The following is a 574905-nucleotide window of genomic DNA, read 5'->3' as shown; positions in this document are numbered from 1 at the left end:
AGGCATGAGTGGTCAGAGGACCACCAACAAATGAAGGGACCCTCAGACAGAATGCTGGTTTAGCTCACCTGAGTAAGGGCTGAAGCAGGTACCAGATGAGACATGAGACATGTGGCATGAGGCACAGAAGCCCAACCCGCTGCAAGCTGGGGCAGTAGCCAGCTAGACGTGTATTTATTTTTAAGTTGATTAACCCCTGAGACTGTTATTGAATTGATAGAATTGAATGAACCCTGAATGAATGAATGGATTTCAGTTGATTTACTTTTTGAGACTGTTAATGAATTGATGGATGGGGGTAAACCCTAAATGAATGGACTGGAGTTAAACTGAGCAACTGACAGACTCCTAATGAATTAATCAGAAGTGCCTTACTAGGATAACAGTGGTATAAGAAAGACTGCCTCACTTACAAGGTAGGCTATGGGCTGGCTGTGAGTTGCCACTGAGATTCCCCTATAAACATCTCATAAGGACAGGTCTATAGAAGCTTTTTGGATAGACTATGAAACTGAAAACAATCCTATGTGAAAAAAAAAAAAAGGGGGATTTAAGTTCACAACTCCTCTCAGGGTTATGACTCAGAGAATAAACTGGGTAATGTCCAAGATGTGGTACAGGTAGGGTGCAAGAGGAGGCAGAGCCCCATGAACAAAGTCCTACGAGGGATAGGCCCAGACCTATCAGCCAGCATAACCAGCTCCCAACCTTAAAGACCACCAAAGATATGTCAGGTGGGAAACATAACACCGGAAAGTGGCTGTGGTAGCACTTATCTTTACCTTGATGATGACCTCCAGTAAGGTGTTGAGCAGAAGGCCAAGGCCATATAGCACCTATGCCCCACACAAGTATCTACCCATAGTAAAGTCCACAGGAGATTGCACCTTATCTAACAATGCAATTTGGGATGGAACACAAACAAAACAGAGGAAATAAAATATTAAGGAAAGAATGAGAAAGGGAAGAGGAGTATAATGGAAATGGTCACAAGATGTTAGACATGAATTTCATAATGGGTTGGTTCCAACAGAAGTATGCTTTTAGATTTTCAAATAACATTTCTATGAATTAAATGCTGAACCAAACCATGGCTGATAACAGATTTCTCAGCAGACATGAGAGAAGAGGTCAGCTTAAAAAATGGGTTGGAATATGAGAGAGTAGTGGGCATTACTGGTCAAAACAGGAAGACTGTTTTGCACAGTACAGGAGGCAAGGACCACAACAATAGCCCACAAGAGAGGACAAATAGGGAAGGGTCCTAAGTGAAGAAAGAATAAATGACTGGAATAACAGTATGCTGCTACATCACAGTGATGGGTGAAAAGGAGAAAGAAAAATGTCTGCTTGCACAGAATTGCCATGTTACTTCCTTTATGGTACATAGGCTTAAGCTTCAGAAACACCAGACTAGCAGCCATTTCTTCACTAGACTGTATTGTAAGCCAACAGTCTTCTGGAACAGTAGGTCCCATATCCTTGAGACATGAGTAAAAGGAACATAAAAACTATGTGCGACTACGGCATGGGGTAAGACTCCTACTTACTGAGGTCTGGACCAAGATTTGCCTCCTCTACAGCTTCAGGATAGGACTTTGTTTTATTACACATGATATATTTTTAAATAATAATAATTACAGCTAAAGCAGTTTCTCTTAACACATGAATTCAAAGTAGGTCCAAAATATTTTATGTTCCATAAACGTAAGAATATTTAGTCCCCAAACTTTAGACAAATATTAACAATGCAAGGTTGCCAGACTAATATGGTACAATATTTCTGATGGAAAACTAGGATGTTTTAATATTGTCCTTTTACATAATGTAGATAAATTCAATTTTAAAATGCCCTTAAATTAAGGTTCTATCTGTGCTAGACAAGGGCCATCTTGCTCATTTAGTTATGTGGACAGCTACAAAATGGACATGCTGCTTCATTAAATGAGAACCTGAATGGAAACTATGAGAAGCTTATAAATATTCAGCTTTGATCTTGTTGGTAATCAATAGGAAATCTTATATACCATGTTGCTGATTATGGCATTCAATTCAATTCGTATGAATATGAAATATGACTCAGTGCAGAAGGACACCTAGCAAAAATAAAAAGGGAAAATATCAGTAGTATTAGGCTAGATAAATTCCACAAAATACAATGCATACATGTACACATCAAGACACTGCAGTTCTTGGAAATATTTATAAATAACCCCCAAAATGGCCATTTCTAATCAGAATATAAAACTAACGACAGATCAATAAGATCTATATGGTAGCTATATGGACTTCAGTTTTACTCGGGCCTCTGAAAGACGTTAATTTAATTGTGGAATGGGATCTGAGAAATTTTATCCCAGATTGTAAATCATGTGTTTGGTCAGCATTCAAGGTCTGGCGAGCAGGATACTGTAATTTTGAGGATCCATGTTAAAATACCTCAGATCCCATTGTGTGTTCACTGGGGCCTGGGGAACCAAACACTGGGGAATAGATACATGATGCTGGGCTGGAGGATCCCCCTTTCCACTTGACTGTACATGAGTTACTCGGGATTAGGGAGCTGAGCCCAGCCTCCCTACATACCTCAGACCTTTAAGAGGTGTGAGAGAAACCCAGTTGCATGCCTTTTAAAAATGTGGGTGGGCAGCAGTCTAGAAAAAGTCCCTCTATAGCCAATTTAGGGATTGCAGTTATGAGTTTCATAGACATTAGGGCTGGTAGGGACCTTGGAAGATCATCGAGTCCAGCCCCCCGCCCGAAGGGCAGGAAGTCAGCTGGAGTCATAGAATCCCAGCAAGATAAGCATCGAATTTACTCTTGAAGGTGTTCAATGTAGGTGCTTGAACCACCTCCACTGGCAGACTGTTCCAGACCTTGGGGGCTCGAACAGCAAAGAAAATTCTTCCTTATGTCCAGCCTGAAACGGTCTTGCAGGAGTTTGTGACCGTTCAACCTCGTCATCCCTTGGGGCGCTCTTGTGAACAAACGTTCCCCCAGATACGATGGTCACCCCGATAAACTTATAGGTGGCCATCAGATCACCCCCGAGTCTGCATTTTTCCAGGCTAAAGAGCCCTATGGCTCTCAGCCTGTCATCGTAAAGTCAGTTTTCCTGACCTCTGATTGTGTGCATGTCTCTTCTCTGGACTCTCTCAAGCTTCTCCACATCCTTTTTGAATTGTGGAGCCCAAAACTGGATGCAGTACTCCAGCTGCGGCCTCACCAAGGCCGAGTACAAGGCGAGAATGATGTCCTGGGATTTGCTTGAGAAGCATCTATGGATGAAAGCCAGCATTTTAATTGCTTTACTAGCTGCAGCATCGCATTGAGGCTCATGTTCATCTTGTGGTCAATGATGACCCCCAAGTCTCTTTCTTCCATAGTGCTAGCCAAGCCTATAAGGATGCTGCAGGTTTTTCTTCCCAAGGTGGAGAACCTTGCATTTTTCAGTGTTAAACACCATCAGGTTCTCATCTGCCTATTTGCTGAGCCTGTCCAGGTCAGCCTGGATCACCCACCTGTCTTCTGGCGTGGATACTTTGCCCCAAAGTTTGGTGTCATTGGCGAACTTGGCTGGTCTGCTCCTGACTCCAAAATCCACATCATTAAATGAAGATGTTGAACAGTATGGGTCCAAGGACGGAGCCTTGGGGGACCCCACTGGTCACAGGACACCATGATGATTGACTTCCATCAATTACTACCCTCTGGGTCCAACCACAGAACCAATTTTCCAGCCAGAGGATTGTGGTGGACCCAAGGCCACAACTGGCCAGTTTCACCAAGAGGGGATCATGGGATACCAGATCAAAGGCTTTTTTGAAGTCAAGATATATGACATCAATCTCTTCTCCCTTGTCCAGGTGACAGGTCACCTGGTCATAGAAGGAAATGAGATTGGTCAAGCAAGCCCTACCCACAACAAACCCATGCTGGCTATCCCTCAGGATGTTGGCATTGGCCAGTCCATTAAGGATGGCCTCTTTCATAAACTTTTCTAAGATCTTCCCCGGGACAGAAGTCAGGCTGATGGGCCTATAGTTAGCTGTATCCACTTTCCTCCCTTTCTTGAAGATAGGCAGCACATTGGCCTTCTTCCAGTCTTCAGGCAGTACACCAGAGCGCCAGGAGTTCTCAAAGATCCGTGTCAGGGGCTGGGCTATGATGCTCACCAGCTCCTTGAGTACTCTGGGGTGTAGATTATCAGGGCCAGCTGACTTGAAGGTATCCAGCTTCTCAAGGTGTTCCTTCATGAGGCAGCATTAATGGAGGGCAGGGGATCTCTCTCACCTGGACCGCCCTGTCCCGTAGCGGGCATGAGTGTCCCATGGGACTGGTGAAAGACTGACGCAAAGTACCCATTTAATAGGCTGGCTTTTTTCTGGGCGTCAGTTGTCCCATCTGGTTTAGCAGAGGTCCAATGTTGCCCTTGCTTTTCCTCCGGCTCCCCACATATCTGAAAAAGGACTTTTTATTGTCCTTGATGCTCGAAGCTAGTTGGAGTTCAGTTGCAGCCTTGGCTTTCTTGGTTTGCTCCCTGCAGAGCCAGATCAGTGCAGAATAATCTTCCTTGGAGGTGAATCCCATCCTCCATCCTTTGTAGGCCTTTCTGTTTAGTGTCAGGAGGTCTGCTAGATCCCTGGAGAGCCAGGGGGGCTGCTGTGCCCTCTTGCCGCCTTTCCTTTGAGATGGAATAGACTTAGCCTGTGCATTGAGGATCGCTCCCTTGAGGAGCAACCACTCTTCTTGAACTCCCCTCTGCCTGGGGTCGTGGTTCCTTAGGGTCTCACTGACAAGCCTCCTAAGCTGGTCAAAGTCCGCATTCCTGAAGTCAAGGACTTCCATGTTACTGACTGACTTGCCAGCTTTACAGTGGATGGTGAAGGTGATCAGCTCATGGTGGCTGTCATCCAGCTTCCCATCGATCACTAGGTCACTGATTAGGTCATCCCCAGTAGCCAGTACCAGGTTGAGCAGCGCTATACTTTTCATTGGCCCATAGGCTTCTTGAGTCAGTTAGAGGTCATCCATGCACGAGAGGAAGCTTTGCGATTGCTCGGATTTTGCTGAGTGATCCTCCCACAAGATCCGGGTAGTTGAAGTCACCCATGACAACCATGGTCCTGGAGCATGCGGCCTCAGCCAGTTCCTGGGCAAACTCCTGGTCAAGCTCTTGACTTTGGGTAGGAGATCTGTAGTAGACTCCCACTGTTGTGTCCCCTGTGCCATGTTCCCCATGGATTTTAACCCAGAGGGTCTCTAGTCATCCACCCTGGTCACCAACATCACCTTGCAGAGAGGCGTAGCTTTCCTTAACATAGAGAGTTACACCCCTACCCCTTTTATCTACATGATCCCTCCTGTACAGGGTATAGCCATCTATACCCATGCTCCAATCATGGGTGGAGTCCAACCAGGTCTCCATTATCCCTATGATGTCATAATTATTTGCATTAAGCAGGAGGACAGGTTCCTCCCGCCTATTCCCCAAGCTCCTGGCATTTGTGTACAGGCAGGCTAGTGTCCACTTGGGGGCTCTTGCCTTGCCCACAGATTGTACCAGGGCTGGGGCAGGAGTGGGATCCCTTGAGTGCCTTGGCCTGCTGTCTTTGCAAGGGCTGCTCAGTGGGCCAGCAGTGGCGCTAGTTCCCCTGTACCCCAGCGGGCTTAGTTTAGTTTAATAGATTCATAGACACTAGGGCTGGAAGGGACCTCAGAAGATCATCAAGTCCAGGCCCCTGCCCCAGGATCCCAGCAAGATAAAACACGCAGATGTCTTTTGAAGGCATTCAGAGTAGGTGCTTGAACCACCTCCGGTGGCAGTCTATTCCAAACCTTGGGGGCTTGGACAGTAAAGAAGTTCTTCCTTATGTCCAGCCTGAAATGGTCATGGAGGAGATTGTGACTGCTTGACCTTGTCATCCCTTGGGGCGCTCTGGTGAACAGAAGTTCCCCCAGATCCTGATGAGCATCCCTGATAAACTTATAGGTGGCCATCAGATCAACCCTGAGCCTGCATTTTTCCAGGCTGAAGAGTCCCATGGCTCTCACCCTCTTATCATAAGGTCTGTTTTCCTGACCTCTGATCATGCATGTGGCTCTCCTCTGCAGTCTCTCAAGCTTCTCCACATCCTTTTGGAATTGTGGAGCCCAAAACTGGACGCAGTACTCCAGCTGCAGCCTCTCCAAGGCCGAGTACAACGGAAGAATGATGTCCCAGGATTTGCTTCAGAAGTATCTGTGGCAGCATCACATTGAAGGCTCATGTTCATCTTGTGGTCAATCATGACCCCTAAGTCCCTTTCATCTGTAGTGCTAACCAGCATAGCACTGCTGAGCCTATAAGCATGCTGCATGTTTTTCTTCCCAAGGTGGAGAACCTTGCGTTTTTCAGTGTTGAACACCACCATGTTCTCATCCACCCATTTTATGAGCCTGTCAAGGTCTGCTTGGATCACCCACTGGAGTAGGGCATGGTCCTGGACCATGCTCTGAGGCAACTCTATGGAGATGCTCTGGCTGCCAGAGCATTTCTATAGTTGGCCCCTTGCCCTGGTGCTGAAACATGTGGCCAGCCAGGCCATGTGTTTCAGCATCAGGGCACAGGTGCGGGTGAGTAAGGGGTTGGGGGGCTGAAGGAGGGGAGAAGGGACCATGGGGGAACACCCAAAGGCCCTTCTCACTCCCCCAGTCCCCCCAGCCTTGCTGTGACTGGCCCCTCCCCTGCCAGCCCCCTCCCCCCGAGACCCCCAACCCTTGCCATGGTCAGTCCCTCCCCCCACCAGCCCCCACAAGACCCCCAACCCCTGCCCTAGCAGGTTCCATCCCCCCAACCCCACAGTTTTAAAAAACAAAACAACCCCCCGGCACTTAACCTGCCATCTGGCTGACTGGGGCCCCACCCACAATGAAGGGCAGGGTGACAGTGGCCACAGGCTGGGCCCTGATGCCCCCCTGCTGTCCTGTGCTGCCCAGAGGGTTCTGCCAGGAGGCCCTAAAGCAGCCCGCACCCCCCCATCCTTGCTCATAAGGTAAGCAGAGGCTTTTTTTCCCCCATTTTCTTCTTCTTTTTTTGGTTTTTTTCTGGTTTTTTTTTTTTTTTTTTTTAAGTGACAGTTCCTGGGGTTGTGGGGGTAGCCATGGGGGTATGGGGAGTGGGCTGAAACCCCTGTTGGGGCTGAACCACCTGTTGGGGGGACGATCCCCTGTTGGGGAGTTGAACACCTTGTGCGGGGGCTGAATCCCTTGTTGGAAGGCCAAACCCCTTGTGTGGGGGCTGAGTTCCCTGTTGGGGGACAGTAAAATATGTATTCATGAAACATGTATTTAGAGTTCACTTTATTATTATTATTATAAGAGACATGCTTTAACACTGTAGCTATATCAATAAAAACATTGTCCAAATGGTCACTGTCTCTCTGTCTCACTCACTCTCTCTCTTTATAGTGGTCTTTTGTTTTATTTGTGGAGGAACATGGATTTGGGGGTATTTTACAGAGTGACTTTGGGTTTGTTTTTTTTAAAATCAGGGATTTTTCAGTTTTCCAATAGGTAACACCAGAATTCCTGCTAGGGAGGCCAGTGACAGGACCCTGGACCCAGCTGGCTGTGGCTGACCTCCTGGCCAGATGGTGCCAGGAGGACATGTTTTGACAGTTCAAAGCAGGCCACCACACCTGAAACATCTTCCAGGCGATAACAGATGGCCAGGCCAGGGGCACATGTGGCGGCAGTGCTGCACAGCTCCAACCCTGCAACCACAGTCCACTGGCAGCTGGCCCAGAGGGGCAGATGCCTCTACTGGCTATGCAGTCCCTATCCAGGTCTGGCAGGTGCATAGCAGGTCACAGCCAGGCAGTAGCCCCCACTGCCAGAACATGCAGTGGGTAGAGGGTGCAGGGAACAGTCAGGGCTGCTACAGCAGTCCAGCTGGCACAAGGGGTAGTGTCCCCAGGTACCAATTGGCTGGGCCCCAGAAGCTCTTGAGAGCTAGTAGCCCTGAACTACTTGTCAGGGCAGCTTTTTAGACTGCTGGGGACAGCACAGGTGCTGTCTCGGGCTCTAGCTCCCCCTGGCTGCAGATCCAGAAGGAGCCAGGCAGGGTCATTTTGCCCCAAGTGGCACAATTTGCTCCACACCAAACTGCATGGCCAAGCATGTACAATGAAGCAAAAAGCCCTGGCTCAAATTTGCACTGCTTCTATTTGAGCTGCAACAAGAACACGTGCTTCCATGTGTGGACATGCCCTAAGAGTCCAATTTAAGAAGGGAACATCAGTGACCCAAAACAGATGCAACTAAAGGTGCAAGGAGACATCCCACACTCAGAAATATTTCTTTCAGAAAAAAAAAGGGTAATAAGATTTAAATTTAAGATATCCTGTCAAATCTAATCAATTACAAATCTCTTTACAACATACGCTAAAGACACATGCTTATCAAATCTATTCATCTACCTTACCTTCAAATTGCTCACATACTTCCAGTTACCTGTCACTGATATCACAGTTATCATCTGATACTAGATTAACTGTGAGTAGCTTTTTCTGATTTTATATATACTGAGAGACTTTGACTACCTTGCTACAGCTACAAAAAATTCTGTCACACAATGGCTACTGAGTATTTTAGCTATATAGATAGTATTTTATCATATTAATTCACACCATATTACTGCCTTCTAGCCTACACCTCAAACTGACATTGAGGCAATGCTAGTGAGAATGGGATCAGTTTTGATGGAAAAATCTAATTTAAGTGAAAAGAAAACTATTATGATATACACAACCAAAACAGGTCTCACCGACTTAAAGCAAATAGTATGGCACCTTTGATATCTATGCTACTTCAGACTAGTGAAAAAAAAAAAAAAAAAAAAGATTTATCTTAGGATAAGCATCAAATTGTTGTTATGATTGAAAAAAGGATTGTAAAATGGCACTTGCATTTGTTGCTGCTATATTTACGCTCTACCAATGGGGCTGAATCCGGTCCCATTGATAATCTGTGCATAAACTGTACAAAGCTAGCATTTTGTTAAACAGTTCAGTGGAAACAAATAAAACAAAGAATCAAAGACAAATTTCAGCAGCCACTTTGCTATATAATTAAATTGAAACAGACCTTGAAAAATATCCAATAGCAATTCTCTCTCAAAGAAATACCAGAATATTACATAAAAAAAAAATGCTACAGTGTTTTTTGCAAATTTGTTTAATGTAAAAAGCAACTAGTTCTCTCCAAGCATAAAAGGAACGTAGGGAAATTAAAAACGCATTCTAGCAAGATAAATGGATTGTAAGTGACCGTTACCAAATCGTAGATCTGGATAGGTTCTCTGAGAAGTTTAATACATGAATCATTGTTTGCCAGACCACCATTTTCATTTAACAATTTTCACTTGTGTTTGGAATTACACAGCAATTGCTCATAACTATGTCAGAGAAAACATTTTGACCACCTTTTTATGTAACAGTACAGTTTTGAGGATTTAAACAGATAAACCTTGAAACTTGTGGTTCAGTTGTAAATGAAAATTACATGTCATTCTAAGAATAACCTCACATAAACACAAGCCCCTAAAAAATTCTATAAAGGTTCAGCCAGCTAAGTGATGCACGGGTGCTTATACATGTGATGAAAATTGGCCATTTTTGCAGTTTAATTGCATCATGCGGTACATGTGTGGGAATTTTCTATGATTTAAATGAGTTTGCCATGTTGTAAAGTAAACTACATGCGGATGTGGTTTAGTTTTTAATGTAGCTATCTGTAACATTGCAGCCTTTGACACCTTCCTCCCACCGCCATAGGAGAGGTGGCCTAAAGGCAGAAACAGAGAAGGGCTTGATCTTTTTTTTCCTTTTTTCTTTAAAAAACAGAGCCTACCTGTGTCTCCTGTGGCTGGGAGGCAAGCTGCCATGGCCTCCAAGATGTGGAGGGCCTTAGTCCTTCCTTCCATGGCAGCAGCACCCCCTTGGGCCACCTGGGCAGGCAGCTAGCAGGCAGGTGGTGCTCCAGCTCTGGCTCAGGCAACACTGGGTTCAGGCTGGGTGCTGCCTATGAGCTGGGCGGCACCCATCTGCTAGCCACCAACCCAGGTGGCCCTGGTGGCTGCCACCACCATGGGGAGAAAATCCAGGGCCACCTGCAGCTCAGGGCCTGCTGGTCTGCTCACCTCCCAGCCATGGAAGGTGTGAGCAGGATCCATGGGATTAAAAAAAAAGGATCAGGCCTCTCACTGCTTCCCGCCCCCAGCAGAGCAGCCCACACAAGCTGCCACCAGGCTGCACAGCTCCTAAGCCTGGTCCTTTCCTCTGCAGTGGTGGCATCCCCTAGGACCACCCAGGTGGAGTGCTAGTTTCTCAGGTGCTGTCCCAGCTCGCAGGCAGCACCTGCCAGATCTCCAAGTCCCTGATCTCTTCCCCAAGTCTGTACATTGGAAGCCTGTCATGTGCTGTTCCCCATGTGGGCTCTGGGAAGAGTGCAATCAGGCGAGTGCTGCCTGCAAGCTAGGGCAGCACCCACAGAGTTAGCACCACACCTGGGCCCAAAGAGGTGCTGCCATCATGGAGGGAAGGACCGGCCCCCCCTGCAGCTCAGGAGCTGCATGGCCTGGTAGCAGCTCATGTGGCCAGGCTCTGCAGAGGGAAAATAAAAGCAGCAAGGGGCCTGATAATTTTTTCTTCTTTTTTCTGTGGAACCTGTCCACTTCTCCTGTGGCCAGGGGGTGAGTTGCCAACAGGTCCTAGACCTTTTCTCCATGGCAGCAGTACCCCCCAGGTAGCACCCACCTACTAGCAGCCCAGTGGCCCCAGGGTTGAGATCTCAAACTGTAGTTTTAAGAAGAGCTCATTATGACCTGAGTATATTGTGAACACTAAAATCACAACAAAATGCCAAAGCTAGGGAAAAAAAAACAACAACTCCAAACTTTTGTCTCATGAATTTTAGTCCAACCTAATAAGGTGAAACCTCAGTTAAGATATTTTGAACACTTCCAGTTTGGTCATATTGAAAAAGTGTCATTCAAAATTTACACAATACTATACATTGTAAAAATAAATGCATGTTTGTTCTGTGTTTTAGTAGTGTCCATTGTCACAGCATGGGGTCCTCAGGGATGGCTGAGATGCCCCAGGGCTCTATGACTTTGCCATTCTTGCCAAACAGGCATCCTTTTCCTCACCTGTCAGATCTTGCTGGTAATTATAATAAAAAGTAAGGCTGCCCTCCAGTTTATGTTTGGACACGGTCCTGATGGACCCCACTGAACCCTGTGGGTTCTTGGATCCCTTTTGGGTCCCATTCAAAATGGCTGCCTCACAGGACACCCTCAGCCTTATGGGCTAGATTCGTGGCTCCAAAACCATCCCTTTACCATACCCCATACCTCACAGGTGGCATTCAAGCATCGTCCCTCTGAGGCCTTAGTCTAGATCAACCTCCTGTCATCACCAGGCTTTCCACAGCCCTATCTGTGCAACTTCCATGGCGCTGGGCTCTCCACAGGCCCTTTGTCACTGTGCACCCTGGCATTGCACCCACTGGTGCTGGGGTCTCCACACTGTAGTGCATGCCAACAAGGTCTCCTCCTCCCTAATAGCCTCACCTCGGTCCACTAGCTTATAAACAACAACCAAAATATGAGCCCCTGGGCTATAACATAATACAACCAGTTCAGGGTACACTCTGTCCCTTTAAAAAGAGCCAACCCCCACCCCCCAGAATTAAGTGTCTTGTAGCCCAGGGTACCTGGTGAGCTCCTGAAGCCCTAGTAGTGCTATAGGCAGCATATAAGGAAGCCACAGCATCTCTGGACAATTCTTCTCTGCAGACTCCTTCCCCTGGCTGCTGCCAGAGAACTAATCCCTGCTGGTCTCAGCCCTGGGGTTTATATGTGCCCAGGGCCCTGCCTTCTTCCGGTCAGCTGACCGGGTGCAGGTGCAGGCTAATTCCCTCATTAGCCTGCTGCCATAGTAACCTGCACCTGTGGGGCTTCTGTCTAGCTCCTAGGGCCCTCTCCTTCCACAGTTTCTGCTCTTAAAGGAGCAGGCACCTTAGTGCCCTGCAACATCTATTTTGACAGTGCAAGCCATCACTCATTTGATAAGAATAACTGAGACTGCTCACCAGGGAGATCGTCAGTAAGGCTTTGCATGTATTCTAATCAACTGTGCAACATGTCTTATAATTCATATTAAAATTTTATATCATCGTAGACACACATATATTTCTGTTGTTTCATGACTCATAAGATGATACTTGCTAATAAACCATTTTACTAGAACAGTTTAAAATACTGTATTTACCCTAATCCAAGATGACCCTGCATTTAAGACAATTAGTTATATCACTTTAAGCAGCTATACTCGGGTAATAGAATGATACCATTTGTGCAAATAATTGTGAAAATGTTCTTAATTACCCAACATCTAACTGTGTTTAATCAATGGCATTATCAATATCTTTTTATAAGGTATTTTCTGGATAAAATATTGCTTGCAACAATTTGTGTTAAACAACATTAAAATGAAATACATTGAACCATTTGCAATCTATTATTTATCCTGATAGCACTTTTTAAAGAGAATTTCATTTTCTAAATCAATATGAATTACAGCCAAAATGTCCTAGCTACATTCACTATTTATGTGTCAAAGAAAAAACTTTAGAACCCTTTGGTCATCTCCAAAAATAAATTAGCTATTAGATTCCCTAGGGGGAAAAACACAACTTTTTAAGAAACAATGAGAAATATTCCTATAAATCAAAGTCATCTGAAGAAATGTCCTTGACAGGCAAATCCTCAGCTGGGGTATAGAATTAAAAGGATTCACACCAGCTGAGGATCTGCTGTTCAGGTTTTTCATAAGAACCCCCCTCCACCACCACCCCTAGACACACACACTTATTTATCTTTAGCCTCTCTTTAGCTTACAGCAATACATTATAGAATTAATACTTTTAATTAAACACATCCTACCTTTTGAATAGCTCTGGCCCATCTCACTTATGCAAAATTACTTATGTAAACTTGATCCTTATTTCTAGTGTGGAAAAAAAAATTAAAGTTACATTTATAAAAATATCAGAATACAATCAAGGAATATTAGCTTTGGGTTTAGGCAGATTCAAAGCAAGTTCTGACACAGGATATACAGGGATAAATTATATAGCTTGTCTAATCAAAGGGAGTAAAATTGACATCTCTTTTAGTTTTACTGTAGAGCACAGAATATGCTATTTTAAAATTAGGAATAATTACTGTAATTTCTAAAGTTAATTTTATACAAAAATATGATTTAGCAATCGATGTTACAGAGGTATGTGCTGTGCACAGGAAATAGCTGAAACAGATACAGAGGCATCACCTTCAGCTACCATGTGGTAAGGAATGCAATTCTTTTAGTTAGGCATCCTGATGAGTTGAGACACAACTGGCATATCTTTATAATATCAAAAAACAGACAATCCAGAAGAAACCAAGGAAAGTGTCTATCTTGAGAGAGAGAGAGGGAGGGAGAGAGTATTCCAAAATGAAAAACTGCCGTTAAAAAGCATGAAAACTGGGAATGAAAAAAATTACCATCTTTTTACAATCCTGCCTCTAAAAGACAACATTTTTTTGTAATTTTTTTCTAATTTCTCCCTTCTCCTTTTATTATAAGATTCTCCATATGCTTTATTATTTACTTTCCTCTCTCTCCCAACAGCTTCTTTCATTATCAACAATGTGCTTCTATTAAAAGACAAATGGTATTAACACTTTAAATGGCTACTGTGCATTTCTTTTGCCATACACTACCTTCTCTAGTCTCTCTTTTTCTTCAAATTGCTGAGGAATCAAGAAACTTTATTTCCTTATTCTCCCACACTTCCTGAAGCTCTTTCTATCCACCAAACCTCTCCTCCCTCCTGGAAGAATCTTGCTTCTTTTACTGTTGCTATATAGTCCCCCAAAGTTACCACATGACCTGTTGTGAGACTCTGGGCAAGCATTACCGTCACCACTCAGAAAATTTCCTCCTATTGCAAATGCAGTTATATTTGTTAACAAAAGTAAACACTACCTTATGTGCTGCAGATAACACAGCTAAGAATAAGTGACTTGGATGAGTCCCTCTTACGAATCAACAGCATTGACAGTGAAATTACCAATTACCTCTGTGCAATCCCATTAAAGGGAACTGGTGGCCACAGGGGTCACAGAAAGCCTCATTTGCGTAGGAGGACAGGGTGTAATTTGGCTGGTAGAAGCTTTCGTTAAGCAACGATGAAAGAACTTAATACAACCCCAGAAAACAAAATATAATGATATAACCTACAGGATCAGGAGTAGCAGAATTAAGCACTATATCTGCTTTTGTATGTGCCCACATACAAACATGCGCACAAAATAGTTGCAACTATAATCTTAGGTAAGTTTTGCAAAGCTCTCCATTGAATTTAGGCACTCACTTCCCACTCACCTTCTATGGACTTTAGGTTTATTTTTTAAAACACAGGCATTGCAATGTTAAAGAAGCATAAAGAAACACCTAAATAGCAAATCTAAAGGCTGTGGTTTATTCTTTAGACTTCATGCTTGTGCATTTTTGAAGCAATGCTTCACATGATTGCCCTTTTTCCTCTCTAAGCTTATCTGTCTTTCTCAAACATCACAAGTATCATAACAAGGTGTGGACAACTGGGTCACAAGACCCAGGCACTCAGCAGGGGGCACAAAAAAACTGACTGCTGTTGCAGCCAGCCCATCTGCCACTATTGACACTCATGGAACAGATTTTGATTGTTATGCCTCTGGCTACAACTGTCCACTTTCAGTGTCCACTTTGGGTAGCATGCCCTGGGACCCATTTCTTCTCTCCCTTAAATAATTACCCCTGGATGGGTCTAAAGAAGGACGAGCATAACCAACTATTTTGATCTTTCACCAGAATCATCTTATCTGAATGATTTAAAATGTTAGCACCAGACCTGAATTTTGTTATAGCACTTTGTCTATAACAGTGCTTTGTATGAAGAAAACCAAACTGAGAGCAGTAGGAATGAAGGCAGACAAACAAATCTAATACACACAACATAACTTTATAGATATACCACCTGTAACAAATCCAGCATTCAAAGAGAATCTGGATCTCAAGCCTGAAAGAATAAGACTCTCTATTAACAGTGAGTTCTGTTCCTAGGATGGCTGTATTCTTTAATCCCCATAAACAGAAAACCCTGGAATTTAATTGTGGCAGTAAACCCAATTTTGGCTCAAAATGATAGCCCTGCCTGGTTTAACATGTGTGAACAGAGAAAAATTCTGCTATAGCCAGGCTTAAAAATATAAACCCACACAGATGCATATCAGATATGATTAAACAGTCAAGCCTACAGAAACATAGCTTTTTCCTCCCCTTTTAACCTCTGGTATTAATCACAATTGTTAATCAACTGCCTTCAATCAAAAAGGAGTTTAATTGCATCTTTTTCTGATCCCATAAAAAGGGCAGCTACCACACTCACCAGCTTCAGTGAGATTTCTGTTAACTTCTATCCTAATAAATCTAATCTTTAGGGAAGACTCATTTTAAAAAATAAAGCTCTTGTGTTTAGAAATACTCATGAAGAAAATGTGTTTCACACACACCTTTTATATCAGAAATCACAATACACTACAGTATTGCAAAGTTTTTTTATGGGAATTTAGGAGCTGCGTAAGTAGCCTTGCTATTCTATTGTTTTGTTTAGCCTATACCTGGGGCAAACTACACCATTAATTCTCAAAGAAAGAGCTAAAAAAGAAAACCACACTGAATAAGCAGATGCATTTTAGTATGGCTTTCAGGACCATACCAGCCTGATTTCCATTTAACAGCTGAAACTGAAATTATCTGATTATTTTAGTATTTTTTTCCATTGCAGTTAATATTGCAAATGTAGGATTGAAATTATGAGAAACGTCTGGTTTTTTGGACTTTGCCCAGTTGTACTGAATCTGATAGGGTAGAAATGGCAATCCTTTGTGGTAATAAATTATGTTATGCAGTTCTGAAATGTTATTTCCCCTATGTTTAGAAATTATATAGATAAATGTGCCAAGTTATTTCATTATAATTAATCAATTTATCATAAGTGTGAAAAATATGTTGATTCCAGCCATTAAATGCAAATTTATTACAGTGGTGTTTCTGCTTGTACACAGGTTGAAAATAGAAAATGTCACACAGTCTTCACTACTTCTGAGAGATCTATGGATGATTTTAAAAATACATGCATCTTAAGCCTAGTGCCCAAGACAGTCAATTTCTGGGAGTGATATTGGCCTCAGTATATTGAATTTGCTTACTCCAGTAAAGGTTTTATTTTTTAATATTTTGGGTACAATCCTGTACTCCTGCATTCTAAGCTCGACTGTGTTGGACAGGGCCTGCACATGGACATGAAGTCTATTAAGACCTGATTATATGAATCCAGGAATAAGTGCCCACTACTACTACTTCCTTCCAATTAGATGCAAGTGGATGGAAGGGGTATAGCTTTGCCTCTGTGCACATCCCCCTTTTCATAATGTACTGGTCAGCTCATTTTAGCCTAGTCAGGCAGATTACTTTATTTTATTTGTGGTTAAGAATAGCTCCCACTGCAATGCAATGAACAGAAGATTGAATGTAATCCTTGAATGAATGAACAGGAAAATTTCCATTGTAAGAGTATAAAGGTTGTATTACCACTAAAATATATAACCAGCTACCTGAAGGGTGGTTAGAGAGAGGATGGAACTAGAAGGTTCTCAGTGGTGGCAAATAACAGAACAAGGAGCATCCGTTCCAAGTTGTAGCAAGGGAAGTTTATGTTAGGAAAAACTCTCTCACCAGGAGAATAGTAAAGCACTGGAACAGGTTACCCAGAGAGGTTGTAGAATCTCCATCTGTAGAGGCTTTTAAGGCTCAGCTAGACAAAGCTTTGCCTGGGATGATTTAGCTGGGAATGGCCCTGTTTTGAGCAGAGGGTTGGAGTAGATGACTTCCTGAGGTCCCTTTCAACCCTAATATTCTATGATTCTATATTTAACATTGGTGCAATCAGTTCTTGAATACTATGTCCAGATCCAATATCCAAAATTCAAGAAGGGCATTGGTAAAGTTAATGCCTGTCTTGTCCCGTGTCCTGTCTTTCATGATGGCCAGTAGGTAGTACACCTCAGAAGAATCTGCAAAGAATCGGGCAGTAGCTGTGCCACAATCTGCCACCTGCTAAGGTCCCTTCTTGGCATTACTGTAGGCACTGAAATAAAGTGTGAAGCCCTTTCCAAAATTCTGGTTGTTAATTATGATTACTCTGCATGAAAAACCCTAACATATGCTGAATAAAAATAATATGAAGTAATAAAAAGAGAAAATCGTGTTTTGAGAGGAAAATGGATTTAGAATACCTGCGCTCTATTTGCATGATTTACTTATGCTCCTATTCACAGCTGATTAAATGAATTATTCATGTTTAATGCCAGGAACCAATGTAAATATTTAGGACTGTGTTTGAGAAATAAACAGTATGTAATTTATTTATTTGTACACAGACACGTATTTGTTGCTTTATAATTAACAATTTTGTACCAAAAAGAGTCCATGGTGCTATTTACTTTTGCAAAAGTGCATTTGGAAATGTAAATCACTGTTCAAATAGTGAACCAATTTTAATATATATTTAACTAAATTCAGAAAAAAAATAAATTTTAAAATATAATCAAGTGCTAGGTTTTTGTCATCCTATTATTTACAAATGTTTAGCCTTCAATAAACTAGAATGAGAATGGCATAAGTGTGCTATGACCATTTGTGACCTCCGGACTAGGATCCTCACCAGTAGGTGGTTCACCTTCGGTAGGGGGGGATGCCGCTGCTCACACAGGATCGCTACGGGATCGGAGTAGATGTCTTACTGCCCAGTCCCCGCCTTAGTTCTTGCCCGCCACGACTCGATATTAAGTTCAGTTAAGGTCAGTTCATGGGTGCTGCATGGCCCGGGATCCCTCAGCGGTCACATCACAGGGCTCCGCCACCCCTGTACCCCGGCCTCACGCCACCTCTAGTGCTCTCCCTTCTTTCGTGGGTCAGACCTCTTGTTGGTGGGCTAGTAGCTCCCCTTGGCCTGCCCTGCTCTCGTCAGGTTACTTGCGGGCCAGTCTGCCCTGTCCTCTCCTTCCTATGTCCTGTTTGACCTGGCACTGGGTCGCAGCACAGATTGTGCCCCTCTAAAGTATCCTCGACCCTATCTTCATGAATGTGACACCTCAGCTGTTCCTGCTGGGGTATGCTTTTAACTGAGAAACAAACCTATAAACAACTTAAAGACCAGCTCCTCAGCCCCTTACTGGCTGGGGCTCCTATTCGGACCTCCCTGGGTCCCCTTGGGAGATATCTGGCCCTCAATCTCCTTGGTGTGCCCTATAGGTTTCTAAACACAGCCGGTTGGCGGCGACCTCCGCCTGACTACACCCTCTCGGGGCTCTCCCGGGTCTTCGCCCCCTCTTGCAGGGTTGCGTCCCCGCACCATCACCCCGGCACTCAAGCTGTGGGTCTCACAGGCTTCAGGTCCGTATCCCGAAGGTCCCTCGTTGGTCATTCTTCCGGCTTCTCTTTCCTCGTGGTCCTTCTCCAGCCTCACTGCCTGCCTCCGCTCGTCCGATGCCCTGCAGCCAGCTGTTGTTGCTGTTCTCTCCTCCGGCTGAGCGGGTCGCTGCCCCTCCCTGGGGCTCTCCGCCCCTCTTCCTGGGGAAGCTGCCGCCTGCTCCACTCCGGGGCTCTCCGCCCCTCTTGCTGCTGGACCCAGTCCCGGTTCCTCTGCTGCCCCCTTCCTCTCTTCCATGGCCGTTTTTATCCCCGCCGGCCGCCTGCTCCCGATGATATCTTCTAGCCGCTTGTGTATAAACAATCGGCTGACGCATCACGCGTGTTTCTCTGACGGTGCCAGTAAGTCCCATTCTAGCTCCCCGGGACACCGTTCTTATGTTGATTTTTTAATAATTTTCCCCAACCCTTTAAAAGAAAAATAACCAAAAACTTCTATTCAGTTATTGGTCAAGTTTTCTATAAAAAACTATATGCCAAGTTTGATCAGTTAATCACCTAAAGAAAGAAAATGCTACTGGTTTTTTTTTTTTTGCAGAAGTAAAAAAAATCATTACAAATATTGTTTAACAAAGTATGATTGGTAATTATGGGTTCTGAAACTGTCAATGTTTTAGTTCTTGTTAGGGGTAAATGAACTGATGCATAAGTAGCTGACACTTGATTTTGAAAGTACTTGGGGTTCTGAATAAATTCAGATAACTTTCATTTGAAACTGTTTATTTTTTATTCATACTATTTCCAAATTGAGCTTTTTCTGTGTGGTACTGGGGTAACTGGCTGTGTATGTAATGGGAGTGCATGCAAAATCTAACTGCTGGAATTTTTACAACTGTTTTGCAAAGCAGTTTAAGGTGAGAGAGTGGTAAGAATTCCTATTCAAATTTTCCAGCTGGATCACTAATTCAATCATGGGAGATGTTAAAATAATGTTTAGTTCAATTAGAAAGAAAATAGTAAGTAAAACTGATGATAGAAGCTGGCATTTAAACTGAAAAGTTTACTTTTTGTTATCCTTTATCTTTGAAATGGCTTAGTTGGTTTTAGTGGATTGAAAACAGTGCGACTCAGATATGCCATATTCCAAGGCACAGTTTCTCAGACCCTGTGCAAGTTAGTACACCTCCACAGAAGTCAACAGCAATGTTTATTTATACCACTACAGAGGACAGAGCAACCTCTGAAGGAAATCCTGGCCCCAGTGAGGTCAATGGAATTTTGTTCAATTAGTTCAAATGAGCTACAATTTCCCCCTGGTCAGCTTTTATCAGTGAAGCACTGAAACTCCAGGATGTGTGAGTGTACTAGTAGGTGGGATGCAAGGCAGCTAGAGGTTCTACAGAGCAATGACGGGTAGAAAGAAGAGAAAAACAAGCCCAACCTGTTTCCACTGACCAATGTCTCCTTAGGTGTCAGCTGGAACTGCGCTGGAAAAAATAGAATATTAAAAGCAGGGTATTGGATAGGCAGGGAAGCTGCATAGAGATCCTTGTAAGCTTATTTTGTATGCTTGAGTAAAGTTATATTTTATTGCAAAAAAATAAGCAGAGGAATAGCACAAGATGTTATTCAAGTAGAGAAGGTGAGTAGCCCTTGGTGGTAAAAGAACAGGTTAGGGACTATTTAAAAAAGCTGGACATATAAAAGTCTGTGGGGCTGAATGCAATGCATCTAAGGGTGCTGAGGGTGTTGCCTGATGTGATTGCTGGCCACTATCTTTGAGAACTTGTGGTAGCCAGGGGAAGTCCAAGATGATTGGAAAAGGGCAAATATGGTGCCCATCTTTAAGAATAGGAAGAAGGAGGATCCAGAGAATTACAGATCAGTCAACCTCACCTCAGTCCCCAGAAAAATCACAGAGCAGGTCCTCAGGGAATCTATTTCTAAGCACTTGGAGGAGAAAAAGGTGATTAGAAATGGTCAGCATGGATTCACCAAGGGCAAGTCATAACTGACCAACCTGATTGCATTGTATGATGAGACAACTGGTTCTGTGGATGCTGATATATTAGTAGACATGGTATATCTGGACTTTAGCAAAGATTTTTATACTGTCTGCCACAGCATTCTTGCAAGCAGGTTAACCAAGTATGGGTTGGATGAGTGGACTGTAAGGCAGACAGAAAGCTGGCTGGATTGGGCTCAACACATAGTGATCACCAATTCAAGTTGGCAGTCAGTATCAAGTGGTGTGCCCCAGGTGTCAGTCCTGCAGCGGGTTTTGTTCAATATTTTCATTAACAATCTGGAAAATAGGATGGAGTGCACCCTCAGCAAGCTCATGAATTACAGTAAGCTGGGGCAAGCAGTAGATACATTAAAGGGTAGGACTAGGATTCAGAGTGACCTAAACAAATTGGAGGAGAGAGCCAAGAGAAATTTTATGTGGTTCAAGAAAACCAGTGCGAAGTCCTGCACTTAGGATGGAATAAACTTATGTACCAGTACAGGCTGGGGGCTGACTGGCTGGGCAGCAGCTCTGCAGAAAAGGACCTGGGGGTTACAGTGGACAAGAAGCTGAATATGAGCCAGCAGCATGGTCTTGTTGCCAAAAAGGTTAATGGCATACTGGGCTGCACTGGTAGCTGTGTTGGTAGTAGGTCAAGGGAAGTAATTATTCCCCTCTATTCAGCACTGGTGAGACCATATCTGAGATAGTGTGTCCAGTTCTGGGTCCCCCACTACAGAAAGGATGCACAGATTGGAGAGAGTCCAGTGGAGGTTAGAGGGCTGGGGCACATATCTCATGAGGAGAAGCCGAGGGAACTGGGATTATTTAGTCTGGAGAATTGAAGACTGAGAGGGGATTTAATAGCAGCCTTCGACTACCTGATGGGTAGCTCTAAAGAGGAAGGAGCTAGATTGTTCTCAGTGGTGGCAAATGACAGAACAAAGAGCAATGGTCTCAAGTTGCAGCAAGGCAAGTTTAGGTTAGATATCATTAAGAAGAACTTTTTCACTAGGAGTGTACTAAAACACTGGAACAGGTACCCAGAGAGGTGGTGGACTCTCTATCCTTGGAGGTTTTTAAGACCCAGCCAAACCCTTGGCTGGGATGATCTAGTTGGGGATGGTCCTACTTTAAGCAGGGGTTTGGACTAGGTGACCTCCTGAGGTCCCCTCCAACCCTAATTTTCTATGAGTCTAAGTACTCATCAACTCTTCTGTGAACCAGTTGCATTATTAACTTTACATGTTGTAGCAAACTACAAAATCTCTAGGCACAAAATCTGCAGTATGATGGAACTTTTGTATACTACTACCAAGGCAAAGTGTTGAAAGAATTTCCTTCTATGAATTTCTTGTGGCTATTACCTTGCAGAATGGAAGTGAACCTGCAAAGCATACAATCTTTTAAAAAGCCTAAAATTACCTCTAATATACAAATTCAGTTTATACTGAGAACACCTACCCTGATACACAGTTACAGACAAGTATATTATTGTAATGTTGAGCCTATTGCACATTTCTCAGGAATAACATACCAAGGTTCTAGATTCCTCCTCTTGGCTGCGGGGGCTGCCTGTCCCTTTTTCAGGCTCTGGGGCCCAGGAGCATGGCCACCTCCCCTTGCGGGGTCTGCTCCCTACTGGGGTCTCTGGCACGCCAGCTGGAGGAGCTCCAGGCCACAGTCCAGACGCTGCGTGCCATCAGGGACTGCGAGCAGGAGATAGGCTCCTACTGCCAGGCCCTTCTCCCCCGGGAGCCACAGGGGAGAGCTCCGTCTCTTTCCATGACTAAGGAGGACTCTGGGACCTCCCACTCTGCCCAGTCAGGGGCATGGCCAAGGTGGTCAAGGGCCCGAAGGCCCGCCGCACCAGGCTCCTCCCTTGCCAGAGCTTAGCAACAGGTTCGCACCTCTTGCAGCAGCAGCAGAGCCTGCTCAGTTGCCAGCTCCCGCAGGCAACCCAGGCTCAACCGCAGCTACTGACCCCGCTCTCCCCAAGACAAAGCGTAAGGTGTTTGTTGTGGGAGACTCCATCCTGCGGGGCACTGAGGGGGCAATCTGCTGCCCCGACCCCTTAGCCCAGGAAGTCTGCTGCTTCCGGGGGCCCGCATACGAGACATTGCAGAGAGGATCTCACAGCTCCTCCGGCCCACAGACCACTACCCCATGCTCCTTATTCACGTGGGCACCAATGACACGGCTTGGAGCACCCCCAGCCAGGTCATGAGGTGCTACAGGAAGTTGGGAGCAGGGCTTAGGGGTCTGGGAGCTCAGGTGGTGTTTCGTCGATCCTCCCAGTCTCAGGCTATGGGCTGAGGAGGGAGAGGAGGATCCACGCAGTGAACCAAAGACTGCGGAGCTGGTGTCATTGGGAAGGCTTTGGCTTCCATGACCACAGCCCGCTCTTTGGAGAGAGAGGCAGTGAGCTGCTGGGAAGAGATGGCCTCCACCTCTCTCCCCTGGGGAGGAGGCTCTTCTCAGCCAGGCTGGCTGACCTGCTCCACCGAGCTTTAAACTAAGCCCGCTGGGGGATGGGGGGACTACTGCCACTGCTGGCCCACTGAGCAACCCTTGCAAAGCCAGCAGACCAAGGCACTTAAGGGAGCCCACCCCTGCCCCAGCCCTGGCACAATCTGTGGGCAAGGCAAGAGCCCCTAAGGGCACACTTGCCTGCCTGTACACTAATGCCAGGAGCCTGGGCAACAAGCAGGAGGAGCTTGTCCTCCTGCTCAGTGCAAAGAATTATGGCGTCATTGGGATAACGGAGACCTGGTGGGACTCCACCCATAACTGGACCATGGGTATAGAGGGCTATACCCTGTACAGGAGGGAGTGTGTTGACAAAAGAGGCGGGGGTGTAACTCTCTATGTGAAGGAAAGCTACATGTCCCTGCAAGCTGATGTTGGCGACTGGCATGGACAGCTAGAGACCCTCTGGGTAAAAATTCATGGGAAAAACGGCACAGGGGACACAATGGTGGGAGTCTACTACAGACCTCCCACTCAAAGTCCTGAGCTTGACCAGGAGTTCACCTGGCCACACACCCTACCCACATGGCTCCTGGCCAGTCTCCATAGATTCCCCAGGATAACAAGGTGGTGACGGTGCAGGACTGGGGCAAAACCACGATCCACTCGCCACATGTCCCATCATGGGGACTGCAGGGAGTGGATCACAGGTCTTTCCTGGCCTCGGCCCCAGTCCCAGCCCCAGTTCTGGGCTCACGCTGTCACCACCCCATGATCCCAGGGTCTCCATGGAGCCTGTCAAGGGAGTAAGCCCACGGAAGCTATTAATGGCGACTTAGATTGCTTAATAAAGTATCAACTAATGGCTTTCTTGGAGGATTAAACCCACAGAAGCCATTAATTGATGTGTTGCAATCTAAGTGGTTTGGGGATATCTGGCAGTCTGTGTGGAGGGGCAGGACTATTGTGGCCCCTTGGCCAATCAGAAGCATCAGGGGGCCTGCTGTGCTTGTCCCATGAAAATGGCTGCCAAGCCTGTGATCTGCCGGTGAAATCAGCTGGCAGCCACCTCAAGTTCAGTAGACTTCTCCTCATATGATATTTATAAAACTGAATCTTGATCTCAGATATATAGAGGGGTCAGGTTTAAGAACGCAGAACCAAATCTGTCCCCAGGTTTTCGGTGGAGGTCAGATCTGAAACAACAAGGGATTTATTTTCCAATTCCAGTTGAAATAAGGGGTGTTCCATAACATCCAAACAAATCTTCCATCATGCAGGGAAATGATGATTTTTGAGATTTTTACCACTTGAGAGAAAATTCTCATGAGAATGCTCCTAAGAATGCTATTGTGTGAAAATCCAAATGCCAAGCAGGCAAAATAGTGGCAGATCAATTTCAGTTTTGACAAGTGCAAAGTAATTCTCATAAGGAAAAATAACCACAACTATGGATTCACCTGCTGGGCTCTGAAGTAGCTGTTTGACTCAGCTAAGAGACTTTGGAGTCATTGTAGATAGTCTCTAACAACATCAACTCAATGTGCAGCAGCAATCAAAAAAGTCAAAACAGTGTTGGGTGTCTCTGAAAAGGAAACTGAAAACAAACATCATTTTGTCACTATACAAATCCATGGTGTACCCACATCTTGAAAACTGCATTCCTTCCTGGGCTTCACACCTCAAAAATACATAGTAGAAATAGAAACAGTACCAAAAAAAAATTAAAAAGAAAAGAAAAAGAAAAGAAAAGAATGCAGGTACAAAGCAGCTGCTGTATCAGGAGAGAGTAAAAAAGCTAGGACTATACAGTTTGGAAAGGAGAAGACTGAGGGAGTTAGGATTGAAAGTCTATAAAATCATAAAGGGTGTGGATAAAGGATAAAACAAATAGCGAATTATCATTTACCAAGTCCCAGAATACAAGAACTAGGGGACATGCACTGAAATTAACAGGAACAGGTATAAAACAAACAAAGGGTTGTTTCTTGTTTGTTTTGTTTTTAAACCACACAGTGTACAGTGTGGAACTCGTTACCCATGGAGACTGCAGAGTCAGAGAGTATAACCAGCTTCAAACAGTAATTAGACAAATTCATGGAGGACAGATCTACTGAAAGATATCAAATAGAACAGTCAGGGGTGTATCATCTGATGTTCTTAAATAAGTGTTGGTTGATCCCAGCATGGGTGTGACAGGGGATGGATTACACTGGACATGCCCTGTACAAATACACTTCCTCTAAAGCAAAAGGTGGCTAACCTGTGGCTTTGGAGCCACATGCAGCTCTTCAGAAGTTAATGTGTGTCTTCTTGAATCTTTGCACAAGCACACAGTGACCAGCTTCCAGTCCCAGTCATTTTGTATTTAGCTTTATCTTTCAGAGAGAAAAACCCTCTCCAGGGTGTGCCTAGTTTTTAAACCATTATTTAGGAAATAACAGAAATCTTGCAGCCAGCCTTAACTGGGATTTTCACTTGCATATTAGATGAGAATAATTGATATCAGCTCCAGGATCCACCTTTCCTCTGCCCTCTATTAGGTCCTGTACTATACACTCCTTTTCCAGATTCAGAAAGCCAAATTGTGCAATCTTTAAGAGGCTTTATTTGGGGCTCTTATGTGGCCAGGGCTGCATGACTGTGCAGTGGCCAAAGGCATGCAGCCTCTCTTTTTCCCTCTCCCCTTCTGTAACCTACCTGGACCTTGTATCTTGTTACATATCGAGAAAAACATGCTGCATACACCCTACAAGCAGATGAATACAGAAAGGTGAGGAATGCATGTCCCTTCAACAGGGAAAGAACAACTGTGTTAATTAGCTATTCATACCTTAAGGCAAATATCCCAAACATGCAGGCTCCTTTTGTCTCTTTAACACACTCACTAACTCAAAACAGTAGCTTCCTTCCTCCAAGCTCTTGAGTCACTATAGTGATGAATCACTTTGGACTCTTCTAATCTGCTGTGACACTCCCTTTGACTAAATGTCAATTCCATGACACAATGCATGTAGACTTTGTTTCTGTTTGATATATGGATGAGTTCAAGTCTAAACACAAGGCACTGGGGCACTGTGTGCCAGTAATGCATATCAGTGCTAGAACTTCTGACAACTGACTGGAAAAATAAATAAGATCAATAATACAGATTTACAGATTGAACAGTTTATTGCAGTCTGAACAGTCTGCAAATTACTAAACAACTTAGGGCTATAGGTTTGGACCCCTATATAACTAACACACTCAGCCTGTCTTTATTCAAAGGTGTTAAACTAATGATCACAGTGTGCATCTATCCATCCATCCAGAGGACACTTTAACACCTGAGAATGTGGCACAGTGCTAAGAATCTAATGACCAGGGATCCTGGTTTTCTCTGATAAAAAAAACAAACCATAAATTCTCTTACAATAAAATTGCAAATTCTCTGATAACCCCCCCAAAATCCATTATTAAAAGACCCCTGAAGCCCCCCCTACACCTGCTGGTATCCCCTCACTTGCCCCGCAATGACCCCCCAGCCCTGCTGGTGCCTCTCACTCACCCTCAAAGCCCTCCCAACCAGCTGGTGCTCCTCACTGCCCCCATAACAATCCCCTGTCCTCTTGACCCCACCCACAGCCCCAGCCAGAGGGAACCCCCAGCTGCTAGGCCTCTGGAGCCATGGACCCAAGTTTGTGGCTCCCTGCCCCCAACAGCAGGCAGCTGCAGCAGAAGCATCATGGAGCCAGCTCCCACACTGCTCTGTCTGCTCAGGTGGAGGTGGAGCAGCTCCTGGCTCCCTCCAGCCATGACCCACAACCCCCCAGCCCTGCCATAGGGGCCCCCAGCCATCTGCAAGCCCCACTTCCCTCAGGCTCCAGGAGCGAAGAGTGAAGCTTAGCTGAGTGGAGCTGTGGCTGACTGAGAGCCTCAGGGCCCACCCTTCATCCTCTCCCTCTGGGCAGGGCTTGGGGTTTCCCACCCTGTTTGCAAACAGCTCTTGCAGGCTGGAGCTCAACCAGCCAACAGAGCCCTTTGCAAAAGCGGGAAATCTGCAGGTTTCTCTGATAAAAGGAGAAATCAATGTTTTCTCTGATAAAAAGCAGAAATCCATGCTTTTCCCTGTTTTTACATGGAAAATGGAAAAACAGGATCCCTGCTAATGATAATTCTCATAAAAGTAAAATGTTTCCATTAGAATCCTGCCCACAGCTACTTCTCTACTATTATGTATCACTCTTAGTTCTGAAATTTGCTCTTGAAATAGCTGCACAATTCCTTTCTACAATAAAACTGCAAAGACAAAAGGAGGTTTGTCTGAATATGAAGTTAGCCCCTTCCCTACACTCCTTCCTGTTAGTCCTTGCTCTCTCTGAGCACATAGAAGTGAGGAATTAATTTGAAAAATCTGACCTTCTTAAAATCAACATAGCTGTAGTAATTTGCTTAGAGTACCCATACACTTAGTTCATTCTGAAGTGAGGCATTTTACCTTTTTGAAACTGCTGCCACTTTTAGCACAGATACTCCATAAATACACTTTTAAGTAGCACTTTGGCACCTACTCATATATAACACAAACTATGCATAGTATTAGTCTAAAGTCAAAAGGTTCATGATTTACCATATATATAGTGCATTGGGTTGGGCCCCAGCAGACTCAACAGCGTTTCAAGCCATGGTGAGCCCACAGATCAGCACCGCTTAGTATGTGTGTGTATTCCAGATACCTCCCACAAAGTATCTCTGTGAATTAGCCCCCCACTCATGACTGGAACCAGGTGTTCCTGTCACAAGTCCTGGGATCCTCCAAAATGTATACAATTGGAGAAGACTGATCGGAGAGATGTCAGGTGGTTACTGAGGTAAGTTTTTTATGGGGTTCTGTAGGGAGGGCATTGTGAGAAGTTGAGGTATGTTGTTTAAGGGTTTAATACATATACTTGTATGCTTTGGATATGTAATTTATTGCTGCAATATGAAGTTTTGCTAAAAAAAGGATGCTCGATATGTGAAGCTTTGTAAGCATAGAGTGACAAGCGTTTTTAATAACATTTGTAGAAGGTTCCCATCAGCATGTTTGCCCATGGGCCATGTATTTTATAGTCATGCTCAGTGCTGGCTGCAATTAATCAACTTCATAGTTGGTTTCCATTACTGAGCACACACTGCTTTTGGCATCAGTTTAATGATAGCCAGTATATTTAATGTGACGTCCTTGTATGCAAATATAAGATAGTTTCATACTTTGTAGGGTCGGAAGGGACCTGAGCAGATCATCTAGTCCAACCCCCTGCCATGGCAGGAAAGAATACTGGGGTCAAATGACCCCAGCAAGATGTTCATCTAACCTCCTCTTAAACACCCCCAGGGTAGGAGCCTGCACCACTTCTCTTGGAAGCTGGTTCCAGACCCTAGCCGCCCTGACTGTGAAGTAGCGCCTCCTGATATCTAACCTAAATCTACCCTCTGCCAGCTTGTGACCATTATTCCTGGTCACTCCTGGCAGTGCTCGGGGAAACGGTGACTTCCCCAATGCCTGCTGATCCCCCCTGACTAGTTTATAACAGGCCACAAGATCCCCCCTCAGCCTTCTCTTTTGGAGGCTGAACAGGTTCAGGTCCCACAGCCTGTCCTCATAGGGCCTGCCCTGTTGTCCCCTGATCATACAAGTGGCCCTCCTCTGGACCTTCTCCATGCTGTTGACATCCCTCTTGAAGTGCAGCACCCAGAATTGGATGCAATACTCCAGCTGTGGCCTGACCAGTGCCGCATAGAGGGGGAGGATCACCTCCTTGGACCTGCTTGAGATGCATCTGTGGATGCATGCCAAGGTGCGGTTGGCCTTCCTGACTGCCTCTCCACACTGCCGGCCCATGTTCATCTTGGAGTCAATGATGACCCCCAGATCCCTTTCCGCCTCCGTGCTGATAAGAGGGGAGTTCCCCAATCTGTAGGTATGGTGCCGGTTGTTCCTCCCGAGTTGCATCACCTTGCACTTGTCTGTGTTGAAACCCATCCTATTCTCGTCCGCCCACCCTTGTAACCTGTCGAGGTCTGATTGTAGCCTGTTGCACCCTTCCAATGTACGCACGTCCCCCCACATCTTAGTGTCATCAGCAAATTTGAACAGGGTGCTTTTTACCCCCTCATCCAAATCGCTGATGAAGATGTTGAACAGTGCGCGCCTGAGGACCGAGCCCTGCGGAACCCCACTGCCCACGTCCTTCTAGGTTGAGAAGGACCCATCTACTACCACCTTCTGGGTGCGGCCCTCCAGCCAGTTGGCAACCCATTTGACTATGTGGGTGTCTACACCACAGCCCCCCAGTTTCTTAATGAGAACAGGGTGAGAGACAGTGTCAAAAGCCTTCCGGAAGTCCAGGAAGATTATATCCGCTGCTACCCCTGTGTCTAACGATCTGGTGATCTGATCGTAAAAGGCCACCAGGTTGGTCTGACAGGACCTTCCACTGATGAACCCATGTTGGTTGCCCCTAAGCATGCAGTCTCCTGCTGGCTCCTCCTGGATGTGTGCCAGCATAATGTTCTCGAACAGCTTGCCTAGGATCGAGGTGAGACTAACCAGCCTATAGTTTCCCGGGTCCTCCTTCCTGCCTTTTTTGAAGATGGGGACCATGTTGGCCCTCTTCCAGTCCTCTGGTACCTCACCAGAGCACCACGAGTGCTCATAAAGTTGTGTCAGGGGACTTGCAATGACCTGGGCCAGTTCCTTTAGAACTCTAGGGTGGAGATCATCCAGGCCAGCTGACTTGAATACGTCCAACCCTCCCTAACTAAATCCAAGATGAGGAGTTTTTCCTCCCCATATTGTTTGGAGGAAAAACCTTCATCTTGTATACAAATAAATACGGTACACTGAATATCAGGATAAGTCATAACAATGTTTTCTCTTACCATGAAAGGTTAAATGATGAGACTTAATAACAAAGTCAACTGAAGGCTCAATTCCATGCCACAAATGACTGCCAAACACAAACATCAGAATTCTTCTGAAGGTCAAAGCCAAAACAGATGATGGAAAAAGGATCAGAAGAGTTTAATGGGATTACATTCTTAAGAGAAACAAATTGATATGGAAAGAGAATATAAGCTTGTGACAGACATGGGAAGACTCTGCTGTTTGATACTGACCCCTGCCACTGCTGCACAAAATTCCAGCCTCATGGGCTAGAGTGACATGGCTTCACACTCCACATCCAACCCATGGACTGGCATCGTGCTCCACTTCTAATCCACAGGGTTGGATGAGGTGGTTATCACTGATGTGAATAGATCTAGTCAATCTGCTATTTATTTCTCTTAGCAGGGTCCCCTCCCCTTCAAGTAGGTTGTGCTGTACGAAAGTTTATGCCTCTCTGAATCAGTTAGAGAGGCGTAAGCTTTCGTAGACTACAACCTTCAATCTTTAAAAGGACAATGTGCAGATAAATAACCCTGCCATTCCCTTATGAATAATATAAATACATTACTTCTTCATCATGTTCATACAGATTTTATTGGGAATCTGTGGTTGGTTAGTAAATGCAGTGATTCAGAACAGGTTCTTCAAATCAAAATATCATCTCTATATTAATTGAAGCAGTAATTAGAGAATACAACAGAATTCCTAAATGCATGTATTACCCAAAGCGTAGCATTATCCTAAGTACACTTCTATAAAAACGGGTTTCAGGGTAACTTGGTGCCAACCCTGTCTCTGTCTCACTCACCTTTTTTGAGCTTCAGGAAGTCAGTTATTTTAAAAATCAGAAAAACTCCTTTGTTCTCCATGTCCAAAAGTTATCTGCATTCCTTTGCAAAACTTATCTGCTGGCATATCATGAAATGGAGAGAAACCTTCAAACGCAACTGCTTAACCACTGTCATGTATAGTAAATTCTAGTAAAGATATTGATATATGAAATCACTGTTCCTTTCATAGCAATATGCAATACCTGCAGTAATCAAGCTCTGTTGCCATCTGGCAAACCACATCATAGCAGACAAAGGTACACATCATATTCCTAAAAATAATACATGTAAAAGTCAGACTTGTTTTTCATATCATGTTTGCAGGTAAATATCATGGAGATAATTTACGTAAGTGTATCAATACGTTAGTGGACAATAGACTCCCCAAAATGAAAAAAATCTAGAAGACTGATAGCAAAGGCTTAAAAACCACTTGCAACCTGATTTGTGGCAAACTTTTATTTAATTTGTGGTGCTCTTTGCCAAGTTGCATACAGGTATTAGAATTTGTCCTGGTTCCCTCACTTCAACTACCCAATCAAAGGCTTAATTCTACCACCTGTATGTGGACCACAATTACAAGGAAGTCCAAGGAGAATTTTGCCTTGCTAAGTACTACAGGATCATAGGCATATTTTTATACTATCTGGTTGGAATATTTAAAATGGATCCCAGGCACAACATGAATGTAAGTACTGCTTAAGAGAAAAAAAAATCCAAACCCCAAGTCTAAACTGGAAACATGCAGCAACATGTCACATTAGATCATTGCCATTTGTCCTAAGTTTGCCTTGCCAAATGCAATGTACTCCTTTCCTTGAAATACTTGTTAGCAATTTTTAGGCTCACTCCTTTTGTTTGCACTGATATAGTTAGTCTACTTTCTTCCATGATCCTTCTTTTCAGTCTTTGTATAATATAGCTTTTTCATCCATCTTTAGTGTCTACAGTAGTTAATTTAATCCTAGCTAGCAACTACTAAATTCCCAGTATGTTCAATAATAGCACCAGTATTTGTTTTCTTGCCACTTCACCTACAATCAGCACTGAAGGTCGTATTAACCCTGCCAAGAGGATGCTCTAGATCTTTTTTCTAACTAGGGGCCTTATGCTGTAGCCTTTACTAGTCTGTAAACACATGGCAGAATGCAACTCTAGGTCTCTCTTCTTTCATTATTCTTTAAATTTAAAAAGTCCTGCCCTACCTCAATCAATTCCCATTTTAGTGTTTAATTTTTCTTATTGCCATTACAGGATACAATAGCCATGGCTTGGTCAGGGATGATTCTGTTTTGAGCAGGGGGCTGGACTAGATGACCTTATAAGGTCATCCATCCCTACTTTCTCTGATCCTACATATAATAATGCTCCATTTTAATCCTGTTTCCTTCACTCCCATGTTTAGACTTTAAGGAGCAGGCAATTATTTTATTTTTCCTTTTAAAAAGGCTGCAATGAAGCTCTTATGACTATACTATACTACACATTTCAAATGAAAAAAAAAATCAATTCAAAAATATTGTTGCAGCCATATAAATATGTTGGGACACAGAATTTAACTTGAGTTATTCGGAAGACAAGTTTAGAGCCAAAAAAACAAAACTATACTGAAGAACCAATACAACTGCCACTAGTTAAGCTCCAAGTTCACTGTCTTGATGCCTGCTGTTCTCCAGCCTTTTTTTAACCATTTGCCAACTTCCTTCTACTATGCAGAGCCATTTCAACAGTCTTCACACATTCTTTAGGATTATTTCCCCACAGAAACAGGCTCTAAAAATGCTTTCATTTAAGCCAGGAACAGCAATTCTGAGCGACACAAGGTCTGAAGGTGAAAAGTAGAGGATACAGAATAGAACTAGGAAGAGGCAGCACAGCAGAAAAGCCCACTGTTAAGTAGCTAGTTTGAATGATAGAGGAGACCTAAGCCTGTGGAGGAGGGGAAGGAGTCTCTACACAGAGCTATAAAGAAGGGCTTAATTTTATATGAGGCACTATTACTACAATTTTACATGTTACAGAAAATGGTGGTGAGGAATGTGGCATATTTGCTTTTGTCATTGAATGTTATATAAGACTAAGCCGTATTCTACATAAAGCAAGGTAGTTTTCCTACACACACTTTTTCACATAATTCAGTCAGAGAATACATCTGCTCCAAACAACAAAACTAAAAGGCTCTGCATTTAATATTTTAAAACAGTTCACATCACCACAGATGTCACTGATTTTTGGTGCTTGACATAAAAAGCAATTTCAGGTTGCCTCTAGATGGAACCGAGCAGTATTGCACCGTGCAGAATGTCATCTGGAGGAAAAACAGCTCCACTAAAAAATAAAAAAACCAATAAACAACAAATCAAAGCACAAGAAGCTGCAGCAGCCTCTTATCTAGAGAGCAGTTTTCTCTATTTGAAATTTTCTGGCTACCATTTTTAATATGCTCCTACTCAGAGGTTACTTTCCAACAAATGCTATTTTCTGAAGAGTGTCATCTAGTGCTACCAGCTGTGTTTATACATGATCTTAGGGCAAAGGCCGGCAATTATTTTGGGTGGAGGGCCACCTACCCAGTTTTGGCAGGCTGTTGAGCGCTGCATGGGTAGCCCCGCCCCTTGACAGGTACCCCGCCCCCTGGTTACCATCTTGGGACCAAAGTCTCAATGTCTTTGGTCCCAAGACATGGTGCCCCCATGAAGCCCTCCACTAAACATTTATATTACCCAAATAGTGTAAGATTAAAAAGCAAACGTTTTTTAAGATAATGTCTTTAGCAAATTAAGTACTCTTGAAAAATTTACCCTTTTTCAAGAGAGACTTAGGCACTCTGGAAATGACTTCGCTATTTAAAATGGGAAGTGGTTCTGAAAGCTCTGTCACTTTTCTTTTTTATTAGCAGCATCAGAGTTTTCAAAACCACTAAGCCCCCACCCCCCTCCACCCAACTGAAAAATAAAAGCCACATGGTTTGAGATTGAAACAAATATGATGGTGTTACTTTAACTGAGACACATGCAAGTGTTTATAGCCACTGTTTTATCTTTGAACACTACTTTGTGTACAAACATACAGGTGTATGAGAATGTGCGTGTCTGGGGATGGTGGGGTGTAAGATGTACGGTTGGGTATGGGCGTGTGCGGGGTGGGTTGGTTGTGCATGTCTGGCAGGCTGCCTGAGGGCTAGATCCTGGGAGCTGGCTGAGGATGGGTGGAGGGTGCACACAGCAGAAGTTGGGCAGGGCAGGTACAGGTGCAATCTGTCCCCCATCCCCTCCAGCCCATGGCTGGTGCTGTGCAAGAGGTTAGCCCCACCAACTGTCACCCAGGGAAACCCACACCATGCTCCTGCGTGCAACTGCCCTGGCCCTAGGCCCGGCCAGTGCACCCAGCTTCCTGGTGGGGCTACCTTCCACCCACAGGTGGCTGTTGATTGGTCTGGGTGGGGAGAATGGGTGAAAGGCATCTAGGAGCTGGGATCCTGCACAATGGGGCAAGAGCCCTGGCTGCAGCTTCCCCCTCCACCTACCACTGCCTGGAGTGCTACAACAGGAACTGGAGGAAGAGCTGCTGGAAACGAGGGAAGCTGAAAAGTTCCCCACTGGGAAGCTGTGCATGCTGGCTGGGAGACCAGGTGAGGTCCTGGATGATTGGAAGAAGGCAAACAATGCCCATATTTAAGCAAGGGGAAAAGGTGGATCCAGGAAACTACAGACCTGTCAGCCTCACCTCAGTCTGTGGATGCAGGGAGATTGGTGGATGTGATGTACCTTGATTTTAGCAAGGCATTTGATATGGTATCTGACAACATTTCCACAGGGAAGCTAAGAAAGTACAGGGTGGATGAATGGATTGTAAGGTGGATAGAAAACTGGCTGAAGCATCAGGTTCAAAGGGTAATAATCAATGGCTCGATATCTAGTTTGCAGCCAGTATCAAGTGGAGTCTCCCAGGGGTTGTTTTGTTCAATATTGTCCTGGGGTTGGTTTTGTTCAATATCTTCATCAATGACCTGGAAGATGGCATAGAGTGCATCCTCAGTGAGCTTGCAAATGACACCAAGCTGGGGGGAACAGTTGATGCACTAGAGGGTAGGATTCGGAGTGACCTAGATGAACTGGAGGATTGGCCCAAAAGAAATCTCTTGCAATTCAACAAGGTCAAGTGCAAAGTCCTACACTTAGGACAGAATAATCCAATGTACCAGTACAGGCTGGGGGGCTGACTGGCTGGGCAGCAGCTCTGCAGAAACCTGGGGGTTACAGCATACAGTAAACTGAGTATGAGCCAGCAGTGTGCCCTTGTTGCCAAGAAGGCTAACAGCATACTGAGCTGCATTGGTAGGTGTATTGCAAGTAGGTCCAGGGAAGTGATTATTCCTCTCTATTCAGCACTGGTGAGGACATATCTGGAGTATTGTGTTCTGTTTTGGGTCCCCCACTACAGAAAGGATGTGGAGAAATTGGAGAGAGTCCAGCGGAGGGCAAGAAAAATGGTGAGGGAGCTGGGGCACATGACTTATGACAACAGGTTGAGGTAACAGGGCTTATCGAGTCTGAAGGGCTAGGAACAGACATTCAAAAAGCCTGAGCCTGAATTGATTCAATGTTTGCAGGTTAGTTTAACTTGGTGAGACTGAACTGGTTTGAAACCAGACAGACATTCTCTCTGGACTAACTAAATTCAGGCACATATCTGCAGTGGTTCAGGCTAGAAGCTTGGGGGTGCTAGAGCAGCCCTCCCTTCCCTTCTGCAGGGAGCTGAGCTGAAGGGGACATAGCCAGGCCCCAGCAGGACTGTCTCATTAGGGAGGTCTGCCTGCATGGTCCCAGGTCCCAGCAGCTCCCCTGGCTACTCAAGGGGCAGGATTGTTGCTAGCCCCCAGCCCTGGATTAATAGTCTGAGGCAAAGGGGGTGGGGGATGTGCAGTGCATGCATCTGTTGATGATACACAGCTTTTCAATCTCCCTCCCTGCAGCAAACTGACAGGCAAGCAAGCCAGCTGGGGGCTGATAGTGATAAACAGTCTTTATCACCCAGTTAGCAAAATAATTACCTCTCTCCATTACTTCACACTTCTTAAACAGCTTATCTGATGACCTGTTGATTAGCTCCAAACAGCCCTAAGCAGTTACTGTTCTGTCTTTCTGCTCCAGTGAAATTGGAGAGACACCCACACACAGACATTAGGTATCATACTACATGCCTAGGGTCCATGGGGCTGGGGTCCATGCTGTGGGAGATGGGGGGCAGGGTGTATTTCCTACTTGACAAGTGAAATGGGGGGTAGGGCAGAGGGAAGCCAGACAGAACCTGCTGTGTTTGCAGTCTCTACTAGAGCTTTTAACAGCATTAGCTGGCTATGGTCTGTGCTATGGCAGAGAGGAAGAAGGGATCCCTGCTTAAGCAGTGAGTGGTAAGGGGGAGAGGGGGCACAGGAAAGCCAGCATACCTTGCTGTGCCTAGAAGTCTGTGCTGTGCTCCAGCCAGGGTACAGAGGTGTGGGACTAGCCCTGCTGTGGAGCAGAGAGCATGCTGGAAGACTGGTTTAACTTAAACTAGCAAAGGGTCTTGGACAGACATTGTATAAACTGATTTGACCCAAATCAGTTAAGTCTGATACTCCATTCAACCAGGTTTACCTTAAACCAGTTTCAGCCATTTTCAAACTGGTTTATGTGCACTGAACATGTGTTCTGTTACAGGTTTAAACCAGTTTCTGATCACTTAAACCAGTTTGTGTGTAATGTCTGTCCCTAGCCCAGAAGAGAAAACTCAGTGGGGATTTAATAGCAGCCTTCAACTACCTGAAGGGAGGTTCAAAAGAGGATGGAGCTAAAAACTTATCAGTGATGGCAGATGACAAAACAAGGAGCAAGAGTCTCAAGTTGCAGCAAGGAAACTTTAGGTTAGATTTTAGGAAGTATTTTCTCACTACTATGGTAGTAAAACACTTCAACAGTTATCCAGAGAGGTTGTGGAATCTCTGTCCTTGGCAGTTTTTAAGACCCAGCTAAACAAACCTTGGCTGGGATGATCTAGTTGGGGTTAGTCATGCTTTAAGCAGGGGGTTGAATTAGATGACCTCCTGAGGTCCCTTCCAACCCTAATTTTCTATGATTCTATAATGGCAACTTGCTGTGCATACATTTTTCAGAGTTAAATTTTGCCACTCTGCTACTTAATTAGAAATGAGAGCAAAGGCACCAAGCTGCACTCAGAACAAAATATCTGCATATTTTGTTTTTAAAATTTATCACGTCTTTAGAAAATGAAGTTAACAAATTGGCAGTAACTACAGCAGAGTTAATAACCATACACTATTTGTCATAGTTTTTAAAATATATATATTAAAATTTGTTAAATTATTTATTAAGTACTAACTAAACAGCACTCCTAGCAAGGATCAGCATTGCAGTGAATAGCTGCATTTGAAAGAAAGCTAGTAAGCTATGAGCTTTGGAACAAATTTGAAGTTTGCAGTTAGAGATGAGTAGCATTTTTTTATTATGCAGTTCTGGGGAGGAGGGTGTAAATTACTGTATAGAGACGAGGAACCAGGGAAGGTTACGTTGACAGAGGTCAGGGATTGGGGTGGAAGGGAATGAAGCACAAGACTCCTGTGGACATTGATTTGGGTTGTGGTAGTGGTGTTGGTGTAAGTGTAGTTCCCATCATTGGGTGCCTGTACATGAGCCTAGAGGCTGCTCTGATTAATCAAGTCTGCTGGAGCATGGTAATTACCATGCTCCAACCAGCCTCCACAACTTGTGTCAGTGTCCCCTCACTTTAAAATGTCAGCAGGGGTGCTATATCTAAAGCCTGTCAAACAAGCTTTAGTTAAGGCACCCCATCTCCATTTTGAAGTTCAGGGACACTGACACACAAGATGCTCCAGGCACGTTTGAGCGGCTCTCAGAGCTACTCTAACTGAAGACCCTGTCCCCTGCCCCCCCCCCGCCCCTTCTCACACCCCACTCCTGGAGCACATGTAAAAATTCCCTTTGTATATATTTTTGGGGAATCAGTTATGTTAGGCAGTGAAATAGACTGCCTATCATTGAAGGTGTTCAAGAAGAGGGTGGGTAAGCATCGGTCAGGGATGATCTAGAAGTAACTATATCTACACTTTGGTGATCACCACATGGGTCCAGGAAGGAATTTTTCCTCCTCTTGTTGCTATTTACATCAGGGGGTTTTTGTTTTGTATTTTTTACCCACCTTACTTAGAAGGGCATTGGCTGCATCCGTGTTTAGGGATTTTGACTGGGGTGTGTCAATGCTCCCACAGGGACTAAAACCTGGAAGCTCTTGGCTAGAGTGTCCTACTGTATTCAAAGTCAGACCACATTTGGGGTCAGACGAATCTTACACCAAGGTCAAATTGGTATGGACTGTGGAGGTTCTTGCCTTCCTCTGTAGCAGGTGGGCATGGTCTGCTTTCTGGAATCTATCAAATATATTTTCACACCTTTTGCAGTAGCAGGACATTGACTGCTTTGTCCCCCCATTTTACCTGTAGCAGGTTAGGGTACACAAGCCAGTCTGTGCGCTATGCTTGTGGTTGTGTGACAGGGTTAGTAATAGGTTAGAAAAGAATTTGTATGGGATGGTTTGGACAGGAATGCTCCTGCTTCAGGCAGGGGGTTGAACTATATGACCTTCAGATGTCCCTCCCAGCCTTATTTTTCTATGATTCTATATAGTGTCTAACCATCCATGTACTAAAATAGCAGCAAACTTAACACAGTCAGATTTGGAAGCTGGACTACAGCCATTTTTGGGTCAGCTCAATGAGACATAAATGGGAAAGGAACCCACTTCATATACATCCACGCCCCCTCCCAAATCAATTCTCCATTGATGTGGCAGCAGCTGTAGGGATCAGGGAGCCTTGATCCCTCCCCACATGTCCAAGCCAAAGTGGAAAAAATCTATCTTTTGGTATCAGACCCTGATATAGATTAACTGCCACAAAAACATAGCTAATGAGACAGCAAGATATTTAACAAACACTGCAATAAGTTACAGATGTGGTCAAAGAGCAGGGGGGAAAAAAACTAGGTTAAAAAAAGTGCAAATCTTCATTTATTTTAATACGGTTCTGTAATATGCTGCAAGTGTCATCATAATAGAAATCTTCAAGATCAATTGCTGTTCACAGAAATGAGTTTGAACTAAATGTGTGTATTTACAGTTCCAAAAGTCAAGGATCCTACTTGATGTAGGAATATAAATCCATAACTGTTCCATTAGTGGTTTTCAATTTTATGCTGCTCTGGGCCTTGCAATTTAGTATCGTTAATGCTCTTATTATAAACTGTTGTCATATGCAGTACAGAAGTTTATATAACAAACAGTTTCACAGCCTGCTGCTCCTGTCAAGGATTTTGTTTTGATGGCTTAGTTTGAATTTTGTAGCAGGCTCTGGAATTTATATCCTTGCGGGGGGGGTTTCACTTATATGTTTCCTTCTTTCTTTTTTCTATATAGGTTTCTCCTTTTATCTCCCCTCCTGTAAATCAGGATGGCAAGTCATGTAGGGTGTGGAGGGAGTAAAGAGCCTTCCTCCCAGACTTACTTGGCTCTTGGACAGGATGACTGCAGGGAAATGCAGGGACTGCTACTAAGTTTTCTTCCCCTTAGTAGGATATTGTTATTTACACTGAGATTCATCTGCTCATTTAAACACTGTAGCACCATTACTTCTACAGATATGGTTATTGAAAACAACAATCCACAACTCTAAGGCCACAGTCTTAATGAAAGAACTGTACAAAGAAGAGTGAGAAACAAAACAGCTAAAACTGCATCGTGATTTGACCCGATCCAGATCTTGCTTCATTTATCAGGTGAATTTTAAAATGCCTATTGTATTAAGATAATACCAAGATATAATGCAGAAGAGTTCAAGAAGTGCTGTAAGGTTAGGTAATCTTTTAATCTCAAAAACTGTTTCAAAACATAACTATTCAGCATGAATTTTTCATGCTAGGATACACGCCCATAATTACGTAATACCTGTCCTTGAATGACTTTATGAATAAAAGACCTTGTGGGATTTCTGTCAGTATGCCAGGATATCAGGAGAGATCTTGTATTGTTGTTTAGGTTTGGGCAAAGGTGGAGTCAGGGGAATAGGATAGGGGTGGGGGTGGAATATAGCTCATTGGTAGCTCTAATGGAGCCAGGGAGAGGTTTGATCTCCAGTAACTAAAGTTACCAGTTACAAGTGATTTCAGTTACTAAAGGATTGGAGGAATTGGCTCTTGACGAATAATAATCCTTCTTTTCTTGGTTTGTAACTCAATTTACCACTTGTGCAATCCAGAGGCGACACTATTATGCCTGCATATAATTTTAAAATTCATTTTATATTCAACTTGGATTGCTAAGATGGATACGTTTGTGGTGTTTTAATGTACAGGAGAATAGGAACTGCTGAAATGCACAAACGTGTAAGAAAGTAACTGTCTTCAGTACCTCTCATATATTAAAATACATTGAAAAGCTAATCAGATGTTATGGGGAAAAATGTTAAAAACCCTCTAATTCTATAATGTAAACACACTCACACATTTAAAATACAAAATGTAAAATCAAACAAACAAACATGAAGAAACCAAAAATAAAAGTAATCTGCCTTTGGTGTAGACTACTTGTACATTATTCCTATTTCTAAAATATCACACACTAATGTACTATGCAGTACCAGGTGTGGAATATTATTGATTCTGGGAGCAGTAATAGAGAGAGACAATATTTTTATGCAATATAAAGCTACAAAAAGGCTGATCTATAAAACTGTTCCTACATTTTCATAGAACAAGTCTGCTTTTTTGACCAAGCTTTCACTGCAGCTGGTGTACACACTAATAAATTGAGATGGTGGCAGAATATGGCAGCACTTTAATAGGAAAAAAACTAGAGAACTCAATCACAGAACTAGTTAAGTAATTATAGGTATCTGCTTCTCTCCATGGCTAGGGACAAAGGTTACACATAAACTGGTATAAGTGATTTGAAAGTGGTTCAATTCTGTAACAAAGCAGAAGTTCAGTGAGCATAAACCACTTTCAAAATTGCCAAAGAGTTTAAGATAAACCTAAATGGATGTAGTATCAGACTTAACTGATTTAGGTTAAATCAGTTTATTGAACTTCCATCCTAGATCCCTTCCAGATTCAAGTTAACTCACAACCTCCAAGCATCCCAGGACGCTTTGTTCATCCCATGTAACACCCCTCTATCCCCACACCGGGTGGGCAGGCTAACCTTGGCCCAAGTTGTCTGCTCCAGCCAAGCAGGGAGGTATGCTGTAGCACTCCCCAGCTTCTGGCCTGGGTCACTGCAGGCCTGTGGATGCATTTCCAAAATCAAAAGTGAATGTCTATTCACTTGCTTATCAGCTCAATCTCATCTTAGACTAACTTGTGAAGACTTAAAAAGCCCAAGGCAGAATTGATTCACTGTCTATACTTAGCCCATATGACCCAGGCAATGGGAACGTATGGCTGAGTCTTTGAAGATGTTTCAGTCTTATTCTTACTAATATACATACTGAATGCCAGCCAGAGAAAAAACACACTACACCAGCACATTTGATTTTACAAAATGCAATAACTTTGTTCTTTTTGCTGTGTGTTGAGACCACTTTTAACAGATGATAGGTTGCAGCATATGTCCTGATGTAAATGACCTGCACATTGGAGAGAAGCACTTGTTTGATTGGTTTTACCATCTGAATCTTGACAGCTGGGTAGACAGAAGGGGGGGAGGGGCAGAAAGAAGGAGAGAAAAAATTAGACATATCCTAAAGGCACAACATCTGTTTCATAGAAAGAACTGTTCCTTATAGTAACTGCAAATGTCAGAGTTGAAAATTGATTAAAAGTTTACCTTGCGGTAGATACCAGACCGGAAATCCTCTAAGTGTGGAAAATGTGAACAATAGCTTGAACGCAACTAAACAAGTTGAAAACAAGCTATATTTATATAAATTAAGTCACATGATTTTTGAGATGTTCAGGAGCATAGCCAAGATTGCATTCTGATTGGCATATCCTTTAAGAGACCTTAAGAAGTTTTGAGGCTTTACAAACTGAAGAATAATGTATATTGCCTAATAAAGGAACAAACTGCTATCAACCCTTGTAGTTTTTTAATCCAGATTTAAAAGGTTATTAATATCTCTATTAAGCTTATGATTGGAGTTATGTTGACTTTGGGGTCAGGACTGCTGGACAAGGTTTGTTATAACTCCATCCACTTGCTCATGAAAGCTTTGCCTCAGGCCATAAGGTGCATTTCTACCTCATCTTTCACTTACTGTAGGAATCCAAGGCAACTTTTCTGGGAGGAAAATTACACAGTCTCATGCATACAATTTTCAATACCCTGCAAGTGCATCTTACCACACAAGTTTTCCACTGACTTTATGTGAATAAAGGAAGGCATCACTACCTTGCTCCAAGTCAGGGGAACTTTTCTTTCACCATGAAAAATTGCTTTCAACTAAAGGATTTTCTTTGTGCACATTATTTTGATTGTGTACTGGGGTTGTTTAGTCGTCCCCCCCCCGAGCATTCACCTTGCAGACAGCCAGATTTTCAAGTTAGCTGCAAAAAAATATGTTAGGTCTTTTTATTTAAAAAGCAACAGCACTATAGAACAGAGATAAGATAGAGATAACATTTAGAGACCATGGGATCTTGCTCATTTCCCATTCCATGAGCAACACTAACTACTAAGCTGTTCAAACTTGCATGAACCAAACCAAGATGTATGGTCACCCTATATATTAGGGCAACTCCAGGTCTGTTCCAGAGATAAAATGTGCAATTTGCAGTCCAGCATCCCAAGATGCACTGCTCCCAGCTCCCCTGCTCCAGAGCAGGGAGAGCCTAGCTGTTCTGGCTCCTAGCCATGCCCCGATTGCCAACCCCCTAGCGGCAAGTCAGAGCTGTGCAAACAAGAAACAGTATTAACCCTTAAGAAGCCCTCAGAACATTATAACTTTAACACTGTTTAACATCCCACAGATTTAGTATGGTCTAAGTGTTATGTGTAACTTCATCCTGACCAAAAAAACCAAAAGAGAGGCCTAAAATCTGGAATATAGACAGTTCCTAAACTCTGTTCAGCCTCAAAAAGCCAATAGCACCCTCACACAGCGAGGAAAAGGCCAAGCAGAGGGAGACTGACCCAGTCTTTGAACGTAATGACCTGAAATCATTACTCACGTGAATTAAAACACGTAACAGTAATCCACAGGTTACAAAAATATTATATTTCATTCTTACTCCCCCCAGTCTCATGAATTCTACCCTTTCCGAAAGAACTAATTTTACATCCATTTAGATTCTGGTTCATTGATCTATATCTACTCATTTGGAGATTTCCTTCTTTCCTATGACTGGGCCTGTGAGCCTTCATAGAAGAGTCTTCATATAAGAGTCCCTGAGGCAAAGTATTTTGTTCACAAATACTGGTGCACCAAGGTCACATTCAGAACAGACTCTCAGTCTAGATCCCTGGAGATCAGCATAGTACATGACATGCTAAAAGCAATCTATCATGCTCCAATACAATCAACCATACCATTTTAACATGCAGTATTTTTCTTGGTAGCTACAGAACCTCTAAACCCAATAAAATAAACTCTACAAACTGTCATCTTCCAGATTTTTAAGTCAGGAGTGAGTATATTCATACACACTAAAACACATTTCTGTGAATCTGCCTGGTGGTCTACTACTAGTACAAGCTGTGGGTTACTAAAAGAAAGAGCCTGATTTTAGGTTACAGGAATAATGCAACATTGCTAGTGCCTTAACATCTCTGTATGGGAGCCCAAGATATGAAATCCTGAAAGGGTGCAGGTTTGGGGGACAGAGGTTAGGATTGCTGTAATGTGGCAGCAGCCAAGAAGGCTGGTAACATCTGTGCTGTGTCCAGTGCTCTCTACACGTGACCCTCAGGAAAAGCAAGGGCCTTTGGAGGGAAATAGGTGTAGTCTGTCATGGCTGCTGGAATGAGCTACATGCAGTCATGTACTGTTTTCCATCTAGCCCGCTGCCTACTAGCTTTGTTTTCCTCAAGGAGATAAGGAAGCAGAGGGCTATTTGCCCAGAAGCCCCCTTTTCCGAGCTCAACCCCCTTTTCTCTGTTAGAGAGGAGAAGAGGGGAGGGAGAAGGAGGATGGCCGCAGGTGGCTTAAGTCACATCTTGTTCTGCAGGCTGGTATTTCCAGTCATGCCTGGTTCTTTTTTTTTTTGCCCAGGGTCAGAGGGCTACATAACCTGCAGGCTCTGCTCAGTAAGGAGAGAAAAAAAAAAAAAAAAAAAAAAGACATGCAGAGCCGCCTTCTTTCTTGTGGCTTTTCTTGGCCTAGATCTGCCCTGAAGCCTTCGAGGGTGTCATTTGTTCCAAAACACCTCAGAAGCAGGGAGGGACGCTTTTGGGGAAATTACCCCAAAAAGCAAAACAGCCTTGGGACACGTAGCTAGAAATAAGTCAGACAAGCGATTGAACTGAAGTATTACTCTAAAAAAAAAAAAAAAAATTAAAATTGACTTTGGAATTTTCCTTCAGGAAAGCTCTGCAGTAAGGATTATTGCTTAGCTGCCAGCTGCTGAGGAGAAAGGAAACCTGGAGGGAACATCAGGCATAAGGCATATTTCTACTACCATTGACAGACATTGCCGGCTTTCCCCCAAGCTGCAAATCAAGCTGAAAAAAAACTCCCCACCATAGTGAAATGTTTTTGCAGACAAGGAACAAGAAAGAGAATAGCAGCTTCATGACAGATTAAGGGTGTTTGTGTGAGATGCGAGGTATCTGGTGGGGTGGGGCTGGCATTTTAAGTTCCAGGGAGAAACATATTTAAAATTAGCAGAAATGTTGCTTCATCCTTAAGGAAAAAATAGGAACAACACAAGTACTTTCCCAAAAGTGAAATGTCCTGGACTCTACTCCATTTCTTTTTACACAAAAGTCCACCTTGCTTGACTGCCATTACACTTTACATGGCAGCATAGAACAACCTTAAAAGGTGCAAGTGTAATTCATCCCCAATTTAAGGCCTCTTTAAGTTGCTAATAGGCTGTTAAAGGAACTTTATGCAAATCCTCTGCCTCCACTTCTTCCTAGTGTAGCCCTTCGAAAACACAAACATAATTATTTGATGAGAGTGAAAGAACATTATGCCACATTTTAAAAAAAGGGTCATAAGCCATATACTATCTATTTTCTTGTGAGAGAAGAAATATGTAGAGTTTTAGAAATGCAACTATTTCTAACGTATTATAGTCTGAAGACAAATAATAGACTTCAGTTGCTGAGGCTACTTGGCACAATTCAGCCTATGGTAAAACCACACACTAGGTTTTTTCCTTCTCTTGTACTTGGGCATTGTTGCTTTGATTTTAAAGTTATGCTGACCACAAGAATCAAGGAGATAATCCAAAAGGGCATTCAAGATCTGATGAAGCAGCCAACTTCTTTCAAAAACTTATGCTTTGCATCTCTGATTTGGTTACTCATTTAGGTGCAAATCTACCCTGCCTGCTGCCATTCAAGTATCTGACTGTTTTCTAACTCTTCCCTTTCACACACAGAAAATGTGGTATTAGTCTGACCTCTACAGGATTTTCTGAGCATCTGACTTTCTTTCTTTGGTTAAAAAATAATTAATAAAAAGATTTTTCATTTCATTCATAGGTCTTCGTTTCTGTCCATTTCAAGCAAAAATAGGAGGGGATTAAAGAATCAAAAATTGCCTGACACAAGGGATGGGAAGTGTACCTATCAATACACAGTTGGGACAATTTCTCTTTACACACTTGTATTCAGTCCCAGTTCAGAGAACTTATGCACATGGAGTTCCACTTCTGGAACAAAAAACTTCTCTTCTAGTGGATATCAGAGCACATAATACAGAGTTCCTTCAGTCCAGGGGTGCCAAACTTATCCAGCCCCACAACCTGGATGAAGGTTACTGGGCCAGTCTGTGAGCTGGATCAGGTCACACTGGAGCCAGTGCACAGGGCCTGTCTGATAGGGCAGCACACGTATTGCATACCCTGTGCTGCATGCAGTATGTGTGCTTGGTCCACCCTACGTACCTGGCGCCGCATGAGCTAGCCCCACACTCTGCAGCTCACCCTGCATGTGGTGCACAGGGTGGCATGAGGCACATGCTGCATGAAGTGTAGCATGCAGTCATGTGCATGACTTGCAGAATGAGCCCTAGAGTGAGCTCTTAAACCAGCAAAGGGTCTGGGACAGATGCTGCATAAACCAGATTGAGCCAAATCAGTTAAGTCTGATACTACATTCAACCAAGTTTCTCTCAAACCGGTTTCAGCCATTTTCAAATTGGTTTATGCAGACTGAACATCTGTTCTGTTAGAAGTTTAAACCAGTTTCTGATTGCTTAAACCAGTTTGTGTGTGATGTCAGTCCCTGGCCAAGAAGGGAAGCTGACTACTGTTAATTCCTTGGCTAGAAGATACTTTTAGAAAAATGTGTCATTTTCCTGGAATGTCTTATTGCACCAACTAGTCTGCCCCTATCCTGTTCTTCTGAAAGAGAATTCATCCTGTGTTGATTTTCTGTATCTTAGCCAAAATTTCCATATTATCCCCAGACTTCCAGATCTACATGATAGAAAGGAAAAAAAAATCCTAACTCTATATTATGCCTTTGGTAACTATTGTCTCTCAAAATAGAAGACCTCTTCTGTTGACTTCCCCATTAGCTTTCTTAATACAATTCATTTTGATATTTTAAGAGTAAAATATCAGCAATTTTATGTTTGCAAGCTTGCTTTAGAATGGGAAATACAAAGCTGTTAGTCTGATTATTTAGAATGAAAAAAAAAATCTATTTCTTTGTGCTTTGCTTTCCTAAGCCCTACAATTCTCACAGGTTGTTGGGAGAGCAGGGGAGAAAAGCAGGATACCTTATCCAGGGAGTATATGCAGCTTATTCTTTACAAAATGAGACTCAGCTAGTACTATGGCGGTAACAGTTGACACCTAGGGGACTTGAGTTTGCCAAAGGCAGCAAGTTGACAAGCATGAAAGAAAGCATTTGTACCAAGCATTTGAAATATAAAAATCAGATAACCCCAATTGCAACAGTTTAATTCCACCTAAAAAATTATTAAGGATGTCTTTCTACTATCAGTATCAACCTACTTTAGTGATGACAACCATAAGCAGCTGCATAGCTGGTTATTCATCAAACATGTGGAGCACTACTGATAAATACTTCAAAATGAAGATAGGAAGTAGAAGTAGCTCCTCAACACTGAACATAGCTTCAAGATCTCTAGCCTCTGCAGAAGTATGTCTGGTCGTTGGAACGGCTGAGCTACTAATCAGTCAGAGATTTAGATCCCAAGAGATCAGATTCTTGGAGGAGGCCCATCTCCTCAGTTTCTCTTCTCTTTTTCCCTCCTATTGCTTTTTTCCTCCTCATCTTAAAAATCCTCTCTTCATTATCAAGCAATAGATACATACACAAACCCTGCATTTCCTCCTTTGAGAAAGGGGCTTCTACCTAACATTAAGCAAAATTACTGAACCACCCGATACCAATGTCAAAATCTGTTTATGGATTGGAAAATACTGGAATTCCAGCTCTAATGACAGCTAGTAGAGCAAAACACTTTTTGGTGGAAGACTCCCAAATCAAAAAATCTTGGATTAATCACAGAACTTGAGTGTCTCCTGTATTAAGAAGACACATTAGCTAGCTGTTTTATTTGGTCCATTTTTTAACTCTTACTAAGAACACCACTTTTCACCCATGAAACCCCTTTTGCTCAAACTGGTATGGTCATAATAAATAAGATCTTTACAGTTCCCCTGAATGATGAGCGAACAGTACTGTACCCATTTCATTAGAAAGTCTTATCAAAGGTCACACAACAAGTCAGTGGGTAAGGAAGGCTGAAAAATCCTATCCCCAACTTCCCTGCTGTAATTGCATAAGTAACACTGCTTCTGCCTTTCTCCTAATTAGTTAACACCATTCAATCCTTTTGCCCGCTTACTAAGTTATACTTAATACAGGACAAGAGTCACTTCTCCAGGGAATAATGGTTAAATGGAGATCAGCCATTGATATCAGTCACCTCTGTAGTGTGCTTCCATATTACAGCCTGAAGCAACTGAAAATAGGCCTTTGGATTAACCATGAGCACCATTAGAGAAGGGGAGGAACTGAAAATAACACATTTTACTAGATTTCACACAAATCTTTTTCCTTCTACAATGAATTCACTTACATTTGTTGCATAGTCTATGCTTGTCAGAGGAATCCACAGTACACCTAGAATGCCATCCCACAGCAAGCCTTTTTCCCCACAGCTCTAAAACAAAGTCCTTTTCAGTAGCACTAATTTCACTGAAAATAAATTAAAGACAGCTAATCCTTGTGGAGTGGGACAGTGGACTTACAGCCAAATAAATTACTGAGGGAATTTTAACTGCTTTCTCACTACTCCCCCATTTTGTATCAATGCTTGGCAGGGGACAGTTAATATCCATAAAATATGAAACAACAGGCTAAGGGAAACAAACAAATAATAACCCTATCTGATTATTTTAGGGTACAGAGTGATTTATTCTGCCATCCTTTATCTTGGGTATTTTACAGAGGTCTGCTGAAAGATCTAGCTTCTAAAAACACTGTTATTTCTTGCCCAAATAGAAGGTAATTAGGACTCACAGCAATTCAAGCTTTTCTGAGCTGTTTTTACTTTCAGAGCTACTATAGTTTTTCAAGTAAAAGCAAGACTGCTTTCCTCAAGAGAAATGCTGAGGTCCATACCCTACAGTAATTTATGCTTCCTGCCTCTATAGCGACAACAGGAGTTACCTAACACCTCTTGTCCTCCACTAATTACTTAACTATTTAAAAAACAGTTAAAGCATACTTTAATAAACTGAACCCCCCACAAAATATTAGCTCAGTGACAGCATGTTGTGTGTCTGTGTCTCACACTCACACACCTTTTATCTCATGTTCCATTTACCCACCACTGCTGCCTTGGGGGGATAGAAATATCTTTGCAGTTTGTCAGAAAATTAACTCCTTCATCCTTGCAAATCCCTTACTACACACTTAGCTGTTGTTAAACTTATTATGTAGTTAGGAAAACAGGGGCACAGGCCCAAGATGAAAATTCTAGTTAGTGGTGGAATTGTAATTAGAACCTAGCAATTGTGTTATGCAGGAGGTGGAAGCAGGTGGTGGATTAGTCTCACCTGCAACTAATTAGTTGGCGGGCACAGGCTAGGTTTAGTTTCACTGGTACTTGCACAACCATTTCATTGTAAGCCACAATGAACATACATAAAATTGCTTACACCAGACCCTGTCTCAGCAAAAAAACCAAAACCAAATCAAACACTCTACTTACCCATATATTTACAAAGTAACCACAAATGAAATAACCATTTAGCAGGAAACAGAGTCCACACAGCTCCTGCAAGGGGTACAATAAGAAAGATTGCCCCATTAAAGAGGCAAATTGAGTCTCCACTTGTGACTAACTAGCTGTGTCTCATGCAGATATTAGTGATTCTCACAAAATCATTACACTAGGGAGGCACTGACAAAATACATGGAGCTCCCTACAGTTGGTATGGGGAGAAAGGAATACTAGCTTAGATGCTTACACACTAGCTGCAAAACAAAATGATAATACGACATACTTCAAGGCAGAGATGACTCCTAGATAAGAAATTTCATGTAGGTTCACATGTACACTGTGTCACAGTGCCACAGAGTAGGCTGCCCCTTTCTGGGTGATGGCATCAGTCCTACTGGGACCCTGTTATCCGTTGCTCAGTACTGGATTTGAAGCCAGGAACACAGTGATCGCTTATAGGTCACCTCATGCTTGGATAAAAAGGCCAACACATGGTAGTAGTCTGTCTTAGAGTGAAAGGCTAGTTAGAGATAACATTTGTGAAATACACAAGGCTTAAGAGTTTGGTAAAATGTTAAGTAAGCATGTAGGTCCTAGGAAGGAGCTCTTATTAAGAGCTGAAGAAGTACAGTAGGAAGGAAAAACTGTTCTGACACTTGAACTGTGATCTAATACAGTAGTACCTGTTCCCTCTGCCCCTGTCCTCCCCTCAAAAGGGTATTAGTGACTTAGGATCTGAGTGCAATTTGAGAATCCCAAGAAGAAACTGAGAAGGCAGCAGCATGTGATCTGAATTGAAAATGAGTCTGCTTACACTTGTACCCTAGGTTTTTTTAACGGAAATAAAAAGAAAACTAAGCAGCACGTCTAATTCTAAAAGCTCAAGAATGGTGAGTCTTCTTACTGAGAGCAGACAAGCTTTTGATCTTTCTCACTTCTTAAATGGTGCCTGTCCTTCCTCAAGGTACGTAGTAGTTAGGATGTTGCTAGCTTTTACAAATACATGCAGGAAAATGATGTTAATGGTGGAAGGTTTTCTTAGCAATTGTCTCTACTAACAGTACAGACTATACTGTAAGAGAGTGAAAAATTCCCTGGACTTAAATGTTTGGGTTTTTTTGTTTTGTTTTTTATTTTATCTGTGCCTTATCTGCATTTCATTATCTGATGTTTCTGATAAATAAAAAGAATTTCCCAAGATCCTTGGCCTATGCTTCAGTAGTTAATGTAAGTTACCTCTGATACAGGACTGAAACCAATCACTTCATATTTTTATTTCAGACTTTATTACATACTGAAACATTTTGTTCTCCTTCATATTTTATACTACAAATTATGAACTATTTTCACAATTGCATATGGTAACATGCTGGCTATTGCTACTGTGATTTTTGATACTTGATTCCCAGTTGTATAACTTCATCTTAAGCCATTCCTTGATTAGTTACTTATTTTTAGTTAACTTCGGTGAAATCCTGTCTATTCATACGTGTCAGTTAAACTTAACTAAAGCAGGAAAGGGTGCTTTCCTTAGATTGTGTGTTAAATATAAAAAAGTTAATGCATATGTGCTGCATTAAACAAGCAATTTACAAATTCACACAAGTAAATGCTGTGTACATTGGCTTGCTTGAAGAGTAGGGGCCTGACTCGGTGTTTGTGTACACCCACACACGCCCACAATGTGTATAAAATATTCTTATTCTTTTGACTCTCACTTTGAGTGTAAAGGCTACCCAAGCTTTAAATTCTACTGTTTAACTTAGAGCTGCAATGATATTAATGCTGTACTGGTAATTAAAAAGAAGAAGCGTTTGTTGTCCATTTCTTAAAGTGATGTGTACCTTAAATGAAACAGTAAAGTCAATATAGAACAGGGGTTTTTTGCCCCTTGAATACATGGAAGAAAGAATGCAATCAATTAAGGAAATGGGCTAGAACTTGACTCCACAGTATAAGTGTATTTGCAAATATCTATAACATATTGTAAAAGACTGTCTTGTTGTATGCTTCAGTGAGCAGCAGATGGAGCCACAGCAGGCTCATAAAATATTTCCTTTAACTTGTAGCTTATAAACTTTAATTATTGCAGATTATGTTGTTTTTCTTACTGCTAAAGAGGTGGTTTGGTGTCTTTCTGTCAGATTTAAGTTTGCAGTCTAATATATTCTTACTACATGGTTGGCTTGTTCCCTTAATTGGAGCTTTTTGCCAAGTGTTTGACAGAAATACAGATACATATACAACTCTGAAGAACACTGATGCTGATAAGTAGGGTTTATTCCAGTAAAAAATTATATTTCCTCAAATTGGGGACTTATTTATTGAGCAAAATATTTTTTTTTAGTTTGTATCAGAATGAGGGGAAAAAAATCAGCTGGAATTCAAGCCCTCTTTCTGTTCTACCTCTTTCTCCCCCGCCCCATCCAAAAAAAACAGGGAAAGTGAAGTAATACCTTGGGATTTTTAGCTGGAAAACAAAATCAAAAGCTTTGAGGAATGCAAAATATTTTTTTAAAATTTTCTTTACATCAAAAAATCAACTTTCTGATGCATTTAAACTGAAATTTTTTCTAGCCTATCCTTGCCTTTTGGGAATAAAACCTCCGGTGCTATGAGGAGGAGCCAAAATGTGATGGTAGATGTGAAGTTAAATATTGGACAGATGTTATCAAAGCCAAGGATGCAGACAAAAAGTTTAAGAAAATTACTAAAGTTCTCCTTTATAAATAAAAATAAAGCCATTAGATCATCAAACCCTATCAGAGTTCAGTGGAAATACACCTTTAATTTCCATAGTCTCATCTGAGGTTGAGGAGAAGATATACAAGGACTCGGAGATGGAGGGTATAGTCTTTCCTTCATCTAGCTGGCGGGACATCTACAGGCCTCCAGAGTAATGGAAAAAAAGAGGCAGAATGAAAAAAAGATAGTAGTGTAAATGACCCAGAGCTGGGTCTACCACCTTACAGTTCTACATTCAAGGGTAATAGCCTTCACTGGGTGTAAAAGGCTTTTTTCCTCATGGTTGTGACTGGACTTGCTCTGCCTTGTGGCAGAGCAGTTGCTATCATGGACTTGTGGTTTTATTTATCTGGGGTTCTGATACCCTAGGGACATGCTTATTGCTGGGCTCCCTCTCCTTACTTGACTGGTGCCCACTGTGTTTGGTCATAGATACTATAATCACTTTTAAATTGTGTAACTTCCTCCAAGCTGCATCAAAATCTGTTACTTGCAACATGAAGTCTTGTTCCCAGGAAGGCTCATTTTCTCTTCTCTTGATTGTAGTGCTCTTTAGATTTTGGACTTTTAAAATAACATAAGTGTTAAATGTGTCTGAAATAGAAACAGTATTTAACAAATGTTTCATTTCTTTCACATTGACTGCATTAAAATTACCACAGTCACAGGCTAGGGGCAGACATTACACACAAACCGGCTTAAGTGATCAGAAATAGGGTTAAACCTGGAACAGAACAGATGTTCAATGCACACAAGCCACTTTCAAAGTGGCTGAAAGTAGTTTAAAATAAACCTGGTTGAATGTAGTATGAGACTTAACTGATTTGGCTCAAACCAGTTTAGAACTTCTGTCCCAGACCCCTTCCTAGTTGGAGTTCCCCAGCAGCCCAGGAGGCATTGCAGCCCTGGGCTGGGCTAGGCTGCCTGCTCCAGGGAGCAGAGTTGGCCTCTACCCCTGTACTCCCTAGGCAGAGCACAATCACTGCTCCAGCTGGCTAAGAAGGGGGTGGGGTTGGGAAAGACCTGGACCGCAGCCAGGTCAGTGGGGTGGGGGGCAGAGCAGCCCTTCAAAGGCTTTTCTCCCACTTGCTGCTGGAGCAGTGTGCGGGAGGCCAGACCCCAGGGTCAGGCTGGCAGAATGAGGCAGAGGCAGGGAGAGGGCTGCTGGGGTATCTTTGCTGGGGTGCAGCAGCCCTTGCCAGGCTTTCCCCCGCTTGAGCAGAGGGGTGATGGGCAGCACATAGATGCAGAGTGTGGGAGGAGAGTTTAAACACTTCTCCCACCAGCACAGGACCCCAGACAGCATTTGCTTGGCAGGGGTGCAGCAGCCCCTGCCAGGCTTTTCCCTGCTTGCTGCTTGAGTGTAAGGGGTGGGGGGCATGGCCAGCATGCTAAGGCAGGGGGCATCTGGCTATGCCCAGCCCTTTTGTTTGAACAATGAGTGGGGAAAAGCCTGGCAGGGGTGGCTGTGCCCCATGCAAAGCAGACCCTGGCTGGGGTCCCCCTGGTTGGAGGGGGCTTAAAGCCTGATTCCTGCTTCTGCCTCATTCTGCCAGCCTGGACCTCCCCCTCCAGCAGTGAGTGGTCTGAGCTGGGTTTCCCACCCCCACCCAGCATGCTGGCCTGGGCCAGGGCCTGGCAATATCCCCACTCTAGCTCAAGCAGGGAGGGGGGGAAAGCCTATAGGTCTTCTCTGCAAGCCACTGTCAAAGAGAAGGGAAGGCTTGCTCTTCAGCGGCCCCCAGCTTCTAGCCTGAGCCACTGCAGGCATGTGGCTGCCTTTCCAGAATAAAAAAAGAATATCTGTTCATTTGCTTCTTGGTTCAATCTATGCAGTTTACAGAAACCTTCAAAGATTGAATCAATTCAGCCTCGGGTTGTTGCTTTTTGACTGCCTGTTATTTAACTATAGTGTTAGTTCAACCATACACAACACAGGTACTGTTGGTTGTTTGTTTGTTTTTAATTGTGTAGGCATGAATGGGACTACAACATGAAAACTGTATGTATCACAAATTAGGGGGGGGAATATAACCCCAAATACTTTTAGGAATTAATTTTCAGCCCTGTTTTCTCAGGTTATATATTCATCCCCATGATATACAGTGATGGTTCTTACCTCTTGCATGACAGCAAGATTCCCTCAACAAGTACAAACCATGGATGTGCACTGATACTACATTACTAGTAGCTGGATATTGCTCTGAAAAAATAAATGGCCTTCCTAGTTCCTTGGTTGAACCAGGAAGGCTTTTAATTGCCACAAATAACTTGGATTTATTAATTGCCACAAATAACTAGCATTTCCCAAAAATGGGATGTACAGTGGTGGGGGAAAAGTCTTTCTTCCTTTTGGCAGATATTCAAAACCTATTGAGTTACATTTTATAATCAGCTTAGAAGATTGTATTAAAATCAAAGTAGAAAATAGGGGGTAATTAATGTTTTAAATATTGCAACAATATTGCCCTTTCAGTAAATTTCAAGATGCATTGGGGTCGACTCTACCAGGGCATAAACTGATTTTGCTCTATCTTGGAGGAAAATAAATAGGTCTCTAAGCCATTCTGTATCTTCCAACTTGGACTTTTCTGAGACTAAACTGATCTTTGTCACAAATTAGAGCTGCTAATACATCTTTTACTTTGACTTTAGTTTCATTTAACTAAGGTCAAATGAATTTAATTCATTATTTATTAACATTCATTGTTCCAGGTTTTTGATAGGTCTGTAATCTAGGACACAACACAGAAAAAAGTGACTATTCAAGACTTAGTCAGCATATATCCTACTCTAGGAACTGTTATGTTAATATTATGCATCCAGGAAGTCAAAGTGTTATCATGACCTATTGCTATAAAACAGTTAAAATATTCTTTAGGATTTTCAACCCAGACATCTCAGTCTTCTTAGTCCCATAGCAGACAATTATGATACAAAAAAATTGTAAACCTTTCATTAAAATTTGTTTAAACATGAAAGCTTTATTTCATACTTTACATTCAAATGCTTTTATTTTTTGCATGTTTCTGTAATGTTAAAGAATTGCTTTTGAAAGTATTCAGTTGTGGTTGCAAGCACTGCCATCCTAAACCTGAGGCAATATATAAATTCATTCTCCTCAGGTTTAAGATGGAATAAAGACCTCCCTTTCTAACTTTGGAATAAGGAACCAATAGGATACAAGCCCTTCAGCCCTGTGCTCCTGCAGAACCCACTTAGTTACTTCTAAACAAAGCAACAGTCACTTTTTTGCATAGGCTGCTGTGAGAAGTGTCGCTGAAGCAGGATGTAGAAAGACAGATGGGTAAAGAGCAAAGCATGGAAATGGGTGGGGTAGCTGTGGACAATTTCAGACCCAGTTAGTTAACTTTGCAGGCTGCAGTGTACTGTAGAGATGTGACCTTGCTTGAAGCACACAGTTTAGGACAGACTAACTTTCCCCCTTTTCTAGGTCAGATAAGAAGTGGTGAGCTAAACATTTTACATATGGAATATCATCTTCTCCCTCTTACCTCACCCTCCTGTATCAGCGGTTTATTACAGGCAGTTGACAAACTGGACATTTTTTTGTGTGTCCAATTGAAAAGTTTGAATGAAGGTATTTCTTCAAGTAGGTACAATAAAGAAGTTGAGGCTGAGAAACAAGTACATATTGGATACTGTCAGGGTTCTGTCTCACTGATGAGAACTGATGGAGTGTATTGCACAGGGAGTATTGTGTAGCCCCAGCAGATGCTGCTCCTTAAAGAAATTCAGAGCTCACATGGATGAGGTACATGTGCCCCTACAGGGCAATCCATACTGACATGTCTTCAAAAAAGAATACTACATTAAAACATGCATAGTGACAATTTTAACCTTTATCCATTTCTGGGGTGAGGGCAAGAGACAAGGATATGGCCCTTGGAAGCAATGTGATATCAGCTAACAAATGGCCCACGTTCTGAGGCAGCTCTTAAGTGCTTTGCATACTTTGGCCACCGTTACCAGATTTGCCCGCTACTTTGGGGTGTGCTCATTTATTAGGGCTAGGGTCTTGGTAATTCTATCAATGTGCTGCTTGTGTTACTTGTGTTTCTGTATGGAGCTGTATCTCTCCCTTCTGCAAGCCCTCACCCCCAGTGGAGCTATCTTGCAGGATGCAGTTCAGTGGGGCTGGGTTCCTCCAGTCCCCAAATCAGTCACACACACACACACACACACAGATTAACGTGACATGCCTGACCTGGCCAGGTTGATCAGCATGGACAGGCTGACACCCTCATATGCCAAGAATCAGTTCATCAGAGCAACAATAACCACAGTCAGACACAATCACACAGTTAAACAGAATACCTCTGAATCTGGCTGGGTGTCCAGATGACACCCTCATGGGCCAGCATTCAGTTCATTAGGGCACATCTGAGCCAAACTGGGTCAATCAGCCTGTATAAGCTGATCCCCTTATGTGTTTCAAACTCAGCACGTCCCAATCTTTTAGTCTCTTGATGAGCAGACCCCACAGTATTTCTAGGCTTCACAGGGATCTTTAGCTTAGGTAAGAGGGGCGTTGCTACAGAGCAAGTGGGGAAAGAGAAGTAAAGAAGGCAAAATATACCCAGTTACCACCAGTTTGACTATAAAAGTTATTTATTGCTAAGTAGATGAAATATATATATTGACACTAGTAGTGATAGACATGCAAAGGAAAACAAACACAAACAGTCACAGTATACCCTGGTTTCACTAAGTATTTGGGGAAACTTAGCTCAAGCTTAACTAATACAGTTCAAGTTCAGAAATGTATGCCTAGAGAGAGAGAAGAGAAAAGAGAGAGAGCTGGGATCTCACCAGTCCAAGGCACTAGGGCGGCAAAGCTGACAGGTCAAAGTTCTCAGCACGATCCTTGAAGGGAGATGATCTTCCTCCTGCAGCCTCTCCAGAAGAAAGCGAGTGGTGTCAGCACACACTGCTGCTTCTTTTACAGATTTTTATACCCTCAGTTCAATTTCTTTCAAGCATTCTCAATATTGTAAATCAAATTGTTTTTTCTATTGACAAGGGGTTATCTGGGTGGAACATCTCAGGAACTTGACTGATACTCAGGAAACATCTACTTGGAGCCAGCTTGATAGCAGATATACTTGATGGGATCTCTCTTGGTGTCTTCAGAAACAATAGCATCAGGGTTTTTGGAATTTTACTTGCTGTGAACAAGCCTCAGCTTAGCATGACTTTTCCAGATCTTACTTTTCCAGTCTTTTAACAGACTTAAGGCAATTATTAGAGTGTTCATAACCTGTTGTGGAGAGGACTTCCACCAGTCGTCTTGGGAAAAGTATGACAACACTTGTGGTCAGGGCTCCAATGGGCTGGATGCTGTGATGAACCCTGTACCATTGTTCAAATGTTGCCCATACCCCTTCTGACTTGGTCTATTGCCTCAGCATTTCCTAACCCAGCAACCGAGTTGTAGCCAATTAAGTTTACATAGGCCTCCCATAGTGGGACCGGGGAATGTACGGCCCGAGATGCCCAATAAACTTACTTTTGCTTAGGGGTGTGGGGGGGGGGGAAGGAAAAGTCCTTTGTAAATCCAGATTAGAACTGGTCTGATAAATGCTGAGCTGGGTGTGGGGGTTGATGAGCATTTGGAACACAGCTTCCCAGCATGCAGTGCTTCCCTGCTTTGCTGATCCCAGAATTCACTGCAGTCTCTGCTTCAGGTTTTCTGTTCTCCATCTCTCATGTAAATGAATGGTCATCTGTTCCCATCTCAGATGCAAATGAGACCTAGGGCACTTGTTGCACTTTTGTCACCCTTATCTGGAGGGTTTTAGGTGCGTCTCTCACTGCATCTTACTCAGTTCTGTTTAGGTGGGGGGGGGGCGTGATTCTTTGTGAGTCAGACAGTCTGTGTCCTGTGTCAGAACATGGAGTGGACAGGTAACACCACAGCCACTAAAAAAAGAGTTAGATGGATCAATTCTGTACATCTTTGTGTATAGATCAACTTGATGAAAGTTAATAACGTGCTAACCCAAATTTTGGCAAGAGGATTAAAAAACCTGTTTAACAAATTAATGGGAACTAATGAGTTTCAAGAACCAAAAGCATCATTCATCACTCTTATCTATGTATTTTCTATAGTCCAGTCTCTCTCAAAAAACATGTCATCATTCTTACATTGAACACGCTACTGAAAAGTCAATATAGACTTGGAAATTTTAAAGAGTTTGTTTGTGGATGAATGCTTTAACAGTGTGACTTCTTATGCAGGGTCAGTTTGATTAAACCTGACAAAGAATGAAGTTTGGATATTTTCATAGATTTCATAGACATTAGGGCTGGAAGGGACCTCAGAAGATCATCGAGTCCAGTCCCCCGCCCAAATGGCAGGAAGTCAGCTGGGATCATAGGATCCCAGCAAGATAAGCATCCAATTTGCTCTTGAAGGTGTTCAGTGTAGGTGCTTGAGGCCCATGGATCAGCCTGAGATCTGATATGGGTGCCACATGCAGTGTGCATTCCAGACCAGCCATATACCCTGTGTGCTGGGCTGGAGATGGTGTATGCTGCACTGGCCTGGGGCTAGTGCTGCATACAGCACTGGTGCCAGACCAGCCCTGTATGCTGGGGCTGGGGCCGGTCTGGATTGGGCCCAGAGACTGACCCTGCATGCCAGATCCAGTGTGCAGGGTCAGTCTGGAGTAGGCACCATGTGCAGTGCACTCCAGGATGGCCCTGTATGCCAAGTGTAGCAGGAGCCCTGGATCAGCCCCATGTGCCTTGTGCAGGGCTGGGGCAAAGGCAGGCTGCATGCAGTGTGCTGAGCTGGTGCACATGCTGCAAGAATCATGTGGGCCCACCTGGGGCACATGCACGTGTGGCTGGTCCCACGTGGGGCTCCACTCAGGCCACAAACGTCTCTCACTACCCCTGCTCTAATGCATCTGACCTTAGTGGCTTTTCTCAGCATTACATTGCCCGCTTGGTGTTTCTCCACTGTCTCATTTTTCCCTCTCAGATCTCACCAGTTACACAAAGGAGAGACCTCGTATATTGCAACTTTCACTGGCATCCCTCCTCAAACCTTTCTAAAATATAACAGAGTAGATAGTAAAACACATCCATTCTCCTTTAACAATACAAAGGAGAAAACCTAGCACTCTTCAATAGCACAGGACTGCCATAGCTTCTCCTTTTCCAGTTCCTTTTAATCTTGTTGCAGGTCCCAGAATTGTGGGAGGTTGGAGGGAGAACCAGTGTTGTAGACTGACAACAGGAGAAATATAATACCATCTTAAACTCCCAACTTTAACTGTTACCTCTGCTTTTCAACTGGTTTAGAAAATATGGACTCATACAGATGAATATACTGGTAAAAAAGTGATTTGACATTCACAAATTCCAATTTAAATGATGAATTTCACTTGCATCGAGAAAAGAAGTAAATGTGAACAGCTCCTCTAAATTAGAGCACGCATGAAACAAAATGTTTTCAAAATGTTTATATAGTCACATAAGCTTTGCTAGAAATCTAGGAAAGTTTATGTGACTATATTAAATATTATATGAAGAATACAGGTGGAAAAGAGAAGAAATATTACAACATTCTACACAGCACAAATAGCCATGTTTAGCAAGATACTTGTGTTTCATAATGAGTAAAAAGAGAATTAAAATCTGGTATCCATCTTAGTCTGTATTAATTCGGATAACCTCAACATTCACTTTTCTTTACTCCAAGTAATTTCAAATGCATTGCAGTGATTATTACAGGCGTTAGGCTTTCAAACCTCTGCCATAGTGTACTACATTGATCAGATTATAGATGGCCTTCTCTAGAGAACTGATCATGACACAAATTACTTTAAGAATCTCTATTTGAGTTGCATGATTGTGGGATCTAGCATCAGATCCTATCGCAGCTTAGTGCCAGAACAGGAGGATGGCAAGTAAAAAGCTCCTGCAGCTGCAAGTCCTGTAGCCGATGGGACTTTCAGCAGTGGCAGCATCCCATGGCTGCCAGGAGGGAGTGTCTTGTACTGCAGGTGCCACAGCTGATGAGCTTTCAGCCACAGGGTTGCACCATGCCCAGCCGTGGCTGGGAGACCTGCAGCTGAGGGGACTTGCAGTCCCTGCAGCACCCAGCAGCACAGCTGTGGGACTCTCCCTCCTGGTGGCAGCCCCATGGCTGACAGGACAGGGAAACCCACAGCTATGAACTCTCCCTCCCAGCAATACCTGGGGTCCCAGCCACAAATGCCCTAGCAGATCTGCAGCCTAGGCTGGGGGTGCCACAGCTGCAGAATTTTGTCTCAGTGGTGGCTGGGGCTGGGAATCCCGCAGCAGGACCAAGAGTCCTGCAGTAGTCCCATGGCTGCTGGAAGGGAGTATCCTGCAGCTGCAGAACCCTGTCCCTTTGACCATAAAGCACTGCTGAGAGGGACAGTCCCATGGCTGTTGGACTCCCAGCCCCAGTGGCCATGGGGTGTTGCTGGGACCAAGAGTCCTCTTGTCTGTGGGACTCCCAGCCCTGGCTGCGCACAGTGTACCCCTGCAGCTGGTAGCCCACCAGCAGATGGAACTTCCAGCCACAGGGAAACCCTACTACATGTGCAATTTAAAGCTGTAAATTAGTACACATGTTCTAAGTCTAACTTTATAGCTGGTTGGACCTTTTTATGGTGTGCTAGGTACTTTGCACATGTAGCTGGTCTCAGTTTGTTGTGCAATTAACCACTTAATTGTTCAGTACCTGTAATGTGAAGGGGCCTATGAATCATAAAAATTGATACATCTTGGAAAGTGTGTATCTCTTTTTGTACATTACTCACAGTTAATAAACAATGTTAAAGGTTTATGGAGAATTGCTGATCCGGATATTGGGTTTCTAGCCTATTGTTAGAGCAATTCAAACGTGTGCAGTTTTTTCTCCTAAGAGAGACTTTAATCTCCCCAGCTTTACAGTGCTATAGCTATGTGTATCAATACAACTGTTATTACTGTTGTTTGTTGTTATGCCCAAACCCTGAAATCCTTAGATTTTAATCTGCATTCATTTATATAGATCTTTGACCCAACAGTCAGATTCTGCTCAAGTTTGTGGCTTGCTATTCACACCTGACCCACCTAACTGTGAACCAACTGGCTTTGTGCTTCTGCCTGTATTTCTTCATTGTCTTCAACAAGAACATTCAGGCCCAGTCTCTACCCATTTTTGGTGAGGCTGAAACCCTGAACTCCATCTTTACCACACTCCCCATTTCATTAGTCTCACTCAATCTCTTTATGTTGGGAACAAATCATGCTTAGGAAACGGAAAATACTTTGAGAGAGTGCAAATCTGCACTTCACTGAACACTAGCATATAGATACCTTGTATGTAATTACAGCATAATGATAATTGATTTTAGTGATATGATAAACCATACTGAACAAATAACTTTACTAATAATTAATCTTGAACACTAGCAGCCTATTTAAAAGGCCCATACATCTGACAGACTAGAGAGCTAAAATTTTAACATGTAATTGTAAAATATCCTGTTAAATTCTTCATAAAGATTATTCCAAGCCCAGGCAAACTTTGCCAGGGAAACTCAGCAGAACCATGTGGTAGTGCCATTGCTGGCAGACCAATAATGTTACTGGCTGACAGGCAAAGAAAGGTGAAAAAACCTCCAAATAAGATGACCATGTGCCATTTTATAAAGCATAGGGCAGTGCTCAGTCCTCTGTGCTTTATATAAAAATGGAGTTCTGTTTCCTTTTAGAAAAATGTAGCAATATCAAGAAATTGTAGATTCTTGTGTTTTGTTTTGTTTTTTTGTAGAAGAAATTTGTACGTGACAATGAGCATGTTATTTGAAAAAAGTATTTCTTATTTAACAGAATAGCTTTACGCTGGAACAAGAGAAGCCAAAACTGTCTGGCTTCTGTTGTACATGCTGTGTTTTTATTGTTTGATAAATACAATCTGTGTTCATGCTCTTTTCTAGTCAAAGAGAGGTAATTCCTGGAAGTGCATGACCTTAAAAGATCTGTATTCAAATGCATATTTGCCTCAAATCCTGCTTAGATGTTGCTAGAAACACAAAAGTCTGACTTTCCCATTCCAAGGCATTTATATGAACCCATTACCAGCTTTCACAATCCTTAATCTATTTATTGTCACCTGATACTACCATGCAGTTGAGAAGTCCTCCATGAACTCTAAGGCAAAGAAATAAGGACTTTGTCACACAGGACACTTAGCATGTGTTTTATTTATATTATAGTAAGCATTACCAAAAGCTAGAATGTTACTGTGCTGTTGCTCAGAACATGGTGACTAAGATCTCCCCAGCTGGGTCTCTGCCGTTGGCAGCAGGAGAAGAGAAGCATGGTGAGATGAGCCCAGGAGAGGGTCCTGCCCCTGCTGCTGGATCCTGCCAGTGCAAGCACTGGAACCAGTTGGAGATTAGTGCAGTCCCAAAGCTGGGACCAGCGATCAGTGGAGCCAGTTCCACTCTTTCATTCTGCCCTGGAGCCAGGATTCTGTCTGAACAGTGGATTGTGGGTCCTAGCTCCAGGACCACACTTGATTGTATTCTCTCTATGAAGCAATATCTCAACACATGTTATTTAACAGGATCTGGAAATACTCTTCATGGGAAAAGGCATAACTTTGCTATGATATTATAATAATTATAATGCAATGAAGGGCTTGGTCTGACTTTTTGTCTGTCCATCTGTAACGCTGTTGGAGTACTCTGATTGGTTACTGAAACAACCAGAGTGCTCCAAGAGTGTTTCGGACAGGTGGTGGCATGGCAGAGCACCGCCATGACAAGGTCTCCCCTTTCCCATTTCCCTGCTCCTGGGAGGCAGCGGCAGCACTCTGTCCCTGCCTGCCTGCCCCTCTTCCCCCCATCAGTCCTGACAGGCAATTGGCTAATATCATTAATAAAAACTCACTTAATGTGTGTTACTCTGCTTGAACACATGGATGCTCAGGTTATAAGCACTAAGTATTTCATATGACATGATACTAGAAGGTGAAGCCAAAACAAGTGTTAGATGCCTGATTCCTGGAGTAAAATCCAAAATCCTACAATAGAAACCTAGGTTCCCAATGCGGTGTTGGGAGATTTAGCCATCTCAGAATTGGATCACAAACAGGCAGCATGCTGAATCTGTGGCTGTCTACAACTAGTCAATAGGGACACTGAAGTCAGGAATGACTTAAAAAAGTGCCCTTCTAGAAGACCTACTTGGGGACTGTACCCATGCACTTCTATTTGACATCCACAACCCTCAATTCTTGGCAGAGGAACATTTAGTTTCTAGACCATCCTAGTTGGTCTTTGCGAGCTAGGTGCCAAGGTGCCTTGTCCTAACTGCTGTGTTCTGGAAATATGCAAATGCACCAAAATAGACACTGGGGGAACTTTATAGTAAAAAAGACAAACATGTGGAGTTTGGGTGCTCCCAGGGTTAGACAGCAGCTAAGCAAGGAACTAAATCCAGGTTTTCAAGTCCCATTGTAGTGCTCTAACCATTACACTGTTCTAGTAATGAACATCACAGAGCTCATTCCTCATTAAAAATAACTGTGCTTCCAGTATACAAGATGGTGGTTCCTATCAGTTGAGGTTCTGATGTTATCAGAACTGAGAGAGAACTTTAATAGCTTATAAAAGAAGCACTGTCCCCAAGGAACATTCTCTCTCCTAGCTGCATGATTTCCAAGTAACTCACTCCTATCCCACAGAACTTTTGAACCAGGGTCCATTATAAAAAAGTGACCCTGTAAAAACAGATAAATGGTATCTGGCTCCCACTGTCTCACCGTGGGATAATTGTTGGTGATGCACAAAGTGGTCTCTTTCTCTCATTCTACTCCTAGCCATGTTGCATTTGTAGTGGTAATAGGAACAAAAAGAAATACAGATTTATTTTGTCAATGGGGAAAGTAGTTATGATGAAACACATGTAGGACTGAAGTCTAAAGGAGAAAAAGGTGCCATGTTTATATACGAAGGGCGACATGGGCTTGAAATAGTCAAGATTCTGTCTGTGCTTGTGCATCAATTACTTTCTTTGGCAAAATGCCATGTTCATAATATGCACAAAGAAACATGAGTCTGTGACATACTCCTTAAGTCTGTGGATCAATATTTAGTTTTTTGCAGGAAGAAAAATGAGTGTAGTCTGCAAATAGAGATAAAAGGTCATGATCCTCTGAAGTTTCATGATAGACTGAAGAGAAAGGAATGCCATGAAACTTGAATGTCTCTTGGTTAGCAAAGGTGAGAAGCTGAAACGAGCTATAAGACTTTCCTCTCATGTGTGCTGGACTCTTCCCATCCATCCTCTGAGCTCTGGGAATGAATGGAGAAAGAGTGAGACCATGTCCTCATGCCATCTTCCAGTCACTGGATTTAGCAGCTGTAGAAACAATGGTCAGCAGTACCACCCAAGGAAGGGATGGAGGGGTGCATGTGCTCATATTGTCTTCCTGATGCTTTGGAGGATTTCTGCCTTCTGAGGCACAGACCTTGTATAATGTCATTTGTGGCTGGATGATGCTACACACCTGCAACTCCAGGCAGTGTGTACACAACCTGTCCACAATCTGTATACAGTCAGGCCCTCAACAACAAAAGCCCTCATAAGAAAATCAGCCCCTGTAAAAAGCTATTACAAAACGTATGTCAACTTTTTATGTAAGCATTACTTTATAAACACTACATTGTGAAAGAAGTAGATATATAGGACATGTCCCTTGAGGCCAGAAGTCAACATCACCAGAAAAAATTTGTTTCTGTTACATAATGCTATTGAATAGTCACTTAATAGTGATTTTTTTTTTTTGTCCTACTGAAACTGCCATGCTATCTTTTAAATTAATGTTACAGAAGTTTAGCAGATAGACACACTGTGTGTAGAAGTAAAGCTAGAAAAACCAGGAAGGATTGTGTGTTTTTCATTAACTGCAGGTACCAAGTATTCTTCCCAGACCACTGGAGGTTCTTAGGTACCGCATAATCTAAAGTGGCTCTTATTGCCATGTAAAGGATTAATCATTAAATTCTGATAGATTATTTGTGGAAAAAGATGCTGTTGTGAAGTCTTCAGCAATTTGAAAGTGAATGTTTCAAGGTCTGGCTCGTAACAAATACACATCTGCTCTCTTGAGACACTTCCACTTATGAAGAAAACCCAAAGATTATCAGCATTATTGCTCATATATGTGTCACTTGTTAAAGTCCAATCTTGCCACTATTTCTAATGAAATTTATGTCTGTTAAAGCTGTGTGTGATTTGGGTTTTTTTTGTAATTAAGAAAGAACTTCAATCTTTGCATACCAACCAAATCTACAAGACAGCAATATTTAATTCATGTACTGAATTAAATCTGGTGCTGAATTAAAAGCTGAGCCCACCAACAAGTTTATATAAGTAAAATGTGCCACATAAATTAATGCAATACAATATTTCACTGTATTATACGTGGAACCAGGCAATTGTCAATAAAAAGGAATCTAATATCAAATCTCTCAGGTTCTACTGTGTAACCCTCTGAAGGCTCCTCTTGCCTCCCATTGTTCTTGTTTTCCTTCTCAGCATCTTTTTATCTTCCTCTTTCCCATTCTTGCTTTTGTCATTCTCTGCAGTCCCACAGCCTCCTCCCAAATTATGCATCATTAGCAATAATCGATTCAACAGTCTGACCAATTCTATCAGCTCTCAGTCTCAGTGAAAACTTTACTCTGAAGGCCAATGGAGTGATTCCATCAAACTGTCTTGCTGTGAGTCGCAAGCAAATCTCAGCAGAGTACAATAACTGCAGCAGTTCAAACAGACTGTAAGTGCAAAACACTTTGTAAAATTTACAGACCACATGTGGACACTTTCTACTAGGAAGCTAACCAATATCCCCATCCTCTTTAATAACCATTGCACATCTTTACTGTACTGAGATGTTTTTGGTAGCCTTCTAAAGAAGTGAAAGAGCTGGCTTGTTATCAAAATCCTACCTTTTATGTAAAGAAGTTCCATTCCAACACATTATTGGAAAGAATAACACAAAAATAAAACAAGCATCTACTACATTTCTGCCTTGATGGTAGTTAAATTGCATTTTCTCCATTCTGCTCCCTGCTTTGTGTTTCCCTCCTCCTTCAGCCTCCTCCCTTATTTTACCTAGATGAAGGCCAACCAGTTGATAGATGAGCTTAAAGAACAATTCCAAATCCTCCCACCCTGTGTATACACACTAAGAGATGGGTATGGAGCAGACAGATTAAAGCTGTCTTTTCACTTTTTTTATTCTTAAAACCCCACTCCCATAAATATCTGTGTTAGCTTTTCTAGCAGTAATACAAATTCATTGTGAGATGAAACAGAAGTATTAGACTAGGTGCTTTGCCGAGGTATCTAAACTTTGATTTTAAGATGTAAAAAACCTGAGACTGAAGATGGAATAGTTAAGAATTTTCTAAATAGTTCAACAAGTCTGTACATAGAAAAATCATTTTATTAACATTTAGAGACAATGTATGAAATCTTACTGCTTGGTTAACTTTTTTTCCTAGAATATTACACATACAGATAAATAAATGGGTTAATCTCTTTAGACTCTTTTAATCCACTGACTCCTTTGCTATTCTAAAAGGATGTAGCCTATTGTTTCTTAAAACTACTATCACAGAAAGTTTGCAGATAACTACGGACACACTGTAAACATCTAGACATTATCTGCCCATTCTTTCAGCATAGTGCTATTTTTGTTTTTTAATCTGGGGAGATGCATACTGAAAAACGCATTTGGCAGTTCTATAATGTTTTGTCTTCTGACTTTTTTGCAATCCTTCTATCCTATTCAATTATGTTCAGAATGTCTGGTTCTCTTCCAGACTTGTATGGCCCTATTTTTCTTACCAGATAACTCTTCATTACACACGTTTGTTTTGGATCATACTATTATGTGGTACTATAGAGTTGTAGCTCATGCACTTGCATGTTGATAGGGTGTACTAGTTTTGTATTTCTCATTTGTGATAAATGTATTTAAACTGGACTACTTTTCCACAGTAGCTTAAACTCAGAGCTAGAATCAAGGCAAAGTAGGGCAGGAAGGGACTTGTGTAGGTAATGTAGTCCAACCCTCTACTTAAAGCAGGATCATCTTTATCTAAGTCATCCCATGGGACTCTTCTTACAAGTACATGAGGACTGGACATAAGGAAAAAATTTCTTGCTGGGATCCCAGTAATATAAGATTTCATAGATTTCATAGACATTAGGGCTGGAAGGGACCTCAGGAGATCATTGAGTCCAGCCCCCTGCCCAAAGGGCAGGAAGTCAGCTGGGGTCATAGGATCCCAGCAAGATAAGCATCCAATTTACTCTTGAAGGTGTTCAATGTAGGTGCTTGAACCACCTCCGCTGGCAGACTGTTCCAGACCTTGGGGGCTCAGACAGTAAAGAAATTCTTCCTTATGTCCAGCCTGAAACGGTCTTGCAGGAGTTTGTGACCGTTCGACCTCGTCATCCCTTGGGGCGCTCTGGTGAACAGACGTTCCCCCAGATCCTGGTGGTCACCCCTGATAAACTTATAGGTGGCCATCAGATCACCCCTGAGCCTCCGCTTTTCCAGGCTAAAGAGTCCCATGGCTCTCAGCCTGTCATCGTAAGATCTGTTTTCCTGACCTCTGATCAAGCGCGTGGCTCTCCTCTGGACTCTCTCAAGCTTCTCCACATCCTTTTTGAATTGTGGAGCCCAAAACTGGATGCAGTACTCCAGCTGCGGCCTCACCAAGGCCGAGTACAAGGGGAGAATGACGTCCTGGGACTTGCTCGAGAAGCATCTATGGATGCACGCCAGCATTTTGGTCGCTTTACTAGCCGCAGCATCGCATTGCAGGCTCATGTTCATCTTGTGGTCAATGATGACCCCCAAGTCTTTTTCTTCTGTAGTGCTAACCAACATAGCACTGCCGAGCCTATAAGGGTGCTGCAGGTTTTTCCTCCCAAGGTGGAGAACCTTGCATTTTTCGGTGTTAAACACCATCAGGTTCTTGTCTGCCCATTTGCTGAGCTTGTCTAGGTCAGCCTGGATCACCCGCCTATCTTCTGGCATGGATGCTTTGCCCCAAAGTTTGGTGTCATCGGCGAACTTGGCCAGTCCACTCCTAACTCCAATGTCCACATCATTAATGAAGATGTTGAACAGGATGGGTCCCAGGACAGAGCCTTGAGGGACCCCACTGGTCACAGGGCACCATGATGAGTGACTGCCATCAATCACAACCCTCTGGGTCCGACCACGAAGCCAATTTCCCAGCCAGCGGATCGTGGTGGAGCCAAGGCCACAACTGGGCAGTTTGGCAAGAGGTGATCATGGGATACCAGATCAAAAGCTTTTTTGAAGTCAAGATATATGACATCAACCTCTTCTCCCTTGTCCAGGTGATAGGTCACCTGGTCATAGAAGGAAATGAGATTGGTCAAACAAGACCTACCCACAACAAACCCGTGCTGGCTGTCCCTTAGAATGTTAGCCTGGGCCAGTCCCTCAAGGATGGCCTCCTTAATAAACTTTTCTAAGATCTTCCCCAGGATAGAAGTCAGGCTAATGGGCCTGTAGTTAGCCGGATCCACTCTCCTCCCTTTCTTGAAGATTGGCACCACATTGGCCTTCTTCCAGTCTTCGGGCACTACACCAGAGCGCCAGGAGTTTTCAAAGATCCGTGCCAGGGGCTGGGCTATGACGCTCGCCAGCTCCTTGAGTACCCTGGGGTGCAGATTGTCAGGGCCAGCTGACTTGAAGGTATCCAGCTTCTCAAGGTGTTCCTTCACGAGGTCAGCATTGATGGAGGGTAGGGGATCCCCCTCACCCAGATCTCCCTGTCCCATAGCAGGCATGGGCATCCCGTGTGACTGATGAAAGACTGACGCAAAGTACCTATTTAATAGGTTGGCTTTTTCCTGGGCGTCAGTTGTCAGTTGCCCCATCTGGTTTCGCAGGGGTCCAACATTGCCCTTGCTTTTCCTCTGGCTCCCCACATCCCTGAAAAAGGACTTTTTGTTGTCCTTGATGCCTGAAGCTAGTTGGAGTTCAGTTGCAACCTTGGCTTTCCTGGTTTGGTCCCTGCAGGACCAGACCAGCGCAGAGTAATCCTCCTTGGAGGTGAATTCCATCCTCCATCCTTTGTAGGCTTTCCTTTTTAGCCACAGTAGGTCCGCTAGGTCTCTGGAGAGCCAGGGGGGCTGCTGTGCCTTCTTGCTGCCTTTCCTCCGTGTTGGAATAGATTTAGCTTGTGCACTGAGGATCGCTTCCTTGAGAAGCAACCACTCTTGAACTCCCATCTCCCTGGGGTCACGGTCCCTGAGGGCCTGACCGACTAGCCTCTTGAGCTTGTCAAAGTCGGCTTTTCTGAAGTCAAGGACTTCTGTGTTGCTGACTGACTTGCCAGCTTTACAGCGGATAGTGAAGGTGATCAGCTCGTGGTCGCTGTCACCCAGCTTCCCATCGATCACTAGGTCGCCGATTAGGTCATCCCCCGTAGCCAGTACCAGGTCAAGCAGCGCTTTGCCTCTCGTTGGCCCATAGACTTCTTGGGTCAGGTAGAGGTCATCCATGCATGAGAGAAAGCTTTGCGCCTGCTCAGATTTAGCTGAGTGATCTTCCCACGAGATGTCCGGGTAATTGAAGTCACCCATGACAACCAAGGTCCTGGAGCAAGCGGCCTCAGTCAGTTCCCGGGCGAATTCCTGGTCAAGCTCGGGACTTTGACTAAGCATCCAAGTGTTTCTTGAATGAGTCCAGACTAGGTGCCTGCACCACTTCTGAAGGGAGTCTCTTCCAGGTTTTGGGGGCTCAAATCGGAAAGAAACTTTTTCCTTATGTCCAGCCTGAAACAGTCTTGTAGGAGTTTATGACCGTTGGTCCTTGTTTTTTCTTGGGGCACTCTGGTGAACAGACGTTCTCCCAGATCCTGATGTACACCCTCATATGCTTGTAAGAAGAGTCCCATGGGTCTCAGCCTCTCTTCATAAGGCCTGTTCTCTTGCCCTCTGATTATGCACATGGCTCTCCTCTGGATTCTCTCAAGCTTCTCGACATCCTTCTTGAATTGCAGAGCCCAGAACTGGATGCAGTACTCCAGCTGTGGCCTCACCAAGGCCGAGTACAGTGGGAGGATGATATCCTGAGATTTACTTGAGAAGCATCTATAGATACAAGCCAGGGTTTTGTTTGCTTTACCAGCTATGACTTTGTATTGGTGGCTCGTGTTCATCTTCTGGTCAGTCGTGACCCCCAAGTGTCTTTCAGCAGAGGTGCTAGCAAGTGTAGCAGCACCAAACCTGTAAGTACACTGCGGGTTTTTTACCCTGAGGTGGAGTACCCTACATTTATTGGTATTGAATGTCATCAGGTTTGTGTCTGCCCACTTATTAAGTTTATTCAAATCAGCCTGGATCACTAACCTGTCCTCAGGTGTGGACACTATGCCCCAAAGTTTAGTGTCATCAGCGAACTTAGCCAATGCGCTTCTGACACCAATGTCCACATTGTTGATAAAGATGTTAGCGAACTGGTCCAAAGACAGAGCCTTTGGGGATGCCACTGGTAACGGAGAACCAGAATGATTCACTGCCATCAACCACTACTCTCTGGGTCTGACCTTGGAGCCAATTTCCCAGCCATCAGACTGTGGTGTAGTCAAGGCTGCAATTGGCCAATTTTCTCATGAGGAGGTCATGGGACACCAGGTTGAAGGCTTTTTTAAAGCCTTGTCTAGGTGATATGTCACCTGGTCATAGAAGGAGATGAGATTGGTCAGGCAAGCCCTATCTGTGAGAAACCCGTGCTGGCTATCCCTTAGGATGTTGCCCTCAGCCAGCTTATCCAGAAGGATATCCTTGATAATTTTCTCAAGAATCTTACCAGGGATTGAGGTCAAACTAATTGGCCTGTAATTCCTGGGATCTACTTTCCGCCCCTACTTGAAGATGGGTACCACACTTGCCTTCTTCCAGTCTTCAGGTACTTCACCTGAGCACCACGATTTTTTGACTATTTTTGCCAATGGTTGGGCTATGATCTGCCATCTCCTTGGGTATCCTAGGGTGTAATCTGTCAGGGCCAGCTGACTTGAAGGTGTCCAGCCTCTCAAGGTGATCCTTTACTAGATCAACACTGATGTTGGGTATAAGTACGCCCTCACCCTGGCTGTCCCACATCTTGCTAGGCAGGTCGGTCCCATTGGACTGATGAAAGCAGAGGAGAGTTCTCCCTATGTGGCACTGTAGTCAGCTGCCTGGGCCTCTGGTGGAGAGCAAACTCTTCCTGTGCCACACACCCATCTAGTGGCATGGTAGGTGAGCAGGGAGGGGCTTCACCATGCCACTCTGCAGCTGAGAGCTGGGGAGAGAAAGTGGCGATGGCTCAGTCCTAATGCCTACCCTTTACCTGAGCTGGGTCATTCCTTCTGTCAGAAAATGCTGCTGACCTCTGCCTTAAGGCATCATCATAAAAGGCAGTGCCTTGACAATTTTCTTCTGAAGGATGTGGACCCTGGTATCTGACACAGACTAATGACCTGCCTCCAAAAGATGACTATATTTTTTCTTCATGGGCCATGACCTGAGATGGTGCAAATCACCTCACTCCTTTCACTCAAAGTGCACAAATTTATACCACTTGGGGACCTGCCTCATATATTTATAAAATCTGTTTATAGTCCCATTATATAGCATAAATATCATCTGTAGCACAACAAAAATTGCATGTCTGATTAGTGTAACACCAAAACTATGACTTTTTCAAGAACAAGGAGGGTTTGAATCTGATGTACTTGGCTTTAAAACTGTATATTGTTCTTATTAGAACCTTACATTTCCCAAGTGTTCTCCATTTGGATACTGATAATGTAAGTTACTGCATGGCAAATAAGGAACAAGACTATATGAACAAGGAAATGAAAATGAAGTTACTGCTGACTTTTTAAGAGTAAATGTTTTGTCCTTGGACCCCCTACATTTACCTTTACTTTAAGTAGCAAATAGTTCAATAAGCAAGTCACCTCTGAAGATATGTAAAGGAGATGGTCTCTGATGTTTTTAAATTTTTTGACCTTGTCCCTGTGCCTGTCATTAGTTTAATATAGGAGTTTGGACAATGACCAGGATTTTGTCTGTTCTAAATCTATTTTGACTCGATCTTCAAGCAACAAATATGACAGCTAACCAGCATACTAATAATATAATATGTATTATTTTATATTATTATTTAATATATTAATGTAATGGTGTTAACTATTAATAATACTACAGCAGCTAATGAGAAAGAAATAAACCAAGAAAGCAGGCAAAGTCAGTACTGCCAGCAAGTCCATTGCTGCCTCCTAAAAATATGGATCCTGCATCCCCAGATGTGTACTATAATTTTCAAGAGACTCTACAAGTGATAAAAGATGGAAATAATGAACTCAGTAACAAAATGTGCTATCAGGAGATACATCTTCAAAACGACAGGACATACAGAAAATCAATCAGCTGATTTCTGACCCTGAGAAACTGGTGAGCAATATTGAGGATAGGAACTACAAATTAGATCAGCTCAGTCCTTGCCTCCAAAAGATGAGTACAACTTTGGCCAGGGATAATTGGCAACGTGTTCTGGGTTCCACAAGTATCACCTTGATAAATGTGAGGTAACAGCTTATCCGTTTTAAGTTTTTACTTAGAATTTATGTCCTACCTACTATATTAGAAAGGGGAAGATGCACCCAACATCCTTCTCATTGTTCTTTTATTATAAAACAAAGGAGATTTGTTTTTGTTTTATTTTACAAATGATGTCTTATTTGCTATTGCGTATACAAAAATGAATAATTATGAAAGATCTGTTTGCTAGAGTTTTATTCATAAAGCTCTGTAGGCCAATAATTCATTATTAGACCAGAGATAAATTTGGCCAATAACCTTTATCTTTTCAGGCTGTATTCAAGGAATTATTATTCTGGGCACAGGCAAAAAATCTTACGTAATTGTATTGACACTAATATTAAAATTTGAAATGATTACTCTGCAGCATCTGAGTAAAAGATTTAAATTGGCCTTGAGCAAGCTTTGTAGAAGTAAAGCTTGGCACTGGTAGTTTTATGTTCTGTTTCTAGCCTAGTAGAATTCATGCCTGAATATGTTGCTTTCCACCTTTCAGTCTTTTTGTTCCCCTTTCATTAAATGGATATAATAATGCCTCACAAACCCCAAACAAACAAAAAAACCCAACAGCAAAAACAAAAACAAAAAAACCAACAACCTAGGAAACATCTAAGTTTTACTATTTGTCTATGACTTTGAGATTTTCAGATGGAGAAATGAAAGTATTACTTGAGAAATGCAAAGTAGTATTAATATTATTACTGTTTTAAATATACAGAAATCAAGTATGCACTATACTAGCCATTTGTAACATGCTCTAATAGAGCAACATATTATATCACTGAACCTAGATGGAGAAAGGATAGAAGGTCTCTAACTACAGTTCTCAAATTCAGGTGGTTGGCTGGTCCCAGTGCAAGTCTTCTCTCAACTGCAGTTCCATTCATTTGGGCCACAGCTTCTGGTGTCCCAGTAATGACTCTGTTAGGGTTTATGCTGCTACTAGCATATTAATCCTTCTAGATGAGACACGAATTACACAGTACTTTAAACTAGGGGTGCAGTGAGTTTGATGCCCCCCTGGGGTACAGCCAGGCCACAGGGCTCATCAAGGGCCAAGTGGCTGCAGGGTGGGCAACTGGCAATAGCAGTATTGGCCCCAGTGGTTAACATTGCCATCACTTATCCTGTGCCACAGACACACATTGTGATCAGGGCTCCACGCCCTGAATTTCAGCAGAAGGTCTCACCCCTGCTGATTTGCCCCTGAATTCACAGCCCTTCAACTAGCCTCGTGGGCCACATAACACAGTTCTGTGGTCCAAATCAGGTCTGCAGTCAGTAAGTTTGACACCTGAGCTCTAAACTATAGAGAGATGGATCTGGAAGCAATAAAATATACAGGAGTTTTAGAATCTATTTAAAAAATAGTCTGGGTTTTTTGGTAGCTTTAATTTTCTCCATTTATTACATAAAATTGCTTAATGTCACTCAAAGAGTTGGTCTGCTTTTTTTAAAATTGAATTTGACGTAATTGGAGTAACTAGTATATATTGTCTGGATAAAGTTGCCTCTGAGCACGGCGTTAAAGTTTGAATAATCCTCCTAGTAAGAAATTTGGCTCAGTGGAGGTCCAAACACGCACTTCTTTACTCAGGCATTGATTGTGTAAAGAACACAGATGTCCTCCCTAGGAGCTATCTTGCATTCTCATATCTCTGCTTATAAAAGATACCAAATAATCTTAGCTGTTGTTTTGACTACGTATATTTTACATTTATGGACACCTAGTGGTTGGATTTTGATCTGCTCTGGAAACTACCATTGCATTTTCCTTCTGTTGCAAACTTCAAATGTTTTACAAATTTTTCCTGTTATATTCCACAGTATAATAATGTTTGACATTACAAACAAAATGATTTGCAGAGGACGTTAGTTTCAAAGCATATATCATCAATGCGCCTGCTGAAAAAATAATTGCTCAAATATCTTATTTTAAATTTTCAAACTATATAGTCAAAATTCAATGCTACTTCTTTTAAAGGTGGTCATAGACAATATGCCTTCCTATGACATTTCCTTGTTTATTGTTCTCCCAATTTTATTATATTCTATTCCCCTCCTGCCTGCCTTTTAAGTATATACTATATCAACCAAAAATTCAAATACAAAGTTAATAAAAGGATACAGAACAACAATATTTCTATGCAGAATAAGGAAGTCCTAAAACCCTTGTTTTTTCTTTACCTATGAAATGTTTGCAACAAATGAAGCAGCGAAGTGCCAGCAGTTTATGTATTGTTTTTATCTTCCATAAAGGTTTTACCTTAACGTTTGCATGCAATCTCTACATCAGCTATCTTTGCTACAAACCTTTTATCAGAAAAATCATTTCACTTAGTAAGAACAGTAACATGCACTAAAATTGTGTACCCTGTATTTTCTCTTTGCCACCTTATACTGTAATCTTTAAATCACACCTTGTAAGACTGCAGTGCTAGCTACATGTCCATTTTACACAGTAACATTGTACCATAGTTCTCATGAGTGAGCCAGCATGTCAAATCATTATGAATGAGAAATTTCAAGTCTTCCTATAAGTGTTTGGTCATTATTCTTGAATTAGACTGTGGTTTATTTTCATGAGAGCTAAGAAAATATTTCAGACCAGTGACAAATATGGGTAGACTTATTTTGGAAAGCTGTAGGGGAAAGAAGGAAGGGAAAGAGATTTATAACCAACTATAGACTCTTGGGGGACCTGATTTTAAAATTGTTCCTCACAGTGAGAGTTCTTACTTCTCTTCCAGGAAGCTACTCCCATGAGTTAGAACAAATCAATGTAGTATGGTTGCAGAATATGGATCTAATTTGGGGTATTATTATAAACCACTTGGGACTCCAGTATATCTAAGGGCTCAGAAAGGCCTGTAGGAAGGCACTAATTTGGCGGATGATCCAGAATTAACAAAGAAATGGAACAAAGCCATCCACTATAATAAACATTGTTGTTCTGTTTTAACCTAATCTCATTTCTTCCTGTTTTTTCCAGATGTTTTAATCTTCTGCAGAAATGAAGGAAGGTACTAAAATGTCTGTTGATGTTAGGAGTTCCATGAAATAAGTAGTTGAAATGTAGGTACCTCTTGATTGGTCTTTTTAAAACTCTAAAAGCCCAAGGCAATCTATTCCTAATGTTTATTATCCCTGAAGTTGGGGGAAATTTGAGTAAAAATGCCCCAAACTGTCTATTTGATTATTACAGCTTCTCCTTCTTCCTTGTCTTCACTTCTTATTCCAGTGTTTCCCCTGTGTCATGGAGCCACAGGCAGAGACAGTAGAACGGACTCTCTGGGTCCCTTGTGGGAGTGGGGAGGAGGCAGTGTGGAATGGCTTGACGGGAGTGTGTTGGGACAGGGTTTGCTGTGCAGAGAGGTAGACTGGAGGTCCCCAGACTGAAGGGAGGTTGCCCCCAGGGCATTTTCACTGACATTTTATGAGGGCCTAGTGGTACTCCGAAAGCAGCATAAAGCTTTTGTTAGGATTTTTTCCCATTTTTGTTTTACCCTGTTCTCTTGTTCTCTTGAATTTGATCACATTTTTCTTTCCGCGTAATATAGCCTTTTGGGTTTTTTCCCATTATTTGACTGAAGTCTCTGTGGTAATTTACCCAGAAGTCACTATGCAATAACCTGGGCATACCTACTCAATGAAGTGGGGAGACCAGTAAGCTTACACAAACCTAGGGTGTATCCCCTGGGCTTTTGTCATACTCTGTTGTACCTTCCCTGCCTTTTTGTTCCCTTTTCCCTGTTTCAATTCTTAATAAAAGTATATATCAATTAGGTAAATGCCCCAAGTATAGATAGCAGGAAGTTTTTAATGAATGAACATGACAAATGAAATTTGGCGGTGTTAGAGTGATATGGTAGTTATGATAGTCCAGAAATTATGTCCAAGGCAAGGATGTCTTCGAGTGACACCTTTTATTGGACCAACTGCATAGTTGGAATAGTTAGACAAGTTTTTGAATGCAAGACATTCTTCATCAGGTCTTGAATAAATAAATTCAATATATATAGAATTGGCAGTCTTAGAAATGTAATGATCTTTAAAAACTTAAAAAACAGAATCAGATTTTCGATCATATGCAGTCTGGATAATCAGCATTTATTGTGGTTTTTATTTCAGTCAGATTTTACTGGCCTTACTCATACGGAGTACTTTACTCCCCAGGTAGACTTACTGATATATGTGAGACTCAATACAGGTTATTTTACAGGCCATTCATTTTACCAATGTTATATTTCAACCTGACTCTCCAGCCCTGTTTCTTATCCTAAATATAAATTTGAAGCAAATGCTACTTTCCATTGTTTTGATGATTTATTGTTATGCATGCAGTCATAATTTCTCAATCTATGACTGTCTGAATGGATTTCTTGAACATAACTTTCATCAGTATTACTGATTCTTCTAGGATTGTGCTCTGTGATTCAGGGTGGAAGAACTAAGCCTAAAGTAAGAATATAGGTAAACCTCAATTCTCTTCTTTCTTTACCCACAAAAAAATAACATTTCTGGGTTAGAGGACTACAACACATATGGTTATAGATTGCTTATTGTGTGATTAAACTCTCCATAACCCCACATTCTTTTTTTCTCACTTATCAAAACCTAACAACCTCGTGAAGCCACAGATTATATAAACTGGGCTCATACGTCCAAGTGTCTTCCCTTAACAGCCCTAACTCGAATAGGGAAAGCACTGTTCCAACTTGAACATGACATTTTGGTTCTGTGCTTGCTTTTTATATTAACCACTGAGTGACTGACACAATCCTTTTTCCAGAGCCTTTTAAATATAGTTTTATTGTTACACGTGACTGGCTTTATAACCAACTTCAGCAACATAACATGGATGATACTGGGAGTAGGGAACTACACATGAGAATCAAGAAGAACATAGTGGCTAAGTACAGGCAGTCAAAAAGTCCATGGCTAAATTAATTCAGTCTTTGTAGGTTAGTCTAACCTGCATAGATTGAACTGACAAGAAAGTGAATAGACATTCACTTTCAATTCTGAAAATGCAGCCATACGCCTGCAGTGGCTCAAGCTGGAAGCTGGGGGGTGCTAGAGCATGCCTTTCATCCACTGCCAAGGAAAAGGGAAGAGAGCAGTTCTCCAAGGCTTTCCACCCCATCCCTGCTAGAGCAGAGGGGGCATGGTGGGCCCCAGTCCAGAGCTACCTGGAGGGTCTGCCTTGGCAGAGGGGGACAGGGGTGCCTGTCAGGCTGAAAAGGGGATGGGTGGTGAAACAGGTAGTGAACTTGTAAAAGCTTGAACAAAAATAGTTCTTTCTCTGAACTGAGCATTAAACACCTCTCGGCTATGTGTTCACTTTCTCTTCCTGCTACCCCCAAGGTCTCTTGGATTTACAGTGCACAATCACAGCAGCAGGACTTTGCAGGATTACTCATCACTTCTTCTTCCTCCTTCCATGTGCCTTTGGGATTTGTAGTCCACAGTCAAAGCCAACAGTACATTTAGCAGGGCAGAGCAGCTCCATACTCAGGGGAAAGGGAGTTTAAACCCCCAGCCCTGGCTCCAGACCCCACCCAGGATGCTGGGGGACTCTGATTTAACTTGAATCACCAAAGGGGTCTTGTCGGAAGCTTCATAAACCTTTTGACCTAAATTAGTTAAGTACGATACTACATTCAACCAGGTTCATCTTAAACCACTTTCAAACATTTTGAAATTGGTTTATGTGCACTGAACTTCTGTTCTGTTACAGGCTTAAACCAATTTCTGATCACTTAAACCGGTGTATGTGTAACTTCTGTCCCTACCCAGTATGTCTATGCCAGGTAGCTTTGTTTACCACATACATGATAATGCTAGAATTTCTAGTGCTCTTTTTGAAATTTTAATTGATGTAAAATATTTGTAACAACTCGTTATTTTCTATTTTCATCTGATTTTATATTCAAAAGTAACTTTAGACTCAAATTCCATGCCACTAATTGGGAAGAGGGAATAAGTTGTTTTTTCCTCCCAGTCCCTTACTCCACAAAGAAGCAAAGTGGCAGGATGCTCCTGAGGGGAAAATGGCTATCATACAGTGAATAACTACAAGGGGAAGTAGACCACTAGTACAGGTGTCGCTATTCTCACTGCAGTGCTATAAGTAGGAAAAATCCAGTATTTAAAAAGCTGCACTTCTAACTGAAAATTTGCATGACCAGTTATATCCCAACTTGAATTGTTAGGTCAGGTTTGGAACCCTGAAAAAAAGGACATGGTGTTTCTCTGTAGTCACATGATTTTGAATCATATTTCAACTTAGTTCATCCAAAATATGGAAATGGAATTAATTAAGACAAAAGCAAATAAAATTAAATCTGTTCCTCATTCAGTTAAACTAAAAAATGAAATAGCCAAAGCAGTCTTTTTTCAATTTTTCCCTGTTGCTCCCTCTACTGTCTCCTAGGATTCACTGTATTTATTTGTGCTTTGCACAAGTAGAGTGCACACAGCAAAATCATTATCATATTTATTGTCATATTTAATAATGTTGCATAACAACTTTGTGCTTAAACTCAGAAGATGCAGTATCATTATCTTCTGCAAAAGTCACAATAGCTCCACTTGGAAGTGGTGATCCACTTGGGGAAAAAATGGAAAAGAGATGAAATCCTATATGAGTAAGCACGTAACTTTAATTCTGGAGTGTAACTACAGGAAGAGACATTTCTTACCCATATATCCTACAACAATTTGGAAAACTGAATTTATTCTCATAAAAGCAGTGATTTAATCAACAACATTCTTAAATATCCAAAAGTTTATTTAGTAGTATATACTGCTGCAGTTTTACATTTGCAAAACTATAGCTTTATTGACATGAAATGTTACATTTTTCATCAATATTTATTCACATTATACAGAAAATTATGCAATAAGTTCTCAGCCCTTGACAACTCTGCTGTGATGCAATCTAAGCTAATGCTATTTCGTGTTTCAGTATTTTGACATCTGTTAACAATGTTGTTAACCACTAATTGCAGTTCTTCATTCCAAGAACATGCCCTGATTACTAATTGCAGTCAGATAAATACTTTATTTTTTTAGAGATACTTTGTTGTCCATTTTAGAAAAAGGAGAATTCTTTAAACTGTGGGGGAAGCATAGCAAGGAAATGAATTAACTGATTTCAGTTATGATAATAATGAAAGTTCCACAGACTGAAACTAAGTTCAGTGAAGGAAAAGAGAATTTTCCATTGACTTTTGGACTTTAGATTTGGAATTCTTTTTACTTATGTGAGGATAAACACTTTGTTCTTATACTGTTTTTCCTCAGTAAATCTCAAGCATTTAACAGTTATTCTCATGTTAAAAGTGAGAAATTAAGGAATAAGCAAGTGAAGTGATTTGTCTAACGACACTGATCAGACTAATAGCTAAGCCAGAATTGAATCCTGAGCCCCTCAGAATAAGGGCATAACTCTGTCACCTCTTTAATAGGATTTATTACATCCATTGTATAATTAACTGTAGAAAGGGAGAGACTAGGGTGGGCTGGATGTTACCCATGAAGGACTCCATTTCCCAGCAGCCCCTGCCCATGTCACTATGGCTGCTTTCCATAGAGACCCTGGGAGGCGCGGGGCCATATTAGAGTGAGGCCAAGGTTTCCATGGAGACTGGCCCCAGGAACAAGGCATATGCAGGCAGCAGATTATGGCCCTGCCTTGACTCCAGAGCATGCTGTTGCCACCGCAAAATCCTGGCTCCAGCCCTGAAGCAGCTCCCCACCCAGCTACACACCCTGCCAGCGCTGCTGGGGTTGGTCTCCATGGAAACCCCAGTCCAATGCTTTCATGGCCCCACCACTCCTAGCATCTCCATGGAAACTGGCCACCGTGATGTGGTCAGGGGCTGCTGGGAAACGGAGTCTGGCCTCTGGCTAGATTCACTTTTTTGCCCACCCCTAGCCTAGATCACTTCTGACCAGTGGCCATCCAACCTCTTCTTGAACACCTCCAGTGGTGGAGAGTCTACAACTTCCCTAGCAGTCTATTCTACTGATTCACTATTCTAACAATGAAAAAGTTCTTCTAGAGATCTAATCTAAATTTACTTTGCTGCAACTTCAAGCCATTGGTCCACATCCTCCTCTTTGTAAAAAAAAGAGAAAAGGTGCTTTCCCTCTTCTGCAGGGCAGCCCTTCATAGAATCACAGAAGTAGGGTCGGAAGGGACCTTGTAGATCTTCAAGCCTGACCCCCACCTGGGCGGGAGAAAAAGACTGGACTCAAATGAGTCCAGCCATATGGTCATCAAGCCTCTTCTTAAAGAGCCCCAGGGTAGGAGCCAGCACCACTTCCCTAGGAAGTTGGTTCCAGCTCCTAGCCACCCTAACTGTGAAGTAGTTCTTGAGGATGTCTAATCTAAATCTACTTTCTAATAACTTGTGTCCATTGTTCCTTGTCATGCCAGGGGGCGCTAGGGGAAACAGCGTCTCCCCTAAATCCTTCTGGTCCCCCCTAGTGAGTTTATAGACAGTCACCAGGTCCCCCCTCAGCCTTCTCTTGTGAAGGCTGAACAGGTTTAGGTCCCACAGTCTTTCAATGTAGAGTCTGCCCTGTAGTCCCCGGATCAAGCGGGTGGCCCTCTCCTGGACCCTTTCAATGTTGTCCACATCCCTCCTGAAATGGGGCGCACAGAACTGGACACAGTACTCCAGCTGTGGCCTGACCAGCATCGCATAGAGGGGGAGGATCACCTCCTTGGCTCTACTTAAAGATGCACTTGTGGATGCACGACAAGGTGCAGTTAGCTCTGCCAACCGAGACCTCGCATTGTCGGCCCATGTTCATCTTGGAGACAATAATGACTCTAAGATCCCTTTCTGCCTCTGTGCTCTCAAGAAGAGAGTTTCCCATTCTATAAGTGTGCTGCTGGTTTCTGCTGCCTAAGTGCAGCACCCTGCACTTGCCAGTATTGAAACGCATCTTGTTTATCTCAGCCCACTCCTGTAACCTATCCAGGTCTTGTTGCAGTCTTTCCCTCCCTACTAGCGTGCTCACCTCACCCCAAATTTTGGTATCATCAGCGAATTTAAATAGGTTGCATTTCACCCTGTCGTCCAAATCGCTGATGAAGAAATTGAACAGTGCAGGCCCCACGACTGAGCCCTGGGGGACTCCACTGCCCACTTCCCCCCAGGTCGCATATGACCCATCCACCACCACCCTCTGAGTACGACCCTTGAGCCAATCTGCAATCCATCTGACTGTGTAGACATCAATGCCACAGTCACCTAGTTTTTTAATGAGGATGGGGTGGGAGACAGTGTCAAAGGCCTTTCTGAAATCTAGAAAGACTACGTCCACGGCAGCACCTGCATCCATTGCCTTTGTGACCTGATCATAAAAGGCAATCGGGTTGGTCTGACAAGACCTGCCCCTAATGAAACCGTGCTGGTTGCCCTTGAGCATCATCCCTGAAGCCGGCCCATCACAGACGTGCTCCTTGAGAAACTTCTCAAAGAGTTTCCCAAGGATAGAGGTAAGACTGACGGGCCTATAGTTGTCCGGGTCCTCCCTCTTCCCTTTTTTGAAGATGAGGACCACATTAGCTATCTTCCAGTCATCTGGCACCTGGCCCAAGCACCACGAGTGCTCATAGAGCCATGCCAAGGGCCCTGCAATAACCCCAGCTAGCTCCCTCAAAACCCGGGGGTGGAGAGCATCTGGACCCGCTGACTTGAACATGTCCAGCCCCTCCAGAAACTCTCTAACCCGGTCCTCCCCAACCTGAGGTCTGGAGGTGTTCCCCTCGAGTCTATCTAGCATCCCAGCGGGGAAGTCCCGGTCCCTGCACAAGAAAACGGACATGAAGAATTGGTTAAAGAGTTCCGCTTTCTCCTCTGGCGCAACCCCAGATTGCCCAGCATACCTTGCAGGGGCCCCACGTTACCCGGTGCCTTCTACATCCTCCCTATGTATCTGAAAAAGGACTTTTTATTATCCTTGATCTTGGACACTAGTCCTAGCTCTATGTCTGCCTTAGCTTTCCTGAAAGCCCCCCTACAGGCCCGAGCAGAGGAGGTATACTCCTCTTTGGAGATAGCACTCCGCTTCCACTGGGTGTACGCAGCCTTTTTGGCAAGCAGGCATTCCCGGACACCCTTCGTGAGCCAGGGGGGCTTCTGGGCACTCTTGCCCACCTTGCTTCTTGTTGGGATGGACTCCCCCTGGGCCCTGAGTATCGTTTCCTTAAGGAACGACCACTTGCCCTGGACACTGAGTTCCCCTGCCCTCAAGGACCCCAGCGCCTCCCCCACTAGTCTCCTCAACTTGTTGAAGTTGGCCCTCATAAAGTCTAGGGCTACCATCTTGCTGCAGGCCCTTGACACCCTGCGCTGGATGATGAATTCCAGCAAACGATGATCGCTATCGCCCAGGTGATCAAGAACCTGGAGGCCCCTTACCAGGTCCAGGTCCAACAGGGCGTTTCCTCTGGTGGGACTGTGCACCTCCTGGATTAAGTGGAGGTCCCGTATCTCAGCTAGGAACCTCCTGGAACGGTCCATCCTGGCTGACTGTTCCTCCCAGCAGATGTCCGGGTAATTAAAATCACCCATGACAACTACATCCCTTGCCCTAAGTGCCTCTGCAAGTTGGCCCGAAAATTCCCAGTCCAACTCCTCCCCTTGGTTGGGGGGGTCTGTAGTAGACCCCCACCGTCAAATCACTCTCCCCACAGTCCCCTTGAATCTTAACCCAGAACACTTCAGCCTGCCCTTCCTCTGATCCCATTCTGCTGGCAGAGGATGTGCAGTGTTCCTTGACATAGAGTGCCACACCCCCATCTTTCCTTCCTTCTCTATCCCGCCTGTAAAGCCTATAGCCCCTAACGCTAACTGCCCAGTCATGGGACGAATCCCACCATGTTTCTGTTAGCCCTGTGATATCTGGGTTTGAACTAGCTATTCTGAGGGTGAGTTCCTCCTATTTATTCCCCATACTGCGAGCATTGGTATATAGGCATTTAAGGCCTTGCAAGACTGTGTGTGCCACCCCACATTTAGGGAGACTGTCTGGACCCCCGTTTCTTACTTTAGCACTCCTTGCCTTTGTCACCTGTCCTGCTCGGATGGCGTCTCCTCGTCTTCCTGCGGCCCCCTCCCCTGGCAAGGCTAGTTTAAAGCTTGCCATACAAGATCAGCCAACCTGGAAGAGAAGACAGGCTTGCCTTTAGGAGAGAGGTGAAGCCCATCCCACCCCAGCAAGTCCCCCGCCCGAAAGCATGGGTCATTATCAAGGAACCCAAAGCCTGCCTGGCGGCACCAGCTGCATAAGCACCGGCTGACCACGCCAATGCAGGCCTCGTGTCGCCGTCCCTACCTACTCACCGGAAGAAGAGAGGAAAATGCCACCTGTGCCCCCGTCTCCTTCAGCTCGTCTCCCAGAGCCTTGAAATACTTCATAATGCGGTCAGGGTTGCCCCTGGCCGCGTCATTCATACCCACATGGACGACAACCTTCAAGTGTTTGAAGACTGCTATCATGTCCCCTCTTAAGTACCTTTTCTACAAGCTGAACCTGCCCATCTCCTTCAGTCTCTCCTTGCATGACTTGCCTTCCAAGCCCTTGATCATCATTGTTTAAAATGTGGAGTGCACATTTTAAAATGGTGATAAAGATACTGTAGCATATTGCCCCATTAGTTTTATGTATATTCCAACTGAAATACTTGGGAGACATTCACTTTTTCATTTTCAGACAGGGGTCTCTGCAAACAATTTTTGGGAGAAGAGCAGGTTGGTTTTAGAGAGGGTGATTCCTGCATGGACCTTTGACTGGCATTGCACTATTTAGCATCTAAATATGTTAAAAGAGAAAATCATTTATGAGTGGCCTTTGCAGATCTCAGGAGATCTTTTGACTCCACAGACAGATTAAAATTATTGAAGAAACTGACAATAACATCAATTGTCAAAGCTTTCTTGCAATTACTTGTCACTTACTAGACAAACACAGCATCTAGGGTGTGTTACAGGATTACACCAAATAAGCCAGGGGCATGACAAGAATGTCTGCTTGCTCCAGTATTTTCAACTGATTCTTGAAAGATCTAAAACAGGTGCTAACAGGGAATCACTTCCACACAGCGATTATTTTTAATGACTTTATCCTTTTCTTGCTTTAGGCAGATGGCACATTAATATTGTCAGAATCCCAAACAGGCCTCCAAAGATTATTAGATGCTTTTTGACAGCGTTGTACATCAAATAGTTTAGGAATCAACACAGCTGAAACCAAGGTATTGGTCTTTGTAAATGAAAGGAGGAACCAAGACTTTTTTAGAGGCTAAGAAACTAGAAGTGGTCTCTTTTAAATACCTTGGAATTAACTTTAGGAAAAATCTGAACTGGAATAAGCACATTGAAAATGTAAATACTAAAGGAAAACAAGCTTTGGGTGGAGTTTTATCTTTTTACAATAAGGGGAAAAAACAGTTCTGAAAGCACTAAGAATCTACAGATCCAAGGTAGAGTCCATTTTACTTTATGGAGAACTGTGGGGTTTTGACTTTATGGTCCACCTAAAAACTAAAAAGATTTCCAATTACTTTCTAAGGTGGCATTTATCTCTACCTAATTCTATATTAGGGGTGCTGCTGCACTCTAAAAACCAAACTGACAAATGTGAACACCTGACTTCAATTATGAAGTCTAAACTCCGAACCACCCCCCCACCAAAAACAAATACCTCCTAACCACCCCCCGCCCCCCAGAAAAAAACAAAAAACCCAAGCACTTTGATTCCACCCAGGGGCATACACAAGCACCAGCAGGTTCTTCCTATGCCTAAAGAAGGGTGTTTGTGCCCAAAAGCTTGTAAAGAACATTTTTTTCCAAATATTTGGTTGATCTAATAAACATTACACACATTTATATCTAATATCACATTTATTCCAAGAACCTTGTCTGTCATACTCCTAAAAAGAGATATTTTATACCTTCCAGATACTTTAAGTGCATTCCAGAAACCTTTCCTTTACCAAGTAAACTATTGTTTGGATGGTTTAATAATATCTATATTCTCCTCCAGGCCTGGGAAATGTACTGAGGTCACTTAACCAATATTTCCCTTGTATTTAAAACAAAAGTAAATTTAAGAACAAAAGATGCCAGCATGAAGATGGATATGCTGGCAGTGAGACTTTTGAACTTCCCCTTTTTTAAGATTAATAAAACACTCCTTTGATCTAGAAATCTACCTGCCTGCTGCAAAACTGCGAACAATGAGAAGCTATTCCTAGATTGAGATTCACTTTAATGAGCTCTGCAGTTGTGGTAGGCAGGTGGTGTTAGACCCCATATTTGGACAGAAAATGCTCTTGTGAGAAGAGTGAGAGAGATCATTATTTGTAGTCTTGTCTATATTAAATATTTTGTGGTATTTAAGGCCCTAGCCCTCGGAGGCCTCTGAATACAGCACCATGCCACCTTTCAACTGAAAAAAAATTGAGTTTCAAGTATTCATTGTTTCAGGGATGAGCCTGAAAACGTAAACCCTAAGGGTATAAAAACCAGAAGGCAGCCCTTCTCCACATTTCCAAATAAGTTAGTTTAGAAATCCTGTGAATTTTCAGTTAATAGCACAATTTTGGAGGCCTGACCCATCGTTTTTGAATGCTTGGGCCAGTATTTCTTTTAACTCCTTGGAAATGCATGTTATATTCAATGACAATTGTTACGTCTTAAATGAGTGCTTAACATCACACACAAATTGTACCAGTTTAACTTGACTGTGCCATTATATTAATTTAGCTAAACTGATGTAACAATTTTAGCTAAGCTGGTTTTGGACAAGTCAAGCAGATGTAATCCAGGCTCAAATGGCTGGTAATGCAAGATCACACCTCCAGTTAAGCTGATGCAACTCTATGTGGAGACCACTCCGTGCTGAGCCAGTCACGATGCTCTCAGCCACAATTCTGTATCGTTCTAAATCTCCATGATGAAAACATCAAAAATAAAACTTCTCAACAGTATGATGATAGATATTGGAATTTTAGTTTTGCTTAGTATTATTATGAAAAAATCATCATGCTGCTGTAATTTCCAAGAATATATGGCAAAAATATATTATTTATAAATAAAACGTGTGTTGTAGTTTGTGACTGGGACAAAAACATTTTATTTTCAATATAGATCTTTGTCCTTTGTAGAAAGGACTACGATTTTACTCTTTGTGTATTTTTGTCTGTGTGTACATATGCTATTAAAAGGTTAAGGTGGTAATACACATACTAGTTATTTTTATGAAATGACTTTTCCCCAGATAACAAATATGGTGCTGAAAGACAAAATAAAGTCCACAGTGTCTCTTGACTCTCTCTGAGAGTGAGATGCAATTAAGTTCTGAGCAGTGACCTTCCCTTTGTGTCAAATTGTGCTAAAATGTATGTGACAGTTTTTTCCTTATGGAAACTTCCATCCGTCGATGATTAAGGAGAGGCTGTCAAACTCATTAATTTAGGATCACCAGCAGAATTCACAAGAAGATCCTAAAAGCAAAAGCTGTATCGGCGTTATCCATTATGTTTCATGGCCATATACAATTATTTCGCTTTCATGATAAGTATATTTTTGCCTGTCCGAGCTAGAATTGAAGTTTCTGTTCGCAGTCTGGACATGCTGGTACTACAGTGTTTACTTTTTCTGAGAGAAAATTCTGTTTTAAAATAAGTTGACTTGTATTATCTCATTTTGCTTTCAGTATGGGTATCACCATCATCTAAAGGAGGAGGAGATTTGACCTTGAGAGTTTGTGCAGAAAAAAAAAATCGGTGTCTTAGTGTAAGTTTTCACCTAAAACACTGTATTACGGGGCTGTTCACTTGCACTCCTATCAGCAAGTATATGTCCTTGTTTCCATTCAAATGTTATTTTCAGGGGTTTGTAACTTGCTCGGGGTAAAACCCCGACCAAGCAGAAACCGGGCGCATAAGGTCTCCTCCCACAGCGGGGGCCCCAGGGCGCGGGCCCGGCGAGCTCCCACCGCCGGGCACCCGCGCGCCGCCGGCCGCAGGCGGCCCGGGCAGGCGGGGCGGGGCCGGGCCGCGTGCTGCTGCTCCCGAGCCGGGCCGCGGCTTGGCACCACTTCCTCCTCCCCCTGGTGCCGCCGCCGCCGCCGCCGCCGCCGGCCGGGAAGCCGCTGGAGGTAAGGCGTGCGCAGCGTCCCCAGCCCTGCAGCCACGGCTTTCCTTGCAGGCGAGGTTTCCGCCCCCGCCCCTCCCCATCCCCGCGGGCCGAGGCTGCGTCCCCCCTCACATCCAGCTGCCAGTCCTCGGTCCAGGGCCCGTGCGCTGAGCGCTTGGGCACGTGCAGCGCGGTGCCCGGTAGGGTCCCTCCGCCGCCGGCTCCGGCGCTGGCTGCACACTTGTGTCGCGGCCGTGGAGAGCAGCGCAGCCCCGGGCGGAGGGGGTCTCTCTTGCCAGCGCTTGTCCAGACACGAGCCGAAGCCAGACTGAGCTTCTGGTGGCCAAGGGATGTTTTCAAAGCTGTGTGGGGCTAAGAGGTTGGTGTGTCCTCAGTGCCTCTGGTCAGCAGGGCCTGCGTACTCCTGGTTCCTAAAGCAGATTTTCTATGAGCGAAATCTCATTGCAGTTAAAGAGCAGGATTGCCTAATCAGTGACTGGGTAAAAAGCTGAACAAAACCTCTGGATCTGGCCCCATGTGCATTTAGGATGGACTGCATAATTTCTATAATTTAATAATATTCAAATGTCTGAAGTGAGAAGCCTAGATTGCCATTACCAAAGAAATCTAAGGGCCATAGTTAGGTATCGTTGATGTTTGCCATGGATGTATCCACAACTTCCTTTAAAGCAGACTAGATAGATCAGCTGTGCTCCTTTTGAAAATCACAACTCCAGATGAGGACATTTATATTGAAAATAAAATAAATCCCTGGATATTAGGTGAATACATTCCATGTATCCAAGAGGACTCTTATTATTTTGAGAGCTAGACAGTTGCTGCTGTTTAATTTGAAATGGTGGATTGTTGTTTTCCATTTTCCCTTTAAATTGGTCTTTTCTGCGTTATTGTGACTTGTTCCATTAGGAAAGTTAGTCTGATCAGAGTAAAACACACAGTCCCGTGATCCCAGCAGATTCACCAGTGCTATTGGGATTACTATTTTAGCCAGTGCAAGATATACTAACTGCATTTATGAATATTTTGTGATGTTTTAACATTTCAGCAATGCCAGATACATAACTGTGATATTTTTGGGATCAATAGTTGCAAAATTCCCATTGTTGTATATTACTTCTGCCCCCTAGAAGTTTGTTAGTAGACGGGATCCTATTACATGACAAAAGTAGGTTTTTCCCATGATGATTTCTCTTTTTTATAAGCAAAAGTTTGCTGTAATTAGAATTGTAACTATCATGTTGTAGTGTGTAGAATCCCTTTGGGTCTTTCATTCTATTTCATTTTGAATAGTTTTTTTTCTCTCTGAGCTTCTTGTAAGCAGATTCCAGTGTATATAATAAATCATGAGTGTTTACACTAAATAGAAGCATGCCATATAACAACAATATATGGAACTCACCTATCTGATGATAGATAATATATACAAAACTGTATGAAAAATAAAGGGAAATTTTAAGTGTTGAAAGATTGTCAGTTTTCAGTGCAATGCAGTTGGAAACTCTTCTAAGAGATGATTACATGCTAATTAGAGGCCAGAGAATAGGTGTGGTAAATATTTTAGTGTTTCCCCCTTGTAACTGATTCCAGTTTTGTTTATTATTTCAACATTACTGGGTATTATGTAGCAGAACCCAAAACATCACCTATTTGATCAGCTGGTTTTTATGTTAAATAAGTTCAAGGTCACCTAAGGGAGACATCAGCTGCCATAAAGCAGAGTGCCTGTTTACTTACTGCCTGTCAATCTATTCTTGAGACTTTCAGTTTCTTGTGTTCTTTGCTTCTTGACTTCCTTTACCCTTCCTTTTATAAGGTTATTGTGGACATGTTTTACAGGTTTGATTATGGTTAATTCATTTAGACTCTTCAGTGCATATTAAAAATGAAATTCCAGCAAAGTTAATATATGTTAAACATGACTTCTTTGGTATATGTCATTCCATAAATAAATGAAGATAATACTTAGCACTGCAGTAGCCCTTGTCACTTCCATAGCACTGGTCAGGTCCACCTTAGCCACCCTTGTATCTATGTTGGGACTGCATTGAAGTCTTTAGAAGCTACGTAGCTGCCATTGGTACACAAGTCAGTGGAACATGTGAGGCTCATTTTGCAGGAAGTGATAGCCACTATTCATTAGATAAGATTTCATGGTGAAAATGCTGAGTGAGGTTTTTTCAAGGCCCCAATTTAGTAAGGTGCTTGAATATGCGACTCACTTTTTCCCATGGGACGTGTTTGGACTTCCATGACACGACTCCTATGAGTAAGATCTCAGGAACTGCAAACTATTATTAGCCATGTTTTGAACTTGTAGTAGCTAACACTAACACCTACAAGAATAGCAGAAAATGAAGTTGGGTTTAAGCCCTTCAAATATTTAAGTGATGTAAGTAGCAAGCATTTGAGTAATACAAAATATACTCTTTTCTGGTTCTGTAACCACTTGACCAATTTATATGTTGTTCAAACAAAATTACATAACTGCATATTCATTCAGAGTATGTTTAAAAACAAGGACCTGTTTTACTAGCTCAGAGACATTAGTATTTTTTCAGTCATACATTTACATATCCATCCTGATTTTCCTTTTGTGTGCAGTCTTTGTTGTTTGGGGAAGAGGTGTTCAATGTTTATACTGTTACAGATGTATGTGCACCCTTTTATTCTGTAGTTAGCAAAAAAAAGAAATCCCATGAAGTTGCCCCCCCACCTTGTAAGCTTAAAATGATAAAATAAGTGACAGGGGATGTAGACCCAAATGTGGTGAAGAGTATTCTACTGTATTCCATGCTAGTGTGTAAAGTACATATGTTCTGAGTTGCTGCTGTTTTCACTGCCCCATTTTCCAGCTTAGGTGCAGCATAAACTATTTTAATTAATATTGTGTCACCAAAAGGGTTTGAAATGGCCAATTGAATTCTGCCAAGATAGAGTCTTTTGATGAAAACATATCTTTATTGATTGTAGAAGAAGAAAATCATTCTTAAAATGAAATCCAGAGAAAAATCATATCCCTCAGAGAAAATTTCTGAGTGGCAGGCTGAGATTAACATCATAAAATTGAATTTGTGCTGCAAACCTTTGATGTAATCAGCAGCTGGGAGATGGTGTTGCCCTTACTGTGCTCCTTCTGATTGTGGTGAATTATTGTGTGGAATGAAATAAGTGTTTCTTGTGTCACTCGTTCAAGAAATACAAACAAGGTATTACTAGGTGGTTCTTGCTAGTTAAAATGGGTTGTATTGATTCCTGGTCCCGTTCTCTTGCTCCCCTGGATGGCAGAAGCACTATATTCATGCCCCAGGAGAGAGCTGTATGTCACTCAACAGTGACTCCTCCGGCCGATTAAGGAGTAGCATTGACAGGTCCCAAGGGAAGTCCTGTTAAATTTCAGGCTGGAAGTATAGTGGCAGACAGGCAGAGCCTTAAGGATCGCAACAAGGAAACAGAACAAGGGAATATGTAGGATCACAAGGGTCCTGTCAGGCCCATGAGGAGTTGGAGGGTGGGGTTGAAATGTATGGATTTGAATAACTTGCTCTAAGTCTGGTGCTCTGATAACTAAATTTATTAACAAAGGCAGAAGTACTTGTGCTACCATACCACAATAAATTAATAGAAATCAAAAGGCCACACCTCCAGCAATTAAAAAAAGCCAGTCATTTGCATGTTCTTGTTATATAATAACAACATCTTGTCAACTGCCTGTGCTGTATATATTTTAAAATGTATCACGTTGCTCTTGCTATTGTTTTAGCAGACATTTTTCCCTCTTTTATGTTTTTTACCTGGTTTATCATTTCCCTTGTTGTTGTCAGTGTCATTGCATTTTGTGCTTCTTTCTTTCCCCAGCATAACATTCTTTTTTTCTTTCTACATAGTGTTCCTTACCTTTGCCCTATAACTTTTGTATCTCTGTGCTATTTCCATTTCTCTATCAGCTCTCTCTCTATCTCTTTCTTATTACTGTTTCTTTTCTCTAATATACCCTGTCCATTTCTCCAGGTAAACAGGGGGCCCATAAAACCTCCTACTTCACAGGCAGCAGCAGACATGTTCTCAGTTTTGTGGCTGCAACAGATTTCTAACTAATATCTTATATAAATACTAAAGCCACGGGCATTGGAGTTGTATGATGGCAGATTTACAAATGTATAATGCTATCATATGTTCGCATTTGGAAAATTATTTCATTTTATAGAAATTGATCTGCTTGCTACAGATAGTGGATGCATGGAATTTTCAACCCTTCAGAATGAGATCTTTATGTGAAATCTGTTGATTTCCAGCTGCAGCTACTTGCATGAGGGTGGTGTGTGTCATAGCTGTAACTTAGAGTGAGCTTTTGGCATCTGAGAGAGTGCTGAACACTGGGGCTAAACACAGAAATTACACACAAGCTGGTATAAGTGATCGGAAACCGTTTCAAATCTGGAACACGGCATAAATTCAGTGAACACAAGCTGCTTTCAAAATGGCTGAAACAGGTTTAATATAAACCTGGATGGATGTAGTATCAGACTTAACTGAGTTAGGTTAAATCAGTTTATTGAACTTTTGCTCCTGATTCCTCTCCAGATTCAAGCTAACTCAGTCTTCTAGCATCCTAGTATGCTTTGAACCTCCCCCGCAACCCCCTTCCTCCCCACCTTGCAGGGTGAGTGGGCAGCTCAGCTATCTGCCCCAACTGAGCAGGGGGGTAAGCTCTAGTGAATGCGCTCCCCGGCCTTCTGGCCTGGGCAACTGCAGACATGTGGCTGCGTTTCTGGAATCAAAAGTAATTGCCTGTTTACTTACTTATCAGTTCAGTCTACACAGCTTAGACCAGGGGCGGGCAATTAGTTCAGCTGGAGGGCTGCTTATCAAGTTTTAGCAAGAGCCAAGGGATACATGGGTAGCCCTGCCGCTTGACAGGTACCCTGCCCCCAGTTGCTATCTTCGGACTGGAACTCCCACCCCTTAACCCCTTGATTTTTACCACCAGAAGTACTTCCCCTTGTTCCTGGAAGTACTCCTTTTGACAAGGGGGTTTGCCATCTTGTTACCAGAAAAAGACCAAATTATATTCTAACAATCAAATATCTACTACAACATTCATTAATTTGATTTTAAAAAATATTCTCATCCTGATTTACTTGTGTTTGCATAGTGTACATAGAGGTAATTGTATAATAGCTTAAAATGAAGTCTTACTCTTGTATATTGTTGGGGGAATGTGAGGTATATGGGTGGGTGGGTGGGTATAGGTTTGTGGGAGGCTCTGGGTATATGGGTATGTGTGCTTGTGGGGTCTGGGGTAGGGAGTGGATGTGTGTGTGGGGGTGTGTTTCAGGTTGGGGGTGTGGGTGCGTGTGGATGGGTGGGTGAGCATGTGGGTGAATGTGTGGATATGTGGGGAGTGGGGTGTGGGGGGAAGTGAGAATGTGGGGGGGAGGGTTGTGGCATGTGGGGAGGGGTGGGTGGCCAGGGTGTGTGGGGGGTGTGCATGGGGCGGTGTGGGTACCCACAGCCACTGCCGCTAGTGGCAGCAGCAGGCCATGAGGCCTTGGGGCACTCGGGGCCCCCAGCAGGCAGAGTCCTTACCAGCACTCCTGCCAACCTGGGCTCCATGCCCCTGCAGACCCTAGCCTTGGGTCACCGGCACATGCCCCGTATTCCCACCTGCCTGGTCACTGCCACTTCCCCTCCCCCACCCCATCTGCCACTGCTTCCCTTCTCTTGCTACTTCCCTACCTTCCCGTTCTTGCTGCTGCTGCCACTTCCCCACCCCCCACCCTGCTCACCACTCTGGTACCACATGGTTCCTGGCTGCATGGCTACAACCACAGAACACAGCAGGAGCCAGCCTGGCCTGGCCAGCACCTCATGGAGCCATCTGGGAATTGTGGGGCTAGGCTGGGCTGGGTCCTGCTGCATCCTGTGGTCCCGGCCATGCAGCTGAGAACCACATGGTGCCGGAGCTGCTGGCAGATAGGTGGGAAAGTGGGGAAATGGTTGTGGCAGCAGCTGGGCAGGAACACATTGACAGTTGGGCAGGAGTGTGGGGCCAGTGCTCCGGGGTCAGGGCCAGTGGGGCAGCGGGAGTGTGGGGCCCAGGCTGGCAGTAGCTCTGTGGAGCCAGGCCAGCTCCCCCCTCTCCCTGTTGTTGCAGCCCAGCCTGGCTCCATATAGCCCATGCCAGCCCAGGATTAACGCTTCTGCTGTCTTGCCTTTAGCCACCACTGGCCCGGCGCTCCCACCCAGCTGTCGCTGTGCTCCCACCTGCCTGCTGCCACTTCTTTCCCCCACTCTCCCTCCCCCTAGCTGCCCTGCTTCCCCCAAGGACTGGGGCAATCCACAGTGGTCCCTCCCCCCCCTCCCCCCGGCCTACATTCTTAGCTGAGTTGTACTCCCAGACAGAGCGAAGCAGGGAACAGAAGCCTTTGCTAGACAGGGGCTTCCAGCTGGGGTGGGGGGCAGGGCCAGGCAAACCTTGCTGCTGTGGCTGCTTGGTCCTGCTGCTGCTGGCACTTTGTCATCTTTGATGGGCAGCCAGGGGCAGATAATTATTAATTTTCTAAACTGTTTAGGGGCCCCACAGGCTGGATAGAATGGCCTGGCAGGCCGTATTTGGCCCACAGGTTGTATTTTGCCCTGGCTTAAACTTACCTGCAAAGACTGAATCAATTAAGCCTCAGGCTTTTTGACTGTCAATTCAGTCTGGAGCAACAGGTGAGGATTCTTTTTTTACTGGAAGTAACTAATTTAGTTTTATTAACAATATAATGTTTGTGGCAATTTAGTTGTTTATTTTTACCTAAAGATAAAGAGAAGGTGTCAGATAATTAAAGCCAAACAGAATATCAGAAACGTGGAAAGAAAATAGGATCTGAGCTACAGCAGCTTTACAAAACTGTCATGAAAATTTTCAGCTTGTGCCTAAAATGTATGTCCCTGCACTTTATCATGATCTTGAAACTAATGGAAAGGCAAATGATAGTTTACTTCTCCAACAAAAATATAAATTTCACTAGACAAAAAAAAATTCTAGAGAGGAAGCACCCTCACTTTTTTTTTTATAAAAGCTATTTCAAAAACTTTTAATCAATTCAACCAGCATATCTTTCCTGAAATAGTATGTAGTTGTTAATTAAGTACAGGAAGTAATTCTTCCACATCTCTTAACTCATTCATAGTTATCAACCGCATTTGTATTTGCACCCAATGTAATAAAATGTAGACTATATTCTGATGCAGTCTCTCATTAATAGTAAATGTGCAATCTGAGAATGCAGAGTTCTAGCAAAGAAAAAAATAAAAAATGCAAGCCCTTAGGAAGCTTTGTGACAGACTGATTGCCTTACCTGCACGATGGTCTCTTTTGTGTGTATGTGACCTTTTTTACAAACTATAAATTTCTGCTTGGGGTACTTTTATTCACATGTTGTAGGATGATCTGTATCTACTGGATGGAGGTTTTTGTCAGAATCAATTTTTCATTATACAAACTTGTTGAGGCAGCAGTTCTCAGAAAGGGAATTCCTAGTATAAGGGACCTTGATGTACATGAAGTCAGGTGAGCTCTGAAATTTATATTAGCAACTAAGAAGATATTTTTTTCTTTATAGCAAAAATACATCCCTCCCAACTATAAGTGATAAAGCTCTACAAGAGACACCAAATAAAAGAGTTTCTCATGTGTTCTAGAGCAGTCTTGATATATAATAAGAAGGTTAATGACGGGTTGTTACCTTGGACTTTCATGGGATCAGGCACAAATTTTTACATTTCATATCCCTCTGTATTTTTTGACTTTTTCCTTAGTTTTTGCGTGTCTCATACTCAAAACTTGAAAAAATTATCCACAGATCACTCCTTTGAGTCAGGAGAGTACCGCTGTTCTAATTTTAGAAATGGGAAACGGAAGTTTAGAAGGATGTGAATTGCCCATGCTTACATAACAAGTATACAGCAGAGAATAGAAACTTTGAGATGAGCAAATCATGTTTCCCTGAGGGCAAGAGAGAGGTGGCAGGCCAAGATCACCTTATGGGTGCTGTGATTCTGCAGAGGAAGGCTGTAGTAATTCCACATAGCTCTAATTGCTATGGTGCAACTCAGCAGTAGCATAACTAGAAGTAGGTGGGGAGGGGTACGTGCCCTGGATGCCAAGTTAGAAGGGGTGCCAGAATCACCCCCCATTTCTGCAGAGTCCATACCCCAGCAGCATATCCATGCTAGGAACTCCAAAATTGTCTCCAGCTGCTGCTTTAAGAGCACCAGCTCTGGTATTTGGGAGTTCCTGGCATGGATATGATGGCTGACCACACTCCCTACCCTGCTCTCAGAACTGTGTGCTCCTTCCCTGCCACCCCTCTCCCCCGCAAACTCGTGCACCCTCCTGTCATGCCAGGTCATGGGGCTGCTCAGGGATTGAGGTGCTGACAGAGGCAGGAGAAATGAGTAGAGTTCAGGGACAAGCAGGGTCAGGAAGCCTCAAGATCAGTCCGAAAGCAGGCTGAGTTGGGAAGATGAGGGTGAGGCAATGAGTGGTGTTGGAGACCAAGCAGGGTTGGGAAGCCAGAAAAGAGCAGGTCAGAGAGAACAGCAAAGCAGTCAACGGTGTAATTGGGTCCTGCCGCCCAGACATTTCCTAAGGAGCCATTGTACCCAGCCTTCATTTGTAATGAAAGTTAGATTCTGCCTGAAGAATCCAAAACTGCAAACTAAAATTGCTGTAGTCCTCCTTATGTGAGATGCAGTTTCCTCATAAAACTATTTTCCAGACAAATAACGTTCTGCATCAGGCTTAGAAGAAACATGCTGTTTTAAGCCTGGTTTGAAACAAGGAACCAACAAAGGACAGTTTGTGCATGCTGGGTAAGCATGCCAGAGTTGGGGAAAGTCTGGCTTGTGCAAGGTGGTGAGGTTATTTGAGAGGAGGCTACTAGGGAGCATGGGTATCACGATTCACTGACATGCCAAAGGAAGGAGTTTATTAGGCCATGAGCAGGGAGAGGCAGAGAGTGAGGAACTTAATTTAGAGTTGTGTTATGGGCTAATACCAAGAATAAGCATGCTTGAGTGGGCAGCACTAGAGGAATTTAACATGTGCCGATAAGCTACATATAGCACAGATATGCCTTGGGCAGTATTTGACTTTGTGGAAACAGATTTTACCTTTTAAAAGGATAATTTGATAGATATCAGTTGATAAAATACATGAAATTTTGCTCCAGGTGCATCAGCATAACAAAATAGCTTTGATAAAGCTAAATACTATCAGACTCTGTGTGTGTGTGTGTGTGTGTGTGTGTGTGTGTGTGTGTGTGTGTGTGTGTGTGTGTGTGTGTAGTTATGCAAAGTGTTTCCAGGTAACTCTCAAAAGCCACATATCCTAATAGGAGAAACTTCTGTACAAAATTATATATCTGTAATTCTGAACCCTGTGGATCCAATTAATTTGATCAGGAAGATATCTTGTGAGCTGAGGCGGGAAAATGTCTTGTAAAAAATGTTGACTTATTGATACTGCATTAAATCTGTGCCTTGTATTTATGTTACTTTCAGAAAGGCCAAATACAAAGCAACATGTACAAAATGTCTCTGTAAAATTTCAGGCATTAACATAACAATTGACAGTAAGATTTTGCCTTTGGTAATGTTTTGGTAAATGATCTTTTATCTACAATAGCCTATCCAAAACAAAGCAGTGTGAAAGTAGATCATCAGTTTTCTCATAGTTTTTTTTCAGAGATTTGAGTTAAAATTTTTTTTTGTTTTTACATGCCTTGGGACCCTGGCAATAGTACTGAGGAATTTTATCCTGGACCCCAGTAATTGTGCACACTGCCTTGCCAGATGTACATGGCATGGCATGTGATTTTAGGGATCTGGGACAATATTCCTCAGATCCTATCACATGTCTGCTGGCATCTGGACTTCCAAAGGATCACCAGACCTCCAAGTATTGTGAGACAGGTTTCCCAATGTGAGGCTACTCATTTGCTTTCCAAGGGCCAAGATGTGTCTGTGGCCAGGACCCAGGGGTTGCCTGCTGCCCTAGCCCATTGATCAACCATTTGGCTTTAAATGTTCTATGTGTGAACTGCATGACACAGTTTCAGATGTCCCAGTGAGTACGGTATCTGAGATCAGAGGGGATTTGGCTCACACTCAGACCCTGCACGTACCAGCGTTTTCAAAGGACACATATGTGGGCCAGTTGCATTCATGCTTTTTGAACATGCTGGGTGGAGGGGAACCCCAAATGAGGAAGCTGTTTACCCATCTCAGGCTCCACACATAAGGTGGCAAATTCAAAGGACATGCATGCATCTGGGCTGCGTGTGGGTACAGAGATCCTCATATTGTGGAGTGGCTCCTTGAACTCAGGCTCTTGTCCTGGGATATTCATGCTATATGTTCAAATTAAAGCACAATTCAAACCAGTCACAAAAGATATCCTGCATTAAATCTGATCTACTTTTTGTGGCTGGTTTGCTATATTATCACACCATAAATTGCTTGCATGTGTGCCATGTTAGAATTTATGGTATGACGTATATTGTGATGCTTCCTGTAGGCTATTGACAGACATTACACATAAACGGGTTTAAGTGATCACAAATTGGTTTAAACCTGTAACAGAATGTAAGTTCAGTGCACATAAACCAGTTTCAAAATGGCTGGAATTGGTTTAAGATAAACCTGGTTGAATGTAGTATCAGACTTAACGGATTTGGCTCTGACCAGTTTATGCAATGTCTGTCCCAGACCACTTCCTGGTTTAAGTTAAACCAGAGTCCCCCAGCACCCAGAAGCTTTGGAGCACTGGGCAGGGCTCTCTACTCCAGAGAACAAGGCTGGCCCCATCCCTCTGGTCCCTAGCCAGAGCTCTGGCTAGGTCTTCCTTGCTTCCCCCTGCCCCACCGCTCATTGTTCAAGCAGGGATTCCCCCCTCTCCTCCTTCTCTCCCGTCTCCCACAGCCCGGAACCCATCCTTGTGGACCCTAGGCATGTGATATGCTAGCTAATGCTCAGAGGTGTGTGTATGTGTGCGTGCATGTGTGTGCATGTGTCTCCAATTTCACTGTGACAGATGGACAGAACAGTGTCCACTTAGGTCTTTTTTGAAGCTAATCAACAGGTCAGCTGTTCCTCTGTTCCTTCCTTGGAAAAAGCTGTTTTAAGAAGAGCTTGAACTAATGAGGGACTTTTGTTTTGTTGATGGGCTGATAAATGTTGTGTTATCACCCCCTGCGGCACCCTCACCTGTCAGGTTTGCAGACAGTATGAAGAAGCAGGGAGAGGGAGAATGAAAAGCTCAGCATCACCAACAGATACATGCATTGCACACCTGCTCTTTGTCTTAGAGTGCTAGCCACGGCTGGGGTCTGACAACACTCCTGCCCCTTAAGCAGCAAGCAGGGAAAAGCCTGGGATGGTGCAGGCAGGGTGGAGGTTTACACCCCTCCCTAATCGGAACATCCTGCTGAGGCCTGGCCATGCTCCCCCTCAGCTCAGAACTGTAGAAGGGGAGGCTGGGCTGCTCTAGCGCCTCCCGGTTTCTAGCCTGAGCCACTGCAGGCATGTGCCAGCACTTCTTCAGTGTAGAGGAGATGTCTTTATCATTACAAACTGGCTTAGCCTAGCTAGGTTAGACTAACCTGCAAAGATTTAATCAATTGAGGCTCAGGCATTTTGAATGTTGGTCCCTAGCCTTAATGTCTCTGGGGTGTCACCGTCAAACTCACCTTGCTGAAGAGTCAACAAAGGTATTAAATTCTGTATTGATCCTGGAGGTCCATCTTGTCTGATCACCCACCACCTGGTGGAGACTCTAGCTTGTACAGAGGAAAAGAAGGGTTAATAGGGAATTTTATTAAAACACGAACACTTTTAAAACAAACATTTTAAAATAAATCCCCTGGTCCATCACAGATGTTCAGGAATAAATATTTTGATAAAAAATAGGAGGCTTTATTCTTTCTTGATCTGTAATCATTTAGAATTGTGCAAAGTCAATTCAAACCTAATTTAAAGGAGAGTCAGAAGGGAACAATTCATTTATTATGTACTCCATTGTGTGTAAATGACAGAGAAGATTCGGGTTTGCTGTTTGGAAGAGAGAAGATGCTGATATTTATATTCTCAGACTCCAAGTCTAGCTCAATATAAAAAACACTGAATTCTTCCTGCTTACTTTATAGTTATCTAAGAATATTCCCCCAAAAGGGTTCCCTGAGTTATCCTGATATGACTTTCATTTTCAGGCACAAACTAAAGAAAAAATAAAGCTTTTAGGCAGTAAGTTGAAGTTATCTTTCCAATATTCACATTTGAGGCCACTGATGGTCTCACTACCTCCAGTATAACTTGGAGCAGCCTTTAGGTTTCATGGGGACCACATACTTGCCACAGGTTATGCCACAGGTTATACCTCCCTAGCTCTGTGGCCTTCTGATACTTGTATGCCTCTCTTTATTCTTTTTTGCACCTGAAACATTGGGCTGAGGAAATCTTCAACTGCCTGCAAAAGGTGGATTTCAGTTCACTTACTGTCATCCTGAACTAGGAACAGACTTTTACATTTGTCACTGGACAGGTTGTGCCTATGTTTGTCCCAGAACAGGATACCCAGGATTGGCAAGTAAATACATTCACAGAATCACACTTCTGAACGGGGATTAGTGAGCAGCTGAATGTACTGCTGTTTTTCTACCATTGATTCAATGTTGCAGTGGTGGGACAACCATTCAGACGTACTTTGGGATGTCCTAGTATAAACTATTAGTAGTTCTTAACTTGTGAACCTTTTTAGGATTTATCCTGGGACAGCTGACATGGATGTCTGATACATGCACTGCACACCCAATAAAATGGTTTATTCCAGGAAAAATGCAACATCCATTTACAGCTATACTGATGCAGAGGCATTAAGGCAAAGCCAAACATCCAGACAATATCATCTTCATTATTACTGTAGCACCAAAAGTCTGGTGAAATACTGAAGAAGCCTGAGTCTCATGCTAAAGCCTTGAGATTAGGCAAGAGGGCCCAGTATGCAGGTAAAGCCCTCTATTTTCCTGGTCCATTTTGACAAAAATTGGGAAACAAAGATATCCTGCTGTCAAAAGCAGCTAAACCTTCCTTCCACAGGGCCAGATACTTGAGGATAGAAGGAATAGCTGAGGACCTCCACCCCTTTGTGAGCATTTCATACACAGAGCAATAATAAGGAGTCTCCATTTGAACTGTAGCAACTGGATCTTTATTTAATGCACCTTTCTCCGTGCTACTGCTTGCCCCCTGAGCACATGGAGTTTCCAGCGAGAAAGTCTGCTCCAGGAGGCCTGAGGGGGTCATGTGAGAGAGAAAGAGGAGTGCATAGGAATCTCCTGAATGGCCTGAATAGATTCTCTTTGAAACCTGTTCTGCACTGGCAAAAGCCTTTTGTGAGCTGCGTTGAAGTTCACTGCAAGGAGAAGGTGGGATTGCTAACTGTGGGGAAGCTTTGAGTTTTGGTGGAGAACTGGCTGTTAGGAAGGGGAAAGAGAGACTTGATTTTATTTAAGCATTGTGTGTGTGTGTGTGTGTGTGTGTGCGCAATTGTGCATGCACACACGCACACACACCTTACATGTATGATGACATAACCATATCATCACTCCTCCAAACTTTCATCCATTGAAGTAAGATATGGAAACAGCAAAGACAGTTAATTGAACAGCAAATTAAAATAGACTGAACAAAATTAAAGGAAATTAAACCCACGGTTTGAAATTATAATCCTTCCTCTGAGAAAATATATAGCACCTGACTACTGCTTGAACAACCATTGCTTGATCAGCTGTTTTATACAAGGAAATGTAATCCATAATGACCTAAATGGATATGGATTGTTTTTGTTGCTGCCTGGTGGGATTGCGCCCTGGTTGTTCCCATATTATCAGTATATTTAATCTTTGATAACGAATAGCAATAAGCAGGTAACAGTGGGACAGAGCAGCAACTAAAAATTTCTCAAGAACCAGGATTTCAAATTTCAGGTGCTCTTGCTCCTTGCACTCTCATGTTGCCATCCCTTTCAGATGTCATCATGACATACTCATCAGATTTCCTGTGGCTTGGAACTAATTTACTTTCCTTTTATTTTCAGGCTTTGCTCACTATGAAGATCTCGATGCAGGCAGTAGCATTGTGGGGGAAAAGAGCACCCTCTCACAGCATCACTGCCATAATGGTTACAGAGGACCAGCAAACTATTGTTACAGGAAGTCAGGAAGGACAAATATGTCTTTGGAATCTATCCTCAGAATTAAAGGTTTGTGTTGGTACTTTTGCTTCTCAAAGCAGTCGGTTTTGAAGTCTTGTATTCCATATAATTTATAATAATCTTATTGGGATCCTATATACACCATGGGTTTTAATCCTCATTAAATTAAATAGGTTTATAAATTTTAAACTTGTTTATTTTGGAGCGTCGCATCTGTGCTTCCACACACTAGGTTTTAAAACTAATTAAGCCGGGTCCACGGCCAGCACTGCAGGAGAGCGGGATGGTCCAGCACTGCTCCCCCAGCGTGGGGCCCCCACTTAACCTCTGCCCATGTCCTGCCACACAGCTGTGGAAGCAGGGATCTGGCAAACCACACAAGAAAAAAAGGCAGAAGCAATTCGAAAGCTATTCAAAGAGGTGAACCACAAAAAAGTCACAGCACCATCTGGTGGACAAAGGGCTCATTACATTTCTTTGAGTGCCTTTGTGCTTACATGCAATGAATCCAGGGACATGATGCTTTAATCCCTGGTGAACCAGACTAAACTACATCCAAGGAATTTTAGTTTAATGCACAAGAAAGACTTTTAAAACATCAGGAAATCCCGCTCATGGAAACAGACATGCAGTTGCAGTCACAGTGTGTAGTGTGTACATGAGCCCATTTAGACCATGGCACTTATTTAGAATACATGTAAAAGTTTGTGTTTGCTTTTGTTGAAGGAAAGTAATGAAGCAACATAATATAAAAATTCAGAATTCTATAGAATGAAATGCAGAATTCATATGATCAGCCAGTTCTTTGCAGACTTAAGTAATCTACAAATAACTTAGAGTCATGGCTCCCTTATTTGTGATAAAGTACTATGGAAGACAGCAGCCAGAATACTTGAATAAATTTGAGTCCTGTCCTTAAGAGCTTTGCTTTAAAGTCAGTAGCCCAGTGTTCTTTTAGAGTTTGAGAATAAATGCTCATTATACAAATGTGGCTAACAGGAGTGAAAGAATTGAGAAATGGAAAGATTTATTTTTGCTCTCAAGCTCATCTCTGAAATTTTGGAGGAAAGATGAACCAGGTGGGATGAAACATTTAAAATTAAATTGTTATAACTTTAGAACAAAAGTATATGATTTAGCAAATCACCAGCTGCTTTTAACCTGGTGTGTTTTCAAGTGTACAAAATTAGATGCAGTCTTGTGGTGCTCTTTTGGGCTCAGTTGACCTGTTTTTGCTTAGCCAAAGCTACATCTCTCCAGTGAAATCATCCTGGAGCATCCAGGTGGACAGAGATATCAGAGGGAACATGTTTGTTGCTAAGCCCCTTAAGAGAATGTCATGTGCTCACCCTGGACCTTTTTTTAAGTAAAGCACTTAAATTATTTTTGTTAACCACAAATTAGCTCCTTAACATTGTTTTGGCAGGAAAAAATGGCATTTCATGATTTAGAATACTATTAGGATACAGATTACTGGTTCTGGTTATGAACAGGTGAACACACATGAAGTTTAAGGAGGGAAGTTCTGGGTCAGTTAATCTGTGGTAATTGTTTTCTGTCTGCACTACCCCACAATAAGTGGAAGCTAAACCAAGGCAGTTTAGACTTGAATAAAGCAACTGCTGAATTACTGTAGGTTAGCTTCCTCTTATTGCAGAATAGAGTGGACACACAAGAATTGAGGATTAGTTGATAGTTAGGAAGTGTCCGTATATACATACACACCAGTCACTCAATATGATTTGTTTGTATCCATGCCCTCCATCAAGTTAAGCTTTCAGATCAAGAAATGGTCTTTGCTTTTAATGTAGCTCATCAATGTCAATGGAATTATTTAAACACTTAAACCTGTGCTTAAGTTCTTTGCTGATACTTTTTCTTTTGGTATCCAGCCACTTTCACTGTCTGAGTACACAAGTGGTTAACGACATTGCCCTGAATCCAGACAGAAGGTAGGGCAGAGTGGAACCTTAGGGCACTTTTACATGTGCTCTGGACATTGTGGGGGGAGGTGCTTTAATCACAGAGGCTCTGAGAGCTGCTCTGATTAAGCGCTGCAGTGTTTTGTGTATCAGTGTCCTGTGATTTCAGATGGTGGCAGGATGCCCCGCTACTGTTTTGAAGTGCAGGGATGCTGATGCACAAGACACGGGAGGGTGCTGGAGCACGGTAGTTGCTCTGCTCCTGCAGACTCAAGTCTGCTCTGTTGCTCTGTACTCAGAGTGCTTCAGAGCAGCCTCTGCCCTTGTATATAGGCACCCATAGAGACTAAGTAATTCAGAGACATGAAATTTTGCAGGCAGTAGCCTACCTCACTAGATACTAGGGATGGACTTGTTCCTAGCATTTGATGAAGGAAGTAAATAAGTAATAAGCTATAGAGTCAGTGTGTCTTATTCCCTGTGCCCTGTATGGTATCTTGTACCTTAGAAGCCACTCAGAAGGAGCAGTCACAATAATACTCACAGGGACTGCATTTTTTCCTGTGTGCAAACATGCAAAAAGGAGGTGCTCCTTTTACACCTATGATTGTACATCCCCAGACCAGCTGGTTACTGTCTGAATTTTATAAATGATGATGATATATGGTGAACTATTCTGTGATAAAGATGTGTTTCCCAATTCTGGGTCACTTATATTTCACATAACAAGTACTGGTTTGTTTGTTTTTAAGTAAAATAATTCCATTACTCTTCTAGATTTCATCAAGAGAAATTCTCTTTGGCCACACTGCTTCAGTAACATGTTTGGCCAAAGCAAGAGACTTTGAGAAACAGCCATATGTGGTCAGTGCTACTGAAAATGGGTAGGTAATTATTCGGACTCAGTTACCTACTACTTGAATCACAAACTATGTGGCCAGGTTCAAGGTTGCAGTCTGCATTTAGCAGCAAATTTTTAATCCACTCCCTCATCATGTGGGACGGGTGGAGGTTTTTTACTATGTATAGTGAAGTTATTCTCTAGGATTCCTTTGTGAAGAGGGCCTGTGCTTCTTTCATGTACAGACGGCATGTACAGACTGTTTGATATATAATATGCAGGTCATGATGAGCTCCTTGGAATTCAGAGTGGGCTGATAGGTCCAGAGACTTCATGTGGTTGCCAGAGGCCTGTTCAAAAGAATGAGTAATCCAAGGGTCCAGCCAGGCACCCTGTAAACCAGGAGCACAAATCGGACGTAGGGACAAGGTACCCTTTAGTAATCCAGAGCTCCTGAGAGACTGAGGCTGTGGAGGAAATTGAAGTGTCCAAACTCACAGTGTACTTAACAGATCTAGAAACTGTAGTGTGAAAGAGAAGGCTGCTTCTGAAGGAAGCACGCTCATGTCCTCCATCCTGTTTTTTTATTTGTTTGTTTGTTTGTTTTGGCCAATTTAGCATTAGGAGCATCTTTTTTTGGAGAGAGAGTGCAGTGCTTTCTGTCTCAGTTTCTTCACATAGCTCATGTCCTCTGGGTTAAAACTTGGCAAAGTGAGTTGCATACCTTCTTCTTTTCCCTGCCTGTATAGTACCTGTGTAGTAGTCAATCTCTGGATCTTTGGTGACCCCCATCTTCGAGGGAGTCCATTAGAGAATGGTGTCCGTAACCCACTTCTCTATTTTCCAATCTGGAACCCACGCAAAGTAGTTAAATCTATGTCTTTAGCATGAGACTCAGGCTTCCCTGGGATGTTCCCTACCACCCTTCTCCTTAAAGGCTCTTTTTCTTACCTAACTTGGGCTTGTCTTCTCCAGCTACCTGGGTGACTCCCTTGAAGCCAGTTGCTATGGGAAGCTCTTATTTGGAGAAATAATGAAAGGTGTTCATATTCTAATATTCTACTACTGGATAGATTTGTAGTGAGTAGCTGGAATGCATTTACATCAGAACAAATGGTTTTCAGACTTCTTAAAATGTTTATGCCACCAAAGCACTGGTGAATTCTTATGTGTACCATATAAGGGGAAAACGTCCATTCCAAAGCTCTGGAAGTAGCAACATGAAGATCAAATGAGTATAAATAGGATGCCTACTCTTCAGGAGATGCAAGCTTTGTCAGATTGTGTTTTCTAGGCTGTGGATCATTCACTTTTTTAGTACCTTCAAGCTGCTGTCTCCTTGAGGTTAAGAATATTGCATGGAAGAAGAGCTAGTTTCCTCTAATGCCACATCAAAACAGCAGACTTTCCCTCTTTTCATTTGCTTATTTATCTTAGGAGAATGCATAATGGGCAATTTTTGTTTCCTTTTTTCTATAAAATGTTGAATTTGTTTTGTTAAGATCTTAATATATCTCCACCTGCATGTATCCACTGATGTATTGTAGTAGTTTATTTACAGCTTTTGCTAAAAATATAGTAAAATTGACAATCAAGTTATATATAATTAAATATATCTAATATATGCTTTTACCAACAAGTATACAATACAATTACACATTCTATCAATTTAAAAATATAAAACAGAACATAATATATGATGATACAAAAATAGACCAAATGAAACAACAGATAATAGAATAAAAAAAGGGGAAAATGATAATTTGGCCCTTATTCTTTGTACAAGTAATTCATATACACCCAGTGAGTATAGGACAAGCTTGGAGTTATTTGAGATGAACCAAATTGTGGACAGTATCTGACAGAGAAGGAAGATACCGAGATGCAATATTTATCAAATTTTGTTCTCCTTTTGGTATAAAGGGAGTGCCAATTTAAAATGTATAGAAACTGTGGCTCAAATTCTGCTGTCAATAAAACCATGTAAAAATATAGTAACTACTGAAGTCAGTCATTTTGCACCTTATTTACCAGTGGAAAAGATAATTTGACCACCTGGTAATGATTAATACACAACAGTTTGTTTATGTTCTAAGTTTTTGGATTATATCTTGTGTGGATTTTGTTACTGAAGTGCACCTGGAAATTTATAAATGAGATGATCCTTTTGGGTTATCTTATTATATGAAAATATTATTAGTCAAATTTAAATCGCTACATAGGTTGACATTTTTGTTTCTTTTCTATAAAGAATGGTGATGGCCATTTAACTCTATTAATGACTTCAGATTTTAACACAGTTGCTGAGCTATCATAATTCAGCATATTTTTAAGCTTTCATTTGAAAGAGAAATACGTTATACAACATTTAGATGTTGGTTCCACAGTTTATTGAATATTGTTTAAATAGAGGTAGAATGGATAATTATACAAAAAAGGTTAAAAGCTGATATTCCTAAAATAATCTACAACTTTATAAATACAGTGAAGTGTAGACGAAATGCTGTATTGTTTACATGAAGTGCTTGTGTTAAGCACAGGGTTCAGAAATAGCCTCATGGTGGCACTGTTTCTTCTTACCAGAATACGATGGCTTATTTCAAGAAGTAAGTTTGGTGTGGCAAAAGATGCATTGTTTTTCAAAATGTGTAGTTTAAGTTCAGTGAAATGAATCATTTTCAGTAGGATGTAGTTCCAATGAATGATAGTTATACTGACACACTGATGAGCCATAATGGCAGTATACCTACAATTTGTTGTAGACCAGAGTTGGCCTTAAAGTAAGGTTTGCTGTGAAGCAGCAGGGTGTAATTACCAAAACAAAAAGAAACAGATACTGCATGTCATCCTGTGCTAATGACCACAACATTTTCTTACCCAGTAATCTGTAACAAAAAGCCACATAAACGATCAGACTGCACTTAAGTACAGCACTAAAGAAAAACTTGGGGGCACAAAATTATTCCAGCCAATTGAGTTGAAATGACAGAGAATAATATGAAGTTATCTTTGGCAGGGAGATGTGTGTTTGGAATGTCACTAGTGGCCAGTGCATTGAGAAGGCAAAGCTTCCTTATAGGCATACAGCAATCTATGTAAGTACGGCAACTTTTCATGGACTGTATAAATACTTTTACAATGCAAGCAGCACACACTATTACCACAGTATTCTCTTTTTCTTTTAGTAATATGTGGATTTAAGATTGTAACATACTTCACAAGGAAAGAACTTAGCACAATGCATATGTAGTCTCTTGCTGTTTATTACTTTTTCTTTTCTCATTTTACAGCTAGGAAACAAACTAAAACTTTTTTTGTGCTTCATCTCTGTTTCTTATTCAAATGAAGTTGTTCTTTTCCAGTCACTAATGTTTCTAGAAAGTAATACCACTATAGCTATTGCCTGTGATATTTGATCTTCAGGTACTGATGTGCAGTAAGGCCCATAGTCTTTGTATTATCCTTTATTAGGCATACATACAAAATATAAGTTCAATGTCAGCAGTCTTAATGGTATATTGTATAAATGCAAATCATATGGCCAAACATTCTGTAAGATAATTTGCTCAAGTTCTTTTTAAAACTTAATTTGAGGGTTTTGATTGCCTAACTGCTAACCTACAAGAAAGTGAGACTCTCCCTTTCCTAAAGTGCACTTTCATTCATGGCAGAGCTCAGCAGCAGACCACTTATTTTTAGATGCCAAATTGCTTTAAATCTTTCTTCAGCAAATTCCCTTTCAAGTGTCTGCTTTGAACTATATCCAGGTATGTTCTGAGTACCTTGATGTTAGAGTGTGTGTGTGTGGGTGTGTGTTTGAGAATATACATGTATATGATTTAGGAGACCAGCATAAATAGATTTGATTTGAAGAGCTAGTTTATTTCTAGACATATTTGTGAAAGAAGAGCTTAGGGCCCCTAGGTTAATTAAAAGGCTGTTTTTCTTGTGTAGGAAGGTCTAGGTTGAATTAAACTTGCAAGTGATGAAAGTCTGGGACCTTACTGAGCTTGCATTCAACTCAAGTTGTAAGTGAATTCAGAAGCTAGATGTTTTAAAGCTTGAAGAGGTAATGCTAGCAGATATAAGTGTGTTTTTCCATGATAGCTTTTAATTGCCTTAATTTTTTGGTGTTTCATTATGCAGCATATTTAGAATTAAATGTACTGTTATAGTTTTATCAACAGATTCTGAGACCTTAATAAAATAATAAATATAAATTACATCGTATTATCATATGTATTCAGTACTAGTAGCATTTTAACAGCCTGTCTAATGATTATTCTTTTGGCTCAGTTAGATATAGGTTTAAGGATTACAGAGAGGTTACAATATGGGTTTGCTTATTTGTCTGATACTAGTACATATGTAGATCAGACATGGAGTCTCAGACCTTTTTCTTGAGGCCAAGTAGCTTAGGGGAGGGCAAGAGAAGTAATATACTCAGCTCCAGAGAAAAATAGCCATGTCATCTATTAGGAGATATGGAGTGGCATTGAAAGGAAGTTGAGTGTCTCACCTGTAGAGATTTAAAAAAGATAGTAAAAATATACTGTCATATTTGTGGGAATATTATTTCCTACAGAAGGTTATTCTCTTTGACAGTTTAAAGACACATGAGGATTTTGATGGTATCAGCACAAAAACTGTTGTTTGGTTGCTAATTAACATTTCACAAATCAGGTTTTGTAGGTTGCCTCCGCAGTTCATGTAAGCTTGAGCTGTAATTGGCAAATGTCAAGACAGTGCAAATTCAGCACCTGCCGTTTAAAATGTTATTTTAATGCAAAGAGCAAATAGGGATGTTTAATTTGTGGTTAAGCAAATGTGAGACCTTTCTTCCAAATTTGCCAATTAAGAGCTAATTTATTTAAAAATAGGAACAAGCATTTGAAAGCCTGTTGGTTTGTCTTTGTGGAACCCAAGAAATATTCCCAGGTTATGATCATTCTCTTCATTCTTCCTCATCTATTGAATTCTTTGTAATTTTCAGTCATTAGTCAGTTAAGTGTAATAGATAAAACAGCTTATGTGTCCAAAATTTAAAGTACATCCTTCCTTCCTTTTTCATGTCCTTCTGAAAAGATATCTAGCAGATTTTGCAGATTCGTTGGAATTTGACATACCTGCACCATGAGTGCTTCTGCTATGGTCTTGAACCTGCTATCTCTGGGCTGTCAACCATGTGCCTTTGCACTTGTGTCATCCCAGCCCCTATTTAAAGTACGTAGAGATAATGAATAAAAAACCCTGCAAGGATTTTTTCAAAATATCATGTTCATGTAAGTTTTTGTACTTGTTTGAAGTTTTTGTGCTTGTTTGAAGTGGCTGAGCAGTTTTATAACAATTATGCACACAAATATACAAAAAATGTTCAAATATTTACTGAAAACCAAGAAAACTTTGAATTTTTAACCCCCTTGTGCCTGCCCCCCTGCTGCCTGCCCTGGACTGGACTACAACTTTAATAATCCTTGCCAAAAATAATACCCACCTTAGCTAATGAGCACCAGAGCCCAACAGCTAGCTTACCCCTCTGACATATTGCCCTTACCCTCTTTCCCCCATCCTCATCCCCAAAAGAGAGGAACTCTGTTGAATACTAACAAATTAAAGCTTTTTAACTAGTATGTCCAGGATTCCTCCTGGAAAATAAATTATTATAAACCCTTTGCCTTTTTAACCTGGAGGCTTTAAGATTTGAGTACCTGCTCATAACTGTAGTAGAATTGCAAACATGTGGAAAAAGAAAAGTTTCTCAAATCAGTAAGCCCAAAATTACTTGGGGATTAATGCAGTCAAATGAACTCCTCAAAGTCAACCAAGAAGCTAATTATTAGTGTGGAAGAAATCAAACTTCACGTTATGGTTAAATTAGGGCTATACTGTGATCACAGAGAGGATTTCATACAACAAGGGGAATCACTCACTTGTCTGTTTCAAAGGAATCCTCCTACTCCTAAGTTTACAAGCATATTTATACTTAAGACAGAGAAAGAGAAAAAATACAACCTTGGAGAAACCAAAACAAGTTCACTTAATTGGGCATCTGTGCACAGGGTAATAAGACATGCAGGATTCCTTATCTCAGAACATGTAACTGAAATAAGCAGTATCAGCTCTTCTGGACTTTTTGTTTTCCTAGTCAAGTAGGTCAGAAGCCCGACTAAATTTACTACTACATTAGCTAGCATGGACCAGTTTTGATATACTGTCTATGTGAACATCTCTCTATGAGCAGGCACTTATATTTTGCATGCACTTCATCTTAAGAGCTAAGTATCCTGCTCCAGAATGTTTGTGACACTAACCCAAGCAGTGAGATGCTGCTTCTACCGTCTCTGATTTTTTAAAATGTTTTTGGGGCACCCATAGAGTTTTAATGAAGTTAAAAAAATTAACATACTGTTTAATACTGTTGCCTTGGTAACTAAGGTTTTAAAAAAAAGTACGATGTGAAGAAGCTAAAAATAATATGCAAAAGAACTTGTGTAGCTCTGTATGTTAACCTTTACTTATTTAATTCCATTTGGACAGTATTACCATTGTTCATTCCGAATGACAGGAGATGGCTGGCTTCTTTGTTGTGGAGAATATCAGGATGTCCTTATCATTGATGCTAAGACTTTGGCTGTTCTTCACACTTTAATATCTACTCAGTCTTCTGATTGGATCAATTGCATGTGCATTGTTCACTCCACCAGGATTCAAGGTATACACTGTAGATGCATATTCAGTGTAGCATATGGACATACCATTTCTTTCCATAAATTAATTTTCAGATAGCACTGTGCATACCCACAGGTTTTTTCTACACCTCATTTTAATTAACATGAGAATATATTTTCATATTTCACAAAAATATTAAGGATGCAAAATACATCAGCATTTGCCAATACATTTTAAATTTAATTTTCTCTCAACCTTAATGTAGTGTTTGCTGCTTTTTGAACTAGATATCTGACTAGCAGAGGAGAACTGTTTTGTTGCACTTTAATTATACGTAGCTCTCATGATATGCCACCAGAGTAAGTGACTTTTGGTTGCAATATTAGGAAGATAATGTATGTGAAACCCCAGTGGGTCTGCTTTTTTTTTTTTTCCAAATCCATTTGAGTGCAGTTAATATGTGCAAGGTATCCAGGTGAAATACGAATGTATTTCTGCCTAGGAGAACTTTTATAACAGTTGCAATCTCTTGTGCCTGATGAAGGGTACCTGTGCCAGAAAGCTTGCAAATAATTTTTTTTTTTGTGTAAATATCTAGTTGGTCTAATAAAAGATTTTACCTTTGCCATAAGTTTTGATTCCTTTTATTACATGTGCAAAGTGCTATAACAATTATTCACCCAGTTTCCTCACATTAGTGAACAAGATCAAATATTTGTATAGGAGATTTGCAGTTAAGTTCATAATTGGACATTTCTGTATGCAAATAGCCTATTTTCCTGCATGCTAAAGTTGTTGTGAAAACAGTGCTTTACAGAGTACATCTCCTCTATAAGATAGCAGTGGTAGTCCTGGGGTTTTTATTTGGCTCTAGTCACCATGGTTTAATTTAGTTTCATATTAACTAGTTTTTTATTATATTTTTACAGAAGATTCACTGGTAGCAGTATCTATAACTGGAGATCTTAAAGTGTGGGACCTGTCCTCATCAGTGAGTAGTATACAGGTCAGTTTGTATGAAACAAGAAGCCTTAATTTAAAAGAAGGATGTAAAATATAGAATATGTATATATTCTCAAGATGTAAAACCAGGAGCAGAAAGTAAGGTCTCTGGAAAGTGTTTTAAACAGAGAGTTTGTTGTTGTTGCTCACCGCTTCTGTACCACTGAGAAAGGTGCCAGGCTTCCACAGCTTCACCACCTGCTATAGGCACCATTTTCAGCACTTCTTGTTTTTGAGCCTGTTCACCTTGTGTGGCAGTTGCTTTTCTCACTGGTGGCAGAACTGCAACAAGCCATCCCTTATTCTAGGTACTTCACCCCTGTGAAATGCAGATTGCAGAGGGAAAAAGAAAGGGTGGCTTAGACTGCATTTCTGTGGCACCATAAACAATGATCTTAATGATCTGAGAATTCAGGGAACTGAGACTACAGCTCTTGAAGAAGATTGTAGTACCTGGAGATCCCTGATCATTGCTTCCTGTTCCACATGGAATAAGAGCCCTGGCTCACCAACTGATTTGTTATTTTTGTAACTGCCTTTGTTTCATAGTTTCATAGTTTGTAGGGTCGGAAGGGACCTGAGCAGATCATCTAGTCTGACTCCCTGCCATGGCAGGAAAGAATACTGGGGTCATATGACCCCAGCAAGATGTTCATCTAACCTCCTCTTAAACACCCCCAGGGTAGGAGCCTGCACCACCTCTCTTGGAAGCTGGTTCCAGACCCTAGCTGCCCTGACCGTGAAGTAGCGCCTCCTGATATCTAACCTAAATCTACCCTCTGCCAGCTTGTGACCGTTATTCCTGGTCACTCCTGGTGGTGCTCGGGGGAACAGGGACGCCCCCAATGCCCGCTGGCCCCCCCGACTAGTTTGTAACAGGCCACTAGATCCCCCCCTCAGCCTTCTCTTGTGGAGGCTGAACAGGTTCAGGTCCCGCAGCCTGTCCTCATAGGGCCTGATCATACGAGTGGCCCTCCTCTGGACCCTCTCCATGCTGTCGACATCCCTCTTGAAGTGCGGCGCCCAGAACTGGACGCAGTACTCCAGCTGCGGCCTGACCAGTGCCGCATAGAGGGGGAGGATCACCTTCTTGGACCTGCTTGAGATGCATCTGTGGATGCATGCCAAGGTGCAGCTGGCCTTCCTGACTGCCTCTCCACACTGCCGGCCCATGTTCATCTTGGAGTCAATGATGACCCCCAGATCCCTTTCCGCCTCCATGCTGATAAGAGGGGAGTTCCCCAACCTGTAGGTATGGTGCCGGTTGTTCCTCCCGAGGTGCATCACCTTGCACTTGTCTGTGTTGAAACCCATCCTATTCTCGTCCGCCCACCCTTGTAACCTGTCGAGGTCTGATTGTAGCCTGTTGCATCCTTCCAATGTACCCACGTCCCCCCACATCTTAGTGTCATCAGCAAATTTGAACAGGGTGCTTTTTACCCCCTCATCCAAATCGCTGATGAAGATGTTGAACAGTGCAGGCCCGAGGACCGAGCCCTGCGGAACCCCACTGCCCACATCCTTCCAGGTTGAGAAGGACCCATCTACTACCACCCTCTGGGTGCGGCCCTCCAGCCAGTTGGCGACCCATTTGACTGTGTGGGTGTCTACACCACAGCCCCCCAGTTTCTTAATGAGAACGGGGTGAGAGCCAGTGTCAAAAGCCTTCCGGAAGTCCAGGAAGATTATATCCACTGCTACCCCTGCATCTAACGATTTGGTGATCTGATCGTAAAAGGCCACCAGGTTGGTCTGACAGGACCTTCCACTGATGAACCCATGTTGGTTGCCCCTAAGCATGCAGTCCCCTGCTGGCCCCTCCTGGATGTGTGCCAGCATAATTTTCTCGAACAGCTTGCCTAGGATCGAGGTGAGACTAACCGGCCTATAGTTTCCCGGGTCCTCCTTCCTGCCTTTTTTGAAGATGGGGACCACGTTGGCCCTCTTCCAGTCCTCTGGTACCTCACCAGAGCACCACGAGTACTCATAAAGTTGTGCCAGGGGACTTGCAATGACCTCGGCCAGTTCCTTTAGAACTCTAGGGTGGAGATCATCCTGGCCGGCTGACTTGAATACGTCCAACCCCTCCAGAAGCTCCCTAACTAAATCCTCGCTAACCCGTGGCCCATGTGTGCCTCCCCTGGGGCCCGATGGGGGCCCAGCAGGGAGGTGGCTGTTCTGGTCCCTACTTAGGAAGACGGAGGCAAAGAAATCATTAAACATGTTAGCTTTGCCATCTGGTGTGACGACCAAGTTACCCATGTTGTCCTGCAAGGGCCCCACATTACCCAGGACCTTCTTTTTACCCCCTATGTATTTAAAAAAAGACTTCTTATTGTCCTTAATCTGTGAAGCTAGTCCCAGTTCCATCTCTGCCTTGGTCTTCCTAACTGCCCCTCTACATCCCCGAGCAACTACAGAATAGTCCTCCCTGGTGATGACCCCTTCTTTCCACTGGGTATAAGCCTCCTTTTTAGCAAGGAGACATTCCCGGATGCTTTTGGTGAGCCACAGAGGCTTGTGTGCTCTCCTCCTCCCTTTGATCCTTCCTTTGGGCTTGGAGGATCGTCTCCTTGAGGAGCGACCACTCTCCTTGGACACCTGGCTCCCTTCCCCCCCGGGACATCAGCGCTTCTCCAACTATCCTCCTTAGCTCGTTGAAGACTGCCCTCCTAAAATCTAGGGCTGCTGCCTTACTCCGTGCCTTTGCCACCTTGCGCTGGATGGTGAATTCCAGCAGGCGATGATCGCTGTCGCCCAGGTGGTTGAGCACTCGCAGCCCCCTCACCAGGTCATCACCCGTGGCCAGCACTAGGTCCAACAAGGCGTCCCCCCTGGTGGGGCTGTGCACCTCCTGGGTTAGATGGAGGTCCTGCACTCTGGCCAAGAACCTGCGGGAGCGTTCAGACCTGGCTGACTGCTCTTCCCAGCAGATGTCCGGGAAATTCAGGTCCCCCATGACAACCACATCCTTAGCCTTCACTACCTCTGTGAGCTGACCCAAGAATTCCTGGTCAAGCTGTTTTCCCTGGTTGGGAGGTCTGTAGTAGACTCCCACCGTTAAGTCCCTTTCCCCTCGACTGCCTTGTACTCTAACCCAAAGCACTTCAGAGTGCCCCTCCCCAGGCTCCTTGCTAATTAACAAGGATGTGTATTCCTCCTTAATATAGAGCGCCACGCCCCCACCCCTCTTTCCTATCCTGTCCCTCCTGTACAGCCTATAGCCCTTGACATTGACCGCCCAATCATGTGTTTTATCCCACCATGTTTCCGTAATCCCCACTATGTCCGGGCTGGCGTCAGCCAGCAGGAGGGTGAGTTCCTCCTGCTTGTGCCCATACTACGAGCATTTGTGTAGAGGCATTTGAGGCCTCCTGTGGGTGTGTGTACTGACCCCCTAGTCCCAACGTTACCCTGGCCCCTCTCTCTTACCTGTTTGATTGCTTCGCTCGTCGGTCTGGGCTGGGCTGTAGTTGTGGGTGCTGTTTGGTCTGGCAGTCTGATATTTCCTCCGCCCTCATCTTCCCCTTCCCCCGATGAGCCTAGTTTAACGCCCACCGGAGGAGGTCCGCCAACTTAGAAGAGAACACACGCTTACCTTTAGGGGAAAGGTGGAGCCTGTCCCACCCCAGCATGTCTCTCGTCATGATGTGCCAGTCGTGGCTGAGGAAGCCAAAGCCCTCCTCGAAGCACCATTCCTGTAGCCGCCAGTTGGCTTCCGCGATGCACGTTTCATGCCGTCTGCCTTGTCCACTCACTGGCAGGATAGAAGAGAAAACCACCTGTGCGCCCATCTCCTTCAGCACGCACCCCAGAGCGTGGTAGTCCTCCATCAGGCAATCAGGGCTCCTCCTGGCCGCATCGTTAGTACCCACATGGACTAGGACCATAGGGTAATAATCGGTGGGCGGGATTACAGTCTGGAGCATCCCTTTCATGTCCTGAATCCTCGCTCCAGGTAGGCCGTATACCTCGCGTGCCAAGGGGTCCCAGCGACAGATAGGGCCCTCTGTACCTCTCAGGATGCAGTCACCAATGACGATCACGCGACGCTTCTTCCTCCTGGCCTTCTTGTCTCCTTCGGCTTGCACGGGATGCGGTGTGCGTGGAGTTGCCTCCTCCCCGGTTTCGTCCTCTCCGTCCTCCTCCTCCAGGGCTGCCAGAGCTTCGTACCTGTTCTCCAGCCGGACTGTAGGAGCTGGTGCTGCCATGTCTCGAGCAGCCCTGGCACGGGAGGTGACCGTCTGCCACTTAGCAGTGGAGGGTTCATCTTGAGGTGCATCCTTCTTGGTCGTACAACCCTGCAGGGAAAGAAAATAGCTGTCAATTTCTTCCTCTGCCTCCCTGATTCCCCTCAGCCTGCTAACCTCCTCCTGGAGCTCCCTCACCTGCGCCTCCAGGGCCCTTAGGCAGGACAGGTGTGGGGGTCCCCAGTCCCTGCCCCCCCAGGCCTTGCTGGGCAGCTCCCGCAAGCCAGGGGGTTGGGGGACGCCAGCCCCCCCGCGGGCTCCGTCTGGGTGGAGGCCTCAGACAAGCCCCGGGAAGGCCGCGCCCCCCAGGCAGGGGCCCTGGCAGCACTCCGTGTCGACACCATCATAGGAGTTCCTAGCTGAGTTCGGGTCCTCTGGCCCGCGCTAACAAGAGTCGGTCTCTCGGCCCCTCCTCCTCCCCCTCCGGCGCAAACACCGGCGCACTCTTAAGACTCTTGCTAAACCTTTTCTCTTCATTTGTAAAATGTTTTAAAACTATCCTTTCTGTCCCTGCTAAACTCTAGCCAAGGGGTGGGTAATTATTTCAACTGGAGGGCTGCTTAACAAGGTTTGATGAGCTGTGAAGGGCTGCATTAGTAGCCCTGGCCTTTGACAATGGCACTGCCCCCTGGTCTCCATCTTGGGACTGGAAGTCCCGCCCTTAACCCCTGACCGGTGCCACTGGAAGTTACTTCCCTTAGCCTCCAGAACTTCTCCTTTTGGGAGGGGGGTTGCCATCTTAGAACCAGGAAAAAAACAAACCACACACTAAAAGTCAAACACCTACTATAACATTTTAATTTTATTACAAAAAATATTTTGTCATGATTTGTGTTCACATAGTGTATATAGAGGTGACTGCATAATAACTGAAAAATAAAGTCTTAGTTTTGTATACAGTATGTGTGTGCATATGTGGAGGGGTGTGTGTGGATGGTGGGATATGGGGGCGGTATTTGTGGATGGGGTGTGGGGGGGGTGTTGTGGGTGGATGTGTGTGTGGATGGTGGGGGGGAGAACCACGTGCTGCCGGGCACAAACACCCTGAGAGTCCCTGCCTGCTGCTGCTGCCATGTGTGGAGGCTGTGTGTCATGGGGTGGGGAAGTGTTGGAGGGGTCCCCACACCCTGGTCACCTGAGCTCCGCGCTGCTGCTGCTCCCCTGGGTGTGGGCTCCACACTGCTGCCAACCCCAGCCCCATACTCCATGCTCCTGCCCAGCTGCAGCTCCCCCACTACCTCTGCTCCTGCCCCTTCCTAAGCTGCTGCCGTGAGCAAGCGGGATGCTGGGGAAGCTGAGCAAGTCCCCTGGCAGCTGCAGCAGTGGCAGCAGAAGCCCCGACTGGAAAGTGCATGCTGCCCAGGCCTGGCCCTTCCATCCACAGGGGTGGGAGTGAAGCACAATAGGGTATGTTGCTGGGGGGGTGTATGGTAGCTTGCTCCCACCCTTATAGGTAGAAGGGCTGGGCAGAATACAAACAGTTGGTGGGTGCTGCGGGCCAGATGAAAGTGCCTGGCAGGCCAGATCCAGGCTGTGGACCCTATTTTGCCTGCTCCTTCTCTAGTCCCTAACCTGCATCTCCTGCCTTGACCCCTGAAGTATCTCCTGTCACCCCTGCACTTTACTTTTCCATCTCCCACACTGAAATTTAGATCATAACACTTTCTTATGGCCCTGATCTTGTTGCTTCCTCCTTTGAACCTCTTCTGCTCACTGCCTCCCCTGAATTCAAAGTTCTTTCTATGTTCCCTCTTGCTTTTTCTCTCCCCCAAATGGTGTTTTAGTTGTCTCCTCCTGCTCTCAGCATTTTCATAATCTTTCATGCAATCCCCTTCATTCTGTAGTCTTTCACTCCCTATGAATAAAGAGTTATTCTGTGTAGCTTTCTGTGTTAATAGTCTCACAGATGATCTTTTGACATACATTTGTGCTACATCTGGTGTCCTGTGGTTTGTTTTTGTCTGAATTAGAATATTAGAGGCTAGATCCATAAATGAGCTGAGGTGCTTGACTATACTGGTGAAATCTGCTGCTCAGTTACATACCAAAGCTACCTGTCCAGTGTGTGGGAAGAGTTAGATGTTTTAGGATGGGATCAAGAACAGCAAACATACAGTTGAGAGTATACCTAGGGCACTTACCGAAGTGATCAGAGATCACTTCCAATTGAACTGCAACTTTTGTGCTTTATACAAAGAGCATAAAGTCAGAGTATGACCAAAATGAACAGAAATTTGGCATTTGATGGTGGGGGCTCAGAGCCTCCATGCAGTGACTGAGGCCAGGATGCAGGGGCCACTATTACCTCCATGCACTGGCCAAAGCCAGGAGCCAAGGGGCACTGTCACCTGCCCTGAAAGCTGACCAGAGCACCTCCAACCCCCATCACCTTTTTGCACACTGATTGCTGGCTCTGCCTGGTCAGTTCTCCACTCCCCTTCAGGAGAAAGCAGCCCCAACCCAGGGATTTCTTCCGAGCCTCGCCCCACCCCCAGAGCCCCCATGCTGTGCAGACCCCTGAATCTGAGCCCTCACGCCTTGCAGACCCAGCTTGGCTACCTCTTTTGGGGTTTTGAGGGTGTGCCAGCCCATGCCTGTAAGGTGCTGGGGCTTGGATTACTCCCTCTGCTCCACCTCCCAGTGCAGCAGCCACCAGTGCTGTAAAGCACTGATAGCTGGGGCAGGGGATGAATTAGAGCCCCCTTGCCACAAAGGCCTGTCCTGGCTACCCCTGTTGAGGTCTTGGGGGGAGGGGGTGCTGGCCCCAGCCCACTTGAAGATGCTAGTTGTGGCTGCCATGCTGGGAGCTGAGACAGGGGGAGTAATACAAGCTCCCCTGCCTTGTGGGCCTAGGCTACCACTCCCCGAAGACCCCAGCAGAGGTAGCCAGGCTGGGTCTGTGGAGTATGGGGGGTTGGATCCCCCCTGCCCCAGCTTCCTGTGTAAGTGGGTTGAGGGGGCTACCTTTCCCCACCTGCCTCCTGTCCCTCCCACCCTTGCTGCACTGGGAAGAAACTCTGTCACCTCCCTATGACAGATCTGGGGTTGGGCTTGGGCTGGTGCTTGCCTGTGTGCACATGTAGGTTCCTAGCCAAGATGCAGGACCTCCACCTAACCCAGGAGGTGCACAGGAATGCCTTCCTGGACTTGGTCCTGGCCACAGGCGATGACCTGGTGAGGGGACTGCGGGTTCTCACCTACCTGGGCAGTAGCGATTATCATCTACTGGAATTCACCATCCAGCACAGGGTGTCAAAGGCCTGCAGCAAGGCAGCAGCCTTTGACTTCAGAAGGGCCAATTTCAATGAGCTAAGGAGATTAGTCGGGGAGGCACTGAGGTCCTGGAGGGTAGGGGAGTTGGGAGTCCAAGATAAGTGGTTGTTCCTTAAGGAGATGATCCTCTGAGCCCAAAGAGTGACAGTCCCAATGTGAGTCCAAGGGGGTAAGAGTGCTGGAAAGCCCCCATGGCTCGCCAAAGGCATTCAGGAACATCTGAAAGCTAAAAAGGAGGCATACACCCGATGGAAGGGAGGGGCCATCAAGGCCCAAGACTGTAGGGGGCCATCACCTCCATTACTCGAGACTGTAGGGGGGCTATTAGGAAGGCTAAGTTAGAGACAGAACTAGGACTAGTGACCAGAATCAAGGATAACAAGAAGTCCTTTTTTAAATACATAGGGAGTAAAAAGAAAGCACCAGGTAACATGGGGCCCCTGCAGGACACTTGGCAATCTGGTGGTTGCACCAGATGACAAAGCTGACCTCTTTAACAAATTCTTTGCCTCCATTTTTCTGAGAAGAGACCAAGATATCCCCCACCAAGATTCTAGACAGACTCAGGAGAGGCACCACCAGGCCTAGGGTCAGTGAGGACCTAGCTAAGGAACTTCTGGTGGGGCTGGACATGTTCAAATCAGCAGGTCCAGATGATCTCCACCCTTGGGCCCGCACTGTTTAACATCTTCATCAGTGACTTGGACAAAGGGGTGAAAAGCACCTTGTTTCAAATTTACAGATGACACTGAGATGTGGGGAGAGGTGGGCACACTAGAAGGGAGGGACAGGCTACAACTAGATCTGGACAGGTTACAGGGGTGGGTGGAAGAGAATAGGATGGGATTCAATACTGACAAGTGCAAGGTACTGAACCTAGGTAGGAAGAACCAGCAGCATCCCTATAGGCTGGGGAACTCCCTTGTCAGCACAGAGGCAGAAAAGGATCTTGGAGTGATTACTGCTTCCAAGATGAACATGGGCTGCCAATGCGAGGACACAGTCAGTAGGGCTAACCGCACCTTGTCATGCATCCACAGTTGCATCATGAGCAGATCCAAGGAGGTGATCCTCCCCCTCTGTGCAACACTGGTCAGGTCACAGTTGCAGTACTGCATCCAGTTCTGGGCACTGCACTTCAGGAGGGTTGTAGATAGGATTGAGGGGGTCCAAAGGAGGGCCACTCACATGGTCAAGGGGCAGCAGGGTAGACCGTACAAGGAGAGGCTACAGGACCTGAACCTGTTCAACCTTCACAAGAGAAGGCTGAGAGGGGATCTGGTAGCTGTCTATAAACTTATTGAGGGGACCAGCGGGGAGTGGGAGAGTCCCTGTTCCCCCAAGCACTACCAGGAGTAGCTAGGAATAACGCCACAAGTTGACTGAGAGTAGGTTCAGGTTAGACATCAGGAAGCACTACTTCCCAGTCAGGGCAGCTAGGATCTGGAACCAACTTTCAAGGCAAGTGGTGCTTGCACCTACCCTGGGGGTCTTCAAAAGGAGGCTAGATAATCACCTAGCTGGGGTCATTTGACCCCAACATTTTTTCCTGCCTATGACTGGGGGTTGAACTTGATGATCTACCAGGTCCCTTCTGACCCTACCAACTATGAAACTATGAAAGCTGCATGGGATGCAAAGGTGCATGGGATGTGGGCAGAATCTCCCACAATTAACCCTTGTAGAGAATCTGTACAGAAGCTCCCTAAAGCACTGTGCTCTAGAGTGCCTTCAACTAATTTGCGTTTAATGAGGGTTAATTTTTTGCATGATCAGCCATTTTGAAAGCACCCTGAAGATATGAACATTTGTTTTGTTATGGTTGTAGAGCATTTTCAGGGGTCTTATCACATGAAAACTGTAACTTCTGTAAGTGCCCCTAACTAGCTCTTGGAAACCCTGAAGAAGGGGTATGTTTGAATTCCCCCTTTTAGGGGCTTAATTCGAGGCTTTAAGTGTGTGTATCAAATGCTAATTCAAGGGTTGGGACCCTTTCCTGGAGTCAGGTCCTAAGTTGTCTCCAGTCCATTCTTTTAAAACAGAGCTTCAAGAGGAGTTGGTGGTGCTGTCCTCTTACGTAATAGTGTTTAGGGCACTTGCCTATTAATTGAGACACCTCTATTATAGTACAGGTTTCCCTTGCTTTATGCAGGTTCTGTGCATGTGAATTTGCTCTTATGCGATGACCCATTTTATGCCAAAAATTCATTATGTGAGGTAAATTCATTCTTATGTGATCCGTGTGGTGGAAGCCCACAGTTGGCTGCTTTGTGCAGTGCATTGTGGGAGTGACAAACACCAAAATACAGTCTCCTGTGTGGATCTGCACTCCTCGCTCCTTGTCTGTGACACGTGTTTCTATAGTTGCCATCCCCATTATGATAGTGCCCTGTGCTTGTGTGTACTGCCTGCTGTTGGTGAGTATCAAAATTGTCTTGTAAAAGGATAGAAATGGGTCTGGGGGTCAGTACAGTTGAGGTTTTGGAACATATCCCTATTTGTTACATTGTAAAGTGGGTTTCCTTTAAACAAATTCTAGTGATGTGCCATTTTTCAGGAATGCATGAACAATATAAAGGGAGGGAAACCTGTACTTTCTCAACCTGAGCGGTGGACACTCCCCACCTTGGTAAAGTGCACTGACCATCAGAGTCCAGACTGGGGTGGGAGCACTGTCTTCTCTTGTAGAATCTCTGCCACCACACAGCCAGGATTCATAGGACAGGAGAAAAAGAGTGAGCATAATGGTCTAGCCCAGCAATTAGAGCATTAACTTGCAAAGGAGGGTGAATCCACTATTAAATGCCCTACTCTCATGGCTGTTTTTATATTTTATCTGATGAAAATTTAACAGAAAAATGAAAATCATTTACCTCTTAATGCCTCAGTCTCACCAGCTGTAAAATAAAGGTAAATGTGTACCCATCTCTACAAAACGCTTTAAGAAGACAGAGAGTTGTTGTATGGTTAGCCAAATGGTCACACTAGCACTATCCTTCCCTAGAGCACCCTTAGATACATTAGTATCCTATTCAGCAAATAATAAAGCATCTTCAGATAGATGCTCATTAATTAATAGGAACAGTTCATTTAGGAGCTTCTGCTGAGTGTGATGTCACTTCAGAAAATGCTGCATTGATTCTATTGTAAAGCATCTCTCTTTGTTACAAAGTCTCACAAAAGACCAATCTTAAAAAACGAGAGCTGCCCCACTGTTAAAATTCTAGGTCAGTCTGCAAGAACTGGTCACAAATAGATGTAATGTAAGCATATGTGGGCATTGTGCTGTCCCTTTACTTTTCTGCCTGGGCTGTTCTTTAGAGGTGGGAGGGTTTGGAGTTAGTGAGAATCCAGCTGCTTCATGTGTTTAGAGAGCAGAATTCTCATTAATTTTAATTCCCTCCTGAAGCTTCAAGGCTGAGTGAGAGGATGGCATGACATCCCTGCCTGTGATGGTGATATTTTTTAGCTTTTAATTTAACCGCTAGGATTGTGTGACCATTGTAGCCCTTGTTGTAGAGGGTTGTAGTGGTATCTTACATGACAGAAAATGTTAGTTTTCATTTGTGTGATCAATAATTATTAAAAATGATTCCAAAACAATTCTAACATTTGGGTAAAGCAGATTTCACAGTAAGCCTTGGCTAGTCACACCAAAAACATCAACAAGATTTAATATATATATTTGCAAACAATCCATGGATTCAAAAATTGATTGATAAGAATATAAATTACCCCTAAAAGTGATGGGAAAGTATTAGTTTAGGTTAAAATCGCTTATCCAGCATACAGCTCAAATGCCTGTGCCATGGTTTGTCATAAGTATGTGTGTGGGGGAAAGAAATACTCCCTTGACTATTGTGCATCTGGTACTGTAAGCTTGTTAGCTGCTATAGTTCTTTTGGCTCTAAATGGATCAATGGTCAGTGTATCCTCACAGTGGCAGATGCTGCCCATAGACCTCTCTTGGTCCAGCCCCGTTGACACTCTTTTAACTGAGAATGTGATGATAGCCACCTCCATGTCAGCCTCTCTCTTTCCCGCACAAATGTCCACCGACTGTATAGTGTCCTTGAATCTTACCTACAACACAGTGTTTAGTGTAATACTTTGCATTGCAATTTGAAAGTGTTGACTTATAAAATATTTTTGATAGCTGGTGTCACTCCTAAAGAAAACAAAGCTTGAATATCCAGAAAACTCATACTTGACTGATCTTGGTATTTTTATCTTTCATGTATAGGAGAAGCAAAGTGTGTATGAAAAAGAATCCAAATCCTTGGACTGCACAAACTGCCAAACCATACGATTTTGCACATACACAGAAAGACTCCTGTTAGTTGTGTTCTCATACTGTTGGAAGGTACAGCATTACACAAATACTATATACTTCCCGTGGAAAATTGTTAACAGTCTGGTACATTTTGGAAAAGTGAACATGATTGATTTTTTCCTTATGTGTAAATAGCTTTTTTCCTCCTTAAATGAAATAGTGCTTACTAATTATTTAGTGTATCAGAGAAAACAGCTTGCTTTGTATCTTCACCAGTATTCTTAATTCTCTAGTTGAGATGATTAAGTATTTATCTGTTCCTTAATAGTTTTAACTAACTTGATACAGAGTCGGTTGCTTGGCAGGAGAATACTTCCAGCATAACACAGTGCTAGAGGGTTGAGAGCCTCATAGTCCTCTCTATGCTACAGTCTACAAGGAAGCAAATATATACAAATGCTGCCTAAATATGAGCAAAGAGATCAGTCTGTGAGCTCCCTTCATTCAGATAATTTTGTTCCAATAAGGCTAGTAGCCCAGATTTTGCTAATATAAGCTAGCAAAACCTAGGCAGTGAATCAATCCCATTTGTTCATAGCTGTAAGAGAAAATAAATGTATCACAGATAGAGGCATCATTATATCATTTCTAAACAGAGATTTTGTTTTTGTTGTTCTTGCACTTCCAACGAAGTGATCTTTTACCATGACTGTCTGTTTTCTCCTAAGTTTTCTTATTTCTTATAGAAAAGCCCTATGTATTTAGTAAGGCTCTGATCCAAAGCCCGTTGAAGTAAATGGAAATCTATGTTGACCTCAGTAGGCTTTGGTTAGGGTACTATAGAAATGTATTTGAGAACCCGTAGAAGCTTAATAGAAAATAGGATCTTTGCTAAAGCTTGGTTTTATACTCTTAAAACGCGTATAGCAAGGGCTTAATTTTCTACTAAATTCTACAGAATGGTCCAGAAAATAGAAAAGTTCTCATTTTCTGTTACATTTTATTAAACTTTCTATAAGAGGTCAGATATGTACACTGCCCTGGAGGTGCATATTTATGCATTTGATACCTCATTCTCTGTTAGAGGACAGTTGTATTGATTAAGGTAATTACTTTGTCTTTTTTCACTATGTTTTTAATGAATGTATGAGTCTTAAAAAGTAGAAAGGACATTGGCACTTCCTCCTAGGGGAAAAGCATGCTTGAAATATGGGGCATATCCATAAGTTATTCGGAAGTCCAAGTAATCCTTACTCTTGGATATGTACCACTTTACACCAAACACAGTATGCCCTGTAGTCTGAATGAACAGCTGAAAGAAGTTCCCTTTCTGAAATCCATTCCATCCCAAAGTCGGAATAAATGATGTAGGGTAGCTCTGAATATCAACCAACAGTCAGGCAACATGGTCACTCTGTCTGCATATGCAAACAATATCCTAAGCCACTTTGGGTACCCTATCATATTCTTTTGCAATTCCGTGTGCAGAGAGACCTGTGGAATAAGCAGGCCATGTGATTTTTTTTTTCCCCCCACAAAAACTGGAAATGAGGTTGCCATCTCCTGCTGCGTATTTCTGCAGAAGGGTAGCTTTATGTGTGTTCTTTCATTTGTATCTATGTGCTAGAATTTTGTCTGCGGAAAACAGCAAATTCGTATGTGCTGCAAATGGTAGAATTTTAGGAGAACATAACAATATGAAATAAAGGTGCTGTGTGATGTTATGTAATGTGCCAGCAGAACTACTTTTTCAGAAGTAGAAACTTCTGAACAAAGAAGCTTTGAATTACTGAACCTGGTATAGTTACAGGTGGGATTAATTTTGTCCAATATTAACTACAAGAGAAAAACAAAACAACACATTCCTTGCCTCCTCTCAAAACGCTTAAGGGAACATAAACCTTTTAATGTTTTTTTTTTAATTTGCTGTCTCTCCTTCCTAGAAACAGGAAGCCTTCCCCTGACCTTACAGTGATTTAACACTAGTGTATCACCATTGACTTTATGGAGGTAGTCTGAATAAACACTAAAATCTGACTCACTGAGTGGTTTTGAGCAAGGGCTTAGGAAGTAAAACAATCTCTGCGTTAAAATGGAAGGGTCATTAGGAAACACACTATAGTGTTAATTTAGTATTAATTTATTTTTATCATATTTTTGACTTTAGGTATATGATTATTGTGACTTTTCCCTACTCTGTACTGAATTTAGCCAGCGTGGTCAGTGCTTTGCTGGTGGTGAAGTACTAGCTGCTTATCGACTTATCATCTGGACAGAAGATGGTCACAGTTACATCTACCAGCTGCTAAACAGGTGGGCTCAGATGGGAAATTCACACAAGAAGTACAGGTATAAGATGAACTTTAGGAGGTTTATTATAGAAAATCTCTGCATGTCGCAAATGATCAAAAACCAGAACAAAACCACTTTGGCACTAGAAGATTTACCCTGGGTTTGACAGCCCCCACTCTTTGTTTGACACAGCAGGGGATACAGGAATAAGATTAGCCATGTAGAACTTGGGCAGCTGGTGCTGTGATTTCAAAAAGAAGTCACTTGTAATTACTACTCAACAACTTTTAACTAAACTTGAGAATTTTGGATGGTACTGTTTTGCTTTAAAAAAAGACGAATTTACGCTAGCTATATTTATATAAATATAAAATTTGTTTTGTTTTATTTATGCAGTGGACTTTCAAAAAGCATATATCCTACTGATGGAAAAGTGCTCAAAGAAACTGTTTATCCTCATTTACTCTGCTCCACTGATGTGAAAGAATATAAGGTAATGCACAATTTTTTTTTTCAATGAGCTTGAAAACCTACTCTGTTTTGTTGCCATTTACCAGAATAATGTCTACCAAATTGAATATTTAAGCCATTGAGTCAAACTCAGTTGCATTCATATAATTAAGGTGCCTTTATTTTAGTTTTTATTTTCAATTTGAAAGAAATTCAGAAAATACATTATGCAATGGATAGGTTCATCATTCAAATAACCTTTTTTCTTTCATTTTCAAAATGTTTATAAAAATGGTAAGGCTAGGCTGTTTAGGAGATCATCTGTCCAAGGGACTCAACCCTGAAAAGCATCAGAGTAAAGTTACTCATTTAAGTATTGAATAATCCTATTTGAAATCAGTGGAGTTACACAAATGTTTAAATGTTATGCACAAGCATTCGGGCACCCAAACTCTGTTATTTCATTACAGAATGCATTCATCAGCAACTGAGTAATTCTGTCTTTGAACATATTGCATTATACCAGAAGTCTTATTCTGGTCTTGCAAAGACCCATGCATGTGATTAATTTCTTCCTCTGTCAGTAGTCACAGTATATAGAGACATATGTAATTCCTTGCAGGGATAGGACTAAGGTCTAAACAGTAATTTCTAAAGTTGAGGAGAGACTGTACAGATGAAGCTGAAGAAGCAGATGGATGAAGTATCCTTATACTGCTAGTTGTAAACTTGTGTCTGGATGACCTGTCACACCAATTGCAAGTTTAGTGGATACTAGCTGGACAAAGGGAGGCTCAAATGAACTCAGCTATTGGAAAGCCTGCATCTGAATGAATGCTTTTTTTCTCTTGAACATCTCTTTGTGCGACTGAAGAGATGTGTATAAGAAGAAGATGACTAGCTGAAAGAACAGAAAATAAGTGATTTTAAGGTACAAATAAAGGATCAGTTACTATGGTCCTTATTCTTACTCTGCCAAAAAAAATCAACGGGGATTTTGCCTGAGTAAGGATAGCAATACTGAGACCAAGGCTAAGATATATTAGTGATGTGGTTTACTTAGTAATTGTATGGTGATTTAAAAACTTATGTAGCATTTGCTGCTGCCATGGAAATTAACTTTTGATTTTTTTTTAACATTTATTTAAGTAGCAGCAGAATCAGGTCGTCACACTATTACTCAGGCCTATGTGAGAAAAGCATATTTCATCAGTATTTCCCAGAAGAAGCACTGTCAAATATACAGGCTTGTGTGAGTTTTTATTACTCACCTCCTTTTTTTGTTCCTTGGTAAAGGTTTTTTGAAAGCACTTTTGCATTGTCTTCCTAAGCCTGACAGATTTAATTTTCATTTGAAGAGCAGTAGCAAAAGCCATTCAGTTTAGTTTTCCCCCAAAATACTTCTGGTTTAAAATCAGATGGGATAACTGTTGAAAGATGTCAAAAGGTCAGACTTTGTCAATGAAGAGAAATAGCCAAAACACATGGCTTAGCAAATCATTGTATCCCAGTGATGATACAGCAGCTGATATACATTTTCCAACAAAGGAATGCATTATTTTTAAAAAGTGTCTGCCACTGGTCCCATACTCAACTGTTTTGTCATTTATTCTTCATCTTGATTTATTTATTTTTAACGATATAATTTGGTGTGACAACATTGTTTATGGGGCTATATCCTGATGTTACAAATCCTAGAGCAGAGCATAGAGTAGGACTTAAATATGCTAGGTTTCTGTGGAGTTCTCCTCATAACAACTTTGTTGCAAATACTACAGTTCCTAACATGGAGAAGTACTGTTAGATTTTTTTTTAAAGAAAGTCTCAAAGGTACAAATACGAGCTGGGTGCCCGATTTCTGATGATTTCCAGAAGTTAGATATCTAACTATATTTTGTGCCATCGAAAATCTTTTGCTTATTGTATTGTCAACTGGGGTATTTTTATGCAGCTTAGTAGCTGAAAATATGTATACTGTAACCATGCATCACCCAAGTGCTTTATAGCCCATAGTAGCACATGGAAGAGTTTGAGCACTACTAGCATAGAGTATAGCATCCCCTGTGTTACAGTACTTACCTTGAAACTCTGCCTAAAGGTGTATCGATTCCCAGCCATCAGTTAACAGAGCATATGTGTTTGAGTTATGTTTCTATCAGCATTTTAAAATAAATATTGCTAATAAAACTGAAAAAGTAGAGGTATTCTGTTAGATAGCAGTAAGGAGTCTGCTTTCTATAAATATTATAACCTGTAACTCCTTGCAGGTGACGAGAATAAAGGCACATTAAATATCCATGTCAACCTATGGTGCCCAACTTTCATTATCTTATGTCATGTGACATACGGTGAATGTGCATTTATTTGGTTACTTTTGGTACAAAGACAATTGAGGTTATTACTTCAGTGGATTTTATTTACCTAGTTCCTAGTGAAACTGCCTCCTTTCTGCCAAGCTATCTACATGAGATGTGCAGGAAGCTGTTTTAGGATTCTCCCTGTACAGGTGAATTTATAGATCTCATTGGGTGCTAGATCTTATTGGCCACCTGAAAGTGCTGTACAGCTGTGCCCTGGCAGAAGTGCATGGCAGCAGAGTACTCTAAAAGTGCCCAGTTGCATGACAAATTAACCCTCATTCCCTGAGGGTTCAGATGAAGATGCTCCAAAATGGAGCACTTTCATTAACTTCTATCAGTCCCTGCCTGGGAGCAGGGCTGGGCTGATGCAATCCAGCTGCACCTCTGGTGCTCTCTTTAGAGTGGGAGGAAAGGGAGCATTCCAATCTCTCTCCCCCACCCAGCAAAATCTGGACAAACCCCAGACTGAGCTCTCTCACCCCACTCCCCCTCCTCCCATCCTGAAGAGAGCATCAGAGCTGGAAGGCGTGGGGACAGGGCTAGAGGAGACAGGCTGAAGAGATCCAGCTGGCTCCAAATTGGAGCTCGATTACCCAACCCCCAGACTCAACAGAGAACACCCTTTGCAGCAGCATAGACCTCCCCCCATTTGCCAACTTATCTGGTACATGGGGTAAGACAAGGTTAGGACCAGAGAGAAGAGCTGTGCTGCAATGAACCCAGGTATCATGTTGTCTTTTTGTGGTACCATTGGCATTGAGTGGTCCAGGGGATGCTCTATTTCTACATAAGAATATTTTCAGATACCTAAATATTGTAGTTTTATTTTACAGTTAGAAAACATTTTGTCTTAACCTATTATTTTCTTACAAAAATGTTGGCTAATTTCTTATATTTTTGGAACAGAGTTTTCCTTTTATTATGGGCTTTATGAATGAAAGAAAAGAACCTTTTTTTAAGATTCTTTTTGCTGGTGAAGCATCTGGAAGAATCACTATATGGCACATCCCTGATGTTCCAGTGTCAACACTTGATGGATCTCCAAAAGGTTAAGCAATTTCACATACCTTGTGCCATTTTTACAGTTTTTATAGTTTCATAGATGTTAGGGTCTGGAAGGGACCTTGCAGATCATCGGGTCCAGCCCTGCTACACTTATGCAGAAAAGACATCTGGTTTTGCTACCTTAGTTATCATGAAAAAGATGTTAGCCTGGAAAGTAAAGCTTATCTAACTGTTGAAGACTGAATTTGCCTGGACTGTGTAGAACTAGCACAGTGCTCTCCACACTATGATGGGTAGAACACGAAGACCATTCTTACACAGAACTGCCTATATAAACAACCCCACTTCAGTGTCATGGAAAAGGTTGTCAGCTGGAGGTGACCCTGGAGAAGTCCTTTGTGATCTAACTGGTGTGGAGGATCTGTAGCTGCTGTTCTAAATAGTAAGATAGATTAAGGACTTGTGGTGGAAGGGAGGAAGAAGAGGGAATATGGATATCAGGTATAACTTGTTTGTTTTATTTTTATAAATTTTGTGGGAAATTTAAGTAAAAAACAATAACTGCTCTGACCTATTCTTAATTTTGAATCCCAGAAATTTAATATGACTTCCTTGATTTTTTTGGTAGAGATCCCAGTAGCGGCAGCATGGACTCTCCAGGACAGTTTTGACAAACACCAATCTATGTCAGAAGGCATTATTGATCATCTTTGTGCATCTAAAGATGGAACTGCGAGTGCTGCAGTCATCTCATCTGTATACATACCCAACCTTGATAAGTTGGTGTGTGGGTGTGAAGATGGGAAAATTTTCATAACACTTGCTTTACATGCCGCCAAAGCAAGACTTTTGGAAAATATTTCTTTGTTGAAACGTAAGTATGTTAAGTACGCATCATAAAAATCTAAAGACTATTTATTTTTAAAGGGGGGGGGAAATAATTTATTTAACATTTCTCATTTCAGATACTTTGCCTCACAAAATTCTTAAAGGCCACAGCTGCAGTGTCACTTGTTTACTTTATCCATACAGTAAATCAGTCAGATTTGATCCAAGCTGGCTGGTGTCAGGAGGCCAGGACTCTTGTGTAATTTGGTGGGACATATTTACTGAAGAAATTTTGCACCAATTTACTCTGCAAGCTGGTCCAGTAATGAACCTGTTGTTATCGCCAGAATGTTATCAGGTAAGTAATGATAAGGTAAATGATGTTTAGAAAGAAATGACGTTTTATTGATAACTGTCACATTTTTTATAGTTTACTATTTTATCTTGATTTCCACTTACTAACTGTATAATAGCTTTTTATGTGAACTCTATCTTGGCACCCAGATTCTATGTAAGTTACGTCAGTTTTGCATGATTAGAGTTCCTGTAAAGTCATAAAACTAGTCATCTGGAGTGGAGAATCAAGACCTATTTTTTCAGTCATGGCATTTTTAAGACAACCAAGTTTTAATAACAGGATTGCCTATTGCACATTGGTCCTTAATTGTATACAGTAATATAATTCCAAGCTGGCTCCATTGTAGTCAATGGGGTTTTAGTGGTCTAAAGCAGCTTGAGGGGAAAATTGGACCAGCAGCTGTTATTTATCAATAAATGTGTGTTGAAAGGCAGCAAATTTCTATTGGGCTTTCTAATGACCTAACTCAGTTGTGCTCAGGCTTTTTGCATGGGGGGCTGGATCTGGTTGGTGTTTTCCATCCAGCACCTGGGATGGACGTGACCAGGCCCCAGCTGGCCATGTGGACAGGGGGCAGCCCAGCCCTATCAGGGAGGGAAGGTGGCATGGCTACGTATGGGGGACACAGAGGGTATGGCCCAGCCCTGATCCAGGTGTGTGGGGCAGGGGGGGAGTGACTAGGCCTGAATCCAGCTGCATAGGGGGAGGGGGCCCAGCCTAGGCCCATGGGGAGAAGGGGGTGTGGCCCGCCACCAGTCTCATTGCGGTTGGGGAGGGGGTGTGGCTTTGCCCCAATCTGCCATATGGGGCTTGGGAATTTGGCAGTGGGGAGGGGTAGCAGTATTAATTGCCACTGTTCCCCTGCCACCAAATTTTCCAACCTTTGGGGAGCCCCACAGGCTGGATGCCATAGCTTCTTGGGCTGGATTTGACCCGTGGGCCAGAGACTGTGCAACCCTAACTAGATGTTTTACAAATGGTTGCATTCTTTTGAATCAGTGATCAGCTATAGTAACATTGTAACTTTTTTCTCCTTGTGCAAGTTTAGAATATAAGTTTGCTGTATGGAGCTGTACTTACATGGAAAGTCTTTAAGAATACCCTCATCTTATTGCAGTTGGAGGGGGTCAGGATTTTGTTTCCCTTTCATCTGAAAAACAGTTATGCTTTAACATTAAGTAGTCTGTAAGACCCCATAAAGGCCCATTGCACCATTTGTAAATCAGAGTTGCAACACTATTTCTTAATGCTCTTAAAGATCTCTTATACTTGGTTTCCAGGGGCTGAATAGAGTTTAAATATAAACTGGTCCTCTGAACAGAAGTGAGTTTTTTATTAGAGGGTGAATTTCTCCCTTTGTCACTAAGGATTACATGTGGCAATAAAGTTTGTAGGATCAGACCCATATAATATAAATTTAAGTTACAACATACAGTTAACACGTTGTTACTGGAGGTATGTTGCCTTTGGCTTTTGAGTATTTGATTCATATAAAATGAATAGTTATTTGAGTTAAGGTAATTCTTCATTTCTTTTATATTCAGGGGGAAACATCTTTTATTTATTATATAGGTGCTTTAATAGATCATGTATGATGAGTGAATGCAATTCTTAGAGGCTGCAGTATACATACATTGGACTGCAACTTTTGGTGATTAGACTTGTAGCTGATGTGTTCAGTTTTTTTGTGGGATGGGGGGATGTAAGCTATAATACCGCTTTCTAAACTGAGTCTGTTATTGGACATATTTTTTATTTGCGTGTCTAGCATTTGGAACAGTGGGTTTCTGGTCCATCTGTGTGACAACCTACAAATAGTTGTTTTTGTTGTTAATAAAAGTTTTTGATATTTTTGCAGTTGAAAGATCACAGGATTGTGTGCTCTGTGTGCAGTGATCATTCAGTAGCACTTCTGCACCTTCAGGAGAGAATATGTCTTTTACATGCTAGGAAGCATCTGTTTCCTGTGAAGATGATAAAATTTCACCCTGTTGAAAATCTGCTAGTTGTTGGATGTGAAGATGATTCAGTGTATATATGGGAAATTGAAACAGGTAATATAATTTTGTTTGTTTGTTCGGTCCTCACTAATTAGTTTGTTTTGCTCTATAATATCTGGTTTCACATATGAAGATTTATAAGGAATCATGGCAGTAAAACAAAAATAAATGTATTAGTTAGAAACTTTATTTTTGGCATAAATGAGCAAGAATTAAAGTCTCCATATGATACAAGGATTGTCAATAATAAAATACAATAGCTTAAGTCAGATCCTGACAAGCAGATGATTAGCTGACATTGCAGTGCAGAGAAATGAGCCGGATATTTCTGGAAGCTATAAATAAAAACATAAGTTATCTACTTTAATTATTAACAAGAGAGAAATTTACTGTGCTACCAATCTCAAATTATATCATTAAATTCTGCCTTCTTCAGCACACTCACAATCTCAGCAACCTTTTGAGTTAATTGATGATCAGTAATAATGGAAGATAATTAATTGCAAAGCTCACAAATGTGTAGTCAGGAAAACTAAAGCTGAGTATTTCAGCTTAAATTGTAAATTCCCAGGTGATTCTCTAGTGCTGATTCACAAGGATAGACAATGTAGTTGTTTTGAACTTTAACAGGCCTAAAACTATGAAAAGTTTCAGTGTTTGAACATTATAATATAAAATGTATGTATGTAATTGAGAGCAACATATTTTCGAAAAATGTGCGCAGTGAGTTTAGGAACCATGAAATCCATGGATTATTAATATTATGCAGTGTTAAAATGTACTGTGCAAAACTTAAATCACAGTCTGTATAAAAATAGCTTGGTCTAAAACTACTGCAGGTAGGTCAATGGCTATGCTGAATAAGGGTCTATTTTAGACAATGTCCCCTGTTCTAATATGCAAAATACCAATATTCAATGAAGTACTTGGCAAAAAAGGAGACTGCATAAATTACACTACACAGGTTTTAGTAAGCTATTTAATACAGTTGTGTAATTAGTATAGGAACTGTCAAGTCATATGGCGCTTATTTTTTGCCTTCTAGTAAATTTTTTTATAAACATATATTTATTTTTATAGCTTATAAAGTCTGTTGAAAACCATAACTTTACTGTGACTTTCCTGAACACTGATATCCTATTTTTGCACAGTATTTTATCTTGATATGTTCTTGTTTTAGTTTGGTTTGGGTTTTTTTATGGAAAAAATCATCTAAACACCTTTGTTTAAAAAGAGAAAGATAGGGAATTACTCTTGAAGACCAGCATTGGCCTCAGGAGTGAAACTGTGTGCACTCTACTTAGTTTTTTCTGTTCCACTATGTTGCTCTATGTGCATATAAAATGTAAAACTTTTTTGCTTACAATTTCAGTTTAGTACTACCACAGTTAAAAAAGATGTGGGGTAAAAATTATAAAACCTAAGTAAGAGTCTAAGGAAGCCCATATATGTGCTGGAGGTGGGGGAGGGGGCATTTTAATTACAGTGGTTCTTGAGAGCCACTCTAATTAAAATACCACAGCATCTTGTGTATTCAGCATCTCATGTTTCAAAATGGCCACAGGAGTGTTTTAACTAAGGCTCATTTGATTAATCAAGGCTGTTCCAGTGCGTTCTAATCAGAATGCATGTACATAGGCACTAGGGCTGTATGAAGCAGGCCCTATTCATTTCAGATTCGTCCTGAATTGGGGACAATGATTCAGTTTGTTGATTGGGATCACTGTCCCTGATTTGATTCAGCCAAATCTGAAGATGTGACGCCTTGATGTACCAGCGTGGCTTGTGAACGCTGAGGTGCATGGAGTGTTCCACAGGAGTGCAGGGGAGACCCTCCACATGCTTGGCGGTGGTGGAAGTGGACCGGAAGTGCTTCTGGTCCACTTCCAGGTCTGCTGCCAAGTGTGCTGGGGAGCCCCCCGTGCTTCTGTGGGACACCCCATATGCCCCAGCATCTCCGTGTTCATGGAGGTATGTAGAAAAAACATTTAAAGCTGTGTCTATGTCTGAATCTTTCTGAATCAATTTGGAGGGTTGTAATTCGATTTGGAGAGATTAAAGGGTCCTCTGATTCAATTCAGATTCAGAGATTCTGAATCGGGCCAAATCTCTATTGAATCAAATCAGGGACCAAAGCTTCACACAGCCTTAATAGGCACCCTAAGTGACTTATGGCAAATATTTGCAAGAGTGCCTTTTATACTTCTGTTTGGCTTTGCTTACATCTTCCTCACTTCTTTCCCTGATAAATAACTATGATCTGTAAGATTCACTCTTTTTCTTGTACACTTCGTGCGCTCTATAAGCAGTCTTCGTGGCAGGACAAATTTCTCTGGGTTTTCTCAAGATAGGCAGGCACACTTACTGCACTAGTTCTCTGCACTAGGTTTTTTAAGACCTACATATCCAAAGCCTGGTCTGTGATGCTGTAGTTGCTGATAGTCCCGCTTTGAGCAGGGGGCTGGATTAGATGACCTCTTGAGGTCCCTTCCAAGCCTAATTTTCTATGATTCACCCCTACTCCTCAATCATTTCTCCTTAGCGTAGTGGGAAGAGTGTTGTAGTGTGTACCTAAATGGTTGTTATCCTTCTTCTGTGGCTCCTTATTGGCACTTTGTTCTTTCTGCATTTTTCCTAATGACCTCATACTTGATTCTGTGCTTATTGTACCCTCGTGCCCTTCCTTGATTGGCTTCCTCAATACTTGCTTCTTTTGGTTAGCTGTTGGAAGTTTTCCACTACTGCAGTGCTTTTACCTTCCTAAATGATTTTGCCATCTTATGAGATGAAAAAGATAGCAACATATTAAGCTAATATTTTTTTTTTAAAGCATATGTAGACTATGCAAACGGTTCCTTTCTGGTTCTAGAGATTTTCAATGTAGATGTGTTCCATATTTTAAATGTAAGCACTCTGGAATTAGTTATCTTTAAAAACTGAATGAACTTTTAAGTACATTAGCTGCATGCATATAAGCATATACACCCTGTTCTCTTCACTTTTTAATCCTCCTCTTTCCTTTGCCTTTTTAATCCTCCTATTTCCCTTTCCTTGCTATGGTATTTCTAGCTTACATAGCACTGTTACTCGTATTCATTATTTAGCACAACAGTCCAATTATATTTTCTCAGTGTTAAATTCTAGGCAAAACTGTTCACAACTCAGAGCTTCTGGCTCTTGGGATCTCTGTGAACCCCAAGCATTTGTAATTCTTTCACTTAAAAAATGGTAAACTCTGTAACACTAAATCAAAGACTGAAATGATGTTGCATGAAAGTATTCGGTTTTCATAAAAATAAGTTACATAATCGTTGCTGTGAAAAGAGGTTAAATATAATGATGAAACCAGGGCTGAGTTTTTGTTTCACACGTGGCTGCTTGTACATATTTAAAAAACAAGAAAAAAAATCCATGCTGTACTAGAAGAAGCAGCACATTACTTTGACCCAGCACTGCAGTCAGTAGAATTGCTTTGGTATTTTTCTATAGTCAAAAAAGAGTGAAAGCTCAGAGAAGGCATTTTCCCAGTGCTCCCTTGAATCTAAAAATGTTGAGAACCACTGTATAGATTGGGCACATCAGTGGGGCTGAAGCTATTAGATAAAAGCACCAAAACAGTCCCACTAAAGGGCCTCATCTATACAGATGTCAGGTGAGCTGGGTCCAACTAAGGTGCTGTCTCTTCTGGGCATGTGCTGAGCATGGCGCAGGAATGTGTTGAGTTTAAAGCTCTGTTTTTTTAATATCTGCAAGGAGCTGTACATCTACTTGTACAGTGCCTGTCATTACAAAATTTACCAAAAGTGGCAGGCAAAATACTGTACTAACTTAATTTAATAACTACAGGAAAATAAGAATAGATATCTAACATTGTGCAGTATTCAGTGGCAATGCTCACATTTTAAAAGATTACATGTTGGAAAAAATGTAACAACCTTTTTTGTTGTTCATGTTCTTAAAACTCCTTGAAATCAGTGGGAATGTGGAGAAAGCAAGAAACGTACGAGAAAAATTTGCCACCGTTTGCATCTTTGAAAGCATATTGTTAGAAGTAAACTACATTTCTTAAGCATAAAGTGATATAAAACTTATGGCTGTATTATTCTAGAAAATGCTGACTAATCCTAAAGTATAATGTCACCTGTGAAGGACTTTATAGTTAAAGGTTTGTCAGCGTTTCCTAAAGAATCTTGCTTTTGAGGATTTTAGTTCTAGACCACAGACATTTATTTTTTGAGATGAAACTTGGCATATAAGATTTTTAACCAAAGAGTATGAAACAGGCCAAGCCCTATGAGGAGAGATTAGAGAAACTGGACCTTTTCAGCCTCCGCAAGAGAAGGTTGAGAGGCGACCTGGTGGCTGCCTATAAGTTCGTCAGGGGGGCACAGAAGGGAATTGGTGAGTATTTATTCACCAAGGCGCCCCCAGGGGTTACAAGAAATAATGGCCACAAGCTGGAGGAGAGCAGATTTAGATTAGATATTAGGAGGAACTTCTTCACAGTTCGAGTGGCCAAGGTCTGGAACGGGCTCCCAAGGGAGGTGGTGCTCTCCCCTACCCTGGGGGTATTCAAGAGAAGGTTGGATGTGTATCTAGCTGGGGTAATGTAGGCCCAGCACTCTTTCCTGCTTATGCAGGGGGTCGGACTCGATGATCTATTGAGGTCCCTTCCGACCCTAGCATCTATGAATCTGTGAATCTATGAAACCTATTCTAAAATAAAAATGACTGAATAAATCATGTAGTTGATAAAACAAAATTGTTTCCTGTGTGGTTTGATGTAATTCTCTGAGAGTCGTACGTTACACATGAGTTTTCACAAAATTGCTTATTTAAAAAATAAAACAGCTGAATGGCTAAGATTCTGAAAAGCTGATATTGTGCATGCACAGCAGTTACTTTCCATATGCATTTTATTATGCATTTTCTTCTTTGATTCCATAATATGCAATTTATGCTATTGTTAAAACATGTTTATAGGATACGCTGTACCAGTTCCTTGGGAGCTCTTACATTGTATACTGTAAATGTGAATTAAGACTGAAACTCTTTCAACTTGGCTAGATCTTAATGGGCCTATTGATAAGATATTGGACTCTGAGGAAACTCAGATCCCACTTAAAATACAAAATTAAGAGGAAAATTAAAGAGGAAATTAATCTGGAAGAACTATGTGAAGGACATAGGCAGAGCATAATTAAAACCATAAATGTGAGAAAAGTTGAAGTTAAAAGAGCTAATATTGGCTATTGGTGCCAAGGGAAAGTGGGACACCAAATTCTCTTTGAACCCAGATCTATTTTTTGTCATGACTCATATGCCATGTAATTCAAATGAGTACAAAATAGGCGCAGTGACTATACTGGAGCACAGTTGTTCTATGTGATTTATTGTACCCTCACACAGTTAAGGGGACCACGGGGAAGCCTTTTTCTTTCATCTTAATTTCCTTTTATGTCTTTAACATTTTAGTGCTTGCTTTTATTTTGGATTTCTGTGAACAAAGAGACTATTTTGATGAAAACTGAAGATTTAATTTATCATTGCTGTGCCCCACATTTAATGAAATTTGTTACAAGAAGTTAGTTCGCAGATTTATGAAGTTACATCACTTTTGCAGCTCTCAGTAATGTTATTGCTTTTTGATTGAACATTTAAACTTAAGTAGAAATAGTGCTGACGGTTCATAGGTGTTTCAAACTTTAGGGGCGAAGTAATTAAGTAGTGAATAATTCACTGTCATTTAAAGAAATGAGACATTTGAGCTTTCTGTCACAAATGCTCAGTGCATGAAGCCCCCAGCAAATTAAATGGAAGTTCCATGCACTTAGGGTGAAATATATACCAGTGCATATCCAAGTGCCCAATGTCTGTGCATCTCTTAAGAGGTATACTGAGGAGTTAAGCAAAGTGTAAGCCGTATAAGGCTTGGATTTATGGAAATTAGGGTACAAAACGTACTCAGCTGCTATATGTATATGGCATTCATTCTCTACCAGGTTGCCATGGCACCCAGGTATGCTGTTAGATTCTTTTAAGGCTGTTGTGCAATATTAGCACTATTAGGTGTGCAGACATATAAGCATGATTTGCAAAAAAACCCCCAGAGTTTTCAAATAGGTATCCATAATGTCAAAAACCTTCTCACCCATTGTGGTCTTTTAGAGTTCTTTGCAGCAGAAGAATTGCTCTAGTATTTTTCTATAGTCAAAAAGAGTGAAAGCTCAGAAAAGGCATTTTCTAAGTGCTCCCTTGAATCTAAAAATGTTGAGAACCACTGGTATATGGAGAGATGTACTCTCTCCTCTTTACAGTTCTGAGCAGAAGCCAGACACACAAGTTTGCTCAATTAGTAATACAAAAACTGAGCCCTCCTGTTACCTGGGTAAAGGGAGTTTGAGAGGCCTTTATCCCTATAAGGAGTAGATTGAATTATAATAAAGACTTTCTCCTGGCCCAAAAACAGTGTACAACTGTTCAAGGCAGATGGTTCTTTGGGTAAATCTGATCTCTTTTATTAGACCAACTTAAATAGTTGGAAAAATTCTTCTTTGCAAGTTTTTGGGTACAATTTACACTTTGTCAGGCAGAGTAAGGGTCTGCAGATGGTCTGTGCTCTTCCTGGATGGAGTAGTAAAGCAGCCAGAGGCCAGTATGTATGTAAGAAAGCCAGTCAGTTAAAATGTAAATTGAGGTGGTCTGTAGGTAAGAGACACGTGGCGGGGGTAGGGGGAAGGGGAATGAATGTAGCTGTAGTCAGTGAATGAGAGACAGGAGGAGGGAATGAATATAGCTGGTAAAAAGTGGAGGGCTCACCTGGGGAGCCAGATGTTAGGCAGGTTATAAAGTATCATAAATCCAATGCCTATATTTAGCCCATGATTTTTTGTACCCAGTACACTGATGAAGTGAAGTTTGTAGGCTCGTCTGTGAAAGATGTTTTGTAAATTCCCTTTGAGGATTAGATCTGAGAGATTGGAGAGAGAGTGATTTTTCTTGTGAGAAGTGTGCTCCCACAGGCAATTGGTATTTTTGTCTTTGATAGATATTGGTTGTGCATTTATTCTGGTGTGCAGTCGTTGTTTTGTTTCTTCTGCATATTTTCCATCAGGGCATTTGGTGTACTGGATGGCATATAGTACATTTCTGGAGGCAGAGATGTAAGATCCAGGAATTCTGATGGTTCTGTTGTGGGGTGTAGTTATTATGAGGGTGGTGGAGACGTGTTGGCAGGTTTTACATTTCTTGTCATGGCATGGTCTGGATCCATTTGGTGTGTTTTGGGCCATAGAAAGTTTGCTTCTGGTGATGAGGTCGACAAGGTTCGGTGCTTGTTTGAAGGCTAGGATGGTTGGTTCTGGGAAGAGCTCTTTAAGGATCGGGTCTTCTAGTATGAGTTGCAGTTGTTTGAGGATTTTTTGTGTAAGTTCTAGGGAGGCGTGATATAACCAGTGGTGTGCGATTCATGGAGGGGTTTCTTCTGTACTGCAGGAACTCTTCACGTGGTATCTGGGTGGCTCTTTAAAAAGTGTGGTCTGTCTCTCTGGAGGAGTGCCCTTGTTGAGTGAAGGCCCTTTTGAGATTTGTGAGGTGACAATCACAGGTGTTCTCCTGAGTCCAAATTTGGTGGTATCAGAGGGTTTGGCTGTATAGTACAGCTTTCTTGGTGTGTGTAAGGTGATTGCTGATTTTGTTCAGATCTGTATGTTGGTCTATGGGTTTCTTGTATATGGTGGTCTGTATTTTACTGTTCTGGATAGTGACCATCATGCCTAAAAAGGAAATGTTGGTGTTACAGTATTCCATGGATAGTCTGATGATGCTTGCTGAATTTCTGATGGAAATCAATCAAAGATTGCAAGTTTTCAGTCCAAATGATGAAGATGTTATCAATATATCTTAAATATAGCAAGGGTTTGATGGTGCAGTCTTTTAGGATTTTTTCTTCCAGCTGGTTCATGAAAAGGTTGGCATATTGTGGGGCCATTTTGGTGCCCATGGTCTGGAGGAAGTGTTGGTTATTGAAAGTAAAGTTATTGTTTGTGAGGATAAAGTGTATAAGTTCAGTAATATCTTTGGGTCTGTCCTCTGAGTTATAATCTTGCTCTTGTAGATATGTAAGGCAGGCTTGGATGCCATCCTGGAGTGGGATGTTGGCTGGGCCAAACTCAGTCTTTGATCCTACTCCCCTTTTCGCCTTGAAACTCAAAACTACCATCAAATTATTGCCATCAGAAATGCAAGAAAAACAGTAGAAGTTGATTCCCCTCGCTACCCCACCCAGGGACTTTTTACATGCTTCCTAAAATTGGCAAACAAGGGAACCCAGGGAAATGTGTCATATCCAATCATGGAATGCTCACTGAGGAAATATCAGGTTTCAATAAGTCAATCCTAAAACCTCTTGTCACCCAAAGAGTGAGTTTTGTCCAACACACAACAGACTTTCTATGAAAACTTAAAAACATAGACCACCTTCCCAGCAACACCCTCCTAGCCACCATGGACATACCAGCCAATATACATATTTCAATCAGAAATTCAACAAGCATCACTATGTGTCCTTAGATCAACACAGCTACAATCTACACCCCTATATTTGTTCAAGGGCTTTCATATGGAAGAAAAATGGCTCTTCCTACATCTTCCAACCAGGAAGATCTCTCTCCTTCCACATTAACTTAAGTGTATATATACTCTCAGGTGTTGAGGACACCCAGTTTCCCACAGACCTTTGTTTTCCCTCCCCCCGCAACTCCAAAGGGAGGGAGGGAGATCAGGTTCCAGGGGCAAATGGCTAGGGAAGTGCTGATTGGTGGGACAGGAAGGGGTGGGAGAGAATTTGCCTACAGTAGGAACCCTCCTGAAGCCAGGGGAAAATTACCCCCGCTTGGTGTACGCGTGGGGTTGGAGCCTTCTGGGATCCTTGGAAGGGTTCCAGCCCAGGGAGAATACACTCACTGTCCTGTCAGTCATCTGATTGGCAAATGGATGGGGGGAAGGTGTTCTCTTGTGGTGGAAAACTTCCAGCCCCAAGCTTTAATTGTTTTCCCCACTGCCCAGCTAAGTGGCATGGGCAGGGATCTTAAAACATATGCAGTGATTTAAGTGCCAGAGTCAGGGAGGCTGTCCTCAGCCTTGTTTCCTCACATCTCTGCCTTTAAATCACCCTGTATGCAGCCCAGATGGGCTGCACACAAGGAGATTTAAAACCCAGGGGGCTGCCTATTGATAGCCTTTCCCCTTTCCAAACAGGAGGAGAGGACAGGCTGTCCATTAATGGCTCCCCTAAGGGCAGAGGTGGTCCAGGGAGCAGCCCTTTAGTGACCCTGGCTGGAGAGGTCACCTATGTAGCTCTCAAGCCATGTGGCTGGAACACATGTATGCTCCAGTTTATGGGCTATTTTTCTACAAGTAAATCAGAAATTTTTTGAAATTCTTATCAGGACAAAAGAATGTTTGTCTTTGGCCAGAGAGTCTTGGAAACTTTACAACAGAGTTTTACCCCCTTAGTCGTGGTGCTCTGGAAAAACATATTGTCTGAGCTGTTTCTGAACTATATAGGAGGTAAATAGGATATAATTATAGACACGTATTATGGATTCAGATAGAATTCGAGAGGCAGGATTTTTAAAAAAATATTGATGATTTTAAATCAACTGTTTCTGTCTTTTTGTTGATATTTTAAAGAAGTAGAATTACTGCTAAAACTTCCAGCCTTGAAGAATAACTACAACTTAACTGGAGAGGCAATTTTTTGGTCCACTAATGGGTAGGTCTGAGAGGTTTTGTTTTTTTTCCCCCCTGGTTTATGTTCTATATCTCTAATTGAAATAGTTGCCAGATAGAAGAGAGTACCTAGGAAACATCTACTAAGATATACTTTAGTTGGTTAATGTAAATTATACCTCTGCTACAGCAGAACATGGGAGGTCGTGGCACTGATCCTTGAAATTGGCCTGACCTAGATTGAGAACTACACAGATATGTCAGTGCCAGTCAGGCAGATAGAGGCATTGTCTGTGTCCTCTTATAGATTTATGTGAAAGATGAATACAGTAATGCTGACAAAAATTAAGAGGTCTCTGTGGAAACAAAGACCCTAATTATGAGTTGTAAATAATGTATTTGTTAATAGGTAAGCAGACTCAATCATATAGTACCTGTAGTGTGTGTGCTTAGGCCATTTCACCCCATTGGATTAAACAGGAGTGCAGGTTAAATGCTGGGCCTCTAGCTCACTGAAGGAGACTGACAACAGCTGAAGTAGTAGGCTATTTTATAGAAAAAAGAAATAACTTACTTCTTTTGTATTTCTTTTTACTGCTCAGTCAGCTACATGACTAATATGTTATCTTTTAGATTAAGTGAAATTCATGCAGTGGATCTAGTTTTTATGTCAAACTCATATAGCACTGTTTGCAGTATAAAAAAAAAAAAGCAACTGTACATTATTTTTATATTAGAGTTAATTGGAAACTGGGAAAGTTGCCAGTTGTTATAATTTCAGGATGTGGGCCAAGGCATTTCCATGAATACTGCTATAAGCTAAGAACTGTGTAGTGATTTACTGATGTAAATCCATTTTACTACAGTAGTTCCATTGACTTTCATGGAGAAGCTGAATTTAATCCACTTCATGTGAGATTGGGATCCAGTCCGCTGAACAGATTCTTCTCTCAGTGGGCATGTCTACACATGCGATTTAACATGAACAAATACATTCTAGAGCTTTTGATCCAGTTTTTTTGTGCACAGCAACATGTGTAGATGCTGCCATGACTGGCTGGGGCACAGGGGCTGCCTGCCAGCTAGTCCCACACTGCAGCAGTTTGTGCCTCAGCCAGCTGGGGCAGTGTCTACATGTGCACTACTGTGAACAAAAAAAACTCTACTGCACAGTTTATTAGTTTCTTGTGCCCTGAGAGGTGCACACGTGTAGATGCTGAGACATTTTACTGTGCAGTTAATTAGATATTGCACAACGGATTTCTTGTACAGACATGCCATGTTTTACTGATTCAACTCCAAAAATATCAAAATAACCAAGGGGAGGGCCCACTATATGGACACAGAATCTTTCATTGTTCATGACTATGGCCCACCCAGCCATTTTCTAGGGCAGAGGTTAGTGCAAACATATTTTGCAAAAGCATTTCTAAAGGATTTTTTTATTCCACTTTTGAATTCTTTAACTTTTCATTAAAGTTTTCATGCATATTTTAAAAATCCATTACTAATTAAATATCTTTAATTCCGTCATTTAAAGGTGCAGCTTGATCAGGTAGATACATGTGAGGTGAAATAAACATATGTGAGAGAGTGTATGTGTGTGTTTTCCCCTTGACCTTCTGTTTGAGAATACAGGTAACCAAATGCAATCTGATAGAAGAGATAGAACAGTGGAGCCATCTTTTGATAATGAATTTCAAATTGTTAGAGGTAGTGCCTTGGACATAAATCAGTGGTTCTCAACCTTTCTGGACTCCATGCACACCTGCATCACTTTTGTGAATTGAGTGGCACCCAATTTCAAAAACTGATATGTAGTGATGGTGGAGTTTGGAAAACCTAGGTATCAGAATGAGACCCCTAAAATATTAGTTTTTGAAGTGGCAAATGGCATATGCTCACTTATGTTAACCAAGAGTTCACAGTAAAGAATCCCCTTCTTTCTTACAAACTTAGTGGGGCAAAATCATTCCTGGTTTAATTCAAGTGAGGTCAATTGTGGTTCATTTTTATAATTGTTCTTTTCCATTTGTGAGAAGAAATTGGAAAGGTAGCTTCTTTCAATTATAGCAGCATATCTAATCATTAGGGGTGTGTGAAATGGGCTGTATTTGATTCGAATTCGGCTCAAATCAGGAACAGTGATTTGATTCACTGATTCAGATCAGTGTTCCAGTTCGAATCTGAAGATTCAGTGCTGATTCAGAGAATCTACGATTCGGCCATTAACACAGCTTTATATGTCTTTTCTGTGTACCTTGAGGTACCGGGCATGGCTCATGAATGCTGCGATGGTGGGGTGGATGGAGCATCCCACAAGAGCGTGGGGAGGCCCCCCATGTGCTCAGTGGTGAACCCGGAAGTAGACCAGAATTACTTTCAGTCCACTTTCAGGTTTGCTGTCAAGTGTGCGGGGGGGGCCCCCTGCATTCCCCCGGCTCAGTGATCAACCATGGGGGGACCCTGGGTGCCCCCCAGACCCAGGAGGCACCAGTTTTCAAACGAGGAAGCTGTGGGGATCCCCCCACTGCACACTCCCTGATGAACCCAGAAGTGCTGCTGAGTGTGCTAGGGATCCCCCTGCGCTCCTGTGGGATGCTTTATCTACCCCACCATGTCAGCATTCATGAGCTGCCTGGTACCTTGAGATATGTAGAAGAAGCATTTAAAGCTGTATCTATGTCCGAATCTCCAAATCTTTTTGAATCTCTCTGAATCGATTTGGAGGGTTCTGATTCAATTCAGAGAGATTAAAGGGTGTCTCGATTTTATTCGGGTTCAGAGATTCAGCCACTGAATTGGGCCGAATCTTTGCTGAATCAAATCAGTGACTGAAGCTTTGCACAGCCTTACTGATCATTTAGATCTGCCCCTTTTTTGTCTGATGTGTATTTTGTAGTAGTGCTGTTCTTAATGGTGGCAAAAAATAGTGCACAGTGTTAAAAAGGTTTTGGCTAACTGGTAGAGGGAATGATACTGGAATTCCTAATTCTGGATTTTAGCAGGTGGTTCTTCAGTCAGCATTCAAAGTACATACTTCCTTTGTAATTTTTTTTGGTTAAGTTTTGAGTTCTTTTTATGATCAGTAGCTCTGTTCCCTGTTTTGAAATAGCTATCATTTTTCCCACTTTGATGATTTTTGGATGATTTTGATTCATTCCATCAAAGTATTTCTTTGTTTTACACAAAATAGTTCTATGAATATTTATTCTGTACTATGGCTGGTAGATCACTTTCACTTATTGTGGCACCAGACTATCTTTTTCCCTTAGCAAAGCTCCCTCAGCATAGTATAAATCTCCATATCACCACTTCTTCCTCTTTATTTTAGAGCAAAACCATCCTGTCTTAAGGGGATAAAGGGTGACTATGCATATTTAAACTACAAGGTTGGTGAGAATAGAGAGAGAAAAATGTGGAAATGTCATCATCCACTGTTCGTATTCATACCAGAAGACTAAATTAGTGGCTTAGAGGCTTTATCATTTTGGAAGAATATTCCATGGACAGGAATGTGCAGTCATTCTTCATCATTTCTCTGTCTAATTCATACATTAAATTGTTGATGGAAGAGTTAGTCAAACTGATGAATATCTTGTTTCTACATTTAACACAGTATTCAAGTTGATTGACTAGTGTTCCCCTGTAACTGTGGATTGCAACCTCTGCTTCCTAGGTTCCAGTGACTGTTTTATGAGCTAGATGGAAATGTGCCTGGGTTGCCTTTATTAAAAACACTTCAGTATTTTTATATGCTTTAGCTGCCTGTTGAGCTATAAATAGTAGGAACATAAGAGATTTTAGTCTTTTGTTTAGAGAATATGTTAAGTATTTTTATTAAAAAACTACATAAATGAATTGCCTGCTTGTGCATTTTGAAAAAAACCTGCACAAAATAACATGGGGAATTATGTACTGGTGAGTTGCTACTGATCTATTAAGTTTGAAGGTTATAATTTCACATATTGTGGACAAATTGATCATAAATTTTTATGATCATTTAAAATTTATACATCCAAATTATTCTGTCTCGTAAAACTGCAGATGCTTTATCAAATAGGATACGTTTTTTGAATTTGTTCTTTTTATACATTTGTATTTTTTCAACCTGTTCCTATCTTTGTTTTAATGTGGATTGAAAGAATTTCAAAGAATACTTTGGATATTCTTTTCTGTGTGTGGTATGCACACAGGATACGTTCCAAATCTCCCTGTGCTCTAAAACAAATATGAAAATCGATAGCAAATTTCATTCTAATAGTACAAAACAAACATATTCTGAATTTAATATATTTTTGCCACTTAAAATCCACTTTAACAAGGAAATTGGATTGGTTATCTATATTGTTTTTATTATTTCCTGAGCAGTTGGTATCTTTGCTTTTTTTTAAAAAAAATTGGTAAATATCAGTATGATAAGAACTGCAGTAATAAAAGAAATTTACAATTATTTCTAGCTATGAAAAGCATATGGTAACATGTTTACAGAGGCAAACTTCTATCTGTGTATGGTGTGGACTTTAGTGATATTTCTTGGTATTTTTGTCATACATAAATTGAGTGTTCTGTTCTGGTTAATACAGGTTAGCATGATTTTAACATTAAAGAAGTTCATCATGCCTAAAGAATGAATAATCTATTATTCAATGTTGCTAGCACCGATATACTCATTATGACAATTAAAAAATAGACTATCATTATTTTAAAAAAGACTGACTAGGATTTTGAAAACAATTAATCAAATTCTAGTTATTTCACTCCTTGCTATTAATAATGTGCAAGGCTTTATATCCAGTAGACATATTGTAATGCAACAAATACTCCATCTGCTGAAAGTCCAGTAAGATTCTGGCTCCACACCATTAAAACTTTTCAAGCCAATTCCCAGCTTTAAAGGTGTGTAGTACCATTTTTCACTTGTCTTCGTTAAACCTAGTGTATGCTTGCTACACTAGACTAGTATGTGCTTCCTAATGTATGTTTGTGTAGGAACTGCCATGATCATGGGGATCATGCTACATAATTGATGCATCATTTGATGGGAGTGTTCATTTTATGTTGACTCCACAAAAAGTACATCATCGGAAAATGTTTGCAGTACATAAAATGATATTATTATTAAATATTTTAATATGCTTAATATAGAGACAAATACTTTATATTGGTTGCTATACAAATTGATTGTCCTTATCTTCGTTTATGGCTCTTTATCTTTGATTCATTTGGTAAAGTAATGTAGCTCTAATTACACATAGAATAATTAAAGGAATGAAAAAATCAATAATTATTAAGGGGAATCATATTTTTTCCATATAGCACTAACTAGTTTTGAAAGAGATCCCAGAAAAGAGCAAAACACAGAAAACTGTTTTCATATTGGGATATTATTGCACAGAAAAAATTATTAAGTGAACATTATTTTTATAAAGCCAATTTCTGAAAAGGTACATTTGGAAATCGAGTTGGCCTTTCTGTACAAACTGAATTCACCTTTTGGATTATGACACTTCTTGTGACGGGTCTTTTCATTGATTTAGGGCATAGAATGGACAATACCTTCTGAATAAACAGCTATGTAGTATTTTGTTTAGTTTTATCCAAAATCTTCAGCATGTAGTTCCGTTCCTTATATTAATGTCTTGTTCTAAACCAGTGATTCTCAATCAAAGTGCCACGACACCCTAGGGTGCCACCAGATCCTTTGAAGGGAGCTGGCAAGGTGTGAAGAGCTAAGTAGATAAAGTCAGGCTCTGTTTGTCACTGCCTGGCTAATCCCTCACCCCCACTGTCTGACCCAAACTGAATAAAATGTCTATTGTGGAATTGTACTAACTCTCTTATGTGTCATCATTTGGATTAACATCTTTTATATAGATAGCATAAATCTCTTGTGCGCGAGCTAACAGAGTAATTGACGGGAGCAGTGGACTGCCATTCTACATGTAGACTAGCCAGCCAAAGTGGATGAGATGCTGCCATTACAAGTGGGTTTTACAGATGTTTGCTGACAGTAGAGAAATGCTAAGACTTGGCTTCAATGTTGTTTAAATTCCCTTCTCCAAAGCATGGAGGCAGACTTTGTATTATTGAAATAGTTATCTTAATTTGTTTGTTGTTGTTTAAAAATATATATATTTTCCCGTTAATCTTATTTCTTTCTACACATAGCTTAGCCATTTTTGCAGAAATATTCCAAAAAATTCTTAGCTGGAGGTAAACATGTACCATGGAAAACTTCATTTCAAGCAGTTAAAATACAAAAATAAGTTGAAAGCAGAGGTTTTTCATGAGAAGTAGTGGGAAACCTTAGGAAGAAATATAAGTACTGGTTCCTTTCCTATGATAAATATATATGATCATTCATCATAAAATATGAAGCATATTATTTATATAGAAACCAAAAGAAAAATGAGCACTGAATTTTTTAATGAATTTCCTGCAAATGTTAGTGCTGCTTTTGATAATATAAACCATAATACAAAAGCTTTTCTATTTCAGAAACATCTTCGCTATGGAGCAAATGAAATTACTCTCCATGCACTTTGCCAATGTAGATGAAACTTTTGATCATATTGGCAGTCAGATAGGTTGGAACATTTTCAAACATAATATTAAAGATAATTTTGGGGCAGTTGGGTTACACTATTTTAAGATGGTGCCAATAAAAGTTTTTGTTCTCGGCTCATGTACTAGAAGCATATGTGGTTGCAGATGTATATACATCTGTGGGACTAGGGAACCTTCCTATTTGTCTTGCCACTTAAAATCCTCATAACTAAGGCTTGAGGAAATGTTAAGTTGGATTTTGATTAAAATAAAGTTTACAGCTCGTTACTGAAATATACATTATATTTCCTTACTGGGACAGCCTAGTGCATGGTGACCAAGATCCCCTGGGCTGGATCCAGGCAGCAGTTATGTTGTCAGGCATGGCTCCAAAGCAATTAAAACAACCTTCATTTGTCCTGCCACCAAATTTCTAGATCGCTTAGGGAGCCCCACAGACTGGGTTTGGAATACAGAGCTGTATCAGCTGGCCTGCAGGACTGGAAATTCAGTGATGGAAGGAGCTGTGTAAATGCTGTAGCTCCAGGAGCCACAGCAGTTAATGCTGATGCCACCAAATTCCAGCTCCAGCAGCCAGATGACATTTCACATGCTCCAGATCTGGCATGTGAACTGACTGATCTGGACATGAATGACCTAGTGTATAATCAGAGTCATGGCTTCTGATTATAAGCAGAAGTGCCTTGCATAATCAGAAACATGGAGCTTGCAGTGAAACCTTTCTAGTGGAATAAGAGAATGCCCTTTCCTGGATTGTATTGATTTCCTGGAAATGCACTTCCTATGGTACTGTTTCATCCAGCATAATTATTTTACAAAATAATCAGAACAATGGGCGGCACCTTAAATTCCATTCCTGGGTAGCATAGTTCTAGGAATTTAAAAACTCTTTGTCACAATGTGATCCGAGCTTTCTGATGAAAATGCAGTTTGGATACTGGTACAGTTCAGAGGCTTAGCCCAGACATGAACATACGGCTAGAACAGTGGTACCCAACTTTCTTGCCCCGCAGGCCGAATGAGTGTCACAGGGTCAGTCTGCAGACTGGATCCTGCACAGGGTCTGTCTGTGGGTGCAATCCAGCACACAACCCAGACCACACACCAGATCCAGAACCAGGCCTCACGCAATCCCACGTGCTGAATCTGGCCACATGCTAGCCTGATCTAGCACACAGGGACACATTATCTACCCCACAAGGCTCCCCACAGGTCTGGAAATTTGGCAGCAAGGGAGTGGCAATAGATTTTGCAACTATTACCCCACTGCCAAATTTCTGGACCCATGGGGAACCCCACAGGTGGGATTGACATAGCTCCATGGGTGGGTTCTGGGCTGTGGACTTGAGACTGAGCACCGATGGGTTAAAGTCATTAGGCAAATTGTAGCAGGTCACAACACAGCTTTTATGATCAAGCAGAGATTGGAAGGGCTCTTTATAAGGGCTCAATTCTTTATAGATCTTTCAGACTAAATCCTATGATCCTAGTCTGTCTAGAGTCAGTTATATACTGTGTTTAATAAGGTTATTATATCAGGCTAGTCTTGTTTTTTTAAGTAATAAGTATGATAATACTTGACTGACGTATCTTTTCCATTTTTTATTTTTGTATTATGTTAATAAACTGGATTTGGGAATGTCAGCATATTTTATTTTAAATGGAAACTAAAACAAAGCATTTTGACATTTCTGAGTTGAAATGTTTTATACATTTCCATTCTGTGAAAAATGTTGATATTTTAACTTTTCATGAAAATGAAATAATAAAATCTGCAGTATTAGAATTCCTTTTGGATGGATGGAAACTCAGATCTGTGTGATTCAAATCTCAAAATCAAAGGAGGAATAAAGGAAGTAAAATCAACAAAATCTGGCCCTCTCACCTCCTATATACTGTTTGCCCGACACTTCAGTCACTATCTGTGTTGTTTACCATAGACCTGACTACTGCAACATATTGTTGAGCTACCAGATGCTTCAAGATCTTTAACACAGACGTTTTACTGTAAGTTAAAATTTGGTATTGGGTGGATGAGTGGCAGACAGTAGGATCTGTGCTGCCAAGTTGTGGAAATGCACTTCTTGTCTTTGGTAGCAACATATCCTACACAATGTGGAGTATGAGCCAATTACAAATCCAGGAGTCCATTTCTGGATAAATCAGCAGAGAGGAGGAAGGACTGAATTTTCCTGGTGCTTTCTTGAGGCCAAACAAATCACAGTGAGGGATTGTATGCTTTTAGTATAAACATATGTACATAATTTCTTTGAATTGAGTTTATTCCTTAGGAAGATAGCTGGAAGTAAATGAAGGACATTTTGGGAAAATTTGAAAATCAATTTTTTTCAGCCAAAGCATTTATAGTGGTTTTCTGAAACATTTTGAAAAACTAATACTGTAATGAATATAACAGTCTTCTGATAAATAAAAGCAGTTATGATACTTTCATAAGGCAGCTCCCGTTTAATATGACTGACAACATAGCTAGTTTTAGAGAGAAATTAGCCATTAAAATCCTTCAAACCAAGCATAAGATCTCATCCAGTGCCAGTGAGGAAATAATTTGGGATGTGTTAATGAGACTCTAAGAAGTGTATCAAGGTAAATTCATTTACTAATTTATTGTCTGTCTGTGCCTAGGTAATAGTAGAAGGCAGTCATAATTCAATCACTGTGACCCTTTGTCCTTGCAAATTCTAGTGATTTACAGTCTCTCTTGTTGCCTGTTTTTTCTCCCCGTTTTCCTTCTCTCTCTCCCTGTCTCTCCATCTTCCTCTTTTTCTGTTTCTCTTCAGGTCATCGGTCAGAATTAGATTTGAGTGGGTGAGTATGGCCTAGCTGATAAATCCTGCAGTTGCTTTTTATATGCTGGAGGCTATGGTGTAGCTAGGGTCAAGGTCAGAGTGGTCACTGCCTTTTTTAAATGCATTCTGTGTAACGTAAAGAGCTGGGCTGATGCAAAGCTTAGTTGTTGCTTCCTTAATGCATTGGGTAGCTTTTTTATGAAGCATATGTATAAAAATGTTATTTTTACAGGCTGCAATAGAACAAATTCAAAAACAAAAATCACCTATATGTGTTTCTTGTCGTATGTGCAAAGTTCATTTTTAAAGATTTTTTTTTTCTAGTTAGCTAAGTTTGATACCTCCAGGGTCCCATGCCCCTGGCCAGAAACCCAAGTCATTTATATATTTGCTGGAGTAAGATGCAGTAACTGTGAAATGGTTTTGTTAGGAAGGGGGCACCAGGTCGATCTCTATGCAGTTCATGTGAGCAAGGCAATGAACTTCATCTGTAACTGATGATAAATGATAAATCTTCAAAAGTGCCAAGTGGCTGAGTTCCATGGTAGACGTTACTTGATTGAAATGGCTATCCAGTGAACGTAATGAACTCTGGTTATTATACAAAAATCTTTAATAAAAGATGTAAGCTTCAAATTTGGATATTCTGTATTTTTAGGGGAAATTATGGTTAAGTTTTGTATAAGGTTTTCTAATAGATTCTTCTAACAGAAGGTTTTTCTGTATCTTGTCAGATAGAAGAATGTATGGCAAATATGCTAAATAAAATGATATAGTTTGACAGGTAGAATCTCTCCATCCCTTTCATTTAGTTCAGGTACCCCTGTTATTCAACAATAAAAGCAGTCAGTCTTTTATTTGCTCACATTGTCTTCCATACACAAACACACTAATGCATATATGTCTTTCTATAGAGCCTTTCATTTAAGGATTGTGCAGCATACTAACAAAATTATTTACCTATTTTATTGATTTTTATATATATATATATATATATATATATATATAAAGGGTCACGCTTTGCTATAACACTGACTGCCACACTTAAAGTTTGTCTGTGTATCTGCTTGTTTGTATAAGGATGATATCTGCATTCTCACACTCAGATTCACACACTTTATTTGCCTCTATTCAACCACAAGTCTCATTCTCAGTATCTTAAAGATATTGCTGCTGTAGTCACATCACAGGAAATTTATCGTGTTTTGCAGGATACCAACCAAAGAATTAACATCTTAAAAGGCTGTGAGTCAAATATTAAATATCCTGTTGAATCACTAGGTGGAGTTAATTGAGGGCTGAAAGACTCATCTCCCCTTCTGGGAGTTTTTCATATTTGAAAAAAGGCTCTAGTGATTTAGCTGTTCTGTTCTTAGGTTGTGGTTTGACTTTCAACATTAATAGTCAGGTCAGAAACCATATGGGTTGAGGTCTTGATTTTTGTCATGCTTGGTAATAGTGTCTGCCTTAAGAGCAGTGCCTCTTTGTAGGGAAGGGAAAATCTGCAGGATGGGAGTTAACACAGCTTTGCATTATTGAACAAATACAAGGTAACTTTTTGGGTCTAGAATGCCACAGTTCTGGGAAGGGAAAATGTGATTAAAAACAATTTTATTCTTCTGTGATGGACCATCAATCTCTTAAGAAAGCAGTTCTGCACAGAAAATCAAACGCAAAAGTGATATATAATGCAAAAGAACAAATACAGACAAATTGAAAGCTGGCAACTTACTGAAGCTCTTCTGCATATTTTTACTGTTTCTTGAAAACATTTCTAGAATAAAAAAATGAAGTTGTATTAGAGTGACTAGCATACTTTGAAAATATGAGCAGCTCAAGATGGCTCATAAATGAGACTATACCTGTTCTAACTCGTAGCAACCACTTTGTTAAAATTGACCAATTTAATGCTGCTTTCAAAGTATATTATATTTTATGGTTGCAAACTTTGGGTCAGTCCTTCACTTGCAGTGAATAGTTTATATGGTTATCTGGCTATATAAATTTGGTAGTGACCAAATAGTTCAATAACTGTTTAGTGAGGTACAGTACTAAAAGTATAGTAGTAAAAGGTACTGGAGCTTGAGCAAATCTCTAGGTGTTGAAAGAAAACTCTCACATTTTATCTAATTCAAGGAAGTTTTGGCTTGCAAGAAGAATAGTTTTCTGCACTGTATATTATATATTATTATTTATACTATAAAACAGTACAATATGAAAATAATATTACAGTATATCTAAATGTAGCATCAGCCCTTCAAAGTGAATTTCATATGTAATTGTGGACCATAACTGGAATTTACCTGCATATTGGAAGGAAGATAGATAAGGAACCTCCTTAGAGAGAGACTCTAGTCAGTCAGTATATTATAATAACGTTTAAAGGTTGCAGTTGAGACTGAGATCTGCTAATATCCCTCAGTCATAAACCAGAGACAATCCCTATCTTGGCCAATAGACTATTTAGAAGGAAGATTTTTCCTTGTTCCACTCCTTTTGTGTCCTCTGTGTGATGCAATGGGAGCAGAAACTGACCTGATCTGCTTTGCTAAGGTTTAAGGCTGCCAAAACTACCACTTGAACTAGTTCTCCCACTTATGCTTTGGGAGACAGGAGAAGGCATGAAAAGAGTTTACTTCATTATAGCTATCTTTGCTGATAGAAAGTCTATTGGGTCTGTAGCTAACTGGTATCCACCAGAGCTGAGGTTGGGGTAAATGCAGGTAGAGAATCAAGGTGTTGTAAGTGGTGCTTTGCTGGCCTGTCTCTCTCCACTGTTTTGAAGGACTCTCACCCACAATAGAAAATCTGAACTGAAGTATAGTCTGGGACAGAGTAATTCTTTCTACCATGTATAGTTTAGTGCCACCATACATGATAACATTGTATATTACCCGTGGTGTAATTCTTCCTGCCAGCAAGTCTCTATTTAGGAACATGGCCACCCACTTAGAGAAAATACCTATATGCATATGATGGATATCTTTAAAATATTCTGTACAATTAAGAAATTCTTGCTCCATTAAATGGAAGCGTCAGGAAAGGAGCAAGAATTTCTTAACGGCATTATTTGGAGAAAGGTAGAAACTATGCGCTCAGGTGCTTTAATTAAAATTACATCTGAGAACAATATTCTTCCACCTGCATCACAGTTATTACATTTAAGGTTCAACTAAGTTGCCAAATCACCACAAGATAAAATTTAAAAAAAATTAAAGAAATTTTTCATGTTCCAAATCAAGTCCAAATCCATGAGTTAGTCCAGAACCATAAGTGGCTCTACAACCGGCAAAAATCCTCTATCCCCACCAGGGGCTTCACATATTTTCAAAATCTTTTGGCAGGCATCCTACATGCAGGCCCAAGCCCAGGGACTTGGGGTTTGGATGCCCCCAAGTTTTGCCTGCCCTCAGCCATATGGCCACAGGAGCAAGCTGGGAGGAGCCTCCCATTTCCATAAAATGGGCATTGAGCCCCAACACCTCGATGGGTACTAAGCCACGCCAGAAGAACAGTTATTCCCAGGAGACTTAAGGAAAACTGCCTTTTTGGACCCAGATACATGGTGTTTCCCTTGCCAGGTAAGTATCAAAATCAAAATACTGAGAATGGCCTTTTAGTACTTGAGGTGTAATAGCAAACAAATACCAGTGTAGCCTGATGAAAGGACAGGTCATATGATACACACAAATAATTCATCCTGAGGTATGATAATGCTTATGGCCACTCCCCGTAAAAATGCACCATTCAGAAAGAACAGAACCCTCAGATATGCACCAGGAGACCCAATTTGTAGTGCTTGATCCAGAAGAAAAATAAGATATAGTAACAGTCCCCAGCCAGTCACTTCTGATTGTCCAAGGCTGCCCAAGAGAGTGGAATACTCCACTGTTGTCTGTTACCAAGACTTGGTTGCTATGGTCACAGCTTCAAATAGATAAGGACTTCCTTTCCTGCTCTGTGTATGTGATAGGGTTTCTTTTTTTTTCATGTCTGCAGAAAAAATCTTATTTATTTCCCTGGCACATCATCCTGTATGTCCCTCCTGTATGTTCCTTGACGATCACCTGCTTTTAAAAATTATTTATATTGGACTTAAGATATATTTATTTTTCTTCTCTCCTTTACATGCACACAGTCTCTTTGTTTTGTTTCCTAAAAATATTTATAAAAGATGAATACTGGAAAGAGAAAGCATGTTCCTTGTTCCTGTAAGGGGAACTCCAAATGTTGGCCAAAATGTCTTTGTGGTCAGGTTACCCAATGTTTTTTTTTTGTTTGTGTATTTTATTTTATTTTTAATGTGTTAATTCAGTGCAGGGGTGTCGAACTCCGCAAGAGGAGACTGAGGGGGGATCTTGTGGCTGTCTACAACCTTATCAGGGGCCAGCAGCAGGGACTCGGGGAAAGTCTGTTCACCAGGGCCCCCCTTGGAGTCACTGGGAACAATGGTCACAAGCTGAAGGAGGATAGGTTTAGGTTAGATATTAGTAAGAACTACTTCACTGTAAGGGTGGCCAGAGTCTGGAATAGGCTTCCCAGAGAGGTGGTGCTCTCACCTTCCCTGGAAATCTTCAAGAGGAGACTGGACAGGCACCTGGCTGGGGTCTTATGACCCCTGCCACCCCCAGTGCTCCTTCCTGCCCATGGCAGGGGGTCGGACTAGATGGTCTGTCTACGTCCCTTCCAACTCATTGATTCTATGATTCTATGATTCATCTGGCCCTATAGACCAGATGGGTGCTGCGGGGCTCATCCATGGGCAGTGGTGACATGTAGGGGGTGCATGGGGGTGCATGTGCATGCCCTGAGAACACTGGTGCCCACCTGAAAGCAGCATTCCCAGGCAGGGGGGGTAGGAAAGAGTGCTGGTGCCCCCTTGAGAGTGCCAGCCAGGGAGTGCACCAGGAGAAGTGCCCCCCCCCCCCGTGACCGACCCCAGTGACCTGAAAGTGCCAACGGCATGCTACTGCCAGTTGTGGCTCAACAGGATTGGCTATGGGGAGACACCCACACCAGTCATTGACTGTCCACTGGCGGGGGAAGTGCCCCCCCTTGACTCAGGAGGCACCAGTTGCCCATGTCCATGGGCCAAATTAGCCCCTCCCCCACCATCACCTACATGCCTGATCCAGTGCATATGGCACATATCTAGGCCAGTCTGGGATGCTGGCCTGAGCCAGCACTGTGAGCAGCATAGCCTGACATCCAGCCCCACAGTGCATGCCATGAGAAGTGTATGCTGGGACCCGGCATGGGGTATGAAGTTAGCTGGCGTAGCATGTCGGCCAACAGGACAGCACCTGGGCCAGATTATGGAGCTCTGTACAGGCTGTATGTTTGACTTAATGGACAGTAGAACAGTTACGATGTTTGTCTTTCTTCCTTTCTCTGCCACTGGCCTGCTTTGTTACTGGAGGCAAGTCATGTAACTTTTACATGTTTTGATTTCTTCACTTATAAAATAGGGATAAAATCATCAACCTTTGCAAAATACACTATTATCCTTGAATAAGAGATTCTGGGCATGGCTACACATGCAATTAATGTAAAGCAATAACTTCAGAGCTTATTGCTCCTGGGCACACCCTTTGTACGTGTGCCTGGGTCTGCAGCATGTTGAATTGGGTTGGAGCTGCCCGGGCTGGCAGGGAGCTCTGGGAGTCAACCTGTCAGTCTGGGGCCGCTCTTCCTGGGCTCAGCGTGTTTCAAGGGGCTGGCTGAGGCATGAAGGTGCTCCAGTGTAGGGCTAGCTTGCGGGTAGCCCCCTGACTGAAGCACTTTCATGCCCCAACCAGCTGGGGCAGTATCTACACATGTGCCCCTATTCGAGTCAGCAGTCGAAGCATGATCTAGTATTTGGTAATCCTTAACTGCTGACTCGAAATCGCTGGGTAATAGTACTTCTATTCACTTGTATTGGAGTTAATTAGTTTATGCCAGCCTAATAGGAGTGCATGTGTAGATGAGCAATGTTTACTGTGGAGCTAATTAATTTACTCTGCAGTAAACATCTCATGTAGACATACCAGCTGTTTTTCACCTTTTATACCCTGTCTTCTCCTGCTCACTACCAATGCTTTCGTATATCCTCTGATCTTCTTTATCCCTCAGTTCTGTGTATGTGTATCAAAAAGTCAGCAAAAGCTATACTTGCTATTAAAAATCATCATTTAAAAAAATAAATAAAACTAGCAGCAACTGCAGTGGGGTCATGCTTGGGCAGCATTGTGGGTCTGGGACCAGATGGCAGAAGTGTGGTGCTCTGACCAGGTATCTTTGTGGAGTTGGGAGTGTAGCAGTGTGGAACTCTTGTTGTACACCCAGGGTGTAAAGTGTGAATTAAAAACGAGCAGGAATCTTATCGGGGATACAGCACAATGCTGCATATAGTGGGACATAAAACATGCAACATGAAAAGAATAAAGAACAGTAAGGTTGTCTGCTTCACTTATTAATATACATATGTATTTTCATTCATTCTTTGATTCATATAGGTCATTCATTCATTCATACAAAAGAAACAAGCACACACACAGGTAGTTAGATAGTCCTACAAACGTTAAGGTGTTACCAAGTTCTAAAGTTGCTCAGGTCAGTCTGGTGGCCGGCCAGCCTGACCACGAGAGATGGAGTCGAGTCTTGTTGGACGTGCCCAAAACTCCTTGCATGTGGAAAAGACCCAAAGCTTTGTCTTTGTGTTCATTCTTTATAGTGATAGCTGTTCATACAAGACTATGGATTCCACTGAGTCAGACGCAAAGGTCATTCTCCTTGTCCTGTTGGCAGGCTGGGATTGGTAGGACATGATCTTCTGGCTTTGTGGTCTGCAACCTTCAGGGGGGTTGTTGCTTGCAGTCTTTAGCCATCAAGGTGAAGCATGATCTAGTATTTGGTAATCCTTAACTGCTGACTCGACATCGCTGCAGCCTTTAACCGTCAAGACTATTTTCACCTGCTGCAAGAGGACTGTCTTCCTTTACATTGTCACATACATACATCATTCACTCTTTTGTTACCTCTTTCCACATACACCAGACATACCACAAACCTTGCATAAGTATTTTTCCTATACTAAATTTACATTCTAAAATCATGAGACCAATAGGTCAAATGTATTTATACTAAAGCAATAGGAAATTTAAAATAGGTTAATTCCAGAACACTAATAATGACTAAGTAAAATATTATAAAAAGTAAATCATATCAAAATTAACTTTATCTTAATGGTTAAGTATTTCATTATATAAAAAGAAAAATAATAAGCAATCAAAGCAATTATAGTTACTGCAATACTACGCTCTGTGTGGACAGCAGGTGGAACCAGGGGTTGGTTGTGGCATGGGACCAGGAGCATGCAGCAACACGGGGCTTTGGCTGGGCTGCAGGGCAGAGCAGGATGAGTTTGGTGGTGCAGGCTGCGTCCAGGCAACAGCACAGGTCTGGAGGCATGCAGTGGTGGTGGACTGCATTCAGGCAGCAGTGCAGAGTAGGGGCGTTGTGGCTGATGGCTATGTTCATCAAGATGAAGGGACCCCAAGTTCTGTGGGAGGCCATGCCCCGCAACTTCTAGTAGTTCATCAGACTACCAGTAGGCCAGATGAAATGATTCTTTATCTGGCCCGCAGATCATATGTTTAACACCCCTGACTTAAACCTAGTATCCTCTGTAGTGATCATTGGGTTCAGTAATACAGGCACACAACGGATGAAAAGAACTAAACAACAAGCTATAATTACAGAGCTTTAGGCAACCTCTGCACACCCCTTGTCCCTCTTTAACAGCTATTACCTATCTGAGGGACCATTCCTAATTACCAACTTTTCTAAATTAGGGAGTGTCTCTAAATTATAAAATTTATCACAACACTTTCCCTGTTAGCAATAACAGCAAAAATCAATTAATCCTAAATCCATTAATGCACATTTACGGAAGAGAGGTTACTAGCACATCACTCTGAAGTGAGTCTTTACCACTCGCTTTCCTATTCCCCCTTTTCTTCAGTGCTTTTAACAAGTCTTTGAATAGTTTTTACTTTCCTCCTGGACCAGTGAAGTATTAGACCCAGTTCCAATTTGTTTTTGGTAGGAAGCCTTCCTCCAAGTCTTTTCATTTCATAGACATTTCATAGATTTCATAGACATTAGGGCTGGAAGGGACCTCAGGAGATCATCGAGTCCAGCCCCCCGCCCAAAGGGCAGGAAGTCAGCTGGGGTCATAGGATCCCAGCAAGATAAGCATCCAATTTACTCTTGAAGGTGTTCAGTGTAGGTGCTCGAACCACCTCCGCTGGCAGACTGTTCCAGACCTTGGGGGCTCGGACAGTAAAGAAATTCTTCCTTATGTCCAGCCTGAAACAGTCTTGCAGGAGTTTGTGACTGTTCGACCTTGTCATCCCTTGGGGCGCTCTGGTGAACAAACGTTCCCCCAGATCCTGGTGGTCACCCTTGATAAACTTATAGGTGGCCATCAGATCCCCCGTGAGCCTACGCTTTTCCAGGCTAAAGAGTCCCATGGCTCTCAGCCTGTCATCGTAAGATCTGTTTTCCTGACCTCTGATCATGCGCGTGGCTCTCCTCTGGACTCTCTCAAGGTTCTCCACATCCTTTTTGAATTGTGGAGCCCAAAACTGGATGCAGTACTCCAGCTGTGGCCTCACCAAGGCGGAGTACAAGGGGAGAATGACGTCCCGGGATTTCCTCGAGAAGCATCTATGGATGCAAGCCAGCGTTTTGGTTGCTTTACTAGCTGCAGCATCGCATTGAAGGCTCATGTTCATCTTGTGGTCAATGATGACCCCCAAGTCTCTTTCTTCTGTAATGCTATCCAATGTAGCACTGCCGAGCCTATAAGGATGCTGCAGGTTTTTCCTCCCAAGGTGGAGAACCTTGCATTTTTCGGTGTTAAACACCATCAGGTTCTCGTCTGCCCATTTGCTGAGCTTATGCAGGTCAGCCTGGATCACTCGCCTGTCTTTTGGCGTGGATGCTTTGCCCCAAAGTTTGGTGTCATCGGCAAACTTGGCCAGTCCACTCCTGACTCCAATGTCCACATCATTAATGAAGATGTTGAACAGTATGGGTCCCAGGACAGAGCCTTGAGGGACCCCACCGGTCACAGGGCACCACGATGAGTGACTGCCATCAATTACAACCCCCTGGGTCCGACCACAGAGCCCGTTTCCTAGCCAGCGGATCGTGGTGGAGCCAAGGCCACAATTGGGCAGTTTGGCCAAGTGGTGATCATGGGATACCAGATCAAAAGCTTTTTTGAAGTCAAGATATATGACTTAATGGACTTGAGTCTGTGTACTGGGATCCGGCCAACTTGCACTTTTGGTCATGGTGCTTTGTTGTGCTATCACTGAGAAAACCCAATCCCTCTCATTGATTTTGCTTGATTTTATTATATTGCTAGAAAATTCTTCTGGTATGTTCTTACTTGTATGTACTTGAGGTTTTTGTGTTCCTCTTGTTACAGTTAAAACAGAACTTTCCAAATGCAGTGGATTTGGGGTCATATTGTCTCCCACACTTGCTACACATCTGCTTGTTTGCGCTCTCTCTCAGCATTCTCCATGCTAATAGGAAATTCTACCTGGTAAGGTGGATTCTTACTAGTAGAAAATTCCATCCTGTGAGATGGCCTTTTCTGACCACATTCTTTCATGCCTACTGCATGGATGGCTCCATTTGGTGCATTCAGTTCTGCACTCTGGGCCCAATAGCTGCTGCTGTTCTCTTCACTCCCTCCCTGCTGACAGTCCTGGATCTGGGAAGTGGAGGCAGGGCAGGGCTGGGGAAGACAGGTAGTCCTGACCAGTGCTCCCTCCATCCCTTTCTGGCCAGGAGGGCTGATTGAGGCAGGCTTGATTTTGCTTTATTTTTTTCCCACCCTCCACCAACCTAACAGGCAAATGTCTGTTGGGTCGAGGGGGCACTCTAACTGATAATGCTTTATGTAAAGCATCATGAGTTAGTTGGGCCCTGAACATCTGTCAACATCTATACTGATCTATACTTTGTTCTGTTATTTGTTTGCACATAAAAAAAAAAAAATCCGTCTTTCAAGGGTCTCACTTTTTTTTGGCATGTGGTACTCTTCATACTTTCATGTGGTACTCTTTATGTGGATCTTATTACACATAACTTTATATTTGGGCGTTGTTCAAAGGCAAATACGTTATAAACAGCCAGGGAGTCCTTCCCCACAGTATTCCAGAAAATATATTATTTGATTTTGTCATTTTTTCCTTCTGACTCTGTGACAGTTACATACCTCTCAAGCTTCTGTCCGGATGCCCTTCAGTTCTCTTTAATATTGACTGACATCACAAGGGTAGGTGAAGATTAGAAAAATTCTACGACTAACTGTCCATTTACTTAGACTATAACTATGTAGGAAGATTACTTACTGTGTGTTGTTCCGCTTGGTCTCAATTTCCAATTTTTTGTTCAGTTTGAAACTTCATGTTTTAAAGTTTAGCTTCAGTGTGTTCATAGGTTGCCTGAATCTTGGGTTTCTTTAATCCTAGTCCTGCATGCTTTCAGGCTGAGAAACAGAGGAGAATATTATGCTTGGTGAAAGGGGAGGAATGAGTTTCAGATTAAATGAAAGTTTAACAGAAGACCACCTTATGAGATCCCTCAATCCCTGTTCAATATTTTTTAGCAGCTGTTACTGGTAGGACTTCAATGTTACAAACTTTTTTTTTCCTTTCTGGTGGGAAAATTCAGGTATCACTGCAATGTACAAGAAATTCAGACCTGGAAACAAAAAACAATTCACGTTAAGTAGTTAGTACTTTTAAAATGCATATATATGTCCTTCGTCCCTGATGTTTAGGACATAATTAAGAAGCAAGTGGTTATCAACAATTGATACACTTCCGGTTTTTCTTGGATAGTGCTCTAGTCATGAGAGTTAAAGAGAGCTAAACTGAGAAGCAACATGAGAAAATGAGATGGAGGAAAAACAGTAAAAGTAAACGAAAAGAAAAAGACAAAACATACCAGATGAGGGAAGTAGCAATCAGTGGTCTTTGCTTCCAGATAAAACATGCCAGGCAGGTAGCCAGATACCTCAAAGCCATGCAGATAATAGTATAGAAGCCTTGGGGTTTTTTAAATTTCTGTTAATCCTGACTATGATATCATTTATATGTTTAATTGTGATGAAAACATTCATATAGAGAAAAGATGTTATTTGGGAGTCCGGAAAATGAGTACAATTTTGTAGCTTCTTTTGTGATTTGTAATCTGGAACACTAGAGGACAGCACTAAAATATTCCATAAATGTTTATTGATTACAACATACATAATGTATATACTGTATATACATTTTGTTTTTAAAGAATAACACATCAGTGATGTCACAGTAAAATTAATAGAAGAATGAAATAGTTTGAACATAGTTAAGGCAAGTAACATTTTTTCTTTCCAGTTTTATGTAGCACATGGTACATTAGAGTATTTTCATATATTGTACAACATATTGTAAGTTCTAGGAAAAAAAATGTTTGTGAGTGATATTTGTTATTGGACCAACTTCATGGCTGGGATAGCCATGCAGTTTTTGGATATCACAGTACTTTTCCTCAGGTCTCTTGGAAAAAAACAGTGCTTAGTTAGCACTGTTGTGTCTGCTTAAGTACCAGATAGAACAAAAGCTTGTGTAAATTTCCGTATGTAAATAAAAACTGCTACTATCAAAAATTATTTCCCTTATCATATTTCCTGGACCATCAATAACACTTCAACACTATGAAAACTTGTAAGCTTTATACATTCTGTACCTGAGAAATTAACGCACAGATTTTTTTTAAAATTTATGTAGAAAAAATACCTATATTGTATTAATATACTAAAATGCTGTATAGGATCTATTGCTTAAATAACCCTATAGAGAGTGTATATTTCTAGTGTAGATTATAATAACTACTACAAACATATCTACTTGTAAGATGATAAACATTTTTTTAAAGTAATGTTGTTTCATATAAGATTTCCTGTAGACTCTTGCATTCTATTTCCTAGGTACTCTAGAACGGCATGAAACAGGTGAAATGGCAAAAGCAATTCTTACTTCCTTTGAAGATTCACACTGTTTAGTGATGGACTCTATACTTCCAGTATCTCAAGACTCACAAAGGCATAAAAATGCTGCGTACAAATCTTCTAGCTCTTATAAGCTTGGTGCACTGTCATGCAATCTTCCTCATGCAGAGAAGTCTTCAGATAAGGTAAGAATGAATAAGCAAGATATTATTTAGGAGAAATATATAGTTGTTCAGATTGTATGCTGATCATCCTTTGAGAACCTACTCCATGGTAAGTCCCTAGAAATTTAAAAGATTATAAATTTGTGGTGTTTCCTTCAGATTGTGCTAATGGGAATATGGGAATTGTCCGAACTTGCAGAGCTCTGAGGTGTGATACATTACTCCTGGATGTCACTCATAGAAACCCAATAGAGAGGAATTTGCTAGGAGCCCTGATGTTTCTAGCCAGAGCCTTCTTTCCTGCACAGGAGGGCGTGGGACCATTTTTTTCATTTGCACCAGTATAACCAATTGTAAGCCATTATTCATATAAAAAGAGGGTCTGGGCTATTAAGTTATTGACTCACAAATAAATAGAAGGAAGATTTTAAGTCGGACAGAATTGTGGCTTTTATTGGATAGATTTTCACAGAAGCTTTGAAACCATATAGTTCCAGCTGCAGGAAAAGACCAAGGGTTTTCTTAAGAAAAAGGAACTCCATACTTAAGTGAGTATTAATGTACCATTAAGTTTGAGAAAGGAGTCAGACATCAGCAAATACAGAGTTAAGGTTGAAAGTTCAGCATGTAACATACCTACTAGTTTGTGCCTTATTTATACCTGTTTACACCTCTGTATACATTTATTAACTATTTATACATTTAATTCCAGTTATATACAAACTACAGATAATGGATATATTAAATTTTTTAGATGACCACACATATCTCTTTCAAACACAAGAGTTTACTCATTACAATGAACGTGCATTCGTGGCATTTTTGACAGTCACATGTCTAAATAGAAGGCCTCTGTTTTTTCATGTTTAATTGGGCTTTGGGCATTTTTAACAAGAGAAAGTCATAACATTAATTCCTCACCTGTAAACATAGAGCAAAAATATGTTGTTCAGCAGTGGATAAAATAAGGAGCCCATAATATTGGGAAACAAAGACAGCAGAATGTTTTCTGTACTTATGCTGAACACCCTGGCTTTATTTATTCTAATGTCTGAAAAACTGTTTTGTCCAGAATTGGGGAATTTTGTCTGGGAAATGACAAGAAGATCCAAGGTCCTATTCTTCTGTTTTTTTCTAAACCTTTTATTTAATATACCTATACATTTAAGTATGCATTTGAGTTTAAGCTGCTGCCTGGCAAACTCATCGTATTTATCTTTAGCCTTTGACTGACCTCAGTCTAATGTCTGAAGTTCCTTTTGGTGCCATTTGCTGAAAAGTCTTATTAGACCATAATCCTGCTGAGCATCTTGCAGGGCAGATGGTGCACTTGTAGGCTGTTGACACAGAATCTGATCACACTATTAAATTATCAAAAAGAGTTTTCTTTTTGCACCTTTAAATAAGAAAAATGGGAGGGGGGAGAGGGACGGAGAAAAGGAAACTTGAGAGAGAAACATAACATTCCTAACACTTTTTATCTTTAAAACTGTGAATTTAACTAAGTGATCAAAGGAAAAACTGACATAAGAAAAGGGGAAGTGATTTTTATTTGATTATAAAATGAGAATTTTAACTAGTCAATTATGCATGGCTGCAAGTATAATTCAGTAACTTTATTATTCATTGCTGGTGGAGTGGAAATAAAACAGTGCTGATGTAATATGTTTTATAATCAAACTTTTTTCTGAGTATTTCAGTTTTTGTAATAAATTGTTCCATTTATTGCACTTAATTTCTGATGGTCAATAATTTCTTCTGTTGTACCAATGTAAAGATGTTATTGAAAAGGAAATTATTGGGGTGGGGAGGGAGCAGTTTCTGTGTCTTGTCCAAGGCTGCCAAAATATTTTTTCTTTCTTTTTGTGATTCTATTTGTATTGTGTTCACCAAATGTACTGAGGTACATTAACTGATACCTTGTTTGTACATATCCACTGAGATTTGCACATAAAGGGGATCTGTTACCCATGAAAATCATTCCTTCAGCACAAACAGACCATTTTTCCATTCTTTCTCCAAACCCTCCAGAGGATGTTCAATAGATCTGGCATTGGAGAGGCTGGAAACCTGTATAGTTCTGGACATCGTATAGTTATATCTAGGGCAGCAGAAATGACCAAGGAGATCTTCTGATAGTGCAAATCCAGGAGGTCAGATAGAGTGAATAGGAACAGGACCTCTTGTTGTGTCCCTAACTTTGTGGATCCCCTGAAATCTAATAGAAATGGAGCAGGTCTATTATCATTCTCTGTGGTGAGGCAGACTGCTGAGCCCTAGGGAAATTTGTGAGGTCTTTATGAGGATGCTTTCTTATGAGAGCTCCCTCTTTTAGGTTATAGTAGAGGAGGGGATGACCTAGCCATTTATCTATAAGGTAATCATTAATACATTTTTCCTTTTTCAATTCAGATTTTTAAATGTTATTCTTTGCTTTTGTTGGGAAAAGCACCATGATGATTCTGTAAGGTAATTTTATTTAAAAATGTTTTGAAATACTCTTAGATTGCAACATAAAATAAGCTTTATTGATGAAAAACTGATCAATGGGAGCTTTGCCACTTACTTCAGTGGATCTAGTGTTTTCCTTCCACATTTCTCTCTGACAACTGACCTCAGATCTAAGTTTAATATGAAAATCTCCAAATACCAAATAGAAGTAGAATGTTAGCAAGCGTGAATGCAATCATTGTTAAATTGCTCGTTTGACAAATTGTCTAAAAACAACCTAATGGCTATGACTGATTTTAATAACACATCCCTTTCTACTGGTAAATAGTGAATTAGAAGTACTCTGTTTTCATTTTTGTCTGCCAATATGTGTCTTACACATTTTACTGTCACCTTTTAGAATAAAATATTTGAGAAGCTCTCAGTTTCAGGAGATGGGAACGTTGAATCGGAAAAAGCGAAAACCAGCAATCCAAACCTGTTCATTTTATTATTTTAAATAGTCCCAATTTTATACACCCAAACTATTCATTCAAACATGGCATAAGGAATTCATCACAGATTTTTTTTATTTTAAATACTATAGTTTATTATATTATAATACTATTTTTACAATAAAAAAACCTGAAGGAAGAAGGGAGGAAACAACATCAAAGGTTCTTCTTTCAAAACATTTGTCGTCATGTAAATCGGAGATACAAAAGATGAATGCTTTGATTTCATGGTGCTTTGGCCATTTTAATTCTTTTATTGTACTGCACGTGCCAGTGGGAGTACCAATAACAGAAGGGTATGACAAATGTAGTTAACACAAGATCCATATTAATGTTGTCAAATTCCCTTGATGTATTTAAACAGATTTTAATTATTTTCAACGTCAAAAGGCCTGAAATATATAGCTTAATAGTTCTTCAAAGAAAGCTTTACTTAATGTGTGAATGTAAAACCTCTCATAAAAATGAAACTTTTATATTGGCCTTAGTCATTGACATAGGGTATTCATCAAGTCAGCAATTTGTGTGGCAAAGTGCCATTTGAATAGTGTATTGTTAGAATACTTATGGTCCACTTGACAAGGGCTCTTGCTGTAAATAGTGCAATTTGACTCCAGCTGTTAAAGAGTGGCTTTGACAGCAGCCAAATAGAATGGAGATGCTTTACTGCACCGCAGAAAAATCAATATTGGGTTCTTGTTCATAGTAACCTGCTTTTTTCTTTTCTTCACATTTATACATGACTATCTAGCATCTATACGTGGAAGTTTAAATATTATTTTTAAAATGCCTTAGTTTTTACCTTCATGTTAAAACTGATGATAAATGGTAGAAGTGCAGTTTTAGTAAGCGGTAGTGTAGTGTTTGGTATGCATTTAATTGATGTTTTAATATAGTATAACTTGGTGCATATAGATGAGTGTTAGAATGGTGATGCAGAAGTTATATTTGTGACAAAATGATCCTTCATTCATACCTACTTGAATTTTCTATTTTACATTCTATATTCTTCCTGTCAGTTCCCCTATTGTACCTATTTTATATATAGATTTCTTTGTTATACTGCCCATAGCAACACCCACAGATGTTGACAATCCGTAGTGCCACTGCAGATTTTCCTAAAGCAAAGTCTTGCTGGTGCCGAACAGTTTTCCAGCAGTATTCAGTGACACAAGGTTGCTATGATACCTGGCTGGTAGCAATAGGTATTGAATCTCTGGTCTTAATTACAATAGACTCAACACACAGGACCTCCTTATTTATTGTGCTTTTGATTTAGCTTTTGTGTCATACTTATTTGAAATGTGTGACATTCTGAAGCTAAAAAATAGGAATGGATTTAAAAATGCTTAATATGTTCATATAAAGATTTCATGGTTTCATATAACAATCTTGAGTTTCTAAGAGTTTTCTCTTCATGTTTCAGAAACCGTTACTGTTAGCAACTGAGCTGCAGTTCTGTATTTTAGGTTCAATAATGTAGCTGCTTACTGGGGTTTTTTTGCAATGCAGTAATCTTCTCTGTCATTAAGAGTTGTGATTACAACTTCTCATAGCCAGTATGGTGAACAAAAGGTAGTTAACTTGCAGATTTTGGAATGAAAATGAGCTGAAACAAATTGGTCTCTGGTCTTATCAAAATCATTGGTCCATTCAATTACAGTGAGGGGGTGAACCGGTTCATTTTAAGTTAAAAATAAATGGTGCTTTCTAGATGTATATTAGCAAGCCAGAGGTACAAAGAAAAACGCACGTAAATATGTATGTTCAAATTTAGAGTGTATTTATTCGTTTACAGATTTCACATAGCAATATTTTTGCAGAAAAATTTGGGTCTTTGAACACTGAGATATGTAATGTTTAATATATAGTAATTAGTGTCCCCTGAAAACACTGAAGTGTCTTTTGGTAATGTTGTATGACATGCTACTGTAAGAGTTCATTCGGGGTCCAGACTATTGTAACAATCTCAACTAGTTTTTAAGTGTCTAATACTGAGTCTTTTGTGAAGGATTTTTAAAATACTTTAAATTGAATTACTTAATATTGGTTGTTCCTAAACAAATATTTAATTCGTTTCTTTATTAAAAAGCATATTTTATGCTTGAAAATACAGCATTATGTATTGTATGTCTGTAGCTAGAAATCTCCATGTATTGTATGTCAGTAGCTAGAAATCTCCTGCATTGGAGTCATATTTTCACTAGGGGAGCCAAAGTTTGCATTTTTTTTATAGTTGCTGAAAGCATGAAAGGGTCACACATTCCACACACTGTGTGTGGAATTAAGGTATAATTATAGCAACAAAATTATTACCATCTGCATTAAGTCACTCTGTCAAAAGACTAAATTAAATAATACAGGTACAGAATGCAGAAGAAACATTAGATGTTTATTTTGTTATAGTAGAGGATGAAAGTCATGTCATAAAAAAATTCTCAAGTGGAACCTTAGAAATATCATTTCTTGTTAAAAACTAACTGACAATGCCTAGATAAACTACTATTTTCCATTAATACAGTACATACTTAACAATGTCTCCAAAAGGTGGGAAACACAGATGATAAAAAAACCTTTTGGATTAGCTAGGAACTCTTTTTTAAAATTCCTTTCTATGGTATTTAGAGAATGACAGGAGTTTCAAATCTTAAGCATTTATAAAGAAGAGATAGTTAACATCTGGGAGACAAGTCAGTAAAATCTTTCCTCTTGGAGGTGGGAAGGTCACCCGATCAATTAAGAGAAGTAGCAGGGCCATTTTGCAATGGTATTGCCACTACACTTATACATTTTACTGGAATTCCCTATGAAACTAATGTGCTAATAAATGTAACAGGAAAATGAGAAACAGACCCAAATGTGTAAATAATACAACCTGTGATTCAGAAATATAAAATATTTCAGCATAAGCTTTATTTTCAGTTAAAGTAATGACTAAGCATGTAATTAAGAGACTGACTCGATAAAATAATTACAATGAAACAGCTTCCTAAAGAATATTTAAATTCATTAATGCTTTTAATGGCCAGATCCTGAGAAGTGTTGATCACTGTACCTCTTATCAGCTTTGGAAATTACAGCTGTTCAGCACCTTTCTTAATCAGGGAACAGATAAAAGGCTTGATTCTCCATTGACTTCAATACATTTGCCACTGATTTCACTGGTACAAAGTGAGTGCTACTATTGTGATCTGATAGCATTTTTAACCATACTGATATAAACAACAACACAAGATTCAAGACACTTGAGAATAAGACTCCATATTAAATGGGACAAGTTAGACTGCCTTTATATGTTCCTGCAGTATTTCTCTAATATATTTTTTATTAAAATAGTTATTTAAAATGCTAACAATTCCTTCTGTGTTTTTTGTGTGCAAACATTTAGAGTGATACTGAAATATGATAGGGGAGAGTGGCAGTGGCATTCTTATTTTGTTTATTTTAATAGTATCATTTGCATACTTTCTCTGGGATAGTTTAGACTGAAAAATAGTTCTTGCAATGTCATTGCACTCAAAGTAGTTTTATTCTTCTGTTGTACATACTGTGTGGGGATGCTTTTAGTTGCCAACAGGAGCTGTCTTCAATATTTGTTATAAGGACAAACCTCTAATTAAGCAGTCTTGAAACTAAAATACAGATATCATAGGAATTATGTCATGTTATCCTATTTATAAACCAAGCAGGTTCATCTTAAAACTAGTAAATCTTTTATCCCTGCTACTGAAGTACCTCACTGCTCTGATAATCAGAAATGTTCCTCTAATTTCCAGGCTAAATTTACTCATGGCCAATTTAAACCCATTTGTTCTTGGTGCCAACATTATTCTATAGCTTAAATAGCTCTTCTGTCACTGAAGTGTTTATCACCCCAAGTATATATACAGAGGTATTATGTCTACCTCAGCCTTCATTTTGCTAAAACAAGTCAAGCTTTTTTACATCCATCCATAAGGCTCTCCAGTCTCCTGATTGAACTCAGGCCTTCAACACCTGTTGCAGCTTTGTAAGCTTTGAATGTAAGATTGGAATTGTACTCAGTAGTCCAGATGACATTGTCCATGCGTCTTGTATAATGTTGTTATACTGCTCTACTGGAAATACTTTAAAACTTTTTCATAGCAACATCATACAGGTGCCTTATAAGCATCCTGTGCTTTTTTAAGTCATTGGGGTCTTCTCCTTTTCTGTTGTTTCCAATTGATGAACACCATAGGTTGGCAACCCCTACTCTACAGCACTGGTAGTGGAAACTGAGGCAAAGCATTGAATCTGTTTTGGGGTAGCACTTAGATTCTTTTTACTCTCTACCCTAGCCTCATTGAATAGCAGCCCCATTTTTTATTTTGTTCTTTTGTACTGAGCTAGCAGGTATTTTGATATTTGTTTTAATTTCCTTTGGAAAGCCAAACTCGCATTAACTTTTGGCAATCCTTGCTTTCTCCCTATACTATCTTATTCTTTCTTTGCTGGTCACTCCCTTTTCCAATTCCTTGCAGGCTCCCTGCTTATACCTGATGTCCTACCTGAGATGATCTCTGCCCCTCTTTTTCTTGTGAACTTTATATTTCAATGTTCAGAGTACAGTTTTCTCACAGTCTCTTATCACTGACTGCCAGAGTATATGGCAGTTTTTAGGCCATCATTTCACTGAGTAGTAGAAATAGGGTTACCATATTTCCTGGGTCAAAAAAGAGGACACCTGTGGGGTGGAAGGAGGTAGGGGGCAGGCGGGGGGGAGGGAGAAGGAAGGGGCAGGGAGCCAGCAGGAGGAGAGGGGAGGGAGCAGGGAGCCAGTGTGGGGGAGCTGGCAGGACAGAGGAAGAGGGGAAGGGGATTGGGGGGACAGTGATATGCCTGTGCCCTGCCTCTGCCCCTCCTACGCCCATGTCCCCTCAACGCTGCCGGTACCCCTCATTCCTGACCCATAACCCCCTGGCCTCCTAGCCCTGTTGGTGCCCCTCACTCCCAACCTACAGCTTCCTGTCCCCCAGCTCTGCTGCCCATGCAGCTACCACACACACTGACGTGTACACACACACACACACACGCACGCACGCACGCATGCTGGGGCCCACACGCAGAACACGTGACCTCCAGCAGCCAGTCGCTTTACCTGCTGTCCCATCCCAAAGCCTCCAAACTGTTTGTGCCCAGGAAAAGTGAAGGCAAAGCAAAACCCCGACATTTGCTCATGTTTTAAAAACGTGCGTGGACACGTGGACAGTGGGTAAAAAAAGAGGACGTATCCAGGAAAACCCAGACGTATTGTAACCCTAGGAGAAATTAAAGCTATGAAAATGCTGGGTTCCTTCCCTTCAAAATATCTTTCTGGTTCTGTGTTCCCCTGCAGAGGGGAACTTAGCCAAGTAAAACATACATATAGATTAAGATATTTGAGATATTCTTGAGACGTTTTACGTACTTAAAAACAAATTATTTCAGCTTTTGTAGATAATAATTACATGAAGTGGTCAGCTTTTAAGTCTTGGTTTTCAGGTTTCCCCTGAAAACCAGTTCAGACCTCTTCATCCGTATGCTCACAGTTACTCTAGTAAGAACTATTCACTTACTACCAGGTGCCTTTGTTAAACTACTTAGCTAAAGCTCTAACCCTGACTGGAAAACAAAACTAGGTCTGAACAGGTCTGCATATCCAAACTAGAATGCCTTAAAAAGTGAGCAAACAAAAGTAACATTGTATTGTCTCTACAGATGTCTGTTCAAACTGCTGGGCCTGCACCTTGTTTTTTGACAGTCAAACTTGGTGCTTTTTCAAAATATTTCCCAAATTAACCTCCTAGTTATACCTGAGTAGCCACCTTATCCTCAAAGTATGCCTTAATTGACACCTGTGCATCTCCATTAGTCTTCAGCAAGGTTACAGAGATGTCAGTGAAAGTATAATTTCAAGGTATTGGGTTACACAGATATATCTGCAAACAGTTTGTCCTGTAAAACCTCTGCTACTGATAATGAATGAAATTAGAAGGACTCAGTTTGTCTCTCAGAGCCTAGGAAGTGTTTTAAAGATGGCATTTGGAGAAAAAAGATTACTTAAAGACTGGATTAATTGATACAGCAGTTAGTGAGACCAAAGTAAGGAACACTAGAATGCCATTTTCAGTCATTTTTGAGGGAAGAGCCATGCATTAATCCAAACACTGAATATCTGATTTTGTATTCCTCATGTAAGCAGCACATCCGAGACTAAGCCCTTAAAGTCTTAATCCAGTCTGTGAAATGTGAACTTGGAACAGTCCAGAACAAGGGCAGGCAATTATTTTGGGTGGAGGACCACATGGGTAGCTCTGCCCCCTGACAGGTGCCCTGCCCCCTGAAAGTGCTCCCCCCTAACCACTGACCTTTGCCACCAGAAGTCCCTCTCCTTGCCCCCCCAGAAGTACTCCTTTCAGGAAGGGGCTTTGCCATCTCAGAACCAGAAAAATACCAAATTATATTCTAAAAATTGAACATCTACAACATTATTAATTTGATTTCAAAAATTATTTTTGTCCTGGTTTACATGGTTTACACATGTTTGTGTAGTGTACACAGAACTGATTTTACAATAGCTTAAAATGAAATCTTACTCTTGTATATTCTGGGTGGGTGGGTATAGGTTTGTGGGGTGTATATGGGTGTGTGGGGGTGGGTGTGAGTGTCTGTGGGAGTGGATAGGTGTGGGGGTGTGGGTGGAGAGTGAGGGATCATGTGGGGGATGTGGATATATGGAGTGTGGGTGGGTATGGGGTTGTGGGGGATGTGTGTGGAAGTGTGACTGGGGTATGTGAGGGGGTGTGGGTGTGGGGGTCTGTGTGTATGGCAGTGTGAGGGGGTGTGGGTGCATGTGGGACTCACCGTATGAACACACACACGCACACACTGTCCCTCCCTACACACACATACACACAATCCCTCCCTACACATGCACGCAGACACGCACACATTCCCTCCTTATAAAAGCATGCACACAGACACACACACACACACTCCCTCCCTGCACACACACACATACTGGTGTGGGCCCCGTGCTCCCAGGGTCTGGCAATGCAGACGGAAGCCACATGGTGCTTGAGCATTGAAGGGGCAGGAAAGCAGGGAAATGGCTGGGTGTGGGGTAAGGTTGGGCTGCTGCATCTTGCTGACAGTTCCCCCTGGGTCCTACTGTCCCTGTCTCCAGTCATCTTTGACAGACAGCCAGGAGCAGATAAATATTTTCTAAATTTTTTAGGGACCCCATGGGCTGGATAGAATGGCCTCGCTGGCCACCCTTGGTCCAGAACATCATACATTATCTCACTGGGGCTCAGGAGCCAGCCGAATGAAAGTGAACTTTATTTTCATTCCTATGAATCCTTTTTCTAATAATTATAAATTGGTCCCATACTCTCATCCTCCTTCTAAACCCACCTTGGCAGCATCTGTCACTAGTTTAGAATTATCCACATAAATGCCTTAGTGTTTGTCTGTCTAATACTGCTTTGCTTCCCAATCAAACTAACAGTGTTCTGGTTCATCAGATTGTTTGCTCCTGGATAGATCACTATGGCATGAGTTTGTCCAGTTGATGCATCAAGGCACACACGAGAGACATTTCATCTCATTCCTGTCATTTCTTCGTAAGTGAAGTTTAAGGTGATTGGTTGGAAATCCAGGAAGCATTTATTTTTACTGAGTCACTCACCTCTATGTACTGTGCACAAGCTGCAGATATTATATTCTAGAGCTATGATATCAGTAATGAAGATAAGGTATACTAGGAAATATAAATAGCATGTTAAATATTAAGTACAAGGAATTTAACTATCAGCAATCTGGGTTTTCCGTTTCCCATGGAAAAACAGAGAAAAACACAGATTCCCCATTTTTATCAGAGAAAAAATAGTTTTACCTTTTAGCAGCGAAACCCATGGATTTCCTGGTTTTGCGGAGAACTGTGCAGGTGGACAGAGTTCTAGCTTGCAAAAGCTAATTGCAAAACTGGCAGAGAAACCCCCAACCCTGTCCAGAGGGGGAGGGACAGGGGGAAGGGTGGGGCCTGAGGCTCTCACTCATCCCAAGCTTGGAGTAGGCTCATTGTTTGTTCCTGGAGCCTAAGGGGATTGGGGGTTGCAGGGCAGGGCTAGGGGGGAAGCTGGCTGGGGGCTGAGCCAGATCAAAAATGAGGGAGGAGAGAAGGGAAGTGTGTCTCTGTGCCCACTCCCAAAGCAGGGCTGCGGGGACAAGGGCAGCAGTGCCTCTCAGTGGGCCACACACACGCTGCCTGGCCAGACAGCATGGAGGAGGGGTTCACACATGGTGACCACCATTGCCTCACGCTGCCGCCACTGCTGTGCCCCACACTGCTTTGCCATGGTCGGTTATACATGCAGCTCTGCAGGGAAACAGCACAAAAACAGCAGCATGCGGTGGTGGTGGCTGCTAGATGCGAAACTTCCCCTTTCCTCCAGTCAGGTGGCACGTATGCAGCATGCAGAGGGGCACCACTGCCCTCGCCTCCCCCCGGCCCTACTCCTGGGAGCAGGCACAGAGGCACACTCCCCTTCCCCTCACACACTTACGTGCTGGCATGTCTGCACCTGTGCCTGCATGTCTATCTGTGTGTGTGGGGCTAGGAGGCTGTTGTGGGGGGAGTGAGGAGCACAAGCAGGGCTTCACAGGTGTGTTAGGGGGTTGCGGGGGGCCATTAATTTTAATCATGGATTTTGGGGGGTTTATCAGAGAATTTGCAATTTCTTTTATTGGGGAGAACCAAGATCTCTGTTGTTCAGGCATACCAGCCTGGAGCCATTACTGTCAGGTGCTCTGAGCAGGTAGGCCACATCTTGCTGCAGGCAGCCACATCTGCAGCAAGCCCCAGCTAATGAACTTCACTCCAGTTTAGGAGCAGCAAGCACCTTGCAGGGAGCACTGCCTACTAATTTAGCACCACCTGGAGCCCGTGGTGTGTAAGCCAGTCAACAGTTCTGCTGTGGCAACACTTCTGGTTCCTAACTCCGTTTTTCAGCTTATTTCTGAACTTCAGTTTTGGATTTCCCAGTGGTTCTGTTTTTCTGGCTCATGGCCCTGGTTTGGCTCTGTTTTGGACTTCAGCCTGTGGATTGCCCACTGGATCCTGACCCTGGATTATATTGTGGACTCTGTTTCTGTATCTCACTTTGGCTTTGGTCGGCCTGTGAGAAGCAGCTAGTATTTGCTTCAGATTTGGATTCAGCTGATTTGGGGGACAGTGATTCAATTCAGTGATTCGCATCACCATACTGAATCAATTTGGCTGAATCTCATTCAGAGTTTCAGCTGCTGTTGAATCGCCAAATCAGCCAGGCCCACCCCCCCCAGCCCAGCAATGGCTGCCCCGCCCACCCCAGCTCCTGGGACTTGGGAAAAAAAAGCCCCAACTCACTGGGTGCTGCTGGGTGGGGGGGTGATCCCTGCTGCCCTGCACTGCCCCTGCTGCTTCATGGGGGTGCTCTTCACAAGCCACCCAACCCCCCCACTCCTCCTGCCTCCCTTCATGGTTGTCCCACCCGCCCCAGCTCCAGCCCTTTAAGAAAAAAACCCCAGAAAAAACCTCTGGTCTCACTGCTCCTGCCACCGGGGGGCGATCCCTTCTGCCCTCCCCACTGTCCCATGCTGCATGAGGGGCTCTGCATGAGCCCACCAAAGTGCCAAGGCTGCTGCAGGAGCCAGTGAGTCCCGGGGCTTTTCTTCATTATTATTTTTTTTTTCTTAAAGGGCTGGAGCTACAGCAAGCGGGGCAGCCGGGGGTGGGACTGGGGAAGTGGGGGGATTGTGGGGCTTGTGCAGAGCCCCTCATGCAGTGTGGGGTAGTGGAGCCATGGCAGGGGTTATTCCCTGCCCGGCAGCACGCGGTGAGCACTGGTGCTTTTCTTTAAAGGTCTTGGACCTGGGGCAGGTGGGGCAGTCACAGGGGGCTGGGGGAGTAGGCAGGGGCTGGGGGCTGGTAGGGGTCTCCTAATGGCTCCCTCTCCCAGCCCCCCCTCCCCCACTCACCTGCTTACCAGCTTGAAGTCTGGCTGCAGCTCCCTGCTGCAGCCACCAGAGACTGTCCGAATCATCAATGCTCTCCGAATCTTTTCAAAGCTCTCCAAATCTTTGGAATTGATTTGGACCTTTTAATTGTTCCCCTGATTCAATTCAGATTTGGGGAGTCAGCCACTGAATTGGACCGAATCTCCTCTGAATCAAATCACTAGCTGAAGCTTTGCACACCCCTAGTGCATGGCTGCCTACTCCTTGACCCAGCCCCAGGTCCTGCTTTTCCTTGCCATTAGACCAGACTGCCTATTCCCTCATCCCTAACATTAAACCCTGCATGTACTCTTTGTTTCTAACAATGTGATGGGAAGCAAATACTTTAAACCTGTTATCTTCTGTGGGGTCAAAAGCTTTCCAACAAAATGCAGCAAAAAGACAAATAATGCAGGGCTTCATTAACAAAGAATTGCACACAAGACAGAAACTAATTGCATTGAATAGAATGATACTGGTTAGTCTCATCTGAAACATTGCAACTAGTGTTGGATAGGTGTAAAGAAAATGGAGAGGGCCCAGAAGCAAGTATGAAGGAAGTAAAAGAAGCCACAGTATAAGCCAGATAAGCAGAAGGAGGTTGATTCTCATTAATTCTCCATTTGGAACAGATAAAATGGTGTGTCTAGGATAGCTATCTGGAATAACAGTATGACTATGAAGTGATTAGTTCAAAATTTTTTCCAGTGTCCTAAACAATACTTTTAACATGGGTATGGCTTCCATTTACTACTAAGATTGCTTACCACTAGTGCCTCAGCCATGAATCATACCTTTAGCAATGCTCTTTTGATTTCAGTGCAACCAAGATTTCACCGCAGAACACCTGTGGACATTTATATAAATGTCCGGGGGTGGGGGGGGACCGGGGTGCTTTAATTAGAGTGCCTCCTAGGGCCACTCTAAAGCTCCCAGAGCATTACATGTATCAGCGTCCCCGCCCTGAAAGATGGCAACAGAGATGCTATAACTAAAGTTCATTGAACGAGCCTTAGTTAAAGTGTCCCCGCCACCATTTTTAAGCGTGGGGATGCTGATACACACAAAGCTGGAGTCTGCTGGAGCGTGGTAATTACCACGCTCCAGCAGACATGATGTAATTACAGCGCATCTAAGCAGCCTTCCTGCACATGTATAGGCACCCTGTGAGCCCACCCAGCCTTGTACACCATTAACATTCTGATGTGACTGCTCCCCCCCTTCTCACCCATTCCTAGTTTCCAGAGCAGTGGACAGGCATGTGGCTCCCAGTCATGACTCCTGGCTGCAGCTGGCAGACAGTTGGATATGGGGTGTGGGGAACAAAGTCCCTGCCATGCCCCCCCACCTATGTTGGCTGGATTTGAAAGGGCTGGATCTGGTGACGGACTCCGCTTTCCCTTCATCCTCCCCCCACCCCACTGCTGGCAGCTGGCTGCTGGTGGGGGGAGTGGGCCAGGGGAGAGATTCTGTGCTGGCTCCCCACTCCTTGTGGCTGACAACAGGGATTGGGAGGGTGTGCTGCCAGCCAATCAGGGATGGTTCCTGCTTGGCTGTGCTTGGCTGCCCTTCGTAATATCCGGCACATTGTGAGGCATGCAGGAGTGCCCCCCCCACATTTCTGGACTCAGCCAGTGCAGGCATCTGCCTGTCCCCTTCAAAAAAAAAACAAAGAGAAAACATATGTTCTTTGGGATCCCAGCCCAACCTATGCAGCTTAGAGAAACCTGTATAAATTGGATCAATTCTGTCTTGGGTTTTTGAATGTCTGTATTTACCCCCAGGGTAGTTGCTTCAGCAAGTGCTATTATAGTGCTTAGGCACAAGGTGACAGTGAATTGAATCAGTGTAAAAACATTGTGTCGAGTCATAAGATTAAGTAGTTGTGTAAGTTTTTACAGCACTAGAACCTAGATACGAGGTTTTACCCAAGTTTTGTAAATGACAGCCATAATAATATTTGCAAGGTAATCATTATCACAAGGAAATGTGTTTAATTTGTAAGTACAGGAAGTTTCCTTTAAAAAGGGTGCAGAAAGAAGTAACAATTTGCATGTGATTTGGCCACAAAAAGCAGTCTATAGCTGTGACCAAATCCAAGTGCATGGCTGCAGACCACTTTAAAAATGTCCATTGGGTGAAAATCTAAACCTTCATTGCATGAGGGGTCATATGAAAAAATTTCAAAGCATAACATCATAGAATCAATGAGTTGGAAGGGACCTAGACAGATCATCTAATCCGACCCCCTGCCATGGGCAGGAAGGAGCACTGGGGGTGGCAGGGGTCATAAGACCCCAGCCAGGTGCCTATCAAGTCTCCTCTTGAAGATCTCCAGGGAAGGCGAGAGCACCACCTCTCTGGGAAGCCTATTCCAGGCTCTGGCCACCCTTACCGTGAAGTAGTTCTTCCTAATATCTAACCTAAACCTATCCTCCTTCAGCTTGCGGCCATTGTTCCCAGTGACTCCAAGGGGGGCCCTGGTGAACAGACTTTCCCCGAGTCCCTGCTGGTGGCCCCGATCAAGTTGTAGGCAGCCACAAGATCCCCCCCCTCAGTCTCCTCTTGCGGAGACTGAAGAGATTCAGGTCCCTCAGCCTCTCCTCATAAGGCTGGCCACGGAGGCCCTCAACCATATGAGTGGCCCTCCTCTGGACCCTCTCCAGGTTCTCCACGTCCTTCTTGAAGTGCGGTGTCCAGAACTGGACACAGTACTCCAGCTGCGGCCTGACCAGCACCGCATAGAGGGGGAGCAAGACCTCTCTGGACCTGTTAGTGATGCCCCTGTTGATGCAGGACAGGGTGCGGTTGGCTCTGCCTATTGCTTGATGGCATTGGTGACTCATAGTCATCCTGGAGTCAATCCTGACTCCAAGATCCCTCTCTGCCTCTGTGCTGCTGAAAGGGTCAGCCCCTAACCTATAACCATCATGCTGGTTCCCTCTCCCCAGGTGCAGCACCCTGCACTTGTCCTTGTTGAACTGCATCCTGTTCAGATCCACCCACTTCTCTAACCTATCCAGGTCTGCCTGGATGTGGTCCCTGCCTGCTGGTGTATTCACTTTACTCCACAGCTTGGTGTCATCAGCGAACTTGAACAGGGTGCTCTCCACACCCTCATCCAAGTTGCTAATGAAGATGTTGAACAGCACCGGCCCAAGGACCGAGCCCTGGGGGACTTCGCTGCCTACATCCTCCCAGGTTGACATGGACCCGTCCACCACTACCGTCTGGGTTCGCCCCTGGAGCCAGTTTGCCACCCATGTAACCATGCATTCATCAATGGTGCAGTCCCTCAGGTTGCCCATCAGAATTGGGTGGGACACTGTGTTGAGGGCCTTCTGGAAGTCCAAGAAGTTGACATCGACTTCCTCCTTCCCATCTAAGCTCTTTGTTACCTGGTCATAGAAAGAGACCAGGTTAGTCAGGCAGGATCAGCCTGGCACAAACTCGTGTTGGTTACCCCTCAACATCACTTCCCCTGCAGGGCTCTCACAAATGTGGCCTTTGATAATTTTTTCAAAGACCTTCCCCAGGATAGAAGTGAGGCTGACTGGCCTGTAGTTGCCAGGCTCTTCCTTCCTTCCCTTCTTGAAAATAGGGACCACATTGGCCCTTTTCCAGTCCTCAGGGACTTGGCCTGAGCACCAGGAATCCTCAAACAGCCGTGCTAATGGCTCTGCAATGACACCAGCCAATTCCCTCAGCACCCGTGGATGAAGGTCATCCAGGCCCGCTGACTTGGACACATCTAAGCCCTCCAGGTAGTCCTTAACTAGGTCTGAACTAACAGTTGAGGGACTCGCATTATTCCTGGGCCTCTCTACACTATCACCCAAGAGCACCCAATTGTCAGCAGACAGGAACATGGAGGCAAAGAACTTGTTGAAGAGTTCTGCCTTCTCTCGTGCGTCTGTCACCAACTGCCCTGCCCTGCCCTGCCTCGTAGGGGTCCAATGTTACCCTGAGACTTCTTCCTGCTACCTATATACTTGAAAAAGGACTTTTTGTTATCCTTAATCCCAGAAGCTAATCTAAGCTCCAGTGCTGCTTTAGCCTTCCTCACCAAATCCCTACAAGCTCGGGTCAGGGAGGTGTACTCCTTTGTCCCTGCCCCCTGCTTCCACCGCCAGTATGCTTTTTTCTTTGCCTTTCTTTTCATCTCTAACTTCTGCTGCAGTATCACCCAGTCTTTCAATGTTGTTAGAACAGGAGTGGGGAAAAGGAACAGAAGGAGTTTGTCCGGGGTATTTTTAGCCCCACTGGAGGGTGAGATGAGTGTATTGGAGCCCCCTTGAGGTGGGGAGTCTCCGAGTCACCCACTCCACCCTCCAGTGTTGGCTAGGGAACCTTAGAAAAAGCTTGCTCTCCTCCCTTCCCCCTCTCTTCTCATTTTGAAAACAGTGCCAGCTGACTGGCAGGAGGGGCCAATGCTAGGGGAAACTGGCTTCAGATAGGCAGCCAAGAGTTACATTCCCCTCCCCCCGGAACCAGCAGTGAACTTCTGTTTGGTCGGGGGGGTTGTTCTAACTTAGAACACTTCTTGCAAATCATTCTCAGTTACAATGGGGAGTTACACTTTTGTCTGTGCCCAAAATGTTATGTTTGCCTTCTTGGTGAAATTTGGAAATCTGTAACTTTATTTATAATAGAAGCACACTCTGCCTTTAATGCAGGAATCTGGCATTATGAAAACTTGAATTTTTAATAGCACCTGTTGTAATTTGGGGGTGGGGGAAGAAATCCTACTCTTACTGAATCTAGGGAAAAGTGTTAGAATGAAACACATAGAAAATGTGATAACCTTTTTCTTTAAAAGTTGTTACTATTCATAGAATAGATGAAACACCTGTAAGGGGTATTTCCCCCCCTACATGCTAGTAGACAAGTTTGGGAGAATAAGGCAGGTAAGATTATTTGGGTAGATGTGATATCCTGTATTAGGCTAGCTAAATAGTTGGAAAAAAGTTTTTTGCAAGCTTTTGGGCACAAACACACTTCGTCAGGCATTGGGAGACTCTGCTGGTGTTATAATATCTCCAAGGTAGAAAAGAAGATAATTTACAACATGCAGATATGTAAAAATGCAAATGAGTGGAAGTATGGAAGACAATGGGTAGATGGAGGGGGAGGAGAAGGAAGGGAAATCTGTGAAGGAATTCAAGTGGCCAGCTGGAGACAGGTTACCTAGGGTCTTAAATGTCAGGCAGTTTGTAATGTCATAAATCCACTATCTATAGTAAGTCCATGATTTTTTGTATCCAGTATATTTATGAAGTGAAGTCTGTAGGCTCATCTACTAAAGGTGTTTTGTAAATTCCCTTTGAGGATTAAAACTGAAGGATTGGAGAATAAGCGATTGTCTTGTGAGAAGTGTGTTCCCATATGGAGTTGGATATGTTTGGTGTGCATTCATTCTGATACACAGTTCTTGTTTGGTTTCTCCTACATATTTTCTATCAGGGCTTTTTGTACATTGGATGAGATACAGCTGCACCTCAATAAGTGCAATACAAGATTGAGAAATGTTGATGGTTCTGTTGTGGGGTGTAGTTATTGTGGGAGTGATGGAGTTGTGTTAGCAGGCTATTGGTGTGGTTTGGGTCATAAGAAATTGGCTTCTGGTGATGAGGTTAGCAAGTTTTGGTGCTTGTTTGAAGGCTAGGATGGGTAGTTCTGGGAAGATCTCTTTAAGAATTGGGTCTTCTTCTAGTATGGGTTGCACTTGCTTGAGGATATTCTGTATAGGTTCCAGAGGAGGGTATATGCCATAACTAATGGAGTGTGGCAGGCTATATGCAAGGTAAGCTTGGATGCCATCCTGGTGTGGGATGTTGGAATACAAGCTAGTGACATTCATGCTGGCTAGGAGAATGTCACCAGCTTGTATACCAACATCCCACACTAAGATGGCATCCAAGCATGACTCGCATCTACAAGAGTAAGATTACAACTCCGAGTACAAACCTCAAGATATTACTGAACTTACACTTCATCTTCACACACAGCAACTTCAGTTTCAACAACCAGCATTTCCTCCAGACCATGGGCACAAAAATGGCCCCATAATATGCCAGCCTTTTTATGGCCCACCTGGAAGAATTTCTCAAGAACTGCACCATCAAACCCATGTGTAACAGGGGGCTGCCTTGAAGTGGACCTCTGCAGCAGCCTACCCACCTGTTTTAGGCAGTCCACCTATCTTTCCTGCCACACCTTGTTAGTAAATAATTAAGTTGTTCATTAGGCAGGAGGCTGCCCTTTGTGCACCCAGCTAGACCAGGCAGTGCATACACACTCTGGCCTTCTCTACATGAGTCCCATGCCACACAGGTGTTACTACCATTCTCAACTCTATATGCGCCTGGCATTGTGTCCTCTGGCTTCTGTCTCCCTGCAACACGCAGTCATCAAGTTCTCTAGTGACTGGCTTTCTGTGTCCTTCTCTCAGATGTCTGGCTCTGTGCCTCTCTCCCAGGCACCTGATTCTGCACCCCCTTAGCTGTGCCCCTCTGGCATTGGGGGTGCTGTGCCCCCCTAGCTCCACCTCTGTGGAGCTATGGGCTCGCCCTGACCCTGTACCTGTGCCCCTCTGGTGCTATGGGCTCACTAGGCCCTTCTGGCTGTGCCCTCCTGGTGCTCTGGGCTCACTGCACCCCTCTGGTGCTCAGGTCGCTGTGCCTGACACTGGGCTCTGTAAAATCATATACCCTCTCTCTCTAGGCACTAATGAAGCCTCCAAACCTCTCCTTCTAGCCTCATTCCAATCCTCTTGGTTAAACATGAACACAGACACAAGCCCCTAGGCTATAAACTTAAATACCAACAATAACAACCGTGTTGTGCCCCTTTCATAGATTTCATAGACATTAGGGCTGGAAGGGACCTCGGGAGATCATCGAGTCCAGCCCCCTGCCCAAAGGGCAGGAAGTCAGCTGGGGTCATAGGATCCCAGCAAGATAAGCATCCAATTTACTCTTGAAGGTGTTCAGTGTAGGTGCTTGAACCACCTCCACTGGCAGACTGTTCCAGACTTTGGGGGCTCAGACAGTAAAGAAATTCTTCCTTATGTCCAGCCTGAAACGGTCCTGCAGGAGTTTGTGACCGTTCGACCTCGTCATCCCATGGGGCACTCTGGTGAACAGATGTTCCCCCAGATCTTGGTGGTCACCCCTGATAAACTTGTAGGTGGCCATCAGATCACCCCTGAGCCTGCACTTTTCCAGTCTAAAGAGTCCCATGGCTCTCAGCCTGTCATCGTAAGATCTGTTTTCCTGACCTCTGATCACGCGCATGGCTCTCCTCTGGACTCTCTCAAGCTTCTCCACATCCTTTTTGAATTGTGGAGCCCAAAACTGGATGCAGTACTCCAGCTGCGGGGTGTCTGGGGGGCTTCGGGGGAGTGGGGGCGCAGCAGGCTTCACCCGCGCATCTCTCACCACTCCAGAGCCTACCTGAGTGTGGGGGTTTTTTTTTTTTGTTTTTTGTTTTTCTCCCTTTAAGGGAACAAACTTCCACTCATAGTAACATGCCCCTATCTAGGTACCCGGGTTACTCTGTGTAGGCAAGTACCACCTAGATAGCAGAGCAGGCAGTAGCAAGGAGAAATAGGCAGGCATCACTAGGTCTCAAGTAGCTTCAGCAGACAGGAGCTCCTTCCCCATCAGTTGCTAGGGAGAGAGTGTGTGTCTGCTAGCTGCAGCCTGGACTTATATATCCCAGAACCCTGCCTCCTGCCAGTCAGGTGATGACAGCAGGTGTAGCCAGTTACTCCCTTAGGCTGTTACCCCAGCAACCTGCAGCTGGGGAGCTCTGTTTGGTCTGCAAAGCTCCCTGGTCAAGCTTCTTTAGCCTTAAAAAGCAGGCATGCCTTAGTGTCCTGCTACAGCATGCTATACCTAAGATATATAGATGACATCTTCATCATTTTGACTGAAAACCTGCAGTTCTCTGATTGATTTCCATCACTAATTTAACAATTATCATCCCTCCATCAGACTGTCTTGAATACTCCAGCACCAGCATTTCCTTTTTAGACACCATGATCAATATCCAGAATAGTAAAATACAAACCACAAAAATGCAAGAAACCCACAGATCAGCATACATATCTACACAAAACCAGCAATCACCCTAAACACACCAAAAAAGTTGTAATTTATAGCCAAGCTATCTGATACAATTGAATTTACCCTGAGAAGAATGCCCATGATCATCACCTCACGAATCTCAAAAGGGCTTTCACCCAACAAGGACACTCCTCCAGAGAGAGACATTTTTGAAAGAGCTACCTGGATACCATGTGAACAATTGCTGCAGTACAAAAAGAAAATCTCCACGAAACACGCACTATTAGTTATGACAGAATGAACACACACTGAAAATCCATCAAAGACAAAAATATCCAATTACTTGTGGGTGCAAACTTCTCACAAGAGAGGCACTCCCTCTCCAGTCTCTCAGTTCTAATCCTCAAAGGGAATTTACAAAACATCTTTCATAGACGAGCCTACAAACTTCACTTCATAAATCTACTAGATACAAAAAATCATTGACTTACAGACATTGGATTTATGACACATCACAACCTGCCTGACATTTGATACCCCAGGTAACCTGCCTCCAGCTGACCACTTGCATTTCTTCACACATTTCCCTTCCTTGCTCCCAACCCCCATCTCTACCCATTGTCTTCCAAACTTCCACTTACGTACATTTTCACAGACCTGCATATTGTAAATTATTTTCTTTTCTACCTTGGAAAACACGTAACACCAGCAGAGTCTTCCTATGCCAGACGAAGGATGTTTGTGCCTGAAAGCTTGCAAAAAACGTTTTTCCAACTATTTAGTTGGTCTAATAAAAGATACTGCATCTAACCAAAGAACATTGCTTGCCTATATCCTTAGACCAACATGGCTCCAATGAACAATCCTGCAAGTTTGGGGGAATAAGTGCTTTTTGTTAATGTGTGTTTGGGGTGTATAGCAACATGAGGTGATTTTTACTGGAGAGAAGTCCCAGACATCAATGAAGTAAGCATCGGCCCCCATTTCTTTCTTCATGGGAAATTAGTTAGAAGGCATGATGATTAATTTAAAGGTAGAGTCTGCAGGGTATGATGAAGGAAATACCTTAAGACAGCAGTATTCAATATTTTAGCCCCATGGGCTGGATTAGGGGTATGGGGCCAGTGTGCAGGGCACACATCAGCCAAGCCCTGCATGCCCTGATCTAGTCACACATTGGCCTGGCCCCACATACCTGAATCTGTCTGTATTTGCCATGCTGGTGTAAATAAGCACAGAGCCATGTTATCCAGCCCATGGAGCTCTCCACAGGTCTGGAAATTTGGCAGTAATTAACATTGCCACCACTCCTCTGCAAACCAAATTTTGAGACCCATGGGGAGCCTCATGGGCTAAATGGCACAGCTCTGTGGGCCAAGGGTTGAGCACCTGTCTTAGGAGATTAGGACATTGAAACCCTTAGTATCTGAGGGTAAAAAAAAAAATCCGGTTTATCCTAGGTCTGATTACCCATGCGCGTTGACTTGCATCCAAATAGGCACATGTGCAGGGGAACAGGGATAAGGGGGCAGAGGAAGGAGGGGAAGAATAGTCTTTTACCAATTGAATGCAGATTAACTCCAATTAGACTCAGTTATCCTGGGGAAAAGTATTCTTTCAGATACTTCACAGGTACTTGAAGTGGGAGGTTCTGGGTATGACTGTAAACTGCATCCAACTGGAGGGCCTGGTGGCAGCGTGGTGGGGCTATGCATGGCAGGGTATTTCCTATAAAATACCACAATGTTGCAACCTCTAGAGTAAGGCAAGTATAGGGTGCCTCAAAACCCTAGCCTCTACTGCCTTGTGGGTACTCCTTGGTTGGAGAAAAGCTAAGGGATATCACCCTGACAGAAACGCACCCTTGCTGAGGCATTAGGCAGTCAGTTGCAGTTATTATCTGTTGTTCTCTGGCAGAAGCTGTAACTGTCAAGGCATTGCATGTCTGGGACTCAGTCTAGCCTTTTGATTCTATATCAGTGGTCCAAAGGGTGGTGGGGCGGGGACGGTATGTCTTGGGCAGCCTCCATTCCTCCATACTCCTGGCTAGGCATATGCATCAAAGGTCTTTGTGTGATGGTACAAGTAGATTCATCAGGCACCTGACTATACCTCTTTCATGTACAACATGATCCAGAGGATCTACAGTTGCCTACCTAGTTGAAGTGGAACAATGAGCTTATATATCTGAGGGGTCCCGGAATAAAAGGCTTTGTCCCTGGAGAAATTTGACATTTGTTTTTAGGCTGAATGAGCTACCTTGTCTTCTACCTTTCCCCACCACCCCCCACTTCTCTGGGTGTCACATCCCTTACTTCCTCTACTTTTTGTGAGCAAGAGAAGGTCTTTGTGTAGAATGATATATCTTTTCAATAAAAAAAAAATTATTAAAAAAAAAATGAGCTGGTGTCAAATGAAGCTTCTTAATATGATTGCTGAGCTGCCATTAAAGATTTAGATCGGGGCGGGCAATTATTTCACTTGGAGGGATACTTACTGAATTTTGGCAAGCTGTTAAGGGCTGCATGGGCACCCTTGACAAGTGCCCCACACATGGTAACCATCTTGTGACCGGAAGTCCTGCCACCTAACCCCAACCTTTGCCAACAGAAGTCCCTCCCCTTGTCCCTGGAAGTAAGAGATGTCCCTTGCCCTTTCAGCAAGGGATTTTCCCATCTCTGGACCAGAAAAATACAAAATTATATTCTAAAAATCAAACATCTAGAATGTTCATTAATGAGATTTCAAAAAATATTTTGTCCTGATTTGCATGTGTTTGTGTAATGTATATAGAGGTGATTGTACAATAGCTTAAAATGAAGTCTTACTCTTGTATATTGTGGGGGAGGGGAAGGGAGCATGGGGGATAAAGGTTTGTGAGGGACTGTGATATATGGGTTGTGGGGGAGTTGTGGGGGGCTGGATAAGTATAGGGATGGGGGGTGTGGGTGGGTATGGGCTTTGTGGGGAGACTGTGTATGGAAGGGAGGGTGGCTGGAATGTGTGAGGGGGTGTGGATGGGACTTGCCCTATGAACACCCACCCACTGACCCACTCACACACACATTCTCTCCCTCCCTCATTGCACATGTGCATGCACACATACACTGTTGCTCCCTTCCTCACTTCACAAACACACACACACACTCTCTGTCCCTCCCCCATTTCTCTCTCTGTCTCTCCCCTTCCCTCCCTCATTGCACAGACATGTGCATGCACACACGCTCCCCCCTCCTGCTTCTGCCCTGGGGTACTGGCAGGGGACCTGGGCTCCCACGGTTCAGCGATACAGCCGGGAACTATGTGGTGCAGGAGTGGCTGGTAGGCAGGTGGCAGCAGGCAGGAAAGTGGGGAAATGCCAACTACAGGTGTGGGGTGAGTGGAAGTAAACAAGTGCAAGGGAGCACAGTGACAGCTGGGCAGGAACACAGGGCCTGTGCTGGTGTCCCAGAGCTAGCACTGGCAGGGCCCAGAGCGGGGCAGCAGGTGTGTGGGACCAAGGCCAGCAGGAACTTTGGAGTGGGGCTGGCTCCCCCCTTTCACTGCTGGCACAGCCCAGCCTGGCTCCACAGAGCCCCTGACAGTCCGCACCCTGTTCTCTTGCTGCCCCACCCTAGGCCCTCACCGGCCCTGTCCCTGGGGCTCCCACACACCCACTTGGTCCCACTTGCCCCCTGCCTGCTGCCGCTTGTCCAGCTTTCCCGTCTGCCACTGTAGCAGCACTCTGGCACCACATGGATCCCAGTTGCATGGCTGTGACCACAGGACTCAGCAGGACCTGGCCCAGCATGGACCCGAGGACTGGGGCAATCACCCACAGTCATCCCATGCCTCCCTTCTCCCCCCACATCTGAATTTACCTCTCTGGCAGAGGGAGGCAGGAACAGCCCCAAAGTCCCGGGCCAGAAGCCTCTACTAGGCAGAGGCTTCTGGTTGGGGGCTGGAAGGAGGGAGGGTGGTGGGGCCAGGCAGGCCGTGCTGCTGTGGCTGCTTGGTCCTACTGCTGGCTTCCCCTGGGTCCTAGTGCCCCTGGCTCCTGTCATCCTTGACAGGCAGCCAGGGTCAGGTAAATATTACCTTTCTAAATTTTTTTAGGGGCCCCATGGGTTAGATAGGGGCCCCTAGTGGGCCAGATGTGGCCCCCAAGCCACATTTTCCCCACCCCTGATTTAGATCATTCAGGGTTGTGTCTAGCACAGTGTATCTGCAGCCTTCTAAACTATACAGGTAATGGAAACTGCCAGGCATAGGACTTCTGATAAGAAAAGGGAGAAAGATAGAGGAAGCAAGTTTCATAAGACTCCATAAGATAACATACCTTCTTGAGAAATTGTGAAGCTTCTTATGGGAATGGGGTGTGTTAAATTAAATTAGTTTTTGCCAGCATTTTTAAAGGATACTCTCTTCTCTAGCTGCTTACAGACTTACCCAAATACAGCAATTTAAGATCAGTGGGCACATCTACATGAGACGTTTACTACTTTTGCCTAATTAGCTCCACATAAACATCTCAGCAACTATACATGCAGTGCTATTAGGACAGAGTAAACTATTTAACTCTTCTGTGGGTTAGTACTTGTGAACACAAGTTCTATCCTATAGTGGAGTGTTTTACTTCACAATAACACATGTGTAGACGCTGGCAGAGCTAGCTGGGGTACAAGGGTGCTACTACGTGGGGGCTGCCAGTCAGCTAGCCCCATACTGAAGCACCCTTGTGGCCCAGCCAGCCAGCCCCTCCGCAGCACATCAGGCTGGGTCAGAGCAGCCCTAGGCTGGCAGTCTGACTCCATGGACCCTCTGCCAGCTAGGGCTGCTCGGACCCAACTCAACATGTTGCAGTCCCAGGCACACATGCAAACAGAGTGCCTGAGAGCAATAAACTCCCTATTAAGCTTTCCTAAAACCATCCCCTTCAAAACAAGACCAAGGGAAAATAAAGAAAATGCAGGAAGTATATTGCACAGTTGAAGGGTCCAACTGAGACAATCTATGCACCCTCATAATTAAGTCAGGATAATCATGGAATCATGGGATTGGAAAAGACGTCAAGGATCCTGTCGTCCAACCCCTGCATAAATGTATGAATGCCATTCCTACAATATCAAATGTTTATCCAGTCTCCTGTTGAACACCTCCAGTGAAGGAAAGTCTATTCCGCAGCTTTGCTTTTCTAACAGCAAGGAAGTTTTTCCTTAGATCTAATCTAAATTTGTTTTACTGCAACTTATAGCTGTTGCTTTGTGTTTTGCCCTCTGTAGCAAGGGAGTTCTCCCTTTTCATTATGGCAGCCTTTCAAATATTTGGAAACTGCCTTCATGTCCTGCCTTAATCTCTTTTTCTCCAAGGAGGATTTTTTTTGTGTGTGTTTCATATAGTCTCTTTATATGTCTAACTTGATACATTTTATGTACTGCATTTATCACAGAGAGAAACCAGAATCCAACCCATTTAAAAATGAATTCTAGTTTAAGACCACACACTCAGAAACAAAGAGGATTGCAGGGTGCAAATAAAAGAAATATTCACCCCAGCAAACGAGTAGACTTATCATTCTGCATCTCATGTCCTCCTCAACCTGTTATTCCCTCACTGACCATAACTGTTTCCTTAGTCCTTTATCCCAGCTTTCAGCCTTCAGCAGTATGCAGCCTGCTGTACATACTCAATAGCCATGGGTGCTCTCAGACCGTGTCCCAAACAGCATTCACACAACTGGGTACTTACCATTTGGGCATGGTAAGTGAAACCAGGATTATGCTCTTAATTTTCACAAGTGCATCCCAATGTTTAAAATAAGCTAAATATTTGAGCAGGCAAAATGATTGTAGCAAATTCTCTCTGAAGAAAGAAAACCCTAATAAAATCCAGACAGGACATTGTCAATGTTTTCATATAGAAAAGAAAGCGAGATCAGTTGCTTATGGTAGAAAGGCAGTAGGGACAATTCTACCCTAGCTGAAGCTCCAGAAGGTAGGTTATAGATGGACAAAATGTCAGTAGGATTTCCAAAGAAGGCTGATCACTGCCACAGCTTTATGCTGCCTGTTCCTATGAGAAACTATTTCCCCTGTTAGTGTAGATGGAAGTAGTCCTTATAGTCTCTAAGCACAAAGGCTGAAATTGTTTCTAGTCTTTGGGAGGACTATATTACAAATATAGTGACAGGCAGCAGCACTGTCATTCTGATAATTAATACTGCTTGTTATTCACAAGAATTGCACAAACATGACTACAGTGCTTCCAGTTCTGGAGATAGGAAACACCGTATTACACCTGAGCATTCTACTTCTCAGCGCAATGAATCTGTGGTGTAAACATGCCCAAAGTGTGGGAGACTGCATCTTTTCTCTCTGCAAAGGTTCCTTTATGAAAGAGAATGTACACCTGAAAAGCTACCAGGTATGCTGTTACCATAATAACTACTCATGGACAGAACTAGGAGCAAGGGAGGGTGGGTTCATGGCCTCACCAGTAAGGGTCCTGCCAAAGCTCTGCAGGCAGTGAGCTCTTTGAACTCACTGGGCAGTCAGTGCAGGTCCTGCTAGCTAAGTGAGCATGGGAAACTCTGGCAGGAGCTGTGCTGATCAGCTGGTGAACTCAAATACCTCATTAGACATGTGCAGCAGAGCTGAAGTGGGGTGAGACTGTGTCCCCCTGGATCCACCCCTGTAACTACTTGCTTTTGGATCAAATGCATCATTGGGCTGTGTGTGCATTCTATGTGGTATATCATTTCAACTAATAATAAAAATAAGACAGATGACACAAATTGTAAATTAATTGTTAGCATCTTATTTATTGAATGATATAGAGTTAAGGTGGAAGACAGAAACATGTGAGCCGTCCTGTTGGAGCATGCATATCTTGGCTGATTTATTCAGCTGAAAACCTGGAAAAAATGACCAGCTAGTTCCATGTGTGATGTCCATGGAAAGTTGCTTTGAAAATTAAATACTTCTGGTGAGGAGCATTCCCACCCCTACTCCTTCTACCTAAATGGTTTCTGATGCAGCAGGACCAAAACCAGTAGTGTAGGCCAAAGTGCAAACTTTTCTTTATCTGTCTACCTGTCTCTAGTCCTGAATCATTGATATTTTCATCTTGACTGCTAAGGTTGCAGAACAACCTCTTCTCATGGTTATTTCAGTTCAGTCTGTGTTATGAGTTGTTACTACCCAGATTTAGAAAATATACTTTCACAACATATCCTGTAGAATATATCTACTGGAGTATTAGGAAAAATATTTATATATCATAAAAGTTCATCTATTTTGTTTGGTATTTGTTTAGTACATTTTATTAAAGATCTTGCATATACCTGACTATTTATAGATTATATTTAATCTTTATGGGTTATATGTATCAATAATATGAGTTGTATTACAAATGTTTTAAGTAAATCTTACAATATTCAGTGCTTAGTGTTTTTGAAATGGTACTAATAATACTTCCAGTACAAGTAAGTATATAGCAGTATCTCTGATGTGATTAAGATTACGGTGTAAGAATAGCATTTCTTTCCAGATTTTTCAAATCACTTATTTCCCAAAGCACAGGAATTTAGCATGTGATTCCTACTAAAGGTAATATGGCTAAATCTTTCTGCAGTATGCAGTGTTTTAAAGTATAAGGTCTTTTCACTAATTTGTAAAAATCCAGAAATTAAGAGATCAGGATAGAAACTCTCTCTAAACAGCCCTGTTGTGTGTCATTAATGGAGAAGTTTTCTACATTAAATGATCACTTTGACCACGTGCTATGAGCTACATTATCTACTACAGTGTGAGTGTTATGGAGTAAAGCTGAAGTTATATATTTTTCTTTATTCTTCTGTATGATTAACCCAATTAAATCAGATCTTGTAAAATTCTACGGTCACTTTGCAATAGCTCACTATTTAAATTATTATTTGTGTTATATTATTAAAATAGCAAAAAATAATGCCATTTACTAGCAGATAAAGAGGTGTTACGTTATTGTATAGGTTCAGGAAGCACACTATGAAATCAGATATTTTGGTTGAACTCACTAACAATATTTTATGCTCATAAACCAGTTTGAAGCCTGAAACACAATTTCATTTATCTTTATATTCGAAGCTTTATAGAGTCTGCAAAAGTGTCCATCTGTTCAGCTGAGATTGCTTCAAATAGTGAGTGGTCAGAGAGACTTAGCTGATAAAGGTCAAAGGAGCCTCTTGACCCTGTGATACTTGCCAAAGCAATTGGAGCACAGGGACTGATATAGAGTTAGATACAGCTTGCTAAAGCGGTCTCCACTTTAATTGGTAATGATAGCAGGAATACGCAGTAAAGTCATTGCTGAAAGAAAACAAAAAGTATCCAATATAGTAATTTATTACCAGTCAGTGGGTTTCACGCACTAGGTTGTTTTACCCCTGCAGTGGTCAGAGAAAGCAAAAAGGTACTCTAACACTTAACTGAAAATGGATGCCCTGCTGCTATCAGAGATGCATGGTGGTCAAATGATTGCCTGTGCCATTAGCTTGGTAATGTTTTCTCTATTGTAAACTCCGCTCCCCATGTTCTTCCTGTGCATCAGCTGCAGATTGAAGGCTTTCTCGTTTGTCTTCTATTTGTACTGCCAATCATCAAGCTGCTGTCCACCAGGCGCATTTGAAGGAGGCAATTTTTTTTACTATTGACAACCATCTACAGCAACCCAGGACTCAGAGGATTTGGAAATGAATGGCCAATGCTTTAATTTACACCATGTCAGACATTTCTGTGCATTGTGTATATATTTGTGTGGGACGATAATTCTGTGAGAGCATCACAAATTTCATATTTTGCAAAACACTGTTTTATAATATATATCACCTTTAAACACTCTCCCAAACAATTTTTCCATAGCATTCTCTTTTCCTATAATTATCAAAGGTTGTTAGTAGTGCTGAGGAAGTGAAATACTAGAAATACCTTTCTCTAGCTTTTCCATGGATTTAATACAGGTCAAATCTTTATAAATTAATAGTTGTCGTTCTTACCCAGACAGGGAAAATTATCATGACAGCAATGATCTCTTTTTCAGAAATATATTTTCATGGTTAAGACCTCTGAATGGCATAGCAAGGGTGCGATGGGTTCATTTGTGGCTTTTCTCCTAGTCCTGACAATGGTAGGATGCAAAAGGAGAGCTAGAGATAACTGGCACATTTTTGTTCAGTCACGCTTGACATAGTATAGTGGTTTTATGTTTTCACAGGCATATATTTGAACCAATGACAGGGCTTGATTCTGAGAAATGCTGAGACCCCCAAACTCCCATTAACTTCTCAGTGACTGGCAGGCTTTGGACCTATGTAATTCCTAGGTTTTCAATAAACGTTGGCATGCAAATTCTGCCCCATCCCCCACCCTCCTGCATTTCTGGTAACTGAGTTTCTTCAGCTTTTAGCTGAAAAAAATCTCCTATTTATCATGATTGTTATTGATTATCTCAGAAGTACTGAATGGTGAATGATTCAGACATGTAAATGCTTTTTAAATTTTCTATCATATTCGTAGTACAATTAAAGGTCAGATTGCAGAGCTGACATGTCAGATGACAAAGCAAATAAATATTTGTTTGATTGAAATATGCATCGTGATGTTTTACTTTAAAAGGTCACTATAAAGGGGTAGTGTAGTATTTAAGAAATTATAACTTAGAGAAAGTGAGGGTGAAAGCAGACTACAAGGTAGTGAATTTGAAGTCATTTTCTACTGATACGATTAAATACGTCTTGTATAAAATGCAACATTAAAAATCTATTAGTACTGTGTTGGTAAACTCACAATTGTTGATAAACCATTTTATCCTTTTATGAGGCACGTCCATTTAATAACGTATGAATTGCTATTTTGGTTATTCAGTATGCACAAAAGCCTACTTCTGTTAAATAAAGTACTAAAGTACACACAGTCATCATGTGTGAAACTTGTATTTTAGTGATATCTTACAGACACTTAAATTATAATAGGAATAAACCCTATAACAATGCAGAAAAGAAAAGACAGTCTAGAGCAGAGATTGTCGACCAGATTGTACAAAAAACTATGTGCAATTCACAAGACAAACCCAGACATTTCAAATAGGAATCTATCATGTCAAAAAATATTCTGACCCACTGTGGGCTTTCTGGTCACATCCACGTAACTATGGATGTTTGGTTCCCCAGGGACAACTAACAGTGGGACACCTTGTGCTGCTGCTAGTTGTCCCCAGGGCAAGCCTGTGCCACATACACCTCTGGTGTGTCACAGTACTTGATTCTGTGAGGTACTGATCTTCATCTTTATCTGATTCCATCTCCCTCACAGAATCAGGGCCCAAGTAATAATGCTTGTGTACACCAGTTTCACACTGTTGGGTCTTATTCTCCTCTTCTACCGGAGTAAATTTAGATAAACTCACCTAAAGCCAATGGACCTTAGATTTCTACTTTTATAATAGAGGGAATTCAGATCCCTAATGTCAGTGGAGTAAATGGCTGAAGAACCTGTCACCCATTAGGGTGACAGAAGTATCAAGCCCAAGGTGTTGATGACTTTCTGCATTGCCGTGTATTGTCAAGTAAACATTTGCACATTAAATATCTGACACTAAACCCCTGAAGATAAAGCATTCAAATGCACTCACTTTGCATAGGTGTTAATAAATATATACTGGTTAAGTAAGGGATTGAGACCTTTATTTTTAGGCTGTAGTGGAAGTGACCTCTCAGTACATTTGGAGGCAGGTTTGCTTTGTAAATCTACCGCATGATTTTACCACTTTACTTCCTTTATGTAAAATGAATGTCAAGACGATTCTTGTCAAATTCCTTTTTAGCACTAAACCCACAATAAAATGCATCTGGTAAGAAAAGTCGGTGCATGGGGCAAAGCGGGTGTATGAGGAGTTGAAACAACATGAGAATCCCTACCAGCTAATGGAGCTAGATATTTTAAGTGGACTAGAGTTCCTAGAATAAGTTGAATCCCAGCGGAAAAGGGCCTTTAGAGACAAGAAGGTAGCTAGGTAAAATAGCATTTGAATTGTACTGTCTATGAAATTTTTATGTGGTGCATCTCTTTTAAACCTGCTAAAGTTAATCGTATATATTGATGCATTTGGGAGCCAGAAAAAAGGACAGTCTCTCTCTTCCTGCAAGGGATAAGGCAGGGGTGGGCAAAAAATTCTATCCAGCCTGTGGAGCCCCTAAAAAATTTAGTAAGTTAATATTTATTTGTTAAAGCTGGCTGGAACCAGAGACAGTAGGACCCAGACAGAGCCCTCAGCAGGCTTGCAGGCTTGAGCAGCTGAGCCCAGCCCTGCCCACCCCCCAGCCACTTCCCTGCTTTCCTGCCCCTGCCCTTCTCCAGCACCACGTGGCTGGGGCTCTCGGCTGCATCCTCAGACCGCGGAGCATGGGACTGTGGTGGTAGGGGTGTGTGTGCACGTGAGCGTCTGCAGGCACAGGGTCAGGGTATGTGTGTGTGCAGGCACAGAGGCATTGTGCGTGTGTGAGTGTGTGAATGTGTGTGTGTAGGTACAGGGGCAGTGTTTGTGTGTGTTCATAGGGTGAGTCCCACACGCACACGCCCCCATACACATGCACCTACACTTACACCTTCCCTCACACTGCCATACACAAACCCCAGCCACCCTCCCCCCATACCCTCCCACACCCCACATACAAACACCCACAGCCCCCACAAATCTATATCCAGCCCCAACAATATACAAGAATAAGACTTCATTTTAAGGGTTTTTTTATTGTGCAGTCACCTCTGCGTACACTACACAGTCGCCCGAGGATGTAGGGGGGCAGTCAGGAAGGCCAAGGCAGAGATGGAGATAGGACTAGCTTCCCGGATTAAGGACAATAAGAAGTCCTTCTTCAAATACATAGGGGGTAAAAAGAGGGTCCCGGGTAATGTGGGGCCCCTGCAGGACACGATGGGCAACTTAGTCGTCATGCCAGATGACAAAGCTAACATATTTAACGATTTCTTTGCCTCTGTCTTCCTAAGTAGGGACCAGTTCAGCCACCTCCCTGCTGGGCCCCCCTTGGGCCCCGGGAGAGACACGCCTGGGCCAGGGGTTAGTGAGGAGTTAGTTAGGGTACTTCTGGAGAGGCTGGACGTGTTCAAGTCCGCTGGTCCGGATGATCTTCACCCTAGGGTTCTACAGGAACTGGCCGAGGTCATTGCGGGACCCCTGGCGCGGCTCTATGAGCACTCGTGGTGCTCTGGCGAGGTGCCGGAGGACTGGAAGAGGGCCAATGTGGTCCCTATCTTCAAAAAGGGAAAAAAAGAGGACCCGGGAAATTACAGGCCAGTTAGTCTTACCTCAATCCCGAGTAAGCTCTTTGAAAAAATTCTCCTGGCACACATCCAGGAGGGCCTTGCGGGGGAATGCATGCTCAGGGGCAACCAACATGGGTTCATCAGTGGCAGGTCTTGTCAGACCAACCTGGTGGCCTTTTACGATCAGGTCACCAAATCATTAGACACAGGGGTTGCTGTGGATGTAGTCTTTCTGGACTTCCGGAAGGCTTTCGACACTGTCTCTCACCCTGTCCTCATCAAAAAGCTGGGAGACTGTGGTGTCGATGCCCACACGGTCAAATGGGTAGCCAACTGGTTAGAGGGCCGCACCCAGAGGTGGTAGTGGATGGGTTCTTCTCGACCTGGAAGGACGTGGGCAGTGGGGTTCCGCAGGGCTCGGTCCTCGGGCCCGCACTGTTCAACATCTTCATCAGTGACTTGGATGAGGGGGTAGAAAGCACCCTGTTCAAGTTTGCTGATGACACTAAGATGTGGGGGGATGTGGGTGCACTAGAAGGATGCAATAGGCTACAAGCTGACCTTGACAGGTTGCAACGGTGGGCGGATGAGAATAGGATGGGGTTTAACACTGATAAGTGCAAGGTGTTGCACATGGGGAGGAAGAACCGGCACCACACTTACACGTTGGGGAACTCCCCTCTTGCCAGCACGGAGATGGAAAAGGATCTTGGAGTCATCATTGACTCCACGATGAACATGGGCCAGCAGTGTGGGGAGGCAGTCAAGAAGGCCAACCGTACCCTGTCATGCATCCACAGATGCATCTCGAGCAGGTCCAGGGAGGTGATCCTCCCCCTCTATGCGGCACTGGTCAGGCCGCAGCTGGAGTACTGCGTCCAGTTCTGGGCGCCACACTTCAAGAGGGACGTGGACGATATGGAAAGAGTCCAGAGGAGGGCCACTCGTATGATCAGGGGTCAGCAGGGCAAGCCTTATGAGGAGAGGCTACGGGACCTGAACCTGTTTAGCCTCCACAAGAGAAGGTTAAGGGGGGACCTTGTGGCCTGCTACAAACTGGTCAGGGGGGATCAGCAGGTATTGGGGGAGTCCCTGTTCCCCCGTGCGCTGCCAGGAGTGACCAGGAATAATGGTCACAAGCTGGCGGAGGGTAGGTTTAGATTAGATATTAGGAGGCGCTACTTCACAGTCAGGGTGGCTAGGGCCTGGAACCGGCTTCCAGGGGAAGTGGTGCAGGCTCCTAGCCTAGGGATTTTTAAAAGGAAGTTAGATGAGCACCTTGCCGGGGTCATCTGACCCCGGCGCTCTTTCCTGCCAAGGCAGGGGGTCGGACTAGATGATCTTCCTAGGTCCCTTCCGACTCTAGCTACTATGAAACTATGAAACTACACAAACACATCTAAATCAGAACAAAAATATTTTTTGAAATTAAAGAATGTTCTAGATGACCACTTTTTAGAATATAATTTGGTATTTTTCTGGTTCTGAGATGGCAAAAAACCTTGCTGAAAGGAGTACTTCTGGGGGCAAGGTGAGGGACTTCTGGAAGGCAAAGGTCAGGGGTTAGGACTTCTAGTCACAAGATGGCAACCAGGGGGCGGGACACCTGTCAAGGGGTGGAGCTACCCATGTGGCCCTTGAAAGCTTGCCAAAACTTGGTAAGCGGCTCTTCACCTGAAATAATTGCCTGCCGCTGGGATAGGGGATAACCTTCCCATGGGTATTAAGTCTGCATACTGAGGCTTTGTTTAAGCAGTAGGAAAGATGTTCAGAAGCAGTTCCAAGTTTTATATCAAGAGTGGACTACAGATACACAGCCTTGCATCCAGCTTCTTTGCATGAGTGGATCAGTTGATGGACCTACATAGTCTGAATACACTGGTTTCTGCTTTGTCCAAATGCAGACATGACTGATGGGAAACAAGGACATGTCACAGAGCTGCAGCCCATGTCATGCCTGAGATTTAGCATCTCCCTTCATAAGCTCTCTAAGTACTACTTACACTGATGCAGCTACATCAGTTTGCAATTCAGGAACTTCCACACCCACAAAGAAGGAATTGGGACTTCCCTCATAATCAGGGATCTGGGTTTTCCATTTCCCACAGAAAAACAGAGAAAACCAAGGATTTCCCCTTTTATCATAGAAAATGTGGATTTCTCCGTTTAGCAGAGGAACCCATGGATTCCCTGCTTTTGTAAACAGCTCTTGCAGGCTGGCTGGATTCCAGCCTGCAAGAGCTGTTTGCAAACAGGACAGGAAACACCTAGCTCTGCCCAGGGTGGGAGGAGGAGGGGAAAGGGCTCTCAGTCAGCCACAGCTCTGGGCTCAGCTCTGCTTCACTCTTCATTCCTGAAGCCTGAGGTAAGTGGGGCTTGCAGGGGGTTGGGGAGACCTGGCAGGGCTGGGGGGAGCCAGGAGCTGGCCCCATCCCCACCTGAGCAGGCGGCAGCAGTGGGGGAGTCAGTTCCATGCTGCTTCTGCTGGAGACAACTGCTGTTGTGAGCAGGGAGCTGCAGACTTGGGTCCCTGGCCCTGTAGCCCTGGCAGCTGGGACCTCCCTCTGGCATGGCTGGGAGATGGGGACTGTGGGTGGTGGGCCAAGAAGCATGAGTTGGGTGGGGGGGGCTGTTGTGGGGGCAGTGAGGGGTACCAGCAAGGCTGGGGGAGGGCATTGGGGGTGAGTGAGGGGCACCAGCAGGACTGGGGGAGGTATTGTGGGGAGTGTGAGGGGCACCAGAAGGGCTAGGGGGGCAGCAAGGGGCGTTTCATTTTAATAATGGATTTGGGAGGTTTTATCAGTGATTTTGCAATCTTTGGCAAAGAAAACCAGGATCCCTGCTCACAACACTGCTAGTATGAATACAGCAACATGGCTTTTCAAATATGCTCATTTCTTGATTTAAGACTTTCCTAAATGCACAGACTGGCTTTGATGTAGGGTACATAGTAGACCCATGCGAAGTGGCTAGTATTCACTTTGGATTCAGATTCAGCTGATTCGGGGCACAGTGATTCATTTCAGTGATTTGAGTCACTGTTCCGAATCAAGTTGGCTGAATCTGATTTGGAGATTCAGCTGCCGACAAATTGGCCGAATCTACAAATTGGACAGGCCTCATCACCCACCTGCTCTCCCAGCCCTGTCAATGTCTGCCCCAGCCTCCTGCCTCTTTAAAAAAAAGAAAGCCCAGCACTCATTGGCTGCTGCCAGATGGGGGGAAATCCCCACTGCCCCACACTGCATGGGAGGCTCTGCCACAAGCCCCCATCCCCCATCCACTCTCCCAGCCCTGCCATGACTGCCCCAGCTCCTGGCTCTTTAATAAAAAAACAAAAAAAGCCTGAACTCACCAGCTCTTTCCAGGTAGGGAGCAATCCAAGCAGCCCCCAACTGCCGTGGGCTGCATGGGGCGGCTCTGCCATGAGCCCCCAGAAGCCATGATGGCCTCTGCAGCAGCCAGTGAGTGTGGGGGTTTTTTTTCCTCTACTTTGAAAAAACCAGGAGCTGGGTCTGGGGTGGGCAGCCATTGAAGAAGCTGGGGAGCAGGTGGGGAGGGCTTATGGAAGAGCCCCCCCACACAGTGAGGGGCAGTGGGGATTGGCCCCCTGCCTGGTAGGAGCTGATGAGTGTAGGGTTGTTTTTTTTTTGTTTTTTTTTAAAGAGCCAGGAGCTGGGGCTGGATGAATGGGCGGGCTGGGAGAATGGGCGGTGGTTAGGGGGTGCTCAGGGAAGCAGGCAGGGGATGGGGCCTGGTGGGGGTCCCCCTGTGGTCCCCACCCTTCTCCTTAACACCCCCCACCCCCATCTCCTGCAGCACAGCAGCAAGTGGGGACTGCCCAAATCTCCAAAGCTCTCTGAATCGATTTGGACCTTTTTATTTGTCTCCTGATTTAATTCAGATTCAGAGATTTTGCTGCTGAATTGGGCCAAATCTCCTCCGAATCAAATCAGCACCCAAAGCTTCGCACAGCCTTAGTACATAGCAGTTGGTTCTGGGTAGACTATTAGGAAAATGTGGCCGTACGAAGAGGGTGAAGCTCCTCCTTGATATTGTGATAGATGTTCCCTGAAAAGGGGCTGGTATTGGCTAACGAGTAAGTATGGAGAGGAGTCAGCTACTTTGAATGTAGCCCATTACATGAGTTTTCTTAGAAACACCAAATATCAGTTCCATGGAGTTAGCTCTTTAGGTGACTTGCAGATTGTCAGTGTCAAAGTCTATTGTGCCTATGGTACTAGAGTTGCTTTTATTTCTGCCAGTACCAAAGCTTGCAAAGTAGAAAATGCCAAGCTCCTATGCAGAGGGAGCTTCTGGCAGCACTGGTGAGATGGTTTTTCAAAGTGTTGATGCCAAAGTATTGGCAACACAGAACAGGCTTGGAGAGGAATCACACTGACCTTAGATGGAGAGTGATGGGTGGGGCCCACTATTTTGCTGGAGTTGTATGTTGGGAAATCTTCCCCGCAATCTGTACCTTCACTGACGATGAAGTCCTCTCAGGCATGGTTAATGCTATGTCAGAGCTGAGGAATAAACCCTGTGGGTTAGTTAAGCCTGCGTTGGTGTGCTTCAGCACCAGGAGTTATGTACAAGAGACTCCTAGGACCCAGACGCTGACACTATGGGCCCTGCTACACATTCAGATTAAAGCTGAATAGAAACCGACTATAGAGTTGTTACAAATTTCAAGTGCTAACTTTATACTTGGTAGGCTCTTTTTATAGCTAAATAGCCATTTTTATTGTGTGATAATTACTTTGCACATGTGACTGGTCTAAATTTATTGCACAATTAACCAGTCAATTGTGATAATTACTTTGTACTTGTGTGGGTCTAAATTTATTGCATAATTAGCCGTTAATTGCCTAATATATGTAATGTGTAACAGGGGCCTATCTTCCTAACATGACCATAGGGTAGATTTCTAGTCAGGCTTCTCTATTCTTGTAAGTCCAACAATTTAAAAAAAAATTCTGCTGCCTTTTACTGACTGAACAAAAGATAACAGGTAATAGTAAGTATTTGTAAAATTGTGTTTCAGTTTCTGTTCCTACCTTAAATACATTAGGGTTTTGACCCATCACATAGTTGATTCGGGTTTATAGACCCAAGCAACCACAAAATAGGCATCAATCAGCTTCCCGAGATTTGGGTAGAAATAACAGGAAGCTGAAAAACAAATGAAATCTATGAAAAGGAACGAAAAAAGAATTTTCCCAATTAACTATTGTGAATCATATATTTTGAGTAGATAATGCAGTGTGTTTTACTTTAATTCATATGATGAAAAAATGTATTTTATTTACTCAGTTAATAAATATTTATGGCTTATAAGTGGTGGGGAAAAGTTGTAAAAGAGCTTGGCCTGTTCACCAGAATATTACCTATTAAATCCATAGCATCTGATGAAGTAGGTTTTCACCTACAAAATCTTTTGCCTCTCTGAACCAGCTAGTCTCTCAGGTGCCACCTTGCCCTGATGTCTACCTGACTTCAGACTAGCATGGGTAACTACCTCTCTAATTACTTATGTTGAAGACTACCAACAGCATGCTAACTAATTTAAAGATAACTACATTGAATCAAGAAATTTTAACACAGGATCGCTGTTATACCATATACTGATCCAGTCATTCTAATATAATCAAGGGCTTAGTCTGTCTGTCTATAACAGTCTTTGAGCACTCTGATTGGTTTTTGAAACAACCAGTCAGAGTGTTCCAAGAGCATTCCAGACAGGAGGCAGCAGCAGCAACATGCTGCCTTGATGGCAGGGGGCCTCACCACCCAACCTCGTCTGCCCTGCTCCCTGGAGGCAGTCTGGGGTGCTGGCTGAGGGATGGAGGGGACAGTGGCACAAGCTTCTCCCCCTCCCCCATCATTCCTGACAGGCAATTGGCTAGTCTGTAAGTAATGCTGAATAAGCCTTGGTTATGTTAATTTAATTTGCAATAAAGAATAAAGCCATCATATTGTAAAACTTAGCTCATTTTGATGTATGGACATAGCACTAGTTGTAAGTAATTAAAAATGATAAGGCTTGAATGACCAGATATGTAGAGCACTATCAAACTGGACTTATTAGTTTGGACTAATTAATTGAAAATAATTGATATTAGTTTATGCACAGCAATTAAAAATTTACAAAAATGAAGAAAATTAGAATGTATTATTACTGAAGCCTATGTATTCTAGAGAAACTTAGAGTGGTGCAATTACGTGATTGTGAATCAACTCTTTCAGGTTAACTAATATTACATTCAAATTTAAATTATACTATCTGTCTCTCTTTATCAAGGTTAGCTGAGGTCTGTTTTCCAGAAATACATTGTCTAAAACAATCTTATGTTTAATACAGAAGCTGTTAGCACCTAGTGTTAAAATACAGGAAAAACTTAAATCTAATCCATGCTTATGCTTGTGCAAATGCCACCTAACCAATGACATTAAAGACCATGTCTAGATGAAATGAGAGGCTTGTGTGCACGACACTTTAAAGCAGGCTAAATGCTTTTGCACCTCTTTAATGGTGTCGGCATTTGCACACCTCGGCGGTGTATTGCGTATTAATTCCAGCCACTGTATTCAGCGGCATAATGTGCCTTAAATGACTTGGGGCATAATGTGCCTTAAGTGACTCTTTCAAGGAGTTTTAGTTTGCTGCCCCTACAGCTGTGGAGTGAAGTGCCAGGCTCCATGCAGCTCTGGGGCTCTGTAGGAAGCCCTGCAGGCAGCCTGGCAGCAGCCCGGGAAAGCAGACTCTGCCTAAGAAAAGCTGCAAGTCTGATCTTCCCCCACCCCATAGAGCCTGCCTGCCTGCCTGAGCTGCATGGGGGCCCAGTGTTTCCCTCTGTGGCAGCCACCTGGGGGGGCTACTGCTGCCATGGAGGGAAACACTAGTCCCCCCTGAAGCTGAGGGACCACTTCACTTGCTGGCAGCTCACCCTCCCCTCCTTGCTGGAGAGGCAGGTAAATCAGTGAAGTGTGTGCATAACATGGGGGTTTAATCAGTTCTAAATAGAAGCAGTGTTTTTTAAAACCCTTCACTTAGATTTAGGGCCCCTGTTTCATCTACACATGCCTGAAGACTTGGTGGTATTGTCATGCCACAAAAATAGAAATTGTTCCCCCTTGACGTGTTATGACTTCTTTTTTCATATCTGCACTGTTTTTACTGTTTCTTGTTTGTAGAGACAAGATGAACAGACTGAAGGGATCTGAGACAGTGAGTGCATGTAAAATGTTTAGAACAAGAAAGTACATAAATAGTTAGAACACAATAGGATGCAGTTCAACAAGGACAAATGCAGAGTGCTGCACCTAGGGCATAAAAGTATCCAGCACATCTACTGACTGGGGAATGACTCTCCCAGTAGCACAGAAGCAGAAAGGGATCTCAGGTCATAGTAAATGAACATGAGTCAACTCCAGGGCCATCCCTAGTGGGGGCAAATCGTGGTGACTGCCCCAGGCCCTGCCCTTTGGGAGGCTTTACAGAGCTGGGCAGAGCAGCCATCACAAGTCAGCGCTGCTACTGGCTTCACATCCGGCTGCTCAGCACCCGCCTTTCCTCCCCACTGCCGCCAAATCTGCCGCTGACTTCCTTCTGTCGGGGCGGGACCCCACACAGGCTGATTTGCCCTGGACCCCACATGCTGCTCAGATCATCTCTGGTCGTCACTGTGATGAAATCATCAGCAAAGCTAACCACACTTTATCATGCATTAGCAGTTGCATGGCAAATAGAACCAAGAGGAGACACTTTCCCTCTATGCGGCATTGGTCAGACCACAGTTGGAGTACTGCGTCCAGTTTTGGGCACCGTACTTTAAGAAGGAGGTAGATAACCTTGAGAGGGTCCAGAGGAGGGCCACTCATGTGGTTAAGGGTTTTCAGGCCAAGCCTATGAGGAGCAACTAAGGGAGCTGGATCTCTTCAGCCTCTGCAAAAGAAGGCTGAGAGGGGATCTTGTGGCTGCCTACAAATTCATTAGGGGGGCACAGCAAGGAACTGTTCACCAGGGCACCTCTTGGGGTAACAAAGGAACAATGGTAACAAACTGACAGAGAGCAGATTTAGGCTGGACATCAGGAAGAACTTCTTCACAGTAAATGTGGCCAGAATTTGGAATGGGCTTGCAAGGGACTTGTTACTCTTCCCTACCTTAGGGGTCTTTAAGAAGTGGCTGGATAGACACATGGATGGGGTCTTCTGACCCCAGGACTCTTTCCTACCCAGGGCAGGGGGTTGGACTCGATGATCTGTTCTGACCCTAGCATCTATAAATCTATAAATGTTTAGGAGCATAAGAGTGCAAGTATTCAGACTCTTGCTAGTCTCACTGAAGGTGAAAGACAATTCATCCAGTGGTTTGAGTGGATTTATATAGGAGTTTGTCACCTTTCATTGATTTGGCACCTTCATTGAACAGTCCTGATAACATCTTCAGCTCAAGTATATACAATGTTAATTGTAACTTTCTTTTATTTGCTTTATTTTCTCATTTAGTTGCATCAGTATTTAACAGGAATTGAAATTGTGTTTCAAATGAGTCCAGACATTTCTTTACATTTTTATTACTATACCGTACATTTCCAATATAATATCAGTACTTTCTACAAACTGTTATACCTAGAGGCTGACCAGTCTATTAAGCAAGTTCATGTAAATGCTTTTCTTGGAAACTCAGGGTTTTGGCACAGATTACATGTATAAGAACAGTTGTCATAAAGTTATGGCATTTTAAGAGCAGTCACAGGTAAAGGCTTTATGTCATTTGAGATTGGTATGACTGACTTGCCACTGGAGGGCTGGTGAGCAGAGCCACTGACAGGAGCCAGTACTGTACTGGGATGGCAATGGTGGGAGGGGGACATGTAGTTTGGAGGTGGAACAGAGAGAGATGAATGGGGAAGGAGAGTTTGGCACCCACTAAGAAAATAAATATGACATATGATGTGCTTCATTATCCAATGAAAAAGAGTTAAAAACGAGACCTGATGTGGCATAAAAGGTTTGTATATAAAGTAACTTTGTAGTTGCCATGCTAGAGAGAGAAGACATCTCTTGATTTCAATAAATCATTGGTTTGTTCATAAGCCATCATTAACTTTTTTCTCTATTTGGCCTAGTAGCTTGAATTGCTAAATAGGTCTTAAACAATCTTCTCTTTTTTTCAGTGAATTAATGGGAATTGTAAGTAAACTGCATTTGCAAGAAGAATTCACACATTAAAATTCATAGATGCATAGATTGCTAGAGGCTGGAAGGGACCTCACAGATCATCGGGTCCAGCCCCCCTGCTTTAGGCAGGAAGACAACTGGGGTCAAGTAACCCCAGCAAGGTCACTGTCCAGTCTCCTCTTGAAAATCACCAGGGTAGGTGACTGCACCACCTCTGGAGGGAGTTTATTCCACAGTCTGGACACCCTGACTGTGAAGGAGTTTTTCCTGATATTAAGCCTGAAGCGGCCTTCCAGGAGTATGTGTCCATTGGTCCTGGTCTTCCCCAGGGGTGCCCTAGTGAACAGTTGTTCACCAAGCTCTTGATGCACTCCTCTGATATAGCAGTAAGCCACTATCAAGTCCCCTCTCAACCTTCTCTTCTTTAGGCTAAAAAGACCAAGATCCCTCAGCCTTTCCTCATATGGCTTGCCTTGCAAGTCCCTGATCATACGAGTGACTCTTTTCTGGACCCTGTCTAGTTTTTCCACATCCTTATTGAAGTGTAGCACCCAGAACTGGATACAGTACTTGAACTGCAGTCTCACCGGTACTGAGTACAGCGGGAGAACAAACTTCCTTAGTTTTACATGAGGTTCATTGGTTGATGCATGCCAGCATGTTATTTGCCTTGCTGGCCACCGCATCACGCTGACGGCTTATATTCATGTGTTGGTCAATCATTACCCCTAGATCCCTTTCGGCCATGGTGCAAGTCATGCTGTCACCACCAAGCCTGTATGTATGTTGAGGGTTGTTAGCCCCCAGATGGAGCACTTTACACTTGGAAGTGTTAAACTTCATCTGGTTCCAGTCTGCCCAACTCTCTAGCCTGTCCAGGTCTGCCTTTATCAGCAACCTATCTTCTGACATGACCACACTGCCCCATATCTTGGTGTCATCCACAAACTTGGCCACCAAGCTTTTCACTCCCCCATCCAAATCATTGATAAAGATGTTGAAAAGCACCCGTCCAAGCACAGACCCCTGAGGGACACCACTGGCCACTTTGTGCCAGGACAATACGAATCCATTCATGAGAACTCTCTGGGTCCTATCTTGTAGCCAGTTTCCCACCCATCGAACCGTTGAACAGCTGAACCCACAATCTTACAGTTTTCCCACAGGATATCATGGGATACTATATCAAAAGCCTTTTGGAAGTCTATCTACTTTGTCTCCCATGTCCAGGTGGCGAGAGACCTGGTCATAGAAGGAGATGAAATTGGTAAGAAAAGACTTAGCTGTGACAAAGACATCCTGGCTGTCATTCAGAATCTTACCTTCCACAAATGTGTTGCACATAGATTCTTTAATGAGCTTTTCCAGGATTTCCCCTGGAATAGAGATTTGGCTAATTGGCCAAATTGGCTAATTGGTTGCTCGGGCCCTCCCTCTTCCCCTTCTTGAAGATGGGCACAATGTTGGCCCTCTTCCAATCAGCAGGGATCTTCCCTGTGCTCCAGGAATTCTGAAACAGCTTTGCCAGGGGTTCCGCAATGGCCTCAGCTAACTCCTTCGTCACTCTTAGATGAAGTCCATCCAGTCCTGCTGACTTATAAATGTCTAACTTTTCTAGTTGGTATTGCACCTACTCAGCATCCACAGTGGGGAGACTGTCAGTCCTGGCATCCCCCCTATGAGCCATATCTCACTTGACTTTCCCCTTGGTCCAGTGAAATACTGAAGCAAAGTGGGCATTCAGGAGTTCAGTTTTGTCCTGAATGTTGCTTACCAGCTGTCCCGAGGTGTTAAGCAGGGGTCCCACACTTCCATTTGTTTTCCTTCTACTGTCTAAATACCTAAAGAAGAACTTCTTATTGTCCTTGACTCCCGTGGCTAACTTAAAATCAGTCGCTGCCTTGGCTTTCCTGATCATTTCCCTACAAGTGCTGGCCATTATTGTATAGACTGTCCCTAGCTTTCACTATGCATAAACCTCCTTTTTCTTTTTCAAGAGGACTGCAATATCCTTATTAATACAGGAGGGCTTGCGGCCCTTCTTCTATCTTTCCTCTTTGCAGGAAAGGTTTTCTTTTGTGCTTCAAGAATCATATGAGCAATGACCATTCTTTGTGCACCCCATTCACCTTCCCTTCCTGGTCCCACATCACCTCCCCTACTAATGCTCTGAGCCTGTCAAAGTCAGTATTCTTGAAGTCCAGGACTTCAATCCTGCTAGTTGATTTGTCAATCTTGCAGCGGATGGTGAACCTGATAATTTCATGGTTGTTGTCGCGCAGGTTACCTTCAATATTCAGGCTACACACCAGATCATCTCCCTTGGCCAGGACCAAGTCTAGGAGACAGTTAGCTCTGGTTGGCCCTTGTGCTTCATGGGTCAGAAAGCTCCTCAATCAGTTAGGAAACTCTGTGAATGATCTGACCTAGCTATGTGTTCCTCACAATTTCTGTCCAGGTAATTGAAGTCACCCATAACAACCAAGTCCCTTGCACGTGTAGCCTCTGTCAGTTCTCAGGAGAACTCCAGGCCTGTAGTAAATGCCTACAGTTAGGTTGGTCTCACCTCCCCTCCCTCCCCACCTCCATCCCCTCCCTGCGTCTTGAGCCAGAGGGTTTCAAGCTGCTTATCTTTGGAGCCAGTGGACTTCTTGGACTTCTTCCTGTATTGGAGGAACTTCTATGGACTTGTTCCTGTATTGAAGGGGCTAAAATGGTCTCTGCTTAGTCTCATGGCTTTTAGCTGACATATTAAAGTATGAAAGGTATAACCTTGCATGCTGAACCAAAGCATCAGCATACTAGCTAAAAATGTGGGAAAGTGTTGCTCAACTTGGAAAGCTGGATTTTTTCTGTGGTATTTTAAGTGGTGAATGTGAATATTTAGAGAGTAAACTCTGTATTTATGTTGTAAAAATTTAAGCTCAGAATTGAAACTTGTTATTTTTAGGTTGTTCTTTATTATTAAGTATTCAGAATCAGTTGTTAAACGCAACAGATTTAAGTAATTTCTTGAGTACGGTGATTTGTGTTTTGAATGAGGCCATCTGTATTACAATATTTACTCAAATAGAAGATGACTTTGATTATGCTTAGGGACAACCAGCATTGGTTCATTAGAGTCAGATCCTGTCAGACCAACCTGGTGGCCTTCTATGACCAGGTGACAAAATCCTTAGATGCAGGTGTAGCAGTGGACGTAGTCTTTCTGGACTTTAGGAAGGCCTTCGACACCGTCTCTCACCCCATTCTCATTAAAAGCTAGGAGACTGTGGCATCAATACCTACACAGTCAGATGGGTCACTAATTAGCTGGAGGGCTGCACCTAGAGAGTGGTGGTGGATGGGTCTTATTCAACGTGGAGGGATGTGGGCACTGGGGTTCCACAGGGCTTGGTCCTCGGGCCTGCACTGTCCAACATCTTCATCAGCGACTTGGATGAGGGGGTAAAAAGCACCCTGTTCAAATTCGCACATGACACTAAGATGTGGGGGGATGTGGGCATGCTAGAAGGGAGGAATAGGCTGCAATCAAACCTAGACAGGTTACAGGGGTGGGCAGATGAGAATAGGATGGGTTTCAACACTGACAAGTGCAAGGTGCTGCACCTGGGGAGGAAGAACCAGCACCATACCTACAGGCTGGGGAACTCCCTTCTCATCAGTGCAGAGGCAGAAAAGGATCTTGGAGTCATCATTGATGCCAAGATGAACACAGGCTGGCAGTGTGCGGATGCAGTCAGGAAAGCCAACCGCACCTTATCATGCATCCACAGATGCATCTCAAGCAGGTCCAAGGAGGTGATACTCCCCCTCTATGCAGCACTGGTCAGGCTGCAGCTGGAGTACTGCATCCAGTTCTGGGTGCCGCACTTCAAGAGAGATGTGGACAACATGGAGAGGGTCCAGAGGGCCACTCACATGATCAGGGGCAGCATGGCAGGCCCTACGAGGAGAGGCTATGGGACCTTAACCTGTTCAGCCTCCACAAGAGAAGGCTGAGGTGGGATCTAGTGACCATTTACAATCTAGTCAGGGGTGACCAGCAGGTATTGGGGGAGTCCCTGTTCCCCTGAGCACTGCCAGGAGTGACCAGGAATAACGGTCACAAACTGGCAGAGGGTAGAGTCAGGCTAGATATCCGGAGGCACTACTTCACGGTCAGGGTGGCTAAGACCTGGAGCCAACTCCCAAGAGAAGTGGTGCTGGGTCCTACCCTGGGGGGTTTTAAAAGGAGGCTGGATGAACACCTTGCCAGGGTCGTTTGACCCCAGTACTTTCCTGTCATGGCAGGGGGTCAGACTTGATGATCTGCTCAGGTCACTTCCAACCCTACCAACTATGAAACTATGAATATCTTTTCTTTAACAACTTTTATTAAGAACAAAGCTTCATTATTTACATTAAATTCATTTAAATAAAGGCTAAGTACAGACAGTCAAAAAGCCCCAGGCTGAATCCATTCAATCTTTGCAAGTTAGTCTAAGCTGCCTAGATTGAACCAATGAGCATGTGAACAGACATTCACTTTTGATTCCAGACAAGCAGCCATGTGCCTGTAGTGGCCCAGGCTAGTTGCCAAGGAGTGCTAGAGCATGCCTCCCGGCTTGGCTGGAGCAGACAGCTTGGGCCAGGGCTAGCCTGCCCATCCTGTGAGGAGGGGATGGCAGGGGAGTTGCAAAGCATCTTGGGATGCTGCGGGTCTGTGAGGTAACTTGAATCTAGAAGTGATCTGGGGCAGAAGTTCAATAAATTGATTTAACCTAAATCAGTTAAATCTGGTACTACATTAGGGGTGGGCAAAATGCGGTCTGCGGGCCAGATGCAACCTGCCAGGCTATTCTATCCAGCCTGCAGAGCCCCTAAAAAATTCAGAAAATTAATATTTATCCACTCTGGGCTGCCTGTCATGTGGCCCTCAATGGCTTGCCAAAACACAGTAAGTGGCCCTCCACCCAAAATAATTGCCCACCCCTGTACTACATCCATCCAGGTTTATCTTAAACTGATTTTGGCCATTTGGAAAGCAGTTTGTGTGTGCTGAACTTCTGTTGCATTACAGATTTGAACCAGTTTCTGATCACTTATATCGGTTTATGTGTAATTTCTGTCCCTATCTTCACTGTTTAATGATATTTCCTTCTCCTCTGCCCTGTCCTAGAACCAGCTGCTAGTTACTTTTATTTTTAGATATACTGGGAAAACATGATGTACCAGAGAGTTTAGAGAAGAAAGTTCGTTTGAATATTTTCTAAAAAATAACTCCTTTTTTGTGAACTGCCAGACAAATGCCTTGGGGAAAATTCTATCCTCAGAATTCCTGCATCCATCTGAGGGCAGAATTTGTTTGTAGATTGACAGAGAGTCCTTTGATCTCTCTCCTACTCTGCTCTGAGGGCCTTGGCACATGTTAAAATGGGCACTTAAAATGAGAGCAGTCATTAGCTTTGGGGTGTTAAACTGCCTCTAAATGTTTTAAAGCTATGCCACTGCAGTTGAGGTTTCTCTTTGATTTATTTTGCCCTGGTCATTCATGTGTACTATATGAATGTTCTGGAGAAATAAAATGCCTAAAGTTTGATTCCTCCAGCACCCCAGGATGCACAGCTGCTCTACCCCTTCCCACCCTTCAGATATCTAGAGATCTTGGCCCTGCCCCCAGCGTTCCACACTGACTGCTTAAGCTTACTGCCTGGTGGCTAAACTTAAGGGATACCATGCAGCCAAGGGAAACTTGCTTCCTCCAGCTGCATGGCTTCCCTGTGCAAGGGGCTCCACACTCATCTTAGAGCTGCTGGGGCTCTATTCAAATGGAGACCTTGTGGCCAAGGAACTGTGCTTCTCCCAGCCACATGGTTTCCCTGCCTGGGAACTCTCTCTCTCAGAAGCGCAGAGAGATCTAACTAGGTATTTTTATTCCTCCTTTCCTACCTCCACCCCTCCATGCATCATCCAACTCATACAAGACAGTTCCTAGACACAGGGACCTGACCTCTCAAGTCACCAGTAAAATAAAGACCACAGTTTAATGTTCACTTCAGAACTAGTAGTTTGAGAGCTACTACTACTAGTAGTATATTCCATTCTGGCTGCTCCATGGGTTGTTAATTTGTGCTGCCCCTCTCCAACACACACTATGAATTTTAAATTGAATTCCTCTAACAGCTGTATTAGGTGGACTGGTGTGTGGCTCATAATCCCATATACAGCAAAGAATTATCAATCCACTACAAGCAAAAAGTTCTGCCAGCTACTTTAAACTAAAAAATAATTACACTGGTTTATTTTAATATAATGACAGCAAAAATATTAGGTTTGTACAAGTTCTAGTGTCCATGCCTGCCAAAAACTCTTTTGAAAAAAGAGAATGCAGCATTAACATAGAGCGAGTAATTTAATATCAGTAGACACACAAGATTTAAGAGCTCTGAAAATAGCATGATCTTCCCGTATACTAAGCAAAGCTAAAATCTACAGGAACAAAAAGTAAGTCTTGTTTAGCTTTCCAAGCTGCCAGTCTGTGCTCCTTGCCACCTGCATGCTGCACTGTGGCTGCACGCATGGACGGGACATTTATTAGCCACATTATTGGCTACATTCAGGCTGATTTCCAGTGCAGTCAATTTTCTTTACATTGGTGCTGATCTGATTTGAATAATTAGAGCTTGTCCCCAAATCTGTAGTTCTGTCAAAAAGAGGACTTGTCAACAGTTTTGTTGGATGTACATTAACGAAAGTAAGAGTAGACTGATATTATTAGTTAAGCACAGTTATCACATTAATAAGCAGAATTAAAATGACAGCTTATAAAACTCTCACTGTGAAGATAATTTGATTTAGGTGAAAAGGCCTGGCTAGGTGAAAGTCCAAGTTCTTCTCTTCAGAGATATGCAGATCTAGATGTTTCCCCCTCAGTATCTCTGCCTTGACTCAAGTCCGTTCCAGACTGCTAGCTTCCATTCAATCCCCATGTTTATGAAACAATATTTACATTACACCAGCTGGCTTCAGAAGAGAGAATTATATACCTGGTATCCTCAACATAACAAAGGGATTGGAGTCTGTGTCCCCTAAATAACCTATTCAGTCAGCTCATATTCATATTGGAGAGGAGGAATGACAAAAATAAATCACGGTTCCAGTAAAAAAAACAACAAAAAAACCCAGTATGAGATCATGAAATTAAAGTCTGTATCATAATTCACACACGCCATTGCTTGACTTTGTACTCTTACAGTTCTTTTAACAGAGTAAATTCCATTACAAGCAACTTTTAAAAAAGCCAACTAAAAGAAAAACAAATGTCCTATTAGGTAGAATCAAACTGATATGGGTATCAGCAGAACTGGGAACATTAGCTGTACTGCATAGACTTCTGTTACTCGAATCAAGGTATCTGGTGGCAGTAGTATCTTATTCTCTATGTGAAGCAACAACTAAAGGGGGTTACACAGAGGTTAGCTGACTGCAGTGGTCATGTACTTCAGTCCTGGATCCCTATGCTTGCCACTTTCTCCTCCTTCCCCTTAGCATACTTACATCTAAAATTGTCTCCTTATTTCACTTTCTCCTCCAAGCTGATTTCTCCAAACTCCTTTTTTCTCTTCTGCTGCTATTCCACCTTTGCATGTCCCTGGCCATCCCGGCCTATCTCTGCCCTCCTTACCTCTTTCATTTAAGTAAGCCAAGCAGCTTCATCCTCCTCCAGGCTGCTTTGGAAACACAGTCTCTCGGCTCTTAGTTCTGATGCTACCAGATAGTGGAAGAAGCTATTGCACAAAAAAGCCTGTTATGACCCACCCAGTGTCCAGGACAAGAGATTTTAACAAATAAAGCAAGTAAAAAAAATCCCTTGTCCTAGACACTGTGAGGGTTTCCTCATGGCTCTGGCCTTCCCACAACAGGTTTGTCCCCCACTTTAGCCCAATAGTCTCCCATTCTGGTGCTTCTCCTCTGCATCCTCCTCCAGTTCTGCTTGCTGGATTTTTTAACTCCCAGTGAGCCACTCCCTCATTAGTCTTCACACAGCTTCAGCCTCACTGGGGGCTTGCTGACAGATGCCAGGGGAGTAAAACCCTGGTTGAAAAGGCCCTGAGGCAGCAACCTTCTACAAAGCCCAACAGTGCTCATAATTTTGCAGTTAGCCTGCCAAATAGCAGGAGGGCAGGGACTTAGCCTTTCACAGCTGCTCTGTGGTAATTGTCCCTGTGACCACAATGACCAAACAGAAAGCTAAATTGCATCAATTTAGCCCTATTTCATTAGGGGCTTAAGTATCAGATCTAGTTCTTAGCATGGGATAAAATCTCTGTGGCTGCTATCCCTGATGTGTGGTTACATCCCTGAATCCTCTTAATTGTGGGCACAGTGTCAGTTTCTGAAAAGTGAGAGCGAGCCAGAAAAAGTTTGGAAACTGCCATCTTATATCCTACAGTACAAATGTGCCTGCTTTCAAATGCATGATTACATGAAACACAGAGGATACTTGCATGTACATTCAAGCACAATCCACAAGATAGCTGTCATGGACCTGAATGCATGGAAATCCCCAGTTGGAACTGTTCCCAGAGCCTCCATAATCCTTAAACACTCCTTCCTATTATATTTTTCCTATATAGTAAATATATTTTTCCTATTGTTTGTATCAAACTGCCTCTGATTTCCTAGTGTTATTCCAAAATTATATTGTTGCTCCCATTCTTTTCACTTTATCTCTCTCTACTTATCTAGTTACTTGTTTGCCCTTAGATTAAGTCACTTAAAGTCAGGACCGTTTTTTCTTAATGGTCAGAAAGTGACTAGCATGTAGTAGATGCTGCTGTAAATATATAATTAAGTGTAACTTAGTGGAAGTCAGCAACATTGAACCAGGAATAAATTTTGCCTATTCCAAATACACCTCTAAGTTTAGGACTAGAAATGTTATAACTCTGTAGATTTGACTTTGGCATTTTAATACATAACATTTTTATTTCAGGTAACTGGGACCATCCATGTCCGATGGCCCTTTACTATCCTACCAGTAAAGACAAATTGGAACAACATAAGCTTTCATGTTCTTTTATTTGATCTGGAAAAACTTGTAGAACTTTTACTGTCATCTCAGCTCAATGGATTGAAGTCATCAAATTCATTCCACAGCTATGACACTCTAAAAAGAGCCAAAAGCACAGCAGAGAAAAGGACACTAACGTTAAAAAGGAATAAAACTTCTGGCTGTCTTTCTCCAATGGATGAGCAAATTAATACTATCTTTACAAACCAGGTCCATAGGGATAATAATACTGCTAGGTCTCTGGAAGAAAGTGGTGGCATCAAAAGGCAGAAAAAACTGAAGAGTTCAAAAAAGATTAGAATGCAGCCATCAGGAAAAATCGATGCAAACATCACCACAGACACTGCTAAACTGCTCTTGTCATGTCTCTTACCGTGGGGTGTGGATAAAGAATTAGACAATCTCTGTGTTAGATATTTAGATATCTTGAGACTACAATGTCCAGTTTCTTTTGGACTTGTGTCAAATGAAAATCACATATCACTAATGCTGCCAGGATGGAATTCTACTCGTGGTGTGCTGGAAGAACACACACTGATCAACTTGGTTTCCAGAAAAGTGCTAGATTTGTCAAACAGATACATCACTGCAGCTCAAGGACAAATTGAAAAGAAAAATGGACTAGAAAATGATGTTGAGGGCACACAGATATCACAAACTATTTTCTCCTTATTGAGGAAAGTAGCTTTAGTCAACACGATAGCTGACATGCCCTTCGAACTAACCAATGGAATTGACAGGTAAGAACTTTTAAATAATTGCTGTTACTTGTTTCTTATTGATGGGGATATATGCATATATGTCATCCAGTTATTTTCTTAAATGCAGTGGTGTTCACAGCAAGCTTATTTACATGGACTCTCTTTAAATTAGAGGCAGATTTGGGAGGATCTACATGCTCTTTCAGAATATATGTTGGGGGGTATGTTATCTTTTTACTGAAGAAAAGAACAAACTGAGGAGCAGACACTGGATCAAGGTCTGTGACAGAGATTGGCATAGACCTGAATGACTCTAGTTCTTCCTCCATGCCTTTAAGACCTGCAGTACTACAAGTGGAATTTCTGAATCCCCTCAAAATAGAAACAAAACCTGCCAAAAAGGCTTCCCTGGCATGATAAACAGTGCTGCCCCTGGGTTGAGGCCAGGAAATGGAAGACAGAGGAGAGAGGGGGAGGCAGAGTCCCCAGCTGCTGCTGCAAACCAGGTAATGGGAGGGGGAAGTGGCACTCAGATGGGAACCTGGGCCACAGTTACTCCACACAAGCTGCATGTAGTACATGGGCTGCCAGTTGGACAACCCTGGTCTAGAGACAAAAAAGATGCATGGGTCCTATTGAGCCTATTCCTACCTAGAACCACGCATCTTTTGGGAGGCTAGGGGCACTAAGACTCTCTAGGAAGAGCTATTGCCTTGTAGGAAACAGATTTATGAATATTACCAAACAAAAAGTCCATTAAAAATAGATGAATGGGTTATAGTTACTTATGGTCCAAATTCCACATGTACCTCTGTGTCAGGCAAAATAATGTTAAATCAAAACATTTCAAATCCAGCTGGAGCATGTTGATTATTCTTTGGCTCATTTTCCATTTCAGTCATGTCACTGTTCCCCAACCTGAAAAGAACCTTAGAGTGAAGTGCATGCAAACAAAGTATAGCTTTACAGGCATGATAGCCCAGTTTCCTTCTGCAGGTAATGGCATTGAGGGAAATTGGCTAAGTGTTGGGATCCACAGAATAAAGTTATCAGGTACTTAAGGTATACTGCCCTGATATAAGGTCTCTTGGCTTGATGTGAAATTTGGATTATCAGCCAATGGACTCAGATTCTATGCCCCTTGTCACAGAGCACTCAGGTGCCCTGCGCCTGAGAGCAGAAATGGCTTGGGAGAGACCCCTAGTGGCAAGAAGGGGGAGGCTTAGCTGCCAGTCACCAGGGCAGCACAGGTGCTGGTTGCTAGGGCAACCGGTGGAGCCAGCTGACAGGAAGGGGCAGGGCTTGGCCCTTCTTAAGCTCAGGCGTGAGGCCAGGAGAGCAGGAAGGGGGAGCTCAGCCAGTGCAGAGAGAGGGGAGAAGCCTGACTGCATAAGCATCCCCTGGCTGCTGCCATGGGTTGGAGTATTTGCTGGTAGGGACTGAATGTTGTTTTCGCCGGACAGTTTAGCTTTTTATGTTATAGCCTGGGGGCTTTGTCTTTTTGTGTTCATTGTTACACCGGAGGACCAGGTGAAGCTATTAGGGGTTAGAGGAGGGACTCTACGGTAGCGTGGGGATCCTGGCACTAGAGAGGGCGCAGCATTTGGGGTGCATTGGCCCCAACCCCAGAGCAAGGGGACAGTGAGAAGCCCCAGAGCAAGGAGGGCCATGAGGAGCCCAGAGACAGGGCCTCAAGGTGAGAAGCCCCAGAGAGAAGGCAAGGACCACGTTAGTACCATCTACGAGGCTTGTGCTGCAGTGTAGGGGAGGAAAAAGGAGCCACAGACAGCGCCCCTAGTACCAGGGTGCGTAAAGTGGGCAGCCTCCCGCTAATTACAATCAATCAATCAAGATCAAGGCATGGCAGGAGAGTAAGCGGGTGGTTGGCCCATTACAGGAGGCTGGAGCCACCAAGAGAGAGGCTCCAGTAGCAATACTGTCACACCCCTCCTTACTATTTTTATGATGTCATGTCATGTGTGTCACAAACCGATCCACAGGATACTCTCAGAGCTGTACCACCGCTTGTCCCAAGGAACAGACTGAAGTTTTCCTTGAACTAGCTCCTTATCACCAGGGGCCTCAGCTTCGCTGCTCTTAAACTGGACCTCAGAGCTACAACACAGGAATCTTTTCCAGCTCTAGATGTCCTCCCCCTTTGGTTTTGAAAGAAATTGTAGGTCCCCCTTTCCACGGAAAGAGCTAGCCTGGAATATCACTTGTGCAGAAATCATTCTTTCCACAGGCAATCAGTAAGGAGACAAAACAATAAAAGTATTTATTATGTAGGAGAAAAGAATTATATAATTAAAACCAAATATAAATTTGGGAATGGAATTAAAAGACAAGATTCTTACCTTTTCATCTGGCTACACCCTAGCCTTCCTGAAAAACCTGCCAGTATCTCCAGAAAATCAGTCTTCCTGATGACTCTACCAGCCCTGGCTACTGGATACCCTGGACTCTTCCCCAGGCCTGCAATCATCCAAAACAAAACATATCATACAGATAGCCTCTTAAACAACTCCTAGCTAACCCCTCTCATCAACATTCCCATGAGTTACCAAAATCCTAATAAATCCTAACCTAATAAAGTCTCCTTCTGCCTGTGTCTGGAAGTGGAAAGTATCTTTGAGCATGTCTGCCTTGTTCTCTTGACTAAACAATGTCCAAAATGATAACGGTATACAGAGACAGCATAACATAATCTATATAGCGATAAAAGTGACATAAACAAATGCCACATAATATAGGCTTTCCAACAAGACCACTTCCGCGATATCAGTACAACAAAATTCACGAATACATTCGTGATACCCCACAAACCCTCCAAAGCATAATGGGGTTCTCAGCAATCTGATCATTCAAGTTCCACACATGCCTCTGTACCAGGTGAACTATTCTGAGATGTCAGTCCTGGGTTGTTACTTTCAATGACTTTACTTGCAGATGGAACCTGGCTGCTGTGCATATAGAGCTTTTTCTTTTACCTTTATTTCAAACTTAAAGTTTTTTTAGGAAGGAAATTATCTCATTAAAGGCTTTGCACCCAAAGACAAAAAAGATGTAGAGTGGCAGCACTGTTAGCAGTGGCTGTGACTTCCCACCACTTACCCAGCTGGGGTGGGGTGGGCATGGGACGGAGCCGCTGTGCTGCCTCTGGACAAGCAGCATGCAGCTGCAGGAGCCGCACCACCCAAATGAGCCAAGGCTTTGTCCTGTGCCCACTCTGCCCTGCCTGGGAGAGTGGGGGGAGGGAATGGTGGGGCATGTACCCCCAGATGAGGGCAGGGCAGGCAGCAGAGCAAGGGATATGGGGGGTTGTAGCTACCTGAAAATTGGCCATAGCCCCTGCCGCCTGTCCAGAGTGCAGCCTAGTGCAGCTCCGTCCCCGCCCACCCTACCCTGCCCCACACAGATCCAGAGGTAAACAGCCCCCTGTGCCCTCCTGGACCATTGGCAGGAGCAGCAGCAGGAACCACCCGTTAAGCCACCAGATGAACAGCACGCAGCAGTGGCATCTGCTGCTGCCTTCCCCCCCACCCAGGCTCTGGCTGGATAGCACTTGCCACAGCCCCAGTCACTCCCTCACCATGGGGGGCATTGATCTGCCCCCCACACACACACTCCTTCTCTTCTCCCTCCCCTTCTACCACAACACACTTACCAGCTGCATGAAGCTGTTTTGACCATCGTAAAGATGAAACCCATGTTGGAATGTCGAAACAGGATGTCAATTTATAGATGTTGTAAGTGACATTCATCGCAACTCAGTCATAAGTCAAGGACTGCCTGTACTATAAATGTAATGATCCTGCTTCAAACATTTTACCTAGCAAAGGCAAACCCATAAAATTGAATTCTGTGCTGTGCATATGATTAAACAATTTTATAAGAATAGAAGTCTCATTGAGCTCCGAATCTTAGATTCTGCCCAATATTTAGGGGCATTTGTATCTAGGATTTCAGTCTGCAGCCTTTCCATGACTTGTCAGAATTAAAATACAAAAATAAAGTGTTGGATTAACTTGACCTGCCTCTGCCATCAAGGGTTCTTACCTACCCAGAGGATTCACTTGGGAGAGAGATGAAAGTGGTTCTTCCATTTCTATCTTCTATCAGGATTTCTGCCAACTCAGGCAATTTCCAGGTGCAGATGAGCCTCACAGCAGCATAACTAGTAGAGCTTGCCAGTGATTTGTGTAGAATCAGTGTAGGTCTTTTCTCCCTTGGCCACACCTCAGCCAGATCTGTCTGCTTTTAATGCTGTAGTTCTACTCCTTGTCACTCACATGTGGCATCCTGGGAATAAGTCAGGTAAGTTTCATGAACTGTTTTTATAGCTTATATGCAACAACCTTTCTTGATCTATTACCATACTTTTCCTGCTGCTGAATGATGAGCTACAGTATGTGGTCCACTTCCTCAACCTCTGCCATGTTCTAACCAGCAGTCCTTATCAGCAGACAATTAACTATATTTAATGCATTCTTGTCAAATAGTAGCTGAGCCCATAGGCCCTGTATTCGTTTTAGCCTTTTCCTTTTATAAAGCTGACAGTGCCATAGTAAGATTCCCTTTATCACTATCATAGTTGTGTCCCACTATAGTATGATACTGACCTTTACCTTCCATTAAACTACAGGAAATGCTTTCAGACACCTCAGATGCAATGTTTGCTTTTTTACAGTAAGCAAAGATATGCGCGGAACAGGTATGCAAAGGATTTTGTTCTGCTTCCCAGCATCAGTAAAATTACAAGTGAAGTCGCATCACAGTCAAGAACCATTATTTTCACTTAGAATCAAAATTGTGTGGAATGGAACTACTGGGCAAGGTTACTGAGACAAACATTGAGGTCATTTAAAGCAACAATTCGTTGTCATTGTGAAAAGAATGTCGTATAGCCAAGGGAATGAGCTTCAGTCTTTTTAGAAGGGTTTTTTTTTAATGCTTTCAAATTTTCCAATCAGTCAAGGAAATAAAATGTACAGTTTACACTCTATCATGACAATGTTTTCTTTGTATTTGAAAAATTGATGAAGGTTTTGAAATGCGTTAATTGAAATAACTTTTCATATCTTAATTTAAGGGCATTTCAGTCTCTTAACTCATTATGAAAAATAACCATTACCTTGGCCATTCACAATTGGCATAAAGATACCCCACATTGTCTCGAAGTGTTAAAGAATGTTTGTAACAAGGCAGGTCTCCACTTGATAGAAACTGACCAAAGTCAGTTGACCCCACCCTAATGACACTGATTTAGAACAGCTGGCCAATTTTTAGTGACTTATTTCATTAACAACTAACAGATAAACAGAAGCATTTCTCTCTCCCTCCGTAGCAGTAAACCTTTCATCTTTTCCCGTGTCCCTTGACAGCAACAGATCTAGAGTCAACCAGAATTCAGGACTCCACAGTTTTGTAATCCAGTCTTTACCTTTTCTCTCCAGGGGCCACAGGGGGCAGGGAACACTCGTGGTCCTGTCACTGCTCAGCCCCTGGCTTCTCCCAGGATCCAAGCAGCACCAGCACCACCACACCTCTCCCCTCCCCGCCCATGTCCCAGTGCTGCTTAGCTCCCACCTTCCCATGGGAGCTAAGCAGCAGTGGGACTGGGGAGGTCTCTGCTTCTCCACCCAGCAGGGGCCTGAATGGGAGCTATCCCACTTTTGGGTGGAGGTGGGGATTTTTTGGTCCAAAAGTGGAGATTTTCTGGTCCAGAAGTGGGACAGATCCCAGTCAGCCCCCAGCTTCACAGGGAACCCTCTCTGGGAATGGAGCTTGTTTCAATATGCACAAGAGAGCTCCGCAGCAGCTGCTGTCTCCTGCCCCCATGTACATCATGACCTCTCCCAATGTGCACACGGGTAGGAGACAGATGCCACTGCAGCCAGCAGAGCTGTTCTGGCCTGTGCACATTGAGACCAGCCCCTGTGCTCCCTACGAGACCCCAGGCTAGCACCCTGGGGGAGCCTGGAGCTCTCTCTGGCTGCTGCAGGGGGCCACAGCAGGGAAGGAGCAGCCCTATACCAGTACCAGGATTTGCATCCAACAGGGAACACATGTAGATGTGCTCACAGGGAAGGCTAACTGCTCAGTATTTTACTGCTGAAGTTAGCCTTTATAGCATTTACAGCACACGTACATGCACCCAGTGTTTGCAGTCTTATTCCTCACTTCCATGTGCTCAGCGAGAGCAGGGTCTGACAGTAAGGAGGAGGGGAGGGCAATGCAGGGGGAAGAAGCAGGGGACAGAGAGGGCAAGGGGGCTACCTGAACCTCCAGATTTATTTTCCCTGCTGTAGCAATGGGAGAGGGCAGAAATCAAGGCATATCTCTTAATAATTAGATTCTGTCTGGAAAAGTACAACAAATTTACACATTTTTCAGAATCTAGTTACTGGAGGGTCATCTTCTATTAAGGGTCATCTTATCTTTGAATAAATACAGTATTTGTATGTGAACAAAGATATTTATTTGGGACCAATAGTATTCACTGTTTAATATTTGTTATACATCATTCCATTGTTTACAAGGGTTCTTATCCAGTTAAGGTCCTGAAATGAAAATAAACAATTTATGTTACCAATCATATGCAAGTAATGATTTGGACTTAGAGTAAGTGCTCCAGAAACAATAGGCTGAAATATGCATGTCTAATGACTTTTTGAGTAACAGGTATAATTGAATGACTCTTACTGTACTCATGAACATTTCACAAATGGAAAGAATGTGTTAAATTTGACATACAATTTATTTTAAAAATTAATTTTACTAGGCTTCAACCATTAGTTGTTTTTTCCTTCAATTTCTGGGATAACTCTTTATACAGGGGAAGATACTAGTATTCACAGTAAATCAGGCTTCTGCTGTTTGTGAATTAGGTTCCTGAATTAATCAGTGACATTGGGCACTGAACCATACTCTTCAGGAGCACTAGGTTATACAGGCTGGTGTCTTAAATTTTAAGTCACTTAATACAGTCACAAATGTTGCAGTAATATTTAAAATGTTTTAGTATTGTGAAATACAATGGAGACCTCTAAAAGTCAAACTGCCTTGTACAGAGTCAACTTTCACTCTGTACAAACAGCAAAGCAAGTCAAATAGCTTATGAAAGTGATTTCATCATTTTAATTGCATTTTGTTTATATAATATGTGAATGTTGCAGGGGCCAGATGGTGAAGTCAGGGATGCTAGCTGAGTAAGAACTGCATCATTTGATCCCATAATAGCATCATAGTGAATTCATCACAGTTTTGAAACTGCATATTCTTGGAGAGAGATGCCCATGTTAGATGAAGTCAGGCAGAAGGCACCTTACAGACCAGGGGTGAGGAGGGGAGAGGTGCAAAATATGGCCTGTGGGCTGGATCCAGGGTAGAGCTGTGATCTGCTTCCTCTACGCTGCTGCCCACGGAACCTGTACCCATTACAGGGGCATGCTGAATCCAGGATCTGACACTCAGAGGGATTTTGTCTGGCCTGTGGTAGGTCCTTTGGTCCTGCCCAGACCAGGTGTAGGGGGCAGCCTGGACCTTGGCACATACAACAGGTCCTGCCACCCTGAGCACGGCAGGGTTGGGGCAGCACAGCAACCAGACTTGCTTCCTGGCAGTCCTGGTGGTAGCAGCTCTATCCAGGTGCCAGCGCCACTGGACCTAGCCTCTTTGCCAAGGCATCTGAACGAGGGCATGGGATGGGGCCGTGGGTAGGTGAGGAGTGGTGTTTGGAAGTGGGATGAGTGGGCAAGGCCCAGATTATGAGGCAGGACTGCAGGGTGGTGACAGTGCAGGGCTGGGGCCTGGGCAGAGCTGTGATCCACTCCTCAAACATCCCTGCAATGGGGGTGGGTTCCATGGGCAGGGGCATGCAAGGAGCAGATTAAAACTCTTCCTTAGCCCTGGCCTTGCACTGTCAGTGCCCCAAGAGCCAGCACCCAGCCTCGGATACAGCTCCCCGCCCACGCCTGGCCCTATCCCATCAGCCTGCCTGGGCACCCTGCTTGCGTGGGTCTTTGCTGGTCACCATGAAGACCCCAGGATTGTGGGGTGGTGACAGTGTGGAGCCAGGGCCCAGGGCCTGGGGCAAAACTGTGATTTGCTCCCTGCACACCCCTGCCCATAGAACCAGCACCCATTGTAGGGGTACGCAGGCAGAGGATTATGGCTCTGCATGGGACCAGGGCTGGGATTGTTTTGGTCATCTGTTGCATGGAAGGGGAGGGGAGGGGGTGCTGACCCAGCCCATGACAGCTCAGTAAAGCTCCCTATGTCGCCTGCAGGCCCAAATAACTGCCCATACCCATTACAGACTAACTGAATTAAAGAGACATAAGCCTTCGTAAGGAAGAGCTCACTTCATCAGATTCTTCATCACAAAACTCATCAAAGCATAGCAAAGGATTAACACTATTAGGAATTTGTCAGTATGTGTGTATTTGTGTGTGTTTTAAATAGCAGGAAAGGGCCAAAACTATTATTCTCTGGATAATCCCTCTAGGTATTGGAGCAGTACACCTGCAAATTAACTGTTGACAGGGTTGATCTCTATATTAAAAGAATGCGGTGGCTATTGAGAGTATAAAGGCCCCAAAAATGCTAATACTGTATTTGTCAAAATGTTTGCAAGCGTTCCCAAGTCTTTTATGTAATGATTTAATTTCTTTTTAGTTCACAGAAATTAGAATTTGTACGTAACAGGTGGAGAAATACAGAAGCATTCAGCCCTTCATTTCACAGTTTCTATGGAGAGTCACCAAACTGTAAGTATGTAGGGATACATATTTTGCTTTTATTTGAGCTATTCGTTTATGTTAGACAAAACACTGTATGTATATCGAAGCACTGAATATCATTTTATTGACATTTATAATCTTGGATTTAAATTCTATTTTCTTTATTGTTTATATGTATTAGCTTGATTAGCTTGTACTTGAACTACTGTGTTTGTTTTTATGTGATGCTCACAAAAGCATATAAGCCACATGTTGACCATACAGTGATACCTACTAGAATCAAATGCACATTTTTTGTGACAACATGATATCCAATTGCATTGCCTAGGACATTTCCTAACCATGTGAAAAACAAGAGAGTATGTAATAAAAGAAAAAACAGCTGCTTTTTCCATCCTGTTCCCTGTCTCCCTCAACACCATCACACATGCCCACCATGACATACCAAAACCTACAAGCAAATTGTTGTTTTTGTAATACGGCATTCATCTTGATTTTCCAATAAAGCTCTTAGATTTGGCTTGAGGCAGAATAAAATAGTCTGCACTTTGGTTGGTTGAATATTGTAAAAATGAATAAATATGGACTGGCCGGCAGGCCAAGATTGGTAAACTATTGCCTGAAGGATGTTAAAGTGCATCCTTCAGGCAATAGTTTACCAATCTTGGCCTGCCGGCCAGTCCATATTTGTTCATTTTTACAATATTCAACCAACCAAAGAATTTAAAGAACAAAACTGAGCCGAATACAGATGATTTATTTGTTACCATGTATTGTCAAGCAAATCTAATATGATGTTACTACATAGTAAAATCTGGCTAAGCTCATAATACACTTCCTCTGCAGGAAAATCTGTTGCTTTTCTATATAAAAGATGTATGCAAATGAGTTCTTACACGTCCTAAAATGAGTGTTCTGTAGATTCTTCCATCTCACTTCTGCTCAGGAACTGCAGTGTTCTACTTGAGATTTCCATGAACCATGCAGGAATGCCTGTAGAGAAAGAGAGAGTTGACAGGTGATGAGCGGGAAGCTTGGGGTAAAATTATTAAGGGCATTGAAGATGTTCACCTCAGATAGGAGCCAGAATGCTCTTGGGTGCTTCTAGTTAATGAGCCCCTTCATTCTTAATTACACATCTGTTCTGAATCTGCAAAATAGAACTGCTATATCTGATTGGTATGGATTGCATTGTTTTTTCCAAAAATGAGTACTTGATTCAGCTGGAGTAGCATCAAGGAGACACTGCCTCCCTTGGCATAATGTTCACCCCCCATAGAAGCAGTAGCATACAGAATCCCAGGACCTAACTCCTTACTACTACATACCTACAAAGTGGATGAAAATGTAATTATATGAAAAATAACATTTGGCATCCTCTTTACATTCCTTGGGTCTACTCTTCAAACATGGCTGACGTGTTTGGCCTAGGACAGACATGAAAGCCAAAGTTGGAGGTATACCTCCTACTATACTCTAGGGACTACACTCTGATCTAATTTGGGGGTGGCTAAAGGACTTCTAAGCCATCTCTCACTTGTGCCAGTTAGTATTACCCCAAACCACTGCTCTGAGCAGGGATGACTAGTCTACAGCCACAATCTTTCCCCAATACCAACTCTGTACTGTGCAAGAATGCCCCTCAGTAAGGGAGTCTCCAGCTGACTCAGCAGAATCCTCAGTTTACCTTTTGCTTTCAGATGCACATTTCTTGCCAGGTACCCTTGTACCCTTTTGCCTTGTCCCCTCCACCTTTGCCAAATCTTACTTAAAACTTAATCTCCTTCTGCCTTAACTTTTATAAAATCCTTCATCCCTCTCCCATGTTACTTCCTGCTTTTTCTTATATGGAAAAGAATGTTACTATAGCCTCTTCAACAAGCTCCTTTCAGGAGCCACTCAAAAATTGCTCACTTTTGTTGTGGGAAAAAAAAATCATTGTTCTTTTTATTGTATCTCATGGACTCATCACCGCATTTAAAATATCATCTGAAAACATTTCTTTCTTTTCCTGATTGTTCTCTATTTTAACTATATTTCATTTGGGTTTTTAGATTTAATATTCATAAAGCATTTCTCTGCATATTTCTAAGTTGAACATAAACTTGTTACCATATAATGCAATGCCCATTAATAGAATAATTTGTAATTCATGTTGACTAGTACTAGAGGTTAGACATAATACAGTATCAGCTTGAATATAAGAGAAAACTGAACTATCGAATTGTAGAGGAAGAATACATGTTCAAATATACCAAAGAAGAAACTTTAAAATAAATATAAGAATCCCGCCCCCCCAATATTTGATCTAGAACATATTTTGAAATCTTTTCCATAATGCTAAAATTCATTGTCTAGTATTACCACTACTGAAACATATCCTCAGCTTTTATAAATCTTCATAGCTCCACTTATGTCCCTAAGGCCCCAGCAGATGTTACACTTAAGATATGATTAACCAGTTCATACATTTAAAGATGCGATAAAACAAGGAATAAGCTACAAAATTATTGAACAAAATAGATTCCCACTGCAGCTAACATTGTATGTGTCCTGCAGCCAATCAGTTGATTAGGGCTCCTGGCCTCAGGGGTGCATTGTAGGCAAGGGCAGCTCTTGACTCCAATGGGCTTCCAAGGCTGAGAGCACTGATCAGCTCACTGGTTTGCTACTACGGATGCTGATATGGTTTATTACACTGCATAAGCAAACACTGCTGCTAAGTGTACATGAAGTAAAATGTGTGGAAATTATTGTGAATTAGTATTCTAAGAAATTCTGGGGCAGGAGACTATATATGTGTTGATGACCTGGATTAGCTTTTGGCTCTGTGAATGGCCACACATCATACAGTAACCAAATTTTAGTTCGTGGGTTACCATCTTGCACTAAGTAATATTTTACTAGAATGCTGAGTTTATATTTACTCTTCCATTTTTTTTGGTGAAAGATTCATAGTTTTATAGATGTTAAGGCAGAGGGCATCATTATGAGCCTGTAAGCACTGGCCACAAAAAAGTTATGTATAGTCCTTTCAGCCAGCTCTGCTTGAGCTTTTGGGCGCCCACCACCATCCTCAAGCAGTACCATTTAAAGCAAATGTCAGGTATTCTGTTTAGCACATCTCACACACAAAACTTGGCAATAATCAAACACCTTTCCTGGTATGTGTACCCCATTGTAGAATGTATGGACACAAGGTTAATTACATTCAATAAACTTCATTGGATGGACAGGTAGGAGTTTTTCCATAGTTAAAGCTGAGGGATGCTTTTCCATCTCTTCCCTCCTTTCCCTTCATTCCCACTGTCTTCAAGTGTTTCAAGAAAGGACATTTCACTAAAGGTGATAGTTTTTGCCAGGTTGCATTTTTTTGCTGAGATTTGGACAAGTTGTTTTTGAAATACATCTCTTTATAAAATACTAATCATATTTTCAATATTCTTTGAATACTTTTTGGCCTTGTCTTATTTCAGACATGGCTCATCCTTGGAATTTCAGTAGGACTTGTTTGAAAGATACCGGTGAAATCTAATGCATGGAATCAATTCTGAAATAGGGAAAAGATTTATTTGGGCAAAAGAAACAGACTGAAAGAGACAGTTTCCACAAACCTCTGTGCAAAGAAGGGACTGGATTAAACAGAGCTCTACCCAATATCTTTATAAAAATTGGTGATGGAAATGTGGTATAACTATAAACCAGTCTTTTACAAATAAAGTTCATTCTTTGAATTTGGGATTTGGAATTTAGAGGCATGCATTTATGCATATATTGCAGGGTAAACATATAAAGAACTTTGCATATATTTTCAGATAAAAGTGGATCTCGTTTTCCTGATTCTGGGAATATTTCACTGGTGAAACTCATTTCTTGCTGGAGAGACCAATCTGTAAAGGTAAGAAATTGTGTGTATTAATTGTGATAATATCATTTAAAAAGTGTATGATATCCTTCAAGAGTGGTCTAAAAAACTAACAGTCCCTGGGTAGCTTTAACTTTACCTTTGATAGTATGCATATAGGACCACATCAGAGTTTGACTCCTCAAAAAGGAGGTTACAGGAGACCTAGGCAGTGGGTACGTTCCGAGAGAAGGGGTCAAGGCTGGGACAGCTGAAACCCTAACAGGTGCTCAGAATCCTATGTGAGCACCCATCTTAAAGAGGAAGTACAGAAAGAACAGAGGCCTCAGGGTAGGTGTAACAGCTTGGGGTCACTGTGATCTCCCCTAAGGCCCCCTTACTGTGCCAAGCTGCCCAAAAGGGCACCCTCAACTCTTGCTCACTACGTCTTTGATGATAATTATATAATAGGGAGTCTGCCTTTCCATCATCTTGTGGGCCTTGTTCTGTACTCGGTTTCGGGTCACCCTAGCCTTATGGGCTATGCGTGGCTCCAACCACCCCTTTACCACGCCACAAGCCTCGCAGATGGAACTGACGTTCTTCAGTCTCGCTCTGCGCCTCACTGGGTGCTCGGCCTCTCTGCCGCCCTGTCTCGCTCTGCGCCTTGCTGGGCGTTTGGCCTCTCTGCCGCCCTGTCTTGTTCTGCGCCTTGCTGGGCGCTTGGCCTCTCTGCCGCCCTGTCTCACTCTGCGCCTCGCTCTGCGCCTGGCCTCTCTTCCACCCTGTTTCGCTCTGCGCCTCGCTGGGCCCTCAGAGTCAGTGCACCCCAAAATGCTGCACCCTCTCTGGCACCAAGGTCGGTGCACCTGAAAATGCTGCGCCCTCTCTGGCACCAGGGCTCCATGCTGCCACGGGTCCCCTATGAGGCCTCCTCCATCCCCTAAAGCCTCACCCAAGCCACCGGTCGAAACAGCAAACAACAAAAAAACACAAGCCCCTGGCTATAACATAAAGTCTAGCCACCCAGCTATAACCTTATTCCAGCCACCCAGGGGGTGCTCCATCTTTTCCCCATCTCAGGGCCATGCCTGAAGTCAAGCCTCTGCTTGCTCTGAAAGAGCTCCTTTCCCCTGGGCTGCTGGCCACACCTCTGGTCCCAGCCCTGGGGTTTATATGGGCCTAGGACCTTGTCTCCTTTGGCCAGCTGACCAGATGCAGGTGCAGCCAATTCCCTCATTAATCAGTTGTCCTAGCAACCTGCACCTGGGGATCCATCTCTGCTCCACAGGCAGCAAGCACCTTAATGCCCTGCGGCAGTAGGGTTAGCCTGACTAGGCAGACCAGGACCCATGAGGTTACACCCTGCCCCAGAAACCACTTCCCCAACAACCAACAGAACATCAGAGTCATGGCAGGTGAGACCAGAGGTGAGGTGGGACCAGGTAAGGAGCAACAAGTGGGGTGGACCACAGTGGTGATCAGTTGCCAGGGTGGCTACCCTCCCTATTGAGTCCCACATGAGATCAGAGTGCTTAGATATGGTCATCTGGTAAGACCCACATAGATTCACAAATGTTAGGGGCTGGAAGGGACTTCACAAGATCATCAGGTCCAGCCTCCCTGCATTTGAGCAGGGGGGCTGAATGACCCCTGCCAGGTGAGCATCCAGACATTTTTTGAAGATTTTTTTAACATAATGTGTTGCTCACCTGCTCAGCTTCTGAAGCCCTTGGCAGACATTAATTATACTTAAAACATGATTAGTCTGTTAGTCACATCTTAAACAGTGACCTGGCTATTCAGGGAATTAAAAGGACCACAAAAAGGGAAAACAGCCAAAAAAAATACTGCTAAAAACATGTAATACTTTTGTGGCTGGTTTCCATCATGCCTTAAATTGAATATGTGGTGGGGTTAGGACCACACTGGTTTATGGGAACCGGTTCCCAGTCCCAACAATTTCCTGCCCTGCCATGCACAAGTGGCTCAGCAAAAGGTGCAATAGTTGGGGTCAGGGATCAGATCCCATCACACTTTTTTAAATAAATGTCAATAAGCAGCCTGAAACTCTTTGATGTCTTTAATTTAGGGAGTGGCAGATATATATCCAGGAAAACTGTATTTGCAATGTAGTTGGTTGCATTAGGTCTGTGTATTTTGTGCTTTCCAATTAATTGAGTAGAAGCTGCATTAATACCATGATTCTGGGCTTCTCTATTCAAGGAAGATAGTATTCAGTAAATTTTGGTATGGAGAAGCCCAGAGTCATGGTATTAATGCAGCTTCTACTCAATTCATTGGAAAGTACAAAATGTACAGACCTAAGAGCGCTCTCTTTCATCAAGAACAGTAATAGTATTTGCACAAGAGGTCAGTTCTGATTTGCAAAGTAGCCAGTGCACTGTAAATTCACATCCTAAATTACTGGACACTAACTTCTTCAGGTAGATTAACCCTGCCCTTACATACTCCTGCACCCAAGAAAAGATCTTGCATCAGCCTGTCCATTTCAGCAAGCCAGTCAGCATTCTGCATCATTGATTCAGAACTCCCTGTTTAATCATTTGCTGTGGCATTTTCCCAGGATCCTTTCTGGCAAGCACTTACTGAAAGGCAAGCAGCATAGACAAAGATACCTCTTAAAGGGTAGTACAACTAGGGTTTTAAAAGCTTCAAATATAAACAAAGTGCAGGGACAAGTCCATCAAAGAATATCCAACTTTTTACTGAGCTCATACTTCAGCCTGCTTGTGAGCCTTGCTTGCAGAAGTAAAAGAGTTAACCATCTACCATCAATGAACGGGAGTTAGGCTTTCTAGTCAGTTCCAGCAGGAGCATTAACCCCAGTCAGAATCCCCAGCCTTAGCTACGGCTAACACCCAGTCCCTCTGAGGAAGGCTTAAAAAACATATGTAGCATCAGGGGGATGGAGGGAGGGGCAGAATTCTCTCCAAGCTCTGTGCAGCAACCAGAAAAGGCCCGAAGCATGGGAAATACCCGAAGTAGAACATAGACTCATCATCGGTAGCTGTCCAACCTCTTCTTGAACAGTTGCAGTGATGAAGAGTCCACAGCTTCCCTAGGCAGTCTATTCCACTGCCTTACTTCCAGCAATGAAGAAGTGTTTCCTGATATACAATCTAAATCCACTTTGCAGCAACTCAAAGCCATTGGTTTGTGTCCTCCTGCTCACTGCAGCAAAAGATGTTTTCCCTCTTCGTTATGGCAACCTTCAAGTATTTTGAAACTGCTACAATGTCCGCTTTTAAACATCTTTTCCACAAGCCGAATGGCAAAACTTCTTTAATACTTGGTTTGCGTGGTGTTAAAATTCAAGTAGAGTTCACCTTTTCAGTATTCACTGTACTAGACACTATTATAGCTTAATATTTTTAAATTAATGGTGTTTGGAAACAGGACTTTTTCTTTTCATGTCATTTTAAGGAGAAGTGATTTGCTCTTTTTCAGTCACTCACTTCATTGCTATTTCAGAAATAAATGAAACACCCTTTTGCAACACTCTCCATAAATTATTATATTAAATGTACATGTTGTTCACATATAAATAAAAATAACAGATACAGCATAGCCAAATTTTGTTTCCCTATTCTAAACTCTTAATTTTTCATATTTTAAAAAGTCTTCTCCCCTGTTATCACTGCAAAAGGTATTAGTTTAAATTCTCATTTTATTTAGTACATTAATTTGTTTGGCAACTTTTGTACGAGATCTAATTAAAAAAAAAAATTCCCAAAGAAAGTTCCATTTCCCAGATCAGCCTACCTGTAGTGTAATCAAAACATGTTATTCCTTTTGTTGATTGTTAGCAAAGGAAAAAAAAATACCTTAGCCCCCTTGAGGATTTCTTTTGTGAATCCTTCATATAAAAAATATTTTTCCCCATCCTCCCTGGCTCTTTTACTTTGAAATGTTAAATACTGAAATGTGTCCTCCTCATTCCTTCACAGCATTTTTGAATACCCACCTTGAATCATTTCAGCTAGAAAAATGTAATAGAAAATTACTTGATTCTGTCTTTCCTTCTCCTAGAGTTTTAAGATATTTTGTGTTAGATGAGTGCTTATGAAAGATGCCAGATTGACACACATGGACACTGAATTCCTTTATCTATCCACAGAACATTTGCAGTGTGGGCAAGCTTACTCGTGCTATCCTTATAGGGTGCAAACAGAAGTCTCAATTTTTTCCTGATCTGGCCACAGGAAACAGTCTATAGTCATGACCAAACACAAGTAGCAGATTGCTTCAAAAATGGCTGATTGCCTGAGGGTTCAAATTAAAATGCTTGAAAGCATAGCATCTTTTGTAACTTGTGTCTTTGCTGCCTCCCAGCCTGTTACTGTTTTCAGAATGGGAAGGGGAAAGGACGTGGAAGGAGTTCAGTCTATGGAGGGAGTTTATTTTTTCAGCCTCACTGGAGGGTGATGTGGGTGAGGTGGAGCCCCTCCCCACCTGAGCTTCAATTCCCCCACCCCACCCTCCACTGCTGACAAGAGAATCCCTAGACTGAGCTCCCTCTGCTCCCTTTCCCCACTCCCATTCTGAAAACAGCATGGGCTGGGAGGGAGCTGGCAGGGAGGAGGGACTGTTGCTAGGTTCCCCTCCCCCTTAGAACCAACAGTGAACTTCTGTTTGGTCCCAGAGATCATTGTAATTTAAAATGCTTCCTGCAAAGCATTCTGAGTTACAGCCGAGAGCTGCATTTCTGTCTGTGCCCATAGTGTTCTTTGGTCCCTGATTTAGCAAGACCAGTTGTATGAAAAAGGGTTTGGCTCATTTAGAGAAAACTGACAGTGAGTTCTGCTTTATATTATTTTATTAATCAGTAGTCCTACAGTGGTTGATAAACATGTATAAATGTTCTTAGGACTTAGAACCAAAGTACATACATCCAAGCATTAGCCACATGGCTTGTGGGATATAGGCAGACTCCTGTGCCTAGATTAAGCCCCACCAGTGAAACAGGACTTCTTGTGGGTCTGCCAACCTAAGCTCGAGAAGCTGATCCCGAGTGGCTCAGGGTGGGGTGATCCTGGCTCGGGCTTGGTTTTTCTCCAGCATTTACGGAAGCCTCCAATACTTGCCTACCACTTGTTCTTAAGTTCAAAAGTAAAAGGTTTCTGTCTAGGACTTGCTTGGAAGTGTCACATGTGGTCTTCCTTAGGGTTCCACCTCCCCTACACCCCTTCCATGTGCCAACCTGATGGTCTTGACTATATGATGGATGGCTTGAGCTCTTGGACACTAGTGTGTGTGTTATCACCCCAATTGGGCCCCTAATGAATTTTAATAAACACAGCACCTGGGTGCATGCTAGTCACAAGCCATCCAATCTTCCTGCTGTGGTCTGCCTGTAAAGTGTTCAGCAGACACAGGAGAACACTCTTCCTTCTTATGGCCATATTTCTTGGGTCAGCTGGACAACCCAGTCTGGCCAACCCAGTCTTCCACCCCAGAGTCCCTGAGGGCTCTTGGTCCCTCAGCCCTGGGAATAATATCATTAAATGTGGCCTCAGTGTCTAACCTCCGGAGTGAAACAAAAGTACAAGAAGAATTAAAAAAAGATCAAAGGGTTAGAAGTCTCACCTCCCTACTCACATGTCCCTGTGTGTTGATGTAACATTAGCCCCTCGGCCTCCTTCCTTTGTCTAGTACTGGGTATCGCTCGTCAGGGAGGCAGTCTGTTCTTTGAGACTCTGCTTGATATCCCTGGCTTGAGATATGACCGAGTGCACTGACCAGGAGCATAGAGCTGTCTCCAGGCTGTTGCTCACCAGCTTCTTCCCAGCAGACAGCTTTTGAAGCTGACTGCCAGTGCTGCTTGATGACATAATCCTTCCACACCAGCCCCAGCTGCACAGATAAGTAGCTAATGAACCATGCAGGTGGCTCCACCTGCAGTCCCCCACTTTTTTGCCACCATGCCTGTATCAGGGGTGTTTTTCCAGGTCATGGGACTTTCAGGGCCATTTCCTCATGGCCACAGGTTTTTCCCATTGCTGCTCTGGCCCTGGGACTTTCACTCTGGAACAGTGGGTTCAATAGTCTGACACAATGTTCCATGTTAAAAGTCCATGTCCTTAGTATAAACCTGTCTACATGGAAACTCCAAACTCACTATTCCTCTATATGCCTAACTGTAACAGAGCACCTGGGGCTCTCTGTTTAAGGGAAAAATCAACCAGGCAGGCAAGAGACAGCAGCTGCAGGGCACTGTGGAAACAGGGCAATTAGGCCAATTGGCAGGCACCTGCAGACAGCCCAGGCAGTCTGCTGACTGGAAGTGGATAGGGTCCTGGGAGGATATAAGCCTGAGGCATGGGCTAGCAAGCTAGTCTCTCCCTGGCAGCCGCAGTGTGGAGAGTTCCCAGCAGCAGGGCTCATAAAGGGACTGCAGTGCTGCATATGGATATCCAGCAAGGCTAGGGGAGCGGAGGGCTAGGAGGCTATCTTAGGTGAGGGAAGGTTTTCCCTCTTAAAGGGGCAGAAGGCTGCTTTGCCTTTATGTTTATGTTATAGCCTGGGGGCTTATGTTTATGTTGCAGTTATACTAGCAGTTTGGGTTGGGACTGTAGGGGTGGTATATGAAGGTCCCATTAGTGTCTGAGGGGCACATGATTGAGTGACTATTGGGGCAGAGTGCCAGTCTACAAGACCAGACAGGGCCAGGGGCCCGGCACCTAAGAGGGGTGCGACCAGCCTCCCTTTATTGTTATTCCATCAAGGCATGACAGATGAGAAGGTAAGGCACCTTCTCTAGGGGAAGGGCGGGGCATGGTGGTGGAGCCACGAGGGGGGTGTCACAGCCCATCTCTAGGACCTTGACATGCTACACTAGCATTAAGCTATATCCATTCTCTTAGCAATTTAACATTAAAGAGTGCTTTCATTCTGGGATTGTTTTTTTATCCTCTACATGCATCTGACAACCCCATTGTTTTTCTTCCTATGTAATCAGAGGATCTGACTTAGGCAGGATAAGATTATTCTTTGGGTAAATGGTTAGTTGATTACTATGTGATATGTTCTACATAGCTAGATTTACTAGCTGTTTTACCTAATTGTAGTTGTACTTAATGCAACTTCTGTGGAAAAATAAAGAAGACCTCTTCTCTAAATAGTATTAATAATAATAAAAGAACTTGCTATTGACATGGCACAATGCTGTTTTATATATAATCTTTCTTTGAGTATACGATTCTATATTTTAAAAACAAATTTGTCCATTTTTTCCCAAAATGTGTTGCCAGAATTCTTGCTGTTAACATTTAGGACCTGGTTTTGAAGGCCCCCAGTAGCCTACAGCACCAGTTTTGCAGTTGCTGCCCAGTAACTTCTCTACACCGATGAGCCTTAAGCTTGTGTAGGCTTTGTAGTACTTCAGCATCTACATATTATAAAGCCATAAATCGTGCCTGTGTATGTAATCCTGACAGTTATTAGCCAGAATAACTGGTCCCCATTGTATCCATTTCATATTTTGTCTATGCAGGATGGAACAGCTGTAGTTAACTTCTACAAATTATGTTAAGGTAGCCCTCTGGAAATGATCTGGTACAGTGTCATTCTTGTGCACAGTCTCACCTATCTCCTCATCCAGTCACAACAATGGTCATTCAGTGGTGCAACAATAGTTACCAGAAACTCTGAATTAAATTCACCAATATAGAAAGCTTGGATCCTGTGAGGTTACTGAAATGTTTTTCTGTTCCACAGTTATGTGGCTGTAGGGGATGATGGCTCTTTAGAAAGACAGTTATTTTATATTGTGCAGTATATGTCCTGGCCAAATATGGAAACAACTTCATATGCTCTCTCTTGCCTGGTCCCATCCTCACAAGCAGAATAGTAGACATCAGATGTAATTACGGTAGAGTGAAAAAATAATTTAGTATCACTGAACACAAATATAATGATTTTGCTTATCTGAGCTCCTTTTCATTTTCCTTGCTGAATGTTTGTATAGCAGATATGTTACAGATCCTGTGTATGGCTACAAACTGTAAGGCATCCACTTAGCACAAGTTATTTCTGTTTCTGTTAGTGCCCACTATCTCTCATTAAATCAGCTAATATTTACAACACTGATTGCAAAATTAGAGGAATTGCCCCATCCTACACGAAAAATATATTTACAGCCTACAGAATATAGAAACCCATAAAATGAATCTAGTTATATCCTAGAACTGATTTGTAAACTAGCACAGGGATTAGTGATACTGGTGGGAAACTGAGAGGAGCTCTCTTGCAGAAATAGGCAAAGTACTTAGAGAGGGAATTTGAATTTCACTGACAAAGAAAAAATATTTGGGTTGCTAGGAAACATACAGGGAGAGAGCAAAGCTGAAGATTTGAAACCACACTTATGTGGATGTGCTTATTCAACAAAATTATAGACAAGCAGCATGCAGAGATTTATAGCTGCCTCCACAAATATCATGTTGTCCCCATTTGCAACACTTTTTTATTCAATTCTAAGATGTTAGAGGAAATTACATGTTACAAAATACTACTTGGCTGAAGTACACAGTAGTGATTTAGGTAATGAATATCTGATCCAGGTTTGTGACAGGCTCTTAGGAGATCAAAAAACTGTGAAAAGAAGATAACTTTGTAGCCTTCAGGCACGGTCTCTCCTAACATAAGGGATATGCTTCTACAAAATATCCACAGTTCTTCTGTGGATTCCTCTGAACCCCTGTCAAAAATCAACTTGGGAAGAATGGAAGCAGGTTTTTGCTTGTTTATTTTTGTAGTAATTCAATATCGATTTCAGGATCCAGCTGCAGCATCTGGATCTGATTTCCCAAAGTTCAAGGTTCTTTAGGTCTGGAGCTTTAGTTTTGGCTCATATCTAACTGTCATGGGATGGGGTCCCCAGGGATGGCCATGATGCCCCTAGGGCTCTGTGACCATGCCAGGCTTACCCAAAAGGGCACCCTTTTTCTCACCTGCCATGTCTTGTTAGTAATTATCAAGAATTTGGAGGCTGCCCTCAAGTTTTTTTGGACACAGTCCTGATGGACCCCACTGAACCCTGTGAGTTCTTAGACCCCTTTTGGGTCTTGCACAAAATGGTTGCCTCACGGGGCACCCTAAGTCTTATGAGCTAGATGCGTGGCTCCAAAACTGCCCCTTTTCCGTGCCCTAAGCCTCGCAGATGCCTCCGCGCTGCACAGTGGCACCAGGCTCTGCTCACCCCTTTTGTCATTGTGCCCCCTGGCGCTGGGGTTCCCACACTGTCATGGGCCTCCAATGAGGCCTCCTCCTTCCCTAGTAGCCTCAGCCCGATCCACCAGTGTTTATAAACAGGAACTTAAATATGAGCCCCTGGGCTATAACATAAGTGGTTCAGGGTGTGCTCTGTCCCTTTAAAAAGTCAAACTTCCCCCAGCACTAAGTGCCTTGTAGGCTAGGGTACCTGTTGGGTACCCGTTTGAGCTCCTGGAGCCCCCTTAGCCCTGTATGCAGCATATCAGGCAGTCCTTGGAGGCTCCTTCCCCTTAGCTGCTGCCAGAGAGGTAAGTCCTACTAGTCTCAACCCTGTGGCTTATATGTGCCCAGGGCCCTGCCTTCTTCCAGTAAGCTGACGGTGCAGGTGCAGGCTAATTCCCTCGTTAGCCTGTTGCCATAGTAACCTGCACCTGTGGGGCTTCTGACTCCTAGGGCCCTCTCCCTAGGCAGTTTCTGTTCTTGAAGGAACAGGCACCTTAGTACCCTGCGACTCTTTTTTGGTTTCCCCAATAAAATAAAACGTTGTCATTCCAAGATGGAATGGTTGTGTTAAATCAAAATACAAAGGGTGAGGTCTGCTCCCTGTGACTTGATGCAGCTCACTTCTATGCTGGCATGGTACATCCATCCGGTGCTGGAACTTAGTGGCATTAGACAGCTACAGTCTCAATTCTACTGCCAGGTTTTGGTTTGCTGGGGCAACTGAATGGGGAGAGGCCAGCCAAGGAATGAGCATGGCTAGAGTAGACAGTAGGGTGATGCACTGATTATATACCTCTTTCAGTCTACCTCTGGTGACGTTCTTTTTGGAACACAGTCCTCTGTGTAGTTATCTGTCTCAGCAGTAGAGTCTTAAAACCTTAGTATTCTGCCTGTCCTTCAGAGAATTTCCTTCCCTGGAAGGTGAATGCCTTTGCATACTATTGAGTTAGAGGGGTTGGGGGACTGGGTGAGGGAGAATTTCCTCTCTTTATGACGTATGGAATTTCAAGATGCTGGGAGTGTCGCAGAGGGAGTACAACTCCTGCCATTTTGTCATCAGGCAGTTTAGACAAAGTACGAACTGCAAAAAATTGCAAGATATTTTCATAGAAAGTTTCATCATGAATGGTCTCAGGACACTTTACAGATTGATCCTTACCAGTCCCCTTTAGGCTTCTCTAGTAAAGCGGATGGTAAACCAGCTAGGGATTTCTCTTGGGGAACAAAATTCCTAAATAGTGTAAAGCTGGTATAACCAGCTCTACGCTAAATGCTCTTGGCCCTACCACACATCAGGGAAATATACTGCTTACAGAGGCAAGTAGTTTAATCTTGGACAGTTGTTAGCCAGAGAATAATAGAGCAACTCTAGTGCTGCTTTGTTTTATATTATGGGCAGCCTCTGGCTACCTGAGGTTTTGGGTATTGCAAAAGTTTTATTAAGCCACCTTTGCTCTCTTCCTATCAGATCTTGCACTGAGAAGAGCTCAGCTGGACCCAAAACGGTCTCTGTTTACCAGGGAATACTGATATGTATGCAGCCACCTCTGGTACAGAGCCAAACAAGACAAGTTCAGTAGTCAACACAGAAAGGAGGGGCATGCCTGAAAAGGGCCTGCTCCTAAAAATTCCATGAGAGTTTTAATATCCTAGCACAGGAGATAATGTTTGGTGCTTAGTGTCATTCAGAATAAAACATTGTGAAGACAATGTCAGGAGTTAAACTGTTATCTTCAGAATCTCAGCAAGTTTGTACCTTGATTTTTTAAAATATCTTTTCCTTTCAGCTAGTCTCAAGAGTTCTGGGGATCTTTGTAAGCTGCATAAGGCTAGGGCTGGATACTATAAACATTTTAACTTAGAATCCTGTTTTAATAGATGTAATTTGAAATGTCCAGCTGTATTAATTTAAAGTAGATATTCTGTGTTTAATTTATATTGAAATGCAGTGACACCAATAAGCAAGGGCAGAAATAATCAACTGCTTGAACATATTGCTGAACTCACGTTCAAGACCAATCTTAATTCCAGTAGATCTTGAATCTTTCCTTTGGATAATGGGAGTTCTCTGGAATAGGTTTTTCCCTTAATTTTGAAAAAAAAAATGCAATGCTAGCTTGGCTGAAGTATAGTCATACAAAACCAAGGGTAATAGCAAAACAGTAGTGCTCCTCTGTGTCAAGAATAAATCCATTAAACTAAGTTGATAAAGAGGCAACAATTGTATCAACATCAAGGGATACCAAATAAACTTTTACAATAACATTGGGTAGTAATACACGTATAGATAGCAAAGCCAGTCCACCTTCAACCCTACTTCATTTGGGGTCAAAATTAGGGGAATGTAGCTAGTTTGTATTACTATAAGAGCATGCAGATGCAACAGTTGAAGCATCCTTGGTGCATGCTCTCAATCCGACACTTGCCCTTCCTCTTTAGAAGTGACTAAAACATATGCCCTAAGTGTGAGTACCTCACACAGTACTCGCTTTTCCCACAATGTTTCTCATAATATGCAGCAAATTGAAGAATTTTCTTTCTAAGAGTCAGATCCATAATGGGTATAAAGTTCCACTGAAGTCAACAGACTACCTGATACTACCCATTATGAGTCATTTTTTCCACCTAAATATAGAAGGGAATGGTGGAATTTCATTTATCAGTGTGAGACCAACTATTGGCAAATGTATCATGGTTAATGGGTTTTAATGAATTTTGGGTTTCTTAGGTAAGCAATTAAGAATATCATGTAAATAATGAAAAATTCTGTAATAATCTGCATCCATGACAGATTATTGAGACAATACAAGCTGTGCTACTGGCAGAAGTACAAAGGAGTATGAAAACCTTGAAAAAGACATCAGTCATCAGTCAACCAGTGACAATGATAGAGAATGGAAATGGTGAGTTTCACACACTGCCAAAGATTGAACAGACAGAGCAGACAGAGTTACAATACATTAAAAACATTTCTTTGGCGAGTAAGTACAAAATTTATTGGCATATTTTTTCATAACTTTTTCTAGTACTTAAAATATGTTAAGAATATGAGTTCATGATATATTGTTTCTGTATGAGACAAGCCAAGTGCCCTGTTTCTGACTTAGCTGGCTATCAATTTTCTTATAAAATTGTCAGGTATACAGAGGACTTCCAAATGCTGTTATTATCATGTTTAAGTAATGAACACTAAAAAAGAAAGGTGGATATAATTTTTATTTAAAAATGTAGTTCTGGTATTGGAGATATAAGTGAGATGGAGCAGATATTTGGGGGGATATAATCAGTAGTTTACAAATTACATTGACATTATTATTTTAGAATGTATCTTTTTCAATATCAGCTTTTATACAGTACTAAAAATTAATTGTTTAAACTTCATAACTTCATGACATGGTACAGAATCTTCTATTTTTTTTTTTTAATAAATAAAACCTCTACAATGGGAAATCAAATGAATTTTACAATTGAATCATTTCATTTTACAACAAATTTAGTCATCATAACTTTATAATGGCACTGTTTATGGTAGAAAAGATTGAATCTAAATTTATGTTGTGAAGTGATATCCATTTTTAAGCCTATTAGCTGAGTCTTAGAATTAAGTGACCTAAATTTTACATCCAATCTTATTAGTGAGCCTTCTCTGGGGAAGCTAATTTATTATCTTGTTGAATGTATGTATCTGTCATGAAAATTTGTTACTAGTCTACTTGTCTCAGGATACTAAAAATGATCAGTGATACTTGTTTCAGGCCGCAAAACAAAATGGCACCTCTCTAACTTGGACTGTTGTAATATTACAAACCAGCTAAAGCTTTGAATAATTGCCATATATGAATCTATATTTTGCTTATACTGGAGATTCTTTTGAATCATTTTATCTCAAGTAGGTTGGGACAGGATAATTTTTAAAATAAAAGATCCCGCAGCTACAAAATTCGTATTTGGATTTGGTTCTGAACTTCCTTAGAGTTCAATGTGGTGTTAAAATTTGGACCATTGCAGGGACAAGAGCTAGTTTGGAAATCTTATATCTGGTTGCACATATACAAAGTTCAGGAGTGTTGATATTCGTGGGTTTGATTCAAATCCTATTTGTTACAGAGTGAAATACATTTTTAATATATATGGTGACAGAAAAAATCAGTTTTCTGTTTTATTAAATGAGGCCAAGTCTTAAGAGTGATTCTGAAGGACTAAATAAGAAAAAGTTGTAACTTCACTGGATTTACTCTAGATTTATACTGGTATTATTTGGATTAGTGTTTGGCTTATGGCATGCATGGTGGTGGCTTTGAGGTTTTTTAGTCATAATACATTACTCAACAATATTAATCTGGAGAACTATTAGAATTTTACAAAGATGGAAACAAGTACATATATTAATGGGCATATGTGTACTTAAGTGCATAGGGCACAACCTTGTAACACTTTCTGGTTTAGCTTGTGCAAGGTGTATTTTATTCTAAATAATTGGATGTGTTATGCAACAATATACATTTTACAACTACACTTCAGTATTGTGGAGTGGGGAAGACCTATTACATTATGATGTACATAGGAGCACTGTACATAACCTACTGTTTGTTCGGATTTCTATACACATTTTTGCTTACTGAATTATATTGACGTATTATGCAAATAAGCACAAAAACATTTAATTTTGTTAGTATGGCAGCCAACCAGTGGACATCTTGCAAAACTAACTGGCTTTATTCTACATTAACCTCTTTCTAAAGCTTTTATTTTTATGAATATATTTTTAAATTTGCAGTGAGGTTGGTAGAAGTGTAATAAATTGATCTGAGAGTAAATCTATTTGTTGAATAATTACCATCTATTTTTACCTCTCCATTTGATGTGGCACATCTTCTTACTGATCTAAGTATTTATGGGGTTGTACTCTAGTTTTCATCCTGAATAACATCAAGGTAAGTACTAAATACTGTTTCAGGTGTTTAACCCATAATTCAAGGCAAGGGGCATGCACTTTGACCCGCTATTAAAGTATCTGGGTTTTAGGTGCCATTATCGTTGTACTACATTTTTGTTCTAGTGTGATTAATAGCAAGGGTCCAAATCCGGACATATCTAGCCTGTTTTTACTCAAAAAATTCTTACTGAAATCAATGAGAGTTTAAATGTATCTCGATAAAGCTTTGATTTGACCCAAGGCTAGTGTGATCTTTAAAGATGTCTTTTTCCACAACTGTCCAACTCTTTAACTTTATGGATGTAAATTAGAACATTTAGATACCTATATGATTGTTTCATTTATTGATTCATTCAAAATGTCAACACAAATTGTGTTACAGAAATGATAACTGGGTACAATCGAGCCTATACCTGATTGTTTGTAAAATAATGATAAAAGACTAATACAACAATTACTGTAATTCAATCCATAATTAAGAAATAGCTGTTCTTTTCCCCTTTGGAATCTCTGTGATGGTACTGTATTAAGACAACAAGCTTCTTCTTTCTTAAGTTTCTTTGCAAAAAGAGCCTGAAAGCAGGGGGCATCACAGTTTCACTTGGTATATTGAGAAAGATTTGGTTAGCATCCAATCTAAATCTCATCGAGGTTCACAAGAAACTTTCCACAGATTTCGGTGAGTTTTTGTTCAATGCCCAAGTGAAGCTGAGTGTTCTCAACTTTTCTAATATGCCTCTTAAATCTGAAAACCAAGACATACACTTAGTTTTATCTTGCATACAAACTGAGACTATCACCTTAAAATCCATCCTGTATGTGGGAGATGAGCTTGTTGGCCTGCTCAGAACACATGGCTGCAGGAAAAGGAGGTGACAGCTCCCTTTTTTCCACTAGCCTAGTGATTAGGGCATTCACACAGGAAATGGAAGACACAATTCAGATCTTGCTGTAGTTGATGATGTTTTAATCCAGAGTTCGACTGCTGGTGATACATGCAGCCTCTGTGCATGGTATGTGGCAGATCAGGGTGTGTACAGGGAGCACAGAAGCAGATGGGGCAGAAAACAGCATCAGATTAAACAAAAAGCACAGAGCTGGGAGCAGAAAGCGGAGAGCAACACATGAGGCAGAGGAAAGGGAGTTCAAAAGCTGGAAAGGAAATAGCTGAGTATTTTGGGGGTGCCTGGGGCTATGCAGGCTGTACTGGGGGCAGAGGGACTGCTTAACCCTTTTGGAGGAGGCAGAGAACCTCTGGATCATAGAATCTTAGGAAAATAGGGCTGCAAGGGACCTCACCAGGTCTTACAGTCCAGCTCCATGATCAAAGCAGGAACATCCCTGACTAAACCATCCCAACCAAGTGTCTGTTCAACCTGCTCTTGAAAACTTTCAGGGATAGGGATTTCACAATTTTTTTAGGTTGCCTGTTCCAGTGCTTGGCCAGCCTCATAGGGTGTGTGTAAACAAAGCAGTTTTAACCCACCACTTCAATTTAGGGCCCTTAAAGCCTCCATGTCATGCACACACCCTGCATTTTCCTGCTTCTCCAGTGGTGGGGAGGGAAGGGCGAGCTGCCGGTGCGTGGAGCGGTCCCTGGGCTGCGGGGGGGTGGGGCTGGTGCTTCCCTCCTTGGTAACGGTGCCCCCCCCCACCCAGTGGCACCTGCCCACAGGGACCCAGCTCAGTTGGTCCTGGGGGCACCATAGCCGTGGAGGGAAGCACTGGGCCCCTCTGCAGCTCAGGCAGGCAGGAAGACTTGGAGGGGAGGGGGGGAAACCAGCTTGCCTCTTTTCTTGGGTGGAGCTTGCCTTCCCAGGCTGCCTGCACAGGCTTCCTGCAGAGCCCCTGAGCTGCACAGATTCTGGTGCTTTGCTCCACGGCTCCTCAGAGGAATTTTAGTTTGCTGCACCCCAAGTCATTTAAGGTGCATTACACCGCCAAATTTCCTATAGCAGCTGGAATTAATGAGCAGTATGCCGCTGAGGCATGAAACTATCGACACCATTAAAGTGATGCAAAAGCATTTAGCCTGCTTTAAAGTGTCATGCACACATGCCCCTTGTTTTGTCTACACACAGCCCTAGTCAGAAAGTTCCTCCTAATCTCTGACCTAAATATCCCCTGCTGAAATTTAGGGCCATTGTTGCTAGTCCTGTCCCCTGTGGCCACAGAGAAAAGCCCATCTCTATCTTCTCTGTAAGTGTCCTTCAAGTATTTGAAAATTTTTGTCAAGTCCCCCCTTTGTCTTTTTTTTCCTCCAGACTAACCCTAGTTCTTTTAGCCTTTCCTTATAAGTCTTGCTTCCAGACCCCTAATCATTTCTGGATAGGATGATCGTAAGTCCCAGCTTGGCCAAGATAGTCCTGGATTTCAGAGGCTGTTTCAGTGTCCCAGTCATTGGAGAAAATTGAAGCAATAGTCCCAGATTGGTGGGAACCTACACACATGTGCCTGACTCCTGAGTCAGGAACCAAGCATGTGTGGGCAGGTTCAGCCTAACTAATCTGATACTTTTGTTCTAAATGCCCTAACCATAGGGTTCTTAGGCAGAAAGAGGATATTGGGACCACTACAAACATGTGTTTTGAAAGAACTGGCTCCTTTTTTGGGAAGAGCTTTGGGGTTTGGTTTGGTTTGGTTTGCTTGTTTGTTTTTTAATAAAAGCAGGGCTTATAGCCCTGGCTCCAGGAGAGGGTTCAGGGTTGTGAATGTCAAGTGAAATTAAGCACTTTCCTTTAGACAGAGGCAAGCATCTAAGGCATTGATGGGAGCAGGCTTGTGGCTCCATGTTTCCTACTATCTAGCTTAGCCTGTTTTAGATGTCTCCCTGTCTATCCCATTCTTAAGAGTCGAACATTCCCCATGCGTAATATAGGAAGCCTAGGTACCTAGCCTGTTGAGAATTCTGTTAAACAGCAAGGTATCAGCACTGCAGTATCTAAGTCTCCCCTTGTAGATATAGCCCTTAGTCGTGTTGTGCCTTGTTTCCCCACTTGTAAAACAGGGATAATAACATTTCTTACCACACATGAACATCATGAGGATAACTGCCTAAAAGACTTTGAGGTGTTCTGCTACTGGAACAATGTGGTGAGGTAATATACGTAGAAAATTGTGGCATTTTATTCTAGAAATGGATATAAATGATCAAGTGAAAGGAAAGCATGTAGCCTGGGCTTCATTCCTCAACACTTAACTTTATTGTGACTGCCTCTATTATATTCTTTCGCTGTGGCTATAATTTAAAGGATTATGAAGCCTTTAATATGAGAAATTCACACCATATAAATCACACCATTACAGTTACTTTGCAATAAATTCAGTTTTGTAGCCAGAAATTCCTAATTTAAGAAACTGTTAACAATTCAAATTTTTAAAGGTATTTGAAGGGTGATACGATTTTTTTGTATCATTAAGCCCTTCAATTAAATAAACTGGTTATTGCAGAAAATGAAGATTGTGCTGATAAATATGTTATCATGAAATTAACAATGGGATTTGAATTCTAAAGTTATTTAAACTACTGTGGGGAATTAGAAAGAAGAAGATGCAAGTATAGTAAATAATTGTCTTCATTCCATCAATTATCTTCGAAGACTTTTATTTACAAAATGAGCCAATATAGTAACATTGTTTACTTACTATTATTTAAATAATTGTTTAAATATAGAGAATCATGGCCAGACTTTAATGCTGAATCAATGAAATGAAGCACACAAAAGCCTCTATTCACCAGAAAAGTTCAGTGGCCTGCAGCAGAAGGTTTCAGAACAGGCTTCTACTGCCTGCTGAGTTTTTCACAGGGAAATCTGTCCAGATGAAGAAACCATTTTACATGTACTTTTATGTGCACCTCCCATGGAAAGCCATTCTATGACAAGGTCTTTATCTGTAGCAAATGAATCCTTCTTACCCCCTGTGAGGTCTTGCTGCTTGATTAAGAAGGTGTTGCTAGTTGGTATGGGGGAAGGGTAGTGATGGTTGTGGCTGTGGAATTCTTTATTAAAGATCCTTTTGGTTGTGAGCCAGGCACCTGTTCAAATTTGGCAAGATATCTTTCTTTGATTCTGTGTATTAGAAAAAATGCTGTAAGTTTAGCCCATTGACTTCATGGGGATTACATGGGGTTTAAATTGGAACTTGGCCTTGGTCTGCTGACTGCTGAGGATATTATTTGCACCTGGAACAAGGGCACTTGACACTGTTATTCCCCATGACAAATATTAGTGTAACTTGCATGGATGGATAAAATGTGCCATAAAAATCCCAGGAATCCATGAGATTTGAACATATTCCTCTAGAATCAGTCCCCTAGATGCAACACCTATGACAGTCTGAAAAGTTGGCATTCTCCATCCTTATGCCCTTTCCTCCATTTTTCTCCTCAGATTTATGTTTCCAAGTCTGAGCCTAGGTTTGTGCTCATTATGTAGAGAACATTCTCTTCTTGACTCCTTCTTCAGACTTCAGACTCAATATAAAGGTGGTCATTAAGCAAAATGTGTGCTCTGGTGCCTGAAAGTCATATGTTGAACCATTAGAAATAGACATAAAATGAAAGAGAGCTGGCAATGTAGCTATTTGGCAATTTGTATCAAAATTGTACAAGTGCCAATCATTTAGAAAAAAGAAATGTATACAATAAAGACAATAAAGAGGAGGTACAATCATAGGATTATCTCAGTAAGCATGATGAAAGAAGACATTAAAGAGGACAGAGAAAGGGGAAGGGATGAAAACTGAAGCCCCAAGAAAAACAGTTTAAATAAAACAGAATCATACTTAAAACATGGCAATATGGGTATACATAAAGTGTGACCATTATGTCAATAATAATCAGCAAATTGGTCTTAAAAAATCACAGAGAAAGAATTTTATTCCATTTTATGGTTTAAAAAAGCATTAAGCACTAATAGAAAGGGGTTAGCTGATAGGTGAGGACAGAAGGAATAAAGAGTTTGCATTAAAAGGAACAGGGAATCAAAGCTACTAGGTACAGGCACCGAAGCACCATGTCCATGTCCACCAACAATCTAGTTTTGAGGGTCCTCAGGCAGAAACATGTAAATTATCCGAAGAGGGGGGAAAAAGGAAAATGAATGGCCATCAGAGACTGACATGTGCTTTTTGTTATGATAAACTTCCTAAAGGAACTATAGGGATTAAATAAAGGATTTGTATTTTGTTTTTCTTTTGCCTAATTGTAAAACTGACAGGAAGATGTATTTCACTATTTCCCTTTTTGCGTGTAAATATTTTGCCAAAGCTCAGACTGATTTGTCTTATACTTACAACTTTAGGGATTTTATTGACTTCAAGCAACTGATAGTACTTATTGCTCTTTTCTCAAAGTAGTTCCATTTTTCAAGGGGATTGAGATTGATTAGCTTTAGTTTGGCATATGAAGATCTAGAATATGTCATTGTCCTATCTCCCAGGAGTAGGTGATGGCACAAGCAGGCAAGAATGTGAAGGCAAGAGCATGAATGGGTTGCACTGAGATAGTGCTATGGTGCATTTGTTCATTAATCTACACATTTTTTGAGCTCTACTCAATGGGAAGCTTGTTACGTTATGTGAAAATGCTACTTACAGAATGCATACAGCATAAATATTGATCTGTTCAAAACAAAGAGACGACCATCTTGAAATATGAATTAGTCCAACATTAACCAGGAATAGGTGTATGTTATTTAAAAAGACATATTAATACTAATATGAATCATTCTTTGTATTTCATGAGCTACTTTTACACAAGGAACTTGCAAAATTTACTAAATGAAATGAGTCATTGAGTCTCATAATATTCCTATGAACAAAGAGGTAACAGTATGGATGGGCAGTGTTTAAGTAAAACTTAATGGCCCCTCTTGTCTACCCAAACATGCCCAATGCAGTTACAAAGCCAAAGTTGTTATCTTACTGACCTTCCTTGCTCATTTGATTTCATCTGGATTGTCTTCTGGCTCCCTGACTTTCCTTTCTTCTCCTTCCATTTTTATACCTTCTAGTTTAGCATCATACCCCATCCCCAGTCTTCACCTCTTCTCCAAATCCTATGTCCCTCTCTTTCTACCTCCATTTCTCTTGACTTCCATATCTTTCTTTATTCCACATTCTCGATTCTTGTTTTCACGTAGGGGGAGGCTTCTAGTGGAGATAAACACTAATTTGTTCTTCAGTATTATCTGGTTAAGTGCCTCAAAAATTTTTGGGACTCTCAGAAAGCACATGTCATTATCACTGCCCACTGAGCTGGATGGTGATACTAAGGATTGGCAGAGGGTCTGAGCAGTGGAAATTTTGGGAAGGGAAAGAAGTACAAGGCTAAATGTATCTAGCAGTGGCCTGTGGGCAGGCTTTATTCATCCCTTAGAGGGGACACTGGTCCTTGAAAGCAGTCTATAGCCAAGACATAACACAAGTGCATGGATGCAGAGTGCTTTAAAAGAGCCTGATTCCATTATATGCGGGTTCAGATGAAGGCACTCCAAAGCAGGACACCCTCAATAACTTGAGACTATACACACCAGGAGTAGGATGGGGCTGATGCATCCCAGCCCTGCTTCAAGTGCTATTTTCAGAATGGGAAGGGGGAAGGGAGCATAGGGAGCTTGTTCTGGGGGTTGTGCTGCTGCCACTGGAGGGTGGAGCAGGTGAATTGGAGCTCCCCTGAGGTGGGGACTCCAATCCACCCACACTGCCCACTCCAAAGCAGGCTGGGGAAATCCCAGAATGGGCCTCCCTCCCCTGCCTTCTCTTCCTCCAATCCTGAGACAGCAATGGGGAGCCAGGAGAAGAGGGATGGGGCTAGGGGAAGAGGCTGCAGAGATGCAGCCTCTGTCCCTGGATCGGTTCCAAACTGGAGCTTGATCCCCTACTTTCCCAATCCAATAGCTAATATCTGTTGGGTTGGGAGGATAGGTCTAACTCATGGCACTTTCTGTGATGCACCATGAGTTAGACCGGGGAGCTGCACTTTCTATTTGTGCCCATAGTCTTGGGACAGTATGTTGGGCATGTGATTTTCTCTAGTTTTTGTGTAAATGTACACAGGAAGGGTTGGGTTTTCCTTTTTGTACATTTTCCCCTTCCCCATGCGTCCACATAAGCCAGGAGAAAAATGGTCCCATGTGAAATAAGACAAGGAGTATATGGTGTAAGACATTAAAAGTGGAAAATTAGAATAGTATTAGTATATGTTGTAACACATTAAAAGTGGAAAATTAGAACACTATTCTAGGTGGAAGCAAGAATATGCTGAACCTTGGAAATGAATCTTGGGAGCCTGAACTTGTTTAGAGACATCAAGCCAATGATGCAGGTTCAAATTGGAAGCATAAAGTCAGAGCAGTAATGGAAGAAAATGACTTGTCCAGAACATTGGATGAACTGGGAGGTGGAGCTAGAAGGTGAAAGATTGATGAGGTATGTATTAGTGTCTCATTATTTGGGACAGGGAGAAAACAGATTTTGTTTCTCTTTACAAAGAAGTGACAAGTATGATGGAAGGGCAAGATGGTAGTAAGAGCAAAGATTGCACTGAGGTTATCAACCTCTGAGACAAAAAAAATAGTTATGTTGTCAGGATGCTGAAATTCTTGATGCTAATAGGGAAGGAAAATAGTGAAGTGTGGAAAGAGACATTACTTTTAAAGTAGTGTAAGAGTGATGTTGTACCTGTGATATTCCAGAAATTATGCAAGAGGCAAGAATTTCTTAGGGTGATATCTTTTATTGGGCCAACCATATAGTTGGGATAGTTACACAAGCTTTTGAATGCAAAACATTTTTCTTCAGGTCTGATTAGAATAACTTAAAAAAATTAAAGATACTGAGATGATGGCAAGATATTCAAGAGAAAAAGCAACTGGAAGTATGAGATGACACAAAACAGGAAAAGATCAGGAGTAGAAAGTATTTTGGAATAATGTCCATGTGGAAGTGTTACTGGAACCTATTAAGGAAAAAGGTCTTAGCAAAAGCATTTTAGAAGTAGGAAAAGGTATCTGCATACAATTTGAGTTAATTCATACCTTTTCACAGGTTCACGAAGAATCTCATGGCACTTGTGCTCAGATCCTCATTGCTGAGAACCTAAACAGTTTGGGGTCCAAGAATATAATTCAACCCAAATCAAAATGAAGTGCCAAAACATCAGTTTTGCTAAAATTTTCCTTCTCTGTAAACAAAAGAAAAAGAGGAGAAAGGTTTCAGGAATTCAGAATATTTCATTTAACATTTTCAAAGAATTTTTTTTTTTCCAATTCAAAATGATTTTTCATTTTTGCAATTTTTAACAAACAAAATGTGTCATGATTGCCAAAAAAAATTAATTAAGCTAAATGAGGTTTATTTCAGAAGTTTTGATCATAAAAAACTTACATTTTTCATTTTCATTCTGAATCAAAAATAGATTTGGAAATCTGAAAAATCTCTGCAATGTTAGCTCTTTGTTCTCTGCCCAACTCTACTGATTTCATTCATAGCATCATTGCATTCACTGAAGGCAGAATTAGATGCATATGATTAAAGGCCTTGTTTTGAAAACTTTGTAGATAAGTTTATTTATGGGAAGGTGCTTCAGCTTCTGTGAGCAGTTTTTTCGTGCTATTGTCTCTTTCATAGGCCATTAAAAATCAGTTAAACCCATTTGTACATTATCACAAACTTCTGTAAGAAATTATTGCATAATCAACATTAGATTTTCACCACTATTAATGAGAATGATATCCATTGCTATGCTCATTTAAAATCCTTGAACTGCAAGCCAATGAGTCTGACAATTTGTTTGATGAATGAAGTTTGAATATAAACCGATAACAACACTTTGCTTTCTCCTGTACTGAATATGCATTAAAAACGAGTGTATTATATGCTAGTTTCACATTACAAATATTTCCAGTAAAAGAATACAAATCAATGTTATATTTTAGCATCTAACCTGTGGTTTAACTGTCCCACTATATCATCTCATATATATTCAATTAAAATTGTATTTTGATCCAGTATACTTTAATATTAGTGGTCAAGTATTAAAGGAAGCAAGCTTAAAGACTAATTCTAGATCTACAGCTTATTTCATTCCTTGCTCCATATATTTTACCAGAGAACTCCTTAATGTAACAGAAATCAGATTTGGTGTGTATTTTTACACAAAATCAAATTGTACAGGCGCCACCTCAGACTCCTCCAAAACATTTAAAAGGATAGGATTCCACCAGGACATAGTTCAAGAAAACAGTAAGGAAGCCGTATGTTTTAAATACAACTGCATAGTACATATTGTTGCAAAAGGTTTTCTACAGCAGTAAAACAACCTTAGCAGATATGGGGAACTGGTTTTATATCTTTGTATGAAAATATATCTAGTGTTTGTATGCATATGTGTGTCAGTTTATCATTATGAAAGTTTAAAATGTAAAGACATAATGAGTAAATAGTAAATTATTCACTATTATTTGTATGGTAATATTCTATATAAGAGCATTCACCATTATCATTCCATATTAATTCATTGCTGTTCAAACAGATCATATTCCTAATGTTGAGGGTGGATATAATACTGTGTTGTAACACAGAGTAAAATATGTTTCTATTTTTATTTTAAATGGCAAGAATTTTTATTGTCCCCCATAGTGTATTACCCAAGTATATTAGCCAAGTTGAGAATGAGGGGTGAGAGAAGAATAATGGTATCATCTGAAGTCCTGCCTTGATATCACAGGAAATGACAATGTACTGGAAATTTATGAAGAACCAGAACTGTTGTTATGAGCTTAACTCTTAGTTTTCAGGGACATGACCTAATGTTACATATATTTGGGAGTAAGGGGTGAAAATGAAAAAATATATATGAAATAATATAAAAATATATAATATTATAGCAAACATATAATAATATATTGAAATAGTGAAGAAAAGCTACATTTTGTGAGGCAGAAAATACCAATGACATTCATTCCTGTGATTTAACATATCAGGAATGACTTAACAGTAGATAGTTGTTATTGTTAATTTGTTTGTCTTATTCAGAAAAATTATATATATAATACTTTATTTGTGACAGTTCAACTATACTATATAACAATTAATTCTTAACTTCAAATAAATGCTTCATTTATTGTTACTAGCAATACCTTCATTAAATAGTATATTTTATGTGTGTGTGTGCATGTTTGTATATACATATACACACACAGTCCCACAAACATTGTTTTTATATATTAAAAATATGTAATAAAAATAAGGAGGACTATTAGAAACCTGCAAGCTGCCCAACTGCTCTTCCCCGTCTTGTTTCAAATCTCTATTTACAGTACCACTTAGGGCAAGACAACTCACAGCATCACCTCTAGGTAGTTAACTTACAGCATCAGTATGCTTGGCCTTTAGGTTTTGAATCAGGGCTGAGAGGAGTTAGGTCACACCCAAGAATAATAAAGGTTTAGGTCGTAACAATTTCCTCATTTCCTGTGACATCAAAGTAAGTCAGAACTTCTGATGATGCCATCCACCTTACATCATCCATCAAACTAGTAGTAAATTTTCTACGTTAGTAAATTTCTCTACATTAATCTGAGGATGCATGATAATCCATAACTTATAAAATAAAATTCCTTTACTCATAGGCCCATCCTATCTCAAATTTACATATAGGGAAAGTGAGAAACAAAAAGGAGGTTTGTATTAAAGTAAAATGCAGCCTACATCTTCTGACCATCAGTCTTTTTTTTAATCTTAACACTCTTTCTGTCCTTTATCACCTCCCCTCATCCCATCCTATTTCTTTTTCCTTAGCTCTCCATTCTTTTTTCTCCTTACAAATTTCTAAGTGCATCAGAGAAGACGGAAAAGACAAAACTTATTACAAGGTGATTTGGTCTTCATTCAAGGAAGTGAATATCATCCTCATCAGCTGCCTTAGAGCCTTCAGTGTTTCTTCTGAGTTTCAGCAAGGTTATTTTTCTAGTTTACTCCTCTGTTTGATTCATCAGTTTGGACACTTCAACGTCTTCCTCTAAAAACTTTCTCAGATTCTCCTCAGTTCACTGCTCACGTTGTTTACTGATTCACAAGCCTTTCTGCTTCCCTGACTTTCATCTTGTCATCAGACCATGATCACTGCCCTCTTCTATTCACCCAGCTCCCACAGAGGGCTTACAAATAAAAAACTTTAGGATCATATTAGGACAGAACCAGAGAAAGTATGTTCATTTTCAAACATTCACCATTCTACATAAAGATTTTTATTAGCCCTTCTGTAATTCTGAGTTCCTCTTGCAGAATATTTCTGTTGCAATTTCTCTTCTGTTGCTACTTCCCCAATAAAAAAAGTTTCTTCAGCCACTTTACCCTGACTAATATTGTTTTGAATGTGAGCTATTTTCCCCCTATTTTAGGTGACATGAAACATGCAATTGAGCAATTTAAGTTTTTCATTTTTAAAGTGCTTTTTCATGGTTTAGAAGCTGTCTACTTGTTTTAATTGGCTACTGAGCATAGTATATGATTAGTATTAAAATATGTTTTCATCTAAAAATTACAGTATGTCCTCAGAGTCTTTCAATTTATACAACAAAAGGAAATAAAGTTCAGCCTACTAACATTTAAAATTAAACAGAAATCCAAGTAAATTAATTATTTGGCAATAAAACATATAAAATTATTACATAGTATGGTCTACAAGAATGGAGTAGATACTTCTAGTTGAAAAGAAGGGACAACTTGGATCCTCTGTTTGTATTTCTGCCCTTGTTTAAGGGTCTTTATTTCTATTTCAGTAACCTCAGATTTTTTTTACTTGTATTTAGTTAACGTGATTTAAAAATGAACTGTTGTACACAGTTGTCAGTTTCCTGGTAGTAAACACCCAGTACTACCAGTCTTTAGTAATAAAATGAGCTCAACCATTTACTAAATTAAAAAAAACACTTTCTAAAAAAACCCCTTTGTCTGCCTACTAGACTAAAGACCATACCTTTTCAAAAATCATTATCAAATAATTATTGAACCATCATTTGAAGGCATCTGTACCATCACCACATTAGCAGTAGAACATATCTTATGTGTTATATTTTAGGACACTATGCATGTATGTATGCATTTTGTCTTACCAATACTCCACTTCCTCTCCCCCCACCCCCTCCCCAGCAGGATTTGCCACCAGATGCATAGACAGTGCATCCAGTAACACAGCAGTGAGTAACAGGTACCAGTCCAGAAACCTGTCTCCCCTTGAAGCTCCAATGTCTCTGGGTGAAGGAATGCCTAAGGGTGTGGTAGTGGAACTCTCTTAGTGAAAGAAATGTTCCCAAAAAGCAGATGAGCCAAATACCTGTTGGCCAACAGTACCCACACTACTGAGACCACACCCATCCAGAAATGGTGTAGTTGGGGATGCAATAAGGTACACACTTTATTCAACTTGGAGTGGTGTTCTGGCTAGAAGCTGAAGCAGAGCTATACCAAATGTCTTGACCTTCATCTTGCCTTTAGAGTTCTATAGTCCCTGCTGAGAGAGAAGGAGGAGGGCCCATGGCAACCCTTTCCTTCTTTGTTCTGCCTATGTGTACGCAAAAATGAGGGGCCACTGCTGAGCCAAGTCGGCTACAGGTGATATTATGAGTCATCTTGCCATACGCAATACTACAAATAGAAATTTGAAATAAAATGGGGAAGAGCAGTTGGACAGCTTGCAGGTTTCTAATAATCCTCCTTATTTTTATTTGCTATGAATCAACAGGTATTTATTAATACACGATATAAATCAAGCTGAATTGACTCCTTCTACCATTAGTCATATTTGTGTTTATATATCCTCATTTGTAACAAAAAAGTAATAAGAAATTAACATCTTTGAATGGCTTTAAGTTGAAACTTTAACTAACTTATTTTAGTCTGGTCCCTCTCTACAATGAGAGGTGGTTAGCCATGTTCATCTACAAAGACTCTACACCTTATAGACTAACTAAATCAGAGAAGCATAAGGTTTTTGTAAACTACAAAGCACTTCACCAGATGCTATGAACAGACAGCAGGAGACAAAGGAAGTCCTCCAAGGCTTCATTGAATGTAAGGATCAAAATCTCAGCCCATTTAAGTTAATGGAAGCTTTTTCATTAACTTCAGTAGAACCATGATTTCATCATATGGAATGAGGTTACAGTCCTTGTATGGACAGCTTATTGTAATTTTTCAAATCCCTTATAACGAGGGATCTGGGTTTCCTGTTTGCCATGGAAAAATGGGGGGGAAATGTGGATTTCCCTTTTACCTGAGAAAAAAATGGATTTTTCATTTTAATGGAAAAACACCCCCCAGAAGCAGTGGCAGGGAGCCAGCCTCCCATCACCCCAGCCCACACAGTGGGCAGCCCACACTTGCTCCCCCATGGCCTCTGCTCCAGCTGTGCCATCCACAGAGGAGGGGAAGCCGGGCTCCGCACTCTGCCATGCCATACCAGTCACTGCCTCCTGCAGGTGGCAGCTGGGGCTTGGGTGCTTCTGCTAGGGGTAGAGGGCTGCAGACTCACATCTCTGGCCCTGTAGCCCTGGAAGCTGGGGGCCCCCTCTGGAAGGGCTGGAGGTGGAGGGTGAGGGACACCAGCAGGGCCAGGGGGCTTTGGGGGGGAGTGAGGTGCACCTCCCAGAAGGGACAGGGGGCTGTGATCGGGGAGTGAGGAGCACTGGAAGAGACGAGGGAGCTATGGCTTGGGAGTGAGGGGCCTGGACCTGCATTCTCTGAGCTAAGGGAGCAGGGGAGTTCTGATTTTCCATGATAAAAAACCCAAAATCAAATGCAAAAAATTATAGGTATTTAGAATTGATTTTCTTATAGTGACTCAGGCACTGGTAGGCTTCAAAATTGCTTTACCATTGTAAATATATCAATAAAACAATGTGTTCAGTTAATACCTACACGTATAGTGGTGTTCATTTTAATTGTGGATTTGGAGGGGTTTATCAGAGAATTTGAGATTTTTTTTATCAGAGAAAACCAGGATCCTTGCTTATAACTTAGTTAAAACTAAACATTTTTTACCAGAAAATTCACATTTACATCTCTCTGGTGAAGGCTGTTTCATGTTTCAGTCTCAAGCTATATTGTCTGTAATTTTATTAGTGAAATTGCAAATATATATATTTAACTTGAAATTTGTTCTAAAAATTGCTGACTATATTAACTACCACTTTATTACTCTACAGCAGAGGACCTATGTGGAAGATTTAGCCCCCAAACTAAAAAGTTTCAGGAAATTATAAGTGGCTAAATAAAGGGATTATAATGGAAATCATTGTTCAGGCTTAACTATAAAGCACCGGTGCTCAATCTTTTGGCCCTGTGGGCTAGTTCAGGGGTTTTCAACCTTTTTTAGTAAGTGTACCCCTGGTGGCCAGACACAGAGTGGGGGGGCAAGACGGGTGACACATGGCCTGACATGGGGGGCTGGGGATGGCACACTGCTGGATGTGGAGCAGTGGGATGGTGAGAAGCAGTGGTGGCTGCTACATGCAAGCTCCTCAACCCCGTGTCCAGCCAGCTGGGCGGTGTCTGTGCAACCTGCTGCCCTTGCTCCCTCCCCCCCGGCCCTGCTCCTGGGAGGCGGAGGTGTGGGGTTGTAGGTGGCACCTCACTGTCACCACCTGGCTGGGCATACCCCCGAGGGTCCCCCCAAGTACCCTCGGGGGAACACATACCCCCAGTTGACAAATCCTGGGCTAGATGAGTGTCTTGGGATTGGTCTGTGGGATAGATAGGGTCCTATGCACAAGGACTGGGCCCAGCACACCCTCAGTTGGCTCCCATGTGCTTGGATTGGGCCTTGGAGCTCTGTGCCACTCCCAGTTTCACTTGTTGGGATCAATCCCCCTGTGCTGGGATCAGACTCTGTGCCACTCTGTGTGCATGATCTAGTGCACAGGGCTATGCTATCTAGCCTGTGGGGCTCCCCATGGGTCTAGAAATTTGATGGCAGGGGAGCAGTGCCACCACTCTCCCACCCCTAATCTCTGGGAAGCCCCATGGGCCAGATAACATAATGTCATGGCCTGGATGGGACCTGCAGGCCAGGAGTTGAACACCCCTGCTATCAAGTGTTGTGTTTGGTAATCAGTTATACTCACTGTCTGATTTAATATCTAATACCTGAACACATTTCAAAGTAGTGCTCAAAGATACTGAAGTATTTGAAAATAAAATAGGAAAAAAAGATATAGTATCCAGTTCAGCCTATTCAAAGATCTTACATTTACTCTTACAGTTAATATCTTTACAAAATATATTTTCTAAAAGATTTTGAATTAATTATTAGGTTGCATTTTCAGAAGTATGTGCTATCATGTTTTTCATTTGCAAGAACAGCAAAAAACCTTTTCCTTACATAGTATAATCTTTTGGCACAACACAAAGGACTGGAATATAGGAACAATGAAGATTAGATGCCCGTTTGAAACTGAAGATGTGTTCTTCAACAGTTTGTTATCAACTGTTTTGAGCTAAAGAACATCAGGTAACAATAATCAGCATTTCTACTAAACTGCCTGCCACTGATTTTCTCTCTTTTTTTTTTTTTGTAATCTGAGATCTCAAGTCTTAATCCCATATTCAGCTATTTCCTGGGATGTTCAGGGTAACAAAGATTCTGCAGGGGCAATGTTTTTTTCTTTTTTTTCAGTCTGCTGTATCTGTGTGGTTGACTGAGTGCTGCAGTATTAAAGGCCTGATCCAAACTACTCTAAAGTCATTCTCATTTACTTCAGTTATGCAAAAAGCTACTGGCTGTGGACCAGACTCCCTGAGATACAGATCAGCAGTTTTAAAATGGCGATATTTTCTCTTCCAACATTGTAATTTACCAGACCCAAATGCTCCCTTGTGCATCAATGTTTGTAGCATAGACAAAACTGTGCGGGAGCTTTTCACATATGGGACCCACGTCTGGCTCTGTGTGGTACCCCAGTCACCTGCTAGCCCACTTGCCTCTTTCTTTTCTGGCCCTTCTGTATCTTCTATCATAGAAACATATTTGGATATGAACTACTCTTTGCAGGCAGATATATTACTCATATGTACCAGTGGGGGAATAATTTCAGGTTAGTAACTCATTCACCAAAATTTGTCCCTTTCATTTAATGAAATGTTCACAGAGTAGGCAGGGATGCTTTATTTTTTGGGTTATTTGTCAAAAGTTTTTCAACATTTTTACCTGTAAGAACATGGCAGAAGAGTACCCTGAGAAGATTAGATATCTCAACTGCCAAATTATTGGTGTGTTTGTTACTAGACGCTACAGTGGCAAGGTGGGGAGGAGGATTCTACAATAATCAGAGAGCAGAGATAATTTTTGTCTTCATTTCTCATGAGGGCAGACACAATATTACTGTTAAACAAATGACAGTAACTGTCACTGTTGTGTCTTGCTTCCTGTTTTGGTGACTTAAGTAACTGACCAACAAAAGATGAATATCAGATGGCGAATCTGAAATATGGCAGTCAAATATAGTATTAAAATTTATTCTGTGGCCCTGATCCAGCACAGCGCTCAAGCACACACTTTAAGCATGTCAGTAGTCCCATTGTTCTTAACACGATTATTTACATACTTAACGGGTGTGTCTACATGAGATGCTGTACTGCTTAGCAGTACACATCTACACCTGCACAGCATCTACTGTGTCATTGCCTATTACCTGTAAATACAAGTAGTAGACTAACCGCGCAGTAACTACTGTGCAGTAGCACACATGTAGACTGCTGACTGAAAGCAAATTACTCCCAGCCAGCCAAGACATCTGGGGATGGAAAAAACTGTCCCTTCCCCTGGGCAACTGCTTCCTAGCCCTGTGCCCCAATCAGCAGATTCGGACAGGGGCTGTGAAAATGTGCTCCCCCTTCCCTGCAGCTGCTGCTTCCCAGCTTCATGCTCCAATCAAGGCATGAGTCTAGGAAGCAGCAGCTGCAGTGGGATATGTTTTTGCAGCCCCCTGTCCCAATCTGCTGACCTGGTCATTAGGCTAGGAAGTAGCAGCTAAGGGGGGCACATTTTCCCGGCCCTGTGATCCATTCCAGTGACCAGGGCATGCAGTTTGCAAGTAGCTGCCCTGGAGGAGGGACAGCTTTCCCCACCTCCTAGAAACCCAGGACTAACTCTGGTGCCCCCTGGCAGCCCAGGGTTAGCATCTGGGGGAGCTGGAGCTCCTCCTAGCACAGCAGAGCTGGAGTAGCCCTGCACTGAACTGCTCCCTTTGGAAGCAAATTGGTCCCATCTGAAGCAAATTTGTCCCCAGTGGGAGCATGTGTAGACACCTTGCCAAGAAAGTTTGCTGCACAGTATTTTACTGTGCAGCAAGCTTTCTGGACATTAATTGCACGTGTAAGAGCACCCAAAGGTAACTGGGGTCTTGTACATGTGACACAAATTGCCCCTTTTTTGTAGTTTGTGTCACACTTTACATGTGCAGGGTTTTTTGCAATTCAAGTGAGTTTGTTGCAATGCAAAATAAATCACATCCCAATGGATTTTAGTTTACATCGATGCAAATTACGGTGATACAGCCATTGATCTGTCACGTGCACATGTGAATTCACTGAATGATGTGTACTGAGTCCCTTTTTCCACCAGATGCCACAACAATTTTGTGTAGTAAGCCCCTTTGTCCACCAGATGACGCTTCAATTTGTAGGTAATATCTCCCTGATTTATGAAAGACATATAAAACCACCTGGCCGCTTTATGCAGGCAGCCAAGAGTAGTTTCATTTCCCATTAAAAAGCAAATTGCGGCCACCCGCTCCCAAGAGTGCAAGTAGCACGCAGCCACCGGAAGCAGCCACCACCTGCATGGACACACCCACCTGCCTAGCATGGCCCTGGCTAGGGTGTCTGCTTGGCCCATGCTGCCCCTGGCTCCCCAAGTGGTGCCTTGATTGTCAGGGGCATCATCACCCTATAATCCAACTCTGCTTCATGCAAGGAATATAAAACTGCCTGGCCACTTTATGCAGGCAGCTGGAGAAGTTCATTTCCTGCTAAAAAGAAAATTGTGTTGGTGAGCTGTGCTCTGAAAAGAAACTTTCTGCAACTGTTGCATGTTGTGCTGGAGCCAGGGAGTGGCATGTTCTGAATGGCCTGGTGGGGGTAGGGGGGGCAGTTCTGGCAAGTCACTGTGAGGAAAAGAATCTTTGCCAAAATCAGTGATTCAGACACTGTGGCTCATTGACCTAGACACTGCTCCTGATGGCCCTACCTGACCAACTGACCAACCCCCTGTTAGAACCTGTGCTCAGCAGCCCAGTTAAAGCAACAAAGCAGTTATTAATTCCATGCTAGTACTGAGTTAATGCATGGGACCACGGGCATAAATAAGTCCACCAATTTGATTAATGATATGGTGGGGGGCAAATGAAATTCTGGCAACACCAAGGTGTGCTCTGTGATGGGTAAGACTCTGATTAAGAATGTCCAGGAGATTCCCTCGATGACACAGAGGCATGGTGTTGTGTAGCCCAAAAACGGTATGTAGCCATAATCATAGTCAAATAGCCAGTTACTTATTTGAGCCATTATATTTAGCACAGCCTGATTTCCCCTCCTCCCCACCCTGGTTCCATTTATTCATTCACTGGTTTAATGTAAAACAGGCAAGTGGCTTTCTGTGAACCCACTTGAGTGTTAACCATGCCTACCTTATGAATAGTGGGTCAGTTCTGTCAGTATTCATTTCCATACGGGCTGTAGAAGAAACTGTGAGCAGGAAGCTGTGTCTTCATATGTGTCATTGTTGGGTAGTCCACGGTTGTGCTGTGTTCCAAAAGGGACCCTGTGGGTGCCCGTCATGGGCCAAGACATCAGTACGTGGCTCATTGATTAGCTACACTTTGCAGATATTTTTGGCATCAAAACTTGCAAAAAACTGTCCAGAAAAATCTGGCTCCCTGTCTGGCCCGACTGCAGCACCCTGGTCCCTGATTCCCACCAAAACAGCACACAGACAAGGCATAACAATGTTCACAAATTTATTTAGCATCCAAAGTCTCCACAGCTGTCCAGGAGCGCACTGCTTATACACTGAGAGAGGCATCAATTCCAGTGGCAATGTCCTCCTTGGTAGTGGGGAGGCAGAGTCATGTAGCACTGTGACAAATATCTGTGCTGCTGTCGGTGGAGGTTGCATGGCAGGCCAGGCTTGCCTCCTTGCATCATGATAGCTAATGTTCTAGACCAGGAGCACAGTGCACAGCTGAGCCCCAGTTTAAGACAAGGCAGTGCACAGCCTATGGCGCAGAGCATCTTAGCTCTGTAATGTTGTAAAGTTTCACAAGAGGCTTCTGTTTCTTGGCTCTGCAGAGCTAACAGCTGTACAGGGGGGAGAGTCCAGCTCAGGGTCTTGAACACCTCAAGGTCACATGCAAAGAGGCATGGCATGGGATGGCCAAAGAAGACTTTCCATATGTAATCACAGTACAGAAGTGAGTTCCTTTTTCCTTTTTAGTTCAGTGGTCATGGGTGGGGAGAGGCACTGTCAGTTGACAGTTTGCCATGCTCAAGTTGAGCTTTTGGCTAGTGAAGACTTCCCCAAAGGTGTTCTATTAGCCAGAAGAGAGGTGTTCTGAATGCCCAAATGAGTGTTCTGGCCAACCAATTCATGCTTAATATATCAATTATGTTTAATTATGTAAATAAAGGTTTCATTGTGGTTGACATCATGTTCCGTGTGTATGAGACAAAGAGAGGGACTTGAATAAACTTGATGGGTAGGCACTTGTTGCTTTCAATGAAGGCCATTAGCAGACACTCAAACCAGGTTTCTTGGCTTTGTTGTTCTCACTGCAAAATCAACAGCAAGTGACAGAAGGACCCATAGAGGGGCCTTGTAAAACTTGTAAAAATGGAAAACCTAGTAAAACTGCAGGTCAGCTTCAGAGGGTTCTGAAAATAAATGTGGGAAGGAAGCCAAGGGAAACATGGCTGAGGTGGACACCCTTGCTGGGCCATGCTTGGCAGGCATGGGAGATTATGCAGACAGCAATGGCAGCTACCCCTGACTGTCTGCTGAGAAGCCAGGAGAAGCAATGGGTCTGACTGTACTGTCAGCTCATGCCCACTGTGTCTGCACAACAAAAAATAAATATTATGATACCTGCAGGCTACAGTCTACACTCCTGGGACCGGTCGGCAAATGAACAGCAAATGAAATTGCTCCCAGGCATCCACCTCGATTTGGGGGGCATAGAATAAACCCATTTAGTTTAGTGAGGACTAAACTGCTGCCATGTATACAAATGTCCTATATGCTTAAGCACTTGATTACCTTAGAGCCTAATTGAACATAGACATCTGAGATGCACTTTTCCCATCCTGCTACAGCATCAAATGTCAAAGGAGAATGGATGCAAACATGTTGTCAGGCCTTTCAAATTAAAATTGGTTCGTAGTATTCCCAGAAACATTTTACCCACTGTTATATAAACTCAACTTCTACCTTACATAAGGTGCAGTTCACTAATCTCTGATGACTTGATCTCACCAGTTGTGCCATACCTAATGGATATTAGTCAGATCACCTAATGTGCTATTGGAAGATGTTCAGATCTTATGGTGATGAGCATGAAAAAATACCCAAACCCCAGTGGGCAATTTTGTGAAAAATTGATAAGTGACCTATAGCTCATGGGTCAGTACTGAGTTCAGGGTTTTATTCAATTCCTTGAAGCTGAGTTTATCTAGATCCTTTTCCTTGCATTCCCCAGAAAGCCGCCCTGATGTTTAGTGAGTCATGCCCATCAGGTTTTGTATATTGATTGTGCTTTACTGCTAAACCTTCTGTTTCTTCTAAGAATGGAGTACTGGAAAGGTTTTACATCTTTTAAGATTGGAATGGTTGATGTTGACAATGGACATCAACAAATCTTTGTTGACTGAAAACACAATCTATTTTTACTTTGTTATATAAGTTAAGTGGACACCACTTTTCATCTGTGTGTTCAAGAAATCAGTGGATTTTGACACAAATGAGAGCGGTCCTTCAACTAGGACCATCTACAATCCCAGAAGAAGGGATTCATCATGTAATTAATTAGCTTATAACTTTCAGAAGGTTTAAGAGTCCCCATGAAAACAGGTATAAATGCTAAGCAGCTCTGATATACTAGAAGATTGTCATTGCTGAACAGCTGACAATACTGAAGAACAGCTAAAAGGATGAAGATGAAATAATCTTAACAACTCCTTGCTCTAATGTCGTGTAATGCTACATTGGATTGAGTTACATGATTAAGAAAGTTTATATATATAGATAAATATATTCCTTGTTCATATAAGGACCTCATTGTCTGTGATAGAAGCCGAGGCAGTAAAACCAAGTAAAAAGTGTGCACCCTTTACCTAATATAAAGTTCTAGCTCACACCTGGTATAACATCACATAGGGAGAAAGGGAGGGAGTGACATAGGCACTGAGGGAGGATCAGTTCTAGGAGATCCACTGCATCAAGGCCTTCACGCATCTTCAGCTCTGGTAGTGGCAGTGATGGTGCTGTAAAAGGGGGGGATGAGGCTAATACATCATATGGTAAATATTGTTTTAAACTGTTTTCCCTAACTGGGCCATGAATGGGAGGAATCCCCCATACCCATTTGCTATTCAGCTGCTTTTCATGAACAGTCTTGTTTGCAAATACAGTTGTATGAATATGAATGCAATATGCTAAGAACATGGCCAAGTTAAAAAAATATTTGTGGGAAACTGTTTGTTTAGCTTTGTTCTTGTTCAGCCCACAGATGTTATATCACTGTTTCTGCAGCAGAACCCCTCTGACAAAGCATCCTAAAGCATATTTTCTAGCTTTTAGGTCAGTGATTCTCAAGCAAAGTGCCATGGTACCCTGGCATGCCATGAGATCCTCTTAAGGGCACCACACAATATTAACACTGTTAGATGTCCAACCAAATAAACCCAGAGATTTCTAACAGAAAAACATAGGGTGTTAATAAATGTGCTCCGGGGCTCTTAGAGCCACCATAATTAAAGTGACCAGAGTGTTACACGTATCAGTGTCCCCACGCTGAAAAATGGCAGCAGGGGTGCTTTAACTAAAACTGATCGAACAAGCTTTAAAGTGCCCCCACCACCATTTTTCAGTGTGGGGATGCTGATATACATGATGCCAGAGTTTGCTGAAGCGCAGTAATTACCACACTCCAGCAGACTCGTTTAATCAAGTCTGCTCCATCGTGTAATTACAAAATGTTGGAGCAGCTGAACAGAATAGGATGCAGTACCATGTGTTGCACCTGGGAAGAAAGAATCATCAACACTCCTATAGCCTGGGAGGTACCACTCTACATAGCACAACTATGGAAAGGGATCTTGGAGTCGTAGTTGACTTGAAAATGAACATGAGTCACCAGTGTGATGAGGTAATAAGTAAAGCTAACCGCACCCTTTCTTGCATAAATAGGTGCATAACAGACATGTCTAGGGAGAAGATAGTTCACCTCTATGCAGCATTGGTCAGGCCAGAGCTGGAGTACTGCATCCAGTTTTGAGCACCGCACTTCAGGAGGGATGTGGATGGCCTGGAGAGGGTTCAGAGGAAGGCCACTTGTCTGGTTAAAGGCCTACAGAAAAAACCCTATGTGGAGCAACTGGGAGACCTGAACCTCTTTAGCCTCCGCAAGAGGAGGCTAAGAGGTGATCTTGTGGCCGCCTACAAACTCATCAGTGGGACCCAGCAAGAAATAGGGGATACAGTGTTTACCAGGGTACCTGTCAGCATAACTAGAAATAACGGCCAAAAACTGGAAGAGGACAAATTCAGATTGGACATCACGAAAAAATTCTTTACAGTGAGAGTTGCCAAATATGGAATACGCTTCCAAGGGAGGTGGTGCTGTCCCCTTCCTTGGAGGTGTTTAAAAGGAGATTGAACAGATACCTGGCTGGGAACATCTGACCCCAGCACTCATTCCTGCCCAGGGCAGGGGTCAGACTTGATCTAATAGGTTCCTTCCGACCCTAACATCTACGTAACTATGAAAATATGTATATAGGAGCCCACAGTGTCAAAAAACTTTCTGACCTGTTGTGATATTACTGTTCTTTTTTGTTGTAAAAAAAGAGTGAAAGCTATGACCTGACATTTTTCAAGGGGTGCTGTCAGTCTAACAAGGAGTATCTCAAACCTAAAAAGGTTGAAGACCACTGTTTTAGGTACTAATTCATGAAAATACAAATTGATCTTTCTGTAGAAGATCTGAGTGAACCTTCGCCATGTCCATGCCCTGCCCAGACACAGTCTTTTGAGGATGATTAGCGCAGCAGAAAACCCTTCATAGTATCTCTTATCTACATGTATTCCTTTTCTCTGTTACAAAGCCATATATCAATAGACATAATTTGGTCTGAAAATTAGGAATTTCTTAGTAAAATGTCTGTGGAATCATTAGGAAATCCAGAGCATAACCCTAATTTTCCTGGGAAAGGGTATTTTATATACGATGACAAATTAATAAAGATGATAGTGGTATACCTTATTTCAAAAGGCCTGTCCAACTTTTGGGTGACTAGGGACTACACACCCACAGGTTGCATAAGGGCAAGCCATGTGCCCCTAGGGCTGCAGAATGCACCCTTATGCCACTGCACTACAGCCCCTCCCTACACCCCTACTCCCAGCTGCACTGCACATCCAGGCTCACGCTTAGTTCCCCTGGCTACACCTTGCTGCAGTGTCCCCCCCCCTCCCTCCCCCACTGGGGCTGGCCTGGGTATGAGGCTGAGGCAAATAGTGAAAGCTGGAGCATGGAGAGGAGACTGGACCCTGGATGCAGCCAGAGCTGTGGGGGGAGTGGTGGCTAGGCAGGACCCTAGAGGCTGCAACTTAATCCCTTGCAGGACGCATGCAACACATGGTCCACCAGCTAGACAGCATTGCCTTATTTTATGGAAAAATAAAATTGTGACATTTTGGAGTAGGAATCAAATATATTGAATTGTACTCGGTCTTATTACAGAACATTCTAAAAATAAAACACTTTATGGTACTTAGACAGTGGGTTAAACAGATAAACACATGTTTACATTTAATTTTGCAGCATGAGGAACTTACTTTGTTTTGCATCTAAAACATTGTAATGGACTTTGTAAGGTGTTTGAAATATTTTGTGTCAGTTTTCAGATTGGCTCTTTAATAAGGAACTTTGTCATTGTGTTTGTAGTATCCTGTGTTTTAGATGTCAAGCAGTAAAAATCTTGCAACAAAACTGAAAACATTAGAAATCTTGTTTATTGAATTCTGTTGGCTAAAACTGCCAGAAATAAATTAATAGCTGTTACCACTGCAGTACTTTTTTGTTCACAAGAAAAATATCTTGACATATTTTTTCACTTTGTGATTGGTGCACATTTCAAGGGTATAAATTAATCTTCAAAGGATCCTAGGGAATATCTTTCCTGGACACTTCACTTATACATCAAGTTGGCCATGTTAGCAATCTAATCACAAACCTGTAATTCAGTGGGCAACAATTTCTTATTGTGAACAGCATAGCAGCTTTTGCTATCATTTAGGTCAGCCTAAGATTGCTGATGCACCATATGTTTCAAGCCAGGGATGATGGATGGTATCCTCTGGTGCCCATCCCTAAGTGATTGGAAAGATTGAAGACACACAGTTCACTTAAGCTTGCTTACTATTACATCAAGTAATCACTGTGATAGGCAAACCCATGCTCTTTATGTCACACTGCCCAACTTTCTGTGGGGACATAGTGTCAAAAAACAATCTAAGAATATTTCCAGATGGCAAGCCAGTTACTAGAAAACCATTTAACAACCAGATTCATTCAAAAACCTTAATAGCATGATAAAGTCAATACATTTTTAAAATATCTTTATTTATATGAACCAGATATAAATGCAACATGTAGCATATATACTGGATGAATAAAGTGGAAAATGGAGTAAAATATGTAAGAATACACTTTTTTCATAGTTTTATTTTTGGATGAAAAAGGACAGTGTTGCTAGCGTGACGTAGAGTGAAAAGTTGCATTAAAAATGTGCATGCATCTCAAAACAGTTCCAGGTTTGCACATGCTGATGTTGGCATAGAACATCAGTCCTCAACTTAACACATTTCAAGACTTAAATTTTTGGGGCAAATGTTTTTCTTTCTTCTGATAGTGATCAATGTTAATTTCATTCTCCATCCCGGTGGACCAATATCTGACACTGGCAACTGAAAGTTTCTTCCACATCATCAGCTTGTGTGGTGATCGGTTGGGGAAATCCTTTAGGAAACAGATGAGAAAAAATCTGAATGATACTGCAAAAACATTTGCATGAAAGGACTGCAGCAATTCTAGTGCACATGCCATCAGCCAAAATAAATCATTTGAATTTTTTTAAATGGATTCACTTATAACTGTAAGTGAAGTATGTTATTGCATAATTGGATATATTATAATTATTAGGTAACTGAGTTTCAAGAGGTTCTTCTTGATAGCTGTAAGAATATAGCCATACTGGTCTATCATTTAAAAGTGACTGCATCCTGATCAAAAAATATATATTTCTTTTCTTATTGAAAACATGCCTACTGCATGTGTTTTACTGATTGGTAGTAGTAGGTTATATACAGTTTTCACTAAAACAATACAGTAAAATTAACATTATAATTATATGTAATATAATAGATTATATAATTTATGGTTATTGGTAAAAGCATACAATAATATTACACATTATACTAGTTTAAACACAAAGAAAACTGAAAGAAAATTAAAGTTAAATTCATAGAATCATAAAAAATCCCCTTGTTTTATTTTATTGTCCAGTGCTTCATTTGATCTTGTTTTATTCTGCTATCATCATTTACTATATTCTGGTTTAATTTTGCATAAGCTGATAGAATGCATAATATTATTTTAGGCTTTTAGCAAAAATTATACATTTTATAAATGCTGCTATTATATTCTATATAATGTTATTGATCATTTGATTTTATTATTTAGCAAAAGTTGTAAATCTACTACTGCTAGTACATAATATGTAATTATGAAAAATAGATCAAATGAAACAACATAGTAGAATAAAATAATTAAAACTTCCCCTAGAGATTTTTTTTGGCCCTTATTCTTTGTGCAAGTAATGCAAATACACTTAGGGAGTATAGGACGAGTTGTAAGTTGTTAGAGAAAAACCATACTCTTTACTGATTAAATAATTCATCACATTACATAAACTCTGTCCTAAAGTGGCTAATAGTATTTTATTTTAAATACTTAGGCCAGGTATGGACATTCCACTTCTACCAGTATAAGTGATCAGAAACTGATCTATACCAATAACAGAACAGAAGTTCAGCACACACAATCTGATTTTAAAATGCTGGAACTCAGTCTAAGATTTGTCCCTTCCACCAAAGGACAAATGCGTGTTCTGTTCACTACTGATCTAATCTTCGCTGCTTATAGAAAACTGCAAAACCTAGACTGATTCTACATATAGCATTTTGAATGTCTCTACCTAGCCTAAATACTAAGCAGAATAGCTTGCTTATAGCTCCAAGCCTTGGCTCTGCTGCTACTCTCTGCTTTGCTTTGTCTCATCATTTCTGCTTTATTTGATTAACATTGCTTTCAAAATTACTTTTCTTTCCAGGCACCGTGGCTTGATTATGTGTTTCTACCCTAAGATAAAAAATAAATATATTTGTAACATGTTCTTATTTGAAAGTAGTGAAAAGTACTAGTGAAAAGTGGTGATAAGCCCTGTAAGGGAGACTGGGTGCATCTACATGTGTGCTTTACTGCAGAGCTGACTAATTAGTAGTAACGTATCACTGTCTATACACGCACCTGTATTAGGGCACAGTAAATTAATTAACTCCACTGTAGGATAGTATTGTCTGGGACAAGTACTATCCTACAGAGGAGTAGTTACGTGTGCCAAAATGTGCAAGTAGATAGTGACTAGGGCTGGCTGGGGGTTGCCTACTGACTAGTGTGCCAAAATGTAGGTGTTGCCTGCTGACTAGTCCTGCACTGTAGCACCCTTGCACCCCAGCCAGGCCCTCCGCAGCACACTGATCCAGGGTGGAGTAGCCCCAGGCTGGCAGGCTCACCACCTGGAACCCCTGCGATGCCTACATCTGCTCCATCCCAGCTCAACGGGCTGCAGCCCCAGGTGGCCATGTACACTCAACCCAGTAGAAATAAACCACTGAGGAATTTAAGTTCAAAATAAGATAAAGTGTAGGCCGTTGTGGATATTAAATTAAGCATATGGCAAGAAATGCATTATTTTGAAGAAGATAACAGCATGTGGAGGAGTGAATAAGTCAGACTTCAAAATGAAGGCAACTGAGAGAAAAAAAGGAAACGTCTCATGTCTACTGGTCCCGCTAGAAATAGCTAGGAAGCTAAATATGAGTCCGTGCCCCTGATTGTCCTCCAACATAAGCAGACCTAGCCTTCATTAGATCTGGTGTTTACACAGCTGAAGTGTTGGCCTCATGCTCCAACCCTTCTTTAGAGAAAAAAATATTAATATTAAGATGATTTGCTATAATCTGCCATTTTCTGATGTTGTTCTAATTTGCGCTGCTGTAGATGAAGATTTTTACTGGTGAAAATGTACACATGAAAGCAGTTATCAGTGAAAGCATTCCAGGTACAAGGCATACCTTTGCCCTTACCTTCTCTAGTATAACCTCACAGCAAGAACAATTTTCCCCTCAGGAAAGAGGATGAGAGAATAATCCATGTTTGTCAGATCACCTAATGCATTCCTAGAAAGTATTCAGATATGATTATGAGGTGGGGAAGAGCCTGAATAGAATTAAATAGAACAAAATAGAATCAAGCCCCTAATTGAATCTCTGAGACATGGTTTCTGAAAGTTTGTTCTCTGATGACAAAAATATCATGAAGTATAAAAAAACATTTACAAGGTAAACATGAGTAGTCCCACATCTCCCCTGCTTTCCCAACCCTTCGTGACCTGGATCTCATTGAACACGTGACAGCTTTCATAGATACTAGCCTGTTTTGTGCCAAAGTCCCTTAGACACCCCAAGGCAGGAATGCCTAGTGAGATTTTCAAAAGCAGGGAGTTGTCTAAACCGATTGCAGTCAATGGAACTCAGGTGCTTAGGCACTTTGGAAAGACAGTATGTATATCTTTAAGCATGTGTAAAAATGTGGCAGCTAGTGCTTGCTTTTCTGAAGTATTGTGAAGTCACAGCTTCCACTTAAGTTAATGAGGCCTGTAGGTGTTCAGCACCTCTGCAAATCAGGCTGTCTATTTAGGTTGCCAACTATGAAATTAAACGGCTAATTTGGAGCATTCAAGTATGAGAATTTTAGTTTCCTTTTTTTTTTAACCAACTCCAAGACACAGATTAAAGTGCAGGTTCTCCCTCTAGTAAGTGTTCCTAAGCAGTTCTGAGTTTTTAATGCAGAACTTTTTCTGAGACTGAACAGAAGTGTCAGGTCACTGAGTGACTAGACCACACTTAAAATGTCTTTTGGAAAGTAGAGAGATCGCATTCTGGGGATGTAAATATCATCATTTCTGAAAGCAGCAGCACAGCAGGTAGATTTCTGGCTATTCTTCACTAGTGGGTTATAAAACAAAAGGGATCGATCCCAGAACAATCAAATTCTGTTATGCAGCAAGAAGCCTGTAATAAGCCTGAATATATTATTTTCAGTCACTCCAGTTAAAAAGGGAAAGAGGCAAAACTTTTAACCAGTATAATCTGTTATCCCTTGTAAAATGCCTTTTAAAATCCTGTAAAAATGGCAGACACTTATGTTAAACACAGTGGATTGTTGGTAAAGTTAACCGTGTGCATCGAAAAGTGGCAGAATATGGACTAAGGTGCAACCTCAATCTGTGCTGTAATAAAGTAGCTGTTCATCTGTGGTCAGAGATCGTCATGAAAGACCTTGAGTTCCTTCACTTTATTTTGCAGAAAGGCCATCAGACAGCTTTGCATCATCTAACTCTATCAATCAAGGACCTCAACCACTGCTTTCTGCTGAAAGCTTTCCTGTTTGGCTCTGTTTTTCACAGACAGCTCAATAACTTGTCTGTGGAGCTGTGATAAATGCACCGTGTGCTTCTAAACAGTCTCTTTAACACTGGACTACATTTCAGCTTGTAATGCTTGTGACTAATTGTTTTAATCAGAAGCATTTTATTTGTTTCCAGTTATTACCCAGTAGTCTGATTATTTCTATTCTTATTTCTCTTGAAATGTTTACCTTTGCAAGCTACATAGCAAACTGTCCATTTATTCTCAGTGGACAAGTTTCACTTGGTTAGATGGAGAGAATAAAAAGGGAGCAAGCCTTACTAATATATAAGGTAGAGAAGAGATCCATTTCCAATATATATATTTTTTGAAGTGCAGCACTTTAACTATACTTTTAAATAGGATTTTTTTGGTCCCCAGTTGTGACTCAGTCTTAAGTGAAATACCTGGTGGTTTTGTCTTCATCTGTAAGATGTTAGTTAATATCACAAAACCATCCCATTTGGGCACAATTGTCTGTTTTTGCTGAGGAGGCCCAAAACAGAGCTATTATGGTAAATTAATAACTTTCTCTGAAAGAAGGTGGTTCTTTCAGATCAGGTTGAAGGTCAATGGCAGGGCAGGGTGAGAAGCTCATATTGCAGCTGTCTGCAAATGAGCTTTACTCCTGATACAGTATAAAAGGGACTTCACCATGAGTGCTAGTAAAGGTTAGGAAACCACTCAGCACAAAATATGTAAAAGCTGGGGAAAACGTCATACTTTCCCACAGACCTCCCTTATGCATTTGTGTATTACACCTCAAGTGATGCCAAAAGAAAAAAAATCATGCAAATAACACAATATCAACAATGAGTTAAGAAAATGTTGGTTTTTTGAGGGGGAAAATGTGTAGAATGGTTGCAAGAAATTAATGCTTTATTAACAAATAGTGGGTAAAAACTTTAAATTTCTTGCATGAATGTGTGTTAAAAACTTTGGATCTTATACATGCAAAAAAAATGTGTGTCTGAAATAAAAAGCTAATTAGAATGTGTTCATTTCTGTGGGAGCGTAAAAGGTGCACTTATATTCACTGTTGACCATTTGAGTTACAGAACTGCTTCAAATTAAAGCTTGGGTAGAATTAAGATGTTGACAAGGTTTTTCCAGGAAAAGAAATGAATATACGGTGGCATCTTACCATATTATAAGTGAAGGAATCCCCCCAAAAATCTGTCCATGAATGGATGAATACAAGTCCAATTGAACTTAATGGGAGCTAGTTGCTTGTATCTAGTAGAATTTAGTCCAAAATTGTATAAAATATACCTAAGTAGGGAAAAAAGTATAATGGGGGAAAAAGAAGAGAGTATGTGATGTATGTTAATTGCTTTGGAGAATATGATATTACAGGTTTAGCAGAATACATACTTGCATACTATCAAACAGGTTGATTTTTAGTGGTACACATACCTAATTTACAACATTTTTACAAAATTAGTGCATACTATGGATGGATGGATGAAATGAAAATATATCGGGACAAAACCTGCCCTTTCCTTACTGCATAAATATGCAGAACAAGAAATATAACTGATGACTGCTGCTTTGCATGAAGAGAGAGCGGAGGAGGGACAGGGTTCTTTATAAAATGCTTCCTATGGTAATTGTCTGTGTAGCAGTATGGAATTAGGCATGTATGATACCGAATGGCTAGTGGGTCCAGAACACAGATCCACTGCCCAAGACCCATATAGAAGGGGTCTACAGTGAATCATAGTTGCTACAGTCCCACCAGCTATAGCAGAAGCAGGGTGGGTACTCCACACCTATCTCTAGGTTTTGGGTAGGGAAGGCTTTAATGCTCTTGGGTCTATAGTGATGTCATGTACAGTAGTTGTTTACTCTCAGCTTGTTCAGACAGTGAGATTATGGACGACTGTTTCTGATATCCTTAATTGTATGTGTGAGGGAGAGAAGGAGCCAGCAGGTTCCCAGGCTCTAGGGCCAAGCGGAGGGTCAACGGCCCCAGGTCCACAGCCGCAAAGAGACCAGCAGAAGTTCCCCTTACCCCGGTGTGTGGAGAAGGGAGGGGCCGGTATTTTCCCCGCCAGTATAAAGGAGAGGCTGAGACCAGAAAGTAGTAGCAATGCAGAACCGGAAAGAGGACGAGGAGGAGGTGGAGCACACCGGCGCATGCTGCAAGGGACGCTGAGAGCAGTGCTGAATGTGGGTAGGAGCCTCTGGCAAAAAATTAAACACCAGAGGGATTTTTGAACCCAGCCTGCCGGTCCCTGCGGGGAATAGGACTGTTGGTTTGCCGGCCAGGAGCTGGTGGAGCCCGGCAGGAGAAGGGACCGTAAAGGCCCTAATAGGAGGGCACTACTAACTTTGGGTGCCGTAGTCCCTGTAAGAGGGGCGCAGTTCAACTACAAACTTAAATTGTTAAAGAGGGAACCGTGTAAAGCCCTACAAGAGGGCTCGACCCCTAGGAGGGAAAGTTTGAATAGGAAGGCGGTTGCAGACGATCTGTGCCCCGATCAAGGGAACCATCTTGCTTCTTTTGATTTTTATTCCTTCTTTTGTGGCTTATCTGAGTGGACTTGAGGACATGGGGCCGTACCAATCGGTTGGTCACCAGCCCCGGTGGTACGGGTGAGGGTGTAGGGGTGGAGGAGCCGTCAGCAACGCGGGACCTCATGAGACGTCGGTGAGACTCATAATTGGATTACACGCATCAGACATCTGAACCAACTCCGTTAACATCAAAGTCGTGGCAGGAAAAACACATTCGTGGGACACTCCAATTACAGGTGTCGACACACTAAACCGCTGGCAAGTGGCGTCGGTCAGGTTCCCGGGGCGCAGATACTCCAACAGTGGTGCATTGGCCGGGAATTCAGCAGCGGCTTCCTTAAAGGGATCCTAATGGAGCACCAAGCAGGTTTAACAGGGACAGAATCCCTACAACAGGCCATTAATTTGATGGCCCAGGTGCTGCAGCAGCAGCAAGCCTTAAGGCAGACAACTATACAGGATCATATGCTCCAGCAACAGGTTTGGGCACAAAGAGCCCCGTGGGACATTAGAATGCACAAAATGACCAAAAAGGATGACCCAGAGGCCTTTTTGGAAATTTTGAAAGGACAGTCATAGCCTCTGGACTAGAGAAAGCGAAATGGGATGGGCAGCTAGGGGTCCTGTTGATTGGTCCGGCCCAGGTGGCGTATAGGGCCATGACGTGGATGAACGCACAAGACTATGATAAGATGAAGAGGGAGATATTACAAAGACTCAATATAACCCCGGAAAGACACCGGCAGGCGTTTAGAGGAAAGAAACCAAAGGAGGAGAGAGTACCCCGAGTCTTGTGGCAAAACCTGGTGGACTTGCTGAATAAATGATTTAAATCGGAGGTCAACTCTGAAGAGGAGATTTGTGACCAGATATTGTTGGAGCGATTCATAGCAGATCTGGACAAAGACACTCAGCAATGGGTGAGATGCCATTGCCCAAACTCGTCCCGAGAAGCCCTGCAATTGGCCGAACACTTTGATATGGGCCAAGGAGAAATGTGATGGGATCGAGGTACAAGAGGGCAGGAGGTAAACTTGAAGCGGGAAAAGGAGAATAAGGGAAACAAGAAAGTGAGCCCTCCAGGACTGGTCTGCTTCACATGTGGTAGAAGGGGCCAAAATTGCCCTCGGGGTATGCGGATGATGCCAGAACCCACAGACCACCGGACAGGACCAAGGGAAGACCAAGAGACGGAATTGATGGACTGTGGTGTGGGGGCCAGGTCAACAGGTACAGTGCAACCTTTACCTGAGGTGGTTGTATGGGTAGAAGGCCGTCCAATTCAGGCTGTGATAGATACTGGGTGCGCACAATTGCTGGTGCGCCCATCACTGATTGCTTGGAAACAAGCACCGAGATGCACCGGGGTGCAGATGGTGTGCCTCCACCGGCAAAAGGCCTACTACGAACGTCGTTTGTTGAATGTTCAAGTGAAGGGGATCAGTAGAAAAATCCCGGTGGGATTAGAAGAGAAAATTCTGTATCCCATGATATTGGGTCAAGATTGGCCTGAATTATTTGAGATTTTAGCTTCGCTCCATAACTCAGAGAGCCCTAGAGAGGGGCTAGTTGGGGCAGATACGGAGGTGTAAGACCTGGAGCTAGAGACGTTGGCCAGCAGCAGTTGATTTCGTGAGGCTCAGGAGAAAAATGCAGAACTGCGGGCCTTCCAAGAAACCGAGCGAGCGAGGGACGACCAACAGGTAATCCCCCCCGAAGGAAATAATATTGTGCCCCGGGTGGAGATACAGAATGGCCTATTATATTGGGTTAAGGTTACCCAGACCTTACAGAGAATCACTTCTACACCTAGCTCATAAGAACCCCTTGGGGGGACATCTAGGGAAAAATAAGACTGAGGCCCGCCTAGCTAGATGGTTCTTCTGGCCCCACATGTATGAGGAGGTGGAAGGGTTCTGTAAGGTCTGTGAGTTATGCCAAAAGGTGAGCACCTATAAGCCCCCCAAGGCACCATTGCAGCCGATGCCGGTGGTCCGAGAGCCCTTTGCTAGGGTGGCCTTAGATGCAGTAGGTCCTTTTTCTCGGAGTATAGCGCGGCACCAATTCGTGTTGGTACTAATAGACTATGCGACCAGGTTTCCAGAGGTGATACCACTGCGAGCGGTTACAGGACCCAAGGTGGCAGAAGAGTTAATGAAATGGGTGGCGAAATTTGGTATCCTTAGTGTCCGGGAGTTACCCGGACTAGGGGACCCCGGGAGACTCCTTCGGCCCAGACGCAGGGGGCGGAGCAAACACTTACCCAATCCAGGTACCCGGATGAGGCAGGACAGTTAAAAGATAGCCCGGGATCAGACCCAGAGTGGGGAGCAGCGGGACCGGAAGTGTCGGGGTGGACGCTGACTGCCGGCAAGGGAGCAGAGGGGCGGATCCACTCCGCCCAGCGCGGAGCAGCGGAGCCCGAGCTGCCAGCGTGGACCCCAGCCACCGGCAAGGGAGCAGAGGGGCGGATCCACTCCACCCAGCACAGAGCAGCAGAGCCCGAGCTGCCGGCGTGGACCCCAGCCGCCGGCAAGGGAGCAGAGGGGCGGATTCACTCTGCCCAGCGCGGAGCAGCGGAGCCAGAGCTGTCGGCGTGGCCACCAGCCACCAACAAGGGAGCGGAGGAGCGGATACGCGCCGCCCAGTGGGGAGCCCGGACGTTCTGGAGCAGCAGCAAAGCGGCGCAGGGACACCCGGTGAGGAAGCAGGGATCCGGCGGTGAGTCAGGCGACGGGGGCGTGCAGCAGCCGCAGGATCCGGTGGGCAAAGGGCGGAACGGAACCCCAGTGCCTGCCAAGGCGTATGGACTCCAGGTGGTGACCCCACTATATGAGAGCAGGGGAGGGACATGGGACCCTTCCCCTGGAAGAGCTTCAGGGAGAGGAGCAGACTGGGTGGAGGAAACGGACGGAACTTCGTAGACGAAGGTCCGAAGTACTGGGGACCTTATCCCTCAACACCTCTGGTGAGGGAGGACTGAGATTGCTTAGAAGAGCGATAAGGACGCTCATCCTGGAGGACCAGGCGAGGGTGTAGGGGAGGAGGAGCCCTCAGAATTTCCACGGACCACCAGTCTCAATTCCGGACACTTCTGCACGTGCCGCACAAAAATCCAACTGGACCAGGAAAAACATCAAAGTCATGGCAGGAGAGCGCGGCATGCGCAGACTGAACAGAGGAGGGGCTGGTTATAAGAAAAGAACGGACACTGGGACCGAACTGACAGGCGAGCGATAGGCTCGTTCACACCTAGGGAGATTATTACTGACCAAGGGTGGAATTTTGTGTCCCTAGTGTTGGGGGCCATGTGTAAGGTATTACAGATCCATCATTTGAAAACGGTGGTGTACCCCCCCCCCCAAACAAATGGTCTGGTGGAACGTTTTAATAGCACTCTCAAAGGGATGTTACGCCGATGCGCGCAGATAGAGCCCAAGAAATGGAACCTGGTGGTCCCTCCCTTACTATTTGCGATCAGGGATGCCCCAGCAAGCATCGCTGGCATACTCCCCTTTCGAATTAACATTCGGGCACAGGCCCAGGGTCTATTAGATATTGTGAGAGAAGGATGGGAGGCAGACGCGAACCCCGGAAGGGGAGCCTCAGAGTACGTGAGGGATTTAAGAGAACATCTATATCTGGTAAGGGAGGTGGCACAAGAGAACCTGGAGCAGGCACAAAACAAACAAAAGGAAAGATACAATATGCACATGAAGGAGAGGGAGTTAAAAGTAGGACAGAAAGTATTAGTGCTGTTGCCTAGCTCAACTAGGAAGTTTTTGACTTGTTGGCAAGGCCCATTTACAGTACTAAAAAGAGTGGGGCCCGTGGATTATGAGATGTTGCGCTCAGGGGCCAAAAGAGAGAAACAGATATACCATATAAACCTCCTTAAGGAGTGGCACGAGCCCGAAGGTCTACTGGTTTCTCCTGATCCCGAGCCAGAGGAATTTGGGAGACAAATTATGGATAACCCGGACGACCACAGAGAGGTGGATAAGGTCCCAGTTGGGAGGCAACTAGACACAAGACAACTGAAACAGCTGCAAGGTCTTATCAAAGAGTTTGGGGATGTCTTCACTGATAGGCCGGGGAAAGCTGCCAGGGTTGAACATAAAATTGTGACCGAAGAAGGTCAGGTAGTGCGAGAGAAATGGTGAAGGATCCCATATCATAGATACCAATCGATCAAAGAGGAACTGGAAAAGATGTTGGCTCAGGGGATCATCACACCCTCCCGCAGCCCATGGCATAGCCCCTTAGTGGCTGTGACCAAACCCAATGGCAGCCTGCGACTGTGCGTAGATTTTCGCAAGCTAATTGTCCTGACACAATTTGACGCGTTTCCCATGCCACAAGTGAGCGAGTTAGTAGAGCACATAAGTCAGGCGAGGTTTATATCCATGCTCGATTTAGCCAAAGGCTATTGGCAAGTGCCTTTGAGAAGGGAGGACCAACCCAAGACTGTCTTCGGTACCCCTTGGGGCCTTTTTGAGTTTAAAAGAATGCCATTCGGGCTTAACGGGGCGGCCGCCACTTTTCAGAGGCTAATTGATTGGATACTCGCACCACATCAAGGTTATGCCTCTGCATACATTGACGACATAGTAATCTACACTGAAACGTGGGAACAAAACCTAAGGGCTTTAAAGGCCATCCTACTCAAGCTTAGGCAAGCAGGACTGATGGCGAACCCAAAGAAATGTGCGCTGGGAAAAAGAAACAAAGTATTTGGGATTTCTAGTGGGGCAAGGACGAGTGAGACCTCTCGCAGACAAAGTACAACCCATTAGAGAATATGCCGCGCCTTCAACTAAGAAACAAATGCGAGCCTTCTTGGGACTTGCAAGTTACTATAGGTGGTTCATACCTAAGTTTGCAGAGATAGCAAACCCCTTGGTTGAGACGATTAAAGGTCGGAAATCATATAGTATCGACTGGACCGCAGATTGACAGAGAGCCTTCGAAGATCTTAAGCAGGCCTTGTGCCAAGAGGTAATTCTCCATACCCCCAATTTCGCACTACCCTTCACTTTGCAGACGGACGCCTCGGCATTCGCGTTAGAGGCCGTGCTATCACAGGAGATTGAGGGAGTGGAGCAACCTATAGCTTATGCCAGCCGGAAGCTGAACAAACACGAAAAAAGGTATTCCATGATCGAACAGGAATGTCTAGCTATTCGGTGGGGGGTGAACTACTTTCGTTATTACCTCCTGGGTCGTGAGTTTAAATTAATAACTGACCATGCCCCTCTGAGGTGGTTAAATACGGCCAAAACAAACAATGCCCGCATAATGAGATGGGCCCTGGCTCTCCAACCTTTCCATTTCTACGTTGCATACAGACCAGGGAAGACGAACACAGTGGTGGACTTCCTATCGTGATGTGATGAAGAAAGCCCCAGCACCGAGCCAAAGGAAAGGGAGGAGGAGGAAGGTAAAGAGGCCAAACAAAGTTTAATAAGACAAGAAGGAGAAGTGCCTGGCAGCATCTTGAGAGGCTCGACCTAGGAGGGCAAGTTTGAATAGGAAGGCGGCTGCGGACAATCTGTGCCCCGATCAAGGGAACCGTCTTGGTCGTAGTGCTTCTTTTGATTTTTATTCCTTCTTTTCTGGCTTATCTGAGTGGACTTGAGGACACGGGGCCGTACCAATCGGTTGGTCACCAGCCCTGGTGGTACGGGTGAGGGTGTAGGGGTGGAGGAGCCCTCAGCAACGCGGGACCTCATGAGACGTCAGTGAGACTCATAATTGGATTACGCGTGTCAGACATCTGAACCAACTCCGTTAACATCAAAGTCATGGCAGGCGAAACGCACACGTGGGACACTCCAGTTACAGGTGACGACACACTAAACCACTGGTAAGTGGCATCGGTCAGGTCCCCGGGGCGCAGATACCCCAACAGTATGCAAGATGATCCAGTAGTATGAAGGCTGTGCCTCACTCCCATCAGTCTGTAGCAAAAGTTCCTAAATATCCAGCTTATGCCTACTTTCTCTACATCTCCATTATCTCACCACCCTAATCCTCAGTTCTCCTGACCCATGTGCCTCATTTTTCTGCTTCTTTTCTAACCTCCATTCTGATACCTGCACCAGCTTCATGTCACCACCTACCATGTTCCTCCTAGTTCCCTGCTTGGCCTTTCCTTTATATTCTAGACATAATATTAAAAATTCCTAAAAAACCCATGCAATTCTTTTGCGTAAACAAAAAGATCATTTCCCCATGTGTTCATTCATGGAGGAAGCATTGAAAGAGATGTGCCCTTTTTTACACAGCTTTCAAACTTTCTCTTGTTTATATTCCTTCTCTAGTGAGCCCATAGGGAATCCCTGTCTCCGCTGTATGTCTTCATAATTTTGTCATTAACCATTTCCCCTTAGCATGCAAAATAGACTTCTCAGCAAAACCAAGTGATTTTAGAATGTGTTAGCAGAGCCATTTGGTAAACAGAATGAATGAGAAATAAGCAAGAATATTTTTCCAAAGTTAATGACAGGAGACACTTTTAAACACTATGGCTCAGATTTCAGGCTGCACTGTATTACTTTATACTGCTCCATCCCATTTTTCATGACTATAAGTTGATACAAACCATGGAAATTTTCACTTGGAGTGAGAAGCCCTGAGTAGCACACAACCATTATAGGACATAGAAAAAATAGAAGTTTTGTGTGAAGATACTGGGAACAGGAGAGTTTTGCCTTCCAGAATGTTTTATACCTTCATACCTTAAAAAAGAGAGCAACCTTCAGAGAATCTGGCCACATGGCTTTAAAACTCTTCCCTGATTTTTTTACCAAACATCACAGAAATGTTATTCTTTGGGATTATATAGACAAGGCATGGGAAAAAGTAAGGTATGATTTAGTTTGGTAGAAAGCAGAAATGTGGTTCAAGATCCGGCTTAGAATTATATCATGTGTAAAGCAGCCCTTTACTGATTTGGATTATGCATGTGGATTATTGACACGGAAAACATCAAACAAGCCTAACATGCAGTTTACCAATGTACAGGATACAACAAAACTTTCTTTGCTTTGTGTAGGTTATTCTTTCCTTGGGTACACAAATCAGAGCAACAAACAGGTTTCTGAGGAGGTTTTATAATTTCTCAAGTATTTGTGTTACATATTGTATTTGCTCTTCATGTTTGGCAACCATGACCCTAAGGCAAGGCACTCAGCAACATTACATTACATTAACAATGAGCTCTGTTTATGATATCTTCACTCTATAAGTGCTTACCCAACAGTGAACTTTCAGAATCTTGTCTTAGCATGCACTTGAAAAATTTAGGAGAGATTGCCTGGGAATTGTCTGTAACCTGTCCTGCAGCAACTCTAGTGTAAAAGTCTTTGCAAGAGGGTGTGGAAGCATGACCAGGAATATCCCAGGCCCCAGCTACTCACATGCTGTTGCAAGGCACTTTCATTCCACGGGTAGCTGGTCACAAATACGGGCAATCTCCAGAGCTGCATTAACCAGCACAGATATATTAAAAAAACAAAGTACCCTGAGGCAATCCCAGGTTAAAAAGGACCCAAATTTCCTCTCCCCATCCCTGTGACAGTGTTGAGATCAAACATGGGTCATGAGGAGCATTTTAGTGAAAAGCTTTTATACCCTTCTCAGTGTGCAGTGGCAGTCACAGAAGCTAATAGATCATTAAAGTATAAGAATAGTGTGTTTGAAAATAACACTGAAACATTACAATGCCATCATATACATTGAGAGTATGCCTCCTTCTAAAGGGTGATGAACCTTTCTATTGACACTAATTCAAAGAAGAGGAGGGCCTAGATGTGGGTGAGGAAAATTATCGGGCTTCCATATAAAGAGATTCTGAAAAGATGCTTTTATTTAAAGAGAAGACAAACAGAGGTGACTGTGGTAGAGGTATACAGAATAATAAATGGTTTGGAGAAAGTAAATCAGCCACTGGCTCCTCTTTATCCTTGCTCATAATTCAAGAACAAGCAGACATTCAATTAAACTGAAAGGCAACTCTTTTAAAACTGATAAAAGGAAATACTTTCCTCAACAATTTATAATGAGCTTGGGTGCCTCAGTTTCCCCCTCTAGAAATGGTGGAGTAATATTTTTCCATGTTCCAACAGGGTTGTAAGTTCAGATAATTTATGCTCATAACATGTTTTGCAATTCTTGAATGTAAACTGCTAAGTAAATGGAAAGACTCTGCTGAAAGTTTCAGAAAACCTTCCTGCAGAATTTTAAAAAGCAGCCTACAGGATTTTCTATAGGCTCCTATAGAAGGGAAACATTCTCTACTAAACTGTATGTATTGGTTTAAAAATTGAAAATTCTGTATTCAATTCTGCAGATCTTTATAGCAATTTATGTAGAAATGTGTTTAATCTTTCATAATTATAAGTTTCTTATTATTACATGGTATTTAGTTAGATTGATTTGTACATATTTTCAAGAATAACATCTAGACTTTGTTAGGTATCCATTTTGCTGCTGAAATTTTGTCCATGCAAATTATTGTGTGTGAAATTCTAAATAGTTAAGACATCAAAGTACCAGATCATAGGTTCAGGTAATCAGACATCTGAAAAGCCTAATGTGTTCCAACCAAGTTATTAACATTTGCAAAATTTGGGGTGAAATACAGAGGCCAGTATTCGTCTTAAATTCTAATTCATACAAAACATATGTGGAAAGCACTCTCTCTCTCTCTCTCTATATATGCATACTTGGTGAACTCCTCTTCATCAAACACAATCAGATTCTGTGGGCATGTCTACCTGTGAACATTTACTGTGCGGTAACCTAAATTTTTGCACAGTACAGGCACACATCTACACATGCACACCCATACTGTGCAGTAACTATGGTGACTTATGTTGACTTGAGTGTAAATTTGATACCTGCAGGATTTGATGCAAGTATCAAACTTATGCCCAATTAGTTACTGCACAGTTACATACATGTAGATGCCTTATTGTGCAGTAATGTGGGAGCTTTCCAGGTGGATCTGTCCAGCCACTAGGTAGCCAGCTACAGCCCAGTCCCAGGGCTCCTGCCTGGCCCCCTCTCCTGCTGCTGGACTGGGCTGCTCTCCAGCATCCCCTAGCTGCAGGGTATAAAAGCTGCAGCCATTTTGTGCCTTGGGCACACACTTCAGGGATCCTGCAGCACCCTTGTGGCTGCAACACCCGAGCAGGCCCTGTGTGCCCCCTTGGACAGCCCGCAAGCTACACTTATCGGGTCTAACCCTCTCCAGAGCTGCTGCCTGGCCACAGGTGAGTGCTACAAAGGGGTGCAGCAAACTTGCCCTGCTCTGTAATCTTACCAGGGCTGATGTCCCTGTTGGCTGTGCCACCAGGGCCAGCACCTGCTCCCCACTGCTGCTTATCACCCACCTCTGTCTCTTTGAAGGACCATGGTGAAGCACCTCAGCCATATGGCTCTAACTCCCTGGCTGTGTCCCTGTCGGGGATTCTATTCCCAGCCCTCCAAGGCCAGCATCACAGGGCCAACTGCACAGGGGCCCAGTCATCTGGCATGGGTCATGATGTCCTCCTCTTTCCCTGTGTCCAGCCCTGGCCCTGTCCATGTGTCCCCACCTGTCCAGAGCTCCAGAGGCACAAACTAGACCTGGAAGGAGCTGCACACCCTTGTGGCACTGTGGGGTGAGGAGGATGTCCTGAGGCACTCCTCCATGGCTACTTCACCCTGCCACTGGCAGCCTGGGAAGCCCTGGCCAGTGGCTCCCTCAGCCTTGGTGCTTCCTTGTAGCTGCCTACAAGGAGCTGCCAGCAGGACCAGATCCTTCCAGGGGTGGGGGTCCCTGGCTGAGTGCCAGCCCCCATCCTACCAGAGGCCACAGACACTGGGTAGAGCTGGACATCGCCTGGCACAGAGAGCCCCACGCTGAGCCCATGGTAAGTCCTGCACTGGGGGACAGGCTCTCCCAGCCCCAGTCTCCACTCCCCTCCCAGCCCTTCCCCCCCGCCCAGCCTGCCCGCACTCCCATGGCCCCAGGTTCCCCCCGGCCAAAGCATGCAGAGGGGCAGAACACAGGTTAGCCCTTTATTGAGCACCCTGTTTCCCTGCGGCTGGCTGGGCACAGGCTTCTTGCATGCCAAGGAAGGTGTTGATCCTGGCAGCAATCTTCTCCTCGGCAGCCAGAGACAGGAACATGTAGCACTGTGCCAGATTGCCCTTCAGGTGGCAGCAGAGATTGCAGGGCAGGCCAGGCTTGCCCCCTGTGCCATTGTAGCTCAGGGTCCCAATCCATGAGTGTATGTGTGTCTGTGGTGTCCCAGGGCACCAGCAGGATCAGCAACAGCAGGGGGTGTAGTGGCCTGGGCAGCCTTATAAAGAGTCTATGAGATGCACTGCCTGCAGCATGCACAATAGGGGCATGCTGAGGCTGTAGCAGCAGTGTGGCGGGGGGGTCGGCCCTGGGGTACCTCCCTGGACAGGCCCCCAGTGGGGAATATGGGGGTGCGGCCACCCCCTCACCCCAGTTGTCTGGGAGCCCCATGTGGCCTGGGTGCCAGGGGCTAGACAGCAGTGCAGCAGAGCAGTGGGCCTGCAGAGGCAGAGGTGGGGGAGTCGGCAGGGGCTGGACCATGGCAGTGGGTGCTTCCAGCAGCCTGGCCTGGCCCACCCTGGAAAAGGGGCAGGGGAGCTAGCCCCCAGGGAGAAGTTGAGGACAGGGAGCTTGGGCGATACCCACCTGGGCCCAGTCCTGTCTGGCCAGCTTACCATGGTCCTTGGGCACCCACAAACACCTAACCTCCAATCTGAGACCAGGCAGTGCAGGGCCCCTGGAGCAGAGCTTCTTATCTCTCAAATGTTGCAAACTCTCACAAAAGCCTTCTGTCTCTTGCCTCTGCAGGGCCAAAATTTGGACTCAGGGGAGAGGCTTCAGGGACCCAGAGGACCACCGCCATAGGCATACTGCCACCTGCCGCTGGAGTCACCCAAGAGGCCCCAGCTGCACCAGTGGCACAGCCAGGATGGGACCCACCAGTGGCTGGTGGTTGTAGTGGAGGACTGAATGATGGAACAGTGGGCATGGTGGGAGGAGGCCTCACCTGGGAGGAAGCCATACCCACTGGGCCAAACTGGTGGTCCCTGAGCAACAGTTCGTGGAGGCTACTGGAAAAGCAGCTGTCTGCCCATGCCCCACCCCACCATGCCTGGCCTCCTGCCCTAACCCCCAGGGCCCCTGGGTCCTGCCTGCCTCCCCACAGCAGGACCCTGGAGCAGGTCCTACAGTGTCTGCAGGATACAGGCATTCCCAGGCTTCAGTATGGCCCCCAGACTTGCAGGGAAACTGTCTGTGGCTGGGGTGCTGGCCACCTGCCACTGGGCTCTCTTCCCTGCATGGCCCCACCCCTCAACACCTCTCAGATGGACAGGGTCAGAAGTGTCTTTCAGCTTTCAGGAATGTTTTTTTTATTGTTGGTGAGTAGGGAGGATGGTGGAGGGGCACTGTATGTGGGAGGAGGAGGAGGGGCTATATTGAGAGTGGAGGGAGGAGGGATGGGGGTTTGTTCTATTAATAAAGTTTGAATGGTTTCTCCTACATGTGTGTCCTGGAGTAATTCTGGGGATGGGCAGGGGATTGGGGGTATGTGGGTGCTGGGGCAGGTGGGCTAGAGCAGGGAGTGCGGGAGGAGGGGGTCAGCCAGTGCCTTGGGCCCAGGAGGTGGGTGCGTGGCTGTCCTGGGGGGGGAGTGCCAGCACCATGGCCAGCAGCAGTGCAGTGCACTGCTCATTGCTGGCAGGGGCCAGACTGGAGCAGCAGGGGACTGAGCACCACTGGCAGGTTCAGAGACAGGGGCTGGAGCACCCATGGTGTAGGGAGGCAGGGTGGGCAGGGAGGGAGCTGCTGCATGCTGCCCCTGCATTGGGCACGCAGCTCCTGGGCAAGGGAGGGGTTGGGCAGGGATCAGAGAATGGGAGTGTGCCTTTAAGATGGCCACCAAATGCTGGCAGCCATGTGACTGGAGGCTGGAGCTCCCCTGAGTGGCCACAGGGGCACATGGCAGGCTGCTCTGATTTGGGACTAAATCTAGTCCCAGGTCACCTGTATGTGTAAACACCGACTTATTCCCACTTACTGTGCAGTAAATTTAATGAACCGTAAATGCTCATGTAGACAAACCCTGTGTGAGAAAAAATCAGATGGGTGAGAGAGCTGAAATGCACTGCATAACCTAGGACTCACAGTTTCAGGGCACTCTCAAACTGATGGATGGGAGACTGAACTTGAGCCCTCATGCAGCTTGTGCAGAATGCTGAGAAACTGAATATCTACATAATGGATGATGTGGCCCTGTCTTTAGTCCACTTTAATCTACCTATTTTGTGGCTCAATCTGAACAACACAGTTGTAGCACTCAGGTTGTCAAGACCGTATTTTTGCTGGCCCTAAACACCATCGGTAAATTTGATCCACCGAAAGGTGAAGATAACAGTTTGCTTTGGTTGGTATATAAGGACAGTAAAGTAACTGCATTTTAAATGTAATATTTTTATGACTTTGGCTAAATGAAATGCCAAAAAGGCATCATTTCATCCTAGAAAAGTGCATCCAGTAAATGGGAATCACATAAATGTAAGAAAAAAAGATCTTAAAAGAAACATGAGTCAGGTACTAAATTTTGTGGTTAAAGGGCAACTAGGAGAAGCTGTAAAAGGATTACAAAGTACATCAAGTATGCTTCCCTGTAAATATCACTTTAATTTTATATGACACAGATTATTTAGAAGTTTGTTTTATATACTATATAGCACTTAAATGTCATTGGATCTAAAAACTCCTATTCAGGAAGCTCATTAGTTGAGCTGTCTGTGTCTGTATATCTGCCATCAGCATCTGGTGAGAGGGCTGCCACTGACCCTGCCAGACTTGGGTCATGAGGTCAGCGGGTCTCATTTATTATTCAAAATTGCTTTCTGACCTTTTATCAGCTAGGTCAAAGGATGTTGTATTCTACTTGGTTGAATTTTATAGTGAAACCAGTATCTTGCACGGCTAATATAATTACCAATTTATTTGACTCTCATCCTCTCCAAAAAAAAAAGAAAATACGGACACACAGACACACATGCATGCATGCATGCAGGCACGCACACCTCATGTTTGATAAAGTTCAAGATAGCTGTCTATATGAAGGCACATATACCTTAATATAAATACAGTACTTTGTTAACCGTGTGAAAAAGCATTAGTAACCTCACATTTCAATCAGATTGGGAAGTATATATATACACTTCCCACTGTGATGGTATTGAAACAGCAAAGGCAAAATGATTCTATGACCAGATATTTTCCTATTTTCACTCCATCCATCCTTTTAGGATAGCAGCAGCCTTAAAGAATAGTAGGAACCTAACCAAATTTGGGTTAGTAGGAACCTTCCTTTACAATAACCTTGCAGGAGCAGGTAACAACTAATAGCTATTTCATCAACTGATGTTTTTCTTTAGAGGACTTGGCCATAAAGACTGTGGGATAAAACTAAGAAAGGTTGTATTATATGCTTAAAAGGAAAAAACCCCAGTAATATTAAATCTAAGAAACTATTGAATAACACTTTTCAACACATCACTCCCCAAAGAGCAGCCTAAGGAATAATCTTATGGCCTTGGCAAATTCATTTTTCATACATTTTCACAAAGAATTACCCATTTTCAAATCTTCATCTTCTAATGAATACGTAGAAAATGTAAAAACAATGCCAATATGGAACATACTTAGGGCATATGAAAGCATTTGCTAAAAATTAGCTCTCAAATCTTAACAAGCCACACTACAGAAAATTGGAAAACATAGATGGCAGATTGATTCTTGAAGGGAGCTGTGTGGTTAGGCATTATTCCTCTGGAATGATTTCATCCTTTTTAAAAGAAAAAGTCAAAGGTCACATTGGTCTTGCCCTTGAAGCAGACAATATGAGATGTCAACGTGTGCTTTCTGACACTGCATATGATGAATAACCTTGATGTGGTAGTAAACAAATAGCTTATATTAATGTTGGTAAGCACAGTGAGGTATTAATGCAATACATGGTTCAGCAATATACTGCATAGTACAGCTTGCTTAAAAACAGAATCCTCCTAGAAGTATTACAATAAATCAAAGGTTTGTTAAATCTGGTGAACAGGTGCCTCACTTTCAGGCATCAAAGACTACTTATCTGAAACATGACAAATCATAACCACATGAACATTTTTAAGATTTTTATTACCTGTCATTTTATAAAGAGATACTGAATAAGCAATATGCCAAAACAACAGAAATAACTGCATTCCTAAAAGTACTTGTTTATTGTGTATATCTTATTTTCAGTGTTCCCAGTGTGTAATGATCAATCATATTTGAAAGTCTAGACAAGACATCAATAAGTATTTAAAACCGAAATGCAACCAAAAAATTAAGCAGTTTCTTTTGATTTTTCCAATAGTATAATGGAAGAAAGGATTCCCAGCATACATAAAGGTTTCAACAAAATGAAATACTACATTTTTAAAAATATCTAGTAGCACAGGAATCTGGTCACCACGACTGAATACTAAACCAGTATAGAATTTCATCTGGTATGCTCTTTAACATACAAGAGTGACAGATTTTTACACTCAATAATTGTTCTCATGGCATGTTAAGATTTTTTTCCTTTGATGGAAAACTGTTGTGTAGCAATTACTGAATTGCACCCTAATATAAGACACCATTGTGGCCCTATACATTTGTATATTTATTCAAAGCTGATAGAAGTGTTATTAACATATAATTAGTATCTTTACAAAACATTCCGTACATCATTTTCTGTTGTTGTTACAAAATAAATGCTATCTCCCAAGCAAGCAAGCTATTTCTAGAATACTTTCAAGTTCTAATGTGACATTAAGAACATTTTCAGCATTCTCTATGCATCCTGTAGAGCAGCCCCAATATACTATTACATAAAAGCTAACCCTGGTTTCTACTCATAGCCTTCATTATTACACTAACTCCATTGTAACCAAGGACAATAAATATTCACACTCTGTGACAGAATCTGAGAAACACCTTCCATCTTAACACTTGAAAAACATCCTAGCACTTATCCCATTGTACTTTACAAAGTGAAAAAAGGCATTTATCATTCCTCCTCCTATATATTATAAATGTTACATGTCCATGAAAGGTACTTTATAGGAGGTGTGTGTACAAGAAAGGTCAAGAATACATTTCAGATGATCATAAAAATGTTTCAAAGATAGTAAGGTTCTAAAATTTAGATAGGAGAAATGTGGAGAATGGCATTCAATTATGGCACATAAAAGGAATCAGGATTGATAATATAATGTAAAAAGCAATTGTGCAATATTGCTACAGACATAAGATGAATCTATATGCAGTACTAAGTACTTTAATGGTAATTATGTCAGACCTTAATAATTTCATTATAAGTAATAATGTGTCATTAACAATGTTGGGTATCCATTTCTTCAGTAATAACAAAAACAAAATCACATTGCAAGGAAAAAACTGTCAGGCACTCCAGAAGATCATTGAGTTGTTCTTCATCTTGTCCTTCATAAAGGGTATATGAAGTAGAGAAATGGAAGGTTTCTTGGTATGAGTGAATATGTTATATTTACATATTTTAGTTTTTAAAAGTTGCCTTCCTTTTGAGTCTGCAGTTTATATACCAGCAATAGTTGTGCGCATAAATGGCATTTATATAATCTACTTGTTAGACATCTGTCTCTTTACACATGCACAAAACTTCTCCCGTAGCTATTTCTGGGTGTATAGGTGGGGGGGTTTTTGGTTGTTCAGTGATCAGAAACTGGTTTAAACCTGTAACAGAACAGACAGTGCACAAAACCAGTTTCAAAATGGCCAGAACAGTTTTGAAATAAACCTGGTTGAATGTAGTATCAGATTTAACTGATTTGGCTCAAATCAAGTTTATGCAATATCTGTCCCAGACCCCTTCCTGTTTTAACTTAAACCAGAGTCCCCCAGCATCCTGGCATTCTCTTTGGAATGGGCTCTCTGCTTGTGCTTCAGGAAACCATGGCTCAGGAGCAGCAAGAATGGGAAAAGGAGTAAGCACTGCAAGCAAGGAGAAGAAGCCCCAGAGCAAGGGGGGGCTGCAAGAAGCCCCAGGAAGGTAAAGGAGAGGGCCAAGTCACAACAGGGCCCAGGTCAAAACCATGTCAGTACCATCTGTGAGGCTTGGGCTGCAGTGTAGGGGAGGAAGAGGAGCCGCAGATAGCACCCCCTGGCACCAGGGCACGTAAAGTGGGCAGCCTCCTGCTAATTACATCAACCAATCAATCAAAATCAAGGCATGGCAGGCGAGTAAGCAGGCGGTTGGCCCATAACAGGAGGGTGGAGTCACCAATAGAAAGGCTCCAGTAGCAATACTCCTGTCACAAGATACATTGTACTTTATTTTAGATGGTTATTAATAATCAGTATATACTCTCTCTAATGTTGCTGTACAATGGCAACACTTACAAAGTTATGTAAATGCTTAAGAAATTAATTTCACCCTTACTAAGATAGATAGGTGTGGCCAAATCTTGATGTTCTTACTAAAGAAAATCTCCTGTAAACCTCACAAGTAGTTTTAGTTGAGCAAGGAAGTAGGAACAGTGCCTACATATTTAATATATTTACAGTAGCATGTAATCCATCAACAAGAATTCAGTTAATCCTGAACTCGGATACACAGTAGTACAACTCTAGTTTTAATGACTCACGAAGAAAAGTTTCAGATTGTTGGATCAAGAAGGCTGATTTTTTATTTTTCAGGAGCAGCTGAGATCTTGAGTTCACTAAAATATTTGAAAGAGATTAGATTAAAGATTCTAGTTTTGACCCACCTCTAAAGGTCAGTACATTCCTATACAGATTAGGTTTCAGACAGAGAAAACCCACATATTAATCTTTTTCCAATTATTGAAAAGCCTTGGAATTACTTTCCTTAACTATCTCTCCTCTACTCCCTGTTACATACCTTTGAGTGTTTCTGCATCATTTTCTTCACATTGCCCTTTCTGGCCAAATGGAGATGTGGTGTAAACAGGAACAATTTCCCTAGATTAGAACAAGTTGCAGGTGCTTGAGACATATCCAAGCACCTTGAGCAACCAATAGCCATTACATAATCCATTTTCATAAACCATGAGCATTGTATAACTAATTATTCTATAGCCATTCCATTTCACTGCTCTGAAGCAACAATCAGGATTCTGCTGCACACTTATACCTTGTGTGCAGGAGACTTTTCAGTATTTCCACAGGCTAGAGTGCAATATCTGGTGACCTTCTGCACTATCAGTTTTGTTTCCTGTAGCACTAAATTTGTTTTTTATCCTCTAGGATGTAGGAAACCTATGTGCATGTCCCTAGATTCACTCTTGATTGCACAGATAAACTCAGAGCTGAAAGGATATCAAAGCAGCAGCAAGTTCACTGTCTGTGAAATGTGTATAAAGTAGCTGCAGCAAACAGTTAGGACAAAATGCTGTGTAAGACTTTTTAGTAGCAATTGCATATGTTAAATAGCAACTTCTTCATTCACTCTGATTCCTAATATATATTTATATGCAAGAGGCAGAAATATTATTTATTGCGTCTCCAGCAGACTTTACTATATGGTCTGCTCCTAGTATTCTGCACAGGCCACTGCTTCTGGTGCTGGTGCTGGTGTTGCCAAATCTTGCTGGGTGCATTGTGATGCTACAGGGCATCTCAGGAGATGTTCCATGGTTTGCTTCTCCTGACAAACACATTGGGTTAGTTGCATAGAGGCTCCATGATTTCATAAGAAAGTTCCATCTGCTGAGACCCACTCTCAATCTGTTCTGGCTCTGCCATGTATGTCATTTGTAATTGGAGCCAGATCCTTACTCCTCTCTGGGGGTAATTCCTCACTGGCTCCATTCAACAGCGTTGTCATCTAGCTTCTCCCATTTTTTTTGCCAGAGGGTAGTTCTGGCTGATTCCAGTGATGTGTTCAATGGTATGGTAGAGGACAAAAAGCTGTTTCTTAATGAGAGGACAAGGTGCTGGTTGATGTCCATATAGCAGGTGGTGGTCATCTGACTCTTGTATCTGACATTTAATGCTGCCTCCTAGTTTCCTCTCGATGTAAGGGGGCTGTAATAGGGAACCCTAGCCCCGTCACCAGAAGACAGGTCAGCCCCTTTAAGGCCAGAACTTTGTGGGCACAGAGTGCTGGTAAGGTGGGGGTTAAAAGCTGCGCCTGGCCAGCTAGTCAGCTGACCAGAAGGGGCAGGCCAGAATTATAAAAACCCTGAGCGGAGCAGCAGTAGGGGCCAGCAGCCAAAGGGGAAGGAGTGCATCCCAGAGCTCCATGGAGTGGCTCGGTGAGCAGTCCAAAGGCTGGAGGAAGGGAACTACGGAGGACCCCAGAGAGACAGCAGCAACCCCAGAGAAAGGACTAGTAGCTGATGGTGGGTAGCTGAAGCACAAACCCTGTGTAAATGTAAGCCGACATGCTGTCTTCTTTAATCACATTTCTCTTGGTGGCATTTATTGCCCATGGACAGGGCTGTTCATATTTTTTTTGTTGTTTTTATTGAATAACACCGGTGGTTTGGGCAAGGCTACTGGGGAAGGAGGAGGCCTCATTGGGATCCCACTACAGTGTGGGGACCCGGTGCCAGTGTCGGCGCAGGATATTGGAGTGCACTGACCCTGGCACCAGAGAAGGCATAGTATTTAGGGTACCTGGCCCCAGCATCTGTGTGGGTGTATGCTTTTAGGATGTACAGACCCCAGTGCCAGAGAGCACGATTCCAAGAGGCCAAGGTGGTCTGGTGCACCTGAGGTGCAGTTTTGTTTTTCTTTGGACTGGGACAGTGTGGGTCTGGGGCCATTCCCCAGCCTTGAACTTGCTACCCCCCCTGGCTGTGGGGCTAGTGGCTGGGCCTCTGGGCCAGGGAGGCTGGGCTCCAGATAGAGCAGAAAGGAGGGCCATGAGCCTCAAGAAAAAAAAGGCTAGAGCCTCAGTGTCAAACCCTGTTTGGTGGGTTTGGATGGGAAGGCCTAGCTAGAGAAAGACGGGGGTCAAGACCCCTGGAGGCGGAAGACCCCAACATACAAAATACAATAGGCAGTCTCCCACTTACAAAAACATTGGTATAGTAATTTCCATCAAGACATGGCAGACAGGTATTGAGCAAGACACAAGAACCAAAGGTGCCCCATGTAAGGTGCGGATAACAGGGAAAATGGCACTGGGGAGGGCAACCTGTTACAGGGGCCTATGCCAAATCATGTGTGAATAGGCAGGGAACGGGTGGTTTTAGGCAGCCTGTTATAATAACAATTTAGGGTGATGTCAATATGTTTACTGACTTGAGCATCCCCAGGTGGTATAGGCATATTCAGCTCCAGAGAAACAAAGTGCTAAGGCAGCAGTGTGTAGGGTGGACAGATATGGTCCCTGCTTTGAATTTGCAAGCTTACACAGAGTTTTTGGTATGTTGACCTTGGCTTTGGTATTTATTTTGTATGTTGACCTTTGGTATTTAATATGTGCTTTTTGTAACTAAGTGCATGGTCCAGTGTTACCCCAGACCAGGTGTTTCCAATGTTTGAGACTCTGGTCACCCCAGGTAACATTCAGGTGTTGTTCCACATCACAGTTTCTTAGATAGAAAGCACAGATTTTGGTTTTGCTAGGATTGGGTTTCAGATAATAGTTTAGGTAATAATCTGACATCTCATTCAGTCCCCTCTCCAGGATCCTCAAAATTCTTCTGCTGTGTGATAATGAAGAAATCATCAGTGCTGAATGTCAGATGAAACACTGACATTCAGCGACAAATGGCTGATTGTTAATGTAGATGGTGATTAAAAGTGGTGCGAGCACACCGGCTTGTGGTTAGCCATTGTTTTGGGAGTCCCATCTTCTTTTCTGGCCATTAGTTCCACATAGAAATGCCAGTTCTCCAAGAGGCTATGAATGTCCTAGCTTAGATCTAAGTTGTCAGTTATGAGGTACAGTATGTGATCTGGTGCTGGACAGAAGATGGGTCAACAAACGCTGCCCCGGTGATCAATTTCTGTTGGAAACTATCTTCAGTGTGCTGTGTAAGGTTTAGTAGTTGGTCTGCACAGGATCAACCTGGTCTAAAACTTGTTTAGTTTCATGTAAGCTTAAAATCTACCAAGGGTCAGTTCATTGCAGGATAAGATGTCTGTAGAGTTTGTAGGTCATGCTGAGGAGGGAGATTGGTCTATAACTTTTGGTGGTGAAAGGTCTTCCCCTGATTTGGGCAGAGCTATAACTCTTGCCTTTCTCCATACTGATGGTATTTGTTTACTCCTCATGAATGTGTTGAATAACTCAAGGAGTCTTGCAGGGGTCCTAGGTGTTGTTGTACCATCTAAGTGAGTACGTCATCTATCCCTGCTGCCTTCCCATGTTTCAGTAGGCCTATGCCAACTGTCAGTTCCTCCATAGCAAATGGACAAGTTAGGTCTTTAAGTGGTTGCTGTCAGATGGTATAATGTAGCAATGGTGCTCTCCGGTAGGGCTGTGAGAAGCTTCAATCCCTGATTCGATTTGGCAGAGATTCGGCCTGATTTGGTGGCCAAATCTCCAAATCAAATCAGAGGACCCTTTAATCTGTCCAAATCAAATTGGAATCCTCCAAATGGATTCAGAAAGATTTGGAGATTCAGACATAAAGACATTTTTTCTACATACCTCTTGGTAGCAGGGGCTCATGAATGCTCAGATGCTGGGGCACATAGAGAGTCCTACAGGAGCACGGGGAGCTTCCCAGTGTGCTTGTCAGCAGACCTGGAAGTGGACCCAAAGCACTTTGGGTCCACTTCTGGGTCTGCCAGGGAGCATGCAGGGGGGCTGCCCCCCCCGCACTCTCCTGACTTAGTGACTGGTGCCTCCTGGGTCTGGGGGGAGGACACCTTGGGTCCCCCTGCAGCTAATCATTGGGCCAGGGAGGTGCAGGAAGGCCTCCCAGCATGCTCCCTGGCAGACCCAGAAGTGAACCGAAAGTGCTTCCAGTCCACTTCCGGGATCACTGCCAAGTATGTGGAGGGCCCCCCCTGCACTCTTGTAGGATGCTCCATGTGCCCCAACATTGCAGCGATCATGAGCTGTGTCTGCTACCTCAGTGTATGTAGAAAAAACTTTTAAAGCTGTGTCTGTGTCCAAATAGCTGATTCTCTGAATCACCATTGAATCTTCAGATTTAGATTCGGCGGAATCAAATCAGAGACAGTGATCCAAATCAATGAATCTAATTACTGTCCCTGATTTGGGTGAATCCAAATAGAATAGGGCCCGCTTCGCACAGGGCCCACTTCTCCAGTGCTTCTTCTGTGTGAGCAGTTGTTGTGCAACCTGTTTGGCAGTGCCATTTGATTTAGCTGGAGTTGTGATGTCACCTCCTAGTTTTCTTATAGTCACCCAAGCTTTCTTGCTATTATGCATCAGAATTGGTGTTCTCAATCATCCCTTTCCAGGCATTGTGTCGCTCTGCTCGTATGTTATCTAATAGGATTTCTCCCAGCACAGTGGTGGATTCTGAAATGGGGTCGAGATGGTACGAGAATGTACAGGTCAGATGTTGAACTCAATCTGACTGGGATATATCTTCTGCAGCAGCCCCTTAAGATGGAGTGACAGGCACTTCTCTTCACAGCCCTCACAAAATTGTAATAATTCTCATGGGTAGGTGTAATGTCCCCAGCTGATTCTTCCACTGCCTCTGTCAAGGCTACCCAATTGGCTTTCTTCAGGAAGAGAGTGTTTTGCGTCATTATTGAGGATCCTAGCTTGATACTTACAGGGTTGTGTTGGGTGTGAGGTGTGGGCTACAGCACTGCTTTCTTGCATATCTGGTTGATTCCATTGCTCACAAAGCTGATATCTGGGTTGTATCCTCTTCTTCAGCAGCTGCTGTTAAATGACTTGTGTTCTTCAGCAACATGTACCAGTGTCAGGTTACTAGTCTCTGCCCATTATTCTATTAGGATAACGTTGTTGTTGTATCCCTATGCTGTCCCTATGCTGTATTATGGGAATTAAAGTCACTGATCACAAGGCTGTACTTGTATGTGCTATACTGTCAGATAGATTGCTCCACTGGAAAGTACTAGATGGTAGTTTGTACTCATCTAGGATTTCATAGATTTCATAGACATCAGGGCTGGAAGGGACCTCAGAAGATCGAGTCCAGCCCCCTGCCTGAAGGGCAGGAAGTCAGCTGGGATCATAGGATCCCAGCAAGATAAGCATCCAATTTGCTCTTGAAGGTATTCAGTGTAGGTGCTTGAACCACCTCCGATGGCAGGCTGTTCCAGACCTTGGGGGCTTGGACAGTAAAGAAATTCTTCCTTATGTCCAGCCTGAAACGGTCTTGCAGGAGTTTGTGACCGTTTGACCTCGTCATCCCTTGGGGCACTCTGGTGAACAAACGTTCCCCCAGATCCTGGTGGTCACCCCGATAAACTTATAGGTGGCCATCAGATCACCCCTGAGCCTGCGCTTTTCCAGGCTAAAGAGCCTCATGGCTCTCAGCCTGTCATCGTAAGGTCTGCTTTCCTGACCTCTGAACATGCATGTGGCTCTTCTCTGGACTCTCTCAAGCTTCTCCACATCCTTTTTGAATTGTGGAGCCCAAAACTGGATGCAATACTCCAGCTGCAGCCTCACCAAGGCCGAGTACAGGGGGAGAAGGACATCCTGAGATTTGCTTAAGAAGCATCTATGGATGCAAGCCAGCGTTTTGGTCGCTTTACTAGCCGCAGCATCGCATTGCAGGCTCATGTTCATCTTGTGGTTAGTGATGACCCCCAAGTCTCTTTCTTCTGTAGTGCTAGCCAGCGTAGCACTGCCAAGCCTATACGGATTCTGCAGGGTTTTTTTTCCCAAGGTGGAGAACCTTGCATTTTTCAGTGTTAAACACCATCGGGTTCTCGTCCGCCCATCTGCTGAGCCTGTCCAGGTCAGCCTGGATCACCCACTTATCTTCTGGTGTTGATGCTTTGCCCCAAAGTTTGGTGTCATCGGCAAACTTGGCCAGTCCGCTCCTGACTCCAGTGTGCACGTCATTAATGAAGATGTTGAACATGGGTCCAAGGACAGAACCTTGGGAGAACCCACTGGTCACAGGACACCATGATGAGTGACTTCCATCAATTAGTACCCTCTGAGTACAACCACAGAGCCAATTTCCCAGCCAGCGGATCGTGGTGGACCCAAGGCCACAATTGGCCAGTTTCACCAAGAGGTGGTCATGGGATACCAAATTGAAGGCTTTTTTGAAGTCAGGATATATGACATCAATCTCTTCTCCCTTGTCCAGGTGATAGGTCACCTGGTCGTAGAAGGAAATGAGATTGGTCAAGCAAGACCTACCCACAACAAACCCATGCTGGCTATCCCTCAGGATGTTGGCATTGGCCAGTCCATTAAGGATGGCCTCTTTAATAAACTTTTCTAAGATCTTCCCCGGGACAGAAGTCAGGCTGATGGGCCTATAGTTATCTGGATCCACTTTCCTCCCTTTCTTGAAGATAGGCTCCACATTGGCTTTCTTCCAGTCTTCAGGCAGTACACCAGAGCATCAGGAGTTTTCAAAGATCCGTGCCAGGGGCTGGGCTATGATGCTCGCCAGCTCCTTGAGTACCCTGGGGTGCAGATTGTCAGGGCCGGCTGACTTGAAGGTATCCAGCCTCTGAATATGTTCCTTCACTAGGTCAGCATTAATGGAGGGCACGGAATCTCCCTCACCCAGACCTCCCTGTCCCATAGTGGGCATGGGCGTCCCATGGGACTGATGAAAGACCAATGCAAAGTACCCATTTAATAGGTTGGCTTTTTCCTGGGCATTAGTTGTCACTTGCCTCATCTGGTTCAGCAGGGGTCCAGTGTTGCCCTTGCTTTTCCTCCGGCGCCCCACATACCTGAAAAAGGACTTTTTATTGTCCTTGATGCTCAAAGCTAGTTGGACACAACACACAGCACACATATAGATGTTATAGTGATGTTCTTGAGGCTAAGTGTGATAGTTTTGATGTTATTCTCACTTGTGCTCGCATCAACTTGCTCAATTTGCAGGTCAGGTGTAGCAAAAACCACACTGCCATACTGCCTGTGTCTTATTTCATCAACAAGTGTTTTCCCTTCAGTGGTCAGGCAAGAGTTATTAGATCCTTTGTGTGTCTCCTGTATGCACACAATATCATACTCCTGTGATATTCCAGGATATTAGCTTTAGCATTCAGTGTTAATTGAAATGATTGACAACCCTGGCTCTAATAAGAGTCCATGTTTATGATGCTGTCCACACATTTCTTGGGTAGATGTGGTTGCTGAAATTTGGTTGGTGTTTGGAGCACTTGATAGATTTGTCTTTCTAGGAGATGACCCTCCAGAAGTTGCACAGGATGCACCATGGGGAGGCAGTAATACTGTTATGTATCTGGAATGGAACCATCTCTATGGTAGCAACACAAGTAAAAATCTTTGTTCCCTGAACATGCACACAGCTAGGAGGACAGAATGGGACCATCACAGTAAAGTCTTGCTGATGGCAATACTGAAGTTGGAAATCACTTCAGCAATATAAACTTCTACATTTCAAACTCAGATAAGCTCTTAAAAGACAGAATATTTGCAATTGTGACATTTTTGAGGGTACAACATTGACAATGAAATCAGTCCATTAGGTGTACCTTTGTCACAACTCTTATCCTCATTCAGATTTGCAGTTCAAGAGAAAAAATCCTAATTAGTATGTTTTAACATATCCCTTGTCTCTAGGACTAACAAGTAACGAAGTATCCAGATACGTAGTTGCCATAATAGAGCTAATAGAGAGTGTGATCAACTTTCTTAATTTTATTAATTAACAATATTGCATTTCTTTCCATGTAAGCCTCAGCTCCTGGAGTAAAGAGATTACATGAAAATTTCAATTTATGTTACTTAAAATTTTCTGCAGTTATATCTGAGCAGGTACATTTAAGTGACATGGGCACAAATGCATGACAAAGCTGACATTGCACTGCATATCAGATGCAAACACCTCTCTCAGCATTGAAATAGTTAAACTAAATGTAAAAAAAAACCCAAATAGCAAACATTTTGTGATCAAAGTTACAGTAGAACAAACTTGGAGGAACTCCACTAAGTCCCCCCCCCATGTACTTGGAGTCAGTTCAGCCTCTATTTCTCAAAGTCCTGTGCACTATGAAATCAACAGTTGAGAACTCCTTGTTAATAATAAAGACTATAAGCATTTAAATACCAGCCATCTAAATTTAAAAACAAACAAACAAGGGGTAACAATATGAAAAGCCAAATTTACATAGAGTGTGCAGGTACAGATTTTTATTCCATTAAAAAATTAAAAAGAAATCTCATCCTGAAAAATATGCCCTCGCCCTCCCCCCCCCCCCTTTGTTGCCAGGGATGAATTTAAACAGCCAGTTCCACAAAATACTGTGCAAAATGTTGCAAGTTTCACAAGACTACAGGACCCCAGAAACTTGTGTGGAAGAATAAAGATGACATTTAAGAAACTGCCATTACAAGAGCCTTGGTCCATAGAGTCTCCCCTTCTGTGAAAAGATTTGTTCTGTTCCATGCTTCCCAATAGCCCCCTTCAACCAGCCATGATGGCATGGCTCATTGCATCCCACTTGTGCTCTGTGATTCTGTGGAGAAAATGAGTGGGAGGTAATGCTCCCTCAAGCAGCATCTACTCTCCACAGATTTTATTTGTGGATCCTCAATAGCTTTGAGGAACAGCATGGCATACTACTGTTGCTTGACATTTTGCACATGGCCCATGGACCCTGTTAACTTTGGCCACATCCTTATCAGACTTCTAGATAAACTGCATCAACCAGTTTGTCCGGAGACTGGATCATTTTAAGGGTCATTGTAGTTTATCATTTAAAACTGTAGACCTGCTTAGTGTTCAAATTCCCATAAACTTCAAAAAAGAGAGGTCAGATCCACTGTCCTTATACAGAGGTTCTCTGCAGAATATAGGCCTGGACTGCAAAGTTCAGATCTACTGAAGATAGGTTTCAGCTCCCAGAAAAACAAAACATTAGTGTGGTCCAGAACAAGTGTTCCAGCTCAATCCTATTTCATATCTCAGTCTGTTAAACACTAATAATTTTATCCTGTGTGGTCAAGGGAGTGCTGGATTTCATTTTTTTAAAAGCATTTCCTGCAATGTTTAGAGATGTAAGCCCATCTTTTTCTCTAAATTATTCTCTTTCTTTTTTGGTATAACTAAAAATGGCCAAAGTCGTCACCAGTATTTATGTTCCATAAACTCCATTTACCTTTCCCAGCTTTAGAAATAGTACATTCAGGTTAGTCACTCATAAACTTGCCTAAGCCAGATTCTCTTCCCAGTTGTACCTGGAGGAGTAGCTCCATTTAGTTTGCCCTAGATTTTCACTAGCAAAATTGGTCACAAAATCAGGGCCTCCACAGTGAAAAGCCTTTTCCATTTGTACAAGAAGGGGCTTTCAAAGAGGGTTGGGAATAAATAAAAATGACATAAATGTGTCAGATGGTAGTTCACTGCCATAAACACCAGGTCACTGCAAAACTTAACATGTAATTGAAAATCATTAATTAAATACTGTGCAGTCAAGAATCATGCATAATGTAACACAGCTACTGCAAACAGTTCAGCTCATTTAAATTTCTTCCTAGCTTTTATGGACATGAGGAACAAGTATTTGAAGTAGTCCCTGATGAGATTTTTCCTTGTCCCTAATGGCATCTTTGGAGAATGTCCTGGTGCATGCAATGTTATGGATCATGAAAGGGAGGATTACACACATGGGTTTATGTTTTATAATATCAGGCAAAATCTCTGCTAAAATACCTAGACGCATACCTAATATGTGGCTGTGGCCAGGCACTTGAGGCGCCTGCCACTTGAAGCGGTCAGGCAGCCTGTTGAGCCATGGGCAGGTGGCTAATTGCTGAGTCGGCTGACTCAAGGGAGCCAGCAGGTATGGCTAGGCCTGATCAAAGGAGTCACCTGAGTGAAAGAAGTATGCTCGTTGGAGGAGGGCTGGGTGTAGATTAGGTATAGGCCCAGAGCCTGAGAGCAGGCCTGGCAGTAACATCTTGGGAGCTGGTGTAGGAACATCACTGAGCAGGACACCTGTTGCTCCTGAATGCCAGCAAGGAGAATGACATCTGGAGGTTTGGGTAGGAACTAAGGGGATGGAGGAGGTTCCTGGGGACTCAGTGTGGGTCCAGAGCCCTGAGATGGGGGCTGAGAGTCTGTGAGCCTGTTGAGGAGCAAAGAGAGCCCTGAGAGAAGGGCTGAGTCCCTGGGCCATGTTGAGAGCCCAAAGGAGCCTGGAGAGAGAGGGGTTGAGTACACAGGGCTTGGTGAGAGATCAGGTTAGGCCTGGGAGCGGTGCTGAGAGTCTGAGCCTATTTAAGGCCAGGTGAGCAATGAGAGAGGGTCTGAGTGCCTGGGCCCTGTGGAGAGGCCAGACGAGACCAGAGGTGGGGTGGAGTGCACAGGGACATAATGAGAGACCCAGACAAGTCCTAGGAGAGGGGCTGAGAGTTAGTGGGCCTACTGAGGACCAGATGAGCCCTGAGAGAAGAAAGAGGCTGTGTAGAAAGACCAGTGGAAGGCTCTGAACCCACATAAAGAGAGTGATCCATGGAAGGGCCCAAGAAGGGTGGACCTACAAAGATGAGGGGGCTGACCATCAGAGGACTGACCCTGGGAATTTTGAGTGGCCTGTATGGGGGCCAGGGCCCATGAGGGGCTGAAGGGTGAAACAGCCCACAACAGAGACTACCAAAGCCAGGTGGGCCTGGAGTTCTCAACTGACCTTGAGGCAGGGCCAGGGCCTAGGAGAGGCCAGCAGTCCCTGGGTGGAGGGGGTGACAGCTGAGAGGAAAGGTGTTGAGGGGCATGCAGCCTGGGATGACAATGACTGGTGGGTCCAACAGTGAGCTTGGGCCTGAGATGGGGGATGTGGGGTAGGAGATGGAGCCAGGGCCAGGAGGCTTTGTAGTTAGAAGCCCAGGAGGGGCATGTAAGATCAGGTAGACCTGAGGAACAGTCCTGGGTAAGGCCTGAAACTTCACCCTACCAGAGTTGGTTGATGTGGTGGGGCTAGCTGAGGCAGAGTAGATTCTATGCATGGGCCATTCTAGGGAAAGGCAAGGTTGGGTGCCAGAAAGCTCCAGCTCCCACTGCCTTGTGGGTGACCCCATGGAGGGGGAAGGCTGGGGGAGCACATGCCAACAGAAAAGCACTCAGCAGGGAAGACCATGTGAACCACATGGGTCCAGAGACCCAGTGAGGGGCCAGGGAAGATCAGGACCATGAGGGTCCAGTGACCCAGCAAGGGGCCAGGAATAGAGCACAGCCAGATGGGGCCAAAGGCCTGGAGAACAGCTAGGAAAGAAGAACTAATAGGGTCCAGGAGAAGAGACCAAAAAAGGAGCTGGCAGTCCAGAAAGGGGGCCAAGAGAGGGATTGAGGGGCTGTTGTGTGAGACTGAGTGCCCAGAGAGATGCCTGAGAAGAGACTGAGGGTTCTGCAACTGGAGTGGGGCTGAGAGGCCATGGGGTTGGAAAGCCAAGCAAGGGGCTGTCATCAATTGGTTGTACACCTGTAAGGGTGCCAGAAGCGAGGCACGAGACATGATGTAGGGGAGGTATGGAGCCATGTAATTAGCCCACAAGTCCATGATCACAATCCAGGTGATCAGGGCAGCCTCCCACAGTCTTATCATTATTTCCATCAAGGCATGGCAGGAAAGATACTAGGGGCACAGTGGGCAGAGTCACAGAGCTTTCAAGGGTGACATGGCCACCTCTAGAATCTCAATATGGGACAGTGGCACTGTATGGTCACACGTGGCTTGTGCCCCAAAATCCCTCTAACTGCATAGGAGATAAGTGGCCTAAAGCTGTCACCATTAAGTAATAAGACTGTGATTGTATTATGTGAATGAGACAACAATATTTACCTTTAAAATGTCATTCCATTTGAAAAACAGGATTTCAGAATCTTCTATTAACTTCTCTAAAGAGGATTTTAATAAGAGAGTTGTATGTTATTTTTGAAGCACTGTCCCATTTTGTTGTGAATACCTTGGGTATAGCTTAGCTTCATGGCTATTATTAAAAAATGCAGTTTTTTTCAGAGGAGAGGCGTTAAGAAGGAAAGAATTCCATGAATCTGGCAAATTAAAGAGCTGCACTGTCGTTTCTCTGGAAACCACTCTACTTGTCATACAGTACTATTCAATTAATCCATTACTCTTTGAAGAAGAATCCTTGTATATCCAGGTACAATCCTTGCCAAATATCCAGACACAATCACAGGCTTTTAGGATTACAAGTAACATAATAAAGGATAATGACCAAAAATTAAGCACACCAACATAGAAAGCTTAGGTTAATGGGGCCTGCCATGTGCAATATAAGACAGCAGTCTATTAGGTTTAAAGTGAGATTAAGGAGTTGTGTAACCTGCAATTATGCTGTTTTTCATTTAAAAATAAGATGATTGGGCTCAGTAGGGCCTTTCCTTATATTTACCTCTGTTTAATTGGATTGGGAACTACTTAAACATCTTTGAGTTGGAGCTTATAAGAAGATGATCCCAGCTGTTTTTCGAAGCTTAAGACAGCAGGCAGACAACATGATCATGTCAAGACTCATACTACAGCCTTAATCCTACTTTTTCATCAACTAGCACTACAGCCACATCTTTAACCTCATAAGTACTAAATGTGCTTTGGATTTCACTAAAACATTTGCTGTCAAATGTATTGCCTAATGATATTAATTTTTGTTTCATTTTTGACATGGGCCTTTAAAAGAACCGTCTTCTGTTCATCTGCATTTGGTGATCTGTAATGTAAACCTATATTTTTATTTTTTTAAATAGTATACTTTATTTCTAAGTATATACTGATGCAATTTATTCTTTATGCTGGGAGGGGTGGGAGGGAGAAGGAGATAGGATTGACCTGGACCTAACCTTGTTATAATGTTAAATTGAGTGTATGAGTATCTGCTATTCTTTGTACATGTGTTATCAGATGGTACATGGCTTTGTCTTAGGAAAACAATTCCATAGAAAGTCTTTCAGCTTTGTCTAGGCTTTTGCCTGAGTATTGTCTAAATGACCAAAAACAATTGTCCAACATTTTAGTCTTAAACTTGCTAACTAGAGTATTATCTAGTTTTCTAATCCTGGAATTTTTTTTAAGATTAAAGGTTAAATGTTCCAGTGAGCTTCCCCTGCAGCTGTGCATATTACTTTGTGCATTGCCGTACTTTCCTTTCCTTTTTTTTTCTTTGGGTAGTGCTCCGATTTGTCCTAGTGACACAAGGCTGCCAGCAGGAAAGCAAGCGTAGTTAATGCTCAGCTGCTCAAACCAGTCAAGCAAGCTAGCAAGTCCCAGCTGTGCTACTTGATGTTTTTTGATTGCACCTAGTCCTCAATCTGTGAACTGTTTTCTGGACTTAGATTCATCAAGCTCTGCCGCTTTAAAAACTCATGCAGGCAGGCATCCTAGGATATGCCATTATAAGCTGCTGCCAGGGGATCTTCTAGGAGATAAATGGAATCTGTGTGAAGTAAATTAGTGTGAACCAGTCAATCTGTGTGTCAGCCTTGAGCCACATCCATGGGTAACTAGCTTGCTGACTAAAAAGTCCACTGTCTTTTGCCAATCAAAGGTCTCAGCCACCAGGAAGCAGTCATATACTACATTAGTTTCTTAGAATAATGCCTGTTTTACCAGCAAGTGAAACTCTTCAATATACAGTACTATAGTGCTTGAGTTTATTTATTACTTACAATAGGACTGAACATCTTTTAAAGTCAGATAACATTTTAGCAGTGGGGAGCATCAAGGAAATGTCTTGAAAATAAGTACTTCCACTTTCATACAGCAACCATTCAGCAGATTCATGCTGTGCTGCAGTTGGCTTTTCTTCCCTATCAGTAATACATCTTCAAGCCCATAATGCAAAATAATAACAATAATCTGGCAAAAAGAGGTTAATCAAGACAGTTTTTCCATATTTGTTTTCCATGGGTTCCCTTGTAGGAACTTGGATTAAGAAAGGAGCATGCAACAAACTATAATATTTTACACTGCACAGAAAAAGACAACTCAGTGTCTCGACAAAATGCAACTTTTTTTAAATTTTTAAATCAGTTGTTTGAGCCTCTGTATAATTAGGGTCTTTTATGCAGCAATGGAGTAAGACAGAATCTGGGTTAGAAAGGCTTTGATTTAAAGCTCTATAGTTAAGATACATTTTAAAACATTGAATCCTAAGTAAATCAAATTTTATGACGTGTTTGTGTCAAACTATGAATTTCTTTGAGTGTTGTTTCTATTGATGAAGAATCATACTACATGCATCCTCTGTGTTACTGCATTGGTTCCAATGTACAAGGTAATAGGAATTCTACCTGATTATAAAAATCATAGTGATTGCTATCTATTGTAATAAAAATTTTAAACAAATTATTAACTAGCAGCAGTGCAATTCAGTCCTCTCTCCACTTCCCAATAAACAGGCGTTTTCTGTGGTCTCTCAGTAAGTGATCAGTTGGGGTACAAGTGAGCTAAATATAAATAAACTTTGCAAAACAAGAGAACAGAATGAGCAATTCAGGTCTGCACATTCTGCACCACATTTTGTTGAATTCTGCTAATATATATATTTTTTTCAGAAGAGCTTTTCTAGAAAAATGACATGTAGGCTTTACAGGTACAAAAAAAAGCCAGGAAAGAAAAGAAATATAATAAAAGAGAAAACATTGAAAATGGGGGGTTGTATCTTAAAATAATCTTCCTTTTTTCCTGATAAAATTCAGTGGTGCATGTACTGCAGTGCTTTGCAATAAATACTGTGAAAGATTTTATGAGGAAGTATTCTATTTCCTATGGTAAAATCTACCGAGACAAATTTAACTAGTAAGGTGTTTTATTATATATAGTACGAAGAGTATATGGACAAGTTCTGGTATAAATCGCAGTAAGATCAAGACAATTGCTTTAAATATTGAGTGAATGTTTCATTGGACTAATGAAACAAAAAATGGGTCATCCTCTGAGAGCATAATGTTACACACCTCTGTATTTTATTTAAAAGAAATAAGGAAGTCCCTTTGGGTGAATAAAACTCGGAGGTATATTGGGAGAAGAATCACTGAAAATTCCTATTTCACTATCTTGAAGAAATAGTGTCTTTGAAAGATTTGTTTTTAAAATATATAAAGATTTAAAACCCAAAATAGTACTTTAAAAAGAAAAATATGATCTTGGGCTAAATTTAATTTCCATCTTCATTTAGTTAGGCCAGGTACAGACATTACACTTCTACTAGGAAAAGTGATCAGAAACTGGTCTGTACCCATAACAGACCAAAAGTTCAGCTAGTCTAAAAATGGCAGATCCCGATCTGTCCCCCACCAAAGGGCAAATGTGTGTTCTGTTTGCTACTGATTTAAACTATACTGCTTACAGAAAACTGTGCAACTTGGATCGATCTTGTCCTGGTCTTTTTGAATGTCTGTACCTAGCCTCAGTGTGGGTGAAGTAGGCACCTGATGTGCCTATGATTTCACTGAGTTCTGCCATGTCATTGACAATAAATGAACTATTACTCAGTGAGGTGGTGCTGGCTGCTCCAGGTGTCTGGCATAATATTTATGCATTTCTAAATATGAGACAAGTTAATGATGACCTCATAATGCTGAAGTCTGATTATCATTAAATTTTATATATCATTCTATTTGAGGCTTGATCAGCTTTCTCAAGGGGATGCCTTCTGGCTATTTGGACTAGGGTATGGGTGACCATATAATTCCCTGTGGATCAAGTAGAATGTAATATTTTTGTTTCATAATCAACATATGACTCCTAGTTTAGAAGATTTAGCAAGGCCAATACTTCCAAGTCTGTGTTGCATAAATTGTAATAACCAGTGGACCAAAGGCAGATATTTCCCCTGACCTGTCATTTACAGAGACTTTCTAGGAAAGATGGTATAGTACTGTGCATCTGTTTAATAGAGCTGTGTGAAGCTTAAGCTGCTCATTCGATTTCAGCAGCCGAATCGCTAAATCCAAAATGAATCAGAAAACCCATTAATCTCTCCGAATCGATTCAGACAGATTCGATGATTTGGCCATAGACACAGCTTTATATGTCTGTTTGGTTTTTTTCTACATACCTCAAGGTACCAGGCATGGCTTATGAACGCTGAGATGGTGGGTGGATGGAGCATCCCATGGAAACGTGGGGGGACCAGTCCCCTACGCACTCAGCAGTGGACCTGGAAGTAGACCAAAAGTAGTTCTGGTCCCCTTCAGAGCATGCAGGGGAGCCCCCTCTCCCCCTCCCTGCTTGGCAACTGGTGCCTCCTGGATCTGGGGGGAAAACTCAGGGTCCCTCTGTGGCCAATTTTTGCCAAGTTGGGGGGGTGCGGGAGGGGTCTGAGCACACAGTGGCCTCCCCCCGCGCTTCTGTGGGATGCTTCATCTGCCCCACCATCTCAGCATTCATGAGCCACACCTGGTACCTTGAGGTATGTAGGAAAAAAACATATAAAGCTGTGTCAGTAGCTGAATCTCTGAGTCTCTGAATCAGAATCAAATCTTCAGATCTGGATTTAGCCAAATTGAATTGGGGCAGTAATCCGAATCATCAAATTGAATCACTGTCTGCTGAATCTAAATCAGAACTGAATATAACCCACTTTGCACACCCCTATGGTTCAATATGTTTTGTAGACTTATAATAATTAGAATGAAAATGTAACATGTCCTGTGCATCCCAGACTGAGCCCTTCAGAATAATTGCTAATACTTTGTCCTAGTTAAGTGTTCCAGTTTATTAACTTTGCTGCAGTTCCCTTCAGTTTTTAGATAAACCAGCATAGAATGAATCTACTTCAAAAGTAGTACCAACTGCCATGTGTTTCTAAATTTTCTTTAGAATCCTAATTTAAGAATGTCTACATATTAATTCTCCTTATTTTTGTTTTAAGAGATAAGGGTAATGCAGACTTTGACAATTTTGATCTTTAATTACTAGAAAATAATAACTCCTCACTTTCAGTTATATGGCTACCACAAAAAAAATTTTTTTTTTAAAGACATGCCAAATTTTAAATGACCAAAAAGCGATGTGTATTGTCACTGAGATGAATTTACAATTTAACATGGAAAACAGATTTGAAATAAAGTAGAAAATGGGCACGGTCTTTATCAACCTTACAGCTGCCTGTGATACTGTATGGCACCAAAGCCTCAAATATAAACTGTACTCTATGACACCTGGCCACAAGTGATCATTTAAACTCACTACTAACCAAGAAAAATAAAACCGAATACAAATTCTGGAGAATGGAGTCCCTCAAGGGAAGGGTGACCGTATGTCCTGGTATGGCTGGGACATAGCCCAGTCAAAAGTCTTCGTTAGTCAAAAAGCCCTGGGCTAGAGTCCATCAGGAAGGCAGAGTGGCATGGTGCACCTGGTAGGTGGCTGGGCAGGCACTGTTGCTCCTATTTGGGAACAAGGACGAGCCACATGCAGGCAGGATGACACCTGCTCCAGTCCACCCACCTTGCTCCTACACAGGAGCAGTGGTGCTTGCTGGGCCTCCTATCTGGCACACCATGCTGCTCTGCCTCCTTGGCTAAGGAATCCTGGAGTGTCCCAGCCAAACCAGGATGCATAGTCACCATACTCAAGGGTCAGTGCTAACACCAGCACTTTTCAGTGTATATAGCTCAGACTTTCCACATGCATCTAAGTGATACTTGTATGCTGATATTGTCACCATTGTAGCCCAAGGAATTGACATGACAGAACTAGAAAAGATACTGAGTACTGACATAGAACTCATTGTTGACTATCTCCAAGTGCCACTTAAAGTTAAGTATTAATAAGTCAGTATCATCAGTCTTCCACCTGGACAATCATCAAGCCAAGAGCACACTGAATATCAGAGTAAGCAACCACATCCTTCTCCATGAACTCACCCCAATATAACTAGGAGTTGCATTAGATCATTCCCTCACCTTTAAACATCACATTCAGAAGGTCAGCAGTAAAGTCGCTGCATGGGTGATGTTTGGCCAGCATGACATGGGGTGCCAACTTCAAAGTGCTCAGAACCACTACACTTGCAATGGCATAAGCCCGGGCAGAATACTGTACTTCTGTATGGTCCAGAAGTTGTCACACTCAAAAGTCTGACACCGTACTAAACAGTGCGCTGAGGCTCCTGATAGGCTCCACAACTTACAGATACACTCAGATGTACTTTCTGTACTGTCAGGCATAAGACCAAGTGATATAAGAAGAGAAATCCTAACATCATTGTGGCAAAAGAGGCAAGAGATGATAAAAATCACCTGCTTCAACTGTTAACTGCAGACCTGAGCAGATGGAGGCTTAAGAGGTTTAAAAGTTATAAACCATTTATACATGAAGCCCATGAACTCCTGGAAGAGACTAGGGATGCTGAACCAAACTTCTGGGCAGTAATGGAGTTGGCCAACCATTCGGAAAGATTAGACCTATATCTACAGCAGTCTATGCCAACACATAACAAATCCCCCAGTGGGTACAACTTTGACAGAGAAGTGTGGGTCAAGCTAAACAGACTGAGATCTGGATACAGATACTTCAAAACAACACTTTATAAAATGAACATCTTGGACAGCCCCCTATTGAATGTGGTGTCCACTAAACAGCACACCACTTGATCAAAAGCTGCAGTCTTTACAAATGCCCAGATGGGGAAGGTGGAATCTGCACATTGAGCAATAACACAAGACAGTGGCTCATAGATTTGGAAGCTGATATGTGATGAGACAAAAAAGAAAGAGAGAGAGTTGGCTGCCATGCCATTGAGAACAAACAGGTTGTCACTAAGTGAAGTGGCCCTTGCTGCTGCAGGTGCGTGGCATGTCAGTTGGGATGGAACATTGAGTCCCATACCAAAGTTTGGTATCGGTCTCTGTATTAGCCCTTTAAAGTGACATCATGGCCACTTGACTTCACTGAACAACTAGTTGCCACTTACTAGGGTTTTCAGAAATTATAAATACTTTGTTTTCATTCAAATTTTAAAGTTTTGATCTTATAAACTGAAGACTTTTTTGTCACTCGTATAACTCTTGAGGCTGTTACTTGCCTGTAATAGAATGTATCCATTTATTTTTAGTTTACTTGTATTGCAAAGTTTGTGTCAGTTCTATTCAAATAGTAATTTCAATTACCACTAATTGAATGAAAATAAAATATAGTTATTTTCTCAACTTTTCCTGACTTTCTCTCAGATCCTGTAGAATTTGGGCCTGGTATTCATTTACACTAAAGCCCTTGTATACCCTTCTAACAAGCCACAGGACTCATTTGGCAGTGTAATTTATCCTGACTTTAGGGCTCATTTACACAACCAGAGTAGGGCAAATGCACTGTAGTGTGAGTAAGAATTAGCTCCTTTGCATTTAAAGAAAGGCCTAGGTTCCATCAGTGTTGTGAAGAGCACTAATCCTTTCTGGCTTCATTAGTTCGGTAAGGAAACTTCCAACTTATTGGTATTGGATACTAACCCACTTTTTACTGCAGAGGAATATTTTAAGACAGTGGGGGATACTCTTTTTGGTAGAGGTGCCACTCCCCTGTCTGATCTGTTGTTTTGATATCTGCTACTGGACTGTCTATTCTATCCCCAGTCTGCTGCATAGTGCACAGAGGCTGACAGTGCCACCTTGGCTTTAAAATAAGGTAAACAGTGTCAGCTGTAAGGTTTTAACTTGCTGCATTTTCCCACTGTTATGTAATACTCCTCTGACTTTCTGTTGGGGCCAGACTGTTCCTTCCTTATTTTTAACTTTTCAGTTCCCTTTGTTCTGTTGTCTATTAGGATATTTTTTAGGGAACATTCTGCTTTGAATTGTTCACATAACGTGATTTATTTATTTTTAATGTATCTGATATTATCCTTATGTAACTTAAGAAACTAGGATACTGTGAATTATATTTATCTGAGTTTTATCTTGGGAGACTTTTGTACTGTTTTGTCATAGACAAGTCAAAGAAACCTACCCTTTCACTTGCCCCAGCTCCTCTTTCCTATCCCATTTCCAGATCTCCTTTGTGCCCACTTTTTTCCTTCTCTTTCTTAACTTCTTACATTCTTGTGGCTCTTTACCCTCATAATGCAAACATGTTTTTGTCTACCCCATCTTTAAAAAAAACAACAACTGTCTTTCACCCTATTTTCTTCTCTTACTATTATTTCACTGCCCCCACCCCCTTCTCCCTTTCATCACTAAGTTCTCAAATGCACTGTTTACAGTCTGTGTAGTTTCCTTTCTCTATTCCCCAGCTAAGCCTTCTCCATCTGACTTTTTCCCTTGCACTTAACTAAAACTACTGTTCTGCAAGTATCTAATGACCTTCTCTTAACTATATCTCATAACTCCTTTCTTATCCCCTTTATCCTCAATTCCCACCCTCTTATTTTGACCATGGCTCCTCTCCCTGTGTATCCAATCACCATTCACCCTTCTCCCTTGTGTCAGTTTCAGAATCCCTCACAGCTCATCCCTCCCTGATTGATCATCTCTCACTCAGTATTAGAAGAGTGACCCCTGCCTCCTGTGGCGCATCATATCAGTCTGCATTTCCCAGTTTTTAGAGTTCCAAAGAAGCAGCTGGAGTGCTGCGTCCAGTTGTGGGCTCCACAATTCAAAAAGGATGTGGAGAAGCTTGAGCGGGTGCAGAGGAGAGCCACGCGCATGATCAGAAGTCAGATGGCAACAGACCTTACAACGACAGGCTGAGAGCCATGGGGCTCTTTAACCTGGAAAAGTGCAGGCTCGGGGTGATCTGATGGCAATATAGAAGTTCAACGGGGGTGCTCACCAGGATCTGGGGGAACTACTGCTCACCAGAACGCCCCAAGAGATGACAAGGTTGAACGGTCACAAACTCCTCCATGACTGTTTCAGGCTGGACATAAGGAAGAACTTCTTTACTGTCCGAGCCCCCAAGGTCTGGAACAGTCTGCCATCAGAGGTGGTTCAAGCACCTACAATGAACACCTTCAAGAGACAATTGCATGTTTATCTTTCTGGGATCCTATGACCCCAGCTGACTTCCTCCCCTGGGGCAGGGGGCTGGACTCAATGATCTTCTGAGGTCCCTTCCAGACCTAATGTCTATAAATCTGTTTTCTCTGACTGCAGCTACTTGTTTTGGGAAAGCCCCCCCATAAACATTTGCAAAGCAACCTCATTATCCTGTTTCAAATCCATCCCTAACACTGTCCTTTGTCATGACACCTGCAAAAAGCTTAACAACGGCTAGGCTGCCCAACACCTTCCAGCATCACCGGTGCCTTCTACTTCACCACACAGTCACTACAATTATCATCCACCATAAAACTGGCAAGTCAGTCAGCAACATGGAAGTCCTTGACTTCAGGAAAGCTGACTTTGACAAGCTCAGGAGGCCTGTCAGTGAGGCCCTAAGGGACCATGACCCCAGAGGGAGGGGAGTTCAGGAAGAGTGGTTGCTCCTCAAGGGAGCAATCCTCAATGCACAAGCTAATTCTATTCCATCTTGGAGGAAAGGCAGCAAGAGGGCACAGCAGCCCCCCTGGCTCTCTAGCAGACCTCCTGAGACTAAACAGAAAGGCCTACAAAGGATGGAGGGCGGGATTCACCTCCAAGGAGGAATATTCTGCACTGGTCCAGTCCTGCAGGGAGCAAACCAGGACAGCCAAGACTGCAACTGAACTCCAACTAGCTTTGACCATCAAGGACAATAAAACGTCTTTTTTTAGATATGTGGGGAGCCAAAGGAAAAGCAGGGGCAACATTGGACCCCTGCTGAACCAGATGGGACAACTGAGAACTGACACCCAGGAAAAAGCCAACCTATTAAATGGGTACTTTGCATCGGTCTTTCATCAGTCCCATTGGAACACCCATGCCCAGTACAGGACAGGGGGATCTGGGTGAGGGAAATCCCCTGCCATTCATCAATGTTGATCTCATGAAGGAACACCCTGAGAGACTGGATACCTTCAAGTCAGCCGACCCTGACAATCTACACCCCAGGGTACTCAAGGAGCTGGCGAGCATCATAGTCCAGGCTCTGGCACAGATCTTTGAAAACTCTTGGTGCTCTAGTGTAATGCCCAAAGACTGGAAGACGGCCAATGTGGTGCAATCTTCAAGAAAGAGAGGAAAGTGGATCCAGCTAACTATAGGCCCATCAGCCTGACTTCTGTCCCGGGGAAGATCTTAGAAAAGTTTATTAAAGAGGCCATCCTTAATGGACTGGCCGATGCCAACATCCTAAGGAATAGTAGCCAGGACGAGTTTGTTGTGGGTAGGTCTTGCTTGACCAATCTCATTTCCTTCTACGACCAGGTGACCTATCACCTGGACAAGGGAGAAGAGATTGATGTTATATATCTTGACTTCAAAAAAGCCTCGATCTGGTATCCCATGATAACCTCTTGGCGAAACTGGCCAATTGCGGCCTTGGGTCCACCACAATCCACCGGCTGGGAAAATGGCTCTGACGTTGGACCCAGAGGATGGTAATTGACAGAAGACAATCATCATGGTGCCCTGTGACCAGTGGGGTCCCCCAAGTCTCTGTCCTTGGACCAATATTGTTCAACATCTTCATTAATGATGTGGACATTGGTGTCAGGAGCGGACTGGCCAAGTTCACCGATGACACCAAATTTTGGGACAAAGCATCAACACCAGAAGACAGAAGGGTGATCCAGGCTGACCTGGACAGGCTCAGCAAATGGGCAGATGAGAACCTGATGGTGTTTAACACTGAAAAATGCAAGGTTCTCCACCTTGGGAGGAAAAACCTGCAGCATCCTTATAGGCTCGGCAGTGCTACGTTGGATAGTACTACAGAAGAAAGAGACTTGGGGGTCATCATTGACCACAAGATGAACATGAGCCTGCAATGTGATGCTGCAGCTAGTAAAGCGACCAAAATGCTGGCTTGCATCCATAGATGCTTCTCAGGCAAATCCCGGGATGTCCTTCTCCCCCTGTACTCGGCCCTGGTGAGGCCACAGCTGGAGTGCTGCATCCGGTTTTGGGCTCCACAATTCAAAAAGGATGTGGAAAAGCTTGAGAGAGTCCAGAGAAGAGCCACGCATGTGATCAGAGGTCAAGAAAACAGACCTTACGACTACAGGCCGAGAGCCATGGGGCTCTTTAGCCTGGAAATGTGCAGGCTCAGGGGTGATCTGATGGCCACCTATAAGTTTATCAGGGGTGACCACCAGTATCTGGGGTAACATTTGTTCACCAGAGCGCCCCAAGGGATGATGAGGTCAAATGGTTATAAACTACTGCAAGACTCTTTCAGGCTGGACATAAGGAAGAATTTCTTTACTGTCCAAGCCCCCAAGGTCTGGAATAGCCTGCCATCGGAGGTGGTTCAATCACCTACATTGAACACCTTCAAGGGTTAATTGGATGCTTATCTTGCTGGGATCCTATGATCCCAGCTGACTTCCGACCCTTCGGGCAGGGGGCTGGACTCAGTGATCTTCCTTGGTCCCTTCCAGCCCTAATGTCTGTGAAATCTACAACAAGATTATAGAAGACACCATGCTCAGCAGGTGAATAGATTAAAGTGGGGATGGTTTGCATGGTGCCACCCCATTCTATTGTCCCAGCAGCCTTTGAGTCAAGTGGAACAGTAGAAGCTCCTATGCCTAGGAAGGGAGAGATGCAGTCCTTCACTGTGAATGGAGCTATTCCAAGCACCATCAGAACAACAAACAGCATTCATATTGTCTGACAGTGTTACTAAAGCACACAGGCCCTTTTATCAACAACAATATCTGTTCTTCACATGCACCTGACCCGATTACCAGGTCAGATAGGTCACCCTTTCAACAAACAGGCACTGAAGAAGAAATCTGCTCCCTCTGTGGCCTTGTGCAATGTTTGTACATTGATGGGTCAGTCTGAAGAAAATCAACCTATTTGGAGGACATTTGTTACTAGAGAGCTGGACTACTTATAATATTGACAGTGCTGTTTCTCAGCAAGATTGGATTGATGGATGAGGGAGAGCTGACTGCTGCTATGTACAGACATTCAGTTTCTCTTGAGAGAGTTGCTGTGCTTCTAGAAGAAACCCATGAGCATACAGATGTTCAGGATTTTTCTCTCAGAGCAAATGGCTGCTGCAAGAGAAAAATAATCTGGGAACAACCAGGATTAAACACTTCCAGGAGCTTTTCTTCTGGAAGAGCAAATGTCCACACAACCTTACCCTTCCGAAAGAAACTGCAGCACAGTCCTGTACATCCCAAAACGTTTTGTCCCCATCCTACCCCTCTCCAAAACCTGGGAGGAGCAGCAAATGTGTAGGCATCAGCACTGCAAGCTCTCTGCTCTTTATAAGCTCCGCATGTCTGTTCAGGTGTCTCTAGGTAAGGTTTCCTACTGGGAAAATAAACCCAGTGAAGGGAACTGATGGTCATCTGCTGATTATTGACCTTGTCAGCAGCCTGGCAGCAGCTTTTTGAGGACTTGTTGGATATTCTGTCTAATGTAGTCATGATGCAGTACTCAAGTATGACATATGAACCTCTTAGACCATGACCCTACTCTGGAAGAAGATCTGGATGCTGAGCAGAGGTTAAGCAATAGCAAAGATTCAGGTCCTGATGATATTCTAGCAGAAGTCAGAGTGTCAAACTAAGCCCTGACTGAGAGTATCCATAAGGTCATCTGACATATCTGGGAAAAAGGAACTTAAAGATGTTACCATAATCAACATATACAAAGGAAAAAGGAGATCAGGCATAATGTAGCAACTGCTGGGGATCTTGTTAGCAACTGCTAGTAAATTGCTAACTCAAATGCTCTTTATTTAACTGCTCTGGGAGATGCCGATAAACGTGAATTTTTTTGTTGGACAAATCCAAAAGAAATGCTGCGAACAGAAATATGATCTTTTTATGTGTTCACTAACATCATCAAAGTCCTTGATACAGTCAGTTAACCTGAATGAGGAGGCTCTTGGGTTGGTTCAGATGGCCTGAAATTTTCCTGTATCAGCTCCATAAAGGAATAAGTGGCAGAGTAAGGATTGATGCTAACCTCTCTGGCTATTTCATCTAGAATGTAGAAAACCAATGTTGGCCTCTTGGACCAATTTTGTCTCCTCTTCTATGCAACACTTGTGAAGAAAGCAGCTGATGACATTGCAGCTAGGGCTGTACGAAACATAATTTCATTTCGACATCCATTTCACCATTTCAAAGGGACAGTGTTTCATTTCATCATTTCGTTTTGTTTCAAAGCACTGTTCCATTTCATTTTGGCAAAACTGTTTTGCCGTTTTGACATTTCTCCCATAGGCTATTATGGGGAAATCATGAAAATGCCTAAAACTTTGTCATTTGCTGACTGATTCAGATGCAAGGTGTAGGGTTGGTAGCTCCTTCTCAGGGCATGAAGCCTGCCAAGAGTCATGGAGATAGGTGCAGATGTTTCTGGGAAACTGCACCTCAAAGAGTTCAAAGCAAAACATGTGACACTTGCTGGCAGCGGCAGCCTCCTGTCATCCAGTGTGCAGATCCAGGGGTCCGCACCCCCAGGCGGAGTCCGGCAGTACTGGGAGGGCAGGTTGAGCTCCGTGGGGCTGGCTGAGCTGGTCAGAGTGCAGCTTGGCTCTCCCTGCCTCCCACCACCGGGCCACACTCCAACCAGCTCCACCAGCCCCATGGAGCTCAGCCCAGCAGCAGGACACAGAGCACGCAGCCCTAGCTCTCCCTGCCTTCCACCTCAGGGTTGAGCTTCATTGGGCTGCAGAGCCACTTGGAGCTCAGCCCAGCGGTGGGAGGCAGGGAGAGCCAGGGCTGAACTCCCCCTCCCGCCCCCAGGCTGAGCTCCATGGGGCTGTGTAGCCTCTCAGAGTGCAGCCCTGGCTCTCCCCTGCCTCCTGCCACCGGACTGCTTCAAAACACAAAACTTTTCAAAACTTTCAAAATGTTTCAAGTGCCCTCATTTTGTTTCAAAGCTGTTTTGAAGCTTTTTGTTTCAGTTTGATTTCACTGTTTCTAGCTTGAAACACATCAAAATATCTTCAAAATGAAATGCTCGTTGAAATTTCGCACAGTCCTAACACTGGTGTAATATTAAGATTCTCCATCTCTAAATCCATTTACCAAGTTTATAAGCAAGATCAAAATGCACCATTTAGCTGCTCTCTGAGCTGCTCTATACAAGTGGTGCTCAATCTGTCCAGCCCCACAGGCTGGATGAGTAGCATGGGTGGATCCACAGGCTGAATCCATTGTGGGGTCAGCACATGGGTTTGGTCCACAAATGTGACCCCATATTCCAAATCCAGTTTCAGAATCACCCACATGCTGGCCCAACCCCCTGTACCAGATCCAGCCTCAGAGTGACCGTGTACAGCAGCCCAGCTCAGCCCGCACTTTGAACAAGCTGCAAAGCAATCCCATGCACCAGCCTAACCCCACGCACACTAGATCCATCTGCAGAGTGATCCAACATGAAGGGCAGTTTGCATCTGTGGGACTCCCCAAGAATCCAGATATTTGGTAGCAGGGTATTTGTGGTAACATTAATTGCCATAGCTCTGGGAGCTGCACCAAGTAATGCACCCACTTCTCTCCTGCCAGCACAGGTGGGATCCTGCCATCACTCCTCTGCCACTGAATTTCTGGACCCATAGGGAGCCTCATAGAGCAGATAACATGTCCCCACAGGCCAGATCCAACCAGCAGGCCATAGGTTGAACATGACGTTCTATACAGGTGACTGTATTAGTGGTCCAATTCTGAACAGGTCTTGTTGATTATTGCTTGGCCTTCACTCCAACTCTAACCCCTTCCACACCCCACTGGCTAACTCCACTGGCATTAACAGCATGTACCCCTCCCTGGCAGGGTAAGGGGTAGACTGCCAGTGATTGGGCTCCCCTGGGGTGGGGGCCCCAAGAAGTAGCGCCCCCTGTTGCCTCATGGGTTGAGAGCTCACCTTTGAGGTGACTTTGTGGCTAGAGACAGACCTTACACATAAACTGATATGATCAGAAACTGGTTTAAACCTGTAACAGAACATAAGTTCAGTGCACATCAACCAGTTTCAAAATGGCTAAAAGTGATTTAAGATAAACCTGGTTGAATGTAGTATCAGATTTAAGTCAAACTGGTTTATGCAACGTCAGTCCCAAACCACTTCCTGATTTAAGTTAAACCAGAGTCCCCCGGCACCCCAGATGCTTTGCAGCCCTGGGCTGGGCTGTGCTCTCTGCTCCAAAGAACAGAGAACAGTCCCCTGACAGGCAAGAAAAGGGTCACTAAACCTGGGATCATGTGATCCCAGCCAGGTGCCTGTCCAGTCTCCTCTTCAAGACCCCCAAGGATGGGGCGAGCACCACCTCCCTTGAAAGCCCATTCCAGAACCTAGCAACCCTGACCATGAAGAACTGTTTTCACATGTCCTGTCTAAATTTACTCTCCAGTAGCTTATGGCCATTGTTCTTTGTTGTTCCAGGGGATGCCCTGGTAAACAGGTCATTGCCTACTTCATGTTTCTCTCCCCTTATGAATTTGTACACCTCCACAAGGCAGTGAGAATTGTAACCTCTTGTCTTGGAGAGGCTGAAGAGGTTAAGGTCCCTTAGCCTTTCCTCATAGGGCCTTCCCTGCAGGCCTCCAATTAGATGAGTGGCTCATCTTTGGACCCTTTCCAGGTTGTCTGCATCCTGCTTAAACTGCAGCATCCAGAACTGGACACAGTACTCCAGCTGTGGTCTGATAAGTGCCATGTAGAGAGGGAGAATCACCTCCCTGGACCTGTTTGTGAAGCACCTACGGATGCATGACAAGGTGCGATTGGCTCTGCTGACTACATCACATTGACGACTCATGTTTATCATGGAGTCAACAGTGGCTCCAATATCTCTTTCTGCCTCAGTGGTGCTGCACCCCCCCAGCCTATAGCTATGATGGCAGTTCTTTCTCCCTAGATGCAGCACCTTGCACTTGTTCTTATTGAATTGCATCCTGTTGCTTTCTGCCCACTTCCCCAACCTGTCTAGATCAGCCTGGATCTGAATCTTTTCAATCTCCCTCTCCCTGCTTCTTCATACTGTCTGCAAACCTGACAGGTAAGGAAGCCATCAGGGAGCTAATAACACAGTGTTTATCAGCACATCAACAAAACAAAAGTCTCTCATTCTCCTTCAGCATGACAGGAAGCTGAGCGTCTCTATAGGAGGACGCAGGTGCTTGTACACTAATGCCAGGAGCATAGGGAACAAGCAGGAGGAGCTAGCCCTCCTGCTCTCCAGTGGGCATTACAGCTTAGTAGGGATTATGGAGACCTGGTGGGACTCCTAGCATGACCGGAGCATAGACATAGAGCGCTATGCCCAGCATAGAAGGAGCCGGGCAGGGAAGAAAGGTGGAGGTGTAGCTCTTTATGTGAAGGAGCAGTATATCTCCTTGGAGGCCAACATTGGCTCCAAAGAAGAATGGCTTAAAACCTTCTGGGTCAAGCTGGGGGAGGGATGGGGGGGCGGTAATACAGACCTAACTGTAGGTGTATATTACAGACCACCAGACTAGGGGGAGGATTTAGAGTTTGCCTGAGAACTGACGGAGGGTGCATGTGCATGGGACATGGTTATCATGGATAATTTCAATTATCCAGACATCTCTTGAGAGGAACGCTTGGCCAAGTCAGACCAGCCTCATTCCTTCCTGACGAAGAGCTCTTCCTGGCTCAGGTGGTGCACAGGCCAACCAGAAGTAATGCTCTCTTAGATTTGGTCTCAAAGGAGAGGACCTGGTGACTGACTTACGTAAGTATAGAGGATAGCTTGGGTGACAGGGACCGTGAAACCGTCATATTCACTGTCCATCACAAGGCAGACAAATCAGATAGCAGGGCTGAAGTTTTGGATTTCAAAAATGCAAATTTCAACAAGCTCAGGTCACTAGTAGGGGTAGTGCTGTGGGATCAGGGACTGAAGGCGAAAGGTGTGCACGAAGAGTGGTTGTTTTGCAAGGATACGATCCTTGAAGCACAAAGGAAGTCCATTTCCATGTGGAGGATAGGTACCAGAAGGGTACCTCTTGGCTAAACAGGTAAATCATGGTCCTCCTAAGAAAGAAGAAAGAGGCGTACAAACAATGGAAGCTTTGGGGAGGCCCCAAAGAGGACTATACAACAATGGCCCACATTTGTAGGGAACAAATTAGAAAGGCTAAGGTGGTGACTGAACTTAAATTAGCAATGGGAATCAAGGACAACAAGAAGTACTTCTTTAGGTACATAGGGAACAGGAGGAAAACAAATGGGAGTGTGGGGCCATTGCTCAACACCTCAGGACAGCTGGTTGCTGACACTCAGGAGAAAACTCAACTCCTGAATGACTACTTTGCTTTGCTAGTTGACGAGGCAAAGGGGAAAATCATTCCAGATAGGGTACAAAACGAGCAGGGCAGGAATGATTGCCTTCCTATTATTGCCACAGAACTGGTGTGTGATTAGTTAAAGGAATCAGACATATATAAATCAGCAGGACTGGATGAACTCCATCCAAGAGTGATGAAGGAGCTGGCCAAAGTCATTGCAGAAGTCATCCCTAGTGAAACTTTTCCAAAACTCATGGCACTCTGGAGAGGTCCCTGATGACTGGAAGAGGGCCAATGTTGTGCCCATCTTCAAGAAGGGGAAGAGGGAGGACCTGGGTAACTCTAGGCCAGTTAGGCTAACTTCTATCCCAGGGAAAATCCTGGGAAAAAAATCACTAAGGAGTCTATGTGCTATAGGCTTGCAGAAGGTAGGATTCTGAATGACCACCAGCATGGCTTTGTCTGGGTAGGTCTTGTCTTACCAACCTCATCTCATTTTATGATCATATAACTCACCACCTGGAAAACAGTGAAGAGGTTGAAATTGTATGCCTTGATTTCCAAAAACCCTTCGATCTGGAATCCCATGATGTTCTCGTGAGAAAATTGGAGGATTGTGGGCTTAACTGCAAGACAGTTATTTGGGTACGAAACTGGTTGCAGGGTAGGACCCAGAGAATCCTAATGAACGGATTTGTGTCATCCTGGTGAGAAGTATTCAGTGCTACAGAATGCAGAGACATGCAAGTTTCCTGTTTGTGCCTGTCCATATGAGGTGCTAGTAATGCCACATCCATGAAAAACTTCTGAGTGACAAGATCATTGCATCAAAGAAAATTAGGGTTGGAAGGGACCTCAGGAGGTCATCTAGTCCAACCCCCTGCCCAAAGCAGAACCAGCCCTAACTAGATCATTCCAGCCAGGGCTTTGTTGATCTGAGTCTTAAAACCCTTCAAGGACAGAGGTTCCACAACCTCTCTGGGTATCCTGTTTCAGTGCTTCACCACCCTCCTAGTGAGAAATCTTTTCCTCATATCCAGCCTAAACCCCGCTTGTTGCAGCTTGAGACTATTGCTCCTTGTTCTGTTACCTGTCACCACTGAGAACAGTCTAGCTCAATCCTTTTTGAAACCAACCTTCAGACAGTTAAAGGCTGATATCAAATCTCCCTTCAGTCTTCTCTTCTGCAGACTAAATAAACCCAGTTCCCTCAACATCTCCTCATAAGTCATGTGCCCCAGCCCCCCAAGCCATTTTTGTTGCCCTCCACTGGACTGTCTCCAACTTGTCCACTCCTTTCTGTAGTCAGGGGCCCAAAACTGGGCACAATATTCTAGATGTGACCTCACCAATGCAGAAGAGAGGGGAATAATTACTTCCCTCAATCTGCTGGAAATGCTCTTACTGCTGTTAGCCTCCTTGGCAACAAAGGCACACTGTTGGCTCATATTCAGCTTATTGTCCACTTTAACCTCAAGGTCCTTTCCTGCAGAGCTTCTGCTTAACCAGTTTGTCCCAAACCTGTAGCAGTGCATGGGATTCTTCTATCCTAAGTGCAGGACTTTGCATTTGGCCTTGTTGAACCTAATAAGATTTCTTTTGGCCCAGTCCTCCAATTTGTCTAGGTTACTCTGAATCCTAGCCCTACCCTCCAGTATATCTACTACACCCCACAGCTTGATGTTATCTGTGAACTTGCTAAGGGTGTAATCCATCTCATCTTCCAGATTGTTATTGAAGGTATTGAACAAAAATGGCCCCAGGACTAACCCCTGGGGCACTCCACTTGATACCAGCTGCCACGTAGACCGAGGTTCTAGCCAGGTTTCTATCTACCTTACAGTCAGTTCAACTAACCCATACTTCCTTAACTTGCTTGCAAGAATGTTGTGGGAGACTATCAAAAGCCTTGCTAAAGTAAAGGTATATCATGTCTACTGCTTACCCCACATCCACAGAGCCAGTCGTGCTATCATAGAAGGCAGTCAGGTTGATCAAGCTCTTGGTGAATCCATGCTGCCCCCTTCCTGATCACTTTCTTCTCCTTGCAGTGCTTAGAAATGGATTCTTTGAGGGCCTGTTCCATGATTTTCCCAGGGTTTAAGGTGAGGCTGACTGGTCTATATTTCCCTAGATCTTCCTTCTTCCCTTTCTTGAAGATGGGTACTATATTTGCTCTTTTCCAATCATCTGGGACCTCCCTTGATTGCCATGAGTTTTCAAAGATAATGGCCAGTGGCTCTTCAATCACATCAGCCAATTCCCTCAGCACCCTCATAAGTATTGCATCCAGCCCCATGGACTAGTACGTATCCAGCCTTTCTAAATAGTCCCTAACCTGTTCTTTTACCACTGTTGGCTGCTCACCTCCTTCCCAAACTGTGATTCCTGGTGCAGTAGTTTGGAAGCTGATCTTGCCTGTGAAGACCAAAGTAAAAAAGACATTGAGTATGTCAGCCTTTTCCTCCTCATCTGTTACTAGGTTTCCTCCCCCATTCAGTAAGGGGCCCACACTTTCCCTGACCTTCCTCCTGTTGCTGACATATTTGTAGCAAACCTTCTTGTTATTCTGTATATCCCTTGCTAGCTGCAACTCCAACTGCACTTTGGCTTTCCTGATTTCATCCCTTCATGCACTGGTCACTTGCCACATTTGCTAGTCTTGCTGCACATTGGGATGGTTTTTTCCCGTAATCTCAGTAAAGTTTCTTTGAAATACAACCTGCTCTCCTGGACTCCTTTCCCCCTCAGACTGGCCTCCCAGGGGATTCTGCCCATCAGTTCCCTGACGGAGTCAAAGTCTGCTTTTTTGAAGTCTAGGGTCCATACTCTCCTGCTCTTCAGATACCTCTCTGTTCCTGTGAAGTCATGAGCTCCAGCAAGTGACCATTTAAATTACAGTGTGGGTCAGAATGTGGAGTTTTGTTACCTTTTTTCAAAAACTCTCATGTTTCTTTCTTTGATAGGAAATAGTTACAGCAAGGCTATGTTGTATTTGTTTCAGGATAACCTTTTTATCCTGGGACAAAATACAGTTGTTCAGATATCTATTGTCCCAAGATAAATCCAAAGAAGTTCACAGGATAAGAAGTACTAACATTTTATCCTGGGACATCACAAAGTACATCTGAATGGTTATCCAGGAATTGCAGCATTGAATCAATGGCAGAAAAGTGGCATTGCATTCAGCTGCTTGCTAAATGCTTCTGTATGTACACACCAATCCTGGGATATTTTTCTTCCAGAATAGACCGAGGGAAAACTTGTCCAAGGGCAAATGCAACATCTGTTCCCAGCTTAAGTTTTGGGACCCTTTTTTTAACCTTTTCATAACAATATTCTGTATTTGAAACTTTCTTACTATACTTCTGAACAACTCTAACTGTCAAGTTTATTCATGTAAAGCAACCAATCTATTACTTGCATCAGCAAAGTACAGAGAAAGGATGAACTGTTTCAGAAAATACTGTTCCATTACATTTGGCACTAGAATGCTTTCTTTTCAAAATCCAACAACACAAACTTATAATTTCCAATACTTCTTTTCTGAATAAGTACTTATTGTGGACAACAAACACAAGGAATTCCTCTCTTCACAACTGGATGTATTTCTTTATTCTTACATCTTTCTCTCTTCCCTCCAAGATGATGCATAAAACAAAAGCATCAATTAACTCGTTCATCCAGTTTAGTCTATTAAGAATTTTAACCCACTGTGGTGTTATATAGTATTCAATTTAATTATTTTGGAACATATACAAACAAAATATACATCCTGAAGTTGTTGGGGAAAATGATAAGTTTCAGTTAGAATTAATGCTGGTCAAATACTACAAAGAAGAGTGTCTGTGATGCTTAGTATAGATTCAGAATGGTTCAACAATTTGCACCCCTTTCCAGTTGGCTGTCTGTGAACATGCACTTCAGTGGCTCTTTGTTGTCATTAACATTTGAGGATTGGAGTTTAAACTTGTCCATAGGGCCACCACAAGGCACATGCACCCCTTAGTGTGAGGGCTTAAGTAAGGCTAAAGAGAGGCCTAGGCCCTCTGCAAATACCTCTGTTTGCACTTGTACAAGGTATTCATGTGTGAACAAGAGTATTCATTATTCATTAATTGCTGTTCTCCTCCTTCCAAGTCAGCTAAGCCCTCCCATGCTGTTCCATGCCTTTTCAAAAGGAACCCAAGAAAAATAAAGTTCTGCTCTATGTGGCTATTAATGGTTTTACTTACCTTTCACACAATTAAAAGTTTCTCTGGTCTCCTTGGCCCCTGCTTGACAAAGTGGTGTAAGTCAGTCAGTTGCTGTCTTAAAACTGATGCTGCACCAGAATCTGTTCAGTTTTTAGGGAAAGGTGGTATTTTTCAAGTGAAAGTTATTGCATGATTTTACATATTTTATTATTCCATCCTTATGTTATTGTTATATGTTTAAAGCCCTGATCCTACAAAGGATTTTGAGCCTTATTGGATTCAATTAGGCTCCACATGGATGGTCCAGAGTAATGGAGCTGATAGCAGGACTGGAATAACAAACTGACAAACTAATAGAAAAGACAGGGTCTCTGTGATATATTTTGCATCCACTAGCTTTGTTAACGATTAACAGAATCTGATTACATGATTTCTTTTAATTTGGGAAACTGTATAGAGAAGTATATGTAGAGCAGATTCACTTCCTATATAAACAATACTTACTTTTCAAAATTGATCAGAAAGTGAGTGACTGGCATGCAGTCATAGCCAAAGCCCTGTTCTCAGAAACAAACCCCACAGGGAATTTATGCAGAAGAATCTGTGCAGGTCTACCTCTATGGATCAGTCTGCAGGACAGAGATCTAAGTTCACTGTACAGTTAACAGAGGATTCAAGTACTAATCCCGATGTTTACTGAAGTCTAGTACTACTGCAACCAATAGAAATAAGGCCTGAGAACATCAGTTAGAGATGGATCCATATTTTATTGTGTATTCCCCATGAAATAACATGCAATAATTTATCTTAACAGTGCAATTAACCTTTATTACCAGTGTAATGTGTATTTCCTGGTCAGTAAAGGCTCAGAGCAGAGGTGATACAGAAACATAACTGGCCATAGCAAGAAAATGTCAGGCCAGAGTTGCTGCATATTTTCATTATAGGAAAATGTACATTGGATTTATTTTTATAGGTACTGTGAATGACATATAAATAATATTCCTATCTCAGTGAAGGTATTTTCTTCAGATTCAAAAATGTTTAGCAATTAGATAAAAGGTATGTTTTTTTTAAAAAATGATAATCTCTAGGACATAGTTTATGCTGCTTTTTACTCTGCTCTGAAATATATCATTAAATGTATTATGCGTTTTGGTATTATATAGCACATATTTGCATTTTAATTTATTATATTTAACTAAAATTAATTTAGATCAAAGTAAAACATGTGTCTGACTCCAATAATTACAAGACCGTTTCACTGATAGTTTATTCTATTTACTGATGTATTTTGGTAGAACAAAGTGGCTAATCGATTTTATTGTTTCAGGTTTATAGAAAGGGAAAAAATAATTTTTTTCACTTTAGAAGAATTATATTTAAACTGATGTCTCAAACTCCTCCCCCAATAAAGTAACGTCCATAGATTTTTCAACTATTATATGCCTGCCAATAAATACTTTGAGGTTCCATTTTATTTTAATTTATTATTTGTGTTTACAAAATATGTCCTCAGTATTGAAAGGACTGTGACAAAGGAGGGAAGTGTTTTATTTGTGAATATATTACAACTCTCCTCCCCCTATTTTTTCTTCTTTATAGCTCCAGTCAGTGTGGTCAAGCATGACAGCTGCTCAAACTCGGCAAACTTCCAAGAAGCCGAGGATATGCCTGACAGATGTGTCTTGGAAGAGTCTGAGAGTCCAGGTGAGAGCCATTTAAAGATAGTTGCCAAGAATCAAATGATAGATTTGACACAGTTTGGGGGCCTACAAAAAATCACATTGTAATGCACTTCCTTTTTTAGCAGCTGCAATATCAAATTAATAGTCACCTCCAGTGGTCATTGTCTAGAGCTGATATCCTTTGCTCTTTCATCAAGAGTTTGGGTCTTAGAAAGGATAAAGACTTTCTGACCAAAAACAAAGCTGACAGTAGTAGTTCATTATAATTAGTTTTGGACTAATTCTTCTAGTTAATATATGTATGAGGCCTAACCTTTGAAGGTAGGCTAAGGGTATGAAAAATTAGGAGTACTGTACCTACTGTAGTTGAATAAAAAAACAGGCATCCAGATGCAATACATCTGGCAAAATGCAAATTGCTAATTTTATAACTCTCTTCTTTTTTTTTTCAAATCAACTCACTATAGATATTTTAACTAATGGTTCTCAACACTGAATTGATTCATTGCATACAGATCCGTTAGGTGCATCTCTTCTAGGGGTGATGATATTTGTCTTTATCTTGCTGTATATGAAATAAACAAGAAGTTTACTATATAAATCTCAAGAAGGGGCAATTAAATGTAAAGTGGTTCCAATTGCAGTTGATTAAAGACACAGAGTGTGAATGAAAAAAAAAAGCCAGGCAAGCTGTCTGCCTCACACATGGACACATATGTAATGTGACACAGTAGTCATTAATGAAAGAGTTAAACATCATTTTTTCACTTGATATTTTCCTTTCCTTCTTTATCTGGTTTCTCTGTACCCTCTTGCATCTTTGTGTGCTGATCCATGTATCATATTTTTGATTCATCCTCTCTGCGGCCTGTCAGCTTAGTTAAGAGATTTCCAAATCTTGCAGCCTGTGCTGACAGGGGGCAGCTGCCAACAGTCCCCTGATCCTTCCCCAAGGAGCACAGCTGAGATTTAATTTTCAGTGAAAGGGTGCAGTCTGAAATCCATGTCAGGTCCCCAAAGTCATCTCAGAACCCAGATAGGACCCATGGCTAGGGGATTATATTTCAGCCCACTCCACTCCTGTAAAATTCCTTGGGAGTTGAACTGCTGTCATGTACCTGATTTGAACTACATTTCCTTTTCATCTTTTCCACAGAAATGAACAATGGTATATTTTAGAATAATTGAAATCAATGAATTGTAAATCCATGTGCATTTTCAAGGCACTTTGGTTTGGTCCCACTACCTTACAACAAATGCTGCATGAGATTTAAAAGGCGCAGATAATCCATACTGGTAAAGAGACAAGTTTAATTTCTGACTTCAGCTACATCAAACCACCTATGGTACTGCTTTACATATCCTTCAGTAAATGTCTGTAGACCTTCCAAAACTGTAAAAGGTTTTTAAAAGGGTATAGTCTTACTGTCATCTGTTCTGGGCAGAAGTGGCAAAGACCGTCAGGTTAAGAGTTCTAAATGGCTCGAGGAAGAATTAATGTAGTGCTCCCTCTGCCGAAAGATGATTTTAATTCACCTTTCATCTAGTTGTTTTGGGTGGTAAAATGTACCCAGGGTTGGATGGGAATTTAGAATACATATTTCTGGCTACCACAAACAAATACAAAATAAAGAAAAGGAAGCAAAACTGTCAGGAGGTGAATATTGATTGGGAAAACATGTGTTGATAAAGAATCTAAACTTAAAAAGTGAGTTACATTCTGTCCATCTGACATAATTAAAGTGGTAATAAACAATGAATTACTCTGGCTTCTCTCTCTGTCCATTCCTGCATTTTAAGACATCTTGCCTTATAGGTCTGAAAACCTCTGGAGATTTCACTACTGGTCTCACTGCTTTCCACTGAGAATTTGTGGCTTGGTTGTCATGGAGACATCGTATTTCTCCAAGAATTGCTCATATTGATCCGTGGACAGGCGTAAATGGCCAGGCGAATGTGAGGCGTAAAGGGGGCTGGGCAGTACTATAAAATGACCAGAGGTTATGGGTCGGAAATAAGCTCATAGCAAACACTTAGGTAAAGAGAAAGAAACAGTTTCATTTCGTTTCAGGATTTCGTTTTTGCACTTTGTGCCATTGTCTTCTTTCACTATAGACTGAAAGAAACTTGTTAGTCACTTGTCATGTCAGATCTTTGGTGCTTGTCCTGACACAGCTGTCAGCCTTCCAGCTCTGTGCAGTTCAGGGACACACAACAAAGAGCTAGCAACATGAATTATTTATTGCTCCTTGTGTGGATGAAATTCTGTGATAAGAAATTAAGACACTTCTGACAGAAGCTCTTGTTTGAAAAGAAAATGTTTAATGATAGAATACATTTACTTAAAGCTTTACCACTTACTTTTTTGTTGTCAAACATTAAAAGAGTAACATAACATTTAGGTGGCTTCTATTTTCTTTAGTATTTATCAGACACTTTAACTTTGTAGTTTATTTTAGGGCTTCAGAGCCTGAGGAATATCTGCATTTGACTTAACCAAACCCACAACTTCCAAATTCGTGTTCCACAAAAGAAAACTGAAAAGCTGCACCTTAGTTTGTAGTAAAATGTAACCCATATTATTTGCAGAACTGCTTGCATTTTGGCTGACAGTTGGGTAGTGGGAAGTGCCATATTTCTCAACGACAGAAAGTTAAAGATTCCATTGTGTTTCCCACCTCGTTGGATGGAGGACAAGTACAAGTATTATACTGTATCTGCAAGGAGCTCTGGAAGTATTTTTAGAAAGATACTTTATCAAAACTGGTAAAATTACAGAGGTGCAGTGAAAATATTAACAGCTGATTGTGCCATCTGTTTTATGAAGATGGAAGTCTTTAACCCTGAAAACAGATTCAAACTGATAACAGTGATATTAAATCTCTAAAACCCTATACTGTTTATTGACTTACTTTGGTTCCACACTTTCCACATGCACGCTCCCTTCCCCTGCTGCAGATACAGGTCTCAAGTAATCATAGAAAAGGGCATATACCCAAGTGAGTAGCAGAAATCCATTAGACCAGGTAAGAAACTGATCTGGGATTTACGGTGATTTTTAATGTTCAAAATGTTGTCTGAACTAGTCTCTGACAGGTCATGGAACCCCTCAGCTTACACCTTCTTTTTCCTCTTGGATAATTCATAGTAAACACTTTTCACCTGTGACAGATGCACATAAATATCAGACTAGAGTTTCTTGCCTAAGCAAAATGGATTTTAGTTGCTCCTTTGCTAGTGCCTACAAGCTGCCATTATCTGTGATAGTGGCTTGTGTCTATTTTACCCACACACAGAGGGGATGCTGGGCTTCTGTCCCAGATGCCTAATACTAGGTTTCTCACTGCCATTTTCTCCACATGCTGAGGACTGCTTCTGCTTGACATGCAAAGCCATAGCTCTTCAAACTTGTCTGTGCTTTCACCCATAATGTAAAAATCAAACAAGACCATTCTTTGTTCGTAGTTTTCATACATGCATAACAAAACTGTTGAAACTTTTAACTAATCCTCATTGCATGTTTGAGGCAAATAATTCTTATAAATCACATTTTCCAGATGAAGAAACTGAAACAGGGACTTGCTCACATTATCACATCGAGTCTGTAGCAGAGCTGGAAATAGGACCCAGATATCCGGACTCATGGTTCTTAGGTTTATCCACCAGACCAGGGGTTGTCAGCCGGGGGTCCGTGTACCCCTGGGGGTACTTTGAAAGGTCCCAGGTGGTATATGGGGTGGACAGGGACAGAGCACTGCCACCCCGCACTGCTGCCTCACAGGAGCAGGGCCTCACAGGCGCTGTGCTGCCGCTGCTTGCCACACCCCTGGTCTGCATCCGGCCACTCGCCACCCCCCTCCCTCCCGAGGTACATTTACTAAAAAGGGGTCCACCAGGCATATACTTATTTTAAAAGGTTGAAAACCCCTGCACTAGACAATGCCCCTTCTCTCTGAAAGCTTAGCAGTCTTGCATGGTTAGGGAGTCTTCCTTCCTCTCCTCTCTTATTCTATCGCCCATGCAGAAACCTTTTTTTTGGTTTTTTTTGGAGCTTAATAGGCTTGTACTGCCTTGGAGCTGGAGGCAGAAGAACCTGCTGAATTTCATCCTACGAAACCTGAGGAGGAAAGCAGCACAAGTTAATGAAGCCTGAAACTTCTGTGGCCTGTGCCTGCCCTTTAGTGCACTCCCACTAAGGGAGCCCCTTAAAGCACGGTTCAGGCAGGGCTTGTGCTGTCTACAGATGGATTAGATCAGAGCCCAGATGGAAAAACAGAGTCAATAAGTACTGGCACAGCACAGATGTTCCTTTCCTCTTGCGGACCTTCTACCTCACATGCACACAAACTTCACAGTATCCACCAGCTAAGTAGGCCCCAATAGAAAAACAGCTACTTCCAGGGGTTTGGGAGGCAGGCCACGCTCCTTTGGTGAAAGAGTTGGTAGAAAATAGAGACTGATATTACAAAGCATGTTCTCTCTTATCTCAGTTATTCCCACGCAACAGAGACTAGGACCTTATCTGATGGCTTTCAAAAGTCAATCAGTGTCTCTTTTGATTAGATCAATACGGTTCATTTGTACAGCTTAAATCCCTCCAAACACTTCATACTCATGCTCAAAATATTGGCCCATTCTAAGCTTTTTGCCCTTCACACTGCAATGTTCCTGCTTGTATTTCAGATATCAATGAAAAATCCTAATAGTTTCCACATCCCTTCTTACTTAATTTCTTGTCCCAGAAAAGCCTAAGCACAGTGATGGTGGAAAAAAATCAGATACTCTAAGACAGGGTCTGTGTGAGAGAGCTGTATCCCAAGTAAGGAAATCTCTCAAAAGAGTCCAAGGCTGTGTGCAAATGAAACAAAGGGCATGTGTGCACAACACTTTAAAGCAGGTTAAATGCTTTTGCACCACTTTAATGGTGTCAGTGTTTGCACGCATTGGTGGTGTATTGCACAGTAATTCCAGCCACTGTAGCAAATTTGGTAGCATAACGCACCTTAAATGACTTGGGATGCAGCAAACTAAAAATCCTCTGAGGAGTTTGTTTGCTGCCCTACAGCCATGGAGCAAAGCACCAAGCTCCATGCAGCTCAGGGGCTGTGCAGGCAGCCTGGCAGCAGCCTGGGAAGGCAGGCTTTGCCCAAGAAAAGCAGCGAGCCTGATATCTTCCCCGCCCCCAGAGCCTGCCTGAGCTGTGCGGGGGCACAGTGCTTCCCTCCGTGGCTATGTTGCCTCCGGGACCATCTGAGCCAGGTGCCTATGGGCAAATGCTGCCTGGGAGGGGACCACCTCAAAAAAGCACAAGCTGCCTTCCACAGCTCAGGGACCACTCTGCCCACCAGCAGCTCTTCCTCCCCTCCCCACCACCGGAGAGGCAGGTAAGTTTGGGTGTGTGCACGACACAGGGGTTCAAAGGGCCCTAAATTGAAGTGGTGCTTTTAAAAACCCACCACTTCAATTTAGGGCCCCTGTTTCGTCTACACACACCCCAAGTTTCCAACTGGCCATTAAGTGCATGAGAGCCATGAATATGCAGCACTGTAAGTGTGATTGTGTTGTTATAAGGCAGGTTATAATCACTCCATAGAATACTTGATTAACACCTTGGAGTTGTGTGCACTGAAGACTGTGTTATGTAGATCAATGCAGTACTACTTGTATCACTATAAATCAATATGCCGTTTATCTGAACTTGATACTTAAATCTAGTTCTTTTCCCATTAAATTTCAAAACTATGCAGCACCTTATTAAAAAACAAAGCACTTATTTTTTCTTTTTCTATCCCAAGTACCAGTAGCACTGCAAAAATTAGGCAACAGTAAACGACGACAGCTTCAGGAATGGAGCATGGAAGACTGTTGATGATGATGCATGAAACAGAAAGATTGTGCAATGTGAAAGCAGCCCATTAATCATAAATACAGATAGCACACTTTTTTTCATGGACTGTGTTAAAAATGTTAAAATGGGCAAGGATGCTTTCAGAAATAAAACTTTTAGCATCAATGGCATCATAGAATCATTGTAGGGTTTGCTAGTTTGCAAGTCATCATTTTTTTTCCCCAGATTTAAAAGAAAATGGCTTAAGAAAATGGTTCTATCTAGCTCTAAAATGTTTGTCTCATCTAGGATATAGGTATATTATTTGGTTCACTAGCAAGCAAATATCATCTTGACAATTCTGAGGCCTAGTATCAGAGCTGAGAAGGAACCATTGAGTGTCTTGCCTCACTTGAACAGCACCTTACAAAATGCACAATACAAGTAAATCTTTAAGTTTAGGCTAAAATTATCATATATCAAATCGCAAAAATCAGGTATCTAAAAGGTGAATTGACTAAGATCCGTTTTAAGCATAATTACAATAAACCAAAACAGAAATAAAATATAATACCTGAATAGTATAAATTCACTATTACCTCTGTTTCAACTTACTGTAGTGTTAGTCCAGTTGAAAGTAAACATGCATTTTTTTTGTGAGCAGTGATTGGAGAGAGAATGCAGATAATGTGTTAATAATACCCAATAGGAATAATCTCTCTCCTTATGCAATTGGGAAGTTCTCCCCTTGAAAAGAAAATCTGTTCTGTTGAATAATATTGAAGAGATTCAGATACTCTCCTGAGATGCTATGTTTTTTGCATTGCTTTTTGTGATTTTGTATGAGGTGTATAAAATATGTTGTGTTTGGAGGTCTTCAGTGTTTTTGAATATGACAGGTCAGTGATGCATAGCTTAATTTCACTATAAACAGCATTGAGATTATTTATCAATCAGTAAAGCAATTTACAGTGGACTTTTATAAGGGAGGCTACATGTGTTATTCTGCCACACAGTGTTAAAATCAAATTAATATATTTGTTTTCCAGATGAGATGAAATCACATCCTTGGATGTCCAAGGTATGTTCCTGCAAAGTGTGTTAGACAAGCCTGCTTATTAAATGGAACTAGAAGATGAGCAAGCACAGTACAGGAAGTGAAGACAGAGGACATTGTTATGGATGGCAGCTGTTGTTTGCTGTGTTTTGATACAGGAACTACTCCATGTAGGATTTATTACCATATATCTTTCACAATTAATTTTCAAAAAATACCTGTCATCTGCTTCCCCTTTCTCTGTTATTGGTTCCAATATGCATTGCCAGCCCTCTCACAAATTTGAATTGATTGAATTTAATCCATTTATTTCTAGCATATATGACCTTAAATGATTCCTTATCTTGAGACATTTTTGTACTAACAGAAACAATAACTCCAAATCTCAATCTATTGATTTATCAGAACAGTTCTGAAACTGAATTATACAATGTTGTGATCTGGTAACTATTACATTCTGCATGCAATTAATTTAATTTTTCACATTTACATTCTCTTTACCTTATGATTCAAATACTTTTATTATTGATAATAGTTTAGCACAGGAAAAGACCAAACATATTTAACAGAACTTAAGTATCAGTGCTTCTCTGAATTTACAGAAAAAATGTAAGCTATTAAACACTAAAATTAATCATGATTGTGTGATTGTGTGTATGTATTTGATTACAATTCACAAATTTCATTGTACACACACATATATTTACCATCAAAACGTTTCTTTCTCACATATACACAGGATGCATTCTTATACACGCTATATATATGTGTGTATACATACTTGTTTAGAGAAAGCTGTCAAAAAATCTGGTATCCTTTACTGAAATGTTGCAGTGCATGTTTCATAGAGTCATAGATTGTTAGGGGCTGCAAGGGACCTTTCGGATCATTGGGTCCAGCCCCCTCTCCCCCCCTTCGCTCTGGGCAGGAAGACACTTGACCCCAGTGAGGTGACTGTCCAGTCTCCTCTTGAAAACTTCCAGGGTAGGTGACTGCACCACCTCTGGAGGGAGTTTATTCCACAATCTGGACATCCTGACTGTGGAGGATGTTTTTCCTGGGATTAAGCCTGAAGCAGCCTTCCAGAAATTTGTATCCATTGGTTCTGGTCTTCCCCAGGGGGTGCCATAGTGAACAGTTGTTCACCAAGCTCTTGATGCACTCCTCTGATATAGCGGTAAGCCTCTATCAAGGCCCCTCTCAACCTTCTCTTCTTTAGGCTAAAGAGGCCCAGGTCCCTCAGCCTTTCCTCTCATGGCTTGCCTTGCAAGTCCCTGATCATATGGGTGGCTCTTTTCTGGACTCTCTCAAGTTTTTCCACATCCTTACTGAAGTGTAGTGCCCAGAACTGGATGCAGTACTCCAACTGCAGTCTCACCAGTGCTGAGTACAACAGGAGTATCACTTCCTTAGTTTTACACAAGATGCATCAGTTGATGCATGCCAGTGTGTTGTTTGCCCTGCTGGCCACCACATTGCACTGACGGCTCATGTTAATGTGGTGGTCAATCATTACTCCTAGGTCCCTTTCATCCGTGGTGCAGGTCAAGCTGTCACCTTCAAGCCTGTATGTATGTTGAGGGTTACCTGCCCCCAGATGGAGCACCTTACAATTGGAAGTGTTAAACTTCATCTGGTTCCAGTCTGCTCAACTCTCTAGCTTGTCCAGGTCTGCCTGTATCATCAGCCTATCTTCTGGCATGACCACACTGCCCCATAACTTGGCGTCATCTGCAAACTTGGCCAGCGAGCTTTTCACTCTCCCATCCAAATCATTGATAAAGATGTTAAAAAGCACTGGTCCAAGCATGGACCCCTGAGGGAAACCACTGGCCGCTCAGTGCCAAGACAACACAGATCTATTCTTGAGAACTGTTTGGGACCTACCCTGTAGCCATTTTCCCACCCACTGGACTGTTGAGCAGATAAGCCCACAATCTTCCAGTTTTCCTACAAGGATATTGTTGGATACTAGATCAAAAGCCTTTTGGAAGTCTAGGTATAGAACGTCTACCTTGTCTCGCATGTCCAGGTGGCAAGAGACCTGGTCATAGAAGGAGATGAGATTGGTAAGACAAGACCTACCCATGATAAAGCCATACTGGTTGCTGTTCAGAATCTTACCTTCCGTGTGTCACACAGATTCTTTAATGAGCTTTTCCAGGATTTTCCCTGGGATAGAGGTTAGGCTGATTGACCTATAGTTGCCCAGGTCCTCCCTCTTCTCCCTACTCTGTCCATTCTGTGCTGGGTGTAGCCCTCTAGGACTATGCTCCAGTCATGTGAGGAGACCCACCAGGTCTCCATGATCCCTACCAGGTCACATTGCCCACTAGAGAGCAGGAGGGCTAGCTCCTCCTGCTTATTTCCCATGCTTCTCGCATTGGTGTACAGGCAGCTGAGGCCCTCAACTGACACCCTCACTTTCCTGAGATGCTGTGGAAGAATTGCTTGGTTAGCAATTTCAGAAACAGTTGTGCTAGTGTCCTCCATTAGGTAGATTTCTTGTGTGCCAGTCCCCAGGCATACTCCACTTGGAGATTCCCCATCCCCCAGAAAAGTCAGTTTAAAGCTCTGTCCAGAAGATCAGCCATCCTAACTGAGAACAAGGCCTTACCTCTCCATGTGAGGTGAATGCCATTTCGTTCTAGAAGTCCTCTGTTTCTGAAGTTCATGCTGTGGTCAAGGTAAGTGAACCCCTCATGGTAGCACCACAAATCTGAGATGTCTGTTGACCTTTTCATCAGCATCATAACTTTCAATATCTGTTCACAGGGCAGACTTTGTATACTTTATTGATAAAATGCAGACTTCAGATTCCTGCATTCATAGAATTATAGAATCATAGAAAATGAAGGTTGGAAGGGACCTCAGGAGGTTACATCTAGTCCAACCCCCTGCTCAAAGCAGGACCATCCCCAACTAGATCATACCAGCCAAGACTTTGTCTGGCCAGGTCTTAAAAAAATCCAAGGATGGAGATTCTACTACCTCTAGGTAACCTGTTCCAGTGAGAAGGTTATTCCTAATATCTAACTTAAACTTCCCTTCCTGCAACCTGAGACCATTGCTCCTTGTTCTGTCAGCTGCCACCACTGAGGACAGTCTAGCTCCATCCTCTTTGTAACTACCCTTCAGGTAGTTGAAGGTTGCTATTAAATCTCCCTGTCTTCTTTTCTCCAGACTAAATAAACCCAGTTCCCTCAGCCTGTCTTCAAAAGTCATGTGCTCCAGCTCCCTAACCATTTGTAATGCCCTCCACAGGACTCTCTCCAATTTATCTACATCCTTTCTTTAGTGGAGGGATCAAAACTGGACACAGTACTCCAGATGTGGCCTCACCAATGCCGAATAGAGGGGAATAATCATTTCCCTTGATCTGCTGGCAATGTTTCTACTAATTCAGCCCAGTAAACTATTAGTTTTCTTGGCAACAAGGGTACACTTGGCTCATGAAGCGGTACTGCAAGGTTTCAAAGATGCTCAGTTTGTACAATTATACAAAAACCAGGGGGCTAGACGTGACTGTGACAGCTATAAAGGTATCTCTCTGTTGAACATTGTTAGAAGAATTGTTGCTCACATTATGCTCCCTAGGCTGCAATCTCTAGCTGAAAGGATGTATCCTGAAAATCAGTGCAGTTTTTGCTCAAGATGCTCCACCATTGATATGATATTTTCAGTCAAGCAACTGCAAGAGAAGTATAGAGAAAAATGAATACCACTGTACACAGCCTTTATTGATCTGACGAAGACCTTCAAAGCAGGCAACAGACAGGGCCTTTTTACTGTTCTGAAGAAACGGGGTTTTCCCCCCAAAATCATTCACTCACTTAGGTATGAAGGCAATGGAAAACAAAGAATCATATGCCTTTGGCACCAACAACAGGATGAAAACAGGGGTGTGTATCTTACCCTGTGCACTTTAACATCTACTTTTCATTCCTGCTTCTTCATATATTCAAGGACAGCAATGAATGGAATTTATCTTTGAACCAGACTAGATGGAGGCTTGGTTTAGAGCAAAAACGAATGTGAAAAAGCTGGTTCTGAGAGGTTTCCTATTTGCAGATGATATGACTTTGGTTGCCAACCGTGAATCTTCTTTGCAAAATCTCAGGCATATTTTCTGTGTCACATGGGAGCTTTGGGCTAACAATTAGTCTCAAGAAGACTAATCATGTACCAAGAGGTTGAAGAACTAGTGCCTGACATCACTCTGGAAGGTAAATCTTTTGGCATCATTGACAGGTTTTGGTACCTCGTAGGGCTGTATGAAAAAACATCATTTCATTTCAACGTCTGTTTCACCATTTCAAAGGGACAGTATTTTGTTTCATCATTTCATTTCATTTTGAAGCACTGTCCCATTTTGTTTCATCGAAACTGTTTCGCTGTTTCAATGCGTTTCGACTTTTCAACAATTGTCTATAATGAAGAATCATGAAATTGCCCAAAACATTTTCATTTGTTGCCTGATTTAGATGCAAATTGCAGGGATGGTAGTCCCTTATGAGAGCATGAAGCCTGCCAAGTTTCAAGGAGATAGGTGCAGAGGTGTTTTGGAAACTACACCTCAAATTCTTGAAAACAAAACTTGTGACACCTGCTGGCAGTGGCAGCCTCCTGTCATCCAGTACACAGATCTGAGAGACAGAATGACCCAAGGCGAAGGGCCGCTGTTGACGCTGACCATACGAAGGGCCAAACCCCAGCAGGATCCTATGAAGCAAAGGTTGCTCCATTGCCCTAACAGAAGGGCAGGAGAAAGGACCGGATAGGCCCTTCCACACTTAGTTTGTGTTGGGTTTTCCTTTTTGTTTCCCCCTTTTGGAGGGGCTGAGAGGTAAGATGAGGCAGTGCAGGCAGGATAGCACTGTATTGTATTTTCTTTGGTCCTCCATCTTTCATTTGAGTACAGGGTAAATTTAGAGTCCCAGGCAGGGACTGCTGGAGACAGAAAGGAGTGATTCTCCAAAGCCCTACTACTTCCTGAGTTAGTTATCTCAGGAGGCAGGGCCTAGAACATGATAGGACTATGACGGTCATTGAGTTCCAGGGAGACAACATCATCGGGGGTATGGCTCAGCAGATTTGGTGACCCTCCGGAGGTTGGGGTATAGGGGAGGTGGAGCCCCACGGACAACCACTGGGCAGACTCCCCACTACAGCAGAGCCCTGGGTGGTTGGTCCCCCCACTGGTATAACACTTGTGGAAGGCGAGATTGGGGGAGGCCACGCAGGTGATAAACGGCTGTCCACCATCCTACAGGAGACCGTAGGAAGCCCTCTACCGGCCGCCTGGACCAAGGCTGCACATGACCGAACGTTCAAAGCCCAATGGGTACAATATATATATGCTATTATGAAGACTAAATTGTCTAAATTTTGTACAGTGTGAGCTCCATTATGCAGTCATTTATTGATATATAAACCTGGAGTAACTTCATTGACTTGATTGGGACCTATTTCAAATTTGTCTAAGGGACATAAATCCAAGCTAAATCTGGTTTCAGTTTTTCACTGGTTAAATCAGAAATGAAAAACAGCAAGAATGTAAAAAAGCTATTATAAATATCTCTAGCCTAATAGGTACTGTGCTTTTTTCAAAGCTGGTTGACAGTAATCCAGATGTGAGATTGAGAACAGGGGCCCCACTTTTGCTTTCTCCAACTTTTGTTCTCAATGATTGCTTCTTTCAGCAACCAGACATCCAAATATTGATATCTGGCTGCAGTAAGTAGGGTGCTTCCAGTAGCGTTGCTTTATCCACTCTCCCACTAATAACATTTCCATTATATATGTAAATCTTGGCAATTGTTGTGAGAATTGCAGCCATATGCATGTGTAACACTAGTGTATATACTCTTCTTCACAATTCTACAGCCACTACTACCCTGGCATGGCCCTTAATAACTCGAGTAACAATCTTTTGCAATACGAGAACTGCAAATTTGGTGTGAAACGATTTCCACCAAAGCTGTTCCCTCTTTCCTCTATATTTCTAAAGCTGTGGTGTGTCAAAGGATATTAGATCAAGGTATTGGCACTGTCCAAGCTGTAATTGGCATTGTCCACAACATTCACTAGTGTTGTGGTAACAATTACATTTGTGTAACATGATGTTTGATTGCTTGCTTTTAATTCTGCAAAGCACTGCATACCAGCACACTGCCAATACTGATAACACTAGAATGCTTAGCGCAGTGACTATTGGTGTTTGGCACATACTTATGCATGCCATCATTCATTCACTTTGTGCTAATTATAATTGCAAGTATCTGCAAGGTAATGCATCAACTTTATTAGGTACATATATTGTCCAGGAGCAAATGTATTTCCAGATGGAGTTTGGATACCTTTTAAACACATATACATCCTGATATATAGTGAAGGCAGACTCTTGTTTAGAACAAGATCTTTGTACCTACTCAAGAACTTCAAACCTGTATACAGAAACATGTGTTAACTTCCTGCATTATGCAGCACTACTTGTGAGCTGTAGTAACTAAAAATGGCTTTAATGCAGTGTTGCCTTCATACTTACGAAGATTATTTAAATATATAAGGAAGCTGCAAGGAAATTTTGAATATATTCTTCTCTTTTATTACATTAAAGGAATGCTATTGAGATAAAAGTCATATTCAGATATCTCTAGAGTGCTTATCTGGGTGGTAGATGCAGATTAAATGTTCTAACGTATTCTAGGAGCCTGAGTCCTGTTTTCAAAAGCCATAAGTAATTTTCATAAGTAAATAATTGTACATCAGTAAGAATTACTAGGCTGCTAAATGTTCAAGCCACTTTTGAAAATGGACCTAATCATTTGGGCTACTAAAATGTTAAATGTTTTTTAAAATGTTATTCATCTTTTATTCCATTATCTCACCAGGGAAAGGTCCAAATCCAAGCCCCAGATCCAAGCATGCTTGAACTTTTGATTTAAATCTTTATATGAAGCAGAAGCTGGAAAATGGCTCATATTTCTTTAATTGAGCTGCTTAAGATTCCCAGATCAAAACATCCCTGGACATTAAGGGACCAAGAGCCAATTCTTGCAGTTCGATTTTTGCTGTGCTGTGTACTTATTATGAAGCTTGGACAGTGAAATGAAACCAACTGTTTCAATATCAGGATTATAAATGCTTGGACAATGCTGCTGCTGTGTTTAAGTTCCCTAGAAATGCCCCACTAAAAAAAGTTCCCAGCTTTCACAGGGCTGGATGGTCTGGTGGAAGAGAGCAGTATGCACGCAACTAAGCATTATGTACATATAGTAGTAGTGGAGGTGTAACTGTTCTGTGCAGTGGTTGCCCTCTCTACCATTGTGAAAACTCCTCTGCAAGCACACAGAGCATGCAGACATGAGAGTGGGACATTACCCATGCATTGCATTCTGCTTCTCTTGGAAGATTATGGAGGTAGAGAGCAGGCATGAAGACAAGAGCATGGGGAGAACAGATTCAGAGTAGCCATTCTGCCAGGGCTGAGTGGGTGGCAGAGCCTTATGCTACACATTTGGAGTCTATGAAGAAAGGGAACTATTCTCATCCTAAACACAGGCTTTCCTCTTCTCTCTTCATGAGGAAGATGCAGAGACAACTCTGTGAGCTGCTTTCTCATGTTTATAGCATTACCATATCAGTGAAATCTTTAAGAAATCATGGAAGCATTTATATTCTTAGTAGTATTCTTTTCTTTTCTTTTTTAAAGCCTGTATTTTAAGGAAGCCTATATTACTTAAGCGAAGACCTCCTCCACTCTTAAGGCTCCAGTTCATAATTCCTGTGTTGTGCAAATCCACTACTTAAGATTAAGGGCAGTAACTTGTTGCCATATAAAGCTTAAACAAATAATTCTGGGATCCTTTCTCATGGAGGCATGCAGTAAGCTTGGCACTTTCAATTGGCACCTTCATCTGCACAAGCGGAGGTGCATGTATCATCATCCATTCTGTATAAGTGATATTCCTCTAGTCAGGCAGATGTGACTACCAAGAGGTCTAAAGAAATGTAGTTGCCAAGATGAAGTAGTGCAGTTTATTAAATATTACTTCTGACTGTGAGAGATTTGGCAGAGAGATGTCAGTATGTGGTTGTGAATGTAATCAAACAGTTGTCCAAAATAGATATTATAACTTCTTTTCCAACCACATCTTATTTTTTTCATCTTTGTATCTTAAGCAGCTTAACTGAAGACTAGCATTTATGATGCTGAATTCATATTACAAATAATGCAAAATTAGTCTCCACTGTCCTTCCTCTGGCAAAACTCCCATTTGAAACAACCATGGAAAATAGCTTAATAGTCATAAATAATAAACAGCTTAACACAGCACCTTACTCTCTTTCTATACAGACAGGGCTTATCCATTTTTAAATGTCATGTTCTGTCAGATAATGTTCCTGTTACTCTGCAGCAAAAAATATTAACAAAATCCTAGGCAAAAAAAAAGCCCTTTATAATTTCATATTTCAAATCTTGTGCAAATAATCTCCAGATGCCTAAACCACCAGGAGCTGCTCTTTGTATTAAATGTCATTGTGAATTTCCCACATGCAGATCCAAGAGAATAAAAAAGATGTAATTTATTTCCATAGTTTTAATATATATAGTTTGACAAGCAACTGCTCTACAGATTTCCTCAGCAAATGCAATACATTTAGGTTGTTTGCTTTGGTTTATAGTCTTCCTGCCATGTAGATGGCAGCAACACTCAAGGCTTGAAATTCACATTGGCTTCTTCTTGAGGCTTCATTCCAGAATAAGAATATTTTGTCTTCAGTGAAATAAAAGGTTGATCATTTTAAGATAAATATCAGCTTGGTCACAGATACCTTTAAAGCTGCATTTAACATCTTAATAGCTATATCTAAAAGGTTTTCTTCAATGGCTTGGCAGTGTATCATATCTATTTATATGAATATAATTGTCACAGTTTGTTCTTTGTACCTCACAATTTATTTGGTTTATGTTAATTTAATTACCAATATTTTTCAGTTTTGCTAGAATTCATGCATGAGAGACTTCCTATCAGGAATCAAAGGAGATAAGGACTTAACAGGGCAATCCCCACTTCTATTTCCCTTTGGGGTAACTAGCAGTGAGCAAAGGTGTGGGTAGAAGGCTATTGACTAAGGGGGTCATTGTCCAGGAAAAAGACAAGGAGGATGGGCAGGGAAAAATAACTCAGTGCACAGCGTGAGACTGAGCACTGTGGGCTCTGCTAAGCATAGTACTTTATAGAAAATACTATAAATTATCCTGCAAAGCACAGTGTGAGGATCCCAATCTTTTTAGCTTGCCATCGTGTAGAATTGTCTGCTCTCTCACACTCAGTTTGGATACAGAATAAAGAGAGAATTTGAAAGACAGCCAATGAAACTGAGACCCAGAATAAAAGCTGTGACAGCCTGTGTCTCTGCAGCATCAGCTGAAACCTCAGCGAGGCTTTGTGGGAGCTTTTAGAGGCCATGGTGGATAAGAGCAGGTGCTGTGCTCGTGACTTCGAAGCATTTACTTCGATACAAGAGCAAAGGAGAGAGCTAACTTAGAAAAAGCACATAGAATAGAAAAGATTTTTTTTAAATGGTGAAAAGAGAGAGGGGTTATTTGGCAAGCTGACTTACACTGCAGTAAATCAGTACTACTTCCCACAGTGCCTCTGGTTCAATAGCAGCTGGAGTAGCTGGGAAGCCAAATGTCCAAACAGATAGCAATTCCCATTACGATGGTCCTCAACAGCTACTAGCAATACAAGGGGCAGAGTCTGCACTGGCAGCAAATTAGATTTTAAGCTCTTTAGGGGCAGGAACTGTCTTAATTCTGTGTTTCTGCAGTGACTAGCACAAAGAGGTCTTGGCCCCTGACTGGGGCTCCTAGGCAGTGCCACAAAATGTGATGAAAGAGCCTACAGAAAATAAAGCCACTGCCAACGTAGGGATTAGTATGGGAATGCAGCCTGCAGCCTGCAGCCTCCCAGCACACTGACCACCTCTCGGACACGGTCCTTCCAGCGTTCTCCCTGGCTGGGGCACTTCTGTGCTGTGTCTTATAGGCATAAAACAATCAAAATCTAATAGCTGTACTTTGTTAGCTGCGTATTCTTGACAAAGCAAAGGGATCAGAACATGGCCCTATATAACCTGCTGCAGAGTCTGTTTGTGGAGTTCACAGGGGATCATCACAGAGCTGAGCAATATAGCAGGCACTTGAAGGGAGAAACTCAGCTAGAGACAACTATGCTGTAACTATCTGCAGGTGAGCAATACTGCCAGCTGCTTCTGGTTAGCACAGGCTTGGGGTTGGTTGCTCTAAGCTGTGGGAGGCTAAGCAGAGAGTCAAGAAGTTGTAGTTTCAGCAATAGTAAGGAAAGAACCACCATAGATGCTGACATTTTAAGCAGGTGAAAAATATTCTTTAAAGGGTTTTACTTTTCTGTATCTGAAGTGAACAGCATTTGCTGTGTGGCTGTTGTAGACATGACTGTGTAAAAATAGTGCCTTTTAACTCTACAGATTTTCTTCTCAGGCATATTCCAGTCTCCATGTGTGACTGGCAAAATACTGTATTGCGTGTCTTTTTGTCTGGCTGCCAATATATGCCCTCACTTCTGAGAAAGTGTGATGGATTTTCTATTCCACTGGCCATCAGAAATGTATTTAAGTTGTAAATTCAAAGTCTCCATTACTGATGATCATTCATGAGCACAAAAAACACACTTCAAAGAAGCCTTAAAGAATGCAGCAGGATTTCTGTGCCTCTGTTCTTCATCTGTAAAATGGGAATAGGTCTCTTTCCTACCTCACAGGCATGTTGCGAGGATAAATACAGTAAAGATTACAGGCTTCTCAGATACCATTATCATGGCAATAAGGGCTATATAAGTACTGTACAGAGAGAGAGAAATAGACTTTAAGATCCCAGCCTATATCCGTAGGTCTCAAATGAGGAAGGGTAGGCACCCTTAACCCTTATGAACTGAGCAAATGCAATATGGACCCTCAGGAAAACAACATATGTAAAATCTTGCATTGATATTTTTACAGAATCACTTTTCAGAGCAGCTCTGCTGTTGAGGAACTGGAGGTCTGTAATGATGATGATTCAGGGTTTTTAAAGAAGTTTCTGAACAGTTTTAATGGATTACATTCTGAGAACAGACATCAGAGAAGATATCACAAGGGAAGATTCATTCTAGGGACTATTCCTTATATTTGTTGCTTTAGTTATATGTAGTGACAGCCCAATGAATCACTGGGTGGTCTTTCAGTCTGACAATTTTGGAGATGTCCAAGCAATTAACAAGCAGTCAGTTGATTACAGTGGCTAGTGATTAAATTACAGAAGTTATTAATAGTTTCCATAAAGGAATCTAAGGAAAGGTTTAGAGTAATCTGTTATCTATCATAACTGGGGAGTGAGTTGATGAACACTTGTCTTTATCTGTTTGCTTATGCAGTTCAATTTTCAGGCTCATTGCCTCACTTCACAAGGTTGTACATTCAAGAGATTTTATGCCTATACTTCATGTAGCATCATGCTCACAGGACTGAACACAGGACTTTTTCACTGGTATAATTTCCAGATGTTTTGTATACCTATGCTAATTATTCCAAGAGCAGACAAACTAATGACTATTCCTGAGTAGCTGGTACCATAACAGTGCCTTACCACTAGGGAGCAGAGATGCAGGTAGTATTGTCTATAGTAGTGGTTCTCAACCTTTGTAGACAGGAGGCACCCCTCAGAGAGTGTTGGCTCTTAGCTATCTCTGCTTTTTTTAATACTGAAAAATGGAGAACTTTGGTTGCAAAGAATTCAGAAAGATCAGAGCATGTCAGAATGGATGTGGATTCCTATTTGAAATCTCTACATTTATCTTATGAATCATATGTAGGTGTTTGCACCTAACAGTACTAATACTGTGCAATACCCCTAAAAGGAACTCCTGCCAGCCCAGCACGCCTTGGGTCCCTGGCTGAGAATCACCATTCTACAGCAAGCAGCTACGCTGAGATAGTTGCAGATGCTTAACGTATACACTGCTACAGCTTTGCCTTAATTTTTCCCAGAAAAATTTTGTATTGGATTCTACCAAGTTGCATATATGAAATGGGGGTTTATGGAGTTTGTTCATTCCTTGGTTACTTTAGTGCAAAGTCTGAGGTTTATGTTTCATGCCAGACACTGAAACCTGAAACCCCAGAGGTCCCTTTTGTAGCAAAGCTGTTGAGAAAGTTCTCCAGTCACCTCTCTAACTACTCTGGCACATGCTTCAGTGACTTCACTCTGGCCCAACGGGTGGAAACTGCTCTTTTTGTTAAGGACTCCTTTATACAAACTGCTCCTGCTGGGTCCTTGTTTGTTGAACTTCAGTGTCTCATATACTACACCTTCCTGCACTGGCCCCAGAATCCTACATGCATGTCTTAGCTGTTCTTTTCTTATTTCTGCTGAGCTTGTCTCAAGCCTTTTTTTCCTTAATGATTTTTTTTTTTTTACATATGTGTTTGTGTGACAAAAAAATCAGGCTTGGTTCCTGATATTCATTCTGAGCTGCACCTTGTTCTAATTAAAGGCAGTGGTAAAACATCCGTTAGATTCAGTGAGAAAAATGCAAAAATAAAATGTGAACAAATTGTATTAGTGGCAGCTTCCAGTCCAGGAATAAATTTATTAAAATGGCCAAATTCCTGTCACATCACTTTCCATGGTAAGCCTATATAGGGCAATTGTACCTAGAAGGCACAGTTTTAAGCCCTACTAATTTAGGAAAAAGTGGTGTTTGGGCATGTGCTTAGGGTACAGCTGTTTTTTGTAAAGTGCTGAGCACTGCCTGTGTGGGGCTGTGCAGATTCAGCTCCTGCTGGCTTTAAGTACAGTCTGCCCCAACTTTCTGCTTGAAAGGGAAAGTGGAGACAAAGGTGACTGTCTGCAACAGTCTTCTTGAGCCTCAGCCAGCTGGAGAGCTGCACCTGACTCGGGTACAAGTAAACCTCAAACCTAAAAAGGTTATAAATTGGCCAGCAGGGACGATTATAATTCTGTTTCCTTTGATGTCTTAATGGCCTTGGTGCTGGAAGACTTGGGAGATTTCATTGGCCCCTTTAGTATTAACCTGAGCTCCATCCTCACTGGGGCCTTCATGGGGTTGAATTTCTCACCAGTCAGGATCCCCACATTTGGAGACTTTTACAGCCCTGTAGCCTTTCTGAAGCAAGCTCTCTGGAACAGGATTCTGGAGTACTGTTTCTGTCATGGGCTTAATCCAAGTTAGCTTCTTGGTCCCCCAGGTATTTGGCACAAAATATGGGAGTCAGAGCTAGATATTACAAGCTAATCTAGTACACCATCAGGAAGGCAAAGCATGTATAAGAGTATCTGCTTGGGAGACAGAGGAGGAGATGGGGACTTTTATGGCTATAGTAGTTATGTGTCTGCAGTGATATTCTAGGTTTTTCTTGACCCAATGCCTTTGTTGGACTATAGCTGAGAGAAGGAAGAAGTGTAGGGGGAAACATGCTGAAATTATAAATATGCCTGTTTACACTCCCATTCACAGAAAAAAAATTGGCCATGTTTAGGCCTCTGTTACCCTGAGTAAAATGCAGAGTAAGTCCATGGATTTTTACACCATGTAATTAGGATAAACACTACAGCTTTATAATAATACAGACTATTAGTAGAAATATGAGTAAATTATTGAAAGAAAACACACAGTTATTAATAGATTTAATTCTGTTAATAAACTAATTAGCAGAAACCAAAACACTATGAAAACACAGCCAAAAGTTTGCAAGATGCTTCCTAGGCTGGCAAGTTGCCCTATTACAGTCCTTTGAGGATGACAACGTGAAAGTAATTTACCTTTTTCTGGCACGTGCTTTACAATCCTAGGCTGCATGAGATACAGCCATGCAAATAACTCTGCAAGTTGCACCTTGACCATGTAATAGGAAAAGTAGCTATTTCTCCATAATTGTATTGTCAGAAAATTCCTCCTACTTATCAGTATGCGACCCCACATTACAGACAAGGGAAAATCAGCGTACAGAGCAAACTATACACTGCAGCCTCTGAGATGCTATTCTTACTGCTATTACCAGCAATGATGATCATCTCTAAGTGTTCAGCAGTAAATCCAGAAGAATAAGTGGAAACATTTCTCCAAAGTGCTGTATAATAACATCTGACATTTATATAGCACCTTTCATCTGTGAGGATCCCAAAGTGTTTTTTACAAAGTGCGCTCAAATCACTTCACCCACCACTGAAATGTAGCCACCTCAGTGGTAAAATTTCAGTACCTGTTCTCGACCGGCATTCAACAACTGTGTTGGTAGGGTGACAGCGAAATGAATCTAGTTGAACTGCTCTTATAAAGAGTGCCAAGTCATCCTCAATGACTTCAAGTGGCATAGCTTTGGTTGGTAGCATCCACTTTATCTCTCCTTCCACAAAAAAGACACTATGCTGGAGCACTACTTCAGCAATGAAAGGCAGGGCACCCATTTCACCATGCAAGCTGTGCAAACAGAAGCCAGATTTGATTTACTGGCAAAGCTTAAGCCCTAGGTGATATACTTGATAGCTTGGGTTTATCCATATAAAATAAATCACAATGAAAATAAAGAGAATATTTCTGATTTTTATGGGTCTAATTTGGTCTCTGCTTCTATGGCATCTTTAGGATGTTTGAATTGAAGTTTGTAAAATTAAGTATTAATCTACTGTGCTTCATGACCTACATTCTTTTGTGCTGTGTATGTACACACACACACATACTTAGGTGTTCATAAATATATACACATACAGAATACAATGCCATTTTTCTGCCATTGAGTCAACAATGCAACCCCAGGACAACCATTCAGATGCACATGCAGGGCAAGAGAGTGTGAAGTGTTTGTACATCATTATATGCATTTATGTAACATCTACCACAGTGGAGCCTGGAAAACTCACTGAAACCACCATGGTACAAACCAGGGCTGACCAACTTCTTAGTGACCACACCCTATGGGCTGCACCAGTGGTGGCTACATGCCACGGGGGCTGTAACAGCACAGGCCACAGGATCCCCAGGCACTCCCCTACTGCCCCAGACATGTGGGTGTTTCCCCCCACTCTCCACTGCAATGGGCACATGGGCATTTCCCCTGCTGCATTAGGCACATACGTGCTCCTCCTTCACCGCTGCACTGTGTGTGTGGGTCAGGGGTGCAGGTGCCCCAGCTTCACCTTCAGCTCCCTGGGCACAGGCTCCTCTGCTACACTAGAGCTGCACCAGCACCCCCTGCCATGTATTTACCTGGCACTGTAAGGTGAGACTAGAAGCAGAAGTCAAATGGGAGAAGCAGCCCAGACCCTCCAGATGCTGTTGCTGCTGCAACTAGAGTGGCTGGGGAGAAGCAGGTGGATGGGAGCCTGGGGCTACACTAATCCCTCACAGGCCACCAGGTGGACAGCCCTGATATAGTATGGTGAAGAGAGAAAATAAGGTGCAATTGTTGCAGTGGTTATACAAGTGGACTGGATCCTCTACCAAAGAAAATACTTTGGATAGGGTATTTATCACCTTCAATTTATTGGGTAGGTCTAGATCAGCATTTAATTTGGCGGGTGAGAAGGGGTTCTATGGACATCTAGGGAGCAGCATTTATTCTGTAAGCACCCCTCAATCTGTTGAGGCAATCAGCAATTACAGTCTCTTTAAGAATGGTCAGCCTTCCCCCCAGCAAAACTCAGGCCTCCTCTACACCTGCAGGCAAAGGTGCAATGGGATCTAATGCACAATTCACACAACCGTGCCTCCTGCTATGCCATGTGTGCATGGCAGGAGGTACAACTATGAGACTGTGCATTAGATCCCATTGTGTCTTATTGCTAATGACAAGAAGCAAGTTGCCATGACTGGGAACCCCATGCACCTCAGTGTGTGAAACCCCCCGAGGTGGGAGGATCATTGCTGTTGTGATCTTAAAACCCGTGAGGTTGGAAAACTGCTGCAGGAAAGATCCCCCCCTCATCCCAGAGGTGCATGAACCCTTGGGGTGGAAGGATCCCTGCGGGACCACCCCCACCTACCGCTGAGTGCCTGCCATGTACATCCTGGCAAAGCCCCAAGATTCCCCCATCCTGGGGCTTTGCCAGGACATACATGGCAGGCACCCAGTACTGGCAGCAGTGGAGCTCTGGGTCCAGCAGCTGCAGGGTCCACATCTGCTGAGGCTGAGACTCCCCAGCAATTGTACTAAATTGTAACTAAAATTGTACTAACAGAGCTCCCAGCCACAAGGGAGACCCTGCTACACATGCAAATAAAGCTTGACAGCAACCAGCTCTAAAATTACCAAAGCGAAGCGAAGTCTGACTTCATGCTGGTTGAAGCTTTTTATGGCGTGATAACTACTTTGCATGTGTAACAGGTCTCAAGGTAATTGCACAATTAATGAGTTGATTTCATAATACCTGTAATACGTAGAGAGCACCCCAGTGACGCAATGAATAAGGGACTAAATTGAGACCCAATCAACATAACAGACAGGCAACCATTTTACAACCAAGAATACCAGAAGCTCCACTCCCTTACTTGGAATAAGGAGCAAATAATGAAATCAAGTCATAGCTCACAAGCAGCTCATGAGTCCAAAAGGAAAAGATAGTACTGGAAATATGTGAGTAAACAATGTTCTTATTTTTTACATAACTAGATTTAATATAAATATTTTATATGCTGCCTAACTTGATAAATGTAGCAATTATTCTTGAGATTAGTTGTCTGTAAATAATAGTGAGACTGATCTTGTACAGATGCTGTCCTTACCTGACATGAAGAAATTAAAGGAATAAAACTAAAATGAAAGAAATATACTAAAGCAAATTGCTTAAAAGTACATAGTGCATGAGACGAAGATATAAAGATGATCTTGCATTAAGATTCAGGCGTTCTTGAATTTAATTCCCAACTCTGCTACAGACTTCTTATTTGACCTCGGGCATGTCACATGGATCTTCTTGTGTCTCAGTTCACCTCTAAAATGGGGAATAATAACATTTCCATACCGTTATAGGAGTTTTATAAGGATAAATTCACTAATGTTGGTGAGTTTCTCAGATACCACAGTGATGGAAGCTATACAAGTACCTAGATAAATAAGATATCAGGTCAGATGTTATCAGACACTCATTCCTGCAAAAGTAAGGGGAAAATTATATTAAACGCTTAAATGTAATTTTTCCTCTCTCAAGAAGCTTCTTGGTGCTTTTAAACTAGAGACGAGCCATAAAGTGGAGCCTGAAGAATCAGTAATAACTCTAAATTTACCAAGGGATATTCTACATGATGTTTTAGCAAGGCATGCCTGAATACCCTGGTTGGGTTTGCCCTGTGCACAAATCTAGGACACTGTTTCACTGTGACAGAGCTAAAATAAATATATTCTAGGTACAAAAATAAGCTATATAAAATTTGAAATACATTTATTTATTTATTTGTTTGTATGTATGTATGTATGTATATATGTGTGTATGTATGCTATTAGGGCAGGCAGGGTTCTTTGGGTAGATGTAATATCTCTTATTAGACCAACTAAATAGTTGGAAAAATTGTTCTTTGTAATTCGTTCTGGTCTAAAAAGTCCTCTGAAGATAATGAAAACATTCACTTTGGCTTCAGAGTGCTTTTGATCAGGTTCTTCACAGACAACTACTACATAATCCCGTACCAAAATTTGGGTGCAGGGAGATCATTAAGATTGCACAGTGACGCTCTCAAGTGTCAACATAAAGATTGTGTTTACACCTTAACTCTGCCCCTCCCCACATTGTGATACTTCTTTTAATTATACTGTCACAGAATCATTCTCAACTTTTCAAAACTCTTCTAAATCTTTACATATATAGGTGTAACACCCAAAAACATATTTTCATTTTTGTACATTTACCTCCATTCTAAAAGGTTTAGTATACATCTTTATCCACACAAGCTTTGTCTCAGTACTTGGATAATTAACTACTGTATTTACTCAAATATAAGGTGAAGGGAAAATGTTCCTTGTCTCCATAGGGAGAAAACCTCCTCATTAAATACATTCTCTATCGTTAGGCTGCTTCCAGAAGCGGCATGTGTTTAGTAATGGAAACCAACTATGAACTTGATTGAATGCAGCCTACACTGAGTGTGCCTGTAAAAAGCATGGCTCCTATTGGGCAAACATATCGATGGAAATCTTTTTTTTATTACAAATTTTATTAAAAATATACTTATCACCCTGTACTTAAAAAGCTTCACATATTGAGCATTCTTGTTTTACCAAACTGTTGTATTGTAAAAACAACTACATATCCAAAAACATACAACTACATATATTAAATCTTTAAAGGACATACATCAATTTCCCACAAAAGAACCCTTACAGAACTCTTTTTCTTCATATAGAAACCCATGAAAAATTACCTTAGTAACCACATGAAACTCTCTGCCCCTCCCATCAGTCCTCTCTGTTGGTTCAGTGAAACAAGTATATCCAGTAGGGCTGTGCGAAGCTTTGGTGCTGATTCGATTTGGAGGACGTTCAGCCCAATTTGGCAGCCAACTCTCTGAATCCAAACCGAAGCTCTCTGAATCAATTCAGAAAGATTCAGAGGGCTTCGGCCATTTGGGCAGTCCCGCTGCAGCAGGGACCTGGACCCGGACTCCACGCTGGTAAGTAGGAGGCAGGTGAGGGGGACCATAGTGGGACCCCTGCCAGGCCAAATCCTTGCCTGCTACCCCAGCCCCCCTGAGTGCCCCCAACCCCCACATGGCTACCCCACCCAGCCCAGCTCCCAGTTGTTTAAAAAAAAGACCCCACTCACCAACTGCTGCCAGGTGGGGGGGCATTCCCCACTGCCCCATGCCATGTGGGGGGGATCTTCCATGAGCCCCCCAAGCCCCACCCGCTCTCCCAACACCCTCTATGGCTGCCCTGCCTGGCCCCAGCTCCTGTCCCATTAACCCCCCCCCCCGAACTCACCAGCTGCTGCAGCAGCCTTGGGGCTTCTGGGGGCTTGTGACAGAGCCCCCCCACACAGCATGTGGGAGTGTGGGGCAGTGGGGTTCACCCCCCTGCACCAGGCAGGAGCTGGTGAGTGGGGGCTTTTTTTTTTTAAGGGACGGGAGCTGGCCCGGGTGGGGCAGACTTGAGGGGGCTGGGAGAGTGGGCGGGGGTTGGGGAACTCGTGGCAGAGTCTCCCAATGCAGCATGGGCCAGCTGGGATGCCCCTGACCTGGCAGCAGCTGGTGAGTGGGGCTTTTTGTTTTTCAAAGAGCTGGGGCTGGGCAGGGCTGGGAGAGTGGGTGGGAGTTGGGGCCTGTGTGATTCAGCTGATTCAGTAGCAGCCAAATCTCTGAATTGGATTTGGCCAAATTGATTTGAGACAGTGATTCAAATCGCTGAATCTAATAATTGTCCCCCGAATGGGCTGAACCCAAATCCGAAGCAAATACTAGCCACTTCACACAGGCCTAGTATCCAGTCCTTTTTCTTCCACTTCTTCTCTGCCTTTTCTTCTCTGATCTCTTCCTTATCCCAACTGATGTAGTATTTCAGTTCATGCAGCCTCAGCATCAGGCACTCTCTTTCAGTGAAAGCCAATCCCTTAGAAAAACAGATTTCTTACTTTCCATAAACTAGTTTTAAAACAAGCTAATGGCATACCACGTTTTTAATCACTCTTCCAATCCCTTTAAGCTTATGTTTTCTTCCATCATCTTTGCTTTCTCCTCCCTTTACTTTCTCTTCCATCTCTGCTAGCAAATCCTTCATCTTTTTCCTGTCTTTCCTTCTTCAGATATCTTTCTTTATAAAGTCTTCTCATTGCCCCCAACACTTCCTCCTGCTTTTCCACCCAAATACTTTCCCACACTGCTTTTAATTCTCCTTTCTCTGTCTTCACTCTAGCCGAAAAGTATCAGGACCACTCTTCATTTTCTCCTACCCAGGATGTGCACGCTAAAAACATTCTCTCTTGTCTTTCTTTTAAACTAACTTTGCATCTTCTGCCTTGTTTCTTCTAGTTCTACTTGTACTTGTATTCCTCCTGCAGCAGCTCCTGCATCCTTCTGTGTAGCTCTCTCAGCTCTTTGGTTCTTTCCCTCATGGTTCTTTGGCCTTCCTTCCTGAAGAATTCTCCCGTCCTCTTCTTCACCATCATGCGCCGTTCTCTGGTAGTCTTAAAATATTTCTTTAGTGTTCTCCGTCCCTCATGCAGTTTCCTGTATGCTTGACATTATCTCCCCACCTTGTACCAGTCACACATTTAACTTCCACACTACCCTTCCTCTTACAGGTCTCTTACCAAGACTCAGTTCCACCTTCAGCATCTGGTGATCACTAAATGCTACACATATGGTTTCTTTCTTCCTTATCTCTGTTTCTTTTGATTTAAACACAAAATCAATTCTGATTGTTTCTTTCCACTGGGGTCAGTTCTACTGGAAACTTTCTCTCCTTCCCACACATCTTTTAGTGACTCTTCTTTTATTACATTTGCTACCAATCTGGATGAACTGTCTAAAGTTCCATCTCCTCCTTCCCCTGTCCCATCACCCACTTCTGTTACACAATTGAAGTCCCCCACTATTATCTGAGGTCTCCCTCTGCCCACATCAACTGCTAAGCAGAGCCTTCCTCTGCTCCCACTCTGGTGGTGCATATACACTGGAAACTTCTAATTCTGCTCACCGGACTGATAGTATCATTTGCTATAGTCTGTCACTGATGATGTCTTCCACCTGATGTGCTTTCACCTCTGAATTTTTTAATAGTATTGTCACCCCACCCATTTTGTTCTCATTTGTCCTTGACCATGAAGACAGTCCCCATCTTCAACTCTTCCCAAAATATGTATAATCCCCCTCCCCCCCAGTATACCACATTCTTGTAGGCAGATTATGTCTGCCTTCATTTGATTTAACATTGGTTTGACCTGTTCCCATCTTTTTTTTTGTTAAGATACTCCTAACTTCAATTCAAGCTATAATCAGTGCAGTTATGCTTATGTTAAACTGAGTGCACCTATCCCTTTATGGATCGTCTGTGTCGTTGTTCATCTGGTTGACTCTGCACATACCCCCCTTCACATGCCTGTTGCTCTTGCAAACCGCCTGATCACTTTTGCAGGGCAAGAGGGCCACCTGACATCTGCCCTCCCCCTCCCGCCCCCCCCCCCCAGTATTTTCCCTGCTGTAGCACTGGGAGGGGGACAAATTCAGGACAAACCTCCAAAAATTAGTTTCTATACTGATAAAGTGATGATAAATATACATATTTTCCATATAAAGAATCTAATTAAGGCTGGGGGTATCATTTTATTATTATCTTATATTCAAATAAATATAGTAATTTATGTCATCATTTTCTGGTCTAATCAGGATACATGGTGGTACTGGGTCAACATTTGGTAGGACTTAGCTTACCGAACTTCCTATAAACATGGCAACAAAAATACTTGGAGTTTGAATTTTGGGGGTTTTTGTTTTGTTTTTTTTTGGGGGGGGAAGGGGGTTGCAATGTAACTTTCTCCATCTAGAAGGGCTGTATGCTAGAGAAAGCAATTAATATTTCTGGGTTTTTATATCAAATTGTCATCAGGCTGCCACACCTGCAATGAAAGTCACATCCTCTAGCAAGCTTTCAAGAGTTTTCCCTTAGCTTACAGGCATTTACTGTGTTTCTCAACATAGACTCAAGGCACTCCTCATTAGACTTAAGGCACCTTTGGAAAATGCCAGCTCCTAGCTTTCACTTATTTTTTGACTGTGGAAAAGTAACAGAGCAATTCTTCTTTTCCAAATAATTCAGAAGGACCAGAACGGGTCAGAATATTTTTGACATCATGGATTCCTATTTGAAATGTCTGGTTTTATCTTGTGAATTATGTATCAATCATTTGCACACCTAACAGTACTAATATTTTGTGGCACCCCACAGCACCCTTAAAGGATCTCATGGCACGCTGGCTGAGAATCACTGTACTGATTGCATGAGCAGATCCAGGTCGTATGGGAATGAAAAGCTGCCTGGATATTTTACCCTCTTTCTTCCTTTCTCCCACTCTGTGAGAGCCTGCTTGGTTTGCATTGCTGAGCATTTTGAAAGAGCATTGCTGAGTGTCATTTTGGAGAGGCTATCAGGGCCTTGAAAATTAGGCGGAGCAGTTTTACAGATGTTTTCGAAATCAGCCGTAGACAGATAATGTGCACAGCTATTTTGGCTTCCCCTGGAGCGCTTTTCAAGGGCTCAGTTAAGTATCAGCAACAAAACACTCCTCAAGCCAAGACCAGAGTGTGTGCTTTGTGCTGTGGTTAACAGGAGGAGTGCAGGGGCAGCGGGTCCAATGCACAAGCTAGAGTCCTGTGGAGTGTGATGCAGCATTCTTCCCACTGCATGCACGTGATTCAGAAGGACTCTACTCTCCTCTGAATGTAGGCACTACACAGTCTTTTAAGCCCTATGCACTAAAGGGCAACAATAGTGCCAAAGATATTCTTTGATAGTCCAAATGGCAAGTCCTGGACCTGTACCAAAGGTATTTTTGGCAAGGCAAACCCACAACATCCACAAAATATACCAACAAAAAAAATCTAGTCCTCAGGCTGAAAATACTCTTCCATTTTAGTCTTGTATGTATAGGAGCTACTTGAAGAGGCAGTTAATATCCTGCAGGACCTGTACAAATAAATGAAAATACATATTTCAGTCTATGAAAAAGTATAACATTTTTAAAAAGTGTAAAATGGTAAAATTGCAAAGGTAAAAGTGTAAAAAGGTAAAAAATGTTTACCTACTCTTATCAGCCGACAAAGCACAATGACATCCACAGTGAGATGGCTGCATTCCATGGTCAGCATCTCCTCCCTACTTGAAACATCAGAAATCAAATAGCTATCAGAGTATTCACTCCTTTATTACCACGGTCTAAACTTTTAGACCAAGATTTTCAAGGAAGCCTAAAGGAATGAGGAACTCAGCTCCCATTGAATTTCTATTATTTTTAATAATAAAGCACAGTACATATTTCAGAAGCTACTGTGATGCTTCCCTTCCCTTGACCAATCATGATGATTTATTTGGGTGGGTCATGATAATGGTTGGGACCCAAAACCTTGGGGAGGCATTTTTAGCTCCAGGTACAGATCAAGGAATAATTGTCTTCACAGTGCTTCTTGTCTGAAGGTCATCTTTGCTTAGCCTTATCTTGTCCCAAGTGGTTCCAGCCACCTGCCTGGACTGCACAGGCCCATCCCACTACCTCCATACCATTACAAACTGAGCCTAACCTCAAGGACAGCTTAGCTTCTCCCAACCCTACTCCTCCAGGACTTCAAATTTCTACCCTTTTATGCCATTGATGTCTTTGTCAGATAAACCTGGATACTTTCACTCCCAAGTTGTCTCTGTGTGCAAAGGATTCAAAGGAGTCTTTACTGTGGTGTTCTTTTGGAACCTGATCCCAACCTCAGCCTGGCCTAAAGCAGAAAGTAAAACAAATACTAGGAGCAAATGCCCTCCATCTTTTCTGTCTTTCTCTCTCTGTCCATTCAGTTCTGTGCAATAAATACTTAAGATAAGCCAGCTCCCCAGTGGAACCTCTACTTGTATACCGAGTTAGGCTTGGCTCACAAAAGGTTATGCATCTCTGGTTCCATTAGTCTATAAGATGCACATTTACCTGGCCTTGTGTTGACAGAGGATTGTGCAGTGTACATTTAGGAGCTGGAGGAAAGTGCACCCTAACAGTGTTATAACATAGCCCAGAGTTTTAAAACAGGCCAAAACATTGGATTAGCTTTATTTTGTGATCTGGTATTTGGCACCTTTTGGGCAGAATACTCTAATAGTCACCTATCAGAGGCCAGTGCAAGGTGGGGTTGAACACATTCCAACTTTTTGGGACATGCTAACTAGAAAAACATCCCAGTGCATCCTGTGGTGTGAATACTTTTGAGAGAAAAAGAAGTTGCCCAGATTCACTGTATTACCTTTACCTTTTTTCCCAGTCTGAGCAGTAAAGTGTTTTATAATAACTTGCTTTTGCAACTCTTCAGGCAAAATGGTCTTGGATGCTAAAAATATCACAATGGAGTGAGTAGCCTCTTTGAAAAGCAAGTTCAAATGCTAACTTGTCCTGCTTTCCCATTTTGAACGGTAGATCACTTTTGCCATAAATTGTTAAGGCCTTTTGAAAGGCAAGAGGTATTAGTTCAACAAACCAAAGCAGACAGTTTCCTGTAATCATCTATACCATCATCTGTGCTGGATCATGGTAGTGGTTGATCAATAGAAGAGTATTTAAATATGTTAGAGCCTGAATCTGATATTCTACATGTTTAACTGCATAAACAGATCAATGGGACAGGATTGATCTCCATTGATATTTGGCAGTTTCCAAATACAATTAAACCACATTTGGAGTACTGAAAGCACTTGAAATAAACAACTGAGCACTATTTATAATTTAAAGAGCTACTCAAAAAATTTAATAGATCAAGCGGTTGTTTCAACAGTGCCAGTGTCAAGGGAAAAGTTGAAATCCATATGCTGTGTATAAATAGCAGACTAAAATTAATAGCGAACTAAAATTCAGTGTGTTCTTTAGCATGACTCCATACAAATATTTGTGCTGTATGAAGACACAGATGTGCAATTAAGTTTTCATTAGCATATGTAAATAAAAAATTATGCCTGAGTGGGAACTGTATTTGGAAATTACTCTATAGGAGCTACATAGCTGCTTTAAAATTATAAATGTTGCCATTAATACTTTGCTTAAAAAGAACTAACTATCAGCCTCTGAAGTCAATGCCAGGGAAAAATAAGTGGAAAAAATAACAATATGACACTGATATCCTAGAAAAAGTAGATTACAAAAACTACTTCACTCTTCTGCTTATCTTTAAATGGCTTTCAGCTCTACTAGACTTAGTGGGGCACTGTGAAACAAGGCCAGTGTTTCAGCTGGTAGGAAACTGTATTAATGAAGCCAGTGAGGCTATGCCAGTTTACAAGAGCTGAAGAACTGGCCCAAAGTCTGCAAGACAGCAAGGAAAGTATCTCTAGTAATAGCAAACACCTGGCCTTTTGAAAGGGCCGATACTGAGGCTTGGGCATCAGTTCCGTCCTCCAAGTCAGCAACCAAGTGGAATGGACTCCAGGGGGTGTATCTATTTTGTCACCATTTTCAACTACAGCTAAATTCTTGTAGGCCAGCTATAGCATGTTTTATTCATAGCATGAGTTACTCACTTTTTATTTTTGTATGAAAGAACTATATTTGAAGTTATGTTGTAATTGTCTCTGTAGGGTTTCTTGTTCCTTTTTCCCTAGCAGTTCTCCTGGCCATTATGGGACTACCGCTTCTGATATACAAGTTCTAGTGAAGCTGTAAGTAGATATTCGTATAGGTATAATTGTGCTTGCTTTTGGACTTGTGACATTTGCATTAGAATCCCAGACAGAAAACAAAATGGCCTTATGCTTCTTTCAACTCTCATACGTGGAAGCCAGCAGAACTCAAGGATATCAGATGCTGAAGAATAGAAGGAGGACTGCTGCTTCCAAGCTATACTCCCTCATTTCTCCAGATACTCTGCATTATTTCCTCCAGGCTTTAAAGTCAGGGAAGGCTGCATGAATGATGAGGTGGAAGTAGGGTAAGTAGCATGTATATCATTCCATCCTCTCAAGGAAGTGGACATCCCAGAACTAACCTGAACTTCCGCTAAGCAGATAATGGGAAGCAGAGAGTGGGGTTTAGCTAAACCTTCTTGCCTAGAGATAAATTCCAGAGAAGCGGCACAGAGGGAATGTGGGGAGTTCATGGCCTTCAGAGTTGGGAGACCTCACTCTTTGAATCTTCCACGGTTCAACCAAGCCCCATGAAGCTCTTGGAAGAATTTTATAAAAACACCATTCAGATTTTCCAGAATCTCAAGTGTGAATATATGGGTGTCTCTTCCCATCCGAAATACATGAGCCCTTTACAATCTAAGACTACCATTCAGGTACTTATATGTGGCAGATATACTATAGCCTGTTGTGTTTTGTAACTCAATCATTTCTAAGGCAACAGCTGCTGTTGTGGTACCAGAAATCCTTTTATCTAAGAAGCAATCATAAGCTAACATTATGATGAGAAGTTGAGTGTTAGCTGTGGACTGCTCCAATAACCATGATCAGCTGGCACTCTGTTTACCAATTTGTGCTCCATCAAGTTGCACAGAGAAAGCTCAGCAATAGAACTATCTTGGTAGTTTAAATGAAGAGCTCTGGTGATGACTTATGGCACACAGTATATAATATTTCTTTTCTGTACTTTACCTAGACCACTAAGTGCTCATGCTACTGGGTGCAGGAAGGGCTGTTTGTTATCCAGAACTGACATCCCATTAAACAGAAAATAAAGTAAACATATCAGGATTAGTCTCCTAAAGCTTCTGTCAAGTCTTCTGCCATGAACACTTTGTTGTTGTTGTTTTTTCCCTTCTGAGCTTCTGGCACTCAGTACACTCAATCTGTCTCTTGGAGGCAAAATCATATTACTGCTCCTCCCCAAATGTAGAAAATATAAATCTAGGAAATCTGGAACAAATTCAGGCATAACAAATCAGAGTCAGAGTCAATATTAGTAATGTGGTGTTTCTCTGATGGTGGTCAATATGAGATGCTCAAGAGAAAACTGCAAAATCCCATAAGGGACAATTATGAAATAGCCAGCCCATAGAAAGAAGCCTTCCTCACCCCATCAATTACAGGTTGGTTTATACCCTAAAGCAGGGGCTGTTCACTCCACAATAACTCTGAAGAATCTTATTGGAGTTTTGATTATATTATATTATAACAGCTGTGTTTACTATGTATTGTGAAAAGCTAGTTATTCTGTGGGAAACAGGGAAAAGACACCAACAATAGAAAGTAAATTGACACTTCATTTTATGTGGGTTTTTGTTGTGCTTCCCTTTTTTTTTTTTCAGTTTCAATGACTGTCAATCAGGGTCTTTAGGACCTGGTGGAAACCCACAGCCTCGAACAGCTTTCAGGCAGACCCTTGTTTTCAGCTGATCATTACTCGTTCTGACCTTTTAAATCCTCTGCTGCTCAGGGAGAATCTGGTCTTCACAGAAAAGCTGCTCTGTATTCTGTTCATAGAAAATGGAGAACTTAACTATATTTACTGGTATTTAACATATGGAGCATATTTGCCTGGAAGGTAGATGAAATATCCTGCATTTAAGATCAAATCAATTTGAATTTAAGGTCAAATTTGCAGAAGGCAGTGCTCTGTAAAATCAAAGAGGAGCTTAATTCTACCATTTTTAGCCACCAGTCAGCTATTTAGTTTCATACAGCACAGTCTAGCCAGCCTTACTTACAAAACGGGATCCATGTTCACACAAGTATTCGTATTAAGGCCAATGGGATGTCTCATGTAAATCTTATATGCTGAAGACAGGCCATGCCAGACTGCACCCATATAGTTGTGAATTTCATCCTGAAAATCTAACATTGGTAAGCTTTATTCCCATGAAGTAATAGTTGCACAAATAATATTTACCTGATAAATTAAAGCACATAGGAGCAAGTTTCCTCTCTTAATATGAGATGTATTCAGTGTGAAGTATCTAATTTGCATGTTTCCAGGACCAAATAGAGAGAACAGGTTCATGTAATTTCAAGGTGAAAGTGTGTATATATCTTCATTCATAAGCAAGTAGAGCTTATGAAAGAAGAGGAGATTTGCAGGAATCAATGACCTGCAATAACTTTTTGGTTAAGGTGTAATTGCCACCTAACAGCACTTAGGGACTTCAGTGTTGCAAGGTTTGGAAAGCAGATGTCAAAAATACAATTTCCTGGTTGCAAGATTTCTAATATGGAAACAATGTCTTTGCATTTAACTAACCCTTGGAAGTCTGAACAAAAGAGGAGCCAAGGTAGATTTTTTTTCCTCAGGGTAAAAAGAAGTCACAGTAAGTTGGAAAATGATATTTCTATTACTTTACTAATGTTATTAACATTTATTTATTGTTCTTCTAAAGCTACATTATTGATTATTTGCATTGATGAAATCATGAAAAAATATTGGAGGGTTGGGAATCTAAAAAGAAAATATAATATTGATTTGGTTTAGTTTGTCTAAGGAATAGATGCCCATTAGTACAAATGAGACAGAAAAATAGAAAAAAATAGTAAAAAACAGATAGGGAAATGCATTTTTTTACTGAATAGATTTTCACAAAGACATTGTTTGCAATGTACATTGGGTGGGCAGTGGAGATGTTTCCAGTCATAGTATCTCTGATGAGGAGTTGCAGGCTACTTAATCAAATGATTCTGAATGGCAGAAAACAGAATGAAAAAAGTAACATCATCAACGCATTACCAGCAGATGGAGGAAAAACTTAATAGCAGCATCACTCGTGGTTAATAACGTTTTTATTTTAGGCAAAGACATTGAAACCATTAACTTGTATATACTTTCTAAATTACATAATTGCTAGTGAAGGTTTGAAAATGGTTATTATTTTCTCAACAGAACCAACTCTCATAAAATTTAAAAATTGATTTTTGACAACTGATTTTTTTGGCTGAAAGCTGCAGAAAACAAAACAAAAAACCCATTAAACAAAAACAAGTTTGTAGTTTTGGCTCTCTGATGACAGATCCAAAAAAAAAAAAGAAAAAGAATTGAGGGAATTTTCAAGCCCCAGCTTTATACACTTGTAGCTGTGTATTGATAAGCATACTATCGTGTTTCCCCGAAAATAAGACATACCCATAAAATAAGCCGTAGCAGGATTTCTACGTATTTGTGCAATATAAGCCATACCCCGAAAATAAGACATAGTGATAGGCGTGGCTAAGCATACCGGCGCGAAGCGGTAAATAAGACGGGCAGCCCTTCTCATGTGCCCCATCGTGACAGCCGGCCCGGTGCGAGGTCCGCGTCCCGACTTTGACCGCGGCCGCCCCCGGCCCCGCCCCCGCGCGGCCATGCTGTGGGAGCGCGTGCGGCGCCTGTCCGTGGAGCTGGACCGCCCGGCCGAGGCCCCGCCCCCAGCCCCGCCCCCGGCCCCGCCCGCGCTCCCTTGCCACAGGCGGCACCTACCTACCTACGTTCCAGAAGAAGACGACTTAATTGTATTTGAATAAATGTAGATTTTGTTGTACTATACTTAATAAAAATAAGACATCCCCTGAAAATAAGCCATAGTGTGTCTTCTTGAGGAAAAATAAATATAAGACAGTGTCTTATTTTCGGGGAAACATGGTAGGTATCTACGTTTATTCACAATAGTCCATTCTATCCTGAAGCCAGTAAGATGCTTTCTCCTGTGTTGCTGAATTGACTAACCATTCTTAACCCCTCTCAGGGCCTTGTTACATGTTAATTTTAGGCGGTTTCTGAATATCTTAACCCCCCAATTGTCCCCACTTTAACATATGAAAATAGTTTTAAGCACTCGTTAGGCCTCTTAAAGTTACACCACTCCAGGCTAGGTTTATCTCCAATCTGTGTTACCCAGCTCATGTTACCCTAACGTATAGCCACACTAGGCCACCACCACTGCCTCTCTCTGGGCTGGGTGGGTGGCAAGGTGGGGCACATGAGGGGCACAGCTGAGCCATGAGGGCGGTGGAATCGTGGGGAGCCCCAGGGATGGGGAGGGGGCAGGAGGGGAGCACTAAATGGGAGGGGAGGCAAGGGCAGGATTCTTACCTTTCAGTCCTCAAGGCCCCCGCTGGCTTGAATATGTGTCTACCCCAAACTCAAGCTAGTTTGAGTTGCTCACATGAATCAACATTTGAGCAGCTCAAAGTAAAATGTGTAACAAGGCCCTCAGTCCGTCAGGATTTGAACCTGCCTTTCCCATAGAGTCTGGGGCCAAATTCATCTCTGATGTAACTGAATATAAAACCATTGATGTCAATGAGGTTGAGGTCTCTTACACCAGGGCTTACTTTGATCCTAGATGTTTAGATCACTAAGCCATCCCCTCTAGCTAAGCAATTCTCCAGTTGAAAGATTACTTTTTGACTGTGAATGCCAATAGTCTTTTTACTCTGGGTGCTGGAGAGGCAATAAGTAAATATAAGGGTTTTGTGAACTGCTTCTCAGGTGAAGGGAGACAGCCCATTCCATTCTGGAAGTGTCTCTAGCCCTTCAAATGAAGGAGAGGAAGTCTGGGTGAATGCAAGGTTCATGTATTTTTGTGTCTTTTACATCAAAAACAAAGCAGTTTGCACCTTTAGAGGCTAGGGGGACCATAGTAACTCTTTTCCCTCCAGCACTTGTTCAGCTCTGAATCAACAGAGCTTGTAAGCTTCTGACATATAGATCGACCTGAGGGGGAAGGAGGAGAGAAGGATGTAATTGTGCCAATTAATCTGGAAAGGTGTCTGAGAGAACAGTGTCCTAAAAGATAGCCAGATTCTGATTTCTTTTACACTGGAGTAAATATAGAGTAGTTTCACTGAAGTCAACAGATCAATCTGCATTTATTCCCTTGTTAGTGGAATCAGAACCTGCCTAAAAATAGATTGACTGTGGCCTAGCATTGGTAATTCTGGTGATCAGATTTCAATAGGTATTTCTGTAGAATGTATTATAAGCCAGAAAAAGACTGCTGTCAAATCTCTTGATTTCTTGAAGTGGAAGCACTATCTCAAGAATATATACATAATTTTTGCTATTTTTCCAAAACATATTAAAAATATGAAATGATCAAATATGACAGTATTTTGCATGGCAGGAGAGGTAGGCACATGGTTAGTCCTAAAACATGTGGGCAGGCCAACACTGAAACCGGCCCTGGAACACCCACTTGTTACACCGATGCCACGCAACTCTTCCTCGCTTATTATATCTAAATCCTGCTCAACTCTCATCCAACACAAGCCCCGTAGTGACAGCCAGCAGCAAAGTGGTAGGTGTGGACACGCTGGAAGCTTTAACCACAAACCTGCACACAGGTTACTCAGGGCTTTGGGTTGCTTTCTACTGGACAGAAGCAGCAGTAGAACTGGGCAGCCCCCTGAGTGACTAAGCAGCCCTATTCAGTAGGCTTGTGTGAAGTGGCAAGTATTCAATTTGGATTTGGATTCAGCCAATTCAGAGGGACCGCGATTCAATTTGGTGATTCAAGTCACTGTCCTGATTCAGTCCGGCCAAATCAGATTCAGAGATTCAGTGCCAATTTGGAGATTTGGCCATAGACTATAATGGGGAATCACTAAAATACCTACAACTTTGTCATGTTTTTTGCAGAATTGCATGAAAAGAGCAGCTCATTCTGAGGGCATGAAGCCTACCAAGTTTCAAGGAAATAGGTGCAGGGAATTCTGTGAAAGTGCCCCTCAAACTGTTGAAATAAAAACTCATATCACTTGTGTGTATTAAGGGGTGTAGGTTGTAGCCATGTTGGTCTAAGGACATAGGCAGACAAGGTTCTTTGGGTCAGTTTGGTATCTTTTATTACATCAACTGAATAGTTGGAGAAATGTATCTTAGCAAGCTTTTGCTTTTAAAAACCCTTGGTGTGTGCGCTCTCCCTGGATAGAATGAAAGAAGCCAGAGGATGGTATGCATTCAAGAAAGCCAGTCAGTGAAAATGTAAATTGAGGCATCAGGGAGTGAGAGACAAGCGGGAGCGGAGAGGGGGGGAATGTAGCAGGTAAAAGTGGAGAGGTACCTGGGGAGTCAGATGTCAGGCAGGTTATAGTGTGTCATAAATCCAATGTCTGTATTAATTCCATGAGTTTTTGTATCAGGGAGGTTGATGAAGTGAAGCTCATAGGAAGTTTCATCTGTGAAAAGTGTTTTGTAAATTCAAACAAGCACTGAACCCTGATAACTTCATCACCAGAAACAAACTTCCTACAGCCCAAGGCACACCGAATGGATCTAGACCACGCCATGACAAGAGATGCAAAACCTGCCGGTACATCCCACAACAGAACCATCACCATTCTTGGATTTTATAGTTGCACCTCCAGAAATGTTATATATCTCATCCAGTGCACCAAATGCCCTGATGGAAAATACATAGGAGAGACCAAACAACAACTGCACACCAGAATAAATGCACACTGGAAATCTATTAAGGACAAGAACACCCAATTACTAGTGGGGGCACATTTCTCACAAGAAAACTACTCTCTCTCCAATCTCTCAGTCCGGATCCTCAAAGAGTATTTATGAAACACTTTTCACACCTGCTTTGAGTGGGGCATTAAATGGTTCTGAAAGCAAATTAAAAAAACAAATAGATGTGCTGTGAGGAGGGTGGCATGCACTCTGTCTGCACATGGAGCTTGAGGAACCCCGGCAACAGGCGGTTCACCTTCAGGAACACCAGCTGCTCCACCAAACCAGGATCCAAGGAGTGGGGTGTCACAACATCATGAGAAATGCTGAACACCCTCTCACTTGGAACACTGGTCGGTGGACAGGACTGGTGTTCCTCGACAACTGTGGTCAGATCCTGCCACACCTGGATGCAGGTTGCCCAACAGGCCAACAGATTGCAGTGCAGTGGCTCCATATCTTTGGTGAGATAGGTAGCCACTGAGGCCTCTGTGCAACCTGCTAGATGGTGGAGTATGATGCCTTTGGACCCCAACATTGAAGCCATGCCCTTGGCCCACATTGGCAGTGGCTGTGGTAGAGGAGATTGACTGGCGGTTGGAGTGCTGGCATGGGAAAGTGGATCTGTTCACCAGCACCTTCATCCAGTAATCGAGAGTTTTGCTGCTGCAGATGCTCCCCTTCACCCTCAGGTTGCACATGCCCACCAGCATGCGGACTATACTGAACCACAACAGATTCAGCCATTTTTTGATGGTCTCTTTCAGCCACTTCACCAGTGCCAGTACCTCTCATGAAAGCAGATTGCTCCAGCAACATTGATCCCCTAGAACTTCTCCATTTGATTCTCAAGCTTCTTCACTATGGGAATCAAGGAATGACTTGAGGACCACCAAGATCTGGGAGATGGTATCCCACTCAGCTCTGTTAAGGGGTCCTTTAATCCTAATCCCCTGACCAAGGCCATCTCATGGATGGCCTTCTGTTGCTCAACCAGCCTTTCAAGCATCAGGAATGTGGAGTTCCACCAAGTTTCCACATTGTGCATGACCTTGTGCTGCTGGATGCTCAGATCTGCCTATTTGTCCCACCGCATCTTGCCCCTCTTGATGCTCCAGTGGAAGTAGCCCACCACCTTCCTGCATTTTGAAATGAGCTGGTTGAGAGTGGTAGTGACAGCACCATCAGCAGGAGCCCTGTCCCCCTCCAAGGCATCCCTGACTATAAGGTGGAACTTGTGTGCCACACAGCGGATGCCAACAAAGTTGGAATCATGCACTGCCTTCACCATATCGGCCCCATTGTTAGTAACCATGAACCTGAGGGTGAGCTCATTCTACCCAATGAACCACCCCTGCACCATGCAGTTCATGGCCACCATGATCTCCCTTGATGTGTGGGACTCATCCATCACCTCTGCTTGAAGGAGAGCCCAGCAATGCCCTGACTGATTGCACCAGTGCCCTGTGAAGGAGAGGTAGGCATGAACTCCACCCCAGCTGCTCCAGATGTTGGAGGTGAAATGCAAAGCTATCTGCAGCAACATCTTCCACAGCTCCTCCCTTAAGTACTCCCTGCATGCCTCATACAGGGAGAGCACCACTGTCCTGCTAAATGTGGTGCGTGCAAGCACTTGGTAGGGTGGGGCTACAAGCGTCACGAGCTGCCTGAACCCTGGACGCTCAACAAAAAAGAAGGATTAGCCATCCAGAGCAACCATCTCCCCAATGCTGTGGGTGACCTCGCTCACCTTGGGAACATCCCCCTCTTTATCCCTCTTTTCCCCACTGGTCCAGGCTGTCCTGCCTCTGCTTCTTGGGGACGGGGGCTTTGGAGTGAGGGGGGGCTTCTTTTTGGGCACACTCCCACTGGCACCAGGCTGAGGAGGAGGAATAAGGGCAAGGGGGGGCTGCCTTCTGAAATGCAGCAGCATTGCCGTGGTGGTGAAGTGTTTCATGTCCTTGCCCCGGTTGATCTGCTTTCAGCAGTGCTGGCAGATAACATACCTGGGATCATCTGCTACCTCAAAATGGTCCCACACTACACTATCCTCCCACTTTTGGGTTCAGAGTGGGGATCCTGCCTTATCCCCCTCCTCACCAGGCAGAGGCACAACAGGAGGAGGAGCTGAGCCTCCTGCCCCCACAACCTCCTCCAAAGTGACTTCCAGAGGAGACCTGCCTGTAGGGGAACTTTGAGGGGAGTGGAACACAAACTCAGATTCTCCCTCCTTCCCCAGAATTTCCTCAGCTATGGCACTCAGCTCCACTGCTTCCAGATTGAGCTTCTCCTCTGGCACTGGAAGGCTCATGCTGGGAACTGAAACTGGGGTGGAGACTGTCATGCTGTTTCTGGTGGATATTACTCATGTTAGTGGAGATGGTGCGGGTGCAGACACTGCTCCCACCTCATTGCTTCCACTAGCAGCAGAAGACTCATCGCTGCCAGGAAAGAGGGTGCTATGTTTGGTGGGGGTGGGACTTTTAGCTCTCCCTCTGCTCTCCCCTTCCCTGCAAGGAGACCCAGCATGCTTCATAATATTTGATGTGCTGCAAAATGTGTAGGTGTCTGTAATATATATTGTGCTTTCCTTCACAGTGATGACACACTGTCAGGGAAAACACAGAAGAAGAGAGACTAGCTAGCTACCAAGAGACTAGATAGTAAGCCAGAACCTTTCAGATGCTGCTGGTCCAAGAGAGTTCACAAAAGGCACAGACCATGTTGTTTCTATGTCCCTCCCCTAGAGTGCTGTGATTGGAAGAAAACTCAGGGAAAGATCAGTCACTAGCCAGCTATAGATGTCAATATCAGCGCACTCTTTTCCCCGCTCCTCCCCCTCCCTCTTCTCAGTTTCTGTTTCCTGCAAGTCTGCCTTCTGAATCTCCAAATCTTTCCAAATCTTTTCTGAATTGATTCAGAGGCTTCTGAATTGATTTGGATCTTTTAATGGGTCTCCTGATTCAATATGAATTCAGAGATTCAGCTGCCGAATTGGGCCGAATCTCCTCCGATTCAAATCAGCTACCAAAGCTTTGCACATCCTTACTATTCTGGAGTGCACTGCTCACATCCTAGAATGAGGAAGGTGCTAAAAAAGGTGTCCCAAACATTGTGTGCTTCACCTCACCCTGGCCAGCATACTGCAGCTGGCAGGGGTCCCACTACAGCTGTCGAAAAGGAAATAAATCAATCCCCCTCAAGTTGGGCGCGTGAAATGTTCATACATTGACTGATGGAAATGCCAACAGACCTGAAAGGAGGACTTCCCTCATGGGGAAGAGAACTGGTCAGATACAATGTCCAGATCGCTGCCCTCAGTAAGACTCACCTACCCAATGAAGGGCAGCTCACAGAAGGAAAAGCTGGTTACACATTCTTCTGGAGTGGTCATAGCAGCAAAGCCAAAATGGGAAGCCAGTGTCAGCTTTGCTATACAAAACAGCCTTGTCAAGAAGCTGACCTACCTGCTCAAGTGAGTGAAAGACCAACTGAAGGTGCTCAAGCTCCCCCTGCTTGGCAAAAGCATGCCACTATCGTCAGGCATATGCCCCTACCATGATCAACTCCAACGAAGTCAAGAACCAGTTTTATGATGACCTTCATTGTATGATTGCTGCTGTACTGAAGTCTGACCATCTCATTCTCCTTGGTAACTTTAATACCAGGATTGGCTCTGACTGCCAAGCATGGGATGGCATCATCAGGAAGCACGGGATCAGAAGCTGCAATAGCAGTGGTCTTTTCCTGCTCAGACTATGTGCTAAACACGAGCTCCTGTGCTCCATCTCCCCAACTGGAAGAAGACATTGTGGCTGCACCCTTGCTTCAAGCACTGGCATCTTATTGACTGTCATTGTCCAAAGGAGGGGCAGATGCGATGTCCATGCAATGTGTGGTGCTGAATGCTGGACTGATCATCATCATCTCCTCACTAAAGATCACGATTCAAACTAAATGGCATCTGCAAGGACAAAGTGGACTAAAGCACCTCAACACTGCAGGGCCAATAAATGATAGCACCAGGCTGTCTTTTGTGAACCATATGAAAGATCAGCTTCACACTACACTGCTGTATTCTGGATCCATCAAAGCCAACTGGAAGTGGCATCATGAAGCTATACACTCTGCAGCTCTTGAGACCCTGGGACCAAGCATCCACGGACACCAAGGCTGGTTCAGTGAAAATGACAGGGAGATACAACAGCTGCTGGAAAAGAAACAACATCTCCACAGAGCCTACCTCCATGATAAGTCCATGTCAGCACAACATGCCTACAGCTCAATATGGAAGACCATTCAACATGAGTTGCGAGGGATGCAGGACACATGGTTGGAGAACAAAGCAGACAAGATCCAGCATATGCTGACCAAAACAGCGCAAAGAATTCTTCAATGTCCTAAAGGTTGTTTGTGGTCCACAGGTCCTTGGATCCTCCCCTCTGCTGTCTGCTGACAGGACCATGCTGATAACTGATGAGGCCCAGATCCTCCAGAGGTGGGCTGACCACTTCAACGCTGTCCTCAATCAGACCACCTCCATCAACATGGACGCCATATGTAAGCTGCTTCAAATCATTGTCAACACCTCACTGGAAGCTCTGCCTACAATCACAGAAGTCCAAAAGGCCATACAACAAATGTCTAGTGGCAAAACTCCTGGAGCCGACATGATTCCAGTAGAGGTCTATAAATCAGGTGGTCGTGACTTCACAGAGAAACTAACCAAGATCTTCTGCAGTATGTGGGTGCAGGAGGTAGTCCCTCAAGAATTCAAGGATGCTTCCATCATCCACCTGTACAAGAGGAAGGGAAATGGCAACTCTGACAACCACAGGGGCATCTCCTTCCTCTCAACTGCTGGCAAAATACTTGTGAGAGTCCTCCTCAGTCGGCTGACTGGCCATCTAAAGGAGCTACTGCCTGAGAGCCAATGCGGCTTCAGAAAAGGACGTGGAACCACCAACATGGTGTTTGTGGCCTGGAAGCTTTAAGAAAAGTGCCAGGAACAGAACATCAACCTTCTCACGTTCATTGACCTAACGAAAGCCATCAACACAGTGAACCATGAAGGCCTCTGGGGAATCATAAAGAAGTACCAATGCCCCCAAAAATTCATCAAAATGGTTTGACAGTTCTACAATGTCATGCATCCTTGCAAATGGTGAATGCTTTCTCCCCTTTCTCGTCACAAATTGCATCAAGCAGGGCTGTGTGCTCACACCTATCCTTTTCAGCATGGCATTCTCTGAAGGCAATACCTTCCAAGATGATTACCTTGGTATGGGGATCAGGTACCACTTGGACAGAGATATCTTCAACCTGCACAGGCTCTGAGCAAGCTCCAAAGTCCAAACAGCCATGCTTCATGACTTCCTCTTTGCTGATGACTGTGCATCATGTGCAGGTTCACAGGCCAACATGCAACAGTCCATGGACCTATGGTCATCAGCCTGCAACAACTTCAGACTTGCTATTAACACAAAGAAGTCCAAAGTGATGTTTCAATCTGCACCTGGTACAACACCCCAGGAACCACATATCTCAGTTAAAGGCCAACAACTGACAATGGTCAATAAGTCTGTCTGTCTAGGCAGCATGCTCTCCTGTGTTGTCCACATAGACAACAAAGTCAATGCAAGATTAGTGAAAGCTAGCATCACTTTCAGCAGACTCTGTAAGTCAGTCTGGGACTGCAGAGGCATCAGAATGTCAATGAAACTGAAAGTATACAAAGCCATCATTCTCCCAACCCCCCTTTATGCCTGTAAAACCTAGACTGTCTACCAGTGTCATGTCAAGAAACTAAACCACTTCCACCTGTTCTGCCTGTGAAAGATACTAAAGATCAAGTGGCAGGCCATGATTCCAGACACTGAGGAGCTTGTAAGATCAGGTCTCCTCAGTATTCACACTCTACTGAAACTGGTGCAGCTACGATGGGCTGGCCACCTTTCAAGAATGCCTGACACTCACCTGCCGTAGAAAATCTTCTATGGCAAACTGTCAAATGGAGTACACTTTCATGGCACACCAAAGAAGTGGTACAAGGTGTCCTTTAAGACTGGGTTCCAACATTTTTAAACCAATCTATGCATGTTGAACTTCTGTTCTGTTACGGGTAGACAAGTTTCTGATCACTTATACTGGTAAAAGTGTAATGTCTGTACCAGGCCATTATCTGCTACTGGGTACACCTTGGCATGTCAGAGAAATGCTATACAAGCTATCTGTCACAGGGAATCTTAACCCTGTTACTTAACCAAGCGGAGAAGAGAAAGGAAGGAACGGGAGCAAGAGCTATGGGTTTAGAGAGATGGGACCCACATCAGTGACCAGGATCCTACCCCTTTAAGAAAACATAGCACCCAGCATGGAGGCTTCCTGTTAATCAGAAGATGCCTTCCTCATCTTACCCTCCACAGGAGAGTGTGCCAAGTGGCTGACTGAATGGATCTTCAAACACTTAAGCCTCTGCCAGGAGCCAGACAAGGAGAGGGAAGAAAGGGAAAACCCCTCCTGATGGGGCAAGAAGAAACTCTTGAGCTGTGCAAGGATACAGAGGTTCTTGGGTTGCAGGCATCAGAAAACTCAGTGGCTCAGATGCTGCAAGCATGTGAGGAGTCACTGACAGCAGTAGCCCAGCCTCTCCTGTGACATTTGTATACTCTGGGTGAAAACACTGCTGTTAAAGCAGTAAGATTCCTTCTTCTGTTTTGTTTCCTTTATTCTACTGTATTCCAGGAAGGGGAAGTTGAAGTAAGGCAATGCTCTGTGTTTTTATTGGATGTATACTGGCTGGCCATAGCCCAACAGGCAAAACCAGGTTTAAGGACCCCAAGTCAGAGAGGGCTGGAGCTCATAAGCCAAGTCCAGGAGTGGGCCTAGACTGAGGGAGCAGAGCAATGAAAAGGCAGAAGCTGGGGAAGGCTGAAACCCCAAGAAGTGTTTGGAGACTGGAACAGGCCAAACTGGGCATCAAGGCAAGGAGCCTCTGGAGAACAAGATCTGGTAACACCTGCAAGGCATGGATGTGACTATGGGGGAAGCAGGAGGTCACAATTATTGCCTTAAGGCTTAAATTGGGAGGCCCTCCTGAAAGGGACAACTCCTCCTGCAGAGGTCAGCGCAATAAAGTCCAGAGAACCACACACCATGCTGAGGCACCGAGGAAGAGGCTACACTTTTTTTTTTCCTGCCGACAGCCTTTGAACTCAAGAATTCTAAAATAAAATCAAGTCATGGCAGGCAGGAGATTCAAGGCAGAGTACAGTCTGGGGAACCGCCTCTCCCCCCCCCCCACCCGCAAAAACAAAAGCAACAATTAGAGGTGGGCAGAAATGGCAAAATTTCAACCTTTGTGCTTCCCAGATTATAGACCACCCAAGGGAGAAACAGACTTTGGGGCAAGTCAGAACAGTTCCAGGGTATTTTGGAATCTAGAACTCCCATAATGTTAAGAGCTATGCATATGCCTACTTTGATCTCCAGTCAATTTCTTCCTGACCTTGATATGTGTCCGCCTGTGTGAGATAAATCTCCTCCAACTTGCTACTGATTCTGTATAATGGTAGTTTTAAACAACCCAAAAAACATTTGGGTTCCGAGCCCAGCCCTTCACATAGATGTAAAAGAGTGAAGATTTAGAGCCTGAATTCTTCCATCTACCTGTTTTCACATGGTGATGAATGATTACAGGATTTCAAATTGGCACAGACAAACATTAAAAGCAAACAAGAAAGTCATGTTTCCCAGACCTTTCACATGTAGTTTTAATGACCCTGAATTAATAATTGAACTGATAGAATTTTAGGAGGTGTTGAATGGGCTGGGAGTTGTGGAGCACCAATGAAACAGAGTATTGATTTGATATCTTTTAGTTTGTTAGAGCTTGTAACTAGTGCTCTTTATTCAGTTATTTACAGTTGCCACTGGCACTGTCTGGACCCAGCTGAAATACAACTATTAAAGCAAACACATGGTATAGATTAGAGTTGGACATGTGCTAGAAGTTGGGATTTGAATTTGAATTTGAGTCTGAACTTCAGTAGAGTTTGTTGTGGCTTAGCTCTGTTTATTACACACTTTCTTTTTTCCTCCAACCACCATGGTTTCTTAGGACAGGTGGTATAAACAACTAATTTTCTCATTGTAAGCTGAGCTACGGTGACAGACATGCAAAGCATCTGGTACTCTCTCCAGCAGTAGCAGCAGCCGTACTAAAAAGTGTTTCTGCCATTCCCAGGCCTCACTAATTTAGGGACATTTCTTGGCCTACAGTAAGTCCTCTGGTCACAGTTTTGAACAGATAACTTAGGGAAATGCTTTAAAAACAGAATCAGAAAAAAACAGACACAGCTGCCACCATAAGAATGTAGTAGTATGATTTCTTCTAAAGACACTAACTTAGACCTTGCCTAAGAGGTTCTACTCCTACTGAAAAAGGGCATGTATTAGTCTTGGCTTTACTGTTATATGTAACATAATAGTTTGTACAGATTCTTCTACTGAGTCTGTTGCCATAATAGGAAAATCCTAGATTAATGTCAGAGAAAATTATTGCCAGTTTACTAAGGGGGAATTTGGCCCCTCTTAAATTACATAAGTTTTTCAGTGCTTTTGCCATTGTTTCTCTGGAATGACCAAATATTTACAATGGAGTCATTGGGTCTGTACTTCCTATATAATTCTTTTTTTCTCAGAGGGAAAATGTGCTGGTGGATGTCTTAAGGCCTGATCCTGTAAGCTGTCATTCATACAAGCAGTCTCACTGGTGATTAAGAACTAATCGTGTAAGGATTTGGAGGACTGGGCCCTTTAGATTTCTTGTCTTGCTTAAGGCCCCATTTCATCTGGATCATCCCCCTGATTATCCTTCTCTTCCCTCTCTTTTTCTTATGGCTTTAGGAATAATTAGAAACAAAATAAGATGTCCTGACCAACCGCATGGAGAAGAGGTGTGTTTTAAACTGTTAAATTTTTACATGACAAAAAGGTCCATTGTCCAAAAACAAATATTTCATAGATATTTAGGCTTGTTTTTTAAACAACAGCTGGGAAATTATCAGAACTGCATGTTTGCACTTTGTTCTCACTCAAATACATTGTAAATGTTTGATAAATGTTACTTTTTGATTCCTGATAACAGTATGAAAGTGTTAGGAAATGTTAGAGCAGATAACCTCTTTCTAATGCAAATAGCCGCATTTACTCATAGGAAAGTTAATAACTGACTAAGGGACATTTACTTAATTTAAGTTAAAAAAAAGTTTCACTCACTCTCTTCAAACTTTCCCTTCATTTTTATCTCCTTTTCTCCAAGGTCAGAGATAACATTTTCTTCTGATTCACTTGGGGTCAACTTTCCATGACACTTAGGTTTGCTGACAACTCAGCCAAATATTTATGGATCTCTGGGTATGAAACACCATAATGATAAATGCATGATAATATGCCAAAATGAAAGATTTTGAGACAATGATGTTTACTGTCTGAGTTAGACATTTACCAAGTCTGCAAAGCCAGGAGCAGGTACTTTGATATAAATCAAATGAAGTGTTTTGGAATGAATAAGTCTATGCTCTGAAGTATGACTTCAGAGATCAGGACGTATGGGTACACAGGTGTCGTCTTGCAGCAAAAGCAGCTAATGCTTTCTGTGCATGTCTGAAAACACTTTATTTCAAGGTTGTGCTTCTCAGTGGATATAACTGCAGTTTTCTTTTAAAAGAATGAAGTGCTAAATAATGGATTAAAGGTTAAAAAGGGATTTGAAAGGTCTTTGCCATATTTCTGGTGCATTCCAGTTATAGTTCTTACTTCTTAAAAAGATACTACAATGTTGTATTTACATTTTCAGAATGTCCTGGTATTGTGTCAGCTTGAGGATTAACAATCTTGCACTTTAAAAAAATAACCTTCAGTCTCTATCAATTATTGCATAGAAGAAGTTTTCTTCAAAAAGTCATGTGCAGAAAGTGAAACCACCTACAATTTTTCTTAAAAGCCCTGAATAAACATTTTTAAAGACCTCTCCATGAAGGTCCTAATCCAGTGAAGTTCTTAAAGACCAGCTTAACTTTAAGCATTCAAAAATCCTCATCAATTAGTGGAATGCCCAACATGCTTACTGTTAAGCAGCAATGTTTTGAATGGGGGACCTACTGCATGTTCATGAATTTCCTGGTAGGGCCTCAATCCAGCCAAGTACTTAAGCATATGTTTAATTTTAGGCATATTAATAATTAGTGATCCATCTTACAGACTTAAAGCTAAGTATATGCATAAGTACTTCCCCTGGATTGGTACCTACCTAAAGCAATCTTATCTGTCTGTTTTGTTCTTTTAAGGAAAACAAAAGTTGTGCATCCCAGCCAAGGGGAATATAAAATTAAAGTGGAAATGTGATTTGTTGTGATGAGCTGTTCATGGGTTGAATTTTGCAGCTGTGATGTGAAGTTCTCCCACTTGGAATGCAAAGTGCTTCCCAAGTGGCCTTGTACAGGAATTTAGGGAATACCTTTTGCACCTGTCTGGTCTCACACAGGCACTATCTAGTGACCTTAGAGCACACACACAGTTCTGGCCATAGGGTGCATCCCCTGTGCGTTGGGTCGTGTTCCCCACTGAAGGGGGGGCGGGGCCCTACACTCTCCTGCCACAACTTGATCTTTTTTTCTTCAGTGGTGGGGCTTCTCCTCATGGATTCTCACAGACTGGGTGCTGCCCTTTGCAGGCATTCTTGGGGCTCCACCTCCCCTACACCCCAGCCATATACCAGCCCTCAGGACTGCCGGATGATGGATTGCCAGTCTGTCCCCCTTGATGGTCTTGCCTCCTGTCTTCTCTCCTTGTCCGTTCCTCGAAGCCCCTTTACCCTAGATGACTGCAGGGTGTGTGACCATCCTCATCGCTGCATCAGAGCTCCCTCTGAGATGTCATGGTCTGCTGTGTTGCCTCCGCTCCTTCTCTTGATCCGGAGTCATGTGGGGATTCCTTCCCTGGTCCAGGCTCTATGCATCATCTGAAATAACGAATAAAAGAAAGAAAAAAAAAGAAAGAAAGGAATATTCAGAGTACAGGCCTCAGCCCACCCCACTCACAAATCCAGCATCTGTAGTCCTTGGGATCCCTCAATGCCATCCTTCTTGGCCTGGCTGCCCTGCCGAGCTAGGCTGGTACTTCTTTTAATGGATCTGGGACCCCGTCTCTGCATCCCTGTCTGGCCCCTTGCCGAGCTGCCAATGCTCCTGAGGTACAGCCTGGGGAGCAGCATCGCCTTCTGGCTCTAGTATTGCTGCTCCCTCTTCCATTTCCCTGCCTCTGGCTTTTAAATAAGCTGGCAGCAATTTTTGATGATGTCATCAGCCGTCACCTTTACCAGCCGGCAGTAAAAGTGGCTGATGAACCGCTCCAGTGGCTCTTTTCAGCACAGCTTTGTTTCTCCTAAAAATGGTAAGTGTGCCCTCTTTTCAGGGCTTTTATTTTCTTTCTTTGGGAAGGTCAGCCCTTCCCTGGGTCAAATATAACAAATTATTTGTACTGCTTTTCTACATCTATTTTTGGGGAAATCAGAGTTGTAGCAAGGAATGACTGTAATACATGGGCACCTTTTATGTAGTTTCTTGTGAAATTTCTAATATTGGTTGGTTTTCTGCCATTACAGTATAGGTCTGTCTTGTGCCAGTATGTCCCATGTTACAGGTATGATCTACTTTTGCTCAAGTATTTCAGATCTTTTATAAAAAGCTTTGAGAAATCTCATGAATTAAAAATATTTATATGTGCCAGTTATTGCCTAACATTACCAACCTGTTACCATTGAATCACATTTCACAAAAGCAATGAAATGTAACCAAAGAATGTGTTTTTCTCAGTTTAGTTTCAATCAGATTTATTTCTTGCCCATAGCTAAATATATATGAGCAAGAAACAAGGTTGAACATTGTACCCAACTGCTGCATTGCCAAGAAATGAAGAGGCATAGATTTTTAAGCCATGGTAAACATCTAGTTTGATCTCCTGCCTAACACGCTAGGAAATTTCATCAAGTGATTCCTGGATCAAGTCCAGAACTGGTGGTTGAGCTAAGCATGTACCTTTTTTTGGAAATTAACAATCTTGAAAGATAATTCTTTACTTTCATATTCAATAGAGCTGTAAACAAAAGTTTGTTTGAAGGAGTTTACAATAATAACTATCAAAGCAGTAATTCCTGTGTTATGACTCTGAGACCCACGTTGTTTCAGACCCTTCAAAACAAGGTGAAGTAGTACAACTTTGTTCTTCACAACAAATATTTTAATATTATAAAAGCCTAAATCTTCTGTCTGTAACGCTTTATTCATGTTCTGATTGGCTGACAAACAGCCAATCAGAGTGCAAAGAAGTGTCCTGACAGAAGGCAGCCCACCACCATGATGGTGGAGACACAGGGGACAGAACAAGGCAGGGTGGGTGGGGAGGCCAGCACAGCATTAGAGCAGGCCAACTGCATTAGTTGGTTAGAGCAGGTTGTCATCATTTATATACTGCAAGAAAAATGTAATGGAGAGGGAGCCAAATACCAAGGACCGAGCCCTGCGGAGCCCCACTGCCCACATCCCTCCAGGTCAAAAATGACCCATCCACTACCACTGTCTAGGTGTGGCCCTCCAGCCAGTTGGCAACCTATTTGACTGTGTAGGTGTCGATACCATAGTCCCCCAGTTTTTTAATGAAAACAGGGTGAGAGACAGTGTCGAAGGCCTTCTGAATGTTGGTTGGACTTGATGATCTGCTCAGGTCCCTTCCGACCCTACTAACTAACTAGCTACGAAACTATGTGGGGCAGGCTGAAGTGCTCTGGGTCAAAATACAGGGGGGTAATGGGGAAAGGGACTTAATGGTGGGGGTCTACTACAGACCACCCAACCAAGGGGAAGAGCTGGACTGCAAATTCTAGGGTCAGCTTGCAGAGGCACTTAAGGCAAGGGATGTAATTGCTATTGGTGATCTAAATTACCTGGACATCTGCTGGGAGGAGCAGTCAGCTACGTCGGAATGCTCATGAAGGTTCCTTGCCAAGATACAAGACCTTCACTTAACCCAAGAGGTGCACAGTCCCACCAGAGGAAATGCCCTGCTGGACCTGGTTCTGGCCACAGAGGGGACTCCAGGTTCTTGACCATCTGGGCAACAGTGATCATCGCCTGCTGGAATTCACCATCCAGCACAGGGTGTCAAGGGCCTGCAGGAAGGCAGCAGCCCTCAACTTCAAGAGGGACAACTTCAATGAGTTGAGGAGATTAGTGGGAGAGGCACTGGGGTCCTGGAGAGTAGGTGAACTGGGTGCCCAAGATGAGTGGTTGTTCCTTAAGGAGACAATACTGGCTCACCAAGGGCATTCATGAATGCCTGATTGCCAAAAAGGAGGTATACACCCAGTGGAAGGGAGGGGCTATCACCAAAGAGGAGTATACTCAGGTCTGTAGGAGGGCCATCACTCGGGTCTGTAGGGGGGCCATTAGGAAGGCTAAGGCAGATACGGAACTAGGGCTAGCATCAAGGATCAGGGACAACAAAATGTCCTTTTTTAAATGCATAGGGAGCATGAAGAAGGCACTGGGTAATGTGGGGCCCCTGCAGGATACGCTAGGCAATCTGGTGGTTGCACCAGAGGAAAAGGCAGACATTTCCAACAATTTCTTTGCCTCTAGTTCCTTGTGCAGGGACCAGGACTCCCCCACTGAGATTTGGGACTGACTCAGGAGAGACTCTGCCAGGCCTAGGGTCAGGGAGGACTGAGTTAAGAGAACTTCTGGGGGGGCTGGACGTGTTCAGGTTAGCAGGTCCATATGCTCTCCACCCCAGGGTGCTGAGGGAATTGGCAGGGGTTATTGCGGGGCACCTGGCATGGCTTTATGAGCACTCATGGTGCTCTGGCCAGGTTCCAGATGATTGGAAGAGGGCCAATGTGGTCCCCACCTTCAAAGAACGGAGAAGGGAAGCCTGTTAGTCTTACTTCAATCTAGGGGAAGCTCTTTGAGAAGATTATCAAGGAATACATCTGTGAAGGGCCAGCAGCAGGGATGATGCTCAGGGGCAACCAGAATGGTTTCATTAGGGGCAGGTCCTGTCAGACCAACCTGATTGCCTTCTACGATCAGGTCCCAAAATCATTGGACACAGATGTTGCAGTGGATGTAGTCTTAGGACTTCAGGAAGGCCTTTGACACCGTCTCTCACCCCATTCTCTTTAAAAAGCTAGGCGACTGTGGCATTGATGCCTACACAGTCAGATGGAGAGCAAATTGGCTGAGGGGCCACACTCGGAGAGTGGTGGTGGATGGGTCATATTTGATCTGGAGTGATGTGAGCAGTGGAGTCCCCCAGGGCTCGGTCCTTGGGCCCACACTGTTCAATTTCTTTATTAGCAACTTGGACAAGGGGACTTTGCACTTGTCCTTGTTGAGCCTCATAAAATTTCTGTTGTCCCAATCCTCCAATTTGTCTAGGTCACTCTGAATCCTAGCCCTACCCTCCAGTAAATCTACTACTCCCCCCAGCTTGGCATCATCCACAAACCTGTTGAGGGTGCACTCTGTGCCATCTTACAGATTGTTTATGAAGATATTGAAGAAAACTGGCCCCAGTACTGACCACAGGGGCACTCCACTTGATACTGTCTGCCAACTAGACCTCAAGCCATTGATCACTACCTGTTGAGCCTGATGATCCAGCCAGCTTTCTATCCCCTTACAGCCCATTAATTCAATTAACTTGCTTGAAAGAATGCTATGGGAGATGCTATCAAAATCCTTGCTAAAGTCAAGCTACATCATGTCCACTGCTTACCCCACGTTCATAGAGCCAGTCATCCCATCATAGAAGGCAATCAGGTTGGTAAGGCATGATTTGGCCTTGGTGAACCCATCCTGCCTGTTCCTGATCACTTTCTTTTCCTCTCAGTGCTTAGAAATGGATTCCTTGAGGACTGCTCCATTATTTTTCCAGGGACTAAGGTGAGACTGACTGTTCTGTAGTTCCTTGGATCCCCCTTCTTCCCTTTCTTAAAGATGGGCACTATATTTGCCCTTTTCCAATCATGCAGGACCTCCCCTGATCACCATGACTTTTAAAGATGATGGCCAGTGGCTCTACCATCACATCAGCCAACTCCCTCAGCATCCTTGGTTGCATCACATCCAGCCCCATGGACTTGTACATGTCCAGCTTTTCTAAATAGTCCCTAACCTGTTCTTTCACCACTGAGGGCTGCTCACCTTCTCTGCAAATTGTTGCCAGGTGCAGTACTGTCGGAGCTGACCTTGCACGTGAAGAACAAGGTAAAAAAGACATTGAATACTTCAATCTTTTCCCCAACATCTGTTACAAGGTTGCCTCTCCTATTCAGTAAGGGACCCACACTTTCCCTGACCTTCCTCTTGTTGTTAACATACTTGTAGAAACCCTTCTTGTTACCCTTCACATCCCTTGCTAGCTGCAACTCCAATTGCCCTTTGACCTTCCTGATTTCATCCCTGCATGCCTGAGCAATATTCTTATACTCCTTACTAATCATTTGTCCAAGCTTTCACTATTTGTAACCTCCTTTTTTGTGTTTGAGCTCACTGAAGGGTTCTCTGCTAAGTCAAGGTAGTCTTCTGCCATATTTGCTATTCTTTCTGCACATTGGGATCATTTGTTCCCACACTCAGTGCAACTCTTCCTCCTCTTCTCCCCTGCCCGTCCTTCCTGAGCAGTTTATACCATCCATAACAGTGCTCCAGTCATGCAAGCTCCCACCAAGTCTCTGTTATTCCAATCACATCATAGTTCTGTGACTGTGTAAAGACTTCCAGTACTTCCTGCTCATTTCCAAGGCTGTATGCATTTGTGTACAGATACCTGAGGTAACTAGCCTATTGCCCTACTTTCTCAGGAAAAATGAGGAGGCCTCCCCTGTTGCCCCTTCCTCCTAGTGCTCCCTCCAGGTCTCCTGTTTCCCCATTTACCTCAGGGCTTTGGTCTCCCAACAAACTTAGTTTAAAGCCCCCCTCTATAGGTTAGAGAGCCTGTCTACAAAGATGCTTTTCCCTCTCTTTGGCAGGTATATCCCATTTCTCCCGAGCAATCCTTCTTGGAATAGTACCCCATACGAAGAAGAAGCTGAGCCCTCTAATGGAGCCCCCAGCATGAAGAAGCTGAGCCGCCTATCAGTAGAGCCCTCTAATGGAAACAGGGGTTTAAGTGGCAGAAGGGTGTTTTGACTAGTGCAGTCACATCTTCTTCCTGACTGACATTATCTAACCCATCGGGAATTAGTCTAGCTATATCTATACTTTGAATTTTGTCAGCATAGTTACTAGGAATAATGGCCACAAATTGTTAGAGAAAAGGTTCAGGCTGGACATCAGGAGGCATTACTTTACTTTACAATTAGGGCTGCAAGGCTCTGCAGTGGGCTCCCAAGGAAGGTGGTGCTCTCTCCTACCTTGGGGCTCTTCAAGAGGAGGCTGGATAGATATTTGGCTGGGTGTTATGACCCCAGCACTTGTTCCTGTCCATGGCAAGGGGCTAGACCTGATGATCTGTTTAGGTCCCTTCCAACCCTAAGCCCTATGAAACTACAGTGGGTAGATGGTGTGGTTTTTGTAGTGTATATTAGTGTATCTGCATCCAAGCAGAAGCAGGAAGCTAGAAAAGTTCACACAGAACAACCACACCAGAGCAGCTCCTGGATGAGGGGCAGACCTTTATGTCTCTCTTTGAATATCATATCTGACCTGCATGCTGAGGATCTCAGCCTTGGGTTTGTAACTTCCTCTCCATAACACTGAAGTTCAGCCTTATAGTCCTTACTCTAGCAAAGGAGCTGATACGGTCAAAGGAAGGATTTCCTGCATTTTTTAAACCAAACTAGTTTGTCACAGGACAATCTGAGCCTGTAATGAAAAGCAATGAATCAAGTCATCTTCAAGTAATCTTATATTAGTGCCAGTAAATTGTTTTAGATACCATACTGCAGTCTGTTTATTATTAATCTATTTTGATTTTTCTGGCTTAAAAACCATTATTTCTGGCTCTGGAAAGAATGATAATCAACTAAGTTACAAAGAGTGACCTAAGACCATGAACCCAATCTAAATTAAATTAGCCAATGATCATTTCATATAATAGAGCATTCCTCAATACCTTCCCCTAAAGCTCTGCCACACCCATCTTCTGCAACCCTAGACTCCTGTCCACAAAGATGCTCCTTGAACCATGTTGTGGCAGTTCTGTCTCCCAATTAAACTCTTGCAGTGTTTGAAATACTACTATCAAGATATGCAAGTCAGAGCTTTCTATTATTTCCTAGAAAGGGTTGATCCCAGGGCAAGTGTCAATGCCTGAAGCATCCAAGCTATTTAACTTTTTTGTAATGCCTTAATAGTGTTCATCATTTTCAGTGTTGCCTTATAAAAATCCCTAGAGTTTTTAATCACTCCTGCTTGGATTTTCCTCTGTACTATTCATCTTCTAACCCAAAAAGCTAAGTGAGGGAGTTCTGCCACACAAGGGTGATCTCTGGAAGGTATCACTGGAAAGGTTTGCCTGTAATGCAGTGACGTATCACGTCTGTTCTATTGAACATCAAACGGCCATTTAATCACTCGTAATGTTTTTTCCTTGTCTAGGCCAGGGTTTTGTAACCGTAGAGTTCTGCTAATGCATGCTTCTGCCGGGAAGCTTCCCAAGGTGGGGCACAAAAAATGCTAAGTGGCAGGGGGATGATGGGTAGAAGCTATTAACACTCCCACAGCAAGGTCAGATTTGATGCTTCCTTTTGTTTGTAGTATCCAAATTAAGAAGATGCTTCTATACTCTCACTGTTACCTCCACCTAAACAGACTCCTGGGTCATCTCAGGCTAGTCACATCTCTTTACTATTAGCCACCCATTAACAGTCTGATTGAAAAGGAGCCAGAGTGGTTTACACATAAAACGCTTACTATTTTCCAGGAAGAACAAATTTCTCGGCAGTTTCATCAATGCTTTAGTCTATCAATATACAAAATAAAATGCTCTTGGTCTGAAAGACTCTGATCAAGGGAAAAACCTTTGCATTCCTCCCTTTTTACTGTGAACATCTTTGGGGGGAAAAAAAGTGTTATCTTGCTCCTTTTTTTTTTTTCCTGAAGTCAGTATTACCAACCATTTTACTTGTACTTTACTATTATTATCTGGGTGATGGCTGTGACATGTTGATCATATATGGCAGTGAGAAAATTGATTTCCCTCAACAGAAATGCTTCCAATTTTCCCAGGGCCATAATTTTATGTCCACAACAAAATAAAAGGGTCATTTTCCTTAAGATGAGGGGAATTGAAATCTTTGATAAAAGCCACAGTAAATGTTGTACTTTTGATTGCGGAAACTGCAGTTTTCACAAACATCTAGCTTGTCTGGTTTGTGGGGTAGAGGAAGAATAGCTTTAGAAAAGAGCTGAATTTGCTCTAAGACATCACCGCAAGTCCACAATTCTTTCAGGCTTATATATGTGTTATCAGGACAAACTACAGGGGTTCTGTCTGAAGTTATCTGGCACAGAATCAGTTGAATTAAACCAAAATGTCACACTCACCTGTCTGTTCTAACACTTCTCCATTTTGGTAAATGATACCTGCCAAAGTCACGTTTCAGAGCTACCTAGTCACATAAACAAATATTTTTTAGATTTTACTCCTAACTTTACCTGATATGGCTTTAGCATCAGTACTGGAAAATGTTGGCCTCGGTGAACTTAAAAACACATGCAGTGTTTAGGAGCTGTACCAATTTTGGGCCCCAAAAAGTATTACATGGGGGAAAAAAAGCCAAAGTCCCTTTACTAAAGCAGGGCACCCTAACTATGCCAGAGCCACTTTTGTGACATGCAGATTTCTGGACCTAATAAGTTTGTTGACTGTCAAGGTTGAATGTTGCTGTAAGGCTAAGCTGAGTCTGCTGGCCTTACTGTCAAACCACTTATAATGCAAGGGTTTTTCCTTCTTATTTTGGTCCTATTAACAGGACATATCAGGTCTAAGTCTCAAGTAGTTTTTCTTTGACCAGACAGTGAGGTGTTTTTTTTTAATTTCATTTGTTCACTCATTTGAACTAAGTATGTGGTAAGCCCAAGGTAAATTTCCTTAAATGTTCAGGAAATCAATTTATGTTGGGAACAATTATACTGAAGCACAAATGCAGTATATAGAACAATGTTCTATTAATAGCTTTTGTCCCAATAAATCTATATCCCTTCAATTGTATGATGAGCTTTTAAAAGTAGGAAGCATCTATAATTTGCCTGGCCTCTGGCTGGTGTGCTAGCTTGGCTGAGATTGTTTAGGTTTTCGGTCCCAGAATGGGTATTAGCAGGCACAGTAACAGGCAATGAATATGACTTGATATCAGTTAAGTTTTGAACAAATGGCAAAATGCAATGCATTTTGAGTCCTCTTAGCATTAGGTGTTTGTCACCCACCTGAGAGAGGTTACCTGACATAATGGCTCACTCATTTTAATTACTGCACCCTCTCCATATGTTTAATGAAATTTTTATCCTCTCAGAAGCCAATAGAAACAGGAAAAGTTGGGATGTTTTGCCTGGGTTATTCCCAAAACTTTTCTTGTTGTAGGCTGGGAAACTGTGCCATCACACCTTCCAAAGTACCAGAATCATACATGCAGGAAATAAGGCATGCAAAGGTTAGTTATTGAAGGTATAACAAAACGAGCATTAAGAATAATGGCTAGTTAAGCACACACTTGTTCAATTAATGTTCTTTGTAACATATATGAGCTTTGTACTGTGCCAGTGCAGGTTAGGCTGAAACATTGTTTTCCATTTTTCATCCATGAGATAAGAGGAAGATGGAGAGGAATACAGCCTGGCAGTTGAAGACCCTAGGAGGCGAACGGATGATGCCAAATGAGTAAATAGAGATAATGTTCTTTAATGTCAGTATTTTCTGAGATGGTGATTTTAGTTGCTTTTTTCTTTTTTCCTTTTTATTTTTCTGGATACAATAGATTTTTCTTTGGATTAATTTAGATTAATAAAATCATGTGCCTAAGAATCTTCTAAAAATGGCATCAGAGGAGTACAGTAAAAAATAATGAAGTAGGGGAAAGAGTCATATTTTTCACACAGTAATTTTGGGGGTGTCCTGTCATAAAGGGTCCTTTACATTTTGTTTTCTTTTGTACATGTTGTGTTTTTTCTTACTGAGGTGCAACACAGAAAGCCCCGTGTACCATTTTCAAAGGCTGAGCGCATGAAGAGAATACAGAGGGAGTCAGGAAAAGTATATTTCAAGGGGAAAAGGATTTCTCCACAATCGTCTGAAGTGTTGGGAGAGAGTCACCATTAAAAAATGGACAGAATGTGTACAATCAAGAACAAGAACCACTTTGTGGTAGAGTGAGTGATCAAGAGAAAGAGAGAGATGAGTTTAAAATGAGATTAAGTCTCATCAAAGACAGAAAGCTCTGCAGTATAAAAGGAGGCTCTTGAGAGACAGACATAGATGCTGGAGAAAGGCCTGCCCTCTCCTTCCCAGAACAGACATCCTCTCAAGTTCTCCTCTCAAATTATCACTTTACAAAATATGAGACAGAAAAAGTTTGAATCAGAAATGAACTTGATATAGCAATGAAAATACTGGCTAACAGAGGGCTATATTCTAACCTCTTCTAAAAGCAGCCTGGGAAGACAGCAGGCAATTCCACTGCAATACTCAGGGACAGTCCCCCTCCATCTATCTAAGACTGGTCAAACTCCAATTAAGAGGGTAACACAATGCTTCCCCTGCTTTTAACCCCATACCTATCTAGCCAAATGTCTGAGTAGGACCTCATTCCTGCCTACAGCTGAGAAAGTTGAAGAGGTGGAAAGCTGAAACCAGCATAGTTCCTAAACAAGGAAATGGGGGAAGCAAGGCAGAATAGGGAAGCTGGAGAGTGATATCAGGGTTTGAGGAACCTGGAAGTAGAGTTCCTTAGAGATTCCTAGGCAAGTCCATGCACCATCCTTTTTTCCACAGCCCATCAGCCCCATGCCCCCTGCCTCCTAACAGAAGGTCCCTGGGCCCTCTTTCCACACCGGGTACATGCTTATATATTTTAGTGTAGTATTTGGCACCGTGAATTGCTTCCAGTAGTGAACCAAAGTATAGGCTTAGTTCCACTGTGCATTTACATCTGAACAATTCACACAAATGTAACCAAGTCAAAGTTGGTCCACAATGTTTATGGTTAGCCCATTTAAGATCTGTGAGCAAAACCCCATACAAATGCCTGAGGAGATCCAGTCAGCATGCAGAATCAGAGTGATTTGGAAAGCGAGTCCAGGTTGTTTCTATGTGAAGCAGGAAATTTTCCAGAAAACAGGGATGCTGTTTTCAAAACATGGCAGAACTTCCACCTCAGGTTTCTGCAGGTGGATCTCTTCTGCTACTCTATACCAGAACAACAGCAGCATCTAATCATTTACTTTCCTAATCTCTCTTCTGAGCTACCTGCTAAATGCTTTTGAATTTTGCACTTGGTGATAATGAAAAGATGCATTGTGGTTGCTCCTCACCAGATTCAGCACATCTCACCCCCTGCCATGCTGTCAGTGGGCCTTGTCAAAGAGGTCCCAGGCAGGGCACGGTCTGTACACAGCCAGTCTGCACCACTGGCTTCACGACAACCCAGACTCTAGCTGTGGCAAAACACACACCATACTGCATGTTCTAGGGTAGACTACAGGAACTGCACGTGGTCAATGACAACGCTATTGTATAGGTCGGCAATTATGCGCACACTAATTGACTGACCAGATTCAGCAATTCACTACCAACTCTGTCAGATTTCAGATTATGTCAGGGCCAAATCCAGCAGTCTTTATTCAAGCAGCATTTCCACTGTCAGGGGCCTTGTCAGAGTATACTCAGAAGGGTATTTTTGATATCTGTACTCGACTGCCTCTTAATAGAGATTGGGATAATATCATAATAAGCCTGAGTTGGAGGATCTTGAAATGGATATCCTGTATCAGACACAGCTATCAGAGCTCCAGGTTTTAATACATTTCCCAGTTAGAAAAAATTCTGCTTAGTTACCCAGAGAGGTGGTAAAAATTCCATCCTTGGAGGTTTTCAAAACCCCAATAGACAAAGCTTTGGCTGGCATGATCTAGTTGGGGCTGGTCCTGCTTTGAGCAGGGGGTAGAGTAGATGACCTCCTGAGGTCCCTTCCAACACTCACTTTCCAGGATTCTATGAACTGTATAAAATCTAATCATAGCCAGAGGAGATATGTAAAATACGGACCCTTAAAAATTCTTTATGTGCAATAACATTTTACCTGTCTGATTGGCAAGTGTGACAACAGTACCGCTACTACTGCTGGGAATACTCAACCTTTTGGAAAGAAGGCCAGGAATGTCTAAAACTGGGGACCCAAAAAGATGCATCGGAACTTAATGGCTACTTTTTAAAATATGGACCTAAGTGCAGGGTCATCCCTAGTGGGGGACAAATGGTGCAACTGTCCCAGGCCCCATGTTTTGGGGGACCCCAGGGACAGTGCCATACAGACCCCGCCATGGTCGCCATGCACTGCCACCAAGTGCTTCTGGCTCTGGCTGCTCACCCCGTCTCCAGCCACTCACCACACCCCCTCACCTTGGGCTCTGCACAGACTGATATGCCCCAGGCCCTAAGGACAGCCCTGCCTAAGCATACAATATTTTGTCTAAGCCAGACCTGGAACACCAGCATTTTTTGTTCTCTGGCTCAGTTCATTAGACTGTACTTCTTGGCCCCATGTTGTTCATCAGTTTCAGGGTGACAACAGAAGTATGTTTTCTTTCACTAACACAGCTAATGCTAGAACAAACTGTGATGGGTAAGCAAGAAAATATAGTTGGAGACTACAGTCTAGGCAAGGATCAAGGGAGTCCTAGTGAATAAGAAAAAAATCATGTTTAGAAAGAAGACCAAGATAAGACTTATGAACTACTGTTGGATATCTGCATAGGGTGAATTTCACCAGTAATAAAAAGGGATTAGGAGTGGCCCTAAGAAAGTGCTCCCTGAAGGGAAAAATACCCTTAACAATGGAAAAAGAGAGAGTCATCATCTTCATTTTCATTATAATTATCAATGTTGTTGCTATCACTATGACCTTCTCATTTACCTTGCTTTTCTTGGAGATGCTTATTTTTCAGCAGTAGGTATTCAAAGCAGAGGCTTGAGCTAACGGTGCTGCAAGATGATAGATGGAGAGCATGTTACTGGCCTGGCATGGACCCAGGAATGGATAATTAATAATATCTTAAATTTATATAGTGCCCTAAATCCCTGAGGATCCCAAAGCTCTTTACAGAGTGCATACATAACTTGCACCGCTATTAGCTGCAGTCCCTTCTGTGGAGCCAGGTGACAGCCACTGCATAACTAAAGGAGGAGAGAAAGAATAACAAAGGTCACTGGACTAAATCCCTGCTCTTATGAGAAGTACTCCACCCTTACCCTTTAATAGCAATACAGATAATAAGGATACTGTGAAGTTTCTCTTGACGGTGGGAACAGAGGGTGAGTCCAGCACTTTAAATTGCAGATAATATCTTTCTTGGAAAGGTGAAGGTAAGAGTCACCTCTGCTGCAATATGAAACTTTACTACCAGGAAACTGGAAGATCTGAAGGCTGTGACCCTGATTCTGGCCTTTGGCTGGGCTGCACTTGGCACAGGACCCAAAAGCGAGGAAGATCAAAATGGCTTTCTGCTGTCCATGCAGATCTGCATTTCTGGGGCTACATGGGAGAGGATTAAGATGAAGCAACCTCAGGGCCTTTCAACAGAGAGTGGCTGTAGCTGTCAGATGACCTTTTCTGGCAGCTAGCGATTGACAGAGTATTAAGACACTATGACTGTGATGGTTTTCCCTTGCCCTGTTCTGTAGGTTGGAGATTGTGCAGTGTCACATGGTGACAAACAGCCATTACTGCCGTTCTATGGCACCCAAAGGATTCCTTGAATACCCCTGCTAGTCATATCTGTCATGGTTCCAGACCTTTTGCAGTGATGGAGCAATGGATAGGGGCAATAAAGAAATGGAGAATTCAACCTTGTAGAACTAGTAGCATTATATGTATTATTACATGTATTAACATCACCATTCTGTGTATGCTTTTCTCTTTCTTGTTTGTTTGTTTTAAACAGCCCAAACATGGTAGCTCTGACTATACAAATAAAATGTTTTACGGTCCTTCATCTTTAACTCCTTTTCTCACCCAGCTGTATTTTACCATTTTATAATGTCAGCACTTGGGGATGTTATTATGTATGGCTTGCATTGCACATCCAGTATGCGTGGCATGTTTAGAGCAAGTTTTAAGCTGCAGCTTGCCAGAAGGAGCTTACAGTCTATGGACACACAGGCACATGTGACTTTTCAAGTATGTAAGTAGTCTCACTGTGGGATGATGCTCTCAATCAAGGCAGTGGGTTGGAATTGAAAGGATAATACCAAAGAACACTAATCTGCATTTATTATTAGTATCCTTTTCTTTTATCAGTTTGGGAGATTTTTGGCTGATTGTAAAATTTAGTTTTAAACCAAATATAACAGAGACTACAGGTCAAATTTTGAAAGGTATATAGGTACCTAATGATTCAGATAAGCACCTAGTTAGTTTTGTAAAAGTACCTACCACACCTAACTTGCATTGATTGAATTTCCCATAAGATACCCATAATCACATCTGTAGCATGGTAGCAACATGTTTCAGCCAGAATAGGATTGAGCTTGCCCCACCACTAGCTCCTGCTTCTATGCTCTTAACCTAGAAGCATGCTAGTGAGGCAATGTGGGGTCATTCCCAATGGCTGCTCTTAAGCATTCCAGAGAAGGGACCTCAAGACCATCTGTAGACGGACATCCCAGTGCATCTTCAACAGTCTTTTTCTGGATTTGGAGCTTGAGAACAGGAGTGGCTAGCCAAGGCAAGCTCAGAAAGATGCTGATTCTCTGGTTTTGACATATACTGTCTGCATCTTTAGATACCTACATGCTAGGGTTGGGCGAAGCTTCAGTCCCCGATTCCATTTGGCAGAGATTCATCCCAATTCAGTGGCCAAATCTCTGAATCGAATCACGAGACCATTTAATCTCTCCGAACCAAATGGTAACCCTCCGAATCAATTTGGAGACATTTGGAAAAATTCGACAATTCGACAATTAGACACAGTTTTAAATGTTTTTTTCTACATACCTCAAGGTACTAGGCAGCTTGCTAATGCTGCAATGAAGAGGAGTGTCCCACAGGAGCATGGGGGGCTCTCCTGTGCACTTGGCAGCAGACCTAGGGAGCATGCAGGACCCCTCCCCATCATGTCCCCCCAGCTCAGTGACTGGTGCCTCCTGGGTCTGGGAAACTCCACCTCAGGCTGCTGACAAGCAAAATTCATGACGTGTGACTTCGTGTATGTGTGTTAAGGCACAGCAGGGGAGAAACTGCAGAGATGCTAGCTCCTGCTGAGGCCATGAAGCCTGCCAAGTTTCAAGGAGATAGGGCCAACTGCTGAGCCTAGAGGGAATGGGGGGGGGGCCGTGCACTCAGCAGCAGACCCAGAAGTGGACCAGAAGTACTTGCTGTCCACTTCTGGGTTCGTTGCTGAGTGCACGGGGCCCCCCATGCTCCTGTGGGACACTCCATCATCACAGCATTCACGAATCGCACCTGGTACCTCGAGTATGTAGAAAAAATGTTTAAAGCTGTGTCTATGGCCGAATTGCTGATTATCTGAATCATCTGAATCTGAAGATTCGCTGCTTCGGCCAAGTTGAATCAGGACAGTGATCCGAATCAACAAATAAAATCACTATCCTCGATTCAGGCCAAATCCAAAACCGAATTTAATATGGCCCGTTTTGCTCATCCCTACTACATACCTTAGAGATCACAGGCTGGATTGTCTGTCTGAACAGAGTTCCAATGTCTTTCTTTCTCTCCCAGTGTGCACCATAACTACCAAAACAAACTTATGAGCTCCAAGGGAGGATCTGGGAGGAAAACAAACAAGGCTGTTGGTTTCCTTCTCCTCCAAAAGTTTAAAGCCAACTGCCTGGTAGTGACAGCAGTATTTCTATTCAGGCAGCAGTAAAGGAGTCAATTGATTTAATGGTTCATTATAATCTATCTGATTCCTTCTAAACTCCCCATTCCACAAGTGTCAATGACCCCCTCCTATCTAATGGCCTTGATGTTCCACTAATCAAGCTATCCTTACTTCCGTAACTCTCATTAAAAACATTAACCCAGATGTGTAAATGTTAACTCAGGTGAGCATTAACTCAGATGTGGAAATAACTTTTATTGAAGTATTAGATGCAGTGTCAAGATGCTCCACAATGAAAAAGAAATCTTTTGATTATTTTTTTACCTATTTTCTAGTGTTTTTTATTCATGATAAAGCAAATTAATTCACATTCCAAACAAGACATACTTGTTTTTGGCTTCAGTCTTAAACTGATTAATATAGTGCTAGGCCTCTAGCATTTTGGTAAAGCTTCTAGTTTCTTTTGAAGTGTAGAAAAAGTTGTGTTGTATTATTGTCACAGGATGAGGTCCCCAGGAATGGCTGTGATCTCCTAGGACTCCTTGACCATACCAATCCTGCCCCATGGGCACCCTCTTTCTCTCCTTCCATGTCTTTCTGTCACTGTAATATATTAGGGAGGCTGCCCTCAGGTTTGTATTTTGGACACGGTCCTGATGGACCACACTGAACCCTCTGGGTTCTTGGACCCCTTTTGGGTCCCACACCAAAATGGATGCCTCTCAGGACACCTTCAGCCTTATGGGTTAGATGCATGGCTCCAAACTGCCCCTTTACCACACCCCAAGCCTTGCAGATGGCATTCACACAGTGTCCCTCTGAGACTTCAGTTCAACTTGGCCTCTGGTTATCGCTGGGCTCACTGCAGCCCTGTCTCTCCCTGCACCACTGGGGTCTACTCACCCCCTTTGTCACCATGCCCACACTGGCACTGGGGTCCACTCACTGCAGTGGGCCCCCAATGAGGCCTCCTCCTTCCCCAGTAGCCTCAGCCCAATCCTACAGTATACAAACAGAAACCAAAATACAAGCCCCTGGGCTATAACATAATGCAAGCCACTCAGGGTGTGCTCTGTCCCTTTAAAAGAATCACCCTTTCCCCAGCACTACAGGCCTTGTAAGCCAGGGTATCTGGTGAGCTCCTGAAACCCCCTAACCTCACCAGAAGCTGAATGGGCAGTCAAGCCTCTTCACTTAGCTTCCTCTAGGAGAACTCCTATCTCCTTGACTGCTGGCAGAGAACTGGTCCCAGCCCTGGGGTTTATATGTGCCCCAGGCCCTGCCTCTTCTGGTCAGCTGATGCCTGCAGGTGTGGGCTAATTCCCTCATTCCTGCTGCCATGGTGACTTGCAGCTGAGGGGTTCCTGACTGACTGCTGGGGCTCTTTCCCTAGGCAGTTTCTGCCCTTAAAGGAGCAGGCACCTTAGTGCCCTGTGACAGTTATATATGATGGTACACCACCCCACCTGCACCCCCTTTTCAAAATTCTAGATCTGGCCATGATGAACTCCTAGCCTGCTACTTTGTTAGAGGCACAAGATCAAAATGATTCCACTACACACGCAAAATTTTCACCTGTTATGGGAAACTTCTCTGAGCGGTGTCTCTTTCTTTCAATAGATGTGTGTTCCAGGGCCTCTGCAGCCACCCTGCTGTTGGTTGTATAAATCAGATTCAGATCAAGCCAGTGTGATGCAACAAGCCGAATTTACTGACTGACCTTCAGCTCCCTCGCTTCGCTGTGATGTGCAGCTTTCCATTCTGCTAAGTGAAAATCACAAACAAGGGGCAGGTGAAAAGTGATTTTTTCACTCTTTCACCAAAACAACAAAAAGGTTGTTTCTATATGTGAGAAATTCTTTTGCTCATCTCTTTGGGAAACTGAATTGTTTATTTTATTGACTCCATCCTGAGCTGGGTTTTAGTGCATATAACAATTTATCTGTATTACGGGGGGGGGGGGTTTATTTATTTATTTATTGCATTTATGTCCTACAGTTTTGATATATTAAGTATACTGACAATCTGCATTCCTTTTTTAAAAGTCCTAAGTCTCTGGCTGACTATGCTCTGTAAGGGAAAATTACTGCCCATTCCAAAATATGCCTTATTGCATTATTGTTGTGTATTTGAAAATTCAGAACTCTATCTGCAGCATAGGCAGGCAAAAGAAATGATGTAGCATCTTGGTTGCTTTATTACAACACTTTATGATATTGTTTTCTACCTGTAATATCCAATGTATGCTTGTGAAATGAAACCTTTATGCCATTCAGATGATAGGACAATTCTGAATCATGTTTTAAATAAAATGTGATGCAGCTTTTAATATGGGTGTAGGCTTATTTTTTTTTAGCAATGTTTAGCTTACTGTCTTTCTCTGTGTATGTTTTTATTGGGCTAGATGACAAAGGGTTTTACTACCACGTACTCTGTCCTATCCCTCCATCAAAAAGTTTGCTTGGAGCAATGTACAATAAGCTGCATTTTAGATCAAATGCAGAGATTTGCATTTTGAGACTGCCCTGTATGCAAGATTCAAAAGGTAAGAGGATATGGCTACACCTATCCTTTTTGGGGGTGGATTGCTAAGAATTCCTTTCTCACTATACACTTAGATTCACATTAGAAGCAGTCAGAGGCTTTTAAGAGGAGAAAATCTCAGGACAGTGTACAAAATCAGAGCCAGGGTCATGACCTTGACTATTGATCCAGCCTCTCTAATTTCCACAGCTTGCTGAGGCTTGTTCTTCCAACCTGCTGGTGTACATTAGAGCAGAAATCCATAACATGGCCATGTTCATCCAAGCACAGGAAGAAACTAAATTAAATGTTAAAAAACAATCTGAGGCTAGAGTTGGAGACAATTCATCATGATCCTAGACGTCAGGCAGGTAGGATGACCAAGAGTTCCTCAGCCAATAGACCCCAAACAGAATATGGAAGGACTTCACTGCCTCATTTGTCAGGTACTCAGCAGTTAGTCTGAAAACCACTGGAAAAAGTCCAGTGAAGGTCATCTTTCTAATTTCCAACTAAACATAAATATTTGTCCTTAAAAATGTGATCTTTGAATCCAGGAAAGTGGAGGAATAAAAATCCATCTGACCTGAATGTATCAGCAAGTTAAATCTGAAGAAAATAAAAGTTGATGTGAGAAAAGCATCCTCGGTACTGAACTAGGCAAACTGAGCTCCTCTTAGAACTCTGAAGCCCAATTTTATTTTGTAGGTGATCAGTTTAGTCTTGAATAACTTGTTAAACTCAGCAGTTACCTTTCAATATGAGAGAGGGTATTTCTCAGAGGAGTGTTAGCCTTTCTTCCTGCGGAAAGTGGTTTAAAATGCACATTCTTTGATGTGCAGAATGATCTCTGCATGCTAAATAAGACAGCATTTCCTAAACAACTGGCTGAGCAATTCAGAACCTGCCCTTTACTGCTTCTCAAATTAATCTCATTTGTATTGGACACAGAATGCATGTCATTTATACATTCATCCAAAATACGTAACCTGGAGGATGCCTCTCCAATGACAGTTTGTTCTGCTGGGAACTACACAACATACATTCCTTGAAAGTATTCTGCAAATATTACAGTGATTGAAAATAGCCACAAACCACAGTGAAGTACACACAGCAGCTGTTATGAACAGCAACAAAACAATTTAGATAGCTGGTAAAACAAGGAGTTTGCCAGTTTGGGGAACATGAGTTACATTTGCTGTTGTGTTTGAATCTTATTCTCCTGAAGATACTGGCAAACAGGTATCTAGGCTGAAAATGAACTTACCATCTCTTCACTTTATTCACAAAGTTATGCTACTTTATTTTTGTGGTATTGGCATATGCTGTTACATACACTCTGTTATGGGGAATGCCAATCTGATAGAACATTATAAGACATAACACAGTTTGACAAGCTAATATTTATAGAAGAAAACTTATCTCTCAGCTATCGAAATAGAAAGGGATCCCATGCAGACATTTACAGCTTAGTGGAGGTCTGAGGCAAGCAGTTAACCCAAGCTTTCTTGGAACATTTCTCCAAACCCAGGTGCCTAGGGTATACATTTATGAGTTCATAGCAAAGGAGGTTCTTGTATACAAGTTGAATTTTCATTACGCAAGAGTTCACAAACTGTCCTGTTCCTTAATGTAGGATTTCAATATGTATAGAAGGAATAAGGATATCCACATTACTATACCCTATAAACCATATGTCCTCTAGTCCCAAATATTCAGCAGCTTCCCAACTGGATATTTCTTACCCCAGACTTTTGATGGACTTCTAAAACTCAGATATTTTTGTTTGGTGAAGACCTTAAAGATCTCTGTCTATGTTTGAAGTATACTGTTCTCTAAGTACCTTCCAGGTTCCTTAGGATAAGAGATTACACTTCTGTGGTGGTGGTGGTAGTGTTTGTTGTTATTGCTTTTCATGTATATAGAATAAAACGTAGACTAGTTACTCTCCAAGAAGGTGAGAGTCCCTGTCCAGAAGGAATTTCATTGTGAGCCCATCATTTTAAAGAGGCATTTAAGACGGAATGTTTGGGATTCAGATTCTCAGCCTGAAACACCACAGCCTTGATTTTCAGAAACCTGGATACCCATAACTCCAACTGAAACTTGATGGGAATTATGAGTGATTACCGTTTCATGTTTAGTGTGTTCAGATTGAGCACTTAAAAATTGAGGTACCTGAAATAAAAGACCTTTTATTTTGGGGGGGGAATTAGGCCTTAATGCATCTGAGTTGCACGTTTAAGCTCTAGTTTAGAAAACAATTCATAAGAAATCAGGGTAAAAGGACCTTAAATATTAGTAAAATAATATCTTTATGTATTTTCTGAGGTATTTTATCTTTTGCTACAATATAGGATCAACTTCATAGCTGGAATAAGTAGGCATATTATGTTTCATGTACATTTATTCTACATTTATCACTTGCTTCAGTCACAGTGCACTCTAGAAATGTCATAAATACCTATGAATTATACTGAGTGGATTACTTGTGTGTCAGTTCTCTGTCCTAATCTGTGAATTAGCTGTTATGTAGAGCATTTAAGGATACCAGGGTGTGTATGTGTGTGTATGCTGTATATAATCATTGTATATAAATTACAGAAGTGTGTTTGCAGCTACATGTATGTTTGATAAAAGAGTACATACAAATTAATGTTGTTAAAATGCTATAAAAATATGGCTTGACCCCCTTAGTCTGCACAAGGCGCATGTGCTCTAAACCATTTTTCTACTCCCTCAGACCTAGACCTGACGACCATAGGCTGAACTGTCCCACTGCATAATTTAGACCAGGCTTAAAGACTCTGACATTATGTTCACTAGAATATTCCCTATTTATACTCACTAGAATATCCCCTGTGGACTGCTCTAACGTCCACTGATCACTACATCGTAGCATATTCCTACAGCTCTTCCTCTTGTCCTTATCTGCTCTAGCAAACGATGACATACTCCCAGCTAGGCTGCTTTACACCATCAAGGGATTTCCCCTATATCATCTTAATTTTCAGATACTTTGTCATAGCAATTCTCTATGCCTTAGTTGTGCCACCTTAGCAAAGAAACTAGTTCTTCAACTGTCTTTTATAATTACACACAATGGAGTCAATGGAACTATTTTTAAAACTGGTATTGTCTTAGTCATGCTTCTAAAAAAGGAAGCATTAAAGCAGAATCATCCTATACCCTTAAAACAGTAAGAATAAACTAAGAATGCTTTCTCAATGTAACTGGAAATATATGTTCTGGTCTTGTAAATGTTCTGTCCAGTGTTAGAAAGGTCTCTGTCTCCTGCATGATTTCCAAACTGTAAAGTACAAATAGATGACAGTTTTTTGCAGATGTTTATTAGACTGGAGTAGCAGAGGCTGTGAATGTTCAATCAGAGAAATGCAAAGTGCAGCACTGTCAGCAGCTGACCGATATTTTCATTCCTTACATTGAAGCCACTTTGCTTCTGTTTTATTCAAGCACCTAGAACTCCATGAATAGTCAGCAGTGTAAACCTCTCCTGTAAAAGCCAATAATCAAAATTTGTATTTTCTAATTGGTACTTCTGCTACCTATCAGCTAGGGCTGTACAAAATTTTGCCGGCTGATTCATTTCGACACTGTTTCAACTTGTTTAGAGCTCGAAACAGCAAAATTGAAATGACATGAAAGGCTTCAAAACAGCCTCGAAATGAAACCAGGGCAGCTGAAATGTTTTGAAAGTTTCTAAACATTTCGAGTTTGAAACCTGGGCTTGCTTGCAGCTGAGGAGAAACTAAGGAGAGGGAGGGGGAAGAGGAGAGAAGGACTGCTCTCATATTGACTGTGTAATTGGCCAGTGACTGTCATCCTTCCCTGAGGTCCCTTCCAGTCCCAGTGCTTGGGGGGGTATGGAAAAACTGCATAAAAAGCATTGTTTGAACCTGAGTTTTCTCTGTGCCTTCACATTTAAAGTGACACAAGTCTTGCTCTGAACAGTTTGAAGTGCGGCTTCCCAGAAACCCCTGCACCTATCTCCTTGAAACTTGGCAGGCTTCATGGCCTCAGCAGGAGCTAGGATCTCTGCAGTTTTTACCCTGCTGTGCCTTAACACACATACACAAAGTCACACATGTCATGAATTTTGCTTGTCAGCAGCCTGAGGTGCAGTTTCCCAGAACCTCCTTCACCTATCTCCTTGAAAGCTGGCCAGCTTCATGGCCTCAGCAGGAGCCACCAAGCCTGCAGGTTTCACCTTTCTGTGCCTTAACACACATGTGACATGAGTTTTGCTTTCAAGATTTTGAGGTGCAGTTTCCCAGAAACCCCTACACCTAGCTGCACAAAAGGTGAATGCAGTTTTGGGATGCATCAATAGAAGCATTAGGTCAGGGGTGTCCAACTTTTTTGAATGTGGGGCCAGATCATGAACTTTTTATCACCCAGTGAGCCAGTGAGCTATATTCAAAGACCTCACAGGAAGCAGTATCACATTTCCCCCCACCCCACCCCAAAACAAAAGTACAGTGTTTACTTCCGTTTCCCATCACAGCACCTTGGGCCTCAGAAAACAGCTTGGAGGGCCACATTAGGTGCAAGACATGGGAGGTGATAGTGCCTCGCTACTCAACACTGGTTAGGCCTCATGTGGAGTACTATCTGCAGTTCTGTGCTCCACATTTTAAAAAGGGCATGGAGAAGTTAGAGAGGGTCCAGAGGCGGGCAACAAAGGTGATAATGGACTTGGAAAGCAAGTCATATGAGGAGAGGCTGATGGAGCTAGGAATGTTCAGCTTGGGGAAAAGGTGCTTAAGAAGACATGATAGCAGTCTTCAAATACTTCAAGGGCTGACATACAGAAAAAGGAAGGCACCTTTTCTCTCTCATTGTAGATAGGATGATGCAGATCAATGGCTTTAAGTTGAAGCAGAGTAAGTTTAGGTGGGATATCTGGAAAAAACTTCTTTATAGTTGGAATAGTGAGGCAGTGGAATATACTGCCTACGGAAGCTGTGGACTTGCCATCATGAAGGTGCTCAAGAAGAGGTTGGAGAGGCACTGGTCAAGGATGATCTAGGTGTAGCTATGCCTGTGTTCTTCTATGGGTATTTCCCATGCTTCTGGGCTTTGCTAACCTGCTCCCCTCCCCCCACCTTTCAAGGTGTCAGGGTGTTTTTAAGCCTTTCTCATAGGCATTGGGTGTTGGCTATAGCCAAGGCTGGAGACTTTGACTAGGGTGTGCCAATGCTCTGGCTGGGAGAAGAGCCGGAGGTTCCTGGCTAGAAGGTTTCACTCCTCCACTCAGGGTCAGACCGATTGCCATATTTGAGGTTAGAAAGGAATTTTACCTCATAGTCAGGTATGTACTGTGGGGGGGGTTGCCCTCCTCTGTAGCAGGGTGGCCTGGCCCTTTACCTGGGACCTCTTGAGCATATATTGACAATATTTAATAGAAGCAGGATGTTGGTTGTTGTGGTTCCCCAACTTTACCTGTGGAAAGTTAGGGTGTTAGATCTGTGTTCTGTCAGGGTTGGCGGTAGTCTGATGTACAGTTTAGATTATGGTGATATAGGACAGTTGGGATAGAAAAGATCCTGCCTCAGGCAGTGGAGTTGGACTAAATGACTTTTGGAGGTCCCTTCCAGACCTACTTCTCTATGGTCCTGTGATCTAAAGGTAGAGGACAGTGGACATACACTTGGCACAAGGTATCTGCTGAGTTTCTGTTTCTTCCATAAATCCTATCAGGAAGACACCATTCCTCACTTTCCCAGCACGGCCAAAGTGCTTATGACATGACCTGTCCCTCAGCCCATACATAGTAGTCCTACAGCAATTCATAATTCTTCTTCCAGATACCAGAACAATTCAGCTGTACCACACTTTCCAATTATAAATGCTTCACCCACTTGACTGAGAGATAGGGCAGAGACACTGATATCTAATCCCTGTAAGGAAAGTCAGGCTTAACTTCCTGAGTTTCACAGAAAGAAAAAATAATGACTAGAATAAGAGGACTGGGTCAGAAAGTTTAAAGAACCCGTTTTACAGTATTCTAGCCTGCTTTTCCTGTTTCAAACACTTGCATAGTTTTTTGCTCCATAAGATATTAAGGGAGTGCATAACTAATAATTAACTTAGTTTAAGTCCTAGTATTTTATTTCCTGCCTCCAAAGAGGCATTGGGATTTAAGGGAGTTGAGTTGTTAGCAGAATAGGATTAAGGAAGGAAGCCCTTGCTCCTCTGTGAGTTAACTGAAAAGCTCTTTCTGGCCTGTAACCCAATAGTACTCAATATATTCTGCAGTGAAAAAACCTAGTATCCAAAGTAACATTGGAAGCTCCATTCATAGTATTTTACCGTTTTGATTGTCTTCTTTAAGACATCACAAGGGATTTAAGGGACCATAACAGATAAATGCAGTCTTTAAAGCCACTCATGCATTCTTAATGGACAGCCTGTTAATTTGAGGTCTAGGTCATGAATTTGAATGCTATCCACTAAACACCTCTTTGGCAAGGAAAGCCAGTTTTCCCTTAGGGTAAATTGTAATTCATTAATTGTAATTAAATTAAACATATGTGACAAACTAGAAATCCCAATATGCATTCTATGTGGGGCATCTGTCAAAGCAATCCATGTCTGAGCTCTATGACACTCATGTTTTGTGCAAATGTATTTGAAAAGAAGAACAGGACTCCATTATTTGGTCCTGCTAGTTAAAAAGGGTAAGTGATAGATGTATTGCCCCATATGTCCATGTTTATTTTCCATTGGGGTCCTACAGCAAAAAATTAAAATTAAAATGGTCAATTTATCATCTCTAAATCTGAGCAAATAAAATAATTATGATGTTCTAGATATTTGTCATCTATAAATCAACCCTAAGAAGATACTAAAGACTTCCAACCTGTATTTGCGTTTATAATAGAATAAACTGTTGTAACAGCAGTGGCCTTTGAGCCTGTAGCCCTTGCACAATCCATCCTTGAGGTCCTAAGTTAAATCAGTTTGGTTGTCAAAGCCAAGTCCCAAATGGGCAATGGTCCACATCACAAAACCATCACATAATTGCCACAATTTGGCATGTCTGGCAGTTCCTATTTAGAAATGGCCCAAGACTGAGTTAGTACACTGAAGCGTCACATAATCATAGTTTAGAAATAGAGAAGCAAGTCGTGGGATGAGGAAAAAAAACTGTACCATATATGTTTTTCTAAATGAGTGTTAAAACCTGCTGAATGACACCTCATTGTTCAGCTTAGAAGGCTTGCAGATACTTGCAGATACCTGCCATTTTTCTGCACATGCAAATGGCCTTTGTTTAATCTGAAGTGAAATGTGTTACGTTTTGTTAAAATATTTTATTTTTATAACATAAAATTAAAAGTAAATTTCAAAATGAAATATTGTTTAAAATAAAAAATGAAAAAGCTTCATTTAAAAATATTTTAGCAAAATATGTAGTCTTTTCTAAATTTATTTTATCAGTTTATTTTGAATTTGGATATCTTTTATTTTGGGATTGTAATAGTTTATTTTAGCTTAAACAATTTGCTGAAATGAACACAGATTCATGGAGTACATTGGTGAAACTGAGCTGTATCTTTCAGTAAAAAATATTTAACCAGAAAAAAAATTATCTGCCTTTGCATGAGAGGGGGTGTTTGCTTTAGTTTCAAGAAGCAGAAGCAAATAGACAGATTTTTGAGTATTTCAGACCTTTAAAATTATTGTTTTCCACCACAAAATATGTAGAGAGAGCTCCAGAAATTGTATATGATAGACTGAAAGTGAAATCTACCCATTAATTTCTGAGTAACTTTCAGGCTGGGATAGTTGGAGATTTATATACAATGGTAATAGACTTGTATTATTTGTTCATTTGAAATATATTCATTTGAAAGTCACTTTCCAAATAATTCAGGGATAAACGGTCAAGAGAAAAGCACCATATAAACAGTGTCAGGGTATTTAACCATTTCAGAACATATATGGAGAAAATTAAATGATTTCCTGAGAGACCAAGGGGCAAGATATATGCTGTCATTTCTGTGTCCGGTGTTACCTCAAGAGGACCTTATTTGTGCATACAAGGAAAATGTTATTTTTGGGCATGTGTTACACGTAGATGTGCACAATGGAAAAAAATGGACTACAAGCAACTACTTGATTTTAGGTCTCTTTCACATCTCCGAGTCTTCAGCTCAACTGTATCATATCCCTTGAAGCACTGTACTAGGACTGAGGAGCACAGTGCTTCATAGGGTTTGTGCAGCCCTTCAGCACACCCTGTCACAATCACACAGCTTGCTTTAAGCTGTGTGATCGTAGATCAGGAGCAGAGAGTGCAGATGTTCCCTAGCGCCAGGCATCATGCAGGGAACCCATTGTAAGTAACTCAGGGGTGGAGGGAGGGAAGGGCAGAATCAGGGGGTTGGTGAGTCCATGGGGAGGGCTGGCAGGATTGGGAGGCTGGTGGGTCTTCCGGAAGGGAGCCAAAAATAGCCCAGTCAGGGTGGTAGAGGTAGGGAAGAGTACAGCCCTGGGGCTGGGGCAAGCAGCTGGGCTTTTCTAGCCCTGACACTGCACTCTGAACACATGCAGATGTTCGACTGATGACCTTAACCCATTTCCAGTCTAAGTTAATTCACCTCCTCACCTCCTCAGGTGAACTAATTTAGATTGGGCCCAGCATTTTTTGCCTGATTTAACCTCCCCTAGCTTCTGCACAGGTCAGCATTTAAGTCCCAAAAGCAATAGCACAGCTAAGTCTGGGCAACTGGGACAGCAGCGTCCAGTGCCAACTTTTGTGGGGGGAGGAAAGAATAATAACAGGCGCCACTGCTGCTGCTGCTGGATGGCCACACCATGGGCACTGGTGCTCGGGAGCTGTCACTGTCCTGTTCCTCACTGCTGCCCAGGGGCCAAGCTGCTCGGTTATGCTTCTGCTCATAAGTAATAAGTAAGGCATGCCATTCCCAAAATTACCAATTCAGATAGACAAGTGCAGCAGCAGATTGCCAACAACACAAGTTAAAATTGTGGCTATTTATAAATTTCTAACAGTGCTTTATAAGCCTGGAGAGACTAGGTCACCTGAGGCCCAGAATGTCATAAATTAAGCTCTCCGTTCTCTTGCTATATTGTGAAATGCGTGATAGCATGCAGTATGACAGTAAAGCACAAGAAATAGAAACCATAATAGGGTGCAGCAAAGCAGAGGAAAGGCAGGTGTCCTAGATTCTTTCCTCTCCAAGGGTTTAGGAGGGTGGGTCTTGTGAAGAACCCATTGGGTTGAGATGCAAAAGACCTAGATTCAAATATTGGCCAGGTCACAGACTTGTGACCTGCAAGTGTGACTGCAAGCAAATCATTTGATCTGCTGCAGGGGTAGGCAAAATACAGCCCACAGACCAAATCTCCCTGCCAATTGATTGGAACTGGCCTGTAGAGGGGTGCCTGCCAATCAATTGAATCTGGTCCTCAGCTGCCCTCAGGGCACTTCACATGAGGCTGAACTCTGCCTGGAGCAGCCTGCACTTCACTCCAGCCCATGCCCGGCCAGCATGCACAATTTCCCGCAGGGCTGTTCCCAGTACACCTGCAGCCATCCACGTGCTGCTCAGCTCCCCTTCCCTCCAGCTGTTCCTCCCACTGTGCCACTCCTGGCCAGGAGGAAGCTGCAGCTGGGCAGTTCTTGCTCCAATGCACGGAGCTCCGACTCCAGCTCCCAGTTGCCTTCTACCCACTTGGCTGACCGCACCAGGTGGGTGGAGTGGGTAGAAGACAGCCAGAAGCTGGAGCCAGAGCCACCTGTGTGAAGCTTCCTCCCAGCCCTAAGCGGCACAGCAGGAGCAGGAGGAGGAGCCACTGCTGGACGTGAGGGGAGCCAAGCAGGCCACATCAGGAGCAGTCCTGCCAATAAGCAGTGTGCGCTGGCCAGGGCTGCGCTGGCAGGTATGGGCTGGAGTGCAGTGTGGTATGGGCTGCCATGCAGGGCATCACAGGGGCATTCACAGATCACACTGCCTGGGCAAGCTGTGCTGCGCATACCCCTGCCCCCTCCCTCCCTTCACCCCCAGCCAGCTCCCAGGATCTAGCGCCCAGGCAGCACCCCCATACATGTGTGCACACTCCCACGCCACCCCCACCCCCAACACATCTGCCACAGGGAAGGGGCCACCCTACAACCCTGCCCCATAATCCCGGCTCTGCCTGCCCCTCTTACACCTGAACACCATTCCCTACCTGCTGCAGCTCCATCCCACATAAGAAGTTTTGGTTGGTGAATTGTTGCTGTGGAAGCGTGGGAATGCTGACCCTGCCCATGACACCTCATTAAAACTCCCTGTGGGGCTCCTCAGCCCAAATAATTGCCCACCCCTGATCTACTGTGTGCCTTTGTTACCCATTGTTAGGTAGCAATTATATTTCCCAACCTCATAGGTATGAAACAAGGCTAGAATCTGTTTGTAATTATGATAGTCTTAGAAACTGCAGAAGTAAGGGTCCAATGAGGAGGAAAAATGTTTATGGGATAGTGCAGGTTTTTCTCTCCTTTTTTGTTACCATTGATTTTGTTCCTGTCACAGGGTTTATTAGTATCTTAATATTCTCCTTTTATATAACTTTTGTTTAGTTCTTTTTTTCGTAGAGCCCTTTATCTCAATCCAATTTATAAGCATTAGCTACTGAAGCTTTATAACACTCCATTTTATTGATGGGTAAAGCGAGGCTCAGTGGGGTTTCACTACAGGGCCAGGATCAATGATAAGCCAGTGACAGTGCCATAAATGGACTTAGTTCTAACTCCCAGTTCTCTGCTCTAATCGCTAGAGCGCTGCCTGCTTTAACCTGTAATTTTGAAAAGTGTCCACGCTGGGGGGAATGCAAGAAGTTTCCTTCTCTGTATTTCTCTGCCCCTCCCTCCTGTGGGGAGAATTGCATCTTTCTTTTTCCATTGGTGATCAGTAGCCTTTTGGCTTAAATTTGTCACCTGTCGCATACCTCCGTATTTCAAAATACTGAGTGATAAAGTGGTGATCAGGAGGCTGAGCACCTGCTTTGCTTTCCCAGGTGTTATGGGTTCATCCTCATAAAGGTTACTGTTGATGCTTTGGAGAACACAGCTGCTTGCTTTCCTCTGTAATTTTTTTCCCTGCTGCACTACGTAGGAAGAATAATTGCATTCTTTGTAAGCTCTGACATTCCTGCACCTCACCATCTGCTCTCCTGCTACCAAAATGCAAAGAGAATGCTTTCTTGTTTACGCGTATCTCTTTAATTTAACTTGCTAATTCAAAATTCACACTTTGGCAGCAGTGGCTGGGAATTTGGGGAGTGCTGTTACATTACGATAGGATCCTGTGTTGTGACACTGCATACTTTTTTGGAAATGGAACCTAAAGAGCTGTAGGAATTCCTTGTTATTGCTCAGCAAATAGCAGGGCCCTACACAACTTTGCCTCTGATGCCACCATCGAACACAGTGTGAGATCTTCGAAGTGCAGCACAGGAAGTCATGGCAAGAGCTAGCACAAGGAAATTAAGGGCGACACCAAGAAAAATTAAGATAAGAAATGCATCTTTCTTACTCAAAAATTGCTTTTGGCTTGCTGGCTGCATAGCTGTCAACCATTTGAGATCTGATGGATTATCCAGGCAACTTATATTTAGATAAAAGATAAAGGTCCATTCACATACATCAAGACGGTCAGAGCTCCCTATTAGGCTCCAGAATTGTTCTTGCATAGGAAACTCCTATGCAAACTCTCACAGAACATTCTGGAAGAAGTTAGGGAAGCTACAATCTACAGCAGGAAAAGAAATCAGGCAGGTGCCATGTTTGGATGCTGCTTGGCTGATATCTAGAACTTTGTACCCATTTATGGGAAGTTATTTGTAATCGAAGAGGTGTCCATCCATGCATCGCTGTGTCCAAAATGGATGGCAGATGTGTGTTTACATGTGGAAGGGCAGCACTGGTTTTAAGCTCCATCTGAATTAACCCAATGCCATGAGATCAGATGCTGCTTAAGCATTTCAGACCTTCACTTACTTTGTTTATTTCTGAGTCATCCCACATTAGAAGGAAAAATCTGTGGGAAATGAGTTTTGAGTATTCAAAGAATACACCAGAAATCGTCGTGAGCAATTCTGATAATGGCTTTACAACAGCTGCTCATATCATCCTATAATGAGAACAAATGATACTTTAAAAAACTTTACTCCTTCAAGAAAGGTGAAACAAATTTTTGTAGCTTGAAAATAATCCATAGCAGAAAAAATTCCTGACTGAGATGGTTGTGCTTGCTAAATATTCTCAATATAAACTGTAAATGCAACATAAATCCCTCATTAGCATATTTGAAAAGTCAAATGTTTAGCAAAGATGGAGGAACTCATTTTTCATAAGGCAAATATAAAAGTTTACCTCAAGATTACCTCAAAAAGTTTACCTTACTTTTGCCATCATTAAGCTGATTCATTTTCCCTGGTGACAATATATATATTAGTCTGGTGATTTTCTTCTCTTTTCCAGCACAGGACTTGCTAATATTATAGCAATAATCTCTAAAACATGCTGCTATAGCTGGGTTAATTGAGCCAGATAATGCAAAAGACTTGATTGAACAGGTGTGAATTTATACAAAGGCAAAACCTTGGCATGTTGTAGGGCAGGGGGTAGAAGGACCGCAGACATGACATGCAGCTGCTATTTAGAAAAGGAAGAGTATGGGGAAGTCATTGGTGGGGAAAACAATGTGAGTGGTATTTTTGGAATAAATGGATTTTAAGGAACTATGTAAAGAAGACAGGAGCTGATGACAATAGTGATTTTCAGAAAGTGCTGAACTACCATATTATGAATTTCAGGCTTGGGTAACATGTTTCCAGAGGTGGATACACTCAGATTAAATCACATAGTTATTTCTGAAAGTTCAGTAGGTCCCCAGCTGAAATTCTGGATCTAAGGACCCTGTTTCAAACACTTTACCTACACCTGGATTCAAATTGTGCAAAAGATCCCAGCCTTATCTTTGAGATGGGTCAAACCAAAGCCCCAGAATCTGTTCAAATTTGATGAGAAGATAGGTTTTTAAATCATATTACTGATTACTGCTAAGCAATCTGAGATCCTTTTACCTTTCAAGTAAGATGCTATGGCCAAAGTAATGAGCATATCCATCTAGCTATGGCACACGATAAGCAGGTAATTCACTAGTTTAAAGTGGATGAAATATTAGTCTGTTTGTTAATTTTATCAGTACTAAAAGGGATTTAATGCTGGGATTTGAAAGTAAATCTAAATCATTACAGAATACCCTTTGAGGATATTAAAATGCCTCAATAATCTTGTTCACTGTGGAATTTGACTGATTATCATAATGCAAGCAATAAGATTGTTGCTGCACCTTTTTAGCATCCTATTCACCACACAAATTCTCTCTCCAGCCCCTTCAAGAGGTATATTTCAAACCTTAGTACAAGCTTGAGGGCACTGTTGGTTTATCTGAATACATTCACACCTCTCTGTGGGGCCTATAAACCCCAGGCAGTCAGGAAAGAGTTAATGAGCAGCTTGGGGGATCTAATCAGCCACTCCTTACAACACCTGAAGCTAGTGTCAGGTTTCAAGGGAGGAAATAAAAAGGGAAGGGTAGATCAGTTTGGGGCTGGTTGGGAAGGAGAGTATTTTTTTTTTCTTTTAGCTTTCACTGTGGGGAGGTCATCTGCTCCTTGTAGAAAGCAAGCCCTAGCAAAAGATGCTCATTTTGGCTGGCAGGCTTGCGTAGGTGCAGGTGCAGTGAAAAGGTTTCTCTGTGCCCTGCAAAGCCTAGAAAAGTGAATATTGTGCTGAGGATGGAGTATCAAAGCACAGAAATGTTCTGTTTCTGTTTATCTTGGACTTCTGTTCCCCTTGATGGGGTAAAATGCCTAGAGACCTAAATGGGGGTCTGCATCACCTCCACTTGACAAACCCTTGGAGGCTCAGCATTACTGCCCAAGCACCAGGAGAAAAATGAAAACAGCAGTGCTTGCATACTGTGCCACGTGAGAAGTGAATGCCTGGTGCAGATGCAGCAGCTCCTTAACAGATGGAAACAAAGCTCTGTGAAAAGGTGCTGCCCAATCAAAAAATGACTGCTTTTGAAAAACACATGTACAACAATACTTTTCCAGAGCTGAAAACTGCTTTTCTTGCCAGGATCCCACTTTTGCAGTTTTACAAGGCATGCTCATTAGAACTAGATCTGATAAAGATAATTGTTCTGCCATCTCCCATGATCTTCCTTATGTAAGAAAGGTTCTACTGAGCTAGCTGTCCATCTAAGAGCTAGCATGGCCCAACACCAGTAAGCAGCAAGGCTTTCTGTGACTCCTATCAGCCATTCATTCTGCAGAGAAACCTCAACCACAGCTCAGTAACAATGTGTTTACTGAAGCAGTAGCAAGGATGGACAATGAGCAGACTGTTGGCTACAAAGAGATGCAAGAAGTAGAAGGAAAAAGGCATGTTGTTCAAATGATAAAGATTTTGTGTGTGCTATAATAGAGAAGTTATTAATGCAGTAGAAAGATCTAAGTAGGACTGATGGGCACTATTTCTCGAAATGAACATTGATTACAAACCATTGGGAAAAATTCATGTGTACACTAGGAACCACAATAAACAAGAACAATGACAAGTTTATGGAACAAAAAAGATAGACAAAATACTTCTCGCTCTTCCATTGTACCTCACATGAAAATATTCTTTTGAAGTAAGAGTTTCACGTGACATCTGTTCGTCTGACTACTTGAAGAGAGCAGATTATATGGGTAAGTTTTGTGCATAAAATACACAATATATACATATTAATTCAGCAATCCATCTCTATATACTTAAATTTCATCTGGTACTTGTGTAGTACAATAGACCTGAATCTCAATGCTAAGCAATTCCATAAAATGTTAACCTACAAATAATGAAGTTTACAAAGGCAAGACACAATGCATAGAGCATAGTTAAAGGAAGAAAAAAAACCTGGAGAGAGTGTTTGCTTGTTACCAAACTTTTTGGCTGTAATGACTTCATCCTTTTGATTATGATTATTTTGCTCATGTGGATTTCTTGTGTGTTACAAAAAGTTGTGGTGCTTTATCTTTTGTGTCAGTAAAGAGACAGTTTATAAAAAGCTAAAGCAAGTATGACATTTAGAAATAATAATGAATAATTAGTGTTAAATAGTGTAAATCATCTTGGCTTTTGGTTAAAAATACAGTTGTATACTATATATACTCAGGAGACAAATGTCAAAAGAAAATCTTCATCCTTCTCAGGGTGATACCCTAGCAATGGTTAAAGGTCAGGATAAAAAATCCTCAGTGATATTAAACAATTATTTTGCATCTGGCTTCACAAATGAAGATGGTGAAGATTTACTTAAACAGTGATCAGAATCCTAGGGGTGGCAGATGAAGAATTAAGAAGTCTGTAGATTAACACTAGAAATGATTATGAAAAGCTTACAGGCTCTTAACCTTATTAATGTGACTGGCTAATGCCTAAGTGTAATGAATGTTTTTATCCTGAGAGATATGCACAAATTTGGTTTGAAGTAGCAAATAAATTGTCATTAAACAGAACTCAAACTAAGTATGTTTCTTTGGATTCTGGATACTGATGATCAGCACAATGGTGGGAATTAAGCAGTGAATAGACCTTATGTTGGGTCTTTAGATCAAGTGAGATAAACTCTAATAAACAGGGACCAGATTTTGGACCTAAACATTTTCAACCAAGAAGAACCCATATCTGTGACAAAGCTTGCTAATGTCAATGCAGAGCATAAAAGGGAGTAGATCCAGCAAATATCCATCCCATCCTTGAAAAAAAATGAAGCACCTTTGCATCTGAAAATAATAGGTATCTCAACTTTTTTAAAAGAAAAAAATGTTTCTTGCAGGTGTTGATTGTGCTTGAAAACAATGAAGAAAGATTTGAGTCAAAGACATCTTATGTATACCATCTTTCAGAGAAGCCACAGCAATAGCAATGAGACTAGGACACTGGGTAACCTCAAGCAAATGTTTCTGAGGTTAGAGAAATAAACTGTATGTGTGTACATAGCACTTAGTGCTATTTTCAAATTCCCACAAGTTTAATAAGATTGGAAACAAACCTGAAAAAAGAAAAAAAAAAGTTTAACTCATTCTGTTCTACCACTGCCATATGCAGTTCAAACTGAAACTTCCTAATCAAAGAAAAAGAGGGGATAACTTTCTAAAACCAAACCATTATGATAGAAATTCTCCAGTCTGAGAAGAATAGCTTTTGTAAACTGTTTAATAACCACTTAAATTGCTTTTTACTGCTCAAAATCCACTGACTTGAGCTCTTAAATTCACTGATTAAGAGATATGTAGGCTTTGTGATGATACAAGATTAAATCCACTGTGTTTGAAGTTATTATCTGAATAACACCTCCATATTATTATTAATATATAGATTTGTTATGAGCAATTTGTTGTATCTGAAATTCTAGTAATGTTGATTAGTTTTGATTAGACATGTATATCACGATACTTTTCCTTTTCCTGACTGGGCAGGTGTAGGGCCTAAGTGGATCTTTCCATTGAAGAATGCAAACCCTTTTGAGAGATTTTTTCAGCTTTAACTGGAATGTTCCTTTTTACCTTCCCCTGTTTTTCCCTCCTTTTCTCTCACCCACAGAAACACTACTTCAAGAATATAGTATACTGTAAAAATGTTATATGTTTTATGTAGCTCCTCAACTATAACAAATAAAGTTTAAAAACCAGGATGATGGTTACAACTGAATTCACAAACAACTTTAAGACAATAGTTAGAAAACACTGTAGTGGTTTCAAAGTCACGTCCTCATATATACACAAGGTCAGATTCTTGGCTGGTATTAAGACAGGATATATATATATATTGAATTAGTTAATACCAGCCCATATCCTGGGCTGGTATTAACCAATTCAATGGGGCCATATAAATTTATATCACTTAACCATAGGCTCCACATTTTCTTAGATATCAAAGCCTTTTCTAAGACAGTTTGGAGAAACAGTTCTCTTGCATGGACTTTGGTTACTGTATTTTGAAATACATGAGATTTAAGTGATTCCAACCATTTCCAGTATTTGCTTCCAATACATATTAATTGAGAAACAGTGGCCTTAAACTCTTGTATGCTTTAAAAATATACAGTTTGCAAAAGGGCATTTTGACTATGATAGTGAAAAGTAAATGACCACAGCTTTCAGGCAATTTGCTTCTGAGAATGGTGACTGAAGACCATATGAACACGCTCAATCAGATTCCAATCTCAGATATGATCTTATCCTATATTTGCCTATAACTAAATAAAATAATTATCTGGTTCATTTCTATAGACAATTATAGGAAATATAAAATGCAGCTGGAAAATCTGGAAACAGTGTAACACTGCAAGGTGCATTAGCCCATTATTACAGTGGAAGAGCACACCTGTGTACATGTATGCATATGCACACACTGTGCTTTTCCTTTAGGCACTTCCAATTTTGCTTTCAGTAACCTGGTAAGATAATATCACTAGTTGTATTGTTCCTTTACACCATCCTAAAATAACTTGCAACAAAAATAAGATGTCTCATTACATTAGTGTGTGGTTGGGGTGATGGAAGGGAGGTTTGTGGAATTTACCAAGATGTTTTTAATTATTTTGAGCAGAAAATAAATCTGGGAGTGCCCAGTACATTGTGTTTTAATATGGACTTGTATTCTGGTTTTGGTGTGGCTATGATTGTAGCATCACCAAAGACTAGTGACCAGTAATGAATGTGTTGCACTTGCAGATCCCTCCAGGGTTCTGATTCAATCTTTTGAGTTATGGGATCAGGACAAAATGAACTATTTTTCAGGCTTGTAAATATGTGACAAATGACAGTGCGAGAACTATTGATTCCAATCACAGTGATACAATGTTTCATAGTCAAGACTGACTTTGGCTTTACAAATTACTTGCAAGTTGAACACGAAACCCATACATAACATGCTTTGAATTGTATCAATCTCCTAGGATATTTCTGTTAGTATTTGCCTTCAGATTTAAATAAATAACACATATTGAAATGGGGTTTTTATATTTTCTGTATGGAGGAAGACTTTGAGTGTTCTGACTGCAAGATGCATAATGAACCTTGGGCTCTCTAGAAGAATATCTGTACATTCCTGTGTTCTATGTGCAGCACCAAGCACACCGACAGCATTTAATAAAGAGCAGGGCTGTATTATGCCTGGGGATAGTTTCTTAATGGTTTCTGTATAAATTCCAAATGCTATTCTTTGTTTGCCTATTTGGTGACAAAACAAGAATAAATCAAACCAACAGCAACAAAGCCCTATCCTACATATAGAATTCTCTTTCTAGGGAGAGGCTGAGGAGAAAAAAAGGAAATGTGATGGGTGTTAGTTACAGCATGTAATGCGCTTATGAAAGAATTCAAATATTGTGCGATGAAGGTGGCATAAGAACCTATATAAAGAGAAAAACAACTCTGGTTTATCTAATACTCTGTTGCAGAAAAAGGTTTTTTTTCCTGTAATTAACTGTTGTTGCTATACTGTATATTAACTGCATGTCAATGTTTTTGGTTGATGGTTGGTATATATGCAAAGCATTTTAGATTAAAGATATCAAAGAGAAGTAAAATTTAAAGATACTATCCCATATGTACTGAACGCAGGGATGGAAAATGCAAAATGGCTTGAAAGATGCAGACAGAAAAGACAACTCTTGGTTAACTAAAGTCAGATGGTACACAGTATGTGCCAGTGGGATACTAATAACTGGTATCGCCTGATGCCAGCTAAATTAGATTAAGCATGAGCATTTACAATAAAGAACATTATCAGGAAAGCAGTAAAAAAAATATATACCTATGCTTTCCTGGACAACTAGTAATGAATTTAGCAAAGCGTGTATTTAGAGTACAGAAGCAATTGCAATAATTTGAGATGTGTAACATTTACTTTGCTAAACGTCATTTTAAAATCGCCCTTAGGTTGCCATAGTGTTTTATGCAGAACTAACCTTAAAGGAGCCCCTGCATGCTGATTTATTATTGACCTTCTTCCCTACTGCTTGAAGAAACAAGTCATCTGTGTGCCAAAGAGATACAGCAAGTATGAGGCAAAAAATAGATGATCACAAAGCAGCTCCTCTCCCAGAAGAATCTTCACCTATTGCCCTAGAGTCAGTCAGTTTACTCAGAAGTGAGCTACATCTGACTGGCTGGGGCATAGTAGCTCCTTTGGTTTACATCCCTCTTTACAAACCTATTATTCTTCTCCATTAAAGTGTGATGGACCAAAAGGCAAGAAAGAAGGTCAAGGAAATAGCAGTGCTACCACCAACTTCTCATTACAAAGTCAAGCTCTTGGCAAGACTGTAATTAACTAGGGTTTTTGTTTGACTACAAAACCATATCAAACTGTATCATTGGCTCAGTCTACTCAAGCCAGGTCAGGCTTCGTCTACTGACCTCCCTAAGTGTACACTGTGAGTCTGGAAGCTATTTTAACTGCAGCATGCTGCTAAAGCTAGATTTTAGTTGCCTGGGGTTTATTTGGCTGTGTGGACCCCAGTTATAACCCAGTTGAATTGCAAAGAATTCAGTTTTGCCAATTCAGGTCAAGCCACATTTGTAGTTTCCCCAAGTGAGTTTTTCTCAAGCTGGAATCCATTTTTTTACTGCTTCACTTGGTTGATCAATGGGTTCCATTCAATGGTAATATTGACTTAGAAAAATAGCTCAGAATGTCAGACGAAGTTCATACAGCTCCAGTCTACAGAAGGCAATGGTAATCATGGGCACTTTATAGCACAGCAACATCACAAAATAAGTAGATTTTTTTTAGACCTTTACTTACTATGTAAGAAAATCCTATCCCAAACCTTTTTCATCTACGGTAGTAAAGTTCTGCCTGTATTTGTCAAATGCTTAATTACAACTTCAGTAGCATCTGTTAGCAAATGTGACAATCTATAGAAGACAATTAAGTTTTGCAGTTTCAAATCATGATATTTAGAAATAAGCCTGTAATTCTGATTATAATCATGAACATTAGTTGGATTATGAATATCCACTTCAGAACAAAATACACAGTCACATTTTATGTTCAAATGTATATTTTAAAAGTATGAATCACTTATGCCATTGACTTTTGAACCAGAAAAGCAACCTAAGTCCACACCCTCCAATTGCGAAGTGCTTAAACAGCTCTGGGCCAACTTTGAGCAACGCATGAATTTCAGTATTGTTACACCAGAGTTGAATATAAATAACATAGTAAAACTTCAGATTCAAATTCAGTGGTGATAAGAACAGTGGTGTAAAGTCCCAAAGTGAACATTAGTCAAAAAACTCACCTTGTAATTGGAAGGGACTCCTGAAGGATATGAATTTATTCAGGGCAAGTGTATTTAAGGATCTGTGTTGCTATTCACAGGCATTCTTTTGCAGTATTCATGTTATGCTCTGAATAAAAGAAGAAGGAATTACAGGTAAAAATAACATCCTCCTGCACAGCTGGAGGGAGGGAAACTGTCTAAGGAGGGAGATATCATCCTGAAGACTCCTGCATGAACTTTGGCCTGGAACATAGAACTGACTGTGTGGTTTGGTTTTGCCTTTCTGTGTGGCTCCAGCTTCTCATGGATGTGGGAATCCTGGGTCATCTGTGTGCTGGTCTTCTGCATCCCAATCTGTCTCACTGTCTGGCTGCCTTAGAGACCACTTAAAGTAAAATCTCTGTGCTCCAAAGACAATGCCATATTGTTTTTTTAAAGAAATATCCTTAGAGTTAGGATGTTTCTATCACAAGACTGTCAATTCACTATCCCAGCTGCTTTCCTATATGGACCTTGCCCCAGTCATGTCAACACAAATGTCTGGGTTTCTTTCAATTAGCCTTTTAGTATTAAAATGAATAGGGTGCATTTTTTTCTGCTTTTCTCCACAACCATGAGAGCAAAAAATTATTTTTAAAAAATGATAAAAGGAATTGCTGGCCAGCAGGCTAATCCCAGGAGCTGGGGACTTGAAGAAAAAAAAACAAGGTTAAGAAACTTGGGTTGAAATCATTATAGTTGCTTCCATGTTCTTCCCTGGAATATAGAAAGGAGAAGCAGGGATGTTGTCTCCAAGATACTGACAACCCTGGTACACACAGGATGCCTTGTAAACTAGGTCCTATATATGTGCAGATCTTCAGAGCAACAGATGGCCCATTGTGCCCGTCTCACTTGGAATACCCATTCACACGCTGCCCTAGCACATGCACCTGGTGGCGGGCATGGTGAGGGTTCATGTGACCACTGAGAGGGACCTCGATCACCCTGGAGAAAGCACCTAAACTCGCCTGCCATGACTGAATGTATGTCCAGTGGTTATTAACTTCATTTCTTTGGTAGGCTGTGGGCCTACTGGATAAGCTCACCTTGTCTATCTTCCCTGTTGTCAATGGCTACTTGCTGAGCCTTGTGATCACCCTGCTGGTGCAGTGTGGGCCAGATCCCCCTCGAGGCAGACCTTACCACTGAGGCACCCAAAAACAAAAACAAAAAAAAACAGACCACAACCACCACACAGAAGACCAAATACAGCCCAGTAGCAACTAAGGAGAAAAAAGGATTTTTAAAGAAAAGGATAAGAGGGTGGACAGAATGGAATGAGATCAGGATCCACTACCGCTTCCCTCCTTCAGCCCTAGAGCTTGAGCCAGGTGGTGTCCCCCAGCACTGCTCCACTCTGTGCTCTTGCTGGGGTATCTTCTGCCTTTCCCCAGGTCAGCCTCCCTCCATGGCTTGGTATCTGTGAGAACCTGGAGTAGGAAGCCTCTGCCACCTCCGGGTCTGCTATGGCTCCTTCGGGAGCAAGGTTGCCCCTTGGGTGCCAGTGCTTCTCATGACTGGTGCAGGGTTTATTCTGTGCTGCTCGGGGTACCTCTCTCCAAGCATAATCCACCCTCTTGTACTGAGGCTGTTTGCTGCCAATGCAGAGAGCTTCTGCAGACTCTGCTGCCACTCTCTGATCCAGATTCTTTCCTTCATGCCGGCATGGTCTGTTGCCAGCGTGGAGAGCCTCCACAGCCTCTGCTGCCTCTCCCACTCTCCCCATTTCTGTTCTGGTGGTCCCTTTTATCTTTGCCAGCTAGTGATTGCTTCTAAAGTCACCTGCTGGCTCCAGCTGTATGTAGGTGTGGCTCATGAACCACACAGGCTTCGCTCTTTGTTCTTTCAGTGTCTGGTGTCCTGTGGCTGGTAAACAGTTTCTTTTTTTGGGAGGGGGGTTTCCATGGGGTATGTAACCCCCATCCCGGGGTCACCTGAGGGGAGGGTCTCCAGCTCCCCCATGGTTGTGCCCCTGAGACACCCATGAAACGGCCTTCATTTTCATATCTTGGAGACCTCTCCCATACCAATGAGAGAAAGAAGGAAAAGATGGCCAAACACATGTCCCCATCCCAAATCTGTTGCATTAACTTTGGTGGAATTTGCATGAAATAGCAAAGAGAGAAACAAAAGATTTACCTGGGGATCAAATAAAAATTCTTAGGAAAATATACTGAAAAAAAATTATCATTAATAAAAATGGAATTGTAGTTTAGCTTTATGCCTTTCTGTGGCTCTTTCATAGGGTAGTTCTTCTGCCATGACTAAGAAATATGGGAAACATACTATTTAATAACCTAGGTGCAATAATATGATATATTATCAACCCACTGACCAGCATTACCATAGACTCTGGGTCTTTGGGAATTTTTTTTCCTCCCAAGCATGTTCTTTATTAGCCATGAAAACATAAAAAAATCTTTCAGATAAAATTGGGCATGTACATCAAGCTTATCTCCTTAGGTACCTGCTATATTTCATTAATACTGAGTAATGTCACCCTTTTAACTAATGAAATGTATCCCTAATAGAGTAATATTTTTTAAAAAGATATAATGGGAGAGAGGTCATTGTGAAATGTCCAGTCCTTGTGAGTTCATCAGCAACGTTATTTTCTTTTTAATGGCATGAATTCCAGTAATGTTCTCATATTGCTCCCTCACTAAAGGCTTCTTTTGCCCAAGAGAAAATAATTCTTTAACTTTACTATTTGAAGTTTTGAAGCTAGAAATAAACGTGCGTTTCTACATTTTAATATAAATTCCTCAATTTTGTACCTTTTAATATACATTTGTGGTACTCGTTTCTTCCACACTTAATAACATATTTACAATGAATTTGAAATCTGTTTTGGATAAACAGGAAATACAGTGCTACTATCCTTGCTTTTTTTTAAAAAATATATAATGAATTCCCCCAGAATGGAGTGTGTTAACTAATGGACACCTAAATCAGAAATCACTAAATAGAGTATAACTAGGACTTGAAGCTTAGGTTGAATCTGTAGTCCTAGAGAAAAAAAAGATGAGAACTTCAGCTATCTCCAGATTCATTGTTTGAAAATATTCACTGGTAACTATGACTGTCAACTGGTGCAGTTCTAGATGTCTGGCCTAGTTATGTGTGAAACCTCCAAATTAAGACTCTCGGTCTCTGAAGGCCAAAAAAATGTAAGGGAAGAGGGTCAGGGAACAGATCAGTCCAGATAGGCCCTCTGTACATACACAGCATCCACTCTGTGCCACTGGAAAATACAGGACACTGGGTTAGATAGACCTATTGTCTGACTCAGTATGGCATTTCTAATGTTGTAAGATTTAGAGATTTGACATAGATGGAATTCTATTCAGGTAAACACCTATGCACAGCCCTTTCTTTCACTTGGAGTAGAATTTTTTTGAGCTTCAGTAATACTCATCTTACCACTGACTACATATGGTGATGGGTATGTATAAGATCTTGAATTAGACCAGGGAACAATAGAGAAATCTCTTAGAATTCTCCTAGAATTTAGAAAAATGAGAGTTCAGTGATTGTAACTAAACATGCATGTGTTGACAATCAGTTAAGGACTAGAAGAAACAGAACTTTTTGTTTTATTTGACACTGTTTGAGACTGCTTAAGTCCACAAGAACTAATGTATTATTGAAATAATCATTTTAATGATATAATCATGCCCTTTCTTATCTTACATTTTGTGGGAGCTAAAGAATGAGGCAATTCCAAATAAAGGAAATAGAAACATATAGAAATAGAATTTGGGGAGAGGGGGCTGGTTCCTATGTTTTCTTTTCACTAAATCTTCATTATAAAAACTTTGTTTATAAATTGGTCTCTGCCATCATAACAGGGTTGATGTGCCTGGCTGAAAGGACAAATCCCATATCTACTTTTCTACCTTTGTGGCAATTGATTTGCCTGGTACAATACCCTGAGCACTGTTGTTTTATAGTTTAACATTAATTTCAAGGAGAAGATCACAGTTTTCTTGTCATAGTGCTCTAGTTTTTCCTCGTTGCTTAATACATTGACTCTTGAGACAAAGGTAGCAAAATTTACTTCCCTCAGTCTCTTCTGAGCTGGAAGTTAGAAATGCCTGTGATAGCATAGTATCAAATGCTATTGGTCAATGTTAGATATGTTCACAACTTCATAACAAAAAGTTACATAATCTGAAAGAAAGAACAGAAGACTATGGAAACATGTAACAGGTCATTCTGATTGCCCTTATGAGCATCCAAAATGGTTTCAGGGCCAAACATAAATCAATACATTCTGTTTCTCTCAAGAATAAGTTTATTTCTGTCATTGTTGGGTGGTAATATGTGTGCATCTGAATTCTTATCTGTGCTTCCAGGTTTAAAATTTTGGATGCACATTGTGCTCTCAAGCTGAAGCTCAGGATGTGACATTGCATTGCACGCAAACTGAGCTGAGGTGAACAGACAGGCACAGAGGAAAGCTTATGTGCACATGATCATTTCCAATGGAAACTGTAACGTGCCAGGTTGATATGCAAGATTTTCATAGGTAGAATGTAACAAGGAACACTTAGGTGTATGCATTCAGATGAATACATGAATATAATTAACAAATGAATACATTTGTTTCAGTTAATTAACAAAATGCTAGAGGGGAAAATATCTGTTGTATTTTATATTTAACAATATTTGATTTTAAACTGAATGAGCCAAATAGGATTAACAATAATACTGCTAGAAGGGGAGCAGTTTGGGTAAAATAACCCTGAAATTAAAGAACCACATTAAGAAAATTAAACCCACCTTTCTGAACTTGCAATTATAAAAGTTTTGTTTCCACCTGTTGCCAACTGCAAATGCTGCTACTACAGAATAGATAGCTTCATGCATGTTATACATTAGATAACCAATGGGTCAATGCATCTGCCTAGATTTTCAAACACGTACTCTTACCATTTAATATGTTCTTAAATGCAAACTCACAATGTGAAAATTAGAGTTACATAATCTTAATTTTCACCAGGGTTAATTTTTCTCTTTCTCTGTTCACATGGACTTACAAAAGAAAGCTTTTCATTCAATTGTTATTTATCTATTAACTCGTGAAGTGTACATCAATGTTGGGGATTTTCTAGGCATCAACTGCCATTGTAAGATCATATATAATTGGGTTTAAGTGTTTACATCAGCTGTCTATTATGTGAAATTAATTTTTGGAACATATGCTGTTTTATTTATACCATTGTTTCTTGGTAGATTAATTATTTGAGGGTTATAATCACATGACACATCCTTTTAATTATTCTTCTTTAGTTGCGGCAGGACAGGTTTTGACTTCTCACCCCCTCCTCCAGTGTGTGACAGATAAAATTATTAATAAATGCCTGTTTATTGTGTAGTTATGCTGTGCATGTCCTCAGGATGTAGGCTGACCTCATGTATTTTTACCCAGAGTACAGTGTCAGAAGAACCTTTGTGGTTTGCTAATGAGTTAAATCCAACTAATGCCACATATACTGTGAACTGCCAAAAGCCCTTTACACATTCAAATGCATACAAAGACTCAGCTGGGCCCTCTGCATGAAAGATTAACTTTTCATTCCTATTAAAGATAAGCTGGACTTGCTTGTTTTAAGTAATTAAGCGTAGGAGGAAAACTTGCACAATGGTGGGCAAGGTGACTTGACTTCTATCTGTGGACTGCCTGTCAACAAAAACAATTCATACTTATGTGGCTTTTGGCTTCACTAAAGAATCCTCTTTTCCCCAAACCACTCCCTATCTGTTGCATCCACCTATAACTCCTTGTCTCTAGCAAATGCCTGTGTGTCTCTGTAATACCTAGACACTTGAAGGAGGAACATGAAACATTAAAAAACCAACAACATGATCCTCTAAATTTGTTATGGAACTAAAAGCATTCTGATTTAGAAAAAGGAAAAAGAAACAAGAGTTTGAGGCACTACCACATTTTCTGAGGCTGCCTGGCAAATACTGCTGTTTTCCTCTTTCACGAATTTTACTTTCTCTCCCTTAGTGCAAATAGACAAGAGACCAAAATTCAGGAAAGCATATGCTTAAAATTAGTCCCTGCTGAAGAAAGCACTTAAAGCATATGCTTAATTGCCCTTCTTGAATAAAGCTGATTTCTTGAGCTAAAGCCCTAGTGACTGACTACAAAGTAGAAACAATTAAACTTACCAGGCACAAAGTGCTGCCAAGTGCACAAAGCAAAATTGTAAAAAAAGAAAGATCTCTTTTTCTTGAATCCCTCTAGGCAATAGCAATCTCAGGTGTTACTGCCAACAATAGCAGGTAAAGGCTTTTCAGACAGAAGTGTGATTTGTAAAATGACAGAGTCCCTTTAGGTGCAGGTACAAATGATGGGATATAGCTTTCTACTCATCTGTCTGACTGGGTTTGATGCTGCAATGAACTGTGCACCTCCTGAGAGGTGAGGAGCAACCTAAGCTCTCCTTGAAGTCAAGAGGAGTCAATTAAATTGAATGAGAGTTGAGGGGTCTCAACACCTTCCAGGATACATTCAGCTGCTTGAATGCTCAGGCCTATGAGCTACTTAGAATGCATTTAACTATTATTTGTGTCTGCACTTATTGTAGTTATTAAAAATGAGTGCAACTGACTGCAGGTGCAAAATTATGCTCCCCAAATTCATAGTCCTTATTCTATCACCCACACAACAAGCCAACGGATGTCCTAACAGCTATTTGGGAATTCCTCAAGCCCAAAGAGATTGTCAGGTGACAGGAGTGAGTTGTAGCACTTCCTCAGGTACCGTGGGCATATATAAATGTGCTCCAGTGTGAGGGGAGGGTATTTTAATTAGAATGGCTCCTTGTGGCAAAGTGGGAGTCCCTAGCTAGCCGCAGAGCTAGCTTCCCACCTGACTCTGGGCATGCCGCCCACCTGTCTTACCCGCCACTCCTTATTGTTAATAATGTTGTTAGTCAAGGTGGGAAACCACCCATTGTTGGACCCTGATATGGGGCGGGAGGGGGGAGCTATCCACGGCTCTGTTCTATCCCTACACCAAGGCCCAAGCCTCGCAGATGGCATCTCAGGCAGTTAGCTAAACTGTAGCCTTCGCCCATTAGCTGTGGCCCCCCAACAGTGGTGACCTTTGGCTTCTGTAAGCCCTGGCCCCATCTTAGGCCCAACTGGGACCGCAAGCTTCCTCGCTCTTCATGAATGTCCCTCGCGGTGGGCCCCTGGCCCTTTTGACCATTTGGTCCTGGCCCCAGCATTTACCAGTCGAGTACCTCAGCAGGGTTTTCACCTCCTGCCTGCACTTAAGGATCAGGGTCCCCCATTCTCAGCTTAGGTGCTCCTGGAAGCATACTTGGCCCTGTGGGTTCACTTCCCCAGCAGGCTCAGGTGCCTCCAAAAGCTTACCTGGCCTACCCTGCTCTGGTGTTATATAGCCTACCTGAAGGCGAGAGCTGGGGTTAAGGCACCCCTACTCACCTTTCACCAGGATGGTAACTGGCCTGGCATTTCCTGGGGGCTCCCATGCTACTGAGAACCCCACCAGGCTACCCACTCCCAGCAGGGTACAGTTTTAGATCATGCCCAGGACCAGGAGTCTCCAAACCATCCCTTACAGCTCCTGCCCTTACCTCCAGGATGTTCCAAGCAGCCAGGTCATGTTACTGCCTGGCTGCTAGCAGCAAAGTGTCCTGTTTATATAGGCAGCCATGGATCTAAAAATGGCCACAATTAAGCAGCTGCTGGCTGCTTGGCTTGGCCCTTGAAGTAGCAGGTACCCACAGTGCCCTGCCACACTCCTGGACAGCTGCTTTAATTAAAATGCCACAGCATCACGTCTATTCAGTGTTCCACATTTCCAAATGGCCACGGGGACACTAACTAAAGCTCATTCAACAAGTTTTAGTTAAAGTGTCCCTGCTGCCATTTTGAAATGCAAGACACAAAATACATGTGATGCTGCAGCAGATTAGAATGCTCCACCAGGCTCAATTCATCAAGACTTGACTTGATTAAAGAAAATGCAGGGTTGTGTAATTTTGCACCTGCAGTTAATCACACTCATTTTTTAAAAACTGCAATAAGCGCAGGCACAAATGATAGTTAAATACATTCTACCTCATAAACTAACCTCATGGCCTGATGATTTAAACAGCCAAATGTATCCTGAGATGCATTAATTGAGACTCCTCAACTCAATTAATTATATCTGCTCTGACAGGTTCTAATTAGAACGCATGGGAGCATGTCTATAGGCACCCTTGAATCCTAAATGCTATTTCATGAGAGAGCCAGGATGAGAGGTCTCTTGTACCTGGATAAGCTGCAGTTAACAGAATGGAACTCTTGGTATTGAAGCTTAAATTTCACAATATTTTATCTTTAAATATTTCTAAGTGAAAGCAGAATTCCCTCTATCTTGTCAATTCCAGCTGTGGAGATCCCCTGAAATTTTCCTAGAACAGGGAAATATAGGGAAGATATTTAAAAAATATCCAAGGCTTGCATTTCTAACAGTACTTACCTGCCTAAAGATGCACATTAGGGCTATGCAAAGCTTCAGGCAGTGATTCAGTTTGGAGAAGATTCAGCCTGATTTGGTGGCCAAATCTCCAAGTCTGAATCAAATCAGGGGACCAGTTTAAAGGTCCAAATTGATTCAAAGCTCTCCAAAACTTCAGAAAAGATTCGGAAAGCTTTGATAATTTGGGCAGTCCCTGGTGGCTACAGCAGGGAGCTGCTGCTGATACCGAGCTGGTAAGTACTAGGAGCAGGGAAAGGGGGGCCGGGGGGATGGGAGAGGACCATGGGGGACTCTTGCCAGACTCCCCAACCACTTCCCCAACCCCCATGGGTTCCCCCACCCACCCCAGCTCCTGGTACTTTAATATAAGCCCCGATGCTCACCAGGTGCTGTCAGGCAGGGGGGTGATCCCCACTTCACCCCACTGTCCCACACTGTGTGGGGGGGCTCTGCATGAGCCCCCCCTCATTCCTCCAGCCCCTGCAAAGATGCCCTGCCCAGGCCAGCTCTGACCCTTTAAGGAACAAAAAAGCCAAGAAAAGCCCAAGGACTCATCACTCCTGGGGCAGCCTCAGGGCTTCAAGGGTTCTGCAGAGCCACCCACATGGCATGGGGCAGTGGAAATCATCCCCAGCAGGAGTGGTGAGTCCAGGATTTTTTCAGGTTTTTTTTTCTTTAAAGGACCAAAGCTGGCTCAGGCAGGGCACCCATGTGGAATGGGGCAGGCGGGGGAATGAGAAGAGGTCAGGAGGCTTGTGCAGAGCCTCCCACACAGCATGGGGCAGTGGGGATCGCCCCCCACCTAGCAGCACTAGGTGAGCACAGGGGCTTTATTTTAACAAGTACCAGAGCTGGGGTGGGTGGGTGGGTGGATGGGGCAGCCATTGCCAGGCTGGGAGAGCAGGTGGGGGACGGGCCTGGCTGATTTGGTAGCAGCCGACCCTCTGAATCAGATTCAACTTAATTGAATTGGGACATTGAATTGGGACAGTGATTTGAATCACCTAATCGAATCACTGTCCCCTGAATCAGCCAAATCTGAATCTGAAGTGAGTACTAGCTGCTTCGCACAGGCCTAAGGCATATAGCTGCATTAATACCTTCCAATATCTTACTGTAAGTAATTATGGATATTAAATCTTCATTGGCTTTCAATAGGACTTAGCACCTAAGGGTGTCTTTACACATGCTCGCAGTTGAAGGGGAGAGAAGCAGGGTGCTTTAATTAGAGTAGTTCCAAAAGTGGCTTCATTAATATGCCGGCAGCATCATGTGTACTCAGCATCCCATGCTTCAAAATGATGGCATGGGTGCTTTAACTAAAGCTCTTTCAAAAAACTTTAGTTAAACCCCCCCACCAGCATTTTGAAATGTGGGAACACTGAATACATGTGAAACAGAGGCTGTTGGAGCATGCTAATTAGCACACTCCAGCAGACTTGATTAATCAGGTCTGCTCTGATGTGTGGTAATTTGCATGAATCTGAGCAGATGTCCAGCATATGTATAGGTGCTTCAAATGACTTAAAAGCCTTTTGAATTTTTTTAACTTTAGAGGTCAGATCTGTTATAAATTTGTTTTAGAGATACTAATACGTAAGTGCATGAACATTTTTCATCCTAGTTTTGAAGTGTAATACAAGCTAATCAGTCCAATTTAACTGTTAAATAAAGCCTATCACTGATTTTCTTTAAGGAGTGTTCTTTGTTCATTGTTAGGCTTTTTTTTTTTTTAATGATCTCAGTATTTTCATCTGCATGTATCCCTTACACATCTATAATGCCTGATGTGCTTCCTGGTATCTGTTCAGTTTGATTTTTCTATAATTTCCATTGATGTCCCTGTTTTTCTGCCATTAAACTTGTATATTACCCAGCTGTATTATGGGTCAAGTATGGACAATTTTTTAAATCTAGTACAAGGTGAAATATGACTGGTATGGGGGAGGGAGGGAAGGACGAGTCAGACAAGGATCATAAAACTGAACAGAAAAGGCTGGATGTACTGAAGAGAGACAAGAATACATCTCTAATTTGTGGAAGTGTTCATGTATTTGTGTTAATGAGAGACTGTTCTTGTGAACAGCAGAACCCTGGAAGGCTCCAGCACCTGAAATACTGTTTCTGTACTTTAGGTGAAATACAAGCAGACGCAATATAAGCTTCCCTACCCCTCACTGTCTAGCCATTGACCTTAACCCTGAAGGGAAGGGGCATTCTCACTAAGGGAATTGGATGCTTACTCAGCTCTAAGCCACATCTGAGTGGAAGCTGCCAATTTTGCCAAATTATATGTGATGCTTTTGAAACATGGACTATTGTCCACCAGGGACTAAGCTAAAATGACCAAATTCATTTCACTTAGTTTTTCAATGGCAATAACATTATTTTAAAAAATATCAACCATAAAACATTTATCATTCTGATTTTATTTAACTTTGTCATTTACTTATGGTCTGCAGTAGTTTGTAAAAGACAGTGAAGTTAATGCCCCATTATTTCAAACCCTGAAGGTTAGATTCTCAGTACTAAATTGAATTTTAAAACCACATGTATAGCTAATTTATACATTAGTAAAGTTTCTATCAATCACAGACCCATGCACTTTCAGTTCAAGGTGATTTTTTCACATTTTAGTGAAGTTGGTCAATTGTTCAAAAAGGGCATAATCAATCTGTTGAAACAGCTCTAAGCAGCAGAGAGAGACATTTCCTTGCGTAAGTTCTCTGAGTTCCCTTGCTGTGCAATGTAGGTAGCAAAATTGTTAGCACTAATACCCCTTTAGCTCATTGGTGCTGGCAGCTTTAGCGTAACCACCGGATTTATCGCTAGTGAGATTAGAAAACAGCACCACAACAAGTATCTATTGTTTTGTTAGTAGTGCAAGTTACTCAAAAACTACAAGACATTTACCTTCTAACAGAACATTTATGTTCTTGTCAAGTACTGCGATTTTAGATTACTACTTTTTTGTCAGTGAATTTTTTGAGCTGCTTTTTCTTTCTTTTAGAAGGAATTGCATTTACCATATCCAACCCAGCAGTAGGAAACAACAGAGCTAACTTCTCTTCCTGCAGAAATCAGTCACAAAACTCAATTTGGCTTCATTAACAACAGGATTGGGCCTCTTGGGATGAAGATTTAAATATTTAGGGTCCTCATCCCTAATCTTCAATATTTCTGACAGGAAATAAAAACTTCCCTCTTAACTGTGTAAGTTCTGTGAATAAAAAACACACATACAGCAAAGACTACTCAATATATTGACTATGTCATAGACATGGCAAAGTAACATTTCAAAATGGGATGGGAAATAATGCTGCTGAGTATCAGGGCTGTGAGAAGCTTCAGTCCCTGATTCGATTCGGAGGAGATTGGCCCTGTTTGGTGGCTAAATCTCTGAATCCAAATCAAATCAGAGGACCCTTCAATCTCTCTGAATCGAATCAGAACCCTCCGAATCAATTCAGAGAGATTCCGAAATATTTGGTGATTGGGACATAGAGACAGCTTTAAATGTTTTTTCTACCTACCTCTAAGTAGCAGGTGGCTTGCGAGTGCTGTGATGCTGGGGCTCATAGAGTGTCCCACAGAAGCACAGGGGTCTCCCCAGCACACTCGGCAGCAAACCTGGAAGTGGACCAGAAGCACTTCCAGTCCACTTCCTTGTCCACCAGGGAGTGCCCTGAGAAGCGCCCCCTGTCCCTCTGGCTCAGTGACTGGTGCCTTCTGGGTCTGGGGGAACACCTGGAGTCCCCCTGTGCCCGATTGCTGCGCCGGGGAGACGGGGGAGGGAGGGGGAGGGAGGAGGCGGGCTCAGCACGCTCCCTGGCAGACCCGGAAGTGGACCAGAAGTACTTCCGGTCCACTTCCAGGTTTGCTGTCAAGCATGTGGAGTGTCCCCACCCCACTCATGTGGGACAGTCCATTTACCCCAGCATTGCAACAATCACAAGCCTCAAGATATGCAGAAAAAACTTTTAAAGCTGTGTCTATGTCCAAACCACTGACTCTCCAAATCGGCATCAAATCTTCAGATTCAGATTTGGCCAAATTGAATCGGAGGCAGTGATCTGAATCAACAAATCAAATCCCTGATTCAGGCCAAATCCAAATCCAATAGGACTCACTTCACACACCCCTACTGAGTATGTCCTTTTAGCTCTCAACTGCTCTTCCCCCACAGGTGTTCAGCCCCTCACAGAGCCCTGCATTTGTAAATATATATAAAGCTGGCCTCCAATTTAGATTTGAGCTGCAGAATTAGGGGCAGCCTTAAACTCAGTCTTCTTTCAGCACTCTCCAAACCTGTTTGAGGCCACACAAGCTCTGAGAAATCAATTATTGGACAATTTAGTCCCCTGTGGTCAATTGTTGCAGCACAAAATTAACATTTGGCAGAATTCAGCATGAATAGTAGTAGTGGCAGGCAGACTACAAATATTGTGTGGATTGGTTTGGTTTGGAAAAATCAAGGATTATAGAAATTACAATGAAACAATGTGGGGAACTCAGACCAAATGCCCTCAGCAAAAGCAGAATGTATCTTAAGAACTTACAATTCTATGTTCCCCACAACAGCCTTCATGCTTTCTTTGAAACCAGCCATACTGACACAATCAGCTACTCTACTTGTCGTCTCACATCTAGTCTCAACACGCCTCCATCTGCTGAGGAGCACAAAATATATTAATAAGCTAATAATGGCTAGGTTGAGGGAGGCAGTTACTATGTAATTCTTTATTAAAAACCTTCCATATCAAGTTATTAATAATTCACATAATTGAGGTGTGGTCTAACACAGTAGGTGTGTCTACATGAGATGCTACTATGTAGTTGTTACTATGAATTTATTTAGCAAGTGCTTGTATTTAATTATTTAGCTTATATTAGCAAGTACTAAATAAAAGCCCAGTAACTGGAGTAACTATGCAGTAGTGTCAGCAAACACCTTTTATGCGATGCTACTGCACGATAGCCTAATAATACTGCACAGTAGCGTGTTAGCACTATCTTTGTTTGTTGTGTCATCAGGGCTGTCTTTTATGGATGTGAATGGAGGTGACCGCCCTGGGCCCTGCGCTTTGGGGGCCCCATGGAGCTAGGCGGGAACCAGGCAGAGCAGCCGTGGCCTCGACCCTCGCAGTGTTAAAGGGGCTTCACACGGGCTGATTTGCCCTGGGCACCACACCCCCCTATGGTCGTCTCTGTGTGACATGCTACTGCACAGTATTTTCAGTCACTGCTTAGTCAGCATTTAGATGTGCCCAGTGATTCTCAACTAGGATGCCAAGGCCACCTGGGGTGCTGCCATAACTTTTGAAGGTGTGAGAAGGTAAGTGAGGTGTTAGGACATAAGCAGATAAATTAAGCAGATAAGTGCAGATTCAGGCTTGTACCTGCCTGGATGACTCCCCTCCCCATGACCAGGCTGGTTTGCAGGGAGACACACATTGTAATGTATAGATTCATTTTTTAAATTGGATGACATTCCTTATATAAAAGTTACAGTGGGTAACTCTAGTCCAGTGAAGAGTTCTTCAAGTCCAAAAATGTTGAGAACCCCCAATCTAACATACAATTAAGTAAACTTATTTCTACTGATTCCTGCTTCCTCCATTTTCTTTTTGCTTTTGGTTGTTACGATCTCTTGTCTCATGTTGCCTTAGGGTGCATGCAGACATTACACTTAAATCATCCTAACTAGTGTTAGGTCGATCTAAGTTAGGGGCAGGCAATTATTTTGGGCAGAGGGCCGCTGACTGAGTTTTAGAAAGCCATCGAGGGCCACATGATAGGCAGCTAGGGGCTGATAAATATTAATTTTCTAATTTTTTTAAGGGCCCCGCGGGCTGGATAGAATGGCCTGGCAGGCCACATTTGGCCCCAGGCCGCATTTTGCCCACCCCTGATCTAAGTGCTGAATTGTACATACATGAAGGAAGTTTAGATCAGGCAAAGAATAGTGGATCTGATCTAACTTACTTATCATAGAATCATAGAAAATTAGGGTTGGAAGGGACCTCAAAAGGTCATCTAGTCAAGAGAGAGCCACCCCCAACTAGATCATCCCAGCCAAAGCTTTGTCTAGCCCGGTCATAACAACCTCAAAAGATGGAGATTCCAGCACCTCTCTGGGTACCTGGTCCAGTGCTTTACTATCCTCCTAGTGAGAAAATTCTCCCTAATATCTAACCTAAACTTCCCTTGCTGCAACTTGAGACCATTGCTCCTTGTTCTGTTATCTGCTATCACTGAGAACAGTCCAGCTCCAATCTCTTTTGAACTCCCCTTCAGGCAGTTGAAGACTGCTATTAAATCCCCTCTCAGTCTCCTCTTCTCTAGACTAAATTATTCCAGTTCCCTCAGTCTTCCCTCATAAATCAAATCCTGCAGCCCCCTCACCATTTTTGTTGCCCCCCACTGGACCCTCTCCAATTTGTCCGTGTCCTTTCTGTAATGGGGAGTCCAAAGCTGGACATGGCACTCCAGATGTGGCCTTTAAAATGGAATATAGACTTAATAGGCTGGGTGAGGTAATGAGTATCTGCACACTTCTGGCAAACTGAGGCCCCAACAGACCTGAAAGAAAACTGTGTATATTGTAGAGATCTCCCCAGAAAACTGGGTTTTCATTCTATACGGGTTATGCTATAGGTCGCATTCCCTTCTACTCTCACTTCTGACATTATGTGAGAGGGTTAGTTATCCACATTAGTCTAAAGTCAGGCAGATGGCAGGGAAGGGTAGCATTTTAAGAAACTAACTCATACAGAGAGGCATAAGTTTTCTGACAGTCTACTTCATCAGATGTTTTTCATAGCATCTGTTAAAGTAGATTGCTGTCTAGAAAGGCTTCTGACATAAGTAAAGGGATAATGTGCACTTTTCAGAAATGTTCTTTCTCTTCTTATAATTCTCTGGAAGCTTGATAGTGAAGCACTTCATTTCCCCCTTCATTGCGTGCAAATGCTGCTATGTTATTGTACCCTGAGAGCTGTGATATGGGAATTAATGTATATATTTTAAAAAGAACAGTAGAGCATGTATGCAATTTAAAAATGTTACATAAATATTATCTTTCAAACTAATAGAAGGAAATGTTAATTTGGGCTTACCAAACTGTGGCTTGTCTCTGCAATTTGATGTCCTGTCCTCAAAAAATTATTTTAAAATCATGGTAGAATAGGAAACACGTTGTTGTTATTCCAGCTTGGAAATAAATTAATTCTATGCTTGTCTTCTAGTCTGTCATCTCCTAGTCAGGAAAGTCAAGGCTCTTAAGTACTATGGTAGTGTCATGGGATTCGTCTTCAGGGATTCCTTTTCACTAATATGTTGTAGGTCTTGAACTGACATTACACACCACTCATCACTATCAGTGTCAGAAACTACAGTATATCAGAATCTGCCAGAGCCATAGAAGCATAATTTGCAAAAGCTGAAGAGAAACTTCTCTAGAAAAACTCCCTTTGCCTCACTCATGGATGTATACTCTCAGTATTGATAGTTATTCATTGCCCAGTAACAGCTGGAATACTGTGAATGCTGTTTACATGTACTCTCCCATATGAAGTGCCAGACAACTATTTAAGTCATAGCGAAAGATCACATTCTTTTCAGAATTCACTGTGCAGGGAAAAGCATGGAGGACAAATTCCTTTAATGCTTCAAGTCAGTAATGTTGACTGTAATGCTTCAAGTCAGTAATCACTGAAATGCTTCAAGTCAGTAATGTTAAGGTGGCATGATTTTTCTGCAAGTGCATACTTAGCCATGCTTTTAAACAAAAACCTAATAGAAGCAGCAGAAGAGCAATATGAAAAGTGTAACTTCAGGCATCTTCAGTGTTTTTCATCATTTATCCTGGTGGAAAAGCTTTCATCCTGTCCCATCAGAATTTTAGAATCTTTTTTTCCTGCAGTAAGGTAATACTTAGTAGGAAGAAAGTAGCAGAATCCGTTTCTTTGTTTTCCAGTTTGCAAAGGGACTAAGTCTACAATCTTTAGTCGCATCAAAAAGTGATTACACAAGAGTTGTCCTAGGGAGCTCAACAGTACTCTTAGCATGAGTAAGGCTTACTTAGCATGACTGTTTCATAACTAAAGCCTTTACACTGAGGAAGTATGAACATTTATCTTAAATGTTGGCTTATTTAAATAATGCCACACCATTCCTCTTGTACTAATTTGTGAATTCCCCTTGTGACTTGATGTCTGAACACAATTCTTGACACTTTTATAGGACCTAGGAGTACCTTGCTGGTGGGATTTAGATAGTTGGGCAAGGGTCACCTTTTTCAAGTGTTGTCTAATAATTTTTTTTTTTTTTTTTGCAATTACTTGCAAAACACTTTTCTTTTGGATAAATTCTGGTAGGTATATCTTAAAACTGGCATTCCTGTTTATGTAACTAGATGTTTAGTGTTAAGCAGATTTGGGGAGGGGGGAGAAACTAACAACGAGACCTGAGAAATCTCAAGCTTAAATGTTTTTTGTACCTAAGACATGTTGGTGTAATATTTTAAGAAGTGGAGGAAGGATGGGGTTTGATTAATTGTTTCTAAAGGAATCATTGAGGGGAAAGAATTCTGTGAACAGCTGTAGTCCCTTTGGAAAGTTAAAGATGATTATTTCAAGACTGAAGGCCCTTATTGGATCCTGCTGTGGATCCTGATTGTGTCCTGCAATTCGTATTTGTGTGTGCATGTGTATACAGCCTGAACACTGCTTAGCTCCTGTATGCTTGTCTGCTGAAGTTGCTTTCCCTTCGGAGTTTTGCTGCTTCTCTGTTGCTTGTCTGAAGAGTGTGATGCCTCCCCAGAGTTCGGCTGTCTGTCTACAAAGAGGGTTACTTCCCCAGAGTTCTGCTGCTTCCCCAAAGGATTAAAGCCACTTCTCTTCAGGGTTTTGCCTGACTGAAGATACTGAAGGCTTTTGTGCCTGTGGCCTGTGAAAGTTCACTTGTATTATAGGCATTATTATGCATTTACTTTATTTGGCTTGGTAGCGTTGGGCAAAGAATTGGCTTCTTTTCCCTAACAGCTTTAATTTCACCTGTAGATGCACTGCCTTTTTGAGCAGAAAATAATGATTGATATGATTACAGTTCTTTATTATAAAAAAAATATGCAGTTTTTGTTTTCCATTCCCACAGAGACTGGCTGCTGGGGTTTTCCCCCAAAAGGCATTGCTATTATGTCCACCGTATTAACTCAACTTTTAGGTATCTTTACAAATGCAGGATACGAATGCTTGTATAACAGATGATGATGTTAATTACTCTAGGTTTCAATTACTGTTTGTTAAGCTATTTATTCCAGATTGTATTGTGCATTGTGGCTGTCTGCATCTACGGATTTGTTTGTAGGTCATGTCTTTCCTAGAACTGGTTGGGAATTTTCCACTGGACTGATTCTGCAATGGAACATGCCCTTTTCACAAAATTGATAAGGGCCTTTCAGGAAGGCAGCCTTTCAGGAGGGCAGCCAGCAAACAGAAAACTTCCATCTCAGTGCTCCCTAAGGTTTTCCTGGGGTGCAGAGTTATCACAATGCAGTCATCCACTCTTGCCACAGTGCTACTCTGACTTGCGCCAGGCAGTCCAAACTGTGCCTCCTAGGAAGACCTAAATTCCACCTTCCTCCCACACTTGTGGTCAGTATTTGCTTTCTGTGTGATTCAAATGCAGAAGTGCTCTTCTCTTGCCATTTTTTTCAAATATCAGACTTTCATAAAACAGGCACTATGGGCACCTATACGTGAGCACTGAGGCTGCTCCAATGCTCTCAATTAATCGAGTCTGCTGGAGCATGGTAATTACTGTGCCCCAGAAGCCTCCATCATCTCATATATCAGCGTCCCCATGCTTCAAAATGGTGGTCAGGGCAAGCTTTCAATGAGCTTTAGATAAAGCACCCCTGCAACCATTTTGAAGCACGAGATTCTCCAGGCGCTTTAATTGCAGTGGCTCTCCGAACCGCTCTAAAATTAAAGCAACCCACTTCTGACACCACTCCCAGAGCCCTCTGTTTCTATCTAATTATCTACCATTTTTTACAATATAGGTAATACATCTCTGACCTGACAACCTTTGGTTCTTTTCTCCTTGTGTACAAGATTTCCATAGAATAGCAAATATATTCATGTAGTCACCTTTATTTTTAAGTGTGTTAAGTTATTAGATTGACCTCTGTACTGCTCAGCTGGATTTCAACTACTAGAAATGACAGGAGCAGCAATGACTAGGTACTGTTTTCATGTCTCAATAGACCCACCAGATCTAGCTATGCCTGGAGGGCCTCCAGAGCCACAGGGAGATGACCAAACCGCTGCTTTTGCCACTATGAGAGTTATAGCTCCACCAGTCAACCTGGGCAGGAGGTGAGTGAAGACAGTGATGTCTGTATTTGCTAATGACTCCTTGTTCTTTTGTATGTTCAGGCAATGATATGATATGACATACATATCAGTCAGAGGATGTCCCTGCCTGGCATGGTGGGCAATGCCCTTCAGTAATGGGTGGGGAGGTAGGAAATTTGAAAATCATATGTATCCCAATGGGCCTTCCAAAATCCGATCAAAAGTAGCCAGAAATGTATGCTTCAAAAATAAAGTTGGAAAATAAGATAGTAAACTGAGTAAAAAGTGGAAGAATAAAAATGATCTGAACTTTCTCTTTATTCAGCAACTAGTAGAGCTTAGAATTTTATAATTGATTAATAAGTGCTTAAGTATTACTTGGTAATTGTTGTATATGTACACCCATTATACGAAACCCATGCTAGTAGTAGACTGACTGAGCCATTTACTTCTATTATAGTAGTTCTCTTCCCTGTGAAAGATCACAACTGAAGTCTTCCTGAACATGTTGGATAAATGATCAATGCATGGGTTCAGAAAACCAAGGTTTATTGCATAATATATGGATAACTGAGGCAAATTTAGCAGCTTATATAAGAATCAGCCTTACTCATTCACATTAGATACTCCAGTCATACCAAGTCACCTATCTGCAGCACTTAGAGTTACACTGTGGTGGCCAGTCACAGGCTTCTTCAAGGCAATGTTCAGTTGAGAGGGGCACCGGCTTCAATTCTCTCAACACGCAGGTAGGCTGGTGTTGCTGGTTAAGGTATCCATCTGGGCTCGGCCTTCACTGCCCTTTTATCTCCATGGGGCAGACTTTGATCAATGCCTGCCTGGAGACTCTTTCACCCATCACAATTTAATTCTTTACTTGTGCTCATCTTTTAGACTCTGTTATCGGTTATGTATTGTTTTTTATATTGCAGTCTGTTTTTTAGTTCTTATTCATATCATCTCCACATTCTTGGATCGCCACCTGTACTTTATCCTTACAATTATCTCTGTTTACTCCACATATTTCATACCAGTTTGTCTAATACCTATTACAATTATCCAACTATTAATCATACACCCACAACACACACACCCTTATTGCTTCTTTTTCTATCTTTAAAATGGCAGCTTAGCATAACCAAAGCATAGATATAACATATTTTAGAACATATTCTAACAAAGAGGTCATAGGATCTTTTTTCACATTGGGAAAATACATTTTTTCAGCATAACAGTTGTTTTGCTTCAATTTTTAACATAGATTCATCATGAAATTGGGTCCCCGTCCAGATTCTATTGAAATTAATGGGAAAAAATTGATTTTTGATCTGAATCAAAGCCCAGTGGGGTCAGCAGTAGTTATTCCATTGACTTAGTGAATTTTCAGTTGAGACTGGGCCTGATGCTTGGAAACTCAGTCTGGAAGAGATTTAAAAAAAAAGCCAAAACAGGTAAAATGAGAGGGAACTGAAATGGTAAATTTCAGTTTATTCTTACTATAATAAACATGTATAAAGGACCAATCCTGTAGTCACTGAAGTCAGTGGCAGTTTTAACATCAATTTAGGGCATATGCAGAGGTTTCACTTAAATTGACATAACTAGGGTTAGGTTGATCTAAGTGCTGAAATGCACATATGTTCAGGGAGCTTGGATTAGGCTAAAAATGGCTAGGCTGATTTAACTTGGTTCACCCAAGGAGGGGCACTAAATAGATTGGGCTAACCCATACCTAATCTAACTGAATGTGTGTACATATTCAAAGCACAGCCCCAGGCTGGGAAAACACAGCTACTCACTTCAGCCCTAGGGCTGTACCTTTCCTACCCCTCACCCAACCCTGACTGGGCTATTTTTAGCCCTTCAACTTCACCCTGTTTGGACAGACAACTCCCATCCCCCCACCCCATGGAACCGATAACCACTTTCCTCCACAGACCTGCCAGCCCACCCCTTTCCCCCCAATCCCATCAAAATCCCCCCAGACTCTCCAATCCCCCCCATGGACCTGCTAGCCCCCTCCCAATCCCACCCACCCCTCTCCCCCACCTAGAATTACTTAGACTGTATTCCCTGTACAGCTCCCAGCACCAGTGAACATGAATACGCCCACCATGACCATTCCCTTAATGAATGCAGAATTGGAGCTATAGAGTAGGTGGATTATAAATTGTGAATTAAGAAAAACACCTTTGCAGTTCAAGAGTGAAGAAAAACTCAGTGTTGGTTATTCTTTGTAGTGTCTTGGCTATTTTTAATTTAAGTTCAGTTCTGTGGTCTGTTCCTCTGTTACCTTTGTGACACACATGGAGATCCTTGAATGTGGAGGGAATATTTGGAACATAATACATTTTGATGAATTTCATTATTGAAGTGGTCTGGGCTGAATCCTATCAGTACCTGAGACAAAATAGAAGAGACTAAACACAGCAAAGCAATGAAAATATATTCCCTATAAGCTACTTACAGCATTTCTTTCTATATGAAAGCTGAAATGCTGAATTTATAGGAGAGTACAGGGAAAAAAAAAGAACCTTCTAGACTTGAGCTGCTTGGAAGGATGATGTTTCAGTACAAGTGTGTGGGGAATTTGGACAAGGAGGCGCCTATAAACAATGACAGTAGATGTATGTGCTATTCCCTATGCACAGTGCTAAACATTAACCTCTTTTGATTTCCTTTTCTTCTATTTTTTTCTGCAGCTATGTAGTACATAACCCTATCTGCTCATATATTTCACAGCAACCATTAAATTAGTACAGTAGGCAGTTGTTCCTTCAAACACTTTAAAGAGCTGCTCCCTAGTGAACAGGGCAAATGTCACCTGTATCGGATCAGGCTATAGGTTATTGTTTCTTCTGCAATTAAATACAGACAGCCTTCAAATTCAAACCTCATAATAGGTCGTGTGGTAATAGTTGTGAACATGAAGCACTCAAATAAAGGTACAAATAAATAACAATGCCTGTTACTGGGTTCAACTTTGAACACTTTCATTGGTTTCCTTTATCTTAGTACCCTATGTCCCTTAATAAGCAGCCTGAAGCCTCACTTCAAGTCTACATTCTATACTCGATTATTGATTACAGCTTTAAAAATAAAACAAGTTGCTCCTCAAACAAACAGACAAATGAGGTATTTTGTGTGGATTTGTCTGAAGAAGCAGAAAATAAACAAATAAAAAGACAATGAAAGATTTGCTAGAAGTGAAATGACTGGCTACATTCTGGTCTTGACTCTACCCAGACAAAATCCATTTTTTCAGTACAGACCACAATTTAGCTTGGCATGGATGAATCATGAATAATTCTCCAAATATTACTGAGGGAAGTTCTAAATTTCCTGTTTCCAGTATGTGACGAATATCAGCTTATACAATTAGGCCCCATTCTGTTCTCCCACAACCAATCTTGTGCAAATCCAAGAGACTACACAAGTGGACCTTTTACTACATTGGAATTTGCATGGAAAGGAATAATAAAATGAGCCCAAATACACTGAAAAGCCCGTTAGTTTTCAAATGTAGTGAACATCATTTTAAAATATTTTGCAGGATTTATGGGGCTCTGCTCCTAATATTCCAAGAGACCTGAAACCCTCTATTTGCTCCTGCCTTGTGGGAAAAGCAGAGGTGGTCAGTGAGAACTTGAGACATGTGTACACAACACTTTAAAGTGAGCTAAATGCTTTTGCACCACTTTAATGGTGTCGGTGTTTGCATACATCGATGGAGTATTGTGCATTAATTCCAACCGCTGTAGAAAATTCAGTGGAGTAATGTGCCTTAAATGACTTGGGGCAAAGCAAACTAAAACTTCTTCAAGGAGTTCTAGTTTGCTTCCCTACAGTCGTGGAGTGAAGCACTGGGCTCCATGCAGCTCCACAACTCTGCAGGAAGCCCTGAAGGCAACCTGGCAGCAGCCCAGGAAAGCAAGCTCTGCCCAAGAAAAGGGGCGAGCCTGATCCCCTGCCCCGCTTGGATCCTACCTGCCTGAGCTCCGGAACGGCCCAGTGCTTCCTTCCACAGCTGCAGTGCCCCTCGGGACCACCCAAGTCAGGTGCCTGCAGGCAGATGCTGCCTGGAAAGAGGAGGAGGCGCTGCTGCCACGGAGGGAAGCACCAGCACCACCCCACAGCCCAGGGACTGTTCTGCCCATCGGTGGCTCGCCCTCCCCTCCCCTCCCCTCCCCACCAGAGAGGCAGGTAAGTCAGTGAGGTGTGTGCATGATTCAGGGGTTTAATCAGCCCTAAACTGAAGCGGTGTTTTTTAAAATGCACCCCAGTTCGTCTACATACACTCTTGGATTATTGCAGGTTTTATAGTATTATACCACTGTAATGCATTCCTTAGCAAAACTGATTGAAAGAGTTAAAAAAGGGTTAAAGTGATCCCCACCCCCGCCAATTATAACTGAATTACAATTTTGTGAATATGTTCAACCAGAGGCACTTGTCTCCTTCTGGGGGAAGAATTTTCACTGCTTTTTTTAAATCAAGTCTTAAATGTTTAGAATTTTTCCTACAAGCTCTACTTATCAATAAGTAACATAGCACAGACAACTAGTTACACTGTCATTCCCATTAGTTCTTAAAGGGTGAAGTCCACGTAAATGCAGAAAGAAAGGGGAAAGCCAATGTGCTACTGAAAAGGAGCTCTGGAATTTAGATTCATTAACAGCTTTTCTTCTTATATCAAATATGGAAATTGCCCAGGAACCCTGGTCATCATAGTCCACAATCTTTTCTTGAAGATATATGAAAATCAAAAGTATATTTGAATTTTTATGAGTGTTTTTCAAAATGTTTTGCCTCAGTTTACCAGAGCAATCAAGGATGGACTTGAAGTCCTTTGTACTTAATAAGCAAATGCTTTTTTGTTTTCTGGAACTGAGGCCTTTGATAGAGGAATGGGATAAAATGAAATAAAGTATGGGTTCTGCCATGCTCACACACGGTAATGCTACTCATGTTCAAAACAGTGGGACTCTTCATGGAGGAAGGCACTGACTATTGTGAATAAGCTGGCAGGATCAGCTCCTAAATGCATATATTAATATTATGAAATAAATAAATCAATAAGAGCCCAAACAACATGTGATGCAAACCTTTATACCTTAGCACAGGAAAGAAGATTTTTCTGTCACTGCTAAATGGAAAGTTAGATTTTCCAGTTGGCATGTGCCCTATTCAAAGCTGAACTGGGTCACAGAAAATTAATGCCCAGCTGCATAACTGCCTAAGGGAAAGTATGAAGTTTATTCTTGTAAACACAGTATTTCCAGAATACCACAAAGGTCAGTGAGTGTTTGTCTAGTGCATAAGTGCCAGCAGTGAAGCTTAGCCTGAGGGCTAGTCCACTTTACTTACCAACAAATATATATATTTGTTGGTAAGTAAAGTGTGTATATATGTGTGTGTGTGTGTGTGTGTATAATATGTATGTATGTGTATATATATATGTATATTGTAATTTAGAAACTATTAGTGTGTTGTATGTGTATATATATATGTATATTGTAATTTAGAAACTATTAGTGTGTTGTAATTATCAACTGATAGTTTTTATTGCAATTAATAAACTTAAATCAATTCTTCTCCAAGCTTCTTCCTGTTATGATTTACAATGGAGTGTCAAGCCATCAAGACTATCAGGGACATTAATCTTTCAGAGGAAGCTAATTCAATTATCTTTCCAGAAAATTTAAATTAGAGGAAACTTTTCAAGCTGTATGACTTTGATAGCATTAATCTTCCCCTAGTTTATTAATGCAACATTTTTTAGACAAAAAGTTGTGGTATTTTAAATTAATTAAAAATATATATTCTAAAGAAAAAGGGTGGCTTATCCACTTAATGGAAACTTTTTGAATTACAACTTTTTGCATCAACAGGAAAAAAATTGGAATTATATGTTAATTGCGACTCTTAACAGTATGTTGGGATTATTTTAATTTATCTAAATTACATAGTATATTTTACTAAACAGGAAAAGGATAGTTTGGTTTTTATTTGTGGCTACATATGGTTTCTTAAGCTGCTAGAGTGACATAACATAGCAGCATAACTGGATGTCAGGACCAGAGACTTTGTAAAGATACTTTTTTATGTTTTTCATGATTAATTTAGGAATCTTATCTAGAAAAACCTACCAGAGCAATATTAAGTGTTCTGAAACGTTAGAGCAATTAAATCTTTTTAGTCACATGATGCATTATCAAAATGAGAATTTTTTTTAATTCCAGGAAAACATTTCAGATATTATTATTGACAACATATTCATGGTAAATGTTGATTAAGATGTTTTGTAAAAGAGAATACCATATTTCAAAATCATTAATATATACTTAATTATATTAACAGGCAGATGCTATTTTTCTTTACCAAACCAATTACCTAAACCCAGATAAAAATCTTGCATTAAATACAAAATGAAACGATACCTAGGAATTTTAAAAAGGAGCCCACAAAGAAAAATCCCTGATCCAAGAATAATGTTGTTCTGGCTAAGCTTTTATCCATTTTCCACTATAGTGTTTACTCATTCTCATTGATGAAAGTACAACAAAATGCCAATGTTTTCCTTTAAAAAATCATTGGACTGATATGGTAGATAAATATTTCTGGAAGAGTTTACTCAGATCAATTAAAAATGGCAATTGCTATTTAAGTTATCTCTATGGAAGTTTTGTTCCCACCCGTACTCCAAAAAAGGAAAATTTAGGACATGGAGAATTCTACAGAGCAGTTAGTGTGAGTAACAGGCAGATTTAAGAATTGGTTTTAATAAGTTTCAGTATACAGTCACATGCCATGCTTCAAATTAACTTGCATTTGTGAGGGTAGGAAGCTCTACAAGGACATAAGTGGGATTGTTTGTCCCCTTATAAGAACCATCTTCACAGAGAGCCGGTAGTCCTTTGAGTTAGTTCTTTAGATTTTACCTACATATTTTATTTCTACAGATATCTACATTTTCCATATCACTTCCTCTTTCCTTGTTTTCACACTGTGCATCTATCTACTTATATTTTTCATGACATTTGTCTAGTCTGTTGTAGATTCATCCAGTGACAGCAACTATCACTGCAGTTATTTTTTACTTGGGTTCCCAGTTAAATCTGTATGGGAAGGGACTTGTGGCTTTCAGTCTTTGGCTTATTACCCCTCCCCAATTATAAAAAAACTCAGCTTGTGATATCTACCACTGTGGAAAGTCTTGCTAAATTTATCTGTCTAGAAAGGAGTTGCATTGGAGAGGGTGTCACAGGTCAACTGGGCACTGTGAGTGTATCAATTTGGTTGCAGGCTGACTGGGCACTGCAAATGTATCAGCCACTGGGCTGTTTGGTTCAGGATCAAGGAGGCTGAGTTGGGAGTGAAGCGAAGACAAGTTTCACTTGTAACAGTAAAGATACATTTTACTTATAGCAACAAAATAGCAACAAAAATATGTTTTAGCAGCAAAATATGGTTTATACATATAACAGTTAAAAAATAGGTTAAACTAATAAACAGACAATATAGCAATAGAAGTTAAAAATTGTCAGTGATAATAAAAACAGGCAGACAAATTGACAGAGTTCCCACTTGGTTGGCAACTTATCGACAGTCCCTCAGTGCCAGATACACATCAAGTTGATCCAGAGAAATCAGGCATCCCCGATAGATGCTGTTGGAGGGAACACCAGAGAAGGTCCCTCAGTCAGGATCTGGTTCTTGCTCACACTGGGAGTCTGGAGTCAGGGCTTGGAACAGCAATGACCATTCAGTTCCGTCCTTCCTACTGGACACCTGACATACGTGTTTCTTTATATCTTGTCCTATGCTAATCTGTTGGCTTTAGAGCCACTCACATTCTTATCCTACAGCTGTTACCCTATGGGGTTAAAAGGTGTTAGAAATTATCATAAAAGGTTACTGCCTAAACTTGGGTTTACACAATAAGGAAATTACACCACATCACTTTGGGGTCTGAGATTAGCATTTTTTCCTGCCTAAATTCAACCCACTTGGAATTTTTTGAAATGTGTTAATTATACCTTGTGGTCAGGTTTGTCAGTTTAAGCAAAAACTGCTAGGTCAGCTAAAGTTTGCAGTTTTGTTTTCTAGTTCCGCTTCTTGAGGCCCATGTTAGTCTTATGATTGGTACAGACAGTTAATTTTAACATTACGGTTATGCTTATGACAGACAGGATAAGTCTGTGGGAAACAATCTTGCAAGCTTTGCCTTAGCTGATATTAACTATATGCCATTGCTAGATGCTCTCAAGGAGTAAATCTTTTTTGTTACAATTTGCTCATTAATCCCTTTGGTTCTGACCATCACAAGAGGGATAGGTTTGGAGTAGGTTTTAAGATGCTGAGTACATCAATAAAAATGTCCATTCATCCTGACTATATCTTTGACTTAAAATATTTTCTTAAGTGTTGTTGATGCCTACAGGTTATAAATATATAAGCAAAAAAACCATTATAACCAATGTATTAAAGGCATATCCATTACCAAGGTACAGCAGCCAAAGAGAATTTAGTTCTATGGCATACATAACACCTTTGTTTCATTGGCCTAGTATATAGTCAGTCAGAATCCTGCTGGAATAATTATGTGAGCTGAAATGCTTCCATTCAAATAGGAGTATTTCCTACAGATTTGAATATGTAAATTACTTGTCTTTAAATAGAACAAATTAGTTGACAGATAAATCACCTCCTGGTACTACTATGGGCTAAAATGTGGAAGGTTACATCTCATTTTGTAAATATATTTTAGGTTTTATGGAAACCTTTGTATATTGCTTCATAAATCACTAGGTACTCAGATTGCATTGCTTCTACGTTGCTTTACAGATTATTATTTATGCATTCGATCACACAAAATGGTCCTATTCAAGATTATTTCTCTCTCAGTGACGTCTCTTTAAACTTAAACACTTCTCTTTAAACTCCTAAGCATGCATATCTACTTATTCAAAATAGACTCAGCCTATTGACTGTTTTGAAAAAGTGCATGGCCAAAATCCATGCAACCAGCACCTCATTCATATATGCAAGTTGGACATTGTGGTGTAGGCTGCTAAGTGTACTACTCTGTTGACCTGGCCTGTTGTCTTTGGAAGTCTTCTGCTTGCCCGGAGCCTGAATCGGAGACATCATAGAGGAATTACCGAGGTTCATCTAGCCCTCTGACTACTACTCCATGCTGCTCATACATGTGGGCACCAATGATACTTCCAGGGGAGACACTGACCATTATCAGAAGTGACTACAGGGCTCTATATGCAAGGTGTGATGGGGTCTGGGGTTCAGATAGTGTTCTCATCAATCCTTCAGGTCAATGGAAAGGGCCTAGGCAAGAGCAGGTGCATCCTGCAGATCAACACCTGGTTGCATAGCTGGTGTCACCAGCAGTGCCTTGGTTTCTTCAATTGTGGGATGTTCTTCTAAGAAGAAAGATTGCTGGGAAGAGATGGGATCCGTCTGATGAGGAGATGGAAGAGCATCTTCACAGAGAGGCTTGCTAACCTAGTGAGGAGAGCTTTAAACTAGGTTTGCAAAGAGATGGAGACCAAAGCCCTGAGGTAAATGGGGAAACAGGATACCTGGGGGAAGAGCAAGCAGGAGGGGCTAACAGTGGAGGTGCTCTCATACTTCCTGAGAAATCAGGGCAATAAACTAATTGCCTCTCAGGTGTTTGTTAGGGCTGTGCAAAATGGCCCTATTCAATTCAGATTCGGATTTGGCCTGAATCAGGGACAGTAATTCGATCCATTGATTCAGATCACTGCCCCAGATTCAATTCAGCTGAACCCAAAGCTGACAATTCGATGCTGATTCAGCAAATCAGTGATTTGGACACAGGCATAGCCTTAAAAGTTTTTTTCCACGTATCTTGAGGTAGCAGCACGGTTTGTAATCACTACAGTGCTGGGGTGCATGGAGCATCCCACAGCAGTGTGGGGGGCTTTCCAGTGTGCTCACCAGTGAACCCGGAAGTGGACCAGAAGTACTTCCGGTCCACTTCCAGGTCTGCAGAGGACTGTGCTGTGCCCCACCTCCTGTGCCCCGCTAGCCCAATGATCAGCCACAGGGGGACTCCAGGTGGCCCCCCAGACCCAGAAGGCACCAGTCGCCAAGCCAAGGGTGTGCAGGGGGGGTGGCCCTTCACACTCCCCAGTGGACCTGGAAATGGACCAGAAGTGCTTCTGGTCCACTTCTGGGTCTGTTGCCAGGTGCACTGGGGAGGCCCCCACGCTTCTGTGTGATGTTGCATCTGCCCAGCACCACAGTGTTCAGAGCCACTGCTACCTAGAGGTATGTAGAAAAATCATTTAAAGTTGCATCTACATCTGAATCGCCAAATCTGTCTGAATCTCTCTGAATCGATTCAGAGAAATTAAAGGGTCCTCTGATTCAATACGGATTTGGAGATTTGGCTGCTGAATCTCCATTGAATCTAATCAGGGATGAAAGCTTCGCACAGCCCTAGTGTCTGTACGTAAATACACGGAGCGTGGGAAACAAACAGGAAGAATTAGAAGTCCTTGAACAATCATGGAACTATGATGTGATTGGAATAACAGAGACTTGGTGGGAGTTTGCATAACTGGAGCACTGTCATGGATAGTATAAACTGTTCAGGAAGAACAGGCAGGGGAGAAGAGGAGGAGGAGATGCACTTTATGTAAAAGAGCCATATGGTTACTCAGAGCTCCAGTATGAAACTGGAGATAGGCCTGTTGAAAGTCTCTGGGTTAAGGTCAGAGGAGAGAGCCACAAGGGTGATGTTGTGGTGGGGGTCTGCAGTAGACCACCAGATCAGTAGGAAGTGGTGGATGAGGCTTTCTTCAAACAGCTAGTGGAAGTTTCCTGATCGCAGGCCCTGGTTTTCATGGGAGACTTCAGTCACCCTGACATTGCTGGGGGGCAATATAGCAGTGAACAGGCAATCCAGGAAGTTTTTTGAGAGTCTTGCGGACAACTTCCTGGTGCAGGGGCTGTAGCGGCCAAATAGGGGCCATGCTGTTCTTGACCTGTTGCTCACAAACAGAGAAGAATTGATGGGGGATATATAGTAGTGGATGGCAACTTGGGCAGCAGTGACCACAAGATGATTGAATTCAGGCTCCTGAGGAAAGGAAGGATGGAGAGCAGCAGAATATGGACCCTGGACTACAGAAAAACAGAATTCATGGGCAGGATCTCCTGGGAAGCCAGACTGAGGCAGAGAGGAATCCAGGAGAGCTGGCTGTGCTTTAAAAAAGCTTTACTGTGAAAGTGCAGAAACAAACCATCCCAATGCACAGGAATACTAGCAAGTATGGCAGAAGACCAGCTTGGCTTAGCAGGGAACTCTTCAGTAAACTAAATCACAAAAAGAAAGGTTATAAGAAGTTGAAACTTGGACAAACAACTTGAGAGCAGTATAAGAGTATTGCTCAGGTATGCTGGGATGAAGTCAGGAAGAACAATTGGAGTTGCAGCTAGCAAAGCATTTGAAGGGTTATGGACTATTTAGAAAAACCTAGATGTGTACAAGTCCATGGGGCCAGATGGAATGCACTGAAGAGTGCTGAGGGAATTGACTGATGTGATTGCAGAATCAGTGGCTATCATCTTTGAAAAGTTATGGTGATCAGGAGAGGTCCCAGATGACTGAAAAGGGCAAACATAATGCCAATATTTAAGAAAAGGAAAAGGAAGATCTAGGGAACTGCAGATCACTGAGCCTCACCTCAATCCCTGGAAAAATCATGAAGCAGGTCTTCAAGGAATCCATTTCTAAGCAACTGGGGGAGAAGGTGGTGATTAGGAACAGTTGACAGGGATTCACTAGGGGCAAGTCATGCCTGATCAACCTGATTGTCTTGTATGATGAGGTGACTGGCTGTGTGAATGTGGGAGACTGGTGGCTGTGTTGTACCTTGATTTTAGCAAGGCTTTTGATATGGTCTCCCACAACATTATCACAGGCAAGCTAAAGAAGTATGGGCTGGATGGATGGACTATAAAGTGGATAGAAAACTGGCTGGAGCATTGGGCTCAGAGGGTAGTAATCAATGGCTTGATGTCTAGTTGGCAGCTGGTATCAAGTGGAGTGCCCCAGCGGTTGGGCTTGGGGCCAGTTTTGTTCAATGTCTTCATCAATGACCTGGAAGATGGCATAGTGTGCACCCTCAGCAAGTTTGCACACAATACCAAGCTTCAGGGAGTAGTAGATATGCCGGCAGGCAGGGCTAGGATTCAGAGTGATCTAGACAAATTGGAGGATTGGGCCAAAAAAAATCCCATGAGGTTCAACAAGGACAAGTGCAAAGTCCTGCACTTAGGACAGAACAGTCCCATGCACCAGTGCAGGCTGGGGACTGACTGGCTGGGCAGAAGCTCTGCAGGAAAGGACCTGCAGGTTACAGTGGACAATGAGCCAGCAGTGTGACCTTGTTGCCAAGAAGGTTAACGGCATACTGGGTTGCATCAGTAGGTGTGTTGCCATTCTGTCAAGGGAAGTGATTATTCCCCTCTATTCAGCACTGGTGAGGCCACATCTGGAGTACCGTGTCCAGTTTTGGGGGTCCCACTACAGAAAGGATGTGGACAAATTGGAGGGAGTCCAGCAGAGGGCAACAAAAATAGTGAGGGGGATGGGGCATATGACTTATGAGGAAAGACTGAGGGAACTGGGCTTATTTAGTCTAGAGACGAGAAGACTAAAGAGAAGACTAAAGACTAAAGAAGACTGGGGGTGTGGGTAATAGCAGCCTTCAACTTGTTCAAAATAGGATGAAGCTGAACTGTTCTCAGTGGTGGCAGATGACAGAACAAGGAGCAATGGTCTCAAGTTGCAGCAAGAAAAATTTAGGTTAGATATTAGGAAGAATTTTCTCCCTTGGAGGGTAGTAAAACACTGGAACAGGTTACCCAGAGAGGTCATGGAATCGCCATCCTTGGAGGTTTTCAAGGCCCAGCTAGACAAAGCTGTGGCTGGAATGATCTAGTTTGGGATGGTCCTGCTCTGAGGACCAATTCCTTCCACCTTTATGTCAGTGGGGGGAAAAGGTAATTGTCTTTTAATATGCGTGACTCAGTCTCCTCACTGAACAATATCCAAAATTATAAAGATATATGTAGATAGTATAACCTAATCCTATAGTGATAACAGTAACAAATGGAGACAAAAAAATACTGAATGCAATCTGAAGGGAGTTGAATCAGAACTTCTGGCAGAGGTGGTATCTTTTATTAGACCAATTGTATATTTGCCAAAAAACGCTTTATTTGCAAGCTTTCAGGAACATATGTCATTCTTCAGTCATAGGAGAGTGCAAAGATTGTAAAATTTCTCCTACGTGGAAATGAAGACTCGTATTTCATAAGAGAGTTGGAAGGTGTTGTAAGATATGGTTGGAAAAGTTAATTTAGACTGATCTAACTGTCCTGAATTTCGATACAATTTGCACTGAGATCAACATAACTAGGGATCTAAATATAAGGTCCGCACTTAGGTGAACTAAGTTAGAATGAGTGGCCATTTTTAATGCAATCTAACCTCCCTGAATATCTGTATGCTGATTTACCTGCAATGGGGCTGATCTGGCATTTGACTATATTAATAATCTCTTAAATATCCTCAAGTTTATCATAAAAAACTTACCAAAATATTGTATTTTGCATCTAGATTCATGCAAGATCTCAATTGGGCCTCATATGAGCCTGAGGTTTGTTTTTTTTAGCCATCTTGATTTTTCTATGGCCAAAAAGTATCGTGCTACTGCTTTTGTTTTTGAAACTAACTAGTGTTGATGTGAAAAAAATGTGTAAATGTTTGAACCAGCACTGACCCCATCCGGCAGGCAGTTCAACCAATTAATGAGGGTCCTGTGGGAAGTTTGTATTAAGGACAAACAACATAGATGGACCAAAGCAATGTGCTTTGTGGCCAGCGAGCAGCTAAAATAGTCATATGTAAAGCATCAGAATCCCTGGTTTGCTGTCTGAGCAACGCACCTAAGAGACCTGTAAAATAGAGGAACAGAGCTCAAAAAGCAAGGGTTGCAGGCTGGATAAAGTGATTGTCAGGAAAGACTTTGATCTTTTACATTGGTTTGCACTTTTGAAGGTAATTGTGGCTAATACGGTTGAAGACTAAGAAACAGGAAAAAATAGCAGGACTTGAGAACTGCTTTGTGAAAAGGTATCCAGTATAGCCCAGCAATACCTTTGCTCTTGAGCTAGATCTTCACAGTTTAGATTTTTGCATAACTGAAACAAAAGTAGGACAACAGCATTTTGGCGTTATTTTTAAGTGCAGCTTTGAGAGATGATTATTTCCTGTAGAAGTATATTATCACTTGCAGTGGCAGGGAAATATACATGGTAAATAGATACTACATTTGTCCTGGGAAAAAGCCTTTTATCTTGGGATTCTACAGACTTAGAAGTCTGCTGTCCCACTTCATGTCCCTCTGCAGTATGCAAGAGAAAATGTCCTCATACTTTTTCACAGAACATGGCTATGTGCTGTGTTTGTAAGGTTATTATGCTGTCCAGGTTATGTGCTCTTCTCTGGCAATGCAGATTGGAAAGGTGACATGGGTAAATAACTGTTGGATCTGGGTCAAACCCCGAGACAATCAGACCTGTGTCAAATGAGACATCTATTTACAGCTGTAGAGATTTCATAGACATTAGGGCTGGAAGGGACTTCAGAAGATCATTGAGTCCAGCCCTCTACCCCAGGGGCAGGAAGTCAGCAGGGGTCATAGGATCCCAGCAAGATAAACATCCACATGTCTCTTAAAGGCATTCAGAGTAGGTGCTTGAACCACTTCTGGTGGCAGTCTATTCCAAGGCCTTGGGAGCTGAGACAGTAAAGTTCTTCCTTATGTCCAGCCTGAAATGGTCATGGAGGAGTTTCTGACCATTTGATCTTGTTATCCTTTGGGGTGCTCTGGTGAACAGGTGTTCCCCCAGATCCTGGTGAGCATCCCTGATGAACTTACAGGTGGCCACCAGATCACCCCTGAGCCTGTGCTTTTCCAGGCTGAAGAGTCCCATGGCTCTCAGCCTCTTATTATGAGGTGTCTTTTTTTGATCTTTGATAATATGTGTGGCTTTCCTCTGGACTCTCTCAAACTTCTCCACATCCTTTTTGAATTGTGGAACCCAAAACTGGACACAGTACTCCAGCTGCAGCCGAATACAACAGGAGAATGATGTCCTGGGATTTGCTTGAGAAGCATCTATGCATGCAAGCCAGCATTTTGCTCACTTTACTAGCTGCAGCATCACATTGAAGGCTTATGTTCATCTTGTGGTCAATCATGACCCCCAAGTCCCTTTCATTCGTAGTGCTAGCCAGTATAGCATTGCCATGCCTATAAGCATGCTGTGGGTTTTTCTTCCCAAGGTGAAGAACCTTGCATTTTTCAGTGTTAAACACCATCAGGTTCTCATCTGCCCATTTCCTGAGCCTGTCAAGGTCAGCCTGGATTTCTCTCCTGTCCTCAGGTGTGGATGTTTTACCCCAGAGTTTGGTGTTGTCAGCAAACTTGGCCAGTCCTCTTCTGACACCAGTGTCCACTGGGGAGGAGGCTTTTCTCAGCTAGACTGGCTGACCTGCTCCATTGGGCTTTAAACTAAGCCCATAGGGGGATGGAGGGACTACCACCACTGCTGGCCCGCTGAGCAACCCTTGCAAAGCCAGCAGGCCAAGACACTTTAGGCAGCCCCAGCCCTGGAGCGAGCTGTAGGCAAGGCAAGGGCCCCCAAAGGGACACTTGTGTACCTGTACACAAATGCCAGGAGCTTGGGGAATAAACAGGAGGAACTTGTCCTCCTGCTTAACACAAATAATTACAATGTCATAGGGATAATGGAGACCTAGTGGGACTCCACCCATGACTGGGCCACAGGTTTAGATGGCTATACCTTGTACAGGAGAGATTGAGTGGACAAAAGGGGCGGGGGTGTTGCTCTCTATGTCAAGGAAAGCTACGTGTCCCTGCAAGCTGACATTGGTGCCCAGGGTGGATGACCGGAGACCCTCTGGCACAGGGGACACAATGGTGGGAGTCTACCTCAGAACTCCTAGCCAGGATCAAGTGCTTGACCAGGAGTTTGCCAGGGAATTGGCCAAGGCTGCATGCTCCCAGTCCATAATTGTCATGGGAGACTTCAACTACCCAGACATCTCGTGGGAAGAGCACTCAGTCAATTCCAAATTGTCACAAAGCTTTCTCACATGCATGGAGGAGCTCGATCTGATGCAAGAAGTCTACGGGCCAATGAGAGGTAAAGCACTGCTCAACCTGGTACTGGCAATGGGAGATGACCTAATCAGCAACCTGATGATTGAAGGGAAGCTGGGTGACAGTGACCATGAGTTGATCACCTTCACCATCCGCTGTAAAGCTGGCAAGTCAATCAGCAATCCACTTTATCCTCGACTTCAGAAAAGCTGACTTTGACAAACTCAGGAAGCTTGTCAGTGAGGCCCTAAGGGACCACAACCCAAAGGGAAGGGGAGTTCAGGAAGAGTGGTTGCTCCTCAAGGGAGCGATCCTGGATGCACAAGCAAAGTCTATCCCATCTTGGAGGAAAGGTAGCAAAAGTAGCCTCCTTGGCTCTGCAGAGAACTAGTGGACCTCCTGCATCTAAAAAGAAAGGCCTACAAAGGATGGAGGACAGTATCCATCTCCAAGGAGCAATACTCTGCACTGGTCCAAACCTGCAGAGGGTGAATCAGGAAAGCCAAGTCTGCAACTGAACTCCAACTAGCTACAAGTATCAAGGGCAATAAAAAGTCTTTTTTTAGATATGTGGGAAGCCAGAGGAAAAGCAAGGGCAACATTGGACCCCTGCTAAACCAGATGGGACAACTGACAACTGATGCCCGGGAAAAAGCCAACTTGCTAAATGGGTACTTTGAGTCAGTATTTTACCAGTCCCAAGTGATGCCCCTGCCCATTATGGGACATAAAGGTCCAGGTGAGGGAGATTCCTTACCCTCCATCTGTGCTGACCTTGTGAAGAAACACCTTGAGATGTTGGATACCTTCACGTCAGCCAGCCCTGAAAAAAGCAGGAAAATAGTTTTAACTTAATCTTCAGTCTACTTTTTACCCAGCAAGTGTCTCAATGTTTTTCAAATTATCAAAACTCCATAACCTCAAAGGTATTTACATCCTGACATTCTATTGATTTCTGTTAGAATTAACTAATCCAAAAAAGAGTTATGTATCTAAATATCTTTGAGATCATAGACTTAGATACTTTTCAGCTTCCAGATGTGGACTTCAGGTGACCAGTCACCCAAGGCTGTAATTAGGATCTAAATTATTGAATAATCTGTTAGCATTCAAATGAAAAATCTCTATTTTGACTTCTCTGTATGTATGTACAAGTTATTGCTTCCATTGTCCTTAGCAATGTGGAGCTAAGTTCATAATACCAGTACGTCCACTTTACAATACAATGTAGTGCCATATTTTAATTATATGTAGGGAAGACTATTTTAATTAGTGCCATATTTTAATTATATGTAGGGAAGACTATATACAGTGCAAAGCACACATGGGATGCGCAGTTTAATATATTCATGAGTTCATCTGTGAAACTAGAAAACAGAATTTTCTTAGTATAGATTTAAAGACATATATCAAGAAATCTTCAAACTGCAATATGTATAGGGTCTACATTCCTTATAAGGTCCTTATGTTATTCCTTTTGAGGAAAATTTTCTGCTTCTCAAAACTGTACATGGAGGCCTATTACATTCACTTTTATTATAGTAACTTCAACTTGTGACATTCAAAATGCTTGTCTTTCAAGGATGCTATTATAATAGGCGTCTAGAGTGTTTGTAATAAATTCACAGAGATCAATGACAAGTTTGTGAAATATCTTTGTGTTCATTTCTTTCTGTGATGCAGCAATGCTGTGAGATATTAGAACTGAGGAAAAGCAGCTGCAGTCAGACTAAAAAAATTGAATGCCTTGCAGGTTTTAACATCAAATTAAAGGATTACAGTATATTTTTCTTTGAATCTATGTATCAAAGTATTGCATGTATGTGTTGAAAGGAGATCTTTGAGATCCCTTGCAAATTTGGAGATTTTGAATTATATCTGGCCGTTACTGTCAGATTTCAAAGTCTTCCAGAATTGGTATAGATATCTCTAGAAGAATAATACCCACAGGGTGAAAACTGTTCATCCTAATAGAATGACTAGACTTACATCACCCTGGTCCTAACTCACATAATATATATGTATTATAGACAAGTAGGTAGTTTTCATGTGAAACAATTATTATTTAACTACAGTGTAAACAGGCTTAGAAACATAATGGCAAATTTTCCATGCCCATCAAAACAGGGCATGCCATTAAAAGATGTACAAACTATTTTGAGGAAATGTTGAGAGAGAGAAAAAAACATTCACTTAGCTTAAGTTACAACATGCACCTGCACTGAAACAAAATAACTACTTAAATATCCAGTAAAGAATTGGTGTGAAGTACCCTCTGTAATACCATATTACTGAATGTATCATGTTTTATAAATAAAGCAACATGATAATGGCATGTAATACATAAGTTGTTAATAATGATCAGGTTACTGGATAGTGTGTTAATTAAGCATAATGAAGTTCTGAAGTTATGTCTGAAGATCATACATCTAATTTGAATGTACAAACATCTCTCTGCCCGACTGTGTGTATTTTGAGTGAAGTATTTTAATAAATAATTGTATATTTTAGTAGGAGAAAGAGTGCATACTTTCATGCTCCTCTGGAGTCAAAAACAACCACCTGAAGTTTCAAAAATTAAACAGTAAGCAGCAACTGAGCCTAGAAAATTTGACTTAGAAGTAGATTGTATCAGGAAGTCATGTATGACACATTACATACATTAGAAATTATTATGCAAGGTAGACGTAACAGTTATTAACCATAAAGTAGCTAAGTTACTAAAAGTCAGAAAAAAACAAAAAAGTATTGTTTTACCTCCACCTTGAAATAGGGCTATAAAAGATGAAGAATTTGGCTGATTATTTAAATCTATTCAATTCTATACATGCATTTTGACACAAAATGTCTGATTTCTGTCATACAGCGATTGGAAAATAAGTGCTTATTAGCACAAGTGTAGTGTGCTTACTCTCTTATAGTAGCTAGTAGCTCTAGAGCTTGGACAGTTTTGTGTAATCACAGCCAAAAATTGTGAGTCTCCAGTCAAGACCTAGGGAACCAATAAACCACAAAGAAGTTAAAGAAAAACACATGCTGTTAGATCATGTAATGGGGCTCCTGCCCCATTACTAAGGGTGAGGGGAGCCCAGGGGTAACTGGCCTTCCCTGTCACCAAGTACAGGCTAAGAGTCCTAGAATAAAATGGGCACCCATCGCTGGTGTGAGCAGTGATTAACAGGCTGGGGGGGCACAACTGGAGGTTCAGGTAACATAGAAAGAGACTTATAAGCACAAGACCTGAGCCAGTGTGGGTAGATTGACTGTAGGAGCTGCAGGAGGCAGAGCTCCAGGAAAAGCCAGGCCGGGTGGCCCAGGGGAAGGACTCTGAGCTGTTGGGGGGCAGAAGAAACCTTGCATCCTGAACAGGAACAGATAAGGGCCTCTGGCTTTTTGTGAAAGGGCTTCTGCAGAGAAAGATTAACTCTGGGACAGGAACTCTTGGTTTTAGAGCAGATGGTCATGTTTTTGGTTTTCTTTTCTACTGGAGGACTGGGTTGTGGCTGTAATAGTGGAGGAGGCCACTAAGAAGGGTGGCCAGGGGCACCCCAGATCTTACATGCTATTGTTGACAGAAAGACTGTTACACTCTTACAGAGGGTGGAGAGAAAAGACAAGAAAGACTGAGAGGCAAGTCCAGACCTTATGAAGGTGAGACCAGAGGCCAAGGGATCCAGAGTCTGAGAGAGTCAGAGCAGGGACCAGGGATCCCAGAGTTGCAAGGACATGGCCCAAGCTGGGGCCCAGGAGCTCACGGTCCTGGACCAGGCTGGGGGTCTCAGCCAGAGCAAAGTGGTACAAGGCCAGGGGGCCTGAGCCCAGACAGGCCTACCATCCCAAACCCCCTTTTCCCTCTAGGGCAGCCTTCCTGTCAATTTATAATATCAAAGCGTGGCAGGAGAGATAACAGGGTGGGACCTTGCAAGGCCAAAGGGGATAACAAAGTGGAGCCTGAGTGGTGGCCAGGAGTGGTGGCTTTGCTGCCCCAGCACCAAGCATGTTACATAGATGTATACATCCGATCTATCAACAGGTTTATTTTTACCTATGGTATTGAATTATCAGCGTTATGATTTTTATTTTAACACTCAAGTCAAGTTAAGTTAGAGTAAGAATTCCTTTCTTATGAAATGTAATTTAATGATGCTCAATGCAGTATCAAAAAAGTTTATTCGGTCTTTTTCTCAGAAATGATGCTGTGATGTGTGCCTCTCATCCTTCATCCTTCCCAGAGATGCAGTAAGTGTAACAGAACCATTCTAAACTTAATTTGTACAGAAACCCACACAATTTTTGGACGCTATTTTGTAACTAGTGGGCAATGGGCATGGTTAAAAAGTAAAGTGCCTTGTATTAGTTTGCATAATGCTTTATATGACTCTTTCTGTTGCTTGTACTTATACACAAAATGATGGGCAGGGCTGATTTAGCCCATATGGAGCAGAGAAAAGGGTTAATATATTAAAGTGTTAATCCTAGGTGTTTTTCTACAGAAAGTTATTTTCTTCTGGAGGCTGTACAATAACAAAGGGAATTACAATTCCACCTGTAAATCATGTGTTTTGAACTCTTCTTCATACCTCAGGAGTATTCTTTTCCTTATGCATGCCTGCCCCTTTTGTAACAAGTTTCCTTTAGAAAATGTCTTGAAATACTTACAAATGTTAACCCGTATTATAACCATGTCTTCTCTACAACATATTCCAGTCCCACTATTCCCAAAAAGTCGCACAGCCATGAAAACTAATAGAAAGCTTCTCATGGACTTTTCTGGGCTTTGGTAAGGCCCCATACACATATAGAAATTGTATATCCGACCACTGAAATGTAGCTGCTGTTGGTGCGGCAGGTGATGGCCAGCTAAGCAAGGAGCATATTGCTCCCTTAACAACAGAGGAAAAGTGATGGAAATGAAAACTTCTTTTGTGCCAGGACTGTGAAACCACTTTTCTAGTCTTAGTGTCTTGGGATTAGGAATATCATAAGAAATGAGACGTTCTCCTTTTTAATGCCCCTTATGAAAAATGGCTTGGAATTCAGTTGCTCTATTTTGTAAGGATGCAAGGTAGAATCATCCATGCTGGGATCTGACCCAGTGTTTCCTGAGAACCTAAACAGTTCACACCTGATGCTCACAGAAATAAGCCTCTCCAGTGTCCTCCATGACATGCAGGATGTTTATTGTGGTTCCATGACTGACTTGTTGGTTGTATAAATTACCTTTTTATCCCAGCTATTACAGAAATGTCCCTCCTGTCACAGATTAATCTTTTCTTACGTATTTGGGACAATTACGTTGTTAAGTTTTCCTTTTCTCTCCCAAATTAAACCATGTGAGAGTGCATTATACTTAAAGGGAGCTGTGTGGTATGTAAACAAGACTGGTATTTTCAAACAAGATGCTTAAATTCAATTCTTAAAATTCCAAGGTTGTATTTAGACTTCAGTATTTAACTAGTCTGACTTCACGGCTCCTAATGAAGTCCAGGATAACTGTAGAAGTGCCATACTTTGAAACAAGGGTATAGGTTGTAGTCTAGCTTAAAACATTATTTTATTTAGGAATTATATGAATAACTGTAGCCTTCCAAGTTTTAAAGTGTTGGCCAAATGGTTCAAAGATATTTCTAAGCATCTAAGACCTGGTTGCTGTTGTAATGAAAGAAGCTGAAGTTTGAAGAGAAACATGAAAGAAGAGTGTTCATCCTTCAAGGATTGCTTTTCTTATTAATAGAAGGTTTAAAAAGAAATTCTCACCAAAAACCTTTTTTTTATGTTATAGGCCAGACCTTTGGGTTATGCATTCATTGCTTTCAACTAATGATCAGGCCATATATCTTTGGCATATTATTTCAGAATTCATTTTTAATAATACATTTTCCTTCCAAAGGCTATCCTAGTTTATGAAAGTATTCTTTTCCATATGGTTGCCCCTTGTAATTGTATTTTTACTCCTAGGGTTTGCTAGCTGCTCATATTTTCTATGGTTGCCTATTTTATTCTTTCCAACTTCCCCAAAAGGGGTTTCTGTTTATTTTATTTTTTGACCACTTATTTTTTTAAATGGAATTATGTCTTTCTTTTTATAATCAGCTACTTGTTCAAGCGTGTGGTACACATCTGGCCTATAGACTGCAAAAACCTTCTGTTATTCCAGAAATATGACAATTTTGAAGCCTAAACCTGGACTGTAAGGTGACCAGGATGAACTAAAAGTATGATCCAAAGCCTAATGAAATCAAAGAAAAGTCTCCCATTGACTTCAGTGGACTTTGGATCAGACCCCAAGAATTATTCCATTGCCATAATTCAATTTAGAAAAGTCTCATAATGTATTACGGGTTTGATATCTTAACAGAATATATATATTAAAAATATAGTGTCTCATTTCTGTAGGCATTTTAAAATTCCTTTTAAACCATATGGTGGACTGATTTCACAATCAATTAACATTGCCACCGAATTTTCAGTTGGCTGCAGAATTTATCAGAGCTCCCAACAAAGATCAGAGGCCTTGCTAAAGGAATTAGGTCTTTTTAGTTCAGAATATAAATAGTATCTGGTTAATTGGGGGCATGAGGAAGACAAGGTACCCTTTGCTATCTAGAGATAATTTGTTCAGGTGAGCCCAAGTACAATAAGGCCCTTTTCCTCCCCTAATTTCTATTCCCAAAGTCTTTTACTGTCAGCCTATGACTAAGTCATTCTTTTAACTTGATTTTGTGGAAATCTACTTTTCCCTTGTGGCTTCATTTGGCCTAGAGCTTGAGAGCATCAGTCTTTGTCAGTGTGGAATGAAAGAATACAAAATTTGTGGCAAATCACCCCAGCATATTAGCACTAGAGTTGCACAAGCCCTTCCAAGTTTGATTTGAAAGGGTCACCTTAACTTCTGTGTGAGATCCAGGTCACATGGGTTCAGAGACCGTGCAGCTTTAAAAAAATGTTCTAAGGTTTCGGGCTGAACAAACCCAGTGTTCCCATGGGTTGAAATTCATTCCAGACCCACGGGCAAGGTACAAGGTCAGTCTCATCATGCTAATTCACACAGGTTGGCTTTTGTTCAGAACTCAAAGTGGGATTGTAAACAAGAAGTTTAATGCAATGAAAATACAACTCTGATTTAGGAAAATAAACTTCATCTAAAACCCCTCTCTAATGACCATATGGATCCTAATTTGAAATAATAAGACCATTTTTAATAACTAGAGGAATTACAAGGGACTTCATCTGCCCCTGCCAGGAATATTCAGAAATTAGTTTAATTTCTAACACAACAAAAAATCTAGTATCAAGGAATATTCCTTTTTAAAACCAGAGCATAATTACACAAATTGAAATATAATAATGAGACAAGACTATATACCTGGGAGAATTAGACAGGCTCAGGGGAAGGAAAAATGTAATGACTTTTCCAGCTGGAGCAGTGAACTCAATCAAAGTACTTTCTTAGTGCATGAAAAATTTAAGTAAAAATGGCTTCTGCTGAGTTAAGGTGTCATATCCACTCTTACTTCTTGACTGCAAGCAGTAAGCTTTGCTAATCAGGGGAGTGTAAAAAAGACCATGTAATTTCCCCCATGTCATCTTTCACAAGAAATAAATCTTAAATTAAAATTATAGATTGTAGTGTTATACAGTCTGCAAGCAACAGTTTGGAAAAACAGTTTTAGATCCCAGCAGAAGTAATCACTGTATCAAACCCATGCCTTCTCATATACTGCTGGTCTTGGACTTCGTTTCAAAGTCAAACCTAGTCTGCACTGAAGGAGACAGTAATGGCCCTTCTTGATGGTCTTTTAGAGTCAGTGATCATGTAAATGTGTACATTTCATTGTCCTCCTCTCCCCGTATTTCCTCTGGGCTTACTTCTCCCTCGTAGGAAAATCCGCTACCAAGTTAGGAACAATGCAATATTAATAATATGTTCTAGTTCTGGATATTCAGAACATTAACGTCTCTAATATGTGTAGTGTAGGTAAATTAATGGTTTCTGTGGTAAGGTGCATGTTTAAAATTCTAGGTATGTACACAGAGAGAGAGAGAAAGAGAGACAAGGCAGCATGTACTGTAACTGGAATATATGGTATCAAAAGCAATTGCTGTTATTTGCAGGTAGTGTTCTGTACAGTAGATTTAAACCTAAAATGGCTGACTAGTTTCTAAATAATCCCCTAGGAAACAGTTTAGCCTGGGCCATTATCTTGATAGTTCATAATTAGGTTCAATAATAAAGCTTGTTTTGCTGACCTAGGTCAGATCATGGTGTCCACTGCATCTGTGCGCAGTGACCTTGCTCTGAGAGTGTATTGTTAGAAAATCCATTATTATCATCACATACACTTCAGAGAAGTGGCTGTTTTGTGAATTGATGGTGTGATGTTGCCACTTTAGATAAAAGAATCCATGAATTATTGACTTAATGAGTTAATGTTGCTTGATTTCACAACAAGGTCTTTATAGTCTGGATGCTATTTACTGAACACATAATCACAACGTATGAAGGAAAGCACAGATAATAGGCTGTACAGTGCATTTACAACCCACTTCAGTTCTGACAAAGCAAAACATTAGCTGGAAATCGTCCTATCTTAGAAAAAAATTAAACCTAAATCATTTTGTACAATTGATAAATAAACAAAATGTTAATTTTCTTGTCTATATTCCCCCTGTATAATGTGGGATCTTAGCAGTTACAGCATTCATTCTTTCAGACATGTGGATCTCTCTGCCCTTATTCATAATACTGAGGCTAATATGGTATTGAAGTCTTAGGAAGAGCCATTAGAAGTCAGTCTGTGTTATCCAGGTTGCATCACATTAGCATTTTTATTTAAACAGAGTTTGCCAATAAATAATGCAACATGGAAAACTTGAGGTTATTGGAGATTAATTTTGGGGAAAAAATTAATTATTGGGGTAAAAAGCAGAAAGCATAAGCCCGGCCCAAAGCTATGCTCCTTCCTTTGATCCAAAGGTGTGAATTCACAAACTGTTAAATCTTCAGCCTTACAAGATAAATAAATAAGTTCCATGTGCAGTGTATTATGAGCCAGATCCTACAGTTCTTATGCAGACACAATTCACTAAAGTCAGAGGAAAAATTGCTTACATAAAGACTGAAGTCAACAGCATTCAGCTGCGCATATGGGTTTCTTGGATTAGACTGTAAAATCTGAACTCTTCATTTGCTATTTCTATGTGTAATATAGTTGATATAAAAATACTGGCCGTGTTTAAATTAAAATACTGGCACGAAATAAAACAGGTACCTGGAACTTTTCTTAATAATAAGAATATAGCATTATATATTAGAACAATGTTAACATTGCTAAAACTGTGCCATTGGTCTAACTAGCAGTGATATATTCTCTCCAGAAGTTATTGCTTTTCAGTGGTGGATGAATTCGTCCTTATATCTACAGTATATACAAAGTAAGGGCTTCTTTCCAAGCCCAGCAAAGTCAATATTCTTCTTTCCATTTATTTAAATGGGCTTTAGATTTGACTGTAAAGTTTTGGAAACTTTTGAAAGGACAGACATTATGGGCTAGAGCCACAAAAGGATTTCTGTACCCAATTGTCACTTGAAGTGCCTAGTTTAAATTTAGATCTTCAGTGTCCTATCTCAACTACTGCATAATCCTGGGCACACATAACTATGCCTACATTTCCACAATTAAATCCCCTAAGTAAACAAATGTGTCCTTCTGGACATGTACAGGGCTATACAGGACCTTTTGGGATTCACAAATGTGGCATTTCTCCTCCTACCTCACTAGCCGAGTCTGATCCAGTCAGTGTCCTTGGGGCATACCTAAGTACCAACTTAAGACAGTCAGGAGCATGTGAAACCATATTCACTTTTACCCAGGAGCCCAGTGATTGAGGCTTTTTCATCTGGGTTGCAAGAAACCTACCTTGAACCATAGCAGAGGTAATTTAAGTTGGAGATTAGAAAGAATTTCCTTGATGTGAGAGTGGTTAAGCATGAAACAGGCTATCTAAAGTAGTTATGAAATCTCTGGTTCTTGGAAATTGTTAGGAGCAGTTTAGATAGACACTTGCCTGCAATGGTTCAGTCAGGGATCCTCCTTTGAACATAGGGATGGACTAGATGACCTTGTGAGGTCCCTTCTAACCCTGCTTTGAAACCTGGATTCAGATCTCTCCTTTGCCTCAGGGGCTTGAACTCGCACATTCCACCTCTCCAGGAAATGTCCTAACAAATAGGTTACAAGGGATCCTGCGGTAGGGCTCTCAAAATCTCCTATTCAAGCTCTTCCCCTTTGGAATACTTAAATATTCATCAGACTAGGGACTGGAACACAGGTCCCTCTCCTCCCAGGTCAGTTCCCTAATTTTTGGGCTATCAAGGCACTCTGCTTCAAACTTGAACACAATGAATATTTCAATATTTCATACAAAGCGGAATAGCTTCAAAGAGAGAACGTGAGATAACTTGGCACTTGCTGGTTATGATACTTTCCTGTAAGGTGAAACATGTTAAAGTTCCCTCCATCAATGGAAGGATTTAAACCCAAGTCTCCCATATCTCATATTATAACTCTAACTAACAGAGTATAGGGTTAAAAAGGAGGAGTGATAGCATGACAATGCTCTATTTTGTGAGAAACAGCCAGCATAAGTACCTAACTTCAAGCAGAGGCCAACAGCCAAGAATGTAAAGTGCAGGGAGGACTTAAGGCCTACTCCTTTCCTTGGCATTTCCTTCTGGCTGTTTTAGCTGGTTCCGTGCCCAGCTTGCTGGATGTTGTGCATCTCAGTCCACGGTGTTCCTGTTAGGTAGGAGGAGAAATGCAGGGAGCTTAAACACCTAGCTTAGGGCTGTAGATCCTGCTGGTAACAGGGTGCTTCAAAGCTATGTTGTGATGCCTGTGTGCTTTTTTTGATCCGCCTCCAAAGCGTTACAAATCAATGAGAAGTTATTGTGCAATGATGAATGAAGGTAAAAGGGACTTATGTCTACTATGGGTAATCTATATCACTTCTATTGTGCTCTCGCAGGGGGATCCCCTTAGCCCACCACTTAGTCCCACTTGCACATGCCAAATCCATAAATTTGCTAGAGAACCTGCTCTAAGGCCATCTTTTACTGTTTTTTTCAAGCATGTTGAGACCAAGGCCTTAAAGGCAATCCTGGAAGATACCCCTGGAGTGGCTTCACCATTGCATTTCTGAGCTTGGAATATTGGAGTGGGCAGGAAAAGTGTAATCACGAGCATCCCCCATCAAGAGCATGGCCAAAACAACATAGGCATGCCTTTAGAGGGTGACAGGACTTCCTGAAACTTTGCTCTTTGACTCATTGAAGTACAGTAATCATATTATTGTAATAGTAAAATACCATCAAGAGTTTGAATATCAATTTTATTTAGCTGTGTTGATATTCCCAGAATATTATGTGAGGGCAACACTTTACAGTAACTTATGCAGTGCTTTACTACTCAGCAACTTTTCAGTGTTGAACCTCATGCATTTCCAATAACTGTACTGTATTTCCCAATGCCTCTGCCAACTACACTCAGTGAGTTTCCAACTTATCAATAGTGGAAAATTCATTTCAAATGGATAGCTACAAAATTGTGTATATTTATAGAGAGAGAAAAGAATGGTAAGCCATTACCATTATGCCTGATATGAACTCTGTGAACTTTTGCCTTCCAATGTGCAACACATAAATGTTTTGTTTTAAAAGTGAATATATTTTTGTCACCATGATATCATCTTTGTTAGTATATCTATGAGTGTTAGAGACATCTATATGCCCTAGAATCAAATTGGAATGATGGAATCCAATTAGTTATATTCCTCCTAAATGTATCCTGTTTTAGATCCAAAATTATCACTCTCATACAGCCCTGCTGAGATCCATGGCAAAGCATGGACTGAAGCAGTGAAGAATTAGCAAGTTGGAATAACCAGAAAATGGCTATTCAGGCAGACATAACACATTTTTTCTTGCCTGAAATTTTCCAGTACTTTGATTCTTTTGCTAGATACTCATCTGGCATTGTGGTCTATATTTGCTTCTTGGTAGATGGTAAGGTGAGTCAGAATGTTTCCTTTGATGGATGGCTGACTTTTGTATCCCAGTTAGTGGAAAAAGAGGAGTTTTGATTGACCTGAAGTGGCAAAATCCTAAAGGGCAAAGTTCTGGATGAAAAAAAATTAACTAATAAAAATCCAGGTGAATTAAAGGATGTAAACTTGATCCTGTCCCAGCTAAATCAGTATCAAAACTCCCAATGACTATGACTGGAATAGAATCTTTTCCTCTGGTATTATTTTTACAGCATTATTCACTAGGGGTGACAGGCCACATTGAAATAAATGGAAACTTTTTCATTGATTTCAGATATCACCCAGTGACATTTTAAATGGCTAAATCCTCTTTATTTTATTCACATAAATTTTTTACTGACTTCAAATTTTGCAATTTTATCTCCAGCATTGCCCATAAGTACTGTATAGTTAAGTTTTGTTTTAACTACAAAAAGTCCCATTTCCATTAAAATTGTAGCATATGTATGTTTTATGTGTAATCTGTATCTCATAATCGCTTTGTTGAAACAAAGCAAGTAGAGGACATCTGTGACAGTACAAAACAAGCAAGACCTCTCTAAGCTTGTCTGATTTACCAAGTTAGAAAATCAATCAAGTTTTTATATCTTTTCAGAACATGTGGTTTGCAAATGGTTAAAGAAGCTTGTTCTGCAGGGATCCAAGGATTAAAAACCTGAGAGTGCACATGTGAGATTTACTGGAAAAACTAATTGTGTACACCTGACCGGCATTGATCACAGAAACACATGGTTAGCTGGAAGCAGTCCTTGAAATTCACTATAAGCCAAAGGTTTCTGACTGTCCATACATCACACAACTTATTTCAGCAAAACACTGATTTATTATAGGTGATACTTACTAATTGCATTGAATTTAAGGCAAACTACATTCTGCGTAGTGAAAGTGGCAAATTAAAGGAAATACTTCACTTTGTGGCGAGCCTTTTTTTTTCTTTCAGGTCAAAAAAATCTTTCTGTTCTGACTTGTGTTATTCTGATAATCTCTCCTTTCTTAGCCTTCAGTGTCTTTCTGAATTCCTTGAGAAGCCCATATTAGCAGCACACTAGTATGACATTAGTAGATCATGATTACTGTTAAAATACAAATGAATTAATAATGATTATCTAATTATTTGAGAGTGTCAACTTGCTTCAGTAGCCATTTCAGAATGTTACTGAAAAGAAGGAAGGTTAATTACTTTGTTTGCTTCCTGTCATAAATCATAAGGCAAGAAAAGGGGTGAAAAGACCAAAGGTTGTAGGGGGAGAAATCCCCAAACATTCTGCATTTGTCAGCTCAGTATTACACATCTGTTTGAAGGAGAGAATTTTGATAGTCAGCCTTTTATTGAATGGCTTTTACTGTAGACTTGTATCATTGCAAAAGTAACCTGAGTATTACGTCCTAGTTATCATTTCCCTCCTGTTAAATTAATATTTTAAAATCAATTCACACATAAAATCAAAAGGGCAAAGTGTAAGTTTTAAAACATAGGTGGCAAAAAAGAGAATACAATTCTGTTAGGCATTTGCTGCTTTTTGGAGCTACAGTAGCAGAGAAAACACATGAAAATTTGCCTTTTCCTCTTCATTTAGTGTACGTTAACTGTTGTTATTTTTTCATTAGCAAGTGTGTTCAGCGGTGACCCAAAATCATGTTCCACAGGCTCCCTATTTCCTTATACATTAAGAGGAGGGGAGGGGTCAGGGCAGGCTCTCTTGGCCATTTGTCTTCCTCCTCAAGTGCTGCATTCTTTGTAAATGAAAGAGGGCAATCAATAGGGCAATAAGGGAAGAGGACAAGTAGCTAGCTGGTACACATTGTGTGGAAAGGTCTGTTTCTTGCTGAGGTCTTACAATGCACTGTATCACGCTAACTCACCAACATCAGGTTAGGGAGACAAGACTGGATTTTCTTCTTCTTTTTTCCAGAGTGGGTGCTTTTTAAATACATTTGAAAAAAAAATAATTCCATTGCTTGAAAGTGTATATTGAATCTTTTTGTTTGAGGGAAAAATCATACCTTATCAGGAGGGAGGTAAGAGAGTACAATAGGTGTTTTAGGTGAATGCAGTGTCTGGGTGTAGCAAAGCCACAACAGGGCTGTGCAGGCCAGCCACTCTTAAGGAGTATGTGGGTCCTTCTACTGACTCAATGCAGGCAAAGCCCTGCCCATGTGGTGCCCTATTCACTTCAACAGAGCTCTGCACTGGTGCCTCAGGCAGCCGTGGTATAGGGAGCAGTGACAGCTACCCTGGTGCTGATGGCGGTGTGATCAGCTGCAATAGTAGCTATTTTGGGGCCCCCACAAATGTGGTGCTCAAGGCTGTTGTTCTGGGGAATCTCTCCCCTCCTCACCACTTAAGTTACACTACTATTCCTAGTAGTTCTTTGGAGTATGCCAGGTTCTGTAAAGAAATTATCTTAGAAAATAAGTAGAGATATTGGCCCTATGTTTGTCTCACTTTCTCTGTAGTACTAACCTGCAGAGTGCCATTTATTCAGCTTTGCAGAGAGAGCTGAATAATGCCTAATTTTAGAAGAATCAGCACCTGATCTAAGAACTTTTCACATCAAAATGATATTGCAGTTGGATGGTTTGATGCTATGAGCTGCCAGGACTAAAACCAAAAGCCTTATAGGCACCATAGTCAACAACCAGAAATAGGACTTTCCAGCTCTTTTTGGTTCTATTCAGCACCCACTTCTAAACTTCATATTTTCTGAAATATTGGACCTTAAACTTCACAAGTGCTGCCCTGAACCACAGACCAGTACATTTTGGGGGCAAATTCCTCCTTTGTAGGAAGGAAGGAAACATTGTTTCAGCAGGTTATTATCTGAAAAAATGATAGTTGTCTACAACTGGCTGAGAGGTTTGGAAGGTTAGAAGTAGTTCTGGCGAAGATGGATTAGTGGGCAGAGTGCAGGTGAGGTGGTCAGAGGTGCTGAAGAAATGCAATTTATCACCTGGTTTCATAGTTTAGTGCATGTATGTCACTGCCGCATACACGGGGTATATAATTATTTTGGTACAAAGTAGAACACCACTTCCAGCTTCTTCAGGACAGAGAGATAGTCATATTTTCAACAAAGAAGAGTCATAATTGGTCCATAATGCTGCCAGTTAACATCTCTTCAACCAATACACAAGTCTCATATATAAAGATTTCACTATCTTGCTTGTCATCTACTATGATCTGAAGATACTTTTCAGAAGTCAAGTGGGTTTGTTCAGCTCCTCCATTTGAGCTGTATTTTTTATTTCTGCACTCTTGATGCAAATGTGCAAGTGAGTTTTCCAGATTCTGTCTGTCTGTCTAATATTTCTTAAGAGGGCACATATTCGCTTCTGTCATATAAATGTATGGAGCCAAATACTGGCAGGAGAAACAAGGTTCCTGCCAACATAGCCAGGAGTCTGTAATCAGTAGACTGCACCAAGACGGATGACCCCAAGAAGCTCCTTGGGTATTCCCATTTTCTTTTGCATCAGCCTCGCTTTCCACGAGCCCCAAGCTGTGCACAGCTACCTTGTTGGCTGATTCTGTGTCCAGTTGTTTTCCAGCTTCCCTTTTTCCTGGAACATTCCACATTTTTCTGCTTGTACTAGGTTAAGTGGTACCTTTCTCTGTGAGGAACACTATAGATTTAAATGTGAGTGCCTTAGTGAAAATACCTCCCATTGGCACTAAGTGAGGCAGAGTCTGGTCCTCCATCTTCAGAGGGAAGATTTTCCATTGTTTCACGTGTTTTTATGGAAACACAGGTATTTGCCCCCAAGAAACCTGCTGTATGTCAAGAAAGGTACTGAGGGCACAGAGTGTCTCTATTCTAATCTGGTAATAGTAACCATATTTTCTGCACGTCTGTTCAGTCATTCCCTCCACTGTTTCTGGGTCTGTAGTTTTCTGTAGACAATGCCACACTTCCTTAATTCTGGGAAGCTGTACTAGACAACTGGCACCAAAAGAGATATTGATAATAAGAACAAAAGATATCAGAAAAGTAGTGTTAATGAGGGAGCATCTGTTTTTCAAAGAAATGTTAATAAATTATTTAAAATACTAAAATGCCTCTATTTCATTCCCACCTAAAGCTAAATAGCACATTTATGCTTTGATCTATGTTCCTGTTATAACTTCCCTTACTCTCATGCGCATATTTTATATTGTAAAACAGTTCATAAACATATTAGGGGTGGAAGGACACAGTAAAAATATATGGCTCAGATTGTATTTAAAAATAGCTGTCTTGGAAATAATTGTAGATGCAGGTTTATTGTAATTTTTATCATTTATGTTAGTTAACTTATTTAATTGCATGTTGGTTAATAACATTTTTCAGACACTAAGCTTCTTTTCAACCTGCTTGGTCTCATTCAAGTTGAGCCTTGAATACAGAACCATATGTTACACTTCAGGAGAAATCTGCTGTCTTAGACCTGTCAGTCACCCTCCGAAAGGCTTTTTATACAACATTTGACAGCACCGATCTATTCTCTGGGCATGCTCGGTTGAGTGTATGTTATATCCTATTACACTGTGGGCTGCCCTTTCATATGCAGCATGGGTATCTCAAGTGTGCAGGTAGCCATAGGCGTGAACTGGAACTTTACAGTAGAATTAGTAGAGATCTTTTACCATCACAGTGTGGAGTTGCTTTTGTGAGTACAACAAAGTGAAAGCTTGAGGAGATGTCACTACAGAATTGAAAGTAAATGAATTTCTGGAAAAAGTAAAGCCTTAGATGTTTATCAATGGTCTAAATTATGTAACTGTAGCTATCATTCTTTTTACTCTCTTTATATAATAAGACCATATAGAATTAAATCCATCTTCTAGGTATGCTGGGATGAAACTTCAGGTGCACCTCTGAGTGACAGTGATAAACCAGTATAGGCAAGAGAAGTCTCCTGCCTTTGATGTTCTGAGTTACTTTATAAATGGTTTCTGACAGTGCTGTGCCATGCGCCAAGTGTGATCTCCATTCCAAATTTGCTTTGTGCAGGTGTCATGCTGCCTCTGCAAAGTGAAATAACTCTTTAATGATAATAATCCTTAGGTTTCAGCCAGGATCTTTTTACCTATGAGAAACAGTTAACTTGACCACTGGGTAGAAACAGCAAACTTGAGCACTGGGTAGGTCTTGACCATTACAGAAACATTACAGTAACATCGTCAGGCTTGACTGTAGAATCTTTTTGCAGATGAAGATGTCAAAAGGCAATCTGTAGTGAGAATGACAGAGTGATTAACCAGAATGAGGCCTAAGTCAGAAGTAGCAGGGACCACTGGGAAATTAAGGCACCAATTTTTTCTGTCAAGATCAGCTGTGATAGGGCAGTATATCCTAGCAACAGCAGAAGCCCTAACCTTGCCATCACAGCAGAAACTAATTTTGTGGTGTTATCCATTCCAACATCTTTTAATCCAAAAAGTCTTTAAACAGAAAGTAAATACTCACATGTCACTTTTCCAGGAACTGCTTTCTTCTCTAATTGGAAAACCCCTAATTCTGTTAATTAAAGGTTATGGAAGCTTTAACAGAAATTTCATTTACTTCTACTGCTAAAAATTTGGAAAACTCAGTGTGTAGTTGTGATGGATGGCAACAGGTTAAAAGGCAAATATTTGTGTTTTAATTTTGCTATTACGTAATTGCAGTGGAAAGAATTTACATTAGCATGAGATGCAATCCAGTACAAATCATAATGGACGTCAACAGGAACTTTCCCAGGGAAGGGATTGAAAGTCTAAGTTCTTTATCTGTGTAGCGGGTGCACCGGCCACAACACGGCTTGCGTGCAGGCTGCCGGCTTGAGCAGGATGCCAAACCATTGATGGAATTTCTTCCACCAATCAGGAGAAAGTGCCCCCTGCTTCTCCTGATTGGTGCATTTATGATCTGGGGGCAGAGCTCCCAGGAGGAGGGGTCCCAGTGAGGTTTTCGCCACCCCCTTCTATGATTGGACCTTTTGCAATCCAGGGTGGAGCCCCAGATAGCTATAAAAGAACAGCATGTTTGGCTGGGCTCCTGAAGACACTGCTGAAGGATCCACCACCAGAGCCTCCTCCCTGGAAGAGCCTTGTCCCTGGGAGAGCCTGCTCAAGCCCCATACAGTGCATACTCTGGGGCACGGAGCCTCGGCCCTGGGAACAGGAACAGCCTGCTCAGGCCCCACACAGTGCACACTCTGGTGCATGGAGCCTTGGCCCTGGAAGCAGCGAAAGATGGCTTGGGCCTCGTCAAGGGGCATCTGTCCTAAGACACTCTTGGAGCATCACCAGTCCCTTTCTTTCCACAGGACACTGGGCCTGGGCCCAGAGAAGGCAGGCTAAGCCCCACCCCTCACCTCAACAGAAGGTGGGGCCTTGGAGGTGCCCAGGATCGGATCCCGGCCTACAAAGAAGGAACCCCCTGCGGCATGCTGGAGCAGCAGCCAGATCCACACAGGGGGAAAACAGGCCTACCACATCCCCACTCAGGACAACCATGAGTTCAGGGAATAGGGGCCTCACAGGGGAGGGGTCGCAAAAAAGGGACCCTCTACCCCACTCCTTTCAGAGAACTGGATGACAGTGTGCCCTGCAAAATGGGGAACCACACCCAATATTTTGTAAACTGGTTGTACTGTGTCAGTTATGTTATGTTTTAGCTTGTAAATAACTTTAAGGTTGTTATTTTCTATTGAGTCTATTTTTCTTGTTGTTTAATTTGTTGAATATTATATTGGGAATCTAGTACTTACCTGCTGGAGGCCCATACAGGATCACCCTATGGGCCTAGTGGCTTACCTTAAGGATCTCAGGGTCCTGGGTAAGGAGGCTGCTCTCAAAGCATACCCCACACAACCCCATTCCTGAATATAGTTATAAGTATGTGTATGTATAAAAATGTATAGTGGTTAATTTTCTCTAATATTATCTATTACTTTGGGATATATATATTGTGTATATAATTCTTTATATGTTAAATACATTCTGTGTATAGTTAAGAACCCTTCATGTGGTGTGGCTGTATAGAGAATAGAGGGATCTGTACCTGAGTCACAGCATCCCTCTCACAGCACTGTTGCCTGCCCACCTATCCCATCCAACAAAGGACAGGGCACACCCTTGGGTGTACCCAGGTTACATCTGCACCATAGGGGTATAATAAGACAATGTTGCAAGCCCACATGTTAAGGAATATTCTTTTCATGTTGACATTGTACTAAAATTCATCCTAGAAGTTATTATTAGAAACCAAATGATTTTTGTTTATTCAGACCTCTTCAGTGGTTCATCTATTACTTTGTTTTATGACCAGTAAAGCATTGCCATCAAGTTGTTCATAAATTGAATTGCATTTGCATATTTTGTACTGGGCTGTAGTGCAGCAGTTATTAGCATTTCAAAATGTTAGCCTTCATTTTGAATTCAGCAGGGTTCTGGGTCCTCTCCTATGAAGCTCCTTGTAGAATTAGGTCCTTGGTCCTGGTCATTAGTAGAGTTGAATCCTTATATTTGTTACAGTTCCTCTCCTCCTTATTTTAACACACCTGATATATTTTTATCAACAAAATCTGGGAATTTCTGATTTTTTTTTTTTGTTATCTAATGAATTTTTCAAAGGCTCACTTTTCAGCTTCTAGGTAAGCTTTGAAATTAGAGAGGCTAAGACAAAAGCTCCAGATCTTCACTTCAGAAAAGTTCAAATCTGGGTCTGGATCAAACCTTTCATTAAAATGCCAGGGTGGGGTTTCCAAAACCACCAGGAGCAACCATGTGTCCAAACGCCATTAAGCAGCCCTAACCACCTCCACCACAGTATGTATTTTCAGTCTGATTTTTAAGGAAGCCTGATCTCCACATATTCAGTATTGTTGAAAATCAAGTCAGCTAGAAAATTATACAGGTATAATAAGGACCACCAATATATTATGTGGGGACAACAACATCCACATAGAAATATGAATTCCTAGAATTAGATCCCTAATCCATATGTAGTCAAAGAAGTGATTTAGATTTTTCAAATCTGCTGAGTTCCTACAGCTTCCATTGACTTCAGTGGAATTTTTAGGTTCATAGTATTTCAGGCCACTTGTAGTTAGATGCTTAATGTAGACTCAGGAAGCTAATTTTAGAAAAGATTTGCAAATTTTGGCCTGAGAGAACATAACATACAATATTCCTAGTATACAAAATCAAGGCATATTGGTTTGGTAATATAAGTTCTCACCCGTATATTTCTAATCAAAATAAGCTTGATATTTCATTGAAGCCTAGCAGCTTGAGGGGAGCAGTTGTATAATTTTTTTCAACAAAGCAAAACAAAGCCTGGTAAATATTCCACTATTATCTTGCTGTGTTGGTTTCTTTACAGTTGAGACGTTTACTCTTACTGGCCCATGGAAAAGTTTGAAAAGCAGAATGTGAAAGTTTGTCTCTCTGTGAGCAGATTGTCCCATATTGATGCAAAAAGGAGAGAGAGAGCCAGGAAAAATGCTTTAATTGATTCATCAATGCACCAAAGTGTGAACAGATGTGATGAAGTGGAAAGAGGGATGTGACACCAGTGTGGCATAGCTGTCACAGTGAAAAGGGCTTCCTATAAAAGAGATGGCACTTGAAGTGTTATCTAGGCTACCTCTCTGAACTCATATTCCCTTGGAAATTATGCCTTAGGGGAAGTGTCTGACCAACTTGTGAGCAGCCAGGCGTCATGCCATCCTAACAGGTAAATATAAGTACAGGAAGTGAAGAGCCCTGAATATGCATGTAGTATGGGTATTTAGGGCAGCAATCCTAGATAGAATGGACCAAACAATCATGTAGGCATATGATCTTAGGTACAGGCTGTGATCATCAGTGAATTTACCTGATATCTCTCACCATGAAAATGATGCCCTCTTTGACATGAAATGCAGCAATGTCAATGTAGACATGCTGTACTATAATTCAGTATGGTAAATGAAGACTACAGGGCAGATTTTGATAGGCAAAATACAATTGCATGAGTTGGAATTTGGCCAGGATGTTGAAGTTAAAACCTCTTGCAAAATTCTCCATGGGATCTTTATAACACAGCCAGTCGGGATGTATGTAGTTTTATATCTCATGCCAAAGAAAGAATCTCCAGCATCACAGAATCCTGAACATCCTACTGAATACTGATTCAAATGGTTGTGAACCACCTGCTAAATCATCTAACACTGCTTTCTGCAACACACAGACACACTAGTAGAAGGCTTAACCTGACTGCAACATGCCTCCTAGTAGCGAGCTAGACATGGGAATCCCTCTAAAGAATTTGTTAGTGACATTCAAGGAATTTGCATGACACGGGTAATCTGTTTTCTTTTGACTAATTGTCACTGCAGAAGCCACACACTTTCACTCTGAGATGCATCTACTTTCAACTATCTTGGGAAACTAGAAGTTCATACTTAATCTTGAACTGAAAATGCTGGCAGATGTGCAAATGCCAACATGTCCATATATGTCTGCTGAAGTTATTATGCCACTCTGAAAAGCACTAGTCATTTGGAATATTATCTGCAATTCTGCACTATATTATAGGAAGGACATTGCTGAACGAGCTTGAAAAAGTGTAGCGGAAGGCAAACAAATATATGATTTAGGATTTTGAAGGTATGATTTATAAAGAAAGATTGACCTATTTTGTACTCAGTGGGCATGTCTACCTGAGATGCTTAACTGTGCAGTAGCATAGTGTACTGCACAATAAGCATGTGTGTCTACACATGTGCATGCTTACTGCACAGTAAAAACCCCTAATCACAAATAATGATGCACATGTAGCTGCAACCAGGTCAGCCGTGCCACTAGGGGGCTGCCCCAGGGCTTGGGGCAGAGAGCCTCTCCTGCCCCAGGGTTGAGCTGCCTATATGGGAGCCCCAGCCTTGGGCCTTTAAAAACCTGTAGGTATTTTGAACCCTGGTGCACACCAGCAGGCAGACTGAGGCAATTCGAGGCCCTGTCCCCCCGTGTTCCAGGCCATGTCATCCCTGGCCTCCAGCAGTGCCAACTCCTCCCCAGGGGGGGCTTCTGGCTGGGTGCCTGCCTGCCTGCCATCCCGTGCTGGCCGAGGACACCACCCAGAGCTGCACGCCATCACCAACACCTGTGACCTCTCAGTGCTGCTAGCCATGCCAGGCCGGCTATGTGGTAAGCCTTGAACTGGAGGGTAGGGCCCACCCTGGTCCTGGTCACTGCCCCTGCCACCCCTCCCCGCCTCACCTGCCCACACTCTCCTGACCTCAGGTTCCCCACCATGAAATACTGCACTTCACTTGATACTGGCTGCCAATCAGACCTTGAGCCATTGATCCTTTGAGCCTGATGATCCAGCCAACTTTCTGTCCACCTTGCAGTCCATTCATCCAACCCATATGTCCTTAACCAGCTTGCAAGAATGCTGTGGGAGACCATATCCAAAGCCTTGCTAAATGATCTTTGCAGAGGCATTCTGAACAGATATGATCAGGGCAAGGCTGCATGGAAATCAAAAGAAGTTGCAGCACTTAACATTTGCCATGATAATGGGTTTAGGGGCCCTGGTGTCAAAGGACATACCGATCTACTGCTTTAAAGTCAAGGTGGTCATTTGTTTACCAATCATATCCTCATGTCACTGCTCCTGCTAAATGAGAAGGTCATGGTGCATGTAGTTGGTCAGTTTTACTTTCCATTTGTGCAAGTGCCCCATTTTGTAAATTATGTGACGATGTTGGCATGCACAATTAGGTGCACAGTTTACATCTATAAATGCATTCATCTGATACTGCAAATCAGACCCTGTCAGTATAACATGAAATAGCATATAATATATCTACTGAGCAAACACTGCACCAGTCTGAAAGAATTTGGAAAATGAAACTTCTCTGGTACTTTGAATATACAACAAGTCCCCCACAATACAGCACTTGTAACTACTTGACTTAAGTTGTACCTCCTATCTCTGCTCATTCAAAAAGCCTATGAGAAAAGATTGTTATGAGGCAACATGAAGGCATGAAAAGCACAAGGGTTTCAGTGTTTACCTCGCATTGACAGAAATAACATTTTTAAAACTTGCTGCAACATACAGTCCTGCTTCCATTTTTTTATATTTCTATTCTCATAAAGCTTCAGCAGTGTGGGAATTAAACACTTTGTTGGCACAAAAATAGCAAGTGGGGAATCCTCTGATGGATAGTGGGTCTTTGAGTGAGGTAAAGCTGCCCTAATTAGCTTTACATCACATACTTCCTGTCTCGAATATCAGGGCTTTTCTGGGGTATGTCAACTGCTGTAGTTCCAGATTTGGGCTTTTCGTTTGTTTGTGCTTTCTCTTTTGTACATGCAGGTTTTGGTTGATGGCTTTGTGGTTTTTCTGAAAGAAATAGGAACTGGTCACATATTGTGATGAAGCAGATTTTAGTAGGATTCATTTTTAGCAAAATAAGAATAAACCCAAAAAAAAGGTGTACAAAGGGCTGTACAAAGCTTCAGGTGGTGATTGATTTGGAGGACATTTGGCCCGATTCAGCGGCTGAGTCTCTGAATCCAAATTGAATCGGACAATTGATTGTCTGAAATGACTTGAAGCTGGGACAGCAGGCAGGGGTCGGGGGGCTCATGACAGAGCCCCCAAATGGCAGGGAAGAGTGGGCATCTCCCTCCCCCTCCCCCCCCTCACGCCTGGCAGCAGCTGGTGAGTGCAGGCTTTTGTTTTTTCAAAAAGCCAGGAGCTGGGGCCAGGCGGGGCTAAGAGAGCAGGTGGGGGATGGGGCCTGTGTAGTTCAGACATTTGGCTCATTCGGCAGCAGCTGAATCTCCAAATCAGATTCAGCTGAATTGATTTGGGACAGTGATTAGAATCACCAAATCGAATCACTGTGGCCTGAATCGGCCCGAATCTAAAGTGATTACTAGCTGCTTTGCACAGGCCTGGTTTAGATCTGCTTTCCCCTCTCACAGATCATACGTCAAGTTCATCACAACCAGATCCCACAATCTGTCTCCCAAATGCATATTGTGCATATGATGATATCTAAACATGCAGTGATTGACCCTCTGATTTTGGCATGGTGCTTTTAAGAAAAGTGACATACAGGAAATAATTACATCCCTCATTGTTCCCTGGGAGCAAATAGTCTCCCTGGGAGCAAATAGTAAGTAGGGCCCTGTCTGTCCCCACTTGGGGTTACAGGTTTGGACATTTTGTTTGCTTGTGTTTTCTACTCTGTAAATGCAGGCTTTGGTTGATGGTTTTATTGCTTGTGGTTTTTCTGAAAGAAAAGCAGTCAAAACAAGTGTGAACTGGTTAAATGCTGTGACGGAGCAGATTTTATTATGGTTCACGCTATGCAAATCACAGGTAAAGAAATGTGTAACTTCTCCAACACAACTTCTGGAAGGAATTCAACAGGGTACTGCAGGTTAACACCTATCAGCAGAAACAGACGCTAAGGCTTCTGCCCTGTGCCCAATCTAGACCTGTGGTGCATAAAGTAGCTTGTGGGTAGATACAAGCATTACATTTAGATAGATCTAACCAGCCAAAAAATGGTGTGCCCTCTCTAAGTTAGTGTACCTCCAGAGGTGTGCTAATTTAGCCTGAAAAAAGGGTTTAACCCAGTGACTCTAAACCTATTTGCCACACTCGCAGCTTTCAATGTGTTACATGGATTATACCCACACAACTTAGTTCCTGTGTATACATTTAAAAATGTTTTAACAGGATCTCACATGGGCTGCAGCAATGTGCTAATTGGGCTATATGAGGCCCATGGGCCGTGGATTGAGAACCACTGGTTTAACCTAATCTAGGAAGGGGTTAACCCAGGGGTGGGCAAAATGCGGCCCGGGGGCCAGATGTGGCCTGCCAGGCCATTCTATCTGGCCCATAGGGCCCCTAAAAAATTTAGAAAATTAATATTTATCTGCCCCTAGCTGCCTGTCATGCGGCCCTCGATGGCTTGCCAAAACTCAGTAAGTGGCCCTCCACCCAAAATAATTGCCTGCCCCTCGGTTAACCTGATCAACCAAATGCCTTAACACACATGTAGTACAGCCCCAGAACTGTGCTAATTCTGCCTCTCCAACCCTGACCAGGACATTTTTATATATTATATATATTATATATACCAGTATGCAATCTCATATGTGTATGAGGTTACATAATATATAATAATATCATATTTATCTGAACAGATGACAGTGATTAGATTCTATATAGGGAAACTTCATCAATTTGTTATAATTTTCCAGGTATAGAATCTGGAGGTTCACCTTGAATGTGTCCCCCTTCCACTGCTATAGCAGAGAAAATAAATCTGGGGCTTCAGGTAGTCCCTTTGCTCTCTGCTTCCCTTCAACGTTTTACCCTGGCAGCCCCTTCCCTATCTCCTTACTGTCAGACCCTGCCCTCCCTGAGCACATGGAAGTGAGGAGCAAATTTGAAAACAACAACCTTGAAATTAAATATGGCTTTGTAAATTTGCGTATAGTACTCATATACTTAGTCTATCAAGAACTTGATGGATGTTAGTTACCTTCCTTTTTGAAAACTATTGCAAGTTTTAGCACAGGTACTTTATAAACACACTTTTGAACAGCACTTTGTCAGCTACTTACATATAGCATAAACTATGCATGATATTAATCCAAAGCTAGGTATAGAATCCTCATGATTAACCACAGTTCGTTGAGCAGAGACCCACCAGAATCAATAGCATTTCAAGCCATGGTAACTCCACAGCTCAGCTCTGCTGAGTATGTGTGTGTACTCCTGATACCACCCCCACAAAGGATCCATGTGCTAACTTAGCCCTCACTCATGACTGGAATGGGTGTGTTCTGGTCACAAATCCTTAGAAGCTCCAAAAATGTATATGCAGATGAGGCAAAAGTGGTCTGGCTCCACATCACGGAGTTCAGGGCCACACTAATCATATGTGCCAGTGTAAGAGAGGATGCAACAGTGAAATTATGGGTGAACTGTTTAGTACCCTTTTTGGTGATGTTTGCCAGATGTTTAAGGCTGGTGAAGAAACAGAAATCGTTGGGAATGGGAAAGAAAGGTATAGTTCAGCTATGGAATGGAGGGGAAATCAAAATATATGCAACATACAGGTTTCCTTTGATTTATATGCAAATTTATATGTGAATTCGCTCTTATGCAATGAGCATATTTAGACCCACAATTTGTTATATGCAAGGTAAATTCATTCTTATGCAATTGGCATAGATGCCCCTCCCCACCCCCGCTCAAGCAGGTAAGTCTGTTGTGGGGAGGGGAAGAGGAGGGGAAAGGGCCATGACCCCACTCACCCCAACCCCAGCTGCAGTGGCCCTGGGAGCAGCCGACATGAGCTGCCTGCACCGGGGCGCGGCGCAGCCCAGGAGCGAGGTGAGTGGGGACAGGTGGAGCACGGTGCAGCCCAGTGGTTGCAAGCAGCTGGCATTGGCCACTCCTGGGGCCACTGCAGCCAGGGCTGGGTGAGAGCCACTCTGTTCCCTCTGTTTTGCTGCCTTGTTCAGCCCCGGGAGTGGCACCCCTCCCCCGCCCCTTTCTGAGCCCCAGCCTCACTTCCTCCCCTCCCTCAATGTCATGGGAACCTATCCTTATTTGTTACATTGTAAAGTGGGTTCGCTTTATGCAAATTGAATTTATGTGCCTTTCTCTGAGAACTCATGTACGGCATAAATAGAGGGAAACCTGTAGCATCTCACCATGACTTAGATTCATAGATGCTACGGTTGGAAGGAACATCAACAGATCATTGAGTCCAACCCCCTGCCTAGGCAGGAAAGAGTGCTGGGGTCAGATGACCCCAGGCAGATGCCTATCCAGCCTTCTCTTAAAGACTCCCAAGGTAGGGGAAAGCACCACCTCCCTTGGAAGCCCATTCCAAATTTTGGTCACGCTTATCATAAAGAAGTTTTTTCCTGATATCTAGCCTAAATCTGCTCTCTGTCAGTTTGTGACCATTGTTTCTTGTTACCCCAAGAGGCGCCCTGGTGAACAGAGCATCACTGATCCCTTGCTGCATCCCTTAATGAATTTGTAGGTGGCCACAAGATCACCTCTCAGCCTTCTCTTGCAGAGGCTGAAGAGGTCCAGGTCCCTCAGTCTCTCCTCATAGGGCTTGTCCTGTAAGCCCCTAATTATACAAGTGGCCCTCCCCTGGACCCTCTTGAATCTATCAACATCCTTCCTGAAGTACGGTGCCAAAAACTGGATGCAGTACTCCAACTGCGGTCTGACCAATGCCACATAGAGGAGAAGTATCCCCTCCTTGGATCTATTTGTCATGCATCTGCTGATAGACAGGTGCTGCACAGCAGGGATGGGGTGGGGCATAGGACTGAGCCATCAACAGCTTGTCCAAGGGGGTGGCACCTGCTACTACACGCACCCCCAGATCTGCATGGGGCAGGGTGGCTGCCACTGCAGGCTGGGGCTGGGGCTGCACTAGGCTGTTCCTGGTGTGGGCTGGGCCAGGCTATGCTCAAGGTGGGCAGCAGTGGTGCTGGGAGGGGGCTATGGGGGGGCTGCATCCATCCCAAAATTCATGGTAGCCCCCCCCAAACTGCCCTCTCAGCATGACCACTGCCACCTGCACCAAATGCAGCATGGCCCAGCTCTGCCAGGAAGAGCCCAGCACTACCCCTGGCCCTGGCCCTGGCCCTGGCCCCAGCCCCAGCCCCAGCGGCATCCTGCCATGCCCCACAGATCTGAGAGTCCGCGCCCCCACATGCCTCCTGAGGTGAGTGCAGCGGTAAGATCTACCACCCCCTCCCCATGCTCTCTGGATGATCTGTGGCTCTGTCTCACACCCTGCCCCACCCCATCCCATCCCTCCGCACCCTGGCTGTGCATGGCTTGCCCCACCCCAGCCTCAGCCCCACTACTTCCCCTCCACAGCCCTTTCCCCTCCACCCAACCCACCCCCCACAGACTTACCTCCTGGGGGGACACACATGCTCAGCCCCCCCCCCCCCCCAATTTTTTTCTCCCTCCATTTATGGTGGCAAGGCAGCCCTGGGAGGGAGGCAGCCAGCTCTGTGTGCCCTGTCCTGCTCCCATGCCAATACATAGTAAGAAAAGGGCTGGAAACCTATGCTAAAGTACTTTACTGTATAAATTAATATAAATTTTAATTTTGCCCACTACTGAAGTGGAGCCAACTCAGGTGAGATATGGCCTCTGTTAAAAGCATACAACATTGTTACCCAGAAATTGAATGTTGTTCGTCCATTGCAGGCAAAGATTACTGCATCCAACGGGGGGGGAAAGGGGGAGAAGAGAAAAAAGAAATGGGAAAGAAACAGGGAGAAAGAAAAGAGAAAAGGAAAAAGGAGAAAGAGAAAGGCAGGGGGTGGAGGCTAGGTTGCATGGGTACATAGATGACTTATAAGCCCAATCTTAGCCTTGAACAATCTGCTGCAGCAAGGGCAGGAAAGCAAGGAAGACTGGGTATGAGAGGTTTTCATTTTCCTGGCCACGCATTTCTTCATTGCTTCTGCAGTGCATTGCTGGTCAAAGCCCAGTGCTCCATTCTGGATTGATGACCCCCATGATCAACGGTTGCGAACAATTTGCTCCCACAACTGTGGGTCAATGCTGAAACTCTTTAGGGGAACCTTTAGGGTGCCTTTATACTGCCTCTTTGGTGTGCCATGAGAGCTTACTCCTTTTGACAGTTCACCATAGAAGATTTTCTTTGGCAGGCAAGTGTCGGGTATTCTTGAAAGATGACTGGCCTATCTTAGCTGCTTCTGTATTCAATTTTCCCAGCAATTGAATACAGAAAGCAAAACATGTAGTTTTGTATTGTCACTTCAAGAGTGAACAGATTTCCACTACTTTGTTTGGAATTTGATAACAATGGTTAAAATTCATACCCTTGTGGAGGAGGAAGAATGCCATGGAGTATTAATGACTGCAAAGATTAACCATCTTTTTTATTCACTTAGTAACAGTACAATGGTCCAGAATATCATGCTAAAGCACTGATTCATTTCTGACTCAGAAGGAACTTAATTCCCTCCAGCCATCAATAACTCCCACCTGGTCGCTAATTCCCTAGGTTATGCCATATGTTTCTATCTTTATTGTTTAAACATAAATATTTAAAGAAATATGTACGTTATAGATTATAGCTGTGATTACAATCTATAACTATATATTATACTCTGTAATTCTATAAATCTATAAATATAACATTATAACCTATAATTATATTTGTAATTATAATTAGTGCCTAAGTAAATTAGGTTTGTACTTCCCATTGTTTTTGAATCACTGCATCTTTAAACATTTAAATATCTTTATACATCTGTCCTGTAGAGTCTAGCACATAAACAGGTATCAATGTAGAACATGTGTAATGTTTATAAAATGCCTCAATTTTTATCAAGTGAAATATTTGGGCATTTGAAAATACATAATAATTTATTATATAATTCACAATACTACTAGCATGTATTTTTAAATCAATGCCACGTAAAATGTTTTAAATGGGTAAAATTCTAAAAATCATTGAAAATGTGAGTCCTTCATCTGAATTATATTAATTAGGACACAAGCTGCTGAATTAAATTTTTTCTTGCTAAGTTTCTGCCATTTGTACATATTTCTGGATCTACATGAATGTGTAAAAGCTACATGTGTAATATTATAGATTATAAATTATATATAATATTTATCATGGGCTTGATGCTGTAACGAGACCTGAGGACACTCCCAGGAGTGGCTCAGCACCTGGCAGGATCAATTATTATGTTCAGCATGTGGATAATGAGAAAAGTTTTGCAGTCTCCTGAGTCGGATTCTCCTCTCACCACAAGCATAAATCAGGAACAGCTTTGCTGAAATCAATGGAGGTACATCAGTGTAAGACAGGGTGAAAGGAAAATCAGGCCTTGATGTATCTAAATATAAAACTAACACATACTGTATTTACTAAGCCAAACCAGCTACCATTATTTTTTTCCAACAAATTGTATCAAAGTCTGCATCTGACCCGTAATGTTTACCCTGCAGAGATGTGTTAGCTGATTGAAGTGTATATGCCTACTTTTGGTAATCTACTCCAGTCTATTTTGGTGCATCGCAAGACAGTCCAATTCAATATTCTCCACTTCAGTATTAATTTGTCTTTTCAGCTATTTCAACAGAGAATGGAATGTGTGCCCTCTACTGCAGTTTGGCTCAAATCCATCCGTCATTTTATTGACCTTCTGGGAACAATGTCCCATAGTTTCTAGCTCGTAGATTAGGGCCCTTTGTGACCATATAACTGAAATTGAGATATTCTGTAGGGTTTTAAAAGAGCTGTGCAGCTATAGAGGCTTTCCCCTTTGTGAATATGTATGATATTAAAAACAAATGGGCAAATAAATATCCTTAGGGGAATGGAGTCTGTCAGAAATCAAATAGCAGCATGGTTCAGTTTAGAACTCAGTCATGATGATAATGTGGTGGGAGTACATAAAGGAAAATATAGAGATGGGAAGGAATTTCCATAAAGGAAATTCACCTTTGTACCCATAAAGAAGCCAGTGCAGGAGCTGGGAAAGAGAGATTTGCAATGTCTTCAGGAGGTGCTGGGGCTGGCCGCAGCAATATGGGTGCTACAGCAACTGAGAATTGCTAAGGTACAGAATCGTCCTGACTATGTCCCTTTCAGCTGTCAGTATATAACTTCCTAGATCAGTCCAGCCTGCCTTGGAATGGCCTGTGTGTCATGGACTCCTGAGACCTGATGCAGCTACCTGCTGTCCCCAGGGACAGCATGGGACAGTTACCATAGCTTCCAGTCTGCAGTGAATCTGCAACTCTGGACAGCCTGTTTCCTCTTACAGGTTCTGCATTACAGATGATTGAAGACACTATGCCTTAGTTGATGAAATAGTCGTAAGCCAGATGCCATGTGGAGCTGGTATTTCTTTACGTATCATGTGTACTACAATTCTTCCAATGCAAATTTCTTCCCTCTGAATTTTGAATTCCTGACACCAATAACAAAACAAAATCTAAACGCTTTCTGCAGAAAGATGGGAGAGGAAGAATGGTGAAGGGAACAGCTGGAGTTGGCTTGATTTCTACTCTGTTACTGCTTTCCATATGACCCCAGGCAAGTGATTTAGTCGCACTATGCCTTAGTTTCGCAACTATAATATGATGATATTAGCATGTCATTCCTGTACAGGGAAGTTCTGAGGCTAAACGCACAAAAGATTTTGGGTGCTCATTTATTATGGCAATAGAGCCATATGGGCTGCTATGCTAAAAGGGTACAGAAACACCAGGATTCAGAAACTAGAAATAAAGAGCTTATCTATTTGTCTTCTCAGACTGAAATTATACCTTTCCTTCTAGGTTCTGTTTTGTGGTTGGTTTGTTTGTTTTTCAAACCTAATGGTATAAGTCTTCCTATGAGGGAAACGGAGAGGACAGTAAATGCAGTTGGATAAACAAAGGGGTCAAAAACTTGAACAAATCTTGAGACTATTTCCCTTCATCTTTGCTGATGCAGCTCACTTGACTACACCACCAGTGGAAATGCACGTGAGGGATTTTGAATCATGTCTTTCCTCAATGCATCACAATTACAGACACAGCTGTATTAAAAAATCTTTGTGCTTTGTGTTCTCTGGGGACTGAAGATTAAAGATTTTATTAGCAATTAGAGTAAGGAGAGAACGAGGTCACAGGACTAAGACCTACAGTGTTCCTATAGAGGGAACAGGGAAGGGAACCTGCTCAGCAGCAGTGTGTGGTTCACCTTTCATGGATACTTACAGGAATAAGCAAGCAGGTGTGGAGGACTCTGTAAGTCTGCAGAGGTGTTTTGTTTGTCTTGCTCTTTCCTACCTGTCTTTTGAATACTTTCACTCTGCTTATATTTCCCTTTTAGAGCTCTCTCAGTCCAGGAGGCTGTGTATCTTCTCCCTTGGACAGGGCCCTGAATTTGGGGAAAACTCTTCTGTGTTGCTATTTAATTGCTAAACTCCCCTTGCTCATGATTCAGGGTTAAGGTAATTAAGAGCAAAATATACGATTTTGGCCAGATTCACTGCTGGTGCAAGTAGGTACAGAGCTCCACTGACTTTAATAGCGTCTAGCAGCTGAGAATTTGATGCCATACCTTCTTTGAATAATAAGATTTAAAATTGTGTATCTTTAGGGTAGGGCAGGAGGCTCTGGATGAAATATCTTATTGCATTGATTTGTCTCTTATTTTGTGTCCTATGAGAATATCCAAGCTGCAAATAAAGGGTCAAGAAGGACATTTAACAATATATGGTCTATACAGTATTAAAAGTCCATCTTACAGTTAATCATATGATTAATTTCAACAAGAAGGCTCCACTAAGTCTGCAATAAAAAGAAGTAATGAGGTTTTATAGTAAAATTGAAAAGCTTTTCTAAGATGTACATAGGAATCCTTTAAATAGAAAGGTAAGAAAAATCAGATGTCTTTCCTTCTGTTCCTAGCTGGCCAAGCAGTCTCTATGACAGCTCCAGGGCTCTCTGCTAGGCCTGTGTGAAGCAGCAAGTATTTGATTTGGCTTCAGATTTGGCTGATTCAGAGCGACAGTGATTTGATTCGATGATTCGAATCACTACCTTGATTCGATTCAGGCAATTCAGATTCAGAGATTTGGCTGCCGAATCGGGCTGAATGTCCTCTGAATTAAACAGATGGCAGTGGCAACATCAGTAGTGGGGGCGTGGCAGTGGCAAGTGGGGCTCCACCTACTGCCCACTCCCCTAGTCGTCCCCATGGCTACCCTGCTGGGCCCCACACTCCCCGGCTGCAGCAGCGGTGATCATGGCTTCTGGGGGCTCATGGCAAAGCCCCCATACACACAACACAGGGCTGTGGGGGGATCAGCTCTCCCCCCTCACCTGGCACCTGCACGGCAGCTGTCACATCACATGGGTGCAGTGTGGCTCGGCACAATGTCTGTGAGCTGGGGCCACTCAGGCTGTGTGCTGCTGGGCTCCAGGTAACTGCTGGAGCTGCCCCAGCTCTGGGACAATGCATGGCGCCCTACTGAACCACACTGCACCTGTGCAATATGACAGCTGCTGCGTGGGTGCCAGGCAGGGGTAATCCCCACTTCCCCCCACTACCCCGTGCTGGGGGGGGAGTGCTCTGCCGTGAGCCCTCAGAGACCCTGATCACCACTGCTGCAGCCAGTGAGTGCAGAGCAGGCAGGGGTCCCCCCCCGCATGGTTCCCTCCCCCCTTCTCCAGCCCCCCACCCCCTACTTACTGGCACAGAGCCCAGGTCCAGCTCCCTGTGGTGGCGAACAGGGACCACTTGAATCACCAAATCAATTCATAGATTTCATAGACATCAGGGCTGGAAGGGACCTCGGGAGATCATCGAGTCCAGCCACCTGCCCAAAGGGCAGGAAGTCAGCTGGGGTCATAGGATCCCAGCAAGATAAGCATCCAATTTACTCTTGAAGGTGTTCAGTGTAGGTGCTTGAATCACCTCCGCTGGCAGACTGTTCCAGACCTTGGGGGCTCGGACCGTAAAGAAATTCTTCGTTATGTCCAGCCTGAAACGGTCTTGCAGGAGTTTGTGACCGTTCGACCTAGTCATCCCTTGGGGCACTCTGGTGAACAAATGTTCCCCCAGATCCTGGTGGTCACCCCTGATAAACTTATAGGTGGCCATCAGATCACCCCTGAGCCTACGCTTTTCCAGGCTAGAATCCCATGTCTCTCAGCCTGTCATCGTAAGATCTGTTTTCCTGACCTCTGATCATGCGTGTGGCTCTCCTCTGGACTCTCTCAAGCTTCTCCACATCCTTTTTGAATTGTGGAGCCCAAAACTGGACGCAGTACTCCAGCTGCAGCCTCATCAAGGCCGAGTACAAGGGGAGAATGACGTCCCGGGATTTGCTCGAGAAGCATCTATGGATGCAAGCCAGCTTTTTGGTCACTTTATTAGCCGCAGCATCGCATTGCAGGCTCATGTTCATCTTGTGGTCAGTGATAACACCCAAGTCTCTTTCTTCTGTAATGCTATCCAACATAGCACTGCCGAGCCTATAAGGATGCTGCAGGTTTTTCCTCCCAAGGTGGAGAACCTTGCATTTTTCAGTGTTAAACACCATCAGGTTCTTGTCTGCCCATTTGCTGAGCTTGTCCAGGTCAGCCTGGATCACCCGCCTATCTTCTGGCGTGGATGCTTTGCCCCAAAGTTTGGTGTCATCGGCGAACTTGGCCAGTCCACTCCTGATTCCAATGTTCACATCATTAATGAAGATGTTGAACAGTATGGGTCCAAGGACAGAGCCTTGAGGGACCCCACTGGTCACAGGGCACCACGATGAGTGACTGCCATCAATTACAACCCTCTGGGTCCGACCACGGAGCCAATTTCCCAGCCAGCAGATCGTGGTGGAGCCAAGGCCACAATTGGCCAGTTTGGCCAAGAGGTGATCATGGGATACCAGATCAAAAGCTTTTTTGAAGTCAAGATATATGACATCAATCTCTTCTCCCTTGTGATAGGTCACCTGGTCATAGAAGGAAATGAGATTGGTCAAACAAGACCTACCCGCAACAAACCCGTGCTGGCTGTCCCTTAGGATGTTAGCCTGGGCCAGTCCATCAAGGATGGCCTCCTTAATAAACTTTTCTAAGATCTTCCCCAGGATAGAAGTCAGGCTAATGGGCCTGTAGTTAGCCGGATCCACTCTCCTCCCTTTCTTGAAGATCGGCACCACATTGGCCTTCTTCCAGTCTTCGGGCACTACACCAGACCACCAGGAGTTTTCAAAGATCCATGCCAGGGGCTTGGCTATGACGCTCGCCAGCTCCTTGAGTACCCTGGGGTGCAGATTGTCGGGCCAGCTGACTTGAAGGTATCCAGCTTCTCAAGGTGTTCCTTCACGAGGTCAGCATTTATGGAGGCTAGGGGATCACCCGGATCTCCCTGTCCCACAGCAGGCATGGGCGTCCCATGGGACTGATGAAAGACTGACGCAAAGTACCTATTTAATAGGTTGGCTTTTTCCTGGGCGTCAGTTGCCAGTTGACCTATCTGGTTTAGCAGGGGTCCAACGTTGCCCTTGCTTTTCCTCCAGCTCCCCACATATCTGAAAAAGGACTTTTTGTTGTCCTTGATGCTTCCAATTTGATTTAGGCCTTTTCATGGGTCTCCTGATTTGGAGATTAAGCCCCCAAATCGGGTCCAATCTTCTACAATCCGAATTGCCTACTGAAGGTTTGCACAACCCTACTGTCTACTATCATCCAACCCTGGTCAGAAAGAATTGTTTTGTAGGGCATGCTGCAGGCCCATTTTTTTCACCAGGCATTTGAGGAGAGTTAGAGGAGCTTCAGGTATTGTCTGATGTATTATTATTAGATCACTAAAGTTTTATATTAAGAGCTGCTACTTTGTAGAAAAGGTGAATGACTGAGGCATGTAATTTTGGTGGAAGGTATAGGCAGGACTTTCCAACGCTGTGTTGCAGAGGGTGGGGGAGGAGGCACATTTCTGTTAAAATCATAGTATATGATAGTGTTATTTCTAAAGCATTCATTGTTGTACTATCTTGGAACTAATGCAGTGTATCTTAAAGTTTTACCCACATTTAGAGAATAAAGACAATGTGACTTTAAAATCATTTGAAAGTCTCAAGTCAGGTATAAAGAAATTAAAATTTTAAGCAGTGGAAAGTATCAGAGAAAATGTGCAGTTGAAACACTGGTCCCAATTTAGCAATTCAGGGTAATACTGCTGGTAAGTCTGTGAGACTCGGATTTACGCTGCATGCTGCAACAAAATGAAGGGGTGCAGCATGAACTCAAGTGCAAAAGGATTTGGGGAGGCACAGCGAGAAACCTATGACAGGTGTGAGCCATCCCATTCCTTCTGCCTGGGGGGAGATGGCAATCTATCTCATGGTTTCATTGCAATAGGTAGCAATGTGTTGCATTCAAAGTGGTAGACAGCAGAGATCTCTGTACAGGGTAGGCTGGGCCATCCCCTCATCCCTATCAGCTTACACAATAAGGAGTGGTGGACCCAATATTCAGTGGCTATTTGGGGTATGATACTTTCATGTGTAATCTTGGAAATGCTATGTGCATTACTACAGAGGTGTCAAGCATATGGCCCACAAGCCAGATCCAGCCCAAAGAGATCTGTCATACAGCTCATGGGTGACTGGTCTGACCCCACGTCAGCTTGGCCCCACATGCTACATCCAGTGCACAGACTAGACCTAGACCATATATCCTGCATACAGCACAGGAGGTCAGTCCAGGGCACATGATGCATGGTGCACCCTGCTGAACCAGACTGGTGCATAGGCTCTGGGGCTGTTCTGGATGGGGCTATACCAGAACCAATATGCAGGGTTGGTCCAGCACGGCATTGATTGCAGTATGAGCCCCATGACAGCACCTTGCACAGTTAATCCAGTACTGCATGCAATGCTTGCTGGCCCCAGGGCTCACTGTGCTCAGGGCACACAAAGCTAGCACAGGGTATACATTACCTGTGGTACATGGGTGGATTCAGCACTGCAGGCACTGCACAAAGGGTCAGTTCCGGTCCAGCCCACAGACTAGCCCTATGACCTGTATCTGCCCACAGATGAGCTTGACACCCCTGCATTACCAGATGGGATCTGCAAAAGAGGCCAATATTAGCAGTGGCTTAATACTTACAGAAAGGATAGCCCAGTGTTCTTCGTGAGATGTTTTACATTAACACAGCCCTAACATTGCTCAGCATTCAGCACTTCAACTCATATGGAGGAATGTTGTTTTTTTCCTGCCAAATTTCATTTGCCTTACACCCACTGAGGTTGCTATGCTTTCTGCTGTGGCCGGATAGTCCTGGTAATCCCTATTCTGAGGTCAATTAACCAGGTTTCAGTCACCCAGTACATTTAATTTACAAGGACATACAGTTTGCTACAATTTGCCACATCATTAATAGCATGTTAAGCAGACACTAGCAATCAATTTGGGCATAATAAACAAATATTAGGACAGTATTTACTGTACCATATGATTTTTAATATTTCTCTTAGGCTGCTTTTAGCCATATTTTGACTGGCATTTCAGTTTTCCTTATAGTAGACAATCAAAAGCAGACAATGTAAGTGCATTTAGTCCCTCATTCTCCATGCCTACCTGAATAGGCATTTAGTACATTTTATCCAAAGACATCAAAACCTTACAGTCCATAGAAAGTCAGGCATGTGTGACCAGGCAATACAGGATGCCCCTTAGTCTACTGCATGCTATGAGTGTGGTAATCGGGAATTCTGCAGAAAGTTGTAGAGTTATAGGAATTTATACAACCACTCAGGTGAGGAGCTTGCTCACATTCACATAAGCTCCCTGGTTCCTGTATTTTACAACTCCCTGTCTACAGTCAATCCTTGCAGCCTGGTGGGACTAAATTTCAGATTGTGATGGATGTAGAAAGCAAAAGAACAGCTAAAATGGAAGATAACAACTCTCAGATCCTTAAGATCACCTTCACGTAAAACTTTCCATCATCATGCTTAGCATTATATATAGTATGTTGCACTCAGAGACCTCCAAACAAAATCATAATGATTTGATTAAGCCTCACACTACCCCAAAGGGAGAGGCATTAATACCCAGTTATGGATGAGTAAATTGATACACAGGGAGAATGAATCACTTGTCAATGGCAAAATAGTAAGTTCCAGACACAGTTTGGAGTTCCTAGCTCTAAACTTAAGACTGAGCAAATGAACACAAACAAAAGAGAAAATTTGTAAAAAAAAAACATGGATCAGTTTTTTAAAAGGGGACTTTATTAAAATGAAACAAAGATAATAGGAGATAGAGACTGATGTAGACTGAAAAAGAACAAAAAATTCACAAAGCCAGTCTGACAGTCATAAATCCTCTGAATTGTACCAGTTCTTTATAGACTTGGAGAACGTGAAACATTTCTAAACAACTAAGCAATTGCTCATAATACAGCAAATCTCTGCACTAGAAAGAACTTATATCACTTTTCTAAAAGAACTTAAAAGAGGGGACTGTGCAAATAGCTAATAACAGTAATGGGTCTGAACAGTCGTAGGTCTCTGCTTCACCCTCTACTGTGTCCTTGATAGGTCAGGCAGCTACAGTGTTATTCCTGTATTACAACCCCAGAAAGATTAAGATAAAAGCTGCAGTCTTACAATGATGATGAATTTTGTCCTGGCTTCTCTCACCCTAGCTGGAGAAACGTTTTTGTTAAGAGTTTCTTTGCTGATTTTTTTTCTTTTCTCTTCCTCAACGTGACTCTGAACTCTGTTTCTTTGGAAGTGGCTACACTAGGACATTCACATCTTACAAAGGTAGTACCAAAATAAAAGGCAAACTATTTTTTTTATGTTCTTTTCTTGTCCTTGAAGCAGAATATGTGTAATTATTCTCTGTTTGAGATAAAAGCTGATGGAGAAGAAATCTCAAGGAAAAATGTAATCATTGACTTTGGTGACAGTAAGCTCTATGCAATCCAGGAAGTATTTCCAGGCTCAAAACCTTGAATATTTTCATTCATATTATAACAGAGGTAGGATATAACTGAATTATTAAATTATTGGTTATTTCAGGCTCAAGCACTCCCTTAACTGAATGTTGTTAAACTACAATAATGTCACTAGGTCAAGGAAGATACCAATACTCATAATGTCAACAGGGCTGGGCTCCTACGTAGAAGAAAAAAGGGTGTGGGCAGAGAAGAAAGAGAAAATGGGCTCAAGGGGCTTGTCCATCCAACCTGATAGAGCAGATGTGCTTCACTTAGGATTTTATATTGCTGTTGAGCTCTGTGGTATCTGTACACTGCCCACATACATCAATAATAATTAGAGTTGTCTGAAGTGAAGGCTTCCTAGCTTGTGAAAAATGCAGGGTTTTGCTTTTTGTGTTTATATTTCAGTGTGAAACAAAATTACTCCAATGCCCCCCTATAAACCAGCTTTTTAAAAATGTTTTTTTAGGCTAAATATGTTCCGTGGGAACCACAGCTTCTGAGTGAAATTGTCATTCTTACCTGTTCACCTTTGGAACAAGAATGTTAGCTTGACTGTGGAACTGCTGATGCTCTCAAGGGTCGTGGCCCTAGGGCATCTCTTTTATAAGGATTACCCTGGGCTGGGGACCTCCAGGCTTCTGGAGTCAGCGGCCAGCTGGCTCACCGGGTTTCCTTTTTGAGAGTCTGGAAGTTCTGGAGCTTGTCTTGGTGACCCTGAGACAGCTTATATGGTGAGACTGCCCTAGAGGCACAGTCCTTGGAGCATAACTTCCAAGTCCTGGGTCCTGGCTCTGTGACAGCCAGCCTGGAAGCCCTGAGAGCTGTGATTAGAACTGGAGAGTCTCACCTTCAGTTCCCCTAATGTGGAGCTGAGAGTTGAGCCCTGATTATGGTCAGAGCTGTCAAGGATTTCAGATCCTCCAGCTCTGCAGCAGAGAGGCTGGAACGCTTGGTTGCCAAATCCTTGAGTTTGTATAAACACATTACTTGAAATCATTAGGAGTTTTGTCTGACTAAGGTTTGACTAAAAACTGACTAAAGATTTCATGACTTGCCCCAGGGGAGTGAAAGGTTTATTAAGGATAGATTATTTATCATATATCCAGCCCCTTATAACTACATGTAACAGGACACAAAAGTAGGGTGAAACAAGAGAAAATATCAATTCTAAAATAAAAGCAAACTTTATTACAAGACACAACATACATGTATATGCATGTATATACATGTTAAATATATGAGTGCAATGTAAGTATGCATGTATTTTATCTTCAGATATTTAATGTGTCATTGCACACACACAACATACGTACTCTTAGGTGTTTAAACTATGAAAATATAAATGTTATCTGTGCCATAGATCTTGGTGAAATATTGATACTGAATATATATTATTAAATCATCCATTGCAAAACTAAAAAAACAAACACAAAATGAGCATGAGCTGTCTTGAATGATAAAGAACAAGTTTGCTTAGGTTATATTTTACATTAATGTAGCAACTATGTTGTATACACATACAATATTATTACTATTATTACATGGTTTTAAAGTTTTAAAGTACTACAGGAATTCTATTAATTTGCAAGTGTTAGGTGAAATTCTGACCCCACTGAAGTCAATGGAAAAATCCCATTGGATTGAATGGGGCCAAGAATTTAGCTATCACATACTGCTAACATATTCCACAATAGAAAAAGTCTCTTGCTTTTAATCGTGTCTGAATTGCATATATTAACATTGGCCGCTTTCCCCAAACAATGTCAGGAGGTAAGCAGTTGGCAGTCTTGGTGACAATATGTAAATTACTTATAGAGTGAACCTGATCGTGTATAATAAATGCCAATTTGACTCTAAATTTGTTAACAATATTTTAATGTGGTAATTGAGGTCAAAGAGGACTCCGGTTAAATGCTAAGCTATCTATAACTGTCAACATTAAACACTACTTAGGTATCCATGCTGAAAATCAGATACCCAGGTTAACATATATCATTGCTTTTGTGCAGTTAGAAATCAAATAATGTGCATTAGTCTTGGCAGAATGCAAGTATATTAGGTATAAATGGGAAGTTGCAGCAGTCAATAGCTTCTTAAACTCCTTTTTATGTCAATAAACAAACAACTTTTTTTTACTTTGTTCCAGCTATAGTTTCTATATTTAAAAAATTGAAATACAAAATCTGATAACAAAATATGCACCTTGTCCATTTGGGACAGAATTATAAGTTTTACCTGACTCTGTTGTTTTTGACTGGCTAGACCAAATTTAGATGGATATTTGTTCATATATTCATTCAGCATTACTATTTTATAGAGCGTCCAGGTACTTCAAAATAAACATGATAAATTCAGATTGGCCTACACTGGTCAAAGTAGGTTATAAATATTAGGGCTGCATGAAGCTTTGGGTGCTGATTCAATTTGAAGGAGATTTGGCCCGATACGGCAGTCAAATCTCGAAATCCGAATCAAATCAGGAGACCAATTAGAAGGTCCGAATCGATTCAAAGCTCTCCAAATCTATTCAGAAAAGATTTGGAGAGCTTCAGAGATTTAGGCAGTCCCCACTCGCTGCTGCAGAGAGCAGGACCCGGACTCTGTGCTGGTAAGTAGGAGGCGGGGGAGGGGGGGCTGGAGGAGTGGGGAGGGGACCATGGGGGAACCCCTGCCAGGCCCCATCCCCTGCGCGTTCCCGCAGTCCCACTAAGTGGCCCTGACCCCCTCCTGCTCTCCCACCTCCTCCGCCCCTCTGTGGCTCCCCAGCTCCCGACTCCTTAAATAAAAGTTCCTACTCACCAGCTACTGCCAGGCAGGGAGGTGAGCCCCACTGCCCCCACTGCCTGCACTTCATGGTGGGGCTCTGCCACGAACCCCGTAACCCGCACCTTCTTTCCCAGCCCCCGCTCATGGCTGACACTCCTGCCCCAGCTCCTGGTTCTTTAAAAAAAAACAAAAAAGCCCCCACTCATTGGCTGCTGCAGTGGCCTTGGGGCTTCTGGGGGGCTTGTGGCAGAGCACCCCATGCAATGTGGGGCAGTGGGGGGCAGTGGGGATCACACACAGCGCCCCCAGGCTGGCAGTATCTAGTGAGTACAGGGCTTTTTTTTTTTTTTTTAAGAGCCAGGAGCTGGGGCTGGGAGAGTGGGCAGGGATGGGAGCTCCTGACAGAGCCCCGCATGCAGCATGGGCCAGTGGGGGGGCAGTGGGGATCATCCCCAACCTGGCAGCAGCTGGTGGATGCAGGGCTTTTTTTTCAAAGAGCCAGGAGCTGGGGCTGGATGGGGTAGGCTGGGAGAGCAGGTGGGGGATGGGGTCGATTCAGAGATGTGGCTGATTCAGTGGCGGCCAAATCTCTGAATCAGAGTCAGGCAAATAGATTTGGGACGGTGATTCGAATCACCAAATTGAATCACTGTTTCCCAGATCGGCCAAATCCGAATCCAAAGCAAATACTAACTGCTTCACACAGGCCTAATAAATATAAAAACATTCCCACCTTCATGTGTATCCACTGATATCCACCATGCATTAGTGAATCAAGGTATGTCCATGCTATGGGTGCACAAGTAACTTTGTTCATGGGCAAGGGGTATCCATTAACTTATATTTTATGAGTGTTAAAAAGCCCCAGAGTACTTGTTATTGCCATTCCTGTTGTTGCTGTTGTATGAAGCATGGTTTAAAACTGTTTCTTGGTTAAGTCAAAGTAGAACATTCAAGGATTATCACAGAAAGGTTTCTCTTTTGGAATCATGAGTCTTATTGTGTACTTGCAAAAGGATTCTTCGCCTGAGGAATAGAGGCTCTCCTGACTTCTTCTCTCTTAAACTGTAGGTAAAGTAAGAGACCAGCAGAAACAGTTGTAGGGTCTACTGGCACAGGAGAGAGGGAATAACAGTCACAGTTGAGAACCATACCTGTTCTTCAGTCTCCAAGAGGAAGGGATGCCTTGTGGTGACAGCAATGATTTAAGATACAATAAATGTGGTTTCAATACTCAGTCCTGTCACAGACTTCTGGTGTGAATTCATGCAAGTTACAATATTTGAGTCCTATTTACCCACATGTAAAAATGGAAATAATTATATTACCCTTGTCTTGTCTATTTGAATTGTCAGCTTTGCTAGACCAGGGCAAACTATCAACAGATGTGTGTTCAGCACTTACAATCATAGAGCTCCATCCCCCCTGAAGCCAAACAATAATAATAATAATTCCCCAAATGTGTTAGGTACTTGCTGTCTAATCAAGGATTTTAAATCTGAATGAAAGAATTGGGTTCAATTTTGATCATAGGCAGAGCAAAATCTTATTTTTTCTGACCCTTTAACTATTGTCTTTTTGGACTAGCATTCTAGACTCATACTTTCAAGGTGGTGTTATCACATATAATAATACATTGAAATCCATCCCAGCTAATCCAGTTGGTTTTGGTTTTGTTTAGCACCTTGTAAACTTTGCACATCTTATAGCTCTGCACTGACTGAATCACCAAGTAAGTAATAGCTTCAATAAAATCTTCTCTTGTGGAAACACTTCATGATCAAATTTAAAGAACAAGTAAAAAAGTTCAGTATATAATCTTTTCCCATCTTTTTAATGCTCATACAAGTTAATACCACTATAAAGCACATTAAACCAATAGATACAGGTACTACATGATAGATCAGTCAAAAATCAGCTGTTTATAAATTGTTATGCATGTTGTGTCCTCATTCAACTAACTCACTCTGATTTCAGGCAAATAAAATCATGGGGAAGGGAGGTGTTGGGAGCAGGAGGAGAGAGAAGGTGGAGGAGAAGGGGTAAGGACCTCATGATTTAGCCCACTGGTTTCAAAATGGTTTTAATAAAAATAAGTAATAAACTGCAATACAGCATAAACCCTTCAAGGTATAAAGGTAGAGAGTCCTGCCTGGAAATGATTGGATAGTCTATTTTTCAATATACTGTTGTGTAGGGTACCCATAGTTACACTAGGATGCCTACTGAGCTTGATCCAAAACCTACTGAAGTCAGTAGAATAGCTCCCACTGACCTTGGATCAGATCTGTGGTTTATATTCATTAGCCACTATACAATGTTAAACGTGTAAATTATTCTGTGTGGTTACAGTCTCACTGATTTCCCAAGGAAATAATTGAAAAATGTAGTATCATAGACCAAGTTGTTATGTTCAGATCTATCAGCCTTGGGTTTCAGAGCGGCACTGTAGGATTGGAGTGGCTAAGTAAAATACTAATGGCTACAATTCAACTATAAGCTACTAAAATGGAAATAATTAGGTGAATTTTATTGCTAAAATTTGAGTTTTCCTAATACTGTTTGGAGAGGGCTATCACCAATATTCCAGTAAAAAAATCCATTAGGAACAAATACAGTTCAAAATTAGCATGAACTTCTGTGTGCATTTAAGTATAATGTCCTGTCCTTATTGGAAGCCAGCACTATCATACACAAACAATATTAGTAGCTAGGCTTGAGTAGTATCTGAAAGAGCAGAATGGCATGGAATGCAGAAGAAGCTGTTCAGCCACATAGCATTTTTTGTCTAGTGGTATTTCCTGCTTATCCTCAGGGGAATCCTTCTAAACCCTGGACATTCAGACCAAGAAAATTGCTCTGGCCTTGGCTAGGCTAATAGAAGTCAAAACTTCAATCAGGCACTTATTAGTTACTTTGCACACATGATATGAGATGCCTTTGTTGGTAGCAAACGAGTGCAATTGCAGCTTGGAATTGACAATTTTTTTTATTTTTTTTGCTATCTTTGACTGCTCAATATAAGGTTAGGATTGGGTCATGTACCAGGGCTTTTACCAAATTAATGCTATCAGGGGAATTACACTTAAATGGAATTTTTTTCTATCTAAACAATTTCATCTTCTTTCTTTTCTGCTTTTTCCTTTCTGTCAGACTCTGGACATATAAAATAGACAAGTCACCTGGAATAATATATAAGACATTCAAGGGACTAAGGCATAGCATGAGCTTTTGGGTACTCCCTATAACTTTATTAGGGTGCAAATTTTAAACACCTTATAATTTTGTCTCAGCTTTGAGTAAACTTTTGCAAACTGGATCTTGTTAAGAAATTCTCACTGAGAACCACCCCGGACTTAAGTAGGCTGGTTTTGTTTTTAAGCAAAGTATTTTACATGTTTATGGTGAATTATTCTGTACTCATAGTCCTAAGGTCCAAAAAATTATCAGTTTAACCACACATTTTTAGTAACTATGTAAAGATTTTTTTTTACCAGGGGATTGTCCATAGATATACATATGGTAAGCTCATTGTTACATATGTCATAGAAAGAGAGTCTAGACCAGTGGTCTCCAAAGTGGGGTGCGCAAAACGATCCATTGGGGTGCGGGAAGAAAATGTTAGAACTTCTATTTATATTTATACTTATTTTATATAAATATACATATATTGGGGGTGCGTGCTCAAAATTTTTTTACTGATAGGGGTGCACGATCAGAAAAGTTTGGAGACCACTGGTCTAGACCATGAACATCGGTAATTGCTTCTTTCTCTGGTAGTTATTTCAGTTGCTTTGAATTTCAGTGGAGGTCTGTTAGCATGCAGAATGAAATGGAAATTATAATATACACCAATATAATTGTCCGAGTAACAAGTACTAAAAAGAACTAATTCAGCAGAACTCTTAGAACTGACAAGGACCATAAAAATCATCAAGCTCTATCATGCTGCTTATTAAGAGGACCCTCTTTTGTCGTCAGTGATCCTCTTGGTTTTTAAGTTTTCAGAACAGGGGTCTCATTTTTCAATTGGCTGTAAGACTTAGCCCCTATTTTGGTATTGCCTTATAAATTAATAATATCTATGGAGGTCAATTTCCTTTTAGTTATAAATATATGTTTTTTGATGCTGTTAATAACTAGAGATGTCTCCCTGCGCCTTTGGTTTCACACTTTAATAAGAGTGAAGATGATAATGCAAACCAGCTCTCAAGTCTAAGGATGATGACTGGAGAAATAGCAATGAGCCAACACTCTTGGATCCCATGATATATTTTACCTTACCACTTTGGGTCCAGATGCAGGTATCTGGTTGAGTATCTGTTGTTAAGAGCACCTTCCATTAATTCAAAAGGTTGAGGTGCCCAGGGTGATTCTCTTAGATATTTCAGACTTTCAGATTTTAGGCCATGGACAAATGTAACTTAGCTTAAAAGGGAAGGACAAATCGCTGCCGAGGAGGGTGCGTCAGCTGTCATGATATAACTGCCACACCTACCTCCAGAAAAGATTAACATTATAATGGTTTTGCTACACTTACCCTGCTATAGGAGCATGTAGACATAAGTAATATTGTAACAGCTAATAATGCTCTTGTTTGATGTTGGTATATCTGTTATGTCTATCCACACATATAGATAGTAAAGCAGATGTCTTCTGCAATTATCAAGGAGATAAAATAGCCTTCCAATGGCTTTACCTTTTTCTCTTAGGCAGGTCTGAAAGGATTGTAACCAGTAACTGCTTTCCTCTCACATCTAGTGTTATTTCCCATATACAACTTCCATATACAAGTCACCCCTCATATCCAAAGGAAACTGTGAATTGTTTTGCATTTCAGCGCTGAAGATGCTGACCTCTACAAGTATTCATCAAAACTGGCTTGAACAGTTTACTTACTCTTCCAAGATTCAAACTGGCAGCTCAACTGAGGTATGATAGACTGTCAGCATGGCAAAGCATTCAACAAAGCAGATAGATATAGTATCTTCATCTACTGAGACTATCTGACTTTCACTTAGAGATTAGTTCAGTCCTGTGGTGCTATTAGACTATCCATCCTGACTTTTGAAATCCCTGTTAACAATGGTGATTTTTCACTATTTGTGAAAGTGCAAAAGACCACAGCTTCTTTTGTTCTTAAAATCACTTGCAGCTTCATTATCACCAAGCTGTCACTATTCTCAGGCCTACCATGAAGTCCATTCAGACATAGAAACTAATCCATAGCACATCTGTCTGCATACTTTTCTCGTCATGAGTCAATCAGCATTCTGAAACAGCTTACTTAAAGTTATGAACAATTTTCCATTATAAAGAACTCCACAGATATCCCACAAAATGGGTTAGCCATAATGGGATAAGGCTCTTAAGGTGCGAATCCTTTGGGAGCTACTGACAGAAGAAATCTGGTCAATACAGTGCCAAAGATAGTGCGGTTTCCAAAGAACAGTAAAGCCTGGAGCTCCACATTTCTGCTTCTTCCATGTTGATTCAAAGCTGCCCATTTCCAGTTTAGGAATTTGGAGAAAAGTCCTCTCATAAAATCTTGTGAAATGTCTCAACCCTTATGCATTTCTTTTTTTCCTTGCAAAGGTATAGTCTATTACTTAGATACCTAAATTAAGTATTGTATCTGTATTGCACTATAAGTATTGTGCTACTCCTCTCCTTAGAAAAATATTTGTTATTTTCTTTTATATCTATCTGAAAAAGAAGAAAATATGATACTGAGGGTAATAATTAGCATGTTACATAATACTGACTCTATTAAATGTTTATTATTCAAAATAACCACTTTACAATTTTTAGTATAGATCCAGTTAGTTCTGACATCTTTACTTGAGCATTTTAGTTGAGCATTACTGTACTTCAAGAGAATTTTTACTTGAAATAGGAACACCCATTTTATTTGATGTTCATTTAAGCAGGATGGTAGTATCTGACCTTTATTGTATCTTGAAAAGTATATCCCAGAATGTCTCAGAAAACTATTAACTTGTTTTGTTTCATTTTCACAGCTACTATATCATTATAATTTCTAGATTTTCTACATCTTATCAAAGCTATTTTTTCCCATGAGCACCAGATAATGAGGAGTATAAAGACTTTATTTTTGGAAGCATGTATCTTCTAAATGTCAACTTACAGATTTTCTATAAGGATATATGTTTTCTCCTTAATTAGATTAACAACATTTTCCATGTATTTAATCAGTGGAGTTAACTTTGATCTTCTTTGCATTCTCATTTGATAAATTATTTTAATATACTCTAATATGAACCATGCAGGAGTTAGTCTATAGCCAATTATCTTTAATTAGAAAGGAGTACTTTTACCAATGATAATGGTTTAATTTATTTTTTGTATGCTTAAAAATCTGAAAGTAATCTACCTGGAGTAATTACCTCTTATTTACCAGGTGATTTAAGCAGAATTCTGGAATGGAGCAAAGCCAACGTTTGTGTTTTGCTGGCTAGTACTTACAGTGGACAATAATTTAATCCAATTGTTTCATTGCTTGTTAGATGTTTCTGTAAAGACCAGAAATATAGTTTTAAATATCTTTTACCATTCAGTTTCACATTTTCCTATTTTTAATCTTATTTCATTGTTATAAAAGGAAAAAGAAATAACTGACCTACTAATCTCATTTTAAGTTATTTTACCTAGTATCTCACCTCAAATCTACATAAAGATATTCATATAAAAACGCTAACAACATTTTGAAATATTATTACAATATGGCCCACCATAACAGGTGTGATTGTAAAAGTACACATGATGCAATTTCTAAACTCAAAAACTAGAAACAAGGGACACATGACAAATGTAGGAAAGGGATCCAATCAACCACTCATATGTATATACTCACATACACAACTGCAATATATATATATATATATATTATATTGTTTAAAATATATGCACATTGTAAAAATAGCTACAAATAAATAAAATGCCATTTCAACCCTTTGTCCCTCCAGCCACCATTAACCAGTGCAAAGTGAAGCAAAAGAAAGTGAAGAAGAGAGTGTATAAGTTTGTGACAGAACATCCTCAATTCTTTTGGCTTGCTATCATTCATCTGTTTTCCCCACTGTTATCCCCTTAACTCTCCCCCTACTTGTCTTTGACTCTGAGTTCTGCTGGGCTGCTATATTCCATCCAATCCTAAGTTAGGAAACACAAAAGTCAAACCCAAGCGATGTCCAAATATCTCACACTGGGTCTTCACCCCAGGCCCAAGAATTCTTTTGCCACACATCAGGGTGTTTTCACATCTTTCCACAGGATCTTAGGAGGAACCCAAGGCCATCCCTGTACTCTGCATTTTTGTTTGTAGAATCCAGTGAGTTTGGGTCACTCCCTAGGTAGGCCCATCTCCAAGCCTTTCTCATAGCCACCCTCTTGGGCCTTTTGCTGTTAGACTTCTTCCCTGGGCTAACTACAGAAGGCCTCCTAGCACTTCTTGCTGTCTGTATTGCTGTACTATTGACAAGTTTTTTCAAAGGTCCCTCTCTGACCCTAGAGCTCTCCGGTAATCTACCTTGCTGCTGAGCTGAGCTAACTCCTTTTCATCCATCTCAAAATCCTTCATCTTGGGAGGCAACTAGGAAGATTCAGGTGGGATAAGCTTAAGCACATAAAAAAAAGCCCACTTTATGATTTGATCTTATGGAATAGTTGAAGTCGGGCATGCCATGAATAAGGAACAATGTAGAAGAAGAGGCTCAAATCTGTGGAGGGAGCATATGAGATAAAAGTTCTGCATAAATAATAGCTTTTGTTTTTGTGCAAGGACTATGACAGTCTGGACAAGAAGTTTGAGCTTGATCGGTAATATGTGGCAACATAAATAGGAGGAGGATGTGGCCAGAGCATTAGCCAAGAAAATGTTAGCAGCCAGACTTTGTATGGACTAGAGGGCATAGCATAAACTCCAGAGGAAGAGATTACTTTAATATATTCCATAGAATTATTTCAGAAATAAAGATAGGTCTGTTTTACTTAATCAATAAATCACGAGCCACAGATGTTAGGCCAGATCTTCCCATGTTGCCAAATCGTCCCATGTCAAACAGGATACAATATGAGTAGGAGATATACTGCATAGTCCCAACTTGTAGGTGCTTATATGCAATGCAAATATCCAGATAGAGTGAGGGATGGATTTTTGCATTGGCATTTTCCATTTTAAAGCTCTGTTCAATACAGACCTCAATCTGTAGTCATTATTTAGGCAAAATGCATGAAGCAGAAAGCAGAGCAACAGACGAGGCAGGAGAAGGGGATTGGAGTGGCACTTGGGGTGGCCACAGAACTTAATTTAATGTGCTCTTGCCAAAAGGATACTCTTCTGCCTTTTACCTATTGTTCCTATTCCTTCTGTTCAGTTTCATTTCTTTCATTGCTTCCCCAATGTACTAGGGAGTACAGGAAAACAGAGTCATTCTCCTTAACTTTTGTGAATGGAGTGGCACCCAATTTCAAAAACTAATTTATAGATTACAGAGCTTTTTTCCTTGCAGAGGGGCCTAGCACAAGGAATGGGGGATCATCCATGCAGGGACAAGCCTGAGCCTGTGCTTATCTGTTTAATGTAGCTGCTTATCTCCCAACACTTCCCAAATGCCCCAGCACCCTGGTTGAGAATCACTGCTTTAGTGGAAAAGCATAGATAGATGCTCTGTGACCTCAGTAAAATTTCCAACTTCATTATCATCTACAGTACTTTAATTCATTGCCTTCTTTAATTGCCCATCTTTTGTATATACCCTTGAAAGCAGCAGATTTTGAAGGTAAAGGTGTTAATTTTGTAGAGAAGACTTACTGACTTCAAAATTTCAGTTGCTTAAGAAGTTGATTTGAATTCTCAGTAATGAGTGTTATGCAATTGATGAAGCCAGCACACTGTAAGAGAGAAGTCACTTTTACATCGTAACAGACTTTTGCAAATGTATGATTAACAGCTGCACCCTGAGTGGTCACATTTTAAGTGCTTTGAAAATTTGCCAGTACTAGTTTCCACTCAATATGAAGAAGAGAAAAAAATCCTCTGGTGCAGTTTATCTACCTTGAAATCTAGTACTGTTAAATATGATTCATGACTATTTCTTTGTTTACAAATTTGTAATAAAATGTACTCCTTTGATAAAGCCCGATTAAAGGTAAGTTTCATCCAAGAATGAATTCTTATAGCTAGTGAGAAATGCCATTACATTTGTCCTAGAATGGTTGCCGACAGACCTTTTAACTGTAGTAGCACTTTGGGATCACTATAATCAAAATACGATTATTAGATTTACATTATAAAACAGCTCTATGTCTACTGTTACTGCCCTACAAATAATATGAAAAAAGAAAGTAAATATAAAATGTCAATCTTAAATAGTAGGAAACCAATGATTAATCTTCCTGTTCATGTAAACAGGGTTATTTTTCTTTTCATAACATGACATCAAGCCAGAAGTATGTGATTGATTTTATAAATCAGTCACTACCTTGTTCATACCGTCATTCTTTCTTCTAATGCACTCTGCATTAATATTATGCCTCTGGCTTGTTTCATTTAATTTTTTCTTGCCAATAGAAAGTAGCCAGCTACATATGTTTAATCACGGTATACATTTTCCAGCAGAATTCACATAAGAAAAGAATAAACAGAAACAAAATACAAAAAGGCTAGACTTGTCAGAACTTCAAGAGGAAACTCTATGATAAGCTTGTTTTGTATTTGGAACTAAATAATTGGCCTTTCTATAAGGCTTTCAGAAATTGCTGTTGTAATAATAGCCTTACTGATGTTACCCACTTCACACACACACTCATAATATGCAACACGTTTTTGACTCGATATAAGGTTTTTCAATATCCAGTACTGGTAGTTAAAGTAACACTCAAGACCACATCCTGACCTTCAGCACTATGACTTATTAGGCCATTTCTTCACTGTCCTTACTTCCTTATGAAGTAGTATACTTTTTCTTAGCATTGTTTTTTATTCAGATTCCTAGGCAATAATTCTTCTAGCTTTTCACTTGATAACAAAAAACAGGGAATTTTAGCATGGCAGAAATCCAGCTAGGGTAGACTTGAGTTAGTATACAGTCTGATAATATTTATTTACTCTTACTTATCTTAGCAAAATTATTTATCATTTGCATGTTGCTGCCCTGGTTTTATATATCAGTAATACATAATAATTATAAATAAAATTCACATCTGTGTTTGTTTTGTTTGTTTGTTTTCTCCTTGGCTTTTGCCAATTGTAACATCAGAAAGCTCTAATAATAAGGTTTCTCTCAATGCAGTAATCATATATGTCTATTACAGTTTATTTCCACCATAGCCCAGCTACTACTTTCATAGATTTCATAGATGTTTAGGGTCGGAAGGGACCTTACTAGATCACCAAGTCTGACCCCCTGCCCTGGGCAGGGGAGAGCACTGGGATTAGGTGACCCCAGCCAGGTGCTTGTCCAGTCTCCTCTTAAAGACCTCCAAGGTAGGGCACCACCTCCCTTGGAAGCCCACTCCAGATTCTGGTAACCCTCACCATAAAGAAGTTCTTCCTAATGTCTAATCTAAATCGGATCTCTGTCAGATTGTGGCTGTTGTTTCTAGTAATTCCAAGGGATGCCATGGTAAACAGAGCATCTCCTATTTCTTGCTGTCCCCCTTGACAAATTTGTAGATGGCCACTAGATCCGCTCTCAGTCTTCTCTTGTGGAGGCTGAATAGATCCAGGTCTCTCAATCTCTCCTCATAGGACCAACCATCTGAGTAGCCCTCCTCTGGATCCTATCAAGGGTTTCCTCATCCCCCCCTGAAGTGTGGTGCCCAAAACTGAATGCAGTACTCCAGCTGCGGCCATACCAGTGCTACATAGAAGGGAAGTATCACCTCCCTAGACCTGTTCATGATGCACCTGCTAATGCATGATATAGTGCAGTTAGCCTTACTGATCACTTCATCACATTGATAACTCATGTTCATCTTGGAGTCAACTATGACTCCAAGATGCCTTTCTGCTGCTGTGCTCTGTGAAGGAGTGAGAGAGAGTGAACAGAAGTCCCGAGGTATCTTACGTGCTGGGCAGGGAAGGTCAGGAGAAAGAAAGCAGCTTGCAGGAACAGACGGAGAGAGTGAAAACAAGCAAAACACGCAGCATGGAGGGCAGGCAGGGCTGCAGCTGGAGACTGGAAGGAAAGTGAAACACCCACCACACTTCCCGAGCAGCATCTCGCTCAGGATTGGAGAAGGGAGGCTGCCCAGAGGTATTTCTGGCAGAGGGGGGTCATTTCCCTGCGGGCCGCAGGGAGAGGGGGGTGGCTGAGCGTCCTGGCAAGCAAGGGCTGCAGAATGTGCCTGAGGAATGCTGCCCAATTGACCCCACGTGGGAGGAAGGCAGAGGTGGGCACACACATGGCTGGTGATAAGCTCTGGAGCGAGCCTCAGCTGAGGATCCAGGAGAAAAAACACACACCGCCTTGGATGATCTCCAGAGCGGAGTGTCAGCAGAGGATCCAGAGGAAAGGCCTGAGGAAACTGCTGTTACAGGTAGAGCCTTATTGCACATGGGAGAGATCCCAATGAGACTGTTACTGTTCACAGGGGAGCAGGGCAGGCCTGTGCATAACAGAGACTAGACCAAGTGATTTCTTGATTATTGCGATTGGCATTTGAGAGCCTGACCCTGGGTGAAAGGGGACATAGACTGAGCCTGACAAGGAGGCTGAAAGCAGTTGGGGTTTTCCTTAGGGGTTTTTTTCTTTTTCTTTTGATATTTTGAGCTCAGGCCAAGACTAGCTCTGGAAGGGTGTACCTAATCAAGACCAAAGGTCACCCTAGGGTACAGGGCCAAAGAATAGCACAACAGGCAGTACTGTGACCTGGCTGCAGAACGACTTTTGAGTACCATCTGGAGAGGCTAGCCTGGGGTGAAGGGGAGGTTTGGAGCCCCACAGAAGAAACAGGGATCGAGACCAGGCAGAATCACCGTGGGCAATGCCTCCTGGGAATATAACTTGATCAAAGTCGTGGCAGGTGAGAAAACATAAGACCAACTTCCTGGCAGACCAGGTGATCTGAAGCCGAGGTCCACCCTGTCACAGCCTGTAGGCAAATGAGCTCAGGGCAGTGGTAGCAAGCCCTACAACACCTATAGCCATCACATGCTCCTTAGGAAGTCACCTCCCAGTCTGTAAATGTGTTGGAGATTCCTTCTCCCCAGGTAAAGTACTTTGCAGTTATTTTTGTTAAACTGCATCCTAAATTCATAGATTCATAGAAGTAGGGTTGGAAGGGACCTTGTAGATCATCAGGTCCAACCTCCTACTCTGGGAAGGACAGAAAACCCGGGCTCAAATGACCCCAGCCAGGTAGACGTCAAGCCTCCCCTTAAAGACCCCCAGGGTAGGAGCCATCACCACTTGCCTTGAAAGTTGGTTCCAGATCCTAGCCGCCCTGACTGTGAAGTAGTGCCTTTGGATGTCTAGTCTAAACCTACTCTCTAACAACTTGTGGCTGTTATTCCTTGTTACCCCAGGAGGTGCTAGGAGGAACAAGGTCTCTCCCAAACCCTGCTTGTCCCCCCTTGTGAGTTTATAGATGGCCACCAGGTCCCCTCTCAGCCTTCTCTTGCGAAGGCTGAACAGGTTAAGGTCCCATAGCCTCTCTTCATAGGGTCTGCCCTGCTGTCCCCAAATCATCCGGTGGAGACCATCTGGACCTGCTGATTTGAACACATCCAGACCCTCCAGAAGCTCTCTAATCCAGTCCTCCCTGACCTTAGACCTGGTGGTATTTCTCCTGAGTCTGTTTGGAATCTTGGTAAGGGAGTCCTGGTCCCTGCACAAGAAAACGGAGGTGAAGAATTTCTCCTCTGGTGCAATCACCAGATTGCCAAGCATATCCTGCAGGGGCCCCACATTACCCAGTGCCTTCTTCATTCTCCCTATATATTTAAAAAAGGACTTTTTATTATCTTTGATCCTTGACACTAGACCTAGCTCTTCATCTGCATTAGCTTTTCTAACAGCCCCCCTACAGACCCGAGCAGTGGAGGCATACTCCTCTTTGGTGATAACCCCTCCCTTCTACCAGGTGTATGCCTCCTTTTTGGCAATCAAGCATTCACAAATGCCCTTGGTGAGCCAGGGGGGCTTTTGGGCACTCTTTCCCCCTTTGCTTCTTGTTGGGATTGTCATCCCTTGGGCTCTGAGTATCATCTCCTTAAGGAACGAGCACTCACCTTGGGCACTGAGTTCCCCTGCTCTCAAGGACCCCAGTGCCTCTCCCACTAATCTCAGCTCATTGAAGTTGGCCCTCTTAAAGTCTAGGGCTACTGCCTTGCTGCAAGCCCTTGACACCCTGCACTGGATAGTAAATTCCAGCAAGCAATGACCACTATCACCCAGGTGGTCAAGGACCTGGAGCCCTCTTACCAGGTCGTTGCCGGTATCCAGGACCAGGTCCAGCAGGGCACTCCCCCTGGTAGGACTGTGCACCTCCTGTGCACCTCCTGCCAGGAACCTCCATGAGTGGTCTGACCTGGCTGACTGCTCCTCCCAGCAGACGTCTGGGTAATTTAGATCACCCATGACAACTACATCCCTTGCCTTAAGTGCCTCCACAAGCTGACCCAAGAATTCGTGGTCCAGCTCTTCCCCTTGGTTGGGAGGTCTGTAGTAGACCCCCACCATTAAGTCCCTTTCCCCATGACCCCCCTGTATCCTGATCCAGAGCACTTCAGCCTGCCCCTTCTCTGACCCCATCCTGCTGGTAGAGATTGTGTATTGCTCTTTGACGTAGAGTGCCACACCCCCACCTTTCCTTCCTGTTCTATCTCACCTGTAAAACCTATAGCCCCTAATGTTAACCGCCCAGTCGTGGGATGAATCGCACCAGGTTTCTGTGAGCCCTACTATGTCTGGGTTTGAACAGGCTATTTGGAGGGTGAGTTCCTCCTGCTTATGCCCCATACTATGAGCATTTGTATAGAGGCATTTAAGGCCTTGGATTGCTGTGTGCCACCCTCCCCCCTGATTTTCGAGACTATCTGAACTCCTGTTATGTACCTGGGTGCTCCTTGCATATGTCACCTGTCTTGGTCGGGAGGTGTCCTTAAGACTTCCTGTGGTCCCATACCACGGCAAAGCAATTTTAAAGCTCACTGCACAAGATCAGGCAACCTGAAAGAGAAGACACGCTTGCCTTTAGGAGAGAGATGTAGCCCATCCTGCCCAAACAAGTCCCCTGCACGAAAGCATAGGTCATTATCCAGGAACCCAAGGCCTGCCTGGCGGCACCAACTCTGTAACCACCATAATCCTATTCCGTTCTGCCCACTTTTCCAACATGTCCAAATCCGCCTCAATCCATTCCCTGACCACTAGTGTATTTACTTTGCCCCATAATTTGCTGTTGTCCACAAATTTGGACGCAATGCTCTCCACACCCTCATCCAGGTCACTGATGAAGATACTGAACAGCACTGGTCCAAGGACTGAACCTTGGGGAACCCCACTGCCTACATCTTTCCAGGTCAATACCGACCCATCCACCACCACTCTCTGGGTGTGTCCCTTAAGCCAATTAGCCAGCCACCTGACCATGTGGCATCTACGTCACAGCCACTTAGTTTATTTATGAGATGGGATGAGACACCATATCAAAGGCCTTTTTAAAATACAGTTAAATTACATCAATCTTGACTCCTGTGTCTAAGGAATAAAAAGAAACAAGACATGGTCATAAAAAGAAACAAGATGAGTCAGGCAGGATTTACCTGCTATGAACCCATGCTGGTTGCCCTACAGTATTATTTTTCCTGCTGGACTCCCATAAATGTAATCCTTCATAATTTGTTCAAAGGTTTTCCCAAGGATAGAGGTGAGACTAACTGGCCTATAGTTCCCTGGATCCTCCTTCCTCCCCTTCTTGAAAATAAGGATCACGTTGGCCCTTTTCCTGTCCTGAGTGCCATGAGTGTTCAAACAATCATACCAGTGGTTCTGCTATGACACTGGCCAATTCCTTCAGCACACTTGGATGAAGATCATCTGGGCCTGCTGACTTAAACACATCAAACCCCTCCAAGTGTCCCTTTACTAGGTCGGGGCTAACTGCTGGTGGGCTGGTGTCTCTCCTGTGCCTGCCTATAAAAGAGCCTGGCCCACTCAAACACATGCCCCCACCCATAGATGACAGGATTTGAACTTGTACAGTGACACCCCAATGGATTTCTAGTAAACAAGTAGTTCAGTTCAATATGCTTATGTGCCGACCAAGCCACCAAGGGGTTTGGTCTGAATCTCTTATATTATGGTCACTACTTTTTATCATTTCCATAACAAAATGGAATTAGTTATCCATATTTTCCATGTATGCTCACTGTAGCCCCTGTGATCCTTTACTACTGAAGTCAATGGAAGCTTTCTCATTGACAGCAATGGATATATACTCAGGTCCATATTGGCTGTCTATCTTTAGTTAAATTGTATTTCCAGTACTGTCCCAATTTGCTTCCCATTTTTAAAGAATATTTATTATATCTAAAGTGAGTTGTGGTGCACACTATTTTTGTACTGCGTTCCATGCTTTTGTGCTCATGCTGGTGCACCCAGCAAAAAAGAGTAATTTCTATTGCTTTCTAATAGTTACTGCTGGTTCCACCTGGTCTGCGCTCCCTGCTAAAGATTCCCCTTAAAACTTATCTTGCACACCATCTTTTCTTCATGTCAGTTAGTGTCCACTTGATGGTTTCATGTGGGAGTCTCTGTTATGGCATTCAGAGTTCAGGCCCAAAATACATCTCTTACTTCCTTCTGGTTCTGATAAAGATGAATGGCTAATTGATGATTATCAATTCTCTTTGTTAGCAATGACATCGTTCATTCCAGTGGCCAGAATCTTTCATAGATACAAGCTTCCAAAGACAATGAATTTCCTATCTAACATTGTGGTATATCCCAGCTTTCCACAGTTGTATGTTAACATTTTCTGTCTGTTTTTCTTCAACAATCGAGAACGGGTAATATCTGGGTTTGGGAAGTTGACTTCGCTCTGCTAAGTTATTCCTTTCATTTGGTCCATCCTAATACACTGCACATGGTGTCCAAGCACATGAAATATCCTTTTTTCCAGTAGTATAACTAGGGGTGGGTGAGTGGAGCACCAGCCATAGGCACTGACTTAAAGGGGACACAAGAAAAGCCACTATTGTTATTGCCAGCCTGGCCACCAGCACTGTCCTAGCTGGTGCCATCACCTCCAACAACTTCCTACTTATACCTTTGTTTTTTTCCCATTACTTATATTGTAATTTGTAGCTGAATGTTCTCCCCAACAATAATATGGGTTCTTGCTCATGCTTCTATGCCTGCCCTACTGCTTCATCAGCCAAGACAATTGGAAAATATCAATACCAAGCCTATGTGTCTCCAAGGAGATTCAGTAAATTCTGGTATCCCAATTGACTAATAATGCTGGATGCATATGATACAAAGGCTTAGATATGACAGTGACAGGGATAATATAAAAATGAGAGAGAAAAATTAATTATTTATAGAAATATGTATCCACGAAAGTAGTGTCATTTTAATTCAGAGATTATGCTAGCCTTAGCAATGAAGGGCTGGATCTTTGGCTCATATGAATCAGTGTAACTCTTGCTCACACCATCAGCTATGCTTTTCTAAGCTCACATTATCAAAACACTGCAGGTCTGCATTATCTATCATTTTCCCTTGAAACCTTTCTCTCTTTGTCAGTCACAAGGAGAGAAAGGTTTCAAGGGAAACATGATAGGTAAATATATTATGTGTTTCATTCCACTCTTTTCCTTTTACATTTGATAGTGCAGAAATATTTTCCAAGGGAAACCATGACACATTTTTTCCCAAGTGTTCAGTATATGATCCTCACTTTTCACTTGTTCTTCTAGGCTCTAGTTTTTAGGCATCCATATCAAATTCAGAATAGGAGTGTGTGTGATGCACTGATCTTACTTGGAAAACTTATGTTTTAGAAGCTTCAGCTCCTTTCCCCGAAGTCCCACATAGCTGTCAGATTATAGGATACTTCTTTTCAACATGTTATATCACATTCTATTAAATTATATCCAGTTCTGTCCTACCACACTTGATATGTTATAATATTACTTAATGAAGCTTACAACAGTGCATTCAGAGAAGATCTTTAAATAAATGTTTTTTGTTGGTGGCCATTAGAAATCAGCTATCCAGTCCAAAACAAATTGCCTAGTTTGCAGTTGGATTTCTGTAACTGATATGAGGGTTTTCCCTATTCCTGCAAATTATCTGGTTTGCTGAAAACATATTTCAGTATCATCCCTCTTAAGTTAATACATGTTATATTTCAATATAATATGTCACTCATAAGTATTTTGCTGAGCATATCTGTGAAACATTACCTAGAGTAAAGGAACTGTCTTCCAAACAAGACTAGCAAGAACCATGTCATGGCCATAAGAGTTTTATAGGCTGAGCTTGCAAGATGTGCCCTAAATTTCTGACCAGATAGTAATCTTGTCCATATATAGTGTTTGTTGTACTCCCATAAACATTTGACAAGAGCTGAGGTGAGCATTGATCATCAGAAGCTTGCCAATGCTTCATGGTTGTCCCTTGCAAGGATAGTTTGTACAGAGAAAGAGTTTCTTGAATGTCCATCTATGTAAATATCTGTATGCAGTGCAATTGCATTGGCAATGATTTCCTGCTCAGAAATGTGAATGATAAGATTGGCAATGAGATTTAACACATGTATGTTGGAAGCTCTGTAGAAAACTTAATTAACCCTCCCAATATGTCTTCTGGAGATACTCCAGATGCACCTGTGGTTATGCCATTTTTGTCAAAAGTCAATCATCAAACTAAGATCACATAAAATGCTTTAAATTAAAAAAACCAGTTCGACTCTATGTTAAATTTCTGCAGGATTCCACTTGAATCCTTACTGTCTTAGGGCATTTTGAAATCTAGTGTTTCCCACTGTTGGATCTACATATCTGCCTCTGTTCTGTGTTGCTAAATGGGAAAGCATTGGGATCATTGTCATTCAGGCACCACAAGAAAATAGAATGATAGTGTCTCAAGTGACATTTCTGATGCAATATATTATATGTGGTCACACAGTTGTATCAAGCTACAACAATTTATATATAGTGTTGTCCAACTTTTTTTCCAGTTACAGTTGGACAAAATCAAGAACTGTTTCCTCCTTTGTGATTATCTGTCATTCTATTCCACTGATTTATTTAATATCAGCTGGCAAATGGCTTTTTACATAGTGAAATTTTGTAGATGTCATTGGTCATGTGCTACAGAATAGTGTGCCTTTTTTATTGTTTTTATGTACAAGAAAAAAGGCTAACAACCTCCTTCCTAATCACATGATCAGCGTAGTTAAATGGGCAGCCCTGAACTGCATATTTAAAGCTCCAGCTGCAGACACAGGGCTGTTTGTTCAGTGCTATCCCATCACAGAATTACACAGCTCACTGTGGTTGCAGTCTGATAATTATTATTGATTCGCTCTCAGGCTGTCAATCTGGGGACAGCTCTAAAGCAGTCCATGATGGACAGAAAGAGGATTGGACAGCCACCATCCAAAGAGGAAACTTCATCTTGAAAATGAACTTAGATGAGATGGTGCAGGTGGATAAGGGTAATTGATGATTGTTTCAGAGTAGAAGGGGAAGAAGGAGAGATAAAAAATTCCTCTTTGGCATTCATCCTTAGTGTCCTGTAATTCTCTAGGGACTGTCTGCAAACTCTGTAAAGTTTAAAGTTTCTGTTTTCAATGGTTAGCTAAGTCTATTATTTTTATTGTACAACAGTAATGAGGTTAGGGTCACCAGTACCCAGAATCCAGGAGAAAGCTGCAAAAAGTACTTCAAAGAACTGACTTTACACAACCCAGACAGATTCACTTGATCTTCCTTTTGAGTTCTTAAACATATGCACATCTCAGCACCTTCAGTCTAGATAAACTGTTAACACATGAGATACTGACAGTAACAGCATGGATGACTCTACTAAAGAGTCCCTGAAACACTCAGACAATGTTAAAATATATTCTGCAGCCTTGTTACATTATCTCCTATATTTTTCTGTATTTCCTTCCCAATTAATTGTCAGCTCGCAAAGCAGTAAATCATCTTATCACAAGCACTGGACAGTGGGGACAAAGCAGGCTAGCAAGAGCTCTTTTATTATGGAGTGGATTTTTTCCCTGTATTTCCAGAATACCTTACAAAATTATAAGGATGGCCAAATCCGTGCAGATAAAATAAAAGCCTATCCAAGGCTGATCCCATCCCACAGATTGAATTCAATCCAAATCTTCCTTTTAAGCCCAAGAAGTCTTGGGTGCGATTTCCTCTGCCTTTGTGACTGAGGACGCTAACCCACTGAGGCTGCACTCAAGAGCTTTCTCTGTGGGTCCCCCAGAATGCACAGCACATCTGGGAATTCACATCTTGCAGGAGCTCAGGAAGCCACAAAGTGTGAAATCCAAAAGGGCCGGCTGGAGGCAAAGTATCATTGATGTTGCTGCTGCTGCTCCTGCTGTTGGCAGGGAGTGTCTGTGAACCTGCTGTCTGAAAAACGCTGTATATGGGAGGGAGGGAGGGAGAAATGGAGGGAGCTTCCCCCTGCCCTCAGAGAAAAACTACTAGGAATGAAGAAGCCCAAATACTGATTTTCTTCCATCAGAGTGCTCTGCATGCAAAGCAGGACAAGAACTATCCTTTTCCAAACCTGGAATTCCCTGAGGAAGGGACTTTCTCAGTTCCTATATATCTTCTCTTCTGGGCTGGATGGGTTTATCCCCCCAATACTGCAGGAAAACTCCTAAGGGTGTGTGAATTGTTGCTGAGCCTTCCCATAGGTCAGCACAGGGATGGGAGGTCAGTTCAGGGATAAAAGAAAGAAGGATGTCTTCCAAGGTAAAAATGGTTGTCTGCAGGTAACTTCTATTTCCCACGTCTGGGAGGTTGGCATGACCCTCAATAGATCTGTTGCCTGATCTTGTGTAATGCATTCCAAGTTAAGTTGTGTAGCTGGTTGTTTTAAATATGATCATTTATTAATTATTTGTCCTGCTCTAAGGCCTAGAAGCCTTAGTCCTGGAGCAGAAGCCCCCCTGTTAGGCACTGTACATCTACACACAGAGCCAAAATGCCTACCATAGGACTTGCATGTAAAATTGATTGATTAATAACACAGAGATTTGTCCACACTGGAGAACAGCAGAGAAATGTCAGGTTTCAAAGAATTTGCTCAGGATATTTTCCTTTGTTTAAACTTGCGTTAGGAATGGAGACAGTTCTAAATTCTGCTTTGCTTTGCCATTGTTTTTTTCCCTTAGTGAGAGCTGATTATAGATGTAAAATGAGGTCACTTGTATTACTATAATTTAACATTTGTGCTGTCTTAGCACCTGAAGGCCAGGGCTGGGTTGGATCTCATTGTGTTAGGCACTGTACAGATGGATAGCAAATGATAGTCCCTGCTTCTAGAGATTACATTTGAGAAGATTTGTGTCCAAATAAATGTCAGGGCAGTTTGCTTTCCAGAAGCCGTAGTATTTAGCAAGGTAGGAAAACTCTCACCAGACTGCTCTATTTGGTCTCTGCTGAGAAGCAGAGCTGGCCTTAGAGAAAATGGTACCCTAGGGGAACTTGTATTTTGGCCCCCCCTTTCCCTCAGGCCTCCCTCATGCCCCCTCTCCCTCCCAAATCAGCAGGACTGCTGCATACAGAGACAGGCAGGTAGGGGGATGGGGCACAGTCCAGGAGGGAGGCAGAGTGTGGCATGGTACACCTGGCAAGTGGGCTAGCAGGCTCCACTGCTGCTGCCTGTACTGTCCAGCTCAGCTCCTCCTGAGCAGTGGTGGGCTGGGCTGGCTGGGTGGGGAGCAGGCTGGGCTGGGCACTGCTCCCCCTGTCTGGGGCAAGGATCAGCTCGGACGGGGTAAGGCAGGGGAGAGCACTGCTGTGAGCACCAACTGCTCGCACATGTGTGTTCTTGAGTGTGCATGTACATATGCATGTGTGTATGTATAGCACTCCCCTGACCCTGGTGCCCTGAGCAGTCACTGGCAATAGAGATCTTTAGGTATTGCATATGTCTAAAACTACCAGGAGACACTGATCAGCAAAGGTGGCTCTGTACAGTGGCCATGCTGGTCTTCTGCTTGAAGTGTAAATTTCCACAGGAGGAGTAAGGCAAGAGCAAAACTGTGCCCTGTTCCTACTGCCCTATTCAATGGAAGTGCATGTTAAGTCATTTCAAAGGGACTTGGGCAGTGGTGCTCAATCTTTTTGACCAGTGGGCCAGATAAGCAGAGCCTAGGCCATCTGCAGGCTGGATCCAGCTGGTAGTCTAGCATGGGGTAGTTGCAGCAGGGTCCCATCTGGACACACAGAGCAGAGCAGCGGGCATCGCAGCTCTGACCTGGCCCAGTGGGGGGAAAGCACCACAGGAGAAAAGGGTTTGACCCAGCCCCAACTCAGCCCTGTGAGGGGGAAGAGGACATGGCCCAGCCACAACCCAACTCTATGGGGATAAGGGGGTTTGATACAGCCCCAACCCAGCCCCACAGAGGAAAGGATGCATGGCCCAAACCCATCCCGTCTTGGAGAAGGCCTCATCCAGCTATTGTGGTGGGAGGAGGGGACATAACCTGCCTCCAACATGCTGCGTGGGGCTTGAAGTTTGGGAATTTGGCAGTAGGGGAGGATGGCCATATTTATTGCCACTGCTGCTCTGTCACCAAATTTCCTGATTTGTGGAGAGCCCCATGGACTAGATACCTAGGGATCCACAGGCTACCTTTGGCCTGTGGGTGAAAAGTTGTGCACCCCTAAACTAAAGGAAGTTTTGTTCTCCTTGCACTCCCCCAGAGGTACCTGCATGTCTATGGTGCTCGAAGATGTGCAAACAAAACAGGATGTACAAGTTTTGATTTCGGGGAGTTTATATTCTGTGATGCTTTCAAGAACTTTGCCAGGGCTGGGCCTCTTCCACACCACCACTACTAGAGGCAATAAAGGTCAAGAATGTTAAATCTGCCACCCAGCCCCCACCCCACCCCTCCAAAAAAAATTCCCACTTTTACATTTAAAAACTGAACACAAAGCAAAATGGCCTGAGACCTTCAAAGTGTATTTTTTCCTATTAATAAAAACTCAGAATGGCAGAACCAGAATATTTCAAAGTCAGTGAAAAATTTGGTCCCAGTCTGAGACTTAAATTACCAAGTACTGGCCAAGAAGAAAGTTTTATCCTTAAGCTATATGTTACAGCAATAGAGCTTTAAAATGAAATTGCTTGGATTTACCTGGGAAGAAGCGAATGAAACTGCAATGGAGATGACAGCACTTGATCATTTTTGTCTGTTTAACATTTTAAAGCTGGAGCCAGATCACTTGCAGCATTCGCTCATACACAAACACTGAAACAGAACTCAGGTTCTGTGTTGCCACCTTTTGGGGGGGCATGGAAGGCTGTTCAGTCTGGCTGTGTTATTAGTTTTGTCTCCTATGAAACCTTTTTTATGTTGGTTAGCATATAAACTAATTTTTCTAATATATTACTTATATTATACATTCAGTAGCATAACCTGAGGGGGGTCGGGGAGGGAGGAGAGGAGGATGAGCAGGCAGTCAGCCCCGGGCACCATCTTAGTGGGTGCATCTACACACGCACTTTACTGGGAAGCTGACTAATTAGGTAAACTTTGCGCCTCAGAGAAATAATAAACTGCAGCATGAATTGTGCCAGAGATTATTTCTGCATGCTAATTGCATGTGTAGATGCACTCAGTGGAAAGCAGTGAGAATAGGGGTCTGCACCCCAGCCACAGCAGCAGCCGACCTACTTTTGCAGAAGCAGCCAGGTGATTGGACACTGCACTGCTGCTGTAGCAGGAATAACTGGGGGCAGGCCATGCCATGGCAGCAGCTACTGGGGACTTTTTTGAATCCCTGAAACAAGTCATACCCCCATACACCCCTGGTCCAGCACTCAGCAGAATCTTTCCTCTCTTCTTCACCGCTGCTCTCTTCTCCATTCCTGCCCAGGGTGCAAACCCGGATACGTATGCCTCTGGATGTATTTACTGGTGATCCCCACTCAGAAGCTGTCATCTGCAGGCATGCTGTGCAAATAATTTCTCTTCTTTAGTGAGTATTGGCAGTATTATAGCAGCCACATCTTATAATAGAATGATGGGTATTTCTCATGATTCATTCTTGGAGGCACAAGACATTAGGCAACCTCCTCTTCACCGCACAGACAGGAAGAAGAGGCCAAGAGTAACTTTTACAGGTACAGTCAGTCAAAGAGTGCTGCTTCATCAAACATATATACATACTCTTGTTTGCTCCCATATTACCTATCTCTGAACCATACAGCAGCCTAGAGAGCAAAAATACCCACCTTAGCACTACCTAAGACTACAAGCCTGGAGAGGCAGCCTGGTGAGAGGGGATCTTAGTGATCAGAGGGAGGTGTGGTAAAAACATAGCTTGTAAGGATCACTGTGTTCAGGGGGATGAGTGTATTTTAAGGGAGCCCAAGTTGTTATGGTGTAAGCATTATTATTACTACTTGGAAAATGCAAACACACCAAGTGAAATTTCTCTTAAGAATTCTATCAGATGTGTCGTAGCATGGAACCACTCTTCTTCAATGTGAACAGGACCATTAGGTTGACAATGGACTAGAGCAAATAAAGGGAATAGCAAAGCAATACCCACTTTACCCAACTATTGATGACCTGGTGTTCAACAGAAGGGTTGGCTCATTGGCTGCTCATGAATGTGCAAATGGCAGCATAGTTTCCAATAGCAATAGATTAAGAACATGAATCCCCCCTTCCTCTCAAGTCTGCTGACTTTCACGGTCACAGCAAGGCCTATCTAATCAGTGAATGTAAGCACTTCCACTCCTGAGTGATTATTAGAACAGAGCTGCTAAATGGCTTTGCATTTGCCTGTCACTAACTGACATACACTGATAGTTTGCCTAGCAACCTAAGGGGAAACTTGTTCTACAGTGTACTCTGCTTAGACTCTGAGAGATTTTCATCCTACCTCCTTACCATATTGAGAGAGGGTATTTTACTATTGATCTATGCCAGTTACAGCTTACATCCCAGTCTGGCTTGCTGAGTTTCCCTTCATGGCAAGTAGAAGCCTGCACTCCAGGCTTTGCTTTTCCATATTTGAGGGTCCTTATTCCTTCTCAACCTACTTGGGAGAACGAGTCTCTATGGAAACTGATTCCTCTCACCCCCTGTGACATCATGCTGAATGCCATGTAAAGAGTCTGTGTGGAAGAATGAAAGGCTTTAGTATGCTGCAGACAAGGTTCTTTGGGTAAATCTGATATCTTTTATTAGACCAACTAAATAGTTGGAAAAATTCTTCTTTGCATACTTGTGGGTATATATATTGTTTGTCAGGCTGAGGAAGCATCTGCAGTTGGTGTGTGCTCTTCCTGGACGGAATGAATAGTAAAGAAGCCAGAGGCTGATCTGCATTGACTTGTAGAGCAACCTATAGTCTTGCCTTGTTGGGGAACTTCCTTCTAACAAGGTTAAGATGATCTCTCCCTCTGCATGCTGTGATTTTTGGAGATTTCAACAACTACTTTATTTACTCTAATCCAAGAAGATTTTGAATTTAAGATGAGTCCGCAATAATTAGATTCTATACATGGAAAAGTCTAAATTTGTTATAAATGTCCATGCATGGAAAGAATCTGATTACTGATGGATTATCTTAAATTTGTTCTCCCCCACCACCACCACAGCAGCAGGGAAAGACTCCTGCTCCCCTGCCTTCCCCATACCACTTTCCCTCTGCTGGGCACCTGTCCGCCCTGCCACCTGTCTCCCCAGTTCCTGTCCCCTGCTTCCTGGTCCCCTACAACTTGTCCTTCCCCCCACCGCCAAGTGCCTACCTCCTCTGCCTCATGTTCCCACAGGCATTTTCCCTCCTGGCCACTTACCCCAAGTTACTGCACCCCTAGCCACTCATCCTGCAGCCTGCCTCCTCCATTTCTTGCCCCCACTGCCACTTTTCCCCTCTTCCTTAGTGCTTGCCCCAGCCTTTTGCCACCACCACCAACTTCCCCCCTTCCTGCAGCAGCTCCAGCCCCAGTCAGACAGCAGCAGCAGCCCCAGCCCAGGTCAGGGCCAGAGCCTCCAGGTCAGGGCCAGAGCTGGAGCTAAAGCTACAGCAGCTCCCCTGCCACTACACAGTCTCCCCTGCACTCCCCCACCTCAAACTGCAGTCTCCCCAAGGTGGGGGCCAGAGCTAGAGCCAGGGCTAAAGCCACAGCAGCTACCTGACCCAGCCCTACTCAAACCCAAGATGAAGTTTCTTTTCCCCCCGTTTTGAATGGAAAGGAAAAGCTTGTCTTGGATTTGAGTAAATATGGTAATTACTGAACCATGGTTACCTGCTTGGAAAGCATTGTACAGTACAGCAGAAAAACATGATGCAAATGCTGTTTGCATTCAGAATCATTTCTTTTCAAAACAAGGTGATGAAGAGGAGAAAAATTGGATATGTTAGTATCCTAATTAGACAGAAGACATAGAAATTGTGTTATGTGGTTTGCACCTCTCACTTGCGTTTAATCAAATGTGGGATTCTTTTACAAATAGAGGATGGAAAATGACAGGTGATAACTGAGGTAACAAGGGCTGTGGAGGCCACATAGATATTTTTCACTAGTTACTCCTGAATTGTAAGATCACTAATGATTAGCAAAAGTCAGCTGTGATGGGTTTCCTTTTTGCCAGTAATTGCTTGTGTGTTCTGTGTGATTTAACAGAAGCAAATACAAACCTATATTCATAATAACATTCCTTAAAACTTTGGTACCTAAAATTGCCACACACCAAACTCTTTAAGTAAAAATATTAATTTTTCCAGTTTCCCAAAGAGGATAGTCATATACATAAATGCTTTCTCAACATTGTCACATGGTCAAAGGAATATATCCATGTAGAGTACCTGATAGGAAAGATCCTCCATCTTATTTCTGGCACTAATCCTTTCTTTTCACATTTGCTGTAGACAACCCACAACTCTTAACACCAATATTTTTTGCCACTAGTAGGCTAGGGACTGACATTCAAAAACCCTAAGCCTGAATTGATTCAATCTTTGTAGGTTAGTCTAACCTGACTAGGCTAAATCAGTTTTATAACCAGACAGACATCCCAGAAATGCAGGCACAAGCCTGCAGTGGTTCAGGCTAGAAGCCAGGGGAGGGGGAGGGGGAGGAGTAGGGGCGCGGAGTGCTAGAACAGCCCTCCCTACCCTTGCACAGGGCTGAGCTGAGGGGGTGGCGTGGCCAGGCCCTGGCAGGACATTGTGATTAGGGAGAGCCCCCCCTCCCCCACACACACCTTGATAACACAGCATTTATCAGCTCTGTTATCTGCATTTAACACCCCATCAGAAAACAAAGCCTCACTCATTACAAGCTCTTCTTAAACAGCTTTTTCCAAAGAAAAATGCATACCAGCCTCTGGCTTCTTTACTATTCATTCCATCCAGGAAGAGCACACACCAACTAAAAATGCTTCTTCAGCCTGATGAAGGGTTTTTAAACCCAAATCTTGCTAAGAAAATTTTTTCCAACTATTTAGTTGGTTTAATAAAAGTTATCAGATTTACCCAAAGAACCTTGTCTGCCTTTTCCAAAGGAAGGAATGCAGGGACATTACCATCTGACCTGTTGATTACCTCCAAAAAGCCCTAAGCGGACACTGTCCGCCTTACACAGCATTAGCTAGCATACCACATGCTGGCTACAGTCTGTGCTGTGGGAGAGAGGAGAAAGGGATCTCTGCTTAAGCAGCAAGTGTGTGGGGGGAGAGGGGGCACAAGGAAGCCAGCAGACCCCTGCAAGTCTCTGCCAGAGCTCAGGCCAGGGAGCCAGCCCTGCTGTGGAGCACAGAGCGCCACCCAGCCCAGAGAGCATGCTGGGATGCTGGGGTGTCTAGTTTAGTTTAAACCAGCAAAGGGCTTGGGACAGACATTGCATAAACCAGTTATACCCAAATTGGTTAAGTCTGATACTATGTTCAACTAGGTTTATCTCAGACTGGTTTCAGACATTTTCAAACTGGTTTATGTGCACTGTGTTGACACTGGATTTGGACCCAGCACCTATACCTTTGTTTCAGATGGGCACAACCCTCAAACCGACCACAACACCTGCCAGTCAATAATATTGGTGATTGGTGATTTTATTGATACAGAGTAAGAACAGAAAAACAACAATACAAACAATCAAACCAATCTGTATCTACCAATCCTAGGGCTCTCATTAGAGTCAAAGCACGTCTGGTAAGGATGCAGGCTCCACTCTGAGGCTCTTTCTCTTAAGTATCTGCAGTCTGGAGATGAGATGCTGAGACCCACAGGCCCCCTCCAGTCAGGTGCATGAGATGGGCTGCTGGTGTGTGTCCTCTGTCCATGGCAGCCTCAGGAACCCTTCCCAGGGGATGGGGATGGGGAAGGGTATAGGGGACCCCTCTCAGGGGGGAGAGGGAGGGACGGGAGAGAAGGACCAGACAAAGGGAGGACCCCCTATTATTCTTAAGTCTCTGCTTTTGTACTCTTCTTCTCCCTTGATGACTCCTGATGACTCTTCATCTGTGGCTATCTCTGGTTGGGTGTTGCTGTGGTCACACATCCACGTAGCCTTCCAGGCCTTGTCTTAATTTGGTCTGTTCCCCCAAAACCAGGACCTAGGCCCCACTTTTCTCTGAGGCTTTGTTGCTGATGTCATTTATCTTGTGTTATGAGATATACTTCCTTTGCTTCTCAGGCTGTGTATCCTTGTTGTGCCAAACAATTTGTCTACCTTGAAGACTGTGTCCGTCTATTGGCTTTGTGTTATAGAGACCGTCTACTTCCAGGGCCATGAGAAGCTGCGTGTGTTTCTCCCAAGCTCTTCAGAAATCCAATTAATCCCTGCTGCCCATCTTGACCCCCTATAATGCATATGTCTATGCCTATAAGCCAATTCCCAAAAAAACAGATCTTCAAATACCATTTCTAAGCCAACACACTGAACATCTGTTTCAGGTTTAAACCAGTTTCTGATCACTTAAGCTAGTTTATGTATAATGTCTGTCCCTTGCCATAAAGACCAAACTTCAGCGACCACCACTAGGGGGCAGACATTTAGGACTTGCACAGCTATTTTTCTCTTACAATACTGATACCGAATCCTATGCACTCATTAGGAAGTCGAAATGGCTATATGCTGCCTAAGCCTTAGTTGCCTAGAAGTAATATTCTGCACCGAGTTGTTTAATAAGCTCCAACAAGCAACACTGCTGCTGCACCCAATAACCATGTAATAATCCAAAATAAAAATGTAAAAGATCACTTATTGTAGAAACTCTGCTATTTGCTCTTTAAAAATTGCAACCTGCACCTCTTAGCTATCAGATAGATGGTAGGACTATTGTTTTATGATTTTGTCCTGATGCCAAAGTGGGAGTCATTACCTCCTAAAGGAGGCATATGCTCACCCTATTAATGGCTGGCACACACCTGTCTGTCATTTAAATTAGATGGTGTCAGTCAGCAGGTGAGTAGTTGGGTGATATAAAAGGACATAGTACATAGGAGCTATCCTGCAGTCCCACTATGAGCAGGGGTCATGATGAGGTGTGTAACTCTTGTGATACATTGTCCTTAAGGAAGAATTAGGGACAAGCCCTTCAAACTAGGTTTCAAATCCTCATAAAAAGCTGGCCCTAGAGAGGTAATTCAAGAATAACCTAATCTTTCTGCCCCACGTCCCCCAAAACACAACAGCTGGCCTGAAAATGGAAGGGAAAACACCATGTAAAGGCACGGATGAGACAAAATAAAATAACCAGTATACCTGCAAAATCATTTTACAGCCTCACTCTGCAATCTACAGAGGATTAAGGGCTTGCAACATGTTTATGTCTCATTGAGACCAGTGAGGGTTGCTGCAAAATGGTTATCAAGTTAGAATCAAGAAATAAATGACAGCACAACAGTAGAAAGTGTAATGATTTGAATGAATAGAATAGAATAGACACGTCATAAAAACAAGGTTGACTGAAGGAAATATATTGTCCTGTATGCTTTTTCTTCTCATATACATTCACAAGTCTGCCTTTCTGTAAAATAACATAATTTTAACAATTAAAGATTGCAGCCTCAGCTTCTGAGATGATCCCTTATGGCCTACACTTTATTAGATTTATGTTACCTTTTGATATGTTCTATTTGCTGGAAGCCCCAGCATCCTATCATTATGATTCAAACAGGCGTTGCTCTCTGCTCACAAATAATTGATGCTCCCTTTGCACGAAGCATAGTTTTCAACTGATAAGCAGCAGGGTAATTGGCACCTTCACAGGATATTAGGCAGAAGAGGAAAAAAAGGCATCATAGTTAGTCGACAGGAAGCAGACAGTAGAAGGTAACCAAATAATTGTGCTACTTTAAGTGAGGCTAAATGCTATTTGACAAGTTGTATATGTTTGCATTTCCTGTGATAAATATTAAGATTTCTATTTATCAGCACTGGTGAGGGGAAAAAACCTCCTTATAAATGACATGGACATTTATAATGGATGCCAATAACATACATTGCTAGCATGAGCAGCGCTGCTCAGTATAAATGTGCCATAAAGTTTAATATGGTTTGTTCATGTAAAGTCACTGGGCAGCTTTAAACTGCTATCCATGGAACAGCTCCCATGAACCCTTGTTACCTAGTGCTTGTGACATAATTAATGACACTGTCATGTTGGATATGTGGTTATGAATAATGCTAAATTATAATGGATTCCAATAGAGCAGTATGCTAGATATAATGTCTACAGACATGCAGTATTAAAAATGAATTTAGGTTTATTTTACATAGCCAAGACATGTTTTCAAATCTAACATCTTTTTTCTCCCAGAGTAGATAAAAAGCTTCTTGGCTGCAGTCACTGGCAGCATCACTGTGTCTCATGAAATATTTTTAGTTCATTTGACTTTGTGACACTTTTTCTGGTATGAATTTTGTAATGTCCAGCAGCTAATGAAAGTATTTATTTTGAAATTATCCTTACTGGCTAAGCCATGTGCCTTTTAAGGCTAAACAGCCCAACAAATTAGTCCCATCAAAAGGGCAATCTCATCAAATTTAGCTTCTTAACTAGTCTTCCTCAATAGTAATGCTTTCTTCATCTGTTTATTTGTTCAGATTATAGAATTCATAGTAAATATTTTAATACATATTTAATCTTGAGGTGGGATACTACAGTGTTGAGCACAAAGGAACTGCCTGTAATTTAAGAAGTTAAAAATACATATAGCTCCGTAATGTCACATATTGCACTTCTAGCTAAACATCATTTCTGTTTCTTTTTTATTAGCTGTTCATGACTAGGCTTGTTCATGATTTTTTTTTTAATTAACAAAATAACATGGTAATGAATTAGATTCTATGTTCCAGACTTGGCCTCATCCTTAACATCTAATAGTTATTAAAATATCCCTTGGAATCTGCACAGGATGCCAATATATATGTATGAGGTTTAATTATTAGTATTGGGTTGCAAAGGCTGTAGCAGTGTACTTTATTAGATAAGAATAAAGAGTGTCAGTGGAAATAAGACCTATCACATTATACAACAACCTGTTCCCAAGACAAGCACTTGTGTCTGTCCTGATGATGGTGTTGCTGTATTTGTTTTCCAATTACATCTTGAGTGAACTCAATAGAGCACAAGGCATGATGGGAGAAGTCTACTTTCACTGCAATTACTGTTTATGTTCTGCTTAGAAATAGGTGAACAAACATTCTCACTGACCGTCCTTATTCGATTTTTGAGCACAGTTTTTAGTACTTGTGCAGAAATATGAACTATCTAGCAAAACCATCTTATTCTCAGTCCTGCTCTTTCCTCCCTTCCTCAGTTTACACCAGGGCATAGGATTGATATCCCTACCATTTAAACTTAACACACTAAACATTATCAAACGATGTTGTGCTGTATGCAGAACTTGCTGCATGCTTACACTGTAGCACTTTATATTTATATCAGTATTAATCATGAAATATGTTGTTGGTGTCTTCATAATTAACACTGAAGGCAGATAGTGACAGCCTAGTTCTAAGTAACATGTTCATAGAAGTGCACTACATTAATGATAATTCTTCATAATACTATACCAGCTTAGATAATTACAGGAAAGTGTTTGTCTCTGAATAATGTGCACTGGACAAAAATCAGGATTTTAAAAGAGCTCTCAGGGAATTTATTATATCAAATGTCAATGCACGATTTTCCTGTATAATTAATGCTTTCTATAATTAAATTATTTAAATTACTATATATATTGTCCCAAAATAGAAACTAAATTTGTTTTCATTCCAGAATATAAAAACAAATTCTCTTCATTTGGAAAACTCATAATGGCTTATTTCAACTTCTTGATAATTCAGTTAGATTTCACAGTTGTTACACAGTGGGAGTGTCTACATGAGACATTTACTACGCAGTAGCCTAATAACACTGTGCAGAAATGTGCCAGTCAAAAACCATGCTAATACACTACTGTGCAGTGTTGTTAAACTACTGCGCACTAAGCATCACAAAAAAACTGTGAGCCAGTGTTGCCACTCAGTAACTGTAGTTCTTGCACATTTCGTTCATACTTCATTAAACAAGTACTAAGCTAAATGTGCAGTAATTACTGCACATTAATGAACATGTGAACATGCCCAGTGTGAGCACCCATGTATCCAAATGCTGACATTCTATTTATTTAACTATTTTGTGTGATTCAGGTTATAAAAATTGAAGCCTTTATTGTTATCTTTGGAGCCAGTTTTACATAGGGATCCTTCAGTGGAACATTACTTGATGTTTAAGACCCTGCTCTATGCACAATGTTCATACCTTTTCTCCAACTCTCATCAGCAAGTACTTACACTAAAATATTCAGGTTATTATGTTCAAAAGTGCCCGCATGAGTAGGATGCATCATTCCCCCCAAGCCACCCAGTTTACACTTGTATCTAAGCAGCCTGGTTCCTTCATATCAGAATTCACATTTCTGCATCTCTCAGTTCAGATTTAAGAAGTACCAGCCCACATGAAATCTCACTATTACAAGATTACACCAATATCATAAAAGTCTCTTGAGCTGAATGTTGGTCACTCACAGCTCATAGTAGTCTGCAAGTGCATTCCTCTAGGGCTTATGCTAGTCCTTACTGTGCTCTAAGGGCAGGGTTTCATATCAGCAATTAACAAACACCTTGAATATCCAAAGAGTTCAGAATGTTTCCTGGACCATTTAGGTCCTGCTGTTTATCCCTTCTTTATGCTGAGGGATGGGCACCACAGTTCCAGTTCAAGAATCTGTTTCAGGAACCAAACGTATTTCTGGTGTGAACAGCTGTGGCTTCCTCTGCTTAACTGGAAAAATACCCATCCAGTCCCAGTTTTAGCAAGCCTCTCCCAACTGGATCTGCTCTTCTTTTATGCCAAGAAAGTGTGTAAGCAGGGAAAAGGGACTGTTAGACTTCACTTTTTTGTTTCTAGGTTGTAGTGGAGGCTTTGTTGCATGTGAGTAAAAGAGGGAATGAATGATCCAATTCACTGGTCCACAGTAAAGGGGGGTTTCCTGAATATCCACAGCTATTACTATTAATCTTTTGCTTCTTCGCTGGCTCTTCAGTGATATAAGCCATTACTAGAAGAGCATGCAGTTGCATCCACTGAGAGGAACATGGATCAATTGTAGATAAACTTGTCATTTTCCATGAAGAGCAAGATCATAGAGTTGCACCCAGACCTTTGTCTTCAGTTTGTAGCATCTTATGTCCTACCCAGGTTGAAAAGTACCTTTTAAAATCTATCACATGATGCATCACAGAAGGAATTGAAGCCCAGAGTACTGGTCATTTCCAAGGCTATGGAAATAAAACCTAACAGCCTAACTTTACACTAAGTGATTGCTCTAATAAAGGAAAGATTACTTGTCCTCACACAGGACATTAACCCTGCATTGCTCAGACAATTAAGTCAAGCCATAAATAAGGCTGTAATCACAGTCATAAAAAAAACCTATCCTGACCTAGGGAATGAGGAAGGGATAAAAATGTTCTGTGTCAGCATCTGCCAAGCCAGGCAGGAATTTTAGGTCACTGCACTTCATAGTCTCATACTTTGCAGCATCTTACACTACTGCTGATGCAGCGGGAGGCCCTTTGGTTTGATACATCAAGGGGTTCAAGCCCAGAAGTCTGAAAACCCTTGATGCTTTTGGTCTTTCCCCTGCTCAGAGATGCTGCTGCTTTTGGACAACTCAGCCTAACCTATGCTACAAAGTTTTACTAGCAAAACTCCAGTTCTTGTGGCAAAACTTTTAGTGTGTTCTCACTCAAAGCCCCACTGAAGTGGCAGAACCAGTTATCATATGATTTGCAGATCATTAGAGAAGAAGGGCGGTCTTCTGTCTGAGACAGCATCTTGGGAATGAAGGGACCTGAATCCATTTCCCAGCTCTGTTGCTATTTTCCTGTGCAACTTCCTGCTGAGTGAAGTAAAGCTTTTGCCAGCACCTAGCAGCTGGCTGGTGCCCTGTGTAGACACTCCCACCCCCTCAGCCAGCTGCTACAGTCCATTCTGCAGCTGGTGCTTTCCCAAACAGCACTTCATACTCTCACAATACAGCTGCTGAGTGGAGCCATGTGTCTCTGCTAAAAGCAAGGAGCAGATTCAGAAGGGGGTTTGGTAGCATGGTCGCACCCTTTTTTGGATCACAGTGATCCCTTTCAGATCACAGGAGCATCAGGCAGGGACCATAAGTCCTGGAAGCTGGTCAAAATCCACCTCTTCCCCCACTCCAAGCATCCCTTCCACATTGCCCTCCATGTGCAGGGACACCTCTCCTCCTGTTCCCCCCTCCCCTTCCTGAACCCACTGCTGCCGCTGTCTCTGGCTGACCCAGGGATAGGGGGAGCCCCAGAGCTGTTGCTGCCCCTCCAGCTGGGCTGCATGGAGCCAGGCTCTGTGGGGACAGCAGCAGTAGTGGCAGGTTCCCCCTCCCTGCCCAGCCCCCTCTGGTGTTCCCTGACAGCCCAGAAGCAGGGGCAGGGTGAGGGGACAGCTCCCCATGCAGATGTTCCCCACAGCACTGGCTGGAGTCAGGCAGGAACAGTTGGGACAGCAGCAGATCTCCCCAACTCCTTCCTGCACCCAGAGGAGTAAGTGGAGAGGGCAAAGGGGAAAATGGCAAGGAAAACGATGTGCTGGGAGCACAGGTAGGAAGGGATGGTTGCCAAGAGCAGAGGAGGTGGGAGATTCTTACTTGATTCAGGGACTTTAAAAAGTCCCCGCCTGCTGTTCCCACAGTATGGTCTGCTCCCAAAGGGGACTAAGGGGTCAGGCTGGGAGCAGGGGGGTGCAGCTACCTTCGCAGTGTCAGTCCCTGCTCTCACACTCCCCTTTTTACAATCTTGGATCTGCCCACGGCAGTTGAATAGCTGCTGCTATCTGTCACCAGAGTTGTGCCAACAGAAGTAGTTAAGTATAGGAATAGCCTTAATTGGCACAGGTCTGAATCCAGGCATATATTAGGAACTTCCTCTTAACACAACAAAAGCAAAGTAGTACTTAACAGTTTCACAGACTTGTATTTGCACATGACACTTTTCTCTTCCATATCCAGTGTGAATTAAGATGATATGTTTTATGTCAGGATGACAATTTGGCATCCTCAACATGATGTGCATTAGAAAAACTAAAGGCTGATTCTGCCTGTTTAGAGCTAGAGAATAGTCATAGTACTACTTATTGTACCCCCAGAGTCATCATTAGGTGTAATTAGTATTTGTTAAGCATTTTGAGCTTTTTGAGTGGCAGTTGCTATATTATTTACAGAGCATTGTTAATTGTATAGTGATAGAGAAGGATGATTTTGTGGCTTAGGCAGCAATATGGAAATCAAGAGACCAGAAGCACTGCTACAAGCTGCCTCATGTCTCCAGCTATGAACTGGGGATAACAAGAATTCCTTGCTTCTCTCCACATTCCTGTTTATTAATCATAACTACCTCTTTGGGGGATAGATTTTTTTTTCTTAGAGGCTTAGCATAAAAGGGCCCTGAGATCAGCTTCGGCTAATAATAAGAACAAATTAATGAGATTATTAAACTAGACATCAGTATTACGTATTATAACAGCTTTGTGCAGAGAAACATGTTACCTCTAAAGGATAATACTTTAGGTGCTGTTAGGCCTAATACTAATGCTGGTGTGGTATCAAATGCTCCTATTTCAGGAAAGGGACATAATCTTTATCTTTCTGTCTGTGTTTCTGTTTATTGAGGTAAGCTAGCAATACCTGCACACATTTTATTGCTGGGAAAGCATTTGATGATGCTTAGTGCTAGCTCTCCAAGTATGTAAGGTGATTAGCACTGGAAAAGCTTTTTGGCTCTTGGGTATGGAGACAATCAGCTTTCTTTGCTTGACCTCCTCTATTAAAATTAGGCTTCATGGCACAATTCTTTCTATTCTTTTTTTAAAAGAAATGATTTATGTAGTAAATTTTAGCAGGTTTATAAAGCACTGCCATCTAAGTATTGGAAAGAAAATGGTAATAATGACAACCCAGAGTTTATCTTTTTATTTAGAGAAGCAAGGTGCTGTAATGACAAGTCTCTAATAGGGTAATCCTGTCACCAGTTTAGTCACAGGGCATTCCCTCCATACACATACATATTTACTTAGGGCCAAATGCTGCTAACCTTGTTTACATCAGGTTTTCCTTATACTGCAACTAGCTTCATTGATTAAGGTACAGCTTGCCCTAAGTAAGGGGTTTACAAGATCAGTCCCTCATTGAAAGCCATCAGCAAGAACTTCTATTTAAGAAAGGAGGTTAATAAAAAAAAGTTCTGAAAAAACAGGAAAGAAAGCTACTTCTGAAGAGAATTTAGGGCTATGGTAGATGCTTTTATGATCAGCAAAACTGTCATAAATTAAAGAATTTCATAATGTTTATTACAGCTTCAGCCAAAGGAAATAATAAATGCAATAACTGCCTGACTAAAAAATACCATATTATTGGTTAAATCATTAGTGGGCAATGACCCTAATTAACAAAGTAATAAAGACTTGCTGATAATGCAGTTTTTAAGCATCATGTGTTCCAGGTAGGACCTTCCCTGCAGAAGAGAGAGAGAGTACAATTCCTGGAAGAAAAAAATAACAAAAAAATTGGATGCTAGGATTTCTGGGTTACTGGAACAGAATTGTCCAATAAATTTATAGTCCAGGTAGTAAGAAAATATCCATAAAAACTATTGGCCAAGTAAAGAAGTCAGATAACAAAGTAGCTGAGATCCTAGCAAACATGCATAGAGCTGCTGTACTTTGCTGAGCTTCAGTTTCATTTTATGCTGTAGCTTACTGGGAAGATTAGTCCAGAGTCTGGGATTTTCCCCCAAAAAATTCTAAAACACTAAATGTATGTAAAGGCTTCCTCTAAACCACCCCAGCCAAGTGTTTGTCTAAGTTAGTCTTTAAACCTTCCACAGATGAAGATTCCACAACCTCTCTATTCCAGGGTTTAACTGCCCTCACACTTAGAAAGTTCTTCTAATATCTGACTTAAATTTACACTGACATTATTTGGTCTTCTTGTCTGCTTCGTTAAGGGCACAGAGAAAGAATCTATCAACATCCTCTATAAAACAATCCTTTTGGCATTTGAAAACTGTTGTCAAATTCCAACCCTACCCCACTCTTCTCTTTTCTTCTCCAGACTAACTAATCCCTGTTCTTCCAATCATTCCTTGTAATTCATGTTTCCCAGACCTTTAATCATTTTTGTTGCTCTCTACTCTTTGCAATTTGTCCATGTCTTTCTTGAAGTGAAGTGCCCAAAATTAGACATAATGTTCCAGGAGAGGCCTCGCCAGGGCTATACAGAGTAGAAGGATCGCTTTCCATGAATTATATATGGCACTCCTGTTAATACAACCCAATAGGCCATTGCCTTTTTCACAATATTGACTCATATTCAGTTTGGAGTCCACTATAACTCCTAGGTCTTTTCTGCAGTATTTCAGCCTACCGAGTCATTCCTCCATTTGTTTTTGTGCATTTAATTGTTCTATCATAAGTGCAGGGTGTTGCATTTGTCCTTACTGAATTTCATCCAATTATTTTGGACTATTCCTCCAAGTTAACAATGTCTTTGACTCTAAGTCTATCCTACAAAGTGTCTGCTATACCACCCAGCTAGCTGTGACCTGCAAGTCATTTTGACTTCATATCACATCATTTTTCACAATCAAGCCATATTATATGTTCATCTGGAAAAACGATTCTTGTAAATAAATAGAAGGAAACAAACAAAAGAAGGTAAAATGTTGTCACTCCAAAATAGTGTATAAGCATAAGTAGCCCTGGTTTACTGTACAGATTGTAAACAGTATTGACTTCTTAACCAGTCAGGGTAAAAATAATCATTGTACAACCCTGCTTTACTGTCCTCATGTTTAAATCTATACTTACTTTTAAGTATTTTCTACAGCATTTTGTTGGATGGGGTTTTGTGTGACGAATCATGGGAGAAGGAAAACACATAACTGCTTATTTTTAAGAGGTATCCACAGGTTGTGATTATGCAGTTGAACAGGTAGAATCCACCATGTTGTTATTTGAAGGGTCCAAGAAAATCTCTGTTGATGATGATAGTTCTTTGGGGGCTGATTTCACTTACTTTTAGATCAGGTCCGTGGGTGTCCCAAAATGGAAGCATAAAAGGTATAGCTGCAACAGGTTAGATTCAAAGTCAGAAATATAGTTTCTACCATGAAGAATGTAAAAGAATTGTACTATTCACAAAACACTGCAAGGTTTTTAAGTAGAATTCACTGGGGTGAGGATGAGGTTTTATCTAGAAAGCAGGTACAAATTTTTGCGTCCACAATTTTACATAAAAAACTGTCACATTTTCTATCTACCCTTGGCCAAAGCCTCCTCTTTCCACAATAGTATCTTGCTTGTTCTGTGACATACATGCTGCTACTGTTATTATCCAAAGGAATCGTAATAAAATATACATGAATTATGGTTACCAGTGAACCTTACATTTTGGGGCTGAGATCAAACATGAACTACATTTTATTGGTTTCAAGACCTTGCTTAAGATGAGGGGCTAGCACCAGCTGCATCATCCATTAATAATATGGGTATGGTCAGAATCTGTTCCAGTATTCCCCTTATCTGGTAGCTAGTATTATGTTTCTCTCCAAACTAAAAATTGACAGGAGATCTTACTTTCTTGTGTGTGTGTGTGCGTGTGTGCTATCTATAAAATAATGTTTGCAAAGCTTTCATATGTGCTGACCTCCTCTACTACCTCCTCCCCCAATGATTCAGTCACTTCATATTGTAATACTTTGTTGATTATTGATTTTTGGTTAAGGTTGGAGCCCAGTACAACTGTATAAGTATTCGTTGGCTTTAATTTGATGTTATGCTGCTGCCTTCCACTCCATATTGACAGGCATCCTCTTATTTTCAGATTGGTGTCCATTCGCTGATGAACACGCACTAGGGGGATCATGACCTTTTCTCTTATCTGGACAGCTCTTGGCTTCATGAACATTTTTTGCTGGAGGGTGTTATTAACAAGAGGGCAATAGAACAAAGAAATGAAGCAAAGGGAAGCACATCAATGTATGAAATTTGCTTTATTAGGATTCCCCCGAGGCCTGAGCAGTCCCTAATTACAGAGGTGTTACATCCCTTCTTGGAATAACAAACTATATTTTTAGCAGTAATGAGAACATGATTTTGAAATCACACTCTTGGCATCCGCCTACTGTATAGATGGTTGTTAATTCATATTTTGCTGTAAACTGAATGCAAGAAATGGAACATGAAACAAAAAAGAGCTAAATATGGCAAATCTGAGATTGAAAATGCCTCCTAAAAATTAAACAAGACAGAGCCAGTTTACAATTGGATCTACATACATGCAGGTTGTTCACTGGCATTGTAAATCAGTGTGATTTGTAAAATTATGCTAGTGTACTAGGGTTGTGAGCGTGAACTTCAAAATGTCTGGAGGTTCTGTTGAGGTCAGTGTTTCTTAACTAGGGTGCTGTGGCACCTTGGGGTGCCTTGAGATCCTTTCAAAGTGCCACAGGGTACCATGCAGTGTTAGTACCATTAGTTGTACAAATATAATTCACAAGAAAAACATTTCAAATAGTGTCAAAAACATGCTGACCTATTGTGGTCTTTCTGTGTTCTTTGCGACAGAAGATTTGCTCTATTTTTTTCTAGTAAAAAAGTTAGCGAAAATTTAAAGCTGGTATTTTCCAGCAGGAGTCTACATTCTCATTAGGGGCTCCTTGGCCACATCCAGACGAGCGTGCACATGCCTCTTGTCCCGTCTCAAACCCCTTTGAGACGGAGCAAGAGGCACATGCGGGAACAAAAAAATGGATATCCAGGGGTCTAAAAAACCCGAGGTTTAAAGAAGCAGAGCAGGGCACAGTCCCAGAACATGCCTTTAAGAAACTGGAGGCTGGGTCCTCCAGTCTCTGTGGTTGGCCCCTTGCCCTGGTGCTGAAGCAGTGTACTTCAGCAGCAGAGCTCCAGAGCTGGTGAGTAAGGGGCAGGGGGGCTGGAGGAGGGGGGAGGTGACTATGGAGGAGACCCCCATTGGCCCCACCCCCCGCCTACCCCCCCGAGGCCCCTGATCCCTGCGGTGCCCGCCCCAGCCCCACCAAGGCCCTCGCTCCCTGCCCCACCCACCCCAGCATGCTCACTTTGAAAAAAAAAATATCAAACTCCAGCACTTACCAGCAGCTCCAGCTGCCATCAGGATCACTTGGGGCCCCGCCCACAAGGCAGGGGGAAGAAGGACAGCCCCAGCAACCCCAGCCACCTGGGGGGGCTCTACCAGGAGGCACCGGAGCCCCCCCACCTCTGTTCCTGGGGTAAGTAGAGACTTTTTTTTCCTTTGTTTTTTTTCCTGGGTTTTTTTAAGTGCTGCTGGTGCTTGGGGCTGGGGTGGAGGCTGCCATGGGGGCTTGAGGGTGCAAGTGGGGGGTGGGGCTGGGTGGGGCAGCCATTGAGGGGGGCTGCAGCAGCTGGCAGGGAATGGGGGCAGGTGGGACAGCAATTGAGGGGCTGGGGTGGGGCATGTGGGCTTTGCAGGGGAAGTAGCCCCTGCGGGGGCCATTTGGCCCCTGTTGGGGAGCTGTAATCCCTGTGTGTCTGTAGCCCCCCAACAGCCAGTGCTTTAACACTGTAGATATATCAATAAAACATTGCCCAACTGATCACTGTCTCTCTCTCTCTCTCTCTCCCTTTATAGTGCTCTTTTGTTTTACTTGTGGAGGAACATGGATTTTGGGGTATTTTACAGAGTGGCTTTAGGATTTTTTTTATCAGGGATTTTTCAGTTTTCCAGTAGGGAACACCAGAATGTCTGCTAGGGAGGCCAGTGGTAGGATCCTGCCTGCTCAGAGCTGGCAACTTGGACCCAGCTGGCTGTGGCTGAGCTCCTGGCCAAATGGGGCTAGGAGGACATGCTTTGACAGTTCAAAGCAGGCCACCACACCCAGAACATCTTCTGGGAGATAGTTGCCCAGATGGCCAGGCAGGGGGCACACATGGCAATAGTGCCACACAGAGGCCAACCCTGCAGCCACAACCCACTGGCAGCTGGCCCAGAGGAGCAGATGCCTCATCCCAGTCTGGCAGGTGCGCAGCAGGTCACAGCCAGGCAGCATCCCCCATTGCCAGACTGCTGCAGTGGGTAGAGAGTACAGGGAACTCTCAGGGCTGCTTCAGCAGTCCAGCTGGCACAAGGGTTAGTGTCCCCATATACCAATTTAGTGGGCCCCAGAAACTCCTGAAAGCGAGTAGCCCTGAGCTATTTGCCAGGGCAGCTTTTTTTTACTGCTGGGGCCAGGACAAGGCAGCTCTTTATAGTCCTGGGGACAGCACAGGAGGAGCCAGGCAGGGTTATTTAGCCCCAAGTGGCAGAATTTGCTGTTCAACAAAATGCATGTCCAAGCACATACACTGAAGCAAAAAAGCCCCAGCTCAAATTTGCACCACTTCTATTTGAGCTGCTGCAACTGCACGTGCTTGCATGTGTGGACGCGCCCCTTGAGTCTAGCTAGGGGTGCATCAAGACTAAAAAAGGTTCAGAACCACTGGTTTAGATAATAGGAACTTTATCAGAGAATCTTTGAGGGAAGAGCCGGCCTACAAACTCACAGAAAATGTTTTCATGAGAATTCCTGGATTTGGCTAGGGTGGGACTGAGAATTTGGAAATGCACCCATTTGTGGTATTTCAGTTTTTTGGCTCACAGGTGCCAATGGCTGCCACAAATGTGAAATAAAAAGCAATCAACGCTGTATTCAACCCACAGACCTATTAGAAATAGCATCTCTGCTCTATACTGCAATTAGAACACATAAGCAGAACAGAGGTCTCTTATGTAGTCAAAGTGGCATGAAATAAAATATCCTTCAAAAATCATGGAAACATAACTGTAACTATTCTCACAGGAATAAAGGTGCTTGTGCCTTGGTGACTTTTTTCTGGTCTCACATGTCAACTGACTGCAACCAGATGTGCCTTTCTCAAACATTCAAATCTGCAAACGTATAAATAAGGATAGGAACACTGAAAATTCAAAGAGGCTGAGTACCAACATTAGCAGTTCTACAATGTAAGATTTCCTTGAGGCCTTGTAACTGCTTACATTACTCACTGTTCTCCTGTTATTGCCCCTGGTTTTCCATTCCATGTTAGAAATAACTGTTTGTCTATAAATAATCTGTCAAAAATGCTGTTGGCCCTTTTTAATTGAAAGGTCGTGACCAAATGTACATTTTTGATCATATTGAACACAAGCTTGTGTGCATGTCTACCACTGCCCTCTATTGGATAGATTCAGAATTGCTCTTCTCTGTAACAAAAAACAGCCCCCAAGAGACTTTCTTTAGTGTGGGGCTAGTATATTTGAAATCTCTCTCCACTGTCGCTGTGAAATTCCAAATGACCACAGCATGTAGACAGAGTGACAACTCTGGTGTACAGTGCATATACTTAAAACAAGATTGAATTTAGTTTTAGTAATATTACAGGTTTAAAAAATAATCCCTGTATTTAAAATTCAAAATACCAGTATAACTAGAAACATATCCTGGAAAGATATTTTTAAATTTCCCATTCAAAAAGGTTTGTTTTGATATTAGGTCAAAACTTGAATCTTCTGTTATGCAATCTTTCAGTGTTTTCACCTGCTGGAAATCAGTGCCCAATTTGCTACCCAGAGCATTCACAAACAGACTGTGGAATAGGCTTCTTGGTGTAGCTTGATCATTGCTTGATATCTTTTAATATAATAAATGAAAAGAGGTGAACAATTCTATTTAATCCAAACTGTTCATAGAGAAGTCTGTTATTTTTTCCCATATCCTCTTTGTTTAAATAATTCCATATTCATTGGGCCAGAGAGAGAGTGAGACTAGCTCCATAGCTTGTTGGATAGGTTGCTCACCTGGAGATGCACAGTTCCTGGTCCCTATTCCAATAAATATTTATTTTTATAAATGGGAACAAAATTAACTAGCCCAGTAGCTAGGGCATTCCCTGGCAGGGTGAGAGACCCAAATTCAAGTCCCTGCTCTGAATCAGGTCTGAGAGGATTTGAACGTATGTCTTCTGCAGGTAAGCAGTCACCTTGCTGAACTATATAGCACAAGGGGAGGGGTGCTGCGTGACCACCTCTATTTTAACAATGATGTATAAGTTCCCTTGCAAATTCAGCTCTTGGTTGCCAAATTTCTTTTTGTTAAATATGCTCATAGAGGAAACAATAAACAAAATGTTCAATCTCATTCACTAAAAGAAGAAAAAAATATTTTTGCTGCATTTCTAGAGAGTGAGTAACTATACCTACAGATTCTGACTGGAGGATTTTCATAAACAGGTAGTGTTAAGACATTAACTTTGTTAAATTATTTGACACCAGTAGTTCTTTATAATAAAAAAATACACATCTTCTGAATTTCAGGCATTTCCCACTCAGTCCCTGCCAATAATTCAGTCAGACAAATATAAATCAAAGTAAGCAGTTAAGTGGCTTGCACCTTTAAAAAAGAAGATACAAGAAAAAAGTACTTGGTTTTGGTCTTCTCATGCCCCAGAAGTTCCTTTTATGCTCTTCTGCCTTTCCCCATAGATTGCAGTTGTTTATTCAATATTAATCTCAGTCTTTCCCTGAAGACCAGCGCATTCACATTCACAGATCACCAGTAGTGTTCTGATTCATTAATGAAGGGGCCTGAGTTTGGAAAAGCATTCAGGATCCTCCGTGCTTATTGAAATGGGTGGCAGGTTGAAAACCAATCCACTCAGGAAAAGGATGATTTTTGTCCTGCTGAGAAGCAGCCCTTTCCTGGATTGCTAAAAACAGTACTGACTGCTAGGGAGGATGCTAATTGAAAGATGAAAATGTAATTGCTATAGATAAGTAATTTTTATTGAGCAATTTTTCAGTGTTAGGTGTAAGGATTTAGCCAAGAAATTTCTATTAACATTAAGAGAAGCTACACACCTAAATCCCAGCATCTCATGAAGAATTCTTTCCCTTTATTGTATGAGAGAAAACACAAAAGCCCACTAGAGCTAAATTATGATTAAATGCCTGCCCTTGTTCGATGAGCTCCCATGGAACGTCTTCTCTGCCCATGCATGCATCTACAAGAACGATGTACCTGCATGCAGACCATTCAATGGACTGCTTTGAAACTAGGGAAGGAAAACCACGCAGACTAAAAGAGAGCCTCAGGTGGCTGATATCTTGGATTAAAAGAAATGGCCCTACCACTAAAAGGAAAGGAGATGGAGTATGTACAACCTCTTCTGTGCTGGCGTTGTACCATGAAAGGAGGATGGAAAAGCTAGAAAAGGCCAGCACTGGAAGTGCTTGGCAATCGAATAGGCTTCTTTCTTTGTTTTATTTGAGAAAACATGAGCTTAGAAGCAAAATTTGAAGGCCCTTGTGTTTAAAGCCTATTGATAGCAAAACTATATGACAGCCAAGGGTACACTCAGATCTATAATCTACTCTTCTGTAATGCAGCACAACACATTAAAAGGACAATGTCAAGGATGACTGACTCAAAAATTTTACCTTAAAAATGTCATATAGTATTTACTTTCATAGTCTCCTAATGTTCACAGAAACAGTGCCAGATTTGGCTTTCAGAAGTATTCAGTAGGGCTGTGTGAATCTTCAGTCCCTGATTGTATTTGGTGGAGATTAGGCCTGATTCAGTGGCCAAATCTCTGAATCTGAATCGAATAAGGTGGCCCTTTAATCTATCCAGATCAAATCTGAACCCTCTGAATCGATTTTGAGAGATTTGGAAAGATTTGGACATAGACACAGCTTTAAATTTTTTTTCTACATACCTCAAGGTACCAGACAGCTTGTCAGCTCTGCAGTGGTGGGGTGGATGAAGCATTCCACAGGAGCACAGGGGTGGGGGGCAGTATGCTCGGCAGCAGATCCAGAAGTGAACCAGAAGCACTTCTGGTCCGCTTCCGGTTCCGCTGGGGAGCGTGCCAGGGGACAGCCCCACATTCCCTCTCGGCTCAGTGACTGGTGCCTCCTGGGTCTGGGGGGGCACCTAGGGTCCCCCCACAGCTGATTACTGAGCCAGGGGGGCACAGGGGACCCTCCAGCATGTTCCCTGGGGGACCTGGAAGTGGACTAAAAGAACTTCCGGTCCTCTTCCGGGTTCATCTCCAAGCATGCAGTGGGGCCCCCCCGTGCTCCCATGGGGCGCTCCATCTGCCCCACCATAACAGCATTCACAAGCCACATCTGGTACCATGAGATATGTAGAAAAAACATTTAAAGCTGTGTCTACAGCAATACACTGATTCTCCAAATCAGCACCAAATCTTCAGATTAGGATTCAGCCAAATCCAAATTAACAAATCGAATCACTGTTCCTGATTTGGGCTGAATCCGAATTGAATATGGGCCATTTTGCATACCCCCAGTATTCAGGTATGAGTTGCCTGGTCAATTTTGAGGACAGAATTGAGCCCATAATGAAAGAAGTGAGTAACTCCCATAAATGGACACTGTACAATACTGTAACATATACTCACACTGTACATACATTTACAGTATGACCACTCCACGGGGAGAGAGATAACATTTACTATTATTTTCAAAGTGCCAGTGGCATTCCACACACACAACAATATATGACCACTGCCAAGGGTGGGGGTGTAATTTAAATTGGAAAATTCAAAATTTACTAAGGGAAAGCTGGCTTGCAGCATCCTCTTCAGCAATAATCCTGGGTCAGAGGACTGAGTTTGTGGGATATGTGGATTGAGAGTTAGTGTTTTTCATTCACCCATTCATGTCTCAAAGTGTTTTAAAAGTATTACTTACGTGCTTTACAAGCTTTAAAGGATCCATTTCATCCACCTTGAACAGTAAACACCTCTGAGGTAAGACACATCCAGTATTTAATGGTGTATATAGTAACGAACAAGCTTTAGATCAAGCACCTCCACCGTCATTTTTAACCATGGGGATGCTGATACCATGGGACAGTGTTTTAATTAGAGCGGGTCATGGAGCTGCTCTAATTAAAGTGTTCCCCTACCCCCGGAGCATGTATAAAAAAGGAGAAAGAGGTACAAATGTATTCAGTAAGAATTACACCAGGAATTTAGATGAGGAGAATGCAGTTACCAAAGACTACCTACCACTGTGTTCTCCCTACCACTGTGATAGGACTTTATATGGCCATTGGATTTTTCAAAGAGGTCCTATTGCCAAGTATTGAGCCATCACTGTCCTATTTTTCTTGTGAGGTTTGCTAGTGAGATTGCACATATCATCGTAAAAAAATAGTTTTGTATTATTATCACCTGTAAGTAATTTTAACCATTTAACCATATAATTTTAAAGAACAAATTGTAGGATCTATGATGACTGGGGAAAAACCATCCAGATGTCATAGCGTCATAGTGCCAGGAGTCTCTGCTGGAGCACTGTTTCTTTCTCATAGGATGCTAAGCATGCTTAACTTCTAATACAGTTAGTAGGAGTTGAACATGCAGAACTGGACTCTTATAGAAGCCCATCAGCTAACAAGCCAAGGAAAAGAAATAAGCATTATTTCTTCTTATTAAACAATAAGTTCTGTAATGTGATACAGGTTTGTAACAGGGTTCTCCCTGAGACCCTGTTGTTAAGGAAAAGGGGGCAGCTGGAAATAATTACACCATGAGGAGGGCGGGCCCCGGCCCTAAGGAACCAATGGTGGCTAAACCCCGGAGGATAAAAAGGAGAGGAAGAAGAGGAAAGGGGCCTTTGGGCACCACAGAAGAAAGAGAGAGAGAGAGGAGCTGCAAGAGAGACCCTCCAGAGAAAAGGATCTGGGAAGAGGGACCCCAGCGCAGAATTAGAGGGATCTCAGAACCCAGACCTCATCTTATCTTACCTTGAGTCTACCAGAGCAACGGTGACTGCGGAGAGAAGTGGAGCTGGGCCACAGGCTGGAGCCACGGTCGGCATTAAGAATCGGGGACACTATGTTGAGCCGGAGGGGCAGCGGGAGGGATGACCCCTGCCCAGATCCCTGAAGAGTCTGGGTGACTCCAGCAACCTGAAGGAAAAGGGATACTGAGGGCTGAGAAAGCAAGCCCCAACTGCGGGAAAGCCGTGGAGCCTGCACGCTGAAGCCGCATGGCAAAAGGAGACAAGCGGTGTTTGCATGAACAAAACAAAAGGAAACTTTTCTTTTTTTTTTCTTTTTACTCTCTTTCAATTATGGGGGAGCAGGCTAGGACTCAGGCACGACTGAGAAGCCCAGCGACTCCCTTTGCAGGGCAGGGGACGCGGAAGGGACCCTGTGGACATTGATTCTTCAACGCCACCACAAGCAAGTAGGCACACTATCTCACTTACTATCTCAAGTAAGGGGCTGGAGATCCTTTGCCGAGTACAGAGGGTGACCCAGCGGAGACCCAGGATTAACCCTTTGGACTGTGATTCCCCTCTCCTGTAAGAGGGGAATTCCCTGTTAAACCAGCAAACCACTGAATAAAAGCAGAAAGGAGAAAACCAAGTTATTTCAGCATGGTACTTCCTGCAGGTACTTCCTTTGGTAACAATCACTTCCTCCCAATTTTATTTCTTTAAGATCCAAGTCGTGGCAGGCGGGAAAAACAAGGATAAAGGGGGTACTCCACACACGCTGACAAAGTTCATTTCCCTTTTTGAATCAGGAAAATCTCAGTGACCAGCAAACAAAAACATACCAGCTTTATTCTTTCAACCTTATCTCAGAAGTATTTATTCTTGCTAATTAGTTCCATGGGTGATGAAACCACATGAAGTATTGTTCTGGGAGTACAGATGGCTTTAGGTCACACATCCCACAGCCAAAGGCAGCTTGACCTATTCTGCAGATTGTTGATCTTGCTGTGGTAGCTCATTTTATTAATAAAGAAAAAAATCCTCCTAACTCTACCCTCTGAGTGAAAGGTTCATAGAAATTATTTCTTTCAGTAGATCCAGTGTTACTCCAGACAAGATTTTCATGGCTTTCAAACCCCTTTTTCATATGCACACCAAAAAGGGAATGATAGAAGATAATGCTTTCTCACTGAGCAACATCAGTGTTACTAACTTTACACCAGAACTGAATGGAGTATAAGACTTGTAGTCATCACACATTGCTTTCAAAAAATGCAACTGTTTGTAAATGTAATTCCCATAGTTATGGTAGAATTACAGAAGAGATACATTTGGCCCATTATCCATTATTGACTAAGCTGATAATAATCACTTAAAGCCAGATTTAGTGAAAATTCCAGAGTGCACTTTCTCTTGACTTTTCTGTACAGAAGCCCTGGTATACACACACCATTGCAGTGTGTGTCACACAATACAGTTACAGTTCTAATACAGGTATCTGCATATTCACATTTTCCAATATAACATTGGAATGAAGTATCTTTCTCAGGTCATGTAAAGCTACTGGACACAGTGGAAGGTCCTGAAAAGCATTCCTTAATAGAGAAGACCATAAGTAAATCCAAAAACATCTGCTTACTCCAGAGCAAAAATGTTCACTGACCTGTAGGTAAGCTGGGAATTTTAAGCTCTTCAGGCTGTTGCCTGTTGGTTAGAATTCTAACTAAAGCTATAAAAAGTGCCATAACAAAATCCAAAAGCATTTGGCCTGCTTTTAGTTTGTTACAAACACCACTTGCTTGGACCAGTTTGAAAACAGGTTTGCTGAAGGTGATTCTGGCTTCAGAGGCAATTGTCATTGAGATGATCTGTGGTTTGGGGGATACCAAGGCAAAAAAAAGAAAAAAATCACAGCCAGATTTCAAGTTGAAAATATTGTCCCTTTGTTTTAAAACAGCAATGACATCAAAACTAGGGACAGAAATTATACATCAACCAGTATAAGTGATTGGAAACTGGTTCAAATCTGTAACAAACAGAAGTTCAGTGCATATACACTGCTTTCAAAGTAGCCAAAACCAGTCTAAGATAAAACTGGATCTCAGGATGCTTTGCACCTCCCCTACAAACCCTTCTTCACAGGGTGGGTGGGCTAGCCTTGGCCCAAGCTGTCTGCTCCAGCCAAGCAGAGAGGTGTACTCTAGCACCTCCCAGGTTCTGGTCTGGGCCACTGCAGGCATGTGGCTGCATTTCTGAAATCAAAAATGAATGTCTGTTCACTTGCTTATCAGTTCAATCTATGCAGCTTAAACTAACCTGCAAGGATTGAACTGTTTCAGCCTTGGGTTTTTTGACTGCCTGTACTTAGCCTAGGAAAGCTATGCCAATTTACATCAGCTGAGGATTGATTCAGACGGTGTTTGCTTACACCTCCATGAAAAATACCTGAAACCAGGTCTGTGTTACTTTTCTTTTGTTCATGGCTCATATCTGGCAAGTTGCTGACCACCTCCTGCAAGATGATAAAAATCCTGTTTCTGTTGTCTCCAACTGGAGTTGAAGATGCTTAGCAGCCTATAGGTGAGATTTTCAAAGGCATTGAATTGAGTGCTTTCTGGTTTAGGCCATTAATGAATAGCTTAGAAAACCGCACCCTGAAAGGCTTTTGGGTGATTGAGATTTGAAAATTCACTAATTATTGTTGAAAACAAAGAACAAAGGCCAACAACTTTCACACCATTGGTTGGACAAAAATGTTGCAAGAATACTTGAATGTATAACATAAGTGAAAGCCTACAGCTGATTGTAAAGCTGCTACCTGTGCTGCAGTAATTAGAAAGGCCATACAGATTAGCCAACATTCACATTTGTAGCTCCTTCCTGAATTAACACTCTCTGAAGAATACAGGAAGTGAGGATCAAAGATTAGAGGCAAATACAGTTGGGAACCAGGTGTTTTTACAGTCTCAGGTTCACAGGCAAGACGGAAAGTTAGATCAGAAGACTCCTCCATCCATATACAGTAATGCCAAACACACACACACACACACACACACACACACACACACCCCTTTAGCCAAGACCACATAGAAAGTATCTTCTGAAGTAGCTATAAAAGGAGAGCAACTAGATTTTAAACTAAATCCCATTCAGAAGTCCCAGTCAGGATCAGGACCCTATTGTATTGGCTGTTGTGGAAATCTAAAAGTAAGCCAGATTCTTACCAGGGAAAGCTGTGCATTCGCATGTTACATTGTAACATCGCACAGGACATTGTAAAATAGGTCACTGCAAATAAAGCAGCTCTAATTTTCAATGGCAAGCTATAAAACTTCCTAATTTTCAATGACAAGCTATAAAACTTCAGTTAACTGTGATGAGGCTTGGTACTTTTGTTTCTTGATAGCTATACAAAGCACACTGTGCTTCAATAATAGTTGTCTTTGCAAAAAGCATATATTCTAGAAGGTGTTAAGCAACAGTGTAGGCAGAGTATTAAGTTAATCTTGCCCATCAATTATTCCATTCTAGCCAGAAGTAGCAAGTAAAAACATAGGAATTATTTTTTGACGGTTCTCATTTTGTCTTTGTGTAACCTCCTAGTGAAAATTTTAGCAAGGAACAAGGGGCACAGTAATTTCCCTGGTATATGTAAAGATTATATTTGCAGACATAAGGATAGAGAGATAAATCAGAAAACAAAAAAACTAAGTTGAGGAAAGTAGAGGAAGTAATATAAAAGCCTAAAAGCCACAGGGGTTGATTGATTGACAGACCGTGCTGCAAAAGATTTTTTGCTACTGTGAGGTGTTTACTTTAAAAAAAAATCTAAGCTTGTTACTCTAGAAACTGCTGCAAAATTGCTGCTTTTTGAACCAAGTGATTAAATACCAGGTTTGAGATATGACATTCATGTGACATCTGTAACATTTTGTTGTGAGCTTAACTGAAGCTATTTAAGTTCTTTACTGCACAGTGTTCTACAGAGAAAATATGTAACAAAGCATGCTATCAAGGGCTTCTGAAGCATTTGTCATGCATCTATAAAAACCTCACCAAAAGGGCCAGCTGACACGAGTGTAAAGTAAAATTATATATACAACTGTAAAAGGATTAAAAGTAAAATATTCCCTGATAGCCCAGGTAATTTACACGTTAAAGAATGTTGCAGAATGAATTATGCTATCATGTCAGAAGCCACACTTCAAACCAAAATCTGCCAATCATTATAATGCTGAGTTTGTTGGGCCTTAGATACAGGGACCCAGCCAACTGCCTCAAGCAACATCCATACTTATTAGACAACATAGACCCCAGGGAGCTTTTCAGAGCATGGCCCTCACCACCTGGCTAAAGCAGAGAGCAATGAAAGACAGCGGTACAACAAAGCACTAAGTGACTACAGGACTGGCTACAGAGCATGAATCCAAGGCCTAGTAGGGCAAGCAGGCTTGATCCCAGGGGATAGACATGTTAGATTTGTATTTCATGCTCCTGTATTTTTAGCACCTTTGTCATGAGATACCCAGAAGTCTTAATAACATGCCTCTTTCATACACTGATGATTTTGTGACTTTTGCTTAAATCTGCAATTCCTGAAATTAAACAGCAGGTTCCTTTCATATGATGGAGCTTCTTGGGGTTTTGTTGTTGTTGTTTTGTGAATTTGGAAATGGGCAGATGTAGGGTCAGATTATTGATTTCCTAGCAGTTTCTTCCTGCTGTGTTATGTATCAAAGCCTAGAGGGAGCTATCTACGTGGGCTGGCAGCTCAGAGATTATGATTGCTCCAAGGAGGACAGAACATAAATGACAAAGCTGAGATTTTTTTGAACATTTTCCTTGCTCTTTTAGTGGAGTCAAGTGTGAATATTTTCTGGAAAAAGCCCACTTGATGCAGGTTCTACAGATAATTTTGTGGCCTGTTCTTGCAATGGAATGAAAATAAAACAGAAAAGCAGTTATAAAACCTGAAAGAAAGTGACGTTGAAAAATTATTACCCATGTCATAGACAGCAGCAATATGTTCTTTGTCTTTATACGTTGGAGAATAAGCTGCAATAGCATTCACACAGTGCTCCCCTACCCTGATTAAAATGGCTGGTCAGTACAATCTACTTTTTTTTCCCCCTATAGCCTGCTCTGTAACATAATGACCAGCTTTAAATCCATCAAAGTGGAGGGCTTAAAGGTAAAGCCTGGTACAAAGTCATATTGCAGAGGTTCAGGCATAGAAATCCAGTAAATTTTATTTTCTATTCAGAGTGAGGTCGGGGAAGAGAAACACTCCTGAAGCAGGAAGATACCATGCTGAGGACAGGGGCTGTCAGTTCGCCTTCCTTAAACATATGACCTTATATTCTCATTTCTTTTCAAAATGTTGTGAAAAACTCTTGTTTAATCTTTGCATGGCTTATATACATGTGCTTATAAGACAAAAGTCAATCACTTTTGTGTTTACCTAATACCAGCTATTAAACATAAGGTAAATTGAGAGCACTGATAGAACGAATATTATTGAGAGTGTGAAAACAGTAATAGTTACATGACACATTTTAGTTTTTATCTGTGTTACAGGTTTGTTTGTTTGTTTGTTTGTTTGTTTGTTTGCAAAGAGCATACCTCTAAAAGGAATGGATAACTCCAGATAATTAATATTTCCTTTCTGTCTTTTTAAACCTTTCTGTTGCTACATGGCAGCCTTTCAAAAGGACAGAAAGCAAGGGAATAGAGTAGAAAGTGTGCATGTGTATGAGTGTGTGTGTATGAGTGAAAGAGAGAAAGAACAATTCTATAAAAGATTATCTTGCACACAAAGCAGTGGCCCTGCCCCCATTGTGAAGGCAGTGATTCCCCTGAGATTGGGATAGAAGGAATTGCTTATGGTCAGCAGAGGCAGGGAGAACAATAGAGACCAAAATGGACAGCAGCAGCAGCAGTCTGCTCAGATGGGTGGGATACTGGCCAAATGGCCATTGCAAAGTATATGGCATTGTCAGTGTCACCAGAAGTGGCTAAAAGGTCTCAAATTAGCAATTGTTATGATTAGCAGGTGGTTTGAGAGATAGCAGGCCTAGAGAAGGGATTTGTGTATGTAGTATACATCAAGTTTTTATTCCTATTTATTATACTCTACTTAGCCTTTTTTACTTTCTCATTAAAAGAGAATTATGAAATAATTTAAAGGAAAAATTGGTAATAAAGCTGAGGGGCACAGAATTAAAATGTAGTTAATGAAAGACAAAGATGATTATTAATCAAATCCTAAACAAGGACATTGAATTTTATAATAGCATAGAATATTTGAGCATACTACTCAAGCATTCTAGTTTAATCCAGTTTTGTAATAGGAGACAAGAGAACGTGTGAATTCCATTTTATTTCTTGTCTTTGAAAAGAGCACTAGGGGCTAGACTGTCATAAATATATGGGTGATTTGCAAAATGTAGTAACAGACCTAGATTCTCAGATTTCAGAGGTTGATCAGATCCAAGGAAATCTTCAGAAACATCTTTGGACCATATGCAAAGCTCAGGGCAATCTCCACAGTTTCATTGGCTTCCAAGGAACTATGTCAACTTATACATGCAAAGAATTTGACCCTCTATATCTTTGTTGGTGTACTAAACCTAAAAGAAGGCTTATTCCTAGGCTGAATTTAATTGGTATTCTTTGCTTTATTGAAAGTCCTTAATTAGGAGCAGTGTTTTCTACTTCCTCTTTTTTTCTTTAATTACCTGGCAATTTGATGCCCCTGAAAACTAACAGATCTGACAGCATTTGTTATTGGACTATAATCACTAATCCTTATTCCATGTGCAGTTGGGCACTGAACAATTATCAGAAGATATTTTTTTACTAGTAGCCTAGGTTTAAAATAGTGATCTAGAAGGCTTCTGTACTCCATTGCTAGTTCCCTGGAAGTTGCAGACAATTGGCATCTCTGCAAATTAGGCTTGTTACATCTCAAGAAGGGCAATGAGTGTATAACCTGACATAAAAAGTGTATTAATATCAGAGGATATCAATATAAACTATTATGTTATTATTATGCAACTCTTATATCTGCTTGATTCTGTAGGAACACAAGTGTAGCAAAACTTCTCTAATTTTAACCCTGCTTCAGCCAGGGTCAAAATTAAAGGGATTCAGTTCATTTGTATCGCTACAGGATTAGGCAGATGTAACAGCTAGATCGGAACAGCTGCTGCACGCTCCAAAGGAGCAGCTCTCCCTCCCTTTTTAAGGCAGCTAAAATTTATGCTTGTCTAAACTGAGGCACCTGTAATTAAAAAATGCCTTGGAAAAGTTGGACTTACGACAAATGTTAGAATACTTCTACTGTGTGACTACAGTCAATAAATCTCTTATTTAGAATGCACTGCACTTCACTCAGCACCGTATGCAACTCCTACTCTGTTGAATCAGGCCCTCACTGCCTTGATTTAAAGAACTTTCACTATACCAAGGCAGTCTCATTGAGTAAGCAAGTTGCATGTTCCAGGAAATACATGGACCAAGTCCAAAGCAGGAAGAAAGGAACAACTATAATAGAGTTTGCACATGCTCTACTTAAGAGATGCCCACCCATCTTTTCCTCTTCATCTCCTATAGCAATGACAACCTCTACTGTTCAAAAATCATGAGTCAGGACCCTCCAAATCAAAAGTTCTACTTGAAAAATCAGATTTCCCACCTCCAAAGTGAATGTGTGTTCTGTTCACTATTGATCTAAACTACGCTGCTTATAGAAAAGTGTGTAACTCTGATTCTGCGTTAGGCTTTTTGAATGCCTGTACCTAGCCTAAATGCACATATATATGCTAAATGTAAAGACTTGCTATCCTATTTATCCCACCCATATGCTAGTATGTTTTACTGGGAAATAGAATGATTAGGTTTCAGTAACCCTTGCCCTACCACCTTTCAAGAATCGAGAATTACTGGAGACATAGCATTGTCTTTGAGCCTCTTATTTTCCTTGCAAGGATTTTATTAATCTGTTCCATCAACATACACACAAACTGAATGGGGGAATATACTCTGTAATTTTTCATGCTGCTGTAATTTAAATGCATCGTTTGGATCATACAGTACCAGAGGGAAAAGATACGTGGGGAATGAAGTGGAAGGGCATTGTTGTTCCTGTTGCATTTCTCCAAGTCAGATAAGGTGTAGCAAAAATTCTGTTGACTAGACTTTAATATACACATCTCCCATGCCATCACTGGAGAATCCATAGAAATAAATTTAAAAACAAAAACAAAACCCTACCAGAACAGAACGCTATACTGCACAGAATCGTCCCCTTGGTGAGATGATGAGAGAAAGAACAAACCATGAGATGGGATAGTGATGTTGCCAGATGAGCTACTGGAGAATGCTCATAGCATAAGAAACTGTTTAACATACAACAGAGGTTAAAACTCCCTGTTTTGAGTACAACCATATAATTGTCTCCTGTCCTTTTGTTCTACCATCTCTCAAGCGGGGGTATATTGCTAACATCCTCTGACTAGAAAACTATGTAAAGTTGAGCATCCATAAAATAGTATCCCAACATGCATCCAAACAAGTCCTAATTATTGTAAACTACTAAGTCATTCACATCATGTCCTTGAAGGGAGAATGATAATAACAATGTTTTTCTTTAATAGCAGAAACAGGTTTTCCATTCCATAATTCAACAAAATCTAAATAAATTTGGTTTAACTCTTACATTAAAAATATATACAGGCAGGCCAAATACAAACCACTAGAAACTTCAGTTTCAACCATCTCAGAAAGAGTATAAACCATTTTGTAATACTTCACTGCTATAGTTGTTGATGTTAGCATCTAATAAAGTATACAGTATGAACAATCTTTATAAAATTTTTATCATGAATGCCATTTTTGAAACATTCTTCAGTCAGTTTTACTTGTTTAACTTACCCTACACAGCAACTAACTGAGACTATAACATGACTGAGAATAATAAATAATACAATCATGGGTCCATTACTTTTATTCCATATGTCGTACTATATTTCTAAATTTCTGTGCTGGAGCAGTGAGAATGTTTTCATTGCGATGCCCTTTAATTTTTTAGCACTCGTTTATGAGTTGGTTCATCCTAACTGTGCAATTATCAAACTCTGTTTCCACCAAAAGAAGCACAGGGTATAAGGGGAATGAACGGAAAGCTCAGTCTGCTAAACCCCAATAGCTACCATATTATATAAAAAAAATACTAGTATATAAAAATTCTTGGCACCACTCTCTAGAATTAACTAAAACATTGTAAATGAAATGTATAAAAAATAAAGAGCTTTCTAACTAAATTGAGCATATGGCATCTACCTCTCCTGTAATTTTACTAATGTGGCTCAGTAGGACTATTTGCATAAATGTGACTTTCCAGGAGCAGATTTATTTATTCCCATCCAGAGTGCAAAGGCTGGAATTTTCAAAAGAGCCTGTGTTGCTGTTAGGTCCTCAGCTGATAGGCTGATAGTCTCGGGGGGGCGGGGGGGTTAATTCCCAAGAGAACACCCATAAGCCTTTTAAACTAGGCTTTATTAACAAAACTATCAACAAATAACAAAATGTAACGACTCCTGTTATTCCACATTTACAAAGTGTGGTATTTGATGTTCTATTCAATATAAGCCTTCCTGTAATTTTTTATCTGCATCTCCTGCCAGAATAAGAGCTTTATGAGAAGTTTTTAAAAGTTTGCCAGAATTTTGAACTTCTATTAAACAAGTGTTTTGTGCTGCTTTTGCAATACAAGGAAACTACAAACCTGTCTTAAGCAACATTGGAATAGTCTCCTCCTGAAAGGGAAGCCTGTCCTCCTGAAAGAAGGGGTGGGTCTGAGACAAAAATCCTACTGTAGAAAAAAATCTGTGCTTGAGTTATTCAGGTTCTCTGAATGAACCCCAGATATTCCTTTGTAGCTGTACTGCAATGGGATGGACAGTCATGTTCTGAAAATTCATTCTGTTTTGACATTTAGGTTTATCAAAATTCCATCAAGACTACACCAAATCATCCTGTTCATTTGGAGATATAGTTAGACAGGAGATTATAAATTCTGGGAACACATAGAGGAGTGATTCTTAATCAGGTTGCTGCAGCACCCTAGGGTGCCATCAGATCCCTTAAAGGGTGCTCCATGGTGTGAGAACCTAAGCAGATAAGCACAGGCTCAGGCTCTCCCCATCTGGCCATTCTTTCACCCCCACTGCCTGGCCCTGCAAGGAGGTAAACACTGTAATATGTAAATTAGCTTTTGGATTTGGGTGCTGCTCAAGTCACAAAAGTTATGATGCCTCAAGTCCAGTGAGGGGTACCTTAAGTCCAAAAAGTTTGAGAAACTGACACAGAGGAATGTCTTGGAGCTGTATTTCCCATTTTGTGGGGTTTTGGAAGAAGCTAGTGAAGGAACATGGGTGACAAGACATTTGAATATCATGGAAAGAAATAAAGAGAATATAGAGGATCATAAAAGCCTAGTGGAAGAAACCCATATAGAAGGGGAAGGGAGAGGTACTATGAAGGATAAGACGTGTGTATATATAAGGTAAAACATATAGAGGAAGTCAAACAAGTAAGGTTCAAAATCTATTTCACTGGAATTCAGCTAATATCCAAAAAAGTGGGTAAAATTCTGATCTGTTACTTTGGATTTAAATCTATGAAACTATGGATTTTAATGCAGCTACTCTCATTTCTATTACTTTTACTGTGGATAAATATAGGTTAACATCATTTTCTTTACACTTAACCCCCACCCCAAATTAGAGCATCTGGTAATGAACAGTTAAAACATTTAGCTAGTTCACCATTTCCTATACCTTTCATAACTCACTGTCACTTCACCCTACATATATTGTGCCCTCTTAGAGCCTGGCTTTCTTCATATGTGAAAATGTACACAAAAGCCAAAAGAAAAAAAAATTACTAGGTGGTGAGCAAAAATCATTTACTCAAGGAATCCAGGCTTAAATCTATGTGCAAAGAGTACACATAGATTGTATGTGTGTGTACACAAGCCCATGTGCATGTGCATGCACACACACACTCTTCCCTATACATATGTCTAATGATGCTTGGTTTGAACAAAATATACATTTTTGTCTGTTTCTTTTTTAACCTTATCCGTGCATTCTTGGGTCATGTAGTCTTTGTGCTGACTCTGGACAAAAATACCCCTTTGATGGAGGATACATGCTGAAAGGTAGAATTCTGAATTATGTTCTCTAAATTATCCCGTGCTCAGAGAGCAAGTATTGATTTTAAAAATGACTGAGCCAGACCTCGCACTGCAGTCCCCCCAAAGCACAACAAACAGCAGTCATGTGCTCAGCTACCAAGAGGCCACTGTGCTGGCATTGTTTCAAAAAATCAGAAAGTCATCAATCAACCAAATAGTAATCGGAATAAGTACATGGTATCTAAAGATACATTTTATCCAGTTACATGCTCCAATTCAGTTAGCTATGAAGAGAATTAGAACAATATTGGACCAATTAACAAGTCTACCTTGGGAACAGTGAGTTGTTAAGGTATTTATTTTGCTGCCTTGTATAAAAGAATGAATAGAATTTCATCTGCATAGTAAAACATTCAGTATCTTCCCACAATAAATAAATCAGCATCCTTTGTGATAGAGGGTTTTTTTTCCTTAAAGAGGCTTTTTGAGAATGTGGAATTCTGCTGTAATTGGGTTATGTGTCTTTCAAATGAATTAAACAAATATGTTTCGTTTGGTTTGTGAAGTTTTTTTTTCTTTTGGAGTCTTTACTCATCACTGCTGCAATGGAACTTCACAAGCAGTAAAATTATTAGCATCAGTGTATTCAAAACATCATTGAGTTTTATTTTAACGATACGATTTAAGAATCAATGCAAAAGGCGCAGTTTAGAATTTCAGTCTCGCACAATTCAATTGAATCAATAATCTACAGTGTTGCTATGCAGGATGCATTTCACGACAATACAAAATATACAATTTTAAAAACAAATATGCAGCTGAAAATATACACCATTCAACTGAATAAATCTGGCAATGTATATTTACTAGCTTCTTTTAGAAGCTACAAAATAGGATGAGACAATCAAAGCAGACAGAATGCTTTTCAGTAAAAAAAAGAGCACATACAGTTAAGGCAGCTGAATTTTTCAGGAATTCAGTACAGCACTTCAGTGAAAGCAATCTACAATTTATAAAACAGTGTTCAGACTAAAAACCTCAATCACATTTATATTGCAATTAAATATAAATTGCCTTTTGGTTGAGAAGATTTTTTTATGTATATTTAAATTCAGTAATCCAGTGTTTATTGTTTGAAGGAGAGGAACTTTTCTGCTTTCCTAGTAACAATAAACACAAATGAGTAAATCTTTTCTATACTGCTAGCAACCCACCTACCTGTATTGCTTTTTTATACATAGCATTGAAGGCATTGGTTAAAATTAATTTTTAGGGACTTGTTTTAGCTCAGAGATGCTGGAGTTATATCATACAGCCACTCCCTGTTCTTTGTTTCCTTAGCTTTCCAACAATTGCAAGGTTGAAAGAACGTGAAGCTTTAATTACCATCTCACCCAGAAGAGGGTAGTTTCTCCAGGTCTGAGGTTAAAATACTGCACTTGGACCATCAAAACTAAGTTACACCATACCTGGCCTAAGCATTCAACTACTTGAGGATCATCATATTAACATGCTATCAAGTCCCATCCCTCTCAAAAGCATTTATTCCAATCCTTTCTTCTTGGGAAAAATAATAGCTCCTGGGTAGTAGTCCTCTCATTTCATTATTCAGGACATGTGAATAAGCTTGACATACACAGTAGTTATATGAAACATTTGAGCCTCTGTCTCTCCTTATAATGATCACTTCAGAGCAGCAAGCTAATATACAAGCATACAAGCATAACAGTGTTAATTCATTCAATAGAACCAGAGTTTTTTAAAAAGAAAAAAAAATCGGGAAAAAGAGTACTCAACCATCAGTCTTGTCACCTACTTCTGAAACAGAGAATAATGTATATGTGGGTGTGTATTTTATAAATACATACATATGCATATAGTACTTCATTTTAAATGTCCTTTGAATAAAACATTTCATGTACCATTATTTTAAACGTGCTTCTAAAATAGTGCAATGGAGAAAATGCTCCAGTGCACGGGCTTCTGATAATTCCATTATATACCAAAATACTTTTATAAATGTGGTCATAAAATGGTTTAGGGGTCTGATTTCATTTGAAAATGTGACACAAGTGTAGTGATCACCAGGTTCAATAAACACAGACATACGTGAATGTGAAAAACTACAAAACAGGTTTTATTCTGGAGCAATAAGCAATCTCTGCAGACCTTGGATCTGTATCCCACTAACAGGCTGGCTAGCTATTTAACAGAGGGGCCATCTCTCAATTACCAGTTCACTCTGCTTAGTTAGAGATCAACTTTAAATTAGAATGTCTATCACTATAATAAGGTTCTAAGTCTGTTTAATACTTCTCACAATTTTACTCTCTATAAATAGTAAGCAGTATTGTCAATAGGTTTCAGTTTTTTATAGCCCTGTATTGTTAATATATCAAAATCTAGGAACCTGATCCTAACTTTCATCTATCAGTGTATCTACTTTGTTTGCATTTTTCTCTGAGTATTTGCAGTACTTTTAAAAGGCCCCATCCTGTAAAGAGAACTTCTACACCTGCAGCATATTTGAAATATGAAAACCAGACCTTTCTTTTTGGCATTTTATATAAATACCCATTTTTACAGCAATGACAGCATTTTCAACTCATTTAGAACATGGTATCATTACCTAGACATTCTCCCCTCAATTGCCATTTTGGCTCATATGAATAATGATAAACGGGAGAAGCTGCTGTTTTGTTTTGTGTATTTTGGTGGCAGGTACTACAGCAGAAAAGAAAGCATGTTGTTCTTCTCAGAGACACAAGAGCTGGAAATCAATACCGTGAGGGTCAATTACAACATTGAACTCATGTGACTTCCAGAAAACTGCATTATCTTTATTTTATCAAAAATTCATACAGAAGTTAAAAAATTCATCTACACTAGCCAGGTACTTATGCATAGAAGAGATTTCCTGCAATATGCTGGAGGTCCTGTAACCTCTTTTTAATGCTGGAAGAAATCAGCTATTTGAAGAGTTTGCCACTTAAGCACTGTGATTAGCCTGTCAGAAAAATCAAGTTTATCTTGGTTCCTTGTAGCTCTTCTTTTACTGAAAGTGTTAGGAAATACTATATAATATTGCAGGACTTATCCTTCAGCAGATTCAAATTTGTGTATTTGAGGCTAAACACTGAAGAGTGTCTAATCTGATATAAACGTATCTCTTCAGGTATATCATATGAAATGAATTATTCATTCACATTTAACCTCAGCTTTATCCATAGCAATAATAAAGCAGGACAGAAAGAACTGCATTTCTAAAATGGTTTGTGGGCTTCAGAATTTTTACTCAGAATTATAGAAAAATAAGTAACAGGCATGGGAAAATCACCATTGAAAATAGCAGCATATTGCATTTTAAAATGAGATGCAAATAAATTCAGGAGTACAAATATCTTTAAATTTCTTGTAAACCATTATAAAATGACCATTACAAAATATTTTATACATTTTATATAACCACTATTTGGACCATATTCAACTAACAGACGACTTAAAACTTCAAACCTAATTTAGACTTTCAGTTCTCTCACAGATAAATAGAAAACACCAAAACAATGCAGTAAAGAAGAATTTGAACAAAGTTATGAAAAATAGAATATTTACATATGGAGGGATGCGCTTTGTTTTCTTTGGGAAGATCTCTGACCATTTTCAGACACTACGAACAATGGTGAGAGTAATGCATATGTGAGAAATAGTTTTTTCTCAGTGGAAACATGGGTGTTTTTACATAAGCCCTCACTAAACTTCACCATCTTTTCATTTGCTGAGGCTGTTAAAGGGAATGTAGGGAAAGAAATTTAAGTGACACACTATTGCATCCAGAATATGTCTATAAAACACCTCAAGCATTGATTATTTGGGATACCATGAAAGCTGAAAAATGCTTTCCGTTACTTAAAGAAGGACTGATTTAAGGTGGTGGCTTATTTTCTTCATTCAGGTTTCATGCCAGTGACATTTTTCTTCTCTCACAGTTTTGCAACTGACAGATTTTCATCCTAACAGCCAGATTTGTAAGTGATTTTGGTTTCTGAAATGGATATTAGTTATTTTGGAAGAAGAAGCACTGAAGTAAGTTGGGTGAGAGAAATAGAAAGGCTGTTCTATTCTGTTCATTTTTAGCTGTTTCTGTAGTCCCATGGTAAGTGGGAAAAGGGCATACGTTCTACATGGAAAGAACTCATTTCCCAAATTATCTCTTTTTCAAATGCATGACTTACTTGAGTGACAGAAGATAATATCTTAGCTGAAATCCATGTACCTGTCCACTGTCACTTAGGGTTTTCAGACTAAAAAGGGGGCAGGGATTTGGATAAAGTGTACATTATACCCTTTCCAAATTCTCATGATCTACCCATTCACCAAAACCTGGCAACACAAAAATAAGCCAGATAGGATGGAACAGGCTAGCCTGGGTTGTGATGGCATAGACATAAGTCTCCATTACTTTGGAGAGACCTGACAATGAATGTAAGATATGCATAGAAAGCTTTTCTACGACTTTCACGCAGGTTTGCCAGGCACTGGCATAAGGTGGTTTTCCCTCCCTCAATCTACAGCGTTGGCTGCTGGGCACTGGAATAGCTCCCACACCAACCCCTCATCACCAGGTTGGTGAGTGTGCTCTAAGTGAGCACCAGAGGGCTTATGCCCCATTATCCTATTGACTGCCATGAGCTTTGCTAAGTCGGAGTGCAATATGGTAAGCCCCATCATACTGCTCTCCTTAGAAGTTTTTGCAAGCTCTAAAAATGATGTGCTGTCTAATATGAAAACATGTATTGATCAAAGACATGCCTATTGAACATTTGTATGAAACAGTCCATTTTCATCCATTTTTTCCAACAAGAAATGTGACAACATTACCCCCACATCTCCTGAAGTCCATTTCATTTGTTTCATTCTTTGCTGTTGCCAAAGAGTTTGGAGATCCCTTTAGAAGATACAAATGAAAGAGCAAAGCCTGGGTTAGGCAGCAAGTTCTGACAAACCTCAGTTGTGAGAGTGAAAGTTTGGTTCTCCCTTCAGCATATGCATGTTTCCCAGTGGGCTAGCATAACATTAAGAGAAATTCACACACTTCAAACAGGTTACTCATTTGCAATTTATGAGAGAAGGTAGTGCATCAAAGACATAAAAGCCAGAAAATGGTCAGAAGTTAACAGTAGGGGATATCTAGGCTTCTGCAAACTTGTAATTTAAAGTTAACGGGTGCTGCTATTCTAGGAACAAAAAAAAATTATCTCTAGAAATCCATAGCTAGGTCATCTGTTCCTTCAGAAAAAAAATTGCCATTTGAATGCAGTACACTAGACTGATAGGTTTTTATTTATCTCTCTTCTATAGCAAGCTGCAGAAGTCAGAAGCTTGCAAAACGGATCGGGTATTGAACAAGTGCCAGCCTTGTAGATCAGTTGGCAGAGCATTTCAAGACGAGGCAGGAGTCTAACCTCAGTAATGGCAGGTCACTGGTTTTACTCTTGGTTTTGCTTTCCTTTCTGTGAGTTTGAAACATACAGGCCACAGGCCAGATCCAGCCCACATAACCACTGGATCTGGCTCACAGAGCAGAAGACTTTACTTGTGCCTGTGCCTATGATTAGACTGGGCAGTGAGGGCCAGGCAGCTGCAAGCTGCACCGCCTTCACCACCACTTCTCCTAGCCCCCTGCTCCTGATTGCAGCATAGATGCAGCCCCCTTTCATCTCTGGCAAAGTACAAAAGTAACAAACAAACTTGCAGAGCTGATGGGATACAGAACAAGTGCTAGAGCTGCCCTGGTTTTAGAATTTGGGAGTATGGGTGCTGGTTATTTCTTCCTCTCAATGCTGCTTGCTTTTAACAGCCTACAGGGACCATTTTTACATGTTTTATTATGGTTTTTGCATTATCTAGTACAACAGCATCCTACACCTGGGCCTGGACATAGGGCTAAACACAAAAGCCAGTAGGTACTTTGTATTGTCAGGCAAAAAGTTCAAAACTAATTTGAAGCCAATTACCTATTTCTCCCTACCCCAGACTAGCAATAATAATGTCAAATACTTTTCACAGATGTAGTGACTTCCCTGAAACGATCCCAGTGCAGTTTCCTGAACCTGAATTAATTATACCACCACATTGTGATCCTTTTCATTACACCTGTATTATGCATAGGTAAAATTAGGCATGAGAAGGTGCCTCAAAACAGAGGTGAACACCAAAAATAAGATTTGAATGGAAGCGTCTTCACTCTCAGTCCTTTGTGCTCTCCACTAGGCTCATAACATGGAAAAGGAGAAACACGGAAACTGTTGGTCATGCTGCACTTTGTTGAAGTTACTAGGTTATCAAAATCATCGTTACACAGAACGTAGGGGCAAAAATACTGGCAATATTGTTTTTATCCAGTAGGTTGTTGGCAATTATTTCTTCTATAATTTAAGTCTTTCACTGACTTAAACTATTCCTTTTCTTTCTGCCCCTAATACAAACACTGGAATCAGTGGCACTGTATGTTTGGTTGATCCCAATTAGAAAATGCTCAGACAGATCATAAAGTCTCTGTGACATTACTATTTAAAGCAGTTGCATCTGCTATTCAGTAAGTCACTATTTGGGCCCAGCTATCTGTTAATCTTTGTTTGGACAGAGAATGCTATTACCCAATACATCCAAAGCAGCATGAATTCCCTCTGCACAATAAGATGCCCTAGATTTTTTATTCATCTATGTTTTTAGGGACTCTGCCCTTAAAATTCATGGCAGACAGTTGAGAGGTTATGTCCTTTTCATGGCTCACTTCAGGGAGTTCTGCAGACATCTTCAGTTTGCTCAAGCAAGATTTTTACCTCTTACTCTTCAAGCAGAAGAGAATTGCCATTAGCCTTTTATACTGGGCTTAATTGCCAATTACCAGCAGGTAAACAGCCTAATAATGCAGCAGTGCTCCAAGCTTATTACACTTGCCATTTGCAAACTTGAGCCTTGTACAGAGAAATCTCTCTTCTATTAGCATAAAGAGGACTAAAGGGCACTGACAAGGACCCTACTGCTTCTTCCAGTGTCTCCAGTGCCTCCTTGTCAATTTGAGAGCTCCTAGCACATTCATCTGTGACATCACAATTTGTTCTTGATAAAAAAAAAGCATATCTCCATCCAATAGCAAGGTCAGAAAACATCAAATATAATTGGATTTATCTGCCAAGGTGAAGAGAATAAATGTTTTGAAAACCCTGTAAGCAGAAACAAGCACAATTTTCCAGGCAATTTTTGAGAAGTAAGAAACTGCAAGTGCTAAAGCAGGTAAAGAAGCTGGCACTTATATTTAAGCTTATTTTCCATATTTTAAACAGGGCAGGTCAAAAGCATAGTCCAGAGGGGGAAGTTCAGTATATTAAATGCGCCAGCAGTTTTCTCTTGCAGATTGATTATTTAAATAGAGTTAGTCTCAACTAATGTACAAGACCAGGGCTTCCAACTATTAATTTTGCATCCAGATTTGCATGAAAATCAGTTTGTCTCTATATGCATTCTAGTACAGTCATTCCATTTAATATCTTTGTGTTTCTCTTAGCATTTAACCTTGGAATTAAAATGAACTTAAGATTCATAAATTAAATCCTTTCCTTACTGTTGGAATAATGAGTATTTCCTCCATCCCACCTGGTATAGTCAAGATACAGAAAAACCCACACTGACATTGTCTATATATAAGGGTTATGTATTGTCTAACACAAGCAGGACTTGCTTTCTTCATGAAAAGATTAATATGAAAATTTAGAACAGGCTAAACAAAAAATGACGGACTAAAATAACTTTGGTTAACTGTAGTTAACCACCTATATGAGACCTGTAGTGGAGGCCTAGTGAATAGTGAGCATCTTTCATGAGTCCTACCAGTGCACTATAGGAACAGTTGGTACTGGCCCCAGGAGCAAAAGAAAAATCATCCAAGGGGAGGATGAGAAGATCACTGGGAGTTGGGAATGTACTCAAAGATATTGGGAAGAACCACCACCCTGAGTGCTGGCTTGATTTTGCTGGAGCTTAGTGAGCCAGATGAAGTTGTTGTTGTATTTATTATAACATCCATTTGTTGCCCTAATGGGGTATTTCACTATAAATTCAAGCCTAATGATATGCTTACTGTTATTTGGGGGTTTTGTTTGTTTTTTTGGGGGGGGTTGTTCATTTGTTTTTGGGGGGGGGTGAGAGGGGTTCTTTTTTAAAATCCTCCTGGAATTGCATTTCATTCATCATTAACAGTGGAATGACCCTTGCCTGGTGCAAACAGAAGCCAGACATGCATCAGGGTCAGTACATAGAAAGCTACTGTGTAGATCTGACTGGTGGCGATGAATTTTTCTCAGTGATGTTTCTTTCCATTGAGTCTGATCAGCAACTTGGCCATATCTCGTAAGTCTTTGTTTTTGGAGTTCCCCTTGCCTGTACAGCCCTAACCTAAATGGGGCTGTAAATCAAAATGTCCTCGTCCACAATTCTTCCTTGAGCATCTGATTGCAATCATGCTGCATGCTATTTGTACAGGGATGTTTAAAACTGCCTATAAAACAACAGCTAATTGCTGATCTGCTTAATTAAAGTGAGCCTTTTGTTGTCACATTTACAAAGATAAATGAAATAATCAGCTTTGGACTAATGAGAGATAATTAGATTATGCCGTCTGATAAATAAAGACAAAAATCCTACAGATTGCCACTGTACCATGGGAGACTGAGATCACAATGGAGTTTAGAGATGCATTATCCATTGCTTTTCATTTTAGCTACACTGGTTTGTTTTCCATTCTGAAGTTAACCTGGTAATTACAGTGTCACAGGATGAAGATGTTTCATATAATTTAGCATTTGCCATTTATGGTTGCTCTGGCTTGTCAGCATTTCCCTGATGACCCCATCAGTTTCTGCAGAATTTAAGCTTTCACCTTTTAAAAATATTCTAGATTGTATGATTTCATTGCAAGTTTTCTAAATTGACCTGATATACCTTTCTAACACCTTTCATTAGTCAGACAAGACTAATTACATAATTAAATTTATTCTAATTATTGTTCTGTTGGTAGCAGTGAGATTAACCAAGAATGTCTCTGAGAAACACGACTGCCTTTGTTCATAACACAGGGTGTTAACGCTGATGCCTAATGATCCTAATTTAATGTCACTATCAAGTGTGATCATTTTAGTAGAATCATTCATGTACATTCTCTGGGATTATAGACAAAAGATGGGTAGAGAACCAGCACTCTTTCCCTCTTCTGGCCTTGATTTGTGGCTGCAGAAAACTAAAACCTAGTGCAGATTGATCCTAAAAAATAAACACATCTACATTTAGTTTGTAATATCACTCATAAGTAAGTCTTCATTTTCACACAGGAAATATTGTAAAATCCAGCAAAAACCTTTATTAGGCAGAATGGGAAATGAATAAAATGGAGGTTTCAAGTGCAGATTTGTAAGACACTTCAGCTTCTTATTTTTGCTGAACATAATAACACACTGACTAGTCTGCATATTTACTGCTGGCGTTTACTGAATGCAGTCAGGTTCATGTCATAAATCCTATATGTAAAAAAAGTAGTGGACACCTGCTATGTGAAAGAGATGTGAACTTGTTGGGACCCAGACCTATGTGATACAACTGGTATCAGCTTTTCTGTGTAATATATTCTTCTTATATGAAATTTCTGGCAAAATATCTTTCTATATGCATGTTCAGAGTTCAGCACAAAGGGCGCCAAATGTGCCACATGGTAGTTTTGGTTGCTGCCACAACACCATAATAATAATAAAGTCATTCTCCAGTTATGCTAATATTTATATTTATATATTTTAATATATAATTCTAACTTTTAAAAGAATTGCTTCCTCCTGCCTATACTGAAATCACACTGATGAATTTGTGGCATCACAGTTATTAACCCTGGTTACTGGTTGGATGTCACAACCCCAGCATTATAAGGCTACAATACTTTTTAATCAAACACAAATATCATAAAATAAGAAATGCACCAAAAACCAATGGGAACAGTGCAGGGACAGGGCCTTTCTGTAAAAATGTTTTCTTATTTCACATTAGCTCTGGGTTAAGAGTTGCCCCTTAAAGCATTTGTGAAGTGTTAGAGACTGGGAGCAGAGCTTCAAAACCTGCACTTGAAAGTCCTTTTTTTCCCCACATAAGTAAAGTGGAATGAGATGAAAAGACTGCAGACATGGGGGGAGGCCTCAAGCACAGCACTATTAAGGGATTATTTTTCCTTTGTGGCAATGGCACTCAGCCTTTAACAGCCAAAGAGCCACTTTGTCATCAGTTGCAAAGAGCCACTGAAGAATGGAACATATTTAGGGCTCTATTGAGTCTTTTAGCTATAGGCCTGCATTGAGAGCAGCGAGGAACTGCTCCATCCCAGCAGGAGCTCTGGGAAGCATTGTGCCGGAGGCAGGCATCATCCCTCCCAGTGCTCCCAGATCTGTGGAGCACAGAAAGAGAGTGCCTGCTGCTCTCTCTCTTATGGGATGGACAACATATGCTTCTTCCCTGCACATCTGGCTAGTGCAAGTGGGGGTAGTACCATGAATGCATTCTTCAGCTGGCTAGCACCAGCAAAATGCAGGGAGTACAACTGTGCTCACAGTCTTTACCAAGGCTATAGGAGGCAAATATTCTTACACCCCTGCAAAAGGCCTAGCAATAATCTGGCTCTTAGCATGCAAAAGTGTGTGCAACCACCTTATCATAAAAGTACATGCTAGACATTTGCTCTTCAGAATATGCCAACATGAGCAGTACTTTTTAGCATAGCTCAAGACAGTGGAATTCTTTGGTTCAGATGCCCTCTGTCATGGAGCATAATACAATTGGGTAAAGAGGTAACTCATAAATTAATGTGCTTCTCAGAGGGTAAAGGTATTTGTTACCCAGAGATTCAGTTCATCATCTTTTGGGATTCTGTTTCATTCTGACTTCGGGGGTTGAACACTAGATAAGCCTAAACAAATCTCTATGAAAAACTCACTTGAGGTTAATGGCTTTTCTGTGCTTTAAAGAGGGAGTTGAAAGAAAATATAGTGCTTAGTGGGAAGCACTTGAATATTTTGTATAAAAACCTATGTAGAAGAGAACTATTGATTCTATAGTTCCAAGGAAATATAAACTGGAAACCCCCTCTGCCTCATCTCCTCAGGATCTCTGTCCCCAGTTTGTGACCCTCTCATCATGTTTTAACGTTCCCTCACTGCCTTCCCCTCTGACTTGTGCCAGATATAGGAGTGGCTGCATTTCCTTCTAGACATTAAAAACAAATAATTCTTTAATCCTTGACCTTCAGTCATTACAAAAATAATTTTTTTTCCTTAGTGCACATAAATTTTTTCAGTAAGAAGGTTGCTTGCATACCCCTCTACCAATATGCAGTATCAGTCAACTTTGCTGCCACTCTTCCCACTGTCACTGAATGCATTGCATCATTTTGGTGTGAGACAACTCAGAATGCAGCACAGGAATCTGTGTGGGATGTTGTGCTATGCCTTGCCCAAAGCCAGGAAGATTTCAGTTACCCTGCAGGTACCGGATAAAATAAGAGTGTCATATATGTACATGTATGCCTAGAAGCATGCAGCTTTCCCCTACTGCTGGAGCTAAAGTCACCTTTTTGTGGACATATTACAGCATTGGCATGTGGTTTCAACCATTTTTTTCTGTGTAAGATCTCAAGCCTCTTAAACCTGGACTTAGACTTCTAATGCCTTCATATTCAAAGCTTGAATCTTGCACAGTATTAATGTCCAATTAATTAAAGTTAACCAGCCAAACCTTCCATTTAAGCTCCATAAGTTTCACCTATTAACAACTCCGTATTTTGTCTATCGTTCTACAGATCATGTGGTCCTGGGTATGACTGGAAACTGCATCCAGCTGGAGGGCTTGTGGTAACGTGGTGGGGTAACTCCTATAAAATAACACAATATAGAAACCTCCAGAGGAAGGTAAATTTAGGACACCTCAAAACCCTAACCTGCACTGCCTTGTGGGTACTCCTTGGTTGGGAAAAGTTCTCTAAGGGACATCACCCTGATAGAAATGTGCCCTCGCTAAGGTATTAGGCAGTCAGTAACAGCTTTAATCTGTTGCTTTCTGGCTGAAGCTACAACCATCGAGGCACTGAACATCTGGATTCAGTCTGGCCTTAAGACTCTGTCTCAATGGTCTAAAGGAGGTATAGTAGGTCTTGTCCACCTCCACTCCTCCATACTCTTGCCTAGGTGTGTGCACTCAGGGTCTTTGTATGATCTATACTGGCCAAAATGATCCAGTGACTCGCATGCTGGAATGTTCAGACTCTGACCCCTGGGCTCAATTCAAATTCAGACTTATGGAAAATGGCACTACTAAACTATGAATTGTTTTGACTCAGAATTGATATTGCTGCATTATCAGAAACTTGGCTCTCAAATACAAGTTATAGCCAAGAAAATGATTACACCATATTCTGGCATGGGAAACCAGCAGGAGAAAAAAGAGAGAAGTGAGTAGGCTTTTGCTACTAGAAACAGTGTACTATCTTTCTGTGAATGCAGCAATTTCTGTATCTTTTCAACTCATGAGTTTCAGACTCCATGCACAGAATGGCTTCATCACATTGTTTAGTGTCTATTTGCCTACCCTTCAAGGTAGTGACAAAGACAAGAACATTTTCTACCAATACCTTGAAAAAGGAATTGAGAAAATTCACAGAAATTAGACCATTATAATACAAGAGTTGAATGTAGTTTTAAGAACTGTCCTGGTATTCTGGGCAAACACGGAATTGGTAATATGAATGAAAATGGCCGGTAAGTTGTTAGAACTTTGTGCAAGTCAAAACCTATGTGTTACCAACACCTACTTCACTGGGAAAATCACAAGAAAAACATTGTGGAAACATCCAAGAGCAGGGCACTAGCACCAATTAGATCTAGTATTGACCAGACATAACCACTTGAAAGAAATCCTGCATGCAAAGCCTTATCACAGTGCTGATTGTGACACTGACCATGCCTTAGTCTGCTGCAAAGTCAGAATCAATGTCAAAAAGATCCACTGTAGCAAAATTATCAGTCATCCTCAGATTGACATCAGCCAAACTAAAAACATAGAAAAATGCAAACTATTAAATGAAGAAGCTGTGAAAGCAAATTTACCTAACAACTCAGCCACTGAGGCTTGGGAAAGCTTAAAAATTAGTATGTACAAGGCTGCTGTAACAGCACTTGGCAAAAAATGCAGACTGGTTTGAAGAGCACTCTGAAGCTCTTCAACCACTGATTGAGAACAAAAGGACAGTGCTAAACAACTATAAGAAATCTCCCAACACCAGAACCCTCAAAAATCTGAGAAAAGTTTGAAGAGAAGTGCAAAAAGAAGCTAACGGGTGTGCCCAAGGTTTTTGGCTGGAGCTCTGTGATGATATTCAAAAGCAGCTGACTCAGGTGATAGCCATGGAAAGTACAAAGGCATCAAATGAGCAACTGATCCAGTCAAGAAGAAAACAGCTCTGCTAAAAGACTTAACTGGAAATGTTATTACTGATAAATAAAAACAACCTGAGCATTGGGTTGAACACTATGCAAAGATAAACTCCAGTGAGACTGAAATCAAAGAGCAAAATCTCAAAAGATTACCACGGTTCAGTTATGCTGAATTTAGACAGTGAGCCTACATTAGAAGATTTGTAGAAAACTATTAAACCAGTTCCTGGGAACAAGGCATCCAGCAACGACTGTTTGCCTGCTGCAGTCTACAAATGTGCCAACAACTAATTATTTCAAAAGCTTCATGAAGTTATACTACTGTGTTGGAAAGAGGAAGTGGTATGGCAAAATTTCAAAGATGCTCAGTTTGTGCAATTATACAAAAACAAAGGGGATGGAAGCACTGTGAGAACTATAAAGGTATCTCCCCGTTGAACATCACTGGAAAAATTGTCACGCACATCATGCTCCCTAGGCTTCAGTCTCTAGGTGACAGAATCTATCCTGAAAGTCAATGCAGTTTTCACTCATGATATTCCACCATTGATATGATATTTTTGGTCAAGCAACTACAAGAGAAGAGTAGAGAAAAACAAATACCACTGTACATAGCCTTCATTGATCTGTATCACAGCCTTTGATACAGTCAACAGACAGGGCCTTTTTACTGTTCTGAGGAAACTGGGCTGTCCCCCAAACCACTGAACATCATTGGTTCACTCTATCAAGGTATGTGGGCAACTACAGTGTATGAAAACAAAGAATTAAACACCTTTGGTATCCACAGTGGTGTGAAAAAGAGATGCATCTTAGCCCCCTTGCTTTTTAACATCTACTTTTCAGTTCTGTTTCTTTATGCATCCAGGAACAGCAGTGATAACATTTATCTTCAGACCAGACTTGTTCAATATTGCAAGGTTTAGAAAGCCAACCATGGTGAAAGAACTGGTTGTGAGAGATTTCCTGTTTGTAGATGATGTAGCCTTGGTTGCCCCCAGTGAATCTTCCTTGCAAAATCTCTTGGGCAGATTTTCTGAATCATGCAAGAGCTTTATGATGGCAATTAGTCTTAAGGGCCATGTATAGATATGCTCAGCATTTTCTAAACTGTGCTAACTGATTCACATCACACAGTTCAAATCAAGTCTAAATTTGAATTAAGAGTTAATAGGCAATCCTTGCAACCCCTTAACAGACCTAATTCTCAGCTCAGATTCTCTTACTGAAGGCTATAAGCAATCAGGATTTGAGTCACTGCTCTGATTTATTATGTCACCATATCCCAACCCATCTGTGGCCAAAGAGGCTATGTGGGCTGAGTTTCAGCCTCAAGTGCATGGGAGAGACACTTTGGAAGGTTCAGTTTGAGCACCTTTTGTTACAGATAGTTTCATAGTAGAACATCTTAAATACCCTTTTCACCCAGGGGACAAAAATAGTCTGGACCTAGGAGCAGATCCAAGAAACTGTTCTCTGACTGGTTTCTGATTAAGATACATTTTATCGGGTTAACTATTACAGTTTTGTTACACTCTTTGTGGTCAATGTGGCATTTTGTGCCTGATGAGAGGCTCACAGACAGCTGGAAAGGGAGAAAACCGGAGCCCCAAGGAAGATGGGGGAGCACAAGTGAATAGCTGAGCTGATGTTAGAGTGCTGGAAAGCTGTTTAGCACTCTGCTGGCAGGAACTGAGGTGGCTCAATTAAGACTCTTTGTTTGAAGTGGAGCCAACTGCTGCTTCTCTTGGGACATCAGCATTTTGACACACATATCCAATACCATCACTGAAGGGGAGCAACTGAGGCAGGAGCCCAAGGCACGACCTTTATTGGGAGAGGTGCAAAAATAGCTGTGACCACAGTGGCAGCTGATCACATCACTGCAATCAGCATCACAGCAGCCAGCACCGCCGCAGGCATCATCCAGCTACTCCAGGTGTGGAGCACCCTGGCTGCATTTCTGCACATACCTCTCCTTAAAAGAAGAGCCAGGGTCTTGAAGCTAGAGGCTTTTCTCTCTACAAACCATACCAGGGCTTGCTTAAGGGGGTCCTGGTGGAGGGAGACTAGAAAAGGCTTTTCAGGGTGTCCTGAAGTAGAGCTTCCCCTGCAAGGGGGAATCTGTGATAGTTTATCAGAAAAAATCAAATGCCCATTGTATCTGTTCCTTGATTGAGTAATGTCCACAACTAACAAACAGAGCATGAAATTCAAATTAAATCCGACTGGAGATGAGATTTAACTTTTTGAAGCCTGCTGTCTATAATGTGACTCTGGTCATGGGATAAGGATCAGACCTTTCCAACAGTCCCATGTTACACCCTGATTCCTGGATTGTAACTATATGGCTCAATATTCTTTTTATGGTATATTTGAATATAACAATCATTTTATTTTTATTGCCAGGATCTTTTTCCCATTTCTGGAAAATCAGCATAAGCACATTGAGGATCTGGGCTGAATAAAAGTTAGTTTGCGGATTTGAACGAATTAGAATTTGTGGAATTTTGTCCTAATTATTCCCTCAGAGTCTGATGCTACTGGTTGCTGATGCTTCCAATAGGTACAGAGTGCCTTTCACACTCATCAGAGTCAATGATGGCCTCGACAGGAGGCAGTCAGCACCTTTCAGTGTCATTGCTTCAGCTCATATACCTGCCTCATTGGCATCCAGCTGTGTCACTTCAGACAGCTGCTGTTGTAGCCACTGTGTGCACCCACTCACTAATTTAAAAGCTTGAGTCAAGTATTCTCTCCAGGTAGTGTTACATATGACCCGGTTATCTTTGTTAGTGAAAATACTATAGATACAACAGGTGGCCCAATTCATTCAACTCCTAAATATTGCATGGGTGATTCTTAAATTCTATTAGGTAGGGTAAATGGCCCCTTGAAGGAGGTTTAACATTCTTTAGTCCTATTTAAGGCCATTTGGCACAGCCGGTTGGGGTAAAACGGCCTGGTGTTTAAATGCAAGTCATGTCCTGCCTGAAGAGAAATGTACACACTAAAGGCCTTACTTTCCAAGAGGTCGAGTAGCTGCCATGAGCAGCAGCTGGAACTTGGGGTTATCGGCACTTCTGGAAATCAAATTTTACACCTGTATCTTTAATATGACAATTTGTGATCCTCTAAAAAGTGATCCTATTGCTTCAGGAAGATCAGGTCCAGTGCAGTTGTCAGGCCCTTAGTTTCTCACAAGGAACATGTCATCATTTCAAGCTACATTGTTTGTAACTCAACAGTTCTTCCTTTTAGAGCTGTTCTTTTTATCTTCTCTGACTGTAATACAGTTATAGTGTGACAGCAGTTTTGCTTTAACATAAAAAACAAGGCAGGGTGGTACATTAAACATAGTGAGAAATATGGGACATACTTATGACAGGAGTGTGCAATTGGTAGGAAATCATAAGTGTGGCTAAGTATTTGTAACAGTGAAAATACAGTCCCCATTATTGTGAAATTATCAGTGGAAGTCTGAGGCACGGCTTAGCATTGTATGCTGTAGTGGAGAGAAGATTCAACTGAAAGTTAAGAACCCAGGGTTATAATCCTGCCTCTATTGACCACTTCAGACTAGTCCAAAAATGGAATTAGGTGCCTAAATCCAATTGGTGCCAGTGATTTTGGCTACAGCCTAAACCTGAAGGCCATCAAATACCTCAGTGTCTAAGACTGTGCCCATGGAACCAACCTACACACTTCTCAGCATCCCACCCAGCGTCTAACCCCCAGCAGGATTTATCTCATGAATTTTATTTGTGGGCCCTATCTTGGGGACACACTCCTACATGCAAAGGGCAGTAAGGAAATTTAGGCCCCTTTACCCAGTATATCGATTATTATTTTAAAGTCTTCATTAACTATGGTGCCTTTAAAAGGTCCAACTAGCTATAAAGCTATTGCTCAAAAATAGGTAATAACTTCATAGCTGGTTTCTATCCAGCTTTAATTTGCATGTGGAGGCAATCCTTTGCAGCTGGGAGACTGTAATTAGTCCAGTGGGGCTGGCAGACCTGCAGCTGACAGGACTCTCAGTGCACAACCAGGGCTGAGAGTCCCACAGTTGAGAGGACTCTCAGCACCAGCAGTACCTGGAAGCTGCAAATGCTGGGTCCAGGCAGGCACTGGGTCCTACTGTGATCTCCTAGCCCTGCGGAGTGCCTGGGGCCACACAGCTGGGAGATCACAGCAGGGATGTGTGGGGCACCCCTGTGGCTAGGGCCCTGTCAGCAGAAGGGGCTGCTAGCTGTGGGAGACTGCTTCTTGCTGGTGCCAGCTCCCCCTACACTACAACAAGGGGCAATGGGATCTAATGCATGATCCCACAATTATGCTTCCTGTCATACGCACGTGGCAGAGCAGGAGGTGTGTGCTTGTGTGGATTGCACATTAGATCCTATAATGCCTTTACCTACATGTGTAGAGGGGGCCGTAGAATGTACATATGTGTTTTTACCCATTGGTTGAGACTGTTCCCCCACCCTGTCTGACTGAGAGCAAAGACTTGAAAAAAGTTCTGTCACTTTCCAAAAATGAGCACTAACCATTGGATATACTGAGAGAGGCAGTCTTTTCTGTTGACGCTATTCCACTTGTATGAAAAACGAAATAGTCATTAGGAGTGTGCGAAATGGACTCTATTCAATTTGGATTCAGATTCGGCCCGAATCAGGGACAGTGATTCGATTCATTGATTCAGATCACTGTCCCCAGTTCGATTTGGCCAAATCCAAATCTGAAGATTCGATGCTGATTTGGAGAATCAGCAATTCGGCCATAGACACAGCTTTAAACGTGCTGCCTGCTACCTTGAGGTACATAGAAAAACCATCTGAAGTTGTGTCTATGTCCAAATTGCTGAATCTTTCCAAATAGATTCAGAGGGTTCCAATTTGATTCAGAGACATTAAAGGGCCTCCTGATTCAGTTCAGATTCAGAGATTTGGCCACCGAATTGGGCCGAATCTCCACCAGATTGAATCAGCAACTGAAGCACCACACAGCCCTAATAGTCATAGGTCAGTGCCTCGTGAGTCAAGGAGAAAGTGAACAACTGGTTCTGTGGCATTCAGCTAGGATGTGGGAATCAGGTTCCATTCCCATTTCTAATTTGCATAATATTTTATGCAAATAATAAAATATGATATTAATAACAATCAGGTTCTGTTTCCTCCTCTAATTTGCATGATAATTCATGTATTTATGCAAATTAGCTGAGCCAAGAGTAGACAGTCAAGAAAGGCTTGATCCAAAGTACTTAACAGCCTGGAGGGGAGGGCCCTCTCTTGCTTGTGAGAGACCTGAATCTAACGGAGGTAGAATGACGATTTGAACACAGGTCTCTTACCTCCCGGGAGATGACCTGGGAGCATAAGCATTCACAGACAAGAGTCCCAAGAAGTAGAAGCCTCTCTCTGGCTTTTGAAGTGAGGTGTTTCCAATATCTCTGAAGGACAGGACCAATTCTCTATCCTTTTGTCTAGGTTATATGGCTCCTGCTATGCATTCTGACTTCTGTAAATCCCATTTTGCGTACCTAACTCTCCCTATGGTATGTAGAGCCTGGGGATTCAAACTTAGGACTAAGGATTCTAGTAGCAGCAGGGTATCTAAATCATGAGTTTAAAATGCTGTAGATCTAGCCCTTCACTTGGGCTGTTTCTTTTCCCCACTTTTCTAAACTGTAAGTTCTTTGAGTCACATACTGTCTCTTATGGTAGGGTCTTTGCTAGTGTTTGGCACAGTGGCAATGTTGGTTGAGACCTCTGATCGCTACTGTAATATAATAACAATGCTGGCATGGCAGGACATGGCTCATAGAAGATGGTTTGAGGACTGAGATCAGTTTAGGAAACAAATGCACCAAAATAAGTATCATGAAACAGGAATTAGAAATACAAAGATGGATGGATCGCAGAATGAGCACAGACAGTGAGATTTGACCGGAAAAGTAAGGTCAAGAAGAGAATTGGAGGACTTAAAATTTTATATGCATCTGTCAGCTACAAGACATTTTTTAAGTTTTAAGTTTATATGAAAAATTGAAACCTTATAAATGTTCTCTAATCCCTAATGTAATGAATTAATAAACCACTGATTAAAAATATGATAGCTAAGCAGAAACACTTGTTTATCCATATCACAGTATGTGAATAGGATATATTTTTGATGTCTGCTGTAGATAACTTATGGGATCCCATGTTAGGAAATTGTGAATCATCAATTATTTAGCTAAATCAAAGAAACCTCCTACATATGTTGTGGTTGGTTGGCTGGTTGGTTAGACTGAGCTTGAGGTAGGAGCAGATAAAAGAATTTAAAGAAAACAAACACATTTACTATATGTTGTCCTTTATGATACTACATTCTGGAAGTTCCCATTAATTTCACAGAATTATGAAATGTTTGAAATGACCTTAAGGGTCATTAAGTCTAACTTCTGCACAAATGCATGACTCACTGTTCTTAAACCAGCCAGGCTTTTTAAGGAGATTCCACATCTTCCCTATTATTACTATTATTCCTGAAACCCAAGCAGCTAGTCAAAATTCAGGTTCTTGTAGGTTATTCCTAGTGGAAGGAGTCAGATTTCTGACTTTGGGATGTGCGAAGTTCTACTTTCCTTAACAGATACAAAATCAAGCATCCCTGGTAACAAGTGCAAGTATGTTTAGCTATCCCTGACATGTTTGTCTAATGGAATCATAAAAACTCTCTTGAAAGAGCTCCATGGGTAACACATTCCAGTGTTTCATTGCCCCAACAATTAGAAATGTTTTTCCAAGTAGCTAACCCAAATCTTTTTTGCTGCAAAATTAGGCACATTTTTTCTTATACTTCCCTTAGTGAGAACAATTCATCATTGTAAGATGCACATATGTATTGGAAGACTGTTACCTGTATGAGCTCCACCTGTGCTACCTTTCATCCACATACACCCCTGCCAAAAAACAATATCCAGCAAAATGTCTCTGCTCCTGCACTCCATTTGCTGAAGTGACTAGCAGACACCTTTATTTGGGTCTTGGAGACTACTACCTGCTACCATAAAGGAATTTGATCAATGACCTCTTAAGTGGAAGCTGGTGGTTGCATGCACCAGACTAGTAGTAGCTTTTATTCTGAAGGCTCCTGTAGCAGGGCACTAAGGTGCCTGCTACTGACAAACAGTAGGATAGACTCAGCTGCCAGTCACCAGGGCAGTACAGGTGTGGGTTGCCAAGACAACCAGTTTGGTCAGCTGACCGGAAGGGGGCAGGGCCTGGCCTACATAAACAGCCAGGCTGAGGCTAGCGGTCAGTTCCCTTCTGGCAGCAGAGCAGAGCAGAGCAGAGCAGAGCAGAGCAGAGCAGAGCAGAGCAGAGCAGAGCAGAGCAGAGCAGAGCAGCCCAGCCCAGCCCAGCCCAGCCCAGCCCAGCCTGATGGTCTGAGCAGTTTCTGCATGAGGGTACTGGGTGGAGGAAACCCCAGTAGGGGTATGAAGGATGGATAGCCAGTTGGCTTGGAATTCATGTTGGAACACAGGAGTGTGAGTTTCCTGTTTTGTTGTTGTGTTGTACTGGAGGACTGGACAAGGCTGTAGGGGTTGGAGGAGGCCTCATAGGAGCTCCCCAGTAGTGTGGGGGTTCCTGGTGCTGGAGAGGGTGCTGCATATTGGGGTTTCTTGACCCTGGCCTCCGTGTGGGTGCAGGTGAGAAGCCCCAGTGGGATGCAAGACCCAGACAGGGGGTCTGGAGGCCAGACATGGCTACAGCCACCTGAGCCTCGATTGTGGGAATCATGGAGGCGAGGCCCCAGTGCAGGCAGGGAATCGCGGAGGCAGGCCCCAGAGGTTAGGGTGTACCATGTCACTGAAAGCAGGGCACGGACTGGGACATCTCAAGGCACCATGCCAAAGAGGGTAGAAAGGCAGCCTCCCTTTAACAATATTATTATCAAAGATGTGGTGGGCGAGATAGCGAGGATGCATTGAACCTGATTTGGCATGGTAGGTAGGGGGCGCTAGGGGAGTTCATGGCACCCCTAGGTTGTGTCCTGCCACAGCTCCTAAAGCACTTTACTGACTAGATAGATGCAAAACTATTGTGATGCAGCTGCTTTTGAGGTGGACACCAAAGACCAACCAATGCAAAGCATAACAGTGTTTAAAGACACATCCCCATTGCTTGTTACCAGATAGAGTTGCATGGGAGCAGCAGATATTGTCACACCTGAAGTCAAACAAAACTACTTTCTAAAGGCCCTTCTTCAAATAATTATTCTCCCCTAGCATTCTCCTCTCCCTTCCAATGCCCTAAATAAGTTTTTGGAAGAACTTCAACTGTCAGTATCTATATGTCTAACATTTCCAAACTACAGCCTATTTATTCCTGATTTAACAAAGGAAATTTGTAGTCATTAAAAACTATAGCTGGTAAAGAAAGTTTGATCTAAATGTTTTTAAATAGGAAATAGCTTTTCTGTGAAACAAATGGTGGTGGAACTTCCTCTGTTTCTGTTAGATATTTCTTATTTTCATGAAGAAAAACAAGTTAAAGAACTAATCCAAACAATCTCAAAGAAAATGTGTAGAAAATATTTTTGTAGAAAAAAATATCCCAGTTGATTCACTGCAAAATCTTCAGATGACATTTCCTGCCTTCCTATCAGAGTGTATTCCAGGGTGTTTCACTCTTTCTCACCAGTAACAATGAAATTAAGGACCAGATCATCAGTTATTTTCAATTGTCCTGACTCAATGGAAAGCAATGGAGCTGCCCTTTTCTATACCAAATTAAAAGATGTAATCCAAAAACTCAGTAGGAGGGAGAGCCCCCATCAAGTCTCCTTCATAAGACAAAGTGTCCATAAAAAGTTTTCTGAGAAGTCAGAACCCTGAAAGGTGGGTTGAGGTGATGGAGTTCCCTTTTGTTTAGCTGCTTAGTTTGACTCTTCTTACAGCAGTTCAGAGATAACAAATGTTTGGTGGCAATTTGCCAGTTTGAACTCACAAGTGTTGAGCTTATTCATTACTAGGAAACAGTGGTTCTCTATGGGGAAATGTCTCCAAACATGATTAGCAAAAGGAAAAAAAAGTCTTATGAAAAATGTGTGCGCTGCTAATCAATGGCAAATAGCTTCTTTGTACATTTCCTGACACATTTAAAAGGTTACCGAATATAAATAGCAAGGTGGGAAAAACTAGGAAGTGACACAGTTTATCACAATGATCTTTTTACTAACAATTAAGGATGCGAGAGAGAATATGGCACATGTGTGAATACATGTGTATTCAGAAGCATATCCACATGTGATTCATGTCTTCCTGAAACCCTAACATTAAACCAGCTAGTGTTGATTCCTTTCTTATGGACATGCACTTTGCACTGGGGAGAAGAAGGGTGCTGGTCATAGATGGGAGATTTGCTATCTTTCTGCACATTTCTAATTTTAGTCTAACCTAGACTCCAGGAGCCAAAAGATATAGCTCATCACTAAGAGAATTAACCCCCTGCCCTCTACCCCTATGCAACATCAGTGAATGATATTGACAAAATTGGAGAATCCGAAGCATGTGAAATAGAAACACAGTAGAACTATAAATGTAAGTGTGCAGAATTAGCCCTGGGGGTTTGTTGATGTAAAGATGGTGGATATTTATAGTAAACTGATTTGAACTTGTAAATATAAACAGTGCCCTAGAATTAAAAAAGTAACCTAATATTAATACCATTTTCATTATCTTGAAAGCACATCACTAAATGTTTGCAACGGTGTTATCATTTAGATCTGTGCACAAAAGTGTATGTAGCAATAGGTGTCATATTACCTGTCTTCTAATCAAAGCTTCTCAGAAGCAGCTGAATTCTGATAGAAGGCAAAATCCATTTGGGTTAACATAGTAACCTCAGGGGAACTTTAAAATGATTCTTGAATAATTTTCAAATCTAATTTTGTTTGCACTCCAAACTGTTTTAAGTCCTTTTCAAAATTCATTGGCAAACAAGTGAAATCCTTCTGGATTTTATGATTTATCATGTGAGATTTCATGCAGGGTCCTTCAGCCAAAATGAACATCACGTTTTCAAAACTAATCACCAGATCCTGCCCATTTGGGGCTTAGTGACAGCTTTACCCATTTATAGGCACATGATCAAATCTCCTTTACTAAAAACAGTACTCCTCTAAAGAACACTTAATATCATGGCTTCTAAGATTTTCTGCTAGGCACATTTAGTAAGTTATTTATAAGGAAAAATGTGTAAACTATATGGATTTTAATTTCAGTATAAGTAATATTTAACATTCTCAGAGTACCTTCTATCCTACAATTTTATGGTGACTGATGGTAAAGATGTTTGCCAATACACATTTGAGTTTCCATACTTTATCAGTAAGGGGATAACAAACAGGTTAGTACGTACTAACTGGACCAGATGAAGCTTCATATAGGTGAAAATGGCTAACCATTGATAAATCATAAAAGCAGACAATCTCAAGCCCACCATGTTATTACAGCATTGAGGCTGAACTCCTAAATTCACAAAAATACTGGATATACAAAGATAATGATCAAATAGCATAACCAGTTCATAAGATTTTATAGCCTTCATATTTTATCTTTTACATTTTAGAAACAGTAATATATTAAACCATTAATTTAATTAAAAGAAGAAATTGAGTATTTACACAGGCAATATGATCAAGTGAGTGTTTCTGTTTAAAGGTTTCCTTTTCCTAACATTTGGTGTTTAGCTGTGCTATCACATTGATATTATATTAACATAGGTGTGGGGTTTTTTATTTATTTGCATTTTGTTTCCTTATCTATTTCAAATGTGAAGCAGAAAACAAATTGTCTGTGCTAAATTGTATTAGCTTGCCCCTTACACTTATATCCTTCCCCAGCCCTGATCTGGTAAATACTTGCACACAAACA

At 42.2% G+C, this 574905-nt stretch overlaps 1 protein-coding gene across 1 annotated transcript; it reads left to right on the top strand.

The window, feature by feature from the left end:
- The first annotated feature begins 87761 nt into the window (after window positions 1-87761).
- Window positions 87762-335535, top strand: WDR72 (WD repeat domain 72). The gene is made up of 20 exons (XM_090029342.1): window positions 87762-87859; window positions 102002-102166; window positions 104818-104924; window positions 107898-107976; window positions 111419-111593; window positions 112480-112556; window positions 124319-124438; window positions 126516-126661; window positions 127037-127133; window positions 130357-130498; window positions 131084-131329; window positions 131421-131641; window positions 133500-133695; window positions 164788-164993; window positions 216487-217304; window positions 225945-226036; window positions 229825-229907; window positions 241885-242074; window positions 327960-328064; window positions 334919-335535. The coding sequence occupies exons 2-20, from the start codon at window positions 102014-102016 to the stop codon at window positions 334972-334974; spliced, it is 3309 nt and encodes a 1102-aa protein (XP_089885468.1). The 5' UTR covers window positions 87762-87859; window positions 102002-102013; the 3' UTR covers window positions 334975-335535.
- Window positions 335536-574905: the final 239370 nt, after the last annotated feature.

The sequence above is a fragment of the Crocodylus siamensis genome, chromosome 15, assembly GCF_052110815.1.
Source record: "Crocodylus siamensis isolate JL-2025a chromosome 15, ASM5211081v1, whole genome shotgun sequence".
Taxonomy (NCBI): domain Eukaryota; kingdom Metazoa; phylum Chordata; order Crocodylia; family Crocodylidae; genus Crocodylus; species Crocodylus siamensis.
Note: the sequence above shows the minus strand (reverse complement) of the source record. Positions and strands in the feature narration are given on the sequence as shown.

What these genes read in the sequence shown, in the direction of transcription:
- WDR72 (XM_090029342.1), top strand. Translation starts at nt 102,014, where the DNA reads ATGAAGATCTCGATGCAGGCAGTAGCATTGTGGGGGAAAAGAGCACCC. An exon ending in TCACTCCACCAGGATTCAAG is followed by an intron (nt 111,594 to 112,479) that starts GTATACACTGTA and finishes ATATTTTTACAG; the next exon opens with AAGATTCACTGGTAGCAGTA. An exon ending in ATCTACCAGCTGCTAAACAG is followed by an intron (nt 126,662 to 127,036) that starts GTGGGCTCAGAT and finishes TTATTTATGCAG; the next exon opens with TGGACTTTCAAAAAGCATAT.